Source organism: Podarcis muralis, chromosome 1, assembly GCF_964188315.1.
Source record: "Podarcis muralis chromosome 1, rPodMur119.hap1.1, whole genome shotgun sequence".
NCBI classification, from domain to species: Eukaryota; Metazoa; Chordata; class Lepidosauria; order Squamata; family Lacertidae; genus Podarcis; species Podarcis muralis.
The window spans coordinates 129,045,764-129,555,415 of record NC_135655.1 but is presented as its reverse complement, the minus strand read 5'-3'; the positions used below and the strand labels follow the sequence as shown (position 1 = coordinate 129,555,415).

Below are 509,652 nucleotides of genomic sequence, written 5' to 3'. Positions count from 1 at the left end.
ATGTCTTCTAAATGGAATTGCCTCGTGTGTTGCATGTTGTCGTGTGCTGTACAGCCGGGCTCACCTGCTTTGAGTTGCATTTAAGCTCTTGCTTTGTGTCTGTGAATATCCGCCCTCCCTTCCCCACAGGTGGGTGGGGATTGCGGCACCGAGGAAGGCTCACCTGGGCGGGTGCCACCCACCTGCTTGAGCTGGCCTTTGACCCGCCCTCGGCCAGGGAGGACAATGGCCGGCCGGCCAGGGGCGGGCCTAAGGCCAAGAGAAAAGAGACTGACTCCTGGGCTCAAGCCTCTTTTGTCGTTCTTCCTTCCAGGACCAATGACTTCATTGGGCAATGACTTCTGGCTCCACGACTTGCGACGAGCCCTTGGGGACTGGATAGATGGTGGGGTTTGATTGGTCCTCGGTTGTGGGACTTGGCAGCGAGGCCCCTTAGGGCCTCGAGTGGTGGTTTTAGGCCTTGGCAAGGTAGTGAAGGAAGGTGAGGACAGGTGACCTCACCTAGGCCCGAAGTCACCCCCCCCCAAGCAGGCTCAAAGCTTCTCAAAATCATTTTTCTCAGCACCTAAAAAACATTAGCTAAGCATCAGAAACATTCCGCTTGCTGTAACTAAAAAGATTGCAACAAGGTAGAGGACAGAGCCCATTGTCTTCTCAGGCCTTTCTCAGAACCACATTGCAACTTGCTTTCTCTCCGGGAACCATGCCAAGCACAAGAATGAAACAGCGGGAACACTCTGAAAACCCCCTCACCCCCTTTCCTGCCAAGAGTCCACAATAGTCCCAAGACAGCTTTCTGTTCATGCTCAGAGGAACCTCAACATGGGGCAGGACTCCTGAGGGAGGAGAAAGGGGGAGGGAACTAGAAGGGGTATATATGTTTGTGCACATGATTGTGAACTCGTGCATGCTTTTGTGGACTATCACACTTGCTCCTTCTACCAGTTCATGGATGGTAGAAATAAAAGCCTTTTCTCCGAAACTATTCCTTGAGTGTCTGTTGACTCCCACTTCCCTTTCCCAGGCGCAATATTTTTCCCACCCGAGGGCAAAGCCTCATAAGGCTACAGTAGCCTTTAGTCTAACATCAAGTTGGTGAGGATGCATTCATGCTTCCTCCCCATGCGGCGGTGCTTCCAGGGCCCGTTAAAGGGCAAAACCGGGAGTCCCTGCCCCTAGAGCGACAGCATGTAGGTCAAACTCCCCGGACAAGGTCAGTGGAAGGGCATGCTGTGTAAGTTTGCGCTTTGCAGTCCCCTCTCACTGAGCCTCAACTGCCTGCATATCCTTAGCCAGGTGGGCTGAGAGAGTTACCTGCCAAGGCCTGTGCCAAGTTTCCCACTTCTGAAGTTCAATAAAGTTGTGGCCAATTTGAACCCATACTCTGGTCTCTTGTCTTATCATTTGGGGAAAGGGGTAGGCACCACAGACAGGGTTTAGCGTGTGTGCCCACAAATAGATTTGTATTAGGTTGATCTGTGCGGACAGCCCGCTTTTGCTGTAAGATTTCAGTCCCCGTGTTCAGACACACCTGCCTGTGTTTGTCACGTTCAGTTTATCCTTCGCTCACAGCTCCTCGCTCATTTCTCCTTATGGGAGAAATAACACCAGCAAAATTTATGTACTGTGGAAAAGTACTTTAGTGAAATATACGTGATTTGTTTCTGCAAGTGTGTGTGGGCTGCAAATGGCAGCAGAACAGCTGGCACTCGTGACTGAGCAACTGGCTTTGCAGAAAACAAAATGCATGCCAAACTTACTGTGGAGTGTTTGCAAAACTGGAATCGGGCTGTTTTGGGAGCTGGCCTGGCCTCCATGAAGGTTCGCCTAATAGATCACAGAATATGTTGCTAGTAAATTCCTAGGCAAGGTTATGTAATACAGTGGTACCTCGCAAGACGAATGCCTCGCAAGACAAAAAACTCGCTAGACGAAAGGGTTTTTTGTTTTTTGAGCTGCTTCGCAAGACGATTTTCCCTATGGGCTTGCTTCGCAAGACGGAAACGTCTTGCAAGTTTGTTTCCTTTTTCTTAACACCGTTAATACAGTTGCGACTTGACTTCGAGGAGCAACTCATAGCATATGGTGCGGTAGCCTTTTTTGAGGTTTTTAAAGCTTTTTGAGGTTTTTGAAGCTTTTCCAAAACTTTCCCGACACCGTGCTTCGCAAGACGAAAAAAATCGCAAGGCGACAAACCTCGCGGAACAAATTAATTTCGTCTTGCGAGGCACCACTGTATCTGAAGATGGAGGCATGCCTTATCAAAGGCACGCCTCCAATGCACACAAACACCCTATTGCATGCTGGTTCTAGGGCACATTCTTTGAAAGCAGTGTGGGACCTCAGATGCCCTGGCCGCCTGCCACTTTGGATGATCTTATTCTTCTGTAGGGGTGGCTGACCTGTGCCCCCCCCCGATGTTGTTGGTCTCCCCCTCCCATTTGCCTCAGGCAGTACAGACCATGGTCAGGGATGATGGGACTTGAGAGCCAGAGATTCCTCCACCCCATGTCTATCGTTATTTGGTGTGCTGGTGTGAAGGTCTCAGTTGCAGATGCTGTGAACAAAGACTCTTGGATCATCCTTAAAGGTAAAGGGACCCCTGACTGTTAGGTCCAGTCGTGGCCGACTCTGGGGTTGCGACGCTCATCTCGCTTTATTGGTCGAGGGAGCCGGCGTACAGCTTCCGGGTCATGTGGCCAGCATGACTAAGCCGCTTCTGGCGAACCAGAGCAGCGCATGGAAACGCCATTTACCTTCCCGCCGGAGCGGTACCTATTTATCTACTTGCACTTTGACGTGCTTTCGAACTGCTAGGTTGGCAGGAGCAGGAACCGAGCAACGGGAGCTCACCCCGTTGCGGGGATTTGAACCACCGACCTTCTGATCAGCAAGTCCTAGGCTCCGTGGTTTAACCCACAGCGCCACCCGCATCCCCGGATCATCCTTAGACATGCTTTAATTTTTGGCTCAAGCTAATTTCAGTAACCCTTTTCAGCTTGGTTCATCATCTGCCATGCTTTTTAAAAAACATTTTGGTGTGAGCTACATGTCAAGGGATGGAAGGAAGAGATGGCCCAATACATGCCAAAGCTGAAAATTCCAAACGTCCCCAGCATGCATGTTTTTCATCTCCGCCGAGCTAAGCAGTTGGTTCCTTACCTCTTTCACCCTGCCCTTGCCACTGTGATCCATGCGACGGTCACCTCCAGGCTTGATTATTGTAACTCAGTCTACGTGGGGCTGCCCTTGAGACTGACCCAGAAACTCCAGCGGGTGCAGAATGCCGCGGCGAGACTCCTTACGGGGTCCTTGCCGCGGGATCACATTCTCCCAGTTCTATACCAGCTGCACTGGCTTCCGGAGGAGTACAGGGTCAGGTTTAAGGTGCTGGTTTTAACCTTTAAAGCCCTATACGGCCTAGGACCCTTGTACCTATGGACTGCCTCTCCTGGTGTGCCCTGTGGAGGACCTTACAGTCTGCTAACAACAACACCTTGAAGATCCCGGGCCCCAGGGAAATTAGACTGGCCTCGACTTGAGCCAGGCCCTTTTTGGCCATGGCCCTGACCTGATAGAACGCCCTCCCACAAGAGACCAGGGCCCTGTGGGATTTGACATCTTTCCGTGGGGCCTGCAAGACGGAGCTGTTCCGCCAGGAGTTTGGGCAGGATGCAGTTTGACTTACTTTTCTGCGTATAAAACAAGCCCGAAGGATGCCCCCAACCCGCTCACAGGTCCTTGTATGATCAGTGGAAAAAGTTAGTCCTGACAATTATTAAACACTCTCAGTTCCAACCTGATAACTGCCACCTGCCCAGATTTGAACTTGTCTGAATTAATTTTAAGATGTATTTTAATTAATTGATGTCTGTTTTTATGCATATTGTGTTGTTTTTATGATGTCAGCCGCTCCGAGCCCAGCCTCGGCCAGGGAGGGATGGATACAAATAAAAATTCACTATTATATTTAGTAACAGTAATACTTTGCCCCTTATAGAGGATCAAAAGCTACTAGTCATAACCATAGCTGTCAACCGTCCCTTATTTGGTGGGAAACTCCCTTATTCCAGCGCCGTGTCCCGCTGCTGTCCCTTATTGATGATGTCCCTTAAATTTCCTGGGTTTCAAAGGAAGCAGCTCCTCTCCCTCCCTCCCTGCCGGCCAGGGAGGAGGGAGGCTCCAACTGTGTTGCTTGGCTGCGTTGCTCACCCAATAAAGAGTCTAAGAACGACTGGGGGGTGGAGCTTGCATGCCTTGTGCCAATCAAATCAGCCGCATTGCCTGGGGACTCGCCTTTGCTCAGCGCTTCCCAGCGGAGAGGTGACGGTGGTTTACCTTGCTGCATCCCCTTTGCCGGGTTGCTGCGCTGTGGGAACCACCGCTTGAGGCTTCATTTGGCTGCTGGCTGGGCTTTCTGCCTTTGGCTCGGAGGGGCTCAGAAGTTGAACATACCTGTGCCGGGAAAATCCCTTATTTTGGCTGCTGATCCCTTATTTTGAACTACATCTCCCAAGAGTCAAGGCTGATGGGAGTTCACAGATCCTAGAATTAGAAGGGACTGGGAGGATCATCTAGTCCAACCCTGTGCAATGCTGGAATCTTTTGCCCAACGTGAAATACAACAGCTGGAGGACCACTGGCTCCCCCAATCCCTGTTATAGGCTGTGACGTGTAAAGGCCTGTAAAGGATACTCATTTTCACGTTTTGTTCATTTCTGTGAGGTTAAAAGAAGCCACTGATGTCAAAGGAAGATTTTGAAAGCATTTTTTCCCAGTGCAGTCCTATGCATTTGGACTGCAAAGTAAGAGCCATTGAGGTGAGCAGCACTTCCTTCAAACAAGTATTTGTTTCCTGCAAAGCCGCATTCATTAAAATGCTATTTGTTTTGTATGCTTTTCCGTTATACTGATCCACGAAGCTTATGCAACAGGGCAGTTGCTTAAGCAAATTGCTGGAATATGTCTTTTCCTTTCCCCCTAGTTGGTGTTTGAGAAACTGTTTACTGGTGCTTGAAAAAGAGAACTGCTGAGGCAGACACCTTGCACCTGCTCCTCACATGCCTCAACTCAGCACCTTTCTCAGGAGGACATTTTCACTACTTATCGGGACTTAAAAAGAAACACCGAATTTTGCAGCAATATGCAAGTAATTAAAACAAAAGCCAAAGGCAAGCTGTTCAAAAAATATGTTTTGACACATGGCAGTCACCTTGTTTAATGCATCGCCCCAGAACGTTCTAGCCTGCAAGGTCCATTAGAGATGGCTTGAATCAGTCAGAAAATGTTGGTGCAGAGGCAGAGCTCATCACAGAACAGTGGCAGATGGAAGGAGTGTTTGGCAGTTACTGGAACCATTTTCCATCGAGATCTAATCCATAACCTTTGGGAACTGATGCACTGTTTTGCTTGTGGCAAAGAGTTCCATAGCGTGGTTTCCCTCAGGTTAAGTGCAGACATTATAAGGTAAAGGGGCCCCTGACCATTAGGTCCAGTCGTGGCCGACTCTGGGGTTGTGGCGCTAATCTCGCTTTATTGGCCGAGGGAGCCGGCGTACAGCTTCTGGGTCATGTGGCCAGCATGACTAAGCCACTTCTGGTGAACCAGAGCAGCGCACGGAAACGCTGTTTACCTTCCCGCTGGAGCGGTACCTATTTATCTACTTGCACTTTGACGTGCTTTCGAATTGCTAGGTTGGCAGGAGCAGGGATTGAGCAACGGGAGCTCACCCCGTCGCGGGGATTCGAACCGCTGAACTTCTGACCGGCAAGTCCTAGGCTCTGAGGTTTAACCCACAGCGCCACCCGTGTCCTGCAGACATTATATTCAGGGCAATAAGCTACTTTCCACTGCCACTGTCAGAGGTACTAAGTCTCTGAATACCAGTTGGCATGAATCTCAGGTGGGCAGTTTTAGAATAGTGTTTTATCATCATATAGTTTCATACTTTTAGGTCAATTCACACTTCTCTCAGAGTTTGATACAATATTTTAAATGTACAATTGTTAGGACAGAGTTAAGGGGAGAAAACATGGACTACACCACACCAATCCAAACTATAAATGGGGTATTACATTTCAGCCGCTCCCCTGCATTTAAAACAGAATACAAAGAGAAAGCCAATACAACAGAGGGCTGGAATCTCCTTAGCTTCTCCCAATGTGCTAGTCTCTCTGTCATCTTCCTCTCATTGTTTACACAAAGGAAGCACGGAAAAGGATTACAAATCCCATCATCTCTGACCATCAGCCATGTTGGCTAGGACTCAGATCCAACGTTTGGAAGGCCAAAGGTCTCACACTCCTACTCTAAGGTCATCCAAGGAATGTAATGGCCCAGCTGGCAAAGCATTTGAACCTTTCCTTGATGGAAATCGTTGTGTTCACTCTCTCATGTAGTGGAGACAGGAAACACAACTGTGGCTAACTGGCGGCCACAAAAGCAAAAGATAAAGTGTGCAGTGGCTATAACCAGGCTAATGAGCCATGACCAAGCACTCACTGTTTCTCAACAGCTCGAGGCTAGGAAGCAAAAGGTTACGCACACAAAAGTTTTGCCAATTTGCATCGACTGCGAGCTGGCAAACTCATTCATCAATCAAAACGTGACATCATCTGCAAGATTACAGTGCCTTCTTGCTTTCAAACAAAACCATCCCAGAGTAGCACATGGAGATAGGAGATAGTTTTGCTAAAACAAGCCAGCCACTGTGAATGCAGTGTGTCCAGGATTCAACATTTAGCACCCCAATTCAAATGGACAAACCCTATTGTTCCCATCCTAGGGCTTCTAAGTTATCTTCACAGAACAGAAAGGCTACACATTTTGTCAAGCAAACCATTACTCCACGAAACCTGAATTACAGCATTATGGAGATTTACTGCCAATTGCTCAGTCCGCTTTCAAAACCGTCAAAATCCCAGTGAGAGAGCGCTGTCAGTGGGCTGGATTTAGAAGTTGACTGGGCCTTAGTTTGGCTACCCATGGTCTACACCAGCCTTTCTCAACCTGTGGGTCCCCAGAAGTTGAACTACAATTCCCATCACCCCTAGCTAGCAAGGCCAGAGCTCAGGGATGATGGGAGTCGTAGTCCAGCAACATCTGGTGACCCACAGGTTGAGAACTGCTGGTCTACACTGACAGCTCTCTGCGTTTCTTTCTCCGAACTACCTGGAGATGCCAGAGGACTGAACCCAGAATGCTTTGCACGCACAGCATGTGCCCTGCCACTGAGTTACAGACCCTTCCCAAGAGAAGCCCTTTCCTTGTGCCCCCTTCTGTTCCTGAAGCAAGTGTAATTGATTTTGTTAACCTATACCTTCCCTTGTGAAGACTGCCTTCAGAATGAAAAGGAGTCCACGCTATGAATGGTGACAACGCAACTAGAATGATGCGTTATTTTAAACGGCAGTTTGAGACATACAAAACACACACAAAAGCCTCGAGTGTTGCAAATGTTTTATTCCTGGTGCTATTGGGGCTTAGATTTTGTTGAAAGCGGCCACATCCATGGACTGAACATAATCCTCAAACGCAGTGATCCTCTCTTCCAGCATATCGGTTCCAACTTTATCGTCTTCAACTACACACTGAATCTGAAGTTTCTTGATTCCATAACCAACTGGAACCAGCTTGGCTAGAAAGCAATTGAAAGAGCTGTAAGCGACATTCTGCCTCTTTTCTATCTACGCAAACTCAGGATTATGGGCCGACAAGAATTTTGCCCCATCATAATCTTGGCTGGTGTTGGGGCTTCCGATGGGGAGAAAGCATAGCCAGTGGCCTAAACCTGACCTTTCTGAAACAGCTAATACACAAGCAAGCTGTGAACATTACATTCCCCCTCAGGGGAATGCAAAAGGGGAAAAAGTAGACTTTTTAAAAAACCGAAAAGGGGCATCTAACTTTTGGCTCAAGGATCCCGTTCACCCTTGGATCAACCCTGTGGAGGCCCCCCCCCCCCAGCAACAGATGTGGACCAGGAAGTGGGTGCTGCCACCCCACACTCTCATTCACCTGCTGGCCCCCCCAATAGCTTACCCATGCAGATCAGCTGAGGAGAATCACTGCCTCCTCTCTGCTCATCAAATGCTCAATCTGATGACCGGGGGGGGGGGGGGGGAGGCGGGGGGAGAGATTTGCATCCCCATCAGGGTGCTGGCATCTGCCTGCTCTAGTTGCTGCCAAAATTGGTAGGATCTTTTGTGGGGGCAGGATTAGGCCCTCAAAGTGGAAGCTACATACCCCTGACCATAAAGGGAACAGATTAAAGGAGGAGACCATTCTCCTAGACCGACAGTGGGGAAGCGAGACATATTCCCTCAAATATCATAATAATTATAATTTTATTTATACCATGCCCATCTGGCTGGGTTTTCCCAGCCACAGATTTAAAAACAAACAACCCCCCCCCCCAAAAAAAAACCCTTCCATTATCAAATCACTTCCTTTAACTGTTGAATACATCACAAAGAAAATGAGGATGGGGTGTTTGTGGGAGTTCAGAGTTCATCCAATTCACCAGGTTTTTCTAGACTTTTCTGCAAAGGGCAAAATCTTTGCTGTTTCAAAGGGCTGCGCATTAGCAGCATTGCTTTGCACACATGTACTTGGTGCTTGCTATATATTTGTCAAATGCACAAATGGAATGTGATTGTGGAGCTCATTACGTAAGCCATTCTGGACCCCACAATCTATTCAACAGCTCTGATGGAACGCCAAAATTTTCCTCTCTCAAGCTTAGAGAACTACTAGGAGGCTGTATGCAGCAGCCGTAGCAGTCTTAAGCCCCCCCACTTCTTACTTGCTAGGTTCCACTGCCCTGGAAATTGAAGTAAGTGGCACCATCAAGTTCTTCGGACTACAATTTAAGAGCTATCTGAATCGAGCGAGATGTTATGCATATAAACTATGTGCTCTGCCAGAGAGCTATGAGCCTCCAATTGTCGGCCAGTTACTTACAAGATCCCCAAACCAGGCCATCCGCCTGAATACTTCTGACACACTCTTCTAATTTGCCCATGTCCGTCTCATCATCCCAAGGTTTCACGTCCAACAAGAGGGACGACTTGGCAACGAGCGCTGGCTCTAGAGAAACCAAAGGATAGCTCAGGAAAAGCAGCAAAGCAGACTGTTCCAATTAAAACCAGGAATTCTCTACAAATGCACCTAGTTGCAAGTTTAACCTATACTGGTTAAGAAAAGCATTAAAAAAAAAGATCATTACACAGCAGCGTAATACATTACAGAAACGTTAAGTACCGCTAAACGGAACATTGATTTCTCTATCCAACTAGGCTATTACAAGAATATGAAGTGTGGAAGACACGGTCCTGTCTGTTACACTGAAATTCCCTTCCCTGGTGGAGAAAGGAGCATTGCATAGTGTAACTGCTAATCTCCCACAGTTGGAATACTGCAACTGCTACAGTACAGAGCAGTTTCAGGCCAGTAGCTGTGGGATCCTGCATTGGTTAGAATTAGAGGAGTCAGAATTTCCCCTTCAGCAACACAGCACAGGATTTGATTGTAAACAATTGTTTCCTATGGCTTCTATTCCGCAGCCTGGATAAAACATTGGTCAAAACTAGGAATTTTAACTCAAAACTTATTAGGACACTCTGGAAAGTTCTGCTGTCACTTATTTATGCTGATTTTAATTCACAATAACCTTAATCTAAAAAGCAATTCAAAGTGCATAAATTTAAAGGCGAAGAAGTTGGATAACGTACTTTTGGATTTCTTTGATTCATACTGAGCAAGCCGCTCCTCCCTTAATCTTTTTGCTTCTTCACTTTCCTATGAAAATAAAGAGATTGTGTTGGGAAAAAAGAAAGCAACTGTTCCCAAACAGTGATCAAGTATACCTGGACATGTCAGGTAAAACAAATCATCATGTTTTCAGCCGAAAGATGGTGATTTGGTTTTGTTCATCATGTTGCCAGGCTCTTTTTTTTTTAAATGCATGTGGGCTCATGAGACCTCTCTGCAACTGGAAATTGAAAGAAAAAATATTCTGGATACCTCCTCTTCATCAGAGCCAAAGAGATCAATGTCATCGTCATCTTTGCTGTCTCCGCCTGTGCCTGTTGAGTCCTCAACATCTGAAGGGCCGTATTTTCCCAACGCCTTCTTCACTCCAGGCAGACTAGGAAAAAAACCAGACAGAACTTATATGGTGCCCTTCTACTAACATATGACCCAGAATTAAATTGCAAAAGTGTGTCCCAGTGTTGTCAACTAATCACCGTATTTTTTGCCCTATAGGACGCACCGTCCCATAAGGCGCACCTAGTTTTTTGGGGGGTAAAGGGAAAATTTTTTATTTCCCACCCAGGCCTGAGCTCCCCCCGACCCCAGAACAGGCAACTCTCCACAAGTGGTGGGAGCCCAGCGCCGGGCTCCCGCGCCTTGTGGAGAGCTGCGCGAAGCCTGGGCGCGCTGAGCTCAGCGTGCCCAGGCTTCAACATGTGGAGAGCTGTGCGCACCGACCCCTCTCGCTCTCCAGGCTTCAGCGAAAGCCTGCATTCGCCCCATAGGATGCAACACATTTCCCCTTCATTTTTGGAGGGGAAAAAGTGCGTCCTATAGGGCGAAAAATACGGTAACAAACAAGCCACCACTTAACCATCGAGACATTGCAAAGGCAAGATACCAGATGCCAGCAGAAAAAGCACCTGCTACCCAACGGGCAGGGATGCGGGTGGCGCTGTGGGTTAAACCACAGCCGACTTGCCGATCAGAAGGCCAGCGGTTCGAATCCCCGCGACGGGGTGAGCTCCCGTTGCTCGGTCCCTGCTCCTGTCCACCTAGCAGTTCGAAAGCACGTCAAAGTGCAAGTAGATAAATAGGTACCGCTCCGGCGGGAAGGTAAACGGAGTTTCCGTGCACTGCTCTGACTTGCCAGAAGCGGCTTAGTCATGCTGGCCACATGACCCGGAAGCTGTCTGCGGACAAACGCCGGCTCCCTTGGCCAATAGAGAGAGATGAGTACCGCAACCCCAGAGTCGGTCACGACTGGATCTAATGGTCAGGGGTCCCTTTACCCAACAGGCGAGTCACTAAATCAAACATGCAAGCATGGGTGATTGGGTTTATGCCTGCCAGAGAATGAGGTTCGAAGCGCATGTGCTCTCTCATTTTGGAAAAGACTCACTGCAAATAAATCTTTCTTAGAGCAGAAAGATTCCAATTCAGCCCTGTCCCTGCTATGTTCCACATTGAATTCCAGGGAGTTCTTAGCAGAGGAATAACAAAGATGATACCGCCCCCCGGAGCCTAAAGTGGTACAGTCCATTCCTCCACATCAGTCTGCCGCGTGAAAAGGACCAGATCTAAGCCAAGTTGTCTAACCAGGATATAATATTTCCTTCCGCTATTTCGCCCCGCCCCAGTATTCTCCCCCAACCATCATAAATCTTTGGTCTGACCCCGGATTTGCAGCTGCTCTGGGAAACTGCTTGTACGCTTGCGGCCAAGGGATCACCACGCAAAAGCCGCAACTCTAAGCATGACTCTGCATAAATGGCCAACCTGAGGCGCCCTCCATCCCACCGATGCCTGTCAGTTCATGAAGCCCAGCCACTGAGTATGATTAAGTGTTTTGTCACAAGCCTGGAGTTAAAACAGCCATATTCTCATGCAGTGCTAGCCAGAAGTGATTTTAATTCGGGAGAAGGGAGGGGAAAAGGGAATAAAACCTTTTGAAAAGCATTGGAAGAGCTCCACCTGGTGCCTGAAAATTTTGAACAGGGTACACAACATTCAATTTCACAGGTTTATTCTATATGCACCAACTTATTTCTGAGGAGCTACAGCAATTTCATATCATCCTCGATTAGATCTTTACTGCACAAGGAATAGTCTGCACTGATACAAGTATATAATTAATGCCTTAAAAAAGTTGTCTTTTTTGCCTACTCGTTTAAGAAGGCTCTCTTGTCTCTCCTTGCTATTCTTTGGAAATCTGCGTTCAATTTCCTGTATCTTTCACGATCTCCCTCGCACTTTGCTTGCCTTCTCTCCCTCGCTATTTGTAAGGCCTCGCTGGACAGCCACATTGCTTTCTTGCATTTCCTTTTCATTGGGATGGTTTTCGTTGCTGCCTCCTGTATAATGTTGCGAGCCTCCATCCACTGTTCTTCAGGCACTCTGTCCACCAAATCTGAATCTTTAAATCCGTTTCTTGCTTCCACTGCGTATTCATAAGGGATCTGATTTAGATTGTATCTCACTGGCCCAGTGGTTTTCCCTGCTTTCAGTTTAAGCTTGAATTGTGCTATAAGAAGCTGATGATCTGAACCACAGTCAGCTCCAGGTCTTGTTTTTGCTGACTCTATAGAGCTTCTCCATCTTTGGCTGCAGAGAATATAATCAATCTGATCTCGATGCTGCCCATCTGCTGATTTCCATGTGTAGAGTCGTCTCCTGTGTTGTTCGAAAAGAGTGTTTGTGATGACCAGCTTGTTCTCTTGGCAGAACTCTATTAGCCTTTGCCCTGCTTCGTCTTGGACTCCAAGGCCAAACTTGCCAGTTGTTTCTTTTATCTCTTGATTCCCTACTTTAGCATTCCAATCCCCCATAATGAGAAGAACATCCTTCTTTGGTGTCAGTTTTAGAAGGCATTGTAAGTCTTCATAGAATTGGTCAATTTCGGTTTCTTCCGCATCGGTAGCTGGTGCATAAACTTGTATTATTGTGGTGTGGAAAGGTCTGCCTTGGAATCGTATCGAGATCATTCTATCATTTTTGAGATTGTATCCGAGTATCAATCTCGCCACTCTTTTGTTGACTATGAGGGCCACTCCATTTATTCTATGGGATTCTTGACCACAATAATAGATATGATGGTCATCCGAACTGAATTCGCCCACTCCGGTCCATTTTAGTTCACTGATGCCCAAGATGTCAATATTTATTCTTGCCATCTCCCGTTTGACCACATCCAGCTTACTATGGTCCAGGGATCTTACATTCCAGGTGCCTATGCAATATTTTCCTTTAAGGCGTTCGGCTTTCTTTCCATTTCCAGGCACACCCACAACTGAGTGTCCTTTTGGCTTTGTCCCACCCGCTTTATCAGCTCTGGATCTACTTGTCCTTGTCCTCCGCCCTTCCTTAGTAGCATGTTGGACGCCTTCCGACCTGAGGGACTCATCTTCTAACGTCATGACTTTTATATGCCTGATGTTATTCTCCATGGAATCTTCTTGGCAGAGATACTGGAGGGGGTTGCTGGTTACTTCTCCAACCAGAGATCTGTTCAAGAAAATTGAAAATATGAAAGGAATGTTTCACGCAAAGGTGGATATGATAAAGGACAAAAGTGGTAAAGGACCAACAGAAGCAGAAGACATCAAGAAGAGGTGGTAAGAATACACAGAGGGATTATACCAAAAAGATACGGATGTCCCAGACACCCCAGATTGTATGGCTGTTGACCTTGAGCCTGAAATCCTGCAGAGTGAAGTCAAATGTGCCTTAGAAAGCACTGCAAATAACAAGGCCAGTGGAAGTGATGACATTCCAGCTGAACTATTTAAAATCTTAAAAGATGATGCCGTTAAGGTGCTACATTCAATATGCCAGAAGGTTTGGAAAACTCAGCAGTGGCCAGAGGATTGGAGAAGATCAGTCTACATCCCAATCCCAAAGAAGGGCATTACCAAAGATTGCTCCAACTACCGCACAATTGCACTCATTTCACACGCTAGCAAGGTTATGCTTAAAATTCTACAAGGAAGGCTCAAGCAGTATGTGGACCGAGAACTCCCAGAAGTGCAAGCTGGATTTAGAAGGGGCAGAGGAACCAGAGACCAAATTGCAAACATGCGCTGGATTATAGAGAAAGCTAGAGAATTCCAGAAAGACATCTACTTCTGCTTCATTGACGCAAAAGCATTTGACTGTCGACCACAGCAATAGGAGTGCCTGACCACCTTATCTGTCTCCTGAGAAATCTCTATATGAGACATGAAGCAACAGTTAGAACTGGAAATGGATATGGAACAACTGAAAGTGAGAAGGAATTAAATAACCTCTTAAAGAGGGTGAAGCTCAACATCAAAAAAACTAAGATCATGGCCACTGGTCCCATCACCTCCTGGCAAACAGAAGGGGAAGAAATGAAGGCAGTGACAGATTTTACCTTCTTGGGCTCCATGATCACGGCAGATGGTGACAGCAGCCATGAAATTAAAAGACGCCTGCTTCTTGGGAGAAAACGATGACAAACCTAGACAGCATCTTAAAAAGCAGAGACATCACCTTGCCAACAAAGGTCCGTATAGTTAAAGCCATGGTTTTCCCAGTAGTGATGTATGGAAGTGAGAGCTGGACCATAAAGAAGGCTGATCGCCGAAGAATGGATGCTTTTGAATTATGGTGCTGGTGGAGACTCTTGAGAGTCCCATGGACTGCAAGAAGATCAAACCTCTCCATTCTGAAGGAAGTCAGCCCTGAGTGCTCACTGGAAGGACAGATCCTGAAGCTGAGGCTCCAATACTTTGGCCACCTCATGAGAAGAGAAGACTCCCTGGAAAAGACCCTGATGTTGGGAAAGATGGAGGGCACAAGAAGGGGGGGACGACAGAGGATGAGATGGTTGGATAGTGTTCTCGAAGCTACCAGCATGAGTTTGACCAAACTGTGAGAGGCAGCGGAAGACAGGAGTGCCGGGCATGCTCTGGTCCAGGGGGTCACGAAGAGTCGGCCACAACAGACTAAACAACAACAAAAGCTGTCTGGCAGCCCTGACTTTTCATTGTTAGAAAGCTGTTTTAAAAAGGGACTGAAGAACAAATGGCGGGAACAGAGAGAAGTCACTGTATGTGAAGACCTGTTTCCAGGAGCAGCATTGTTCGTGAACAATAACATTCTTTTAAAAAAATATGGGTAAAATGGCTTTCACATTTTCCCTTGCTAATGAGATTTGGAGTTGGGATTATTGTGGTTTACCTTTGGTATTTAATATTTTCGCAATCATTATCACAAATAAATTAGGGTGCTCTAAGATTCTGCTTCAGTTTGCATGCTACAGTAATGCATACATAGCCGCCCCTAGTGCAAGCAAGCAACCACTATCCCTAGCTTAGCATTATGTCCAAACCAGGGATTGTTGTTTCACTCAGGCAAATCTAGGTAAAGGTAAAGGTACCCCTGCCCGTACGGGCCAGTCTTGACAGACTCTAGGGTTGTGCGCCCATCTCACTCAAGAGGCCGAGGGCCAGCGCTGTCCGGAGACACTTCTGGGTCACGTGGCTAGCGTGACAAGCTGCATCTGGCGAGCCAGCGCAGCACACAGAAACGTCATTTACCTTCCCGCCAGTAAGCGGTCCCTATTTATCTACTTGCACTTTAGGGGTGCTTTCGAACTGCTAGGTTGGCAGGCGCTGGGACCGAGCGACGGGAGCGCACCCCGCCGCGGGGATTCGAACCGCCGACCTTTCAATCGGCAAGCCCTAGGCGCTGAGGCTTTTACCCACAGCGCCACCCGCGTCTGGAGCAAAACAAACTGTGGTTCCTGGTTCAAACATAATGCTCAGCCAGGGATCATGGGGTGAGTCATCTGCATGTTTTCACTAAGCCATTCCAGAAACATTTAAAATAAAGAAAATTCCTGATGCCCTGAAGTTTAGCAGATTTGAATCGTGCTGAATTAGTCTGGTTTTAATTTATACACTTCGCCCAGTGTATGTGTGCTGTATAAAAGTAAAGGTAAAGGACTCCTGGATCGTTAAGTCCAGTCAAAAGCGACTATGGGGGTGCGGCACTCATCTCGTTTTCAGGCTGAGGAAGTCGGCGTTTGTCCACAGACAGCTTTTCTGGGTCATACGGCCAGCATGACCAAACCGCTTCTGGTGCAACGGGACACCATGCCAAGTGCCAAGTGCACGGAAACACCATTTACCTTCCCGCCACAGCGGTACCTATTTATCTACTTGCACTGGTGTGCTTTAGAATTGCTAGGCTGGCAGAAGCTGGGACAGAGCAACGGGAGCTCACTCTTTCCCTTGGATTCGAACCACCAACCTTCAGATTGGCAAGACCAAGAGGCTCAATGGTTTAGACCAGGGGTTGTCAACCTGGTCCCTACTGCCCACTAGTGGGTGTTTCAGGATTCTAGGAGGGCGGTAGGGGTTCTATTGCACAAGCTAATCCTTCCATCAAGCACTGGTGGGCGGTAAGGATTTTTTACCATAAAGAAAGATGCAATAGTGGGGAGTAGGTATGCAACAGAAACTTAATCACGTAACTGGCCATTATGACACGCTTTGTACCTATTTTTGATGTTACTAATTGGTCCGTTACCTCTCTCGCCCCAACCTCGCCACTGTGATCCATGCGACGGTCACCTCCAGGCTTTATTACTATAACTCACTCTATGTGGGGCTGCCCTTGAAACTGACCCAGAAACTCCAGCGGGTGAAGAATACCGTGGCGAGAATCCTTATGGGGTCCTCGCCGTGGGATCACATTCACCCAGTGCTATACCAGCTGCACTGGCTTCTGGTGGAGTACAGGATCAGGTTTAAGGTGCTGTTTTAAGCTTGCCCCACAGAGGACCTTTCAGTCTGCAAATAACAACATCCTAAGGATTCTGGGCCCCAGAGAGATCAGACTGGCCTCAACCAGAGCCAGGGCCTTTTCGGCTGTGGCCCCGGCCTGGTGGAACGTGCTCTCACAAGAGACTATGACCTTGCGGGATTTGACATCTTTCCGCAGGGCCTGCAAGACGGAGCTGTTATGCCAGGCCTTTGGGTCAGGGTTCAGTCTGACTCATTTTCTCCTTGTATAAGAACAAGAATGAAGGAGGTTCCCAGCTCACTCACAGGTGCTTATAATGTCAGTGGAAACAGTTGGTAACTGCCCTCAATTTTAACCTGAAGATTGGAACTTGTCCAGTTTTAATTTTAATTTCTTTGAATTGTGGGATGTATCTTAATTTATTGATCGCTTGTTTTATGCATTGTCTTACTTGTATGTTAGCCGCTCTGAGCCCAGCTTTGGCTGGGGAGGGCGGGGTATAAATATAAAATTATTATTATTATGATGCAGCAAGGTGGGAAGCCCTTTGTACAATGAAACTCCCCCCCCCCTGAAATTGTGTGCGCGCGCACATGGCAAAGGGGAATAGATCTGTCTGAAAAGCTAGAATGATTGTGCAGATGTAACATTTATAATAGCACAATTCCACCTGATGTAGTTTCAGAAATAGAAAAATGTTGCATCCACATCACTGCTGATGTTGTATATGGCTGTCCAGGACAAAAGAGTTCTAAAGTTTTTGGGTGTCATTACATAGTCACACTAGCACAATGGGATTCCCCACCCCTCCTATGCCATCTCCAAATCTGCTTTGGAGAGTTGGGGGGAACCCCCAGAAAAAGGGGGGGCGATAAGGAGAGAGGAATCGCTCTGTTGCTTAATGCTACATTGAATACAAACCTGTAAATGACAGCAAATTGAGCCCTACCTTGCCTTTTGTTTGTCGAAAGACTTAATGTGGTTGTACCAGCGGAGGGCATGGAACAGCTCAGGAGGAGGGGGTGCACCAACTGCTTCAAAAACTGCAATATCTGCTTGGGATGGGACATACCTACAGAAAACATGCTCAGGTTAAAATTTGTTTCATTCAGCAAAACGAAAAGCACCACACATATAAAGTGAAATTCATCTCAGCAAGACACTCAGATGTCTCCCAAATAAGCAGTTTGCAGCCCCTTTGTGCAAACTACAAATAAACCAGGAAGGTTCTTATTAGCTATAATTTCCTGTTCGCCTGAACCAATAAATTATGGTTACCAGACCAGCTTCAGAACAAGCCAGCTTCCAGCAACATAAGAGACCAACTTCAAACTTTCATATCATGGATTGTTCCAGAACTGATACCCGCCACTTTCCCAGTTTGAACAAAATGGTGAACTATGGTTATTTAACCATATCCATTACTTCTGGGTTAGAGTCTTAATACTCTACCGCCCAGGAACCACAACCAAAGCTCATACAGAATCTGCAATAATCAAGGCCCAAGTCATTTCCCAGTAGGCCCAACACATCTAGCACTGATGTATGTTTTAAATGACGTAAAGTCTCACTTTTGGGCATTATGGCAGGTTGCAAATCCCACGATCCACACACAAAGATTGCCATGTGGTCTTGGAACAAGTTACTTTAAGCTCACATATTCTCACATGTACTCTTCCAACCCATCTTTGTCTTTTTCTCCCATTTACTTTTCTAACCCATCCTTGTATTTTTATCCCCCCCAAGTCAAAACCAGAATAGCTTTCTCACAAAAACACCCAGCTTCTATCCCCAACAATGGCCAAATGTGTTAGTAAAGGGCATGTGGTAACGGCTTGGAAAGAGCATTGCAAATCAGACGGTTGCTGCTTCAAATGCCCCATAAACCATCAATTCGTTAGGTAAGCCGCTCTCTCCCAGAGCCCAAAATCTGCAAAAGAATAATTTATGGGACTAGAGAGCAGAAGGGAAGTAGTAGGCAGGGGGGTCAAGAGATAGTGCAAGGCCTCGCTGCCTATCTTTGAGGAAGGGGAGAAAGACCAGCTTGCACCCTGCACCACCCAAAGGAACAGGAACCAGCAGCTATTCATATATAAATTCATTGTTAAAAGGCGGCTGCTTTGGGGCCTTTCCTTTGTGCCTGCAGGCCTACGAGAGAGCCCCTCTCTTCTCTTTTTAACAAATGTGGGCCTCTGCGGGAGACAAGCCTGACCTGAAAAGCAAATACCACTCCTAGGACTGGTATTCGTAACCACGATTTGCCTTATGATGACGCTTGCCCCTCAGAAAGTAGGCTAAGATTTATCGGCTACTTTAAAATGAGGCTGCATTTTAAACTGAATTTTAACCTGTATTGGTTCCCCCCCTTCTCTTTTCCCCTATTATGCTTTTATTGTGATTTTATTGGTGTTAGCCGCCCTGAGCCCGGCTCTGGCCGGGGAATAAATAAAAATTGCTATTATTATTATACTTTAAAATGTCTCAGAATAACGTGTCTCCAGTTGAAGCGAAGGCCAATGAATGGGAAAAGCGGGACCTACTAATGGCGTTTAAAAGGGATATATTTCGGGGTGCGCGGCTCACCCCTCGATGTAGCTCCTGCTGGCTAGGAAGGCGTTGAGAAGCTGGAGCCCCGAGGCAGATTTCAGGTCCCCAAAGCCCATGATGGCGCCGAAGTTTCAGGAGCGGGAGGCGGGGAAGAGGCCGGCTGCGCGCGCACAACAGCCACCACAACGGCCGTCGGGGAAAGAGGGCGGCGCTCGGCCTCTGCCGCTCTTATATATACGCACGCACGCAGATCCCTCCGCCGCGTGGGCTCATTTCCGCCGACGTGTCCTTCCGCCGCTCAAGGGCGGAGCAACGGACACGCCCCCGCCCCGCCGTTTTTGAAAGTTGCCGATTTATGATAGGAGGAGGCGGGATCAGCTCTCACGTCAATCAAGGAAGGGGCGGTGCTTCTCCCCGTTTGTTTCGGCCCCCTCCCCTTCGCAGGTTTTAATGGCCGGAAGCTACGCTGGGAAGAGGCGGATCATCGATCACGTCAATCAAGGAAGGGGAAGTACTTCTCCCCGTTTGTTTCTAACGGTCAGGCCCCGCCCCTCCGCAGGTTTTAAAAGCCGGAAGCTACGATAGAGGAGGCGGATCAGCTCTCACGTCAATCAAGGAGGGAAATCAAGGGTTGGTTCGCCTCGTTTGTTTTCAATCGACGGCGGAACTGTCGTGCGGGCCGCGGGACGTCGGCGGCGTCCTCTCCGAATGTTGCCGAGCGCGTCGCGGAAATGGCCGAGGGCCCGCCGCCATCTTGAGTGCTGAGGAGAGCGCTTGTGAGGAGGCAGCGGCGGAGGAGGCGTCCTGGGTCGTTAAGGCCGGACTGGGCCAAGGAGGAGGAGGTAACGGGAGCAAGGTCGGACAAAAGGGCCTCCGCGGTGCTTTCCGTCCCGTTTCCCGGACCGAAGGGAGGCGCGTAGGTAGGCCGCTGTCCGCTTCGCCTTCGCGGCGCCCTTGAGCCTGCGCCCCCTCGGCGCCCGCGGCCGAGACTCCCCTTGCCGGCTTCCTCCTCGTCGCGTCGCCCCGTGTGGTAATAAAAGAGGGCCCCTCTCTTCCCCACGCCGGGTTCCCTACTGCACTGGAGGCGAGCCGGGCCTCGGGAAGTAGCAGGCAGGTGTCCCGTCGCCCTCGGGGGCGCCCAAAGGTCACCTTTCGTGAGCTGGCAGAGGGTGCGGAGAGAGGGAGGTGGCCGTAAGCAGGAGCCGGGCATCGCGATGCAGCGGCAGAAATAAGTGAATGTCCAGGTGGCGCAGCGGGTGAGGGCGCCTGGCTGCTTCACCAGGCAGGTGGGTGGTTCGAGCCCACCCAGGGATGGCGCGGGGGGGGGGGCAGGGTGATTATTTTGCAGTGGGTTGGGCTAGATGACTCCTGGGGACCCCTTTCAACTCTGTTGTTGTTTAGTCGTTTAGTCATGTCTGACTCTTTGTGACTCCATGGACAGGCACTCCTGTCTTCCACTGCCTCCCGCAGTTTGTTCAAACTCATGTTCGTAGCTTCGAGAACACTGTCCAACCATCTCGTTCTCTGTCGTCCCCTTCTCCTTGTGCCCTCCATCTTTCCCAACATCAGGGTCTTTTCCAGGGAGTCTTCTCTTCTCATGAGGTGGCCAAAGTCTTGGAGCCTCAGCTTCAGGATCTGTCCTTCCAGTGAGCACTCAGGGCTGATTTCCTTAAGAATGGAGAGGGTTGATCTTCTTGCAGTCCATGGGACTCTCAAGAGTCTCCTCCAGCACCATAATTCAAAAGCATCAATTCTTCGGCGATCAGCCTTCTTTATGGTCCAGCTCTCACTTCCATACATCACTACTGGGAAAACCATAGCTTTAACTATACGAACCTTTGTTGGCAAGGTGATGTCTCTGATTTTTAAGATGCTGTCTAGGTTTGTCATTGCTTTTCCCCCAAGAAGCAGGCATCTTTTAATTTCGTGGCTGCTGTCACCAAATGCAGTGATCATGGAGCCCAAAAGTAAAATCTGTCACTGCCTCCCTTTCTTCCCCTTCTGTTTGCCAGGAGGTGATGGGACCAGTGGCCATGATCTTCGTTTTTTTGATGTTGAGCTTCAGACCATATTTTGCGCTCTCCTCTTTCACCCTCATTAAAAGGTTCTTTAATTCCTCCTCACTTTCTGCCATCAAGGTTGTGTCATCTGCATATCTGAGGTTGTTGATATTTCTTCCGGCAATCTTCCCATCCCACCCATTCAACTTTACAATTGATAGGTATGCATAACACGGAAAAAAGGACAAGAAAGGGAAAGGGCCGTGGCTAATATGGCACATAGGAGAGAATCGGGGTTCAATATGACATTTACAGATTGGAGAATTGGGCCCGAACTAAAAAAAGGTTCTGCACTTAAGAAGGAATAGCCAGATGCACCAGTATAAGAATTGGGGGGGGTGGGGCAGGCAGCTGACTTGCCGGTAGTACATTTGAAAAGTCTCTTGGGAGGGTCTTTGTGGACCGCAAGCTTAACTTGAGTCAACAGTGTGATGCAGCAGCAAAAATAAAGGGATGCTGTTCTAGTCTGCATCTGCATAAGCAGAGTGTTCTGATCTAGGTCATAGCATTGCTTGGTCAGACCACACCAGGAGTATTGTGTCCAGTTCTGGGCACCACAGTTTAAGAAGAATTTAGTCAAGCTGGAATGTGTGCAGAGGAGGGCTGCTCAAGGTTATGAAGGTCTGGAAACCAAGCCTTATGAGGGAACAATGGAAGGAGTTGGGTCTGTTTAACCTGGGAAAGAGGTGACAGAGGAGATACGATAGCCGTCTTATCTGAAGGACTGTCACATGAAGGAAGGAGTAAGCTTGTTTTCTGCTTCCGCAGAGGGTAGGACCCAAACCAATGGCTTCAAGCTTTAGCTGAGATTTCTGCATTGCAAGACTAGATGACCCTTGGGATCCCTTCCAACTCTAAATTTCTATGAAAAGAGGCCCACCAAGCCCACCTGTTTACAAGAGCAGCAGCAGGTGTGATGCTAGCCCTGCTTGCTTGCTTGCTTATGTTGCAATTTTATATGCTTTCCCAGCACGTTTCCCCTTATGGAGAAAGTATAAGAGCATTGCAGGGCATCACTTGACAGCAGTACTACATGTATAGACAGCACAGCTACAGGCTACCTCCCTTTTTATGTTACAGATTTAGTGGCAATGCTTATGGACCTATTTCAGACTCAAAATCTACCTCCTTAGGATTTTTGCCATTTACTCTGGTGTAATTGTCACCATATTCTGCCCCGGGGGGGGAGTGTCCACAGTAATTCTAGCATCTTACGATCCTTCTCTGTGTTAGTGTGCAGATTTAGGGACTGAGTGCAAAGGAGCTCCTGCACTTTTAAGAGTTGTGAAGAAGTCTCTTCAACAACCTACACACAATGTATACTGTGTGAAACGTTTATGTACTCTGCTTACCTTTCACATTTTGTACTTGAGGTTTTTTAAATTTTGTAAAAGCTGTAAGCCGGGGTGGGGAAACCTTAGGCCCAGAGGCTGAAGGTTGGGGAACCTTCATGTACAGAGCATGTTCCCTGCTTCAGACCTTCCTTACAATGCTTGGAGGGCAGTAGGAATGTGACAGTAATGTGGGAGTGAACACCTGAATGGAACTTGTGTAATTCTTGCATGTGTGACCATATCTGCAAGTGTTCATATGCTTGGGTGTCAGAAATGTTGGGTTATAAATTTAAACTGTTTTTCATTCATTTTAAATTTAAGAAGCTCTTGTTTGAACCTTGTTTTAAACTTTAATTTTAATGTCTTATCACCAGCACCTTATTTCCAGCACCATGTTGCGACTCCCTGCTGTCCACAAGGCCTTAGCTGGTGCCACTCAGATTACTAAAGGATGTGGTAAGTTGCCTTTATATCCAGTCCATTTATATAGTAACTCTTTCCAGTTTTTGTTGTAATTTTCATTATAGACTCGGTAATTCACAGATAATTCAGATGTCTGAAGTTTAATTATGGACTTAGAATGAAGACAAATTCCATTTTGGGGAAGGAGAATCCATTCTGTTTAATTTGTAAGGCTTTTTTGAAGTCTTAACGAAGTACATTCAAACTTGCTGGCGTTTTACTGAATTCTAAAAAAAATTGTCTGCACTGTACTGTATTGTTTTTTTAAAGATTTCTATCAAAGTCATTTAGAGGAGAAGTAAAGGCTATAATGAATTGTCATAAAAATAACACACCAACAGGAATCCTTTTTAAAAAAAATACCTGAAATTAAAAAAAAAGTATGTCATGTTTTTAAACACACCTCCTTTTAGAGAAAATACTTCATTTTAACGCTTGGAAGCAGCTTCTTGCTGTATATGAATGTAATGTATCCCCCACGTCCCCCTGGCAAGGAAGGAATCAAGTTTGTTTTGGATTGACTGCAATTTAGTATATCAGTCAGACCCTAAACTGTGACTAATCTTAACAATGGTTGGTTCAAATAAGCAGGCTTTAAAAAGTATGAATTGATGTTGGCATATTACAACTAACCATTAAGATTAATCCAATTTGTCCAGGTTGAGATTATATGGCAAGCTCCAGTTAATCCTAAAAGGAAATAAAAACTGAACTCTCATCACAATGGGGGAGCGCAGAAACCTAGGACCTGCTGCGGCTCATTCTTGTAATGGTAAATTATGGTCTGAACAATCCGTGGTATAAAACACACTCTGCAGATAATTCCATCCTAGGGAATTAAATGGTTTTTCTCTATTTTTGTAAGGTCAGTTTGATAGGTTAAAATTAGTAAAATATTATATTCCAGCACCTAAATGACTGACAACTTAAATTCATATTATGCTTTGGGGTTTTTGGCAGGACAGGCTCCCCTCAACTCTCACATGATCAGCATGTGTGCTGTAAAGGGGCGGGGCAGGAGGGGAGGGATGGGATTTGCGTGTGCAACAACAGAACTCCTTGTGTAAGCGGGAATTCCCCTGTATGAGCTTGTGTGTCCTGTTTATCCTTTCAGCAAGTTACTAGTGAATGAATCCAAAATACTTAATCTGACTTCTGAGCAATAAATGATCACTTTTCCCATATTTTTTTCTTTTGTCTTTCAGTGCGTGCAACAGCTACAGCAGCCAGCAACCTGATAGAGGTTTTCGTTGATGGGAATTCTGTATTGGTACCTCCAGGAACCACAGTACTACAGGTAGAATAAATTTGGATACACTGTCTCTTTCTGTTCACATTCAGATTTTTGTGGCGGTTTATTTGCATCCCCTCCAGTACCTGTTGTAATATCTCTTTAAAGCACATTGGACCTTGCTTCTCATGGCTCCATTCCTTTATAGCATTGCAAACCAACTGCAAAAGAAAGATAAGTACAGTGGTACCTCAGTTTTCGAACCGTTGATGAACATTTCGGTTTTCAAATGCCTCCGAAGTCGAACATGCCACTGTGAGATTTTGACCAGCTTCGGCCCATCTGAAGCTGATACAGGCTCGTCTCATCTTGAGCCCACGCAGAGCAGTCCACACAGCAGAAGGACAAGCAGTATGTGCCACATTCTTAACTTTATTAACACTTCTATGCTGAGAGAATACAAACATGCATCTTGCCTCTGTGAGAGCAGAGAAGCAACTGTCTCTCTAACAAAGAACACCGAGAGAACACTGAAAAAACAGGAAACCAGTGAACGTCGCATCCAGTCTCCCATTCCCGTGGGAATCCAACAGTAACTCGGGCTGTGGAATGCAAAACAATGTCTTGTGACTGCAGTTGCTGCTCAGTGAGGGAAATAGAAACCAACAGCCACATGGCTTCTGTATTGAGGCTTCTGTATTGAGTTTTCAGTTTTCGAACGTTTCAGAACTCGAACGGTCTTCCGGAATGGATTACGTTCAAAAACAGAGGTACCACTGTAAGGTAAAGGTAAAGGTACCCCTGCCCGTACGGGCCAGTCTTGACAGACTCTGGGGTTGTGCGCCCATCTCACTCAAGAGGCCGGGGGCCAGCGCTGTCCGGAGACACTTCCGGGTCACGTGGCCAGCGTGACAAAGCTGCATCTGGCGAGCCAGCGCAGCACACGGAAACGCCGTTTACCTTCCCGCTGGTAAGCGGTCCCTATTTATCTACTTGCACCCGGGGGTGCGTTCGAACTGCTAGGTTGGCAGGCGCTGGGACCAAGCAGCGGGAGCGCACCCCGCCGCGGGGATTCGAACCGCCGACCTTTCGATCGGCAAGCCCTAGGCACTGAGGCTTTTACCCACAGCGCCACCCGCGTCCCATTGAGGCTTCCGTATTGAGTTTTCAGTTTTCGAACGTTTCAGAACTCGAACGGTCTTCCGGAATGGATTACGTTCAAAAACAGAGGTACCACTGTACTTGGATAAAAATAATAGCTTTTCTTTATAAATGAGAGACTGACAGTGCTTTCCTAACATATCTACTTGGAAGTAAGATCTGTTGTGTTTTAATTGCAACCTGCCTTGGGACCTTAAGGTTAAGGGAAGGGTAATAATAATGATAATTAATGATGAGTTCAATGGGACTTTCTCTTAGGTAAATGCTTATAGACTTGCAGCCTGAGTCATATTTGTATGGAACATGCTAAAAAGTTCCTAACATGTACATTGACACTTTTTCTCTTTTGTTTTGTCTTTTCTGTAGGCCTGTGAGAAGGTTGGAATGCAGATCCCTCGATTTTGCTATCATGACAGATTGTCAGTGGCTGGAAATTGTAGGATGTGTCTGGTGGAGATAGAGAAAGCTCCCAAGGTTGCTAATACTTTTATCTTTCATAAATTGTTGTGTTCTAGAAGTGTAAAGAGCCAACAGGACACTTAACGACAAGTGTAAAGCGCTTAGCAGAACAGCTAATGACAACCTTGCTGGCATCTAAATTACAAGTTGCAATATGTCCACTGCTAGCAGTTGCTTTTTGACATCATTGTGAATGTTGTGTTCACCTACATAAAGCTGGTGGCATAGTGTGTTTGTGCATGTGCACCACACCCCATAGTCAAGTTTGACTGGACTTAACCATCCAGGGGTCCTTTACCATTTTACACACATTTATTTTCATATTTGTAGACATCCTATCAAACACATTGATGATAGCAGAGCATCAGCTTTTGGTTTCCATTGAGAAAACAGGGGAGTTAAGCTGTTGGCAGTTAGGGCATTCAGTAGCATCTAGTGCTGGCATGCGCACATGTGTTTTTACCCACTGCAGAGTGGCAACATGCTGCACCCAACCCACCAAACAATGTAATTCCTATACTGTGACTTATGCCATTTTTCCAGAGCTTGAGAACCCTATAGGCTTGCAGCTCTACCTACCTTGTGTCTCATGTCTGGTGCCTGAGAATTTAATCTCTCAGCACCCAGTGTTGAAAAAATACAGGCAAGCAGCTGGACTAGAACATTTAAGGTTAATATGTTCTTTACTTGACTGTCTCTTGAAAGCCTTTCCTTGTTCCGGCAGTCCATGTGATCAGCAAAAACATCTAAATATTTCTATGGTATATGTTCATAAATGCTTGCAGTGTTTGCATGTCCAGCCCTTGGAGGAAGGGATAGCTGTTTTCCTGCAAAAGCCAGTCAGATGTTTCTGGGGAAGACCAGAAGGAGAGCATGAAAGATAGCTCAGTCAGTAGAGCATCAGACTCTTAATGTCAATGTTGTGGGTTTGAGCCCCACGTTGGGCAAAAGATTCTTGCATTGCAGGGGACCGAACTAAGTGGCCCTCATGGTCCCTTCCAACTCTGAAATTCTATGATTCCATGATAAGGCAATTGTCATCTCATGCTGTTACCCTCCACCTTCCCCCATAACTGTTATTCAGTAGTAAATTGCATCTTAAAATGGAGGGTCCATGGAATCACAATGGCTGTTAGCTTCTGATAAATCCTACTGACCATGAACTGAGTCAGATTTTAAAGCCCTCTAAGCTGCTGGCCGTGACTACATTAATTTATGTATTACGTGAACGTTACTTCCTTATTTTTGCTTTGAACTTAAGACTTGGTGTTGATTTTTATCAATACGTTTATTATGAAACTAAGGCAAACAGTTGAGGCATTTTTTTTTAAAATTTTTTTTATTCAAAGTTATAACAATACATATTATCCAAAAACATATCCTTTTTCCTCCCCCCACCTCCGACTTCCCTCAGTTCCAGTCTTTGGTTTCTCCAATAATGCTGTTTCCTGCATTTTACAACAGTTGAGGCATTTAATTGATAATACCCTGCCACTATGTGAGCATCCATGTACACAAAATTGTTATTGATGTAGCTTTCTTATGCGTTTGTAGCCAGTAGCTGCTTGTGCCATGCCAGTAATGAAGGGTTGGAACATTCTGACAAATTCTGAGAAGTCTAGGAAAGCAAGGTAAGCTCCATCCGATTGTGTGCAAATTGCAATGTATGCTACTCAGAACTGAGATCAGTGTGACTTATTGCCAAGTAATTGTGCAGCAGGGTGCATCTATAGTCTTCAACATTACAACAGTAAGCTGGGCATGTTTTGTTTTTTTAAGACTCATTTTTAAGAGAAATGTTAATGCTTGAACACACTTTCAAAGGAGGACATAATTATTAATAGTGTGCTGTATTAAAATAAATGAATTCATGTATTACTAGTCTACAAAGTGTTTTTAAAGGTAAAGGTACCCCTGCCCGTACGGGCCAGTCTTGACAGACTCTAGGGTTGTGCGCCCATCTCACTCCAGGGGCCAGCGCTGTCCGGAGACACTTCCAGGTCACGTGGACAGCGTGACATCGCTGCTCTGGCGAGCCAGAGCCGCACACAGAAACGCCGTTTACCTTCCCGCTAGTAAGCGGTCCCTATTTATCTACTTGCACCCGGGGGTGCTTTCGAACTGCTAGGTTGGCAGGCGCTGGGACTGAACAATGGGAGCGCACCCCACCGCGGGGATTCGAACCGCCGACCTTTCGATCGGCAAGCCCTAGGCGCTGAGGCTTTTACCCACAGCGCCACCCGCGTAAAAGTGTTTTTAGCATACATGAAATGCTAAATAAATATGGTGGTTTCTCTTTTACTGACTTCCAACAGAGAAGGCGTAATGGAGTTCTTGTTGGCAAACCATCCACTGGACTGCCCCATCTGTGATCAGGGAGGCGAATGTGACCTTCAGGTATGGCGTCTTGGATTTTTAAAATGGCCTTTGGGGTAAAACTTTGCTTCTCAGTCACATATGTTCATTTATTTGGGTTTATTTGTCTTTAGGACCAGTCAATGATGTTTGGCAGTGATAGGAGCAGATTCCTAGAAGGCAAACGTGCAGTGGAAGACAAGAACCTTGGCCCACTAGTGAAAACTATCATGACCCGGTGCATACAATGTACTCGATGCATTAGGTAACTGCTACCCTGTTTTGTACACAAACAGCGTGTATGCATAGTTATTTATCAGGGATATTCATCAGCCCGTTGCTTGTGTTCAGTTGCTTATGAAAGATCATTCTTTAGTTCTATTCCATTGCTGAATTCTCTCTGGAAGCACCGAAGGAATCCACACATTTTTCACATGAGCAGCTGACTATTGCATAATGTAAAATCAGGTGGGCACAAACAAGGATCTGGAATAAAAATGTACAGTGGTAGCTCGCAAGACGAATGCCTCGCAAGACAATAAACTCGCAAGACGAAAGGGTTTTTGGTTTTTTGAGCTGCTTCGCAAGACGATTTTCCCTATGGGCTTGCTTCGCAAGACAGAAACGTCTTGCAAGTTTGTTTCCTTTTTCTTAACACCGTTAATACAGTTGCGACTTCACTTCGAGGAGCAACTCATAGAACGCGTTGTGGTAGCCTTTTTTGAGGTTTTTAAAGACTTTGGTGATTTTTGAAGCTTTTCCAAAACTTTCCCGACACCGTGTTTCGCAAGACGAAAAAAATTGCAAGACGACAAAACTCGCGGAACGAATTAATTTCGTCTTGCGAGGCACCACTGTACTTGTGTGAAAATCTGTCATTTTAGCTTTGTGTCGGGTCACTTGTTAGAAATAGGATACCTGGCTGCTGTAACAAAGTGCGCTATGGAGTGCTCCCTGCTTGGATTCCAGACACTTCATTCCCTCTTCTCTACCCCCCCCCCCCAGTGTTCTGTTTTATCTCCCAGTAGTCAGTTACCCACTTAGCATGCTCAGTCTTCATTGGGTTGTTGTAGAGGAACAGGAGTGCCTGAACTGTTTGTGGGAGCACCACAAGGCTAAGATAAATTAATGTAGAGAGATTTTAATGTGGTACAGTGACTTACACTGAACGGAAACTTAGTAGACTTCATAGTTCCTTTTAAGTTTTACTTTCCCTGAACCTGTGAGTTGAGGCAGGTCAGATAGCTAGGTGTGGGTTGCATTATAATAAACACTTTACAGGGGCTAGAGCTGCAGAAAATTACTTGTACATGTGAGGCTAGAAATGCTTTTCATTCATCTGAACAATTGCTAGTTCAGAAGTGCTCACTTATAAATCCTTCTTTTTGATTGTTTCTTTAAAAGATTTTTTTTCTTGGAAAGACAAACTGACATTTCATGTATTGCTGTGTTTTCTTTTTGCTTTCATTTGTCAGGTTTGCAAGTGAGATTGCAGGAGTTGATGATCTAGGAACCACAGGAAGAGGAAATGAGATGCAAGTTGGCACTTATATTGAGAAAATGTTCATGTCAGAGTTATCCGGCAATGTGATTGATATCTGCCCAGTAGGTGCCCTTACCTCCAAGCCGTATGCTTTTACATCTCGACCCTGGGAGACAAGGCATGTGTCTTTAATGGCACTTGAAGTGTCACTTTAAATATAATTCTTTTATTGTGCTATATGTTAAGTGTCAAATATTCAGATTAATTCAGACATGGGAATGTAGCTTTTCCCCATGGCTTTTGGACTGGATTTGTAACCTTGAACCTTTTGAAGGTCCTAAGAATCCTAATAATACAAAAGCTAATATAAATAAAATTTATCATGGTTCAGGAATGTGTCCATAGAGCACATTCATTGGTGGTGTGTTCTACAGCAACATCTGTTGACCTGGGATAACTTGCCCATAATAAGCATTTCCACCAATTTTGGAAAATCCTGGTCTCTTTCAGAACCATGTAGCTTCTGCTTCATGTCAGATGGTGGCACCAGCAACAGTGCTCCGTTACTCCAGTTCAGCCATTCTTGAAGCAAAATTGCTTGCCACAGGGAACCAGGCAGTGGGTCATGCCTGCCTTCCTTGTGGAACGTCCACCCATCAGATGTCAAAGAGATAAATAAATATACGACATTTTGTAGATGTCTGAAGGCAGCCCTGTATCACGACAATGCCTGATGTTCTGTTGTGTTGTTTCTGTATATGCTGTTGGAAGCCGCCCAGAGTGACTGGGACAACCCAGTCAGATGGGTGGGGTGCAAAAAATTGCTGCTGCTGCTGGCATGGGCTGTTCAGGATGCAGAACTGAGAAAGGAAGGGTGAGGAAAGAATGGTAGTAATGAGATAGTAGTAGTCCTTTACAGGCTGAATTTATATTAAGTGCTGGTAGTTGCTGACTTCTGATTTGCAATATATTATGGGAGGTTAGTCATGCTTGTCGTCCATGATTAGAGTTCTTAGAAACTTGTGAGCATTTGGGAATGTTTAGTGCGAGGTCTGTTTTCCAGATAACAGCATCCAGATAAGTTTTGCAATTGAAGGACTCTGTTCTTTTCGCTTAGGAAGACAGAATCCATTGATGTTCTTGATGCAGTAGGGAGTAACATTGTGGTAAGCACTCGAACTGGAGAAGTGATGAGGATTTTGCCAAGACTACATGAAGATATCAATGAGGAATGGATATCCGATAAAACAAGGTATGCTTTAACATGTATGTAAAACATGATATTCTCAGAAGAGAATTTTAGTACAAAAATATACAGTTACCACACTTTCTTCATTCCATTTTGAAGATTTAGGAACAGTTCAAGAATTACTTGCAAATGGATGTTGATCAGTTTCTGTTGCAGCACACACACAAAAAAATCACTGCTATCTCCTCTGGAAATTTTTGGGGCTTAGCTGTGCATATTCTTCAATAGGATTATGCCTAATATGTTTGTATTTTTCTAATTTTAAAATTGTAGATTTTTAAAACTTTCTTTGGCCATTTCCACTTAAGAAGGTCTGGTTATGAACAAAACACTTAAGTATATGTGCCATAGAAAATGACAAAGTAATTCAAACTTTCTGAAAAGGTGGTATGCTGATAGGTCTCTGTTAATGAAGTAGCTGCTGATAGCTGGGTTGTTCCTTCAGCACTTGCTTCATCATTATCTTGATCTTCACTCCAGATTTGCTTATGATGGTTTGAAACGTCAGCGTCTTATTGAGCCAATGATAAAGAATGAAGAAGGGCTGTTCACTTACGTGTCTTGGGAAGAGGCCTTGAGCCGTGTGGCAGGAGTGGTAAGAAAATATTGTTTCTTACAGTGTACTCTTGACCATAGCTAAGGTGCTTGACCGACTACTTTCACAGTAGTACTGAACCTAATGAAATCACTACTAATGACTACACTGCAATCATTAACTAAAGTTCTTACAATTTGGGGGAGTGAAATTTGAACTTAAGCCATGCTTTCTTCACTTTAGAATTCAGGGGTTAATTGCATTACACATCTTGTAATTTTAAGGTGTAGCTCAGGAACTTGTTTTGCATTGTGGTCTCTGAAGAGCCATATTATATCTTGAATGCCACCTTTACATATCAGGATAGTTTTGCGTCCTCCTCTGCAATCTTGTGAATATTTAAAAGAATAAGCAATGCATTTTCCCACCTGCATTTTATTTGGGGGGGGGGGTTAGAGGAAATTGGCTTACCGTTCTCTATTTTTCTAGTTGTCGAAGATGAAAGCTTTTCCACTATTGTTTTTTTTTTTTACAAGACATACCAAATTTGCTGCTAAAATTTTAATATATCATCTTCTGTTTCCTCATTTGCAGCTTCAGGGGAGCCAAGGTAATGATATAGCTGCAATTGCAGGAGGACTTGTGGATGCAGAAGCACTTGTATCTCTTAAAGACTTGCTGAATAGAGTAAACTCTGACAACTTGTGTACTGAAGAGGTCTTCCCTACTGCAGGAGCTGGGTAAGTTAATGCTAACAGCTGTACTACTACTGGACTAAAATCATCAGGGCCCAAGTCATTTTCTGCTTGAGACTAGGACAAGATAGAGCCCAATATCATGTTCAGAAGCTGATTGGACAGGCAGTTGAATCTTTATTTGACATTGATAAGGCTGTGTCTTTTTGAGGGCAGCAGGCTAGCTTAGAGGGTACTGGTTGGGCTGTCGTCCTTGCTGCCACTTCCCAGCCTTTGCCATCTAAGGTGAGTGCCTCATTCTGCTTAATGGTAGGGCTGGCCCTGAAAAGCATACCATCAGATTTAATTAATTAATTAATTAATTAATTAATTAATTAATATTCATACGCTACCCATCTGGCTGGGTTTCCCCAGCCACTCAGGGCGGCTCCCAACAGAATTAAAAGCACAATAAAACATCAAACATTAAAAACTTCCATAAACAGGGCTGCCTTCAGATGTCAGATCGGCCTGTGAGTTGTCAATTTTGACATATCAGAACTGTATATATTAAGAGGACCACATAAGTTTTAGTAGAGGCAGGTATAAAGTAAGCATAGAGCCATTTTCACAGAAGAAAGTGAAAATGCTCATATCACCCTATTAGTTTATTTTAAATGCACAGTGGAATCCAGGACCAGGATTTGGATTTATTATTTTGAGATCTAGTATTTTTATGAATCGCAGGGACGCGGGTGGCGCTGTGGGTTAAAGCCTCAGTGCCTAGGACTTGCCGATTGAAAGGTCGGCGGTTCGAATCCCCGCGGCAGGGTGCGCTCCCGTCGCTCGGTCCCAGCGCCTGCCAACCTAGCAGTTCGAAAGCACCCTTGGGTGCAAGTAGATAAATAGGGACCGCTTACTAGCGGGAAGGTAAACGGCGTTTCCGTGTGCGGCTCTGGCTCGCAGGGGTACCTTTACCTTTACCTTTTATTTTTATGAAATAAAAGAATTCTTATTTCAGAGTCCTTCCCGTTGGAATACCCCAGTCATATTTTCCCTTTTTGTGTGTATTCTGTTACAGAACAGACCTGCGATCCAATTACTTGCTTAATACCAAGATTGCAGGAGTGGAAGAGGCAGATGTCTTGCTCCTGGTTGGTACCAATCCACGCTTTGAGGCACCTCTCTTCAATGCCAGAATCCGAAAGAGGTTTGTAGCTTCATGAAAGTAGCAGGTGTTAAATTGCTTGCTCCGTGCAAATGAGAAACTGCATCTTGAAAGTGGAATATTGGGTCCTTCTACGTATTAAACTGGGAACTATTTAATTTGGACAATGTCTTGATGGTTGTAGTTATATCACTTGCTGTGCATTGTGCTAATGCAACATACACATTAAGGGACTGTGACTGTTGTGGTTATTGTACTAAGAAAAAGGAGTACTTTCAGAATAAAAAAATGCAAGGGCTCCAAAACTGCATTTCATAAGATCATAGATCTTCAATTCATGTTAAGCAGTTCATACAATCTCCTTGCTAGAGTTGTCTTCATGCTGCCTAGCAAGCAGTCCCTGAAAAGCTGGGAAATAGCACAACATTCTCTGATGCAATGCATCAGGAGAGGAGAAAGTCAATTGAATACATTTAAGGTCTTGCATCTGTTTTATGTCTTAAAAATTAGGGCTCCTACTCAGTGCTTTTTTCTAGATACATAGGTACCGGTACTCACCATGAAGTTGTTACAGCAAGGGCCACACTTTTTAACAACAATAAAAAAAGAGGTGCCAGTACTGCGTACCCTTGAGAACCCCCTGACAAAAAGCACTGCTGATACCTGTCTTGGATGCAGCCCATCTGTTAAGTTTCAGCAGCTTCTGTACAAGGAACTCTTTGCAAGAATATATTGTGCAAAAATAAAACGACCATGCACTGATTTCTCTGCACATTATAAAACCTTAATAGCATTTTTCGTGCTCCATTTTCAGCTGGCTACACAATGAACTTAAAGTGGCTCTTGTGGGCAGCCCAGTTGACTTGACTTACACATATGATCACCTGGGAGATTCCCCACAGATACTCCTGGACATTGCTTCAGAAAAACACCCATTCAGCAAGGTACCTTTAAAAAAATGCAGTGCTTTGGAGTGGTAGATTATAATCAAGGTATTAAAGGTAGCAAGGTATTAAATTTTGTAAAATGGTGGTGATATTTAGTACTCATGTATGGGTTCATATTTAGTATGCTTTTGAGAGCAGCCTGGTAGAAGGCACTCCACACCATAGAGGCCACTTATTCCTCCAATGGAAATAAAGGACCCAGGACCACCCCCAAGCTTGGATACCTCTGGGGGAGCATGACCCCCCCCAACTAAAACAGATTCCACCTCCCTCATCCAGATAGGGGAACTGCCTACTAACAGCGCATTTGCCAATGATGCCACATATTTGTTTTTAAAAGCTGTAGTTGGCCTTTTCATTCAGTTTGTTAGCTCTGAGGTTAACATCCTGCTCTCTTGCAACTTCCACACAGGTCCTGAACCAGGCTAAAAAGCCAATGGTCGTGGTTGGCAGTGCAGCACTTCAGCGTGGTGATGGGGCAGCCATTCACGCAGCCATTTCCACCATTGCACAAAATGCAAGTACAAAGAGTGGAGCTGATCCCAGCTGGAAAGTCATGAACATTCTTCATAGGTTTGCTCAACATGTCTTCGTCCCTTTTTTATTGTCTTGTATGGTGAGGTTTAAAGGCTTCCTAGGGCAAAGCTGTTGGCTTTATTCATCTGGCTCAAGTGTAAGATAGAGATCTACTGGGAAACGAAGTGTCGCAAAATGGTTGCTTGTTTGTAGAACCAAGCATTTTGTCAACTTAATCTATAAAGGGGGTATTGTCCAGTAATGGGATTAGCAGTAACATGCTCATACGCATTCAGAGCCAAATAGAAACTTATTTCAAAATTGAGCATGGAACACTAACTCTACGTAAAAGTTCATTTTTGTGTGTGTACATACATGTCCCAAATTAGCCTCCCCCCACATTTCTCAGTGATTGTGTTTTCATGCATTGTTACAGAGCTTAGAAAGTGCTTCGAATAATTGGGCTTTGTCCTGGTAACTTTCAGCATGTTTTATAGCTGGGGACCTGAATGAATAACCCTAACCCCTGGATATTTTATTTTATCTGATTTTGAGAGAGGAATTTTAGATAATCAGGTGAAATTGTAATCTCTTCCTCGACAGGGTTGCAAGCCAAGTAGCTGCCCTTGACCTAGGCTACAAGCCAGGAGTGGATGCGATCCGGAAGAACCCTCCTAAAGTGCTGTACCTTTTAGGGGCTGATGCAGGCTGTGTTACTCGGCAAGATTTGCCTCAGAATTGCTTTATAATTTATCAGGGTAAGTAGCACCATTTGATCACAAATCAAGGGAGGAATTTGGATCATTTCCTCACCACAAGCATTTCTGCTTTCCTGGTAAAAGTATCTCCCCTCTCTGCCCCCGCCGCTACTGTGAGGGTTCTCCTGACCTCTCAAGCCAATTTGGTGGTGGTGGGGGAGAGTCCTTTTTCACTAGCAGGACTCCTTGTGCTGGCTCCTGCTCATCCAACTGTTTAGTTGAATCCATACCTAAGAAATGAAGAATTGGAGTAAGCTACTTAAAGCAATCCCATCACCTCCTGGCAAATAGAAGGGGAAGAAATGGAGGCAGTGAGAGATTTTACTTTCTTGGGCTCCATGATCACTGCAGATGGTGACAGCAGCCACGAAATTAAAAGACCCCTGCTTCTTGGGAGAAGGGCAATGACAGGCCTAGACAGCATCTTAAAAAGCAGAGACATCACCTTGCCAAGAATAGCCCGTATAGTTAAAGCCATGGTTTTCCCAGTAGTGATGTGTGGAAGTGAGAGCTGGACCATAAAGAAGGCTGATCGCCGAAGAATGAATGCTTTTGAATTATGGTGCTGGAGGAGACTCTTGAGAGTCCCATGGACTGCAAGAAGATCAAACGCATCCATTCTTAAGGAAATCAGCCCTGAGTGCTCACTGGAAGGGCAGATCGTGAAGCTGAGGCTCCAGTACTTTGGCCACCTCATGAGAAGAGAAGACTCCCTGGAGAAGACACTGATGCTGGGAAAGATGGAGGGCACAAGGAGAAGGGGGCGACAGAGGACGAGATGGTTGGATAGTGTTTTTGAGGTTACCAGCATGAGTTTGACCAAACTGCGGGAGGTAGTGGAGGACAGAGGTGCCTGGCGTGCTCTGGTCCATGGGGTCACGAAGAGTCGGACACGACTAAACAACAACAACAACTTAAAGCAAGGAGCACATGTGTTTGAGTCTGAAGTATGTTTCAGGTGAATGAATTAACTCCCAGTTTTACCTGTGCTTATTACAGATGTTTCCACATGTTGTTTGAAATGTTTGCCTTTACACATACCTATTGCCTCAGGCTCACTATACCAGGCATCAAATAAGCGCTTACAAAATAAGCATCATTTCCGCAGCCCTCTGCCTTTCCCAAAAACTTGTTTGAGAGATTTTTGTTTTATGTTAAAGCTGTACATTTTCTGTTCTGTTTCCTAATTTGAAGGCCAGAAGTAGCTGTTAAGTAGAAGTATACTTTGGCACAGGAGAAATGGAAAGTGTTGAATGCTGATTTGTGTTTTAAGGGGACTTTATCCCTAATAAATTAAACCTAATGTCAGTGTTTGCGCTATGCCCTCTATGATGACTAGAGTGGGTGGCTTGTGTTTGGGAGTCAGATTATTCCTTAAATTGGGAGAACTAAATTATTTTAAGCAACATAGAAACTTGGTGTAACCAGGAAAGAATCCTTACATGAATCCTATCAGCTAGCACAGTTAATTTGTCTAAACTGGTAGAATTCTTTATAGTTGCTTAAAATATAAGTTACCTTTAACAAATTAGTGAAGAGCTATTTAACCTGGAAGAAATGGTCTGTGATAATCCCAGCAGGTAAAATGATAAGCCTTTGATAACGGGGGGAATTCTTGAGGGAATATGTATAGGCTTTTACAATGTCCTGGCTAAGACATAACAAACCATGAACCAAAGCTGAATCAAAAGTGTGCAGTTTGTAACCCAAAGATAGAAAGAGCTAAAAGAATACAAGATTAATAAGAGTACAAAATAAAAATAAAAAGAGTACTTAGCAGTGCATGGTGTAAAGTTAGGATACATGATGAGAAAATGAAAACTGAGAACTTCATTTTGAAAACAGGCACTAAAGTATGGCTTTAATATATAAATACATACAAAGTATTAAAAGGCATTCTGTCTCTGTAAGGTGATGTCAGCAAGCATATCGCTTGAAAATAGAAGCGGTTTGTATAACAATTTCTTCAAAGCTGTAGCTAGAGATAAAAACAGGATATCCAAACACAAAAAGCAAACTTCAGCCAGTCAAAAGTAGAACTGAAGGAGACTAATCAAGCCAAGACAGCAGAAAAGAGAAATTAGCAAAGTTCTTGGAGTGCAATTTTCACCTATCTAAACGTAATCTAGACTTTTATAGATACAGAAATTTAAACATACAGTACAGTCACACTGTGAAGTTTCCCATTGCTACTGACACTTTTACTGGATTCCGTTTCAGGGCACCATGGTGACGTAGGCGCTCCTATGGCCGATGTTATTCTTCCAGGAGCAGCTTATACAGAAAAGGCTGCAACATACGTGAACACTGAAGGTAGAGCTCAACAAACCAGAGTAGCCGTAACACCACCTGGCATGGCAAGAGAAGACTGGAGAATAATTAGAGCAATCTCTGAGGTACTGCAAGTGTAGCAGAAATGGACCTGTCCAGTAACAGTCTTTTTTATTACTATACTGCATTTATATACCGGCTTGATTCTCATGTCATGTCACTACACATTTTAAAACAAGCTGTGGTTGAATATGAAGAAGCAGTATGCTGGTATATGTTGCTAAGAGGTTCTCAATTGATTCCTCTCCTGCTCCTGCTGGGAAACAAGTTAGTCTACCTTGTTGTGATGCCAGAACCCATGCTTGTGTTTTCTCTCTCCCCAAGCAACCAGAGACCAATAACCAAGATTGCTCTTAGCTTAATGCTTCTGGCTGGTTTGAGGAACACAATCATGCCTTTGTTCAGATGTCATGACGAACCAAACTCTGGCGTGAGCAATCTGGCCTGGACATCCTATATTGATTTGCAAGCTCCACTGGACTTGCAATCTTCCGAAATGAATTGTTATGAAGTGCAAATATTAGAAATAGACCATTTATGTGAAATATCTTTTCTTGAATTAGGACTTTGGTTGAATCTGGCAAGTCCTGCTAAAAGTGTGTGTGGACTGACTTTATTTGCATGCTTGACTGTCTGGAGAAGGATGGTAACATATTGTTGATTTTGCTCAGTGGTTTGAATCAGTTAAGACTCGCCATTTGGAACTGCACAAATTCTAACAAACCTGGGTGGGATGCTAGGCATAAACAAACTTGCCAGCCATTTCGCTTTCTCTTGTACTTGAGCCAATCAGAAATTCTACTTTGCTAAATGGTTGCCTTATTTACCCTAATAATAATTGTGTCCAATCTTAGTCCTACACAAGGTAGATTCATTGAACTTAATGGATGTGACTAACTGAGGTCCATTGATTTCAAGGGGGTATTCTACTCTGAATAACTAAGTTGGATACAATCCTGTACCTTTCAAGATGTATCCTTTTAAGCATGTTCATTGCAAAGGTAGTGTGTTTTCCAACAAGGAACAAATCTGAACCCAGTCTTGAGGTTCTTCTTCCCACTTTTCTCTTTCAGATAGCTGGCATGACCCTCCCATATGACACACTTGATCAAGTGAGGAGCAGATTAGAAGAAGTATCTCCTAACTTGGTCAGATATGATGATGTGGAGGAAGCAAACTACTTTAGCCAAGCAAATGAGCTGTCAAAGGTATGGGGTTCCACATTTATGCAGCGACAGCAAAATAAGTGTGTCTTGTGTCCTGCTGGAAAAGGTACCACAGGGCAAGTGAGAACAATTATTTTCATAAAGATGACTGCTTATTCTTTTTCAATGCAGGCAATTAATCAGAAACTTCTTGGTGATCCTCTTGTTCCACCCCAGCTCACAGTTAAAGACTTCTATATGACAGGTAACAGCAGTACATGATCTCAATAGTGTGTCTTACTTAACGCATGGGTACATAATATTTCCCATTTCTTCAGTTGAGAGGCATACCAATTTTGTTTCTGTGTAAAATACTTTAATTGCAGATACCATGTTCAGTGAACAACACTTGTAAGTCTTTAAACTTCTAGAGGTAATAGACATGTTTTTCTTTGCAGATCCCATTAGTAGAGCATCACAGACAATGGCTAAATGTGTTAAAGCTGTTACCGAAGGGGCCAAGGCTATTGAAGAACCCTCCATCTGCTAAGGAAATCCTAGAGTTACCAGTGTCGGATCAGGCATTCTTATGACTTTTTTCCAAAAATAATAATTTTGTGGTGGTCTATTTAGGTTTCCACTTTCTTTATGAATGCGGGTGAAAGTTTATTTAAAGCCAGCTGTCCAGTGTTCATTTGCTAATTATGTTCAGCACAGCTTAAATGTATTTAGAAATACATATTATGTATACTGATTGTGTACAAACATGATGTAAAATTAAAGCAGTTTTACATATGTAATACTGTTTCTCTGCACTGTGTTTCTCCAGTAAGTTAAATATAAAATTCGCTCAAAGTACAGATGGCAAACTTTGGACAGAGGTGAAATTTTAACACTTGCAATGTGAAACAATGTAGCAAGCATCTTGTTACCTTTTTTTTTTTTTGCAGAAACATTTAGTTAATGTGACATTGGTGGGTTTGTACAACTAACTCACCAACAGGTTAAAGATTCCTTTAGAAGTACTCCCCCCTCCTTTCCAGTCCTATTTCATTTCAAAGGAAATTTAGACTTTACAGTTTGGGTGCGTCTTAAAACTTTGAAAATAAGGAAAAGTGATATAGGAGTTTTGTTTTACAATGGCCCAGAGCTGTATTATTTTAAAAGTACAGCAGAACAAGAGATGGCTTTTGACAGGGCAGCACAATCTTAATTCTATCCTAATATCCTTCAACTAACATGGTAGCCTTTACCTAGTAGTTCGGACTTGTTCCATCTAAGCAAAAATAAGACTTACACATTAAATAGCTTACTCCTAAGGCACAATGGGAGTGTGGCAAATCTAATATTATCTACTGTGGGTACTGCAGAAACTTATTTAAAATTCAAAAATGCAAAAAGCCACTTATTTTAAATGGTCAGTTTTAGCCAACTTCAGCTTGTACAGGCATCTGTAGACTGACTCATCTATGTAATGCTGCTCTCTGGTTTAGCATTACTAGACCTTAACCTGTCTGATTTTTGAATTACTGTTTTGAATAAGAGAGGTTGGGGTCTATAAATGACCTGCGTTATGTGCAGCCTGGGGGGTGGCACATCCCCAAGCATACCATTTTAACACGTTCTCGGGAACAATTTTTTTTTTTTGGGGGGGGGGGTTGTAAGGTGGGAAATAGTGATGCACAAATCAATGTCAAGAATCCCAGTTGTAGTTGTTACTAGAAGTTCTCACTACCAGCTGGTAGTGGTTCTTATTTGCACCAAAAGATACACTTAATTTTAGCACTATTTGTTGATCAACCGTCAAGCATAAGAACTGACATGCCAAAGAACTGTGGTTTAAAGTAGCTTTCTCATAAATGTTGCTGTACTGGTGAACTACTTTCTCAAAAATCCCTGGAAACAACTAGAGGAAGAAACAGCAAGCTCTTAGATAATTTGTTTGAATGCTAAATATTAACATCGTAATATTATGAAATTATGTACTACTCGTTGACAATAATCTGAATGCTATTTAGGATTAAAAGTGCCAGCCCACAGGTTTAATTATTTCTTAGACTGGCCCTAATATGACAGTTTAATTTTTGCAGTTACTAGTACAAGCCCAATAAACTGCAGAAATATATATGAGTATGGATAAATGCCAGCCCAAAATTTCCCTCCCTGCTGCCTTTGCCCCATTTTTTCCTCACCCAATGCCAGCACTGTTGCTTGTGGCCACACAGCAGAAGTACTGTATTGGAAGGACCCTCCCCCATTTTTTTTTTTTTTAAATCATGTGCTTACAGACCTATTAAAGCATGTCTTTTTGTTCCTTTTGTGGGGGGTGTATGTTGCTTTGTAGGCATGTAAACCGCTGCTGTCAAAAGACAGCCAGGAAGGGTTGGCTTAGTTCACCAGCTACTAAAAGGACTGGTTTACCTCTTATCTTGCCTCTTGACAAGTCAACATAAATTTAAGCTGTTTTTCAAAAAAACAGCTAGAACAAGTATGTTGAAGCAGCTACAGCCAGCCCAGGTTCTGATATCCCAATGTGCTTCCTATATCCTATCATGTGCTACAGGTACAACTTTTAAAAAATATGAAGGTGATCCTTAAGTATTGTAAGAGAAAGTTCCTTACCACCCCAGTTATACAATTTATTTCATCCATTTTTATTATAGAAAGTAGAATCCTCCGTATTCCCCACATTTGTAGTAGCAGTGTTACCCCTTCTAATCTCCATAAGGCTAACATGTTGTAACCCACCCTGGGACCTTAGGGCGGGGAACAAATGAATGAATAACAGCACCAGAGGGCTACTATGAACAAAATACTACGTAGACATTGCTCATGTATAGGAATTCCTTTTAATCTTATCTACAGAGTATTGCATGATTATGAAAATGGTTACCTGTGCCTATGCTAGGATGCAGAGTGGTACTTGCAGGCTCACAATGTAACCACTAAGTCTAGATAATAGGCATAAGTCGGAGTTTAAAGGAGGGAATATGAGGAAAAGGAAAAATCTCTGTTGCACCATAATTTAGGTGTCCAACATTTTAATTAGTTAGATTGCAAATATTACAAGTGGGCCAAAAAAATTTTCTGAAGCACTTTTGTTACTCTTACTACTGTGGGAAACTGACTTGACTGTTACTCTGAACAACTAGGAATATCTTATAAGCACAGGAAGACTTCGATTCTGTTTATCTAATAATCTAGTCAAGTAAATGCTTTGGAACTGTAAGTTGCACAATGAGTGGGATTCTTTCCACTTGTGCAGTGGGGTTTCCTGACAACAACACCTCCGCCCCATAAAACTGACAACCTCCCAAAGAACAAAAGGGGAATAATTCTGTCTAGCAAGCTGCAAGGCTTCTATAGACAGAACATATGTAAGCACAACATTGATTTCCACCCAGTTTTTACAGTGACATCCTATAAACATATCTCCTCAGAAATAAGGTTCATTGAGTTTCACAGAGCTGAATATTTAATAATAATTTTATTATTTGTACCCAGCCCATCTGACTGGGTTGCTGCTTCCAACAAATATAAAAGTATAATAAAACATCAAACAAAAAAATCTTCCCTATAAAGGGCTGCCTTCAGATGTCTTCTAAAAGTCGTATAGTTCTTTATCTCCTTGACATCTGATGGGAGGGCGTTCCACAGGGTGGGTGCCACCACCGAGAAGGTCCTATGCCTGGTTCCCTGTAACTTCATTTCTCACAGAGCTAGATCTCAGTGTCTGGGCTGAATGATAGGGGCGGAGATGCTCTTTCAAGTATACAGGGCTGAGGCCATTTAGGGCTTTAAAGGTCAGCACCAACACTTTGAATTGTGCTTGGAAATGTACTGGCAGCCAGTGTAGATCCTTTAGGACCTCTGTTGTATGGTCCCAGCTGCTACTCCCAGTCACCAATCTAGCTGCCACATTCTGGATTAGTTGTAGTTTCCAAGTCACCCTCAAAGGTCTCCCCATGTAGAGCACATTGCAGTAGTCCAAGCAGGAGATAACCAGCAGATGTACCACTCTGGCGAGGTAGTGCGTAGGCAAGTAGGGTCTCAGCCGGTGTACCAGCAGATGGTAAGCAGCTGCCCTGGATACAGAATTAATTTGCGCCTCCATGGGCAGCTGTGAGTCCAAAATGACCCCCCAGGCTGTGCACCTGGTCCTTCAGGGGCAGTTTCCCCGTTCTGGACCAGGGAACCCCCCCCCCCACATGCCCACCCTGTCCCCCCAAAACAGGACTTCTGTCTTGTCATGATACAACCTCAATCCATTAGCCACCATTCATCCTCTGACTGCCTTCAGACACTCACCGTCCTCACTGGTTCCAATTTAAATGAGAGGCGTTTGATGTTAACTGTCTTGGCTAGAAAGTTTAATATTATAACAATAAAAGGTAAAGGTACCCCTGCCCGTACGGGCCAGTCTTGACAGACTCTAGGGTTGTGCGCCCATCTCACTCAAGAGGCCAGGGGCCAGCGCTGTCCGGAGACACTTCCGGGTCACGTGGCCAGCGTGACATCGCTGCTCTGGCGAGCCAGAGCCGCACACGGAAACGCCGTTTACCTTCCCGCTAGTAAGCGGTCCCTATTTATCTACTTGCACCCGGGGGTGCTTTCGAACTGCTAGGTTGGCAGGCGCTGGGACCGAACAACGGGAGCGCACCCCGCTGACCTTTTGATCGGCAAGCCCTAGGCGCTGAGGCTTTTACCCACAGCGCCACAATAAAATTATTTTAAAAAATAAAAGGAATTGGTTACATCACTGTTTCAACTATCCTTATGTTTACATTGTTCACATTGAACAGAGGGTACTAACAAATAGTGGACCTGGAACATCTGAGAACTACTGAACATTATATTAGCAAGAGCCACATCCCAGACAGCATTTTGCAGATCACATACAATCAATGAAGATGACAGTGCACAGACTGTCTATATACAGCAGACAAAGAATATTGCAGATGGTAGATTTTGTTAAACCTAAATTAGGTCAGTAAGTGTTTGGCAAATTTCTAATTTAAAGAATAAAAAGATGATTTGAAAGATCCAGTTTGTATTTAATGGATCCGAATACAGAAAATACAAAAGCTTCCAAAAGTTAAGTCTCTCCCTAGATATTTGTTGCCTGGCCGCAAGTTCTGACATTATATGAAGTTATAATAACCCAGTGCTGCCTGAAAGTAGAGACACTATGATCCTACTAAGGAGTAAGAGAATTTCCCCTCAAATGGACAAAAACTATCAAGGAAAGGAATAGTATTCTTGCCAAACATGCAGAACTGAAGGGAAGTTTGTCAGTTCCTTTGACAAGAATATTCAGCAGTAACAGATAACACTGCCAAATTTGGAGGGAAAATATTTCTGCTCCAGGAGAAAAATCCAGGTTTGCAGAATAGTGGCTTCTTTCTCTGAATACTGAGACACAAAGAAAGCTTCATGAGAATTTATGTGAAGTAATTTCAAATATTTTAGGTGTCCTATTCAGTGCTTTAAAAAAGGCGTATTTTAAAAATCTAGCATCTATAATCATAGTTCATCTGAGAAATTCTGAAACATTAAGTCAATGCTGAGTTGGTGAAAAAAGAATACCTGATAGACGAGCTTGCAGCAAATGCCAGTTTAAAACCACTGCACTTGCAGTGGTTTTAAACCACCACGTGGTTTTCAGCTAAATCAGCAGCACTTTTTAAAAAAGTGACAAAATCAGCAACTGTGTACTAGAAATCTCTGGAAACAGTCTGAAGTGCTTTTGCAGCGCTTCGACCTATAAAGATTAAGTCGAAATGTACGATATAAGAGTATTTCGCAATGTTATATCTTGCGCACGCATTCTTACCACAGACAACCATCCTCAATTTGGTTTCTGAGAAAAAGCAGCCTCTGTTAAGTTCAGGAAGCTAACTATGAGAAAGACATCAGAACTAGTGGCTCAAACTTCAGGCACAACACAGTAAGTCAGATTAAATAAAATTTATATAAGGGCACAAGCACCTGCAAAACAACAACACACACACTGAAAATATAACAAAAGACCTTTTCTCTTTTTTCAAGTTATTGATCCCAGTGCAACCAGAGGGGGAAACAAAACTGCTATGAACAACAACAAAAAGCAGTTTATTTTTACTTTTGCTTGTTTTTTTAAGTTGCACTTGAGTACATATTTAATCTCCGACCTATCTTCCCCTCACCTGGAGCCCGATCCCCCCCTTTTTTTTTTGCCTCACCTCCATGGGGGAAAATATCCCTTTCTACGCCCCCTAAACCCCCCAAAAAACCCCACCGTGCGCCCCTTTTGGGGACTCACCTTTGCAGAACCTCCTGGGGCGTCCAAAACTTCCGAGATGCGATGGAGAAGGATGGAGGAGAAGATGGCGAGGCACCTGCCCCCCCTTTTTTTTTAATTTAAAACACACAAAACAACAAATTCATTCATAAAAATAATTGGGGGGGGGGGTGGAAAACAAAACCTTAAAACGCTGCCCACCCCCTTTTCCTTTTTTTCTTCGGAGGGAAACCCACCATCCTGGCGACATTTGGCCTCGCCTTTCCAAAACGTTGCATTGATCGAGCCTTTGCAAAATGTTGCATTTTCTGCACCCCCCAAGAAAGAAGGGGGGACCCCGAGCACCCCATCCTTCTCCCCCCTGGTCCTGACCTCCCCTCTTTCTCTCTCTGTCCTGCGACCCTCCCAAGATGGTAGGGAAGTTGTCGTTTTGGCCGGGCAGAGGAGCCTCTCTCTCTCTGGTGTTATGTCCTCTCAGTGCCTGTAGTGGTGCTGTAGGAGGGCTGCAAAGCTCTCCTTTTTTTCCTCCTTTCTCGAGAGCAGCCCCAGCAGCCCTGCCTTCTTTGCTGGAGAATATATTCAGGGAATTTCCAACCCCCCCACCCCGCCACCTCCACCCCCAACTTCATAATCACCCACCCTCCCCGAGCACTTTCGTAAGCGTTTGTTTGTTTGTTTTATTATTTTGCTTTTTTTAAAATAATAATAATAATAATTTTTTTTAATTTTATTTAAATCATCCTCATAATAAAAGAGCTCCCGTTCTAAGCCTAAAAAAAGAAAGAAAAAAAGAAAAGCAGGGATCTTTCTCCTCAGAGCCAGGGGGGCAGCAGCAAACCAAGCAGCGAAGCTTCCTCAGCGCTTCAAGCAAGCTCCGAGACCCATTTCCCCGCTCCCTCCGCCGGGGAGGAAACTCTTGCTCTGCCAGCCCAACTGAGGGGGAGAAAAAGGGGGGAGAGACGAGAGAGCCGAGAAGAGGAGGGAGGAGGGAAAAAAAAGAAGGGCCAGCTGGAAAGGTAAGCCAGGCCCGGCCTGCATCCCCGGGCTCGCCTAGGGCGGCAGGCGGCGCCGCGCGCGCGGGGACAGCCGCCGGGTGGGCTACGCGAGGCCGGGGATGCGCGTGGGAGAGCCGGGCCGCGCGGGTTTCGAAAGGGGGGTGGGTGGGTGGGAAGGAAGGGGGGGTTCCGGGACCCGCGGGTGGGGAACCGAGGGAAAGGGGCGCCGGGGGATGGAGGGCAGGGGAGCCCGGCCGAGGCGGGAGAGAGACGGGCCTTGTGGCCTAGCGGCTCCCCGCCCCCCGCGACGGGGCCCGGCCTAGCGCCGGACAGGCCCCGGGCGCCGGGCTTAGGCCTCCGAGAGGGGGTTTCGGAAGGTGGCGGGGAAGGCGCTTCGGCCGGGGAGCTCCGAAGCCCGGGCGGGGGTTAGGCGGCGGGAGGCCGGCGGACCGCGGAGCAGAGACTCCGGGGCGCGATGGTGGTGGAGGGGGGTGGCGGCGAGAGAGGGGGAAGCGGGTTATTTGCTATTATTTCCCACTACGGTTTCACTCCGGAGTTTGGGGCTCGCTTCGCCCCCTTTAGACCTGGGGGGGAGCGGGGGGTCCCGGGGAAGCGCGTCTGCCGGGATCTCCCCCCCCCCCGGACGCCACCGGCCTTTTAAAGTTTTGCTTTTTGGACATCGCCGAGCCCCCCTCCAGCACCACCTCGGACCCTTCCTTCAATTTGGGTTTTCAATTTGGGTTTTAATGCGACCTGAAATGAGTGCAAGAACATTTTGGCGCTCCCTCCTGAATTGCATTGGGAAAGGGGTGGCTGGGGGGGGGGAGAGAGAAGCGTTTCCCCCTTTTCCAAACGCTTCTTTGCAAGCCCTCCTCCTCCTGCCCCACAAGTACGAAGGTTAATCCTGATTTTAAATGGTTATGGGGCAGCGGGAACTTTTCCGTGGTGCTGGCGGGGTAGGCGAAGGGTTAAAGGACGGTAAGTCGAGGCGAGGAAGGGCATCATCATGCTGCAGAGGTGGTGTTGCAAGGTCCCACTAGAAAGAAAGGAAGGGAAAAGCCTAGAAACAACCTTGGCTAGTTTTGAGATTTGTTCCAGGGGAGGGGGAGGTCGGTGGGTGGAGGGTACTGTCGCCCAGCTTCTTACTTCTGCGGTCCGTTTGGCCAGGGCTACCAGATCTTGCCACTTCAGTACTTTCGTAGGTGCTGTCAGAGAGGGAGATTGAGTCCAGCCTTGCAAAGGCATGCTGGGTTTGTGTATGAAACCCTGGATTTTTGTGAATGGGTTGGAATTGTAAAGGCTAGCCTCGTCGTTTCTGGCCGTTCGTGGCCTGGAAACAATTTACTACCCAAGCCAGGGTCTTGGGGGTGTGTTAGGCCATAAACACATTATACAAGGACACAGATAGCGTTCTGTAAATGGTTGCTAAATTGTTTCTATGGTCAGTGTTTGAGCGTAAAACCTTCAGGAGAAAGTTGTTGCAGAAGAGATGAGTTTCAGGAATGTCAGTTCAGAAATGTGGCTAGAGTAGGATAATTGTGTGTAGGCATAACAAGTCCTTGGAGCTGGACTGTATCAATGCAGAGGTCTGCAATGGCCAGATTCCTAGGCCAATGTTGCAAAAAGTTTAACTTGGGCTTGAATGCTTACAGTACATTCACTTCCTCCATCTCCAGGTGAACTTTTGGCCAGGATTGCAAGAGCTGTGAGTCTAGTTCCGTGTATCCATGAAGGGAGCTTTGGATTTGTGTTTCTCATAGTGTGCCTCTTCAAGCCACATGTCAAAACAGTTTCTGAAACTTGAAAGGAGTTTAGAATGCAGTTTGGGGCTTGCCATTGGGACCTGCCATTCACAGAAATTGAAAGGCTTAAAAACAAAACAAAACAGTGCTCGAGCTTAAGGTCTTGGCTGCACGCAAAGTCTGTTTTTGGATCTCTGTCCTTGTTTTGTATGCAGAATAGAAGCTCCATTGCATGGGGGAATTGAAATCAGATGTGTCAGGTGAGCTTTTCTGAGATTCCAATGGAATACAGTACCTATATAGGCAATTTCCCATTATTCTTAGATGATTGGTGGGACATTTTCATTTTAGTTCTGGCAAAGAGTGTGGCTTCAAGTTTCTTTTCTGCAAAGCACTCATGCAAGCATTCTGTTATAAATGCATTACAGAACTGTACCTTGAATGGACTTCTCAACGCTCAAGAGTGCTATTATGCTGAGTGAGATAACAACAACTTGGTCACTCTGTAGATTGATGGACCAAAACTGCAACCTATGACACTATAACCCTATGCATTATTTGGAGGTGTTTTGTTAAAGCCGTTTTGTCTGTGCTAGCGTAAGTGCTTCAAGGCTGAGGCCTAGTCTACACATTCTCAAAAAAGTCACCATGTGTTTGGGTTCTGATTCATTATTTAAATATAACCATCAAGCTGCATAGTGCTTTCCAAAGTATAAGAGGACAGTTTCTTGTTCCAAGGAGCTTACAATTTTAACATCAGCACCAGCAACCGTTTCTTAAGTGTATTTCAGCAGTTGCACTTAGCTTTGGTAAAATTGAACATGGCCTTATCTTCATAGGAACTACCTTTTAAATCCCTCCCCTCACACTGGGCTCTTACTCCATTAAAATAAGTAAATTTTACTTTTAAATAAGTAGCTTAGGGTGGAAATGCAAAAAAAATTATACAAATATGAACATTACTATCTAAAACACAACTACCTAATGTTAAGACCCTTCCTTACCCCAAATACAGCATAGGGTGCTGACTAGGGGGCCCTAGTTAGCAGATGATGCTGTGGTCTAAACCACTGAGCCTCTTGGACTTGCAGATCAGAAGGTTGGCAGTTCGAATCCCCGCAACAGGGTAAGTTCCTGTTGCTCTGTCCCAGCTCCTGCCAACCTAGCAGTTTGAAAGCACACCGGTGCAAGTAGATAAATAGGTACTACTGCGACGGGAAGGTAAGCAGAGTTTCCGTGCGCTCTGGTTTCCATAACGGTGTCCCGTTGCAGCAGAAGTGGCTTAGTCATGCTGGCCACATGACCCGGAAAGCTGACCGCAGGCTCCCTCGGCCTGGAAGCAAGATGAGTGCCACAACCCCATGGTTGCCTTTGACTGGACTTAACTGTCCAGGAGTCCTTTACTCTTTACCTTTAACTAGTTAGCTTTTTGCAAGCCTCCAAATAATTGCTCTGCCTGTCTTACTGATTTCAACAGAATTAAAGCTAGCTTTTCATGAATGCCAGTACATCTTAAATAATTGCAAAATGTGGGTTGAATACAGTTGACTTTTATAAAGTAGTTAATTTCCATGATTGGCAAATAACTACCACATAGCCAGTTGCTTTTGCCACCTGTCCACATGGAGTGAAGAACCTTTGCTATCCACATTCAATCAGACATCCAGGCAATCGGGAGGTGTTAAAAATCTCACCACATGGGTGTATGTGCACTGAGAAATGTTATGACTTAGTAAGTGGTAGTTACTCTTCCAAAGCAGAGAGAACTACAATTTTAAAATGAGAGACAATCTAAAGTTGAAGGTTTCATTCTGCAAAGTGGTACATAAATACAATATTTCAGAGTAATGAGTATTATCATATTTCCTGGGCGGGCGGGGGGCTTGAGGGAAGGAACTCTAAAATAAGGGTTATCTGACAATTCTCTCAGTGAGGTAGCACATGCTCCCCTCCCCTCTTTAGTACTGAATATTTTGGTTCCACCAGCCTACCCTGTCTTCAGATTCTAAAACTGTATCAGTTTTAGAAAGACAGAATGGGAGCAGTTTTGTCACATCTAGCTTCTGGAGATTTTTTTAAAAGTGGCTCGAAGTGTTCAAATATAGAATTACTGATGATAATGAGAAAAATGCTGCTGGGACTAAATTAACATCTTTCTGATATGTGGGTGTTAATACTGAGAGCAAGACGATATGAGTCACTTTCACTCTGATCCTAAATGCAGGATGTGGAAGTAAGTTGCAACGAGTTTCAGGGGAACTTGTTTTCACATTAGGGGTACAGTCCTCTGCACCCACCTGGGAGCAAGCCCCCTTGAATGCACCGGGCTTACTTTGGAATAAACATTCCATAGGAAAGTGCTGTCAGTGTCCATAAGATTGGACTCAATTCACCATGATCCCAAGGTCCATGGAGGAGAGAAATGTGGTGGCTCAAAGGGCTTTGTGTTTCACCAGTATTGGCTGCTAGGTGATCCCTCCTGAAACATAGCAAAACAAGGAAAGGCTGACCATAAATTCACATGAGTTAGTGTCTGCCATGGAAAATTTCAGCAGAAACCCTGGGCAAAGGGATTGGGGATGCTGTGTATAGGCCATGGCTGATGGGATATAAAATGCTCAGCAGCAGGTCATTATTAATATCTGACACTAACATGTGATTTCAGTATAAATCTCTAGAAATCAGTGGGGAATGTCTGGGGCCGAATGCAGCCTTCTGGACATCTCTAGTAAAGGTAAAGGGACCCCTGACCATTAGATCCAGGCGTGACCGACTCCGGGGTTGCAGCGGTCATCTCGCTTTATTGGCCGAGGGAGCCGGCGTGCAGCTTCCGGGTCATGTGGCCAGCATGACTAAGCCGCTTCTGGCGAACCAGAGCAGCGCACGGAAGTGCCGTTTACCTTCCCGCCAGAGCGTTACCTATTTATCTACTTGCACTTTGATGTGCTTTCGAACTGCTAGGTTGGCAGGAGCAGGGACTGAGCAATGGGAGCTCATCCCGTCGTGGGGATTCGAACCACCGACCTTCTGATCGGCAAGTCCTAGGCTCTGCGGTTTAACCCACAGCACCACCCATGTCCCTCTGGACATCTCTATCTGGCCCTTAAATGCTTCCCAGGGCACACCCCTTACTGGCTCTACTTCCCACCCCAGATGTTTAGGTGTATGGCCCTTGGAAGTTTTCGGTGAAGGAACTGTGGCCCTTGGGTTGAGAAAGTTCCCTATGTCACCTCTAGAACATGATGTAGAAGGGGTTTCTGTCTTGGTCACTAGCACCTTGAAAACAAAGATTGCAGTTCTAAGCAAATAGTAGGGAAGCACCATTGAATTCAGTGGATCTTCTTAGTAAGCATGGGCTCCATCTGTGCTATGCATTTAAAGCAGTATCATACCACTTTATAAACAGGCATGGCTTCCCCCAAAGAACCCTGGGAAGTTTAGTTTGTTAAGGATGCTGATATGTTGTTGTTTAGTCGTGTCCGACTCTTTGTGACCCTTTGGACCAGAGCACGCCAGGCACTCCTGTCTTCCACTGCCTCCCGCAGTTTGGTCAAACTCATGCTGGTAGCTTCGATAACACTGTCCAACCATCTCGTCCTCTGTCGTCCCCTTCTCCTTGTGCCCTCCATCTTTCCCAACATCAGGGTCTTTTCCAGAGAGTCTTCTCTTCTCATGAGGTGGCCAAAGTATTGGAGCCTCAGCTTCAGGATCTGTCCTTCCAGTGAGCACTCAGGGCTGATTTCCTTCAGAATGGATAGGTTTGATCTTCTTGCAGTCCATGGGACTCTCAAGAGTCTCCTCCAGCACCATAATTCAAAAGCATCAATTCTTCGGCGATCAGCCTTCCTTATGGTCCAGCTCTCACTTCCATACATCACTACTGGGAGGATGCTGATATAGTGTTCAAGATTTCCCAGGCGCCAGGTACGTTTTGTGACTGACGCATGCCCAATTGCAACCAGGTGGAGATGCCTGGATGCAAGGTTGGCGACTGACATCTCCACCTGGTTTTCCCCTCCAGCTTTCTTAAGCAGGTAAGCAGAAGATCTTATTTATTGCGTCAGTTTTCCACCTTTTTCTCCAAGGAGTACATGGTTCACCTCCCTCTTTAGTTAATCCCTACAATGACCCTGCAAGGCAAATTAAGAGGTTGTGAATGGCCCAAGGTCATCCATTGAGCTTTGTGACTGAGTGGGGATTTGAACCCTGATCTCCCAGGTCCTAGTCCAACACTCTTAACCACTACACCACAATGACTTCCTAGAGCACAGTACTTCTGCGATGGGGCAGCTCTATAAATTAAGTAGGTAAATAAATATGGGGAAGGCAAACAGCCTCTTAGAGAAGGATCTGAAATAATTTCTTTGAAACTTGAATTTGTTTGTTTTATTCTGGATTGTTTTATTTGATGTTTTAATGTGCTGTACACTGGTTTGATATTTTTTTTTAAATATAAAGCAGTATAGAAATGAATTGAAAAGAATACATACATACATACATACATACATACATACATACCACTGCAAAAAAGGTACCTAGACTTTCTGTTGTAGTGCCATTTGGTGATAAACTTATATACCTGAGTTTCTAACACTGATTGGGAGACCCCCTATTTCCCATACAGAGCTATAATTCCCAGAGTTTTCTGGGGTGAGTGATTGATTGTTAAACCACTCTGAAGTTGTAGGTCTGTAAGGGAATAGAGGTTTCCTAAAGCTCTTTGCAGCCTTAACATGCTACAGTTCCCAGGATTCTTTGAGGGAAGGAATGACTGTTGAAAGTGATACGATACTGCTTTAATTGTATTGTGCAGATGGGTCCACAGTTAGGATCATGCTGTCAGAATGTAGCATAAGCTAGATCTCAATTGGTTAGATGTACTGAATTTCTCGTTCGCGCAATGAACTTTCACACATGACAGTTGTGGAGGCTTGGGAATGTATTCAGATCTTTCCTTTTTCAGAGCTGTGATAGTTTACTAACTCTCTTGATCTCTGGTGAGGATTACCACTGTATTCCTCCACCATTTACAGCAGGGATTACCACTAGAAATGCTCCTACCACGGAAGGATAAAAGATTCTTCCATGGACCTGCCTTGCTTCCTTCCATATACAGTGGTACCTCGGGTTACAGACACTTCAGGTTACAGATGCTTCAGGTTACAGACTCCGCTAACCCAGAAATAGTACCTTGGGTTAAGAACTTTGCTTCTGGAAGAGAACAGAAATTGCGCTGCGGCAGCGGGAGGCCCCATTAGCTAAAGTGGTACCTCAGGTTAAGAACAGTTTCAGGTTAAGAGCGGACCTCCAGAACGAATTAAGTTCTTAACCCGAGGTACCACTGTAGTAAGATTCTATATGAGCTCCGAATTTTGGGGGGTTGGGTGGGTGGAGATTGTAGTAGATGCCTGTGCACTCAATTCTTGGATATAGAGACACATATAGGTTAAAAAGTAAGTTGTAAGTTGAACTATATCGGAAAGAAGCAGTGTTTGGGAAGAGTACTAAAGGACAGGATTATTGCTGAGGAGTTACTCTGGGCTGTTATGACTGTCCCTCTGCAGCTTACCTTGGCTGGTCACCAGCATGGCCATTTAACGCTACTATGATGGCCAGAAGCTCTCAGATGCCCATTGCATTGTAGTTCAAGTCGCCGTTTCTTGGTAGTCAAGCAAGCTGTATGACAACAGCCTTAGGCAAGTGTATGCGTGTGTAGAGAGAAGAGAGTTGTTGGCCTCCATCTGTCTTGAAAGACAGTGGAGTGCTCCTCTGGGGGTGAAGTCAAACCACTGTGTTAGCAGCATCAAAGTGACCTCCCCAGGGTGCAAGTCTGGGCAGTTTGTATGGAGGTCCTGGACTGACCAGACAGCTAGACACCCCTCTTGGCCTCGTTTGTGTTGTCCAAAGGAACACAGAGCAATATGTTTGGAACCAGCTTGGCTCCAGGAGTTGCCGGAAGGTGGTGTGCAAGGTGCCGTCCAACCATCTTAGGGACTCCACTCTGCAGTTGTGTAGAGATTACTCCTTAACCTTTTATTCTAAAGATAACCTGCAAGACAGCGGAGGTTTGGATCCGTGTTCCTTCTACATGGGTTACCTTTCCAGGTTGATGAGCCCCATCTGCCCCTCACTTCCCTCTATATCACGTGCAGAAACTGCCTTCTTGACCATTGGACCCACTATTGGTCTTGCCCACTCAATCTGCTGGAGTCTGTCTTTGCATGCAGGGGAAGTCCCTAGCTCACTAAGGGTTTGAGACCCGTTGGCTCCCCTCACTTGGTTTAGCTGGTCGAAGCTGTTCCCAGGATGTGTCTGCTGTTGCGTGCTGACAGGAGCCACAAGTGAGAGCTGAGTGCAGGGTGGGGACCAGAGGTGGACAAACTACCCCAGAAGGTGCACAACATGCCCCCCCCCACCAGAGGTACTACCCCATACATAAACACACACACACAACATTTAAGAACTGTTAGTTTGCAGATGTTTCCAAAATATTGTTGCTGTGATACTTTAGGGCAAGACTGCACCATATGATGCAGGATTGTCCCTTGCTGCTAATCATCTGGTCAGACGTCAATTAATGCCTAAGCAAGTTTGCTTTGGAGAAACAAACCACAAGTGCTGGCTTGGATGTTAATGCTAAGCCAGGCACTCTGTGGTTTGCCTCCCAGCGCTAGGAAGGGAGGAGCAAAACAGGGACTGATAGAGCAGTGTGCACAGTGTGCATAACTATGGCTTATGGTCAGCATTGTGACTGAACATGGCAAGTGTGTGTCTGTAGAGCAACTTTGGTGGTGAAGCAATTGGTCCAGGACTCAAGCCTCCAGAGTTGAATTGTTAGCTACAAAACTTGCTCCCCTTGGCACTCAGGAGTGAGTGGCATGGATGTGAAGGGGGAATGAAGACCGGTTTACAGAAGTATAGGGCAATTACTTTGAGCTGAATAGTGGCTGAGGAGAGAAGCAGGGTTTTTTTATGTACTACGTGGGTGGCGCTGTGGGTTAAACCACAGAGCCTAGGACTTGCCGATCAGAAGGTCGGCGGATCGAATCCCCGCGACGGGGTGAGCTCCCGTTGTTCAGTCCCTGCTCCTGCCAACCTAGCAGTTCGAAAGCACATCAAAGTGCAAGTAGATAAATAGGTACAGCTCCGGCGGGAAGGTAAACGGCGTTTCCTTGCGCTGCTCTGATTCGCCAGAAGCGGCTTAGTTATGCTGGCCACATGACCCAGAAGCTGTCTGCGGACAAACACCGACTCCCTCGGCCTATAGAGCGAGATGAGCGTGCAACCCCAGAGTCCGCCATGACTGGACTTAATGGTCAGGGGTCCCTTTACCTTTATCCTTCTCTTTAAAAAGGTTTTATCTTGTTTAATTTGTTCCTTTCCATGCCTGAGAACATTCAGTCCTACTATACATACAGAGGATGAGCATGAGGGTGAGGAAAGAGATGGGATTCAGTTATATGCAGGAATAACCTAGTTTTTGTTCGCGCTTTCTGTACAATTAAAAACCTTAATAAATTGCTAATCACGAATTGAACCAAAAAGAATCGGCCATGGAACCATGACTCCCAGAACACACAAGCTAGTCTAATCTTGTTTGCCATAATTTGTAAAAATAAAAAAAAACCTATGAATTGAGGACTAAAAATATTCTTTCTGGCCTTTAAATCAAGGAACAATGCTCAACATCTGTTCATATGAAACCCAACTCATAACACCCCTGCGTGACCAAGCAACAGCACCCGGTCAGAATGTGTCTGTCAAATGGCTGCTGTGGTCACAGAGACAGGGAACAGGTTTTGACTCCTACCCCTTCAGGTGCATCGTATCACTTTTTCCTGCATGCCATTCGTTTATATTGGGGGAATGTAAATCATTGCACTTGCAGACAGTATTGAAGTGAGGGGAATCCTGCTTTCTACTCCTGGCATTACCTGTCCACAGCCACCACTGACAGGTAGACCACAAGGGAGAATAAGGTTCTGCCTTTCTCAGTTCTAAGAGTTGTGGAGGAGATGCAATTTGTTTCCAACACCTCCCCCAGCAAAAAAACCCACCCAGGAATATTGTTTGGGAAGGAGGCAAGTGTTTCCCCTCACCTTTTCAGGACCTGGAAACAAATTTGTTTTAATTTGTAGGGATACGGTTTTGAAAAGCAGGCCTGGTCTCCCCACTTTGGCAATTGCCCTTCTATCCATCCTCCCAGGCTCTCTTGACAAGGATTTTTGTTTGATTTGAATGTTTATTGTCCCTATAAAACATCAAATCCTTACAAGCATGTTAACAGCCCACTGTCATCTTCAAGTAAAACAGTGGCCTACAAAGTGCTATACAGTGGCACCTCAGGTTACATACGCTTCAGGTCACATACGCTTCAGGTTACAGACTCCGCTAACCCAGAAATAGTGCTTCAGGTTAAGAACTTTGCTTCAGGATGAGAACAGAAATCGTGCTCTGGCAGCGCGGCGGCAGCAGGAGGCCCCATTAACTAAAGTGGTGCTTCAGGTTAAGAACAGTTTCAGGTTAAGTACAGACCTCCGGAACTAATTAAGTACTTAACCCGAGGTACCACTGTATTTTAAGGAACCACACACACTGAAGTGAGATTTGGTTGCTACTTGGATTTGCTGTATCTATACTACTGAGTCTTTTAAAAGGTTTGTGGAATAAATGCTCTCATAATTTGGATTCTTGAATCATTGCTAATTGCAATATTATTTTGCAGCGTAAACTATATTCAACCCCTAAAATATAGGTGAGCGGGTGCCAAATTGTCAGGGTTAGCCATGGCACACAGTGAAACAATCATTAGAAAGAGCCATGGGCTACCAGATCAGAAAGGTAACCTTGTATGGTTGGAAAATAAGAGGGCATCCACTATGGAAATTAGACTGTGTTGCCATCAAGCTTCCTAAATCATATCAAAAACTATGCGTTGGTTCCTTGTATTCTTAAACATAACTTTGAGTATCAGTATACAAGTACCATCCTGTGAGAATGGCACCAGGAATTTGCAGCGCCCCTGCATCAGAGTAGAGGTGATCCCTGTGCTGGCATAGAGGATTACATTCTTCCGTGTTGTTCCGCTGTCTGCAGTTGAGTTGGCTTGTAGCAAAACCACCCCAAGGCTCTTGGGGCTTTGCTTTCCATCCTTTGGGAAGCTTGACAGCACACCTGCACCTCCTTCCTCCACTTCTTGCAGCTGCTGCCAACAAGCTTGCCTTCTTCCTCTCTTAGTTACCAGGCCCTGCTCACTTAAGGCCATTCCACACAACTCAGAAAGGTGTGCAGGATTTTTGGTCCAGGGCACTCACTGCTGACATCAAGACAGGGAGGTGTTTTTTAAAAAGCCACCCCTGAGCTTTCTTGCATCCTCTGAAGGAATCCTGACTGGCCTGGCTAATCGGTAGCCTTTAAATGCTGCCTCCCACCTGCTGTGCGACCAGGGAACATGTGTCATTTGGTTGGCAGCAGTGGACCAGAGTTCCCCTTCCAGCTTTTGCTCCAGACCACCCCTACGTGGCTTACTTGTCCAGTCTCCAGTTTGGACACCGGTAACGCTGCATAAGGGACACAGGTGGCGCTGTGGGTTAAACCACAGAGCCTAGGACTTGCCGATCAGAAGGTCGGCAGTTTGAATCCCCGCGACGGGGTGAGCTCCCGTTGCTCGGTCCCTGCTCCTGCCAACCTAGCAGTTCGAAAGCACGTCAAAGTGCAAGTAGATAAATAGGTACCGCTCTGGCAGGAAGGTAAATGGCGTTTCCGTGCGCTGCTCTGGTTTGCCAGAAGCGGCTTAGTCATGCTGGCCACATGACCTGGAAGCTGTACGCTGGCTCCCTCGGCCAATAAAGCGAGATGAGCGCCGCAATCCCAGAGTCATCTGCGATTGGCCCTAATGGTCAGGGGTACCTTTACCTTTACCTTAACGCTGCATAAGCCAGGAGTCGAGAGGGAGGCTTTGGTGTCCCCTGGTGACAAAGTGCGAGCAGTTTTCCGAACTATCCCAAACAATGCTCTGCTTGTTTACTATTCAAAAATAAGAGGATGTCTGACCCTTCTTCCCTTTTCCGACATGTGAGAGAGTAGCAGTGAAGGAAGGTAAAAGGGGGCGCATGAGATGGCAGCAGGTTGAGGGAAACATCAGTTGTATGGAGCATTCTTGCAACTCCATGTATGTGGATGGGTCAGATACCGAGAGCATCAGAATGCAGTGTTAGAAACTGGGATAAAAAAAGCTAGGAGCATAATAATAATAATAATAATAATAATAATAATAATAATAATATACCCTGCCCATCTGCCTGAATTTCCCCAGCCACTCTGGGCGGCCCCCAATTGAGTGTTAAAAACAATACAGCATTAAATATTAAAAACTTCCCTAAACAGGGCTGCCTTCAGATGTTTTTTAAAAATAGGATAGCTGCTTATTTCCTTGACATCTGATGGGAGGGCGTTCCACAGGGTAGGAGCCACTACCAAGAAGGCCCTCTGTCTGGTTCCCTGTAACCTCACTTCTTGCAATGAGGGAATCGCCAGAAGGCCCTCGGCGCTGGATCTCAGTGTCCGGGCTGAACGATGGGGGTGGAGATGCTCCTTCAGGTATACAGGACCGAGGCCGTTTAGGGCTATAAAGGTCAGCACCAACACTTTGAATTGTGCTCAGAAATGTGCTGGGAGCCAATGCAGATCTCTCAGGACTGGTGTTATATGGTCCCGGCTGGGATCCTGGGACCTGGGTTGTGGGCACCAAAACAGAATGTCTAGTTGCCATTTGGGGGTGGGGGTGGGTCGGCAACACTTTTTATTTATTATTTTGATAAGCATGAACTAATACGCAATTCACATAAGAGTCACATTGTTACTCTCACATTTTTAGCAGAAATTGTTAATACATAAGTGTAATTTGGTGTTTACAGTAAAAATATTGGCACCATACTTCAGTGTTCAAAACACCCTACTCTCTATTGTTAAACTTCTTAACATATTGTCTGTTATACAGTGGTTTCGCTCCTTCCTCCTGGGCCGTGTTCAGAAAGTGGTGGTGGGGGATGAGTGTTCAGACCCTTGGGCCCTCACTTGTGGGGTGCCTCAGGGTTCCGTCCTCTCCCCCATGCTTTTTAACATCTATATGAAGCCACTGGGAGAGATCATCAGGGGGTTTGGACTGGGTGTCCATCAACATGCAGATGATACCCAGCTCTACCTCTCTTTCAAATCAGAACCAGTGAAGGCGGTGAAGGTCCTGTGTGAGTGCCTGGAGGCGGTTGGAGGGTGGATGGCGGCTAATGGATTGAAGTTGAATCCTGACAAGACAGAAGTACTGTTTTTGGGGGACAGGGGGGCGGGCTGGTGTGGAGGACTCCCTGGTCCTGAATAGGGTAACTGTGCCCCTGAAGGACCAGGTGCGTAGCCTGGGAGTCATTTTGGACTCACAGCTGTCCATGGAGGCGCAGGTCAATTCTATATCCAGGGCAGCTGTCTACCAACTCCATCTGGTACGCAGGCTGAGACCCTACCTGCCCACGGACTGTCTCACCAGACTGGTGCATGCTCTAGTTATCTTCCGCTTGGACTACTGCAATGCGCTCTACGTGGGGCTACCTTTGAAGGTGACTCGGAAACTACAGCTAATCCAGAATGCGGCAGCTAGACTGGTGACTGGGGGCGGCCGCCGAGACCACATAACACCGGTCTTGAAAGACCTACATTGGCTCCCAGTACGTTTCCGAGCACAATTCAAAGTGCTGGTGCTGACCTTTAAAGCCCTAAACGGCCTCGGCCCAGTATACCTGAAGGAGCGTCTCCACCCCCATCGTTCTGCCCGGACGCTGAGGTCCAGCGCCGAGGGCCTTCTGGCGGTTCCCTCATTGCGAGAAGCAAAGCTACAGGGAACCAGGCAGAGGGCCTTCTCGGTAGTGGCGCCCGCCCTGTGGAACGCCCTCCCATCAGATGTCAAAACAATAAACAACTACCTGACATTCAGAAGACATCTTAAGGCAGCCCTGTTCAGGGAAGTTTTTAATGTATGATATTTTAGTGTTTTTTGGTTTCTATGGAAGCCACCCAGGGTGGCTGGGGAAACCCAGCCAGATGGGCGGGGTACAAATAATAAATTATTATTATTATTATTATTATTATTATTATTATTATTATTACTATTATTATTATTACTATTATTATTATTATTAACATGTACTTGGAGGCTTCAAAGTACATACATTTCAGTAATCCTTGAGTGTCAGCCAGGCACAAAAAATGGAACCCAGAGTTTTAGAGGTGCTCGCGAATGGAGAATCTTTAGGCGCAAAGTGCGCCTGGCACCCTGCTAATTTCAAACCCTGTCTGGGAGGCAGGAAGCCTGGTTGGGCAAGTGGGGTTGGTTGGCTGGCATCCGCCTGTCTCAAGAGATAATGGAAGAGTGCGTCTTTGGGGGTGAAGTCAAACCATCAGAATTACAGCGCCTGCTGTGGCTGTAGAGACCAATGTGGGAGAGACAAGTTTTGTTGCGGCTGGAGCAGATGAAGACGTCCAGTTGTGCTTCTGCAGATGCACCATGGCATTTCTTCCTTTTGCGCTCCTCCCAGCTGTCATTGCTCCTCCTCCTGTGGATACATGACCTGACAGATGGTCTCTAGGTGTTGCGGTCGTCTGCAAGGGATTCCCACGCGGCGGTGTTAATGTTGTCGGCTTTCATGTCATGTTTGCAGACATCTTTGTAACACAGTTGGCCTTCCAACGGGCCAGCTGATTGAAGCCAGCTCCCCAAGGAACTTAACCTTGGGGATCATGCCATCTTCCATTCTGTGGACATGGCCAAGCCACCATAGACATTGCTGAGTCAAAACATATTTGGAGCAAGGTGTTTGTCGATTTGTGACTATAATTTTAAACCTCTTATGAACCTCCGAGCTGCTGATTTGCAAAAGGAATGTCACCAGCTGCATGTTTTGTGTGGAAACCAGTTTATTATTTAAGTGTAAAATAGGAGCTTAACTGTTCCTCAGGATACACGTTTTGCTATCAGTCCAAATTTCATGCCAAGTTCTTTTGCTCACTTGTAATGATAGATAGTTGGGTTTTGCACCAATACCTTAAAAAGCAACAATTTGAATATAATGTCAAGCATAGACTCATGTTTTGATCTCTGAAGGTGGAAATTCAGCTGAAGGGGAGATTTAAAGCTGAGAAGCGATGGGTGGGGAAAGTATTTAGTGCCCCTCCCCTTACCTAGTGTCAGTCTGCTCCATATTGCTCTCTCTCAATGTTGCTTTTCCTTTTTGTTTTTCCAAAAAAATTTATTAGTTTTCACAACATTATAAACAAACAAACACATAAGACAAACAAACAAAAATCATAGCCTTATTAAAAATTACACTTATTAACATTGTTAAGTGACTTCCTTGCTTCCCCTTGGTTGAATTTCATTGTATGTCCTTTTAACGATTTTCCAAATCACAGTTCTTATAAAATTTAACTTAAACATTAACATCCTTAGATCTTCACATTATGAAATTAAACATATTAATTCATCAATTAACATAAATAAAATCCTAAGCCAATTAAGTATCTGCAAGCTGTTTTCAGTTAATTTAACTTAACATATTTAACTAAAAAATCATTAAATTTAATCCAGTCTTCCTGATACTCCTCCTCCTTCTGCTTGTGGACTCTTCCGGTTAGGTCGGCTAGCTCCGAAAAATCCATCATCTTCATCTGCCATTCTTCTATTGTTGGTAATTCTTGGGTTTTCCACTTTTTAGCTAATAAAATACGAGCAGCAGTTGTGGCATACAAAAATAATTTAACATCTTTCTTGGGCAATTCCAAACCTGTTATTCCAAGAAGAAAGGCCTCTGGTTTCTTTATAAATGTATATTTCAACATTTTTTTCAATTCATTATAAATCTTTTCCCAGAAGTCTTTCACCTTGGGACAGGTCCACCACATATGATAAAAGGTTCCTTCCTTTTCTTTACATTTCCAACATAGATTATCACAGTTATGGTATATCTTTGCTAATTTTACAACGTTGCTTTTCCAGAAGGTTTGGCAGAGGGTTTTGGGATTTGCTTACCCCCATTGTGCATATGACGCCAGCTTGCTGCCTTGATTTGGCGCTAAAGTGGCTGTAGTTAAAACAGTTCTAAAACTTGCAGTGTACCTAGAAGGGAGGACATCAGTGAACGCTTTCCCACACGTTGCTGGTAGAATTCACCATAGCAAATTCTTCTGAAAATGGAGATAATATCCTTAGAGATAATCCTGTGCAAAGAGTATTTCACATTCAAATTGTTGACTGACAGTTGGTGTTCCAGCTGATGATTTTTCTGGGGAGATCAAATTGATTCATTTGCGCTCTGTGAGCAGTTTCATACATTTTCATTAACACAATTTCTCTGTGTTATTCCTCTTAGACAATCTGCTTCATCTTGACTCGTCATCATTCCGGGATAGTGGTGTCTGCGGGGCTCTTTGCTGACATTGACATGGTAGAGAAGATTTAAAATTGGGTAACTGGTCCTCTTCAGATAGATTAGAACTAAAACTTTTATCTTCTTCGTTGAGTTTGAAACTCGTTTTTAACTTTTTGTTGTTTTGGCGGTGGTGGGTCTTGTTTCAGCTGATGTTCACAAGGAAAAGAGTCACGTGATGTATGAAGGCAAACACATACACTTTTCTGAGGTTGACAATAAGCCGTTGTGCTCGTACAGCCCCAAACTGTGCAAGCAGAGGCGACTTAACGGCTACGCCTTCTGTATCAGGCACGTTCTGGAGGATAAGACTGCTCCCTTCAAGCAATGTGAATATGTGGCCAAGTACAATAGCCAACGCTGCACCAACCCCATCCCCAAATCTGAGGACCGTAGGTAAGTAATGGGCGCACAGTTTTGAAAACAGCAGCCACAATCTCAGTGGTGGCCTGAAGCATGGTTTGGAGGCACATGATAGAAGCTCTCCAGGTCAACATCTGGTCAACAGTTTGAATGGGGGACCACTTGGATCCCCCCTCACTGCCTCATTTTATGACCTTGGGTGGCATACAGTTAAGTTGTTGTGTGTGCAGAATAAGGTCCACTCTCACAGTGAGACTTTCCCCCTCCCCCCCCAATCTTTGAAGCATTGAGAAAAACCCAGAATAGTTTTAAGGGATGCACTGGGGAATAAGGGGGAAAGGGAGTCCCATTGCATGTTCAGACCCTGTTCATATATCTTGAAACCCACCCCCTGTTTCTAAATTATCCTTCACCCTATGATCCCAGCCAATCAGGGATCACATGCGAATTTGATAATTTCGTGCTGTGCCATAATCAGATGTGTTTACATGGCAACATCACTGAGGGCAATTGACCATATTGTTCTTGCTAAGGAGGATGGAAAGGAATATGTCCCTTGTTGCTAAGACAACTAGATCAGGGCACTTCGGTGTTTGGTGTGCCGGATGTTGAAAGTGAGCAAGTACCACATCTCCACTAGTTGTGCAGAAGAGAGAATTAAGTGTTCTTTGAAGTGCTTGGATATTACCCGATGAAATCTTTGAAAACAGGGCCTCTCTGTAGAGCAGGCACCCCCAAACTTGGTCCTCCATATGTTTTGGGACTACAACTCCCATCATCCCTAGCTAACAGGACCAGTGGTCAGGGATGATGGGAGTTGTAGTCCCAAAACATCTGGAGGGCCGAGTTTGGGGATGCCTGATGTAGACTATCTGTGGGGTGAAACTATAGCGCAGCTCTTCATATCTCATTGCCCCTTATGAATAGGAGCAGAATAAATTATGCAGACTGAGGCAATATTTGCCCAGTTGTTCCATTTGCATAACTTGTGAGGCAGAGTACCACAAGTTTTCACAGTGAGCCAACATTAATAAAAGTGACTTCGGAAATCACTGGAGAAATGCTGTCTGCTGAGCACACAGTGGTTTCTGTAGACACCTGGCAGCAGTTCTTCTAAGATGACATTGCTGGCTGTCAAAATGAAGGAATTTTGCTCCCAAGTAGAATTCCAGCCTTGCCTTCCTAGGGCTGTATCCAGGTGTGGCCCTCTAGTGATGGAAGTGCTCTCTGGTTCCATGGATAAAATGGAAGGAAATGATTTTCACTGTTTCCTCTTTTATCCAGCAGCCCTCTGTGCCACCTCCTATGCTGTTTCAAAGCAGCCCCCCCCCCCCCGCTATATTTTTCTGTTCAGATTATTCTTTAGTTAGCAGCGAATACTTTGGGCTTTGAATTAGCATAATTTGCCAGTTTTTCTGGGGAGGCTGATGCGATAGGCAGTAGGAATGCTTTGTTGTGGCTCACAAGATGAAGTGTATAACTTTCTAACATGTGTGTTTTGGGAAGGCAAGGGAAGTTAACTAGGTGTGAAGCATCATGTCACAACATTGGAAAATGGAGGACAGCAAGAAGAAAGCAGCATAAGCGTATCAGTTTAACACATTAAAGAAGCAGACTGTGGACTTATTCATAACTGGAGGTGTATAAAAAGACGGTGTTTTTCCCTTCAGAGTTATTTTTCCTTAAGATTTGTGATTGAAGTGGGGGCTTCCTACTCAAAAGGATTCAAAGGATTTTGAAAAGGATTCAAAAGAAACACAGTATTAAAGAAATGAATTATATCTGTAAGCCAGAACCCTAAATTCTGAAATTGGGAAATCTGAATTCTGCAAGTCCCCAGTTAGCGTCAGTATTAAGCTGTTTTTAATATTGAACTTTAAATTGCACCTTCTGCTGAAAATTGGAATGAGGTGAAGACAATGACAAATCTGTTCATTTATTCAAAAAGATTTATATACCGCTTAATTGACCCCAATCTCCAAGTGGTGTACTTAAAACAATATAAAATGTATATTTAAACTACCAATAAAATAAAATGTTAAAAATAAATTGACGTAAAATGTATTGAGGCATATATAAAAATCAGTATTTTTCTCAAGGAGTATGCACAATAAAATTACATATTAAAAATATGTTTGGGGGCATGCTTGCCTAACCCAAAAAAGTTTTTAGTGGGTGCTGAAAGCAGCACAGCTAATATACTGGCCTAATATTAATGTGTTTCCCCATTAAGTGTTCCACTGTGATGATTATAACGACAACCCACCCTCCATCCAAGGCTGGCTGGAGTGTACAGGTTATCTACTTTTTATCTTCTCAACAGCTGTGTGTGGAAGCTTAGGCTGAAAGAGGGTAGCCCAAAGACACCCAGTGCGTTTCATAGCTGAGTGAGGATTTAAACCCTGGTCCTCCTGTTCCCAAGTCCAATATTTCCAGGTTTAAAATTGTTTGCCTCAAGCCAAAGAACATATTCCCTCTTTGCTCTTTGACTTCTCGAAGAAAAAAACCACCCACTCTTGTTCTTTGTTAAACCATTTTCTATCACTTGGGCTACTAATAAAATTTCTGCTTTGCATCCTTTTCGAGCATAAGATTGAAGTGTTAGGGATGCAAGCTTTTCACAGAAACGTGTAGAACCTAACACAGTTATTTTTATTAGGGTAAGAAAAGAGATCGCCTTGAAAGATATCTGCTGTGCTTTTATGTCACAGTTTTTCCATATATGGACTCCACTGAAATGCAGACTGTAATTCTGCAAATGTTCTGATGTGCAGTTCAATTGGAAGTACATTGTATCTATAGTTATAATATAGATAATGTAATATGCAGTTCAAATAATATCTTTATATTTGAAAGTTTATAATTGGCTATGAGATATTCATTTAAATGTTCTCCATTGAGGTTTCTCACAAAAAAAATATACTTATGCCATTTAAGCTACTTTCTCATGAATTCTAGTTTCTAGTTTCACCATGCTTAAGAGCTGGCGAGGAGGAAATAATTCTGATGGTCTTGCTTCTCAAAGGTACTGCAACAGTCACCTGCAGGTACTTGGCTTTTTACCGAAAAAGGAGAGGAAGAAAAAGAATGACCCCGTCGAGGAGGTAAAAGTTCGGCACCAGATGGATTCTGTGGCCTTCAGCCTGACAGTTCCTCCACTGGCCTTGAAGATGCCCAATGGACTGGACGGGATGTCCCTCTCTCCACCGGGTGCCAGGCTTCCTCTCCACTACTTGGAAGCAGAACTGGAAGACCCCTTTGCTTTCAACGAGGAAGACGAAGATCTCAAGAAAGGGGCAACGGTGAAGAAGAAGCTGCAGAGCAAATTAGCCCAGAACCGGCAGCGCCAGAGAGAAACAGAGATTCTGAAAGTTCGCCAAGAGCACTTTAGCCCTCTTCCTGCACCTTTGCAGCAGCAGCAGCAGCAGCAGCAGCAGCAGCAGCAGCAGCAGCAGCAGCAGCACTCCCATCTCTCGCCATTACCAACTTCTCTAAAGCCAGCAGGGCTACAGCAGGGCTTAGTCTGCAAGTCACCTCAACCTCAGAACACCAGCCTACCAGTGCAGGGAGTGGCTCCCACCACGTACACTATAGCACAAGCCAGGCAGCTGTCTAACAAAAGGCCGCTGCCTCCCCTGCACCCTACTAGGGCTCCTGGCCCAGACCCGCCCGGGGTGGACAGGATCCTTATGAAAGCCACAGCCTTCTCTCCGCACTCATCCTGTATGAGCCGGCTACAGAGACTGGTGAAACTGTGCACTCAGAAACAGCAGCTGGATGCTGATCTGTTTCCGCATTTAGGTAAGTGGAGAATTAATGGTACCCGAACGTTCTGATCATTCGGTCCAGTAAATTTGCCGTAGATTGGTAACAGTGCGCAAGTGAAGTACTTGAGTAAACTGTATCCTTGTGAGTGTGTGCTTTTTAATGCAGAAGGGCAAACTAGGCCATGGGCAGGTGTTTCTGCATCCTGCCTCATAGCTAAGTCCCGTAAAATTCAGCTCGTTACTACTACTAAAATCACATGGTTTGCCATTTTGTTTTCAAGGCAGTTCTAAGCACACACAAAAAGGGAGCATGGCTATAAGTCTAGAGGACCAGTTCTAGCTTTTGTCATGTACATAAACCAGGAATTTAGGATATTCAGATTGTTGCTATGGTACAAACATTGGTGGTTAGGCAATCCGAAGTAGCAGAAAGTGTAATGGGAATTATGGATATATAACAGAGCCTAGGACTTGCTGATCAGAAGGTCGGCAGTTCAAATCCCCGCAACGGGGTGAGCTCCCGTTGCTCGGTCCCTGCTCCTGCCAACCTAGCAGTTTGAAAGCACCTCAAAGTGCCAGTAGATAAATAGGTACTGCTCTGGCGGGAAGGTAAACGGCGTTTCTGTGTGCTGCTCTGGTTCGCCAGAAGTGGCTTAGTCATGCTGGCCACATGACCTGGAAGCTGTATGCCGGCTCCCTCGGCCAGTAAAGCGAGATGAGCGACGCAGCCCCAGAGTCGTCCGCGACTGGACCTAACGGTCAGGGGTCCCTTTACCTAACTGACAAAAAATGATGAAGCACCAATGTGTTGCCTTCTTCCTTATACGGACCCCTCCATCCAGATTATCTTCATATGCTTGACTGTTCACTGACCTATGGCCAGAAATTAGCCTAGAGCACATTACTCTTTTCCACCTCAGATGTGGACCTTTGATCCCCATGCCCCACAGTGGCTGAGTATGTCTGTGCTAGTAAGCCTGACCACAGAAGACCAGGACTTAGTGCCAGGGGAAGAAGGGGCATAGCTAGACTTGCAGGGCAGTGGTGATTAAGAATCATAGGGTTGGAAGGCTCATCTAGTCCAACCCCCTGCAATGCAGGAATCTCAGCTAAAGCATCCAAGACAGATGTCCATCCAACCTCTGTATAAAAACCTCCAAGCAAGGAGAGTCCACAACCTCCCGAGGGAGACCATTCCACTGTTGAACAGCTCTTACCGCCAGAAACTTCTTCCTGATGTTTAGTCGGAATCTCTTTTCTTGTAACTTGAATCCATGGGTTCAGGTCTTACCCTCCAGAGCAGGAGAAAGCAAGCTTGCTACATTTTCCATGTGACAGCCATTTAGGCACATGTGAGAAAAACAACCCTACATGTGGCCATATAGCCTTGATGGGGTGGGGTGAGATGGCAGCTGTTTGGGAAACTTCCATAGGCGTGGTACATCTCTTTTTGTTCTAATTCATACACTTATAATGAGGTTCCCGTTTATGATGAGGCCCTCTGTTGTGCTATCACAACAGTGATTTTCACTACTTTATTTGTTTGCTTCCTTCCATGCTTTTCCAGGGTTGGACTGGTCAGAAGACAGTGGAGAAGAATTGGAAGAACTGGAACAAACCTCGCCATACCAGGTTGCATGGTCTATTCGGGAAGCCCTCAGATATGACAGGAATGAGTAAGTGCATACAACTCAGAACAGAAGACTGAGTAATTAAGTGCAGAATATGAAATAATACAGAGATCAGGCTGTTTTTTAAACTGTTACCTGTAGGTGAGGGTAGGTACAGTGGAAGAGAGAGTATTCAAGAGACTTGGGTTTGTATCCCCAAAGCTTTCTGTCTGTAAGCAGGATGGAGGTCTACTTCTGTCACTTGACTTCACCGTCCTCCCCTGAACACCCTCCAAAATCTTCACTGGAGCATTGGGGGCCCTCTGGCGCAGGTTTTGGGGGTACACAGTGGGTTGCAGGTGAGATGAGAGGGTGGTGAAGCCCCGTGGCATAAGAGGAAGTTCATTCGTGCACTGAATTTTTACTCCAAACATTTTAGAAATGGCTGGTGGACTTTGTCCGTTGAAGCTGAAAAAAAGATATGTATAATGTAGAAACAGAGGCCTGAATCAGAATAACAAAACTTAATCAGTGATCTTGTCCTCGGTGGAGGTGTTTTATAGTCCATTCTTAGGAGCAGCTACCATGGCAAAGAAACAGAGGATTGGTCACAAGAACTGCTGTGTTGCATGGTACAGTGGTACAGTGGTACCTCGGGTTAAATACTTAATTCGTTCCGGAGGTCTGTTCTTAACCTGAAACTGTTCTTAACCTGAAGCACCACTATAGCTTGGGGCCTCCTGCTGCTGCCGTGCCACCAGAGCACGATTTCTGTTCTCATCCTGAAGCAAAGTTCTTAACCTAAAGCACTATTTCTGGGTTAGCGGAGTCTGTAACCTGAAGCATATGTAACCTGAGGTACCACTGTATTTCACTAGTATGGCCATTGCACCACAACAACAGTTTATTCATAGTGGGTGGGGGGTACTGTTTCATTTATTTTCTATATTTCCCATCAGTTCTGTAATTCTTAAGGTATATTTACAATAATTACAATTTTATAGTGACAATAAAAAAACGCAAGTGCTTAGATCCTATTCTCCCATCAGCAGAACTTTGTTTACAGGATGCTCCTGCTGGTGTGAGGAAGGGGGAGTCAGTTTTCTTCCCCTTGACTCCCTCCCCCTGAGAATTTGCTCCAGAGGGAGGGGAAACCCTTTGGAAAAGCATGAAAAGTGGTGCTCAAGCTCCATATATGGAGGGACAACTCCGGATCCAAGTCAAAATTAATGACAAATTCAGTAAAACACCCCAGTTAAATCGTGAAGGGCAGAAGCAGCAAAAAAATAAGACGGTAAAACTTTTCAAACAGTAGAAGCCTGAGAAAATAGAAGAACATTAGCGTGGACTCTAGTGTCGGCTAGATTGTCAGAGGGGATATTTTCATAAAAGGGGTGCCGCAGCCTTCTCCCTAGTTGCCAGCCAATGTATGTGTGGGGAAACCATCCAAAAAATGAATGCAGAGCTCAGGGAGGTTGACGTGGAAACAGACATTTCTTCAGGTACTCGGGACTTGCGCTGTACAGACAAGATAGCAGTAGTGCAAGTTTGCGGAATGATGACGTTGGGTTTTGAGTGCCAGCCACTTGATCACCTGCTTTTCCCTCCCCACGCAATCTCACAGGCCAGATGATGACGCTGACGCCAGCGGCAGGAGCTCCCGCATTTCCCAACTTTGCACTTACTTTCAGCAGAAATACAAGCACCTCTGCCGCCTGGAGCGGGCAGAATCTCGCCAGAGGAAATGCCAACATACATTCCGGAAAGCCTTGCTGCGGGCAGCCAGCCGAGAGCCGGAGTGCGCTGGGCAGCTGCTACGAGAGCTCCGAAGAGCTTCGTGTACTCGGAACAGGTGAGGGACCACACACACCTGGCAGTACGGCACGCACATTATATCCCAGCCTTCTCCGTTTTTTGGTGCTAATCTTCTTGGGTGTCCTTTTGTTTCAGCACAAGCCAAGTGAAGCAGAGGGACGTGTCACCGTGTAGAGGGACAACAAAGGACGAACCATGCACCAACAAGGCTCTTCCGTTCACTAAACATTGTTTTCAACGTATCTTTTTCACTGTGTTCCTGTTCCTGTTGTGGGCTAAAAACGTAATACAGTCGTACCTTGGTTGTTGAACGTAATCCGTTCTTGGAGTCCATTCGACTCCCGGAACGGTTCGAAAACCAAGGCACAGCTTCCGATTGGCTGCAGGAGCTTCCTGCACTCAAAGCGGAAGACGCGGAAGCCACGTCCAACGTCCGGCTTCCGAAAAATGTTCGCAAACCAGAACACTCACTTTTATGGCGTTTGGGAGCCAAAACGTCAGAGTACCAAGGTGTTTGACAACCAAGGTACGACTGTAATTAATTCTGGCCACCTCCCATTTCCAACGAGTATTTCTGGGGGCACTCCTGCTAGCTTCTTGGCCTGGTTCTTCATTTCAAGCTAGCAACTTATGGGAGAGACTTGGTAAATCCATTCTTAAGCCTGTGCAGTTGTGTCAGCTCTGAAGCAGCAGAGAGACCCTGAAACAAAGGTAGAATCCAGGGGCCTAGCCAGCCTTTGAATCTGTCCTCACTTCGAATCCCTGGCATCAGGTCAGAATTGTTTGGTTAGGGCTACGGTACACCTTCAGGGTGGAGGAACAAACAGCTTTCTAGAAATGTCCCTGCACTAGACACATGCACCTGGCATTGCCCTGTGTGAGGTTGGTTTGTCAGTTTCCGCAGAAAGTCTGAATTATCTTACAGCTTAAATTGCTATAAAGGTTTCAGCAGGGTGTGAAATCTGCACTGTGAGGTAGTACAATGACCTAGAATGAATAAGAGATGAAAGACCTATAATTCTGCGGTATCGACAGAAGAGGCAGAGATCAGGGGAAATGAAAGTCCTTACGTTAGAAGCCCTTACAATGAGCACGAGTACGTGAAATTGCAGGAGGAAAGAAAGGAAAGTTTCCAATTGCTGCAAGCTCGGAATTTTAATGAGTTTTCTCTTTCTCACTCCTCCCTCAACTTCAAAATTCACTTGCAGCTTTCCCCCCTGCCCCTTCCTAATTGCAACTTTAGCCTTAATTTTAAGGTTCCTCAGTCTAAGGCATTGAGGAAGAACTGAGAATTATAAAGGGATCAATGAAAGGACTTTTGTAGATACGACAAGCGCAGAGCGTTTGAAAGAAAAGTGCCATGCAGAATATTGACTATGCTTTCAAGTGCTGGTCTTGGTATGGCTGTTTGCAGACCAGAGTTGGCGAGTTCTGTGAGTTAGTCCACTGACATATCTTATCTTGCAGCCTCTGTGGGATTGGGCACCACAAAAGGCCACTGAGCTCACAGGCAGGAAGCTCCATTTGTAATGAGCCAGCACTGCCACAAGGAGGCAGCGTAGGCCCTTGCTTGAGCTGCCATAGAGATAATTCACCAGTGCGCCTCTCCTAAATCACTGCCCCCTGTTTATCCCCTAGGTATGATGCTCCCTGTATACCTGCAATAATGATCATTCCCTTGACCACATTGGCTCCATTCAGGCGTTGCTCTCATTAAGCCATGCCTTTAGTTCCACACCCAACATCGTATCTTCTTTCTCCCAGTTGTGCTTGGTTGTGTGAGAAGAAAAAACAATGCAGAAGTTTCTGTTCATGGCGAGTAGAGGTTTCTCCATGTTCAGGACACCTGATTGTGCTGCTGACCAGAACATGCAGAACCCCTACGTGGAAGCAGGGACTTGTGCATTGGCCTTCCTCATCGCAAAGTTGCAGGCAGCTGTTGAAAGAAAAATTTGCAGCATCAGAAGTAGGGCCGAAAGCTCAGCCTTGCTCTCCACTCTCCCCCCTCCTGCCCTGTGTGAGTGACTAGGGCTGTGGCTACTTCTTAAAGAGTTGAAGGAGAACCAGGAACTTTGCAGCTGCTACTGGGCTACAATGGCCACCATTCCTGAACACTGGCCATTCTAGAATTTCAACAATGTAAGGCTGTAGGTGCCCAACCAATGCCTTCAGTCAGCCTTTCTCAACGTAGGGTCTACAGATGTTATTGGACTAGCTAGGTATGATGGGAGTTGTAGTCCAACAACATCTGGGGACCCAAGGTTGAGAAAGGCTGCCTTAAGCAGAATTTTAAGCGTGTCCCTCAATGGTGGGAACGATGGTGGTAAATAAATACAGGGAGAAAGCAAGTGAAGTGGCTATCTCAGGAAATTGCATCATGTAAACTTGGATGATGAAGGAACGTGCCTACTGCTGATTTAGGGAGGGGAGGAATAGATGAGAGAGAGACTAAAAATGCATTGAGTTTATATATCTCTTCTGAACAAAATAATTTTGAATCAGGACTCACTGTATTGACTTCCCCTGTGCGTCATCTGTCAAGAAGGCAGGAAGAAATTTACAATTTTTATGTGCTCTCATATGTGGATGACAGAAATCCTCTTTTTAATATTTGTGTATGGATTCTCATTAGTTGGTTAGAAAGCAAATCTATTGATTGCATTGTCCCAAAAATCACAGTATTGATTAAGAATCTCCAGGAAACAAGACACACAAACTCATTAGCAAAATAGCTGCTTCCATAAACCCATCTTAATAAATTATAAAATCATTAGTAATTCTGCTTGATGGCAGTTTGTGTGTGTGTGTGTGTGTGTGTGTTGGCTTTTTTGCTTTTAACTGTTGACTTCGCATCTTTTGTAGCTGCAGCGTGAATGGCATTTAAGGAATTGCTCCAAAGTGAAATAGTGGTTGGGAATATTATTCAAGGTTCGGTATCTTTCTCTCTCTCTCTGTAAATCATGCAGTCTCCTGCCCCTCCTTTGTGTGTTATTCCTGACTACAGAGAAACCCAGATATCCTCTTGAACCGGTCCCAGCAGCTTTTCTCAAGCTGCACAGCCAAGTTTGCAGACGGACAGCAATGCTCTGTGCCAGTTTTTGACATTACGCACCAGACCCCCCTGTGTGAAGAACACGCCAAAAAAATGGTAAGTATATTTGCTAGTCAGAATACTTGAAGAACAGCGGCAGCAGTATTTCCAGCAAGCCGGGGAATGACATCAGCATGCAGCTTTCACTTCTGGCCCCTTCAGAAAGCTGTAAGGTGAGCTCTGATGATAACCAAAGAAAAATGCTATATCAGCAGCCTTTCTTTGACTGAACTCATCTAAAGGATTATGGGGAAATGTTTCAAAGATCCTCCTTCGCTCATCCTATGCAAGCTTATGCGGAACAGAGTCTCCCTGAATTTAACAGTCCCAGTTAAGGGTGCATAGGATCGCATTTAAGAATGATGTCTGTCCTCTTTTGTGACTCTGTCATGTCTGCCGTGAGAACACAGAGAGACTGTTGGCGGTATCCAACTAATTTGTTCCATCAGCACAAGGATTTCAGCTTGCGCTGTGGAACTTCTTCCCACCCCCTCCCTAAATCTTCATTCCTGATTTTGGGGAGCCCCCAGGCAGATTCAGGGAGTACACAGTGGGAGAAGACTGGGTAGGGGGAGTTCTGTTGCACAAGCAGAAATCCTGATGGATGATGTTAGTTGGGATACCTCTCATAGGCTTATAGGTTATTCTCCTGGAAGGCCTTGTCAAGGTGGAAACTTGAGCATTTCAGTTTGTTCACGCGGTTTATTTTTGCCAGTTGCGTCGGTCAGTGAAACGGAAGCTCTCCTCATTTTAACTTCCATCCCCAGACAATCTCCAAGCCGCCTCACAAAGGTTTGAACATTACCTTTCCCCTTTTGCTAGGCACAAGAGTCATACACCATAGCCCTCAAGCTAATAGCTGGCATCTGAATTTGGCTAATTCCCAGATGACTCACGTTTTGTCATCAGACAGTTTCTTACTGGCACAAAGCTCAGTTTTTTGGCTGCCCTAAACTATGCGCGGGGATCTAGCCTGTGGGCTAAATTCAACCCATGGAAGCTCCCCGTGATACCCACTGGGCTTCCTCCTTGCCTCTGTGCACCATCAATAGGAGATTTTCAAGCCTAAATGCAACATGGGGCATTTTCATGGAGGTCCAGTTGGCTCTAACGGGGGGCTTTTCATATCTAACTTTGGCAAGGGGGGGGGGAAGGTTAGAGTGTGTTTGTGTATTGTGGGCAAGTGTGGGTCCCTCCCCACCAACATGCTCTACCCACACTCACTTTCATTTTTGTCCTGCCCATGGAAGCTTGGCCACAGGGAATACAGCCCTTGGGAGACACCCCGATGTCATCCACTTTGAAGATCCACCCCTTTTAATTATAGCACCTTGTGAAACCTTGCAACATCAAGATGGCAAACGCCATCTACAGAAAATTACATTATCCGAAGGTTGTTAACTCATTTGGAAGTAATACCTTCTCTGTAGTTTGCATTCGTGTGTGTAATTCTGTGATTCCTGGTGACATGGCATTGTGATTCTCCAAGCCATTTTCAAAGAGAAGTAATTGACCATTGATTGGGGACGCGGGTGGCGCTGTGGGTAAAAGCCTCAGCGCCTAGGACTTGCCGATCGAAAGGTCGGCGGTTCGAATCCCCGCAGCGGGGTGCGCTCCCGTTACTCGGTCCCAGCGCCTGCCAACCTAGCAGTTCGAAAGCACCTCCGGGTGCAAGTAGATAAATAGGGACCGCTTACTGGCGGGAAGGTAACCGGCGTTTCCGTGTGCTGCGCTGGCTCACCAGATGCGGCTTTGTCACGCTGGCCACGTGACCCGGAAGTGTCTCCGGACATCGCTGGCCCCCGGCCTCTTAAGTAAGATGGGCGCACAACCCTAGAGTCTGTCAAGACTGGCCCGTACGGGCAGGGGTACCTTTACCTTTACCTAATTGACCATTGAACTCTGATGAACATTCTTTCTGATTCAGTGCCACCCTAAACTTCCTGAAGGCCGCATTTTAAACTCTTATGATTTGAATTTGGAAATAGTTCGGTCTGAGTGTGTTTTGGATTCTTTCCCGCCAGTGGTGCAAAAGGCAGTATGGTTTGCTTAGCATCGTGGTTCCCTTTTCAAGGTGTCAGGCGTTGTCTGTTCTGACTTGCATGCCATAGAGATGTTCACACTTTGGAATGGCAAGGAAAGAAAAGTGCTTCTCAGTTCAGTGTTGGTGTTTTCCATTCTCGTTCTAAAAAGGATAACTTCTTGAGAGGAGACAGCTCCCGCAAAGTCCAGCACCAGCAGCAGAGGAAACCCAGGAAAAAAACCAAGCCACCTGCTCTTACCAAAAAACACAAGAAAAAGAGAAGGCGGGGGCCACGACGTCCCCAAAAACCGATTCCTCCTGCTGTGCCCCAAGGAAACCTCAGTATGCCCACCAGCGTCTCACTGCCAATGGAGATCTCCCATATACGGTCAGAGCCCAGCTATGATTAATTTTCTAAGTTGACAGCGTAGTGTTGGAAAAGAATAGGCCAAGTAAATGAGTATTGGTCCAGATTCAGCTAAATAGTTGTGCTAGCAAGAGCCAGAACGAGTGACGCTCGCACAACAGGGCTTTCCTCCCCTTGCACACCCCACTAAATGGGCTCTGCGGGATTGGGACCCCCCCCCCCGGCAGAACAGCACATGGCGGTGAGGAGAGGGTACAGTGGTGCCTCGCAAGACGAAATTAATTCGTTCCGCGAGTTTTGTCGTCTTGCGATTTTTTTCGTCTTGCGAAGCACGGTGTCGGGAAAGTTTTGGAAAAGCTTCAAAAACCTCAAAAAGCTTTAAAAACCTCAAAAAAGGCTACCACACCGCGTTCTATGAGTTGCTCCTTGAAGTCAAGTCGCAACTGTATTAACGGTGTTAAGAAAAAGGAAACAAACTTGCAAGACGTTTCCATCTTGCGAAGCAAGCTCATAGGGAAAATCGTCTTGCGAAGCAGCTCAAAAAACAAAGAACCCTTTCGTCTAGCGAGTTTTTTGTCTTGCGAGGCATTCGTCTTGCGAGGTACCACTGTATATAATTCTGTCTGGCAAGCAAAAACACTTGCGCTGATAGAACAATTGCTTTAGTTTGAATTCCAGCCATAGTCTATGCTACCTCTATGAGGAATAGGAAAACCAACTCCAATGTTCTGTACATACTTGCTTGAAAACAAGCCCTCTTGAGGACAGTGGGTCTTACATAGCACATAATCCTATGAACATTTACTCTCACACAAGTGCTGGGTTATGGCTGGCGGCAGAGAGGGGGAAAGGTTGCGCGCACTCATTCTGCACACTTGCAGAGCAATCACTTGTTTGTTTTCCAATTTGCTCTGCCTTGCTGCCTGGCCAGGTCCCCAGGGGGCATTTATCATGCCAACTTGTAGACATTTTTGGCCAGTCTTTATGACCTGACGTAATATACTCTGCTACTGATGTAATGGCGCTTTTCAAGCATTAGAGCTCTCTTCTACCTTAATAAATTGACATACCAAGCAAGAAGACTTTTGCTCCAGAATGGCGCCTTTTTGCAGCCCTTAACTGTCTCAGATTACTGAAAAAGCCAAAATAGGTGACTGGTTCACATCTTTCCAGAAGAGTCTGGAGAACAAATTAGTGTGAAAGAACTCGGCTTAATGGCTCCTTTCTAGTACTTTAATAAGCCAGTCTAAATAGTAAATGAGCTGGAAGATGCAAGTCAGTGGATGTATTCGCACTTGTCCGCAAACTATGGTTTGAAGGAAGATTGTTTAAAAGTGGGCCTCTCAGACTTTTAATCCAGGGGAAAACTATATCCTGGGTTTCAAAATTGGAGATAACAATTACCGTATTTTTTGCTCTATAAGACTCACTTTTCCCCTCCTAAAAAGTAAGGGGAAATGTGTGTGCGTCTTATGGAGCGAATGCAGGCTGCGCAGCTATCCCAGAAGCCAGAACAGCAAGAGGGATTGCTGCTTTCACTGCGCAGCGATCCCTCTTGCTGTTCTGGCTTCTGAGATTCAGAATATTTTTTTTCTTGTTTTCCTCCTCCAAAAACTAGGTGCGTCTTGTGGTCTGGTGCGTCTTGTAGAGCGAAAAATACGGTACTTCTTACGATCAAGAGATGTGTGTATGCATTTTCTAGGTCAACTCCCAGAACCTTGGGTCAGGCATCCTCCTTGGAACCAATACTATCCCTAAGACCATTGGGGCCCTGGGATGGAGCTATGCTTTCAGAGCAATGCTGTCGTTTCAAGGATTCCTCTACAGCTGCCAGCGGAAGTGCGGGCTTAGTTGGGGAATCCCAGCAGATCATCACTTGCTGCTCATATATTAGCCAAAAGTGGATAAAGCAGGAGGGGGAGGAATCCCTGCTGCCTGGGTTCCCTGTCTTCCAAAGAACATTGAGGATTGGAAGCATGCAACTTGTTTTAAGTTTCAAGGCATGTTTAAGCCCCTCTTGGAAATCACATTTGTGCAGTGATTTCTTCTGTCATAGTATAGCCATTACCCAGCACCGCGTGAGAGTCAACATTCATAGGATTGTGTGCCATGCGTATTCTTGCACCAGCAAGAATATCCCATACCATCTTTTGTGCACCAGCAGAGGTAGAAAAGAGACATAAATCTTAGTTGTAGCCATACCAGATCCTGCAGTAGCTTTATCTATGGCATCTCCAACGGCTCCATACATTCAGAGTTGAGTTTGGTGAGGGAACAGTTTAAAAAACAAAAAAGGGGGGATGGGGTGGAGAAAGGACATAGGCATCCCAGAATAGATCAGAGCGCCAGACCAAAGGGCGGGGGTGACTGTCTTCCCTGTTTCTGTAGGAGCCCTTCCACACCGGAGCTGAGTACAGATGAGCTGCCAGATGACATCGCCAATGAAATCACAGACATTCCACACGACCTCGAATTGAATCAGGAGGACTTCTCTGACGTCCTGCCACGGCTGCCGGATGACTTGCAAGACTTTGATTTCTTTGAAGGTACCTTCTCTCTCGATTCAACACAAAACTCAGTGCTGTGGCAGGAAATGGCAACATTTTTGACATTCATTTTATTTTTATTTTTTTAAATGTACAACTAAGGAAAATGCCGAAACGTGCAAGGATGAAAAACGATGGTTCAGCTTTCTAGTCAAACTGTCAGCCAGGATTCTACGTGACCATTTTAGGTGTGTCCAAATGACACGTGATTGCCAACATGTAGGTCCTTTTGGATCCGGCAGAGGGAAGGGCATAGTTATGCACATTTGGGAACTGAGAACGGAACGCTTCAGGTTACATACGCTTCAGGTTACAGACTCCGCTAACCCAGAAATAGTGCTTCAGGTTAAGAACTTTGCTTCAGGATGAGAACAGAAATCTAGCTCCGGTGGCGCGGCGGCAGCAGGAGGCCCCATTAGCTAAAGTGGTGCTTCAGGTTAAGAACAGTTTCAGGTTTAAGTACGGACCTCCGGAACGAATTACGTACTTAACCCGAGGTACCACTGTACATTGTATTTCTGAATGTCAAGCAGATACTTTTCTCGTTTCAATTCCTTCAATCCTATTTTGCAGAGAACTCAAAGGTGTGCAATTATTGCACGATCATATACCCTTAACGCTTTTCTATTCCACAGGGCCATTTGTGGAAAGGATTTTTTTTTTTAATACATAAATGTAAATACTGTGTAGCTTTCAGTTTTGTGTTTGTCTAAGCACCAGAATTTGAACTTGGTGATTAATTTCTGTATTTGTGGGGGAATTTTGAATGTTGTGAGTTTGAAGAGACTTAAAAAAAAAATGTTTAAAGGGCAACCCCCCCCCCCCCAAAAAAACCTCCAGCCTCCTAAGCAGTTATGAGAAGGTTAACCACTGGTTGTATCCAACACTGCGTGGGCGGACTTCTGCTCATGCAATGGGAATTCCTGCTCCTCTCTGAACCCTAAGATCTGCTCTGGAGGGTCCCCCAACCCCGTGAAGCGGAATTTGAGGGCCTACAGGGAGAGCGGGGGAAGCTTTGTTCTGCAAGTGGAACGACAGTGTTGGATACAACCCAGTGTACTGAAAAGGATTGCAAGCTTGCTATTAGTAAGGGCAGCTTTTGAAAGAGAGAGCACAAGTATCTAATTACCGTATTTTTCGCTCCATAGGGCGCACAGGACCATAGGGCGCATCTAGTTTTTAGGGGGGGAAATAAAGAAAAAATTCCGAGCTTCTCCCGACCCCAGCCCCCAGAACAGGCTGCTATCCGCAAGCCTTCGGAGCCTGGCGGGAACTTCGGCCGCGCTCAGAAGGTTTGCGGATATCTGCCTGAAGCCCGGGGAGCACAGCGGGAGTTGGCCCTGTGCTCCCCGGGCTTCAAGCTGCAGGCTGCTATCCACAAGCCTTCGGAGCGCTCCGAAGGCTTGCGGATAGCCGCCTGAAGCCTGGAGAGCAAGAGGGGTCGGTGCACACCGACCCCTCTCGCTCTCCAGGCTTCAGCAAAAGCCTGCATTCGCTCCATAGGATGCACACACATTTCCCCTTCATTTTTGGAGGGGAAAAAGTGCGTCCTATAGAGCGAAAAATATGGTAAATTAACTTTTAAAAGACCAAGCTTCCCACATTATGAACTAACCTTCTGAACTAAGGTGGGGGTGACTAAGGACAGGGAGTTTTTAGCTGCAGTGCCCTGTCTTTGCAAATCTGCAGGAACCTCTTGTGTTTTCTTTTTCTCCCATTACTTCAATACCACCCCATTTTCACTTTACAATCCCGTTTTAACCATCAGTTAATACAATTTTAACATGCTCTTTTTTAATCCTTCTGTGTTTTTTGTTGAGGGTTTTCATTGCATGCTTTTATTTTTTCATTGCATGCTTTTATTTTTTCATTATCAGGTGCCCTGAAGGGCATTGTTGGAAGAGCAGGATATAAATATACTACATAAATAAATAAAAGCAGTTCAGAGACAAATACAGGCAGTGCACAATGCCAGAAACAGCTGAGCATCTTCTCCTCTCTCTGACCCATTTATGAATAATAGTAAAAACTCTTTCCAAATCTGGAAATATCTTATATGAGCAGTCCAGTATCATTTTTAATCTTTTGTTGGAAGCTGCCCAGAGTGGCTGGGGAAACCCAATCAGATGGGTGGTGTATGAATATTATTATTCATTATTATTATTATTATTATTATTATTATTATTATTATTATTATTATCAGATTGCAGCATAGGGATTTTTCCTCTTTCATTACACATCACATATCATTCCACTGTGGTCAGCGAAGTTAAATAGGACTGGGGCTAGAAGTTGAAGTGAGCCCAACACAAGTGGGTCCAAACCACAAAATCCATGTAAATTGAACTTCCGATGTATAGATTGTGAAATTATGGCTTGCTCACACTGGGGGGTTTGTGTGCCTGCATCCTTACAGAAGCATGTCAAACCAGCGTTGGTTGGCGTGCAGTGCCAATTGTTAAACTTCACACAAACATTTGCTTAGAGCTATTGCTGGCTTTTACTATGGCTCCTTTATTTTGGTCTTTGATCGTGATCTTAGCTGTGTCCATGTACGACCATCCTTTATCACGGCCTATACTATAGTATGTAGGTAAGGATCTGTATACCATGCCCCTAAGCATTTAAAAATCCAACAGTCTCAGGATACCAAATTCTCCAGTAGATAGCGTATTACATATTTTTTGCAATGATCCCATGGAAGAAACATAGCCCTGACAAATAATGTTCCAATGTACCGTATTTTTAGCTCTATAAGACGCACCAGACCACAAGACGCACCTAGTTTTTGGAGGAGGAAAACAAGAAAAAAAATATTCTGAATCTCAGAAGCCAGAACAGCAAGAGGGATCGCTGCGCAGTGAAAGCAGCAATCCCTCTTGCTGTTCTGGCTTCTGGGATAGCTGCGCAGCCTGCATTCGCTCCATAAGACGCACACACATTTCCCCTTACTTTTTAGGAGGGAAAAAGTGAGTCTTATAGAGCAAAAAATACGGTATGTTGCTTGTTTTTATCTGTTGCATTTTCAGTTGAAAGAATGTCGTCTCCTCTAAAACAAAATGATTCTCTGAAGATCTTAATGTCAATTGAGAGGGGAGAGCTTTCTTCTTTGTACTCACTTAAGCTTCCTTTCTGAACTGTGGTAGGCCTTGCCTGTCAGTAATAAAGTTTTCTGACCAAGGGCTTGCATGTGCACCGCTCAGTTTCATTTTGTTTTATGCATTTGATGACTTGCAGCACGCCGTGGCGGAAACAGAGCCTGCTGTTAAGGCAAAATGAAGTGGTATGAAAGTTCTGCCTTGGCAGCTCTTTCACACATGCAAGTTGCCACTTGGTGCTGCAGTCATCAAGTAATCAACCTGTCTGTGTGAACATGTCCTTGTTTGGTAGACATACACTCCAGCCACCCTATGACATGTTGTTGTTGTTGTTGTTGTTTAGTTGTTTAGTCGTGTCTGACTCTTCGTGACCCCATGGACCAGAGCACGCCAGGCACTTCTGTCTTCCACTGCCTCTCGCAGTTTGGTCAAACTCATGCTGGTAGCTTTGAGAACACTGTCCAACCATCTCGTCCTCTGTCGTCCCCTTCTCCCTGTGCCCTCCATCTTTCCCAACAACCAGGTCTTTTCCAGGGAGTCTTTCCAGAGAGTTTTGTGCTCTCCTCTTTCACCCTCATTAAAAGGTTCTTTAATTCCTCCTCACTTTCTGCCATCAAGGTTGTGTCATTTGCATATCTGAGGTTGATATTTATTCCGGCAATCTTAATTCTGGCTAGGGATTCATCCAGCCCAGCCTTTCGCATGATGAATTCTGCATATAAGTTAAATAAGCAGGGAGACAATATACAGCCTTGTCGTACTCCTTTCCCAATTTTGAACCAATCTGTTGTTCCATCTCCAGTTCTAACTGTAGCTTCTTGTCCCACATAGAGATTTCTCAGGAGACAGATGAGGTGATCAGGCACTCCCATTTCTTTAAGAACTTGCCATAGTTTGCTGTGGTCAACACAGTCAAAGGCTTTTGCATAGTCAATGAAGCAGAAGTAGATGTCTTTCTGGAACTCTCTAGCTTTCTCCATAATCCAGCGCATGTTTGCAATTTGGTCTCTGTTTCCTCTGCCTCTTCTAAATCCAGCTTGCACTTCTGGGAGTTCTCGGTCCACATACTGCTTGAGCCTGCCTTGTAGAATTTTAAGCATGCTAACAGGCTGGTAACACTTCCAGTGGGCTGGAAATAAATTCATGCACTCACATATAAAGGTAATTTAAAAAATGAACGGCTAAAGGTCAAACTGGATGTTATACTAGCCATTGCATGAATTGTTTTTGAAGTGGAAGAATGCACCTATGAGAGGTACGCCAACTGCTTAACATATTTTCAATTTAACGCAGGTAAAAATGGAGACCTCCTCCCTACGACCGAAGAGGCAGAGGAGCTGGAACGGGCCTTGCAGGCTGTGACTTCTCTTGAGTGCCTGAGTACTATAGGAGTGCTCACACAGACAGATGGCGTGCCGGTTCAAGAACTATCGGACAGAGGCATAGGGGTGTTCTCCACGGGTGCTGAAACTTCAGGAATTCAGTCCTTGAGCCGGGAAGTCAACGCGGATCTAGGTGAGCTGCTGAATGGGCGTATAGTGCATGACGAGAATTTCTCTAGCCTGGACCTGGATGATAGTTTGCTCCGCTCTGCTACCTTATCCAACCCACCTACGCCCCTGGCAGGGCAGATTCAGGGGCAATTCTCTGCCCCAGCCAACGTTGGCCTTACTTCTGCCACTCTGATCAGTCAGAGTGGGCTTGGGGAGAGAGCCTTCCCAGGACAATTTCAAGGACTTCACGATGGCAGCCATGCCTCCCAGAGGCCACACCCTGCCCAGCTGCTAAGCAAGGCAGACGACCTAATCACCTCACGACAGCAATACAGCAGTGACCATTCACACTCCTCACCCCATGGAAGCCATTACGACAGCGAGCATGTGCCGTCGCCCTACAGTGACCATATCACGTCCCCCCATGCCGCCTCCTACTCTGGCGATAACTTGGCAGCTACCTTCTCCGCAGAGATGCCCATCATAGCACAACATCTGCTCCCTTCGCAGCTGGAGGTACCGCTCGGTGGCGTGGTGAACCCCAGAACTCACTGGGGGAGCCTCCCCGTCAGCCTGGGCGACCCTTCTCCGTTCAGCAACCTGCTCGGTGCCGACGGACACCTGCTCTCCACCTCCCTGTCCACGCCACCCAGCACGTCGCACTCAGAGACCACGCAGCCTGCCTTCGCCACCGTCACCCCCAACAGCTCCAGCGTGCTCCCGGGGTTGCCGCAGACCAGTTTCAGCGGCATGGGCCCTGGGTCTTCTGAACTCATGGCCTCCACCTCCCCAAAGCAACAGCTCCCTCAGTTCAGCGCCGCCTTTGGCCACCAGCTGAGCTCCCACAGCGGCATCCCCAAGGACCTGCAGCCAAGCCACAGCTCCATAGCGCCTCCCACAGGCTTCACAGTAACAGGTGCCACAGCTACTAGTACCAATAACGCATCTGCTCCCTTCACCACCTCCAGCTGAGCTCGTCTGTCTGCAAAATTCAGGCAGTTGGGGGGACCTTACGTTCCCTCTCACCCCACCCTGGCCCACTTCTCTTTTCCTGATTTTTGTCATCTCCTTTTTAAAGACTTGGTTTAAATTTAAAACAAAAAGAGGGGGCAAAAAGTCCTGATTCAGTGCAGACCAGGGTTTCCCCGTTGCTCTGCTCTGCTCTCTCTTGATCTTATGTGCTGGTTTCTGTATTGGTGCTCATTTACCCCTTTCAGATTTTGTTATACTTAGCCAGTTAAATATCCCAGATAAAAGAATACAGCACAGGTTCCGGATGCTGTAACTGACCATAGATGAGAAATCTGTGACCCTCTAGGTGTTGCTGCGCTCGAGTTCCCATAGTCCTTGACCACTGGCCATCCTGCCTGCTGCTGGGGCAAATTGGGAGGAGTCCCAGCGACTCTGGAGGGCCGCAGACTCCCTAGTCCTGCCTTAGACTGATAAATGAGAAGTTAGATACAATGGACTCTAGACCCAAAAGTGAGATGATACCTCAAATATAACTAATGCAAGTTCCTAAGAATATCAAATCAGAGTATCCAGTCCCGTGAGCACCTGGGCATGAGGTGAGAAGATGATTTATTTCAAAGAATGCAAATGGCATGAAAGGGGGATCAACGTTTTGATTTGGTAACTGGGCACTGCAGACTTAAACCAACACCATAGTTCAATTGTTAATTCTGTCAGCTTAACACTGGGCTCTTAACCTCCTCTGTGAGCGCAGGGGTTTGTGTGTGTATTTGTGTGTGCGCGTGTATATGATGGGTAAATGACAGGTTGTTTCCCTCCCTTTCTTTCCTGTTCTGAAAGACCATCTTGAAACCAGTGACCGTTCATACTGCAAGCTAATTTGGTTTTTGAAGTTGGGTTGGATGGAAGAAAGGATGAATTTGTAGGACATGAGATTGTACTTGTTGGTTCAGAGTATCTATGACGGTGGGGAGTTTTAAATAAAATATATATATCATTGGTATGTAGAACAGAAAGCAGAACTGAGTACTGTAATTAATTGCAATGGTGTACCTGCTCAGATAAAACATATGCTAATTCCTAAAGCTGATCAATTATTACAGTAGTGTTGTTGGGTTGACATTTTCCAATGGAGCGTTACTTTTAACATAGCCAAGTCTCAGCCGAAAGTGGCAGAATTGTGTCATGGGCCCCTTTCCCCACTCAAACCAATGTGAGATCAGAACTGCTGAGTGATCTTACAAAGTTGTAGACGTCTCCAGATACTTGATGCTTCTGGGGATTCCTACAGAAGCCGTGAGCCCTTACGGTGCTCCGTAATACTTTGGGAATATTTAGATATTTTTAGAAATCTTTTGTGCAGAGTGAGGTCTGGGAAGAAAGAACAGGCATGCTAAACAACACATGCTACTGAAGTTAATAGAAAAGAAAAGAAAAGTGCTGGCGTTCTCCTATCTCTAATCAGTGGTCTTGCTAATAAATACATTTTCAAAGTCAGAGGTTCTACTGTTATCACTTCATGCCCCCTGTAGATCCACAGCAATCAAACTGTAAGGAGTTTGTCAGAATAAGGACTGCTTCCCCCACAAAAAGTTCTTTATCAAGCAAGCTACAAGGTCTCTGCTGCTCCCCCCTCCTTAAACAGGGCTTGTAGCTGTGCTGATTCTCAAAAGAAAAGTAGATTATGCCATTTATTTCTCAGTTCTGCTCAGTGGAGGCCAATCCTTGCAATCATTTCTTGTTTTCTGGAGTAGACATGGACGGAACAACCATCTACTCCTAAGAGCAGGGCTTTGTTATATTTTATGGTAAGAGGTTTGGACTGTACATAATTCCATCTACTTTTTATAATATATTTAAAAAGATACGGAGAGAGAAGAAGGCACACTCTAGTAGAGTATTTTAATTGGTCTTCTGTGGGGGATGAAGAGGGAGCTCAACTTTCTCTTTGTGACTGAAGCAGTTGTTTCCTGTCTAGCTTTTCCATTCCGCTTTCAAATGGTGCTCAAGTGAGAATCTGGTACAGGCGTCCTCCTCCTCCCAGACCTTTGGGCAGGGGAGGGTCCCAGGAATTGCCTGTCTGAATCCCATAAATTTGAACTATTGCCTTCTTTTAAAAAGCTGTGCTTATTATTTTGAGAGGATCAGGGAGTTTTCCCCTGGAAATAAAAGTACATGTTGCTGGAAAACATTTTTATGCTTTTTAACCTTGTGAAATCCCTCCCTGCATTTGAAATTGAACTGTATAATAAACATCTAAGTGTGTTCCAAATTATATTTGTAATGTATCTGTTTTAAGCCAGTTAACGAGATGAAGGAAAGCATTTTCTTTATTCTACTTTAGTGCACAGTGTATTGTGAAATGATTTGCCCCCTCCAAAAAAAACCCTGGCTTTTGTGCTAAATAGGAGAGGGGGGAGGGAAAGCCCCGTTCAGTTCCCTCTGTTTGTTTCCAATCAAATTGAACAAGTGATTAGCTCCAACAGGAAAGTAAATTGGTTTGGCAAACTACAAAACTCCTCTTTATAAATATCATTTGGTGCTATATTATTCCAGTACCTGAAAATATGGCAGAATGATTGGGATCTGAAGACTGATGTCTTCTGGGCGTGTGCAAGAGCTTTTCAGCCTCCCCATGCCTGTTGCAGCCTCTTAAAGTTTGGGGGACCTTCCGAGACCACATTCCATGCAGTTTGAGGGGTTGCTGCCAGAAGGCAAAATTCACAGGCTGGGAGTGCAAAACAGACCAGTTGCAAAATTTGCAGCAAACCTTTCTGCTACTTCTCAGTGATGTTCACAGCCTGTCTTTAAAAAGAAGCCAGCGTGGTTCTTGCTCACATTCAGGGCAAAGTCCTGCATGCATAACTTAACACAAAGACGCCAGCCTTCTGCATGTGACATAGTGGGAAAATGCAAGGCTACAGCAGCTACACATCTAGGCAGAAGACAGACTATAATCAAGTCAGCTTTGGAAGTGCAGGTCCCTGTTTTGATTTCACAGCAGGCTATTACGGTTTCCATATTTCCCTTAAGGAAACACCATTGTTCGTGTCAAAAGTGTCTTGCAGCAGATCCTGTTTCTCCATTGCATTTTCCTAATGCTGCTTACGTTTCTAATCCTTCCCTTTCAAAACATCGCCCTTTTGTTCTCACGTAGTTAAATTATGGGCCACAAATGTACCGCATGGATAATTTCTTTATAATCTGTATTGTTAAGAGGCTGGAATTTTCAGGGTTCCTAGCAAAATTCGGTTTATGACTCTTCGCTTTTAATTCACATCTCTTGTTCTTGTGAATTCGTTTTCTTTTAAGGAGTTTTGATCGCACCTAGTGTCATGACATGGTTTTCATTAATGGAGAACATGATGTTTCCATATGTGGTTAAGCAAGATGATGTGCGAGGATAAAATCCTCTAAAAGTAATTTCCCCATAAAGTAGGAATGTCCCTCGGGGACGTCATTTCAGAAAGTTTAATGAAATCGCTTGAAAAGAATGCCTGCTTAAGGTGTGGTGCTTGTATGAACCCCCCTCCCCAAATCTTTATTCCAGGATGCTTAACTGTTTGTTGGTTCTCAATAAACCCTGCCTTATGAACAAAGACAAATAGTAACGTTTAACACACTTACTGTTTGTGCAAGCTAGTATTTTATGCATTAAGAAAAAGAAAGAGGTAGAATCGGTGGTTCTCTCCTCTTGATATCCAGGTTTGAAAGTAAGAACTTATTAACTTGCTTTATTTTATGTTTGTTGTGAACAATCTACTGCGTGAACCCTGTTGTTTTAGTTGTGTACATCGTAGATTTCTAGTTTAGAACTAAGAACACGTGGTAATGCATAAGAAGGGAACCAGCTTTGCATTGCCACTGGAGGGCAGCATAAGGAAAGTCTATAACACACAGTCTATAATTATGAAATATCTTTCCTAGAATGTGAGGGAACTAGAGCGAGAAAACTCAGGGCTGAAAAAAAGAGAAAAATAACAATTCAGTGCAACTCCTCCTTTCTAACCCCTTATAACACACATGCATGTATGTGTTCATGCGCGCGCGCACACACAAATAAACACACACACTCTAAATTGTATGAGCTGGATTAATACATTGAACTTGGTCTGCTGGTGTGTCTTCACCGTCTTGTTGGTTGGTGGGTCCCCAATTTTTTTTAATCCCACAGTCATTGTCCCCAAATCTGTGTTGTCAAAAAGACAGTGCAGCTCACTCCTGGATTTTAGCGTCTTAAAAGAAAACAAACTAGGAAATGGACCCAGCCTGGAAAAGATGGTCAGTTATGTTATGCTAAGGAGTATCTCGTTTCTGTTGAGGGAAGAGGGTTGAACCAGTTTCTCTGAATGGTGATTATCACTGTCCAGTTTTGGGCATGTCTCAGGGATTCCTTGTGGAAATAAAGGCAGTTAAAATAAAAGTAGTTGCGAAGAAGAAATTTTTGCAGGAGAGCATCATCAAAGCATGAACACCAGAAAGTGAATTGGTTTCTGGGACTCATGGCCTGGTGGCTGTTCTCTCGTGGAAGCTGTGCTCAAGTCCACCGTACAAAATATTCCCCCACCCCATCCCATAATGCTTAGCTTTAAGCTTTTATTTAAGAACACCCCTTTCCCTTTCCTCCCTGCCTGCACCACGTGTGTTCAGAATACTTATTGTAGATTTTTAAGAGAAAAGGTATATTAATTTATGCTATTAACATCACCTCATAAATTATAAGTTTTATACTAAAAAGCTATTGAGTGTAATGAATTATGTTGCATATGTGTTTTAATAGCTATGAAATTATACACATTTTTTTAAAAAAAGAAGAACAATTTGCCCTTACCCTCAACGAAGCACCTTTTTACACTGGAACTTTGCCGTGTCAAGGTGTACAGCTATTCTTTGCTACCTTGCAGATATAAATATATAAATAAAATCTAAAACCTATAAGGGGGGGAAACGGTCTCTCGCATTGACAAAACATAAAACCCTTCTTGACCCATATATTCTTCCTCTGAGGACGTTTGTTATTCTGCAATAATTTATCTGTGGTTTGTACCTATGATGGTTAGGTGCTTTTAGTTACAGGGTAAGTAGATCAAATTTGAAATCCAATTACTGCAGCTGGGAATTGCGAACCAAGTTTGTAAGACTCCCTTCCCCTTGACCTTCAGATAGATTCATTTCCAGTTAGCTCTGCAAGTTGGAAGTTCAAAGGTTGAAATGTTAAAATCTAGGGATCCACAGTGTCTTATTCAGGAAATCCCCCCCCCTTCCGTTCCTCTCAAAGGAATTCCCACTGTGACTTATAAATAGAACTTAGGTATCTTTTGTGCACGTATGTTTACTGTATACACACAAAATATGCATTGGGGAAACTGTATGTGTGATACATGAATGTGTATATTGTATGTAGGTTACGGGGCTTTTTTTGTTTTTGTTTTGCTTTGTAAAGAGAAAAGTAGTTGAGGGGTGATAGAATATATCGTGGAAATGTGATCACTTAGTTGGAGCTCCTCTCGTGCTCACCGTTGTTCAAATAACCAAACTACATACAGTTTTCTGTTCCAAGGCTAACTCTGATATCACGTTGCTCGTTTGCTTGGTTTGTTTTCTAATCTCTGACTCCCAACTGCATTGAGCCCCGTTTAAATGACAGAAAATGCCATTTTTCCAAGACAGCCTTTTACAGATATAGATTAAGTAAAGCGTGTGCTGATGAAGGAGAATTTAAAATGGATATATATCTAGTGGGAATGTCAGCCATGGGAACCTGCTGTACTACTTCAGGGTAGTTCTAGAGTTTTCTTCCTCCCGTTTTTAAACACTGTCCTTGTTATCAGATTGTTTTGAACCCTCATGGTAGATGGGTTTTTGTCTCCATATTAGATGTTCACATCAAAGCTCTATATAGTGTATTTCAGAAGGAGATAAAGTGTCTGAAAAATGTTTGGTTGGGGCTTTTATACAGGACTGATGCTACTTTCAATCCCAAAGAAACCCACTCTAATAATCATTTTAGTTAAAGATATTTTGAGGGGACTGGAATTTTTACTTGGGCCAATGTGGGTGTAACTCTGGCTCCTTGCTAACCATGGTTTGCAGAAGACTGTGCACATTTCTTTCCCCCGACACATCCCACCGTGGAGAAGAGTTGCATGCCTCACCTCCTTTCATAGCATTTAAGCAGTTTGTCAGCACCAGTACTGATCACCGTTAAGGCACATCCAGGATTTGCCTTGAGCCAGGTTCTCAAACTCACTTGGCACCCTTTCTAGTTGAAAGGAAACTGCAGATAGCCTTAACCACAAAAAAACATGTGGTTTGCACGTATCACTAAACACAAACATGTGGTTTGCGTGTCACACTAAACTGTAATTTAACATTTTGTGCATGATCTAGCTCTCTTCTCCTCCAGCACAGGCACAAGAACAAGGCTGGAAGCACCTGATTCCATTTTCAGCTAACTGCAGTTTGTAAATCATCTGATTGGGATGATCATATCTTGACTTAATAAGCCAAGAAATGAACAGGCCTCTTGCCCATGTACACAGACCTTTCATTCCACAGAATAAGCAACCATACCAGGAAGGTTCTGATTAACCTCAGTTTCCTGTTTTGTCCAAACGGAGAAACTATTGTTAGCAGCTTCAGAACAAATGAGGAGCTTAAACTATGGTCTGGAGATGGTTTAGGATCCTGGCTTGTTCTGAAGCTAATAACCATAGTTTTCCAGTTTGAATGAAGCAGGAAACTATGTTTAATTAGAATCTTCTTGAAGAAAAAATTAATGAGGCTGTGGATGCAGTCAAAAACATTCATATCTTGGCTTATCGAGAGACAGACATCTGAACTGGGTTTATATCTGAAGATGGCTAAGTACCCAATTCTCTTCATTCCTTATAAGGCTTGGTTTCAAACCCTTGATCTTCTTGGTCACCCTCCTCTGCACACATTCCAGCTTGTCAACATCCTTCTTATATTGTGGTGCCCAGAATTGGACACAGTATTCCAAGTGTGGAGGCAGAAATGAGCAGAACTATTACTTCCCTTGATCTGGGATGCACCACCTAGAATAGTATTAGGGTTTTTTTGCTGCTGCTGCACCACACTGTTGACTCATGTTAAGCTTGTGGTCCACTAAGGTCCCCTAGATCCTTTTCCTAAATAAGCCAGGTGTCCCCCAGCTTATATGTGTGAACTGCTTCTTCCTGCTTAAGTGTAGAACCTTACATTTGTCCCTATTGAAATCCCGATTCTGCCTTCAGCACGTTGGCTACCCCTCCCAGTTAAATGCCATCTGCAAATTGGTTGTACATTCCCTCAATTCCTTCATCCAAGTTGTTTATAAAGATGTTGCAGAGCAGTGTGCCCAAGACAGAACTGTCCGGCACTGCATTTGTCAATTTTCCCCAGGATGACGAGAAACGATTATTGAGCATGCTTTGGGTTCAGTCAGTCAACCAGCTACAAATCCACCTGAGTTACTTTGTCCAGTCTACATTTTACCAATGGCTCCACAAGAATATGGTCAAAAGTCTTACTGCAGTCAAGATAAACTACATCCACCGCATTCCCCTGATCTACCAAACATGCAACTTTATATTAAAAAAATGACATTCGTCTGGCATGACTTGTTTTTGAGAAACCCATGCTGGGCCTTAGTAATCACAGAATACTTTTCTAAGTGCTCAAAGACTGTTCAATTATCTGTTCTGCAACCTTTCCTGGTATCGATTGCCAGCTCACTGGTTGGTAGTCTTCTCCCTGCCCGCCCCCCTTTTGAAGAACATTTGCCTGCTTCAATTTTGCAGGGACCTCACCTGTTCTTTTCCTATCTTGGGCTGCAGCTCCCTCCTTACATTATTTATTCTGTTGTCACCAGGTTGGGCATCACTTTCCTTTTGGGTCAAGACAGAGGCAAAGTAGATGTTGAGCAGTTCCGCCTTCTCTCTGTCACCCAATAGCATTTCTCCACCTTCTCCACGCAGAGGACCTCCCACTTGTTCTTCCTCTTACTTTCAACATCGCCAAATAAATGTTATTTTTGTTATTTTTAACCTCTCTTGCAAGCCTGAGCTCATTCTGAGCCTGCGTGACATTCATCCTGTAACTCTTGGCGACTCATGTATGCTCCTTATTTGTGATTTCCCCTTTCTTCCACTTCTTATATATGCCCTTCTTAAATCTCCTCTCATCTCTAAGCTCCTTATGCAGCCACACTGGTTTCTTTAGCTGCCTCCCACTCTTCCTTCTTGTTGGAATTGTCTGCCTTTGTGCCTTCAACATTTCACCTTTAAGAAACTCCCATCCATATTGGACTCCCTTCTCTTTGAGTATTTCTGGCCACAGGACTTCACCTCGTAGTTCCTTAAACTTTATGAAATCAGCCTTCTTAAAACTCCAGAGTGCATGTCTGACTACTTCAGACACGGTCTGAAACCGACTTGTTGCATTAACTATATGCTAACCGTGGTTTCTCCAGGTTCAGAAATGATGACAAATCACAGTTTGTTGAAAGTGGAATCAAATACCTCGGATCATTTACTCTCGGCTGTGCCAACAGGGGGAAAGGAAGCAGCCACGCCTGGGGATGGTGCATGCAAGAATGAATTATGGTCTAGTGTTTTGTGGAAACACAGCTTCTTTATGTGCTGACAGACAGCTTAAGTGCTGTAGAAGGATATAGGGGGGGTCACTCTAGGGAGTAGGGAGACTGGGGAGAAAAAGTGTGTCCCAAGGCCCATTTTTGACATTGCTAGTTTCACTTAGCAGGCAGCCAATACAGTGTTACCTCTAGTTACGGACTTGATCCATTCCGGGGTGCCGTTCGCACCCTGAAAAGTCCATAACTAGAGCGCCGCTTCTGCGCACGTGTGCGATAGAGCACTTCTGTGCACGTGCGAAGCATGCAGAACGCTTCTGTGCACACACGCACAGCGAAACCCGAAAGTATACACTTCCGGGTTTGCCGCGTTCGCAAGCCGAAAAGACGCAACATGAACCTACTGCAACACGAGGTATGACTGTACTGCATCTGCACGGTCCTTAGAAATTGTGCGTAAGAGACCCAAACCATTTTCGCTCAGTCCCTTTCTCATTTGGATACACAAAACTGTAACCACCCAAGCTGAAAACAGCTATGCCTTTTATGCTGCAAGTTTCTGGTGCTGTGAAAATCATGTCATTAAAACATCTCCATTCGCCCAAATGACTCTTCATACACACATGTATATTACAGGGTTTCTGAGGACAGATTTCATTGCAAAACAGGAGATATATATTTCTTAAGCCTGATCCCCCCCCTTCCAACACCCCACCCTCAATTATTTTTATGAACATCATATTCCTTGTACATATGCATGCAGCGAGAAGAGGACATGTGGGGTTGTTTATGGTCTTTGCTTCCTGTGAGTTGCGGAAGACGGGAAGTACCAGAGTAAATTTATTTATGGGGAAGTGTAGACTCCTTTTGTGTATACGTGTACAGAGAGTTGTATATCAGATGTGGCAGCACTTCGCCAAATGTGGAATTGCCCTTTCCATGTAGAGAAGATAATATGAATGTGAGACTTCTAGTTCTATAGATGTGTGCAGGTTTGTGTCCACATGCTAGATAGACATGCGGCACACATATACAAGATATGTTACAATGAGTTATGTGTCTGGGACAAAGCTCTACGTGTAGAAAGCCGAAATTGTAGTTCCGTTTGAGGGGTTTGGGATGACTTGAAACTACTGCTTGATGGCCACTCCTTTTGTTAGCATGGACTTCTCTTTTAGTATTTGCTTTTGTTTCTAATATGAAAGCCCTCGAAGCTATTTTCCAGATTCCCTCCTCCTTTTCCATAGCTCTGGCCCTTCCCTCAGTGCCCCCTCGTTCATCTGGCCCTGTCCCAGTCCTGACAAACCAAACTGGAGCTTCCTCTCAGTACGGTCCAAGCTACCGTATTTTTTGCTCCATAAGACGCACCAGACCATAAGACGCACCTAGTTTTTGGAAGAGGAAAACAAGAAAAAAAAAATCTGAATCCCAGAAGCCAGAACAGCAAGAGGGATCGCTGCGCAGCGAAAGCAGTGATCCCTCTTGCTGTTCTGGCTTCTGGGATAGCTGCGCAGCCTGCATTCGCTCCATAAGACGCACACACATTTCCCCTTACTTTTTAGGAGGGAAAAAGTGAGTCTTATAGAGCAAAAAATACAGTAAGTCCAGTCTTGCTACTCCTTTCTTAAAGCAGATAATTTTAAAGCCAGTCACTGTAACCAGTCAACTTTTTTATTTTCAAAGCATATGTCTTGTTGGTTTATTATGCCAAAGCATAAATAAACCTATAAATATATATATATATATTCAGATGTTTTTGTTTCTATATTCCCCTTTGTTTTCTTCAGGGCGTGCAAGAGGGCAGCCTGTTTCCTCTTAAAATTCCCAGTTCTTACAGTTACCTACTAAATACATTGCTTGGGATGTTGGAAGTTGACCTGAAACTCCACCTTGAATGGAGGCAGTATAAAGTCCGGGTCATTGATATTTAATATGGTTCAGTTTAGTGTGACACAGCTGCTTGTCTGCAAATATGTTCTTCATATTAGACCCTCTTGTGTTGGTTTTAAACTAAAGACCTGTTCGCATGGCCAAAAGGACAACGCAGGACAGGGATGGTTCAGAATACATCATTACAGCGGGTCTCATCCTTGTGGTCCATGGCTTATCCATCTTTATTTTTCAGCACATGACAAAGGATGCATGCAGAAAGGAGAGCTCAGTTGTGTTGGCTGTCCAATGGACCACTTTCCTATGCAGCCAGATGTAATTCACCTTAAGCTTTATACGTTGAGCCAAACGGTCTTGGAAAAATCACCTCTAAATTGGATTTCTGTAGTTCTCAATAGACAATCCAGCCCGTTCCATAGCACATAAATCTCACTAAAATTCATAACCATTTCCGAAGTACAATTACCCCTTTACATTTTCTGGGCTTCAATGCTCAGGGCTTCCCATATAATCTGTATCCCCCCCCAAGCACTAAAATTAACTTCTGGCCCCCGACATCCCCTTGTGTCCATGCGCAACAAAAGAGTCAATATTGTAGGGCTAAATGTTTCTGTATTTGTATATGTATATATAAAAAACACACTATTTCAGGGCATAAATATATATGTATGCAATTCCCCCCCCCCCATCTCATTCTAAATTCATGAATACATGAGATTATAGCTATGTTTTATGTGGATTTTGGTCCAATTCTGACATTTAGCAAAATGCTGTCCCTTCTGGAGTAGCCAAGCTGCAGTTGCAGTTATATGTCATAAATGAAAGAAGAAAATATTTATGATTATCAAAAGCCATTTGAAATTGTCTCTTAACAAGGAATTTGATTTGTTAAATGCTGCCTGGTGTCAAAAGGGAAGGTGCCTGTTTCTTAGTGTGGGATCCTGTTGATTGTAATAAATTGCCTTTCATTTGAACCCTATTTTTAAAATTGTAAAGATTTGCATTTTGCTGTGAAGAGTTTCCCTCCAAATTTTCCTACAACTGGCATGCTTCCATCAATGTATACCTTGCGCATTTATTAGCATTGGTTTCACTGAGGAGATGGTATATTTTGATGCCTCTACAGGAAAACAATATTGCCTCATTGTTCTACCGCAATTAACATCCCTTTCAAGGGTGCGACTTTTTTATTTTTTACAAAGAAATGTCTGGAAATGAGTCATACTTTTTATTCAAAGTTCTTCGGTGAGAACCGTTTCTAAGAATTTCTGGGCCCGTTTTCTACACCATCCTCTTATGTAGCTCTCTTTCCCTACGTCCAAACGGAACGAACGAGCGTGTTCAGGTACAGAATGGGAGGGGTGGGGATTTAAGAATATATGCTTAAAGCGCGGCCGGTTTGAGCCGTTCGAGCCAAAATACCTTTGCAATCCAGATGAAGCTGGAATGGAGGAAGTCATCAAATGCCGTATTTTTCGCTCTATAAGACGCACCAGACCACAAGACGCACCTAGCTTTTGGAGGAAGAAAACAAGAAAAAAAATATTCTGAATCTCAGAAGCCAGAACAGTGAGAGGGATCGCTGCGCAGTGAAAGCAGCAATCCCTCTTGCTTTTCTGGCTTCTGGGATAGCTGCGCAGCCTGAATTCGCTCCATAAGACGCACACACATTTCAACTTTTTAGGAGGGGAAAAGTGAGTCTTATAGAGCAAAAAATACGGTAATTGGGCTGGCCAGAAAACTAAGGGATGGCGTGCTCTCGTCTATTCTTAAGGTTGTCCTTGAAAAAGTGGGCATTTGTGTCATTTCAAAGCTAATGTCCTTAACAGCTTGATATCAGAAGAAGCCTCCTAACACAACCACTTTGTGGCAGCCACTTGTAATATGGAAGAAATTGCAGTGGGAAAAGCAAGGTGAGGTAGCAGTGCCTTGTGGGTGTTGCAGCTTGCTAACGCTAACATGTCCTCCAGAGTTACTCCTGCACGGTAGCAAGGATTAGCAGCCTACGCCCATCGGTTCCCATCCCAGCCACATGCCGATTTGTGTTTTTCTTAGCAACGAAAACCTTTAAGCAGCCGTTTAAAGGGAACCTACTCCGTTGACGTGGCACTCGTGTACACACACACACAAAAAACGCAGATACGATGCCTAATCTGAATACGAGTGGATGGGGACAACAATCGAGAACATCACCTGTATCCCTGAAAAATTCCAGCTTGGCTAGAAATCCTCATTTTAACACAATTTCCAAGGCAGCATTCCAGAGGTGGGTAACGAGGCTGCCCTTTGCGCTTTCCTTTTAAATTGGAAGAGCCAGATGTCCCCCTTACTTCTCAATGAATGTACTGTATTACCATTAAAAAGAGAAAAGAAAAAAATGAATCAATGAAATTATAAGATTGGTCTTTGGTTATCTGGTCCTTGTTTTAATTGGTTTAAGGGTTTTTGTATACAGAAGTTTACATTTTTATGTATATTCTTGTGTAAAAACGGATGTAATATGTGTATAAAACACTGGTATGTATTATCTGTATATAGTGTGAGAAAATGATCTTTCTTTCTTTTTTTTCTTTTGGATGTATTAATAAATCTTGCTGTGAAGTAGCCTTGGTTTATTTTATTAGAGTGAAAACCTCACCTAAAGGATTTATAAGCTGCTACTTTGAAGGCCAGTCGTATTGCTCTGGGTGGCAGTGCTCAGAATATGCATAATGTACAAGGCATGCATTGGTAAGTGATTATATCAAAGAATCCTATGTATGTGGCCTCGAACTCCCTTGCGGGAGTCCTCACAGAATCCTGAGGATTTGGGGTTTCATTATTTTCTTTTGTTTTTCTCCAAATTTCTAGCCCTCAGGAGAAGAACCTGGAAAATGTATGGGGAAATTTTATGTTCTTGCACAAAGGGCATGTAATACAATGCAGATTAGCTATAGTGGTTCAAAGCAAGAGGCATTTTTACTCCATGAGGGATTATAAAAGGCTGAAATGAACATTCTTTTTAAAACTCAGGTGAATAAAAGCGCTTGAAACATTTATACACATTATGCAGACTTGCAGAACTTCAGCAACCCCACATTTCTGGAATGATACCGAGCTGAAGTTTCAAAATGATCTTGAATTTACAGTGGTCGCCCAGTTGCCATCCTCACCGCAACATATTTCAAAACTTTGAGAGCAATTTTGCCAGCTCCCCACAGCCTTTGGGTAGAATAAATAATTCTACGTCCGCACATGCCATAGCAAGTATCTGGTACAGTAGTACCTTGGGTTACATACGCTTCAGGTTACATACGCTTCAGGTTACAGACTCCGCTAACCCAGAAATAGTACCTCAGGTTTTTTTTTTTTAAAAATAAATTTTTTATTGAAGTTTTAACAAATGAGTTTTAACAAACAGCATAAAAATAAAAAAGAAAAAAAGAGAGAAAAAAAAAAGTACAAAAGATAAAAACACGTATAACCTCAATTTTTACTTTCTTTAAGCTTACTTTCACGACTTCCTCATACCTTCCCTTTCTGTATTCTAATTTCAGATTCAATTTTCAGCAAATCCTTTCCCTACATTTACAATAATTTTAGTAACAAATATTTTCTTCCAATTATCCCTTACTGCTTTTAACCCCTTAATAACCAATCCAACATTTTTCTAACCTTCATTAATTTTACAATATTTTTTTAGATACTCTTTAAACTTCTTCCAATCTTCCTGCGCCGTATCGCTTCCCTGGTCACGGATTCTGCTCGTCATTTCTGCCAGTCCCATATAGTCTATCACCTTCAGTTGCCACTCTTCCACGGTGGGTAGTTCTTGCATCTTCCAGTACTTTGCGATGAGTATTCTTGCTGCTGTTGTAGCATACATAAAGAATGTTCTATCTTTCTTTAACACCGATTGGCCGACAATGCCCAGGAGAAAGGCCTCTGGTTTCTTAGGGAAAGTGTACCTGAGTACTTTTTTCAGTTCATTATAGATCATTTCCCAGAAGACCTTAATCTTTGGGCACGTCCACCAAAGGTGGAAGAATGTTCCTTCAATTTCTTTACATTTCCAACATTTATTATCGGGCAAGTGATAAATTTTTGCAAGCTTGACTGGGGTCATGTACCACCTGTATATCATTTTCATAATATTCTCTCTTAAAGCATTACACGCCGTAAATTTCATACCTGTGGTCCACAACCTTTCCCAGTCAGCAAACAAAATGTTATGACCAATGTCCTGTGCCCATTTAATCATTGCAGACTTAACCACTTCATCTTGTGTATTCCATTCCAACAACAAGCTATACATTCTTGACAGATTCTTAGTACTGGATTCTAACAGTTCAGTCTCTAATTTTGATTTTTCCACCTGGAAACCAATTTTTCTGTCTGTTTTAAACACTTCCATTATTTGATGATAATGAAGCCAATCTCTCACTTTCCCTTTTAGTTTATCAAAACTTTGGAGTTTCCATCTGTCCCCCTCTTGTTCCAGAATTTCTCCATATCTTGGCCATTTGGCCTCCATATTAAATTTTTTAATGGCCTTTGCCTCCATTGGTGAATAGTACCTCAGGTTAAGAACTTTGCTTCAGAATGAGAACAGAAATCGTGTGGTGGCAGCGGGACGCCCCATTAGCTAAAGTGGTGCTTCAGGTTAAGAACAATTTCAGGTTATGAACGGACCTCTGGAACAAATTAAGTACATAACCAGAGGTACCACTGTATAGCTGTAGCTGCTGCCTCTGTTTATTCTGAAAGGTAACTGGGTGTTGACCAATGATAGATTTATCTCTGTCATTCAGACATACAAGTCAATTGAGAGTTCAATGAGTTCTCCTAGAATGAAATTTCTAACTTTGCTGCAGTTCGTTCTGTAACATCATGGGCTTGTGCTGGTAGAAATCAAATTTTGAGGGGACTGGAAATCAAATTGCTGAATGGTGCAATCTTGAATGTTTCAATTTCTGCCTGGGACTAGAGTGCATTGTGCTCCAGTAGCAACAGTCATTCCAGATTGTCCCTTTTGTGCTTTTCAGTTTGGTGAGCTGAAAGTTCTCAGAAGACATGTTTCTGAGGAAACGTGTGGTTCTCTCCCCCCACAATCTGCTTAGAAAAAAGCCATTTTGCAGAATGTTCTCCTAATCACCTCCACCGTTTATTTCATTTGCTGGGGGAGGGGGGGATGGTGGCAGTGAGCTGCCATTTTCTTCCCAGAATGCTCTGGAGTGATGCTGGGTCCAGGCCAGTGTGGAGAATGCAAAATGGTGATGCTTGCAGCATCAAAAACACCCAAACCTTGGGTTGGAGGGAAGCTGTGCTTCCTGGCAAATTCTACCGCCAGGAAACTTGGACAGTTTTGCCTCCTCCCAGTGGTGTCGCAATGGGGGGTCGTGGGGGGCGGTGTGCTCCGGGTTCCATGTCTGCGCAGGTGACAATAAGTTACCCCGTGGGGTCTCTCAGCGGTGTGAGCAGCCACAGCCTCTCCCTGCATAAATTCAGCGAACCAGACTCTCCACCTTCTCAGCCCACAAATAAGGTGGAGAATTTCCAGAGGCCATTTGTGAGAAGATTCATTTTCGGATTCCTTGTCTAGGCCTCAGTCTGCACTCAAAGCTGCACTGCTCCATCTGGTACTTAATGAACATTTGAAGAGATTTCTTTTACCTGGTTCTGTTGTTTAGTTGTAGTCAGAAGTGAGGGAACAGTGGTATTAATCCACCAGGACCTTCAAATACTTTTTCATGCGGACATCAACAAACTTTTTGTCAAATGGGAAGTAAATACAGAGCTGCGTGATGTTCAGAAACCAAGCAGGTGACGGTGTTTCCTCTTTGAAGGAAAAACTTCACCTGCTAAATTTCTGTCTGCCAGCTGCTCTTAATGACACAAAAGCAGAATCCATCATAAAGTTGGTAATTAGATGATTTATTATGCCAGCCCCAAACCTGTGTTCTTAATGGCAGCCTGAGATGCAAATATAAACTGAGGTGGATCTACACACAGGCAAAAAAAGGTATAAATAAGTCAGAAATTATAACAAAGTAAAATTAAAAACCCTATGGGGAAAAAAGTATAAAATTTTCCTGCTCTCTGGCGCCATCCGCTGTTGCACGTTTATATCACAGTTAAATCGCTTCTTTACTAATGTATCTGAGTCCCAGCTTTTGCAAATGTTAATCTTTGTGCAAAAAGCTCTCCCTGCTTAAATTCTGTTTCACAGGCTACACCTGGAACCGAGACCAGCGCAAATGTTAGAAAACACCCCTCTTAAATATATTGCTGAATTGCACTTTGTGTTCTGCAAATAGGAGCAAACCACACCGTCGCTGAAGTCCGGCATGTAGGACTCCCAATTTAAGAGGTTCCAGTTTAAGAACGGGTTCGGTTTAAGAACAGACTTCCAGAACAGATTAAGTTCATAAACCGAGGTACCACTGTATTTATGGCAAGGAATTTCAACGGCTGCCAGTGTAGCTGACTGTAGCTGTGGACCGAATGCAGCCCCAAGTTAAAAGCACAAGTCTGTGCCTGCCTAAACTCCAAAACTGATTTTATAATGAATTGATTTTAGAATGCTGTATTATTTTACTGTTGTTAGCCGCTCTGAGCCCGGCTTTGGCTGGGGAGGGATCTAAATAAAATTTTATTATTATTATTAAAGTAAGACCCATTGAGTTCAGTGGGGCCGACTTCCACCGAAGTATAAATAGGATTGCAGCCTAAGAAACTATTTAACTGAGGGCTCAGATTAGAGGCAAGTCCTATTGTCAGGCCAGGGGTCAGCAGACTTTTTCAGCAGGGGGCCGGTCCACTGTCCCTCAGACCTTGGGGGGGCCGGATAATATTTTTTTTTGGGAAATGAACGAATTCCTGTGCCCCACAAATAACCCAGAGATGCATTTTAAACAAAAGCACACATTCTACTCATGTAAAAACACCAGGCAGGCCCCACAAACAACCCAGAGATGCATTTTAATAATAATAATAATAATAATAATAATAATAATAATAATAATAATAATAATAATAATAATATCTTTATTGTCATTGCCCCCTCTCGGGGACAACAAAATTACTTGGCTGCTCCATCCACCCAGGTAGGGCACTCCACACAAAATCAAAACAACTATAAAAACACTAATTAAAACAATACAGTATAATACAGCAAGGAAGATTAGATGACTTTCAAAGTCCAGGCTTCCCATTCAGGGCCGAGATCGCTCTGGAGAAGAAGCTGTTCTTAAGACGGCTCGTTCTTGTCTTCATCGTCCTGTATCTCCGTCCCGACGGCAGGAGCTCAAAGAGACAGTGACCAGGATGCGATGGATCTTTTACTATTTTAAATAAAAGGGCACATTCTACTCATGTAAAAAACACACTGATTCCCAGACCGTCCATGGGCCAGATTTAGAAGGCGACTGGGCCAGATCCGGCCCCTGGGCCTTAGTTTGCCTACCCATGGTCAGGCCAAACAAAGGGGAGAAAATGCTGAAGGAGGAGACATGCAAGCTTTCCCCCCCCACTTTGGCATCCGAAGCTCTTCGCATGCTGAATTTTGACTGGTACCTGTTAAACCTTTTCAGGTTTGAAGTGAAACCTGTGGTATGTGCCTTTGGGCTGCATTCATCTGTTTCGTAGCTGCTCCCAGCAAGGAGCCAAGCAGGTTTATGTGCTTTAGTGCTATCCCAGTGGCTCCCAGGAAAGTGCACAGACATAACACAAAACATAAAAATACAAGGTAGCACTATTGTATCTCCAAGGTGGTTATTTAGGTTGTGGAAAGACCAGTGGGGAGGGAGGGTTAACCCTGCTTCCCTCAGTGCTCAAAAAGACAGAATGGGAGAGACCATAAATCCAATTGTGAATTTCCCAGAAGTCATCAGTTTCTGCCCCACTTGCTTACTGTCCCTCAGCTGCACTGGGATTTAGGATAGTCCTTGCCAAACAGTCCTCACCACAGATAGGGCTGAATTTATCAGTTTTGGTTCCTCTCGGTTTCTCAGTTTTCCAGGCTTAAATTCAGTTACCCTCATTTTCTCATCAGTTTGCAATTGAAACAAACAAGCCAAGCCTTGTGAAAATTCACCAGCACCTTAAAAAGGTAAAGGTACCCCTGCCCGTACGGGCCAGTCTTGACAGACTTTAGGGTTGTGCGCCCATCTCGCTCTAGAGGCCGGGGGCCAGCGCTGTCCGCAGACACTTCCGGGTCACGTGGCCAGCATGACAAAGCTGCATCTGGTGAGCCAGCGCAGCACACGGAAACGCCGTTTACCTTCCCGCTAGTAAGCGGTCCCTATTTATCTACTTGCACCCGGGGGTGCTTTCGAACTGCTAGGTTGGCAGGCGCTGGGACCGAGCAACGGGAGCGCACCCCGCCGCGGGGATTCGAACCGCCGACCTTTCGAGCGGCAAGCCCTAGGCACTGAGGCTTTTACCCACAGCGCCACCCGCGTCCCAGCACCTTAGAGTGAATTTTATTCCAACATGCACAATTTTATTCACAATTTTGCTTTACATATATAGGTTTGTTGTTGTTGTTTAGTCGTCTAGTCGTGTCCGACTCTTCGTGACTCCATAGACCAGAGCACGCCAGGCATATATAGGTACATATATGCATTTCTGTCAAGCAAGCTTCCCTACTTTTCCCTTAAAGATCCCAAACGTACGTTATTTCCACTAATATATGCATTTTCGTGCACAGTTTCACTTGCTTTGCCTGGCTGGGAAACTGCATTGCAAAATCCGTAGAAATGCTAAGTTTGAATGATAGCTGAGTTTTGGTTTGCTTATTGTTTTGGAATGTTTGAATTAACGTAGGTTCGCCTTCAAACACAAACTGAATCGAACTTCCCCCCCCATCCCTACTCGTAGGAAAGCCACAACATTGCGCTTGACAAGAAACGGCATCCCTAGAAATGTGTATATTTGTGTGTGTGTGTGTGTGTGTGTGTGGGAGAGAGAGAGAGAGAGAGAGAGAGAGAGAGATTCGAAAGCAGTCCTGCAAAGAGGAATTTCAAATGAGTGGCAGCATGAGAAGGAAAATGGTACTTTCAACTGTCACTTCTTGAATGGGCGTGCTAATGCTGTTTCTGTTATTTAAGCTCTCTACCCTATAATCATCCCATTTCTTGCCAGACAGAAAGTGTCTCCTGTTTTATTAATATTATTGCTGAATTTGTGGTTGTGAAAAGATGCTGAACTGACATCCTTGGGCACTGACTGGCTTTTATTAAATAAACAGAACGGATTTATTATAGCCCATAGACAGAGCTGTTGATATTCCAGCCATGGACACGGGCCAGAAAGAAAGAAAGAAAATGCCCCAGATTCTGCGTGGAGGAAGCTCGAATTCTGTTCTCAAAATAAATGGTGGAAACATGTTTCCTGCATGCAAGCGTGTTACCACCTTGTTCTGAACCTGATCCAGAGCAACTTTTACAATGTGTGTAATCTTTTTGGCAAGGAATGGGGTGGTGACACTGGAAATGGACTGGCTCCAGCGAGTGGGGAGGCTGGGAATTTGCCAGATTAGCAGAGGAAGAACTGCCTTAACAGGGCTACCATGTTCACTTTGCATGAAGTGCCTACAAAGATCAGAAGCAGCTGAAGAGAAATCTCAGTTTGTATGCCTCCAAATCCTGGAGCCAACATGGCCAAAGCCCATGAGAGCAGAATCGACAGCTATGCGTAACAGAGGCCCTGGTGCTGTTTCTAAAATGATTTAACAAAACGTCCTTCTCCTCCCCATCTCCAGCTGGGTTACTGTCCTCGCTGGTCCACTGATGGGCACTGATAGAGCATGTTGCGCTGGGGGCCAGCCAAGACACCCCTCTGTTGCCAGGCAGTTTGGGATGGTATGGCTCTGGCAGAGATTGGTAGCCTGAGTTGCTGGGGTAATTTTGATGTTGCCAATTTGGGGGTGGGAACAGAGGTTTTTTAAACAGTGCTCGCAGCAATCTGCTTTCTCTTTCGCTGCGGGCACTGGATCACCCGCCCTCCCTCCCTTAATTTGGGTCTTGTGCATTGACCTTGCTATGCCTGTCATGGGGTCATCTGCCGTTGGGGCAGGGGCCTGGTAGGAATTTTGTCCATTTGGCTGATTGGCTGGTGCCATTTGGTTTTTGCCTACTGCGTAGCAAATTGTCACAACTTGTAAGGTTGCGGTTAGGCATTGGTTAAAATTGGTTGGAGGAGGGGTAAGGATTGGCTGGGCCTGCCCCTCCAATGCTGCTGCTGCAAGGGAATTCCGTTAAAGGAATTCAGGGGCTTGCCATCCTTTTATCCAAACCCCTGGAATCGGGTTCAGGCTGCGTAAGCCCCTGGGAGCATGCGGGGAGAAGCTGAGGGCCTGTGGCGCAGCTCCAGTTCTCCCCAACATTGTTTCCCCTCACTGACTTTCGCTGAAATCCGGAAGTCAGTTCTGTCTCCAGGCGGGGGGACAGATAGTCCTAACCAGTGCCTAAGCAACCACTCACATCCATGTATGTTAATAAAGTTGTGGCCAAAATTATGCCAAAAACCTTAAACAAAAATTCTGTGTGAAGTGTGTGTTATTGGGGTGGGGATGTCTTGGGGACCTCGACACGCAACAAGCCTTGCTTGCTAAGGAACAACTGGGAGTGCCCTTCTGATATCCGGTGATGGGCAGGTGGGCATGGCTTGAGGGAAACGGCCTCAGGGGTCAAATTGGGAGGCAGGCCAGGCATGATTGGCAGGCACGAGTGTGGCGATCACACAGGGTTCCCGGACGTTTCACCATCTATTGATCCCCGTGCCACCACTTTATTTCTCGCTGCCACCACCCAGGCCCTACCTGGGACAATACTGAGTCCAGTCAGGGTTAAATTGGAACATAAACTTCTGTTTATGTATTGCAGTTTAACAAGCGTGTGGTTTCATAAACAGTATCGGTCAATTACATTCATGGGGTGCCTATCCAGTCCTATAACTTCCGCTACCTGCTCTCCCTCACTAAACCACCTCTCAGATATTTACTTGTCTTCCTAGCCCCTAACTGTTCCTGACTCAGCTTATTTCACTACACTAACTCAACCTACCCACAAACTCTGTCCCAATTCACTCCCACTCCAACCAACCACCCGACTCCCAACGAACTCCTCAACGAACTCTTAACGAACACCCCCCTTTGCCCCTCCCAGAGCTGGTTTTATAGTCCCACTGACTCCACCCCCCTGGGTCCTGACTGAGCAACCTGTTTACTTATTTCACCTCCAACACTCTCTCATATGTTAACGTCACAACGAGGAAATCCAAAAATATTGTTTCCCACAAATCCAAAATCTGTATGGAATTACAGAAAAGGGACTGCCCATTGTGTGGTGAGGCAGGGATATCTACTTGGGACACTTCTTGACTGTTGCTATTTTGGGGGTGGGATTCAGTCACGTACAGGCAAATTCAGATTGCGCTAAAGAGTCGGGGGTCACAGCTGCCTGATCTGATGTCTTATATCACCTCTGTGCAAACAAGTAGGCCTGGACGCTCAGTGAAAAGGGATTGCTGTATAACCTCTCCACTAACTCTGTGCAAACGAAAAGCACATGCCTGCTTTTTCGGGGAGAGCTTGTCTAGGGAAGGGGGAAGAAAAGTAACTGGAGGTGGCACTCCTTCAAAAATCTGAATGTGCCCATGGGCCTGAAAAGATTGCTGTCCCCTGGCTTTCTGGGGCCAGATCAGCTCAATTGCCAAAAGACATCTTGTTGGGTTTAATTATAACACAAGTTGTTGTTGTGTTTGTTTAGATGCTAGTCTTTAAAACAGCATTAATTTTCCCAGTGCAAGGTTAGCCCACCTGTTGCCCTCCAGAAATGCTGTTGGATTCCAGTTCCTACCAGTCCTAGCCAGCATGGGACGCAGGGTAGGGTTACTAGACGTCCCCGGTTCCCGGGGACAGTCCCCGGATTTGCAAATCTGTCCCCGGACAAATTCTGTCCCCGGAATGTCCCCAGATTTGCAAATCTGGAAACGTGGCAGTGAAATGTGGCAGTGGCAGCCTCAGCAGCCCAGAGCCAGCCCGGTAGCGCAGTTGGCTCTGGCTGGCTCTGGGCTGCTGACTGCTGCTGCCGCCGCCACTGTCGAAGGGGAACCGGGGACGTCCGGTGGTACAGATCTCCTGCCCCCTTCCCCCTTTGTTTTGTCTGATTGGGGAAGCTCAGGAGTTGTGGGTGGGTGGCTGTTGCCCGGGGGCAGGGCGCAAGGTGCGTGGTTTCTCTGCCAGTGCAAAGCCCTTCTTTCGCACCCTGTGAAAAATAAATGTGCAGAGTTTTATAAAAACTGAGCAACGGCGCACCACCCGCCCATGACTCCTGAGCCTCCCCCAATCTCCTGCCCCCTTCCCCCTTTGTTTTGACAGATTGGTGGAGGCTCAGGAGCCGTGGGCGGGCAGCCATTGCCCAGTTTTTTTAAAAAACTCTGTGCATTTATGTTTCACAGGTTGCGAAAGAAGGGCTTTGCACCTTTATACAATACAGTGGTACCTCGGTTTACATACACTTCAGGTTACATATGCTTCAGGTTACATACACTTCAGGTTACACACTCCACTAAGCCAGAAATAGTGCTTCAGGTTAAGAACTTTGCTTCAGGATAAGAACAGAAATTGGGCTCCGGCGGTGGGGCAGCAGCAGGAGGCCCCATTAGCTAAAGTGGTGCTTCAGGTTAAGAACAGTTTCAGGTTAAGTATGGACCTCCGGAACAAATCAAGTACTTAACCTAGGTACCACTGTATGCATGTGTGCTTGGGCCCAGGGTCTTTTGCCTCACCATCCCCATTACTGACTCCCTGTTGCTACTCAGCTTCAAAAAAAAAGTGTCCCCGGATTCATTGGAAAAAATCTGGTAACCATAATGAAGGGTGCTGTAGTTCAGCAAATATGTGGAGGGCACCCAATTCCCCCCCTTGCTGTCCTATGGTGCAACTCTGGCTTCTCTGCCCCATGGACAGCATTTCCGTTTCAGCGGCTAAATATGGCTGTCAAGAAAGCTACACAGGAGTCTTAAGAGAAGATCATTTCTGAAGAGTTTGACACTGGTGATCGTTTTCGGAAGGAAGGAAGGAAGGAAGGAAGGAAGGAAGGAAGGAAGGAAGGAAGGAAGTGGTGATTGCCCTCCTAGGTGACATCATGCTGGGTCATAAGGAAAGGGTTAAATGAGTGTGAAGTGATTGGCCAATGGGAACCCAAGGGGAGGAGTTAGAGTTAGTGTTGTTAAGAAGTGAGCCAGGTGTTAGAGAAGAGAGAGGGAGGATAAGTCTGTGGGTTGGGATAGTTTGATGTGAGAGAGTGAGAGAATCTGTTAGGAGGAGTCAGATAGACGGTTGGGATAATCAGTTAGAAGTTATTAGGAAGGCATAGGCCGGTAAAGAAACTAAGATTAAGAAACTGACAAGAAAAATTATCTGAAACCATAAACTTGTTAATGCTTATAAAATAAACTTGTTTATTTGGTTTAATGTTAACAACTGTCTGGACTCTGTGTGTACCTGAGAGAAATGGGTTGGTGGCAGCAGGGAAGCGATCACAGTGGTGGCACAGGGATCAATAGACCGTCAAACGTCCGGGGACCCTGTGTGATCACCACAGCTGGTTTTGTGGATCAAGCCTTATTTGGCAAGCCCCTCTGCAGATCCCAGAGGATGCAAATGGGTGACCCACTTATGTGGGAAAGTCATATTGCAGATGCTCAAAGATCTGTTCTGGAAGTCTGACTTCTTTCCGTGCCAGTGTGGTGTAGTGGTGAAGAGCGGTAGACTCGTAATCTGGTGAACCGGGTTCGCTTCCCCGCTCCTCCACATGCAGCTGCTGGGTGACCTTGGGCCAGTCACACTTCTCTGAAGTCTCTCAGCCCCACTCACCTCACAGAGTGTTTGTTGTGGGGGAGGAAGGGAAAGGAGAATGTTAGCCGCTTTGAGACTCCTTCGGGTAGTGATAAAGCGGGATATCAAATCCAAACTCTTCTTCTTCTAATGCAACCCTGCATGCACATTTGCAGGAGATGTGTGGCGTGGTGGATTCAAGGGTTTGGGCACAGCGACAGCTCCTGTAGCAGCTGCGAGGGCTTGACCCCTCTCCCCGCTCTGCTCAAGCCCCAAGAAGAAGATCTAAGAGCCGAGGTGGCTTATCTGTCTCCCAGCACTTCACTGAGCACCGAACCCACACGGCTTGGTCTGCCGCCCAGTGCCCTTGCCTCAGGATCCCACTTCCGATTGCTGTGCGTTCAGGTTATTGACACGAGGCGGGCGCTGCCAATAGCTGGGAGCTTTGATTGGCGTCTTGGATGACTTTCAGCACATCCACATCTTCCAGAAATAAATATTCTCATGTTCCCACTAGCAGCCAACGCTTCCTTGCCTGCAGAAGGGACACCAAAGCTGCGACTCCTGCTTTGAAAAGATGAAATCCTGTGTTTACCATACCTTGAGGGTTATTTCTGGATTTCTTTCTTCTTCTTAAGAACTATTTTTACTCCAGTGTTTCCCTGCCATATTCTTTCTCAGTTGATTCCGAGCTTCTGTCTCACGTTTGCATATATCGCTTTAACAGTGCTCACAGATGCACGCAAAGTGTGTTTGGTAGTAGTTATTCACAGGCCTAGGAGACCAGGGTTCAAATCTCTGCATCACATGGGTTTTGGGGTGACCTTGGGCCGGTTACAGTCTTCCTGCCTAACAGTACAGTTTGCTGCCCACATACAGTATTTGGGACCTGACTCTTTCTTTTTTCTTTTTTAAAATTAATTTTATTAGTATTTTCCACACAACAACAACACGAAAGATATCAAAAAATAATAATACACAACACACAAAAATCAACATTCAAAAACTAAAAACAAAACAACAAAAACAAAACAACAAAAACAAATCCATATCTTACAAGTTAATATTATAAACACTAAAACAACAACAAGAAGACATTGACTTCCACCAATCCCACAGCACCTCCTTTATCTCTCATTGTGTCTTCCTGTTTTCCTGTTTTCTTTATCATCTCTATCCTAACATCTAGATATAAATCCCTCTTTCATATCCTTTCACTTCACAAGGTTATTCCAGACTCAGCCAGATTTCTGCCCTCAAACCTTGACTTTTGAGGTATCCATTTAGGCACTCCCATTCTTTTTTTACTTCACTTTTTGGTTTTTGTCTTATTACGTCTGTCAATTTGGCTAATTCTAAGTATTCTGAGAGCTTACATAGCCACTCTCCCCTAGTGGGTACCGTATTTTTCTCTCTATTACACGCAGATTTTTTCTCCTAAAAAGGAAGGGGAAATGTCTGTGCGTGTTATGGAGCGAATGTGGGGGGGGGGGGTCCCTGGAGCCGATTAGGGGAGCGCAGGAACAAAAATCAGCAAAAATCAACCGTGCGTTGTGTTGGAGAGGGAAACCTGAAAAGAGGAAGTGGTTGCTTTCCTGCATTCTGCCTCAGGGTCTTACTGCCCACCCCCCTCTGTTTCGTTGCTGTGTTTGCTCAAACGGAACAAAGAGCAGGCAAATCCCCTCCCCTCCAGGCAAGCAGAGGGGAAAGCAGAGGTCTTTCCTTCTAATTCCTCTCCGTGCTCCTCGCAGGCAGCCAGAAAACATGCAGGAGGAGAGAGAAAGCTGGCTTCGGTTTGTGGAAACTTTTGCCTTTCTTTCCTCCCTCCCGTAAAATCTCTCTCCTGCTTTCTTAGCCAGCTGCTTCTCTGCACACCGCTCTCTTGTCCCTTCTGTGTTTTTCCTTCACTCCCCACTTAAAATGTAGTTACAAAGCATGGATCCTCAGGATCTTTGCATTGGGCCACCCCAAATTCACCATCAGATCACATAGCAGCCTGCCCCCCAAAAATCACACACCCACTGTTGCCTGGGGCTGCAATGGTGCAAAAATGTGGTTAAAAAGCATGGATCCACATGGATCCTCAGGATCTTTGCATTGGGCCACCCCAAATTCACCATCAGATCACATAGCAGCCTGCCCCCCAAAAATCACACACCTACTGTTGCCTGGGGCTGCAATGGTGCAAAAACGTGGTTAAAAAGCATGGATCCACATGGATCCTCAGGATCTTTGCATTGGGCCACCCCAAATTCACCATCAGATCACATAGCAGCCTGCCCCCCAAAAATCACACACCCACTGTTGCCTGGGGCTGCAATGGTGCAAAAATGTCGTTAAAAAGCATGGATCCACATGGATCCTCAGGATCTTTGCATTGGGCCACCCCAAATTCACCATCAGATCACATAGCAGCCTGCCCCCCAAAAATCACACACCCACTGTTGCCTGGGGCTGCAATGGTGCAAAAATGTGGTTAAAAAGCATGGATCCACATGGATCCTCAGGATCTTTGCATTGAGCTACCCCAAATTCACCATCAGATCACATATCTGTGGCCACAGCATGAAGCACAAAAATGATACATCCACTGTTTCATTCAGAATTTTTTTCGTTGTTTTCCTCCTCTAAAAACGATGTGCGTGTTATGGTCAGGTGCGTGTTATAGAGCGAAAAATACGGTAACTGATTCCCTTTCCAGTACATAGCCACCAGGATTCTTGCTGCAGACCTTGCGTATAAGAAAAAATTAGTTTTGTCTTCTGGAATATTGCCATTTAAAATTCCTAAGACCTGTCTCTTTCACTTCATGTAATAAACCAAACTTCCTTTATTTCTCTGGTGTGCAAACTTCTTTAACGGCCACAAAGGGTTAAGGGCAAACATATATTCATAATGAATGCATGTATTGACTCCAGCAAAAGACCCTAAATTTAGTAGGATATCTGTAGATGGTTGACATGCTTGTAGGTTTGGATGTAACAAAGTCTAGACCTGCGATTTCCCAGCCAAGTCACAATTCTGTACCACTTTCTCATGTCGAAAATACAAGTGATCAAAGGGACTCCTCCCATTTTTTCATTCTCACGCTCCTTCAGATGCTTTTTCCTCAGTATTTATGTTTTTCCTGCCTAACAACAGCTCTCCAAGTTGGTTTACAATGCAATAAAATGAAAACACAATAAAGATTTTATTTTTTATTTTTTTTAAAAGAGCTGTTGTTCTTTAAATTTTCAAAATAGCCCCCCTCCCTTCCCAAAGTGTGTTGCCTAGCAACCAGAGTCACTGAACACCAGCTTTTTTTGTTCCTCACCTGAGAACGCCTCACCTGTGCAGGTGAATACTCTGCAAAAACTTCTCCTTTTTTAAGCCCTCCACTCCAATTTGTTTTCAGTTCTTTCTGTTTCATACAAGGCCGGGTTAAGGTGGTTGGGGGTCCTAATGCAGTTCCAAAAATAAACCCCCATTCCCGAAAATAACACGAGAGGTAAGGTACCACAAAGTAAAATATTTTAAAGGCTAGCATATTTATGTATTCATTATTAATTGATGGATTGCCATTTAAGTTTTAAAAGCAGTTTAAAAGAGCCCAAACCACTAAAGACAGATGTAAAAACAGTATAAAGGCAGAGACCATTTCCTTCATTTATCAGATTAATAGTATTCTCAAAGCTGCCCCAAGTGTAATAGGTAAAGGTACCCCTGACCGTTAGAAAGAAGAATCTACTATCTATAAGGGTGTAAACCTAGGTAAAGGTAAAGGGACCCCTGACCATTAGGTCCAGTCGTGGCCGACTCTGGAGTTGCAGCGCTCATCTTGCTTTATTGGCCAAGGGAGCCGGCGTACAGCTTCCGGGTCATGTGGCCAGCATGACTAAGCCGCTTCTCGCAAACCAGAGCAGCGCACGGAATAGCCGTTTACCTTCCCGCCAGAGTAGTAACTATTTATCTACTTGCACTGGCGTGCTTTCGAACTGCTAGGTTGGCAGGAGCTGGGACCGAGCAACGGGAGCTCACCCCGTCACGGGGATTCGAACCACGACCTTCTGATCGGCAAGCCCTAGGCTCAGTGGTTTAGACCACAGCGCCACCCGCGTCCCTAAGTGTAATAGGATAAATCAATTAATCTCTTTTGACGTGGGTTTCATAAAACAAAGCCAACTAAAAATAGGTTGAACCCCACCCCAAGTTAGGTTTAAATGCTTGCTATCGTGAAATAAGAATGCCCATTCTCCCCACTCCTAACAATAAAAATGTGATGTGTTTTTGCGTGTGGTCCAGCCTAGTTGGATGGCTCTGCATGGGGCTTTGTTTCTTCAGACTACCTCTATTTTAAATGGATTACCATAATAAAAGACAAAAGTGGAAAAGACCTAACAGAAGAAGAAGAAGAGAAGAAGAGTTTGGATTTGATATCCCGCCTTTCACTCCCCTTCAGGAGTCTCAAAGCGGCTAACATTCTCCTTTCCCTTCCTCCCCCACAACAAACACTCTGTGAGGTGAGTGGGGCTGAGAGACTTCAGAGAAGTGTGACTAGCCCAAGGTCACCCAGCAGCTGCATGTGGAGGAGCGGAGACGCGAACCCGGTTCCCCAGATTACGAGACTACCGCTCTTAACCACTACACCACACTGGCTCTCACACAGAAGACATCAAGAAGAGGTGGCAAGAATACACAGAGGAACTATACCAGAAAGAAATGGATGTCTCGTACATCCCAGGTAGTGTGGTTGCTGACCTTGAGCCAGACATCCTGGAGAGTGAAGTCAAATGGGCCTTAGAAAGCACTGCTAATAAGAAGGCCAGTGGAAGTGATGATATTCCAGCTGAACTATTTAAAATTTTAAAAGATGATGCTGTTAAGGTGCTACACTCAATATGCCAGCAAATTTGGAAAACTCAGCAGTGGCCAGAGGATTGGAGAAGATCAGTCTACATCCCAATCCCAAAGAAGGGCAGTGCCAAAGAATGCTCCAACTACCGCACAATTGCACTCATTTCACACGCTAGCAAGGTTATGCTTAAAATTCTACAAGGAAGGCTCAAGCAGTATGTGGATCGAGAACTCCCAGAAGTGCAAGCTGGATTTAGAAGAGGCAGAGGAACCAGAGACCAAATTGCAAACATGCACTGGATTATAGAGAAAGCTAGAGAGTTCCAGAAAGACATCTACTTCTGCTTCATTGACTATGCAAAAGCCTTTGACTGTGTCGACCACAGCAAACTATGGCAAGTTCTTAAAGAAATGGGAGTGCCTGATCACCTCACCTGTCTCCTGAGAAATCTCTATGTGGGACAAAAAGCTACAGTTAGAACTGGATATGGAACAACTGATTGGTTCAAAATTGGGAAAGGAGTACAGCAAGGCTGTATATTGTCTCCCTGCTTATTTAAGTTATATGCAGAATTCATCATGCGAAAGGCTGGGCTGGATGAATCCCAAGCTGAAATTAAGATTGCCGCAAGAAATATCAACAACCTCAGATATGCAGATGACACAACCTTGATGGCAGAAAGTGAGGAGGAATTAAAGAACCTTTTAATGAGGGTGAAAGAGGAGAGCGCAAAATGTGGTCTGAAGCTCAACATCAAAAAAACGAAGATCATGGCCACTGGTCCCATCACCTCCTGGCAAATAGAAGGGGAATAAATGGAGGCAGTGAGAGATTTTACTTTCTTGGGCTCCATGATCACTGCAGGTGGTGACAGCAGTCACGAAATTAAAAGATGCCTGCTCCTTGGGAGAAAGGCGATGGCAAACCTAGACAGCGTCTTAAAAAGCAGAGACATCACCTTGCCAACAAAGGTCCATATAGTTAAAGCTATGGTTTTCCCAGTAGTGATGTATGGAAGTGAGAGCTGGACCATAAAGAAGGCTGATCGCCGAAGAATTGATGCTTTTGAATTATGGTGCTGGAGAAGACTCTTGAGAGTCCCATGGACTGCAAGAAGATCAAACCGATCCATTCTGAAGGAAATCAGCCCTGAGTGCTCACTGGAAGGACAGATCCTGAAGCTGAGGCTCCAATACTTTGGCCACCTCATGAGAAGAGAAGACTCCCTGGAAAAGACCCTGATTTTGGGAAAGATGGAGGGCACAAGGAGAAGGGGATGACAGAGGACGATATGGTTGGACAGTGTTCTCAAAGCTACCAGCATGAGTTTGACCAAACTGCGGGAGGCAGTGGAAGACAGGAGTGCCTGGCGTGCTCTGGTCCATGGGGTCACGAAGAGTCAGACACGACTAAACAACTAAACAACAACAACAACAAATTTTAAATTGATGGAAAAGACTCCTTTCTGAATTCTTGGAGGCCTGCTGCCAGCCAGTGCATACTGAACTGCATGATATAGGCAGCTTCCTTTGTTCCTGCACATGACCCCCAAATGACCCGAGGACAGACGATAAGCAAAAGTTTCGCTATAGCCATGTCAAATGAGTCGCAATAACCTTGATATCCTTGGCCGTGTAAACAAAGCCTGCATGGAGTTTGTTCTGCTTTCAACCAGAGGAAAACAAAAATTGGTCCAAAATTCACATGCCTAACTATTTTCCTTGGCAGTCGTATCAAAGGCTGAGAAAGGTCTGGGAACTGCATTTTGCTGCTGGCTATGGGTCAAACTCTGCTCCTGAGTTTACACTGCTGTTGCTGCAGAAAGCTGGCAAGAGATAAGTTCAATCATTCCATAAAGCAATCTGCATTGGTTTTTATCAACAGAGAGTCATCATGTATATTAATGAAGGTCATTCTGGGGAAAAGATGCTGCCTGTTAAAATAATTTTCAATTTTCTTCCTAACCTGCAGAATTAAACCTAACTGGGTATGAATGCCTTGAAAATTTGCCTGATTTGGTCCAAATTTCCTATGATGGGAGGCATACTTTGGACATACTCCGGTGTGAAATATTTGAAAAGAGCTGTTCTGTTTTTATCATTGCTCTCGCCCAGGACATTTCAGAAACATTTAATGTACATCCTTGTTTCCTATAGCCTGTTTTGGGCGTTCTTCCCTGCTTCAGCTGACTGAATGTTGCCCTCCTATGAAAAATTAGCTCAGTTTAATGATTTGTATTGGTCTTCTTCCTTCTGTAACTGATCAGATTAGTCCACACTGCCCCTGTTGTCCCTTGACTCTCTTCCTATATTTTATTTTGATTATTATTGGATTGCTGAAAGAGAAATACTGACATATTTCACATTAGGGATCCCATCTTAAAGATATTTCTGTGAAGTGCGTTCTATTAACTTTGATGAAGCTAACTTTCAATTAAGTACAACTAGGCTTACACTGAAAGGGATGCGGGTAGCTGCGGGTTAAACCACAGAGCCTAGGACTTGCCGATCAGAAGGTCAGCAGTTCGAATCCCCTCGACGGGGTGAGCTCCCGTTGCTCGGTCCCTGCTCCTCCCAACCTAGCAGTTCGAAAGCATGCCAGTGCAAGTAGATAAATAGGTACCGCTCTGGCGGGAAGGTAAACGGCATTTCCGTGCGTGGCTCTGGTTTGCCAGAAGCGGCTTAGTCATGCTGGCCACATGACCCAGAAGCTGTACGCTGGCTCCCTCGGCCAATAAAGCAAGATGAGCGCTGCAACTCCAGAGTCGGCCACGACTGGACCTAATGGTCAGGGGTCCCTTTACCTTTACCTAGGTTTACACCCTTATAGATAGTAAATTCTTTTTGTAGAGGGATTCTTTTTGTAGTCTTCCCTCCAGCAGCACTTTTGCCCTCAGCCATTCTGAGAATTACACTGGACAAACGCCGGCTCCCTCGGCCTGAAAAGTGAGATGAGTGCCGCACCCCAGAGTCGCCTTTGACTGGACTTAACTGTTCAGGGTGATAGCAAGACATACCCGTCTCATACCCTTTAACATCATCCCTGATTTCAGAGCCTGATGTTGAAAAGAAAATGGCGCCTCCGACCGAACCCTGGTCAAGGTACATCGTGCGTTAGGCTGACCAGATTATTTTGGATGGAAACACCCCAAGCGCTTCTCTCTAGGGGTGAAATTACAACAGCACGAAACAAAACAAAACAAATATCTAGCAATCTGCTACCGTATCATGACACCCCAAACCAGCACCTTGCCTTTCCTAGACTGGCTCTCTCCAGATGTCTTGCACTCCTGCTTCCACTAGCCTCCTCCAGAGTATGGACCGCGGCCAGGGATGGTGGGGGTTGTAGTTCAAAACATCTGGAGGGTGATGGATTGAGCAAGGCTGCTCTGTTTACCGGCAGGAATCAGGGCTGGTCCTGCCTGACTTCTGCTGACTTTGAACAAATCCTTTCCTTTCTGTCGGCTCCTTTTCAACTCTTCGAGTTGTTACAGCCCGAAAAATTCACTTTGGATTCTTCACCACGCTCTCAATGTCCTATTCCCCCCACCCCAAGTCTCCTATTCTCTCGCAAACTTAGTGTGCGCCTTCTCTGCCCACCACGAAAGCTATTCCGCCCCCCAGTCTAGACTTTATTTTCTGAAAGGGCCTGATCATTTTCTTTCACATTCCATTTCCCCCTCTTTTTTATAGCTTTTCATTACGTATCTAGGCTCAGAAACTATTGTCTGATGAATAATTCTTAAATCGAGCAAAAGCTATACATAAAAAAGGGTTTCCTCCATCTTTTTCTCTCTTTTTTTTACATTATAAATCCTTCAGCGCCATAAAACACCCCCCCCCATATCATCCATAATTCAGTCCCATTCTGTCATCTTTCTTTCCCCATTAACTGCTCATGGTTTGATTTGCGGTGGAATGGTTTTATTTTGTTGATGTTTAGGGGTATACATACCAAAACAAGCAACATTGATCTCCTCTGCCTGGCAGTTTACATTTTATGTCCTTTCTAGGACTACAAAAGTAACACATCCAATATTATTTTCAGGGTTTTTTTGACATTTCTGTCCGATTGCTTTCTTTCTTCACTTGATCCATCTGAAAGAAAATGTTTCCTCTGGTTTCAGTCCTGATGGGAAATTCTCTCGATATTATTTTGCTTTGGTGCATGTCGGAATTACTGTTTTATAGCTTCAATTTCTTGTGTGAAGTTGTCAGAGTGAGAAAGTGAGATCCTTTATTTTCCAGCAATGAATAATACATTCCAGAAGCTTAAATCGAACATGTGTGGCCAAACGGGCCTGGACCCAGCTATTATACAGCTGCAAATAAAACGTTTTAAATGTGTTGTAAAGTGCAATGTACAAATGTGGCACTAGATGGCGACAGTGAGCTACGCCACGTTTGATGTATTCTTCAAAACTTTTTTTTTTTTTAAGCATCTTTATAGTGTTTTTTTATATGTGTGGAGATTCCACCCTGGATAGGCTCCTGCGAATCATAGACCACTGACACACTACCAACCTGACTGAATTTAGACTACAAAACTCAGTTAATCTATTGAGTAACTGACAGCACAATCCTACCCACCGATGTTGATATGGGGTGAGTAGGGGGAGTTGGCTCCCCCTGAAACAAGGTGTTTGGAGGCAGGGTACCAGAAGCCTAGAATCCCCTGGATCCTGAGCCCTGTGGATCCCTCAGGGGCCTTAGCTTTCCCTAGCCTAATTTCAGCACTCTGTCCACCACACCACACCACTCCTCAATCTAGCACCAGCTAGGAAGTTCTCTACTAGGCATAGGCAAACCTGGCCCTCCAGATGTTTTGGGACTACAATTCCCATCATCCCTGACCACTGGTCCTGTTAGCTAGGGTTGATGGGAGTTGTAGTCCCAAAACATTTGGAGGGCCAAGTTTGCCTATGCCTGTTCTCTATGGTTTTCCAGCACACTGAATTTGGTAATTGAAACGGGACCCTGTATTTGGTAATTTTATTTTCTCATCATCACAGCCTGGGAGTTCATGGCTTTATTTTGTTTTTTGTTTTTTAATGGACAAATTGTTTTTATTAAATGTATTTTTCTTTCCTATGAAGCTAGTTGCACACATCCTTTAAAAACAAACAAATAAATTCACTTGGAAGCCTTCCCTAAATACTGCTAAATCGTTTTTTCCTTTCCTTTTTTCACTGTTTGCAGTTGTAAATTGCAGGCATTGACTGTGATGCATCTAATTCAGCCTAGCAACTCCCTGTCCGTATTCATGGAGATGACCTTGCCAAAATTTGAGCAGAAACTATGAGCGTATCGTTTGTGCAGCCAGTGAAGTGCCGTGCCTCGTGAACCAGTAGCTTTGTGGTTTTCAATCTGTGTTTACATTTCCCTGGGCTGAACAGTTATCAGAAGTCTTTGCAATGGATTTTTTAAATAAAAAAAAAACCCACGAGATTTTGAACGGCAGTCCCGCGCCATCTAACAAACTGGGGAGCAAGCCTACCCTCCCCGCTTTCCCTGATCAGAGTGTCAGGGCCAGCTTCACAGCTCTGTGACACACAGTGGCCAGGATGGAAGTGGGAGGCAGGCAGATTGAGGCAGGAGCTGACTCAGCAATCAAGATTGGATCCTGAGATGGCTCAGCTACACCTTTCCTTGCCCCGGTAAACTCTGCTGCGTGTTTGGTGGGCGGGAGGAGGAGCTGTCACAGTGTGAGTGTGCTGGTCCCGAGGGTTAACCGTGCAGCGAGGTCTGAGTCCAGTCCGAGGTCGAGGGTGCGGTATGGAGGCCGTCCGTCAAAGCTGAAGCGGGGTCCAAGGCAGGGAGTTGGGGGAGGTCAGGAACTCTGGCAGAAGAGCAGGACAGGGTGCAGGCAGGAACAGGCTACCAACAATGTTGCTCCCGCAACCTGGGACTGGGGCTGGCTGGCTTTTACCTGCCCCGAGGCATAGGGTGGTCCACAGGTGACTCGCCTCTCCTGGCCTGGAGGCGAGCACTCTTCCTTCAGGAACTTAGTTCCCTCCGCCTCTCTGCCCTGAGCCTCTGCAGCTCAGGAGAGGCTGGAGGGTTACCGGACCCAGAGGCAACCTCCTCTTCCCCTGATGGGGCTGAGAGTGGAACACCTGAAGGCAATGGCTCTTCCATCACTTCAGGAGCCAGAGCAGACTCAGCTAGTGCCTGCACCTGAGGATCCAGCACCGGTGAGGACCCTTCAGGCTCAAGCCCCAGCCCCGGCTCAGCTGGTTCTGGAGGCGGGGACTCCTGTGCAGGCTGGGATTCCTCAGGTTCAGCCTCCGGGTCTGAATCCCAGGCCATCACAGTGAGCCGGCCAGCCAGCAAATCATGCAGTTGAAGTTGGAGCTAACTCTTCATTTGCAAAAACGGTTTGTTCCCTGTAGTGCATTTCATTCAATGAAATCGTTTTCTGAGACTAACGGTCCCTGCCTCCGCACAGCCACCTGTCTCCTCCTCTCCAGGGCTTCTTCTAAGCAAGCAGAGACGGCGCCTGTGTGCAGACTGCCTCTGCTCCACCTGTTTCATGCCTCTCCTAGTCCTGGGAGCCAGGTGAGAAGGAAAGCTTGTCACAGCAAGACGGGCAGATAACCATGACTCTTCACCAGCCTGAATCATCTCTGCCTCTTGGCCTCCTTCCTCCCACTCGCCCAGTGCTGTTTTTCGAGAAAAAGAGGTGCCGAAATTCACCATGAACACCTCCCTCGTTCTCTTATAATGGCAATGGTGCCGAAATTCACCATGAACGCCTCCCTCGTTCTCTTATAATGGCAATGGTGTCGAAATTCACCATGAACGCCTCCCTCGTTCTCTTATAATGGCAATGGTGCCCATCTGAGAGGTGCCAGAACTGAGTTCCGGTGAGTTCCGACTTTAAAAAACCCCGCGCTCTCCTGCTTCAGGTTCTGCCTCTGATTCTGCACTTTTCTCTGCCACAGACTCTCACTAAGCCTTGTTACATCTTCAGCTCTTGACATCTCTTCTTCCTTGTCTTCTCCCTCTGACCACTCGTTATTGCCTCACCACCACTCCCCAGGCTTCAAGCTGCCTAGGAGGGTGATGGAGCTCAGCAGGGCTGGGCAGAGGGAGCCCCCCCACCCAGTCCATCCCCAGCCACATGCAAATAGGTTTTGGATTGCTCTGCTTGTTTTATTAATCAATCACCAGGCAGCCCAATCAATCACAGTAGGCTGCGGGAACGAAATCAAATGTTTCCACTATAATAAAAATGAATTTATTAAATCAAAATTATGTTTTGTCTTTACGAACCTCAGGTGCCCCTTTGAGATGCTGAAGGAGGTAGAATATTTCTGACTGGTTAACAAACAAAATTGATCACTCATAGTCAGAAGGCAAGGCCAACTTTCATATTTTCTTCCCGCTTTCCTAGTTTAGTATAATATGCCAGAACTAAAACAGCCTCAAAAAATAAACACGTCTACCCTTAATTTGCACCCTCATCAGTTAAAATGGGCTGCCACTAATTAATCAACTCGAGCTTTTGTTGATCAATCTGTCCATTAAACCAATTAACACTCTCAGCCCAGGAAATAGTTACAGTGACGGAGTTGTGGCAAAGCTGAAAGGAGGAGATAAGGAAATAGAAAAAGCCAGCCGGTGAAATATCTTTATTACTTTCTCAAAGAGTTGCCTGTGTTCATTTTTCATATTTGGTAGCATTTCCTGTCTTTGGTTGTGCTTTTTTGTTAGCTCAGAATTCCATCCAAGTACAGACTTCCTTTGCCTCTCTGTGGCAGGATTTGTTTTCCCGGTGGAATATTGCTGACAGTGTAAACACCACCGTGGAGAAGTCACACCTATCTCGGTCCATCTGGACTCTTTTCATCCTTCCTCTTCTGATTCTGCTGCTTCTGATTCCACCACCAACATCAAAACGAGGTTGCTTTTCCTCCATGCCAGAGTGATGTATGTCACAATGTCTCACTAGAATCTCCCAATACGCAGTAGCTCACTTTCCCCCAGCTCTGGAAAGAGAATATACATTTCCCTCACTTTATCTCATTACTCTTTAGGAAATTGCTTCCCCCTCAATTATCTTGACAGCTTTTATTTTGATAGCTCTAACTTGCAGCGAAAGGTTCACTAGCAAGTAGGGAGTATCTCAAGTCTTTCACATCCATGTTTTCCCTTTTTGTTCATTTGCATATGCTAAATTGTATGTATAGTTGTCTCAGGGCGAACTTAAGAATCACAGAATCATGCATTCATAGAATTTTGAGTTGGAAGGGACCCCGAGAGTCTGGTCTTAACCCCTTGTGATGCAGGAATCTGAACCCATGACAGATGGCTATCCAACTTCTGCTTAAAAACCTCCAAGGAAGGAAGTCCACCAGCTTCTGAGGGAGTCCGTTCCACTGTCAAACAACTCTTATCACCAGAAATTTCTTCCTGATGTTCAGTCAGAATCTCCTTTCTTGTAACTTGAATCCACTGGTTCAGGTCCTACCCTCCCACACAGGAGAAAACAAGCTTCCTCCATCCTCCATGTGACAGCCCTTCAGATATTTGAAGATAGCTATCATATCTCCTCTTTTCCAGGCTAAACCTTCAGCCGTTCCTCCTTAAGGCTTGGTTTCCAGACCCTTGATCATCTTGGTTGCCTCCTCTGCCCACCTCCCAGCTTGTCAACATCCTTCTTAAACTGTGGCACCCAGAACTGGACACAGTATTCCAGATGTGCGTGTTCCTGTGGTCTGGCAATGTGAGAAAGTGCATAAATACTGGAGACAGCCTCTTTTTGAAAACAAAGACAGGCCGTCCCTTGTCCGTTCTTCCCTCTGACAGTTGACAGGATGGTGGTTAGAACCCTCCTTGAAGTGGATAGAAGATGAAGTCACCCTCGTCCCTCACTGATGTCAATGGTAGTTCTGGTTGCCTTTCATTCATTTGCCTGGGGCACTCGAAGGGGGGAGGATGAACAGTGTGCTACAGTATTCCTCCTGGGATGTACAGAAACTGTACAGAAACTGGGTTTGTACTGAGATTGTACTGACACGCTGCCCTGTGGTGTTCACAGAAAGGGGAGGATGTTAGTTTCTGTTTGCCACTGTGCAGTGTTCTGGAGTCACAAGACTCTGTTTACATTCCAGAGACATTCCAGGCTGTTGGAAGTCTCATGGAAGACAGGAGACGGATGTGACGTTACTGGTTTCCTGTTCCTTTGTTTTCCCAGTTGCTCTCTGCTCTCACAGAGAGAGGATGTATTTCTTTTCTGTCTGCGTAGCTAGAAAATAAAACATAGCGATGTAGCCATAAATCTTATCACTTCTGCTGCTTTGATTCTCTATGTAATGGGAACTTGCCTGCAGGCCTCATTAGAGGCTCAGGTCGTTAATTATCGTCGGAGGCGATTCCGGATGAGCTTTATCAGCTCGGTCGTTACGGAGATTCCAACACTCTTCTCCTTCAGATCAGATCTAGGGGCAGACGAAGAGTTACAGCATCTGGAACAGGTGGGCAAGGCATCTCCTGCCATATTGTTCTTCCCTCAGACATCTTGACTAGATGACAGGAGGAAGCACTTGATGGTTTTAACCATCCTCCCTCAGCAGTTCCCAAGTCTGTGTCCAACGCTCTGTCCTCTGGACATGGAAGTATCACTTCTTTTCTCGCCATCGTTTTGCCACAGCTGAGAAGTCAAGGCACTGCTCCGTTTAAAAAGCAACCATTCTCCTCTCCAGTGGGTTTATCTTCTGTGTGTGCTTGTCAGTTCTTTGTACCATCCTGGTCAAAAGGTCCATCTTTTCCTTCCTTTCTTTCTTCCCTCGGACAATTGATTACACTGTGCAATGCAGGAAACAAACACTTTCAGGGGAATTGTACACTTGATTCTGCAGAACCTGATTTTGCAGTTTGGGGAATCCGTGCAAAATGTCTTCTGAAATACTGTGGGCCTCTCATTTTAGTTGATGCATGTAATATATTCAATAAAGAATATTTGTTCGCCTTTCTTATTCTGTTTCTCATAAACTAAAATAAGGAAAATAATAAGTTTCAGCAGTTTCAAGCCATCATACTAGAAGTATGTAAGAATCCAAAAAGCTTTGCTTCTTTTATGGTCAAAGAGCATGTCTTTGTGTGATGTGCTCTAGCCTTGGACTCAGAGTCGTAAATAATAGCTGGAATGTATTTGATGATGAAATCTCTCCCGCCTCCCCCCGCCTCCAACAGGGCAGAGATGAGGTGGTTTCAAAATCCCTTTCATGTCTCTCCAGTTAGAGATCACATACTAGAAAATAACAGCAAACCTATAAATAATCTGACATTTTCCAAACTCTTTACCTTACTTAGAGATAGGACGAATGGATATTTTCATGGTTCACGTTTCTCTTTATCAAGATGTGGCTAGACACCCACAGATGGAATTGTAGATGTAAATGAATCTGTTTGCAACATCTTTGAAATTAAGCATGCAAGGAGTTCTCATTGTGGGACCAATTAGTACTTATGCTCCTAACTCTTCTCCCATGTACACCTCTTCCCTGAGCATATTAAGGGCCAGAATTCGGAGCACTTGTCCAGATGTGTCTGCAAGAACCAACTTTCAAAATCAAAAGTATAGTGGCTTAGAAGAGTTCAAAAACCCCACTTTGGAAACTGAAGACTATGCTCTCATTAGCAGAGCAAATCAAAACGTGTCAGCATCTGCTGTCTCCCCCCTCCCTATCTGTTTCGCATGATTTCTCAAACACTGTATTGTTGTGACATGAAGACGAAGGCTGGAGGAGCGTGCAGAAGAGTAAAGGCTCCAGGAGGAGGTCGCAGTGCCAAACTTTGCCAGTCATGGCTGTCCGAAGCTTCAAGCCTGCTCTCTGATGCATAAGCAGCTTCAACCGTGGGGAGCTTTTGATAGGGAAAGACTGGCTGGCGACAAATTCCCATGTGCATTTTGAGATGGCACAACTGAATGAGGAGGTCGTACCCCCCAAGCACTCCTGGGAATTGTGGTTCCTTAAGGATCTGGACCATAAAGAAGGCTGATCGCCGAAGAATTGATGCTTTTGAATTATGGTGCTGGATGAGACTCTTGAGAGTCCCATGGACTGCAAGAAGATCCAACCTATCCATTCTGAAGGAAATCAGCCCTGAGTGCTCACTGGAAGGACAGATCCTGAAGCTGAGGCTCCAAGACTTTGGCCACCTCATGAGAAGAGAAGACTCCCTGGAAAAGACCCTGATGTTGGGAAAGATGGAGGGCACAAGGAGAAGGGGATGATAGAGGACGAGATGGTTGGACAGTGTTCTCGAAGCTACCAGCATGAGTTTGGCCAAGCTGAGGGAGGCAGTGTAAGACAGAAGTGCCTGGCGTGCTCTGGTCCGTGGGGTCACAAAGAGTCGGACACGACTAAACGACTAAACAACAACAAAGGATCTGGGAACTATAGCTCTGAGAGAGATAAACTACAGTTCCCAGGATTCTTAGAGTGGGGAGGCATGTACTTTAAATGTGACTGTGGTGTGTCGTCGTCTTCTCTGGTGATCACTCGTAGCCGAGTAAGATTGTCTTACATAAACACAGTTTTAACAATGAGTCCATAAGTGACTGTGGAGGCCAGTTCTGGATCCACACTTCCTTCCACAGTGGAGACATTGGTTTCCGGGTGGGAGTTGATCACGGTGAGGGTTTGCCAAGCATGCCTTCCTCTTAGAATGTTTCTCCCTTGTGTCCTGAGTTCAAGTGTTCTCAAAGCTCATGGCACCTTTGGTAAAGGCTGTTCTCCAACTGGTGCGCTCGCAGGCAAGTGTTTCCCAATTGTTGGTGTTCATACTACATTTTTAAAGATTTGCCTTGTTCTTTAAACCTCTTTTATTGACCACCAGCATTACACTTTCCATTTTTAAGTTCTGAATAGAGTAGTTGCTTTGGAAGACGATCATCAGGCATCCGCACAACATGACCAGTCCAACCAAGTTGATGTTGAAGAATCATTGCTTCAACACTGGTGAATTTTGCTTCATCCAGTACACTGATATTAGTTCGCCTGTCTACCCAAGTGATGTGTACAATTTTTCATTGTGTACACAGTGTACACTGTGTGCAGTGTGTACACAGCCTTCAGCATGGGAAATTATTTCCCAACAATAATTCCTTATGTGGATTTTGAGGTGTCACAGTTTCTTGAGGGGTCCATGTCACTTGAGCACCTCCTTTGGGTGGATAAGACCCCAGGTTCATTCATCTCCACCTAAAAGGGTCTTATTGGGCAACAGGAAAGACCTTCCTTTGCCTGAGAGCTGTTGCCAGTTATTACAGGAAGTCCTGAAGGGTTGCTGGGCAGACTCGGTGCAAAGCAAGTTCACAGGCTCTCTTGAACTCCCGGATCAGCTCCTTTCTACAAAGTCCTGTTTGCCCTGCCTCCTCAGTACAGAGAGGAGCACAGGCTGCAACCCCTAAACCTCGCCGATAATTACACTAATTGCCTCCATGAGTGGGGACAGGAAGGCAGAACAGAGAGTTCCCCGACCAACCTCTCTATCTCTGGACTCTCCAATTAGTAATCAGAGTTGGGATTTCAGTGAAACCTGTAATCAAGTTATCCAGGCCCATCCAAGTGCTCACGTCGCCAAATGAGAAATTATTGAACTCTTCTGACATACTCAGTAGTTGTTAGCGACACTCGTGCAATTTGTTGAGCACTTTCGGGGGGGGCATTACGTTTTGTACTTGCCTCTTGCTGCTGCGAAGAGACAAGTCAGAATTAGTGTGCTCATGTCATGATCACAGCGCCCGGCCACAATCGCAACGGCAGTCAGAAGTCTCTGGCTAGGATCTGTCCAGGGTTCTGGAGATCAGGAGACCATAGGACAGGGGTCAGCAAACTTTTTCAGCAGGGGGCCAGTCCACTGTCCCTCAGACCTTGTGGGGGGGGGCGGACTATATTGGGGGACGGCGACGACAAACCAATTCCTATGCCCCACAAATAACCCAGAGAAGCATTTTAAATAAAAGCACACATCCTACTCATGTAAAAACATGCTGTCCGCGGGCCGGATTTAGAAGGCTATTGGGCCGGATCCGGCCCCTGGGCCTTAGTTTGCCTACCCATGCCATAGGAGGTCTGATCAGCTTCAGGTGAGAGGGTTGGTCCTTTAAGCTAAGTTCTCCACAAGGAGTCAGAGTCTATGAGGGGTGGTCTGGTGTCAGAGACTCTAAAAGGCTCTGTTTGCTTTTAACATTGGTTAGAGAAAGTTGCCCACTTTGGGTGGTATTGTGGCTCTAGACATGCCTTGCTGTGAGATCATCATCATCATCATCATCATCAACAACAACAACATTTCCTATGGGTAACTGATGATGATGATGATTATAATAATAATAATAATAGTTTTATTATTTGTACCCCACCCACCTGACTATGAGTAGGCTGCCCCAGCCATTCTGGATGGCTTCCAGTATATACAAAAACATAATAAAACATTAAACATAAAAAACTGCCTTCAGCTGTCTTCTAAAGGTTGCATAGTTACTTATCTCCTTGACATCTGATGGGAGGGCGTTCCACCACCGAGAAGGCCCTCTTCCTGGTTCCGTGGAACTTCGCTTCTCTCAGTGAGGGAACCGCCAGAAGGCCATCGGAGGTGGACCTCAGTATCTGGGCTGGACAATGGGGGTGGAGATGCTCCTTCAGGTATACTGGGCCGAGGCCGTTTAGGGCTTTAAAGTCAGCACCAACACTTTGAATTGTGCTCGGAGATCTTCTGGCAGATCTAGAAGATGCTAGACTATAAATGCTTTAAAATAATAATAATAATATATGCAGACTTACTAAATGATAAGTACCCCTTCAGCTAGATGTTTGAATAGGTCCCATCTTCAACAGAAGACGTGTGCTCAAATGTTACAGCCTACACAACGGGGTTACTGCATCAAATGATAATGATTGTGTGCTGGTCCTGAGGGTCAACTGTGTGGTGAGGTCTGAGTCCAGTCTGAGGTGGAGGGTATGGTATGGAGGCTGTCCATCAAAGGTGAGGCTGGGTCTAAGGCAGGGAGTCAGGCGAGGTCAGGAACTTTGGCAGAAGAGCAGGACAGGGTGCAGGCAGGAACAGGCTACCAACAATGTTGCTCCCGCAACCTAGGACTGGGTCTGACTGGCTTTTATCTGCCCCGAGGCATAGGGCGGCCCTGGTCCACAGGTGACTCGCCTCTCCTGGCCTGGAGGTGAGCACTCCTCCTGCGGGAACTTAGTTCCCTCTGCCTCTCTGCCCTGAGCCTCTGCAGCTCAGGAGAGGCTGGAGGGTTACCGGACCCAGAGGCAACCTCCTCTCCCCCTGATGGGGCTGGGAGTGGAGCACCTGCAGGCAATGGGTCCTCCATCACCTCAGGAGCCAGAGCAGACTCAGCTGGTGCCTGCACCTGAGGATCCAGCACAGGTGAGGACCCTTCAGGCTCATTCCCCAGCCCCGGCTCAGCTGGTTCTGGAGGCGGGGACTCCTGTGCAGGCTGGGATCCCTCAGGTTCAGCATCCGAGTCCGAATCCCAGGCCATCACAGATTGCATGTCTTTCTAAGCGGCTCCTTTGCACTGTCCTCCGTTAGATGCAAACCTAGTTTCCGTCAATGGTATTGGCTAGAACTAAGCAGAAATCAGCCAAGAGGGAACTGAGGCTTGTCTGCAACATTGTACATGGACAGAGGCAAGTAACCTATTATAAACGATGCAAAGACATAATGGGTACGTGATCCAGTGACAGGTGCAATTAAAGCCTCAATGAATCAATGGAATGAAAGCCAACCGTGAAGTGTTTGTGTCTCCTGGACTTCAGGGGAACTTAGGACTGGCTTACACTCTAAGTAGCAGCTATGTTTGTTGCCTGCAAACACAATAAAGGGCAGATTAGTGTGTCTAAGTGTACTTACCTGAGAAGCACAGCTTGCTGGTCAGTGTGTACCTCTCCTTTTTTAAGGGATGCAGGTGACGCTGTGGGTTAAACCACAGAGCCTAGGACTTGCTGATCAGAAGGTCGGCGGTTCGAATCCCTGCAACGGGGTGAGCTCCCTTTGCTCGGTCCCTGCTCCTGCCAACCTAGCAGTTCGAAAGCACGTCAAAGTGCAAGTAGATAAATAGGTAAGGTAAACGGTGTTTCCATGTGCTGCTCTGGTTCGCCAGAAGCGATTTAGTCATGCTGGCCACATGACCCGGAAGCTGTACGCTGGCTCCCTCAGCCAGTAAAGTGAGATGAGCGCCGCAACCCCAGAGTCGGTCACGACTGGACCTAATGGTCAGGGGTCCCTTTACCTTTACCTTTAATGGCACTGAAAAAAATAGCACAGAAGAAATACGAGCTCACGTTACTTACCTGTATCATTGATGAAAATGTAATTGCATGACGAATAGAATAAAGGGGTACAAAATAAATATTGTTTACGGAAAGATTAACTGCTGAGAATGTTTGTGTCTAGGTTGTAACTTTGTCATCTGCAGCAATTATTATTACGGATTCAATCCTGTATACGCGTCCCTGGGAGTAAGTCGGAACAAACCCGATGAGGCCTACTTCTGAGTAGGCATGTCTAGGATTGCACTCTTCAGGCTGCCACTTGATTAAGGACTTTTTGGTTGATTAACCACCTGTCCTTTAACTGATGAATTATTTCATTAAATTCAAATAAATTAGCATATAATCATAGCCTCAGCGAAGATGCCTTTTTGAGATGCTAATGGAGGCAGAGGTGGAGGAGGATTTGCAATTTGATAAACTACCCACTGCTGGAAGAAAAGTCCATCATTAATATGTGGTCTAAACCACTGAGCCTTGGGCTTGCCAATCAGAAGGTCGGCAGTTCAAATCCCCGTGACGGGGTGAGCTCCTGTTGCTCGGCCCCAGCTCCTGCCAACCTAGCAGTCTGAAAGCACATCAAAGTGCAAGTAGATAAATAGGTACCACTCCGGTGGGATGGTAAACGGTGTTTCCGTGCGCTGCTCTGGTTTCGCCAGAAGCGGCTTAGTCATGCTGGCCACATGACCCGGAAAAACTGTCTGCGGACAAACGCCAGCTCCCTCGGCCAGTAAAGCGAGATGAGCACCGCAACCCCAGAGTCGTTCGCGACTGGACCTAACGCTCAGGGGTACCTTTACCTTTTTACTCATTCCCTATTGCAGCAACAGACCAGAAGCAAAGAAGCTTGCAAAAGTGAACCATCCTTTGCTCCCATCGCTGCCAATTCCAATTCATCTTCAGGTAAAAGGTAAAGGTAAAGGTACCCCTGCCCGTACGGGCCAGTCTTGCCAGACTCTAGGGTTGTGCGCTCATCTCACTCTATAGGCCGGGAGCCAGCGCTGTCTGCAGACACTTCCGGGTCACGTGGCCAGCATGACAAGCTGCATCTGGCGAGCCAGCGCAGCACACGGAACGCCGTTTACCTTCCCGCTGGTAAGTGGTCCCTATTTATCTACTTGCACCCGGGGGTGCTTTCGAACGGAATTCATTAATCTGGGATCGACTTGCCTGGCAACTGAAAACAATGGGGCTTACTTCTCTGTAGACCTCCATAGGCCTTTCTGAGCTGGAGCTTGAATAAACTACCCAGAAGTTCGGTATTTCATGTGTGCTTCCTTTCAGATGAACTCTAGTTTTGCTTTTTCTTTTTTTTTAAAAAAACTACTTGTGGGACCATAAAAAGCAGTTTGTAACACAACGGACCATTTACAACAATTAGGTATGGAAGGATCTTTCTGTTCTGGTTCTCTCAGTTTCTCTTTCTTCCGATCTTAAATTCAGTTCTCCACATTTGTGATCTTTTTTTTTTTTTTTTGAAAATCCTCATTAAAACTCATCAGCATTCAGTGTGAATTTCTCATTTTTATGTGTTTTGACTCAGGGACACATTTCCCCCTAGTGTAATGCATTTCTGTACGTTGTTTTCAAGAAGTTCTTTATTTTTATGCACACTTTCCTCTAGTAAATGTGTTTTAGTAAGCACTGGGTCAGATTCAACTAACCTGTTCTGAAGTCAGCACAATAACTCCTGCTAGTGTAATGGGGTTTCCCTCCTCTCCCCCCCCCCGGTGTGCCCACAAATCTCCCACAAATCTGCTGGGGGGGGGGGAGGCAATTGGGGAAACTCCCAGAAGAGCATGCAGAGGGAGGAGAGGGAAGACCTGTGTGTCTGGCAAGCAGAAATTCCTCACAGAAGCTTCCCCTTAGCACTGTGTTCTAATCCACCCATGGTTTGGGTTGGAGGACTTCTTTGCAAAATTCAGGTAAGTGAAAATTGTGAAGGACGGCTCTGTTTCGGACTTGCATATTGCTTGGGAAAGTGCCGATTTGATAAATTAGGCTATCAATGCGCAGTTTATCGAATTTCTTCTTTGTCCCTAAGAGCAATGCTGAGCGGCTTGTGTCTATATCTGGATGAAAGGGGCATGTGTTTGTGCAATTAGATTCCGCTCGTTTTTAAAAGCAAACCCATCTAATTTGCACCTTCCGAAACAATATGCAAAATACAACCCAGATATTCGTTGAAAAATCTGCAGTTGTACCTCTTCCACAATGCTCTTTCCAGCCCGGTAATGTATACTTTAGTCAAACTAATATACAAAAATCTGTTACGGGAGGGGAAATTGCTTTGCAAAAGTGTGCGTCTCAGGGGAAACTGCGTGTATATATGTGCATATTGGGACAAAGGAGTACTGATACACTGATGAATTTTCATGTGGACTTTTAAAAACACACACACAACTGGATGTGGAGAAATGAAGAATGAAACAATGAGAAATTGAGAGATTTTGGACAGTTCTGCCCAGCTGCAAGGCAAATTCCCATTTACAGTAATGTTGAGAGGTGTGTGTGTGTGTGTGTGTGTGTGTGTGTGTGTGTGTCTATCTTAAACATAGCTTCATTGCCAAATGCTGCAATAAATGGTTCTACAATAAATTGTAGAAGAAGAGGAAAGCCCACCCACCCATTGCTCCCTGAAAGCCAGGCTTCCTGCGTCTGCCAGTGTCTTACCTCATTCCCCTCACGGCATTTACGCCCTCTGGTTGAGTGATTGCCCGAATCTCTTGCATCGATTTGCTTCTACGTGGCGCACTTGTCTCTTCTTTATCATTTCTGGGTCTTGCCTTAGTTCTGTGCCATGAAGCCTCTCTGGGACACTTGGTGTGAAAGATGGAGCGGAGGATAACATTTTGTGTCTTGCTTCCCCCTCTCCTTTCCCAATACCTCTCAGGAGTTGATTTACTCATTAATCCCATGGAAAAGAAAATTTCGTTCTTGCTAGTTCAAGTGAATCACACACTATTAGATGGGCTTTGTACTTGTCCCAAACTCTCTCTCTCTCTCCATCCCACCCCCGTTTTCTCTCACACACTGAGTTTGTATGCAGGTGTGTGTACATATGGATTTGAGTAGAATTTAATTGAGATTTGGCAGAGAGCAGCCTTCTATCCCCATCTTCCATGTGCCGTTTTTACACCGGTTGAAAACCAGTGACTGGAGAAGGAATGTGGGTGCTTTGAGGCGGGGGGTCTATTTGCAAATGGGCTGTTTAGTTATTTAGCAAGGTTTGTTTGCCAATATTATACCACCTTGTGAATACGGATATTGTTTATGTATTTTGTTACGTGAGTTGTGTGACATGGTTTCATTGCAATTATTGCATAGAAAGAAGATAAAGATATAGATTGTGAACCGCATTATTATTATTATTTATTAAATTTGTCTACCACCCTACATTCGTAGATCTCGGGCTGGTTCACAACATAAGATAGCAAGCAGTCTATAAATGGATAATGAACAAATGCATGCAGCCATAGATCAGCTGGTTGCTGATTCCTGGACCGTCCATAGGCCAGATTTAGAAGGCGATTGGGCCGCATCTGGCCCCTGGGCCTTAGGTTGTCTACCCCTGAGATAAACCATAATCTATGGCCCACTGTCCCTTTCTTTTATGTTTTTTCTTTTTAAATTTTATTAGCATATAAAACACATACATATACATTTACACAATACACGTACACAACACACTACCTTATTTTCATAACACAAAGCATACCTACATTACTCTATATAATACCGTATACTGTACATATCAACATACCTACACACCTACCCCACATGTACACCCACCAAGTGACTTGACTTCCAGCCGTTCTTGTTACGCTACTTTATTTTTCCAACTAGCTTAAAGGCATTTCATTATTTCTTTAATCTCTTCTTCTATCTTGACTTTACTCTCCTTTCACTGTCCCTTTCAAGAGATTGTGTCCATAATGTGACCTTATTCTATGTCAGCTTTCTGCTAAAGAATTCTAAAATTGCTGACTCAGATAATGGGGCACATCGACAATGCAGACAATATGTAATGCAAGCAAACTCAACGTCTGTTAAATGAGCTGCCATTTTAATGCTTGATCAGTGTCCTCAAATAGCCAACTAGTCTTGGGTCCAAATCCATTGGGTCAATGGATCCGTTGGGTCAATGGATCCAAACTACAAGAAAGAAGATTCCACCTAAACATTAGGAAGAACTTCCTGACAGTAAGAGCTGTTCGACAGTGGAATTTGCTGCCAAGGAGTGTGGTGGAGTCTCCTTCTTTGGAGGTCTTTAAGCAGAGACTTGACAACCATATGTCAGGAGTGCTCTGATGGTGTTTCCTGCTTGGCAGGGGATTTGACTCGATGGCCCTTGGGGTCTATTCCAACTCTATGATTCTATGATTCTATGTCATCCTTTCTGGGAGATCAACACAGCAGTGATTCCAGTTTGCCATTCAGGAAGGAAGGGAAAGAAAAGCAGATTTGAGTGTCATCTACTACACAACTGACGACAGAGATACAATTGGGATCAGAGAGGGCTACGTGTTGTCACCCTCTGACTGCTAGGTTAAGGCCATATAACTGAGTTCCCACCAAGTGCATTTTGTGAGTTATTATTTGATTTTGTTAATATAACGATGCACGTCACCTGTTCACAGTCTCTTAAGAGCCCACAATGAGATTGAGAAGTGGTTATCAGTTCACCAATTATCATCTATTAAGCTTGCCTCTTGTTCTATGTGATGGTGCATAATGGTACTTCAACCCTACATATGTGTTACACAGGAAAGCGAAATCTGTCGTACGCCATCTACTCAACAACAATCAGATGTAGTAGGACACACCCAAAACCACAGAACTGTTAATTTTGAGCAAGCAAAACCACCCTTCCCTTGTAGAAAATGATAGTTTTAAAAAGGAATTTTCATTCATTTCAGTACATAAGAATATTCACTAGACTACAGCAGCACTCTGATTATCAAAGAAAAACGATTGTGGGAATCATTGTGTTTTAGACATTTTCGCCAAAATTTGTACGGGGAGGTTTTCATTACCCTGGCCTCTGAACCTGCAACATCAAAGAATGGTTAATGAGTCCCAGCAGAAGCAACTTTTTAAAATGAATTTTCACCCAGATTGACATTGTGTTGGTTCCACACCACAGCCAGTGAGGGGACATGCAGGCTTAAGCCCTCCCTTCTCCGGGCGACTTCACCTAAAAACGTTCATCCGCACTGAGGCATTGGGCCTCAAGGACCCTGTTCTCCTCTACCCTTTCCCCTCAGCACACTTCCTGGGGATTAGGAGCTCTTATCCTCGCGCAACTCTTTATCTCACATAGCACAACTTACTCAAGTCATGCTCAAAGACGCTTCACCAGAGTCTTCTGGTTGAGCCTTATATGCAAATGCATATAACATAATGAAGTTCTGGCCGCGTTTGGCACTGCTGTGTGTGTGTGTGTGTGGATGAGAGGAGACCATTTTGTGGAGAAAAACAGCAGGTGGGGAAAGAGTCAAGCAGAGCCAGCCCAAGACATTTTGGCACCTGAGGCAAACCACAAAATGGCGCCTCCCTTCCCACTTGGAAAGAAAGAGTGAGTGAATACCCACTTCAGGAACAAGGGGTGGAATATAGATCTACATCAGGATCTGCTGCCGCTAAGGATTCTACCTCAGACGGTCGCTTCACCTTGTCTCATGGGTGGGCTGGCCCTGGAGTTACCGTATTTTCCCGTGTATAAGACACCCCTATGTATAAGACGACCCCTATTTTTTAAACCCAAAATTAAGAAATTAAGTTGTTTAGCTTTTTTGGGGGGTGGGGGAGGTCACTTCTGCCAATGGCTCACCCGCCCGCCCATCACTGCTGATCGCTTGCCACAGCCACTGCCAATCACATACCTCACCGCAGTTGCCAATTGTCTACCCTCTCGCCGCCACCACCTGCCCGCATGCTGCAGCCCCCAATCTGCTGCCCAATTGCCACAGCCAATTGCCAGCAGGCCTTGCCGCAGCCACCAATGACCCGCCCAATTGCCCCTGCCAATCTCCTGCTTGCTGCAGCCATTAATCTGCATTCATGATGATAATAATAATAATAATAATAATAATAATAATAATAATAATAATAATTTATTTATACCCCGCCCATCTGGCTGGGTTTCCCCAGCCACTCTGGGCGGCTTCCAACAAAACACTAAAATACAATAACCTATTAAACATTAAAAGCTTCCCTAAACAGGGCTGCCTTTAGATGTCTTCTAAAAGTTTGGTAGTTATTTTTCTCTTTGACATCTGATGGGAGGGCGTTCCACAGGGCAGGCACCACTACCTAGAAGGCCCTCTGCCTGGTTCCGTGTAACTTGGCTTCTCGCAGCGAGGGATCTGCCAGAAGGCCCTCAGCACTGGACCTCAGCATCCGGGCAGAACGATGGGGGTGGAGACGCTCCTTCAGGTATACTGGACTGAGGCCATTTAGGGCTTTAAAGGTCAGCACCAATACTTTGAATTGTGCTTGGAAACGTACTGGGAGCCAGTGTAGGTCTTTCAAGACCAGTGTTATATGGTCTCGGCGGCTGCTCCCAGTCACCAGCCTAGCTGCCGCATTCTGGATTAGTTGTAGTTTCCGGGTCACCTTCAAAAGTAGCCCCACATAGAGCGCATTGCAGTAGTCCAAGTGAGAGATAACTAGAGCATGCACCACTCTGGCGAGACAGTCTGCGGGCAGGTAGGGTCTCAGCCTGCGTACCAGATGGAGCTGATAAACAGCTGCCCTGGACACAGAATTGACCTGCGCCTCCGTGGACAGCTGTGAGTCCAGAATGACTCCCAGGCTGCGCACCTGGTCCTTCAGAGGCACAGTTGCCCCATTCAGGACCCCAGGGAGTCCTCCACACCTGCCCGCCTCCTGTCCACACAAAACAGTACTTCTGTCTTGTCAGGATTCAACCTCAATCTGTTAGCCGCCATCCATCCTCCAGCCGCCTCCAGACACTCTTATATTTTCTTATAGGCAGAAAAACACGGTAAGCATTTTATTGTTGCCACTTTTCTCCACCATTTTCGCCACCATTTTCTCCTCCAAGACCTGATTTTCTCCCATTCCCTTTAGCATTCGCTTCCTCCCTGTGGCACAGAGCCCTTATCGGAAGCCCCGTGATTTTAAAGCAGGCTATACATTTTGCTAAATAAATAATACTAATTGGTAGGGCCACCGTGAGAGGCTTCTCCTGCACGTCCCCCCCCCACTCTGTCAAGAGACTACGTAGCATCTTTAAGTACACAGAATATTGACATAATAATGAAACGTACTACATAGCTTAGTAAGTAGCATTTAATGATAACAAATTCATTAATAACCACGGATGCCAATATACTAGGCAGGCAAATCTACTATAATGGGATGCAAAAGGAATATCTTGCAATCCCAGCAAATTATGACTCATCATAGATCTATAAATATGATTTGCATTTATTAAAATTAAGAGCAGAAGTGATCAAACATTTGCATAATTCAAATAAGAAGCTCTTGAAATAATTAATGGATCATTTACTCACATAGGTAACCTACCTGAATTTATTCCTTTCTTGCTGAGTTGGATAGCTCAGTTGGTTCGAGTGTGCTGCTGCTGATGCCAAGTTCGCAGGTTCAATTCCCATATGGGATGGCTGCATATTCCTGCATTGCAATGGGTTGGATTACAGTGGTGCCTCGCAAGACGAAATTAATTCATTCCGCGAGTTTTTTCGTCTTGCGATTTTTTTCGTCTTGCAAAGCACGGTTTCGGGAAAGTTTTGGAAAAGCTTCAAAAATCACCAAAGTCTTCAAAAACCTCAAAAAAGGCTACCACACCGCGTGCTATGAGTTGCTCCTCGAAGTCAAGTCGCAACTGTATTAACGGTGTTAAGAAAAAGGAAACAAACTTGCAAGACGTTTCCGTCTTGCAAAGCAAGCCTATAGGGAAAATCGTCTTGCGAAGCAGCTCAAAAAACCAAAAACCCTTTCGTCTTGCGAGTTTTTTGTCTTGCGAGGCATTCGTCTTGCGAGGTACCACTGTAGATGATCCTCAGGCTTTCTTCCACACTACAGTTCTGTGATTCTATGATGTTGGTAAGCTTAATAATAATAATAATAATAATAACTTTTAAAAAGTTTTGCCCTGCAAGCTTACTTTCTTCTGAGAGAATAATAAGGTGGCTTTGCTTCTCTTGCCATGCGATGGGTCTAAGCCAGGCTTCCTCAAACTCGGCCCTCCAGATGTTTTGAGACTACAATTCCCATCATCCCTGACCACTGGTCCTGCTAGCTAGGGATCATGGGAGTTGTAGGCCAAAAACATCTGGAGGGCTGAGGTTGAGGAAGCCCGGTCTAAGTGATCCTTCACTCATGTCCTATTTACTAAAAGCACATGCTCACCTGATACACTTGAACATTTGAGGGGGAATGCATACCATATTTTTCCGTGTATAAGAGGCCCCCATGTATAAGACGCCCCCTATTTGGGGGAACTCCGATTTAAGAAAATGGGGAGAGATGGCCCAGAGTTGTTGAGCTTTTTTGGGGGGGAATGCCGAAAATCACTCACCAGACTGAGAAACCACCGCACACGTCACAAAAGCCACAAAGCATCTGCCCGCTCGCCACCAGAAGCCGGAAAGCGCACACACAATTGCCACAGCGAAAGCCAATCCACAGCAGCCCTTGCCGCAGCCACCAATCACCCACCCAATCACACCTGACAACCTCCTGCTTGCGGCTGCAACCAATCGCCCCTCTGCACTATCCGTATATAAGACGAGCCCCGATTGCAAACATTATTTTAGAGTAAAAAAACCCTTGTCTTATACATGGAAAAGTATGGTATTTTCAAGGGCTTGGATGTAAGTTTGTTTCAAGGCAATCAATATGAAATGGGGGGAAAAATGTTTAAAACAGCTCTTGTTAAAAAACCCCCAGAAGCTTTCTTTTTAGGAATTACAGGCACCGAGATTCCAAAGGATCTGAAAAGATTGTTTACGTACGTGACAACAGCCGCACGGATGGAAGGAAGATTCACCCTGACCAGAGAAGAGAGGCAAATCAAGATGACGGATGATGCAGAAATGGCAAAATTAACCGGGAAGCTCGGAAATCAAGAAGACAAGAACATTTTTTTTTTAAAAAAGGGAAATGTTTATAATGCATATACAAAATTATTGTCAACAGGTCAAAACATTAGCAGGATTCTAAACACACTTGTAATGTAACAGAATGTATAGATAACCTAGGAAGATGAAAAATTGGAGAAATATTGATATGCAGTTGAAAATAGGATCAATAGCAGAGACATCACCTTGCCAACAAAGGTTTGTATAGTTAAAGCTATGGTTTTCCCAGTAGTGGTGTATGGAAGTGAGAGCTGGACCATAAAGAAGGCTGATCGCCGAAGAATGGATGCTTTTGAATTATGGTGCTGGAGGAGACTCTTGAGAGTCCCATGGGCTGCAAGAAGATCAAACATATCCATTCTGAAGGAAATCAGCCCTGAGTGCTCACTGGAAGGACAGATCCTGAAGCTGAGGCTCCAATACTTTGGCCACCTCATGAGAAGAGAAGACTCCCTGGAAAAGACCCTGATGTTGGGAAAGATGGAGGGCACAAGGAGAAGGGGACAACAGAGGACGAGATGGTTGGACAGTGTTCTCGAAGTTACTATCATGAGTTTGACCAAACTGTGGGAGGCAGTGGAAGACAGGAGAGCCTGGCGTGCTCTGGTCCATGGGGTCACGAAGAGTCAGACACGACTAAATGACTAAACAACAAATTTATTAGTGCCCATGTGCGAATGAAACTGAAATGAAGCTTCCTACCTTTAGCGCAAGCAAGCACGTAGAGGGAGCTGCCGAAGCTGCCAGATACTTCTCTCAGCCGCTCTGTGCAAAATTGCGGCAACTCGAGTGCTCCTCTCCACTCTCCCTCAACCCTTGTGCCAGGCTTTTCTTTATGGCTGCTCCCCAAGTCTCATCCCTTCCAGTGTCTGCCCTTCTCCCCCTTCTTCGGGGCTCACTTGGTGGGAACGCTGCCTTCTCCCACTATTTGATGGGGTGGCCCAAGGGAGAGGGGCTGGCAGGACATTTCGCTGACTGAAGCGGAGCCCAAATGGTGACCCCCAACACCAAAATCCCTATTTTTCCTTAGCTAAAATCCATTAACTTGAACTTTGAGTCAATGTATAAACAAAATACCGGCTGTATAAACAAGTGCTCAGAGCCCTCTCCTTTATCAGTCCGTGATGGCAAGGATGACCTTGGCTGTTCCAGTGGAGTAGGGATGACACGTCTGGGTCTTATCTTACACACTCTGACGCACAGACCTAGTCCGGGAACAGCGCCAGAGTGTGTTCTTAGAGTTGGTGACCTCTTGCTCCAAGATAGAGTATAGGAACAGGAACAACCTTATATGGTCAGAATTACAGGAAGGAATACCCGTTTATGGTTAAGAATACCGGAGCAGGAACGTATGTGATGTCAACCTGCATGTATAGGCTGACGTGGTTGGACTCCTGGGGAAGAGGGGAGAGGGTGCTTGGAGGATATATATAGTGCATGAAATTTCTCATTTCTTTGGGCTTGCTGTGGACTCACCATGCAAGTGCCTTTCTGCTGCTCCGGAGAGCAGGAATAAAAACTCTTTCTCTCAACCAACCCTCGGTGTCATTTGACTTCCTTCCTCCCATCCGGGAGCAATGCAGAGCCCACCAATCGGTAAAGTCTAATAAGGCTACAAGGCAAGTCTCTTCACCTTGCTGTAGAGTAAGGCTGTCTCTGGAAGGCAGCTGGGCAGCCAAGTGCTGGTAGCAGGATTCTCCAAGGGCAAGGCTGGGGCTTCCAAACTGGGGCTGACAGTCTTTCTCCACCTCCCTCCCCTGCTCCCTCTCTGCCATCATTTGCTCGTTTTATTTTTAAAGTTTTATTAATGAGCTTCAATGAACAACAGCATAAATTATGTGCGGGAGAAAATACAACCACATATATAATAACCAGCCACTCATTTTTGTAGTTCTTGGGCTTGGTACAATAATGTATCACCTTTACGTTAATTAATCTTATTTTCAAATTAATAACTGAATCATTTCTATACCCTTTAAAAAACAACAACCCAAAGGCAAAACTCCTCATCCCCTGTGGGAAAAGGCACATAAAAATCAAAGCAGACAATTAATTAAATTAAAGGGATGGATCACAGAAAATGGCATTTTACAGAAATAATCTCTGTAGTTTTGGGGCTGTTAAGGAGGGTAGATATTCCCTGTCTTTCTCATTTGTGCATGAAATAAAGGCATGGAAATCTCTTGCCCTTCCTCAGCCTCTCATTAATCAGATCTCCTGTGTTATTTTTTTCTCCAGCCATTGCAGTTTTCCGAATGCCCCTTTACCACAGTGCTATGTTTAGCCATTGTGTTGAAAGTCAGGAGAAAATGGTCACATGGGAGTTCTTTAAAAAACACACAAAAACAGCTCACGTGTCACCGCAACTATGACATCCAATGGAAGCTGTGTGGCAGGATTCACTGGGCCAAAGATTTTGGGTAAAATATACAGCTGAGTGATTGGGTGAAATTATGGAAGGAAGGTTTAAAATTTACTGCATGCAATGTCCTAAAAGAAAATGTGATGAAAATGATGTATAGATGGTATATTACACCTGTCAAGTTAGCAATAAATGTTGGAAATGTAAAGAAAAAGAGGGAACATTTTATCACATGTGGTGGGAATGTAAAAAGATGAAATGCTTCTGGGAAATGATATATAATGAGTTGAAAAAAATGTTGAAATATACATTTATAAAGAAACCAGAACCATTTTTATTGGGCATTGTGGGGAGTGACATAAAAAGAAAGGAATGTAAGCTCTTTTTATATGCAATAACAGCAGCAAGAATATTATTGGCCCAAAAATGGAAGCAAGAAGAGTTACCAATATTGAAGAATGGAGGATGAATTTAATGGACTATGCAGAATTAGATAAACTAACAGGAAGGATTCGAAACCGGCGAGACCAGAAATTCATGGAAGACTGGAATAAATTTATGGACTATTTGAAAAGTAATTGTGAAGAATAGACGGCGTTTGTAGGGTTGCAAGAAGTTTTGTGAGGAGTATTATTAGAAGTATTGTAAAAATGGACAAGGGGGAGGATGATTTGTTAAGAGATGTAAAGGCAATATAAAGTTAAGAAATGCATAAAGGTACCCCTGCCCGTACGGGCCAGTCTTGCCAGACTCTAGGGTTGTGCGCCCATCTCACTCAAGAGGCCGGGGGCCAGCGCTGTCCGAAGACACTTCCGGGTCACGTGGCCAGCATGACATCGCTGCTCTGGCGAGCCAGAGCCGCACACGGAAACGCCGTTTACCTTCCCACTTGTAAGCGGTCCCTATTTATCTACTTGCACCCGGGGGTGCTTTCGAACTGCTAGGTTGGCAGGCGCTGGGACCGAACGGCGGGAGCGCACCCCGCCGCAGGGATTCGAACCGCCGACCTTTCGATCGGTAAGCCCTAGGCGCTGAGGCTTTTATCCACAGCGCCACCTGCGTCCCTAAGAAATGCATAAGAAGTGGTTAAAACGGTGGATCATCAGAGGTGCTGATGGAAGTCTAAAAAGACTGTATAAGCGATAAGTTTTGTGGTACATTTTATAATTTATATGTTAAAATTAATAAAAAATATTATAAAAAAGGAAGCTGTGTGGCAGGGTGAGGTCTGGATTTTGGCGTCGCACAGGACCAAGGTCCACCATTGCTGGCAGCTGCAGGGTCTCCCTCCCTTCTGAAATTAGGCTCAAAAGAAGTGTTATGCTGTAGCCAGTAGACTAGAATATATTGTGGTGTGTGCTTGGTTGAGGGGAAGGTGCGATGCCCATGACAGTTTCACCTTTTTGCAAATGTGCCCACCGCCCCTCTCCAAACATGTGGGCGAATCAATCGTCTGGATTCTCTGCCTTTACTGAGTAAACAAAATCAATTTCACAGAAAAGGGCTGGCGTAGCCAGGAGGAGAAAACAGCTGAGGTAAAATTTGAGGAATTTATTTGCTCTTGTTGCTGACACCGTTGGTACCCTGACGTTTGGTACCCAGAATTCTTGTGCCGCCACATCCCAGATGGCGCTCAGTGGTCACACGTAGGCGGGAACCCACATTTTGCGAGCTACAAAATATAGCTTGAGTGTTAGGGGAAAGTGTGCGATGGAAACACAACCTGAAAGGCAAGAGGAAATGGGTTCAGAGCATATAATTCTGCCAAGGAGCTCTCTGTCAAAATCCACTAAGGGACCTTTACATGCTATGCAACCATGAATCTGGATCTGCCACCACACATGAAATTGACAAGGAGCCCTCTGAAGGGCGCACTCTACTGAATCCTGTGACTACTCCATCGCAGCATTGATATGTCATGCTTTTCGATGTATACTTCAAAAATTGTGCATTTTAGGGTGAACAATTGCAGCCCGTGAAATGGCCCTGAGGCTGCATGTTGATGAGACGAATGATTTCCGGAAAGGCCATAAAACTCACAGATTCCACTAGCCATCCATTGGTGTTTTTCTATATAGAGTCCACTTGATGGAGCTCCAGGTTAACAGACTACAGATTCTCCAGTCCAGCTAATCAGCTCCACATCCTCCTGTTTTCTCCAGCTCTGGATAAAGCACAATGGCTGAATTATCGCCCATTCTTCCCGCTCAAGGCTTCATCACCATTTCTATTGATTATCACACACCACTGGAATGGAAGGCGCACATGCGTGTGCCCCTGTCAGTGAACCTGGTCCTCTAATTTTTGTTCTGATGACTAGCTAGCGTCATCAGTGGAATGGAGTGGAAGATTTCAACAGGTATCCTGTTTTCCTTTAGCATGAAGGCAGCTCTCTTGTTGGGACTGGCCACGTTCACATACCTCACCTGGCTTCTTGGAGCTGCAAGATTTAACGGTGATTCAGCTGCTACTTTGTAGGTCAGCCTGCCTGTTGCTTTTCAATATTTTACTTCCCACCACCTGCTCCTGACCTTCCCTTCCTGGATGTTAGGCACCAAGGAAACGGGACATTTATTTAAAATGCAGAAAACAATAAACTCATATGTTTTAGAGGTACAAATCAATGGATGGTCGGGACAGCTAATAAAACGTCTTTGACAATTTAAGCAGGTTATAGATTGAAAGGATAACTTAATGGAAAACATTTCTCGACAGCCAACTCCACCCCCAACCATCCTCCAGCCACATTCTGGCATGTCTGTTTGCCCCCAAATTGGGTGGCCGGTTTTGTGGACTGGCCCCAGGCCTCCCTAGTTAACCAGCCCATCACAGGCCAGATTGGCTTCTTGCCACCAAATGGGCCAACGGTGGCGGGGGTTAGGGGGCACTCCCCTGGGCATGGGACCAGCCCAACAATTGTGGCTGTTGGCGCCATGCCCAGGGGAAGTTTAAATGCCTGGCCTGTGGGGCCTTTCTGTCTCTCTTTTGCTGTGCCAGTTCTCCCGTCCACCCTCCCTCAGATTAGGGTTTTTCTCGGATGCTATGACCTTGCTATGGACAATTTCAGCTGCCTAATTTTCAGGGACCGGGCAGGAATTTTCCCTACTTGGCTAACTGGCACCACCATTTGGGTTTTCGCCTACCTCATAGCAATCGTCACAACTTGGGAAGGCAGATAGGCACTGGGTAAGCCTAGTCTTGGTTTGAGGTGAGGTTGTAGCCTCTGCCTGCCCCTCCACAGGTAAGGGGATCCTGTTAAAAGGATCTGGGAGGAGTGGCTCCTGTCGAATGTCCAGATGGGGGCCAGGGCCATACCACTCCTCCAATGGGGACTGCTTGGGGGATGCCCCGATTTGACGTAGGTCATAGGGTGTTTTCACTCCACCAGCTTCCCCCTTAGAAACACTCCCAGTGGACAGACGGGAGTGGCATGCGCCATTGCTTACCACAATGCCTATGGCCAAACCTCACATCTGTAACCAATGAAGTTGTGGCCTTATTTGATTCCCCAAACCAATATGCCGTGTGTTGTCTAGCTATTTGCACCTTGAGGAACAGGGTGGTCACGGGGCCTCGATATGCAAGTTTAGCTTCGAATGTTCTAATCACATTGCCATTGGTTTTCTTACATATTCCATTCTTACTCAATTCATAGCACCCTCGGTTTCCTTAATGGGCCTGATCTTCATGGCAGTATAAGCGCTGATGTCAGTCTTCCATTGGAATCTGGACGTTTTCCATAAGTTTCATCGCCCGATTTCACCATGAAGATTTGTGTAACTCGAAACACGAGCATGAAAACAGACAAACATGCCATGCATACTTACATTTTAAAAAGGCATGTTTGTATACAAGGAAGATGCATAGGACTTTCAGCTATGTCTTCTCCCACACTGGTTCTCATTACACACACACACACACACACTCACACACACACACACACACACACACACACACACGTACACACGTACCTTGTTAAGACACATTTCTAGAGGGATTTAAACTTCTCCTGGAATTTTGTTAAATTTGGTGTTAGTATTTCATCTATTTAATGGCTCCATGCTCCTTCCCTGCCAGGTCTAAGAGATCCAAGTTTCAGTTGGAGAGGTCACTACTTTCCAATATCGCTGGCAATTCTCTTTGCTCTTATGATCCCTTGCCCAACCAGTGTTTCCTCCTTCCTTTAATTCCTTAGTCAACATGAAGATCACTTAAATGAGCAAGAACTGATTTCAGCTTCATTAGTTCTGGAAAGGTGTCTTTGGTGGCCCTTAGCACCCCCAGGTACATGGCGTGATTTTGCAGGACTGTATGTGGGATGCATAGGGACGTGGGTGGTGGTGGGTTAAACCACAGAGCTTGCCGATCAGAAGGTTGGCGGTTCGAATCCCCATGACGGGGTGAGCTCCCATTGCTCGGTCCCTGCTCCTGCCAACCTAGCAGTTCGAAAGCACGTCAAAGTGCAAGTAGATAAATGGGTACCGCTCTGGCAGGAAGGTAAACGGCGTTTCTGTGCGCTGCTCTGGTTCGCCAGAAGCGGCTTAGTCATGCTGGCCACATGACCCGGAATCTGTACACCGGCTCCCTCGGCCAATAAAGCGAGATGAGGGCCGCAACCCCAGAGTCGGTCACGACTGGACCTAATGGTCAGGGGTCCCTTTACCTTTACTATGTGGGATGCATGGAGAACTCAGCTGACCAGCTCAGAGGGCAGGAAATGCATGGCTACTGACATTCTTTTGGGTCTCATGAGCAAATGGAAGCTTTCCTAAAACAGTTTCCAGGAATGCCAAGTTAGCTGTTATATCTGACCTCTTTGTAGTACTTGTGGGAGGGAAGAGTTAAATTTCCCACAAGAAGCTAGAGCCAGGAAGGAACAGGACCCACCACTGTTAGCAAACACAACAAAAGCCACTTTTACAAGGTAATCAACTGGTAGCTTTTGTAGATAAATCTCCGGAACATTATAGCATGCCCCTGTTCACTAAGACAGAAGTAGTTGTGGAAATAAATAGAAAAGCCTCACACATTCCTATCCCCTTACACAATTTAAACAAATGTCTGACATCCAAAAATCGGTTGGCACCCAGGATTTTACCTAGGGTGGGAGGGTCAAATTCAAACCTTACAGTATTTACAATTTTCAAAATAGTACCCAAAGCAAAATGCAGCTTCTCCAGATTACGTGATGCAAGTCTCCCAATGCCCCCAAATATGTACCAAAATGCACGTTTTAGGAGAAAGTATGGATTGAAATATAGTAATGAAAAGGACATACAAACCTGTGTTGTATTGGAGAAAAATGCTTGCAAAATTGCATATCGAAATGTGTGCATTAAGAGAAATGAGTGCTCAAATGCTGGCACATTTTTGCGAGCGATTAAAACACACACAAAACAAATAAATAAATGGCAAACTGACGTGGAAATACCGAACAGAAAGCTTGGGAAAAGGAGGCACTGAGAGAAAATGGAATTGACAAGAGGCGTCTGTTCCTAGTTCTGGCATACGGACCAATTTCAGAAGGCATGTAACTACAGACCCTTAATTATATATAAATGGCTGCAGGGATTTGCTGACACGAAGACTAATGACATGTTCACCAGTGTTTCTCAAACTTTACAAACCTAGAGCTCATTCCTGTAGTCCCTATATTTTGGATAGACAGAGGCTCAGCACCCGTAATCTGTTCCACAGGTGAATTAAGGGAGATTCTCAGATGCAGTTGGCCGTACCCTGTTGCCTACTGCATGTGAGGTTCTGCAGACAGGGGTGCAAATCCAACATTGTCATGAGAAGAAAATAGCCTGCCCATTAGGGATGCTTGAAGGAAAGCAGTATCTCCACCACCAACACATTTCAAAACCATCCTTATGTAGGGGCATGGCCTGAGTACTGATTAGTTATACAGTGGTACCTTGGGTTACATATACTTCAGGTTACATACGCTTCAGGTTACAGACTCCTCTAACCCAGAAATAGTACCTTGGATTAAGAGTTTTGCTTCAGGATGAGAACAGAAATCGTGCTCCGGTGGCGCGGCAGCAGCAGGAGGCCCCGTGAGCTAAAGTGGTGCTTCAGGTTAAGAACAGTTTCAGGTTAAGAACAGACCTCCGGAACGAATTAAGTACGTAACTAGAGGTACCACTGTAGTAGTGTGGTTTATGCACTTTGGGGAGAATAAGCCATACCCCAGAGGAAGACTTATTCTGTTACTTTCCTAGTTTTGTGGTTGCTTCTCTGCCCTACCATTAGACAGAGTGAGGCAGCTGCTCTCCAGCAGCTGATCTGGGTGTCACGAAATAGCAACAAATGGTTGAGTTACTTCCTTTGACCAGGCTGCCATGCACCTCGGCTTGGAGGTTGGGTGCCATTGACAGTGCTGCTCCAGGCAGCAAAATGTCTTGGGCTGCTTCTGATTGTGGAGCACCTTGTCAAGAATGCTCTCGGAGTTGAGATTTGGTACATGAATGGCACAGTTAACGTGCCATGATTTGGGTTTGGTTGCTCATTCGGTTCTTTGCGATGAGGGGCAGATCTCTCCAGAAAGAAGGAGGCTGTTTCTAAGAATAACAACAACAACAACAACAAAAAATTTTATTTATATCCTGCCCTCCCCAGCCGAAGCTGCACTCAGGGAGGCAATAAAATAAAATAGTACAACAATAAAATAGTACAACATTCTAAAATCATTCATTATAAAATTAATTCAAATCAAATTGATGGCAACCATTGGGCTAGAGTTCTGTGAAGATTGCCAAAGGAGGGAGTCAGGCTGTGCCCTGACCAAAGGCCTGGTGGAACAGCTCTGTCTTGCAGGCCCTGCGGAAAGATGTCAAGTCCCGCAGGGCCCTAGTCTCTTGTGACAGAGCGTTCACAAGGAGTCTTATGGCACCTTAAGGACTAACAAATGTAGTATATGGCATAAGTTTTCATGAACTACATGTTAAAGGTAAAGATGGGGTTGTGGCACTCATCTCGCTTTACTGGCCGAGGGAGGCGGCGTACAGCTTCCGGGTCATGTGGCCAGCATGACTAAGCCACTTCTGGCGAACCAGAGCAGCGCACAGAAATGCCGTTTACCTTCCCGCCAGAGCAGTACCTATTTATCTACTTGCACTTTAACGTGCTTTCGAACTGCTAGGTTGGCAGGAGCAGGGACCGAGCAAAGGGAGCTCACCCCGTTGCGGAGATTTGAACTGCCGACCTTCTGATCGGCAAGTCCTAGGCTCTGTGGTTTGTTTAACCCACAGCGCCACCCGCGTCCCAAACTACATGTTTATATATATATAATATATTTAAACATAATATGCCTTACACAAATTTGTTTAGTCGTTTAGTCGTGTCCGACTCTTCGTGACCCCATGTGAATATAAAACTTTTTACTTGTCAGGCTGGCACTAATTGAACAACAATCATTATTTACAGAATCACCAACCAACTCCAAACAGCCAGCTGTCAACTCCCAACTGCCAATTTCCAATTTCCAACTGCCACCTCCTTGCCCCAATACCATCTATTCTTTGTGAAATCTATTCCCAATGAGATTACATTACAAATACTAACACAACATTCCACTTGACTGAGTGCAAGTAGGAGTGGGGAAGGCATTTGGGCTGATAGTTACACTTCCTGAAACAATATGCCATGGGTAGGCAAACTAAGGCCCGGGGGCCGGATCCGGTCCATTCGCCTTCTCAATCCGGCCTGCGGACGGTCCGGGAATCTGCGTGTTTTTACATGAGTAGAATGTGTCCTTTTACTTAAAAAGCATCTCTGGGTTATTTGTGGGGCATAGGAATTCGTTCATTCCCCCCCCCCCCAAAATATAGTTCCCCATAAGGTCTGAGGGACAGAGGACTGGCCCCCTGCTGAAAAAGTTTGCTGACCCTTCAAACAAAAATGCAGCAATCCTTGGAAGCTAACACTTTTCTGAACGTGCGATGCAGTGCGTTAACCCAAAAAGTGTACACCAAAACACACATACTAGTAGGAAGTGTGCCAAAATGCATTTACATGATGGAAAATTGTATGCAAAAATACAAAAGACGTATGTATTAGGAGAAGTGCACTAAAATGCTGATATATTTTCATTAGGTTTTTTAAAAAAAATAATTCAAAATGATGTGGAAATCTGGATAACTGAATTTAGGACTAGAGAAATGAGAGGAACCAAAGCGGACTTGTTTGCTCCTCCCTAGATGGAAGTGTCCTATAATTCACAAAAGCGGACGCCATGCTAAATTTGTTCACCTTTGAGAGGCTACAAGGCTCTTTGGTTGGCTTCGTTGCAACAGACTTGACACAGACAGCTCTCCCTCTGGGAGTTGTCTCCAAGATATATGGACATAAGCTGCTCGGAGCTTTAGAGTTCATGACCCGGACAACCAGTCTTTTGGACTGAGCCTTCTAAGGCTGCAGGAAGCCAAGTGCAGACTCTGGGAGCCAGAACCCCATCGCAACAGGTCCATAGTGGTCTGCCTCCTCCTTGAGAGCTACACTGATTGTAGTCTTCAAGCAGCCTTCAGAGCCAACCGCCGACATCAAGCAAATTATAGTCTTCAAGTCTCTGCCATCAATTGGCTTGGATTAAGTCATTTTCAAAAGGTTCCCTTTTGGATGGCGACACTTTTCCAGAAGCTTTTTGTAGGACTAAATGTTAAGCCACATCTCTGACCGCCCCTACTTTTTCTAAAAGCAAAGCAATCTGACCCCAGGGGCCAGGAGACGCTTTCTGAAAAGCGTATCCTTATTTGTACATCGTGCTGTTCTTCAAGGTAGGAAGGAATCACTAATGGAGTTGCAGAAGGAGTTCCCCGGGTCGGCGTTCCACCGCTGTGCGGGAAAGCGTTCCCTAAAAGCCACCAGTCGAATGCCACCAGACGGTTATCCTAAATCAAGCCTGAGTTCCCTTTATAGACATCTTCCAGCTGTGTTGATACATTATCAAGCTAGCCTGTTAAGTAGATCTATAGTCCTGGTAAGTGTTTTTACTTGTGTGCTACTTCTTCTCTCTTTCTCTCTCTCCCCGCATTAATGCCTCCTAGGCTGCAACAGCCATCCATCACTCTTGCCTATCAAGGTTTGCAGTACTGGAACTAACACAGGTTTCTCCCACAGAGGAAGAAAAACAAGGAATAGAGAGAACACAGGAAAGGGCTTCTGTGCTTCCTCCTGTGCATCACGGACCAGATCCTATGCAGATACAAAGCAGTGTTAACAACTCTCCCGCCTTCGCTGCCCTGATTTCCCCACCATAGTCCCGCCAGAACCTCCATTTAGGTTTTCTAGAAGTTAGACTTCCTTTTCTAAAGGAGGCGTTTTCCTTTAAAATCAAAAAACCTTTTCTTTTCACTAGCATTTCTCTCCGGGGACTTGTCAGCAGAGAGAGAGAGAGACCCAAATCTCCCAGCGATAATAAGTTTCCGAGTTATTATGCCAGCAGAAAAGAAATGCAGAGCTTTGAGCTTGGCCATTTTATTTTATTTTTATGGCGTTCCAGACTCGTTTTTTTAAACCCGAGTTTATGCAAACCTCAGTCCACAATCAGATATTTGGAACTGCGTGCGATGCTTCAGCGGTGGCAGACAGCCTCAATTACAGGGTTTGAATAAAGCGCTAAAGCTGACAAAGGATACACTTATTATAGCTGGGATTGAGGGATGTTGTACACAAATGCACACTCTATCAATGCATTGGGACGGTGCCTGGTAGAGTGGAAGGGTTGATGGTTCACCCAAGAGCTGAATTCTGGCCACATCCCTGTTGCTTTGGCAAACGGCCTCACCTCTCGTTCCTTTCTTGCTTTCTGTTTTGCCTCTTTAGATTTTAGGCTCTTAAGGGGCCGAGCTGCTTTTTTTGGCCAGGGTCTCTATATGCTGTGGCCAGGAAAAGAGAGGCCAACCAGCAGGGGCCTTTAGGAGCTGCTCTCTGTTTTCAAAGTCATTCCTAGAAATGGCAAAGAACCTAAATCAGTTCTGCTTGGAGCTGTTAACTAGAGTGGTATGCTTTTCGGCGATTCAACGGAAATGCAGAAAAGCCACCCAATTTTGAGACACAAGATCTACCCACCAGGGAGGAATGGCAGATGAAGCTGATGGACTACATGGAACTGGCGGAAATGACTGGCAGAATCCGAGACCAGGGAGAAGAGTTGGTGGAAGAAGATTGGAAAAAATTCAAAGTACCGTATTTTCCCCTCTATAACACGCAGATTTTTTCTCCTAAAAAGGAAGGGGAAATGTCTGTGCGTGTTATGGAGCGAATGTGTGGTCCCTGGAGCCAAAAAATCAAGCAAAAGTCAAATCGCGAGTCACGGAGAAGGGAAACCTGAAAAGAGGAAGTGGCAGCTTTCCTGTATTCTGCCTCAGGGTCTTACTGCCCACCCTCCTCTGTTTCGTTGCTGTGATTGCTGAAACGGAACAAAGAGCAGGGAAAGCCCCTCCCCTCCAGGCAAGCAGAGGGGAAAGTGTCGTCTCTGTGCTCCGGTACTGCTGGGGGAGAGGGAGAGAGAGTGGGGGAGGGAGAGGGAGAGGGGGGGAGGGAGAGGGGGAGGGAGGGAGAGAGAGAGAGAGAGAGAGAGAGAGAGAGAGAGAGATATGGCTGGCTTGGGGGGGAACTTTTGCCTCCCACCCGTTAAATCCCTCTCCAGCATTCTTAGCCAGCTGCTTCTCTGCACACCCCTCACATGTCCCTTCTTTGTTTTTCCTTCGCTCCCCACTTAAAATGTGGTTACAAAGCATAGATCAACATGGATCCTCAGGATCTTTGCATTGGGTCACCCCAAATTCACCATCAGATCACATAGCATGTCCATGGCTACAGCCTGCACCAAAAAAATCACGCACCCACTGTTGCCTGGGGCTGCAATGGTGCAAAAACGTGGTTAAAAAGCATGGATCCACATGGATCCTCAGGATCTTTGCATTGGGTCACCCCAAATTCACCATCAGATCACATAGCATGTCCATGGCTACAGCCTGCACCAAAAAAATCACACACCCACTGTTGCCTGGGGCTGCAATGGTGCAAAAACGTGGTTAAAAAGCATGGATCCACATGGATCCTCAGGATCTTTGCATTGGGTCACCCCAAATTCACCATCAGATCACATAGCATGTCCATGGCTACAGCCTGCACCAAAAAAAGCATGCACCCACTGTTGCCTGGGGCTGCAATGGTGCAAAAACGTGGTTACAAAGCATGGATCCACAGGGATTCTCAGGATCTTTGCATTGGGTCACCCCAAATTCACCATCAGATCACATGTCTGTGGCCACAGCATGAAGCACAAAAATGATACATCCACTGTTTCATTCAGAATGTTTTTTCCCTTGTTTTCCTCCTCTAAAAACGATGTGCGTGTTATGGTCAGGTGCGTGTTATAGAGCGAAAAATACGGTATATTTACAAAAATATAGTAAAATTAATGAATGTTAGAAGGATGCTGGAATGAAGTTACATGGTTTTAGCAGAAATGTTATAAAGAATAAAGTAAAAATGGATTGTTAATGGGCCAAAGTGTAAAATTTAAGGTCAGATTGGGTTAAGGTAAATTATAGAACAAAAATTGAGAAAGATGGAAAGGATTTGCTGAAATAGCTAAATTGAATTAGAATACAAAAAAGGGAGGTGCGAGGAGGTCGATGAAACAAGTAAATGAAAGACAAGGATATGGAAATACTGGATGTGTTTTTTAAATGTTTTTGTTTTTAAATGTTCTTGTTCTTTTTTCTTTTTATTGTTGTGCTGTATTGTTTTTTTACTTTGCTTTTTATTTTTTGATGTATTGTAATTTTTCATTGTCTTATCTTTATTTTCTTTTTTTCTTTTTTTTGGTAATTGTTAAACTTTTAATAAATATCTCTTTAAAAAAAAGCCACCCAATTTTGAAACAAGCACCAATTTCAGAATCCCGCAATATATCCTAGCACCGGCGGGAGCACTTTCTCCGATTGCAGCCTGATAATTGGATAAGGGATTATGATTCATTGGGCCAAAGATTTTGGGTATAACATACAGTTGAGTGATTGGATAAAATTATGGAAGGAAGGCTTAAAATTTACTGCATGTAATGCCCTAAAAGAAAATGTGATGAAAATGATGTATAGATGGTATATTACACCAGTGAAGTTAGCAAAAATGTATAAAGTCAGTAATAAATGTTGGAAATGTAAAGAAAAAGAGGGAACATTTTATCACATGTGGTGGGAATGTAAAAAGGTGAAATGCTTCTGGGAGATGATATATAATGAGTTAAAAAAATGTTGAAATATACATTTATAAAGAAACCAGAAGCATTTCTCTTGGGTATTGTTGGAAACGATATAAATAGAAAGGAATGTAAGCTTTTTCTATATGCAGTAACAGCAGCAAGAATACTATTGGCCCAAAAATGGAAGCAAGAAGAGTTACCAACGATGGAAGAATGGAGGATGAAATTAATGGACTATGCGGAACTTGACAAACTAACGGGAAGGATCCGAAACCGATGGGACCAGAAGTTTACCGAGGACTGGAGTAAATTTACGGATTATTTGAAAAGTATTTGTGATGACCAGACGACGTTTGTAGGTTTGCAAGAAGTTCTGTGAGGAATAATATTAGAAATATTGCAAAAATGGAGGAGACGTGATATGTTAAGAATGTAAAGGCAATATTAAGTTAGGAAATGCGTAAGAAGTGATTAAGACAGAGGATTATCAGAGGTGCTGATGGAAGTCCAATAAGAATGTATTTGTGACAAATTGTGTGGTATGTTTTATAATTTTTTGTGTTAAAAACCAATAAAAATATTTTTTTTAAAAAAAGATAATTGGATAAGGGAGATGCAGGACTAATAAAAACAAAGCACTCTGCCAAGAAGTGTCCAAAATTCCTTGCATAAATGGCAAGTTCTGCAAGAGGTTGGGATTTCAACACCTGTGGAAGCTGGACTCAGCCTAAGGGAAAGGGAACATACTTACTCTCTGCTGATAGCCTGAATGATTTGCCCGTGCTGTGGCAATCTCAGCTAGGGAAATCCAAATTTACAACTAATTTTGAGAGGAAAGATTCACTGTGTTTCCAATTACGAGAAAAACAAGGTTCTTCAGTGGAGCTCTGTTCATTTGGCTTCTCTCGGCGCTGTGAAGTGCAATGGGCTGATTTTATTGAACACCTCATCAGCCCGAGTTGAGTGCTTAATCAGTGTTGCAAACCCTTCAGCAAGCTATAGAAGTGTATAGTATTGGAAAATAACTAGGCCTTTGTTTCAGCCTCTTAACTGTACTTAAGATGCTAAAGGAATTTTAACCCTTTGTAGGGCGCTCACTGCTGATCTGTGGAGAGGGATCGGGCCAGGTGGCTGTTTTGTATTCAAACACATCTTGTTGGTTGTGTGTGGTGGTGTGGGGGATTGAGAGGCTGTGAGGTTTTTCTCCATCAAACTCTCATTTGCAAGGGGGAGCAATACAGCAGCATTAATAAACCTGAGCTAAGGTTGCTCTGTCATGGCCACTGGGCCCATCACCTCCTGGCAAATAGAAGGGGAAGAAATGGAGGCAGTGAGAGATTTTACTTTCTTGGGCTCCATGATCACTGCAGATGGTGACAGCAGCCACGAAATTAAAAGACGCCTGCTTCTTGGGAGAAAAGCAATGACAAACCTAGACAGCATCTTAAAAAGCAGAGACATCACCTTGCCAACAAAGGTCCGTATAGTTAAAGCCATGGTTTTCCCAGTAGTGCTGTATGGAAGTGAGAGCTGGACCATCAAGAAGGCTGATCGCCGAAGAATGAATGGATGCTTTTGAATTATGGTGCTGGAGGAGACTCTTGAGAGTCCCATGGACTGCAAGAAGATCAAACCTATCCATTCTGAAGGAAATCAGCCCTGAGTGCTCACTGGAAGGACAGATCCTGAAGCTGAAGCTCCAATACTTTGGCCACCTCATGAGAAGAGAAGACTCCCTGGAAAAGACCCTGATGTTGGGAAAGATGGAGGGCACAAGGAGAAGGGGACGACAGAGGACGAGATGGTTGGACAGTGTTCTCGAAGCTACCAGCATGAGTCTGACCAAACTGTGGGAGGCAGTAGAAGACAGGAGTGCCTGGCGTGCTCTGGTCCATGGGGTCATGAAGAGTTGGACACGACTAAACGACTAAACAACAACAAGGTTGCTCTGCAGGAGAGACCCCCATAGACTCCTAAATTACTAAGTAATTTATTTTTGTTAACACACACATACACACGCCACTACAAAAATAGAAATGAAAAGCCAACTTCTGTTTATGCAGTGGGCATCTTCATGCTCTTCTGTTCTCAATGTGTGGCATTTTGCTTAGAGTCTGGAATATGATAAATGCAGAATGCCTATCCCTGGGAATAACAAGCATCATTTATGAAGCATCTCAGAGTGTTCCAAGCGTGTCACATACACTAACTCAGTAAATCTTCCACAACCCCGTAAGCGAACTCTGCATTATTATCTCTCGGCTTCAGATTGGGGAGAGGCGCTGAAGCCAAGAGAGACTTTCAAAGGTAACCTGGCGAGCTCATAGCAGAGGTGGCATTGCATCAGGGGAATTCATGGCTCATGGCTCACAGCATAGGCTACTAGATTGGAGGGGAACGGCTAAGACTCAGGGGTCCTGCTTTAGATGCAGGAGATCCCAGGAGGAGATCTGGGAAAATCAGGGGAAGGCACCTTCTGTGAGTGCAACTCTCTTAGGGGAACTTCCATGGAGAGGATTTTGAGCTCCAAGCCATTTTCTCTCTCGACTTTTTGCGTGGCAAGTCCCCTCCCCCTTGCGAAATGAAGACACAGGACACATTATTTAAGGTTAATGGGCATAAAAGGCCACAACTTTATTGATTACAGGAATTGGAAGGTATTGGCCTTAGGCATTGGCTCCTATCGACTACCCGGCATGGAGACCGGGATGGGTTGTCCACCAGCCGTGGGAGTCCTGTTGAAGTACGCCAACTAGGATCCCACAGGTGTCACCGCTCGGGGGCGTGCCGGAGACCCTCACCTCCCTAGGTTTCGGACAAGGTAACGCCCCCCAGAGTCCTTTACCACACTACCCTTTTTCATTGGGGGAAGGTGATGGCGCTTCCTTCCCACCTTCATTTGCATAACAATTACCCCTGCCAATGCCTAACCGCCAATACAGAGGAAGTTGTGACGTTTGCTACGAGGTAGGCGAAAAAACCAAAAGGCTGGAAGTGTGCCAAGTGGAAAAATTCCTACCAGGCCCCTTGCGGCGACCAACCGGAGTCCATAGCAAGGTCAAAGCTAGCTAAACCTAAAGGGTGGATGGGATGGGAAAACCGGGCAGCTGGAACGGGGCAAAGAGGGTGGTCCCCGGGCGCGCCGGCCTTAAATGGGCTAGGCCACGCCTCCCCAGCCCGCCGATTGGGGGAGGGGGTGGGCCCGCAACCCCACCTCCTCTCCAGCTCGGAAGTGGCTTTATCCATCAAGGTGCCAGAGGGCAACCCTGCTGCCCTGTCTTGAACTCAAGGTCAGGGTTGACATCTTCTAGGAGCCACAAGTGAGAGCTGAGTGCGGGTTGGGGGCCAAAGGTGGACCAGCTACCCCAGAAGGACCACAATGTGTCCTCCACCACCTCTCCCCCAATGCCCCATACACAACCAGTGTTTCAGGAGTGTTTATTGTACCCAGTGAAACAAAAGTGCTATAGGGAAGGGAGACTCAAGGTTAAGGACTAGCCTTTCAGCATCTTGTATTTAGAAAGTGTTTGTTTTTTAGTTATTTAAGTCTGGGGTTCACTGCTGCTGCTGCTGCTCTTGTTGTTGTTTTGCAGCAATTCTCCTGGTAGTCAGTGGATGTTTTATTACATTTTTCAGAGAAGGTGTCCAATAGATTTTGATTCGAATCAATATTACACTTTTAAAATAAATGCATGTGCAATTATGCACAATATGTGCATAAATCAAAGGCGCCTTTTCAGAGCTAATGAAGCAGAAATCTGTTTTTTGCTAATTTAAGTGATCTTCCTGTTGACTAAGGAATTAAGCAAGAAGAGAGAGAGAGAAAAGAAAAAAGGCGAGTTGTGGGAAGGGAGAAGGGAGAATTAAAAAGAACAAAAAGCATTGGTTGAAACAAACAAATGTATTAAGTTTTAGCCACTGCTTCTCAGCAGCGATTCTTACACCTCATCGACAATTTAGTTTAAAGGCAACTGAAGCTGTTGCTGAAATTTCGGTTTTGTTTGGAAGATAATCCACTTTTTCTTTAAAACACATTAGGGCTGCAAATCATTAATGTTGGATAAAACCAATGTGCCAGATCCGCCATCTGAAAATGTTTGCTCATGGTGGTAAATATTTTGTATCATGCTGATCTAATTTGCATGCCACGGGGAGTCACAGGCTGTGTTAAAACAGTTTAGCAAGTCAGTATGCATATAACATTAAATTAAACCCTAGATGCGCTGAGAAGTCTTCCCCTTTGGTCTTCAGAGGCTGCGGTTGGGCCTAACCATCTACATCACTGGCACTAGGCCAGGATACACTCATGGAAGGTCTAACCTTCACCAGGCACCGGAGCCAGTGGATTCTGCACAAAGTTCTGCAGGCTGGCTCACGGCACTTCAAATCTCTGGGAAAACAAGTTCATGGGTACATACAGTCATTTTGTCTGTTCCACCGTGGTCGCTGGACAAACAGATAATGTAGCATGCCCTCCAACATTTCTCCGATGAAAACAGGGATGCCTTACCATACCTCTGGTGAAAATAAGTCCATCCTAAGGAAAAGCGAGGGACGCGGGTAGCGCTGTGGGTTAAACCACAGAGCCTAGGACTTGCCGATCAGAAGGTCGGCAGTTCGAATCCCTGCGATGGGGTGAGCTCCCGTTGCTCGGTCCCTGCTCCTGCCAACCTAGCAGTTCAAAAGCACATCAAAGTGCAAGTAGATAAATAGGTACCGCTCCGGCGGGAAGGTAAACTGGACCATTAGGTCCAGTCATGGCCGACTCTGGGGTTGCGGTGCTCATCTCACTTTATTGGCCGAGGGAGCCGGCATACAGCTTCCGGGTCATGTGGCCAGCATGACTAAGCCGCTTCTGGCGAACCAGAGCAGTGCACGGAAATGCTGTTTACCTTCCCACCGGAGCAGTACCTATTTATCTACTTGCACTTTGACGTGCTTTTGAACTGGCTTTTGAACTGGCAGGAGCAGGGACCGAGCAACAGGAGCTCACCCCGTTGCGGGGATTCGAACCGCCGACCTTCTGATCGGCAAGTCCTAGGCTCTGTGGTTTAACCCACAGCGCCACCCGCGTCCCTTTGTTTTACCTCTCAAAATGAGAGGGAAGGCAGAGGATAGTTACTGTGAGAGTTCCAGAGTGAAATATTCCTTTGCTCACCAACGCAGCTTGGGCCCCTCATGCCTTTGTGGGCCTAGGAGAAGGCATCACTGCCTGTCCCCATCCCCTGTCTTGGCTATGTTTCATCCCTTTTCAGATAAAACAGAAAGACTCCTTGGTTGGCCAGAAGACAATTCTGCAGTGGGAAGAAAGGCTTTTGAATAAAATAAAATAAATGAAGGAGCCCTCAAAGAAACATGGTCTTGGATTATCACCAAGTCTGGAACTCTTTTTACCTACGTTTTTTCCTCCGCAGAATGTCAGCAGCCTGTGAAAAGAGACGAGGAATGGATGTCTCGGTAATAATAACTTCCACTGCTACAGCGTTTGCGAGGAGGGAAAGTGCGGCAAGACTCAGTTAACAACCTAGCAGCCTAGTTCATTGCTAACAGAACATAAAACAGATAGAGCTGTAGATGGGAAGCAGCCGGAGAAGCAATCTGTGAGCAAGCGGGCAGGAGAGATCGTTTGCACCTGGGCTGCATTTGGGGGTCAAACAAGGGGGATGCGCTTGTGTGTTGAGTGACAGGTAAAGGCCTTGGATATGGTATTGATGAAAATTACATTAAACTTGAACAGTTAATCGCCTAATTAATGAACCCATTCATTAATTTTTTTAAAGTAAGACCACCAGGAGGACTATACAGTGGTACCTCGGGTTACATACGCTTCAGGTTACAGACTCCGCTAACCCAGAAATAGTGCTTCAGGTTAAGAACTTTGCTTCAGGATGAGAACAGAAATCGTGCTCTGGCGGTGCGGCAGCAGCAGGAGGCCCCATTAGCTAAAGTGGTGCTTCAGGTTACGAACAGTTTCAGGTTAAGTACGGACCTCCGGAACGAATTACCGTAAGTACTTAACCCGAAGTACCACTGTATAAGGACTATATAAGAACTCCAGTGAAAACCAGAGGGGAAACCATTAATGTTCACTTATTTGCCCCGTGTCCAGAACGGAAATCAACCCAGCAAATGCAACCAGCGTTTGCCGTTGTTGTTGTTGCTTTCTGTCTGCAAAAAGATACCTAATTGATCACTCCTCCACCCCTCATTTGCATTGCATTTCCTTTGCATCGAAATGGATGGGGTGAAACAGCACGCTGACAATGCAATTTCTGTAGTTCATGTAATTAATTGCGTAAGTGAGGTAACTTCATCACGGCGGGCAGCGAGATGAATGGTGTGGTCTTTGGCAGAAGACAACCCGCAGCAGAATGGAAAGGGTTCTGCATGTGATACACAGGGAATAAAAAACAGGGTCCTATTGCATCCCCAGTTAGGACAGATCCAATTGCCCATCTATTCCAGCTAACTCGCCCTCTGTTAATTTGTCTCATTCCCCTTTAAAGCCATCTAAGATGGCGGCCTGGCCACATTATCCTGGTCTGTGACCGTAATAAAGTTCATTCATTCATTCAATAGCAAGGTTAAAGCTATAATGATTTACTGTATTTTGGAGATCACTCAATAGCTCCAGTCAGAGTCTGGACCAAACCTGAATTGGTCATTTCAAGAGCAAACAGTGCAATCCTAACCATGTCTCCTCAGAATTAAGACCCGTTGAAGTCAATTGGTCCTACTTCCTGATGAGTGGGTGAGGACATTCTGGCATCTTGGTGTGGCTGTCACAATCCTACTGTGGAATTAGTGGTAGTAGTAGCATAGAACTGTAGATCTGGAAGGGACCCTGAGGATCATCTAGTCCAGCCCCCTGCAATGCAGGAATATGTAGCTGTTCCTTCTGGGGATCAAACCTGGGCCTTATGAGTACCACACTCTGACTGACTGAGCTACGCAATCAAGGTTCTATTCACTTCACTCTTTTCTTCAATAACTCATCTTGAGGGACAAAAGTAAGTGTAGAAGAAGCAATTATGGGGCAGAAAGAAGTAGTAAAGGCCAGAATTTTGTTATATAGATGATAGAAGGTGCGTGTGTAGCTACTGTGGCAATAGATGGTCCTCAGTGTCCTTTGTGCCAGGGGAAGTAAGGTAAAGGTAAAGGGACCCCTGACCATTAGGTCCAGTCATGACTGACTCTGGGGTTGCGGCGCTCATCTCACTTTATTGGCCGAGGGAGCCGGCGTACAGCTTCCCGGTCATGTGGCCAGCATGACTAAGCCGCTTCTGGAGAACCAGAGCAGCGCATGGAAATGCCATTTACCTTCCTGCCAGAGTGGTACCTATTTATCTACTTGCACTTTGATGTGCTTTCGAACTGCTAGGTTGGCAGGAGCTGGGACCGAGCAACGGGAGCTCACCACGTCGTGGGGATTCGAAACGCCGACCTTCTGATCGGTAAGTCCTAGGCTCTGTGGTTTAACCCACAGCGCCACCAGCATCCCGTCAGAGGAAGTAGCCTTAAGCAAATTTCAGGTCCCACCTCACCCCCATAGATCTCTGGGGCGAAACTTTGCAGCAGAGCTCTTGTGTAGTTATGGGGTTTTTCATGGGCAGCTCACAAACTTCACAGTGCTGGGGGAATTTCATGGACATTTTTAGACCAGCACTGCTCATGACGGCTTTATGTCTGGGAGCATACTGCATTGGCTATGTCATTGCAGACATGCTAGTCTGTTCTGTTAAGATGGGCCAGAGGAGAGAGGAATTTAAGCTGCACCCCAAAGAGTACTTACTAGGTTGTTGTTGCCTCATGAGAGCTCTCAAATATTCCACAGTGCTTTACTCAAACGTCTTGTTGTTGTTTAGTCATTTAGTCGTGTCCGACTCTTCGTGACCCCATGGACCAGAGCACGCCAGGCACCTCTGTCCTCCACTACCTCCCGCAGTTTGGTCAAACCCATGCTGGTAACCTCGAAAACACTATCCAACCATCTCGTTCTCTGTCGCCCCCTTCTCCTTGTGCCCTCCATCTTTCCCAGCATCAGTGTCTTCTCCAGGGAGTCTTCTCTTCTCATGAGGCGGCCAAAGTACTGGAGCCTCAGCTTCACGATCTGTCCTTCCAGTGAGCACTCATGGCTTATTTCCTTAAGAATGGATGCGTTTGATCTTCTTGCAGTCCATGGGACTCTCAAGAGTCTTCTCCAGCACCATAATTCAAAAGCATCAATTCTTCGGTGATCAGCCTTCTTTATGGTCCAGCTCTCACTTCCATACATCACTACTGGGAAAACCATGGCTTTAACTATACGGACCTTTGTTGGCAAGGTGACATCTCTACTTCTCAAGATGCTGTCTAGGCCTGTCATTGCCCTTCTCCCAAGAAGCAGGCGTCTTTTAATTTCGTGTCTGCTGTCACCATCTGCAGTGATCATGGAGCCCAAGAAAGTAAAATCTCTCACTGCCTCCATTTCTTCCCCTTCTATTTGCCAGGAGGTGATGGGCCCAGTGACCATGATCGTTTTTTTGATGTTGCGCTTCAGACCACATTTTGCGCTCTCCTCTTTCACCCTCATTAAAAGGTTGTTTAGTTCCTCCTCACTTTCTGCCATCAAGGTTGTGTCATCTGCATATCTGAGGTTGTTGATATTTCTTCCGGCAATCTTAATTCCAGCTTGGGATTCATCCAGCCCAGCCTTTCGCATGATGTATTCTGCATCTAGGTACTTACTAATAATCCCATTGAACTAGGTAGTAGCTTCTCCCATGCAAACATGTTTAGGATTGAAACATCAAACAAGGCTCTGCTAGGTCAAGAAATGGCTTGAAGGCTTCACCTGGGGCTGCAAATTTGGGGCAGTGGGAGATGGTCAATAGCTGTTCACTCTCACCTCAGACATACAGTGGTACCTCGGGTTAAGTACTTAATTCATTCCGGAGGTCCGTTCTTAACCTGAAACTATACTTAACCTGAAGCACCACTTTAGCTAATGGGGCCTCCTGCTGCCTCTGCGCTGCCGGAGCACGATTTCTGTTCTCATCCTGAAGCAAAGTTCTTAACCTGAAGCACTATTTCTGGGTTAGCGGAGTCTGTAACCTGAAGCGTATGTAACCTGAGGTACCACTGTAATTGCAGAAACTCATATGAACAAAGAGAAGTCTACAGAGAAATCCTTTGAAGGGAAAATCTTGAAGGCTACGGACAGGATTTGGCCCCAAATTAAGCCCGCTGATTTCAGTGGGGCATTTAAGCACCCAACAGGGTTCAACAGTGCTTACATCTGGCTGGATTGTGTCCTCTGTTTCCCATTCCCAAAGAGTTTCTTGTGAAATTAATCCAAGAGCGAAGCAAAACATGGAACTGTCAGGCAGGATCCAGTTAATATGCTTATTTAAAGCCTTCCCCTTTCCGTCTCCTCCTTTTGACATCAGCAGAAAGAACTTCTGCCAGATCCTGACAGCTTGGGAAGCAGAAAGCTATTTCTCCTGAAAGAGCTGGCCCTGGTATGCTAAAGCACTAATGTCTGGCAAGGTTGGGGGAATTTGATGCCAATGTGTTTATTAAAATTCTGCTCCGTCTCTGATGCATGCAAAGGGGACCTGAAACCTAAACGAAGGTGTGTGGAGGCCTTTTACATCAGTTCAATGACCAGAATCCATGGCGCTTGATCGGTGCTGCCCCAGAAAGGATGGAGATGTCCTCCGACTAAGAATAACAGTGTGTGTGTGTGTGTGTGTGTGTGTGTGTGTGAGAGAGAGAGAGAGAGAGAGAGAGAGAGAGAGAGAGAGAGAGAGAGATTACAGACCAGGGAGAAGAGTCGGTGGAAGAAGATTGGAAAAAATTTAAAGTATATTTACAGAAATATTGTAAAATTAATGAATGTTAGAAGGATGCTGGAATGAATTTACATGGTTTTAGCAGAAAGGTTATAAAGAATTAAGTAAAATGGTTAGTTAATGGGTCAAAGTGTAAAATTTAAGGTCAAACTGCGTTAAGATAAATTATAGAACAAAATTTGAGAAAGAGGGAAAGGACTTGCTGAAACAGCTAATTGAATTAGAATACAAAAAAGGGAGGTGTGAGGAAGTCGAGGAAATAAGTAAATGAAAGATAAAGATATGAAAATATCAGATGTGTGTTTTTTAAAAATGTTTTTTTTTTAAATGTTTTTGTTTTCTCTCTCTTTATTGTTCTGCTGTACTGTTTTTTATGGTATTTTCTTTTATTTTTGAAGTATTATAAATTTTTTATTGTTTTCTTTTCTTTTCTTTTTTTAATTGTTAAACTTTAATAAATATCATTTTTTTAAAAAAAGAGAGATTACAGTGGTACCTCGGATTACATAAGCTTAAGGTTACATACGCTTCAGGTTACAGACTCCGCTAACCCAGAAATAGTGCTTCAGGCTAAGAACTTTGCTTCAGGATGAGAACAGAAATCGTGCTCTGGCAGCAGCAGGAGGCCCCATTAGTGGTGCTTCAGGTTAAGAACAGTTTCAGGTTAAGTACAGACCTCCGGAACGAATTAAGTACTTAACCCGAGGTACCACTGCATAGGGAAACCTCCTATTGCAGAAACCTCTGTCATGTTACCAATTTCCCCTCAGATTATACTTCTGTGAGTTTGTAGCCCTATACTTTATTCACTAGCATTTCTTTCAGGGGGTATAATCTAAGGATGGCGGAATCTGTCAGCTTCAGTTTCTCTTGGTTTCTCATTTTTTTTTTCACAGTTCTTGTGATATTTTTTTTAAAGACCTCATGAAAATTTGCCAGCGTTTTCTTTTAACAGAAATGTTTTGCTGTGCAATTTTGTCCGGCCATGTGTTTTGGTAGGCAAGTTACCCTAATATGTGATTGTCACGAATATATGCATAAATGCACGTGCACTTTCCTCTAATATATATATTTTCTACACATTATTTAATTGGAGGACTACACCGCAGAACTCAGAAAAGTGCAGATTAAGAAGGGTGTCCATGTTTGAATTTGCGTATTATTTCAGAAAGTGCAAATTAGGTTGGTTCGCGTTGAAATCCTTACCGAACTGGATTTCCCCCCCGTGACCAGTATTGTCAGATATTTGTTCTGCTGTAGATGTGCCGAAAGTCCTGTACTATGGCTGTGTATTGATGGATTGGCTTTAGCCAGGTGATAGCTTTCAAAATGTGTTCCTCGGGGGAAGCCTGGGATGGCCTCAGAATTTTATCAGGAGTTCTTCAGTGACAAAGCCAGTAATAGCGGTCTTGTTTCCCTGTCAAGACAGCTTGTCTGCCTCGACCAATCTTCTCCTGAACATGCAGCTACAGGGGAGACCTGGGTGTCTTACTGGACACACTCTTAATTCATGCCAGAAAGCCACTTCCGACATCAGGAGGAGGTGGGGTTGCGGGCTTCATGCCCCCAACACACGCGCGGAGGCTGTTTCCAGCCCCCATGCAATCAGGGGAATCCTCGGGCCGCGTCATCCCCTGAGCCAGCCAATCAGCTGGCTCGGGGTGTGTGGCTTGCCTCACTTAAGGCAAGCGCGGCTCCCTCTTTCACCTGCGCAGCTGCTGTTGTTTCCCACCCGCCCGCCCTTCAAGGTTCCTCTTTTGACCTTGCTATGGACCTCGGTTGGTTGCCGTTAAGGGGCCTGGTAGGAATTTTTCCCACTAGGCAAATTGGCACCGGCCATTTGGTTTTTTGCCTTTTGTTGTTTAGTCGTTTAGTCGTGTCCGACTCTTCGTGACCCCATGGCCCAGAGCACGCCAGGCACCTCTGTCCTCCACTACCTCCCGCAGTTTGGTCAAACTCATGCTGGTAACCTCGAAAACACTATCCAACCATCTCGTCCTCTGTCGCCCCCTTCTCCTTGTGCCCTCCATCTTTCCCAGCATCAGTGTCTTCTCCAGGGAGTCTTCTCTTCTCATGAGGTGGCCAAAGTACTGGAGCCTCAGCTTCAGGATCTGTCCTTCCAGTGAGCACTCAGGGCTGATATCCTTAAGAATGGATGCGTTTGATCTTCATGCAGTCCATGGGACTCTCAAGAGTCTTCTCCAGCACCATAATTTTTTTTTGCCTACCTTGTAGCAAATCATCACAATTCCTTTGGTTTTAGTGGTTAGGCATTGGTAGGGGTATTGTTATATAGATGGGTTGGGGGGAGAAGCGCCACCACCTCCCCCATATACTGAAGGGTAGTCTGGTAAAGGATTCCAGGGGGCGTTGCCTCATCCGAAGCCTATGGAGGTCAGGGCCCAAAGCGCCCCCCCGAGCAGTGACCCCGGGGGAGTACCTAGTTGTTGTGCATCAGCAGGGCTCCCCCTGCTGGTGTTAACCCTTCCTGGTCATTCATGCAAGCAGGCTGAAGCCGGATAGTCTGATAGGACCAATGCCTAAGCCAATACCGCTCTTATCTGTAACCAATAAAGTTGTGGCCAATTTTAGCCCATTAACCTAATACAATGTTGTCACATGTCTTTATTTCCATTGGGGGGAGGCAGGAACTCACCACGCAATATGGCGAGGCTGAACAGTGGTCGCTTCCCTGCATCAGTGGAGTTTGCTCTCTAGAATGTTTCCCCAGCCCAAAACCAGGGTTCCTCTGCAGAAAAGGCTGAGGTGGAACTGGTTCCTTGAAGGCAGGTTTCAAAACCAGAGAGACAGACGTCCTATATATCTATGGTCCCCTCAGAAGCAGCATGTAGTCTCTGTATACAGATGCAGTCACATACAAAGCTCCACGTGTTACTGTTGTGTAATAATTGCTATTGTCAGTTTAACGATCTGCCGCAGTTATTACCTGTTGTCAAAAAGCACGTCATCATTAATTATTGCCTCTTACCATCTATGACATTTACCCAACAGTGAGAAGTGGCACCTCTGACAGAGACCGGTGATCACTTATGTGGACATATGTGCAAGTAATGAGGTAACAGATGGGGATGTATGGCAAGCCGAAGGAACAAGCAGTGTGCTTGCCGCTTACGCGAAGGAATACAGCATTCTTGCCCTGCTATAATAACACTGGTTTGTGGAATGAAGTGAGCCTTACGTTGGATTTTCACAAAAGAAAACCCAGCTTAGGGGAGATAAATATCCAAATACTGTTTTAAAATATCTGCGGCGCTGGATTCTTCAACTCTCACATGTTATTTGTATAGGTGGTGTGTGTGTCCTCCTAGAGGAGTTAAACACAAGAATTTTCATTTAAAATGCAATTTGTGGGCACAAGCACTGGAAGAATTCATCTGAGGCAACAAAGATCAGGGCAGTTAATTGGTTACGCTTCCAGGATGAGCAAATCCAACTCATCTCCATTCATGGCTCTGCCATGGATCAAATGGCCATACATTTCCCCAGTTGCTTGTAAGAATATTCGTGGTGCTCTGAAACAGTGTGTCCAGTGCTCCTAAAGCCAATTCAGTCATGACCGCTCAAGTAATCCCTAGTAATCTCTTTGGGAGTCATGGCTTTAGGACAGGGGTCAGCAAACTTACCGTGCCTCGGGCCAGTGTCTCCAGCGCTGATCGTGCGGCGGGCTGGAGAGCACGTGCCCATATGCGTGCGCACACGCTATTTCCGGCGCACTTTCGGGTCAGAGGAGCACCAGAAATAGCTTGTGCGCATGTGCACGGGCCTCTTCCGACCCGGATGTGCACTGGAAATAACGCTTGCGCATGCGCACAAGCTATTTCCTCCAACCCAGAAGTGGGCAGCCGCGCAGCACAGCGCTGGTAAGAGTGGGTGGTGGCAGCAGGCGGCGGGGGTCACCGCAGGCCAGATAAACGAGTCCCTCAGGCTTTATCTGGCCTGCGGGCCTTAGTTTGGGGACCCCTGCTTTAGGAGTACAGAGACCTGAAAGGGTATCTGAGAGACATGTATATTGAAAAATTTATTCTGGGTCCCATGTTGCAAGTTGGGGTTAAATGTGGGCTCTGGGTCTGAACCGGTTGAAGACTTTTCGCACAGGGGGATCCTGGTTATTGCTTAGCTTGCCCTGACCTCACAATGGCAGCAATGCAGTGCAGACATCAGCAAGAGAGTGTGCTGTTTTACGAGTGCTCAAGGCTCACAGAGATGGAACAGCATTGTTCCATCCAGAGCTTGTGTCAATAGTCTGAGACGGAGTCAATAGTCTGAGTTAGCAATTCAAGGCAAGAATCTATGGCAGAGTACCTGCAGGACCTTGGATAGCTCCCAGGGTCCTGTTAAGACAACCATACATCTACAGGCGACGCTGGATCTGAACCCCTGTGTGCATATGCAAAATTGCGCAAAATGGAAAAGGAAAAAAACCAAAACCCACCCATCAACTGTGTGAGATCTGCGCTGTCCCTCTGGCTCATGCGTGCAAGAGGAGGGACAGCTTGGCTCTCACAGATCTGACAGGGGGGGCTGCTGCTGCTGCACTACCCCGCATGTCAGCTGTTAGGCAGGGAGGCCTCTTACTCACAAGGAGACCCTCCTTACAGAGGATGTCCTCTTTGGGCTCTGGGAAGGGTCTCCTTGAGAGCCAGGACTCCTCTCCAGAGTGCTCCCCATTTCTGGGATCCACTTCTGGGATCCTGGCACTTTAAGGTAAAGGTAAGGTAAAGGACCCCTGGATGGTTAAGTCCAGTCAAAGACGACTATGGGGTTGTGGCACTCATCTTGCTTTTCAGGCCGAGGGAGCCAGCGTTTGTCCACAGACAGCTTTCCGGGTCATGTGGCCAGCATGGCTAAACCGCTTCTGGCACAATGGACACCGTGATGAGTGCATGGAAACACTGTTTACCTTCCCATACCTCTGGATATGAACCACCCCCTTTGCGAATGCTTCAGGCTACACACACAGCAAACCCGGAAGTAAAGGAAAGGTTTCTGCCGCACGTGCCTGCACAGAAGTGATCTACCACCGCCCACGCCTGTGCAGAACAGCACACCTCTGGATGCGAATGTTTCGGGGTAAGAACGGACCCCTGGAATGAATTAAGTTCGTATCCAGAGGTACCACTGTATCTACTCACACTGGTATACTTTTGAAATGCTAGGTTGGCAGGAGCTGGGACAGAGCAACAGGAGTTCACCCTGTCGTGTGGATTCGAACTGCCGACCTTCCGATTAGCAAGTGCAATTGGCTCAGTGGTTTAGACCACAGTGCCAACCGCTCTCCCGGCACTGTACTGTATTATGTCTACAAACACCTAGACCCAACTGAAGCCCTATATGTGTTGACTGGGCCTGTAGGAGTTGTCTGGCTGTTAAAGAGTTCTCTCCTTGTTTTGCAATCTTTGATTCTCAAGGGACTAGGGAGGCAAGGGAGAGTCCTCTACATCTGAGGACAGCAGGTCCATGTCCTCCAACTGGGGAAGTCCTGAGGAAGGTCTTGCTAGTTCTTCCTCGATGAATGGAATTGCAGTCTTGTCCCCCCTTTTGCACAGGGCACAGATCATGGGTCATGACACTGGGTGTGAGGGGTCTTCTATGGGCTTGCAGGAGTCTAAAATACATTGGGATAGATCTCTGACCATTTTCATTCATTGAGGGTCGGTGTGCCCTCGATGAAGCCCTTGTGTTATGCTGTGTTAACAATACATATGGGACACGCTTTTCATGTATTGATCAGGTAGCTATGACTAAGATAGCTTTGCAGCAAAGTCCGGGTCTCCTTTCTTCTAAAACACACACACAAGACTATAGGACTCTAACAGTCACAAGTCTGCTGAAATTTTGTTATCTGGCTATGTAGCGGATGAAGCTCACTGCTCTAGTCTTCACATAATGAGGAATTTCAAAAGATTAAAAATGAAAGAGAGCAAAGCTTATAATATTCAGACAGTCTTGGAGCAGGAATAAAGGGTAAAACTGTGCAGCTTAATAAAGAGCTTGGGCTGGATGAACAGATGTAAGTGCTGAATGGATGTGACATTGCTGTTTTGGGTTCTACATAATCGAAATGCAGTCAAAGCTCATAAGGCCTCTATCCATCACGTAAGGAAATATGTCTACAGCAACATTGCTGGTGCTTTATTCCCTTTGTTGGCCAAGGGCTTGTCATTTCAGGGGGACAAGAGTCACTCAGGACCTGTCTAGATGTTACATTTGCCCTGAATTATCAGCACCCCCTATGGCAAATATTGCAGAAACGGGATGGAATGAACCTCTAAATCAGGCATCGGCAAACTCAGCCCTCCAGATGTTTTGGGACTACAACTCCCATCATCCCTAGCTAACAGGACCAGTGGGCAGGGATGATGGGAATTGTAGTCTCAAAACATCTGGAGGGCCGGAGTTTGCCTATGCCTGCTCTAAGTAAATACAGTGGTACCTTGGTACAACTTCCAAAATGTTTGGAAACCAAAATGTGGCTTCTGATTGGCTGCAGGAAGCTCTTGTGGCCAATCGGAAGCCACAGAAACCTCATTGGCCGTTTGGCTTCCAAAAATAGTTCGCAAACCGGAACATTCACTTCCGGGTTTGCGGCTTTTGGGAGTCAAAACGTCCGAGAACTAAGCTGTTTGAAAACTAAGGTACAATGTTGGAAATGTAAAGAAAAAGAAGGAACATTTTATCATATGTGGTGGGAATGTAAAAAAGTAAAGAATTTCTGGGAAATGATATATAATGAGTTAAAGAAAATGCTGAAATATACTTTTGTTAAAAAACCAGAAGCTCTCTTGTTGGGAATACTGGATAATGAAATTAGTAAAAAAGATGTGAAATTAGTTTTGTATGCAGTACAGAAATGGAAACAGGAAGAGATGCCCACGAAAGAAGAATGGAGGATGAAACTGATGGAATACGCAGAAATGGACAGATTGACGGGGAGAATTAGGAACCAACGTGACCAGAGATTCTCCGAGAACTGGAAGAAATTTACAGAGTATATCAAAAATTTCTGTGATGAGCAAATAACGTTCGTTGGCTTTCAAGAAGCTCTGTGAAATTACTGTTAGAAATATTGTTTAAAAAATATGATGTGATTAAGAGTATTTGAGTGCAATATAATATTGGAAAATGTGAGACGAGGATAAAAAAATAAATGGAAAATTATCAGACAAGCTGAGGGAAGTTCTGGAAAAAAGGGTTTAAGTTAAAAATGGATGTATAATTTTGTAAAAATGTTTTTTTTAAATGGAAAATCTAATAAAAAATATTTATTAAAAAAAAAGTTTAGCTTGCCCAACGTGAGATAATAATAATAATAATAATAATAATAATAATAATAATAATAATGGTTTGCAAATTGCTTTGCTAGGAAAACTGTGGGATCCATAGAAGATCATCAGGGAATCTTGGACAAGAAGATTAATAATGGTAGGCAACTTGTCCAAAATACTTTTTGTCTTTTATTACCACATTTCCCCTGCAACATATACAGGAATGAGTAGGGTGACAAGCTGCCTAAAATCCAGAAGTATTGTTTGAGATTTCAAGGGTGGGGGCAAAGAGGTTTCAGTTCGAGGGTAACATTAAACAGTGAAAAAGTAGTCTATTTACTGTGGTTTTCAAGCCAAGCCATCCTTAAAAAAATAAAAAATAAAAATTGAGTAAAGCAATTTGTGTAATTGGTGTACAAACCCAACACACATATCCATTTAATAGTTTATTAAATCACTCAAGGTGAAGATAGAGGTAACATTTTCAGTGTGATGGAAATGATTCCAATACACATCTGCTGCCCCAAAACTATGTTCTGGAAACACACTTTCAGGAATGTCTGTTCAAACCACTTACAACACATTTTAACTGTAACATCTGTTTTCGCCCTCAGCAAGTTGAACCAATGAGTTAGCTAGAAAGGCAAATTTATTTACTTTTGACACAAGGGGAGGGGAGACAGCACCCACCCTCAACCTCCTTAAACGTTACCCACAGGAACACAGTTTGTTTGCCGTTATCCAAACAGCGGTGCAGTTAAGTAAGATCAGGATCTGGATTTAATGGCCTTACTGGGTCCTCTCCCTTTAAGATTGAAATATGTATTCATTTGCTTCAAAATGTGGTGAATCAGCCCTGTTACCAAGCCTGGACATGTCTCTGTTCACATGTTTCTGACACTTGCAAGTTACACGCATAGCTATGGAGGCCTGATATTTGGGATCTTCAATACCGGGCTCATTATGTGCCACAATGCGCGGTGTACAGCCCATTGCGTGCTACAAATACCCTGAAAATTAACTATAGTTTCAGTAGCGGTCCACTCAATATGGCTTAAGAATAGAAAAGATATTCTTGGAGAACTCAAGGCTAGTGGCCTTCTTAAAGGTAAAGGTAAAGGTACCCCTGCCCGTACGGGCCAGTCTTGACAGGCTCTAGGGTTGTGCGCCCATCTCACTCAAGAGGCCGGGGGCCAGCGCTGTCCGGAGACACTTCCGGGTCACGTGGCCAGCGTGACATCGCTGCTCTGGCGAGCCAGAGCCACACACGGAAACGCCGTTTACCTTCCCGCTAGTAAGCGGTCCCTATTTATCTACTTGCACCCGGGGGTGCTTTCGAACTGCTAGGTTGGCAGGAGCTGGGACGGAACGACGGGAGCGCACCCCGCCGTGGGGATTCGAACCGCCGACCTTTCGATCGGCAAGCCCTAGGCGCTGAGGCCCAGTGGCCTTCTTAGACGTTCCTAACTAGCCAGAGGGAATCAACAAACATGAGAAATGGGTAAGGGAACTGGATAGGGGAAGCGGAGAAGGAATCTGGCTGAGCCTGAGGTGATCTGTTCTCATGAGGTCAATGAGACTAACAAATTCTTGGCATAGCCTACATGAGGAGAGCACCTACTATGGTTTATTGCTCAGAGACGGTTAAACACTCCATTTTCCAAGGGGAGAGGACACATGATAGAAAAGGTGAGGAGGCTGAGGCTGGAGAGAAGGGAGACTGCAAAACGATCGGTGGATTTGCAGTCCTAGGGGAGCAAAGCTGAAGGGTCGAGAGCCAAGTAGAATGAAGTGTGTCCCTCGCATTCTCTTAGATTGTTATTTACACAGCAGACCTCGCCAGTGGCGGGGCTTCATGCTCCAGCACCGGAGACGGAGAGCAGGCAGGGGCGGGGCTGGCGTGCGTCTTGGGGGCGGGGCACACCACCCAAAGGGGCGGGGTGCGCATTCTGGGGGCGGGATGCACCTGTCGGACCATGCCCTTCCAGCTGGATCATGCCCTTCCAGCCGTGACGATCCCCCGATCTCTGGTGCGACGTAAACCAGCGACTCAGACTTCAAAAGCCTGAGCACGCTATATTAGCAGAGCATACTACGCAAACAGAACAGGCGTGAGGCTTGTGGAAACATACTAACAGCTAAAGGTTTATTAAGCATAAATCAGGACAAAGAAAACATGTCGTCTCCCTTTCTTCTCCTCAGAGAGACAGCGTAAAGCAAAAGCTATACACACAATGGAAGTTCCCAGCAGACTGTGCTGGAATGTAAACAGACATGTGACACGTAACAATCCCATGTCTGCTCCTTAGGGTGGAATGGAATTTTCCAACAGCGCCGCCCACAGGGGTGGGGTGCGCGTTCTGGGGACGGGGCACACCACCTGCGGGGGCGGGGGGCAGTCGCGATGGAACCCCACCAGGATCACACTGCAGGGGGCGGTGTGTTCCCCCAGCCCCCTCTTCCTCCGCCAGTGGACCTCGCAAACTGATGCTGAGCAAAGCGTTGGACCTCTGGCCCATAACTCTGAGAAGTCGTCAAATGAGGTTTCTCCTGGCAGAGTGGGACAAAGATATCACTGCTTTAGTAGCTTCCTTTTTAGACACAATTTTACCAGAAAGGGTTCCCAACAAACCTTCCTTTTGGGAAACAAACAGGGCGAAGCAGAATATCTAAGTGCACAAGATCACAATGTGACCTTATGACCCTCGACAGCTTCACCCTTGTCCTTTCAATTATCCCAGTGACTTGAAATGTTTTATACTGTGATGCCAATAAAGGTATTTGATTTGAAGTGTGCCCCCTGTTGGACATGAAGGAGAAGGAGGTTTAACCTTAGGAGATGCAGATAGCTCAGGATTGAGTTAATGGATGAGGAAGCTTTTGTTATTCCCAGGGCTACTGGAGTCCAAACAGAGGTCCGTGCTTATGTTGGCAGTGAGCAAATGATCATGCACACATTAGGCATTAGATTTTGCACCTCTCGTTCCTACGAGGACAATCAATCTCTTTTCGGTGAGGGCAGACGGTTTATTCCAGAGGTCCTCAGCCTGCCGAATGAAGTTTAAAGGCCTCGGTCCAGTATGTCTGAAGGAGCGTCTCCACCTCTATCGTTCTGCCCAGACACTGAGGTCCAGCTCTGAGGGCCTTCTGGTGGTTCCCTCATTGCGAGAAGCCAAGATACAGAAAACCAGGCAGAGGGCCTTCTTGGTAGTGGCACCCACCCTGTGGAACGCCCTCCCACCAGATGTCAAAGAGAAAAATAACTACCAAACTTTAAGAAGACATCTGAAGGCAGCCCTGTTTAGGGAAGCTTTTAATGTTTAATAGGTTATTGTACTTTAGTGTTTTGTTGGAAGCCGCCCAGAGTGGCTGGAGAAGCCCAGCCAGATGGGCGGGGTATAAATAATAAATTATTATTATTATTATTTTGGGGCATGTGCAGAGTGTCTGATGACACGTGTACTTCTTGTTTTGGGGGGGCCTTCCTGCTTATTTTGCTAAGTCCCCTGCAATGCATTTTATAGGGAAGAGCTGGTGCATCTAGAACATACCCCAGTAATCTTTTGTGAGAGAGGAAAGGGAACACTACGGCAGAGGAATTGATGTGGGGAAAGGAGCCCTGAACATAAGATGCGTGAAGAGCCTTTATCCTAGCTTTACTCAAGTAGAGCTGCAGCAGCATCTTACACCATCCATTTTACTGTTTTGCAAGGGCATCACTTTGCATAATGATATTGTAAGCCACTGGATCCCGCCTGCTGATTTTCAGTAGCAGTTGAGTTGAGCCTTGCCACCGACATTCAAAAGCAAATAGAAACCAAAGAGAAGTGTTCTGCGCTCAGCTGGGTGGTGATCTAGGAAAACCAAGCGAAAAGCGTGGAGAAGTGCCTGTTACATTTTCTGACACATACTTCTCCATAATTCGCCTGCTTCCTACAATGCAGCCACTTCTGAACGGACAGTTCTTACACAGAGAGCTAAAAACTAGTCTTGACAATTTGCTTCCACTGACTTTAACTGGAAGAAGGAAAGAAATGTTTTGATAAGCAGCTCAGTAAGAGCTAGTCGCACATTAAAGACTAGGACAGTGGAACATCTCGTGCAAGAAGATATCCAGAGAAGTTCTAAGGGACATCAGAAAATAAGAGCATATTTTAAAAGGCAGGCGACATATTCATCTCACGTTTAGGACCCATCACTTTGAAATTCTCAAGTTTTGTGACTTGAAAAATGTATGGCCTGAGAAAGGTACACAAAAGCACACACACAATTCATTGCATTTGATGTTGTATCCAAAAAGCAAGTATTTGCAGAAGCAGAGCACCTGAGACAAGGTTGATCTTGGAACCATGAAACACAAGTCACAGCTGGAGTGCCCTGCTGTATTGTATTTCAAGACCGAGATGGAAATCAAAGAGACTTCAGAAGTGTGCAATACAGGGTGTCAGATGGAAAGGGGTAGAAAGGGGTAGGGAATTTGTGGGCTCTCTGGATGCAATGGGACTCCAACTCCCACCAGCCCCAGGCAGCACAGCCAATGGGCAGGGATCATAGAATCATAGAGTTGAACGGGACCCCGGGTCATGTAGTCCAACCCCCTGCAATGCTGGATTCTCCACTAAAGCATCCATGACAGATGGCCTTCCAGCCTCTGCTTAAAGGTAAAGGTAAAGGGACCCCTGACCATTAGGTCCAGTCGTGACCGACCCTGGGGTTGCGGTGCTCATCTCGCTTTATTGGCCGAGGGAGCCAGTGTACAGCTTCTGGTTCATGGGGCCAGCATGACTAAGCTGCTTCTGGTGAAACAGAGCAGCACACAGAAACACCGTTTACCTTCCCGCCCGAGTGGTACCTATTTATTTACTTGCACTTTGACGTGCTTTCAAACTGCTAGGTTGGCAGGAGCAGGGACTGAGCAACAGGAGCTCACCCCGTCGCGGGGATTCGAACCGCCGACCTTCTGATCGGCAAGTCCTAGGCTCTGTGGTTTAACCCACAGCGCCACCCGCATCTTAAAAACCTCCAATGTGGAAGAGTCCATCACCTTCTGAGCGAGATGTTAGCTGAGAATCCTGTATTTTATTAGACCGTTCCGCTGTAGAACAGCTCTTACTGTCAGAAAGTTTTCCCAGATGTTTAGTCAGAATCTCCATTATTGTAACCTTGAAGCCGTTGGTTTGTGTCCTACCCTCCAGTGCAGGAGAAAACAAGCTTGCTTCCTCTTCCACGCGACAGACCTTGAGAAATTTGAAGATGGCTCTCATGATGGGAGCTGCTGGAGGCCACAGGATTAGGTTTAAGTTTATTAAATTCCTCCAGCAAAGACTCAAGGCACTTTGCAGCAAGTAAAAGACACAAATCACTCTCTCTGGTTTACTGATTGTCATGCTTAGTCTTGGCTAATCAAGACTGGGGGCTGGGGAAAGACCGTAATGGGGCTATCACCTCATTATATGTGTAGAATCACACAATCTCACGTGTGACCAATCTGTCAGCTTGAGGTCTCTGGCCCTGTGAAACCATAGTTAAGAGTCCCTACAAACTTCCAAACTCTTAGAAGAGGGGGGGGGGGGGAATCTTTTCACAACTTTCTGCCAGATTGCTGGTCCCATGGTCAGGATAATCACTGCCCACATAATTTTTCTTTTCTTTTTAAAAAGGCTTCTTGATGGAACATGACCTGCCTAGGGTTTCTCTAAATAATTTCTTACTTAGCAGAACAACATATATTACAACTAAGACATGCACCAATAGTCTGTTCTAATGCACCATTTGTCTTGTTTATAATTGATTCCTATGCAGGCCAAATACCCTGTAGATATCCATAGGGGACTTAAACTCTCCCAAACAGAATGACATCATCTTGTTTAACATGGTTCTTCTGAAGCCCAGTTGCTGATATACGGCCATCAGGGACAAAAAATTCTTTAGTCTCAAAGCAATACTGGTTCCTCTCTCACTAGCTGTGGGATTACCGCAAACCAAAGGTGGCTGCCATGTTATCAAATCCACATTTCCTGCACATACTGTCATGCTCCAGCCATGCTATAACTCAGTATTAAGCTATATTTAATTAAATCCATATCAAGAACGGCTGCTTTGGCCAAAAGGAAAGTATGTAACAATGCATACATATTGACTTTTGTTGTTGGTCAATGCCAAGATTTATGGTCTCTACTGGTAAATATTGAGTGAGGCAAACCCTTGCTCTATTATGTCTGTCTCAGTCAATAAATCCAGATGTTGACTCCAGTCGGACTCACCATCCATCTGTTATATTGCAGCCCCTGCTAAATGATGCCATCTCATCAGTAATGGAGTCCTTGGTTAAACTGACACCATTTAGGCAGCATTGTTGACACTCTTTAGACAGTGTTAGAACAACCAGGTTTTCTCATTACCCGCAATTCCTGTACAAGCTGTCAATTCCTTGTGCCGTCCAGTGCAATTTTAAAGGTTTACACCAGGTGTTGCTAAACAACATTAGGGATGATCCAAGGTTCTTTCAGGGGCTGTTGGAACAAGCTTGCTGTCTTGAATTATCAACTCTTGTTTACAAAGGCAAGAACTCCAGTTATTTCCAGCCAGAAATCATCTTGTTCTCATTATTATCAGTCCACTCTGTGGGTCAGAACAGCATTGCAGAGAATCCTGAGCTCTGATTCCCTTGTTTCCAAATAATGACCCAGCCATTGTTCTCGCAGAGACAGATCCTGAAATGAAACAAGAGTGAGGAAAACAAGCAAGAAATCTCATTTTTTGGGAATCAGGGGTGGTCAGTGCCCACCAGGACTGCTATGGCAGGAGGCAAGGAGACCACTGGTGGGTGGTGCTGGGGCCAATGACAGGGCTCACTAATATAGTTTTGTCCTCATTTCTTTCCCTGCGGAGCATAAGAGGCAACACTGAGACAAAGGGGGATGAAGGAGGCTGGCAATTTCACTCCAGACTCTTGTAACAAGTGGGTGGGCGCCAGCTGAGGGCAGACTGGGTTTGATGGGCCCATCCCCCCCAATGGACCAGTCTCCACTGCTGGGAATCTCTTGTTTCCATTAGACTAAAACAAATAACAACAAGGTATATGTTACACTATTAAACAGTGCCTACTAAACAGAGCCAGGTTGTTGTTGTTGCTGTTGTTGTTGTTGTTGTTGTTGTTGTTGTTGTTGTTCTCCTTCTCCTTCTCCTCCTCCTTCTTCTTCTTCTTCTTCTTCTTCTTCTTCTTCTTCTTCTTCTTCTTCTTCTTCTTCTTCTTTTTCTTCTTCTTCTTCTTCTCATAGCCGAGTAAGATTGTCTTCCATAGACACGGTTATGGGTTTTTGGAAGATGCCTGTGCATAGCTGTCAACTTTCCCCTTTTCTTGCGAGGAATCCTATTCGGAATAAGGGAATTTCCCTTAAAACAAGGGGAAAGTTGACAGCTATGCGCCTGTGTGTGAATTTGTTTTATGTGTGTAGATCAGTGCACGCTGACCAATGCACATTCTTCACAGTAGGGCTCTGTTCTGATGGCATGAAGTAGTCACGACAAACCAGTAGATTCCTTTCTACTGCAGCCTTCATCCGCCTTCACAGCCGTTGTAACATACTGCTTGTTGTCATCCGCCTGCTCTGCCATTGAGGACTTCTTAGATCATTCTTTCTCTAGCTCCTTCCCTTTGAGCTTACCGCCTTGGTTGACCCTGCTGGGAGTATGAGATTCCCGATGGCTTCGCTCGCAAGGGTCATAGGAACATGCAAGCCCGCTCACCACGACAAAGTGATGATCCAGCGAGTGGGAGCCAGGTTCATAATACTCTGCAAGTAGAGAAGTGGAACAGGTAGGATCATAGAATCATAGGGTCATTGAGTCGAACCCCCTGCAATGCAGGAGTCTCAGCTAAAGCATCCATGAATGATGGCCATCTAACCTCTGCCTCAAAACCTCCAAGGAAGGAGAGTCCACCACCTCCCACTGATGAACAGCTCTTACCTTCGGAAAGTTCTTCGTGATGTTTAGTTGGAACCTCCTGCCTTGTAACTTGAAGCCATTGGTTAATGTCCTACCCTCCAGAGCAGGAGAAAACAAGCTTACCCCATCTTCCATGGGGCAGCCCTTCAGCTATTTGAAGATGGCTACCATATCTCCTCTCAGTCTCCTCTTTTCCAGGCTAATGTTGGACTGTGCTCAGTATGTCCACAACAAGGTATGCTCATTTAGTCACAGCTCCTCCAGATGGCTCCAGCAAAAAACCTGGAGTGTAGGTAACTGTACTTTAGAGACAGAGGAAGACTTGAGTGTAAACGTTCAGTTACGTACTGTCACTTGAACTCCCTCACCAAATGTTCCTTCAGTGCAGGAGAGAGTTTTGGGATTGCACTAGTTATTCCCCCACCCAAATCTTGAGTGGCACAGCATCCCCACATGTGTGGAGGCATGTGACACATACAGCCAGTGTGGTGTAGTGGTTAAGAGCGGTAGTCTCGTAATCTGGTGAACCGGGTTCGCGTCTCCGCTCCTCCACCTGCAGCTGCTGGGTGACCTTGGGCCAGTCACACTTCTTTGAAGTCTCTCAGCCCCACTTACCTCACAGAGTGTTTGTTGTGGGGGAGGAAGGGAAAGGAGATTGTTAGCCGCTTTGAGACTCCTTAAAGGGAGTGAAAGGCGGGATATCAAATCCAAACTCTTCTTCTTCTTCTTCTTCTTCTTCTTCTTCTTCTTCTTCTTCTTCTTCTTCTTCTTCACATCTGTGAGTGGCTACGATCTCTTCATATGGCTGCCAAGACATGCAGGTAGCCAAGTTTCCGCGAATGAAGAAGGCTCCCAAATGGATGGAAGCCATCTTCGTTCAAAATCTTCACAACCTTTCAGAATAAAAACCCCAAGATTAAGTTAATGTCAAAAGGAAGGGTTGAAAGAACACAGTCAAATACAGAACACAGCCAAGGCTCTTCTCAACTATCCGAAGAACCTGGATCATGCATGAGGGGTCAGGATAGGACACTCAAGGGTCTTAGAAAGTGGGAGTGCCAGAGTTCCTCAGGAGAAAGGCAGCTCAGATATGCTGCAGAGATATTTGGTTACTCTTTTATGGCATTTTATACACCACCTAATTAACCATGTCCTCTGGCTGATTGCCAAATTAAAATCAATAAGACACAAATACAATCAACAATCAACTGCATTTATAGCTCAGTTGGTTAGAGCGTGGTGCTGATAATGCCATGGTTGCAGGTTCGAATCCCGTAAAGGAAGATGTATATTCCCAGTACAATACAGTATTGAGAAAGTATCTTTTCGAGTTTGGGCATTTAATAGAAAAGAAGCCGGCTGAGAGGGACTGAAAGGGACTTGAGAGCCTTGGACGTAAGGTCACCAGGCTAAAAAGATAGACTTATGGCTTTTGGTCTGGGGTTGAAACCGGGGAGGGAAAAGGAGGGTTTGGGAGCCCGAAGGGGGCCTGATTTTCACTATGCAGTGTAAATTTTTTTTAACGTCATTTATTATTACTAAAATGGGGAATTCGTGGATGGGAACTAGGGACAACCTTAGGAAAAGTACTTTCTTTTCTGTTTTCTTTTGTCTTTCTATCCCTTTTATATATGGCTAAGGTATACAACTTAAATGTTATTGATTAAACCGAAGTAAATATAATAATGAAATAATGGTTAAACTGATTATAAAGAAAAGTATTAACAATATATGTTAAGACACCAAGGTTAAAAACTTGCTGAACAAAATATGGGAAGTGGAATACAAGAAGGGGAGGCGTGGGGAAGTCAAGAAAAGAAGCTACTGAAAACGTGATTTAAAAGGTGGAATTTTTTTTCGTTTTTTGTTTTCTTTGGTGTTGTGTGTTTTCTATGTTTTTCTGTTTTACTCTTTGTACCTTTTAGAAATGATAATAAATATTATTTTTATTTTTTTAAAAAAAGGAAGATGTATATTCCTGCATTGCCGGAGGTTGTACTAGATGACCCTCAGGGTCCCCTCCCCTCCCCTCCCCTCCCCTCATTTTTAATCAGAAGCTGCATCTAGTACACAGACACACACACAAAAATAAAACAATAAGAAACAGCATAAAACCAGTAAAAGAACACTAAAACCCAACACAAGGAAACACAATAGTTCTACAAATTAAAATGCATCAAATATTGACCATTACAAGGCCTGAGGGAACCAAAAGTTCTTCACCTGGCACCAAAAGGACCCCAACCCAGGCACAGGTGAGCGTCTCTGGAGAAAGCCAATTCCTTAATAGGGGCACAGCACTGAAACGGCCCCTCTACCTTGTCGCCATCTGCTTCACCTCATTAGGTCCTAGGTCCTGGAGTTGTTTCACACAACTAAAGCTGAGGGCCTCTTCTTACATCACTTTTGAATACGGTCAGCGCGAGAGAAACGAGAGGCCTGTTTTTCAGACTGGGTGTACTTTGTAGCCAACATAGGCTCGACATTTGAAACGCAAAAGCTTAAGCGCCACTTGGTTTACAACAAAACGAGGATTAGGTTCAGGGCCAACTGAAACAAATATTGCCGCTGTGGCATGGCAGCTGCCTTGGCACCATTCCTCGTGTCTCTCTGGTCATGTAGGTAAACAAGCAGGCCATGGTTGAGGTGAGGTGGCAAGTTCCTAGATCGCCATCCTTTTGCTTTCCGCCCCAGTCAGAATTCACCAGAACTCAGTTCCATCACCTCTCAGGCAGGTGCCATTGCCATTCTAAGAGAATGAGGGAGGCTTTTGTGCTATAGTTCCAGCACCTCTTTTTCTAGAAAAATAGCACTGGTCCCATCTACCCACACAGTGCTTGCTTACATGCATAATTGGGGGGCAGAACAGGAGAATACGATGCTGAAATAAATGGCTGCCACACCACAGGGCAGGGGGAGACAACATGGTGCCCTCAGATGTTTTTGGATTTCAACTCTTCTCCATGGTCAGCTCCCCCAGCTATAGAGGCTTTAAATCAGGCCGCACAACTGCTTCTGATGGGTCAGCGTCATACCACACCCAATCCTTTGATTATCTGGTCAGGGAAATGCAAGCCCATGAATAACTCTTAGGGAGTGAAGGATATTGCCCAAATATGCCACACAACTGTCATACAGTGGTACCTCAGGTTACATACGCTTCAGGTTACAGACTCCACTTCAGGATGAGAACAGAAATTGTGCTCCGGTGGCGTGGCGGCAGCAGGAGGCCCCATTAGCTAAAGTGGTGCTTCAGGTTAAGAACAGTTTCAGGTTAAATACGGACCTCCGGAATGAATTAAGTATTTAATCTGAGGTACCACTGTATTTTTCTCAAGCAACGCATTCCTTATTAAGACCGACTTAAACCACAGAGCCTAGGACTTACCGATCAGAAGGTCGTGGTTCGAATCCCCATGACGGGGTGAGCTCCCATTGCTCGGTCCCTGTTCCTGCCAACCTAGCAGTTCGAAAGCACTTCAGAGTGCAAGTAGATAAATAGGTACCGCTTCGGCGGGAAGGTAAACGGCGTTTCTGTGCAATGCTCTGGCTCGCCAGAAGCGGCTTGGTCATGCTGGCCACATGACCCGGAAGCTGTACACCGGCTCCCTTGGGCAATAAAGCGAGATGAGCGCCGCAACCCCAGAGTCGGCCACGACTGGACCTAATGGTCAGGGGTCCCTTTACCTTTACAAAACCATAAAACTCTTTATGGACCCTTGAGCCTGTTGCAGACCCTCCAAGTGTCCCTATTTTCCAGAGTCGCCCCTGATTTAGAGAATAATAATAATAATAAATAATAAAATTTTATTTATACCCCGCCCTCCCTGGCCAGAGCCGGGCTCAGGGCGGCTAACACCAAATATGAATTACAATAAAACGTAATAGAAAACAACAACAACAACAAACAGTTAATTAAAATATGGCTTAAAATACAGCTTAAAATGCAGCCTCATTTTAGTAAGGTAAAGGGACCCCTGACCATTAGGTCTAGTCATGGCCGACTCTGGGGTTGCGACGCTCATCTCGCTTTATTGGCCGAGGGAGCCAGCGTACAGCTTCCAGGTCATGTGGCCAGCATGACTAAGCCGCTTCTGGCGAACCAGAGCAGCATACGGAAACGTCGTTTACCTTCCCGCCTTTCGAACTGCTAGGTTGGTAGGAGTAGCCCATAAATCAAGACCATAAAGGGAGGAAACATCAGATATTCACCTGAGCCAGCTATTCATGCTGGTTCTACATGGGCCAGGAAAAAATATCCAAGGGAAAATTTATATACCAAATCCCATATAAGGGGTCTAAGCCAAAATTGGGAGTTGGGGTGAGACGGAAATTGCTAACAAGGTCCACTGTCTGAAGTGGCAGTGATGGTTAAAGCGTCGCCAGCTTCCACACCAGGGTCCTGATGCAGACTGGGGCCCTTGCACCTCCAATTTATGTTTCCAAGAGTCCTGCAGGCTAGGGCTGACCACATCAGGACTAGCTTAAAAAGGTAAAGGGACCCCTGACCATTAGGTCCAGTCGTAACCAACTCGGGTTGCGGCGCTCATCTCGCTTTACTGGCCGAGGGAGCCAACATACAGCTTCCGGGTCATGTAGCCAGCATGACTAAGCCGCTTCTGGCAAACCAGAGCAGTGCACGGAAACACTGATTACCTTCCCGCCGGAGTGGTACCTATTTATCTACTTGCACTTTGACGTGCTTTCAAACTGCTAGGTTGGCAAGAGCTGGGACCGAGCAACGGGAGCTCACCCCGTCATGGGGATTCGAACTGCTGACCTTCTGATCAGCAAGTCCTAGGCTCTGTGGTTTAACACACAGTGCCACCCGTGTCACCAGGACTAGCTTAGCTGTCACCTATTTATACTGTACATGATTTTATGAACACAACAAATTACCGCACAGCAGCTGCTGAGCCTTAACAGTTGTGCAAATGGGAGCACGCACGTTTTTATGCAAAAGTCGTACGGAATTTTTAAAACCCCAAAATGAAGGGGACATTTGGCAGCGCCGTTCCATCAGCCGCTGCTGTAATGATGTTGAGCGCTTCGATAGCATCTAAGTACTTTTATCGCGGTAATCCCTCTTGCAGTCTTGCAAGATAGGCTGGTGCTGTTAACATCCGCACATAATATGGATGTGGGGTTGAGAGGTAGTGTGGATTGATTTATGGCTCTGGAACATGACACCTATTACAGAACACGCAGCCTTGGTTTATTATCTCTGAGTGTCCGCATGTGCATATGGACTTCTCAGCCCATATGCTTAACCACCAACTCCAAAGGGAGAACCGAATTCTCTTTTGTCACGCTTAATCTGGCTACCTGAGGTTTTCGGGCAGACGTTGCGCAGGGAACAAGCCGGTGGAGGGCTTAACAGCGAGCACTAGGCTAACCCCCAGGTGGGGTGTGCTATTACGGACTCTCTGTGCCCCTTGCCAACGGTTGTTTCGCAGAAATGCCCTCTTTAGCCGCTCTCTGGGTAGGCGACTGTGGAATGGCCAGGGGAGGGCAGATTGCTTGAATATTGTATCTGCCGCACAGTGCCTAGCTGGAATGCTCTTGGGTTACTATGGTGACCAAGAGGACGGTGCTCCTTGGAGTTCGCCACATAATTCTTCAGAAGAAGGGATTTGCAGAACAAAACATGGCGGGAGGCACCCAAACCTAATAAGTCTCTGGGCTGAAAGGAAGCCAGGTTTCTGCGAGGACACCACTGCGCTCGCTCGTTTTCGGGGCCTGGGAAACGTGCCAGTTTTGGGCCAGGCCTCTTCATTATAGCTTGGTTCGTTCGTTCAAAGAGCTCCCCCCCCCCCAGCCAGCCAAATGACACCATTTTCTCACCTGGGTAGAAAACGCACCCGCTGCTATTTGAACAGGCAGATATAAGGGGAGGCTTCCCCCCCCCCCGCCTCCACCCCCGCCCTGTTTAAACAACTTCCTTTTGTATCTGGTTTTTAATAACGCTGATGGAAAACAGCGTGAATATTGAACAAGATGCCAGAAAGAATCTTAAACTATCCCACAGTGTTTTTATCGAGCTGTGTGAATAGCAGCTGAAGAGATGGGCTCGTTAATCAAAGCAACAAGTGGCCAGAGGGAGAAAAGGGAAAAAAAGATGTTGTTCAAGGTTTTTTCTTCCCTCCCCTTCAGATGCATGATGTTTAAAAATAATTGTCTCCCCACTACCCGGCCACCAGGCACTGTTGTTTAAACTACCCTTGGATATATGAAATCAAGCTTGGATTCTTCATGTCTCTATATCTGATTGCAAAAAAAAAAGGGAGGAGGGAAATTTTTTTTTGGTAGATCTTAGAACGGGGTGGGTGGGTGGGGGACTTTTTTTTTTTTTTTTTGAGAAAAAGCAATATTTCCTCCACAGCAACAAAACACAGCCTCTCTTTTAATGCACAGCACAGCAAAAATGAAACGTCTCATACAGAGATTGATTACACATGCTGCAATTGGCAGTTTGATCACATCTCGTGGCAAGGAGGTTAGGTTAGGGTGGAATAATTTATCTGCAGTCCAATTTGTTGCACGTCCTAAAGGCTACGATTGACATTGAGGCCCCACTTGGCTAGGTGGTAAATTTGAGGCTTGGGGCCACGCCACAGAGCACAAGACTCGACACCTAACACAAAATCTGTAAAAAGCTGAGCTCCCGTAGTTGCAGGGTTTTGTTCCTGTTTGGAAGGGCATGCTTCTAGCCCTTATTGTTGCAGAGTCAAATCTGGCACGAAGTGGGAAGCTTTGCGAATAGCAGAAAGCGGGGAGATGGAGTAGCAGAGGTCAGGGGAGATATTTCTACACGCGGCACAAATGTCTGCTTCGGTGCCCCTCTGCTTCACACAGAAATGGGCATGTCAGATACTGTACCACAATTTAAGAAGGATGTTGACAGGCTGGAACGTGTGCAGAGGAGGGCAGCCAAGATGATCAAAGGTCTGGAAACCAAGCCTTATGAGGAACGTCTGAGGGAGTTGGACACGTCTAGCCTGGAAAGGAGGAGATATGATAGTCATTTTCAAATATCTTAAGGGCTGCCATACGGAAGATGGGGCAAGCTTGTTTTCTCCTGCTCTGGAGGGCAGAACCAGAACCAATGGCTTCAAGCTACAAGAAAGGATATTCCGACTCAACATCAGGAAGAGCTTTCTGACAGTCAGAGCTGTTCAGTTGGGAGGTTGTGGTGCCTCCTTGGAGGTTTATATGAAAAGGTCGGATGGCCATCTGTCATGGATGATCTAGTTGAGATGCCTGTATCGTGGGGACTTGGGCTAAATGAACTCTGTGATCCCTTCCAATTCCACAATTCTATGATACTATGGCAAATGTGGGTTTTAGATCTTTTCCCATTTCAGTTTCTTTAATCATTTCCCATCTTTAATCAGCAGAAGAGTTGACTCTCTGAATCTTCAAATGTGCAACGGATACCTGGGTGTCATGACCTGGCGCAGAAAGTACAGTGGTACCTCGGGTTAATAACTTAATTTGTTCTGGAGGTCCGTTCCTAACCTGAAACTGTTCTTAACCTGAGGTACCACTTTAGCTCATGGGGCCTCCCGCTGCCGCCGCCCCACCGCCCCACGATTTATGTTCTCATCCTGAAGCAAAGTTCTTAACCTGAGGTACTATTTCTGGGTTAGCGGAGTCTGTAACCTGAAGCGTCTGTAACCTGAAGCGTCTGTAACCCGAGGTACCACTGTGCATCAGAACCCTATGCTCTCACCCTCTGTCACAGAACATGTTTTTGATACACAACTGCCCTCAGCCTGCTAAGTGTTGAGTCTGCATAAACACATTCTCACAGCCACAATGTTATCTGTGCCATTGTCCTGTATGAAAGCAGATACCCGGCTAAGCAGAGATTTTTAATGCAATTGTTTTACACACTTAATGTCACGCTGATTAAGTCTCAAAGCTAGAAGTGCCCAGTATCATTCTGATCATCTCTGTCAATCGAGTGAAGGAAGGATTGAGACCTCGCTGTGTTATTACACTGCAGAATCAGAATCACAGATTGGAGTTTTAAACTGTTTTTCTCTTCTCCATGCACACCCTCCCATGAATAGAAGAAGCACTTTTGTCTTTTTGCTAACAAGCAAAACTCCGGTCTTGAAAGACCTACATTGGCTCCCAGTACGTTTCCGAGCACAATTCAAAGTGTTGCTGCGGACCTTTAAAGCCCTAAACGGCTTGGTCCAGTATACCTGAAGGAGCGTCTCCACCCCCATCGTTCTACCCGGACACTGAGATCCAGCTCCGAGGGCCTTCTGGCGGTTCCCTCACTGCAAGAAGCCAAGTTACAGGGAACCAGGCAGAGGGCCTTCTCGGTAGTGGCACCCGCCCTGTGGAACGCCCTCCCACCAGATGTCAAAGAGAACAACTACCAGACTTTTAGAAGACATCTGAAGGCAGCCCTGTTTAGGGAAGCTTTTAATGTTTGATGTATTACAGTATTTTAATATTTTTTTGGAAGCCGCCCAGAGTGGCTGGGGAAGCCCAGCCAGATGGGCAGGGTATAAATAAATTATTATTATTATTATTATTATTATTATTATTATTATTATTATTATTACCAGCTTCGTATAGCAGAAAGATGAGGTGGCCTTGAAGAGACTAGAGGTTCCAAAGAACAATCACTCAGACTGACCATGTCATGTAACAGACAACCAAAACATTTTGCAGGAGACAGAAGAATGGATGGATTTATAACTTTGTTTTGAAACAATGTGCTGTTATGATAGTGTGTAGTTGGCAGAAGCATATTTTTGTTAGGGTTGCCATGCGTCCGGAATCTCCTGGACACATCCGGAATACTGTGATGATTGTCCTTAAAAACAGCACAAAAACTTCATTTTTTTGCCAAAAAAGCTCAACAACCTTGGCCAAAGGGTGTTCACAAGTTGTCCACGTGCTCTGATGACCAATTGGAGCCATGGAAAGGATTGTTCACATAAAGGAGAATGTTATAAAAGTGTCTTGAATTTTGTATTCAAGGTCCAGTATTTGGAGAAATACTCTGCATCATTTTATGCTTTCTGCAGACTGCAATAAATCTTATCTCTTTTCACAAATATGTACCGTATTTTTCGCTCTATAAGATGCACCAGACCACAAGACGCACCTAGTTTTTGAAGGAGGAAAACAAGAAGAAAAAAATCTGAATCTCAGAAGCCAGAACAGCAAGAGGGATCGCTGCGCAGTGAAAGCAACAATCCCTCTTGCTGTTCTGGCTTCTGGGATAGCTGCGCAGCCTGCATTCACTCCATAAGACGCACACACATTTCCCCTTACTTTTTAGGAGGGAAAAAGGGGGTCTTATAGAGCAAAAAATACGGTATGTTTTTATTTGGTTAAAAGAACCAGCATCTTTCCAGACCCCTTTTGTAGGATAAAGCCATGATGGGGAATCTGTGGCCCTCCAGATGTTTTTAGGCTACTGCTCCCATCATCCCTCACAATTTCCATGCTGGCTGGTGCTGATGGGAGTTGGAGTCCAATGGCCCAGGGTACCTGGAAAGGAATAAGACCTTCTTTTTAAAATTCTCCTAAGGCGGAAGTCTCATTTGATACGGGAGCAGCTGTGAAACAGTCAAAGCACTTTGCATCCACGAGGATGGCGAGGGACCACATTTGCATTCAATTTATGTTAGCGTGGAAGGCGATCTGTGTTCTCTATATAAGAGTTTTATAGTTTGCAACCTCGGGTCATTACAACAGCTCTTTGTGACACAGCGCACATCTTAAATTAGTAGATAAGGAGAGGCAGAGAACAAACAACACCATTTTAAAGCATGTCGCATAGATGTTGGCACTTCCACTGTGGTTTTTTTTCACAGGAACCAGCAATGACTTGTCGGTGAAGAGACCTCGAAGCAATCTGCCTTCTTGACTAATTAACAGGCTTAAGAATGTTCATTAGCCCTCCAGGAACTTGAAAAAAAAATCCACACACGCACACACACAAGTCTGCAATGTCTATTTGGTCCTGCTGAGAGAGGAAGTGATTTGGGGAAGAATCCATAACTTTTTGTTTGCTCTTTCCTTTCAGCTGTAACTGAGGAGGAAACCATGTGTGATTGGCTATGTGGGAAAGTCTAGCCGGCAACTGAGTTAGAACTGAGGGACCAGTATAAAAACAGAGTGCCATCGAGGGCATATTAACTGTAGCAGTTCTTTCTTCTGATTTTCTGTTTTTCATGCCTTATACTAGCAGTGGTGGAAGCCCTCAAGGCCCCTGTCAAATTTTAATCAAGGTGTGGTAAAAAGGTTGTCCATAGTTTCAGTCTTGTAAAAAAAGAATCTGCTGTCGACAGTTGTGAGAAACAGAGACCTCCTGCAGTTTAGATCTCTCTAGGTTTTGTTAAGCCATTCTCTGGTTGCTTGGAAAATTGATTGAGGAAGGTGACCACCTTTGAGGCGGCTGAGGTTGTGGTGCAAAACACACCTCAAGGCCCCAAACCACCATGTGAAGAACAGAGTATGTGGCTCCCCAGAATGCAGACGTTTCCCACAGGGCCGTCTTTAACATATTTGCCACCGGGGTGCAGAGATCCACCCAGTGCCCCCAAATTTAGTTTAGCCACCCCCAGATTTTTTTTGGGGGGGGGCGAACTCAAAGTTGTTGAGCTTTTTTGGGTAAAGACGACCCTGGTTTCCCATATAATATGGGGATAAAGTAAAGGTACCCCTGATTGTTAGGTCCAGTCGTGTCCGAATCTGGGGTTGCGGCGCTCATCTCGCTTTACTGGCCGAGGGAACCGGCGTACAGCTTCTGGGTCATGTGGCCAGCATGACTAAGCCGCTTCTGGTGAACCAGAGCAGCGCACAGAAACGCTGTTTACCTTCCCACTGGAGCGGTACCTATTTATCTACTTGCACTTTGAGGTGCTTTCGAACTGATAGGTTGGCAGGAGCAGGGACCGAGCAACGGGAGCTCACCCTGTCACGGGGATTTGAACCACCAACCTTCTGATCGGCAAGCCCTAGGCTCTGTGGTTTAGACCACAGCGCCACCCGGGATACCTGGGATACCAGGTATCATTGCCCTATATGATGCTTTTCCATAAAGCTACCATATTTACTCAGATCTAATGCTCACCTTTTTTGGCCAAATTATGTTGCGAAAATTACGGTGCTACATTCAATCGCACATTTACATTTAAAACAAAAAAATTCCTTCCAGTAGCACCTTAAAGACCAACTAAGTTAGTTCTTGGTATGAGCTTTCGTGTGCATGCACACTTCTTCAGATACACTCATACCAAGAACTAACTTAGTTGGTCTTTAAGGTGCTACTGGAAGGAATTTTTTTGTTTTGACTATGGCAGACCAACACGGCTACCTATCTGTAACATTTACATTTGCCAGCAAATAGTTTTTTTGGTTTCAACGTTCTGAGGTGCACATTAGATTTAATGGCCCATTAAGGTAAAGGTAAAGGTACCCCTGCCCGTACGGGCCAGTCTTGCCAGACTCTAGGGTTGTGCGCTCATCTCACTCTAGAGGCCGGGAGCCAGCGCTGTCCGCAGACACTTCCGGGTCACGTGGCCAGCGTGACAAGCTGCATCTGGCGAGCCAGTGCAGCACACGGAACGCCGTTTACCTTCCCGCTGGTAAGCGGTCCCTATTTATCTACTTGCACGCGAAGGTGCTTTCTAATGGCCCATTAGACTCGAGCAAATAGGGTATTTCAACTCAAATCAAACTGGGCGCCCTCAATGTCCTTTTTATTGTGCATTCACAATCATTCATGTTTGTGATGGTGTTGTGGGCATTTATACAGGATCCCATTTGCACCTACAGAAGTTCTGGGGCAGGCATATTCCTTTGTTTCCCGTTGATGCCAACCTGATCTGCTGAAATCCTCTAACTGTTTACTCCAGTTCATTTTCTGTCCCGCTTTGGTTACACTATAGCTCCAGAGCACCTCTCCAGAGAGCAATCGCCGAACAACTAACAAAGCAGAATTTTGTGTGGACGGTCCAGTATAAATCCACCATGGATGCACTACTATTGCATCAAGGATATGTTGCAGAACATGCCTGCAAAACAAAGAAGGAAGGAAGGAAGGAAGGAAGGAAGGAAGGAAGGAAGGAAGGAAGGAATCAAGCAAACAAACAAACAAACAAAACTCCCCAGTCTGGAAGGGCCCTGCCTTGGGCTATGCAAGAAAGGAGGGGCAGAGATGGAGAACTGTACACAATACTGACCTAGGTGGGTCACATGACCTGGCTCAGTAGAGAGCCAGTGTGGTGTAGTGGTTAAGAGCGGTGGTCTTGTAATCTGGGGAACCGGGTTCGCTTCCCCGCTCCTCCACATGCAGCTGCTGGGTGACCTTGGGCCAGTCACACTTCTCTGAAGTCTCTCAGCCCCACTCACCTCACAGAGTGTTTGTTGTGGGGGAGGAAGGGAAAGGAGAATGTTAGCTGCTTTGAGACTCCTTAAAGGGAGTGAAAGGCGGGATATCAAATCCAAACTCCTCCTCCTCCTCCTCCTCTTCCTCCTCCTCCTCCTCCTCCTCCTCCTCTTCTTCTTCTTCTTCTTCTTCTTCTTCTTCTTCTTCTTCTTCTTCAGTAGAAGACAGCTTCTTGTGAACATGTAGGTCTTAAACAAGCTTTTGTGCTTCCTCTGTGTCTTTTGTGCCACACACCAACGAATGCTGCGAAGGAGCTGCCTGGTAGAGCAGCCCGTGGAAGTCGCACGCCTGCGTTACAGAGCAATTGAAAGCCAAAGGGGGTAAAAATGCCCTTACGACGCAGCCACGAGCTACTTGACCTCGGTTCAGCTGCATGCACAATCGCTGGTTTTTAAAAAGCACTCTAAGCCATTCAAAGCTCTTTTTTTTAAATATAAAGTGCCATAAGCTGAGTGAGAGTGATTAAAGCACTTGAAACGGTCACTTCCAAAAGACCAGCCAATTCCTGTGTGCCTCTGGGGTCAGATAAAAGGAAATTGGTGCAGAGCAGTGAGAAACCTGCCGGGTGTCTCCATGGACACAAGGCTGGTTGGGCCCGCCTTAGTCATAGCCGCCTCACGCAAAGGCATACTCTCCATGCCTTTCAGAGCTGCACAACAGATAGAAATCCACAGGGCCTGTTAAATTAGCTAAGATTTATCATAACTGTGATAATTTATGCTGGAAATGTAAAGAAAAGGAAGGTACTTTTTATCATATGTGGTGGATCTGTCCCAAGGTAAAAGACTTATGGGAAAAGATTTATAATGAATTTAAAAAAATGATTAAATATACATTTATAAAGAAACCAGAGGCCTTTCTCCTTGGAATATTAGGTTCTGAATTGCCCAGAAAAGATGTAAAGGTATTTTTGTATGCCACAATTGCTGCATGAATCTTAATGGCCCCAAAATGGAAAACACAAGAATCACCAACTGTAGAAGAATGGCAGATGAAGATGATGGACTTTATGGAGCTGGCTGATCTCACTTGGAGAATCCGCGAGCAGAAAGAAGAGGAATATCAAGAAGACTGGAAGAAATTTAAAGATTATTTGAACAAATATTGTAACATTAAAGATCAGTAATTACTTGAAAGAATTAAATAGGCCTAGGATTAAATTAGGATTAAATAAATAAATGAGAAATAGAACGATAAAAAAAGTTAAGAAATGTGATCATAATCGGAATATTTTTTAAAAAAATAATGATATTGGAAAACTGCTACATTCAGTTACAAGGAAATTCAGATGGAAGAGATTAGAGGAAGTTAAGTAATATGTTTATGAAGTTGGAAGTTTAACTAATTAATTAAGTTTCATTGTATTTGTGTATATGGTTGTATTTTGGGTTATTATTTGTTAGGTTTGTATTATTTCACTTTCTTCTTTTACTATTATTTTTCTTCTTTTTGTTTTATTGAAGTAATGTGTTTGTATGAAATTCAATAAATATTATTGCGGGGAAAAAGGAAAAAGAAATCCACAGGGCCTTGCACTGCACCTCCATGCTAGAAAATCTTCACCTGTTGACTGCAATCCGACTATGCATCTTTTAAAGGCCTTGGCTTATTCAAATGCGGCAACCTCCTTTGCCACACGACCAGCCATAATAGCTCCCCGTCAATCAAGCCAGCCATCCTCGTTGCGCTGCCAGAGCTGAGGGTTGTCAGGGCTCAGGGCTTAACCTGAACGTGAGTCTTCATTTCCTTCTCTTGGTGCTCATGAGAAACACTTAAGTTTTATGGTTTCTGTTTGAAAGGGGAATTCTTGCTATCAGCTCTGTCTCTTTGTCCGTCGGACTTTGGGTGGCTCATTATGTGGACAGTCTTTTCCTTGCAGGGTTGTCCAGTCCAAGTTTAATTTAAAGACCAATATGAAGGGGATGCGGGTGGCGCTGTGGGTAAAACCTCAGCGCCTAGGACTTGCCGATCGTCAGGTCGGCGGTTCGAATCCCCGCGGCGGGGTGCGCTCCCGTCGTTCGGTCCCAGCGCCTGCCAACCTAGCAGTTCGAAAGCACCTCCGGGTGCAAGTAGATAAATAGGGACCGCTTACCAGCGGGAAGGTAAACGGCGTTCCGTGTGCTGCGCTGGCTCGCCAGATGCAGCTTGTCACGCTGGCCACGTGACCCGGAAGTGTCTGCGGACAGCGCTGGCTCCCGGCCTATAGAGTGAGATGAGCGCACAACCCTAGAGTCTGGCAAGACTGGCCCGTACGGGCAGGGGTACCTTTACCTTTACTATGAAGGGAGAGCAGGAGGGACCCTGGAGGTTGCCCATCGACAGTGAGAACTTGGGCAGAACAAGCTGAGCCAGAACATAGATCACTTAGATACCATCTCTGTGTTGTCTTCTACTGTTTGCGTAGAAACTCACTGTAAACTGAGCTAATAGTAGAACAAAACTTTGTTCTTGATGGAACCTAGGAGCCTGCAGAGAGCAGGAATAACTTCTCCAGCCGAGCTCTCTAGGCACACCACACTTCACAGCCAGCTCTCCAAATGTCAGATATTTAATGGATAACGCATCCTCTTAAAATATGCATCTCCAGATTTCTCAATATTTATCAATCTCCAAAAACTCATCTATACATATAAATCAGCATATGCTCATTTTATGCAAATCTGTGTTCTCCCCAATTTTTTTTGCTGTACGAACTTTATTGGAGAATTTAAAAACAATTGCCAAACACAAAGTGTTGTCTTCCAAGACAAATGCATGTACAGATGTTAAATCTTGTACGCAGTCACCCACATGGCATCAAAACAAACTTGGAAAATCTCTTGCATTACGGATTCTGCTCACACCCACAGGGTATATGCTTCAGTCTAAAGCATTAAGATAATTTCTCCACAGAGGCTGCTGCGACGGAGACAGAAGGGAGATTACTGTACTATTGTTAATAAATGATATAAATCAAAACCATATGGAGTCAAACCCATCTTTCTTTGCTTTCCCTCTTATCGCCCTCCGATGATGAGTTAAGCGCTCCATAAGTGCCATATTCCACACATCTTGGGTCCAAGTTTCCATGGTGGGAGGGGGTGTTTATTCCCAATTGGAAGCAACTATTTGTCTCGCTGCCGTCCAATTATTTATGCTTCACATCATTTCCCATTGACAAGAGGGCTAGCATGTGAGGGCAGAAAGTATTAGATGGAGGAAGATTCTCTGCACGGTTTGGTGAGGCTGGGAAAGCTGGTGACAGGCGTCCGCAATCTGCTTTCCTGGAGACTCTGCTTAATGCCAGTCCCTGCTGAAAATCCAGCAAGGCAGAACAGTTCTCCTTTTTAATCTCCATACAAAATAATAATAAACGCACTCCTGGCTATCCCAATCTTCCTGACCCCTTGAAGCCAGGACATGCCACCAGATGCTGCACTCTGAAAAGGAAAAGCCGAGCTCTTTGTTCAACCCTTTGGGAGAAGAAAAGCCATGCGGCGATATGGCTGGCTGGCTCAAAGGAGACACGGAGGAGCTCTTGCAAAAGCCACTTCTGATGGCCCAAATACGCTCTGATCCTGAAACAGGCTAGAGGATAAGAAGCAGGACAAAAGCGAAGGCTTCCAAACTGCATAATGCCTATTAGTTTGATGACTGCCCTGCTTTTTTTAGGATGGGGTGGGAGGGTGGGATGAAGATTTCTGTGCTGGAAATATCCCTCTAAAAAGTCTCTTTAGCTGCTGGAGAATCAGGGGGGCAGGAGAGAGGAACTCCACATTTTGAAGAGCAAAAAAGAGGACACGTTTGCCGACTTCTAACTTTTAAACTAGGGGCGCGGGTGGCGCTGTGGGTTAAACCACAGAGCCTAGGACTTGCTGATCAGAAGGTTGGTGGTTCGAATCCCCGCGATGGGGTGAGCTCCCGTTGCTCAGTCCCTGCTCCTGTCAACCTAACAGTTCGAAAGCACTTCAAAGTGCAAGTAGATCAATAGGTACCGCTCCAGTGGGAAGGTAAACGGCGTTTCCGTGCTTTGCTCTGGTTTGCCAGAAGCGGCTTAGTCATGCTGGCCACATGACCCAGAAGCTCTGCTCTGGTTTGCCAGAAGCGGCTTAGTCATGCTGGCCACATGACCCAGAAGCTGTACGCCGGCTCCCTCAGCCAGTAAAGCGAGATGAGCGCCGCAACCCCAGAGTCGGTCATGACTGGACCTAATGGTCAGGGGTCTCTTTACCTTTACCTTGAACTTTTAAACTATGGATCGCTATGACGACTGTACCCTTGAAAAAGAGGACATGTCTGGGGAAAAGAGGACATATGGCAACCCGACACAATATATAACCATGAGCTGGAATAGCTCAGTTGGTAGAGCACGAGGCTCTTAATCTCAAGGTTGTGGGTTCGAGCCCCTTGTTGGGCGAAATATTCCTGAATTGCAGGGGGTTGGACTAGATGACCCTTGTGGTCCCTTCTGATTCTACGATTCTGCGTCTTGGTCAAGTTGGTGAATCCATTAGTCTTCTTCAGCTAATCGACCAGGACACTTTTAAAACACAGGCATGCATTTATTTTACTTTGCATTTGTTGTGTTCATATTCCACCTTTTCCTCCAAGGAGCTCAAGGGGGCATATATGGCTCCCCCTTCTCCCCATTTTATCCTCACCGCAAGCCTGTGAGATAGCCACTTCCGAGCTTGGGAGGAGGTGGGGTTGCGGGCATCACGCCCATCCCACGTGCACGGGGGCTGTCCCTAACCCCCACAAGATCAGGGGCGATCCTCGGCTGCGTCATCCACCCAGCCAGCCAATCGGCTGGCTGGGGGCGTGGGGCGTGGCCTGCCCTATTTAGGGCTGGCGTGGCCGAGGTTCCCCCTCTTTTCGCCGCGCCAGCCAGCTGATTTAGTTTCCCACCCTCCCTCCCTTTAGGTAGGCTCCTAGACATTGCTGTGGACTTTGGTTGGTCGCCGCAAGGGGCCTGGCAGGAATTTTTTCCAATTGGTAAATTGGCTCCAGCCAATTGGTTTTTCGCCTACCTCGTAGCAACTCGTCACAACTCCTCGGCATTGGCGGTTAGGCATTGGTAAGGGGGGAGAGGAAGCGCCATTGTCACCCCCCCCCCCACAGCAAAGGGGTAGTCCAATAAAGGACTCTGGGGGGCGTTGCCCAGTCCGAAGCCTATGGAGGTGTGGGCCTAAGGCACGCCCCCGAGCGGTGACCCCAGGGGAGCTCCTAGTTGACGTGCCTCAGCAGGACTCCCTCTACTGGTGGTTAACCTTGCTGGTCTTCATGCAATCGGGCTGAAGCCGGCTAGTCGATAGGACCAATGCCTAAGCCAATACCGCTCATTCCTGTAATCACTAAAGTTGTGGCCTATTTCGCCCATTAACCTTAATTCTTGGTGTCTTGTGTCTTTATTTCTTTATTTGTGTGGGAACTCGCCACACAAAGGGTAGGCTAAGAGACGTTGAGTGGCCCTAGGTCACCCAGTGAGTTCACGGCTGAGAGGGAATTGAGGTCTCCTGATCCTAGTCCAACACTCTAAACCAGAGGTTTCCAACCTTTTTGAGTCCATGGCTCACTTGACCAACTGCATTCTTTCTGCAGCACCCCTGTGGGGCTCAGGAGCCCAGTTATATCAGCCCTTGCCTGCAGAGCCGGCAGTCCCTCACCCCTTTTCGAACACCCTCCTTGGTGGAGTGTTCCCTCAACCTCCTCTCTCCTCTCCTTGGGAGTCCTACAGGTTGCCACTGCAACCACCCCTGATCTCTGAGCTGCCCCTACCTGGGTGGTGGGATGCAAATTTTTTGATTGTATAAAATTTACGGCATGTAATGCCTTAAAGGAAAATATTATGAAAATGATCTATAGGTGGTACATGACCCCAGTCAAGCTAGCAAAAATATATCATTTGCCTGACAATAAGTGTTGGAAGTGTAAAGAAACTGAAGGTACTTTCTACCACCTTTGGTGGACGTGCCCAAAGATTAAGGCTTTCTGGGAAATGATATATAATGAAATAAAAAAGGTACTTAAATGTACCTTTCCTAAGAAACCAGAGGCCTTTCTTTTGGGCATTGTCGGCCAATTGGTGTCGAGGATAGACAGAACTTTTTTTATGTACGCTACTACAGCAGCAAGAATACTCATCGCAAAGTATTGGAAGACCCAAGATTTACCCACTCTGGAAGAATGGCAGATGAAAGTGATAGACTATATGACACTGGCTGAAATGACAGACAGAATCCGTGAACAGGGGAAAGAGACAGCGGAGGAGGATTGGAAGAAATTTAAAGCTTATCTCAAGAAATACTACAAATTGGATGAATGTTAAAATGTTGAGGTTTTTGTAAGAAAAGGAGATTACAGCGACATAAGATTAAGTAAAAGAAAAGAACAATTAGGGATAAATTTGTTAAAATTGTTAGGATTTGCTGAAACAAGTTTGGAAATTGGGATGGAGAAAGGGGAGGTTTGGGGAAGTCAGAGAAGTGAGGTTTATGAAAAAAAGGAGAGGAAATTATACATGTTTGTTTGTTTCTTTATTTGTTTGTATTGTCTATAAAAATGTTGTAAAACCAATAAAAAATATTTATTAAAAAAACAACAACAATTTTTTTGATTGTCTGGATGGGTACCAGTGGAAGGTCCTTGAGAGAATGCTTCCATGCTTTCTGTTCCTTGCTTTCAGTAAGAAGACTCCTGCCTTCCGCTGCCTTTTCTCATAGTGTGCACTTTTAAAAAAACATAGGAAGTGCACAAGAGTGCAAGGCCAAAGATTGCCTGCCCTTAATGAAATGGGCACAATGGAGGCCTGTGCTTTTTTGGGCTGGGGTGGAGAAGACAGCATCCATGTTATTTGTTCTTTGGTGTTTTGGGGACTTGCACGAAGCTGATGATTAGCTATACTGAAACTCCAATAAAGAGATCTTGCAGAAGACCTCTCTCTCTCTCTCTCTCTCTCTCTCTCTCTCTCTCTGTCTCTCTCTCTCTCAACATTTTTCAAAAGTCCTGATATATGCATTGCGATCAGGATCTCCAAGCTTCTCCAAACTGAGGTGCTGAAAATTCAGCAGGCCTTCAGCAATGCAGCAAACAGAAGATGGCATACAGGCCAGAAGCAAAATGTCTCAGTTGTGTTGTTGTTGTTGTTGTTGTTAATACCCCACCTATCTGGCTGGGTTTCCCCAGCCACTCTGGGTGGCTCCCAACAGAGTAATAATAATAATAATAATAATAATAAAGCAATAAAACATCAAACATTAAAAACTTCCCTAAACAGGGCTGCCTTCAGATGTCTTCTGAAAGTCAGATAGTTGTTTATTTACTTGACATCTGATGGGAGGGTGTTCCAAAGGGTGGGCGCCACTACCGAGAAGGTCCTCTGCCTGGTTCCCTGTAACTTCACTTCTCGCAGTGAGGGAACCACCAGAAGGCCCTTGGAGCTGGACCTCAAGATGGGGAGGGATGTGGGGACATAGATCACCCTCCAAAACATCAGACACGACAAAACTGCCCCCCCAAGTGCTAATGAGCTTCCACACCTAAGGTGACTTCACATGTAGAACAAGTTAATCTTACTGAATGTTAACGAGGAAAATCTAGATTAAAGGTAAGAAACCTCTACCCCATGGACTGGCATTTTGGCCACAACAGGGTCGTGAGAATGTCGGCCAAGTGGTGTCAAAGAAGGATAGAACATTCTTTATGTACGCTACAACAGCAGCAAGAATACTTATCGCAAAGTATTGGAAGACACAAGATCTACCCACCTTGGAAGAATGGCAGATGAAGGTGATAGACTATATGGGATTGGCAGAGATGACCGGCAGAATCCGAAACCAGGGAAGAGAAACAGCGGAAGAAGATTGGAAGAAATTTAAGGAATATTTAAAGAAATATTGTAAAATTAATGAATGTTAGAAAGATGTTGGGTCAGAAAACATGTGGTTAGCAGCGGTAATGGATAAGTAAAAAAGAAAAGAAAAGTCAAAAACTAAGTGAAAAACAAGGGAAGGATTTGCTGAATATTAAATTAGAAATTGGAATACAGAAAGGTGAGGTATGAGGAAGTCGGGGAAGTAACTTATAAGAAAATAAGGGTTGAAATTATACTTGTTTTTTATTCTTTTGTTTGTCTGTTTTATTGTATTGTTCTGTTTTGCTGTTATAAAAAACTTTTGAAACTTTAATAAAAATTTATATATATATAAAAAAACAGGGTCGTGAGAATGGCGAGGAGTCCTTGTGTGCACTAGAAGCACCAATTCTACAATAAATCTTCATCTGGTAGTACCCTCTGTCTCTTGCCCTCGAGAGCCCCATCCGCGCATGAAAAATGTGTTCTTTGACACAGCATGCAATCACAATTATCCTCAAAAGGGAAAAGTCAAATACTCTCTCTTTTCTTAACCCCGTGCACTTTTTTCTTGATTTGTCCTATCCTCTGTATGTGTGTGTGTGTGTCATATATTTTTTTTACTGCAAAACTTTTTTTTTTACACTGAAGTGAGCTAGGATTAATGAACTGCTGGAAGTGCCATGAAAAGAATTCTTAATGACAATGTTCACTTCATATGTGTGTGAGAGACAGTGGTTGATTTCAAGCTGCATTTACTATTATGTGTTAGAAAGAGGGATTCATTAGATGTTGCCTGTGTACTTCAAGCTGTCCTAAACATCTCTGATCTGGGCCGATTTAGTCATTAGAGCTAAATACCACCCACATTTACGATGGAGCACCCTGCCACTTGTTTCCAGAGTATCCCTACAGAAGTCTCACTTATCTGAAGACTTTGTTTTACAGTGCTCCCGTGTCAGAAATACACCTGGCATGCGTCGGATGCAAAAGGTATATTCACATGCTTCACATTTAATGTAGCAATTACATTTGCTGGGACTACACTGCTGTGACATCATTTCCCACCCCCTAACACTGAAGGCATATAATAGCAGACATGCAGCCCTAAGCAACTGGGAGAATGTACCAGGGACGGCTGTTAGGGGTGGACTTTGGTAACAGGGCACAGGACAAAATTTGGCGCCCCCTTAAATATTTCTTATTTTCATCATAATCCATTATTATTATTATTATTATTCCCCTCTGGTTGGTGCCCTGGGCGGGGAAAGAACCCACAGCCCCCCAAATCTGGTGCCGCCGCTGTGTTCAGTGCATATTTAGCGATGCACGCCTGCTGTTATCGCTGCAAGAAAGCCACTTCTGAGCTAAAGAGTTTCAGCCCCCGCGATACCAGGGAATCCTCAGACGCATCATACCCTGAGCCAGCCAATTGGCTGGCTCGGGGGGCGTGGCCTCGGCTCTTTGAGGCTGGCGCGGCCAAGGGTTTCCCTCTTTCCCACACCGCAGCCGACCTGGTTTTCCCTCCCCTCCCACCCGTTAGGCTAGGCTCTCTGACCTTGCTATGGACTTTGGTTGGTCGCCGTCAAGGGGCCTGGTAGGAATTTTCCCAATTGGCAGATTGGCACCAGCCATTTGGTTTTCGCCTACCTCGTAGCAAACCGTCACAACTCCTCGGTATTGGCGGTTAGGCATTGGTAGGGGTACTGTGTTATTGTTATGCAGATGAAGGAGGGGGGAAGGTAGCACCATCACCTTCCCCCAAATCAAAGGGTAGTCTGGTAAAGGATTCCGGAGGGCGTGGCCTTGTCCCAAGCCTATGGAGGTGTGGGCCCACGGCACACCCCGCGCGGTGACCCCGGGAGGAGGTCCTAGTTGACGTGCCTCAGCAGGACTCCCCCTACTGGTGGTTAACCCTCACCGGCCTTCAAGCAAGCAGGCTGAAACCGGTTAGTTGTTAGGACCAATGCCTAAGCCAATACCACTCAATTTCTGTAATCAATAAAGTGGTGGCCTAATTTGACCCATTAACTTGAATTCTTGTGTCTCATGTCTTTATTTCTGAAGGGGGAGGCGGGAACTCGCCACGCAAACACCGAGGTGGCCGAAGTAAACCCAACATGTCATGGGAAATACGACGTGGCTCTAAGAAGCGCTCAAGTCGTCTGTTTTCAGCAGTGCTTACAAATTGCACTTAAAAACAAAGGGAGACGCAAGTGCTTGGGATCATTGCAGGGGAGTGGGGGTCAGAACACGACTATATCAAGATGCTGCTTTTTTAAAAAACAAAACGCTAATAGGGAAACAAATTTAGCTCAAAACCTTTGTTCTACACGGACTTCCAAAAGAAAAATGGGGAACCCCGGTTTAAAGACAGGGAGGGTGAAACATGTACTTGTCATGCTGTGACCTAGGCTGTGCAGGCAGGACTCGATAGCCCTTCCTCACAGCAATGGTTGGGCTCAATGACCTGTTGTCTCCTTCCAAGTCTATGGGGCTTCAAGCATGTACCGGAGATATTTCTACTTACTACAATATATCCTTATTCAGTGGCAATAGCCCAATATCTCCATTCCCATATAATAGGGGCAGGAGGAGAATAGCATGTTGACATCATGCATATAAATAATAATAATAAAAAATGATGGTGTTGATGCTACTAGTTACCATATGATCCCAATGCCCTTCTTTACTGGGCACACTCAGTTTTCTGGTAAAAGGTAAAGGTAAAGGGACCCCTGTCCATTAGGTCCAGTCACGACCGACTCTGGGGTTGCGGCGCTCATCTCGCTTTATTGGCCAAGGGAGCCGGCGTACAGCTTCCGGGTCATGTGGCCAGCATGACTAAGCCGCTTGTGGCAAACCAGAGCAGCGCACGGAAACACCGTTTACCTTCCCGCCAGAGCGGTACCTATTTATCTACTTGCACCTCGTGCTTTCGAACCGCTAGGTTGGCAGGAGCAGGGACCGAACAACGGGAGCTCACCCCGTCACAGGGATTCGAACTGCCGACCTTCTGATCGACAAGTCCTAGGCTCTGTGCTTTAACCCACAGCGCCACCCGCATCCCCAGTTTTCTGGTAAAGTCCCTAATAAAGCACTGCCCCAATTTCCCTTTTCAGGGTCATCTTTTGGAGATGCCTTGTGAAAATGCTATTAGTGTGGCCTTTCATGCTTCAACCTTCATCCTCTGGTAGAAGGCGGTGGAGAGGTGCGTCTAGTTCGCATCTTGCACAGTGCCGAAAGTTGCATGGTCTCCAAGGCGGAAGTGGGATGGTTAAACCAGACTCAATTCTGGCCTCCTGAGAAAAAGGAGGCTGTCCCCCCATCCCACTTTGAGCATGACACATGCATGTCAAGGCACACACATGAGCACTAAGGGACGAGCTACATGGCGTGTTTACAGCTGTGAAATGTGGGGCGACATTCTGATCACTGACGGCTATTTGTGTTTGGAAAGAAAGCAGTGGCAACATCTCTTAAGTATGCAATTGTAAACACACTCTTCAGTGCTGTGCAGTGCACAGCTTGCTATTTCACAAGTTGCGGCTAGCGCTGCCCCCACCCCAACTATATTGCTGAGTTGAATAAAGTGTGTGTCGGGGTGCCAAGGTTGTGTCTTTGTGTGGCAGGATGGCGAGATCCATTCCGTTCCGGTACTCAGAATAAATCCCTGGGCTCAGAATTCTTCAGTTCTAGATCCTTTCTGCCAGTAGGATTTCAGGTGGTAAATCTGCTGCATTTCTAGCAAAAACAACAACAAAAAACCTTTTGAGAAAAACAATGGTAGCAGGATCGGCACCAGCAGCTTTCTTTCCCCTTCCCGGCCTGTCAAATCCTCATGCCACAACAGAAGCCAGATAAACATAAGCTATCGTTTTCCCTCCCTGCTTCGAGACTGAAATGTTTTGCATCTCACGAAACGCCTCTTGTTCTAGTCTCGCGCTTGACAGTCTGGATTAGCAATTAGCTCCTTCTCAGCGTTGCATCCTTGAAAGGTCCCTTCCATGTATATTTCCAGGATCACAGCAGCAAAAGACCAGATCCAACTTACCTGAGACCTGGGTGACCCAGGGCAAACGCCTGTCCTCACAACCTGTCCTCTGGCGCATGGCCGCCGCCACCGCAGCTGACCTAGGACTGCTCCGCGTTGGCCAGATGGCAATGGCAGCCCAACCCACTTAACCCTGCCAGTGCCTCTGGTACAGCTGGCATGTCCGAGAGCCTCTCCCACCCCCCGTGGCTTCCTGCTTATGGAAAACGTTGATGGACATGGCAAGGTAGACGCAGATGCCATCTGCAAGAGAGCAATTAACGTGGAATTGAAATCCTCCCTATTGGAAACATAACAAAATATGTCACGCTGGCACCAGCAGCCCCTCTGCTGCTTTCACGTAGGCACATATGCTGCTGTTAGCAAGTTAATTATTTGTACGGTGGCCAGAAAAACTCGTCACCCTGTGCCATCCCTTTCCCCCCAGGCTCCTTTATCCGGTTGCCTTAAATGGCGATTTATTCAGGGTGATAACAGGGCGAGGCAGCAGAGATGCTCTCCTCAGACAGCAAGGTCAGCCTGCCAGTCTTTTGGCTGGTGTGCGTGTTTCCCACAAAGAGTTGGCACTGAGGACTCGTTCCCCACTCCCAACCCTGGTGGGTTACGCTTTTGTCCGGGCAAGAGGGAGGAGCACAGAAAAGGGCCCATCAGGCAGAACCGAGAGGGCACACTGTGCCTTGGCAGAAACTCCCTTGAGCAGATGGTTCCTGGGGAACAGTCACCGGCTGGTGTTTGGCAGCTGCCCCCCAGGGGCCCTTAAACGGGGACCGTGGCCCAGCCGCACCATCCTGCAGCAGGGGGAAGCGGCAATGGGCTTTCCAACCACCCAAACTGCCAGCCCACCCACTTTCTCCCAGCTGCGCCTCGTATGTTTTGCAGCGTACGTCTCCTCCGGTTTCATTTTTATCAAACCTTGTCCCATATGGCAAGCCGAGGCAAGGCAAAAGGCAGTGGTCAGCAACCTTTTTCAGCCATGGGCCAGTCTACCGTCCTCAGACCATGTGGTGGGCCAGACTATATTTTGGAGGAAAAAAATGAATTCCTATGCCCCACAAATAATCCAGAGATGCGTTTTAAATAAAAGCACACATTCTACTCATGTAAAAACACGCTGATTGCCAGACCGTCCGCGGGCCGGATTGAGAAGACGATTGGGTCGCATCCAGCCCACGGGCCTTAGGTTGCCTACCCCTGGCAAAAGGTGTTACATGGTGAGGTGCTCTGCAACGAAACAGTAAATTAAGTCAAGACCTGATTTCATAGACTCATAGAATCATAGAGCTGCAAGGGACCCCCTGGAAGGGAACGCACGGTCCCCCATCTAATTTGAAACCATAGCAGACCCTGCTTAGCTTTGCAGATGTGCTAGCAGTTCACAATGCAGCGCAGAGGAGCAGAAAAGTCCACATTGCCCTGATAGGAGGCTACAGGCAAGTTCTAGAGACATGGCGGGCTCCTCTAGACCCTTCACCAGCACTGCTCAGCTGGGGCTTACCAAAAAGGACACCATGAGGGCCAGTGTCTTGGTCAGATTTGGTATGACAGGTGGAAAGTGTGTCTCTTTAAGCCTTTTTTTCTGGGTCACTAAGGGTCTTTTTCGTTATTGCCACACCCAAGAAGGAATTAAACAAGCAATTTCTCCCCCCCCATGCTTTTAATGGAAAGCTCCTGCCTGAGCAGCACTCTAGATGGGTAGCATGAGGCAAAAATTGTCTTTCTTGGGCTGCACCACTTCAGAATTTAAGGGGGAGTGCCTGGGTTCGCATGTTATTAAAAAGCAAGCCAGCAAGCACGAGATGTAGCTTGCTCCCTGATAAATGGAGCGTTTCCCCAGGTACACTAGTTTCCTTTATGTAGCAGTTCTTCTCCCCAGTCCTACCCGGTTGGAGAGGATTTCAGTTGACAAATGGCCCTCCTGCAGGCTGAAGTGGTACAATCCAGAAGTAGTTCTTGTCATGTGTTGTAGGGACCCAATTAGCCACAGCTACTAAATCAGGATCCTTGAACGCTCAATGGCCCCTTTTTATTCACCACATCTTGATATTCACACATTGTCTCCGCTGGTCAAAATTGGGACGCTCGTTGTTGTTTTTTCTGGTCTCACCCTCTTGTTCATCTTTCGGTCTGACTCACACCAGAGCAGGAGACCCCCCCCCCCCCAAATAAGCGCCTTTTCACCCAGCGCTTGCCTGCTGGTTCGTGCTAGAGCAGGAGACCAAAAAACCGAACGGTTTTTTGGTCCTGTGCTCTGGCGTGTGCCTGCTGACTTGCATGAGAGTGCTAGACGAAAAAAGGGACATTCTGGGATCCAATCAGAAGCTGGGGTGGCTTTTGTAATTCTGGGATGTCCCACTCAAACTGGGACTGTTGAGAGGTATGTTCCCAGCGACTGTTCCTTATTGGGCTCATCTTACTTTTGGAACCATCATTCTTGGGGCTTAGGCCTCCCATTTATGTTTGCGGACCATCTAACAGGCATCCAGAAGCGCTGAACTTCAAGAAAGGCTGGCATAATTCTCCTCCTCCTTTGTTGTTGTTGTTGTTTAGTCATTTAGTCGTGTCCGACTCTTTGTGACCCCATGGACCAGAGAAAGCCAGGCACTCCTGTCTTCCACTGCCTCCCGCAGTTTGGTCAAACTCATGCTAGTAGATTCGAGAACACTGTCCAACCATCTTGTCCTCTGTCATCCCCTTCTCCTTGTGCCCTCCACCTTTCCCAACATCAGGGTCTTTCCCAGGGAGTCTTCTCTTCTCATGAGGTGCCCAAAGTATTGGAGCCTCAGCTTCAGGATCTGTCCTTCCAGTGAGCACTCAGGGCTGATTTCCTTCAGAATGGATAGGTCTGATCTTCTTGCAGTCTCAAGAGTCCTCCTTTACCTAGATGTAAATACCTTCCTCCCCTCCTTTGCACCTTGGAGTCCCTGTTGCAGTTTGTACCAGAATTCCCTGGATATATTTTTTCTGAAATTATATTTGGATCAGTTCTACACCGACAGACATTACCAAAAAGCCAGAGTCCTTCCAACACATGCAAAAAGCTATACCTGTGATTTATTATGCAGTAGGCCCCTTTCAATCGGATTCTCCAGTATGCTGGCAAAGCCTTGGAACCAGAGCATCTGCTTCCTAATTAGTCATACTTGCACAGGATTCTAGCCATGGGGTTGCTAGCCAGGACTTAGCATTTTGTCTCAGATTCGCCATGTCGCCGATAACTGACCCAGTGCAGTGGGTTCCGTGGTTTGCTCAAGTTACGAGGTCTGTGCCCTTGTCGATTTGCTCTGCCCGTGGCTCGCAGTTGAGCAAATTGGGCCAACTTGTCGTCGTTTGGACTAATTCCCTGCGCAGGTGTATTCACACGGTTCCCTTCCCCTGCGCCCTCCAATTGGTGCTCACTGAGAGCTGGCAGCATCTTGGGCTTTGCATAATGTCACAGAATGTGGTGCTTGATGAGTCATGCCCGCCCCCATCGCTTTGCGCAGCAGCACCCTGGCACGAGCCAAGATTTTGTACAGCATCGCAGACTGTACATAACCATTTGACATATGGCATCTGGGAAGAAGCCAGGGTTTTAAAAAAATAAAGAATAGAAAATTCAGGTCACAGGATGCATTTTCGTGATTAATTATAAAGAACCTCGCAGGACTGAGAGAGAGTGCTGGCATGGCCCCAAATATTTCTTCACCTACAGTATGGGATTTGTGTGTATCAGTGGAGGGGGAGGGAAGACACACTGGCAGTTCCCCACTGCTGACGACTCTTCTTGTACAAATGTTTAACCTCACCAATGTCACCAGGAGATATTGATTATGCTAACAGTGGATCCATTCCCCGCCCCCACCTAAAGCTGGAATTCCCAAATATTTTCTCATCCATGAAGCCACATTGCACAGCAACATTAAAAGCAACAGTGGAAACAAATAATATGTTTTCAAATCCCACAGAAGCCTTTGATTGGCGGGTGATAATTGCTTCCCTCCTCATGGTAGCTGTAGCAGCAACGAAGGCATGGAATCCGAATTTGGGGTTGATTCGTACATGCACATAACCGCTTGATTCATTTGACCTTGATTTCTGCCCAATGACCTGGAGCTGAATGTGTGCACTGATTCTACATGAGAGTTCTGTCCACAGGAGCCAACTCCTAGGGGCTGAGGTCCTTTTGGCCCCTCTCCAATAAAATATTAGAGGGAGACAAGACCCCCCCCCAAAAAAAAGTTAATGGCCACTGCCATCCAAATGGTGTGTGATCGATTATGTGGGATGGGACTTACGTGGGCCACCACAATATTTTATTCAAGTTGGCACCCTTGGCTTTGTCTGAACTGTTAGATCTGTGACAGCTCATTCACACTTCACACATCATCACTAGATGGTGTTGTTGTTGTTGTTTAGTCGTTTAGTCGTGTCCGACTCTTCGTGACCCCATGGACCAGAGCACGCCAGGCACTCCTGTCTTCCACTGCCTCCCGCAGTTTGGTCAAGCTCATGCTGGTAGCTTCCAAAACACTGTCCAACCATCTCACCCTCTTCTTGTCCCCTTCTCCTTGTGCCCTCCATCTTTCCCAACATCAGGGTCTTTTCCAGGGAGTCTTCTCTTCTCATGAGGTGGCCAAAGTCTTGGAGCCTCAGCTTCAGGATCTGTCCTTCCAGTGAGCACTCAGGGCTGATTTCCTTCAGAATGGAGAGGTTTGATCTTCTTGCAGTCCATGGGACTCTCAAGAGTCTCCTCCAGCACCATAATTCAAAAGCATCAATTCTTCGGCAATCAGCCTTCTTCACTAGATGGTACAGCAACCCAATTATGACATGTGTTAGCCACCCGCTGGGTGTCATGAAAGGCAATTCTTTTGAACTTGCAATGCATCAGGGAGGACACAGAGATGCACAGAACTATGTCTTCTTTGAGCGTTCATCTTGCGCCTGCCAACATCATCTGAAACCAGGGACTCATCCTCCCAAGAAATATGGCTGCATTTTTAGAAATTCCACCTCAGACCCCATTGACCTTCATTCAGACATTGCTTTCTAAATCACTTTGATGCCTTTGAAATACTCCGGAGTGAAAGCTCAGTAAGTAATGACTCAGCATATATAATCCAGCGCTTCGTCTTTCCTGTATTCCACTAATCAATTTAGAGCCTAACGACGTGCAATGCTAATTGTGTCGCTTGCAATCAAGTCTTCGGGTTTTTCCCTCTTCTTTATTTAATTACAGGTGTGAGGGGCAATTTTTATTGGGACATGGGTAAGGATTTAACCCTTCTCTCCCCTGTGGTAATCTCAAAGAAAATCACAGTTATGGCTAGGAAAAGGCTTCCGTAGGTGCCAGTGAGAAGGCTATTTCTTTTTTAAAATGCCTAACTGCAGTGCAGTAAAGCCAATGAGGAGTAAACCATCCTTCTCTTTGCACTGCAGTCCCAATAAAAATTGCCCCTGTGCTTTTAAGGAAATAAAGAAAAAAAAATGACCATGCAATTGCAAATGACATCCTTCAGATGTCAAGGAAATAAACAACTATCTGAATTTTAGAAGACATTTTCAATATTCTGTTGGGAGCCACCCAGAGTGGCTGGGGAATAAATAACAAATTGTTGTTGCTGTTGTTGTTTAGGATCTGTTCTATTATCTTTTCATTGGTAGTCGTCTCTCCTCTTGTTCCAAAGGAAGCAAAAATTATTTTTCTATCATTAGCAGAATCTTAGAACTGAATGGTGCCCAACGGCTCCCAGTTTTAACACCCTGTCCAAAAGATGAGCAGTGACCCATTAGCTGCACCAATGTGATCTGGACCAAACAGAGCTTGCACATGTGTAGTGCCAAACGATAATATGAGCCAAGCTATGTGCTGCAGGGGAAGGCAACTGAACCGCCAAGGTTTCTAGCCATCTTGACTTGGGTGGATTATAACACATCTCACTTTTAATCTACCTTGGTTCTCAAACTTAATCTGTTCTGGAAGTCTGTTTCAAAAGCAAAGTGTTCCAAAACCAAGGTGCACTTTCCCATAAAAAGTAATGCAAAATGGATTAATCCGTTCCAGACTTTTAAAAACAATCCCTAAAACAGCAATTTCACATGAATTTTACTATCTAACGAGTCCATTGATCCATAAAATGAAAGCAATAATCAATGTACAGTGGTATACCTGGGGTTACATATGCTTCAGGTTACAGACTCCGCTAACCCAGAAATAGTACCTCGGGTTAAGAACTTTGCTTCAGGATGAGAACAGAAATCACACGGCGGCAACAGCGGGAGGCCCCATTAGCTAAAGTGGTACCTCAGGTTAAGAACAGTTTCAGGTTAAGAACGGACCTCCAGAACGAATTAAGTTCTTAACCCGAAGTACCACTGGACTGTACTATAAAATAAATAAGACAGTATTGTAGATGACAAAATTTTTTATTTATTTTTTCTTACCTGCACTGAGGATGTTTGGATTGGGGGGGGGGGGGCTTTTATCCATTTCCACAGTCACACAATCAATCAGTCAGTAGCTGAACTGGGTTCCACACAGTCACAAAAACAATTTAACCCAAAAAGCCTCTAAAACAAAATCACAAAATAAATAGCGAAAACAAAAGTGCCAAACTTAATCAGTTCCAGAAGTCCATTTGACTTCCAAAATGTTCAAAAACCAAGGCACAGCTTCTGATTGGAGCAGGCGCCCCAGAAACAATAGCCGACAGCCGCATCTGATGTTTGGCTTCTGAAAAACGTTCGAACACTTACTTCCGGGTTTTCGGAGTTTGAGAACCAAAGCGTTTGAGAACCAAGGTGTTTGAGAACCAAGGTACCACTGTACTTTTATTTCTCTTCCAAGATGGAGTTGGAAAGAGACAAACCCTTTGCATGCGATATACAGTTTCCCTTATTCTCATCTTCCCCATTCTTCACACCTCACATCTGCCGGATCGCTGACACACTCAACGTTCTTGTGCGGGAAACCAAATGACTTTCGCTTAATTTCATATACAATGATATAAAATGAATTGAAAAGGATGTTCAAAATAACTTTTATAAGAAAACCCCAGAAACCGTTTTTTGGGGAATTATAGGGGGGAAACTGCCTAAGTTGTATAGAAATTAATTTGTGTATGCTACTGCCCAGTAAGAATGTTACTTGCCCAAAAGTTGAAAGAAGCAGAAGTCCCAGTAAAAGAAGAATGGATACAAAAACTTATGGAATATGCAGAAATGGTAAAACTTACCGGAAGAATAAGAAATCAAGATAACAAACTTTTTATAAAAGATTGGAAATGGTTTATTGAATATTTACAGATAAATTGTAAACAGATAAAAACATTAGCAGGATTATTGTAATAACCTGAAGTTTCACAAGAATAGATATTTAAAGTAGATGAATAAATGAGCAAATTATGTATAGTAGATAATTAAATGAGTAGCGGGAATGAATTTGGATATGCAGAAGATGTTTTTTAAAAACCGCAGAAAGAGGGGGAAGGAAGTCAAATTTTGAAATGTTAAAACGGCTGTAAAACTAATGAAATGTATAAACTTGAAAAGTATAAATAAAAACTGTCTTAAAAAGAAAGAATGAATGGCCTTCGCTTCCAGCAAGTCTGCAGGTCTGTGGAGCACAAGTCCCATCATTCTGGGTGACTGACATGGGCATTTTTGAAAAGCCTGATATGTTTGGGTTAAAGCGGCAACAAGAACAGCCTAGAGATCCTCTTTTCTTTGTTATACGCCCACTCAAGCGCAGCTCGTTCCGCTAACTCCTTCTGAACGATGGACTCATCAGTAGTTTAGATAAAAAGTAGGAACTGGCTGATGTCAACGGCACAAGCTCCCTCTTCGAAAGCTAATGAAAAGTCCTTACACTTGCTGATGATCGTCTGGTTGAGCGTTTGGGGGGAATTCTATGTGATTGTGAACTTGCCCTCTCCACTGCAGCTTGGAGAGATAATGATACTTTTTCAAAATTATTTGAAAATTTTAGACTCGCCGCAACGTCAGCCAGCTTGATTGCCTGCCCTTTAAGGAGGTTGTGGCTCTGCCTGATGAATTATGTGAGTCTATAGTCCGCTCTCTTGTGTCAGAGCTGGTGTGGCGCAGAGCTGAGGTTGCTGGGCCAGGAATCAGGAGGTCCCTGGTTCTAGTCTTGCTTTACTGTGAACTCACTAGGTGGCTTTAGGAAGGTGACTACTCTCTTACCCTCTGCCAGTTGTCATTTAGGCTGCGATCCTAAGGGTAGGGTGTTTCAGCAGGAGGCAGTTGTGTGGCAAGTCCCCCTCCCCCCTTGTGAAATAAAGACACAGGACAAGTTATTTAAGGTTAATGGGCGTAAAGGCCACAACTTTACTGATTGCAGGAATTGAGCGGTATTGGCTTAGGCATTGGTCCTCTCAACTAACCGGCTTCAGCCCAATTGCATGAAGGTCGGTAAGGGTTAACCACCAGTGGGGGGAGTCCTGCTGATGTACGTCAACTAGGATCTCCCCCAGGGTCACCGCTCGGGGGCGTGCCTTAGGCCCACACCTCCATAGGCTTCAGACAGGGCAACGCCCCCCGGAATCCTTTACCAGACTACCCTTTGCTTTGGGGGAAGGTGATGGTGCTTCCTTCCCCCCTTCATTTGCATAACAATACCCCTGTGGCGCTGTGGGTTAAACCACGGAGCCTAGGACTTGCCGATCAGAAGGTCGGCGGTTCAAATCCCCGCGATGGGATGAGCTCCCGTTGCTCGGTCCCAGCTCCTGCCCACCTAGCAGTTCGAAAGCACGTCAAAGTGCAAGTAGATAAATAGGTACCGCTCCGGCAGGAAGGTAAATGGCGTTTCCGTGTCCTGCTCTGGTTCGCCAGAAGTGGCTTAGTCATGCTGGCCACATGACCCGGAAGCTGTACGCCGGCTCCCTCGGCCAATAATGCGAGATGAGCGCTGCAACCCCAGAGTCGGTCACGACTGGACCTAATGGTCAGGGATCCCTTTACCTTTACCTTTACCCCTACCAATGCCTAACCACCAATGCCAAGAAAGTTGTGACAGTTTGCTACGAGGTAGGCAAAAAACCAAATGTCTGGTGCCAATTTGCCAAGTGGAAAAAATTCCTACCAGGCCCCTTGACGGCGACCAACCGAAGTCCATAGCAAGGTCAGAGAGCTGAACCTAAGGGAGGGCGGGGTGGGAAACTGGAGCAGCTGGAACGGGAAGGAGAGGAAAATCCTCAGGCGTGCCAGCCCTAAATAGCCCAGGCCACGCCTCCCCGGCCAGCCGATTGGCTGGTCGGGGCGATGACGCGCCCGAGGATTCTCTCACTCTCGCGGGGGCTGTGAGCCAGCCCCCGCGTGTGTGGGGAGGGTGTGGGCCCGCAACCCCACCTCCTCTCCAGTTCGGAAGTGGCTTTGTCGTGCTTCCTTCACTTTTTGCGGCGCTTCCATCATCCAATCCTTTATTTTGCCTGCAGTTCCTCCATGTTTCCTCGGACTGCAGAGGATGCCTCTCAATGGAAGCTTTATATTGCAACAAATAGGGTGTCCAGATCTGGTTTATCTGTGTGCCCAGTTGTCATGTAAACGGCCACACATTCCATTCTTTTACCTCAGAGGTTATTTATAGCTATTCTTCTGCTTGCCACCCATACCAGTGGGAAGAGCTTGATGAAATACATCCATGTTCAGTGGTGATGGTGTCTTTTGTCCTTTCTCTCAATTGCTTTCCCCAAAATATCTGCTACTTTCCCCCCATTCTGGGCATACATGCTGGTATTTCTACTCCTGTGCGCACACATTTGTTAAAATATTTCTCCACCATCACCGTTGAAAGAGGTATGCAATATTATTTTATTTATTTTATTCTACAGTGGTGCCTCGCAAGACGAAATTAATTCGTTCTGCAAGTTTTTTCTTCTTGCGAGTTTTTCGTCTTGCGAAGCACGGTTTCCCATAGGAATGCATTGAAAATCAATCAATGCGTTCCTATGGAAACCGCCTTCAGACCAGGTCCGGGGACAGTCTGTCCCCCGACCTCTTCTGGAGGCTGGGGGGGGGACAAGGGCTTTTCTTCCCACCCCCAGCATTTTAAAAAACCCCGGGACAGCGGAGAAGTCCTCCGCTGTCCCGGGGCGATTTTAAAATGCTGGCGGGCGGCAGCGAAGGCTTTAAAAGCCCCCGGGAAGGCAGGAAGGTCGGAGCAAAGACTTTTGCCCCCCGCTGGCCTTCAGAAGAGGTCCTGGACCTCTTCTGAAGGCGGGCGGGGGGCGAAAGTCTTTGCTCCCCCCCGCCTGCCTTCAAAAGCTGTCCGGGATAGCGGAGAAACGAAGGCTGGCGGCGGGAGGAGGTCTCTCCGCCCCACCGCCAGCCTTCGGAGGAGGTCCGAGGACAGTGGGGAAGACGCGCTGCACTTCCCCGCTGTCCCGGAGATTTCCCTATGGGCTTTCGTCTTGCGAAGGAAGCCCATAGGGAAATTCGTTTTGCGAAGCGCCTCCAAAACGGAAAACCCTTTCGTCTAGCAGGTTTTCCGTCTTGCGAGGCGTTCATCTTGTGGGGCACCACTGTATCTATACACCACCCTATACCCGCAAGTCTCAGGGCGGTTCACAGAATAAAATCAGAACATATAACCACAAAATGCATAATCACAATAAAAACAACCAAAACCCAAGAGCAAACATCTTTAGTTATGTTTTGCAGCAGGAAAAATAAAGGCTTTCGTGTTTTGTGGACATGGGCAATATCCATTTCCTTAAAATAATAATAATAATAATAATAATAATAATAATAATAATAATAATAATACTGAGGTCTTGTGCAACGGTGATATTTAGCTATATTGATCTGCTCTTTGATTTGCTGTCTGGATCTGAGATGAGTGGCAATATGCAGAAGATTGCCCCCCAAACCATTAACAGCTTAATGATGCATTCTCCCCACCAATAGAACCGCCACACCAATGGAATACTAAAGTTATTTACAAAAAACCCCTCAGGATTATTATTATTTTTAAAAGTCTGATCTGTTTATTGTGATCACGGGCTCCAAGGTAATCATCCACGTTTACTCTGTAGAGATCTTGAGAAAATAACTCCTCTGAACTGGTTTGTTGGAATCTGGGCATACCTTTCGTAAAGGTAGAGGGACCCCTGACCATTAGGTCCAGTCATGCCCAACTTTGGGGTTGCGGCACTCATCTCGCTTTATTAGCCGAGGGAGCCGGTGTACAGCTTCTGGGTCATGTGGCCAGCATGACTAAGCCGCTTCTGGCAAACCAGAGCAGAGCACGGAAACGCCGTTTACCTTCCCGCTGGAGCGGTACCTATTTATCTACTTGCACTTTGATGTGCTTTTGAACTGCTAGGTTGGCAGGAGCAGGGACCGAGCAACGGGAGCTCACCCCGTCACAGGGATTCGAACTGCCGACCTTCTGATCGGCAAGTCCTAGGCTCTGTGGTTTAACCCACAGCGCCACCCGCGTCCCTCTGGGCATACCTTTAGTGTATGTCAATTGGTAAAAAACAGGTGTCTTCCATTTAGTATTATGGGCTCCCAGGGGAAAAAATGGCTCGGTTGAAACTGGAGGAGGAAGTGAGAGGTGGTGATAGCAACTGCTCACCCAAACATCACCACACAAGTGACCAACTGCCTATCCGCCCACAATGTATTAATGAGTTTCCATGCCAGAGGTAACTGCAGATTTATAGCAGGTTGTTGTGACTTATTAAATTGTTTGAGGTAAGGGGAAATCTGATTTAAAGATTTGGAAAGTACAGGCTGGCCTGTAGTTGCGTGGAAGCTGCAAAAACAAAACAAAGCCTTGCATGCACGAGCAGTGCTGATTCCAAACTGAACTCTCATCTGCAAACAACCCGGAATGTTTGGCTTTTTCCGGAAAAAAACCTCTGCGCAATCACGGCAGCTCAAGATGCCTTCAGAATTGTTCTGCTTCTCAACCAGTGGCCGGCAGCTCTTGAGGTTGTGGAGGCTGATTCAAAGCTGAGATGTCTGGAGCTCTGGGGCTCAAAGTGGTCCTCTTTCTGCTCCAGAAGAAGAGTTTGGATTTGATATCCTGCTTTATCACTACCTGAAGGAGTCTCAAAGCAGCTAACATTCTCCTTTCCCTTCCTGCCCCACAACAAACACTCTGTGAGGTGAGTATGCTGCAACAGCTGCAAGAATACTAATCACAAAGTATTGGAAGACACAAGATTTACCCACTCTGGAAGAATGGCAGATGAAGATGATTGACTGTATGGGATTAGCAGAAATGACTGGCAGGATCCGAGACCAGGGAGAAGAGTCGGCAGAAGAAGATTGGAAGAAATTTAAGGATTATTTACGGAAATACTGCAAAATTAATGAGTGTTGAATGATGTTGGATAGAAATTAAGGGGTTCATAGCTGTAATGTGATATGGGGGGGGGGGAAATAGGGTATGGAAACAGGTTAAATTTATGGATAAGGATTTGCTGAATTAACAATTTGAATTGGAATACAAGAAGGGGAGGTATGAGGAAGTCAGTGAAATATGTTATTGAAAAATAGGTATTGTGAACCTTATGTGTTTTTAAATTCTTTTGCGTTTTTCTTTTTGATTTTATTGTGTTAAATTTGAAAACCTCAATAAATATCTTTTAAAAACAAACAAACACTCTGTGAGGTGAGTGGGGCTGAGAGACTTCAGAGAAGTGTGACTAGCCCAAGGTCACCCAGCAGCTGCATGTGGAGGAGCGGAGACGCGAACCCAGTTCACCAGATTACGAGTCCACCACTCTTAACCACTACCCCACACTGGCTCTGCATGTGAACTGCATGTGATGAGGATGAAGGCCAAACGATACACAGACCGTAAAACATTCTAGAAAACTAGACATGCTGAATAAGTTACTGGTAACAGGAACTGTGCTCTAATTCCCTGGTGTAGCCTTTTGGCTGCCATGGACCCATACAGGAAAGGAAAAAAACAGCCCTGCCTTGTCAGGCGTTTTTAGGAAGAGAGGAGGTCTTCGCAATGAACTTTCCACGTTTTGCCTTGTGCAGCCCGTTTCAGTTTTGGCTGACCTCGGACTCTTCTGGTCCAGCTCCCACTCGCCGCCACCAGCATTCCAGACTTTCTAGAATGTTGGAGAACTTTCTTTTCCATTTGAAATGCTCTGCTTTCTAATGCTCCCCCCCCCCACTGCATGACATTGCTCACTACTGCACATTGACCATGCCATAGCTAAAAGTGTGCAAAGAATGCATCACAAGAAACACAGTACGCCACCAAGGCAGCCTCCAAATGCTGGACCAGAATTCCCCATCACCCCAGACTGCTTGTTGTATTTTATCTGCACTGTTTTAATTTGCATAATCCACCTTGAGTCCCAGTCTGGGGAAAAGGTGTGATATAAAGATAATAATAATAATGTTGTTGTTGTTGTTGTTGATGATGATGATGATGGTGATTTATTGGATTTATATATTGCCCCATACCTGGAGGTCTCAGGGCAGTTCACAGAATAGGATCAAAATATAAAACATCAAAATGTTGTTGTTGTTGTTTAGTCGTTTAGTCGTGTCCGACTCTTCATGACCCAATGGACCAGAGCAGGCCAGGCAAAAACATCAAAATACATAATCAAAATAAAAACAACAACTGAATAACGCCCCCCAACCACATTTTTAAAGGGTGTAGGGTCCTCACGAGGGACGCTGGTGGTGCTGTGGGTTAAACCACAGAGCCTAGGACTTGCTGATCAGAAGGTCGTGGTTCGAATCCCTGCGACGGGGTGAGCTCCATTGCTCAGTCCCTGCTCCTGCCAACCTAGCAGTTCGGAAGCACCTCAAAGTGCAAGTAGATAAATAGGTACCGCTCCGGCGGGAAGATAAACGGCGTTTCCGTGCGCTGCTCTGGTTCGCCAGAAGCGGCTTAGTCATGCTGGCCACATGACCCGGAAGCTGTACACCGGCTTCCTCGGCCAGTAAAGTGAGATGAGCGCCGCAACCCCAGAGTCGGCCACGACTGGACCTAATGGTCAGGGGTCCCTTTACCTTTTACCTTAGGGTCCTCATGACATTTAAAGGACAATTAAGAAACCTGATCAAGAGCCACTCGTTGGAAAGACCATGACCTCAGAAATGTTTGCAGCAATATTTATTGGCAACCGAATTGGCCAGATATCAATCATGATACCATATCAATGATGATGATGATGGAATGAGTAACAGTTGTGCTCCCAGGCATCTGGGGAACTGAGCAAACCCTTAGCCTTTAAAGTGCCACAAGAAACTTGATTGTTGCTTTCTCGCAGCAATAACCTAAGGTTAGGCTCATATTAGCGTCCTAAGATGCAGCAAGGTCATCGCTCCGCCCCCCTGCCCCCCCGCTGCATTTCAAGCCTCCTTTGCAAGGTGTTAGCACACTGGAGACTGAGAGATGTCTTCACCCATCATTGACCTTTTTGGTTTCCCTGCCCCTGCAACGCCACCCCTGAACTCCAAACCATCCATGAACTTGCACATGAGTAAGGTCTGTCTCTGAGGCACAAATTGCCACTTACTCCACATGACTAAATGACTGGTTTTCTAGATGGATTGAAATAGGGTGGGGTTTTTTGGGGGGCGGGGAAGGGTTAGACGTCAAACAGCAGTATATGCCAAGAAACGACAAGCTCAACTCAACAGCTGTGGTGTTATGTACTGAGTTGAATAGGATCCAAAAGGCAGCAGTCTGATTGGTCCTAGAACAATAGGATCCAGAATGCAGCAATCTGATTGGTCCTAGAACAATAGGATCCAGAATGCAGCAATCTGATTGGTCCTAGAACAATAGGATTCAGAATGCAGCAGTCTGATTGGTCTACAGGAGCCACCCAATCCAGCTCCAGGTGGAAGGGAATTCACAACCTGATTGGCCTACAGGAGAATCCCGGAATTAGCCAATCACGTGGGGCCCATTGTGTAAATAATGTATATAAGGCAGACATTCTGGGGGAGCTTCCATTCCTCCTCCCCACGGGAATGCACTAGGTGCAGAGTTAAGGGTTAATGAGAGCAAACTCTAAAACTACAATCCAAGTCAAACTTGCTTGGGAGAAAGCCCCCTGCAACTCAGCAAAAAACGCAATAGATTCATCTGCTTGGCTTGAATGTTGCGGACATTTCAATGGGGAAAGCTCCGTTGACCGTAGCAGGACTTACCCTAGAGAGGACATGCATAAGCTTGGCCTGCACCGTGGCTATCCTTTTGGAAAGAAACAATGCAAACCCACAAGTAAATGCCTTTGGAAAAGCATTGAGAACATTCCCTTTCGTTCATGAATACATGAAACCCTGGCCTCATCTCCCTCGACGCCTTCTGAGCCCTCATTGTGCTGCCAAACCTCAACACACACACACACACACACACACACACACACACACACACACACACGGGAAGTTGCCTTGCAATTTTAAACCTACTCCTTAAATGGCAATAAGCTGTCCACTTTTCAGAGCAAGAATGCTGCAAGGCAAACGAGCTCTTCAACAATTTAATTATTAGAGGGGCATTCCAACAGCTTGTTCAAAAACTCTATCAACAGACCCAGGGCTGTCCCTCGCTATTGCCTTGCAATATTTAGGACTTTTCACCCTCATCAACTTTACAAATCGACGATAGCAATGTAATCAGCATCCCTGATGCCAGTATAAGAGTGTTATCTGATTTCTGCAAGAGTCCAGATTTTGGAAAGGGCAAGGATGAAGGGTCCAGGAGGGCTGACCAAAGTAGGGGTGGGGGGAGACTGTGGCCCTCCAGATGTTGCTAGACTATATGCCATGTCATGTGCACATCTCAGGGGGACGCCTCCTTTGCCCCCTCAACATATGGGGGGGGCTCACCCCCTGCCAACAAATATTGAGGGGGCGGAGGGCAGCTTGGCCCTATAGAGTTGGGGGGCAGTGTCACCATTCTATGCATACTTACTCAGAAACAAGTCTTAGCACCCTTCTTTTGGCCTTCGAATACCCGCTCTTTAAAGCTGAATCAGAGCAAACAGCCATCCGTGGGGGGGGACGACGACAAATTGCCGTTTGTTGCTTCTCAGCTTTAAAGAGCGGGTTTTCGCAGGGAAAGGGTGCTCAGAGAGGGAGCTTGAAAGTGCAGACCATGCCTGGAAAGCACGGGGGAAAGCTCTGGGTCGAGGGGGGAGGCGGGGAATTGGACATGGAACTGCACTTGGAAAGAGCAGGGTGAAAAGTCAGCTTGGATAAGCCCTTGGCAAACTCACTGGGACTTACCTAAGCGTGTCTTGGTAGGACCAGGCCATTCGCTGCCTGCCTGCATCAGAATCATAGCTGTCAGATTTGAAAATAAGGGACCAGCAGCCTCGAAAATAAGGGATCAGCAGCCAAAATAAGGGATTTTCCAAGGGGCACAGGTATGTTCAACTTCTGAGCCCCTCCGAGCCAAAGGCAGAAAGCCCAGCCGGTAGCCAAACGAAGCCTCAAGCGGTGGTTCCCACAGCGCAGCAACCCGGCAAAGGGGATGCAGCAAGGAAAACCACCATCACCTCTCCGCTGGGAAGCGCTGAGCAAAGGCGAGTCCCCAGACAATGTGGCCGATTTGATCGGCACAAGGCATGCAAGCTCCACCCCCCAGTCATTCTTAGACTCCTTATTGGGTGAGCAACGCAGCCAAGCAACACAGTTGGACCCTTCCTCCTCCCTGGCCGGCAGTGAGGGAGGGAGAGGAGCTGCTTCCTTTGAAACCTGGGAAATTTAAGGGACATCATCAATAAGGGACAGCAGCGGGACACAGCGCTGGAATAAGGGAGTTTCCCTCCAAATAAGGGACGGTTGACAGCTATGATCAGAATAGTGATCAGAAGTCTGGCTTTTATATACACAGACATTTCCAGCTGTACGTTTTGACCCCTTAACAATGGGGAGGGCACATCATATAGCACCTGAGGTATTTTTCGGCAGCCTAGTAGCTCCTCAGAGACTATGTTGACAACATGTTCCGGTTTAAATGAAGCATCCATAATATGGGAGGCGATAGCTAATCCATCGTGGGCTTCTCTCCTTGCTGGTGGGCTGCCATTATGAGGTTGTTGCCTGAGGTGATAAAGAGTCAGGGCCCCCATAATGACTGGCCATTATTATGTGATTGGGATGGGAGCAGGACGCAGCTGGGAGAACGGGTTTCTTTCTTTCTTTCTTTCTTTCTTTCTTTCTTTCTTTCTTTCTTTCTTTCTTTCTTTCTTTTTAAAGTTTTTATTGTTAAAATAATTCAGCATTAATACACACATATTGCAAATATACAAGTACACAAACATACATTTTATACAGTCCTTAAAAGTATTCAAACATACCTACACTCAATCCCACAGATAATTCCTTTCCCCATCACCATCCACCACCCCTCACCCCACCTTTCTGTTAGACTTCCAATCTACTCAATTGCAATTTCTTTCCACTTCTATTACTTTCTTTCACACACCTTTAACCTAATTTCATGCTCCTTTTTCTGTTACACATTGTTATCCATCTTATTTAGTATTTCAGTATTTAAAACAGAACTTGTTTATTCTAATAGGAGTTCTGATTTTTCGATATGGTTTTGCAAGTATCCTTTAAACACCTTCCAGTCCCTGTCTATCTTCTCTTTTGAGATCCTTCCAATTTCTCCCATTGTTTTGGATATATTGTAGTACTCCAATAATTTGGCAAGCCACTCTGTTTTTGTCGGTATAATACCGCTTTTCCAATTTTTCGCAATCAATAGCCTTGCGGCTACTGTTGCGTATAAATATAATGTCTTGTCTTCTTCCTTTGGGAGAATGGGTTTCTTGACCCTGACCTTATAGAAAGAGCTGCTCTAGACTGGATCACCTCAGTATTGTCTATGCCGACTGACAGCAGCTTCTCTGGGCTTTCAGACGTCCTGCTTGGAGATTGAACCAGCAACAATCTGCAAAGCAGAAGCTGTGCCTCTGAGCCACAGCCCATCCCTCTGTCCTGCTTGTGGGATTTCCAGAGGAGTCTGTGAGGCAAAGGAGGCTGAGTTAGATTGGCCTCAGGTCTGATCCAGCAAGACTCTTCTGAAGTTCTTGGTGAAGATTGGCACCTGAGGCTCTGTGAGGTTGAATGAGTGGCTCTCCTTGACATGGCCTTTTCGGTGGTGACACCGAAATTGTAGAATTCCCTCCCCTTGAAGAACTGTTCAGCTTGTCTTTTAGTATTTAGATGTTAAATGTCTTGCCTCAGCAAGCCTTTAGTTCTTGAGTATCTCTAATTTTCCTGCTTGGCTTCTCAACTTGCTTTTTAAAATGATCATTTTTAATTTCCGATGTGGTTTTTCTCTGCTGCCACTCCAAACTGATATTTTTAAATAATGATTGCTGGTTATTTTTGCTTTCTTAGTTATAAGCTTGTAAGTTGTCTTGGATGCCCACAGTTACATCCAATTGTGCTAAAAATAATACATCAAATTAAACAGAATCAGGATTCTTCTTCTAGCTCTGACTTCAGAGTGGGGGCAGGCAACTCTGTCAGTTTCAGTTTCTCTTCTTTTCTCACCCCCCCCCCCACATTTAAGAAGTCTAATCCGCCACATTCCCACATCAGTTTCTGAATATATTTTTAAGTCCTCCTGAAAATTCACCAGAATTTTAGTGCAAATTTCTCATAATATGCATGTTTGTATGCATCTTTGCCTAAGATACATATTTTTGCAAAGCAAATTTCCCTAATATAATGCATTTTTTGCATGCTATTTTCAGTAATATTTGCATTTTTATGCACTGTACCCAAGGATATGCAACTTGGTACACACAACTTGTTTGAAGGACTGCATTGCAAAATTCAGAGAAGTGTAAATTTTGAAGGATGGCAGTGCTACGGTTTTGTGCTGGTTCCGGGGGGGGGGGTTTAAATTGCAGCGTGGTCCATGTCCGGTCTGAGGCTGAAGTGGGGTCCAAGGCAGGGAGTTGGGTGTGGTCAGGAACTCTGGCAGAAAGCAGGACAGGGTGCCGTCAGGAACAGGTAACCAATGATGTTGCTCCCGCAACCTGGGGCTGGCCTTTATCTCCTCTGAGGCATAGAGCGATCCCGGCCCACAGGTGACTCGCCTCTCCTGGCGTGGAGGCGAGCACTCCTCCTGCGAGAACTTAGTTCCCTCCGCCTCTCTGCCCTGAGCCTCTGAAGCTCAGGAGAGGATGGAGGATTACTGGACCCAGAGGCAACCTCACCTTCCCCTGACGGGGCTGAGAGAGGTGCACCTGCAGGCAATGGGTCCTCCATCACCTCCGGAGCCAGAGCGGATTCAGCTGGTGTCTTCTCCTGAGGATCCGGCACAGATGAGGACTCTTCAGGTTCAAGCCCCTGCCCTGGCTCAGCTGGTTCTGGAGGCGGGGAATCCTGTGCAGGCTGGGATTCCTCTGGTTCAGCCTCTGAATCCGATTCCCAGGCCATCACACCCTTCGAGCACTGATATTGGCTAAAACGCTAGGTATAAATATAAGAATAACTTGATGTATGAAGAAAATGTGTGCACATTTTCATCTCATCGAACACCTCCAGTCGCAGGTATCTGTGTTGGGGGGTAAAAAATGTTCGTATCTATCCCAAGTAATTGGAACCTTATGCATTAGTTGCCAGGAAACAAACTGTCAGCATGGGGGGATATGGTATTCCACCTAAACATTAGGAAGAACTTCCTGACAGTAAGAGCTGTTTGACAGTGGAATTTGCTGCCAAGGAGTGTGGTGGAGTCTCCTTCTTTGGAGGTCTTTAAGCAGAGGCTTGACAACCATATGTCAGGAGTGCTCTGATGGTGTTTCCTGCTTGGCAGGGGGTTGGACTCGATGGCCCTGGTGGTCTTTTCCAACTCTATGATTCTATGATTCTATGGTATATCTAAGTAAGATTTGGAATCCTTGCCCTCAAATACTCTTTGATTCACAAGACCCTGCTGAGGTTTACTGGGTGCCTAGTAGACAATGAATCACCTTGAAGGAATTCTTTTCTTACATTCCCAGATTGCTGACTAGCCTGTGATGAGCTTTGTGAGAGACAGAAAAATCAGAAGAGGGTAATATTGATACATACTCTGCATAAATCAATGTGGGTATTGATTCAGCATTTTCTCCCCTTAGAAATTTGCAACTATAACCTTGAAAGACAGCAGTCAATCTGGCAGTAGTGTGTAAATTTAGGGTGTGTTTCTTATGCGAGTAACATCGACGCTACAACTTCCACAAATAACCTAATGGCTAAGAATTGCCCTCTTGAATTAAGATCAGTGGCTCGTCCTCCTGGGGTTATTTTAAAGAATGCGATCCATATCTGTCTAGTTCCAGGGAATAAGGACTGATTTGGTTGCAGGATACCTTGTGGTGCAATTGTGAGAGGAGACAAGTGCTTTTGTTTTCCTCTCCCAGGTTCTGCCTCCCTGGAAAAAAGTGTGCTTTTTAAGGATCAATTCATAGTCTTTTCCTTTTGTGTTTCAGTCCACATGTCATTATTTTCCAGCAGGCACATTTTTCTCTGGCCAGTTGACCGGTTTCTTTGAGTTGCTGTTACAAATATTGGCACCATTTCAGATTTAGGGAGCAATGATTTGTACCAGCTCTTTGCTTTATTCAGAATTACAGCAAAATGTGTGGGGTTTTTTTTTTAAGCTCGTTGTGGTTTTCCTTCCTTTCTACCTCTCGTCTAATTACCATAGCATGTTATCTATCCTGCTCAATTAATTATCCCCTCCACTTCCACCTTTTTAAAGTATCCTACCCTCAAAGGTTCATTTACTCGTTCAAAACAGAATTTCCCCCAATATTTAGAGCCAGACACAGATAAAGGGGCTCCTGGAGGATGATAGTAGTAGTAGTAGTAGTAGTAGTAGTAATAATAATAATAATAATAATAATAATAATAATAATAATAATAATAATAATTGTCAGAGACTGCCTCCAGGTCCCAGCTCACAGAGGACCAACGCTAGCCAGCGGTAATATACAAAAGTCTTTATTTAAGTACATTATCCATTTTCAAACCCTAGCGTGCGTCTCTACGTCTAGACACTAGACCGGCGAAGCTCTGTCTGAATCTCCGCCCCCTGTACACCAGCTTAAGACTCTAGCCTTACTCCACCTCTTCCGTCTCTCCTTCCGCCTCTGGGTCCTACTACCCCCCGGGATCCCTTCCTTCCTGGACGCTTCGGACGCGGACCCCTCTGACTCTTCCCCCTCCCTTCGGCGGGCTTTAGGACCTGGCTCCCTATCCGGGCTGCTCACTGCCCCACTCTCTTGTAGGTTTGAACTTGGCGCGCGCGCCCTGTCTTTGACCTTCCTTTCGACCGTTTCTTCGCTCTCTGATGCAGGCGTGGCCAATCCTGACTCATGTCCTTCTGCTGACGGAGAGCTGCCTGATGCCGATACCTGGGACTCCTCCCCCCTACTGCTCTTTGGTGGGGAAGCTGGTCCCGATTTCCAACTGCTGCTCTCTGAGTCCCCTCTGGCCCCTCCTTCCTGGGGTGTTCCCCTTGGCAACCCCCTTGCTCTGACCACGGGAGCCCCTTTCTGTGAATCCTCCGATTCGCTGGAGAGACTCAGAGACCTCGGACGGCTGTCATCGCTGACATCTCCCTCGGATTCCTCCCCCTCGGTCTCTATCTCCTCCCTTTCCTGTGCCTCTGCTCCTGAGCCCCTGACAATAATAATAATAATTTATTATTTATACCCCACCCATCTGGCTGAGTTTCCCCAGCCACTCTGGGCGGCTTCCAATCGAGTGTTAAAAACAATACAACATGAACATACATGGAAAGCAACAACTACTCTTCCACTCTCCCTAAATGGAGTCCCTGTTTTCAAATGGGCCTGTGTGCTACATTGAAACATTGACAGCTATGTTAAGAGCATCATATTTGGCTTTCAGATGCTTCTCAATAATGAAGTCCAATGCATGTCTACCCATAAGTAATTGTCACTGGAATGAGTGGAACTTACTCTATGGGGCACTTTGGGTTCAATCCTACACATGTCTACTCTGAAGTAAATCCCACAAATTTCAAGAGGATTTACGCTCCCACATGCATATGTTTAGGATTAAGCCTTCATGTTAAAGAACTTGCATCTCAGTCCTAAAGTCTTTAGTTTCAATGGGCCTGACTGCCAAGAGAATATGTTTAGGGTTGCAACACTCAACAATCCAGCCCTGTATAAGTATATCATCCTGAAAGCATAGCATTTGCTACTGTTGGAGTTTACAGGAGTGGCAAGGCTATCACAGAAACAGAGTATGCGCAACCTAAGTCAGGAGGAGACACATTAATTTGACCTGACCAACTGGCTGATGTTTGTATAAATTTCATTTTCTGCTCTGGGGAAAAGCAGCATCAGCAGAAATTAAATCAAGTGTATATTGATGATGGCTTCTTCTTCTTCTTCTTTTCCATTTGCAGAGTATAGTATCGGTGACAGATGACTTTGCAGCTGACAGCTTTTCACCCAAACCTGGCATAAACAAGCTGTATTCGAGGATGGCAGTGGGCGCATCTTCAAACTCTGTGTGTCCATTCTGCCTGGAGGCAGAATATTGAAACGTATTCTGCTCAGACCATTGCTAGCATAGATTTAGGTTCCTGTGTGTGTGTGCAGGAGTGGTTCAAAACCAAAACAAAATGCCCTTTTTGTTTGGTCGTGCACAAAACACCTAATGAAATATATACAGTAAGACACTAAACATTTTGCTAAGTGTAACAGAAAAGGGACACGGGTGGCTCTGTGGGTTAAACCACAGAGCCTAGGGCTTGCTGATCAGAAGGTCGGCGGTTCGAATCCCCATGACGGGGTGAGCTCCCGTTGCTCAGTCCCTGCTCCTGCCCACCTAGCAGTTCGAAAGCACGTCAAAGTGCAAGTAGATAAATAGGTACCACTCCGGCGGGAAGGTAAACGGCGTTTCCGTGCACTGCTCTGGTTCGCCAGAAGCGGCTTAGTCATGCTGGCAATGAACCACAAGCTGTATGCTGGCTCCCTTGGCCAATAAAATGAGATGAGCGCCACAACCCCAGAGTCGGCCACGACTGGACCTAATGGTCAGGGGTCCCTTTACCTTTAAGTGTAACAGAGACGCAAAAAAATGTGCTAATCATAGCGGCAGGCAATTCCATGTCAGAACAACTTTAACAATGGAACGACAGACATCTGTTTATCCCCAGAGACGTTCCTCCTCTCAAGGCTTCCATCTCCTGTTACAACAATGTGGAATCAGGACACCATTTAGGCAAATCTTTCACAAGAGTTCCAATAAAGAGTGCCTTGAAATCTATTTTTAAATTCGGTGTATTAAATTTGTTGCCCTTGTTCAACACTTCAAGTTCTTCCAGTTTGTGAATTCTGACCTCTGCATGGAATGCTACCAAGGAAAACTACCGCAGAAGCAACAAGACTGGTTAACTTAAAAATAAATCTTTCTTGCAGAATCTTATAGATAAGCTAGCATAATAATTCCTCAGTAGTGGGAGGCTGAGAAATAGTGATTTCCTGGTACATGATAGGATTGGTTACTAAGGTATTACATCAAACAGGTTTCTTAAGGATAAATGAAGGCTCATAAATTCCATGGTCTTGTTCTCTTTTCCCTCGTGTTCGAACAATGGGCCAGTTCATACGGCTATGTACATCCCTTGAGAACTTCCAGGTGGACATTTGGGCTGACTGTGAAAGGAATACCATTGATATGACATTCTGGGAGCTGAACGCTCGATGTAGCGTTGTCTCTGTAATGTCTTATTCATGCCTGCAAGTCATTGCTTGATTTTGCAGTTGTCAAATGATGAACACACCTGCTACTTTTGTGTACAGATTTTCACTTTTTGAACTATGGCAACCCAACTAGAAACTCTGCATCTTGGGCATTTTATTTTCACACACACAAAAATTAGCGTCGTTAAATGGTAACCAATCGAAGAAAGGGACTAGGAATTTGGTCTCTGTTGTAGTTCAGAATTATTCCCATCTGACACTGAGGGTGCTTCCAGTTGGGAACTTAATATAGTCGTACCTTGGATCCCAAACGCCTTGGTACTCAGACGTTTTGGCTTCCGAACAGCGCAAACCCAGAAGTGAGTGTTCCAGTTTGCAAATGTTCTTTGGAATCCGAACGTCTGACCGAACGACTTCCATGGCTTCCAATTGGCTGCAGGAGGTTCCTGCAGCCAATCAGAAGCCGCACTTTGGTTTCCGAACGTTTTGGAAGTCGAAAGGACTTCCGGAACGGATTCTGTTTGACTTCCAAGGTACAACTGCAAATGGTTCATCCAGATATTACAAATAGGTCAATTTGCAATATTTTTTTTTTTTAAAAATATTGGGTTTTCTGTGGAAAAGGTAAATCACAGGCTGACATTTTCCTGCCGACAAAATGGGTGTCAAGAAAAACTTGCATGTACAAGGAGCTCCCTTTGCACGATAAACACCCGTCTGGAAGTACCCTAAGGTTTTAAATACAGTGGTACGTTGGTTTACAACCATAATCCGTTCTGGAGGTCTGTTTGTAAACCAAAACAGGTTGTAACCCAAGGTGCGCTTTTTGCCAATGCCCCCCCCCCATTTTTTGTAATCCCCCCCAAAGGGTTGTAATCTGAAAAAAAGTTGCAAACCAGGACATGCACTTCTGGGTTTGATGTGTTTGTAATCCAAACCGTATGCAAACCAAGACATATGCAAACCGAGGTACCACTGTATGATTGACCTCAAAGCTTAATGAAAATATTCCTGAGACTTGCAGTATAACAATGGGAGCAAACCTTTAAAATGTAACTCTTTGCAAATACCCGAGAAAGGCAGCTTATCAGGAACTCTGAAATCAATGTCTGTTTTGGAGCTGTGTCCCCCCCTTCTGGAGAACTCCATCTTATTTTATCGATTACTCATATAGCTCTTAATTGCAAATCGCTCTATGGCTGACTTGATTTAGGTGTGTCCTCCTGGCCACCTTATGAAATAGATTGTCCAGTAAAATGGCCCAATAAGATGGAGCTTGAGGAAGCAAACCTCTCATTTCTCTCAGTTTCTAATCCTTTGTGTATGCTGGGGGGCATTCTTGTTGTTTAGTCGTTTAGTCGTGTCCAACTCTTCGTGACCCCATGGACCAGAGCACGCCAGGCACTCCTGTCTTCCACTTCCTCCCACAATTTGGTCAAACTCATGCTGGTAGCTTCGAGAACACTATCCAACCATCTCGTCCTTTGTCATCCCCTTCTCCTTGTGCCCTCCATCTTTCCCAACATCAGGGTCTTTTCCAGGGAGTCTTTTCTTCTCATGAGGTGGCCAAATTATTGGAGCATCAGCTTCAGGATCTGTCCTTCCAGTGAGCACTCAGGGCTGATTTCCTTCAGAATGGAGAGGTTTGATCTTCTTGCAGTCCATGGGACTCTCAAGAGTCTCCTCCAGCACCATAATTCAAAAGCATCAATTCTTTGGCGATCAGCCTTCTTTATGGTCCAGTTCTCACTTCCATACATCACTACTGGGAAAACATTACTGGGGGGCATTACATGTTGCTAATGTCAAGGATGGGGGCAGTTGAGTCTGGAAACCTCAGAGTATTTCGTCTGGCCTTTTCTTTTGCCTTCCATATTATTTTTTCCTTCCAATTTAATACCCTAAATTGACATAATCTGGATTGCTGTTGGTCCTCCAGCCTAAGAACATCTGGGGACCAGATTCTCCATCCCTAGTTTAGAGCAAACAAAAACAACTGACACAAGACACAAGGAGATTGGGGCAGGCTGCACTTGGCATTACTGTGAAGGGGAAAGGAGAAATGACTGTCTATCGCCGCTGTTTTGGAGATTGGCAACATATTCCCCATAACTGGCATGTTTTGCAATAAACATGACTCCCCCCTCCAATAATATTTATTAAGTTTCATACAAACACAACACATACTAAAAAAACCAATAAAACAAAAATAAGAAAAATAATAAATAATAAAACAGATATAACAAATGATAACCAAAAATGCAACCACAAACACATATACAATAAAATTTAATTAATTAGTTAAACTTCCAACTTCATAAACATATTACTTGACTTCCTCTAATCTCTTCCATCTGAATTTCCTTGTAACTGAATGTAGCAGTTTTCCAATATCATTATTCAAAAAACAATATTCCAATTATAATCAAATTTCTTAACTTTTCTTAACATTCTATTTCTCATTTATTTATTTAATCCTAATTTAATCCTGGGACGCGGGTGGCGCTGTGGGTAAATCGTCAGCGCCTAGGACTTGCCAATCGCATGGTCGGTGGTTCGAATCCCCGCGGCGGGGTGAGCTCCCGTTGCTCGGTCCCAGCTCCTGCCCACCTAGCAGTTCAAAAGCACCCTTAAAGTGCAAGTAGATAAATAGGTACCACTTTATAGCGGGAAGGTAAACGGCGTTTCCGTGTGCGGCACTGGTGCTGGCTCACCAGTGCAGCTTCGTCACGCTGGCCATGTGACCTGGAAGTGTCTCCGGACAGCGCTGGCTCCCGGCCTCTTAAGTGAGATGAGCGCACAACCCTAGAGTCGAACACGACTGGCCTGTACAGGCAGGGGTACCTTTACCTTTACCTAATTTAATCCTAGGCCTATTTGGTACTTTCAAGTAATTACTAATCTTTAATGTTACAATATTTATTCAAATAATCTTTAAATTTCTTCCAGTCTTCTTGATATTCCTCTTCTTTCTGGTCACGGATTCTCCCAGTGAGATCAGCCAGCTCCATAAAGTCCATCATCTTCATCTGCCATTCTTCCACAGTTGGTAATTCTTGTGTTTTCCATGTTTTCCATTTTTTGGCTATTAAGATTCATGCAGCAGTTGTGGCATACAAAAATACCTTTACTTCTTTCTTGGGCAGTTCAGAACCTAATATTCCAAGGAGAAAGGCCTCTGGTTTCTTTATAAATGTATATTTCAACATTTTTTTCAATTCATTATAAATCTTTTCCCAGAAGTCTTTTACCTTGGGACAGGTCCACCACATATGATAAAAAGTACCTTCCTTTTCTTTACATTTACAGCATAGATTATCACAGTTATGGTAAATCTTAGCTAGCTTAACAGGGGTCAAGTACCACCTATACATCATTTTCATAATATTTTCCTTTATAAAATACTCTGGTTTCTCTTCAGATCGTATAAATCTTTTGCCTTTTAATAAACATGACTTTTGGCCTAGTTTGTTCAAGCCATCTACATGTCTGTCAGGTCTGAGACCTAGGGAGCAGTCTGAAATCAAGGGATAAGGCCAGGCCGGAGAGCAGCAAGAAGGAGCACGACAAGGGTCACAAAGGCTTCATCCAGCTCAGCTGGAACATCTCGTGTCTCGATCGCAAGGAAGACCTGTTTGCGAACATGAGCCCATGTGCAGCGGCGGACGAAGCCGTTGGTGAGTCCTGCCCGCCATTTTGTCACCTCCCTCAGTGGTGACACCCAGGGTGGACCGCACCCACCACACACCCCTTTCTCCACCCCTGCCCATGTGTTAGGCGTTCACAACTTGTGGTTCTTGAAAGAAGAAGTTGCTTCTCCAGAGTCAACACTCCTTAAGTTCTACGAGGGACTAATGTATGAATAAGGCTACAGTTGCAACATAAGCAACCACGGAATATTTGGGGGGTGGGGTGGATTTAACATTAAGCATTGATGATGCAAAAGGCCATCAGAGGTTGGATGGGCATCTGTCATGGATGCTTTAGCTGAGATTCCTGCATTGCAGGGGGTTGGACTAGATGACCCTCAGGGTCCCTTTCAACTCTACAATTCTACGATTCTATGACTTTCCAACCCCTTGCACGCCTATTCCACTCTATTAGGTTTTCTCTCCTGCACTTTCATTTAAGCTTCTGTGGTATTATGGGAGCATAGCTGTCAAGCGTCCCTTATTTGGCGGGACAGTCCCTTATCCCAGCGCTGTATCCCGCTGCTGTCCCGGATTGATAATGTCCCTTAAATTTCCCGGGTTTCAAAGGAAGCAGCTCCCTCCCTGCCGGCCAGGGAGGAGGGAGACTCCAACTGTGTTGGGGCATGCGCCCGTGAGCACTCCGGGAGCTTGGCGGCGGTGTGACGTGTAGGAGAGAGACCCTCTGCCGCCCCCTCTCTTTTGCAAGAGGTGAGTGCGGCTCCCCAACACGTGACCTCGCCTCTGCCCAGACAGGGTCTCTCTCTTCTCTGCTCCCATCCCCGTCCAGTTTCTGGGCTGCGGGCGGCTCGAGCCCCGCCAACTTGGCTGGGACCTCATGCCGGCTCTGCTGCTCTCCCCTCGGCTTCCTGTCTCACGCCGGTGGCTCCGGCAAGCTGGGAAGGTCAAGCGCAATATTGCATAGATTTGCAAAAAAGAGAGACAAGCTGCGCAAGCGGGGCCGTAGCGGGCAGCAGGGTGCAAAGGGTGGGAGGTAGCAACTTTGGCAACGAGGAGTAGCAGAACTGTTGCTATTAGCTGAGCTCTTTACTTTGGGACCTGTGATCCCTTATTTTGGCTGCTGACCCCTTATTTTCGAGGCTGCTGGTACCTTATTTTCAAATCTGTAAGTTGACAGCTATGTATGGGAGGGCTGTTGTGGGAAGATTCAGGATCAAGCATGTCCAATTCAGCACTTAATGTAAAACAAGGCGATTGTCTACACGGTTTGTTGATTAGTGTGTAATTTGCTTCAAGGGCTGAATTCGCTCCGTGTTGTGTGTGTGTGTGTGTGTGTGTGTGTGTGTGTGTGTAACAGGAGCCTTTCTGCAGTTGCCTGTGGTTCCTGCTCGCACCCCTTGCCGAGGCAGCCCTCAGGTATAGGGCAAACACTGCAGGCTCCTTATTTAAGCTTGTTAAAATGTTGTGTGTTTTTCCCAGGCTTACGGAGTCGGGGAGGCAGCTGCAGTGAGTCAGTGTCTCTCTCCACGCTGCGCATTTTATCAGCATCATCTCCGCTTCATCCCCAAGTATCTTGGGGAATCATCATAACTTATTCCAGAGTCAGGATACTGAATCTGTTCAATTTCGGCAACGTTGCTGCATTCATAACCTTGTCATTATCCAGGAGACGATAACCTAAGGCAGAGTTGTTCATTTTTTAAGTCATTGAGCAATGTCCTGCTTACCATACCCTTCGCTTCCAGAAATATCAGGCACAGAGAAATCGTTCCCTCTCCCAGAATCACCTTTGAAATTCTCTGCTGTGAAGGGGGAGGGCGTGCGGTGCTGAAATCTCACCTGCAACACCTCTGAATTGGATCACAATTAAAAGGGGAGGAAGGGAGGACACCCCCCAGACCTGTTACAAAATTATTAAGAGTCACAACACACCAGCATATTCAAAAGCAGGGTCTACGAGGCAGACGGAGGAAGCCACTTCAGACGGCAGAATCCAAGGGGCACTTTTCGGGCCTCCCCCGCCACCACCAAAGAAGAGATGGGAAGCTGCTGTGGTGGCTTCCAGGTTCTGGAGAGGTCTTGCAAGAGCCCTGCGAGGTTGTGCAGAGGCCCCACATGATCACCTCCCTTACCAGGATCTCAAGACAGAAGTACTGTTTTTTGGGGACAGGAGGCGGGCAGGTGTGGAGGATTCCCTAGTCCTGAATGGGGTAACTGTGCCCCTGAAGGACCAGGTGTGCAGCCTGGGAGTCATTTTGGACTCACAGCTGTCCATGGAGGCACAGGTCAAATCTGTGTCCAGGGCAGCTGTCTACCAGCTCCACCTGGTACGCAGGCTGAGACCCTACCTGCCCGTGGACTGTCTTGCCAGAGTGGTGCATGCTCTGGTTATCTCCCGCTTGGACTACTGCAATGCGCTCTATGTGGGGCAACCTTTGAAGGTGACCCGGAAACTACAACTAATCCAGAATGTGGCAGCTAGACTGGTGACTGGGAGTGGCCGCCGAGACCATATAACACCGGTCTTGAAAGACCTACATTGGCTCCCAGTACGTTTCTGAGCACAATTCAAAATGTTGGTGCTGACCTTTAAAGCCCTAAACGGCCTCGGTCCAGTATATCTGAAGGAGCGTCTCCACCCCCATCTTTCTACCTGAGGTCCAGCACCGAGGGCCTTCTAGCGGTTCCCTCACTGCGAGAAGCCAAGTTACAGGGAACCAGGCAGAGGGCCTTCTCGGTAATGGCGCCTTCCCTGTGGAACGCCCTCCCACAAGATGTCAAAGAGAACAACTACTACCAGACTTTTAGAATACATCTGAAGGCAGCCCTGTTTAGGGAAGCTTTTAATGTTTGATGTATTACAGTATTTTAATATTTTTTTGGAAGCGGCCTGAGTGGCTGGGGTATAAATAAATTATTATTATTATTATTATTATTATTATTATTATTATTAGGGTGGCCTCTGTGGGGCTCTTGTAAGACGTCACCAAAACCCAGAAGCCAAAGTCATGTGACCTCAGTAACTGAGGCTTTGGTGGGGGGGGTGGGCAAGAGGGGTGGATGGCAGACAAGCCGGGCAGGGCAGCCCCTTCCTGTTTAGTCTCAGATGACAAAATAGGACCCGGTGCCCCTGTTCGAAAGATGTCATCCTTCAGAGATTAGACGTAGAGCGTCTTAAGGTGTTTTTTAAAAAAACCATATGAACCGAAAGCTTAAAACCAGCCGGCCAATCTCCACGCTCCATTTACAACATTGCTGTGTTTTAATGAACTTTGTCGATTAGATCGGTGTTGTAGAGTTGGGCGTTTGAAAAGCGGTCAGCCAGGCTCATTAATATGTTCTGTGCACAGAGTGCACTGCAGAATCGGAGCGCCTTCTGGGCTGACTTTGATAGCAAGCTTGGACTTCAGTCAAGATCTAAAACTGTTAGCAATCTCTCTAATGCTGCTTCAAATTCCAAACCAGCCAAGGCCTTCCCCCCCCCCCCCCGCTTTAATAAAATAAGTAGGAAGAAATTCACGGCGACGCTTCCGCGTCTTCAACATTTCAAGTATTATTTGGATACCAAATCCCTTTGAAAGATATAGGTCTTCTTGGATTCATTTTTATTTATTTATTTTTATATGGACAAAGCAGTTTGAAATCGCCCACCAGCATGAATTATGACAGTGCAAGCTACATCTGCTTGGAAGTAAACCCCACTGTGGGGCTTACTCCCTAGCAAGTGAGTTTAGGACTGCAGCAGAGGCACCATCTTCTGAAGAACATTGAGGGAGCCTGACACAATGCTTGACATTGCGCTGGCGACATCACATGGCGTCCTGACATCACACGTGCAACATTGTACAATGTCCTGATGTCGCCTGTGCAAGGCTCTGCATTTGGCCTCAACAATGGGGGAGTGGTGGCCCCCTCAAAAAAAAGAGAGCTTTGGTCCCCTGCAGCCAGCACCTATGGACTGCAGCCTCCAACTTCCATTTTCCAGTACTACTGCTCCTCAGGGACTCCAACAACCTTGGATCTTCCCAAGTCCTTTAGCTCTTTGGGAGAGGGCTAAAGATTGCACAACTAATCTTCAGTTGCTTGAGCTCTGGTGCTTCTTGATCACCTGAGCATGGGAGCACATTGCACACAACGTGTTCAATTTCTACACCGTTTGAACCAAGAAAGACCCAGCTTTTTTTAAACGTGCCTTTGATTAATCGTGCGCTTTTTGCTGGCTCAGTTCTGTGTTATTTTTGTGCCACTCAAATATGTGAAATGGATGTTGTTATGAGTTTGAAATATATATCGTGGGGGGAGTAAAAAAGAAAGAGAAATAGAGTTGTGTTTGTTTTCCTCTGCTGTAATGACTGTTTGTTAGTCAGCTTTTGTCTCTTTGGGGAAATAGGTGGGATGCAAATACTTTCTGAAAAACAAAAACCACGTTATTTCATGCAGTGCCTGTTTCTTTTGTGCATTTTTCCTGTCTTTTCCACCGGCAGCACCCTATTTTATTTGTGTTCCCAGTTGATTTATATGTCCAGACTACACCTAGACCAAGGAGGACAAGCAGTCAGAAGTTTAATTATTGATTGACAAAAATCATGAACTTACAGTAGCTCCTGAGGTGCACTAAACACACACATTTGGTAGCTGGGCAGCTGACGCCCTCCACATAAGAACTCACCCAGCAGTGAAAATAACATAAAATTGCATTCTGTGGGGGGGATTGCTTGCAAAAATCCATCCACTAGGAAAATCGTGATTGCAAAATCACAAATATCTGCATGAAAATGTGTGCAGATGGCTTGGTTTTCTTTCATGCAGAAATGACACTAACTGAATGTAAGACTGAAAATGAGAAACTGAGACAAATGGAAATTGACAGATTTTTCCCTTCCCAATCTTCACTTGGAAACAGAGCGATTTCCTGCAGATTAGGGTGGTTTAAATCTTATTGAAACGAACATGGTTTACTGGACAAACACCGGCTCCATCGGCCAATAAAGCAAGATGAGCGCCGCAACCCCAGAGTCGTTCGTGACTGGACTTAACGGTCAGGGGTCCTTTACCGTTAGACATGAATAGTGTTAAGTTGTGGGTGAACATATCAGACGACACAGCGATTCTTCAAACACCTCTTGTTTATTCAAAGGCCAGAACAGAACTGAACTGAGGAGCTCAGTCAGCCTGCTTATATAGAGCTCCAGAACAACGTAACTGTTGCAACTTTCTAAAACTACCCAATCACTGAACGTCACTTTCGATCCTTCATTTGCATAACTATCTACAGTATCCCCCTGCTGGCCCAGGGTGAGAACTTCAGTACATAACAAATAGGATTTTGCTGGAAAGAAACTAGCACACAAAAACATGCTCACAATCTTCCTCCAAAGAGTTCAAAGAGGCATATGTGGGGTTGTTTGCTTAGCAGGCAGTTTGTTTCTTGTGGGGATGGGAAGCAGTCCACTACTCCTGCGCTCTGGTTGCAGAAGTCGCTGTGGCCAAGATCCATGGTTTCCTAGGTTACAGACATAACAGCAGCTTGCAAAGTTGAGAAGTATAGCTGGGGCCCTTTTGAGAAGAGAGACTACTGAATACACAGACAAATTAGGTCAGGCACCCACTTTGAACAGTGACTAGCTCTATAGCATAATTAACGTAAAGTTTAATCTAGCCCAGAAAATGACAGACCTGCTTTCTGTGATAGGAATTTTATGGTCTTAGATATATGGTAATGTTCATAAGTGTACCAACCAAGCACATACATAGATCAGCACAGGAAGGCCAACCTGGAACCATTTTGATTCCTAAACTGATCAAATCTTTTCTCTGCAAGGTCAAAATGGAAAAGCCTCCCCATTGTCTTTTCCTTCACAAATACTGTCTTAAGGGTATGTCTGTGTTTGAATAGGGTGTGAGCCTGTGACCTGGCCCAGGAACTAAGTATTTATCACTACAAAAGACTGGCCAGGCTACCCAGGCAATCCAATCAAGTAACCTGCCAGACAGGAGATAAACAACAACAGGAGAAAAACAATATTAAAACTTCTGTTTTAGACCGCCTTTTCTGTGATGTAGGTGTGATGTATCTGAGGGGTGGTCTTAGGTTACACCTCTTCTGTGATGTATGTATGTATGTTTCTGGGGGTGGTCTTGATCTACAGGGTGGCAATTTCAAAAGTCTTTATAAGGCCTTGCACACCATTTCTCTGGGTCCCTCCTCTCTCCTGCGGGTGAGGGGAGCACCCTGTTGCAACAGATCAATAAAGGCCAAGCCTACAGGCTGCTGTTTTGCTCCAAGTCATCCTGGTTGGTGTCTTTGTTTATTGTCCAAGGGAGCCCTCGGATTTTTCCGTTAACATTTCCCACTCTGGATATTAGCCCCATAACTGTAGGCGAGGGGCTTCCTTCAGTTAGGCAATTCCTCCCAAAAGGAGGCTTTACCCTGTGGACCTAAGAGCTGGAAAAAATGTAAATTATCCATTGTGTATTTCTGCCGCAGGTTTCACTTTGTTGCTGATTGTTGTTATTATTCTGGTTATCCTTGCAAGGCAGCAGAAATGCCTGTTGCTGGTGAACCGTGCTACGAATGCCTAACTACGTCCCTTTATCACTGCGGCATCTAAAAATTCCCAGTGAGTTGCACATTTAATCTTGCTGTATTCCTGCAAAGCGGGGAAATATCGCACAGGTCAGAAACACTGGTATTCCAAAATGTGTGTAACAGGCACACGGCCCGTGTGAAAATTCAGAATTTAACCCCAAGATGGTTGTCACCAATGGAAGCAAAGGCTCAAAAAAAAAACCTCAATATGGAGGCCAAATGGCCGAAGTATTGGGAAATTTTGGAACAAGAGGGAGACAGATTAAAACCGCAGAGTTTTGAAAAATTAAAAAACAGAGTGTGAGACTGGCTCCATTATTATCAAATGATGGAGGCATATAATTTGGACAAAAAACTTGGCTTCCAGGTGGAAAAATCAAAATTGGAAACAGAATTGCTAGATCCTAAAGTTAAGAATCTGTCAAGAATGTATAACTTGCTGTTGAAATGGAATACTCAGGATGAAACGGTGAAATCTGCTATGATTAAATGGGCACAAGATGTTGGATATAACATTATGATAGCTGACTGGGAACAGTTATGGACCACAGGTATGAAGTTTACGGCATGTAATGTCTTAAAAGAGAATCTAATGAAAATGATCTACAGGTGGTACATAACACCAGTCAAGCTTGCAAAAATCTACCATTTGCCCGATAATAAATGCTGGAAATGTAATGAGACTGAAGGTACATTCTTTCACCTTTGGTGGACATGCCCAAGGATTAAGAATTTCTGGGAGATGATCTATAATGAAATGAAAAAGGTATTTAAATATACCTTCCTGAAGAAACCAGAGGCCTTTCTCCTGGGCATGGTCGGCCAATTGGTGCCAAAGAAGGATAGAATTTTCTTTATGTATGCTACAACAGCAGCAAGAATACTTATCGCAAAGTATTGGAAGACACAAGATTTACCCACTCGGGAAGAATGGCAGATGAAGCTGATGGACTACATGGAATTGGCGGAAATGACTGGCAGAATCCGAGACCAGGGAGAAGAGTCGGTGGAAGAAGATTGGAAAAAATTTAAAGTATATTTACAGAAATATTGCAAAATTAATGAATGTTAGAAGGATGCTGGAATGAAGCTATATGGCTTTAGCAGAAATGTTATAAAGAATTAAGTAAAAATAGATTGTTAACGGGCCAAAGTGGAAAATTTAAGGTTAGATTGTGTTAAGATAAATTATAGAACAAAAATTGAGAAAGATGGAAAGGATTTGCTGAAATAGCTAATTGAACTAGAATACAAAAAGGGGAGGTGTGAGAAGGTTGATGAAATAGGTAAATGAAAGATAAAGATATGGAAATATTGGATGTGTTTTTAAATGGTTTTGTTTTTCTTGTTGTTTTGTTGTATTGTTTTTTGTTTGTTTGTTTTTGATGTATTGTAAGGTATTGCTTTGTTTTGTTTAATTTTTCATTGTTTCTTTTTTCTGTAATCTTCAAACTTCTAATAAATATTATTTTTTTAAAAAAGAAAAAAGAAATTTCAGAATTTATTTAGAATCTCATATTTAAAACAATTGCCACTCTCCAGTTCTGTTTTTCGTAATGGAATATATCTTATGTGGCTTTAAAAGAATGAACACGGCGGTCTGACTTATCCTGACCCAAACAAAGAATACTGAGCTTTTTAACTAGACGGTGAGAGGGAGCCTCAGGAATTGGGAGACTCAGAGACAATGGAAACACCAGTTCTGGTTCAGGTGGGCCACGGGTTAAAGGGGCAGATGATGTGGTTAAGGACAGGCTCAGTGCAAGAGTCCAGATCAAGCAAACATGAAACCCAAACCAGGAGATGTGGTCATCATGGCCATTCATGGTCAAGCAGACCAGGTCTGGTCTCCATGGTGCTATCAGGTGCTCAGACTAAGGCACCAAGTTTGCAGCAAGAGTTACATAGGGCTCTTCCAGATACAGTGGTACCTCAGGTTACATATGCTTCAGGTTACATACGCTTCAGGTTACAGACTCCGCTAACCCAGAAATATAACCTCGGGTTAAGAACTTTGCTTCAGGATGAGAGCAGAAATCGTGCTCTGGCGGCGCAGCGGCAGCAGGAGGCCCCATTAGCTAAAGTGGTGCTTCAGGTTAAGTACGGAGCTCCGGAACGAACTAAGTACCCAAGGTACCACTGTACAGAATTTGTAACATTGGAGTTTGCAGGGTTCCTCGTCCCCTGCCCGCTGGATTTTTCTGCATGCTTCCACATGATGTCATTATCATTCCACTGTGATTCTGGAATATTCTAGTCATCAAACTGCTTTTTCTTCCGTCGCAAAAAAACCACAACATTTGCAAAAGATCCAGAACAGTTGTGCCATATTTCCATTGCATGGGGACTGTTTTCCGTAATTTCCTGCATTTGTGTAGAGTACAGGGTGTTTGGTGTGAATGACTTCTGTTTCATTACTTTTCCCCCTGATTGGCACCTTTTAAAAAACAACAACAGCCAGGTTTGTTGTTTGTTTGTTTTTGTCCATAGCTCAGACCAAAACAGGGAAATCAATATGTTTCAAACATCTAATCTCCCTCATGAACAGAATGTCAGCTGTTAACTACAACAACAACCAGTGGCACAAAGCTGTTACCCAGAGTCCTGAAACAGGGCAAGAAAGGAATCTTCTAGGGCTGGTTGACATGGAAGGTGACCCAACCAAAAGAGCATCTTAAATCCACACATCCTCCATTGAAACAAACAGCATTGGGGTAGGAACAGTTCTGCAGTAGGAACCTTCCATAACAGGATTCCTGTTTGAGAGGTGTTATTGTCAGGGAACTGACATCAGAGACACGGGAGAAGGAGAGGGTCTCAGATTCTGCAGGTGAAGGTCCTAGCACAAGGGGGAGACTCAGCTTGGTGGAAGGGGAAGGAAATACGCGTGACACCAAGAGTCCAGGAGAGCAAGGGGAAGAGGAGGTGGAAGGGCTCCGGGATTCTTCCCTGGAAGTCAGTGAAGAGAGCCCAAGCACTCCACTACCCACGCCCACCCTGCACAGGAGACTCCAGCGCAATGAGAGGCGGAGACGATTAGGTGTCAAACAGCTTTTATGCTGGCAGAGGTTTAAGAAACGCCCACAGACAGATTCTGCCAGTGACTGAGGCAGTCAAGCGGAGATGGGCTGTGCAGTCCGAAGGGTTTAACCAGGCAACCAAGCACCCAAACGGGGTCGGCTTACGCACGAGTAACTCCAAACCACTACAGTTATGTACTGAAGTTCTCACCCTGGGCCAGCAGGGGGATACTGTAGATAGTTATGCAAATGAAGGATCGAAAGTGACGTTCAGTGATTGGATAGTTTTAGAAAATGGCAACAGTTACATTGTTCTGGAGCTCTATATAAGCAGGCTGACTGAGCTCCTCACCCAGTTCTGTTCCAGCTTACAAATAAAGAGCTGCTTTGGAAGAATCGCTGTGTCATCTGATATGTTCGCCCACAACTTAACAAGAGGGGCCAGGGCTGGTGGACACCTGCCTTGCTTCCCAAAGGTCTGAGGTTCAATTTCCGTTATCACCAGTTGGAAGGACCAGGGAGCAGGTTAGACTAGGGTTACCAGACGTCCCCGGTTCCCAGCGACAGCCCCCGGATTTGCAAATCTGTCCCTGGACAAATTCTGTCCCCGAAATGTCCCCAGATTTGCAAATCTGTCCCCGGGAAATGTGGCAGTGGCAGCCTCAGCAGCCCGGAGCCAGCCTGGTAGCGCAGTTGGCTCTGGCTGGCTTCAGGAGCTGCTTGCTGCTGTGGCACCCGCCATTTTTCCTCGCCGGAAGTCCCCATATGATGTGTTGCACGCAAGACACATTATATGGGGACTTCCGGTGAGGAAAAATGGGCGCCATGGCAGTGGGCAGCGAGCAGCTCCTGAAGCCAGCCAGAGCCAACTGCACTACCAAGCTGGCTCTGGGCTGCTGACTGATGCTGACGCCGCCACGGCCGAAGGCGAACCAGGGACGTCCAGTGGTATAGATCTCCTGCCCCCTTCCCCATTTGTTTTAACTGATTGGGGGAGGCTCAGGAGTTGCGGCCAGCCGGCCGTTGCCCAATTTTTAAAAGACTCTGCGCATTTATGTTTTACAGGGTGCGAAAGAAGGGCTTTGCACCTTGCCTGGCAGAGAAACTTGCACCCCTCCTGGGCAACGGCCGCCCACCCACAACTCCCGAGCCTCCCCTGATCTCCTGCCCCCTTCTGTCAAAACAAAAGGGGAAGGAGATCGAGGAAGGCTCGGGGGTCACAGATGGGAGATGCGCTGTTGCCCAGTTTTAAAAAACTCTGCGCATTTATGTTTCACAGGGTGCGAAAGAAGGGCTTTGCACCTTTATACGATATGCATGTGTGCTTGGGCCCAGGGTCTTTTGCCTCACCATCCCCACTACTGACTCCCTGTTGCTACTCAGCTTCAAAAAAAAAAGTGTCCCCAGATTCATTGAAAAAAAAATCTGGTAACCATAGGTTAGACAATACTGGGCTAGATAAACAAATGATGTAATACAGTAGAAGGCAGCTGTCCGTGGCTAATAATAATAATAATAATAATAATAATAATAATAATAATAATAAATTTTATTATTTATATTCCCCCCCCCCCAAAAAAAAAATCTGGCTGGGTTTCCCCAGCCACTCTCGGCAGCTTACGGCAAATATAAAAGCATAATAAAAAAATCAAACATTTTAAAAATCAGAATATCTTATACAGACTATAAATAAACCAATAAACCAATAGAAACTAACAACAACAATAAACAGTTTACAGTTATGCCCAGTGCTTTTTTTTCCTGGGGGGACACATTCCCCCAAATATTTTATGAATCTTTGTACTTTTGTCCATTTATTGTATTTCTTTTTCCCTATTTGAACTTTGTTGTTGTTGTTTAGTCGTTTAGTCGTGTCTGACTCTTTGTGACCCCATGGACCAGAGCACGCCAGGCATTTCTGTCTTCCACTGCCTCCCGCAGTTTAGTCAAACTCATGCTGGTAGCTTTGAGAACACTGTCCAACCATCTGGTCCTCTGTCGTCCCCTTCTCCTTGTGCCCTCCATCTTTCCCAACATCAGGGTCTTTTCCAGGGAGCCTTCTCTTCTCATGAGGTGGCCAAAGTATTGGAGCCTCAGCTTCACGATCTGTCCTTCCAGTGAGCACTCAGGGCTGATTTCCTTCAGAATGGATCGGTTTGATCTTCTTGCAGTCCATGGGACTCTCAAGAGTCTCCTCCAGCACCATAATTCAAAAGCATCAATTCTTTGGCGATCAGCCTTTTTTATGGTCCAGCTCTCACTTCCATACATCACTACTGGGAAAACCATAGCTTTAACCATACGGACCCTTGTTGACAAGGTGATGTCTCTGCTTTTTAAGATGCTGTCTAGGTTTGTCATTGCTTTTCTCCCAAGAAGCAGGCGTCTTCTATTTGAACTACAAAATGGTAAATTTCTTGAGTCAAAATGAGAGTACCTCTAAACATTTTTTATAGAAAAAAAGCACTGGTTATACCCAAATTAAAATAACCTCCAACCCCAGCTAAAGATTTAACCAATCCCAACCTGATGAAAACAAAACAAAGGAACCGAAATTAAAGGCTTTTAAAACATTTTAGCCAGTTGCCGCAGCCCAAGAGTTGTTCAAGCAAAGTCCCAGTGGCCTCCCAAGATCCTCTTTCAGCTGTTCTGGGTGAGTGTGGGCCCCACCCCATAGGGCAGGTAGAAATGGGCCTTGCAGCAGGGAGCAGGTCTTCTTTCCAGCACTCATGGCGGCAGCAGCAGCAGTGAGTCCCATTGAACTGAAGGGGGTTTACTCCTAGGTAAGGGTGCATGCTATGGTCTAAACCACAGAGCCTAGGGCTTGCTGATCGGAAGGTTGGCGGTTCGAATCCCAGCAACGGGGTGAGCTCCCGTTGCTCAGTCCCTGCTCCTGCCAACCTAGCAGTTCGAAAGCACGTCAAAGTGCATGTAGATAAATAGGTACCACTCCGTTGGGAAGGTAAATGGCGTTTCTGTGCGCTGCTCTGGTTCGCCAGAAGCGGCTTAGTCATGCTGGCCACATGACCCGGAAGCTGTACACCGGCTCCCTCGGCCAATAAAGCGAGATGAGCGCCGCAACCCCAGAGTTGATCATGACTGGACCTAATGGTCAGGGGTCCCTTTACCTTTACCTTTAGCCTGCAGCTACAATTCTGCAGCTGTGGGTAAGTCTGCGCAGACCTCTCTGCAAGCTGCCTGTGTGTATTTATAGAGCCAGGGCTGCCAGCTGTTGTATGCTAAGAGTACAAACCACTAGTATTTATTGATTCTCTCCTCTTTCAAAATTCCCAGCGCGTATTATCATACGGAATAATGGCATTTGCTTCTCCCTCTCGCTGGACTTTCAATCATTTCTTCTCCTTCTTTTTTAAAGTCTTCTGTTTGTTTATGCAGCTCTATGCAAAAATTGGACAAGCTATTGGGAAAGCAGAGGTGTTTGTGTATTTGAAGTTGTTGGGGTTTTTTGTTTGTTTGTTTTAAAGCAGCACTCAACTCCATATAGCATTTCCTTCTCCAGTAAGCATATTCTCTGAAGACTGTTTTCTTCACTTAAAACTTTTGTTCTGGTATTCTGAGCTTCTCAAATAGAGGATAAAGACCTCTTACCCCCTAGATGCAAGTAGAAAAGGGGGTCTAACCACAGCTATTTCAAAGAAACTCATCCTAGCAGTGACTTTCAGTGATACATTTTGAGGGGGAAGGAGAGCTGGTAGTGTTGTTGTTCCAGGTACAGTGGTACCTCGGGTTAAGTACTTCATTCGTTCCGGAGCTCCGTTCTTAACCTGAAACTGTTCTTACCCTGAAGCACCACTTTAGCTAATGGGGCCTCCTGCTGCTGCTGCGCCGCCGGAGCACGATTTCTGTTCTCATCCCGAAGCAAAGTTCTTAACCTGAAGCACTATTTCTGGGTTAGCGGAGTCTGTAACTGGAAGCGTATGTAACCAAAGGTGTATGTAACCCGAGGTACCACTGCATGTGTAAAGGTGTAGCACAGAACTGTGCCCTCCAACACCTGCATACCTACAGCCACAAAAGTTCTCAGAAAATATACATTTTGTATTTTTTTCACACACCCACTAAACTGTGTTGGAAGAGGGGAAGTTGACGGAGAAGGTTGGGCAGGTATTTTTGTCTTTGCTTACAGGAGAGCTGCCCACGAGGACATTCACAGCTGACTCTTGTCTTCAGATGTGGGTTGCCACCCAAGAGCTGTGAGATGTAGGTGTGGTGAAGAACTGGTGGTCCTCCAGATGTTGCTTGACTCCAGCTCCCATCCTCCTTGACCTTTGGCCATGCTAGCTGGGGCTGATGGGAAGTGGAGTCCAACAACATCTGGAGAAGCGCAGGTTCCCCGCGCCATCCTAAGAGGAGGGAGGCAAAAGCAGTAGGTGGACAAACGTTCAATCTCCCATGTGCCACATCTATATTTGAAACCGCCCACCTTCCCTGTGCAAGAATTCAGCAGCAAGCCATGTTTGAAGTCTAGGCAAAAAGGTAAAGGGTAAAGGGACCCCTGACCATTAGGTCCAGTCGTGGCCAACTCTGGGGTTGCGGCGCTCATCTCGCTCTATAGGCCGAGGGAGCCGGCGTACAGCTTCCGGGTCATGTGGCCAGCATGACAAAGCCGCTTCTGGCGAACCAGAGCAGCGCATGGAAACGCCGTTTACCTTCCCTCCGGAGTGGTACCTATTTATCTACTTGCACTTTGATGTGCTTTCGAACTGCTAGGTTGGCAGGAGCAGGGACCGAGCAACAGGAGCTCACCCCATTGCTGGGATTCGAACCGCCAACCTTCTGATCGGCAAGTCCTAGGCTCTGTGGTTTAACCCACAGCGCCATCCACGTCCCTATTTGAAGTCTAGGACCTGTCACCAAAATCACATACAGTGGTGCCTCGCAAGACGAAATTAATTCGTTCCGCGAGTTTTTTCGTCTTGCGGTTTTTTTCGTCTTGCGAAGCACGGTGTCGGAAAAGTTTTGGAAAAGCTTCAAAAATCACCAAAGTCTTCAAAAAAGGCTACCACACCGCGTGCTATGAGTTGCTCCTCGAAGTGAGGTTGCAACTGTATTAACGGTTTTAAGAAAAAGGAAACAAACTTGCAAGACGTTTCCATCTTGCAAAGCAAGCCCATAGGGAAAATCGTCTTGCGAAGCAACTCAAAAAACCAAAAACCCTTTCGTTTTGCGAGTTTTCCATCTTGCGAGACATTCGTCTTGCGAGGTACCACTGTACAATTCCACCCTGAGGAGGCTTGGTTCACTATGCTTATTCTCCTGCGTTTCCTGGGCCAGCTTTTGTGGACATTTTGACCAAATATGCACTCAAAACAAAATTCAGACATTTGACTCTGTATTGTGGCTTTCTTTGTGCGTAGCTCACTCTTTTATGGTAATCAAATGTCCTGCCAACATTTTCTGCAGCTATGTACACCAGCAAAGGGAACCAGATGCTTCTTGTTTTCCTTCGAAATATATATCAGTGTTGGTTTTGTTTAGTGTTTCAGAGGATTGGCGAAAAGACAGCCTTTAATAAGCCCGGGCTGCATTGCCCTGTGTTTCCCAATGTACTAATAGTTTTGGCTGCAGCTCCTCATCTTGATTTAAAATCTGTCCTCATCTCTCATACAAATGAGCCTCTCAAAAAATAAAAAACAGGCCGGTTTAATTCATCTCACGTGTTTAACTTAGTTTTCATTCAGAATAGATGGTTCCATTTTTAAACAGGAAGGGGATGTAGAAAGTAACTAAGTTTCAGCTTTCTTTCTTTCCTTTCTTTTTTGCACACATAAGCCAATCAGAGACGGAGAGATGGAAAATTATTTGGCCCTCCGTAGGTTTAATGTTTGCTCCAAACAGCAGAAGGCTTTGAAAGAAGCTGCAACAGTATCTAAGGATATGCCGTGTTCTTCTGTCCTAGTTTGTGGTCAGAGAGCTTCCTTGTCAATCAACTCTTGTGTGTAAATCCTATCTTGTTATCACTAGCTGAAAGATTTGGTGGGTTGTTTTAAAAATCCATTGGAAAGAGGGTGTGTGTGCAGTGATATTTCCTGAGATGATATACAACACTTCCCTAGAGGAAGCTCGACACCATATCCTGATCTTTATCCTAAAAGTAGTCTCCTGAATCTGAATCCCATTTCAGTTATTCCCATTTTACAGATGAAGAACTGAGGCTGAGAAGTGCAGCTTGCCCAAAAGCTATCTACTGAATCAACAGCTGAAAATGAGTTGGCGGATTCAGACTCAAATCAATACCATGGTTAGCTCTTCCACCACATTGGAACAAGCCATTAAAAACAGCAACAACAACAATTTATACATCCTTTTCACTAGTTAGAAATTACCGTAAGTTTGAGGGGAGTCTAAACACTTTGGGAACCTTGGGATGCCAATTCTATCTTTTTCTGGCTCTATTAAAGGTAAAGGGACCCCTGATCATTAGGTCCAGTAATGGCCGACTCTGGGGTTGCGTGCTCATCTCACTTTATTGGCCGAGGGAGCTGGTGTACAGCTTCCGGGTCATGTGGCCAGCATGACTAAGCCACTTCTGGTGAACCAGAGCAGCACACGGAAACGCCGTTTACCTTCCCACCAGAGTGGTACCTATTTATCTACTTGCACTTTGACGTGCTTTCGAACTGCTAGGTTGGCAGGAGCAGGGACCGAGCAACGGGAGCTCAACCCATTGCGGGGATTCGAACCGCTGACCTTCTGATCGGCAAGTCCTAGGCTCTGTGGTTTAACCCTGGCTCTATTACCATGCCTTTAAAAGCCACATGATACCTGGAAGCATAGCAGGTGAAGCTTTTCCCATCGTATCTTCATGTCTGTAGAAACCTCACCTGCTGAATGTCTGGTTATCTGGTTATCTGCTAATGGCACAGGAGCAGGTCTAGATTTTCAGCCTAGGATTTGTGCAAGCTGCTCCAACAGGGAACAACCTGAGACACACACACACACAGAGAGAGAGAGAGAGAGAGAGAGAGAGAGAGAGAGAGAGAGAGAGAGAGAGGAGCTTTCTATTTTCCTCCAAGAAAGCAGGCATACACAACTGCAACTGATCTGTTCCAGTTCAGGTACGAGTCAAAGAGCGGAAAGATTTTAACTTCAAACGGAGCCATTAGGGTCACCTCCTCCATCTGATCTCCAAACCGATCTTTTCAATTTCTTCTAAACGATTTCAGCATTCCATTCGGCCCACCCAAGACCCAGGAGAGCATAAACAGTGGCTGCTCCCCTGGAAGAAGAGGGCAGGGGAGAGGCAGCTTTGAAGGGCAAAGCAACCTCTTTGCAATCTCTTTCGTAAACATTCCAGGGCTCCCTCTTCCCCAACACCTTCATCTTTCCTTTTCTCAATAGTCAGCAGGGACATCTCCCACGTCCCGACTTCTACGGGTCATTGCTCAGCCTAACTCGAATGTCCTGCAACGTTATGAAGTGCTGGGGGAGCCTGTGGTTTGTGGTGTGGCCTTGCACGCTCCTGCCCCATTGCTGCAGCTTGTTGTGGGTGCCTTCTGCCTGCAAAGGACTGGCTGAATAATAATAATAATAATAATAATAATAATAATAATAATAATAATAATTTTTATTTATACCCTGCCCTCCCCAGCCAAGGCCAGGCTCAGGGCGGCTAACAAGCAATAATAAAGACAAGTTGAATGATTACAACTTAAAAACAAAATTAAAATACAACATTAAAATATTGAAATATTGAAACATTAAAATATTAAAATACAGTGGTGCCTCGCAAGACGAAATTAATTCGTTCCGCGAGTTTTGTTGTCTTGTGATTTTTTTCGTCTTGCGAAGCACGGTGTCGGGAAAGTTTTGGAAAAGCTTCAAAAATCACCAAAGTCTTTAAAAACCTCAAAAAAGGCTACCAAAAACGGCCTCGGCCCAGTATACCTGAAGGAGCATCTCCACCCCCATCGTTCTGCCCGGACGCTGAGGTCCAGCGCTGGGGGCCTTCTGGCGGTTCCCTCATTGCGAGAAGCAAAGCTACAGGGAACCAGGCAGAGGGCCTTTTCGGTAGTGGCACCCGCCCTGTGGAACGCCCTCCCATCAGATGTCAAAGAGATAAACAACTACCTGACATTCAGAAGACATCTTAAGGCAGCCCTGTTCAGGGAAGTTTTTAATGTATGATATTTTAGTGTTTTTTGGTTTCTATGGAAGCCGCCCAGAGTGGCTGGGGAAACCCAGCCAGATGGGCGGTGTACAAATAATAAATTATTATTATTATTATTATTATTATTATTATTATTATTAGTCAAGTCGCAACTGTATTAACGGTGTTAAGAAAAAGGAAACAAACTTGCAAGACATTTCCGTCTTGCGAAGCAAGCCCATAGGGAAAATCGTCTTGCAAAGCAGCTCAAAAAACAAAAAACCCTTTCGTCTAGCGAGTTTTTTGTCTTGCGAGGCATTCGTCTTGCGAGGTACCACTGTATTAAAATGCAGCCTCATCACAGGAGGAGAAAGGAAAAAGGAAAAAAGAAAGAGGGGGAGGGAATCAAATTGGCTCCAAGCCAAAGGCCAGGCGGAACAACTCTGTCTTACAAGCCCTGCCGAAAGAAATCAGATCCTGCAGGGCCCTGATCTCATGAGACAGTGCGTTCCACCAGGCCGGAGCCAGTGTTGAAAAGGCCCTGGCTCTGGTTGAAGCTAATCTAACTTCCTTAGGGCCTGGGACCACTAGGGTGTTGTTATTTATGGACCTTGAGGCTCTCCGTGGGGCGTACCGGGAGAGGCGGTCCCATAGGTACGAGGGTCCTAGGCTGTGAAGGGCTTTAAAGGTCAAAAGCAGCACCTTAAATCTGACCCTGTACTCCACCGGGAGCCAGTGCAGCTGGAAAAGCACTGGGTGAATATGCTCCCATGGCAGGGACCCCGTGAGGAGCCTGGCCATGGCATTCTGCACCCGCTGGAGTTTCTGGGACAGCTTCAAGGGCAGCCCCACGTCAAGCAAATTACAGTAGTCAAGCCTGGAGGTGACCGTCGCATGGATCACTGTGGCCAGGTCGGGGCGGGAAAGGTAAGGGACCAACCTCTTGATGCGGTGAAGGTGGATGAGGAAGAGTGGTGGGTGCTGCCTGCCCAAAAGCCTGAAAAAAAAAAAAGGTTATATATATAATAAATGTTCATAACTACATATATAAACCACATGTCTGAAACCCCACAGAAAAAGTGGGGGGTGGGTTCCTTTACCGTATTGGCCCGAATATAAGCCGCACCTGTAAATAAGCCACACCTTTAGAATTCACGGGGGGGGGGGGGAGATAAAAAGACAAGACCTGGTTATAAGCCGCCCCCTTAAAAATCCACAGGCACTCTCACCCATAAATGGCAAGTGTAGAAGAAAATCCTACAGCGATATCATAAAAGCCAATCTTTGTAAGGTCACAAATTTAAGCTGCTCTTTAACTTTTCATGGTCAGAATTTGGGGGAAGGGGGAGTGCAGCTTATATTTGGGCCAATATAGTAATTACTATTTCCCTCACATATTTCGCTTTTCATTTTAGATGATGAAATAGAACTGGTTGTGCTCTTTTTTAAAAAAAGAACAAAAATAATAGAGAAAATAAGTTATGAAAGTTTTCCCTGGGGGAACAGAATATTCATCACTAATCCCCCAACCAGTGATAATTGGGAAGCAATAAAGCAAGCAGGATGTTAATTTAACATTGAGTAGCCAACAACAACAGCAAATGGCAACTGGAAGTAAAGATTATAGCAGGATCTTGCCCACGAGGAGAGGCTCTGCTGGATATTATAGCTCCATATTAAGTGCTGTATGGAATCTCCGCTTTAATTTCCCTTTCTGCTTTAATTCTGCTTTATGAAAAAGCACAGGGGACACGGGTGGCGCTGTGGGTAAAAACCTCAGCGCCTAGGGCTTGCCGATCGAAAGGTCTGCGGTTCAAATCCCCGCGGCGGGGTGCGCTCCTGTTGCTCGGTCCCAGCGCCTGCCAACCTAGCAGTTCGAAAGCACCCCCGGGTGCAAGTAGATAAATAGGGACCGCTTACCAGCGGGAAGGTAAACGGCGTTTCCGTGTGCTGCGCTGGCTCGCCAGATGCAGCTTTGTCACGCTGGCCACGTGACCCGGAAGTGTCTCCGGACAGCGCTGGCCCTCAGCCTCTTGAGTGAGATGGGCGCACAACCCTAGAGCCTGTCAAGACTGGCCCGTACTGGCAGGGGTACCTTTACCTTTATGAAAAAGCAAGGCCTCAGCTTTCCCCAAGGGCTGCAGCGTGGAAGGAGCCTTAGAAATCCTGAGGCACCATCTTGACGATTCAGCAATTAAAACCGAGCCAAGGCAGCCCGAGACATTTTGACATGTGGGTTGGAAAATTCAAATGCTTTGGTGCTTAGGAATATACAACTATAAACTAAGCAGTTGCCCATTCGCTCCCCTTCCCTTGTTCTGCAGAATCCGCTGCTTTACTGTATCTAATTGGATACAGTAAACCTCTGAAACCTGGAGATCTTGAAGATAGCTTTTGCAAACAAGTGAGGGCCGAGGACAGATTTAGCACTTCAAAGAGCAAGTGCCATTAAAAAGGGAAATAATTCACAGATTTGTCACAGAAGCCTAAACATAATTGGCTTGATTTAAGGGTCCTCACTATGAGAACATTTCCAAAACTTTATTCTTAAATACCAAGACAACTGGGCCATTTTTCTTCCTTCCATCTGCACTTTATTTATAATGGTTTCCCACAAACCCTTCTTCTCCTCCCTCCATCTTTTTTTTCAACTAGCCCTTTTTTTCCCCTGGAGAGGGTTCGACTTTGCGCTTATTTTCTGTTTGAGATTTATAAACATTGTCAAGAATTCCAGCTGCTGATCTCTGTTTGTGACACTTTCCACAAACCAGAATTATTGCTGTTCTTAAGGATCCCTTAATATTTTAATGCTCAAAATGATAAATTTCCAGTTTCCATAAGCTTCGTCCCTCCTCAGACCTTTGAGGTGCTGTGATTTGTGGCTATTTTCATAAATTACTTTGCTGTGGATTTGTTTGGTGTATAGTTGGCCAAAAGAGGGAAAGGCGAGTTGTTTGTTTGTTTGTTTGTTTTTAAAAAATACTCTCTCATGATCCATGAAGAAATAAAGAAAATATTAAGAATATCATATAGTAAAAGGCCAGAGGCATTCCTTTTAGGAATTTTAAATGATATTCCAAAATAAAAAACTAAATTTTTCTTATACGCAAGGTCTGCAGCAAGAATCCTGGTGGCTAAGTACTGGAAAGGGAACCAGTTACCCACTAGGGGAGAGTGGCTATGTAAGCTTTCAGAATACTTAGAATTAGCCAAATTGACAGACATAATAAGACAAAAACCAAAAAGTGAAGTAAAAAAAGAATGGGGGTGCCTAAATGAATACCTCAAAAGTCAAGGTTCGAGGGCAGAAATCTGGCTGAGTCTGGAATAACCTTGTGAAGTGAAAGGATATGAAGGAGGGATTTATATCTAGATGTTAGGATAGAGAGGATAAAGAAAACAGGAAGACAGGAAGACACAATCAGAGATAAATGAGGTGCTGTGGGATTGGTGGAAGTCAATGTCTTCTTGTTGTTGTTTTAGTGTTTATAATATTAACTTGTAAGATGGATTTGTTTTGTTTTGTTTTGTTGCTTTTTTAGTTTTCGAATGTCGATTTTTGTGTGTTGGGTACTGTTATTTTTCAATATCTTTCGTGTTGTTGATATGTGGAAAATACTAATAATTTTTTTAAAAGTACTCTCTCACACACTCATACACCAACTACTACAAATTGATTTTGTTTCCTATATGCACAGACAATTCCTCATAACTTGACAAGGAATGACATTCCCCCCTCCTTCCAAGCTATGATTTGCTGAAGCCTTGTTGCGCTTAATATTTTTTTTTTATCACAAAGAGGGCTTGGAAAATCGGGCTTTACAGCTGCCTAACTTCATTTTTTAATAAATGCATTCCAAGCTTACGGTTTCCCCCTCTGATGTCAGCTAAGGGATATGTAAAGAAACACACACTCTCTGTCTGAAATGTATATGGCCTTTTACTAAAGTTGCCCTTGTTTCTATCTAGGGTAAGAGGTGCTTTGGCTTTTAGAAACTTTTTCCACGCTGTAAGTTAGCTTCTCCATCGAAGAGCCCTGGGAAGGAAATGATGGTCAGGATTTTGTGCTACAATGGTGGATTATTGCTGAGCTATAAAGAACTCTGCAGCCCAGTTACGCAACCTTTCGTGTCTTTCTAAAATATGGCTTTGAAGTTTGCTTGGCTGTCACTGCCCTTGAAGGAAACGAAAGGGTATCGTCACCTCAGCTTCCTTATTCAGCACTGCCTGGGCGCTTCATGTGAGATAAATATGCTTCGTAGGCCTATCTTTTGCAGAGCAACCCGGAACGTCCTGTGATATGACCTACGGTTTGTGCTGAGGCCAACATCTGCATGCAAAATGTTGCCAGGGTGGCACAGTCTTCGATTTGCAAGGTGTGTGTGGATTTCCTCTAGGGACTAGTCTAGATAGATGATAGCTCAGTTGGTAGAGCATGAGACTCCTAACCTCAGGATTGGGGGTTCGAGCCCCATGCTGGGCAAAAGATTCCTGCATTGCGGGAGGTGGTTGTTGTTATTATTGGAGGTTATAATAATAATAATAATATATGCATTGCAGGAGGTTGTCTTCATCATCATCATCATCATCATCATTATTGGAGGTTATAATAATAATACAGTGGTACCTCGGGTTACATACGCTTCAGGTTACATACGGTTCAGGTTACAGACTCCTGTAACCCAGAAATAGTGCTTCAGGTTAAGAACTTTGCTTCAGGATGAGAACAGAAATCGTGCTCCGGCGGCGCAGCAGCAGCAGGAGGCCCCATTAGCTAAAGTGGTGCTTCAGGTTAAGAACAGTTTCAGGTTAAGTGCGGACCTCCGGAACGAATTAAGTGCTTAACCCGAGGTACCACTGTATATGCATTGCAGGTCCTGCCCACCTAGCAGTTCGAAAGCACATCAAAGTGCAAGTAGATAAATAGGTGGGAAGGTAAACGGCGTTTCCGTGCGCTGCTCTGGTTCGCCAGAAGCGGCTTAGTCATGCTGGCCACACGACCCGGAAGCTGTACGCCGGCTCCCTCGGCCAGTAAAGCGAGATGAGCGCCACAACCCCAGAGTCGGCCACGACTGGACCTAATGGTCAGGGGTCCCTTTACCTTTTTATGCATTGCAGGAGGTTGTTTTTGTTGTTGTTGTTATTATTATTTGAATTTATAAGGTTGGACTAGATGACCCTTGTGGTCCTTTCTAACTCTACAATTCTAAGAACAAAACAATAATCCACTAAGGAGCAGTGATGGACTTGTAGAATTTCTCTAACCAAAGCGGCTGTGACTCCCCTATTTATTTCAACTGTTGTAACAGATCTGTGTGTCCACCCTATTGCTGCTCGGAGTTCTCTTCTTCTTGTTGAAATGAATGAGGTAAAAGCACAGAGTTGTAAAGGGCCTTGTAGTCCCAATTCTTTATCAGTGCGCAAACTCTAGAGTTACGGCGTCTCCAACTGACGGCCGCTCAGTTACTGCTTGGAGACCTCCAACAAACGACAGCGCATCACCCCTCTAGAAAATGGGTTCCGCCATCAAGATGTTTCTCCCATTGTTCACCCAAAATCTACCATCCTGTAACTTAAATCCACCCAGTCTGGGGCAGCAGAAAACCAGTATTTTCCCTCTTCTATGTGCCAGCTTTGCCACATGGGGTGTGAGGGCCAGCCCAAGGCATTTTGTTTTCTGTACCAGAATAGGAAATGACACCACCCATGTCAAGTCGAGGTGCATAGTCCCCAAAGCTTTCCAAACTATTTTGGCTGCTGAGACAGAAAATCCCACAAGAGCTTCTTCCCAGCGTGAACACGCCCAGTTCCCCCCGCCTTCTCTCATAAGGCACATTTATTTCAGATTTCAGACCATCTTTGTTGTTCTTTCCCAGACTCATTTCAATTTGCGTGTGTTCTTGCTCAAATGTGCCACCCGGAACTCGGAGCGTTACTCCGGATGAGATCTCACGAGCGCAGAATAAAATGGAATTATTATTCCTTGTGATTTGGAAGCGACGGTTCGACTCGTGGAGCATAAAATTGCATTAGCCTTGTTTGCAGGCACATCACACCGCTGGCTCATGTTCCACTCGCGGCTGACTTCAATTTGAGGTCCTTTCCCCGTGCGCTGCTGCTAAGCTAGGCACCCCACACCCGACGGCTGTGTGCTTTGTTATTTATTTTTAAAATGCTGCGTGGGAAGGGTTAAACGGTTTTCATTCTAAATAAAGAAGAAGGAGAAAATATAAAACATCCCCTCCCCTTACTTTTGCACGGTCTGCTTGTTGCTTTCCTCATTTATCCTTGCAGTTGAGGCATAGAAACTTGAAAACAAGCGAAGGTGGCTGGGGGCAGAGCACGCACACACACACACACGACAATAAAGAAGTCATTGCAGATCAAGGAAAACAAACAGAAGCTTGGCAGATCAAGAGAGGTCTGCACCAAAGCAGCCAACCTCCCCCCACCCTCCTCAAAAAGCCAAAACAGTAGTTGGAGTGGAGGATATCAGTTACCAAGACAAGGGATTGCAGGGAGAGGAGGCCACTGGGGAGAGGAGAGGCAAGGGTGTTGCCTTGTTCTTGCTTTGTCCTTCCGCGGATGTTCTTACAAGGGTTATTTTGCTCCATGGCCTGTTAAGCAAACAGCAAGATGAGAGAGCCAAGCCTGGCAGCAGTCGCAGGTCCCCATCCTTCATCCCTGCTCAAGAATGATTGGACCAGGTACCATATTTTTCGCTCCATGAGATGCACCCCACCATAAGACGCACCTAGTTTTTAGAGGAGGAAAACACACACAAAAAATATTCTGGATCAAATGTTGTACTAAACTAATGCAGCAAAGTGGGCAGCTCCTGTTCAGTGGCGTAGCGTGGGGGGTGCAGGGGGGCCCGGCTGCACCGGCCGCAACATCTGGGGGGGCGCGCTCGCACTCGCAGCTCTCTGCCCCTACCCCTACCCCGAGTGCTAAAATCCACGGGTTAGGGGGTGCAAATTACTTGCCTTGCCCCGGGTGCTAACAACCCACGCTACGCCACTGCTCCTGTCCGCTTTGCTGCTTTAAAGCAAGCCACGGTGGAGGGACGAACAGGAGCCATGGCTCCCCTTCCTTCCCTCTGTGGCTCGCTTTAAAGCAGCAAAGCGGACAGGAGCCGCTTACACGTCCCTCCTCCGTGCAGCATTCGCTTCATAAGACGCACAGGCATTTCCCCTTACTTTTTAGGAGGAAAAAAGTGCATCTTATGGAGCGAAAAATACGGTACAGTGGTACCTCGGGTTACATGAGAGCCAGTGTGGTGTAGTGGTTAAGAGCGGTAGACTCGTAATCTGGGGAACCGGGTTCGCGTCTCCGCTCCTCCACATGCAGCTGCTGGGTGACCTTGGGCCAGTCACACTTCTCTGAAGTCTCTCAGCCCCACTCACCTCTCAGAGTGTTTGTTGTGGGGGAGGAAGGTAAAGGAGAATGTCAGCCGCTTTGAGACTCCTTCGGGTAGTGATAAAGCGGGATATCAAATCCAAACTCCTCTTCTTCTTCTTCTTCTTCTTCTTCTTCTTCTTCTTCTTCTTCTTCTTCTTCTTCTTCTTCTTCTTCTGCATACACTTCAGGTTACAGACTCCGCTAACCCAGAAATATGAAGTGGTGCTTCAGGTTGAGAACAGACCTCCAGAACAAATTAAGTTCTTAACCCGAGGTACCACTGTACTTTAAAAAGGAGGCAGGATGCACATGAAAGGTCCACTGAACCAGGAAGCTGGCAGCTGACACACCAGTCAGATGAAACACCGCTGTCCAGCTATACTGAGCTCCTCCAGTGCTATAGGATTTGGGGTGACCCCAGCCTAGTCACGGGGCCCGTGAGTGCCCAGCCTCAGATCCCATGCTGACGGCACTTGCTTGCTAGCCAATGAGATTGTTCGCACTACCGTACCTGTTCTTTAGAGCGATGTGGTTCTTTGCAAATCATCATCTGGACTAGAGACCCCAGGGGTCGGTCGAAGCTCAACTCTGTCCGCCTTCCCCTTTCTGTCTGTCCTGTTCAATTGCTACCATTTATTTATCTTCTCTGCTGCTGCTTTGGTGCTATTGTTCCCTAGCTAATGCATCCTTCCCTCCCCTGGAGTGAACTGGGACAATCAGGAATCAAATGGGTAGCATGATGATGTCAAACTGCTAGTACCACTGAGGGCAAGCAAAAGCAGTTTAGTGCACGAGTGTGGTTTTTTTTAAAGTAAATAGAAGCTGCTGGGGCCTGGGATGATGATGATGATGATAATAATAATAATAATAATAATAATAATAATAATAATAATAATAATTTATTTATACCCCGCCCATCTGGCTGAGTTTCCCCAGCCACTCTGGGCGGCTCCCAATCAAATGTTAAAAACAGTACAGCATTAAATATTAAAAACATCCCTGAACAGGGCTGCCTTTAGATGTCTTTTAAAGATAGGATAACTGCTTATTTCCTTCCCTTCTGAAGGGAGGGTGTTCCACAGGGTGGGCGCCACTACTGAGAAGGCCCTCTGCCTGGTTCCCTGTAACCTCACTTCTCGCAATGAGGGAACCGCCAGATGAGACTTGCAAGGGCAAAGGGATAAAAAAATCCCATCGCTGTCCCCATGGTTTCAATGGCATTTATACAAGAACAACACATTGCATGAAAAACATCTCATCTAGACTGTACACAGGCTTATTATCTTTCAACCAGTCAGTTAGAGGTTATTGAACCCTGACTCCTGCGCATGCAAGAGAAGTCCTTTGCTGCTGCTGATCTGTGGTCAGCCTTCTGCTCTGCAGGTTACTTTGCAAATAATTATGCCAGATAGATCTGGCTTCCCACCATCGCAGCACCCCATGGGTGCCACCCAGTGAAAAATCCCACAATAGCTAATGTTGTTGTTGTTTAGTTGCTTAGTCGTGTCCGACTCTTCGTGACCCCATGGACCAGAGCACACCAGGCACTCCTGTCTTCCACTGCCTCCCGCAGTTTGGTCAAACTCATGTTCGTAGCTTTGAGGACACTGTCCAACCGTCTCGTCCTCTGTCGTCCCCTTCTCCTTGTGCCCTCCATCTTTCCCAACATCAGGGTCTTTTCCAGGGAGTCTTCTCTTCTCATGAGGTGGCCAAAGTCTTGGAGCCTCAGCTTCAGGATCTGTCCTTCCAGTGAGCACTCAGGGCTGATTTCCTTCAGAATGGATAGGTTTGATCTTCTTGCAGTCCATGGGACTCTCAAGAGTCTCTTCCAGCACCATAACTCAAAAGCATCAATTCTTCGGCGATCAGCCTTCTTTATGGTCCAGCTCTCACTTCCATACATCACTACTGGGAAAACCATGGCTTTAACTATACGGACCTTTGTTGGCAAGGTGATGTCTCTACTTAAAAAACAACAGCTAATAGTTTTGGACTATTTGCCCCAGCCAGCAGCCGGCACAGCCAAGCGTCAGGGTGAGGAGAACTCTAGTCTGGGTTGGGTGACATCTAGGAGTAAGAGCCAAGTGCTGGCAATGTTTGTTTGATTCACCGGAATATTTGATAAGATTCCTTGCCTAGGTGTCAAGAAATTAATTAAAATGGGAACGCGACAAGATCTTAGGAGAGAATGAGTAGCGCCGAGTCATAGGCTGGTCTACCTGCTTGCACCTGCCGGCAATTAATTATGGCTTCATTCATTATGCTAGTCTTTGGGTTTTCATCCGTCCAGAATATTTTTCAAAGTTGTTTTTGTAAGAGGAAGTTGCGGGGGGGGGGGGAGAGAAATACTCTCCCGTAAGATAAGATTATAAACAGTTTTTTTAAAAAAAGGAAGGAAGGAAGAATGGGTTTGTCAGACTGTAATCAACTCTTGAGGGTGCTTTGGAAGAAACGGATCCCGGTCTCAGAGCAATCTGAACACAGAGAAATCACTTTCATTAAAACGTTAAGCCTTTGATTACCGTTGTATTGCATCAAATTGACTCCTATCATTTGGCAGCTGGTATTGGGAAGCTCTTGATAGCACAGCTATTTGCCCCCCCCCCAATGTAAAAGTACTGGCTGTGTGTGTGTTTGTGTATGTGTGTGTGTGTGTTTTGGGGCGGAGGGGAGAGATGCTGCGTTGGATCATTTCAAAATTTGCTTATTTATTTTGCCCCTTCCTCTCGCAACCCCCTCCCCAAGAAAATAAAAAAAGCGACGCCAAGGAAAGGCCCGTTCCGCCTTCTCAAGCTAAATGAAAAAGCTTTTAGGCTCCGTGAAGTGCGGGCCGCTCTGCTCGGCGCATCACCTGAGCCGTATCCCCATCTATTAGGCTTTAAACAGAGCCAGCCAACACAGCTGCTTCGCCTCTTGTTTTTCCATTACCTGCTTTTTAGCTCTCCCCTATAGCGGAGGGGAATCTGGAGCCAAAGTGATTTACAGGCTGTTGCAGGAGGACAGGCCTGACATTGATTGAGTCACTTATCTCTCTTTTCTGTGGCCGGCCTGATGACAGCCTTCCCCGCAGGTATCAATCAGCGCATCAGTTCCCTGGGCCTAGGTGAGGGGGAGAGCTGCCAGGGTCGCATTTTGACTGTCATATTCATCTAAACTGCCAGCTGGCCCTCCTTGCTTAAGGAACCTCTCTCTTTGCCACACACATCGCCAGAGGAGGAGGATGGGCTGGGTGCAGAAACAGCGCTGCCCCACTTTCCGCGGCGACTCTTCTTCCTCTCCGGCTCTCGCTTTCCCAGATGTCCCCAAGTTAACGTGAATCTTCCTCTCTGCCACATCCGCCTGTCACGGCAATCTTAAGAAACCCACGTTGTAATTTGCACAAAATAGATGTGATTAAAGCTGGAGCTGGAGCCGAGGGGTGGCGGAGCACAGCGAGCGAGAGGCAGGAGGGAGGGAGAGGATGGGGAGGCGGAAATCTCTTGTTTACGTGCGTCTTGTCATAAGCCAAGCAAGTAAGATGATTAAAATAACCGCAAGTAACTGGTTCAGGATTTCTTCCCTGCTGATGAAGAAAGGCGGCGGGGGGGGGGGGGAGCAGGCAGGCATGGAGGGAAGGACAGGGCGATAGTGCAAACGAGGCTGTGGATCCGAGCCACTGAACCCAGCCCAGACTTCATGGCGCTTTCTTCTCACGTCTCTGAGAAATGATAAAAATTGGGAAGCAAGCAACATGGTGGCCGAGATGGATGGCTTTTATGACACGCTGCATATTTTAGGAGACTCCGAGAAAGCACTACAGATTGCTTTATTCCTAAAGAGATAGGATCTCACAAGAGGCAGGAGAAGGCAACATGATCGGGAGGGTGTATATTTAAGGCTTCACTGGGCTGTTGTTTTTCTTTTTGAAGGTTTTTTTTTAAGCAGCATCGTACAAAGCAGAATAATAATAATAATAATAATAATAATAATAATAATAATAATATTTATACCCTGCCACTCTGGGCGGCTTCCAACAAAACACTAAAATACAATAACCTATTAAACATTAAAAGCTTCCCTAAACAGGGCGGCCTTTAGATGTCTTCTAAAAGTCTGGTAGTTGTTGTTCTCTTTGACATCTGGTGGGAGGGCGTTCCACAGGGCGGGTGCCACTACCGAGAAGGCCCTCAGCCTGGTTCCCTGTAACTTGGCTTCTCGCAGTGAGGGATCTGCCAGAAGGTCCTCGGCGCTGGACCTCAGTGTCCGGGCAGAACAATGCAGCCAGTGTTTACAATCTTGTGTATCGTCAAGCTGCAATCCTAAATTGAACCATCAATGGGACTTATTTTGGGGTGTACGTGCATAGGACTGTGCTATAAGTATGTGTTTCATGTGTGTGTGTGTACGCACATATGCACAAAACCATGCACATATATTATCAAGTTATGTGGAGGTGTGGTGCACTGAATTTGGAAAAGCGAGAAACCAGCCTGGCCAGATTTGTCCATCCCCACTACAATCTGCACAGCACTGTTTTCCTAAAACGGGCACTTAATTCCTTGGGAAACGAAGAGATTTGGTCTTGTGTGAATGCAAGCACACACTGTAGGGTGGGAGGCAGGGCGGGGGGGGGAGTGTCTATGTTCCAGTTGCAATGCAAGACCAGATTATATTGGGGCAAAAAGGCAGGTTCCTTTGCGGCACAGATAATATTATAGCTAGAACAGGCGTGTCTATTTATATCTTTTTTAAAAACCAGGTTTCCACTACCTGCAGGGCAGAGGCAGGAATTTGACGGAGAGAGCAAAAAGTACCAGGAACCGTGAGGCTGGCACCAGCTGGTTGTGCAGAATCTGACAGAACAAAGGTTGGCTGCCTTCGATGCAGGACATGTGTTTGATTTTGACACCAGAGCAGGCTGATCAGCCTCTGTACACACAAGTGATATTTGAAGAAGCAGGGAAGGGAAGGGAGCCCTTTTAAGGGATAACTCTTGATCTCTCCATCTGCCTGTAGTTGGCCGGCTCTACCTGAACTTGTCCCCCGGGGCAATCGATCCTTTGAGCAATAATCTAGGGAAATGCTAATGCGAGGGGAAAACTAATATTTGCCATCCGCGAAATGAAGCGCTTGACATTAGCAGCTTGGCTGAAATCGCAAACTCTGTTCCAGGCCTACCCAGGCTCAGCAGCCATGTTGAGGACAGGAAGGAAGATTTGATATGGACAGGGCTGGGATAGACCGTGCTTTATCATCATTGTGGGCATGCGGGGGGCGGGGGTGTCTATTCTAAAAAGCACAACTTGGGTTGTCTCTTAATTCCTGGTTTGCACCCTGCGGTCCCCCCCCAAATGATTGGGGTACTCTCATTTTGACTCAAGAAAACCACCATCTTATAGTTCAAATTGAGGAAAATACCACACATCCACATTCCTTCACACATTAAATGCTCGCTTCAGTCTAAGACTCAGGAAACAGTGGGAAAGGAAAGGAAGTCACCATTGGAGGTGGTAACAGCGAAACGGACCAATCACTGTGCCAGATTCCAACTCTTACTTCACACATTAAACGCTCGCTTCTGTCTGAGACTCAGGAAACACTGTGACAGAAAATGAGGTCGCCTTTGGGGGTAGCAACGATTCACCGTGATAGAGAAGAAACTAAAATTTTTAAATTTTTTAGTTTCTTCTCCCGTTAGATCCACAAAATGTTTAGGGGTATGCGTCCCCCCAGAAAAAAAGCACTTTTTGCACCTATACAATAAACGGGTGCAACAGGAAGCAATATAGAGTTGGGAACAGAGATCATTCCCCTACGTTTGCAGAGCCATGGGATGCAACATACGGAAACAGATCGTGTCGAAAGATAATGGAAACAACCCTAGCTTAAAATGAGATTCGAGAACAAGGAGGGGAGATCACGCTTGAAGCTGGTTCACACCTGACAAGCACAATGTTCTGTGATGATTTGCACATGAGGATGCTTTGCACACTAGATAGATTTAACATTTTCATAGACGTGTCGAGTTGGAAGGGACCAAGGGGGTCACCTGACCCAACCCTCTGCAATGCAGGAACATAGCTGTCAACTTACAGATTTGAAAATAAGGGACCAGCAGCCTCAAAAATAAGGGATCAGCAGCCAAAATAGGGGATTTTAGTCAACCAGCAGCCAAACGAAGCCTCAAGTGGTGGTTCCCATAGCGCAGCAACCCGGCAAAGGGGATGCAGCAAGGAAAACCACCGTCACCTCTCCACTGGGAAGCGCTGAGCAAAGGCGAGTCCCCAGGTAACGCGGCCGATTTGATTGGCACAAGGCATGCAAGCTCCACCCCCCAGTCGTTTTTAGACTCCTTATTGGGTGAGCAACGCAGCCAAGCAACACAGTTGGAGCCTCCCTCCTCCCTGGCCGGCAGGGAGGGAGGGAGAGGAGCTGCTTCCTTTTAAACCCGGGAAATTTAAGGGACATCATCAATAAGGGACAGCAGCGAGACATGGCGCTGGGATAAGGGACTGTCCCACCAAATAAGGGACGCTTGACAGCTATGTGCAGGAACCTCCCAAAGTGGGGCAAGAAACCACGCCCCTGAGATTAAGAGTCTTAGGCTCTACTGACTGAGTTATCCCTTTAGTGTTTCCAGTGTTCAGAACGGATGTGGGTGGGTAGACCTCCTGCCTCTGAAAATACATCAGTATGCACAGGGTTCTCTTCAGATGTTCAAATGAGCACATCAGTAGGAGGTGAAGCCTCCAGCTGTGATGCTGCCCCCCCACTATCTCCAGTTCTGAATGCCTGCCAGATTTTCATATCCAGTGCTTTCCACACATTTTGCTGCCAGCCGATTGCAGAGAGCTGAAGCGATGTACCTATATGTGTGAACTATGCCTTTGTTCCAAGTGATAGGTTTTGGTAAGAGGGCCGGCCATACGCGGGTGGCGCTGTGGTCTAAACCACTGAGCCTCTTGGGCTTGCCGATCAGAAGGTCGGCGGTTCGAATCCCCATGACAGAGTGAGCTCCCGTTGCTCTGTCCCAGCTCCTGCCAACCTAACAATTCAAAAGCATGCCGGTGCAAGTAGATAAATAGGTACCGCTCCGGCGGGAAGGTAAAAAGCGTTTCCGTGTGCTCTGGTTTCCGTCACGGTTTCCCATTGTGCCAGAAGCAGTTTAGTTCTGCTGGCCACATGACCTGGAAAGCTGTCTGTGGACAAATGCCAGTTCCCTTGGCCTGAAAGCGAGATGAGCGCCGCAACCCCGCAGTCGCCTTTGACTGGACTTAACCATCCAGGGGTCCTTTGTCTTTACCATTAGGCAGTGCGAGATGGCCACCTCAGGCAGCAGATTTGGGGTGTCATGAAATGGTGGCACTTGCTAGTTGTTTAATTTAATTTATTTTAGCTCCTCGGGAGAAGAGCTGTGATCTTAAGGCACTTTGACTGGGCTGAGTGAGGCCACTGCCCTTTGCTTTTCCACCTTAAGTAGCAAAATGTCTAAATTTCCTGGGCCAGCCCTGTTTCACCAGGATTGCTAGAGCTGCACTGGGATGCAGGAGACCAGAGTTCAGTTCCCACTTAGGGGTGTTTGTGTGCATACGCATGTGTGAAGTAGCAGTTGAATTCCTGCATTCTGCATGGTACTTTTAATACCATATGGGAATAAAACACATGCCATTTTTGTTTGTATGCTTTGTCAGACAGTCAGAGCAGGAGGAATCTCTTAGTTTTGTTCTCATCAGTGGTGCCTTGTCTCATAAGGCTCCGATTCCCGTTCTTTTTGTATGCAGCTAGTTAACAAGGTGTTGGGGTTTTGTTTTGCCTGAGACTTGCTCCCTGGTGGTACAAGTCAATTCTCTACCCATTAAGTCCAATCAGTTTGACTTTGCATCTGGGCGAAAGCAACGGGAGCTAAAACAGTATTTTGATGCTGAAAGGGGACATGCTTTTCTTCACTGAATTTTAAGGCTGTGTTCACTGCTGATCTAATCAAATCACTGCATCTGGTGGGCTCAAACCAAGTCACCAGCAAGACCTCTATGCAGTGGGTGCTTAATTAGCAGTGAGCAAACGATGAGCCAAAGCAAAACCGGGAAATATTTGACCCTGAACTTGAGGAGAGCATTCCAAAAGGTTGCTTTCAAGCTGGGTCAAGATGACCCCACGCAGCATCACAACCTCAGAGATTGCACATTCAAGGCTCCTGCATCTGGGCTGCAGTCCAGCAGTTAGCCACCCTTACAGTTTGAGCTTATCTTCTCCATGGTTGTTCAGAAGCAAGTTATACGGAATTCGATCAGGATTTCCCCCCAGTTAAATAGAGATAAGGATTGCAGTCTGAAGGCCATCGAGACCAGCGGGCTTAAGTGAACCTAACCCTGTGTGAGCACTTACCGTACTTTTCCATGTATAAGATGAGGGATTTGTTATTGGAAAATTATGTTACAAATTGTGGGTCATCTTGTACACGGATAGTGCATAGTGGGAACTTGGGATTGGTTGCTGCCGCGAGCCAGAGATTGTCAGCGGCTATTGGGCATGCTATTGGCGGCTGAGGCAAGGACTGGTGTTGATTGGCTGTCGCTGCGGCAATTGGGCAGGCAATTTGCGGATTCTGCCAGCAAGGGGATAGACGATAGGTGGCTTTTGCGACGCATGCAAGTGGCAGCATCAGTCGGGTGAGCGATTTTCGGCAATCCCCCCCCAAAGAAAGCTCAGCAACTCTGGGCCACCCCCCAAAAAAGCTCCACAACTATGGGCAATTCTCCCCATTTTCTTAATTTGGAGTCCCCCAACTCCAAATTGTTATACACGGAAAAGTACGGTAACTTCTAAAAAGATAATTGCTGGGTGTAGAATCTGCCTGGAAAGCATTTGTGCTCCAACTGGGAAGTCTTTTCTCAATGTGGGCGAGATGACTGTGGTGACTTTGTGGTGTCATTCTGTAGTCTTATATGCTAAAATGCAAAATAAGGTAAAGGTAAAGGGACCCCTGACCATTAGGTCCAGTCGTGACCGACTCTGGGGTTGCGGCGCTCATCTTGCTTTATTGGCCGAGGGAGCCGGCGTACAGCTTCTTGGTCATGTGGCCAGCATGACTAAGCCGCTTCTGGCGAACCAGAGCAGCGCACAGAAATGCCGTTTACCTTCCTGCTGGAGCGGTACCTATTTATCTACTTGCACTTTGACGTGCTTTTGAACTGCTAGGTTGGCAGGAGCAGGGACCGAGCAACTGGAGCTCACCCCGTCACGGGGATTTGAACCGCCGACCTTCTGATCAGCAAGTCCTAGGCTCTGTGGTTTAACCCACAGAGCCTTGTAAATAAGACAAGCGACATCACTCTGCCACAAACATGGTTGCTAGTCACCTTCTCAGTCAACACACTGTATGTGGTCTCCCAGTACCATGTCTTATAGAAGTTTTTCTGCCCCCACAAAATACCAAGCAAGTGGCCTGCAGAAGAGAACATTCGACTCCCTGTATCTCAGTGCTAAACCATGGTATCAGGAACGGGAACAGAGCCCGAGTCTTTGCTCAGATTAAAGAGTGGATGGTTCAGGACTAAGATTTGGCAACAGAAACAGGCTGCATAGCTCGGGTCAACCCTCCAGCACCCAGATTACAGGCTTCGGGGGGGGGGGGAATGAGAACTCAGTCCCACACGAAGGTATACCGAATTCAAACGCCCGGTCAAACACACATTCCTGCAGAGATCAGCTGAACCGTCTTCCGCAGAGATACAAACATTCTGCAAGGTTTGATCCGGTTCCAGCAAGTGATATGCCTGAACGGGAGAAACAAGGACGGAAAGCCAAGTGTCACATCTAAATACAACAGGAGCTAGAATGGCCCCAGGATCCAGATGGCTCATCTTTCTTCGCAGCCACTGCTGCCTGTACCTCTTCCAGTTTGAAACCTCTGCCATGCCTAAATCTGGCACCATTTCCCACCGGCCTGTGTAAACATTTGTAGAGAAAAGAAAGATAAGAGGGAAATATTCTCTGTAAATAGCAGATTGCTGGGTGCCAGCAGGCATTATTAATACATTAGAAATGTCAAATATTTTGCTGCAAGGACATCGTGGTGCGGGGAGTAAATGTGAGGATTACAAGTTTGCTTCTGAGCCTTATTTCAATGCTTGCAACTCACCCCCATACGCAGTATTGTAAAATTCCGTTTTTTTAAAATGCAGTGAGATTAAAGGGAAGAGCCCAGTCTTGACTTCCTTACTGCAAATAATGTGGAAGAGTGCGGCATTCTAGTAAACACCATCGGGGAATATTAACCTGGAAAGCCTGGGCTGTCGTGCCCAAGAATGGGTTTGAAGGCAGGAATCATATTGGTGTTGGGTCCAGTGTGACCATTTTGTGTGTGTGGTTTAATTAAAGGCGGGGGTGTGAATTACCGTATTTTTTTGTTCTATAAGACTCACTTTTTCCCTCCTAAAAAGTAAGGGGAAATGTGTGTGCGTCTTATGGAGCGAATGCAGGCTGCGCAGCTATCCCAGAGGCCAGAACAGCAAGAGGGATTGCTGCTTTCGCTGCGCAGCGATCCCTCTTGCTGTTCTGGCTTCTGAGATTCAGAATATTTTTTTTCTTGTTTTCCTCCTCCAAAAACTAGGTGCGTCTTGTGGTCTGGTGCATCTTATAGAGCGAAAAATACGGTATGTGTGGAGTTTTCACTCTCTGTGTATCTGCGTGAACCTCTGAAAGGCATTCTTGGGCAGAACGCCTAATCCGGAGGGTGCTGTGGGGTCCTCTAAGAAAATGGGTGGGTGGTTGCATGGAAGAGCCTTCCTGTGATTTTTCTGAGCAGCCAAACAAAAGACACACCTGGCTGTTGAACAGCTGTGTGCTCAACTGGTCCATCCACATCAATGGCAGACATGGAAGTCAACTCTAGCAAGCAGATCTCCCTTGCTGGATGGACCCAGGCGCAGTGGCGTAGCGTGGGTTGTCAGCACCCGGGGCAAGGCAAGTAATTTGCGCCCCCTAACCCATGGATTTGCGCCCCCTAACCCGTGGATTTGCGCCCCCTAACCTGTGGATTGATGCTGGGAAAGATGGAGGGCACAAGGAGAAGGGGGCGACAGAGGACGAGATGGTTGGATAGTGTTTTCGAGGTTACCAGCATGAGTTTGACCAAACTGCGGGAGGTAGTGGAGGACAGAGGTGCCTGGCGTGCTCTGGTCCATGGGGTCACGAAGAGTCGGACACGACTAAACGACTAAACAACAACAACAACAACAAAACCTGTGGATTTGCCCTAACCCCAGATGTTGCGCCCGGTGCGGCCGGCCCCCCCTGCACCCCCCACGTTACGCCACTGCCCAGGCGACAAGCACGGAGGGTGACAGGCCTCCCCAGCAGCAAAAGAAATGAACCGAACACACACACACACACACACACACACACACACACACACGAGAGAGAGATCTCTACTGTAATGTTTATTAAATAGTACTTTTAAAAGGCTTTTATACAAATAATAGAAACACAGTTTGAGTTTGTCTTTCCTTAAACACTGAAGAATCACAGTAAAAGCTTTAAAGTCCACATGACCTGGCTCAGCCAGTAAATGGTCGAACTACCTTGAGCTGGTAAAATGTGAGAAATTCTGTTTTCCCTGCATACCACTTTTTTTCCCAAGGGGGTTGGTTTTCTTCTTTCGTTTTTTCACCCCCATGCTCCCTTGTCAACACCTCCCTGCAAAAGGAAGGATCGGCTAGGCTAAAGCCTTCCCTCCCGTCAGCTACAACAAAGAGGCCTTCGAGGGGGTGGGGAGTAACACCTATTTCAAGAAAGGCTTTGGTAACACAGGATTGGACTACTTCTTTTTTCTCTCCTCTGTGCACTTTGGAAAGGGGGGGAATTGCCAAAGAACGTGGATCAGCAAATATAACACTTTTCCTTTTTCTTTTTTTTTTTGCAGGTGAAGATGTATTTGACATGAATCTATGCACCGTTTTTCCTTCCTTGCCCTGTTAAAAATACAATCAGTCAGGTTTTCTGCATTAAAACAGTAAAGCACCCAGCAGAGAGGTAAGTGAGGTATCAGCTATGCAGCATTTTGGCCTGATTCTGCTCACTGAGTGCACACAGCCAAGCCCCTATAGCAACCAACATGGAATACCAAAGTACGGGACTCTCCAAAAGGGAGCTGATTTCGTTTCTACGCAGTTTGCGCCAAAAACTCCCCGCTGCATTGATGCCAAGGTCAGTAACATCCTCTGGCCGCCGATTTAAAGGTACAAGTAGTCCCACGTAACCACGCACATACATAACGCATACAGAGAACTCACAAGCACGCGCAAACACATATGCGTTGAAATATATGTATACACGAACTCTCACTCTCTGCATGTCTACTATAGACAGCGACTCTACCTTTTAATATATCTATTAACTCCTGTCAGGTGACCTTCACAGATACAGCCTGTCCTCCTTCATACAAATATAAGAGAAATAAAAATTGAGGGGCGCAATCCTGCCAGAGTTTAGCACGTGCTTATCTCTCCCATTGAAATCAATGGAACCGAAATAAAGCTGCTACCTTTGGCCGGCTCAGGCCCCTTTCTTTAATGACAGTAGCAGCAATCTGGTCTGCAAAATGACCCTGTACATTACTCTCTGCGTTTCTCTTGAAATTAGGGGGGAAGCGGAGAGACGTCTGTATGTGGAATATGCCGGAAAGACACAGGAATCCTCTATGAAAATGGACTTTTTTATGGTGCTGCATCCAGACTACTGGAAAGGCAGTATTTTTCAAACTTTCTACCACCAGGGAAACTTCCACATCAGTTTCTGCCGAGATAGATACTCCGTGAGCATCAGCCACAGAACTCCTGCACTGAATCTCGAGCCCTGTTTTTTAAAGCACGCACACAGTTCGCAAGAGATGCTGGCTTTGGGTTGGTTACCTTGCTTGAACTGTGTGCATGTGCTCTAGGACAAAACCCAAGGCTTCCCAGTGTTGCGGTGCAGTATAGGAAAGATTTGCAGCAGTAGACCCAGTTGTTTTTCGGGGATGTGTGTCTACCGGTGTTACTGATGTATAAAAATAACTCCTGCAAAGTTTCCAGGGAATCCCAATGGTTCCCTAGGGCACAGTATGAAAAAACACAGTTTTAAGGCCCAGGGTCTGCCACAGAATTAAATGCACTGGAAACATTTGAGTTCAAGGAAACCCAACTCTGTTCTGGATTGTGGCGTTGGCACATCCCAGAAAATACCGTATTTTTTGCTCTATAAGACTCACTTTTTCCCTCCTAAAAAGTAAGGGGAAATGTGTGTGCGTCTTATGGAGCGAATGCAGGCTGCGCAGCTATCCCAGAAGCCAGAACAGCAAGAGGGATTGCTGCTTTCACTGCGCAACGATCCCTCTTGCTGTTCTGGCTTCTGGGATTCAGAATATTTTTTTTCTTGTTTTCCTCCTCCAAAAACTAGGTGCGTCTTGTGGTCTGGTGCATCTTATAGAGCGAAAAATACGGTAAGTGCTTTGCTTGTCCACTTGTATACCGAAGTAAAGAAGCATCGCACGTGCCAAAAGCTCTGTTCATTCTGCAAGATAAGCGTACATGCCAAAGCTGCTCTGAGAACCATTTCACATGTTAAGCGGCAAGCAAATCCTGTTATCTGGCGTGCACATGACAGGGTGCACACCTAAGATGCGAAACATGTGAACTGGGCCCCAATGCTCGCTGACATTATGTGCCTGGGAGACTGCATCTCAACAGCTGCACCGGCACAACGTCACAAAACATGCTATTGCGCCAGCATCCCAGCAACGCTATCCTGGCACGCGTGTTTACTGTTGGGTGTCAACCCACGGCAGATTTCTGAAATTTCTGCTGCAGGTCCCCACCCGCTGAGTCTGGAGATCCTTCCTAAATAGCAGCCACTTGGATTTCTCCTAAAAAAAGTCACTTGAAGATGGCTGAGACAAGAGCTGAAACAAAAGGCATTGGAGATCAAAACTTAGCATTTGTAAACTTCTCTTTTACTGGTCTGCGACACACCTCAGGCGTGACAGCATTAGAAATATATTGGACCAATTGAAAGGACAAAACTCTACCCAGTAGAGATCCAAGGACCACGATGATGATGAAGATGATGATCGCGAGGATGAAAAGGAAGAGGAACAGGGGAAAGGGGGAACGCCTCCCTTGTATTTTGATACAGCACACACCTCTAAGTAAAGGGAAAAATATTTTTCTAAGGCACTTGATTAAAAAAAGATACACACACGTACGAACACAAAACCCTTCGGAAACAAACAATTTGCCTTGCAAATCACTAGGGAGCAAGTTGCACTGCTCTGAAGGGATAGGAAGGTGGCAGCAGATTGGTCCAGACCTTTTTTTTTTCTGTTTCCCCGACAACTACACTGGAATATCAGACGAGACTCGATGCCCTGCAAAGGATCGCAATGGTTGCTTCCCACCCAAAGGCCTAACTCTGCAAAGAAGCGATGCTTCGGCTGGGCAGAAAGCACCAGGGCCGTGCCAGCTGTGCATGTCCTCAAAGGCAGCGCCAATCAGAGGTGGGGGGATCTGTCGCTGTGGGGATGTTGTTGGACTAGAACTCCCTTTATCGCTGACAAGTGGCCAGACGTCTTTGCAGAATGAAGCCCTTAGTACAAATGAAGAAACTTAAATGATGCCTGTTAAAAGGAAGGAGGTATCCGCAACCACTCTCCATCGGGGCTGGATCGCTGTGTTCCTCCCCCCCTCCCTTTAACGCCATTCCTCCCCCTCCCCCACGAGAGTGGTCACAGCATTAACAAAAATATATATAGCAGCCTGTCCTCCTCTCAAAGCATATAAAAAGCCGTCTCCTGAGTTCCCGGGCATCTTATAATTGTGGCTTTTGTTTGCTGCGATTTTCTTATAATAAAAGGAATGGGATTATAAAGGGAAGTGCAGGTGGAGGGGGGGGGGGACGTCAGAAAGAAAAGTAAAAGACAGCCCTTATGATGAAGGCCTCCGCTGTTTCAATCCATGATCTGGATTTAATAAATGGCTCTTATTCGCAAATCACTTTTAAGGCTCTTCAGCCTCTCTTGAGGAGGCGCCTCTTGTCGAATTTCGCACCTCAGGCCGCCTTTCTCTTTTGCTTTGTAATCTGGGAAGAAAGCACGGCTGCTCCCATTGACCCGCAAGCCTAATTCCTGATCAGAAAAAGGTAAAGGCAACAACATACTTTCTTTTTTTGGGGGGGGGGGAGCGGGGTGGTGTGTCTATAAACTGCAGCTTGCTGGGCTCGTCTTACCGACAGAACAAATCCCTTAAAACCAAGGAGCCTTTCTGAATGGCGATAAGCTGAATTGGGGTGTGTGTGTGTGTGGGGGGGGGGAGATAGGCTCGCATGTGTGGTTGTGTGTAATTTTTAAAGATTAGCTTGGCCACCGAAAGAGGAACCGGGGGTGGGGTGTGGGGAGAGCGGGGAGAAACTCTCTGGAGTTTTCTCAACTAGGGAAAAGAAGTGGAAAAATAACGTTCAACATTCTGTTTCTCACTTCCTAAATGCTAACCAAACGTTTGGACTCTTCTGGATTTGATTCACTTGAATAAGACATAACAACAATAAGCGTGGCAGCTCTTTCGCCTGCCCTGACCCGGTTCTAATCATGAGAACAATACGCCGTAGAGTTCTCTCCGACGGTCATCCTTCCCCCTGGAAAAAAGAAAGTTTACACTGTCCTCCTCGTTTCCTCCTCCTTTTTGAAACGGCAGGGCTGTCCGTGACTCCTCCCCACTTGCGTATTCCAGCTCCGGCTTCGTGTAAGATTATGGCATTCAGCTCCCATATAAAAAGTAATCTTCACCAGCCACTTTTGCTGGAATGAAATGTCAAATGCGATTCTGGTGCAATCAGTCATGCCTCAGAGCAGCACTTTTGGTGGTTCATTTTGACCTTGTGCTTGATGCCGTCATAAAGCTCAAAGTTGTAGTTCTCCAATGTGGTGGAGCTCCGAGAGGACAGGCCGGCGTAGGAACACGTGCAGTACAGGAGTAGACCCGCACAAATTGCCCCCAGGAGCACACCGAGGGAACTCATGGCTATGATGGTGACCAGAATGGGGTCCAGTGTGTATAGCCAGCTCTTCTCTTTGCCCATCTTTGGGGTGAGCGGAGAGTTTGTTGAAAACAGCGTGTTGTTGTTCTTCTCCAGGCCTAAGTAGTCTGAAACATAATTGAAGCAGGCGATTAGAAAAGGAGTTATCTTCATTTATTCTTTGATAACTCCAACCAGTGCAGTTAGGGAAAATGTACAAAACTAGTTCAAATATATGTTGGAAGTGTAAGGAAAAGGAAGGGACATTTTATCATATGTGGTGGGATTGTAATGTAAATTTAAAAAATTGGGAAATGATATGCAACGAATTGAAGAAAATGTTCCATTTAACATTTGTTAAAAAACCTGAAGCATTTTTGTTAGGGATTGTAGGGAAAGATCTGCCAAAAAAGCTGAAAAACATCTTCATGTATGCAGCAACGGCCGCGAGAGTTCTAATAGCACAAGGATGACTGAAGAAACCCCAACTAAAGAATCATGGCAAGAAAAATTGATGGACTATGCAGAACTGGCAAAACTGACATACAAGCTACGGGACAAGGATAACTGTGACTTTAAAGATGAATGGGAACCCTTTACAAAGTATTTGAAGATGCAACAAAGCGAACTGGACTTCTTGGCTGGTTTTGAATAAACATTCACAAACTTTTTATTGATAATAATCAGCTAAATAGTTTGAGGATCTATACAACTGTGTAACATGCAGAAAACAGCATTTTTAGAGAAATCAAAGACTGGAACTGAGGGAAGTCGGGGTGGGGGTTCTGTGGGGGGAGGTAGGAAAAATGGGGGGAATAGGGATGATATGTTTCTGGATAATATGTTTTGTTTTAATTTTGAATAAAAAAGTTATTTAAAAAAGAAAAAGAAAAGGAGTTGTCTTTGTGCCCCATATGCTAGGTCACAGGCAAGGTGGTCCTCACGAGGGCTGGGCGATATCTCGTCCCAAACCGGTTCGAAGTCCATGATGGACTTTGCAGAACTGGCCAGATTGACCTGCAGTGTTCGAGATCAGGGCGATCAAAAATTTCAAGACCCTAGCAGGATTGAAATAAATCCTACAATGCGGACAATGGAAGTTAAAGAGCTAAATTGCGAGACAGGACTTGAAAGTGGAAAACCTGCTGAAGGGATGTCATATGCTTGGCAGAGCAGAACGTTTGTTTGTTTGTTATTGTATTGTCGAAAATATTGTTTAAGGAGGAAAATATATATATTTTTTAAAAAATTAAAAAATGAAGCCCATCTCGTGATATCGGTTTCATAATTTTTGACCTGGCAATATATTGTGAATCATGATATGTGGGTGTGTGTGCTGTGCGGAAAACCACAATGTGAGGAAAACCGTGAAGCCAACCGGTGCCTCTACCTAGTTCCATCCTTATTTCAGACATCATGATATATCAGCTGGTGATATATATCACGATGTTGAAAACCAGATATCGCCCAGCTGTAGTCCTCACGTGATCACTTTAGGCGATGGGCTCATGTGGTGCGAACCACCATCTCTGTGTGGAAAATATATATATATCTCCCTGCCCCAACTATTGCTTCCAATTTGTACTGTCTGTGGATGTATGGCTCTGGTAGGGGCAGCGTCACCCACACCTCCAAATTATCTCTCTTTACGATTTCCCCAACCCATGTTTTCCTCTCTGCTTTTCTCAAAGAAATCCTGCGCAGTTCTGGCTCAGTGCGATGAAAAGAGTGCAAGATAGCATTCCCCCCACAACGAATCAAAACTGTAGCTGTTGGTTGCCAAATTTCTATGCCTAATTTGTCCCCACTTTATGCTCCAGCTGATTTCTGTTCCTCTTGATGTATCACATCTGAAGGATGTTAATTCTGACGTGCTCACAAAAATAACAACGGGAGGGGGAGAATTCAGAAGAGCTTGTGAGTTCAAGTAACGGTTTTTGAAGTAACTTTTTCTCACACAGTGGCAGCCAGTTTGTTTACTGCACTCCAATGTATTAAGGCCCTGAGGAGAATGCACCCTCAATATTAACTATCTATAAAGGTAAAAGGTAAAGGTAAAGGACCCCTGGATGGTTAAGTCCTATCAAAGGCGACTATGGGGTTGTGGCGCTCATCTCGCTTCCAGGCTGAGGGAGCCGGCGTTTGTCCACAGACAGCTTTCCGGGCCATGTAGCCAGCAGGACTAAACTGCTTCTGACGCAACAGGACACCGTGATGGAAGCCAGAGCGCACGGAAACACTGTTTACTTTCCTACCGCAGTGGTACCTATTTATCTACTTGCACTGGCGTGCTTTCGAACTGCTAGGTTGGCAGGAGCTGGAACAGAGCAACAGGAGCTCACTCCGTCGTGGGGATTTGAACCGCTGACCTTCTGAACGGCAAGCCCAAGAGGCTCAGGGGTTTAGACCACAGCATCACCCGCGTCCCTTGTAACTATCTCTACTCCATGTTGTCCTAGAATCTAGATAACTGCACCTGCCATTATCCAACAGGATGGAGGAAGTTTCTCCACCTGTGAAAAAAACCTTCCTTTCTGAAGTTTCTCTTCTTCTTCACCAGGCATAGGCAAACTCTGGCCCTCCAGATGTTTGGCACTACAATTCCCATCATCCCTGACCACTGGTCCTGTTAGCTAGGGGTGATGAGAATTGTAGTCCCAAACATCTGGAGGGCCGGAGTTTGCCTATGCCTGTTCTTGACTGTTGGGATTCTCTGAGGGCTAGGTTGTCATACGCAACTTACTTCAGTATATAGTCCCCGCCATTAAAAAGATAAGTACCCCAGTATTTGCAGCACAGTCTATTTCTCAGGAAAGAGGTGTAGATCTGTGTCTCTGCAGGGCTGGAAAAGTCTTTTGCCTGGGGTCCTGAATAACTGCCAGTGTCAACAACAGTGAGCTAGATGGACCAATGCGATGACTTGGTATGCAACAGCTTGCTATGTTCCTGTGATGTACAGATTTACGAAGTCAAAACATGCTTCGGCCAACCGGGGCAGTAGTTATCAAAATTTGGTATGTTCCAGTGGTCCTTAGAGCAGTGATATGGGTGGTCAGACCAAATCAGATTGTTTTGTGATTCGAGGACCCGTCCCCCGCTTGGGAATAATAAAAATCATGTGGACACGGCATATAAGGTTCATGGGCTAGAAAAAGGCCACAGCTTGAGAAGGTATTGGCTTAGGCATTGGACAAGAGCAATTTGACTCTACCCACTCAGGATGAGGGGTGAGTCTAACGAGGGGTTAACCACCAGTAGGGGGAGCCTGTTGATGCAAATGCAACTATAAGCTCCACGACTGCCGGATTCCTTTAACGGAATACCCACCTTGCCCTTCTGCACACCAACAACACATTCCAGTGCGTAACCACCAGATACCAAGAAAGTTGTGACGATTGCTACGAGGTAGGCGGAAAAAACCAAGAGGCCGGTGCCAATTTGCCAATTGAAAAAAACTCCTACCGGGCCCCCTGGGCAACCAACCATGGGTCCATAGCAAGTTCAAGCGAGAAACTACGCACTAAAGGGAGTGGTGGGTGGGTGACTCGCAGAAATCGGCAGGGCAATGGAGGGGGAGAGCTGGCGCGGCCGCATTTGAATGGCTAGACCACCCCCCCGTGCGGTGTCTCTTGATTGGGTGACCGGCTGGGAGGTGTGCCGCGCCAGTGATGATGGCTGGGCAGGGGGCAGAACGCCCCCTGTGTGACGCGGGAGCCGGCTCCCGCTCACAACAGCTCCCCTCCGGAAGGAGGAGAGGCTTTTCCCAGGCAACTAGTTTAGGTCCCTATCTAAAGGTCAGACCTCACCTGGAGTACTGTGTCCAGTTCTGGGCACCACAGTTCAAGAAGGACACTGACAAACTGGAACGTGTCCAGAGGAGGGCAACCAAAATGGTCAAAGGCCTGGAAACGATGCCTTATGAGGAACGGCTAAGGGAGCTGGGCATGTTTAGCCTGGAGAAGAGGAGGTTAAGGGGTGATATGATAGCCATGTTCAAATATATAAAAGGATGTCATATAGAGGAGGGAGAAAGGTTGTTTTCTGTTGCTCCAGAGAAGCGGACACGGAGCAATGGATCCAAACTACAAGAAAGAAGATTCCACCTAAACATTAGGAAGAACTTCCTGACAGTAAGAGCTGTTCGACAGTGGAATTTGCTGCCAAGGAGTGTGGTGGAGTCTCCTTCTTTGGAGGTCTTTAAGCAGAGGCTTGACAACCATATGTCAGGAGTGCTCTGATGGTGTTTCCTGCTTGGCAGGGGGTTGGACTCGATGGCCCTTGTGGTCTCTTCCAACTCTATGATTCTATGATTCTAAAGCTGCACAGACCATGATTGACTATCCAGTGGGAAATTCCGATAGCCATCTATCACTAGTTGGCTCTGCTGGAAGGTATTTCGAGAGAAGCAGGCGAAGACAACACCAGGCTCCTCCTCCTCCTCCGCCGGTTTTCCTTTGCTTTGTGTTTCAAGTGTATGTTTGTAATGTATCAATTGCATTTTATAAATGCTGTGATCTGCTCTGGGAACTTCCATCAGAAAGCAGGGTATTAATCTGCTAAGTAAATAAATACGTCGAGTGTGACCTGACTCTCCATTTAAACAACTGGCCACTCCACAGAATGAAAAATGGTGAACTGGGTACAGAAAGCAAAAAAGAAAAAAGAAAAGAAAAGAAAAAAGAAAAGAAAGGCTCAAATATTTCTAAGCGTGAAATGAAGCCTCGTAACATTTGAAGATTTTCACTACAGCTCAATCCTCTTTAATGGTGTGACCTTTAATTTAAATGACCTTTGCTCAAGCCCACGAGTCTCACCCTCCCAGCCATCCCGGGAATTACTTCCAGACTGAAATGCCTTCTGACATTATTTTCATATACTCCACATGTACTGTTCATACTTTTAAAGCAGCGGCAGGGGATCTCTGGCCTGTGGGCCAATCTGAGAATAATAATAATAATAATAATAATAATAATAATAATAATAATAATATATTATTTCTGTCCCACCCATCTGGGCAGCTCCCAACAGAATATTAAAAACACGACAAAACATCAAACATTAAAAACTTCCCTAAACAGGGCTGCCTTCAGAAGTCTTCTAAAAGTCCGATACAGTGGTGCCTTGGTTTACGAACTTAATCTGTTCCGGAAGTACGTTCTTAAACCAAAGCGTTCTTAAACCAAGGCATGCTTTCCCATAGCAGTGGAGGACTCAATTTACAAATGGAACACACTCAACAGGAAGCAGAACATGTTCTGCTTCCAAGGCAAAGTTCACAAAATACACCTGCTTCCAGGTTTGCAGTGTTCTTACTCCAAGTTGTTCATAAACTAAGCTGTTCTTAAATCAAGGTACCACTGTAGTTGTTTATTTCCTTGACATCTGATGGGAGGGCTTTCCACAGGGTGGGTGCCACCACCGAGAAGGCCCTCTGTCTGGTTCCCTGTAAGCTCACATCTTGCAGTGAGGGAACTGCCAGAAGGCCCTCAGAGCTGGACCTCAGAGTCTGGGCTGAACGATGAGGGTGGAGACGCTCCTTCAGGTATTCTGGCCCGAGGCACCAACACTTTTAATTGTGCTCAGAAATGTACTGGGATGCTGGGAGGGGTGGTCCAATTTGGTCTGCAAGGCTATTTCCCCTAAATCAGGCCCAGCTGCCCATTCCCTGATGGCACCCATGGTATCAGCTGATGGGCATTAGGGTGGGGTTGAATCCTGTTGATTATTCAGCTTAAAGAGTGGGGGGGGGGTTTTGCCAATGAATTCATTCCAAAGCCTACCTATTCATTCCACCGGGCAACCAGATATTTAACCCAGAACTTGAGATTCCACTGCATCTCTGAGATACAGTGGTACCTTGGTTCTCAAACGCCTTGGTTCCGAACTGCCGAAACCCAGAAGTATGTTTTTTGGTTTTCTAAGGTTTTCCGGGGCACCTGCTCCAATCAGAAGCTGCGCCTTGGTTTTTGAACAGTTCAGAAGTCAAATGGATTTCTGGAATGCATTAAGTTTGGTGCTTTTGTTTTTGCTATTTATTTTGTGTTTTGGTTTTTGAGGCTTTTTTTGTTAATTTGTTTTTGTGACTGTGTGGAACCCAGTTCGGCACAGTACCGATTGACTGATTGTGTGACTGTGGAAATGGATCATCAGTGCAGGTAAGATTTTTTTTTTTTAATCATCTACAATACTGTCTTATTTATTTAAATAGCACAGTACATTGATTATTGCTTTCATTTTATGGATCAATGGTCTCGTGAAATAGTAAAATTCACGTTAAATTGCAGTTTTAGGGGTTGTTTTTAGAAGTCTGGAACAGAGTAATCCGTTTTGCATTACTTTCAATGGGAAAGCGCGCCTTGGTTTTGGGACGCTTTGGTTTTGGAACAGACTTCTGGAACGGATTAAGTTTGAGAACCAAGGTACCACTGTACTTTTCCTGGAGCTGCATAAGGCACATTGCTTTTAAAATACAGTGGTACCTCTGGTTAAGAACCTAATTCATTCTGGAGGTCCGTTCTTAACCTGAAACTGTTCTTAACCTGAAGCACCACTTTAGCTAATGGGGCCTCCTGCTGACGCCGCACGATTTCTGTTCTCACCCTGAAGCCAAGTTCTTAACCCGAGGTACTATTTCTGGATTAGCGGAGTCTGTAACCTGAAGCATCTGTAACCTGAAGCATTATGCAACCCACAATATCTCATACTCACCATCTTCAGAGTCTTCTCCGAAGTCTTCCCCGTTGATTGAAATGTCATCCTCTAAAGCTGGGAAATCGACTGGAATGAGAAATATTTTGTTGTTACTCTGAAAGTCTGCATCACTAACCAGCGACGACACACTTTTCATAAGATACGCAAGCTGAAGAAAGCATTGTTTTGTGTGTGTGGCTATTCATAGCCAGGGCCAACTTCCGCTAATATTCATGAGCACACAATGGAAGATATGTATATCATAGGAGCTCTTCTTTCATCTCTACCAAATAATCTGCTTTTAGGGAAAATGAAAGGGAGGGGGGGGGGAGGAGTGGAACTAGATAATTCTGATTGCTGTTGAAACATTGTCAGTAGTGTCTTCATAATGGCTATAATTCATTAGCAACCACGGACACAGGTATTATCTTTGTAACTTTCAACAATGCCCATCATTAGGCACCATTAACACAACATCCATTTGGCACACTCTGCATGCCATCATCTGGCGTCCTTCTCGGCAGATGCGACGACCCAAATGACCCACTTTCAACCTGGGCTTCAAATGAATTCAAAGTGATTTATGGAATGATGTGTGTCATCATCATCACCTAGGTATTAATATAAAAGCCGGACTACACTAAGGAGATGCAGAACCCCACAAATGGGTATCAGGTATTTATGAAAATTATTTCTGTGACCCGAGCCTTTTAGTGTGGGAGATTTTTCTTTAGGTTCTTTGAAACATGTTAAAATATAGGTCCAAAGAGTATTGCGAACGGTGCTAGGTCTCTATCACAATCTGCATTTCATTGTACATCTCCTTGGGAAGTTGTTTTCAAAAGGCGTTTTTAAAAAAGGGGGGAGAACGTGTACAGTGGTACCTCAGGTTACATACGCTTCAGGTTACAGACTCCGTTAACCCAGAAATAGTGCTTCAGGATGAGAACAGAAATCGTGCTCCGGTGGTGGTGGTACTTCAGGTTAAGAACAGTTTTAGGTTAAGAACGGACCTCTGGAACGAATTAAGTACTTAACCCGAGGTACCACTGTATACATATGCAGAATATATAGTTTCAGCACGTTTTCTTTTCTTTCTTTTATAATAATCTTTATCGGTTTAAAATACAGACATAAAAAATCATTTCCAACAGAAACACAGAAGAAAAAGAAAAGAAAAAAAGTCAAGGTAAAAAGAAAAAAATGTATACAAAAGGAAACGGCATCTTCTCGGATAACAATCAAATAAATGTTTTGGATATAAAGCATCAGCACGTTTCAGTTTCAGCACATTTTCAATGTATGGTTCTTTTGCGGTTAACATGTTCCATAATATGTTTCCTTCCACTGTGTGCATTGTCCCACATTTTCAAAAAGTCTAATTTCACACACGTATGTATGTACAGTAGTACCTTGGTTCTCAAACATCTTGGTTCCCAAACGCCGAAAACCTGGAAATTGAACGTCTGATGCAGCTGTCAGCTATTGTTTCTGGGCTGCCTGTTCTAATTAGAAGCTGTGCCTTGGATTTTGAACATTTCAGAAGTCAAACGGACTTCTGGAACGGATTAAGTTTGGCGCTTTTGTTTTTGCTATTTATTTTGTGTTTTTGAGGCTTTTGGGGTTAAATTGTTTTTGTGACTGTGTGGAACCCAGTTCAGCTACTGATTGATTGATTGATTGATTGTGACTGTGGAAATGGATAAAAGCCCCCCATCCAAACAATGACTATCATCAGTGAAGGTAAGAGGGGGGAAAATAATTTAATTTTTATCATCTACAATACAGTGGTACCTCGGGTTAAGAACTTAATTTGTTCTGGAGGTCCGTTCTTAGCCTAAAACTGTTCTTAACCTGAGGTACCACTTTAGCTAATGGGGCCTCCCGCTGCCGCAGCGCAATTTCTGTTCTCATCCTGAAGCAAAGTTCTTAACCCGAGGTACTATTTCTGGGTTAGCGGAGTCTGTAACCTGATGCGTCTGTAACCTGAAGTGTCTGTAACCCGAGGTACCACTGTACAGTGGAAGCTCGGGTTGTGAACGTGATCCATGCGGGATGCTCGTTCGCAACCTGCAGTGACGCGTCTGCGCATGTTGCGATTTGGCGCTTCTGCGCATGGCGACCACCGAAACCCAGAAGTAACCTGTTCTGGTACTTTCGGGTTTTGGCAGTCTGCAACCCGAAATAATGCAACCTGAAGCATCTGTAACCCGAGGTATGACTGAACTATCTTATTTATTTTATAATACAGTACATTGATTATTGCTTTCATTTTATGGATCAATGGTCTCGTTAGATAGTAAAATTCATGTGAAATTGCTGTTTTAGGGTTTTTTTCAAAAGTCTGGAACGGATTAATCCATTTTGCACTGCTTCCTATGGGAAAGCGTGCCTTGGTTTTGGAACGCTTTGGTTTTGGAATGGACTTTTGGAACGGATTAAGTTTGAGAATCAAGGTACCACTGTATACCACTTGATCTCTTGGCACTTGATGGCTTACAGCTAAGGGCAGTAGTTCTAGCTGTTTCGACGCAGAATGGCCTGACTCACGTAGAAAGAGAAAGGTAAGGCAGTTTCATTTTTAACAGTGCAAGGGATTCGGGATGAGAGATGACTAATGTTTGACTTCCTGCAGCTGCTTAAGTGTTGGATTGGAAGGGAAAGTGCTCAAGAGGAAGTAGCCTTGGGGCACATTTGCCACAAGCCAGGGGAAATCTCTGCATTCCTTCCCAGATCTCCTTTCACTGTTTTCAAAGCATTCCCCTCTCTTGCAACACGACTGGCGTAGATCCATTTGAAAGCATAAGCAACTGAGACCACCATATCTAGCTTGGTCCTAAATGTGAGGACTGTCTGCAGAGAAGAATCTATCTGTGATGTCTAATTTGTGACGGCTTTCGCACACGCAGGAACCTGGTACGCAGGCTAAGACCCTACCTGCCCGCGGACTGTCTCGCAAGAGTGGTGCATGCTCTAGTTATATCCCGCTTAGACTACTGCAACACGCTCTACGTGGGGCTACCTTTGAAGGTGACCCGGAAACTGCAATTAATCCAGAACGCGGCAGCTAGACTGGTGACTGGGAGCGGCCGCCGGGACCACATAACACCGGTTCTGAGAGATCTGCATTGGCTCCCAGTACGTTTCCGAGCACAATTCAGAGTGTTGGTGCTGACCTTTAAAGCCCTAAACGGCCTCGGTCCTGTATACCTGAAGGAGCGTCTCCACCCCCATCGTTCAGCCCGGACACTGAAGTCCAGCACCGAGGGCCTTCTGGCAGTTCCCTCATTGTGAGAAGTAAGGTTACAGGGAATCAGACAGAGAGCCTTCTCGGTAGTGGCGCCCACCCTGTGGAACACCCTGCCTTCAGATGTGAAGGAAATAAGTAGCTATCCTATCTTTAAAAGACATCTGAAGGCAGCCCTGTTCAGGAATGTTTTTAATATTTAACGCTGTATTGTTTTTAACACTTGATTGGGAGCCACCCAGAGTGGCTGGGGAAACTCAGCCAGATGGGCGGGGTATAAATAAATTATTATTATTATTATTATTATTATTATTATTATTATTATTATTATTATTAACTGAAGCCATCAGTTGATGAATTTGGATGTGTCAACAGAGCCAAAGATGGCTCCATCTCAAGTTGCTGAACCTCAAACGTCTCCAAGATTGAAGACAAAGAGCAGAACCGCTGAATTTTTTGCCCTATGCTCTCTTAGGCTAAGCAACACGAATGGAGCCACTCCTACCATTCTAGGAAAAAAATGTATTCTGCTGTTCGGTGTCTCTCACACAAGTCTCTCACACAAACAAAAAACAAACAATCAGCCGACAATTTGTAAGACCAATGAAGTGAAACCATGAATATGTGCCTGACAAGCATTGCACAAACAATTTGCCTCGCAAGCAATGTAGTGATATAACATTCAGGAATTACAAGCAATTATTAAAACTACAGATGTACTTGCCACAAGGAAAACTAGACATGAATTGCTGTGCAGAAATACGTAAGAGGCTCTGCCGCTGGAAGAGGCACCAGCTAAGTATGTCTCTGGAAAAGGAACGGTTCCAGCAGCTGGAGCAAAAAGAACGGATACAGCAGCTCTGTAGCAGCCGGGCTTTCAGGGATGCAGCCAGTGCCAGCCAAAAGCATCATGCTACCTGAAGCACAGCCCAAACGCTAGGGCCAACACTTTCCTAGGTCTTGCTGCTGGATTTAGTCACCAATTCCTCCCCCCTGCCCCTCGGGGTGTACCCCAAAACAGATTATTTCACCCTGCTGCAAGGCCAGCACCAGTAACATCACAACTCGTCTCCAGGCAATGGGCCTCCATGCTAGGGCAGATGCTAATTTTGTACTGCTCTGCTTGAAAGACCTACATACCGGTCTTGAAAGACCTACATTGGCTCCCAATACGTTTCTGAGCACAATTCAAAGTGTTGGTGCTGACCTTTAAAGCCCTAAACGGCCTCAATCCAGTATATCTGAAGGAGCGTCTCCACCTCCATCGTTCTACCCGGACACTGAGGTCCAGCACCGAGGGCCTTCTGGCGGTTCCCTCACTGCGAGAAGCCAAGTTACAGGGAAGCAGGCAGAGGGCCTTCTCGGTAGTGGCACCCGCCCTGTGGAACGCCCTCCCACCAGATGTCAAAGAGAACAACAACTACCAGATTTTTAGAAGACATCTGAAGGCAGGGAAGCTTTTAATGTTTGATGTATTACAGTATTTTAATATTTTTTTTTGGAAGCCGCCCAGAGTGGCTGGGGAAGCCCAGCCAGATGGGCGGGGTATAAATAATAAATTATTATTATTATTATTATTATTATTATTATTATTAGTGCAAATTTATTGGCATCTACACTCATCTCCTGCAGGAGGAAGTCGGGAAGAGAGTGTCACTTGTAAAAAACGGTCAGTGTCATTTCAGAAGCGGGTGTGTGGATCTGTCTATCTCCAGTCCGTGTCCATTTAGCATGAAGTCTACCCGTCCTGTTATCACATTAATCATAATTTTTAAAACACCCACAAGAAAATTAGTCTCTAAAATGCATCTTTCGTCACAAACCGCATCTTACACGAGCATTTCATCATTATGTGTGCATTTCTTAATGCACCTTATTCTATAATATGCATTTCAAATGCCCTTTTTGTATTTTGAGCTGAGAAGCGAAGTGCAAAATTCAGATGGGTGCAAAATCCAAAGGATAATTACATTGATCTGGGAACTGCGGACAAGACTGGTTTGCTTTGGAATTTGGAGAGATCAAATTTTAGCCATTAAAGTTTGTTGCACCGCGTGCTGCTGTTTCCTCGAAAGTGCTTGATGGCACCAACGCTCAAGTTCTGTTCAAGGAATAAGATTTTAGAAAGTAGCACCCAAAACAACAGGTTGGAGCAATTGCAATCATATTACTTCAAAGCATATCAGGTCTTAGACCAACCTGTGATTCTCTTGCTGAACTCCAAATCCCATCCACCCCAGCAAGAATGGCCAGTGATCAGGGATGAGGGAAACTGTAGTCCAACAACATCTGGAGGCCAACAGTTTCCATACCGCCAGTGCTATTTTTCTAGAAAAAGAACTCACCATAAACACCTCCCTCCTTCCATTAGAATGACAATGGTGCCCACCTGAGAGGTGCCGGAATTGAGTTCTGGTGAGTTGCTTTTGAAATAAAGCCCTGCATACCAGTGCCTTAGGGATGCGGGTGGCGCTGTGGGTTAAACCACAGAGCCTAGGACTTGCCGATCAGAAGGTCGGCGGTTCGAATCCCCGCGACGGGGTGAGCTCCAGTTGCTTGGTCCCTGCTCCTGCCAACCTAGCAGTTCGAAAGCACGTCAAAGTGCAAGTAGATAAATAGGTACCGCTCCAGCGGGAAGGTAAACGGCGTTTCCGTGCGCTGTTCTGCTTCACCAGAAGCGGCTTAGCCATGTTGGCCACATGACCCGGAAGCTGTACGCCGGCTCCCTCGGCCTGTAAAGCGAGATGAGCGCTGCAACCCCAGAGTCGGCCACGACTGGACCTAATGGTCAGGGGTCCCTTTACCTTTTACCAGTGCCTTACAAAGTTCTCTCCCGGAGATGTTGCAGAATGCAAAAAGTCCCTTACGATAAGTAATTCCAGCTTAGTCACAACTGGAATCAGAACACAGCGTGTATGGTGTCGTTGTTTTTTAAAACCCAACAAAAAAGTTGAAGCTCTATAACATTTGCAGGAAGTCATTATTTTAAAAGTGAGTTCAGATTTCTCATCCCACTTCAGAACCAAGAAACCCAGATGGAAACATCTGCATCGAGAGCTGAAAAGTGCCTCTTCGAAGCAGAATCAAACGCGGACAGCATTACTGAGTAAGGGAAAGATGGGGGAGCTTAAAAGGGTGCCTGATGTGCCAGTTATACATTAAAAACAAGTAGTGATTTTCAGCCTTGTGACCTCATTGGATCCAAGAGGATAGGATCAGCAGAAGGAACACGATGTATCCAAAGTCAGCAATTTTCTGTTTTAATGGAAGAGGAGAATAGTGTTCATGCCTAATGTTCCTATTATAGTAAACAGTGCTTAACTTGGGCTGGATTTCCCCCTCTTTTTTAGTGTTATCAGTGATTTTTATTCATTCATACTTTTCAAGTTTATACATTTCACTAATTTTACAATCATTTTGACATTTCAAAACTTGACTTCCTTCTCCCTCTTTCTGCGGTTCCTTAAATTTGTTTTGCATATCTTCTGCATATCCAAATTAACTTAATTTACTCATTTATTCATACTCTATAATTCCTGCCCCCAATTATATAATTTGTAATTTTTTAACAAACTTTCACTTTTTCATACCATAAATAAGTGTGCCAACCAAAAATATTATCCTGACCTTCTAGATCTGGAATATGTGGATTCTCTAATGTCATCCATTCCTTCAGCCAACAAAGACAAGATGCCTCATAATATATCCACCAGGGAAAAGCCTCCTCTTGGCTGGATTTCACCCCCTCTCCCTGGAACATAGTGGCCTTGCCTTCAGTGTAATATACTGAGCACGAGTTTTGGTGTGTTGTGCCCCAGCTGCTTACTGCAGTGCCAGAAATATCTCGATCGGATCTGTCCTGTGGCAGACAAGACCTTTAGTGGACATTCTAGCTGACAGGAGCCTGCTGTCTTCATGGAAGGTCATGACTGCAGCCATGTGGTTTGAGAAGCTGGGTGGGCAATTTTCGTCTTCCCACATCACAGGAAAGCCTGCATTTCAGGGGGACTTGCCGGTGCATGGCACACGAAGGAATAATTTAGCAGATATGAAATGCATCCCGCCGCACTGGAATTTGCGAAATGCCAAAGGCTTGCACTCCAGGAATTAATTCTTAAAGCACATATTCAGAGGAAGATATAAACAAAGAGAAAATTACAGAGTAGCCCTGTGGATTGAGGGCTGAGCCTGAGATCCGAGTTCCCTGATGAGCTATAGAAATGCCGGTTGACAGAGCAAGTCACTTGCTGCATCATTTCCCCAACTTAAAAACAGGAATTACAGCATCCTACATCACAGAGTTGCTTTGAGGACAAATCTGGTTTTGTATTAAAAGCGAAACAAAAACAGAACTCTGAAGTAGAGAAGAAAATAAAAGCAGTGGTGGGAACATGAACGAACGCATACATGCACCCCCCCCCCCAAGATGGACCAAAATCTGGCAGAGGAATGCTGGAGGATACTCAAATCACACGCAAGGACAGATTGTGAGCAAATGACTCCTTCTGAAAGAATGCTAAGTTAACATGCAAAACTTGGGAGACTTCACATGCAAAATTAGATTCTATCCATCCATCCAGAATCTTGAAATATTTGGTATAGATTGACAAAGTAGTGTCTCGTTTAAAAAACTTAGATTGCTCTGTGCTCTTCACCAGAGCTTTTTAAAAGGAAATATTAGAACTGCCTAATTGGGATATTGGGGCTCGGGTGGTGCTGTGCGTTAAACCACAGAGCCTAGGGCTTACCGATCAGAAGGTCGGCGGTTCGAATCCCCGCGACGGGGTGAGCTCCTGTTGCTCGGCCCCTGCTCCTGCCAACCTAGCAGTTCTAAAGTATGTCAAAGTGCAAGTAGATAAATAGGTACTGCTCTGGCGGGAAGGTAAACGGCGTTTCTGTGTGCTGCTCATGACCCGGAAACTGTCTGCAGACAAACGCCGGCTCCCTCAGCCAGTAAAGCGAGATGAGTGCCGCAACCCCAGAGTCGTCCACGACTGGACTTAATGGTCAGGGGTCCCTTTACCTTTAATGGGGATATTATGATTTGCATGCAAAGGAACTGCCACTACAACATACCCATGCATTCCCTCCATGTTGCACTGGATATTCTTGCCACCCTTATCTGAACAGTGGTAGTAGCTTCACATGACTTGCCAGGAAAGGGTTAAAGGTAAAGGTAAAAGGACCCCTGAGCATTAGGTCCAGTCGTGGCCGACTCTGGGTTTGCGGCGCTCATCTCGCTTTATTGGCCGAGGGAGCCAGCGTACAGCTTCCGGGTCATGTGACCAGCATGACTAAGCTGCTTCTGGCGAACCAGAGCAGCGCACGGAAACGCCGTTTACCTTCCCGCCGGAGCGGTACCTATTTATCTACTTGCACTTGGACGTGCTTTCGAACTGCTAGGTTGGCAGGAGTAAGGACCGAGCAATGGGAGCTCACCCCGTCATGGGGATTCGAACCGCCGACCTTCTGATCGGCAAACCCTAGGCTCAGTGGTTTAACCCACAGCGCCACCCGCGTCCCAAGGAAAGGGTTATCCATGTTTTAAAATAACTTCATATTATTATGAGCAGCAGCAGAGAATGGTGGGATAGGGAGGGCAGAGAAATGGGAGTGCTTGATCAGGGCCTGAGGTTCTAGGCATATTTTCCACATCGTTTTTACATCACCAAACAGCACTGAACTTTTGCATGGCTCGAATTTTTGAAAACGCACAAACGTCCTTTTTTGAACGGTCCATTCCCCTGGCAACTGTCCATTTTGGGTCTGGCTGCCTGTTAACAAAAGCCCAGGCCTCCACCGTCAATGAAACTCACCACCAGCAAAATCTTTTGGGGTGCTTATCCCTTTCCCAACAAAACAGAAGTTGGGCAGTGAAGAAACACGCTAGCTAATTACCACATTTTTCGCTCTATAGGACGCACTTTTCCCCCTCCAAAAATTAAGGGGAAATGTGTGTGCGTCCTGTGGAGTGAATGCAGGCTCCTTGGCTTCAGCGATAGCAACACGAAGCCTCCGAAGCACAGAGGGAGCGCTCCCTCCACGCTCCGGAGGCTTCGCATTGCTTTCGCTGAAGCCTGGAGAGCGAGAGGGGTTGGTGCGCTCCGAAGGCTTCGGGTTCCTTTTGCTAAAGCCGGGAGAGCAAGACTCTCCTGGCTTCAGCAGAGAGGGAGAGCTGCGCAGCGCCCCTTCAGCCAAGCGGGAGGAGAAATGGAAGGGGCTCCGTTTCTCCTGCCGCTTCGCTGAAGGGGCGCTGAGCAGAGAGGAGGAGTTTTTTTTTTTCTTGTTCCCCCCTCTAAAACAAGGTGCGTACTATGGTCGGGTGCGTCCTATAGAGCGAAAAATACGGTAATTGAGGTGGATGAGTTCTCTCCCGTCTTGCACTCCATACCTTCCTTTCTGCCTCTTTGTTTCAGGCCAGAAATGTGGCTCTCTCAAGTTTCTCGGTTATTCTCACATGTTTAACTGGGGAGAAAAAATTTACTGCCCCAACTGAGCGAGGGATAATCTGTGCATGGAAAGCAATTTCTGAACGCAGACCTCCCACGATGAATGTGCAAGAGGCTGCTACGAGGGAACAGAAAATCCCCTCAAATTGAGCGTGTGGGGCTTACTTGCTGTGCGAAGAACGCAAGACCACGTGCCTACTGTTGTACTGCGGTGCCCCCTCCCCAGTTCCCCACTTCCCACCAGTCTAGACCCTTCTCCTCCTCTTCCTTCAAGAGCTGACACTGAGAACCATCTGTTGGGTGCAAGGAAAGAAACCGCTAAGAACTGCAAATGTGTGGTTGGTGCAAATGTGACACAGTGACTTTGCTCTTCTCTCTTCTCTGCAGTTTTGTGTGTGTGTAAAGTCACGGGGAACTGTGTGAGGGTATCAGTTAATCAATGTTTTCTAAAGAAAATTCACTCTCCGGGCCTTAAAAGGAAGAAAAAAAAAATACACTGGGGGAAATTTGAATAAGGAGAACATTTATACAAAAAGCTATTTACTCTGCTAGCAATTTTCTCTATTCCCTTTGCCAATATTGCCGGCACTTGTGCGTTTGATCAAAAGCTTTATCCTTCACAATCCCATTTCCTTTCCCCGTCCAGTCCTGTACTGAAGCCATAAACTTACTTAGTGGGGAATTGTTTGGGGATTCAGGAACCAGTCCTTGCGGGGCACGATTAGCAGGCCAGGTTGTTCCCCTCCCAAATGAGCAAATCTTGTGATTTTGAATTGCCACTGACTGTTGATACACGAGGGGTCCTGTCACCATGGTGGCAACAGCTTCCAGCGGCTTCGTAGCCTGCCTGCTGTTCTTCCTACGTGGGGCTGCCCTTGAGACTGACCCAGAAACTCCAGCGGGTGCAGAATGCCGCGGCGAGACTCCTTATGGGGTCTTCGCTGCGAGATCATATTCATCCGGTACTATACCAGCTGCACTGGCTCCCGGTGGAGAACAGGGTCAGGTTTAAGGTGCTGGTTTTAACCTTTAAAGCCCTATACGGCCTAGGACCCTCGTACCTACGGGACCGCCTCTCCTGGTATGTCCCACAGAAGAATTTACGATCTTCAAACAAAAACATCTTGAAGGTCCCAGGCCACAGAGAGGTTAGGCTGGCTTCAACTAGAGCCAGGGCTTTCTCGGCCGCGGCTCCAATCTGGTGGAACGCTCTGTCACAAGAGACTAGGGCCCTGCAGGACCTGATATCCTTCCGCAGGGCCTGCAAGACAGAGCTGTTCCACCAGGCCTTTGGTTAGGGCACAGCCTGACCCCCTCCTCTGGCAATCTGCACAGAATTTTGCTTAATGGTTGCCATCAATTTGATTTTAATTTGATTTTAATTAATTTTATAATGAATGTTTTTAGAATGTTGGATTATTTTGATTGTTGTTAGCCGCCCTGAGCCCAGCTTCGGCTGGGGAGGGTGGGATATATTAAAATTTATTATTATTATTATTATTCCTCTAAATCTGTGAGCAATAGATGGGTAACCATTGATGCAGTTTCTAGCCGATTCATATCAGAGTGCTTGGGAATGGGATTATGCAGCACATTTGTTGGCAAACCTGAGCCGGGACGAACACAATATAAAATCTGATCACCAGAGAATGGAGAGAGCGAAGGGTCAGCCTACAATTACACTGTGATGCACATCTTTCCAGTGTTATCTTTTGGTGTGATTTCTTTTTAAAAAACAAAACAAAGGAGTGTTTCATTCTCTCAGCATGATCCAGCTTGCCAGTGTAGCCATGGTACTTGCATACGAAGGCAGTTTAATCCCACTGGCTTCGGGATAACTGGCAGACCAATTTGTAATATTGCTGGAAGAAGCTATGCTGTTACCCCAGGGCTCAACATGGCTAGCCACATAAGCACACATTGATTCACAGGCTGATGTAGGTGTCACATCCTCTAACAATGCAATGTGTTGCAAAGAAGCATTTCACACACAGAAACATCTTGCCTATTGTTTTTCCTCCGTTTATTCCATAAGGTGGAGACTGCTGGGAGTTTGCACATATCCGAGCTGTTGCAAATCCCTTGGAGGACTTTGTTGCTTTTGCATCGGCGGGTCAGGATTTTTATAGGTTTCTACCCCCAAACATCCCATCTTAATGGGTTTGAGGATGTAGCTGGGAAAAGATCTTTCAGTCAGGCAGCCTCCATTCATAGATATAACATTCAAACTGTTAAGTTGTGGGTGAACATATCAGAATTGATGCTTTTGAATTATGGTGCTGGAGGAGACTCTTGAGAGTCCCATGGACTGCAAGAAGATCAAACCTCTCCATTCTTAAGGAAATCAGCCCTGAGAGCTCACTGGAAGGACAGATCCTGAAGCTGAGGCTCCAATACTTTGGCCACCTCATGAGAAGAGAAGACTCCCTGGAAAAGACACTGATGTTGGGAAAGATGGAGGGCACAAGGAGAAGGGGACAGCAGAGGACGAGATGGTTGGATAGTGTTCTCGAAGCTACCAGCATGAGTTTGACCAAACTGCGGGAGGCAGTGGAAGACAGGAGTGCCTGGCATGCTCTGGTCCATGGGGTTACGAAGAGTCGGACACGACTAAACGACTAAACAACAACAACATATCAGACAACACAGCTCTTGTTTATTCACAGGCCAGAACAGAACTGAACTGAAGGGTTCAGCCAGCCTGCTTATATAGAGCTCCACTAGAACGTAACAGTAACCATTTTCTGTAACTATCCAATCACTGAACGTCCCTTTCAATCCCTTATTTGCATATGTGGACCTGAGTGAAAACTATCTACAGTATCCCCCTGCTGGCCCAGGGTGAGAACTTCAGCACAAACTTTCAATCCCTTATTTGCATATGTGGACCTGAGTGAAAACTATCCACAGTATCCCCCTGATGGCCCAGGGTGAGAACTTCAGCACAAATGGAGCAGGACTCTGACTGACCAACAGGCTGTAATAATAATGCATTGTCCCTTCAAGATTTTGATATCTGCATTAAACTCACCCGACACAATTTGCCTCTGACGTAAGCAACTAAGCACGTGCATTGTGTCAAGAGCTAATTTGGGGAGTGGATATGTCAATCCTTTGTTGTTGTTTTAATAGCCCCTGCAAACATTTAAACATAAGACGTTAAATGCAACACTGTTGCTGCTGCATGCATGCTGCTGGCACAGAAGATTTTCCCTTCCTCTCTTCCCTACAGCAACCCTCTGTGCACCCTTCAAAATCTGCAGCCACAAAACACCCACACAAACACACACACACACACAATCACTCCAGGGGCTACAGGGGGTAGGAAGGGAAAATCTATGCACAGCACAGCATTAGATATAACCTATAAGCTGAAATACCACACACGTATTTTGATCAAATTCGGTTAATATTTCAAAACTTATGACAAGGTTAGGAAACAAAATTGAGGAAAAAATGTCATCAATATTATGTTTTGGGTGGGGGGAGGTAGGGGGCTTCCTAAACATATCGTGAATTACAGCTGTTGAACGTTGACTATCTAAGCAATAACAAAAAAGCCATTATTAAGTGATGTCTTATGAAATGGCTGTTTTCCTGCTTCTCCCAGCCTTTCTCGAATCACTGGAAGGATCATTTCTAAATCTTGAAAGGGGAAGGCTGCATTTTAATCGATGCACAGGACACCTCCACAGTCCATTTCGCGTAGCAGCTGAAAACGGCTGGGAAAATCAGAAAAGAGAGATAATGGCATTTGCATTAAGAGTGCCAAAGGTAGAAGGCTTTAAAATATCCATCTGAGAGCCAGGGAAAGGACGTGCGCAGCCACTGTGCTGACCTCTCTAGATGATTTTCCTGAGATTAGGCTGAAATCATACACGAAACCAGCATGGTTTATAGCAAGACAGGTTGATCGCCTCTGACCTCTGGCACAGGATTATTTGACTCAGGCAGGCACCAGTGTATTCAAAACCAACAAGGTCAGGGGAAATGAAAAGAATGAGGTCTGTTGGCTCTCCCAATATTTCCCCCTCTTAAATAAAGGTGCTCTTCTTTTGAACTGTGTGGCGCTGTGGGTTAAACCACAGAGCCTAGGACTTGCCGATCGGAAGGTCGGCGGTTCGAATCCCCGTGACAGGGTGAGCTCCCGTTGCTCGGTCCCTGCTCCTGCCAACCTAGCAGTTCGAAAGCACGTCAAAGTGCAAGTAGATAAATAGGTATCACTCCGGCGGGAAGGTAAACGGCGTTTCCGTGTACTGCTCTGGTTCGCCAGAAGCAGCTTAGTCATGCTGGCCACATGACCCGGAAGCTGTACGCCGGCTCCCTCGGCCTATAGAGCCAGATGAGCGCGCAACCCCAGAGTCGGTCACAACTGGACCTAATGGCCAGGGGTCCCTTTACCTTTTACCTATCACGCAGACAGCACTCATGTGATGCCTTGCAACACGCCCTGCCCACCGGAGAAAAACCTTATATATATGTGGCCATAATGTGCCGCAGAATGCAGAAGCAGCCGTAAAGGAGGCTGGCTGCAGTGCCCTTGAGCAGATATCAGTGACTCCAGGGGCTGACAGAAACATGCACAGCACTGCATCTTCTTCTAGCATTTGGACACAAAAATGCAGAGAAGCTTTGAAGCTGCTGCAGAGTTCTGGGAAGCCTGCTACGAGAGCCTTTTAAAGCCGTACAATTACTTTAATAAAATATAGCAGGGTGTTCTCGAGATTAATGGCTGAAAGAACGGTGATTTACAGCGGAGCCTTAAGCCAAGACTATTTTGCATTAGCAGGGAAATGGGCGAAGGGAGAGTTTGGCACCAACCTTGCACCAGCAACGCAAGGGACTCTTGTCATCTCCCAAGAGAAGCTTCAGGAAGAAAAAAAAGATTGCAGAAAATTATTCTGCATTTAAGGGCAGAGGAGGAAGGGGAAAGCTGAGACACCACAATTATCTTTCCAAACATGCTTGTTACAGATGATGTCTGTATTTTGTAGGTGCGCATCAGAGTTTAGAGGGAGGTGCATACAGGACTTACCCTGAGATAATTATTTTTACATTGGGGAGTGGGGAGACAAAGAGAAATCACTTTTGCCCATGCCATCTTTGGATTGCTGTGAGATGATCCTCACTTTGGATGGAAGGAAATTACAGTTACAGACTCTTCAGGTTACAGACGCTTCAAGGTATAGACTCCGCTAACCCAGAAATAGTACCTCGGGTTAAGAACTTTGCTTCAGGATGAGAACAGAAATCGCGCTGCGGCAGCGGGAGGCCTCATTAGCTAAAGTGGTACCTCAGGTTAAGAACAGTTTCAGGTTAAGAACGGACCTCCGGAATGAATTAAGTTCTTAACCCGAGGTACCACTGTAGTTTACAAAACCCCCCACGTAAGCACAGAGGCTACCATTTACTCAAGAGCAGCCCTATGGCTAGGGGAGACAACTGAAAATCTGCTTCTCTAATTTGCACCTCCCTCCTTTCATTCCAAGAAGCTCATGCGTCCATTTGGGGTTACCTTCACGACAAACTTGTGCGTAGACGCAGCTCAACACATTTGATGTCTGAGGCAGAACATGCAAAAGGCCCTCTTTTCCTCACTCCAATTCCAGGAAAATCTAAATATAAAATTAAATAACCGGTACACATGCTGCTATTTATAGCAAGCTTCTTGCAGAAAGCCGCCTCGCTTTTGTCAAATGGTAGAGCTCACCCTGCCTATTACGCTGGGGAGAGGGCAGTTATCTGTCAGGTGCTGCTGGGATATATGGTCAGTGCCCCGTGTGGTGGGCCATTGAACTGCAGGTTGCAGTCATCAGGCCCTGGACTGACTCCACCTGCAGAGGCTCGCCCCCTTGGGTCCTATAAGAGGGCTTTCTGCTCCAGTGAGCCTTTCCTCAAGCAACACGGTCTTCCTGGTCTCTGGCATCTTCCTGCATCCTTGGTTTTGCCTCCGTCCTGCCTCTTGCTCCAGTCCAGATTAGAAGAGAAGAGAAGAGTTTGGACTTGATGTCCCGCCTTTCACTCCCCTTAAGGAGTCTCAAAGTGGCTAACAATCTCTTTTCCCTTCCTCCCCCACAACAAACACCCTGTGAGGTGAGTGGGGCTGAGAGACTTCAGAGAAGTGTGACTAGCCCAAGGTCACCCAGCAGTTGCATGTGGAGGAGCGGGGAAGCGAACCCGGTTCACCAGATTACAAGTCCACCGCTCTTAACCACTACACCATACTAGCTCTCAGATTAGTCGCTTGCCCAATAGCTCATGGCTCTCTGTAGACGGCTGCCCATGCCCAGCCCTGTCTCGATCTCAGCACCATTCCATGGACTCAATGGCAGGGTTGAAATTTAAGCCTAGGTCCATGTTCTTCAAGGCCCATGTCTGACATTCTATCCATTATTCCTCAGTTTTCTCTGAGAGCGATGGGTCAATTTCGGTTTCTCGTTTTCCCACTCTTAAGTTCAGTATTTGACATTTCCACAGCAGGTCGTAATTCCCACCCCCTACCCCCTCAAAGGTCTTCATGAAACTTCATCAGCTTTATAGTGCGAATTTCTCCGAATAAGCTCACTTGTGCAAGCAATTTTGCCTAATGCATGTATATATTTTTTTGTCAAGCCGTTTCCCCTAATGTGATGCGTTTTAATGTTATTTTCACCAACAGATGCGTTCTCATGCACGCTTTCCCCTAGCACTCGCATCTTTGCGCACAATACTTGGCCGAAGATCTGCACTGCAAAATTCAGGCATCATATGGAAGGATGACTATGTTTCTGTTTGCATATTGTTTCATACAGTAAGGTAGGTTCACCTTTCTCTGTGAACTAGGCCAAACATTTCTCCCTTTTCTCTGAATGCCTGGAATGAATTGCAACCACACACAGAGATATTGTGTAATTCTCCTGTTGCGCAGGCTTAGCATTCAGTACAGCCAGATCAATGACAACCAGCTTTCTTTTTGCAAACTCTTTTGAGTTTATATAAGGGCTAAAAAAAGAAAAAGAAAACCTCTTGCCAAATTTAAATGTTTAAAGGAACCCAGCCAAGCTGAAATGTTTTGGACAGAGCTTCATACAAAAACAAAATATTTTCGTGTCAGCCTGACAACCTCTGGGTTGTGCTACATACTGAGAACTTCCACATGAGATTGTCGGTCTCTCGGTCTCTATACAGTCATACCTTGGTTCTCAAACGTCCCGGAACTTGTACGTTTCGGCTTCCGAACGATCAAAACCCAGAAGTAAGTGAGCGTTCTTTTGGAAGCCAAACGTCCAACAGGGCTTCCACGGCTTCTGATTGGCTGCAGGAACTCCCTGCAGCCAATCAGAAGCAGCGCTTTGGTAGTCAAACATTTCCGAAGTCAAACAGACTTCCGGAATTGATTCTGTTCGACTTCCGAGGTACGACTGTACATATAATCCACCTCAGCTTTGGACACAGGATGCCACCAACTCACAAAGAAGTTAGAATGTGGACAAAGCTGCTTTCTGGGATGCAGGGAAGGGGAACCTCAGGCCCACAGGCAAAATGTTGACCCCTGGTCTCTCTCTCTCTCTGGCCCCTGAAAATCTCTTCAAGCCACACCGGGAAGATATTATTTGGCAGGGAACTGCTGATTGGCCGATACTCCCTGTGTATCGCACCCCCAGCGATGTACATTGCCTTTTCGATTACCTTTCCTGCCCCACTTCCCCCTGGGTCCTTTTGCCCCTGCCCTCCTCTCTCATCTGCTGGAGCAAGAACTCCCATTTGGCCTCACGTCAGGAGAAGGGAAAGTTGGGTGGAAGACTTGGGAAGGAGCAGGGCCCAAACGCCAGGCCTCAATCTGGCACATTTGGCCTCTGTACTTTAGGAAAGCATGTCCCTTCCAGTCTGAAAATGGCCAGAGGAGGCCAACTCACAGGTTGGGAGCTCTGCTTTCAGCATCTAAGCTTGCTTGAGGTGCTCCAAGCTAGATGCCTCCACAAGTTCTGTCAGCTCACTGTATTAAATAGAGTACTCCATCCTCTTCCCTTCCTTTGTAGACTGTAAATGTTAAAAGGATTACGGATACCTGAAGCGTTAATGAGGCTAACCCCATGCATCGTGAAAAACATACAGCCTTGTTTTATTTTAAATCTGCCATGTGTTAAAATCTGATTTTGATTCCAGCCCATTCTTATTTTTAAAAAAGGCTGCAGACACCACTTGCTCTTTGCAAACCGCTCGTTATAAGTTAAATGCTGATAATTCAGTCCCACCACCTCTCGTCCAAGCGGAAGCTCTCCGTCTTTTTATCCTCTCCTACGTGGAAAGCATTTTGCAGCCAAGAATGTTGCCGTTGAAAAAATTATAGCTGCTTGAAGTCTGACCCTAACAACCCACTTGCCATTCTGACTTCTAACACTTGCCCGTCAGAATTCCTCTAACTGCTCATATTTGTTCCTCAGGGCTGCCTCCGTCTCCAGAGTAATCAATCAAGTTCTTTTGGTGAATCCATCTAACACGCCTGAAGGCAGCTGGATTATGAAAATTGATACCAACTGAGAACATGACCATTTTTGTTCCCCATTAGCGCTTTATCCAGATTAAGACAATATGAAAGATGAAAAGCTAATTGCTCTAATGAACTGATTCATTTCATTGAACACGGAGTGGGTGGGTAGGAGGGGATGTGGATGTTTAAGGCTTGCAAAAGGCTTTTAAATGCCGAAGGGTTGATAGGAATGATCTAGGTGCTTCCAGTTCATTCAGGCAATTTATTTAATATGACTTTTTCAACAATTATCCATTGGCCAGGGGTAAGATGCAACTCAACAGCAGTTTCCTTGCTAAACTAGGAAGTATGGCATACGGTGTCTGTAAAAAACGAAGTGCAGATTTGTTAATCACTTGTGCAGATTATGCTGATTCCCACAGCTGTGTTAACCCGTGTTTCTTGGTGGCTTATTAGTATAGAGGGTGCTGAGTCAACATATCAGATACCCCCACACCCCTTTTATTTAGAATCATCCCTCTTAATCTGAGAAATTTGTTGCCTTTGTAAAAACAGTCATCTGCTTTGAAATAGGTAAATTTATGTGGAATCATTTCTTATACCAGCTGCGCTGGCTCCCGGTGGAGTACATGATCAGGTTTAAGGTGCTGGTTTTAACCTTTAAAGCCCTATACGGCCTAGGACCCTCGTACCTACGGGACCGCCTCTCCTGGTATGTCCCACAGAGAAACTTACGGTCTTCAAACAAAAACATCTTGAAGGTCCCAGGCCACAGAGAGGTTAGGCTGGCCTCAACCAGAGCCAGGGCTTTTTCGGCCGTGGCCCCAATCTGGTGGAACGCTCTGTGACAAGAGACTAGGGCCCTGCGGGACTTGACATCTTTCCGCAGGGCCTGCAAGACAGAGCTGTTCCACCAGGCCTTTGGCTGAGGCACAGTCTGACCCCCTCCTTCTGTAATCCTCATAGAACTCTAGCCCAATGGTTGCCATTAATTTGACTCTGAAATGATTTTAGAATGAATGGTTTTAGAATGTTGTATTATTTTACTGTTGGTAGCCACTCTGAGCCCAGCTTCAGCAGGGGAGGGTGGGATATAAATAAATTATTATTATTATTATTATTATTATTATTATTATTATTATTATTCTCTTCTAAATAAAAAGTGACCCTAATAATCAACCCACAGCCCTAGCGCAGATTTTCATAAAGGTAGACAACACGAGGAGAACAGAATCAAATGGCTACACTAGGAGTGAGGAACCTTTGACCATCCAGAGATGGTACTAGACTACAACTCCCACCATCCTTGACCACTGGCTCTGCTGGCTGGGGATCATGGGAGTTGTAGTCCAGCAACATCTTGAGGACCATTTTTCCCCCACCCCAGGGCTAGACAGCATCCCATGGATGTGATCTATTCCATTCCTTTACCCTAAGAAAAGGATCCTTCACAAATTCAATATGTATTTGTGCCAATTCATCTGACAATTTTCATTACTCGTTGATATTTTTGGTTTCCCTTGAAATTCCTCAGCTGTTTTGCCTGAGGACACATAAAAACCCTGACTTACCGGATGTAAGGTAAAGGGTAAAGGGACCCCTGACCTTTAGGTCCAGTCGTGACCGACTCTAGGGTTGTGGCGCTCATCTCACTTTATTGGCTGAGGGAGCCGGCGTACAGCTTCCAGGTCATGTGGCCAGCATGACTAAGCCGCTTCTGGCGAACCAGAGCAGCACACAGAAACGCCGTTTACCTTCCCGCTGGAGCGGTACCTATTTATCTACTTTCACTTTGACGTGCTTTCGAACTGCTAGGTTGGCAGGAGCAAGGACCGAGCAACGGGAGCTAACCCTGTCACGGGGATTCGAACCACCGACCTTCTGATCGGCAAGTCCTAGGCTCTGTGGTTTAACCCACAGCGCCATGTACTTCACATAAAATCTCAGTGCCAACAGTACTACGAAGCCATCATTTGAGCTCTATCCCATTAATGCACATGGAGGTGCGCTGCAGGTAAGAATGAGGAGTCATTCGTGTCCCCATTGCTGTCAGGGTCAGCACAGTGCAAGGAATAGTTTCTCAAAATTGGGGTGCTGCTCCAGTTTTTCCGCATAATTCATTTAGGGTTATGCAGATCTGAAACGGCCGAGGCTAAGCTATTCCACCCCCTCCACCCCCATAGAGGCATTTGACGGTGGGCAAGCTGGCCAGATACACATCCTAATTAGCAAAGGGTTTTTTTTGCAAATGTGCTTTTTGAATGGCAGCTTCTTGCCTTGTTTTGCTGTAGCTGAGCTATCTTGAACCCTCTGGGACGTTTTGAAATGATGTGTCTTGTCTCCTGGGTACGCTCTCCTGAGAAATCTGGCATAATCACAATCAGTAACTGAACACTTTAGCAGAATCCCAAATGAATCATATGAGTTGGCTCAGCTGATCAAGATGATTATGTTCCTAACAAGCACTGACAGAAAGGAAAAAAACTGGGAGTGGTAAGCTATCACTGAGGCTTGAATCTTATGCATAAATGGGGTTTGATCCTTGTCTGAGATTAGTCAGCAGAGCAACACAGAGAAGAATTATGATCAGGGTTTAGTCTTCAACTTGGAACCCAACCCCATCCCAGATGTATGGATGCTAGATATAGTTACTCACTAGTGAGGAGGAAAAGGGACATGGGTGGCGCTGTGGGTTAAACCACAGAGCCTAGGACTTGCCGATCAGAAGGTCGGCGGTTCAAATCCCCGTGACGGGGTGAGCTCCCATTGCTCAGTCCCTGCTCCTGCCAACCTAGCAGTTCGAAAGCACGTCAAAGTGAAAGTAGATAAATAGGTATCGGCGAGAAGGTAAACGGCGTTTCCGTGCGCTGCTCTGGTTCTCCAGAAGTGGCTTAGTCATGCTGGCCACATGACCTGGAAGCTGTACGCCAGCTCCCTCGGCCAATAAAGTGAGATGAGCGCCGCAACCCCAGAGTCGGTCACAACTGGACCTAATGGTCAGGGGTCCCTTTACCTTTACCTAGTGAGGAGAAAACATTCTGCATATGGTTAGAACAGTTCTCTTTCACCATTTGTGTCATTTCAGTGACACAACACTGGAAATAAGGATCTGGGTAATAAGATTTAGCAATCTCGTGGCTTAAATTAAGCTGTGTTTTTAGTTGTTGTTGTTTAAAAAACCCCAAGGATCTAGCCATTTGCCAATGCAAGTTTCTTCAAATTAAGGGTCCTACAAAATATCAGCACCAATTCCCCTTCCCAAAATTTGTCGTGGGGCTTGTGTGTGGCTTTCTTACAGCTGTTTCCAGCTTTTGCCAAGCTCTGCCGGGAGCTGATATTGGAGTAAACGTTGACCCTCTCTACATCTAAAAGTCAGACCTATTTTCTGCCATCATTTGGCTCACCAGATCTCAGAGCACATAAAAAAGGAACATTGTCAGATCTTCAAGTTTGGGCTGACCTGTAACTATGGACCATGGGCAGGGATAGGCTACCTAAGGCCCATGGGCTGGATGTGGCCCAATCACCTTCTCAATCCGGCCCATGGACGGTCCAGGAATCAGCTTATTTTTACATGAGTAGAATGTGTCCTTTTATTTAAAACGCATCTCTGGGTTATTTGTGGGGCATAGGAATTCATTCATCTTTTTTTTTCAAAATATTGTCCGGCCAACCACATGGTCTGAGGGACGGTGGACCGGCCCACAGCTGAAAAAGGTTGCTGACCCCTGGACTATGGACATGAGTAGTATAATTTACCTGGGGATGAGTGTCATACCCCAGATCACCTTCTGTGAGCAGGATGTGTGCTGTAACAAAAAACGCCTTACCCACACAAGTTGATTTTCAGTATTATGCGTGCTCCTTCCTTCTCGGATAGATTGCTCACATTGAGTAGACTATTTTTGTGAATTGATAAGAGCCATAAGTGACATACAAACCAGCCCAAGAGACGGGTTCTGTAAGGCACCAGGAGTCTCAAACTGGGATTAGTGGTGACCAGATTTCAGTGCTACTGAGGGAGCCCATCTGATGAAGGAATTGCAGCCTAGACAGCATTGGAAAGCTCATCAGCTAATTCAGCAAATTCAGGTCATCCAGTGGACCAACACAGCTCTAAAATAGGTGGTTGACCTTTATGGGGCCTGGGGGCAGCTTTCCAAAAGCCACATGCTGGTGATGGATGTGGCGAACACACACCTCCTTGGGTGCCCACACACACATTCAGACACATGATTTAACTAGGCAGGCACATGCAAACTCAGATAGTCTCTGCCAAGGGGTGGGGACTTCTGCCACACCAGGCTTTGCTATGCATGGAAAAGCCTTCCACTTACCTTGCAAAGGAACCTCTTCTCCCTCTGACGCAGGGCCAATGGAGGGCACAAGCGCTTAGGAAACAGGAAGGAGTGTCCCTTCCGCACACTTCCGCTTCCTTCTTCATAACTTCTTGTTGTGGACTGCTGGACTGGACTGCAAGTGATGTGCAGCCAACAGCAAGCCAAGGCAAAACATGAAGCCATTTCTGGCACGGTGTTCAGTTAGGGCAGGTGTGGGCAACCTTTGCCCCTGCCAGCCGATGGTGCTGAACTACAACTCCCATCAGTCCCAACAAGCTTGGGCAATGGGCAGGGATGATGGGAGTTGCAGTTTGGCAACATCTGGAGGGCCAAAGGTTTCCCTCAACTGAATGAAACAGGGGAGAGAAGCGAGAAGCAACAGCAGCACTTTTCTGTTGTACCATCTAATTATACTCTAAGATTCCTGAGGAAAACTAAGGGAAGTGGGCAGGCACAGACAACGCCAGGGGGCTGTTTCCTCCCCAAACACACACCAGCAACTTTAGATCTTCCTATACAGTAACGCGGGTGGCGCTGTGGGTTAAACCACAGAGCCTAGGGCTTGCTGATCAGAAGGTCGGCGGTTCGAATCCCCGCAACAGGGTGAGCTCCCGTTGCTCGGTCCTTGCTCCTGCCAACCTAGCAGTTCAAAAGCACCTCAAAGTGCAAGTAGATAAATAGGTACCGCTCTGGTGGGAAGGTAAACGGCCTTTCCATGCGCTGCTCTGGCTCGCCAGAAGCGGCTTAGTCATGCTGGCCACATGTCCCGGAAGCTGTAAGCCGGCTCCCTCGGCCAATAAAGCGAGATGAGCGCCGCAACCCCAGAGTCGGTCACGACTGGACCTAAAGGTCAGGGGTCCCTTTACCTTTACCCTATACAGTAAGCCCACAACTTACGTGGGGGTTACGTTCCAGGGATCACACCTAAAGCCAACATTACGTATAGTCCGTTGGGTTCAATGGTGGGCGGGCTTGCCAATGTCAATTTTCCCCAGAGAGCTGGCCCCCTTTAAAGTAATTTTTTTTTGGCCATGCGCATAATTTGTGGGTTTACGGCATCCATAAAAATGTAAAGCCGCAGAACTAGATGGACCAAAGTTTTGACTCAATATACGGCAGTGCCCTGTGATCCCCATGTGCTTCTACAGAGCCTCTGAAATTCTGCAGATCAGCTGAAGACAGGCAAGGGAAACACAACTCTAGACTGCCCTTAGCTCTGTCAACGAGCTACTCTTATGTGTAGTTATGTGGGAAGCAGCTTCCTTGTCCTTGATGTTCAGGCTGCGTACTAGACACACCATGCATTTAAAGCATATTTAAAGATAGGTTAGGTCCAGTTGCGGACGACTCTGGGGTTGTGGTGCTCATCTTGCTTTAATGGCCGAGGGAGCCAGTGTACAGCTTCCAGGTCATGTGGCCAGCATGACAAAGCCGCTTCTGGCAAACCAGAGCAGCGCATGAAAATGCCATTTACCTTCCCGCCGGAGCGGTACCTATTTATCTACTTGCACTTTGACGTGCTTTCAAACTGCTAGGTTGGCAGGGACCGAGCAACAGGAGCTCACCCCGTCGCAGGGATTCGAACCACCGACCTTCTGATCGGCAAGCCCAAGAGGCTCAGTGGTTTAGACCACAGCGCCACCCGTGTCCCTCCTAAAGCATATTTACATCCCCCTAAAAGAATCCCGGTAATTGCAATTACCCCTGGTTTCCAGTATTATCTGATGGCGTGTAAGCAGCTGCACACTCAAGATCAATTTGTGTGAAACAGCTATCCCACCGTCGACTTGAGTCATTCTCTGCATTCATAAACAAGAGCAGGTTTCAAATTTTTCAACGTCTGCTCGGCATTCGCCAGGATCACCAAAGTGTCCGGTTTTTCAGAGCATGACTAGGGGTTATGTGGTGGCTGTGGTCTACTCTAGTGAGATGAAATCGGGGGCTATTTGCTTTATTCCTGGGATAACAGCAGCATAATCTTCGGGGGGGGGGGGAGTGCTGTGGTGATATACCGTATTTTTTGCTCCATAACAACTCACTTTTTTCCTCCTAGAAAGTAAGGGGAAATGTCTGTTTGTGTTATGGAGCGAATGCCTACGGGTGGCGGGGGGATCTGCTGCAGTCGTGAGCAGATCCATGGTTCCCCTTCCTTCCCTCCGTGGCTCGCTTTGAAACAGCAAAGCGGGAGAAGAGCCGCTGAGTGGGGAGGAGAGAGGGACAGAGAGCCTGCTTGCTTTAAAGGAGCAAAGCGGGAAAGGAGAGGAGCCTTCTCCTCTTATACCCCTCTTCTTCATTATTAGCAGCATCCTTCTCCACACACTCCACACATGCTCCTTGTCCCTTGAGTGCTTTTCCTTCCCTCCCCACTTAAAACGTGGTTACAAAGCATGGATCCACATGGATCCTCAGGATTTTTGCACTGGGTCACCCCAAATTCACCATCAGATCACATAGCATGTCCATGGCTACAGCTTGCACCAAAAAAATCACGCACCCACTGTTGCCTGGGGCTGCAGTGGTGCAAAAACGTGGTTACAAAGCATGGATCCACATGGATCCTCAGGATTTTTGCATTGGGCTACCCCAAACTCACCGTCAGATCACATGTCTGTGGCCACAGCATGAACCACAAAAATCATACATCCACTGTTTCGTTTAGAATATTTCCCCCCTTTGCTTTCCTCCTCTAAAAACTATGTGCGTGTTATGGTCGGGTGCGTGTTATAGAGCGAAAAATACGGTAATCCAACTCCTCCAACCCTTTCCTTCACTTCAAATCAGTGGCTTTAACGTATTAAGATTTAAGCCTCCAATTTCAAAGTGGAGGTGATCAAAGGGTTTTAATGTCAAGTTCTCCTGGAGAGGCGAGGGCTTCATAAGCTTCCATATTTCCCCACCTGGGTGTTGGAAATCCATAGCCTCACATTCCAGTGGTCTTTAGTCATCTTGTCTGGCCTCTTGGCCTTGCATTTCTTGTTCAGTCCACAATAACAGCCATGTTTGTGGTGCTGCAGATTCAGTTTCCCCCCAGTCTCCAATCTCACACCTACCATTTGTCCAGCTGGTCCCCCCCTTTGGTTACCCCCTCTCTCCTGTGTGAAACACACCGATAAGGCTCTATCCTGAAAGAATAGATCTAAAGAGCCCCTAGACAATACACACGCACACACATATTTGGAAATACATTTTCGTTCAGACACACTGTTCTTACAATCCGATCGGGAGGAGAAGGGGGACAAAAACCAGATATATCTATAAAAAATATCATCATTTTATTACATTCCACACAGTACATTGTCAAGAATTTCAAAATTCCACAAGATATTTTCACACACAGGCAACTGGGTGATGTTGACAATGTCACAGCTGTTAAGGGGCGGGAGTGAAAAGTGGCAGTAAAAATCACGGGAGGGCGGCAGGGCAGTCTTTGGCGAATATCTAAAAATGGGATCTCTCAATTGGGTTAAAACACACCCAGGCTGAGCATATTTGAACTATTGTGAAGTCTGGAATACAACTGGAGGTATTTACACTTGACTGCTGTTGGGGGTGGGGAGATCAGGAAAATCAGTGGGAGGGAAAAGTTTACAATTTTTCTCGTTTTATTTTATTTATTTATTATGTTTTTATCCCACCTTTCCTTCCAAAGGAGCCCAGGGTGCCAAATTCACTTTGGATATTTCCTATCACACGTACCAGAGATACAGAAATTAAGGTACTTACTAACATTATTTACTTCCACACAGGAAGATGTTCTCTTGGGACCCACAAGAACGAACAAATCACATCTCAAAAGGTGGCTTCTGCTTATCTCCTGGCATAAGATGAAGTTGTCACCTTGCTCAGAGGCAAGGTGTCTCTCCCCTCCCCCCCAAAAAAATATTCTGTGATCTGGGACAGGTGATCGCTTTGCTCTCACAAATCCCTTCTTTCTAGATGCAGTTTATAAGCACACACGCTCCTTTCCCCAATCCCACCCCCATATACACTCTGCACTTTAAAGAACAATTTCCCTAATAAACAGCACTGTGTGGCATTTTAAACCAGCTAAGCAAGCATCTGGACAGAGTAAATTTGCTACATGCACTTAGAGCATGCTACCTGAATAACACAGGGTGGCAGGATGTGACATAGACACCCCTAGATAAAAGTGTTCATTTTGGGGAACTGGCAAAGAATATCCACTCTCTTTCATGACCCATGCCAACCCTGTTCGACCCACTGGGAGTTTGTCCCGCATGGTTATATCAGGGACAGGTCTTGGGGTCGGTCCACACTTCCACTGTCCCGTGCCTAGAAAGAATGGGGCAAGAAGAGGTGTGCACCGCCCCCAAGACACAGGGTCGAGTGGTTTCCCCCTTGCCCGGCTCCTTTCCCAGGGAAAACCACTCTCTAAATCGGAAGAAATATGTGGAAAACCTGATTGCTGTTTGCTCTGAATGAGCACTAAAGAGCAGTTTTCCCTAGCAGGGAGCAGCAGGACAAGAGGAAACCTGGATATGCCCCCAGTGATTTTAGTAGGGCTTCCATTAATGGAAAGCACTCATGGCTTTCACCCCCAGTATTACAACGCTGCTACTCTCTCCTGAATTCTCAGTTTTCACATGAGGGAGATATGGCAGACAAGAACTTTAAGAAGGATATAGCAAGTAGTCATGGCTGGATATTTTTTTTAAGCAAACAAAGTGTTCAGTGGAGATGTCTTTTGCCAGAAAATATGTCCGATTTAACCGTTCCAACCACCTTTGTGTGTTATCACTTGATAAATCTATATAAGGCATTTCCATTGCATTACTTCAGAGCAAAATCAATAGATAGAGGCTCCATTATACCATCTTCGTTAAAGATGCAGAGATAGTTGGGTTTTAGCAGGCCCTATTCTCGGGGCTTTGGTTGACAGATGTCATTACCAACATCTTAAGAAGCAACATGGCCACGAAAGTAAATTGTGTCAGGCAGCCATTTATGTCGACATGGAGAGAGAAAACAAGAGGGCAAAAGCATTCTTTGTGTCTTTTTTTTCAAAATTACCAGTAAAAACACAATGGCGGCATTTCTTTGTTCTCACAAAAAAGAAAAGAAAAGAAAGCATCACCAAGAGTGAGGTTTACCTATAAAATAAAATAAACCTCAGATTCATGGAGCTATAGCGTTTTTCAAAACCTTACATCTATTGGCATCTATGCATCTCTCTAAGGCTGGGTTTAACAGATAAACTGAACATTCATTACAAGCTTCTCTCTTTTTTTTAATAAGGCAACTTGAAAAATATTTGTTTTGTTGAGGGATTAATTCCACTACCAAAACGATGGCTATGTTTTTGTGATTTCTGGGGGGGTGAAGGAACCCTAGAAGACCTTGAAGTTGACCGTCTCCAAGCCTTTCTCAGTTCTCCCCCATCATATACTGTGGCGTTCTGTTTTTGCCCTATCTTTAGGCTTGCCATTTGAAATTTTCCAGGGGCACAGCCAGCCTCCCCCCCCCCCCCCAATCAGTATGAACCTGCTGACGTTTTCATTAAGGATATCAAATGTAAACCCAGCCAGAGCTAGATAAGGCAACAAAAAGCATCGTTCACTTCTCCTAGTAAACAAATCAGTGTATCTGTCCTCAAAAAAAAGGTGTTCTGGGCCTTCCACGAGGCAGGTCAGGGGGGGAAAAGCACTCCCTTGTGAAGGTCGCAGCGGCACAAGCAAGTCCCAAAAGACCTTTTCGAAATAGCCATCCAGCCAATTCCCCCCACACATGCACACTTACATACATAGATAGGTAAGAGATAATACAAGCACACACAACTTTACTCTGGCATACTCCTCCTGACGCGCTACTGAGTTTTCTTGCAAGTTGTCTACCGGGGACAAAAAAACACACCCCACAAGTCCTTGAGAAACGAAATCAAAGGAGCATTCACTTTCAAAGAGACTGGGGTTGGGGGGGGGGGGAGGCAAGTCTCCTCTCGCGATCCACGATGCAGCATTACTGTTTTTTAAGAGTTTTTTTTTTGTCAAGAGAACCGAGGGGAGATGTCTATAGAGTTCACAGATATGCTGGGTGAGGAGGAAAAGTGCAAAATTGAGGCAACGTCTCTGAAAGTCTCTTTTTAAAAAGTTTTTGTTTTTGTGTGTTTCCTGGCTCGGCTCTCAGCAATGCGAACTGCGGTCTTGCTCAAGTTTTATGGTTAAGGTGGGCTCCACCGCCAGAGGGGCCCCGCTGGCATAGTGGGAGCTTTTGTAGGTGATGGAGTGATCGCTCTTCTTGGCCGCATAGCGGAAGCGGTGGTAGTGGAGCACAAGGGCCAGCACGACGGAGACCACAACCAGAACAGCACCTCCGGCGGCCATAACGTAATACCAGTAGGCTGGGATGGGCTGCACTGACACCGTGTCCACTGTGGGCTCGTTCCCTGGCAGAAGGGTGCCCCCTGGGGGAGAGACAGAAGAACGTTGCTAGGTGGCATGCATGCAGGCTCATGAAAGCACACACACACACACACACACACACACACACATATACATGCGTTTCAGAGTTCTCAGCAACTTAAAAAAAGGTCTGCATGACCGAGCTTTCCCCTGGGTGGGAACGTAATTTGGGTTTTTGACAAGCAGGCAATTTAAGGCATTTCATTAATTAGGCTTGGGAGGAGGAGGAGGAGGGAGGGGGGAAGAGGATGTAAATGTTGTTCGTAGCCATTATATTTGGAAGGAACAGCTTCCGCGCCGCCCCCTGCCCCCCCCCCCGCCACAGCCTTGCGCTCCCTGCCACAACCATCCACAATCAGCTCCGTCTTGTTTCAGCGTGGCACTTGTTTGTCAAGCAATGACAAAACACGTCACTTTTTTTAAAACAAGTGACAAGAGTTTAATTGCCAAGTACGAAGGAGGTTGTGACAGGAGCACAGAAGAGATTCTAGAGATGAAAAACACGCTTCGTTCCTGGGGGGGGGGGGGAGAGAAAAGCAGAAAAGGAATCTGCAGGCAAGACCTTCCGGAGGTCATCATGCTTCAGAGACCCAGAATTTTTAAGGCCATCCCCACCGCAATCCTATCTTCTATAATTCGGGCATGGATTTCCAAATCACAGCTAAACTGAGACCTTCGGGCAGAAGTAAGACGCCCTGTGTTCGGTGAAGTTTACTCCCCAGTAAGTAATGCTTATGGCAACAGTCTCACACTGCAATTCTTTCCCTTCCTACCTGTTGAATTCAATAAGATTCACTCCCAGGCGACTGTAAATAGGTTTGCAGTCTCTCTGTGTGTGTTAGTAACGACAACTTCATATTTAACAACTACAGCAAGCTACAAATTCAGGCTTTACAACTCTCCTGGAATCTCTGTACAGTGGTACCTCGGGTTACATACGCTTCAGGTTACATATGCTTCGGGTTACAGACTCCACTAACCCAGAAATATTACTTCAGGTTAAGAACTTTGCTTCAGGATGAGAACAGAAATTGTGCTCCGGCGGCGCGGCAGCAGCAGCAGGAGGCCCCATTAGCTAAAGTGGTGCTTCAGGTTAAGAACAGTTTCAGGTTAAGAACAGACCTCCGGAACGAATTATGTACTTAACCCGAGGTACCACTGTATTTCCAATGTTTACGGTTTTTTGACCCCATTGAAGTTGTGTCTTGAGGACCAGAAGAGATGCGAAGAGGCCAACCACATTTACTTGTTCCCATGTCTTCCCTGTTCAGGCTCACTTGGTCCAACATCCTGTCCTCTTGAGTGGCCAACCAGATGTCTATGAGAAGCAGGTAAGCGGGACCTAACAGCACCCTCTCCCCTTGTGACAGTGGAGGCAGAACACAGACATCATGGCTAGCAGCTGCTGATAGTCTTACTCTTCATGAATTTGTCTAATCCTCTTTCAAAGCCATCCAGTTTGGTAGCCATCTCTATGCAATTAATCCAGAATGCGGCAGCTAGACTGCTGACTGGGGGCGGCCGCCAAGACCACATAACACCGGTCTTGAAAGACCTACATTGGCTCCCAGTACGTTTCCGAGCACAATTCAAAGTGCTGGTGTTGACCTTTAAAGCCCTAAACAGCCTCGGCCCAGTATACCTGAAGGAGCGTCTCCACGCCCATCGTTCAGCCCGGACACTGAGGTCCAGCGCCGAGGGCCTTCCGGCAGTTCCCTCCTTGCGAGAAGCGAGGTTACAGGGAACCAGACAGAGGGCCTTCTCGGTAGTGGCGCCCACCCTGTGGAACACCCTCCCATCAGATGTGAAGGAAATAAGCAGCTATCCTATCTTTAAAAGACCTCTGAAGGCAGCCCTGTTCAGGGAAGTTTTTAATAGTTAACGCTGTACGGTTTTTAACACTTGATTGGGAGCTGCCCAGAGTGGCTGGGGAAACTCAGCCAGATGGGCGGGGTATAAATAAATTATTATTATTATTATTATTATTATTATTATTATTATTATTATTATGCACTATGCGAAGGAGGACTTTCTTTTGCCTGTACCGAATCTTCCAAGTTCCAGCAGTATGAGAGAGAAAATCTTCTCTATCCACTCTGCTCACAACCATCACATCTCCTTTACTCTAGACTAAAAAAACCCCCAAATGTTGTAGCCTCTCTCCTCACAGGGCAGTTGCTCCATTCCCTTGGCCATATTGAGTTATTCAGAAAGCTGCATGCATCAGATGCTATATTTTGCATGGAATGCAAAGATGCAAGGAAAACATGCCTAGCATTGTTGCTGGGGAGCCCCACAAGTCCCCGCCCAGACCCCCTTGCCCGTGGGAGCAGCAGCAGGGTGCCTCTATCATGGCGGGAAAACAGTTTCTCTACCTTTGAGCGTATTCATTTAAGGGTGAAGGTTAAGAGTACATTTCCTAGCACAATTCAAAGTGTTGGTGCTGACCTTTAAAGCCCTAAACGGCCTCGGCCCAGTATATCTGAAGGAGCATCTCCACCCCCATCGTTCTGCCCGGACCGAGGGCCTTCTTGCGGTTCCTTCACTGTGAGAAGCAAAGCTACAGGGAACCAGGCAGAGGGTCTTCTTGGTAGCGGCGCCCGCCCTGTGGAACGCCCTCCCACCAGATGTCAAAGAGAAAAATAACTACCAAACTTTTAGAAGACATCTGAAGGCAGCCCTGTTTAGGGAAGCTTTTAATGTTTAATAGGTTATTGTATTTTAGTGTTTTATTGGAAGCCGCCCAGAGTGGCTGGGGAAACCCATCCAGATGAGCGGGGTATGAATAAATTATTATTATTATTATTATTATTATTATTATTATTATTATTATTATTATTATTATTGATATGAAGTCAAGATTATATTGCCTTGGGTCCAAAGGACCTGCCCAATCTATGAGGACTCCACAACTGGGTCACTCTCATTGAGCGGGTGGGTCACTGGGCATCCCACACTCACTCTCTCTAATCCTGGACGGGATAGGCAAAATTGAGTATTCCCTTCCATGGCTAGTTGCTGGGCTTCTGCAAGCAGGCCTCTTGTTTCCTACTCAATCCAGCAACGGCAATGACTGCTGCTTGGAAACCAATTGTGTGTGCATTCTATACATGCTCTAAATTTTATGGGTGGGGGGATAAAACGGGGAGGCTGTGCATGGCTATAAACCCAGAAAAGAGAAGTTTCCCGCAAGCAACCCTACTGAAACAAATTCTTCAAAAAAAAAGCTGCACTCCTATACACCGTTACCCAGGAGTAAGCACCACTGAAAATAGGGGAACTTGCTTCTGAGTAAGCATGCTTTGGATTATGTTGTACAACACCAGCAAGCTGCCTTCTGTGCAGTAAGTACCATATTTTTCGCTCTATAGGACACACTTTTTCCCCTTCAAAAATGAAGGGGAAATATATGTGCGTCCTATGGGGCGAATGCAGGCTTTTGCTGAAGCCTGGAGAGCGAGAGGGGTCAGTTTTTTACCTTTAATTCCCCCCCTAAAAACTAGGTGCGCCCTATGGTCCGGTGCGCCCCATGGAGCGAAAAATACGGTATTTCTTTTCAATGTGGTCTATCTGCGCAGTGGGTTGGTTTCTGGTTCAATTGTCTCAAATGCTGGGCCCCCAAATTAAGTTTAAAACTAAAGCCCAGAGCACATGCTCCTCCAGAAACAGGAAAAAAAATAAGCAGCCACTGAGGGATTTGTAATGGAGAAGCAAGAAAGATTCGATTTGTAGCACATACGTGAAATCCCCTTCTGGCGCACGCAAGCTAGAAGCCACCATCTAAGCCATCAGCAATGACCTCCCATCTCCACAGAGAGGCCGTTTATTGGAGAGGGTAATGGAAAGGTGACCTTTCCTTTCGCCCTCCAACAGAGACGACCCCCTCAGCGGCCGACTGGAGTGACCCAGAATGAGAACGTGCGGCAAACCTTGCTCAGAGCCTGTTCCAGACATAACTAGAGAGCCTTAAATATTAAGACCCTCTCTGGCAGGTATCAGCTTGCAGGGTCCTCCCCTCAAAATAAAATAAAGTTTTGGAGAGGGAGAGGAGGTTCTGTTCCTGCCTGTCTTCGTTCTTCATCAACTTATAGGATTAAGAAGCAGAATGCTTGGTGCCATTCCAGCTATTTCAGTGAAGAGGTTCGACAATCTGCCGCTCGCACTCATACTCACTCACCAAAGTGTACTAACGAGAAGCTTGCTTTGCTTTTAAAATTGATATTGTGAGGGGTGCGGGCTTAGAATATGGAGATGCAAACATCAAAAGCTGTCTGACTCCCAGTTCCCAAGGCAGATCACTGCATCTTGAGAAATCAATCGACTAAATTCAGGTCACAGTCAGTGACAAGCAGAAGGAGAGTAGACTCTGCTGAGCAAACTGCTCCAGATGACTCCATGCCAGATGGGGAGTGTAGACTGCGAGGGCCTCGGGGGTAAAGGGAGTGACTCCTGAGAGTCCGCGTGATCCAGATTGTGCTGCCTTCAGTGGTTCTGGCTCCATCTCAGGGCCATGTGCCCTGTTGCCTCTGGAGTCATGTCACTGGAGTCTGTAGCCCCTCCTGAACCCGTGCTCTGGCAACTGCCTAAAGTCAGGGTCATGACACAACTGAGCCAAGCCACAGGGAAGGCAACGAGGAAATCTCTTGACCCTAAATATGTGAGGTGGTCCGGCCACAATGGAGTGCTAAGTTTTACTGGTTGCAACTCCCAGCCCATCAATGGGGGTTAAGATGGCGGAGGGAGCCAAATTCATAGCCAGTCTATGCACTGGGGGTTGTAGGAGAGGGGAGAGGTAAAGGTAAGGGGACCCCTGACCATTAGGTCCAGTCGTGACCGACTCTGGGGTTGCGTCGCTCATCTCGCTTTATTGGCCAAGGGAGCCGGCGTACAGCTCCGGGTCATGTGGCCAGCATGACTAAGCCGCTTCTGGCGAACCAGAGCAGCGCACGGAAACGCCATTTACCTTCCCGCCTGAGCGGTACCTATTTATCTACTTGCACTTTGAGGTGCTTTTGAACTGCTAGGTTGGCAGGAGCAGGGACCGAGCAATGGGAGCTCACCCAATCATGGGGATTCGAACCGCCGACCTTCTGATTGGCAAGTCCTAGGCTCTGTGGTTTAACCCACAGCGCCACCCACATTAATTCAGAGGACTTCTGATTAGCCTGATTCACACCCATCTTCTCTACATTCCTTGCTTTCTCCCCCAAATGAACATTTGGTTCATTTTCTAGTGGAAACTTCCGTCTTGTTTCAAGTAAAGAAACATTAACAAAGGTGGCCATAAAACAACACTGGCGTAATAACGCTGCCTATCTCCTTAGGGAGGATGAACAAGTACAAACTGTCCGGCAAAGTGACAAATGATGTAAATATCTCCAGTTGATCTCCCTGCTGTGCCACCCAGGCAGCCCAGGAATGAAAAACACAAATGGCAGTTTAATCATCAACCTCTTGTAGCCAAGTCACTGGCACTTCAAGGTCTGAATTCTCAGAGAGAGCAATGCAACCCTATGCCGAGGGGGAGGTGGAATCGACTCTGTGGGTCCTTCCTGGCTCAAGGATGACCTTTCTTCCTTCTATTCTACTGTTAAATGATTAAACCTTGCTGGAAAAGTATGCTCTTTCCCTTTCTCTTGCCTTCAGTGTGGGCAGAAGTCAGGGGAAGAGAAACATGACTGAATTATATTCAGGTCCGGGGAAAACATGTGCATAAGGTAAAGGTAAAGGGACCCCTGACCATTAGGTCCAGTCGTGACTGACTCTGGGGTAGCGGCGCTCATCTCGCTTTACTGGCCGAGGAAGCCAGAGTACAGCTTCCGGGTCATGTGGCCAGCATGACCAAGCCGCTTCTGGAGAACCAGAGCAGCGCACAGAAATGGCGTTTACCTTCCTGCCAGAGTGGTACCTATTTATCTACTTGCACTTTGACGTGCTTTTGAACTGCTAGGTTGGCAGGAGCAGGGACCGAGCAACGGGAGCTCACCCCGTCGCGGGGATTCGAACCACCAACCTTCTGATCGGCAAGTCCTAGGCTCTGTGGTTTAACCCACAGCGAATCATGACTGAACCATATTCAGGTCCACAGAAAACATGTGCATATGTAGACTCAATTAGCTGAAATAATCAAGTTCAAGTGGGTCTTGGGTTTGGGGAAACCTCCACTGGGGGGCAGGGCAAGGTATTCTAGACCTGTACAAAGAATGGGATATTTTCATGTTTTGCGGGATCTCCGGACAGAATGGAAGCAAGGAGACTTAAGTTCCTTATGGGGTGGGGCTACCCCTGGAAAAGAATCCACACCTTTTCTCGCATAGTGGATCAGTATTTGTGCAACATTGCTTTCTGGGGAATGAAGTCTACAAATAAAAATGCATTTCCAGGGCATCACCTGGGTCACAGGCTAACGTTTTTATTTCATAAATGCACCCGTTTCCTTGATGTCGTTTCACCTTAACAGACTTTCCAAGCTTCTTTCAGTTTCCTTGGGCCCTGGTACTGTGATCCTACCCTCCAAGACAACCATTTCAAAAGGGATGTGTCATCCTAGAATTTTGGTGGTACTGATCACACTACAACCCCGCCTCCCCCATCATTAAATCATGCTTCTGATGAATCAGCTGCAGCCAATGATGGACCCTAATATTCTGTGCCTGGCTGCTAAAGTTGCTTAGGGTGGCTTCAGGTGTGCCTGTGACTTCCTTTCTCTCCCTCCCTCTTCCTTTTCAGCATGCAGTCGGGTGCAAGAACATATACATAGTCATCTCTTGTAACATATAAATGGATGCCACAGGGTATATACACGTAGATATGGTACACGAGGCCCCGAAGTGCCCTAGTTCTTTTTCCTCTCATCATCTTCTATAGCGTGATAAAGCCAGTTTGGAGCCAACAGACTTTGTCACACTATCCTGTTGCTAAAAATAGTTGCCCATTTCCTTCCGACTTAACATTGCAGATTCCATCACCTTTAGGATACACGTACCAGGACCTGCCTTAAACCAACAATCCATCCTGCTTCGTGCTACGAACTCTGGGTGGCAGCAGCTTGCAAGGAGCTTCGGCTGCTCTGCCACCCGGAGTCCCTTTGGGGGAAGCCGCATGTCATGGCCAACCTATGTCACGTTCTCTCTCGTCCGCGACCCTCCCCGCTCCCCCATATCCTGATGATCAATATGTTAAGCATTTCCCTCCCCTGATCAGAAATAGCCAACTATGTGAGCAGGGAAATGCTCAGCAGAAGGGTCTCAAGTAGCAGGGCGAGGAAACATAACAGGTGAAGTGCTTTAACAAGCGGCCAGGGGAGATGGATTGCTGGCCTGGGCTCAGCTACAGCTCCTTGTGTACGTTTCCTAAAGGTAACGGGCCCTTCTCTTACAGGCTGAAACCAAAGTAACAGTACAACAACAACAACGGGTTGATCTTTTAACATCCCTAGTGTTGAGTGGGAAAAATACTGGCAACTGTTTTAAGTACAGTGGTACCTTGGTTTAAGAACAGCTTACTTTATGAACAACTTGGATTAAGAATGCTGCAAACCCGGAAGGAGGTGTTTTGGTTTGTGAGCTTTGCCTTGGAAGCAGAACACATTCCCGCTTCTATGGGAAAGCACGCCTTGGTTTAAGAACGCTTTGGTTTAAGAACGGACTTCTGGAACGGATTAAGTTTGTAAACCAAGGTACCACTGTAGTTGGATAGGGGTGGGTTGTTGTTTTTTGTCTTGGTAATATATAGTTCTGCCCTTGGGGCCACTTTATAACTTACGCTTTTTAAGGGTACGCCTATTTAGGCGAACATGAAAACATGCAAAGACCAAAAAATGATAAACAGGTACAGTTGTACCTTGGATTCCAAACACCTTGGAACTTGGGACGTTTTGGCTCCCAAACGCCGCAAACCTGGAAGTGATTGTTCCGGTTCGCGAACTTTCTTTTAGAACCCGAACGTCCGATGGGGCTTCTGCAAGCTTTGGTTTCCGAACGTTTTGGAAGTCGAACGGACTTCCGGAACGAATTCCGTTCGACTTCCGAGGTACGGCTGTATTTGAAAACAACTGTAGATTTCTGTTGGGGGAATGCTTGGTGGAAAACCCAGTTTCGCTGTCAAAACTAAGCCACATTGTTCTGTGGTTTCCCCAACCCTTTGAAGTACATTTGGGGACAACACAGGGGGAGGGGGGAATCCCCTACTCCTAGTGCCTATCCAAAAAGTTTATTGAGCTGAAAATCCCTGGCTGCTGCTGCCTTGAGGATTCCCCCAACCAGCCTCAAATATCCCAGTGGATTCCTGGCAACTAGAGCGCCTTCCATTTGTTTCTGCTGAGCAGTGCAGGTGGGATCCTGCTTCAACTAGGCTGGAAAGGACACGCAGTGAAGGTCTGGGAGGAGAGAACTCTTGAGGTGTGGGGAGGGACCACAGCTACCTCGTCTCCCGATTCCCTGGCAAACTTTCAAAGCGCAAGAGGAAATCTCTGGGCTGCAACCTGGCAGTCCTGCTTAGTCCCATCAAAAGGTTTACACGATCTTTCCTGACACAAAAATGGCCTGTGGAAGTCATCCCACGTCCTTCAGTTGCAACTTGCTGATGTAGAATACAGCTGTGCCTGGGCTTCTGTCAGGTTAGGGTGCCTCATATATGAAAACACAGCCGAGTGAAAGCGCATCCAAGCCGTCTCATAAAATCCACCCCTCAGGCCATACAATCTCATATGTTCAACAAAATTACTTTTAGGCTGGTGTTTCTAAACTCGGCTTCCAGTAAACACAGGGCTTTGCTTTTGTTTTCATTTTCAAGGGTAACTAGCAATTTGCATTTCCCTTACTTTTTGTGAAGAAGGTAAGGAGCGTTCAAGGAAGCATTTAATTTATACAAGGCAGAGGGCTGGCTGGCATTCAGAGTTCTCACTGTGGGGATAAATCTGTGTCTAAAGGTAAAGGTAAAGGGGACCCCCTGACCATTAGGTCCAGTCGTGGCCGACTCTGGGGTTGCGGCGCTCATCTCGGTTTATTGGCTGAGGGAGCCGGTGTACAGCTTCTGGGTCATGTGGCCAGCATGACTAAGCTGCTTCTGGCGAACCAGAGCAGCGCATGGAAACGGCGCTTACCTTCCCGCCGGAGCGGTACCTATTTATCTACTTGCACTTTGAGGTGCTTTTGAACTGCTAGGTTGGCAGGAGCAGGGACCGAGCAACGGGAGCTCACCCCGTCATCTGTGTCTAGGGTGTACCAATTTAGGGTTCATCCACACTTCCGCTTGACCCATGCTCTCTAGGTCTGCGCAATTTTCTGTTTGCCCAGGCACTATCCCCAGGGAACCCCACTCTTTAAGCACCAAATCAGAGCAAATATCAATCCACCAAAAACCCAATTGATGTTTGCTCCAAATCAGCAGTAAAGATGGGGTTTTCTCAGGGGAAAGCCGCAGGACAAGCCGAAGTCCAGATGAGCCCTCAGGCTGCATGACTGACCATATGAAAAGAATCTCTGCACATAGGAAACTAGCACATCAAGGAGAAGGCTGGATTAGAACACTTCAACTAGGCATCTAAAGTAAAGGTAAAGGGACCCCTGACTATTAGGTCCAGTTGTGAGCGACTCTGGGGTTGTGGCGCTCATCTCGCTTTATTGGCTGAGGGAGCTGGCGTACAGCTTCCGGGTCATGTGGCCAGCAGGACTAATCTGCTTCTGGCAAACCAGAGCAGCGCACGGAAACGCCGTTTACCTTCCCGCCAGAGTGGTACCTATTTATCTACTTGCACTTTGACGTGCTTTTGAACTGCTAGGTTGGCAGGAGCAGGGACCGAGCAACGGGAGCTCACCCCGTTACAGGGATTTGAACCGCCGACCTTCTGATCGGCAAGTCCTAGGCTCTGTGGTTTAACCCACAGCGCCACCCGCATCTAGATGTCTGGTTTTGTTTGTCATGTAGAAGGATTCCCATCCCACCACAGAAGAACATTTCCGCTGAGAGCCAGCTGTACCCTTTCAGGGTCTATCAGTAACAGCTAGGCTAGAATAATAGCTGGGTGTTTCTGCAATCACATATCCAAATGCGGATCCCAAATTCTCCATCAGAACACGCCGTGAGGATGTGCAGCCCGGCTGCCCTCCTGTCTTTTGAAAATGTGACAGAATTGGACCTCAGACCGCCATTTCTGTCTCCTCCAACTGGAGTGAGAAGGTAACATGCATGAAGTAATATCCTATGATTTATTAATAGCTCTGGACAAATATGCCCAGGACCTGAGCAAGCAGTGCCCTCAAAGAGCTGCTCTGCTGAGAGCCCAGCATGCTTTGCTTCATCCTGAGCATACTTTGAATGAAGTTGGAATCACTGGTGTGCTCACGGCCTGACTTCTGTACCAGGGAACCTCCGCTCTGACTTCTCGCATTAAAACCAAACAAAATGCCAGAACCCTTACAAATAAAATATTTGGCTTTTAAAAGCAGATCTGCCATTCGTATGTAGCAGGGCTGCAATTCACTCTCTGGTCCATCTCTGCCTCCTCCCACTCCCACTGATAAAGGGCAGTATATAAATTGAAATAATAATAGTAATATGCTAACGCAAAGGCAGTGGAAGGACAGAAAGAGATTCCTAGCCTAGCACAAGTACGGCAAGCATAGAAAGACCTGAGATCATAGATGGCGGACAAATACAGCGGGATTTGGCCAATTGTATTATGCAGATGATCACCTTGCCAACAAAGGTCCATATAGTTAAAGCCATGGTTTTCCCAGTAGTGATGTATGGAAGTGAGAGCTGGACCATAAAGAAGGCTGATTGCCGAAGAATTGATGCTTTTGAATTATGGTGCTGGAGGAGACTCTTGAGAGTCCCATGGACTGCAAGAAGATCAAACTGATCCATTCTGAAGGAAATCAGCCCTGAGTGTTCACTGGAAGGACAGATCGTGAAGCTGAGGCTCCAAGACTTTGGCCACCTCATGAGAAGAGAAGACTCCCTGGAAAAGACCCTGATGTTGGGAAAGATGGAGGGCACAAGGAGAAGGGGGCGACAGAGGACAAGATGGTTGGACAGTGTTCTTGAAGCTAGGAACATGAGTTTGACCAAACTGCGGGAGGCAGTGGAGGACAGAAGTGCCTGGCGTGCTCTGGTCCAGGTGGTCACAAAGAGTCGGACACGACTAAACGACTAAACAACAACAACAAATGATGCAGATGACGACTCCAGTTACTATATGGAAGCCAAGTTTAACTATCTGCCATTCATGAATGAAGGCTTAAGGGAATTCTTGTTAGTGCTACAGATTTGCTTGCAACGCCCATGTAACTTCTTTGCAATGTAAGAACAGAAGAAGAGCCTGCTGGATCAGGCCAATGGCCAATTAGTTCAGCATCCTGATCTCACTGTGACCAACCAGAAGCCCATGGGAATCCCAAAAGCAGGGCAGGAGCCCAAGAGTGTCAGCATCACGTCAACAGTGGCAAAAACTTGGGGTTGAATTATTGGGTCTGCTTCCTATTAGGGAAATAATAAACGAGCCAGCAAAATCTACGTACAAAAATAATCACGACTAGGTTGCTAAGGAGCTTTAAGCATTAACTTTCAGATCAAAGTAGAGGTTTATGGATGTCTGTGCCCCTTTCACCCTTGGCCATAGCAGATGCACTGCCTCTCAGTGTTCAATGCCAGACGACTTTACAAACTACTTTTCAAAGAGAAAACACCTTCTCCCACCCACTGAGAAGGCATCTCTTCTGGAAGTCAAAGCCAGCCGCTTTGGCGATGCGTCAGCAACGGCCTGAGAGATTGCTCCAGGAAGAGCAGTCTATCCAATGATAAATAAAAAGGAGATGATTTAATAGAAGCAGAAAGCTCTTGGAGGCGGACGCTCCCTGCCTTTTTGCCGCGCCGGGGTTTCCACCATCCCACAGGTGAAAAGAGCATTACACAATGAAACGAAATGAAAAATCTCTCGGGGTAGAAAGGAGCCGCCATGCTCCTTTCCCCACACCACAGCATTCTCCACTGACTCAGAAACAAGTTTAATGAAGAGGACGGTCTCTCCAAATCCCTCTCTCCTTCTGTTTCCCTCTGAAGGTTTTATCAACTCCAGGCATCCCATTTTCTTTTCTCCAGGCCAGAATTAAGCTATTAAATGCACAATTTCACCCTGCTTCTCTCTTACTAAATGTCAGCCTTCAAACTCAGGCTGACAGTTGCGCCTGTGCTCCAGTTCCCTCCCCATCCCGCCCTCCCTGCTGCTGTCCCTAAAAGCCCCACCACAGCCCCTGCCTTGCCACTTTTTGGCTGGGATGCAAAACCTCTCTGTGCTAAATATTAATCATTGCCACCTCATTGCACTTCTAATTCGCTGCTGATTTGGGGGTTAAGCCTCCCCTGCGGTTGCTGTGATTCCCCCAGCCCCACATCTTAAAGCTTCACTGCTCTTCCCTAGGCGCTGCAGACACACAGGGGTTTATCTGTAGCCACATTTATCCCTGTTACCACTTGGCCTCAATTTTATAACATCTGGGCGAAGCTGCTGCGTCAAGACCACGATCTAAAGCTTTCAGGTGTCCTTTTAAAGTTGGTTTGTGAAAGGCTTTTGACCAGACTGCAGGGGGCACACCTGGAAGATCCAGGGATCTGTTGTAACACCTCTGATCTAGGCAGACAAGAAGTGGGGGGCTGCCCTTGAGACTGACCCAGAAACTCCAGCAGGTGCAGAATGCTGCAGCGAGACTCCTTACGGGGTCCTCGCTGCGAGATCACATTCACCCGGTGCTATACCAGCTGCACTGGCTCCCAGTGGAGTACAGGATCAGGTTTAAGGTGCTAGTTTTAACCTTTAAAGCCCTATATGGCCTAGGACCCTCGTACCTATGGGACTGCCTCTCCTGGTATGTCCCACAGAGGAACTTACGATCTTCAAACAAAAACATCTTGGAGGTCCCAGGCCACAGAGAGGTTAGGCTGGCCTCGACCAGAGCCAGGGCTTTTTCGGCTGCGGCTCTGATCTGGTGGAACGCTCTGTCACAAGAGACTAGGGCCATGCGGGACTTGACATCTTTCCGCAGGGCCTGCAAGACAGAGCTGTTCCACCAGGCCTTTGGCCAGGGCACAGCCTGACTCCCTCCTTTGGCAATCTTCACAGAACTCTAGCCCAATGGTTGCCATCAATTTGATTTGAATAAATTTTATAATGAAATGATTTTAGAATGTTGTATTATTTTATTGTTGTTAGTCGCCCTGAGCCTGGCTTCGGCTGGGGAGGACGGGATATAAATAAAATTTTTACTATTATTATTATTTCACCTCTCTAGTCTGTGTCAGATGGAGATAAAGGCAATTCCAGTGCAGGACAGCCCTCAGGCGGTGCAGTCTGCAAACACTGACACCTCTCACAGGGTGCCTTTGCCATTAACATCCGGGTGACAAGCAGAAATACTGTATCTGTAAGTAGATACAGTGGAGAAGAAATCCACCAGTTGAACTTCGGCCTGCCACACTGCAGTTAAAGGCTTAAGAGCCACACTTAAAAAAAACAAAACTAAAAAATGTACTGAGCAGCAAAGGATATTGACCCAGGTGAAAGAAAGGGCACCTGAATGTCTTCCAGTTCCCCCTGGGAACCAAAATGCAGAGTTTGCACTGAAGAGGAGCACAACTTATGCGTCAGTTAAGTACACCTCTTTGCATTTCATTTGGGGGCTAAGCACCTACAACTGACGTGAAAACTTGGAACAGGTTTCCGCTTGGGGAAATCTTCCGCCAGCTTTCGGACAACTTAGACGGATTCAATAAACGCGGGAGAAAATCTATTCTGTGTTTTATGGGGCAAATAACGGCCAAGCTACTTTTAGCCCCCTTGTCTGCAGACCGTATCTAGTCTAGTGCCACCTGCTGGTGTTAGGGGTAATGCAGGTCTTGTGTTAGTTTTTCTGTTTCTTTTGCACACACGCACACATTAATTTTTTAAAACAAAAATTAAAAAAAATCATGCAGCAAGAAAGAAACTGCTAAGAGAAATGCAGTTTTACCTGAAATTTCAAATGTGTGTTCTCCGGGGAATGCTGCGATGGGTTCTGTAAAGAAACAGGAGAGTTGAACTTTAGTCTGATATCCAAGACAACAGATGAGAGATTCCCCAAGACGGCCTTAGCGACATGTGATCCTTGCAACAAGGCAGAAAGCTCAGACCTACAAGAGCCTCTTTGTGTAGCTTCCCCCAAATTGCCGTTTTAACTGATTATCCCCCCCCCCTGAACTTAAGAACTCTGCTGGAAGTCATATCTCTAACAAAGCAATCCTATGTGTGTTGACTTGGAAGTAAGTCACACTGGGTGCAATGGGCCTTACCCCCTAATAATAAGTGTCTTTAGGATTATAGCCTGACTTAACATTTTCCTTCTAGAGCAGGGGTAGCCAACCTAAGGCCCGGGGGCCGGATGCGGCCCAATCGCCTTCTAAATCCGGCCTGCAGATGGTCCGGGAATCAGCGTGTTTTTACATGAGGAGAATGTGTCCTTTTATTTAAAATGCATCTCTGGGTTACAGTGGTGCCTCGCAAGATGAAATTAATCCGTTCCGCGAGTCTCTTCGTCTTGCGGTTTTTTCCTCTTGTGAATCACGGCTATTAACGGCTTAGTGGCTTAGTGGCTATTAGCGGCTATTAACGGCTTGGCGGCTTAGCGGCTATTAACGGCTTAGCGGCTTTAAGAAAAAGGAAACAAACTCACAAGAACTCGCAAGACGTTTCGTCTTGCGAAGCAAGCCCATAGGGAAATTCGTCTTGCGAAGCACCTCAAAAAACGGAAAACTCTTTCGTCTAGCGAGTTTTTCGTCTTGCGAGGCATTCGTCTTGCGGGGCACCACTGTATTTGTGGGGCATAGGAATTCGTTCATTTCCCCCCCCCCCCTCAAAATATAGTCTGGTCCCCCACAAGGTCTGAGGGACGGTGGACCGGCCCATGGCTGAAAAAGGTTGCTGACCCCTGTTCTAGAGACATCACGAGATCAAAGTGTCCAAGCATTCATTCCCCCTTCTGGAGTCAAGCTGAGACATGTTTGGAAAGAGATTTTTATGTATAACATTAGCGGCTTCCGCAGATGCATGAGCCTGTAGGTGGCATGAATTCTCCCCTCCTCTTGCCCTGAATTTCACATGGTCTGTGGTGCCTGATGCTACATGTTCCATAGTGTTCATCCCAGCGTCCGACTAAGCGCCAAGCAACATTGCTATGTTACTCATGCTTTTAAGAAAGTATGCTTGCTGGCCAATTTCATTTTAAAGAAAAAAATCAGGTACACAGCTCTGGTCTGCAATGTACGTCCGCTGCCGAAAACCCTCTCCTACCTCCACACTGCTTTGATCCTGCAGATGCTGTTGGCTGCAAATAACAGGCCTCGGGACAAAAAGGAGCAGCGTTTTTCAGCAGGAAATTGGCTCAGGAGCCCAATCCAGATCAGGAGTGTGTTCCAGAACATGATTCCGCAGCTGCTTTTCCCCCCTCCCAAGATTAAGCTGGCCAGTTTAAACGTGCTTTTTTCAAAAGTGTGAATAGCATACCATGCTATCCGACCACAAGATCGGCTGGTTTGGGGTGCATTAGACCAGTGGAAGGGGAACTGAGCTCAAAGGCACACAGTCTTCCAAATGGGAGGATATCAAGCTCCAGTATACCTGAGGGAGCGTCTCCACCCCCATTGTTTTGCCCGGACACTGAGGTCCTTCTCTGAGGGCCTTCTGGCGGTTCCCTCACTGCGAGAAGTGAGGTTACAGGGAACCAGGCAGAGGGCCTTCCCGGTGGTGGCACCCACCCTGTGGAACGGCCTCCCATCTGATGTCAAGGAAATAAACAACCATCTGACTTTTAGAAAACATCTGAAGGCAGCCCTGTTTAGGGAAGTTTTTAATGTTTGAAGTTTTATTCTGTTTTTAATGTTCTGTGGAAGGCCGCACAGAGTGGCTGGGGAAACCCAGCCAGATGGGCGGGGTACAAATAATAAATAATAAATAATAATAATAAATAATAATAATAAATAATAATAATAATAATAATAATAATAATTATTATTATTATTATTAAGCAGTAACAAGCTGCTAGAAAGAAACGGGCCAGAGAAACGGAGTAGAAATGATAAATAATAATAATAATCATCATCATCCTTAAAATGGGTTTATATTTTTTCGTAGACATTCTGACTCACTCTTAAACTGCCTCAAGCATTTACCTCTGATATTATATTACAAGGATTATGGTGGGTGATTCCTCCCCTCCCCAGTCGGGTCTTCTTTGCTTTTAAAAGCTTTGTTGCAAGCAGAAATTAATGTGATAAAGCTGTTCCTTAGCCCAGGGCAGCAATGGCAGCAAAAGCTTTCCCTGCTGAATTTTGCAGGCAGCCTACAACTCTTAAAGGCCAGAAAGATGTTGGCAACCATTTGCTGCCGTACCACTTTACATGGCTGTTCAAAAGGAACCACGTGATCTGAACATCTCTGGCATCCCAGAAAGAGGAAACCTACTCAGGACCTCTTCAGGTCTCCTGGCAAGAGTCAACACTTTACTGCCTTTGCCTTACCGAAATAAAAAGCTTTGCAGTTTTGGAAATGGGTAAAGGGACTTAAGTTTCCTCCACCTAAACTAGGGATGGGGAAGCTGTGGCCATCCAGGTGTTGATGAACTACAACTTCCACCATCTCTGACCACTGGCCATGTGGCTGGGACTGATGGGAGCTGGGAGGCTCCCCAATCCACACCTCTCCTTGGGCTACCTTTTCTGCCTTCCCTCTAGGCTCCCAAAGCCCTGGCACAAATCAGGTGCCCACTGAAACAGAGGCAGATAATTTTTTGTGTTTCTTATTTTATCTCCCGCTTGGACTACCGCAATGCGCTCTACTTGGGGCTACTTTTGAAGGTGACCCGGAAACTACAACTAATCCAGAATTAGACTGGTGACTGGGAGTGACCGCCGAGACCACATAACACCGGTCTTGAAAGACCTACATTGGCTCCCAGTACGTTTCTGAGCACAATTCAAAGTGTTGGTGCTGCTCTTTAAAGCCCTAAACGGCCTCGGCCCAGTATACCTGAAGGAGCATCTCCACCTCCATCGTTCTGCCTGGACACTCAGGTCCAGCGCCGAGGGCCTTCTGGCGGTTCCCTCATTGCGAGAAGCAAAGCTACAGGGAACCAGGCAGAGGGCCTTCTTGGTAGTGGCGCCCGCCCTGTGGAACGCCCTCCTACCAGATGTCAAAGAGATAAATAACTACCTGACATTTAGAAGACATCTGAAGGCAGCCCTGTTCAGGGAAGTTTTTAATGTGTGACATTTTAATGCATTTTTAATCTTTGTTGGAAGCTGCCCAGAGTGGCTGGGGAAGCCCAGCCAGATGAGCGGGGTACAAATAATAAATTATGATGATGACGACGATGCAGTAACAAGCCGCTAGAAAGAAATGGGCAAGAGAAGCAACACTCAGAAAAGCAGCGCTCTGCGATTCCATGATTATTTTCCTTCTGCATTCTGCCTGGGAACGCAGTCTCTTGGCTCCAGTGCAGTTTCAACGGAGTGCTCTGAAACAGTCACCCTTCCGCAGAATGCAAGTGACAGGTTTGTCAAAAGAACAAAATAATAATAATAATGTGAGTTATTAGATCCTTTTCTCAAGTTGAAAAGGAATTTGATTACTTCTCTGGGTGACAATTTTGAAGCAGTCGCGTGCGCCACTCCAGTTGCTTCCCTTTTTGTAGTCCTGAGAGTGGGGGGAGATGCGCAGAATGGCTCTGCCTCTGGTATTATTTCATATCCTGAATGATTCATCAGAAGAACCAGCTTCGCAGTCAAACACTTGAGCTCAGTTCCCACCCCCCCAAACCCAAGAAACTGCTCTCAAAATCCTACTTTGGAGACAAGCATCCCTGTGGGGCAAACAGGAGCCACAGGGAGGTGGGTGCAGTTTAAATCAGGAAGACAACGTGAGGGAGAGGATTAAATTATAGCTCCTCAGCTGCTGCAACCCCAATCTGAAACCGCTCTGGCTGCTTTTTTTAAAAAAGCTGCACTTGACAGATTTCCCGCCGCATCTCGTTTGATCCTCAGACAGCTTCGCATTTTACACAGCAGACAAAATTTGCAACTCGTATACCAGTGCAACCTGTTTTTTTCTATGGGATGGGTGGCCTGCCTATATCATGAAATAGCCATTGTACGTTCAGTGGAATCCTAGCACAGTTAATTTTCCAGGCAAGTGTACAGAGATTTTTAAGAGCACATGTCTGTATTTGGTCTATAAAGTGTGGAACTGCACTAAAGAATTTTGTTTCTTGTTTAATTTCCAACAGTGAGCACGTATATGGGCCAAGCTTGCCTGGAAACCGAATGCTCTTTCCTTTTTTAAAAAAAACCAACCCAAGTACCGTATTTTTCGCTCTATAAGACGCACCAGACCACAGGACACACCTAGTTTTTGGAGGAGGAAAACAAGGGGAAAAAAATTCTGAATCTCAGAAGCCAGAACAGCAAGAGGGATCGCTGCGCAGCGAAAGCAGCGATCCCTCTTGCTGTTCTGGCTTCTGGGATAGCTGCGCAGCCTGCATTCGCTCCATAAGACACACACACATTCCCCCTTACTTTTTAGGAGGGAAAAAGTGAGTCTTTTAGAGCAAAAAATACGGTATGCTTGCTTTCCCTTCCACAAATGGCTTACAAATGTAGAAGCAAGCAAAAAGATCAGCAATGGTCCAATGATTAAATGCAAGCCCAGAGATTAAAGAATAGCCTCAGAAGTATGTTGCTTCTGTCTTTGTGAAATAAGACAAGCTGGGAGGTGCTCATTGTGTTATTTACTCATGGGTAGAGCTGAAATCACCCATGTTACATGCCCTTACTCTGAACGCGGCGGGATTCAGACTTATGGGAAAGAGACAGAACAGAGTCAACTCTTCTAATAAGCAAGTAGCATTAGACAGAGCAGCCAGACGCAGGCAAGACTGTGAATACGTAAAGCTCTTTAATCAACTCCAGAATTCTAATTCAAGGTATTTTATTAAATGATCCAAGATAAAGGTGTAAGAGATACCAGAAACTGCACAAAAGAAAATAAGCAGTAATTTCCCAACTAATTTTTCCTCTAATACAGCCCCTATATTAGTGCACTGATGTTATGTGCAGTCAGGTGGAGCTGAACTGAGCGAGCTGAGTTCTCTCGGGCAGCAGAGACACCCTCAAACCAACCCGGTTTTCATGTTGTGTGCCAGAAAAGGGATGATGGCTGGATCAACCACCTAGTCCAAAGCGGGCATGGAGGTATGGAATGCCACCATGTAGACTGGAACCCATGGAGATGGGTGCTTAGCACCAGCCCTTCACAGAAATCAGAGAATGAGGGATGTAAATTGGGGAAGAACTCCTTTTGGGTTCTTGCTAGATGGGTTTAACTAAACGGGAAAACTAAATGCAGGGCCTATACAGGCATAGGCAAACTCGGCCTCCCAGATGTTTCTGGCCTACAACTCCCATGATCCCTAGCTAACAGGACCAGTGGTCAGGGATGATGGGAATTGTAGTCTCAAAAACATCTGGAGGGCCGAGTTTGCCTATGCCGGGCCTATAAGCACCTAAATTATTGTTATTGAGAACCAGGCAAAGGGCCTTCTCGGTAGTGGTGTAATGCTCTCCCATCAGATGTTAAGGAGATGAGTAATTATATAACACTTAGGAAACATCTGAAGGCAGCCCTGTATAGGGAAGCTTTTTAAGGTTTAACGTTTTACTATGTTTTTATATATGCTGGAAGCTGCCCAGAATGTCTGGGGCAAACCAATCAGCTGGGAGGGGTACAAATAAATCATCATCATCATCATCATCATCACCCTATGTTTTGCTTGGTAGAAGATGAGTTTTCTTAAAGAAACAGAGTTTTGGACCTTTTGCATTCATCACATATGGCAACTAGTTGCAATTGTTTGGTGAAGAAAAGGTATTGTTCATGTGCTCCACAACATTCAGTTAATTCTTGGAAAATTATGGAAGCAGATACCAAGGTGAAGCCTTGAAGAGCTGTGGTTCATAGCAACACTGGGAGCTGTCCTCTAGCAGATCAGACTATTTGTCCATCTAGCCTAGTACTGTCTACTCAGACTGGCAACATCAGCAAGGGTCCTGCCCAGCACTCCCTATGTGATCCTTCTAACGGGAGACGTCAGGAACTGAACCTGAGACCTTGTGAAACACACGCTCTCCTACCAAGTTATTTCAGGAATAATAATAGCACCTCTGTCCATTAGAAATGTATGTGTGTGTTTGTGTAACTGCTTTTCTACCAAATATGACACCCCTAATAATATATGCAGGGATGCGGGTGGCGCTGTGGGTTAAACCACAGAGCCTAGGACTTGCAGATCAGAAGGTTGGCGGTTTGAATCCCCACGACGGGGTGAGCTCCCTTGCTCAGACCCTGCTCCTGCCAACCTAGCAGTTCGAAAGCACGTCAAAGTGCAAGTAGATAAATAGGTACCACTCCGGCGGGAAGGTAAACCGCGTTTCCGTGCGCTGCTCTGGTTTGCCAGAAGGGCTTAGTCATGCTGGCCACATGACCCGGAAGCTGTACGCCGGCTCCCTCGGCCAATAAAGCGAGATGAGCGCCGCAACCTCAGAGTCGGTCTTGACTGGACCTAATGGTCAGGGGTCCCTTTACCTTTAATAATATATGCACTGGTTATTTGTTTTGTACATTTCAGATTTTCTCCTTCGAAAATACTGTAAAATTGTGGGGTGATCTTATTCACCGTGTTGTGGTGGGGCAGTGGAGAGATTAAAACTATTTGTCAAATGCAGACACATAATATTTTAACATATGGAGCATTTAACAAATTAAAGATCCACAGTAGCCAGCGGAGTTCAAAGAGCCAAAATCTAAAACCTAGCCTGGCAGCCGCTTTTCCTAGACGAGCAAAGGCTGAGTGATGGAATTATCTTGCTTCGCTTTGGAAATGCGCTGGAGGGAAGGGCCCATTTGCACAGTTTATAACTTCCACTGGAGAGGAACTGCGCTGCCTTTCAGTCTGGCTCATTGACTTGCTAACACTCTGCAGGTCTTGGGTGTGAAGCAATTCCTCTGAGGTCAGTGGGAAGAATGCCACCGCTTATGGTAATTAGACAGGTACAAAGTATAGCAATGGCAATTCTCCTAGACTTAAAAGAGGAGCCAACCTCCTTCCATGGACTCCTGGAAGCAGCAGAGAAAGGACTGCTGCTGCAATGTTAAAATCCATAGTAATGGGTATCGTGGTGGTTGAATTGGTTAACTGAGGCCGGTGTGTTGCAGTGAACAGAGCACCAGACTGCTCAGAGATACCCAGGTCAAAATCCTCCCTCGTTGCTGGCCTTCCCTGGTGGACCTGGAGCTGGTCCCCTTTGCTCAGTCTAGCCTTCACCACAGAAGAAGAAGAGTTTGGATTTGATATCCCGCTTTATCACTACCCAAAGGAGTCTCAAAGCGGCTAACATTCTCCTTTCCCTTCCTCCCCCACAACAAACACTCTGTGAGGCGAGTGGGGCTGAGAGACTTCAGAGAAGTGTGACTGGCCCAAGGTCACCCAGCAGCTGCATGTGGAGGAGCGGGGAAGCGAACCCGGTTCACCAGATTACAAGACTACCGCTCTTAACCACTACACCACACTGGCTCTGGAGGGCTGTTGCGAGAATATAATTGGCACAATCACAAGCATATCACCCTATGCTGCTTGGGGAAAGTGAGGGAACACAAAAGTAATATTTAAATAAAAAGCTACAGCCACTGATCATCTCCATATACACAAGGAACTGGAGAAGAACAAGGCAGGCTGACGGCAAAGGAGAAGGAACGTTCTTGCGACAACATTTTAATTCATTTGTGAGGTATTCAATTTCAAATAAAATCACTGCTTGATGCTTGCAATAAAAGTTTCCAGTCTGGCTGCTGTCCCAGCTCGGAGACTGATAAATTCCAGTCCAGTGCAGGAAACTGTTTTGTTATTATTAATAATGCTCGAAGACGTCCCCACTGATTATTCCTATTAATAAAAGGCTCGCGGTGATTTGATCAGCCTTTCTGAGCATGTAATGCTAACTGACAGCTGTTTTCCTGTCTCAAGAGCTTTTCTTTCGTATGTTTTTCCTTGGTGTCCCCCTACCTATTCCTGCCATCGCCTGCCGTCACAGAGACTCACGATGTTCTCTCAATGAGTTGATAGCAAAACCATCAATATCTGCTCCCTGGGCACTCCTTCTCCCTGACTTCCTTCGGGAAGGAATGAATAAGCTAAGCAAATTCCTGAAACTTACCACAATGCAGGCCAGGGGTTCTGTCTGCTTAGCAACTTCAAAAAGCGACTGCCAACAAGGAAGGCTGCTTTGTGGTCTATTTGCCGCTGCCGCCCTAAAATGCTTCCCACATATTTGCTATTTGCTACGGGAAAAACTATTCCCATTTACGGTACTCTATCCCACAGCTGCCTTCTACTTACTGATGCAATGAAAGCCAGTGATATGTATCTTGCACGCAAAGTGGGCTTCTGCGTTTGAACCCAGGACCAAAGAGATATTGGGGGGGGGGGGATAGAGAAGGTGTGCCACTGCTACCTCTGCCTACCCTGGTTTGCCTTCAGGTTTTCTGTTTATGGGCTGCATCAGACCACCAGGGGGGTGGGGACTGCATGAGACTGAACACCATATGTAAATAAGAAGAGAAGTCAAAAGCCCCCCTACATATAAAGTAAAGGGACCCCTGACCATTAGGTCCAGTCGTGACCGACTCTGGGGTTGCGGCGCTCATCTCACTTTACTGGCTGAGGGAGCCGGTGTACAGCTTCTGGGTCATGTGGCCAGTATGACTAAGCCGCTTCTGGCGAACCAGAGCAGCGCACAGAAACGCCGTTTACCTTCCCACCGGAGCGGTACCTATTTATCTACTTGCACTTTGAGGTGCTTTCGAACTGCTAGGTTGGCAGGAGCAGGACCGAGCAACGGGAGCTCACCCTGTCGCGGGGATTCAAACCGCCGACCTTCCGATCGGCAAGTCCTAGGCTCTGCGGTTTAACCCACAGCGCCACCCACGTCCCTTTCCCTACATAGACAAGGCTTATATGTGCAGCTTTCACCGCCACTAGCCTCATGTGGAATGTTCAGCCATGAAATCTCCTCACCAACAGTGGTTCCTACACCCAATATGTCATTTGTGTGAATGAACAGTTTTTGCACAGGTAGTGGCAATGTTGGTCGGAATCCAGACTCCTGTTTTTTGCACTCCGGAAGTCGGGATTGCCAGTTTTGGTTGAGAGAGTGAATTGTGGATTATCGCTATCGTGGCCTGCAATGGTATTTACTGGGGGAGAGGAACAGGAATAGCTAACTGCTACTTTGCGTGAACCAGCTGCCCACAGGAACACCTCTTAGAATTTCTTTGTTAAAAGAAATTTTGCAACTCAGTAAAAAAATTGTTTTTGAAAATTGGCACCCAAAAAAAAGCAAGCATTTGCATCAGCATTGTGGCTGTTATTTGAAGAGAGAAGCTTGCCGTGCAGATCTCTCCATACTTCCACCAAACACTCCAGCTGGCATTTGCCATAACAGAGAACAGCGCACATCCATGGTCAATCTGTACATATACATATGGTCTGGCATGTGCAGCAGTCACCAAAATAGCCTCCACACAACAGCTCTTTTGTTTTGTATGAAGTGGACCTATGACACAGAGCACCCACAAGAATATAACCCAATAACAGATGCGCCATGACCTGTAGGCTTGATGGCTGCATGCACCATCGCCCATCACTTGGCGCCATCCATGCTGGTTATGTGCAACAAGAAATGCCATTGCAAGAGCCTCAGTACAGATGGTTGCCTTTTAAACTTGCCTAGCCTCCTGCACACAAATGAGTTTTTTTGCTTCCTCCTATCAAACCGCTATAGATGTGATGCATGTTGACTTACCCATACAGTTCTCCAAGGAAGTATCAGTGCCTATCCGGACATCATCGATGGCAATCTCACCCGAATGTCCTTTGCTTATAATTCCCTCGAACACAATCTAGGAGCGAATACAAACAGAACAGTGACTGTTATGCTTCCAGTAAAAACAGCTGTTGAATCTTTTTTTTTTTAAGGATATACGGTAAAATATACTGAATCTCCCCTTTGTTAAGTTTTTGCCTTTATTCAGCCAGCTTCCAAGTGACAATGGAAGTTGCACCACTTTATACAATAGTTTCTGCAAAAACCCCACAACTTATTCTGCCTTCACTCCCAAAACAGCCGCAGTTGAAAAGGGGAAAGCAGTTTAGTTGCCCAGCTGCCTTAAGATGCACTCCCAGTTTCTTCTGGATTTGACCTGCAAGTGTCTGAGAAGCCCCTTCAACAGTTACTAGGTGTCTACAACATGCTTAGTCATCATCTCTTTCCCTTTCTTACCCTCGCAACACTTATAGAGGGCACAATGTATAATGACTGAAAATTCCACGTTGCATCTTTCCTCCGATACACAAGCAGCCCCACCTGTTGATTTTGCACCAAAGAGCTGGCCAAATGCACGTGAACCTTGAATATAAGCTTGGTAAGATGACGCAGTCACGAAATTAAAAGACGCCTGCTTCTTGGGAGAAAAGCAATGACAAACCTAGACAGCATCTTAAAAAGTAGAGACATCACCTTGCCAACAAAGCTCCATATAGTAAAAGCTATGGTTTTCCCAGTGGTGATGTATGGAAGTGAGAGCTGGACCATAAAGAAGGCTGATCGCCGAAGAATTGATGCTTTTGAATTATGGTGCTGGAGGAGACTCTTGAGAGTCCCATGGACTGCAAAAAGATCAAACCTATCCATTATAAACAAAATCAGCCCTGAGTGCTCACTGGAAGGACAGATCCTGAAGCTGAGGCTCCAATACTTTGGCCACCTCATGAGAAGAGAAGACTCCCTGGAAAAGACCCTGATGTTGGGAAAGATGGAGGGCACAAGGAGAAGGGGATGACGGAGGACGAGATGGTGGGATAGTGTTCTTGAAGCTACCAGCATGAGTTTGACCAAACTGTGGGAGGCAGTGGAAGACAGGAGTGCCTGGCGTGCTCTGGTCCATGGGGTCATGAAGAGTCGGACACAACTAAACGACTAAACAACAAGAAGATGACGCCACATTATTCTGATTTATTTTTGCCTTTGGGTTCCATCTTGCCTTGCTTTTCCCCTTCTGTTTCGGTACCTCTCCCAACCAAGTCACTTGGGAGTGCAACAACAGCTGTCCTAGGGTTGAATTCTGTTTTGTTTTGGGCAGCGGCAGGACGCATTGGCTACATAAGCAATAAGGGCAGCTTGCTCCCACTGGGGTGCCTGGCATGGCCGGCCTTGTTACTCAGCTGTAGCTTTCATTTCCCCGAGATCCAGAATAATACGCTGAGGACCACCTGGTCCTGTACATTCCCCACTTACGGACTTCATGGAGGGACCTTTGGCAAACAAGCATGAGCTTCAAGGGCAGACAGTTGCCAAATCAGACCCAGAATGTCTTGCCTGGGACCAGGGCCATCTCTTAGCAATTCTCATTGGCTACTAAGAAGCAGAGCTGTTTGAACTCCATGCTAGGTAAAGGTAAAGAGACCCCTGACCATTAGATCCAGTTGTGACCGACTCTGGGGTTGCGGCGCTTGTCTCGCTTTATTGGCCGAAGGAGCTTCCGGGTCATGTGGCCAGCATGACTAAGCAGCTTCTGGCAAACCAGAGCAGCGCACGGAAATGCCATTTACCTTCCCGCCGGAGTGGTACCTATTTATCTACTTGCACTTTGACATGCTTTCGAACTGCTAGGTTGGCAGGAGCAGGGACCGAAAAATGGGAGCTCACCCTGTCTTGGGGATTCGAACCGTCGACCTTCTGATCGGCAAGTCCTAGGCTCTGTGGTTTAACCACAGCGCCACCCGCGTCCCACAGTGCCACCCACGTCTCCATGCTACAAAAATCCAAATTCTGGTACTGTATGTGGAAATGCAACTCGGCATGAAGGGGGGGGGGGAGTGAAACAAAATTAATTCCATGCCCCGGCTAAATTATGCAACTCACTGCAATGTATGCAAATGCGCTTGTCAGGTTTAATTTCCATGCTTTATTCTCAAGCTGATAATTGGCGTTTTTACGGGGTTTTCTGGCAAGTAGCAGTGCGAGGAGCAGAAAGACGATCTGGGTAAAACGAGAGGCGGCAGGGGGAAGTGGCGAGGATAACATGTGTGAAGCAGTGTGGTACAGGCAGACAACCATGCAGGACACAGTAGGTCTGACCCATGCATGATCCAGATACGTCTGATGTTTCCTCAGCTCAGATCCACTGTTCAGACTTAAACTGTTTATAACTATTCTGTTCCCAGGAAACCCTGGAAAATGTAGTTCTCTGAAGGTGGTGCTAGAGATCTCTAGCAGATGATTCAAAGCACCCTCATAAACCATAAATTCTAGGAATCTCTGGGAGGGAGAACCATGATTTTTTTGCTCTATAAGACTCACTTTTTCCCTCTCAAAAAGTAAGGGGAATGTGTGTGCGTCTTATGGAACGAATGCAGGCTGCGCAGCTATCCCAGAAGCCAGAACAGCAAGAGGGATTGCTGCTTTCACTGCGCAGCGATCCCTCTTGCTGTTCTGGCTTCTGAGATTCAGCATATTATTTTTTTCTTGTTTTCCTCCTCCAAAAACTGGGTGCGTCTTATGGTCCAGTGCGTCTTATAGAGCGAAAAATACGGTGCATAAAACAGATTTAAATTTGCCACATAGAAAGGGCCACAAATATTTCAATCACCCTAAGCAGATTTTCTTAAGAAATGTTCAAATCAGCTCTGGAAGTCAATTTCCATGTTGGATTTTGAATATAAGAAGCAGAGACAGTGTTTTAGTTTTCTTTCCTAAATTATCTATTTGTACTCGGCTTCTGCTGTCATATAAGGCGTCTGAGCAGTAGAAGCTCATTTCGCACAACCCTTCGCCCCAAATCGAGGAAGTGCTAATTGCTTCCATCCTTCCTCCAAAACAGCTCTCTCCCTCTTTAAAAAACAACCATCCTCAAAACAGCGTAGACAAGCTCTTACACAGCCCTTTTTCCTAACTGCAAGATGCATTTGTGCTTATCCCTCATGAGTTTTCCAGTTCCCTGACAGGACTACCTGATAATCATCTAAGAGAAAATGGGTGGGGGAAAAATATTTGCAGAGGAGAGATTTTAGGAACATAAAAGGCAACCGTATGAACAAAGACCTAAATCTATGTATAAAACAGGCAAATTCTGAATAACAAATACAGTGTCATTTAGTTACTATAGCAACATGGAAAAACACAATGAAGAAGAAAAGGCCTTGCTCAACAATGTTCTCTAATGATGAATGAAATGGGTTCTGTTGAAGTGCATGAAATGAGAGCACAGCAGAAATATCCACTTGAATCTTGAACCAAAAGCTCACCTGATATGCCATATCGTAGCTGGGCAGAAGGATCCGACCTTCTCTCCACTCGTCCCCTTGGTCTTCCCGGATGATCCAAAGTGGCTTGATCTCATGCATGGCTTCCCGACGGACCTGAAGCATCGCTCCGAGGCCGGATACCTGGTATCGGAACATCATGCACACGGCACTCCTGGGCAAGAAGACCCTGGGGCTGATGAGACGGGCGTGTTGCTTTTCTCTCCTCGCACTGCTCTGCAGTCGCAAATAGTTCTTGCCATCTGTTGAAGGAGGAGGTTGATCAGAAACTAGCTAAACCAAAGAGGTGACAAGCTTACCGTGTTGCCCTGTAATAACAGGAGCAATCACAACTCCTCCCATTCTGGACCTCTTTTCTTTCATTTTTTTTTTGGGGGGGGGGTTAAAAAATCAATTTTCAAAGCAAACAAACTATTGATTGATTGTCACCTCACCTTCTGATCCATACACCAATACAGTGGTACCTTGGTTTGAATACGTCTTGGTTTGCATACATTTTGGATTACAAACATGTCAAACCCGGAAGTGTGTGTCCCGTTTTGCAACCTATTTTTTGGATTACAACCTTTTATTATTATTATTAAGAACAAAATTTTTTGGGAGGCCCCATTGGCGAAAGCGCGCCTTGGGTTACAACCTGTTTTGGTTTACAAACGGACCTCCGGAACGGATTATGGTTGTAAACCACTGTATTCACTTATTCAAGACCTGTTCGTAACTTTCCACGTAGCCCCTTACAAAGATGTCTTTAAAAGCCCCGCATCTATCCTTGTCCAGATATTGCAAGCCACAGCAAAGTCAGTAGCGCATCGAGGAGAGCATATGAACCGCAGCTTACAAAAATAACGCCACTAAGAGCAGCCCACTTATCACTGGGGAAGGAAGAAGGAGCGGGCAGCAAACGAGGTACAACGCAGAAAGCCCACAAAGCAGGAAGGAAAGAAGCCATCGCTCATTATGAGACAAAATATGGAGGTTTTCACGGTTGACATGAACCAGAAGAGACATAGGAGCATAAAAAGTGAGGTAGTCTCAGCATACTTGGACCAAATAGCTAGCACACTGCAAAAACAAGGTCAGAGCAAAACATGCTACTTCAGCACATTCTCATTTGCCTCCTTGAAGTCAGGGACTGGCCTCCTACTTTGTTGTCCTGCTCTTGGTTCCTATCAAGATGCGTCACCTACAGTTACAATGCAGACTCCTACTGTACCTAAGATCCTATCTATGGGGTGATCTAAAGGAGGAAAGAGTTCCTGCAGCAGCTGTGCAAAAGAGGAGATTTTAACAGGATATATTTGTCATGCAAAAGGGACGCGGGTGGCGCTGTGGGTTAAACCACAGAGCCTAGGACTTGCCAATCAGAAGGTCGGAGGTTCAAATCCCCACGATGGGGTGAGCTCCCGTTGCTCGGTCCCTGCTCCTGCCAACCTAGCAGTTCGGAAGCACGTCAAAGTGCAAGTAGATAAATAGGTACCGCTCCGGCGGGAAGGTGAACGGCATTTCCATGCGCTGCTCTGGTTCGCCAGAAGCGGCTTAGTCATGCTGGCCACATGACCCGGAAGCTGTACGCCGGCTCCCTTGGCCAATAAAGCGAGATGAGCGCCGCAACCCCAGAGTCGGTCACGCCTGGACCTAATGGTCAGGGGTCCCTTTACCTTTTTATTTGTCATGCAGGGATTCAAAAAGCTATACCTTTTAATATTCCCTCTTCTAAACAACCATTAAAAGCCCACAAACCCCATTCTCCTTTGAAACAGCAGTGTGGCATTGTAACACACTGCCTCCAGCTCCTGTACTCAACATGTTTGGGGGAAGATGCAAAATATTAATGCAAAATAGTTTGATTGGTTTCTGACCTTCTTGCCCAGCAACAGAACTGCTTTGGGCTTTCCTGCATCTTCCAGCACCAAAGGAGTTGGCAACATCTGGTAGCTGGAAGCCAAATCCTACAAGCCTACCTACACCTCTGCTAAAGCAAAGGATTACTTACATTGTAATAGGTCCGGCCAAGGCTCCTATATCTTTAACAGCTGTGCAACAAGCAGAAATTCGGTTTCCGAAGCTTTCCCCATCACTCCATTTGCACGTGGGGAAAAGCTCACCTGCTCAGTTTTTGCTTGTTGCATAGATATTAAAGACATGGAAACCTTGGGAGGGAAACAGATTCTGCATGCAATTCTAGAAGAAGAAGAAGAAGAAGAAGAAGAAGAAGAAGAAGAAGAAGAAGAAGAAGAAGAGGAGGAGGAGGAGGAGGAGGAGGAGGAGGAGGAATTTGGATTTGATATCCTGCTTTATCACTACCCGAAGGAGTCTCCTTTCCCTTCCTCCCCCACAACAAACACTCTTGTGAGGTGACTGGGGCTGAGAGACTTCAGAGAAGTGTGACTGGCCCAAGGTCACCCAGCAGCTGCATGTGGAGGAGCGGGGAATCGAACCCAGTTCACCAGATTACGAGTCTACTGCTCTTAACCACTACACCACACTGGCTCTCATGCTGGAGCTGACTGAAAGAAAAATCCTTAGACAGAGCAAGTAGATATACATAGGATCAGGCTGTAAAAAACCACAAGTCTTCAATTTTTGAAAACATCAGTGTTTTGAGAAAATATGGCACAGAATATGTCATTATAATTAATGGAAGAAACTGAGATATGTGTACCACGCAAATTACGATGCATATGTTGGGCTTAATTTATTCAACTTTGTTAATTACGTATTTACTATTTATGACTCTCTAACCTGGTACATTAAATTATTATCAGATACATGGTAAAAAGAACCCTTCAAAATGGTCGCTAATACTTTGCGTGGAGAACTTTGTGCAAGAGTCCCATATCTTGCAATAAAATCCCATCTCTTAGCCTGCCAAGTTCAAATGTTTCTCGTCTGTCCCTCTCTCTTAATATCTGAAAGAAAATGGGCCACCAAATCCTGCTTCTATTCCCCCAAGATTGGCATCTTGCATCTCAAGGGCTTAGATTATTTTCTGTATTTCCCCTCCCTCCTCCTGTTGCTTATACAGTGGTACCTCGGGTTACAGACGCTTCAAGTTACATACGCTTCTGGTTACAGACTCCGCTAACCCAGAAATAGTGCTTCAGGTTAAGAACTTTGCTTCAGGATGAGAACAGAAATTGTGCTCTGGCAGCGTGGCGGCAGCAGGAGGCCCCATTAGCTAAAGTGCTGCTTCAGGTTAAGAACAGTTTCAGGTTAAGAACAGTCCTCCGGAACGAATTAAGTTCTTAACCAGAGGTACCACTGTACTTCACACCATTCTGAATGACCTCAACTTGTTTTTGTAATAATTTAATTAAAAAATTTGAGAATCAAACATACTAAAAGATAGTTGGTAACTTGCATATGACTTTCGGTTTGAACCCAACCTGTTGGTTAATTAATAATAATAATAATAATAATAATAATAATAATAATTTGACCCCCCTGCCCATCTGATTGGGTTGCTCCATCCACTCTGGGTGGCTTCCAGCATATATAAACACAGCAAAACATTAAACCTTAAAAAGCTTCCCTATACAGGGCTGCCTCCAGATGTCTCCTAAATGTTATCTCCTTGACATCTGATGGGAGGGCATTTCACAGGGTGGGCACCACTACTAAGGCGCCCGTCATAAATGTCTTGCCTGTGGGTTATGAATCCTTTTTGTTTGTTTTATATCTTGCACAAGCCAGTATAGGGAGAGACTAGTCTCAAGAATATCCACTGGGTGTATGGAAAGGCGGCAGATTACATTGACTGAGACAGATCAGTAAGGAGAACGTCTATTTCACCAGCAGCCATAAGCATGGAAGTCGGCTGATTAAGACACCGAAAAGCTTAAGGCAAAAGATTGACATAATTAGGACAAGTGAAAGTGCTGTAATCGGCAGGGGAAAATTGACTCTGTAATCATGACATTGGTGGTGGTGGCGGCTCATATTTATTCTGCCTCAAATTTGCTCCGCTTACGAGTCAGAAGCTGATCACGACCCCTTGCCAACATTGCAAGAACGAGGAAGGCAAGCTGGGAGGAGGGAACCTCTCCCTGACACTTGTGGTGTCCCCCCCCCCCCAACCCACTCCTATCACCAGCAGCAAATACTTTGCAATCAGAGCCTGGCTGACAATTTCACTGATGATACACGAGGGAGAATAAAGCTCATCATCTTTCACTTTCTCTATCTCCCCACTTCTTCATATTGCAGACGACTGGCCACCCCGAAGCATAAACAGTGCGGCGAAGTGGTTGCCATCTTTGATCTAAGTAAAGGTGATTCAATCAGGTGAAGCAGGGGTTCAGGGAGAAACGGGGCTGTTTTTAGGCAAAACAACTCTGCCCCCTCTATTAGCCATGGCCAGTTGGCCATCATTTCTCCACAGTGTCCCTTAAAAAAATAAGTAGGCAGAGGCCTGTTAACATGGGAGGTGTGTATTGCTGAACTTCTGCCCAAAAGTCCTGCCAGAAAACAAGATAGCAACCCAAGGTGAGGAGATTTGAATAAGCATGTCTAGGTGGTGGACAGACTGAAAGTAATCTGAATTTGACTTGTCGATGTTTGAAATAGGAATAGCAGCCGATTGTGCAGTTGAGCCTGGGGCAGCAGAGACTCTTTGCATTACTGAAACTGCTATTACAATTAAAAGGTGTCTCCACCCCACAATTATTGACCTTGTACACACACACTGGAAACAATCTAGTACAAAATTAGGTGTGCTTAAGCAAGTTTGAAAAGCAATGACAAACCTAGACAGCATCTTAAAAAGTAGAGACATCACCTTGCCAACAAAGCTATGTAAAAGCTATGGTTTTCCCAGTAGTGATGTGGAAGTGAGAGCTGGACCATAAAGAAGACTGATCGGCGAAGAATTGATGCTTTTGAATTATGGTGCTGGAGGAGACTCTTGAGAGTCCCATGGACTGCAAGAAGATCAAACTTATCCATTTTGAAGGAAATCAGCCCTGAGTGCTCACTGGGAGGACAGATCCTGAAGTTGAGGCTCCAATACTTTGGCCACATCATGAGAAGAGAAGACTCCCTGGAAAAGACCCTGACGTTGGGAAAGAGGAGAAGGGGACGACAGAGGATGAGATGGTTGGACAGTGTTCTCAAAGCTACCAGCATGAGTTTGACCAAACTGCAGGAGGCAGTGGAAGACAGGAGTGCCTAGCGTGCTCTGGTCCATGGGGTCACGAAGAGTCGGACGCGACTAAATGACTAAACAACAACAACAAGCAAGTTTGAATCAATTGGATCAAGGACAACTAACTAACTTGGTGTTGGGATGGAGTTGTCGCATCTTGAACTATCTTTGGTCATAAAGAAGAAGAATTGTGCTTCTTTACAGTGTTGCCAAGTGGCTAGTGTTGAACCTCGGAACGTTTGGTCTTAAATGCGATGCCTCTGATAAGCAGGCAAATAAACACTGTCCTTTTATTTTTTATTATTATTATTATTATTATTATTATTATTATTATTTATATGCCACTTTTCATCAGAAGATCACAGGGTGGCTTACAGCATAAAAACAAAAAATTTAAATGAATTGGCTAATTGCTACAGAACCATGACCAGATTCAGAGACATTTTAGTTTTAATGTCCCACTATGCTGAGTTACAGATAGGTAGCCGTGTTGGTCTGCCATAGTCAAAACAAAAAAAAATTCCTTCCAGTAGCACCTTAAAGACCAACTAAGTTAGTTCTTGGTATGAGCTTTCGTGTGCATGCACACTTCTTCAGATACTTCTTCAGGTATCTGAAGAAGTGTGCATGCACACGAAAGCTCATACCAAGAACTAACTTAGTTGGTCTTTAAGGTGCTACTGGAAAGAATTTTTTTTTTTGTTTCCACTATGCTGAGTGAGACTTCCTTGACTCCTCCAAGCCATCCTTCATATGCTTGCCATCCATTCTAAAGGCTATGGTGTCTTTTGATAACTTTGTTTTCTTACTATATTATTTTCACTCCAACTCATCTGCAGGTGAATTTCAGACAACAAATTTTCTTAACGAGATGGACTTTATTTCCTTTTGCAGTTGATGCTCAGTAAGATGGAACTAAGAGGAACCGCGTTAACGCGTTCAATGCCTGGTACTCATGTTGTCAACAGTCTAGATCTTCAGCAAGGCAAACCTGAACCCACCAAGTGGGAACTAAAAATAGTAATTGTTAAGTTGTTAAGACATCTGAATCCAAATAATCACCACATGATGAGATGTTAAGTCACCCAAACACGGTTAAGTCATCCAAATACGCAACGTACTTCAGCTGGGGTTGAATTCATCTCCAGAAGAAGCTGATTCTATGTACCCTTACCTAGTTCAATAAGCTGGATAGCTCATGGTAGATTTTGACTTGACTCAAGCTATTTTTCATAATTCCCTGCCTTCAAAAGTGAGTGACGTCTAGGCTGATGAGAGCGCAGATACCAAGAAGTACATTTTTCAAAGGCTCTTAGGCACTTATCTTCCAATGAAATTAATAGGTGTCAGACACTCGAGTGTCACTCTGGCATCAAAAAATTCTACATCCACGCAACTAGTATCATAATGTAGCCCTCTTCATTAAAAACATGTAATCAAAGTGTCACTGGATTTAGAGGAGCCGTATCAAGGGAATCAAATGAAATTTGTCAAGACTCTCCACCACTTCTGAATTTCCTGCCAATATGACCAATAGGAGGGAAACACTTCCAGGAGATTAGAGCAGCTGTGCAATAGTGGAACAGGAGACCAGTCCTCAAAGCCTTTCTCTGTAGAAGCTATGTGCTACAGAGAAATTGCGTTATGCTTGTCTACTATGCCCACAGATCATGAAGCTGAGGCTCCAATACTTTGGCCACCTCGTGAGAAGACTCCCTGGAAAAGACCCTGATGTTGGGAAAGATGGAGGGCACAAGGAGAAGGGGATGACAGAGGACGAGATGGTTGGATAGTGTTCTTGAAGCTACCAGCATGACTTTGACCAAACTGCGGGATGCAGGAGTGCCTGGCGTGCTCTGGTCCATGAGGTCACAAAGAGTCGGACACGACTAAATGACTAAACAACAACAACATTATGTCCACTGACCGTATCTACAGTCATACCTCATGTTTCATCCGCTTCATGTTGCGTCTTTTCACGTTACGTCCTGTGGCAACCCGGAAGTACCGGAATGGGTTCCTTCCAGGTTTCACCGCTTACACATGCGCAGAAGCACTAAATCACGCCACACGCCTGTACAGAAGCAGCGCTTCAAGTTGTAGGCATTTCACATTACGGACGGGCCTCTGGAATGGATCCCATCCGTAACATGAGGTACTACTGTATCTTGCCTCTGGCCTTGGTAAACACTCAAACATTGGTTGTTAACATTTGCACAGTGCCTAAAAAGTCCATGGGTGGTATCCAACATTTCCCCCAACTCTCTTCTGCAGCCCACTGCACATCCCCATAACCCCCTTCAGAGGGTTGGGGGGTCCTTTGGAGAAGATTGGGGGGGAGCACAGGGTAGGAGAGGAAACAAAGTGCTGTTGCATCAGTGAAATACCACTAGTGCTCCTTTGGCTACAACCCCATAAGTCAAACTGCACAGTCATTTCCCAGATTGTGTGGGTTAACATCTATTTAGGGCCTATGCAGGACCTGTGAGAAGGCAAGGTGGATATCTTCAAACCTAGAAGCAGTGAAACACACTAAACGAATGCACAGAATTCTGCTACTTGGTCACATGTAGCCTATGGGACACATTTGCCCAATTTAAAAAGGCTTTCTCAAGTAGAAATAAACATGGACAACACAGAGGTGGTTTTTCCTTTTGTCATATGTAGCATCCCAAGAGTAAAGATGCCTGCTTAATCCCCATTGATCTTCCCGTTATATTACCTAACACAACTGAGCAGCCAAACAGATCACAGCATGGATAAAAGGAAAATGGGAAAAGGTGAGGACACAGCAAATTGGCCATCTCCTGATGGAATCGAGGCATGAGGAGTCAGGGAAGAGACCCTTGATAAATGATTATGAGGGTAAAGCTCCAACAAAGGCCCTTGCCAACAAAGGTCCGTATAGTAAAAGCTATGGTTTTCCCAGTAGTGATGTATGGAAGTGAGAGCTGGACCATAAAGAAGGCTGGTCGCCGAAGAATTGATGCTTTTGAATTATGGTGCTGGAGGAGACTCTTGAGAGTCCCATGGACTGCAAGAAGATCAAAACTCTCCATTCTTAAGGAAATCAGCCCTGAGTGCTCACTGGAAGGACCGATCCTGAAGCTGAGGCTGCAATACTTTGGCCACCTCATGAGAAGAGAAGACTCCCTGGAAAAGACTCTGATGTTGGGAAAGATGAAGGGCACAAGGAGAAGGGGACGACAGAGGACAAGATGGTTGGATAGTGTTCTTGAAGCTACCAGCATGAGTCTGACCAAACTGCGGGAGGCAGTGGAAGACAGGAGTGCCTGGCGTGCTCTGGTCCATGGGGTCACGAAGAGTCGGACACGACTAAACGACTAAACAACAACAACAAAGCTCCAACGATGCTTGCGTTGTACACTGAAAACCATTGGTCAATAGTGTCTTAGGCCATCACCCGCTTCAGGTTAAAGTTCAGCAGATCAAATAACTTTTGACCACTTTGCCCAAGATGCTTTGACCACTTTGCCCAATGCTTTGGTCCAGCAGAGCCCAGGCCAACTCTTGCATGGAGACATCAGGATTGCATATTAGGCTCTCCTGTACTTATTTTTTAGCAGGCTCTGCTGAAGGCTCAGACACCTTTCGATTTGGGTGTTGCTTTCTATGTGTACCAGAGGAGTAGGACATGCCATCTGAATACACTCTTGACTCATTTGGATTGCAAAATGTTGCAGTGAGACAAAGATGCCTGGGCAGAGCATCAGCTGAGGAAACAAGAACAAGTTGTAGCTTGTTTTTTATTGTACTTTTTTTGCAACGAAAGGAAAGAAAAAATAAAACCAAACCATTGACCGCTGACATTAGCCAGAACGTTCTATCAATCCTAATTCAAACATAGTGATATAGGCAGCCCATATGTCCAAATAGGCATCTAAAGAAGATTAATGATTATAAACCGTATGTTGAAACCTAGAAATGGCACAGTAGTGGAGGGTGGGTGATTGTCCCTTCCAGCTTTGCAGTGCAAGTCTCTTTTATTTTAAGACAGAATATCAGCCTTCATAAGGAATGATTAAAACAAAAATAATAAAAAACCAAGCAGCAATCTTACAGTTACCTTGAGTACAAAACTGCTTTGCCAAGCAAGACACAAATTTTGAAATGCTACGCTATGCTATGTTTTTTCTTAAATCCACTATCTAGTTATATCTTCGTTTCCTTGCTCCGAAGCTTTAAAATCTATCTGCAATTCAATGAAGATTAGTCAAGCCAGACTGTTAGCTTCCTGCAGCAGAGTCCAACATTTTGTAGAGTGCTTAGCAAAACTTATTTAATTCTCATGTTGTCACTACAAACGGCATCACCTATGCACATACATATAAACACAGATACAGATGTTTTAGAATTAAAATGGTATCTGATGAACCCTTGGTCGAAAATTAACCACTTAACCTTTTGGAGGAAAATTAACTCATCGCGAATTGCTGCGAAAAACAGTCCAGCATCATTTCACAATTTCTGAAATCCACACGTTCGTTACTTGATGGCTGCACCATTAAGCAACTTATGTGAATGCAGACAGAATACCGCAGAAAGAACTTTGCTATCACTAGACACAACATTGCTCAGTAGAGCATTTCGTACATCCAGCTGCCAGCCATCATATGTAGAGCAATTCAGCATGGAGGAAGTAGATAAAAGGTAAAAGGACCCCTGACCATTAGGTCCAGTTGTGACCGACTCTGGGGTTGCGGCGCTTATCTCGCTTTATTGGCCAAGGGAGCCGGCGTAAAGCTTCTGGGTCATGTGGCCAGCATGACTAAGCCACTTCTGGCGAACCAGAGCAGCGCACAGAAACACTGTTTACCTTCCCGTCGGAGTGGTACCTATTTATCTACTTGCACTTTGACGTGCTTTCAAACTGCTAGGTTGGCAGGAGCAGGGACCGAGCAACGGGAGCTCACCCCATCACGGGGATTCGAACCGCCGACCTTCTGATCAGCAGGTCCTAGGCTCTGTGGTTTAACCCACAGCGCCACCCGCGTCCCTGATCAGGAGAAAGTAGAAGGGAGGAGGAAATTTGCCCCAATAGAACTTTTCCTTTTCCTTTTATGTCCTGCAATTACTGTGTCGCTGGCAGGAAGACTTGGTGGTTGTGTTAACCCCTTCCAACAATTCACTAGATGATGAGTTCTCTGGACAGCTGCTAGGAAAACCACTGTTTCCTTCAACAAAGCCGCTGGGGCACTAAGTAGAGCTCAAGCGTGGTAAGATAGTGAGTCTGACTTGTATCCTAAGTGTTGAACAACATGAAGAGGAAATGTTGGTGCCCCTTTAAAAGTTGCACAAAGGGGAGAATTTTAGTGGGCGTGTTTTTCTTCCAGGATAGTTCTGCAGCATCGGACTGAAGTTCTTTTTACTATACACTCAGACTGTACCTGAATTTCAAAGCTCCATTTCTAGAACAGTCAGATGAGACGAGGCCCAGCATGTGGGATATAGAGCATTTGGAACTGGGAAGGCATCTGTGGCACTAAGCAAGTAGAAAAGGGGGTGAAAGAATATCTAAGGGCAGCCACAGTGATTGCAACTAACCTTAAATACAGATGTACACCTATCACAAAAAGATATCATATGGTCACTAAACAAGAGGGAGGATGTGTTTATTTCCCCCCTAAAGTGATTGATTTTGGCTTTGGGGGCATCCCAAATGCTTTGATGTCCAGATGTTTATTCTTTGGGGAAGAAAAGGGGAATCTGTACATAGCTGCAGATCTGGTTCACTGTGCTTCTGAGCTTCAGAATATACTTTGGAGAGACGAGTACAGGCAGCAGGTATTACCTGCTCTCGTGTAATTTTAAGTATGAAATTGGTGGGTCTCTCGAATGACTGAAGGAATCTAATGAAAGCCTTGTGGCCAAATAAACAAGACCAGCCGCAGAGCTAATTGCCAAAACAGCTTGCCTCAGCCAAGCCATTCCAGTAATTCATATTTTTTTTGACACAGCAAACAGAAAGATAGTGATCGGCAGGTACCTGAATTGAGGGGATGTGGGAGATTATTACTTTTTTTAAAAAACCTACCTGACACTGAACCATTTGAAGAAAGCATTTTTGCAGCAAGTTTCTGATCAATACCTCTGGGATCAGTAGCACATCACTCTTTGGTTTTAAAAAGTGTCCGTTCTTAGTAAAGAGATAGCAAAAGCTTCCACTGAACTGGCAACCAGTGTTCAAAAGGGTGATCCTAGGAACTGAGGGCAAACCAGTCTCAGAATTTCTGCCTGCTTCTGCAAGCTACAGCTTAATCTGGAGATTGATGGGAGCATCAGGACCAGGGGTCAGCAAACTTTTTCATCGGGGGCCGGTCCTCTGTCCCTCACACCTTGTGGGGGGCCGGACTATATTTTGAAAAATATAAATACAGTGGTACCTCAGGTTACAGACGCTTCAGGTTACATATGCTCCAGGTTACACACTCTGCTAACCCAGAAATAGTGCTTCAGGTTAAGAACTTTGCTTCAGGATGAGAACAGAAATCGTGGTCTGGCGGCGCGGCGGCAGCAGGAGGCCCCATTAGCTAAAGTTAAGGTTAAGAACAGACCTCCAGAAGGAATTAAGTACTTAACCCAAGGTACCACTGTACCCTGCAAGCTGGTCCCGCAGCTGCCTCCGGAGCTGGGGGAGGAACACACTCTGCACGCACTCAGGAGCATGTATTGGCGCTGCCCGCTGACCAGCGTTGTTGATGAGCAGCAGCTGGTCTATTGGCCCGTCCCTGCGGAGCTCCCAGGTGGCGTGCACCATGTGCTGTGGCCCGTCGTCCAAGGCCAGGTCAGTAGGCAGGCTGTGCACACGGAGCACCGGGCAGGCGGCGCGCAGATCGCCCTCCAGCTGCTCCAGCGTGGCTGCCAAGCGCGCCACCAGCTGAAGCCCCACAACGCGCCCATCACGATGCCCATGGCGCAGCCCAGACCTGCTGGCCACCCACCGGACTCTCCGTCCATAGCCACACTGGCTTTACCTCAGTGCGCGGGTGGTGAGTCTTCAGATTGTCTGCAGGAGCTTCCTGAAGCCAATCTGATGCTGCGTCAGCGTCGCCACCCGCACAGAGGCGTCTGTGGCTTCAGATTGGCTGCAGGAGCTTTCTGCAGCCAATCCGAAGCCGTGCAGCGTCGCGGAAGTGTGTCCCCGCGCAGCAAGGCATCCGCTGCTTCTTTTCAAGGAAACGCTGTGCCACGCCGGTTTAGATCAGCGAGGACTGACCAAGTCGGTGGCAGGGTCAGTGGGCCGGATTTATGAGACTGCTGGGCCGCATCTGGCCCCTGGACCGTAGTTTGCCGACCCCTGATCTGGACAAAGCACTTTCTTAAAGATATAGAAGATCGACTGGCTGACCCTTATGAAATATGAGTGGCTGGACTTTAGCTCGTGCAACATAACAGAAGTGTTTGATCGGTGGGCCCAGTGCCAGGTAAAGTCTTTGGGGGGGGGGTGCATTTTTACACAGGACTCTAAAGCTATTTTTGAACCGCTGCTCCACAATTTACACACATTTTTTAATTGTTCGGATAGAAGGAGGAAGAAGTGTACCCTCCAGCCGATGCTAATATTACAGAGAGAAGGTCCAAGGATCCACCGTTCCTCAACTCCTTCCTCTGATCTTCAAAATGAAGACAACAGATCCATAACTCATGGATTCTGGCTGAAATCCCTGAATGGTTTTAATGATCTTACAAAACAATAAATGCACAACAAGGCCAACTTAAGCTGGTGCTTTAAAAGTTATACCTTTTCTGCCTGTGTGACATCCTTCTTAACCTGCAGTAGCCTTCCTTGGATAAAGATGGATCAGTCATCAATAAATGTGATATTTATACCAGGTGGACATCTTGCCTCACAGGGAAAACCTTCTCAATTCAGTTACCTGTTAATTTACTTGCCAAGTCATCACCATTTTATTTTCTAAATAAAAATCCATCTATCAGGCAAATCAATGAAGACTTACAGCACTGCAAGTCGGCACAAAATCAAGCCCTTAATCTAATTTAGGGGAGCCGGTAAAATGATCAGGGCCCATCGCTTCAATCACTTTTAATTAAGCTTGCTTTCTCTGAATGGCAACTGCAGCTCCCACTAAGTTTAGCTGTACAGTGGTACCTCGGGTTACATACGCTTCAGCTTACATACGTTTCAGGTTACAGACTCCACTAACCCAGAAATAGTGCTTCAGGTTAAGAACTTTGCTTCAGGATAAGAACAGAAATCGTGCTCCAGCGGCGCAGCAGCAGCAGGAGGCCCCATTAGCTAAAGTGGTGCTTCAGGTTAAGAACAGTTTCAGGTTAAGAACGGACCTCCAGAACGAATTAAGTACTTAACCTAAGGTACCACTGTAGTCCTTCTGTTACCATAACTTATTTCAATACCTGAAAGACCAGGCTAACATCCCTTGTTGTGTGATGTTCATCCCTTGTTGTGTGATGAGGGTAAGTGGGAAGGACTGGGGTGAGATGCAAAACCAGCTGGGATAAGACAGTTATTAATAGCATGTGTGCTGATCACCTGGAAGAGGATATGTTCCCAAAACCAGAAGGCATGGAAGAGCATGGGCAGGACACACTAAAGCAGTGTTTCCCAACCGGTGTTCCGCGGCACACCAGTGTGCCGCGATACCTTGCCTGGTGTGCCGCGGGGAAAATTCAAAAGATTATTATTTTTTTGTAAAAGTCAAATTAGGTCCTAATCCAGGTGTCGGCAACCCGCGGCTCCGGAGCCGCATGCGGCTCTTTTACACCTTTGCCGCGGCTCCGGAGATCCTCGGGGACCCTGAGCAGAAAAGCAGAAGCGCCAGAAAGAGGAGGGGGATGGAGCTGGGCAAAGCAAGGCGGCGGCGGCAGCGGAGCTCGAGAGGCGGCGGCTGCTGGGATGGAGGAGGAGGCAGCGGCGGCCGGAGAAGGGCTGCTGCTGCTGCTGCCTCCGGAGGGAAGTTCTGCCAGGCGGCTTCATGGCTCATCCCAGGGTGGGATGGGCGGCGGCGGCGACGAGGGGGATGCCTCGTCTGGAGGACAGTGAGGAAGCGCCGAGCAGCTCACGGCGGCGCCTCTTCCCTCACGGTGCAGGGAGCGAGGAGGAAGAGGAGGAGGGCGGTGGCAGGAAGGTGCGCTAGGGCGCAGCGACGGTTCTCCCCCCAGGTGGACGCGGCTGCCACTCCCACCGCTGGCGGCTGCCACACATAGGCGCGTCCACACGCAGGCGCGCTCCCTCTCGTCGTCGCGGCAGCCCACCCGCCCTCAGGCCCCGCGCGCCGCGCGACTTCGAGAGCTGCCCACCCAGGCCACGCTCTCCTCAGCTCCGCGTGCGAGGCACCTGAGGCGAGGGAGAGAGAGCGCGCGAGCTCGAGGGGAATGGCAGGGCGGGGTTTTTGTGTGTGTTTGTGGGGGGGGGGTGGCGGTGGTGCTTCGGGATCCTTTTCCGTGCCTTGCTTCTGAGTGGCCGCCCAGTTGAGGGGAGAGCACCTGAGGAGAACCACAAAATGGGCCCGCCCTCCCTGTCAGGGAGGAAGGGGTGAATTACGTTAGGGACGAGGAGGGGGTCCAGAGGTAGCCAGCAGGAGAGGCGGGGGAGCACGAGAGCAATTGCAGAGGGAGGGGGGCTGTTAGGCACCAAAATCCTGCATGCGGGATTTCCCCCGTTCTCTCGTGCCTATGCAATTCCTGCCCTTCTCCCTTCCCCCTCGAGATTTGCTGCAGAGACAAGCAAATGAAGAAGAAAGGGAAGAGTATTAGCTGACATGTCCCCGGATCCCATGGAAAGCGCCACAGATTCCTTTGCTTACCAGCTCTTTTTATTTTAAGTTGGCTTCAAACCTGTAATTGTGTAGGTGTATGTATGTATACATATACGTACACACATAAATATTCATATCTCTTCCCTCTCACCTTCCTTTCACCCAGTTTCTCTGGCACTGGTTTATAAATGCTGCTATGTAGAAATGGTGAGAAAGTTGCACCAGCAGAAGGAATGGATATGTGCTGTTAGTAAAAAGAGAGGGAGTTGAACTGCAGGGAGGGACAGACACTTTTCTATGTATTAATTTGTATAATGCCCTCTATGCACATGGTGCTTTGCAAAAAATGGATATGAGAGGTACCATACCCCTCTTTGCTATCTGAAATAGACTCAGGGAAAAGAGAGAGAGTGGGGGAAGGGGAAGAATGTGTGGTTATTTACATTTGGCTTGTTTTGCGGCTCCCAGTTTTGCTGCCTCCTCCCCCCCACCCCCAAAGCTTGGAGGTTCCCCGGCGCCGACCCGCAGGTTTGACCCCCTTCTCACACCTGTTCGTGCTCCTTGCACGGAATGGGGCGGATGGGGAGGAACGGGGCTCGCCGCTGCCTCCGCTCGCCCTCCCCCCCTCCGCCGGCGGTCCCGCGATTCTTGGCTTTTTGGCGGTTGGCACAGAAGGAAGGCAAGGGGGAGGGGAAAAAATTGAATCTTACACTTTCGTGCGTCCCTCCCGGCGTGACGCTGCGCGCTGACGTCACGGGGCTGTAATGGTGGTGTGCCTCAAGATTTTTTTCATGAAACAAGTGTGCCTTTGCCCAAAAAAGGTTGGGAAACACTGCACTAAAGAATGCCATGGGTCCCATATAGCTACAGAGAGCTCTGTGCCTGGTTGTTGTTTTTTTACTGTCGTCCCCGGTTGTAAAACATCTAATTACCTAATGCAGAGGAAGAACTTCAGCTCTGCAATGTACTTTACAGTAATGGCTAGGAATGGGAGCCAGAAAGTCCTTGGCTCAAATATTGATTCAGCCATGAACTAGATGGCATTAGGCAGGCCACTCTCTCCCTACGCCCTTACCAAACTCCTTGCACCCCATGCTGCGCGATGCAACATGAAGATAAGACCTACCTTATAAAATTATTATAAATATTATTGCAATGGTGCATATGAACCCCTCTGAAGCCCTCTAAGTGTGATATAAAGCGTGCTCTCACTAAAGGAGAGCACGTGTTGCGGATGGGGCCAGGCAAAGCACCCCGTAGTTGCCAGGCAGAATAGATTGAAGGGGCCTGGCTTGGATTGGTGGTTGGTGTTGCTGGGGTAAATTTGATGTTGCCAATTTGGGGGTGGGAACAGAGGTTATTTAAACAAGGTTCACAGCAAGCTGCTTTCTCTTTCGCTGTGGGGACCGCATCACCCGCCCGCCCTCCCTTGTTTGGGCTTGTGCTTTGACCTTGCTATGCCTGTCATGGGGTCGTCCGCCTTGGTGCAGGGGCCTGGTAGGAATTTTGTCCATTTGGCTGATTGGCTGGTGCCATTTGGTTTTTGCCTACTGCGTAGCAAATCGTCACAACTTGTAAGGTTGGTGGTTAGGCATTGGTTTAAATTGGTTGGTGGAGGGGTATGGATTGGCTGTGCCTGCCCCTCCAATGCTGCTGCTGCACGGGAATTCCGTTAAAGGAATTCAGGGGCTTACCATCCTTTCGTCCAAACCCCTGGAATTGGGTTTGGGCCGCGTAAGCCCCTGGGAGCATGCGGGGAGAAGCTGAGGGTCTATGCCGCAGCTCCAGTTATCCCTGATCTTGTTCCTCCACAGTGGCTTTCGCTGGAATCTGGGAGTCAGTGCTGTCCCCCAAGGCGGGGGGACGGGGACAGATAGTCATAACCAATGCCTAAGCAACCACTCACAATTTGTATGATTAATAAAGTTGTGGCCAAAATTATGCCAAAAACCTTAAACAAAAAATTATGAGTGATGTGTGAGTTATTGGGGTAGGGGTTTTTTGGGGGACCTCAGTACACAAATGCCAATTCTTATAATACCGATAGTTCTTGCTGTTGCTGCTGCTACTACTACTACTACTACTACTACTACTACTACTACTACTACATAGCTTGGGGAGAAGAAAAGGCTAAGGAGTAAACACTCCACAAATCCGGAGTGGAGTCCCCAAGAGGGTTGGATGGCACCTTGTACGCCTCCTTCCGGCAACTCCTGCAGCCAAGCTGGTGCCAAATGTATTGCTCTGTTTTCCTTTGGAGATGGGCCACGTCAGTGAGGCTGAGAAGGTGGTCTTGTCGTCTGGGAAGCCCAGGACCTCCATACACACCGCCCAGGCTTGTGCCCCAGGGAGGTCGCTTGGTTGCTGCTAACGCAGCGGTTTGACTTCACCCCTGAAGGCGCACTCCGCTGCCTCTCAAGGCAGACAGATGCCAACACCAACATAGCAAGCTGGCACATCCATCTAACTCAGTACTGTTTCCACAGATTGGCAGCAGCAACCCAGGGTCTCAGACAGGATTCCTGTCCTGCCCTACTTGAAAATTCCAAGGATTGAACCCAAGGCCATGCAAAGCGTGTTCTACCACTGAAACTAATCCCCCAAATCTTGATATAATAATACCACTACTGTACCACTTTTTGAGGTCACACTCCATTTCCCACAAAATTCTGCCTAACTACTAAATGGTTATACAGTGGTGCCTCGCAAGATGAAAAGAATCCGTTCCACGATTCTCTTCGTCTAGCGGTTTTTTCGTCTTGCGAAGCAACCCCATTAGCGGCTAAGCGGATTAGCGCTATTAGCGGTTTAGCGGCTATTAAAGGCTTAGCGGCTGAGCTGCTAAAAGGCTATTAGCGGCTTAGCGGCTTAGAAAAAGGGGGGGGGGGAAGCAAAAAAAAAAAAAAGGCAAGACTCGCAAGACATTTTCGTCTTGCGAAGCAAGCCCATAGGGAAATTCGTCTCGCGAAGCACCTCCAAAACGGAAAACCCTTTCGTCTAGCGGGTTTTCCGTCTTGCGAGGCATTCGTCTTGCGGGGCACCACTGTACAATCTAACTCCCAATACCCTCCTTGATTAGCGGCTTCTTCTTCTTCTTCTTCTTCTTCTTCTTCTTCTTCTTCTTCTTCTTCTTCTTCTTCTTCTTCTTCTTCTTCTATATATTGAATTTATATACCACATAGAGCTCTTCTACTTCACAAGGAGAATTGTGGACTTTGAGAGACCAACTTCGATTTCACTAGGCACTCTTCCATTACAACTAAGAGTGGAATCTGTTTGCCCACGGAAAGCATGTGAAAATCCATAGGGAGAAAATGTTTGCAATCCCTCCTGGTGGCGTGAGGACTGAAGGTTGCATATTCTATTGCCTTGGATAACAACTGGAGCTCTGATAGGGTGTTGGGGGTGGGAGGGAGGGAGACGGGGGTGGGTTGGGGGCGGATATGAATATATGAATGACCTGCCTGGCTCCCTTTTCACCAACAGGGGTCCCAGAATTTGTAACAGGAGCTTTTAGGAGGATGGCATGGAGATAATCTGTGAAGCTGAAGGTACAAGGAACGGGGGGCTAAAAAAGGAAACATGAAGCTGCCTGAAAGACTATCTTGGAAAAAATGGAATGGAAGCAGCGTGTGTCTCGAGGAGTCATCCCCAATGTCAAAGGAGAACTGGAGATGGACACGTACACCATGAAATGGAAACCAAAGGACATAGGTAGGATGAAAGCTCCCTTCTTCACCAGTCAAATGACAATTGCGGCACAAATTTCCCCTTCTCCACCTCTCCACACCTCATCTTCATTTGGTATGAGCTGCCTACTCTCCCTTTTATTTCTTTCAAATCAGATACTTGTTTTGTATCGCTGGCTGTGAAGAATCCAGAGCGCTGTCTGAGTGCCTCTTAGAAGCAGACCATGTGCCTACAGAGTTTAGAAGAGCTCTAACCTGCAACTGCAGGACCTTTGACACTTAACAGAAGGAGGACCTTTAACACCTCAGAACCACAGCATCTGGCCTGGGCATGGACTGAAAACAGCTGCTGTCCTTTGCCCAGTGGCTTAGCAGGGAAGGAGGGAGAGAGGGGGAAGTGGGGGTTACAGGATTTCAAGAACTCTCCAACCAGAAAGAACTTTTTCATCCTTTCTTGCCTGGGGCCTGATGCTGGTTTTATAGGCATGGAAGGGGGATGACCAGAAAAGCCTCTGAAATATGTGAGAGTGTGAACTAGACAATATCAGTATTCTTCTTCCAGCTAGCATAGTACAAGAGGTTCTTTTTATAACTAGAAACCTGAGGGGACAGAAAGGCACATTGCCTTTCTAAAAAAAATCTGATAAAATGATCTAATAGTTGCAATGTAAATAGGAAAGCCTTCTGCCTACCGTTTCTTAAAATGAACAGCCTTGCATCTTGGCACCTTACAACCTCCAAGCAAAATATGATGTGTGCAGTCCACAGCATCATGTTATTACGACATGAAGGGACGCGGGTGGCGCTGTGGTCTAAACCACTGAGCCTCTTGGGCTTGCCAATTAGAAGGTCGGCGGCTCCAATCCCCACAACGGAGTGAACTCCTGTTGTTCTGTCCCAGCTCCTGACAACCTAGCAGTTCGAAAGCACACCAGTGCAAGTAGATAAATAGGTACTGCTGCGTCAGGAAGGTAAACGGTGTTTCTGTGTGCTCTGGCTTCCATCATGGTGTTCCATTGCGCCTGAAGCGGTTTAGTCATGCTGGCTACATGACTCAGAAAGGTGTCTGCAGACAAATGCTGGCTCCCTCAGCCTGGAAGCGAGATGAGCGCCACAACCCCATAGTCGCCTTTGGCTGGACTTAACCGTCCAGGGGTCCTTTACCTTTACTATTACAACATACTAAGGCAAGAAAGGCCCCTACCAAAGTGTGATGGAGAGCACAGCACCCTCAAAGTTTAAAAGCATGGGTAGGCAAACTAAGGACCGGGGGCCGGGGACGGCCCAATCACCTTCTAAATCCGGCCAGCGGGCAGTCCAGGAATCAGTGTGTTTTTACATGAATAGAATGTGTGCTTTTATTTAAAATGCATCTCTGGGTTATTTGTGGGGCATAGGAATTCATTCACTCCCCCCCCCCAATATAGTCTGCCCCCCCCAAGGTCTGAGGGACAGTGAACTGGCCCCCTGATGAAAAAGTTTGCTGACCCCTGTTTAAGAGTCTCAGAGCAGTATCACAAGAATGGGAACGTTTTAGGTTTGCATCAGAAAGCCACTTCCGGCCTGCCCAGGAGGTGGGGTTGCGGGCTTCACGCCCACCCCCCACGTGAGCGGGGGCTGGTTTCAGCCCCCACGAGAGCAGGGGAATCCCGGCCGTGTCTGCCCTATTTAGGGGCGGTGCAGAGGGGGCTCGCCCTCTTTTCGCCGGCTAGCCCCCACGTTTTCCCACCCTCCCTCCCTTTAGGTAGGCTTTAGGTAGGTCTCTGACTTTGCTATGGACTTCGGTCTGTCGCCGCATGGGGCATGGTAGGAATTTTTCCCAATTGGCAATTTACAGCCATTTGGTTTTTCACCTACCTCGTAGCAACTCATCACAACTCTTCGGCATTGGCAAGAAGGGGTTAAGAGGATGGGGGGGGGAGGAACGCCATCACCTCCCCCCAGTTAGCGAAGGGTGGTCCGTTAAAGGACTCCGGGGGGTGTGGCCCTGTCCGAAGCCTATGGAGGTGTGGGCCAAAGGCACGCCCCCGAGCGGTGACCCGGGGGAGCTCCTAGTCGACGTGCCTCGGCAGGAGACTCTCCCGATATGGTGTTAACCCTTCCCCGTGTCTCCAGCAAATGGGCTGGAGCCGGATAGTCGTTAGGACCAGTGCCTAAGCCAATGCCTCTCATTCCTGAATTCAATAAAGTTGTGGCCTAATTCGCCCATTTAACCTTAAACTATGGTGTCTCGTGTCTTTATTTATCCTGGTGGGGGGCGGGAACTCACCACGCAACAGCTCCCTCTGGCAAGGGACACGTCATAATGGGTCACGCCAGCACCATCAAATTATGAGTCTTCACACCCCTGATGCATGTTCCTTTTGGTGGACAACCTGCAGACCCAAAGGCTGTGGCCCTCAGCCTAATTTCATGTGGGTGGCAAAGAGGGGGAAAGGAGAGGGAGAAATGGGCAGCAGAAAAGGGAAGAGATGGGTTCTCCTGCCCACGTCGGGCTCCACTCACCAGATGCCCTACAATCTTTTTCAGCTGTGGGCCGGTCCACCGTTCCTCAGACCATGTGGTGGGCCGGACTACAGTGGTACCTCGCAAGACGGAATGCCTCGCAAGACAAAAAACTCGCTAGACGAAAGGGTTTTTTGTTTTTTGAGCTGCTTCGCAAGACTATTTTCCCTATGGGCTTGCTTCGCAAGACGGAAACGTCTTGCAAGTTTGTTTCCTTTTTCTTAACACCGTTAATACAGTTGCAACTTGACTTCGAGGAGCAACTCATAGAATGAGGTGTGGTAGCCTTTCTTGAGGTTTTTGAAGACTTGGGTGATTTTTGAAGCTTTTCCAAAACTTTTCCGAAACGGTGCTTCGCAAGACGAAAAAAATCGCAAAACGAAAAGAATTGCGGAACGAATTAATTTCGTCTTGCGAGGCACCACTGTATATATATATTTTTTGGGGGGGCGGGGAATGAACAAATTCCTATGCCCCAGAAATAACCTAGAGATGCATTTTAAATAAAAGGACACATTCTATTCATGTAAAAACACGCTGATTCCTGGACCGTCTGCGGGCTGGATTGAGAAAGTGATTGGGCCGCATCCAGCCCACAGGCCTTAGGTTGCCTAACCGTGCCCTACAACCACCAAAGTGGCCCAATAAATTGCTCCAGAAGAAATGCCACAAAAAATGGTAGACCATATTGTGAGAAAATTCCACGAAGATTTGGCCTGGTAGTGGGAAGTGATGAGAAAAAGAAGTCGTTTCAGAAAACTATCTTCTGGGAAATTTTACACTGGATATAGCAGACGTTTTAAAAAATAAAAATGGAATAGAATTGAATGGATGAGCAGCGGTGTGGTTAGTGTCTCCCCCAACATAGATCCCATGCACTGCAATGTGCTGGAAAGGGTTTTGGTGTATCGCTCAAAGGCTGAGATGCATAAGGAGAACCTTCTAACTAAGCATACAGAATAATAATAATCTGTACCAGAGTAATCTAAAGCAAATTGCTTCTTCACCCAACATATGCAGACATAAATGCTTAAAGGGGAGAGGGAAAATAATTAATTATAAAAAGTGTCCGGGGAGAGGAAATGGATTGAAAAATTGACTCGGAGTTATAAAAATAAGTAATTTTGGCGACCTTGCAGGAGGCTTATTATATTAAATAAACATTATTACAGCGAATGAGTTGGGGAGGGTTATGAAGTCTTGGGGTTGGCAGTAAGCGTTCTCTCCTGTTGCCTGAGGCCCCAGTCATCCTCAGATATTAATCTTCTAAAGTACTCTAAATGCTGAAGAGATAAACACTTGAAATATGAAAATGGTTCTCCGACCCCCCACCCCCACAGCCATAGACACAGTGACCCTGTGTCAACCCGAGATATTTGCTAGATGCCCAGACATCCTGTGCTTCTCTCTAAACCAGGTTATTCTGTAAGTGATACGGTTGCTTCAAGGCTTAGCAGCAGCAACAACGAGAAAAACGTGTGCAAGAGTCAAGGCCAAGCCAGTAATGTGTGTGTTTTGTTACACACATACTCATCGGTTTTGCTATCAAGAGGGTGTGGGGGGACGGGGGACTACGAAGCAGGGGTGGAATAATACTTTTACCACCAAATAAACTGTGCAAAGGACACACACCGACCTCCCCGCATTCTGGTACTTAACACCCCTCTCCAAGCCGAGCTCTGAAACTACTGGGTTGGGGTTCTTTAAGAAGCAGGGCATGGAGGATTGGGGGGGGGGGAGCAAATTTCACTTCTTTCCACTGAACACACTTCATTTAGTGTTAAAAGCAGTACACGCCCCCCCCCAAGCATATATGGTTTCACCCTTCATGAAGTTTGTAAGGGACCCATCTCCATGTGACATTTTGAAGCATACAGAGCAGTAAGCATTTTTGTTGTTGTTGTTTAGTCATTTAGTCGTGTCCGACTCTTCGTGACCCCATGGACCAGAGCACGCCAGGCACGCCTGTCTTCCACTGCCTCCCGCAGTTTGGTCAAACTCATGGTAGTAGCTTCGAGAACACCGTCCAACCATCTCGTCCTCTGTCGTCCCCTTCTCCTTGTGCCCTCCATCTTTCCCAACATCAGGGTCTTTTCCAGGGAGTCTTCTCTTCTCATGAGGTGGCCACAGTATTGGAGCCTCAGCTTCAGGATCTGTCCTTCCAGTGAGCACTCAGGGCTGATTTCCTTAAGAATGGATAGGTTTGATCTTCTTGCAGTCCATGGGACTCTCCAGTACCATCATTCGAAAGCATCAATTCTTTGGTGATCAGCCTTCTTGATGGTCCAGCTCTCACTTCCATACATCACTACTGTGAAAACCATAGCTTTATAGCGGCATATATAAAAACACACATGGACATAAATCCATGTTGCGCAAATTGGTTCTTTGTATAAATCTTTTCATAGAAAAGACATAGGTGGCAACTGTCCGCAAATCCCAATTATTCAGTTTTCTCTACCAATGTATTAGATGGGTGATAATTTTGTATGACATATTTTGACATGAATGAGCCTTAGAAACCTCTCCGGGAAAAGGTTAAGTTGGAAAGGACTGGAACAGAAGTCTGTATAGAGTTCTCTCCCCTTCCCCCCTTGCCCCAGGCTCTGATATTTCAATTCAACACATTCAATTCTGCCCTCCCCCCAAGATCTCCAGAACCAGATCCCAGATTCACCTGGAAAGTCGATCACCCAGAAGCAGTGGGGATTTAGTTAGAAAACAAATCTTTCCTTTAACCACCGTGAAAGGGAATTCTGTGCTCAGTGGCATGTCAAGCTGTGTTCCGGTTAGGAGTTACTCAATGAGAAGGTCAGACAAGCTTTCCTGAGAGATATCTTCCCACCGCTGCAGGAGAACATAATAGGGGGTTTGGGGCACCTTCACGAGGGGAGAAGATGAGAGGCCCAACAGTCCAAGGCCAGTCCGCCAGAACCTTCAAAATCTTCTTCGAATGCACTGGGGTTCTTTGGCAGATACTGTATTTTTTGCTCCAGAAGATGCACTTTTCCCCTCCTAAAAAGTAAGGGGAGATGTGTGTGCGTCTTATGGAGCGAATTCAGGGGGGAGGCAGGCAGGAAAAGCCCCCAAGAGCCGCACACAAGCTCCGCGCGGCTCTTGCGGGCTTTTCCCCAGGAGGGAGAAGGGACGAAGCCAGTCAGTCCCTTCTCCCTCCTCGTAGAAAAGCCCGCAGGAGCTGTGCGCTCCTTAAAGACTCCTGTGGGCTTTTGCCGGAGGTGGGGGAATTGCCATAGCCGCCGCAGCCTCTCCCGGCAAGAGAGGCTGCGCTCGGCTAAAGAGGAGGCCAAGACAGCCAGCGGGATCCATCCTGCTCGCTGTCTTGGCTTCTTTGCTCTTTGGGGCTGGGGCTGGGGGGGTTCTTTATTTCCCCCTCTAAAAACTAGGTGCGCCTTATGGTCCAGTGCGCCTTATGGGGCGAAAAATACGGTACTTAAGAGCTCGTGCACAGGAAATGTCGCATGAAAAGTGTTCCTTGAAAACAGAAAGTTTGAAACGCACTGCTGCAAACAAAACAGCCTAACCAGCCAGAAGTCAAATTAATCAGAAGCGCTCTCCTTTATATACAAAACACACGTTCCCTTATTTCTGATCCGCCAAGCAGGAGGCGTTTGCTATCCTCCATTTCAAAAACCAGTCTTGTTATCTCACACCAACAAACAGCAATCAAGAAGAAACACCAGTCTGGTTTTCAAAAATGCTGCCTTTTTAGTCAAGAAAGATCCACTGGAAAACTGAGGGGAATGAATTGGGTTCATCAAATTCCCGCGCTCATTACATACAGATGTTGCAATGATCAGTACTAGAGTGTGCAGGCAGCTGGCGGGTGTGTGTGTGTGAAATTAAGCAGTGTAAAGGATTTCCCTAAACAGCAGGCCTACTCCTAGTATCCTTGGATCCGTGGTGTAAAATCTTAATGCATGTTTATGGAAACTAAGCAAGTCCAGGCAAGCATTTATTTGAAGCTAGCAAACCTCTCCTGTCCCTTCCCATTCCCATTTTGGAAGTCTGGGGAAGAGGGGAGCATCCGTCTAGTCTAGTGCAAGAAATAGCACCTCTTGGCAAACCTAGGTTTTCCTCATTGCACCAGAACTCATATTGCTATGGCCTTACTAAAAAACAACCCAATACTTCAGTTCTTTTGCCCATGAGCCCGTGCCTCTGTCTTAGAAAAAGCATAACATCTAATGCTAATTTCAGGAGTTTAGTTCCCACCCCCCTTACAGGCCCATGTTGAATTCCAGGCTTAGGGATAAATGCACAATCACATAGCGGAAAAGCTGCCCGGTTCCAATTTAGCAACTACAGCTGGGGAGAAGATACCAAAGGAAGAAGAAGAAGAAGAAGAAGAAGAAGAAGAAGAAGAAGAAGAGAAGGAGTTTGGATTTGATATCCCGCTTTATCACTCCCCGAAGGAGTCTCAAAGCGGCTAACATTCTCCTTTCCCTTCCTCCCCCACAACAAACAGTCTGTGAGGTGAGTGGGGCTGAGAGACTTCAGAGAAGTGTGACTAGCAGCTGCATGGGGAGGAGCGGGGACGCGAACCCGGTTCCCCAGATTACGAGACTACCGCTCTTAACCACTATACCACACTGGCTGTGCCAAGTCCTGTGGCCTGAGTTAGAAAGTACGGGCCAGAGTTGCAAACTCTTCTAAATATTGGGAAATTCAGAGTGAGATATTCCAGCTCAAAGCTTTTCCAGAGCCATTTCAGCTTCTTTAGTTAGGAGAATACCACCATTCAACATGCCAGGTCGAGAAAGATTGCATATTATATTAAATTTAATACTGCTCGATGACAAAAGCACCATGTATGTGGACAGCTCACATATATCACCGTCATCTCTTTGACATGCAACGACTTAACTTGCAGCAAATTTGCCCATGTGTCCGTATTCACAAATGTGATTTCCTGGGAGGGCTGTACTATGTATTCCCCCCCCCCCATATAAAACTGAATGACAATCTCTGTCTGAAAGCAGTGTGGCATCTCTTCAACCGCATAATAACTCAGAATCCCTATTCATAGAATTTTAAAGGTATGTCATATTTCAGGAACTTATTACTTTGTTCCATCGTTTGTGCGTCATACATTTCTTCCTTTTGGGATTACGTGAATTGGCTTACCCGGATAGGCCCCAATGCCTGGTCCTGAATGGCCAGTCCAGGTGTTTCTCGAATGAGAAATCCATGTAAATCCTGTAGATGTATCGTGAGTCCAACCACAAATATCTCCAGGAAGATCAAAGTTGCAGTTGAATCCCACAGGGATCTGGAAATCTGGTAACAAGAACAGAACAACATAAAAACAGGATTAAAGGAAGGCCAGCCACAGAGAAATGCTATTTAATAACTAACATAGTTGGCAAACCATAAATAGCTGAGGAAGTATGAAGTCTCTGCCATGTGTGCTTGCATGCTCTCTCTCTCTCTCTCTCTCTCTCTCTCTCTCTCTCTCTCTCTCATGATACTTTTAACATGTCTCATGTTTCGACAGCTTTGGGAATCAGTCTTCTGTTCCAAATCATCAAAATGTACATGCCCGCATCCCTCAGCTAAGTAAATATAAGCAAAAGCACCAAATGTTTCCATTCTCCCCTTATCCTCCAGAAAACCATACCCTTCCAAATGTCCAGCTGCCCTCCACCACTCTATTGTGGAGTAAAAAAGAGAGAGAGAGAGAGAGAAAAGAAAGGAACAGCAAGAAGCCTCAGTATTTCTGGTTACTAAATAATGATCAAAACACTAAGATTCCAGCCCAAGATGGTGGCCTGAACAGTAACAATTTTTGGAGCTCTAGAATCCTTCTTGCATCCTCGGTACCGGATCCTTTCTTGGGGGCGAATGTTCAGTCATTTCTGCTCATTATTTGTTTGTTTGATTTCAGAACTGTCCTTGCTGTTTCTGTTTCTGCGTTCTGGTCTTCTTAGTCCACAAATCAAGTACGCAAGACTAAGAGACAGCTAGTCAGATTGTGAAGAAGGCTTTGCATTCAGAGACCTTGCAAGATGATGCAGTGGCACTTTTGCAAACGATTGCTGATTAAGGTGTCTGTGTCAAATCTGCAGGACTTGGTGAACAGGTTAAACAACTGATATGGTAGAGAGGACATGGGGGCCAGTAAAACGGAGGCCACCAAAAAACCTACAGGCACATAACACTGCTCTCAAGCCAAGTATTAGGAACAATTTCAGAACTTGGGGGTTCAGGAGCAAGGAGAAGAAGGGAACTCCAGCAATCTTCTCTGTGAGCTCCCGACATCGCTGAATGATTATTCATTCGACTGAGGGCCTTCATAGTGAAGATTATCAGATTCCGCACTAAAGAAGATCGCTTAAAGTGTGCAATGGGTAAGGATAAACCGAGCACTGGCAGAATCCTGACCTCTCCAGAATACATGAAAGAGTTAGCTGAAGCCCAACATATGAAGGATAAAGCTGGTTCCTATCCATACTTATGCAGGTATGTCTTACATGAGTGAGAAATGCAAATGACTTGATCCTCCACAGATTTCAGGCTGGTTCAGTGCTCCAGTACCTTGGTTAAGCAGAACATCTGTTTTATCTGCGTCAGCACTTCTGCAAGGTGTTTGCCTGTGTACATGGCAGGATGACTTGCAGAAGTGATCCGATACGGGATAGAAAGCCATCCTTCAGAACTGGCCCTCCCATGAAGGATAGAACTGAAGGCCAAACCAGATGTGTACTTGTTATGTAGCAGACAGCAGATGCTGAATTTTTCCTTAATAAATAACAGGAGTAGAGGACTCCAATTCTCACTGTGTAGACAGTGCAACTGAAGGAGATCCTCCCTGCCATGGGGCTTGGAGCCTTAGAGGGGAAAGTCCTCATTTATACCAACGGGGACTTCTTTTCCATTCCAATCTCAGTGGGGGAGTGAAGAGAAACGCCTCCCCTTACAACGGCTGCCTTCTCAATGAGAATCTGAGTGAGAAAGACAAGTTGTAGCTGCAGGCTACTTGGGAAGGAGAAAAAAGAGAGCTCTACTAGGCCATGCTTGCAGCAAAGCAAATAGCCCTCCAACACTGGAAATCACGGACCACACCAAACACAGAAAATGAGGTGCAATGCCTACCTAGTGCAAGAAATGAAACCCTTCCAACTCAAGAGTTTGGTTTGCTGGACACCATACACAACCCTAATTCTATTTTGAATGTATAAAATGGCTGCATAGCGGAAAGGTAACTACTATTGCTATAATAAAATAAAATAAAATAAAATAAAATAAAATAAAATAAAATAAAATAAAATAAAATAAAATAAAGGAATGAGTGGAATGAAGGGAGAGAAGGCACAGGATGGAGAGAAGGCGCTGAGTCTTTATTGTAAAAGACTATCTATCTATCGGGACGCGGGTGGCGCTGTGGGTTAAACCACAGAGCCTAGGACTTGCTGATCAGAAGGTTGGCGGTTCGAATCCCCGCGACGGGGTGAGCTCCCGTTGCTCGGTCCCTGCTCCTGCCAACCTAGCAGTTCGAAATCACATCAAAGTGCAAGTAGATAAATAGGTACCGCTCCAGCGGGAAGGCAAACGGCGTTTCCGTGCGCTGCTCTGGTTCGCCAGAAGCGGCTTAGTCATGCTGGCCACATGACCCGGAAGCTGTACGCTGGCTCCCTCGGCCAATAAAGCGAGATGAGCACTGCAACCCCAGAGTCGGCCACGACTGGACCTAATGGTCAGGGGTCCCTTTACCTTTTTATCTATCATCTATCTATCTATCTATCTATCTATCTATCTATCTATCTATCATCTATCTATCTATAGCTATCTATCTATCATCTATCTATCTATCTATCTATCTATCTATCTATCTATCTATCTATCTACTATCTATCTATCATCTATCTATCATCTATCTATCTATCATCTATCTATCATCTATCTGCTGCCTCTCTGCTCTAAATAAATAGATAGATAAACAGACAAACAAATAAACAAATCCCTGCATGTAGAACACTAGCACGCCAAGGAGAAGGTTAGGCTGAAACATGTCAATGTAAATTACCCAAATAATGTGGATGCTCTCAGACCATTTGATAAATGAGATTGGAAGGGAGCATTCTCTCAGAAGCTACTCAAGGCAATCTCTGGATAAGCTCTGGTCGATATAGGTTGAACATAAATACATCAGTCATCTTTTTTTTATTTTTTTTAAGCAACCCTTAACAATACAGTAAATCAATGCAGCATTTTGTGAAGTCACTCACTCCTTGCCATTAAATAAGATCAGACTTCTGACCAAGCCTCTCTAGAGCTTCAGCTGTCACTAGTAATATCGTCCCGCAATCTTCAGCTTTCCTGGCTAAGAAGCTCGAGGAAAAACAACAAGGATCACTTAGCAGCAAACTCATTATTGACAACAATATAACTGGAATGGCCAGACTGAAGCTCAGGGCTTAGCTGTGCTCTCAAGAGCTTCGAACCTGACTCCTACCCAACTTGAGGAAGAAATAGTTCACGAAACAATTTGCTCTCTCCCAGCCAAGGAGAGGGTAGGGCAGGAGCCAGGGAACATGGTAAATTTTATAACCACCAGGGCATGGGTGAGGGCAGGTGCGTGGTATACTGCCGGGACCACATAACACCAGTTCTGAGAGATCTGCATTGGCTCCCAGTACATTTCCGAGCACGATTCAAAGTGTTGGTGCTGATCTTTAAAGCCCTAAACGGCCTTGGTCCTGTATACCTGAAGGAGCGTCTCCACCCCCATCGTTCTGCCCGGACACTGAGGTCCAGCTCCGAGGGCCTTCTGGCGGTTCCCTCATTGCGAGAAGTGAGGCTACAGGGAACCAGACAGAGGGCCTTCTCGGTAGTGGCGCCCGCTCTGTGGAACACCCTCCCATCAGATGTCAAAGAGATAAACAACTACCTGACATTCAGAAGACATCTGAAGGCAGCCCTGTTCAGGGAAGTTTTTAATATTTAACGCTGTACTGTTTTTAACACTTGATTGGGAGCCGCCCAGAGTGGCTGGGGAAACTCAGCCAGATGGGCGGGGTATAAATAAATTATTATTATTATTATTATTATTATTATTATTATTATTATTATTAGGGTGCCATTCCTCATGGCCCTGGCATGACAAAAGTAGCATGTGTCCTGGCCCTAGGACTGGGCAAGCTCAGAAGAGGGGACGTGGCAAGACATATTGGTGATAGCTCTTGTCAGGAAGACTGTATCTTCCTTGGAAATGTGACCTGGGTCAGTGGAGGATGGGGAGCAAGAGACTCCCAAACTGAGCTGTGTAGGAATTATGGGATGGGTGAGAGAGGGGTGTGAGGCAGCAGGCCAAGAATCTATGCTCACCACACAGGAAATGGAAGGGAGAGGTGGGGTGGTGTGGGGTGAGGAGGGAGGAAGAAGGGGCCCAAGAAACCCAAAGTTGTCTTCTGACTTTATGGTGCGAAAGGTGAAATTCCAGCATTAATTATAAAGACCATTTCTTCATCTAGGTTGCTGCAGGCTGAATCAGAGAGCTCCCAAGAGGAATGGCGAAGTAACCGCTTCTGCTGAGGTCATTCTTTCTGCTTCTCTTGGAGTATGAACGCTCAGGCTGAGAACAATGTTTGAAACCTTTGCAAGGGGCAAGCTGTGGCTCTTGGCCAAACAGACATACTTTTTTTGTCTGCTGATTTCTCGCTTCGGGCCCCTGCGCATCCTTTTCAATGTAGGATAATAATATTGGCCCAGAAAATACCTGCGTTCTCCAAACAGCCATCACCACAATCGGTTGCTTCTTCGTCTGTGGGAAACTGAGTGGTGGTCTCCTCGCTCCTCAAGGTGGGCTTCAGAGTCTCCGCAGTGGACTTGACATCTGCATTTAAAAGAAGGCGGGGGAGGAGAGAGGGGGGGGACAAAGAGTGATCATTTCACTGGATTCGGAAAGAAGAAAGCAGACAGGCTAGCAACACAGCACGCGGTTTCACTCACTTGAGAGAATGCAGCAGGGAATGTGTCCAAACCCCAGTCATGAGGCCTTTTGTTTACAGAACAAAAAACCCTCTGTATTTGTAAAGTTCTTAATTACACAGTCATACACCAGATCGTTATGCTAAACCGTTCCTCAGAAAACCTTTGTTGTATGGAGCGCAAAGTTCATCTTCACTTTCTGCCTGTGGGTGGACGATGCAATCAGAGGGTTCTACAGTGAAAGGGTCGATGTGGTTTACCTTTGAGGAAAAGTCTTGCCTTACACAGGGAGTTGGGAAAAGATCAGTTTTGCTTAATTGAATTGCCAGTCAGCGAGCCTCAGGACCCTAATTTGCTGTCCTGGAGGTAAAGCCCAAGGCTAGTCAGTTGCTATGGGCCTAAGCACCAGCTGCTCTCTGCTTCTGTCAACACCCCAATCCTTGAAACCGTATTTCCTTATGGCACTCTGCATCTCAAGCATCCTGAGACAGTATATTGGCAAGAACTGTTGCACTCATGCGAGGTATGAAGCAATGGGAGGAGAAAGAGGTACCGTATTTTTTGCTCTATAAGACCCACTTTTTCCCTCCTAAAAAGTAAGGGGAAATGTGTGTGCATCTTATGGAGTGAATGCAGGCTGCACAGCTATCCCAGAAGCCAGAACAGCAAGAGGGATTGCTGCTTTCACTGCACAGCGATCCCTCTTGCTGTTCTGGCTTCTGAGATTCAGAATATTTTTTTCTTGTTTTCCTCCTCCAAAAACTAGGTGCGTCTTGTGGTCTGGTGCGTCTTATAGAGCGAAAAATACGGTAGATATTTAGAGGACCAGTTGCCAAGAACTGAGGTGGCCATGATTCTATGCAGACAGAACAAAGCAGTCAACGCCAGGATTCTGCAAGGATATCAACAAAAGGAGTGATGTTGATCCCAAGCACAGGAAGCACACCGTGGAAATAGACCAGAACTAAATTTTAACCGTCAGAATAATGGATTCAGACTCACAGCACTCGAGTCACGAAACTTAACAGAAAAGCTTCCTTATGTACAGGCTAATAAGGTGAGGGAAGAAAAGTTTCTCACATGCCACAGATGTCAACATGGCTCAAGTCCCTTGTAAAGCTTGATTTATGGATGTAGAGGAAATAAAGAATTCTTTCATGTTTGGACTCCAGTGGACAACAATCTTCTTTGTACTTAGGTTCCTACTGATTTTGGTTTGGGTTTTATAAAGCAAGGAGGTTTGCTACAGCTTCGTGAAAATTGAGATCACAAGGCAACACATTCTTTTCCCTTCTTTACAGAAACGAGACATGGAAAAAACCGGCACCCACATAAACACCCTGAAAATGGCAATGTAAAGGAAGAAGTCACTCAACACCATGGATGATGCAGCTACAGAAGGGAGCAAAAGAATTCCTAGTGTGCTGTGACTCTTTGCCGAAACGCATCTGGCTTCACACTTCAATTGTGAACTTTATCCCACTGCAACTTTAAAAAAAGACCCCATTAAACTACCTAATGGCAGGTGTCATGGGCAATTTAAGCCACAAATGAATGAAGTGAAGATCAACAGTAACTTATATTACAGGCACTTACTGCTTCACTTAAGGAGAGAATTAGGCTGGAAGAGCATTTTGAAGAATCTCATTATGCTCCCAAGCTTAGAGGAAGTTGGTGTGATACAAGACTGTTCAAATGAAATGCCAAAACAAACATCAAAGATGTTGTGATATGGAAACAGGAATTCTGAACTAAGGAAACACAAATTCTGTGAAAGAAGTAGACTATGAAAATCAATGTGCCTGGTAAGAGTTTCATTGCTTTGCATAAATGCGTTCAAGGCTTTTATCGTGTGCTCAATTAACTGAGCTTTTGCATTGGTTTTGGGACTGATGAAAGGGAGAGAGACGTATGGGTAAGTCAGAGGCAGGTGGACTTTAAGGAGAGGAGAATACACATGAGCCTTTGCACATGCTGTCATGTGGGTCAAGTGAGAGAGTGCATTGCAGACAGGTGTTAGTAAAGCACCCATCTCATTGCTTCATGGCATGTCCAACAGCTCAGCACATGAGATGAGTGTCAGGTCTACTTTGCCCAAGCATATGCAAAAGGTTGTGTGAATACGTCCTATGACTGGAAACCATGGGGAGATAAACAATACACTGACAGTTTGTTCCTTGAACATTGAAGCCATTATCAGATATTGCCTACATATTTTCACATCTATACCCACAACCATGAAATATAAGAAATCTGGGATTGCTTGTTTTTTAAAAAATGGAAGCATCAAAATCCGGCAGCAGATAAAACACTTTTCATGGGAGTCAGCATGAAAGAAGCTGGCAAACATTTCACTACTAATTTCAGGTTATCATTAAATAAAATTGAAAGCTGAAGAAAATTGCTTTAAACACCTTTCCTTTTGCTTGGACATTCTAGACCTTCTGCAGCTAAATAACCTTCCAAATAACCTTCAACCATCTCCTCTGGCTTTGGGCAGAATACTGTGCAACTACAAACTTGCCAAAATTACAAGGTCAAATCTCTTACAGTGCCATCAAACTCCACAGGCATCTGAGAACAGGTTACATGCAAGGAATTGAAGCATTTGAGTACTGAAAACTCCCAGGGAAAGCAAAAAGTCCAAAGCTGAGTCAGATACAGTAAACCGTTTCCTCTTGTGCACTGATTTACAGTAGGAACACAACTGTGTGAGAGATCTTTGAACAGGAAAAGCCACACACTGTGCTGGCATCCTCTGCAGCTGTAATTTTAGAGTCGCTCCAGCGTATTGCATGGTCAATAGAGCTGTACAGGTTTCATGGCAGAATAAAGCAAAATTGCTCCAGCAGCCGGACAGGCAACATGCTCTAGGAATGAAAAGTGAGGGAAAGGTGGCCTCTCTCCTGCCGTGCGGTGTGTGTGCTTGCAAAAGGCATCTGTGGATCCTGTTACAAAGTTCTGCAGCAATGGGAACCAGATGTTTGGAAGTTCAAAGGAGGGAAGACCAGTCACGAGCTCATGTTCGTCAATCTTCAGACGGGGAAAAATGTTGGCAGGTCCATGAAACAAGCCAGCTGTTGACCTACTGCTTCAATTCCACCCCCCAGTACCAGCCAGTGAATTAGGTCCTGGACTGGGGCTTCTCTACTGGAGCTACTTCAGCTATTACTTCTTGTCCTCAGGAACAAACGCCTGTGCAAGTTCACATCTTTGAAGTGGTCATTTATTGCGTAACTGAATCAATTAGTACTACTTGTCTTTGGCGGCAAAAACGAGGCCCGAGTATTGCCATGTTCCTCAACACCAGGCACCCCCAAACTTGGCCCTCCAGCTGTTTTGGGACTACAACGCCCATCATCCATGACCTCTGGTCCTGTTAGCTAGGGATGATGGGCATTGTAGTCCCAAAACAGCTGGAGGGCCAAGTTTGGGGCTGCCTGCTCAACACCTAGCACTGCGCTGCACATATACTGTAGTAGTAGATATTAAAGTGCTGATATTTGGAATTCACAATAGATTTTTGCAGGGGTTGGTTAAGTCGGTTAACAGGCCTCATAATGTGAGGGGTAGGTATGGGTGACCGAAAGGCAAAGCACGAGGTCTCCACTTGGTGACTCCACTTGGGGTGCAGCTTCATTAAACCAGAAGGCAGATGACCACTTCTCTGTACAAGGGCGTAGTACTAACGGTGTTGGTAAACCTGTGGCTTGGCTGTACCGCTTCAGGTTCTTGCTCACTTGACTGAATTGCTCCACATAAAACCCGTATCGCTAGTACATCTAGTTTTCCATGTTTGGGGGTGAGACAGAGGTTAAACAGAGGACCACTTGGTCCCAAATCTGATGCCCAAAGTGGTACAGTCCAGACACTGGGGTACCACTCCAGTGAGAACAAAGCTGAAATAGGAGGCTGTATCATTTGCCAACAAGGTCTGTATAGTAAAAGCTATGGTTTTCCCAGTAGTAATGTATGGAAGTGAGAGCTGGACCATAAAGAAGGCTGATCGCCAAAGAATTGGTGCTTTTGAATTATGGTGCTGGAGGAGACTCTTGAGAGTCCCATGGACTGCAAGAAGATCCAACCTATCTCTTCTGAAGGAAATCAGCCCTGAGTGCTCACTGGAAGGACAGATCGTGAAGCTGAGCCTCCAATACTTGGGCCACCTCATGAGAAGAGAAGACTTCCTGGAAAAGACCCTGATGTTGGGAAAGATGGAGGGCACAAGGAGAAGGGGACGACAGAGGACGAGGTGGTTGGACAGTGTTGTCGAAGCTACCAACATGAGTTTGACCAAACTGTGGGAGGCAGTGGAAGACAGGAGTGCCTGGCGTGCTCTGGTCCATGGGGTCACAAAGAGTTGGACACGACTAAATGACTAAACAACAACAACAATCATATGCCAGCATCGTTTGCCAGTGCAGGGGGGAGCTGAACAGCAGCATTTTCCCCCACCCTCACCCCAAGTCTTTGCTCCACCAGAGTCCTCCATCCAATAATCTTAAAACAAGCAACCTTTATTCCTCTTCTTTTTTTTTATTCTGCCTAACCTTCATGGTCTCATGACAAGCCCTGCCAGGACCTCTGCCTGTCCTCGTTATATCTTAAGGCTTTATTTACATATTTTGAAGCTTGTGAGGCAACTTCCCCAAACCATCCTCCCCCATTCATAAAGTGTTGGCAATGTGTTTGTAGGTTTCTAGGTAGGACCACACTTCTCTCTATCAGGGCAGCGTGGGAGATGCCCACAAAAATTCCTGAGCAAGAAGGGGCATGCTGTGATGTTAAGCCATTTTAGGGTTGTGGTGCAGACATTTCCTGCAGAATAGATAAAAACGGTCAAGGAGACTGGTCCCAGTAACGTGATTGTGAGATGTACAAAGAGGGAGGTTAACCTTCTGAAATCCCTCTCCAGGCAGCTTATCAATTTGTGTTTAAAGCTTTTAAGTCTCCCGTTATTTTTTTGTGTGTGCGTGTTATAATTTGATGATGAATGCTTGCAGTATGTTATCTTGTACAGCTTAATTATTGAAAGGGTAATAGCAACCGAAAGAAAGGCTAGGCATGGACTCTTCCCTTTGAGCTTCTTGCGGCAGAAGCCCATGCAAAAACGCTTTTTACAGATGTGGTTTCTAAATGGAAATCAAGCCTCTTTTACCAGTGACATCTGGAAAGCAGATTGAACGTTACGACGCATCTTAACAAAATAAAGGAGAAATAACAACTTGCCAGTCCTAACCTTCAGCAACAAAAAAAGAGATTTTCTTGTTGTTGATATATTGTGCTTATTTTCGGTCATTTCAGATAAGCGGTAGAAGCTAGAGAGCTAAATTCAGCTGACAGCTCTCATAGGTTATAACTGCACATATCAAAAGGTAAAGATGAGCAGTTCTTTTATTTTTAAAGAATCTAATGGATGGAAGACTCCCCGGAAAAGACCCTGTTGTTGGGAAAGATGGAGGGCACAAGGAATAGGGGACGCCAGAGGACGAGATGGTTGGATAGTGTTCTCGAAGCTACCAGCATGAGTTTGACCAAACTGCAGGAGGCAGTGGAAGACAGAAGTGCCTGGCGTGCTCTGGTCCAGGGGGTCACGAAGAGTCGGACACGACTAAATGACTAAACAACAACAACAACAATGGATGGAAAAATAACTGGACCACAAGAACTTTCAGGTGCGAAGGCGCTGCACTGTAGCTCACAGGCTATCTGCCCCTAACAGTGAACTCAGGTGGTGACTGCCAACAGAAATGGAGTCCATGTTGGGCCACAGGGAAACAGGAAGGAGGAATCGGCACTTTCAAGGAAATGCAAAAGCATTCAAAGTCTAAAGTGGCGAAACCAAAACCATCCAGCTTGCCAACATGGTCTGGACCACATGGCCAGCAGCCATGGAAAGTTGAGTATCAGCTCAAAAATAAAAACGGAAATGGAAGAAGGAATGGGTTATCCTGCAAGGCAGGGCTAGCTGGCTGGCAACTCTTGTCAGGGGAAAGGACACACTGTAGAACCTGACCGATCTTCCTGCCTCCCCCCTCCCAAAAAAATTAACCCACAAAAATCATGATGGTGAGGAGCATAGAGTAGCAGTGGAGGTTAACAATACCCACTCTGCTTGGGTATTATTCTTCCACATATTCAAAGAAGGCATGGAGAGCAGCACCCCAACACCAACATCCTATCACTGCCAGCGCCATCTCTTCCTGTATTGACCAGGAAGGTCTGATGGGGGGTGAATTTGTGCATTTGGCTAAATTCTCCTCGTAATCAGAAACGCCTCCGCAATCGCAGCTCCCAGCAGCAGGATGGATCTTCCAGTCAAACGTCCAAAGAATTCCCATTCAGACCTCCAGCACAGAACGCGCCAGGCCTGAGGCTACAGCTGACAGGGACATTGGGAGCGGGACTGGTGTGTGTGTGAAGCTCTGCTCATCCCTCCATACAGACACCAAGGGCCAGCGTGTCTTCAGAAAACAGTGTGGCAAGCAGTTCTACTAATTATGAATTGAGCAGAGATCATTCACAAAGGAGTGCTCGTTTGGGTGAGCATCCTTGACATGACCCCCACAGCCCTTACAGCAGGCATCCCCAAACTCGGCCCTCCAGATGTTTTGGGACTACAGTTCCCATCATCCACTGTTCCTGTTATCTAGGGATGATGGGAGTTGTAGTCCCAAAACATCTGGAGGGCCGAGTTTGGGGGTGCCTGCCTTACAGCATGGGAATGGTTTCCCCTATGCTTCCTTCCCTAAGGAATCCTTTTCTTCTGCATGGATTTGTCTCTCATCATCAATAAAGCTTGTGCTGGTGGTGGATTCTGGGAGGAGGTGGACCACAGAGTCATACGTTCTTCTGATCAAAACAGCTGCAGCAGTCAGTTAATTATATAGGTATATTCAAAGGATCCTTACCGGTCCAATCACACCCCAGCACCTCCAATCGCATCCCGATCCCTGCGGGAGACCACCTTTCTGGGTGAACCCTGATGTACTGTGCAGGAACAGGATCAAACCTTCGAACCTCTGGAGTATCATAGTGCATGTTTCCTTCAAAGATCTTGGAGAGAGAAACAAAAGGTTAAGCAAGACCCTCCTTGGCCGCTAGCCACACAAAACAAATCGCCGGTGCACTGAAAGGAGCCGCTGCATTCTGGGACAGCGGCCGCTCATTTGAACTTTTATGTTTTATTGAGCAATAGCGATGTCTGCTGTAATAAATAAGGAGAACCTGCAGAACGCATGCGGTTACAAAACAATCTCTGGGAAGAGAAAATGTGAGAATGCTTTAAAAACAACCAGTTAACAGTTCCAACTCTATTTGCTTTATTTTTTTAAAAAACACACACAAAACCCCTTCTCTGTTAGCTTTAACATTGTACAAAAGCTCTCCATCAAACATAGGCATTTTTAGACCAAAAACAAACAGCCCTGGAGTCTACGTTATTTACATATCCAGGCTTGGAGCACTGTCAGGTTGATCTGAGGACAGGAGATGACATGAGAGCAGATTTTTCTTTTTTAAGCATCTAAATCATGACCACAAAGAAGAAACAGTACAGTTATTTAGTATTGCCTCTGAGGTCAAAAAGCAGAGGTTGCAAGCTCTACCAAGGTTGGCCACAATGGTCAAGAACATTTCCTAATCGTGTAGGTAAAGGGATGAACAATGGAGCCAAGCTGTCTAGGGAAGCTGTACCATCTCCTTGCCGGGGATTTTTAAAGCTGAACCCGGCTGCTGCAGGGGACAAGGTGAACGACAAACATTTCCTTGAACTGTATCAACCTGTGAAGCTGCTATGCAGGCTATGTTAATCTGATTACAGTTCAGTAAGGCATGGCCAGTGGAGAGACGGCCTACAGCTTGGGTTTTCAGATCAACACTGAAAAGGGAGCACAAACTGAGTTGGGCACACTTTTTGACTCTTGATTCTGTTCAAGGTGCGCAAGGAGCCATGTAAGAAACGAAACAGACCCCAGTGACTTAGCTGTGAGAAGAGAGTCACGTGTAAAACACAACAGACACAGCACCATTTTATAATAATAATAATAATAATTTATTATTTATACCCTGCCAATCTGGCTGGGCTTCCCCAGCCACTCTGGGCGGCTTCCAAAATATATATATATAAAAATACTGTAATACATCAAACATTAAAAGCTTCCCTAAACAGGACTGCCTTCAGATGTCTTCTAAAAGTCTGGTTGTTGTTGTTCTCTTTGACATCTGGTGGGAGGGTGTTCCACAGGGAGGGCGCCACTACCGAGAAGGCCCTCTGCCTGGTTCCCTGTAACCTCAATTCTCGGAGTGAGGGAACTGCCAGAAGGCCCTCGGTGCTGGACCTCAGTGTCTGGGTAGAACGATGGGGGTGGAGACGCTCCTTCAGATATACTGGACCGAGGCCGTTTAAGGCTTTAAAGGTCAGCACCAACACTTTGAATTTTATGATATTTGTAGTTAATGGCTGTACAAAAGAAAAAAGGAGAGAACCCCCCAGTGTTGTGCCCAAAGTGAAAGACCCCAAAAGGTTATATTAAAACAACTTTGATCTGGAAGGCATGCATTGGAGAGACAGCCTAGACTGTCAAACTACATCGGTGTAACTTTGAATAAGGATTAAGCAGTGTCTCTCCTCCTCCTCCTTCCTCCCTCTCACCCCAACCCTACCAGAGGTTGTGGCCAACTTAGTTTTATACAAGAGAAACATACGCCGTTGCCAACTATGCAGTCCATCTGACAAAACCACACAGCATGCTTTGGCACGAAACATGCGTCCTCCTAGCCAGATCCTGATCCCAGATACACTGACTCAAATCTGGTATAGCTCTACTGACATCTTGTGTAAATACGATTGGCTTTTGACTCTCTGTTTTTAATGGGCCTTTCCCACCACACTTCCAGAGCACTCCGCCTCCCTTTGAAGCCATATGTACTAAGTCAAGAAGGAAGCCATCAGCAACACGGCTTTCTGTTTCTGTAGGAATCAGATCCCCGGGTCCTCCGGATTAAGGTTATTACAACGGTGCAAAAGTTCAGATATTTCAAATCCTCTACAGATAAGAACATTGCTCCAGGGGACTGGGGAGTAAGGGGTGGAAATTAACCAGAACCTCTTCAATATCCTCAAGCATTCCCCCACTTTCGGTACCTAAAACATTTCCCCATTGGACAAGGTGCTACCTAAGAAAGAGCACAGCATGATAACACGGTCAAGTGTCTTAATTTGTGTGAAGACATTGCTGCTCACCAAGAAATATTTGTCCTTCTGCGCTCACCTAACAGTCCTGTTTCTTTGCAGGCTCCTCATCTGCTACAGAAATCCTGTTTTAAGGAAGTAACTTTTCTCCCTTTACCTCAACATCATCACGGAAAACGGATGAAGCCAAGGGATGCAAGAATACTTCAGATTTCGAAGGTTCCCCATAATAAAGAGAAAACAGTAAATCTGGATGATTTACAAGTATGGGTAAAATTACTGGACTGTCCTAGCTTACTGAACATACATCTTCAATCAGTATGTGCCATTTTGACACATTTTACACTTTAATCTTTCCATTTCCCTGTAAGGAAAAAGAAAATATTATATCCCTTGCTTGCAGCCTAAGGTCTCATTGCCTCCTCATCCGCACCTGCACCATGAACCTGCATTTGGGCTGTACAAAGAACTAGATTCAACCAAAAATCCTTTCCAAGATGTGTGGAAATTTCTTTCCATTGCGTGGTGGCACCATGAAGCACTCACAGCGAAGACAAGGGATCCTGCCTTCCCTCCTAAAGCATGGACTGTCTCGCCAGTGGTGCATGCTCTGGTTATCTCCCGCTTGGACCACTGCAATGCGCTCTACGTGGGGCTACCTTTGAAGGTGACCCGGAAACTACAACTAATCCAGAATGCGGCAGCTAGACTGGTGGCCGGGAGTGGCCGCCAAGACCATATACCACCGGTCCTGAAAGACCTACATTGGCTCCCAGTATGTTTCCAAGCACAATTCAAAGTGTTGGTGCTGATCTTTAAAGTCCTAAACAGCCTCGGTCCAGTATACCTGAAGGAGCGTCTCCATCCCCATCGTTCACTGAGGTCCAGATCCGAGGGCCTTCTGGCAGTTCCCTCACTGTGAGAAGTGAAGCTACAGGGAACCAGGCAGAGGGCCTTATTGGAAGTGGCGCCCGCCCTGTGGAACTCCCTCCCATCAGATGTCAAGGAAATAAACAACTACCTGGCTTTTAGAAGACATCTGAAGGCAGCCCTGTTTAGGGAAGTTTTTAAATGTTTGATGTTTTATCGCTCTATTATTATTATTATTATTATTATTATTATTATTATTATTATCAGTAGTAGTAGTAGTAGTAGTAGTATTCTGTTGGGAGCTGCCCAGGGTGGCTGGAGAGGGCCAGTCAGTGGGCCGGGTATAAATAATAATAATAATAATAATAATAATAATAATAATAATAATAGTAATAATAATAATAATAATCCTCTCACTAGGATGTGTCCAACAAACGGTAAACTTCACGAAGAAGAAGAAGAAGAAGAAGAAGAAGAAGAAGAAGAAGAAGAAGAAGAAGAAGAAGAAGAAGAAGTTTGGATTTGATATCCCTCTTTATCACTACCCGAAGGAGTCTCAAAGCGGCTAACATACTCCTTTCCCTTCCTCCCCCACAACAAACACTCTTGTGAGGTGAGTGGGGCTGAGAGACTTCAGAGAAGTGTGACTAGCCCAAGGTCACCCAGCAGCTGCATGTGGAGGAGCGGGGAAGCGAACCCGGTTCCCCAGATTACAAGACTACCGCTCTTAACCAATACACCACAAGAAACAAAAACAAGGAGGGCACGAAACAGCTAAGAAACGGGCATGCAACCGTAATGTACCCCTCGCGGAATTTCCACTGAGAGTTCCTACCTTAGGCTGCATTGTTTTGGAGTCCTGTATAAACTCCCAGTCCTTCCCGTTCATGCTGTAGCTCACTTTGAACTTCTTCACGAAGGCTCGAGCCTCTGCCACGTTGATGCTGTCCCCACCTCGGGCCCCTTGGATAATCACACCTTTCACATTCTTGGGGACTCCCAGGTCGACCTGCAGCCACTCCTCCCCAGGCTGCGCTTGAGGGATGCGAGGGAACCACCCTGAGCGGCTGCTGACCAGGCGTGCTGCACTGGGGACCCAGTGATATTCTCTGGTAGAGGAGGCTGAGATCTGGGAATCCGGGATGAGCCCAGAGAGCATCCCCAGCATGTTGGAACAGGGAGAATCTGTGTCCAAAGAAACAGGGAAGGGGCAGAATGAAGCAACACACGCAAAAAAGCAAGTTTGTGATATAAGCACAGGAGGAGAAACATCCCACCGCGACTAACTACTAGGTACCGAAATATCAAAACACTTAAGCCTGCTACGCTTTGCTTTATAACAGCCATCACAGCCCGCAGGAGCCCTTCAACAGATCCTCAGGACACCCCTGCTATTACAATCTTCATCCAAATTGCTCTCGCTTGCTAGCTGGCCTTGCCTTCCCAGCCCCCAACCTCCCAAAGTCAGGGGGGGGGGGGAGAAATTGCATCCACTAACAGCATCCTGGCTGCTGCTCCAGTCCTCTTAAAAAAATAAATATCAGTTAAGGCCATTCGAACAAGAGATAAACTGCAACTGGAGACAGTAATATTAAACAGTTTGGCTGACGGCCTGGCTCATAATCCTTTTTTTTTTTTTTTTACATGGCAATAAAATATCACTGGAACCACAACTCCTAATGGGGGGAAGAAGTAGTCCAGAAAACACTCCACCGCGTCTACAATCTGAGTTATGGTTCATGGCCCAGAAGTTTCCATACATGAAGGTAATGTGTGCATCGAGCTAAGGAGAGATGCTTGGGCAAGCTTCGCATGTCAGAACGTTTAGGAGTCCCATCACCATCAAATAATGAATTAAATTTTAAGCTGGACAAGGCATCATCACAGATCACCAACAGACAGAATGGGAAGCTGGGTCCTTTCCCTGTGACTTGTCCCTCTTTCGTTACAAGTCTCCCTCCCTCAGAGGTGCTGCCTGGACAACCAACCACATGACTCGATGGAACAAAAAGTTATCTAAATAACTTCCATAATTCCCTCTTCTTAATGGCCTCAGTTTAAACGTTCCAGTTTAAACTAAGAGGCGTCAAGCACTGAGAAACTGAACATCCACAAATGCATTTAGAATATTCTCTTTCACTCCTTTCAGGAGATCTTGTGGCAGACATGTTTCTCTTCCATTTCATCGTCCAGCACTGCCCTGTTTTAGAAGATGCGGACTTTTGTATTTTGCACTGTTTTAATGGTATCTCATTTTTTGGTTGTCGTTGCATATTTTGCTGTCCACCGCCTCGATGTTTTTATATATGGGAGAGATCTATATATTTTAGATTTGCAGGGTCCATTAGCAGAGCCATCCCAGCTGATGACTGAAGAAGGTGGACTTCCGTAAGTGACATCGCATAATCTGGGTAGCAGGGGAGAATAAGTCTGGGCTGTTCAGATGTGGAGAATCCTGCTTTAGCGAAGGACTGGCAACACCATGAACTGCAGTTGTGGTGATCAGGAATGTGGTGGAGGCCAAGTGCTTTAAGCCTCCCATTTCCCTGGCATGATACCAAACCAAGCCTCTCTTGCCACCCCATGGCCCTCACTGCTGCCTATTCAAGAAAGAACAGAACAACTATGCAAGGGCAAACAAAGCAACAAGCGTCACTTCTGTTTTGAGGCATGTTCTGAACCAGGCACTTTCCGGCTCATACCCAACGAAATTATCCTATTAGCACAAGAGCGGCTCCTTGTGTCTCCCTCTCCCCACCTGCTCCAGAGGGTTGACAGAGTCCCCAGAACAGATTTCAAGGTGCACAGGGAGAGCGAGGGCAAATTCCATTAAGCAAACACCCCATAGTCAGGATCGTCCACCATCTTCCCTTCTGGGAGTGGGGGGAGCTTCCCTCCAGAAGAAAGATCTTTGTGGACTACATATAGTTTGTGAACTATGGCCTCAGGCTAGTTGTTGCTTGGTTAGCTCCCAAGTCTTTAATTCTACAGAATAAGATAGCTGAGGCACGTCCAACAGGTAGATCACTGGATGTCAGTTGTAGATCACTGGCTACCCCCACAGAAGGTGAACAACTTTTGCTCCTCTAAAAAAAGCTCAATATTCTTGTCCTGCACCCCCCCCCCCAAAAAAACGGACCTTCCTCCTTCCTAAAGAAAGCTGTACAACCTTGACCTGACCCCCCCTCAAAACAGGGCAAAAAAGCTCAACAACTCAGACCTGACCCCCTCCAAAGGGGGTAGATCACTGCCAGTTTTTAACTCTGTGAGTAGATCACAGTATCTTGGCAGTTGGCCACCCCTGAGCTAGTTGAATTACTCCCACAGCATTCCAGGTGTCTCTGCACAGGAGGCTGTTGTGGCAGTGGTTGCAGGTGGTCAAATTCTACATTTAGGTAATCCACAGCTGGTGATCTCTCTTCTGTCACACGCAGCAGTCTTGTTCCCCAGATCAGTCTATTTCTGGTCTGTGTCAATTGTGCACATGCTTATTAACAATTTCATTCCATCCCAGTTCTGTTGTTGTTGTTCTAATCCATGCAAACAACTGTGTTTAAAATGCAATTTTTGGGTAATTTTTTTTTATTGCATTACAATCTGCAAACCAGACTAATTTTATCTCAGGGTATGCATATTTAAAGGAATTTTATCCCAAAGCATGCATTTGTTTATGGATTTTGGTACATGTTTTGAGCCAAAACTATATCACAGAATTTGAAGAAGTGCAAAATCTAAAGAATAATTATGTTTTGATCCACACATTATAGTCTTGGGAGGTGTGACTTAAGTCAGAACAACTAAAAATGTGGGCCAAGTGAGATTTTCCTCCATCCCTGTAATCAGGAAAGGACAACTAAAAAACGCAAACCTGTGATCCGACAGCCGTACAGTTCCAAACGAAGTGCAATTCCGCTGTGCCAAACCTGGGGCCGGATCCTGACAAACCGAGTCAGCACTGGAGCATGGATCTTGTTCAGAACCACTTCCGAGGCATCGGTGTTAGCCTGGAATACCTGGAAAGGAGAGAGCGCAAATATAGCGTTATCCTTTCCTATTCATCAGAACAAGAAAGCCTGGAATGCGAATGGAGAAAAATGAGAAATAAAGATAACTGGCTGAATGGTTGCACAAAATGTCAGCGAGGATAACTGGCTAGGGCGAAGGTTGTCAAAGTTTCAATTAGCCTCTATTTCTTTGCCTCTAGCAACAACCTAACATGCACATTCGGTGTTTGCCAATGGTTATGTTTAACTCCTGCCTTGTCTTGAATTAAAGAACCTTTTAATGAGGGTGAAAAAGGAGAGTGCAAAATATGGTTTGAAGCTCAACATCAAAAAAACGAAGATCATGGCCACTGGGCCCATCACCTCCTGGCAAACAGAAGGGGAAGAAATGGAGATTTTACTTTCTTGGGCTCCATGATCACTGCAGATGGTGACAGCAGCCACGAAATTAAAAGACGCCTGCTTCTTGGGAGAAAAGCAATGACAAACCTAGACAGCATCTTAAAAAGCAGAGACATCACCTTGCCAACAAAGGTCCGTATAGTTAAAGCCATGGTTTTCCCAGTAGTGATGTATGGAAGTGAGAGCTGGACCATAAAGAAGGCTGATCGCCAAAGAATCAATGCTTTTGAATTATGGTGCTGGAGGAGACTCTTGAGAGTCCCATGGACTGCAAGAAGATCAAACCTATCCATTCTTAAGGAAATCAGCCCTGAGTGCCCACTGAAAGGAAAGATCCTGAAGCTGAGGCTCCAATACTTGGGCCACCTCATGAGAAGAGAAGACTCCTGGAAAAGACCCTGATGTTGGGAAAGATGGAGGGCACAAGGAGAAGGGGACGACAGAGGACGAGATGGTTGGACAGTGTTCTCAAAGCTACAAACATGAGTCTCACCAAACTGCGGGAGGCAGTGGAAGACAGGAGTGCCTGGTGTGCTCTGGTCCATGGGGTCACGAAGAGTCGGACACGACTAAACAACAACAACAAATGTTTAACTCCATGGCATGAACATCTTCGCCTAATCCTATCTTCTAACTTTTAAAGGAAAAAAGAATAGCCCAAGATTATTATTTTCATGTCAGTTGGTACCTCCGTTCTATCCTATTCTGTTATGACAACAGCTTAAATGCAAACCCAGACAAACCAATTAAATAAAAAAGAGCTTCTGATTTCAGATGGACAAGCCTGAAACACTTTGGCGCAATTCCCAGGAGTGCAAGATGTTCAAAACACTCCTCAAATCTACAGCCCACTTGCCTGAAATAGAGCATACAAGCAACAATTAGCGTTATCAGTTGAACTACTGACTTTACCCACTCGTTCTTCAGCTTCAATATTTACAAAGTGGGCGTAATAATCATAATAATTCTCTTTTGTAAGCATTGCCGATTCAAAACCAGCCCATTGGAACGCATTCGTTTCCTCCATGGAAGTAGCAACCGCTCCAAATAAAAGCATGTCAGTCACTTCCCATCAATGCACACGTACAAACACCAGAAATAAGATAAAAACTTTTTTTAAAAAAATAAGACCTTTATTTGGTACAAGGCATGTTGCAGTATTATTCAAACAAACGGCTGTCTTACCAGATGGTCTTAATCGATAATTACCATATGGACCATTCCACCACCACCACCACCCCTTCTGCTATTTTAATAGCCTGTGTAAGTGTCAGCAAATTTTCTTTGGGGGCTTCATCTTCTAGGTGGGAAGGAAAAAGACAAAAGAGATGTTCTAAAAAGAAAACTGCTACGACCATCCTGGGACACACACTCCTTGCATGCCAGAATTTGAGGGGTCCTCATGGCTGAACTCTCATCTGTTTCGGACCAGAGAATCCAAGTTTTTTCCTTTTGTGAGTTTTCGGTAGGTGTGCAAATCTCCACTGACCTTGCTTGTGGCTTCGATGCTGAATTAAGCAGAATTGAATGGGACTAGCACTGAAGAGCTAAATCACTTAATCTTTAGAGTCCAGGGATTCAAGAAAAGGCTCTTTTTTTGAAGATCCAACGGCATTTTCCTAATATTCCAGGGGAACCAGCATTAAAGGGATAATGCAGATGTTTCCTGGGTTTGTAACAATCAACTTTAATCATCTTGGGGCAGAAATAGTTTGCCAGAGTCCATGTATCACAACTGCAGTGTCCTCTATGTGAACTTGCTCTCTGCAGGAACGCATGGGGCAGTCGTTCCCACAGCATCAAGCGTGGGAAGAGAAGCCCGGATGCAAACCACGAAAGATCGCAACATGGAGATGGAGTCCTGGTGGGTCTTTCAGCAAAAGGCAATCAGTGGGCACTCCTAGTCCCAAGACGATCCTTTATCCTTTTAAAAAAAAAAATTAATGTCTTTTTTTTTTTATTACATTTTTGACATTTCAAAACTTGGCTTCCTTCCCCCTCTTTCTGCAGTTCCTTAAATTCATTTTTAATATCTTCTGCATATCCAAATTAACTTAATTTGCTCATTTATTCATCTTCTTTACAACTGCAGGTTATTACAATAATCCTGCTACTGTTTTAATCTGTTTCTAATTTATCTGTAAATATTCAATAAACCATTTCCATTCTTTTATATATATATAAAAATCTTATCTTAAATTCTTATTCTTTTGGTAAGTTTCACCATGTCTACATATTCTGTAAGTTTTTGTATCCATTTTTCCTTTGCTGGGACTTCTGCTTCTTTGCATTTTGGGGCAAGTAACATTCTAGCTGCTACAGTAGCATTCATGAATAAGTTTCTATACATTTTAGGTAGTTCTGTCCCTATAATTCCCAAAAGAAAAGTTTCTGGGTTGTTGTTTTTTACAAACGTTATTTTAAACATCCTTTTCATTTCATTATATGTCATTTCCCAGTCCCAAACTGCTCCTGGGTATTACTTTATCTCTGCACAACCATGAGGAGCCTCAAAAGAAGCCTTACATTAAGGGGAGTTTACAAAGCACCCTTCTCTGTAAGGGTTCCTGGGACTTATTTATGAGACCCACCTCTATAGATCTCACCAAGTAAATGGCTGTTAATGTGCAAGGAAGACAGTGGGGAGGACTGACGATGTGCCTCTTATTCAATTGTTTCTCAATTTGATCCTTTCACACGGTTTTGCATGTTTTGTGGTATTTTATGCATTGTGACTTGCCATTAAAGGTAAAGGGTAAAGGGACCCCTGACCATTAGGTCCAGTCGTGGCCGACTCTGGGGTTGCGGCACCCATCTCGCTTTATTGGCCAAGGGAGCCGGCGTACAGCTTTCGGGTCATGTGGCCAGCATGACTAAGCCGCTTCTGGCAAACCAGAGCAGCGCACGGAAACACCATTTACCTTCCCGCCGGAGCGGTACCTATTTATCTACTTGCACTTTGACGTGCTTTCGAACTGCTAGGTTGGCAGGAGCAGGGACCGAGCAATGGGAGCTCACCCCGTCGCAGGGATTCGAACCGCCGACCTTCTGATTGGCAGGCCCTAGGCTCTGTGGTTTAACCCACAGCGCCACCCGCATCCCTTGTAAACTTGCCATTACAGTTTAGTAATTCTTCATTGCAATTGTTAAGTGTAAGCTGTTTAAATATTATTGTGAGATATTTAATTTTTCTGTTCACTATTATATTGTAACAGATTTTTGAATACGTCTTTATTTGATACGTTTATTTTAAAGTGAGGTTTTTATTATGACTTTTTTGTATTGGATCAGATTGTTAATAGGTGTGTGATCATTGCTGTCTATTTTGTTCTATTTTTTTCAGCTTGTAAAAAGACTTGTGTATAGTAATGTATGTTATGTACTGAAGTTCTCACCCTGGACCAGCAGGGGGATACTGTAGATAGTTATGCAAATAAGGGATCGAAAGTGACGTTCAGTGATTGGATAGTTTTAGAAAATTGTTACAGTTACGTTGTACTGGAGCTCTATATAAGCAGGCTGACTGAGCCCTTCAGTTCAGTTCTGTCCTGGCCTGTGAATAAACAAGAGCTGTTTGAAGAACTGCTGTGTCGTCTGATATGTTCACCCACAACTTAACAATATAGAAAGGCGGTACACAAATGAAAAGTGAAATGAAATATAAATGCTCGACTCTGACCACTGCCGAGAATGGCCATCCACAGAAACTATTATAATGGGAGACACCATTGGTGGAGCATGTTCGAATGAGTTGCTTATTGCTCCTATTACATCTTATTATTGTTATTACTACTACCGCATCTGAAACTTTAAAATACTTAAAAGCCTATAGAGACAACTCAGCAGTGCATCTCTCTCGGGATTATGGCACGCCAGCAAATGGCGATTGTGCTAGGAGGAGCTGAATAAACTCCTTGCTAAATCCACGAGGCCCCTTTTCGTCAGCAACAACTGTGCCACAGTCGAAAGAAGTGTGTGCGGTGGTGGATTCCCGTCTTCACGACAGCAAAGTCAAGCGAGATGTATAGCAAGGAAGTCTTCGCCTGCAAAAATCTGTGCTGGTAATTGGGATCTGGAGTAGGTTGAGAGTTGAACAGAAATGCTAATCCAGAGAATACGGATCACGCTGGTACCGTTTAGAAACACAGCGTGGTTGATGTGTTTTTAATATCCTACTTTTATCCCAGCAGACCCCTCCTTCCTCCTATCCCTTCGCTTGCTCAGCAGTCGCCAAATACCCTTCCTTCAGCAGGAGGCCTGGAAACATCAGCGTCTGCTGTGAGTGGCCTTCATGTGTGCCAATATCCAATATCCTGTGTGCCAGGATATATTTCGCCACTGAAGCTGAAGCCTGTAGCTTTGTGTCAACCCACAAAGCTGATCTGAAGCATGTCATCTAAGAACCTAAGACAAGAGGGTTGTCTGGCCCCACGCCTGCCCTTATTTCAATTTCCCTCCTAATCCTACTTCTGCTGCTTTCACAACTTCTGCTGCAAAACCTTCTCCGAACACATATCTAGGTGTCTCTGAAATTTATTTATCTTTTCCCCCTTTCAGCCACCTCCTCCCCTGATTTGTTCCATATGGTGATTACTTCTAATTCTGTCTTGTTTCTTCAGTCTGCACACCAATTTTATTTTATTTTTCAAGCCTCCTTTGCAGTGTGAAAGTTATAGGGGGCAATGCTTTGTCTGAAGCAGTGGGTTGCTGCCAATAACTTTAGCAACTCTCACTTCCTCGTTTACACCCTTCTGTTTTTATGGCTCCACCATCTTTATCAATCCTTTCTGGAACGCTGATAAACAGCCTTTAGGTACAGCCTCTTATTTCAAAGAGGGAAGGGGGGGGGAAATAGTGTTAACAACCTTAGCTGCTGCATCACAACTTCAGGCTACATTCATTCATTAGATTCAGCCAGGTGTCTAATTCCAAACAGATGGGCAGGCCTAAAGATTTCGGAATTCCTCTTAGCCTGGCCTTACCTCCAGAAATTGCAGGATTTAGGTATGCGTAACTTGCAATGAAAATCAAACGGAGCGCTCCGAAACAGGCTGTGCCATTTCAAAGGCCAGGGAGCAACCGCTGTTATCCAGGGCTTCACTCTTTCCTGTACAATAACAGTCCCTGCTACCTGCACACAGAGTCCAAAGTGAATTACTCGTGGTATTTCTTCTGAGGGCTTTAAACGGTAACAAAATTATCTCTTAAATTCTATAAAGCTCCAGTATCTTTGTTGTTCCGCTTAACAGTGCCTTTCTCATGAACTATTGCCACTGAAAGCCCCCCAGACATTATCTTGATCACATCCCCTAGTGCCCTAAGTCTACTTCCTGAATTCAAGATACAGATTGCTTCAAATATCACTCTCCTTGATGTTTAGCCTCCTCAACAAAGGACACTTCCAGTCTGATGGCCTTCTTCCAACTGTTGGATATTATGGGTTTGGAGTGCCTCAAATTCCTACCTGCCCTGTGTTGCACAAAAGGACAAGACCGTGTCCTTTGTCAAATTATTCTCATTCAAGTAGCCCATAAGAAACTACCTATGAGGGCAGCCAATGTAGATGCCCAGATTGCAAAATGGCAGCCCCACTATCTCCATATTGACCTTGGTACAAAAATACACACGTGAATAACATCTGCCCCTCTGACTGGTTTGAGTATGCCTTCCTGAAGGGAGAGAAATTAATTAAACAACGATGAAGCAAGCTGCTTGTAATTTGGAGTGTTTGGTATTCAGATTTGATCTTACTGCTCAGTGCACTCAGAACATCACAACTGTTTCAAGTCTCTTCAGGCTTTTCCTCAAAAGCAAAGAACGTCTGAAAAACTCAACTTCTGGTTTTTCCCTGTGAAATCTTTGCACTTAAATCTACTGCTGAGAGCACACTGTGAGGCATGCCTCCTTGTTTTCATTGGAACTAAATGCAAACAGGCAGCTTCCCAAGGCATAAAATAGCACCACAATGTATTATTAATGGAAAACATGCAACACTCAGGGCTTCTAGAAAATAACATTTTCGTTGTCATCTCACAAACATAAAAAGTTTGAAACTGCAATTAATCCAGAATGTGGCAGCTAGACTGGTGACTGGGAGTGGCCGCCGGGACCACATAACACCGGTCCTGAGAGATCTGCATTGGCTCCCAGTACATTTCCAAGCACAATTCAAAGTGTTGTTGCTGACCTTTAAAGCCCTAAACGGCCTCGGCCCAGTATACCTGAAGGAGAGTCTCCACCCCCATCATTCTGCCCAGACACTGAGGTCCAGCGCCGAGGGCCTTCTGGCATTTCCCTCACTCTGAGAATTGAGGTTACAGGGAACCAGGCAGAGGGCCTTCTCAGTATTGGCACCCGCCCTGTGGAACGCACTCCCATCAGATGTCAAGGAAATAAGCAGCTATCTTATCTTTAAAAGACATCTGAAGGCAGCCCTGCTTAGGGAAGTTTTTAATATTTAATGCTGTATTGTTTTTAATACTTGATTGGGAGCCACCCAGAGTGGCTGGGGAAACTCAGCCAGATGGGCGGGGTATAAATTTATTATTATTATTATTATTAGAAGTTCACACACTCATCCATGTTTCACATTTTTCATCCCAGCTATACTCTGCCATTTCAGATCCTTAGCTAACTCAAAACTATTTTCCACACCCAGTATACATCAATGTAAGGGGGTAGGGGGCACAATAAGACTTTAGCAACGAGCCACTGTCAAGAAGCGAGTGGACAGTGGGTCATACCTGAGTAAGAGCCATCATGAGCCGAATGCAACTCTCAAGCAATTTAAGTACTGCTTTAGTTCAAGGCAGCAGATGGAATTGAAAGAAGCCCATATTGTGGTGCAGGATCTACGGATCTTGTGCTCCATCAAGCCAAACCCAGTCTTCCCAACCACTTCCTGTGGCCTGGACTACCATGTTTCCTGCTGTCCCAGGAAGCCTGCAAAAACAGGAATCCTGGGAGGGCTGCTGTCCGCTTGGCAGATCCTGATCGCAGCTTATGCATGCGAGGAAACCGGAGGTATAGAGAATTGCCCTTCCAAACCTCTTCTCTTTGGGCATATGGTGACCAAGGAAGGGGGGGTTGAAGCCACACAATAACAAAAACCCCAGGATGGGGGAGGAGGACCAAAAGGAATATTTTCTGGATGCCGTCTATGGGGTCTGGGTTGTGAAGGTGTGTTGGTGGAGGAGCAGAGTCGTAAACGGTACATAATAAACAACTACAGCGGTACCTCGGGTTAAGTACTTAATTCGTTCCGGAGGTCCGTACTTAACCTGAAACTGTTCTTAACCTGAAGCACCACTTTAGCTAATGGGGCCTCCCGCTGTTGCTGCGCCACCGGAGCACGATTTCTGTTCTCATCCTGAAGCAAAGTTCATAACCTGAAGCACTATTTCTGGGTTAGCGGAGTCTGTAACCTGAAGTGTATGTAACCTGAAGCGTATGTAACCCGAGGTACCACTGTATTTCGATTTGTAGTTTTCCCAATTTGTAGCTTTTAACCCAAATGAACGGCTTTACCCACCCACCCTTTCCTTTTTTGACTGCTACTGCCCCCCCAAGACATACATACACCTGCCCTTCATTCATGCATATACTTAACATTTACTGCTGGTTCTCGCTATCCGGCGGGTCGACCTCCATCAATAGTCAATAAAGATCTGACCTGCATAATTAATTTGCTTTAAGACACCAAGGGAGTGTACAGAATGACATGGCCGGATGAAAGGCCTTTATCCCACCCCCCGTTCCCTTCTCTCTCCCCCCCCCATTCCCCTCTACTGGATTTCATGGTCAGGCTGCTCTTCCAATGTTAAAATGTCCCACTGTCAGTTTGGAGTGTGTGTTTTTTCAGTTCCAGTGGGTGTGGGGGGAACCCTGCCAGTGACAGCGTCAGCAGGGAAAGCAAAGCAAACCCCCCCCCAAAAAAACCAGGTGGGTTGAGTACACATTACATCTCAGAAGCAGTTTATGATCCCAAAGACCCTTCGCCTTATTTATTTTTCGTTCTGGTTTTCTCGTCAAGAGTTTCTGAGGCCATTAAAAGGGAGAGGGGTTTGTGTTTTCTGGGAGGGGACCAGAGTTGGGGAGAAAATTCCCCTGCATAATTCGTGCGTGCCTGGGCCTGTCTCCCTGGACCGCTTGGATTACGTTACCCACCCCCTGTGGAGGCAAAAATCACTAACAGGATTAGGGGGTTCAGGACTTCAGAGGGAGAAGAATGAAGGAGGGATGTCTGTGGAGATTATCTTTCTGCTACAGAGAGACAGGGCTTTGGGTGGAGAGCAGGGAAACTTCAGGCACACGACGACTCAGAAGGAAAGAGGAGCAAGGAACTGGCCTGGTTTTCATTATATATGGGTGTAGATCCGACCACTTAACACTTCAACGTGAGTGATGCACTTACATGAGAAATGACCGTACAAGATAGACCATACAAACTTTGCAGTCTCTCTGTGTGTGTTACTAATGACAACTTCATATTTAACAACTACAGCAAGCTACAAATTCAGGCTTTACAACTCTCCTGGAATCTCTGTACAGTGGTACCTCGGATTACATACACTTCAGGTTACATATGCTTCAGGTTACAGACTCCACTAACCCAGAAATAGTGCCTTGGGTTAAGAACGTTGCTTCAGGATGAGAACAGAAATCATGCTCCGGTGGTGCGGCAGCAGCAGGAGGCCCAATTAGCTAAAGTGGTGCTTCAGGTTAAGAACAGTTTCAGGTTAAGAACGGACCTCCGGAACGAATTAAGTACTTAACCCGAGGTACCACTTGTACAGGCTTCCTGCAACTGGTCTCCGATTTTACAGGGATTCCCCTTCCACTGGTCTTTAGAACAGACCAGGCACAGTTCGACGAGTGTCTGAATCAGCCCTTATCCACTAACAGTGTTTCCCAAACTTGGGTCTCCAGCTGTTTTTGCACTACAGCTCCCATCATCCCTAGTTGGCCGGATCAGTGGTCAGGGATTATGGGAACTGTAGTCCAAAAGCAGTTGGAGACTCAGGTTTGGGGGATCCTGCACTGAAAGCACAATCCTGCACTTGTAAGCAGTTTAAGATCACGCTCACATGACCAGTCCCCTCTGGATAGCTGCAGTTCCCTTTTTTAAAAGGGAAATTCCCTTATTCCGAATAGGATTCCTCACGAGAAAAGTTGACAGCTGTGCCCCTCTGGGCACTGACAATGGTAACACCAAATATCTACCCCATTCGCATCTAAAGCAAGGGGTGAGGGAGGCTCCCTGCATTCAGCCGTCTCCAAATTATTTACTCCTGTCCTGGCTGGAAGAAAAGAGATTGAAGTGACAGAGGAAATCAAGGAAGGTAAAGCTCTGTGTGTTTGTGTATGTTTTTTCTTTTATTTAATATTTATACCTCAATTCTCTTTTCCAAACAACACTGAAAGTGGCTTACGGCATGGACTAAAACAATAAATGCAGCCATATCAAGACGACATGCAAAAAAATGCATTTATCTAATACAGTGGTACCTCGGGTTAAGTACTTAATTCGTTCCAGAGGTCTGTTCTTAACCTGAAGCACCACTTTAGCTAACGGGGCCTCCTGCTGCTGCCGCGCCGCCGGAGCACGATTTCTGTTCTCATCCTGAAGCAAAGTTCTTAACCTCAAGCACTATTTCTATTTACTCTATATTCTATTTACTACTATATTCTATTTACTACTACTACTGTGGTACCTTGGGTTAAGTACTTAATTCGTTCCAGATGTCCGTACTTAACCTGAAACTGTTCTTAACCTGAAGCACCACTTTAGCTAACGGGGCCTCCTTCTGCTGCCGCACCGCCGGAGCACGATTTCTGTTCTCATCCTGAAGCAAAGTTCTTAACCTGAAGCACTATTTCTGGGTTAGCGGATTCTGTAACCTGAAGCGTATGTAACCCGAGGTACCACTGTAATAGTAATATCCCCAATTCGTATGAACTTTTCACACCGAACCAATTAAATAATATAACAGCATTAAACAACAATTAACTAATTAATCCAGTCCGCTGTAACCTTGCTCCCACCCACACTTTTGTGTAAATAATTAGGACCTCCCCACCCCTCTACATGTGAAGAGGGAAGACACATGAACAACCAACATGGCTGACCTCTTCAGCTCTCATTTGGCCCTCTGTAGAGGTTCAACAGATTTACAGTGGTACCTCGGGTTACAGACGCTTCAGGTTACATATGCTTCAGGTTACAGACTCCGCTAACCCAGAAATAGTACCTCGGGTTAAGAACTTTGCTTCAGGATGAGAACAGAAATCGTGCTCCAGCGGCGCAGCAGCAGCAGGAAGCCCCATTAGCTAAAGTGGTGCTTCAGGTTAAGAACAGTTTCAGGTTAAGAACGGACCTCCGGAACGAATTAAGTACCGTATTTTTCGCTCTATAACACACACACGACCATAAAACGCACGTAGTTTTTAGAGGAGGAAAATCCGTAGGCATGCCACCCGTAGGCATTCCCTCCATAACACGCACAGACATTTCCCCTTACTTTTTAGGAGGAAAAAAGTGAGTGTTATGGTGCAAAAAATACGGTACTTAACCCGAGGTACCACTGTAACTGGAAATCACATGCTCTCTTCCTTAGCTTCCTGCCTATCGTCCTGTACATTAAGTAATCACAGGGAAACGTTAACTTCCAGATGTCCACTATAGCAGTATTTATATCACTGATCCAATGTGGAGTAGCAACCAGAACAGGCCTGCACTACCAAGCCAGGCACAATCTGCCAGCTGTATATTCGCAGCCTCGCGGAGTGTTAAGAAAGGCACACAGTTCAGGAGCCTGTCCATACCACTTCGCTGCTGTTCTCCAATATATTCAAGGCTCATGGGAAGGGTATCTTTGCCTCATCTCTTAGAGCAAGGAACTGAGGCACAGATCGAACAAACTAATTCAGCCTAAGCCACAGCAAGCACCAAGGTACCTTCTGGCCTTGGAAATGTCACTCTAGTTCCCTGTGCGCTACACAGCCCTGGATGGTTGCTAAATGCCAAAATGTTAATTTGCACAGAGACTGTGAAACCCATGGAAGGAAAAACAGTATATATATTGAGGGGGGGGGTCTTTTCAGCAGCTGCACCTAGTATACTTGGCTCCCTTATTCCTGGCTTTTCGTTTTTTTACTGAGCATTTTATTTCATCCTGGTGAATTTCTACAGATAACATTTTTTTTTATGTTTGGTTTTTACTGCTTCTCCTGTCTCCTTCCTTTTGGGTGGTTGTTCTGCGATATTGTGATTTTAATCCAAGCCACCCTGGATTTTGCACCAGAAGTGTGGAATGTAAATATTTTAAGAACTCAAACAAATTAAATAGACCCCTCTCAAATGAAAAAACAAAATTAAAGCCCTGACTTTTAGGCTGTTTACGTAATTTGGTTTGTTGCATATAAAACAGTGCAGTGTAAGCAAGGCATTGCAAATGGACTGTACGTAAAGGCTGTGTCACTCTCCGCCTGGCAGTGAAAGTCCAGGTACCGGACATTGCTGAGATGCGCCCCTGAACTTTTACGCAATGTCTCTCCGAAAGATGAACAAGGCCAAGTCCAATTATTTCTGCTGGTCCTCTATAAAGCACTTTGGCATATTTCAGTTCTCGACCTACAGGAGAAGGTTTCTTCAGCCAGGGACATTGGGGTCCCTCAACACATTCATAAAAACATTTTTAAAGACACACACACCCCACTTCCCAAACATACAAGGTCACAGGGACCAAGCATGGTGGGCACTTCCTGGCTTGAGTAGAGGGGCTACCATAGTAGTGGCTGTCCTCAAAGCCAGTTCTGGGGGTGGGGAGATTAAGAGGGAAAGGGAAAAGAGAGAAGGTTTCCTTCTCTTTGTCCCCCATTGGATCCCACTTGCTGCAATGTATTTGTATATGCTTCATGCAGCTCTCAAGGCATGGCACTAATAATTTAAGTAAGGTTTGTCTATTCCACAAACCTAGATAGCATCTTAAAAAGTAGAGACATCACCTTGCCAACAAAGGTCCGTTATAGTAAAAGCTATGGTTTCCCCAGTAGTGATGTATGGAAGTGAGAGCTGGACCATAAAGAAGGCTGATCGCTGAAGAATTGATGCTTTTGAATTCTGGTGCTGGAGGAGACTCTTGAGAGTCCCATGGACTGCAAGAAGATCAAACCTCTCCATTCTGAAGGAAATCAGCCCTGAGTGCTCACTGGAAGGACAGATCCTGAAGCTGAGACTCCAATACTTTGGCCACCTCATGAGAAGAGAAGACTCCCTGGAAAAGACCCTGATGTTGGGAAAGATGGAGGACACAAGGAGAAGGGGACGACAGAGGATGAGATGGTTGGACAGTGTTCTTGAAGCTACCAGTATGAGTTTGACCAAACTGCGGAAGGCAGTGGAAGACAGGAGTGCCTGGCGTGCTCTGGTCCATGGGGTCACGAAGAGTCGGACACGACTAAACGACTAAACAACAACAATTCCACACAGATTTTAAAAGGGGGAGGGGGACTTTGCCAAGATGGGCAGACCAGTATTTTTTGTGGGTGAAAACACTCTCCTCTTCCTGAAGGACCTGAAGATCGTTCAGTGATGCTGATGGCAGAGGTGAGGTTTGGAGAATTCACTCAGTTCAGCTCAGGTGTCAGGTGTGCAAATCCCTTTCCACCCCACTCCGTCCCTCCTTCTCCCCGAAAGCAGCGCTGCTCTTTATGAAAAACAACACGACCATCCCCTTCTGCTGAAACCTCTTGTTAATCTTGTTTTCCCTCCTCTTTATTCAACTTATCCCTAGTCCCTTGCCTTTGGCGCACTGCATCAAGACTGCCAACAGCTAGGGAATTGGGAGTGTACTGGTCTTCACAGCTTATAGAAATCCCCAACAACACCAGTTCTTTTCACCTCCCTTGGTACCAGCGATGACTGAAGGCGGGGGCTGCTCTCTTACTTTCTGGGGGAAATATAATCTTTCTTTTCCAGCTTTGCTTCATGTGGCTCTCCCTGCCTCTTTGGCTCTCTCTGTCTCAATTTCTTTTATGAAGATGTTAGTTGACCTGTCAGTAGCACCAGTTAAATTTGGCTCTGAGCCCATCTTACAGAATCAGCAGAGAAGGGACTCACTGCTAGCTACAGAGACACACACGTATGTATGTATGTATGTATGTATGTATGTATGTATGTATGTCTCTGTGTGTGCCCCTATATACATGCATAAGCAAAATTTGACAGAGTCCTCCTCTCTTCTCTTTCCCTGCACTCCATGGCACCAAATCACACTGCGGCAGAACTGACAAATCTATTTGGCATGGCGTAGCTATTTCAATTTGAACCATGCAGAGTGCGGCACTGTGGCACCACAAAAGAAACCCAGCATGGAATCTGTGCATTCAGTTCAGAACTTTGGGGGCTTCCTGACAGGAGAGGAAGGCACCCTGGAAGAGAGAGGAAGAGAGAGAGAGAGAGAGAGAGAGAGAGAGAGAGAGAGAGAGAGGTTGTGCAATCAGCTTCCCCCAGCGAACAACACATTCAGGCCATTTTCACTTAAACCAGCTTCTTCCTTCCCTGTACCTGAACATCAAATATGAAACCCGTAGTGGCACAAAATGAGCATTTTGCTCTACCTCTGCTCTCTATCCCACGTTTCGTACAAGATTCAACTCCCTCTGGATTTATTTATTTGAAAGATTTCCATCTCACCCTTCCACTGTGTTCCCAGAACAAATTTTAAAATAATAAAATGGGGGCGAGAGAAAGGATTAACCAGTAACAAAAATAATAAAAACAGAGGTAGGTGCAACAAATCAAAGCTATCCAAAGTCAATGGGTTTAGTCACCAGAAGACCATCGACCTGGCAGGTCACACGCTTGCCAGAACGATAATGTCTTGGGCAGAAGACAAGGGTGCAGAAGACAGAACTAAAGAGGGAGGGAGTCTCAAAAACTAGGCATAGTCACAGAGGAGGCCCACTCCCATGGTCCGTCCAGTTGCGCCTTGACCACCCAAAGGACACCAAGTAAAACCACTCGAGTAGATCTTCATGAAAGGGGCAGGTGCTGACAGAACGAGACAGTCCCTCAGATATCCTAGGAACCAGCCATGTATGGCTTTAAAGGTAATGACCAAGACTTTCTTAAGAATTGGAAGGAACCCCAGCACAAACAAGACCCTGCAATGCAGGAATCTCAGCTGAAACATCCATCATAACAGATGGCCATCCAACCTCTGCTTAGAAACCTCCAAGGAAGGTGACTCCACCACCTCTCATTGGAGTCGGTTGCACTGCCGAACAGCTCTTACTGTCTGAAAGTTTCCCCCGAGTGTTTAGTCAGAATCTCCTTTCTTGCAACTTGAAGCCATGGCCTCGGGTCCTGCCCTCCAGAGCAGGAGAAAACAAGCTTGCTCCCTCTTTCATGTGAGCAGCCCTTAAAAGTATTTGAAGATGGCGATCGAAAGGTCGGCGGTTCGAATCCCCGCGGCGGGGTGCGCTCCCGCTGCTCGGTCCCAGCGCCTGCCGACCTAGCAGTTCGAAAGCACCCCCAGGTGCAAGTAGATAAATAGGGACCGCATACTAGCGGGAAGGTAAACGGCGTTTCCGTGTGCTGCGCTGGCTCGCCAGATTCAGCTTTGTCACGCTGGCCACGTGACCCGGAAGTGTCTCCGGACAGCGCTGGCCCCCGGTCTCTTGAGTGAGATGGGCGCACAACCCCAGAGTCTGTCAAGACTGGCCCATACAGGCAGGGGTACCTTTACCTTTACCTTTATCATTTCTCCATTCAGTCTCCTCTTTTCCAGGCTAAATATGCCCAGCTCCTTCAAGCGCTCCTTGTAAGGCTTAGATTCCAGACCCTTGAGCATCTTGGTTGCCCTCCTCTGCACACGTTCCAGCTTGTCAACATCCTTCTTAAATTGTGGTGTCCCGAATTGGACACAGTATTCCAGGTGTGGTCTGACCAAGGCTTTGAATTGTGCCTGGTAATGGGGTTGTTGTAAAATTGAGCTCCCTTGCTGCCACATAATAGGGCTTGAAAATACTACTTCCAGACCAGCTTCTGCCACATTCAGCCTGCAACTGCTGAACTAATCTGAGGCTAGCTGCTAAACAGGGATGGGGAACAACGTACAGTGGTACCTCGGGTTAAGTATTAATTCGTTCCGGAGGTCCGTTCTTAACCTGAAACAGTTCTTAACCTGAAGCACCACTTTAGCTAATGGGGCCTCCTGCTGGTGCCACACGATTTCTGTTCTCATCCTGAAGCAAAGTTCTTAACCCAAGGTACTATTTCTGGGTTAGCGGAGTCTGTAACCTGAAGCGTATGTAACCCGAGGTACCACTGTAATCAGCACAACTTGGGACGGGGGCCTTAATCCTTTCCCTGAAGGCTGCTTTTCCTTTGCAACCCCTTCAGCCAGTGTGGCGTAGTGGTTAAGAGCGGTGGACTCATAATCTGGTGAACCGGGTTTGATTCCCTGCTCCTCCACATGCAGCTGGTGGGTGACCTTGGGCTAGTCACACTTCTCTGAAGTCTCTCAGCCCCACTCACCTCACATAGTGTTTGTTGTGGGGGAGGAAGGGAAAGGAGATTGTGAGCCACTTTGAGACTCCTTTGGGTAGTGATAAAGCGGGATATCAAATCCAAACTCTTCTTCTTCACAATCCACCCAAGTCTCTGTCCCCACCCAGCTGGACCAGGTTCTTCAATTTAGGAGGGAAGAGGGACTGGAAGAAGGAACTAAAGAGGACGATCGACAGAAGGTGGGGAGCAGACTTAGGTGTTGTCCCTCCTGCCTGACTTTTCTCTCCTGCAGATCCCATGTCAACTTTTCTTTCCCCCTTCCCCCAAACACCACACTGCCCTGCCCAGGATTCCACATTTGCTGTCGAAGGCCAGCCTGAGGCCAGTTTAAAATAGGGGCATATTTTGTTTAAAATGGGCGTGGGGGGAATCTTGAGTTTGGTGGGTTGGGAGGGAATAGCTTTGAAGGAAATTAGATTTCTGGATTAATATCAAACGATGGGGTTTCTCAGCTGGGACAAATCAGCTTTCGAAGTCACTGGCTTGCCTGTTGCTCCACCCTATTTGCTTCAGATGAGAGCAACCAGGGCTTACCATACTAAATGGGCTAAGAAGAAGCAGAGAACCAGATGTGACAAGAAAGACTTATCAAAACCCACCTCACATCTCTGTTTGCTGTGAACGGCAAATTTCCTACAAGTGACAATCTCGAGTAATTTATGGCCTTTTCTTCCCGAGCATGATTTTTAACTAGTTCTCCAGATCTGTGAATGCTGCAGATATAATCTCACATGAATCATCTCCCTCCAAATCCTGCCAGAAGGTTAACCTTCATCCAAAGAGCTGATGATGACAACTCTAAGGATTATTTCCCTTCTTTTAACGAGACCTGCATGGGAGCATATATATATTTGGGTATCCTAAATGTAACTAGGGACACAGGTGGCGCTGTGGGTTAAACCACAGAGCCTAGGGCTTGCCGATCAGAAGGCTGGCGGTTCAAATCCCCGCGACGGGGTGAGCTCCCGTTGCTCGGTCCCTGCTCCTGCCAACCTAGCAGTTCAAAAGCACGTCAAAGTGCAAGTAGATAAATAGGTACCACTCTGGCGGGAAGGTAAACGGCGTTTCCGTGCCCTGCTCTTGTTCGCCAGAAGCGGCTTAGTCATGCTGGCCACATGACCCGGAAGCTGTACGCCGGCTCCCTCGGCCAATAAAGCGATGAGCGCCGCAACCCCAGAGTCAGTCACGACTGGACCTAATGGTCAGGGGTCCCTTTACCTTAAATGTAACTGAGATAAAACAAAGGCAGATAGGTTCGGTGGGTGGGCATTAAAGGAAGGAGGGAAAGACCACATCCAACTGAAAGCCACCTGAGCATCGTAGGTGCTTTAAATCGTGGAGCCCAGAAGAAACAAAGCATGCACTGAAGCAGGGGGAAATCTGCAGCCACTGAAAGACAGAGGCAGACCTCTGAAAGTAGAGGTCTCACATCCTCAAGCCACACCTGGGCCTTTTTATGGAGGCCAAAACATCAGCTCTGATAACTGCCGTGCGTTGCTTCTTCCCTGCCTGAGCTGCCATTTCATTGCAATAAACTCTGATCAGGAACACCACATTTTGGGGAACCTAACCTGTTACTCCAAGGAAGGGAAACAATTAGGGCTGGGCAGAATATCGACAGAGCGTCCAAAACCGGTTTGGAAATCCATTTCGTGATATGATTTCATAATTTTTGATCATTATGCGTGCATCCGTGTGCTATGCAAAAATCACAATGTGGGGGAAACCATGAAGCCAGCCAATGCCTCTACTTAGTTCCATCCTTATTTCAAACATTGTGGTATATCGGTATACAGTGGTACCTCGGGTTAAGTACTTACCGTATTTTTCGCTGTATAACACACACCCGACCATAACACGCACATAGTTTTTAGAGGAGGAAAATCCGTAGGCATGCCACCCGTAGGCATTCCCTCCATAACACGCACAGACATTTCCCCTTACTTTCTAGGAGGAAAAAAGTGAGTGTTGTGGTGCAAAAAATACGGTAATTCATTCTGGAGGTCCGTACTTAACCTGAAACTGTTCTTAACCTGAAGCACCACTTTAGCTAATGGGGCCTCCTGCTGCTGCCGCCGCGCCACCGGAGCACCATTTCTGTTCTCATCCTGAAGCAAAGCTCTTAACCTGAAGCACTATTTCTGGGTTAGCGGAGTCCGTAACCTGAAGCGTATGTAACCTGAAGCGTATGTAACCCGAGGTACCACTGTATTACAATGTCTAGTGGTGATATATCACCAAGTTGAAAACCTGCTCCATCCTTATTTTAGACATTGTGGTATATTGATACATCGCAATGTTTAGCTGGTGTTATATCGCGATGTTGAAAACCAGGTATCACCCAGCCTGAGAAAACAATACAGTAATCTTCCCTATAGCGATCCACAAAAACAGTCCCACTTGAACCCCCAGCTCTGGATTACAAAACTAGACGGGAGGGAGTTTGAAGGTGCTGGGTTCTAGGTGGAATTACTTGCTGCTTGGTTTGGGCGGAATTGCTTGTCTCGGGATCACAGACAAATGAAGAGGGAATAAAAGAGGTGCCCCCAACCTTCCCCTTGGCAGCAGCCAAGCCAAAGCTTCTATCGCTCCTAGCTAGCAGTTGCTGCTTCTTCGAGAAGCTTCCCTCCCTCTTAGCTTAAGGTGGGTTTGCTCTGGCAAAGTTTGAATTCGTGTTCTACAGTATTCTGCAGCGGAGAGCACCGAGGGTCAGTTCAGAAGCGCCTCCACAACAAAGGCAAAGATGAATGACAGCTCCATGCCATCCCAGGAGCAGAGACAGCTTTATTATAAACAGCTGCACTCCATGCGGCCTGCTCTCTCGCACACCTGCCCAAAGCACAAAGTAAGTGCCTTCCCTCCCCCCCCCACTGAGCAAACACTAAGCATTCGGAGGTTGTGGGATCAGCAAGGGTCAACACAGCCATATTTATAGACAGAGGAGGCACAAGCAGAGAGAGGTCAATGCATCACTGCCAACCAACGGCTGCCGCCGCCGCTGCAGATCCCCTATCCCTGACAAACCGAATTGCTCCTCGTTATTTATCGTCGGGCTTTATTCTCTAGGACACGGTGATCCCCTCTCAGGATTTGCGCCCTTTCATTTTCTAAGCCTCAATAACTCCTGAACTGCAGTTTCATGCGGTTTTGTGATTGTTAACCCAGCATGTGGACGGGGCTCGGGCCATAAATGCTCAATGAATCTTCTATGGCAAAACACGGGCTGCTGAAGCATTTTCCCCTTCATTTGCAGTCCACAGACGTACCGCAGGCTCTCTCCACTGAGCAAGGCACAACAGAAGCCAGATTCCTCCCCCCCCCCCGTCAAGGAGGGTCACTGTTTCCTCACCCCTCAAGAGATAATAAAGATTACTTGGGGAGGGGTGACAGCTCCATGTTTTGCATCTTGGCAGTAAGCAAACGAACAAAAAAAGGCAGCAAAAAAAGCAACAACTCAAGTTAATTTAGACCTTCCATTCGACCATCAACAGAATCCTTTGCAGTCTGGAATCATTACCGTATTTTTCGCTCCATAAGACGCACCAGACCACAAGACGCACCTAGTTTTTGGAGGAGGAAAACAAGAAAAAAAATATTCTGAATCTCAGAAGCCAGAACAGCAAGAGGGATCTCTGCACAGCGAAAGCAGCAATCCCTCTTGCTGTTCTGGCTTCTGGGATAGCTGCGCAGCCTGCATTCGCTCCATAATATGCACACACATTTCCCCTTACTTTTAAGGAGGGGGAAAGTGCGTCTTATAGAGCAAAAAATACAGTATTTTGGGGGGAGTGGGTTGTGGGGAAGAGGAAGCGCTTACCTTGTGGTTTTTCCCGTGACGGTACATCATCCAGTCCTCCCCATTTGTGCTGACCTCCAGTTTGTACGACCGGACATAGTAGCCATTCTGGGTTTCCCTGGAGATGGCACCCTGAGTAGCAATGGCTGTCAGCACCGTCAGAAAGCGGAGGTCCACCTGTGGGGGGGAAGGAGGGCGAAGGAAGAATGACAGGAGCTTCGTAAGTTCAGCAGTAATAAGGTAGACCTGCTCTTTGCTTGAAACATTGGCAGATGCAACCTTCCTGAAGCAGCGTCTGCAGACGCCAAATGAGACAAAACCGCAGATCAAGAGGGTGAGAACGAGGAAGCCAACGACACAGAACTTGCAGTGAGCACATCCTTCGACAGCAGTTGTGAAGACATATGGGTTTGGTCTGAAGGCACATGAGGCCACCACTGTTCTGAAGCAGGTCAATGCCTGGATCGATGGACATGATCCCATGTACACGGCCTTGGGTGCCAATAAAGGCAGGCTATACAAATGGGACACGGGTGGCGCTGTGGGTTAAACCACAGAGCCTAGGACTTGCCGATCAGAAGGTCGCGGTTCGAATCCCTGTGACGGGGTGAGCTCCCATTCTTTGGTCCCTGCTCCTGCCAACCTAGCAGTTCGAAAGCACGTCAAAGTGCAAGTAGATAAATAGGTACCGCTCTGGCGGGAAGGTAAATGGCGTTTCTGTGCGCTGCTCTGGTTCGCCAGAAGCGGCTTAGTCATGCTGGCCACATGACCTGGAAGCTGTACGCCGGCTCCCTTGGCCAATAAAGCGAGATGAGCACCACAACCCCGGGGTTGGTCACGACTGGACCTAATGGTCAGGGGTCCCTTTACCTTTACCTTTATACAAATGGAATCGTGAGCCACAATGGATCTCAGAGCCACCAACAGCTTACAACAGTAGTATGTTTTGCTAAAGGCATTCTCCAGGACTCGCCATGTTGGGCTGCAGCTGCTTCAAGAAGGCTATGTTTGAAAGTAGACCTGAGGATCGGGTGCTCAGCTGGTATAAATTAGCATGGCGGTATTTCATTTCTAGTAGATCACTGTGACGCAGCTGTAGCTTTTGCCACTGGCCATGTTTAGAGTTGCCTATTCTGTCTAAGCTCTGTTCCAGTATAAGAACTTAATAGGATCAATTTTCAGACCAGCTGAGTTAACATCCCTAGATGTGGCAGCCCATGAGCCATAGAAGGAAATGTTTTCAGCCTGCCTGGTTTTGTTGCAAGGTTCATAATTGAGGGAGGGAAGCACATTTTGAAAGTGCCCCCCCCCCCCGCCCACTTCCCGTTGCTTCGTCAGATTGAACGGTAAACATCTCTGGGATGAAATCCTTACTATGTCTCTTAAAAAATGCCCAGCACAACTGTGTACCAGCCTCAGTTGCAAGCCATGATAAAAATTATGCATTGGAGTGGAAGTAATCTGAGCAAAAACAGGCTGTGTGCCCTTTTACCATGATGTCATTAATCATACAGTGGGACCGCACCCCCCCCCCGATGCCTTGCTAAGTCTGTTGCAAGCAAATGCCGACAGATTTCAGGAGTGAAAAAGCATTTTTCTGGTTCAGGCAAGGCATGTGCTAGTATTGTGTTGGGGAGGAGACCCTGACCATAAGCTGAATAAAGAACTTTGGCTTTGATGTTCTTAAAACCCAAATAAAATCAAAGCTCAAACTAGGGAATCTTCACCCAAATTAAGCTCTTGCCTCATTTGCAGTGGAAAAGAGGTCAGCATGCATTGTTTGGGGGGGGGGATGTCTTTTCACATGTAAGATTAAGTCGTGGTGTCCGATTCGTGCTTTTTGGAGATTTTTAGTGATACAGCAGCTTATCAAGACATGCTGGCTTAGGAACTGCGCCATGAAGATTCAGTTGCTCCATTTGTTCCAGTACTTCCCGTGTTGAATGCCCTTTAGCACATCCCACCACACGGTTCTCCATCCAATCCATGACTTTTTTTGCTGCCATGAACTGGTCCTGTACAGCCCCTGCTAAAGCCTTCCTTTTGTACGTTCCTGCTGGTTTTCCCAGCTGCTGGTATGCACTGAGACTCCCCGGCAGAATAAATATTGTTCTAGCTGTACTCGCCTAGCACACGTGGGAAAGCCCCGCTCCTTTCGATCTCTCGCGGAGTCGACGGGGCATGTAAGCGGCAGCGTGTTCTCTCCTCTTAGCCCTCTGGAAAGCCCATCAAGGCTCAGGGGCCACCAGGTCAAGCCGAGACTTCTGTAGGAATGTTAATGGCCTAACAGTGCTGCCTTCAGTTCATGAAGGCAAGAGTCACGCCGCCTTTGCCAAACAGCAGCTCAATGCCCTCCTGCTGGTTCCCAGCATGCAACAAGGAGATTCTACAAGCTTCATGTACCGGGGTCAATTGGACAGCATGGCAATCAGTTTGGTTTAAGGAGAAAGTGTGTGTGTGTGTGTGTGTTTGTTTGTTTGTGTGCGACCTGAAAGTCCAGAGGGCAGTGGCAGCTCCCTGCCAAGACAAACCATGTGTCTAAACAAAGGCACTTGTTTCCCTCACATCGCCCTGCCAAGCCTGCTTCCATGGACACACAGCATGCCAGCCCATGCCAAGCCAAGCTTTTCATAGAGGAGAATGCTAGCTGGGGACTCTCGCTAGCCATGTGTTTGATGACAAAGGCTTGAACATCAGATCTCACCAGTTGCCTGGCAATTCAACTGTTGCTAAGCCGGATATTATGGTTTCGGTACCAGCCTTTCTGAATCGTGCTGCTCTCCCTCCTTAGTTACCGAGTACCGCTTATCCTCTGCCAATTGCTCTCTTGGAGCTGGGCATACGTACCTGCAGGAATTCCTTGTTGTTATCTACATTAGGAGTCCACCCGTTGTCATCACTATTGAGCCGGCTCTGCTGCGGGGTCCACCTGCCATCCGAGTAAGTAGAGGAGGCCGTGATCTGCTCGTTGGAGATTCGGCCGGTTTCCATCCCCAACGGGCTGTTGCACTGAAAGTCTACAGCAGGTGGAGAGTGGATTAGAAGAGAAACGCGTGCCCCCCCCCCCCCCCGAATCTGTGGAGCTCCGCTAAGGGAAACGCCGCTAATGGCCTCGTAACATCCTATCAAATAAAATAAGAATTAAAAAAACATGTGTCTGCAAAAATGAGCACAAAATAGAATTGTCTCTATGCACCTATGAAAAGGTGATGAAATATTAATGTTCAGAAACAGCCAGGGAAGAGCTCACATCTGGAGCTCTATCAAATCCCTTCTCATCTGCATCAAAGTGCTGCAACTATGGCAGGTCGGGAATGTTCTTGCCTGGCAATCTCCTACAAAGTGCAAGGAAAACTGGAATTCTTCACTAAAAGCCTGAAGAAAGCCCTCAATTTTCCAAGTGTGATTAAATATATTGCAGCTGTGCATAGCTAATTTCCAAATCATCTCTATATTTAGGTGGTCTCCCCCCCCCCCGCAGCATTTACAGTTTTTTGTGTGCTGTTGTTGTCCTACAACAGGGGTGGGCACCCTGTGGCCCTCCAGATGTGGTTAACTCCAAAAGCTCATCAGTCCCAGCCAGCATGCTCAATGGTCAGGGATTGCGATGGGATTTGTAGTCCAACAACTTCTGAAGTAGCACAGGCTCTGAACCCATGACATAAAAAGAAGATTTTTTTAAAAACCCAAGATATGATGTCACACACTAGAGCAGGGATTGGCAACGTGCGGCCCATGGGCCAGCTGTGGCCCACAAAGACCGTTTTACCGGCCCATGAGCCACCCCTGAACCGAGCCGCCCGCTCGGCGAGTCCTCCGCGCGCTGTGCTAAACCAGTGCAGCGCGGCGAGTCACCAAGCGGTGCCGGAAATCACGTCTGCATACACGCAGATACCGGAAATCTCTTCTGCGCATGCCCAGACGCTGAAAATAGCTTCTGCGCAGGTGCAATTTCCGGCATCTGGGCATGTGCAGATGCGATTTCCGGAGTCATGCTGTGCTGGCCCAGCCCATGGACGATCTCCGCGGGAGTGATCTGGCTCATGGCTGGTAAGCCTTGCTGAGCTCTGCACTACAGGAAGAGACAACTGTTAACATTCTAATGGTTCAAATTCATGCTTTTTCAATATGGCTTCAAGTGTCTTTCTTTCTTTCTTTCTTTCTTTCTTTCTTTCTTTCTTTCTTTCTTTCTTTCTTTCTTTCTTTCTTTCCTTCCTTCCTTCCTTCCTTCCTTCCTTCCTTCCTTCCTTCCTTCTCCTATGTAGAGCATACCCAAAACTCCAATCTGAAACATTTCTGAACAAATTTATTTCGCAAAATTTTGACATTTTAATCTTGGGTTTAGGGTTTCCATAGCAATTTCTAAATCTGCCGCGGAAGCTTGGGTGCTAGCAGTGAGCAAAGATAACAAAACAAATAAGAGAGGCTCCAGATGACCACGTTTTGAGTTCTGCCATGAAATTAAAATGGCAAAACTAAAAATAATTCCGAGATGGGGAATTCAGAAAAGTTACCCACACGTGTCTACATTTTTGTTTTATTCAGGGTCCCCAGTGCAGAATCTGGAACTAGAGGAATACTGGCGAACACTCGAACAGAACAAGATGCCAACTTACTCTCTGGCACCTCCTGCGGAACTAAGTAATAGCGAGCAGAAAAACCATCCTTGGCCACTGCCAAATCTGTGTGGAACGTGAGTGACAAGATGCCAGTAGTCGAGTGGATATCCGAAGGAGTTTTAGTCCCACAGTACCTGCCAATCAAGGGGCCAACTGCAACAGAAACAGAAGAAAAGCACAACTCTTAGTTAGATAAACTTATCGTCATCTTGCCTACGTCACTTGGGAAGGTTTGAAGGGGCAGGAATAAGCCATCCGTATTATCAGAGGCTACAAGATGAAAATGAAAACATGCAGGGATGAAAACCTCTTGCATGTACACCCTTGTGCAAATTAATTGAAACAAACAATGAATTTAGTACAGTAGTTTATTGTACAAAACTCCCATATACGTACATTAGTAACGGATATGACCGCCGCTATTTTTAAGCAGCATTTGAACACGGTTTGGCAAGGAGTCTACTCGTTTCAAACAGTCACTGTTGATTTTCAGATCCCTGTACCACACTTGAATCAGCGCCTAAATGAGCTTCTCCATAGTCGTACAATCTACAGCACGGAGGCGACTTTTGCATATAGCCCACAAATTCTCAATGGGATTTAAGTTCAGGGAATTCCCTGGCCAATCAAGTATCTGTATTTGCTGCTCTGTCATGAATATCTTCACCACTTTCGATGTGTGACAGGGGGCTAGGTCCTGCTGCAATATCCCAGTACCGTCAGGATGACTCTTTTCCAGGTCTGGAATAACTGTCTTTAGTAAGGTAAAGGTACCCCTGCCCGAACGGGCCAGTCTTGCCAGACTCTAGGGTTGTGCGCTCATCTCACTCTAGAGGCCGGGAGCCAGCGCTGTCCGCAGACACTTCCGGGTCACGTGGCCAGCGTGACAAGCTGCATCTGGCAAGTCAGCGCAGCATACGGAACGCCGTTTACCTTCCCGCCAGTAAGCGGTCCCTATTTATCTACTTGCACCCGGAGGTGCTTTCGAACTGCTAGGTTGGCAGGCGCTGGGACCGAGCGACGGGAGCGCACCCCGCCGCGGGGATTTGAACCGCCGACCTTTCGATTGGCAAGTCCTAGGCGCTGAGGCTTTTACCCACAGTGCCACCTCAATATATTGCGGCGAGCACATCATTCCTTCTATTGGCTGCCGGCTTCTGACACCATAATAACAAGCATCCCCAAAACATCATCTTTTGTGGTTGCTTGACAGACTGATCAATGTGGCATAGAAAACATGCTTTGTTTCAATTAATTTGCACAAGGGTGTCTCTGGACCCCAGATTTGCCAAGACCTCTTCTCTGAAAGCACTGCAGCCTAAACAGATGATTAAGCTTAGTGGCTGTTGCGTAAAATGCTGCCTGCAGCAAATTTTGTGCATAGGTCAGTAAAGGTAAAGGGACCCCTGACCGTTAGGTCCAGCCGTGGACGACTTTGGGGTTGTGGCGCTCATCTCGCTTTATTGACTGAGGGAGCTGGCGTACAACTTCCGGGTCATGTGGCCAGCATGACTAAGCCACTTCTGGGAAACCAGAGCAGCGCATGGAAACGCCGTTTACCTTCCCGCCGGAGCGGTACCTATTTATCTACTTGAACTTTGACGTGCTTTCAAACTGCTAGGTTGGCAGGAGCAGGGACCGAGCAACAGGAGCTCACCCCGTCATGGGGATTCAAACCACCAACCTTCTGATTGGAAAGCCCTAGGCAAGCCCTAGGCTCAGTGGTTTAGTCCACCATAAATTTTACCAGCCCATCTACTTACAATCTGGTTTTGGGGCCATGAATCCATGTGCTTCGCTCACTGACCTGGGAGTACGTCCAATTGAACTCAATGCTGCTTATTTCTGAGCGACATGTTTGGGATTATGCAATAAAGAAATTACATATAGAGGGCTCTCCTGCCTGGTCCCCTGGTGGAGGTTCTTATTCAACGCAAGTAATCATATATGTCCATGCCACTGAAAAGCCTAACCTTCAGCTATTTTCACTTTTAGTGCATACGTTGTTTCGCTAGCAGGAAAAATGGTGATCGATCGATTGATGGATAACATTTCTCGACAACTTTTTCATAAAAATCATGAAAACATTTGCATACAAAACATTTCTGTATGCAATCAGTGTAGAAAATGGTCTATTCTATACTTTCTGGCTAAGGGAGCCTCTGAGAACAGAGTATTTCAGAGAACTCTCAAATATGCCAACTTCTGAACTTGATGGTCTGATTATATGAATCAGGTTGTTTTAAGGCCTCAATCTATTTTCAACATCACCTGAAGTTACAATGAACCAGTAAGGGTGCAATGCCGGCACAGGAAATAGAAAGGAACTCCATCACTGTTCAATTTAAGCTCTGGTCCCTGCTAAGGACAAGGCAACAACATGTGAGATTGGATGGAGCCGTAAAGTGTTAGCAATTTATGACCTTTATGGAATTCTGCGGACTCAAAATTGATGCTGTTAGTGTGACAGTAGCCAGACACGGAAGAGAGCGTTGGCGATACATCACTTTAATCCTTACCTTGAGGAATACCGTCCCAGATGTCCAGCCAATCATACTTGCAATCTCCCTCCCCGACTTGCAAGGGGTCGTGCTCCAGGTCAAAGGTTAGAAACTGAAGGATGATCTCCATCTTTGGCTTGGCCATGATGGTGAAAGCACAGTCCAAATTGTGAGGATACTTATCGGGGAAACCCGGGGATTCAATAGTACCGTTCGAAGTGGTGAAGTTTCTGGAACAATCTTCAGAGCCTATAGCGAGAAACAAGGGGACATTAACATACCGCATCGACATTCACAGTAGCCAAGCTGAGAGACGTAATTCATAATTGTGTGTGTGGTGTTTTTTTTTAAAAAAGCACTTAAATCCCTCATGCAGAAAATTGCTACAGCCTTGCAAAAGTATTAATTATTAATATTACTGTCCCCGTTTTATTTTCCATCAGAGTGGCAATTAGCAAAGCAGCCTTGCTGAGGTGACACCTGAAATCCTGCGTCTTAAGCACTATAAAAATGGGAAATAAATAGTCGCAGCTTGCACAGTGGCTTAGCTTTAAACGTTTTGGGGGGTAGGAATGAGGGATTTGGTCAAGAGGACAAACAGAACCGCCTTTCTCACTTGTCCACGCTAACCGCCAGAAATGCAAGTTATTTGCATCCTTATGGAACGCTTTCAGACTGCCAGCAGCACAGACAATATTACCACTTATTTAGCGGTGAACCCAACACTGCCCTCCATTGTGCCCCAGCCGGCTAAGTGCCTTCTATTTCTTGCTGACCCAAGGTGCCTTGGGGGAGAAAGGGGTTGCATTCTGTTCAGGCTATGACTGCATAGAAACTATCGCTCTGTAGGGACCAGACAATTAACAATTGAATTCTCCAGCCCACGGGTCACTGGGAGGGGAGGGGAGGGGTTGGAACAAGGAATTTTACAAGACCCCGAGGTTCCACTGCTTTAACAGAGGATTAACTTTCACAACTGTTCCGTCTTTGGTTTATTACACAGACGTTGCTCAGAAAAACACACAATTCCAACTGTGAGCAATTCCTAACACACTGCTAACAACCACCACAACAGAGCTGCATGGGTGTGCTATATTTTAGAAGAGAGAGAGAGAGAGAAAAGATTTGGCCCCTTTAAGAGAGATGAAAGATGGACAATGGCAATGTTAAACTAATGGCTATGTAAATTAATTTAATCAGATGGCTTCCAAAATGAGTGGGTCTTAATTGGATTGCATGGCAATGTAGACTCTAGTTGACCAGCTTAGATATAGGCATCTGAAAACAAATCACCAAATTTGCTAACACAACAGACCACACGTAATAGGCTCCTTCTCATTCTCCTTTCATTTCAAAACCATTACTAAAGGGCACAGAACAGAAGACCCTGCGTGACCTGTATATACTTTGAATATGTAATTCAGAGATAAAGTGCTTTGATATTTAAATAACATTTTGTATTCCTAAGAGGAGGAGTTGTTGTTTTGATTTCTTTATGTGTTCCATTTAACATTTGTTAAAAAACCTGAAGCATTTTTATTAGGGATTGTAGGGAAAGTTCTGCCAAAAAAAGCTGAAAAACATCTTCATGTGTGCGACAACGGCCGCAAGAGTTCTGGTAGCACAAGGATGGAAGACTGAAGAAACCCCAACTAAAGAATCATGGCAAGCAAAATTGATGGACTATGCAGAACTGGCAAAACTGACATACAAGCTATGGGACAAGGATAACTGTGGCTTTAAAGATGAATGGGAACCCTTTACAACGTATTTGAAGACGCAACAAAGCGAACTGAACTCCTTGGCTGGTTTTGAATAAACATTCACAAACTTTTTATTGATAATAATCAGCTAAATAGTTTGAGGATCTATACAACTTTGTAACATGCAGAAAACAGCATTTTTAGAGAAATCAAAGACTGGAACTGAGGGAAGTTGGGGGGTGGGGGTGGGTGGGTTCTGTGGGGGGGGGAGAGGAAAAATGGGGGGAATAAGGATGATATGTTTCTGAATAATATGTTTTCTTTTAATTTTGAATAAAAAGTTATTTTTTTAAAAAAGATTTCTTTGTGTGTGTGTGTGTGTGTGTGTGTGTGTGGCGATAGATATTGGATTCCACAGTGTAAAGCAACCTTTCTCAAAGCAGGGTCCCCAGATGTTGTTGGACTACAACAACCATCATCCCTGACCACAGTCTTGCTAACTAGGGTGGTTGGAAGTTGTAGTCCAATAATCTGGAAATCCAAGATTGAGAAAAGCTGGTAGTGAGGGAGGAGGGAGAGAGAGAGGGTGGGAGAGAGAGACTGTCTGGGATGATGAAGAATAAATCTTGGGATATTATCCCAATCACTGAATGACTCTCTAGTAAACTACCGGGTGACAGAGTGCATTTGAATTTCTCAGTTGTGTCCCAGGAAGTCAATGCCCTTTTCAAAATGAGTTGTTTTCCCTATGAAGGAAGTCATGATCGCTAAGAACACAACACCGCTAGGGCTGGGCAATATATTGATATATCACCCATAACTAGTTTAAAGTCCATATATCGTAAATCATGACGTGTGTTAGAACTGGGCGGTATATCATCCAAATCCAGATTCAAGTCGATATCATGATATTGGTTTCATGCTGGAGATGTGGAAGTAAAAATGCGAACTTACACATGATGATTAACTGCCCGATGATAACATCATTTTGGTGCGAGGTGAGGATATATATATAGCAAGAGTAATAAAAAGAAATTGTTATTTAGGGGATTTGAATTTAACTTCTAAATTATATACCGGAAACGTGGGAGATTACAAGGAGTCAAAAAAAAATGGATGTATCGCGCCATACTAGAAGCAAAAAAACTTGTCTTGATGAATTGGAAGAGCCGCAAAAAGATCCCATTGAGCACATGGATTGACAATATGGACAGGCTAGTTACCTACGAATTGCATATTGACGCAAATTAAGAATGGATAAATATGAAGAAATCTGGAAGGAATACTTAAGTGATAAGGCGGACAGTGGACTTCCTGGTCATTGACCGTATTAAAGATATTTGAATTTTTGGCGGACAGTGGTGGGAAGTAGGGGGAGGAGAGGTGGGGAAATATTGTTTAAAAGGTGTAGTTATAGGTATATCGGTACTCAAATCTGAATTGTTAAATTGTGTTATTAGTGTTATTGTGGTTTTTGGTGTATATGGTTTTTTGGTTGTTGTTTGTATTGAAAAAATGATTAAATAATTTAAAAAAAAATGATATTGGTTTCATAATTTTGATCTGGCAGTATTATATTGTGAATCAAAATTGCGGGGGACACTATAAAGCCAGCCAATGCCTCTATATCAGGGGTCAGCAAGGTTTATCTTGCCTGGGCCGGATTGGTCCTGCGGAGATCCCTCCGTGGGCCGGATCGCGCACGCCTGCGATTTTCGGTGTCTGAGCAGACGCGCTTTTCGGCGCCGTGTAAGAGAGGCGCCGCACTGCGCCGGTTTAGCACAGCGGGCAACTTGTGGGCAGCTTGTGGGCCGGTCAAACAACCTCCTGGGGCCCCTTCCGGCCCATGGGCCTTAGGTTACTGCCCCCAGCTCTACATTTGTTGTTTAGTTGTTTAGTCGTGTCCGACTCTTCGTGACCCCATGGACGAGAGCACGTTAGGCACTCCTGTCTTCCACTGCCTCCCGCAGTTTGGTCAGACTCATGTTTGTAGCTTCGAGAACACTGTCCCACCATCTCGTCCTCTGTTGTCCCCTTCTCCTTGTGCCCTCCATCTTTCCCAACATCAGGGTCTTTTCCAGGGAGTCTTCTCTTCTCATGAGGTGGCCAAAGTATTGGAGCCTCAGCTTCAGGATCTGTCCTTCCAGTGAGCACTCAGGGCTGATTTCCTTCAGAATGGATAGGTTTGATCTTCTTGTAGTCCATGGGACTCTCTAGAGTCTCCTCCAGCACCATAATTCAAAAGCATCAATTCTTCAGCAATCAGCCTTCTCTATGGTCCAGCTCTCACTTCCATACATCACTACTGGGAAAACCATAGCTTTAACCATACGGACCCTTGTTGACAAGGTGATGTCTCTGCTTTTTAAGATGCTGTCTAGGTTTGTCATTGCTTTTCTCCCAAGAAGCAGGCGTCTTTTAATTTCATGGCTGCTGTCACCATCTGCAGTGATCATGGAGCCCAAGAGAGTAAAATCTCTCACCGCCTCCATTTCTTCCCCTTCTATTTGCCAGGAGGTGATGGGACCAGTGGCCATGATCTTCGGTTTTTTGATGTTGAGCTTCAAACCATATACATAGCTCCATCCATATTTCAGACACTGTGATATGTCAGTATATCGTGATGTTTAGCTGGTGATATATCACAAAGTTGAAAACCAGCTCCATCATTATTTCAGATATAAAAGCACTTTGGACATAATCTTAGGTGAGAGGAAGGTAGCAGAACAATTATTGGAAAATGAGACTCGGAAAAGACTTCCTTCCTTCCTTCCTTCCTTCCTTCCTTCCTTCCTTCCTGATCAATTGCAGAACACCCTTGGCAAATGTAACAAAGGAGTCCAAAAGTAATTGGAGGAGACCAAAGGACATTATGAAGCCACATGACTCAGTTCTATTGCTAAAGCTAACTAGGGCTGGACCTGTATAACATGAAACAATGAGGATATAAGCCACTAACAGTAAGGTTAAAGTGTAATAAATAAGTAGCTGGAAAGGTTGTTCTGGGGGTTTCCCGCACCTACAGAACTGAAATGGATTTTTTTATTATTTTAATTTATTATCCGACCTTTCACCCTGAGGTCCCAGGGCAGGTTAGAACAATTTGAAATACAACATTAAAAACGCTAGCCTGCCAGCTTCTCTTTGTAGTTGGTTCACATTTGTTTTCCTCAATATACAATTAGCTGCACATGTATCTGCAAACGCTAGGAAGCAATATTTGTGTTAGGGCTGGAACCCAGTTGAATAAATCTTGCTTGATTAGTCATAGGGGTTTTTAATTAAGTATTGATTAAAACTGCATAAATTTGCATACAAATAAAACAAACAGTTTGAAACAAACACTCTATTTTTAGACGATGGCGGGCATACATGACAAAGGCGCCATCTTTGATGAGGCACCCCCTTGCACATGACAGAAAGTAGAATACTTGCTACAAGAAGGGGCATGTTTCACCTTACAGTTTTTACAAATACCGTATATACTTGTGTACAAGCCCACTTTTTCAGCACATTTTTAATGCTGAAAAATCCCCCCTCGGCTTATACTCGAGTGAGGGTCCTTTCGGACTGCTTGTTCTTCCTCTGTCGCCGCCGCCACCACCAGCCTCTGCCTCTCGGCAGCACCCTATGTAGGCAGGGGGACAGGGGGGGCTAGGGGGAGACAGAAGCCCCCTCTGCCGTGTGCGCATGTGCGCACACACGCACTCCGGCCCACCAGGAGGTTGGTGGTGTGGTGAACCGGCTTATACCCGAGTCAATAAGTTTTCCCAGTTTTTTGTGGTAAAATTTTAGGTGCCTCGGCTTATATTCGGGTCGGCTTATACTCGAGTATATAGGTACTTTAAAAGTAATGTCATTTTAAACGAAACTCTGGTGCCTGAAAATTCGAGAGCACTGTTGTTTAACTGACCAAAAGCAGTTTTGAGCAGTTAAACTACGTAATCTGTTAGTTAGCCAAAGAGTGCAATCCCGATTAGTGTAAAATGAAGACAGCTTTCAACAGTTCCACAATCACAATAGCACTTCTTCCTAGCCACACAACCATTTCCCGCAATTCCTGCAAATGGGAATTGCGGTGGAGGAATCTGCTAAGAGCTCAGCCCATGCTAAAATTTCCCCCAGCAAGCTGCGTTCCAGAGGAGGAGGCACAGCTGATACGGGAGAAACCAAGTATAAACCGGTCCTGCAGAACAAAAATTCTCAAAACTCTGGCACAGCGAGTTTCTCCATGTCACGAAAGATATTGTTCAAGCCTCCCCAAATCGAACCAGAAGTCCAGACATGCTGGTTTTATTAAACTCATGCACTAGCACTCAAGTCGGTGCACAGGGACATGAAACAAACAACATGAACAGCAGTCCACAAACAGGAAAACAAATACAAATGAAACTTGCCAGCTGAACTGGAGATGGAACAAAAAATATGCGTTTTGTGCCCGCCCCCCAATAAGGCTAATAAAGAAGAAGGAACTGCATATCTGGGGAGGTGAGTTCATTTCGCAGCCTTGGGACAAGTGGTATAAAGACCTTTCCACAATCATCTTCCCTTTGCATACAGCGGGGTCCAATGACTTCTTCGCTAAGTGCCAACTACTCAAATTGAACCCAGACGCATCCTGAAGGCCAGTGCAGCTGTAACAATACTAGTTGAATATGCATGTGCTGACTCACATCTTCAAGGAAATGCCCAGCAGCAATTTACAGTAGTTGAACCTTCTGAATTGCCTTTATGGGAAAATCTATTTACAGCACTTAAAACACTGCTGAAGCCTGAACTTCATGGATTACAGTTGGAAGGGAAACTCAAGTTCAAACAAGACCAGGAAGGCCCAAGTTCAAATCTTCACTCATCTGTCAAGTTCAACGGGTGGCAATGGGATGGTCACTCTATCTCATTGCTGTCATGAGAATGAATGGGGGAAACCATCACTTATGCTACTCTGAGCTTGTTGGGTGAAGTTGTTGTTGTTTTGTCGTTTAGTCGTGTCCGACTCTTCATGACCCCATGAACCAGAGCACCCAGGCACTTCTGTCTTCCACTGCCTCCTGCAGTTTGGTCAGACTCATGTTGGTAGCTTCAAGAACACTATCCAACCATCTTGTTCTCTGTCGTCCCCTTCTCCTTGTGACCTCCATCTTTCCCAACATCAGGGTCTTTTCCAGGGAGTCTTCTCTTCTCATGAGGTGGCCAAAGTATTGGAGCCTCAGCTTCACGATCTGTCCTTCCAGTGAGCTCTCAGGGCTGATTTCCTTATGAATGGATAGGTTTGATCTTCTTGCAGTCCATGGGACTCTCAAGAGTCTCCTCCAGCACCAGAATTCAAAAGCATCAATTCTTCGGCGATCATCCTTCTTTATGGTCCATGTTGGATGAAGAGCAGGTTACAAATGCAATTAAGAAATGTATTTAAATATATAACCCATGGGTTTTGCAAAGGTATCAGGTACACCTACAGAACTGATCCCAGAACTATAACATCTCACATGGGCAGACTCACCTAACAATAAACTATGGATTATCAATACATGAATGAGCCTTGATTGCACTCGCCTTCCTTCCTCTGGCACAGCCAAAAGGAGGAGCTCAGAAGCTTTAAATTTCATTCTGAACTAGCTGCAGTTTAGTGGCACTGTGAGTTAAACCACAGAGCCTAGGACGTGCCGATCAGAAGGTTGGCGGTTCGAATCCCCGCAACAGGGTGAGCTCCCGTTGCTCGGTCCCTGCTCCTGCCAACCTAGCAGTTCAACAGCACGTCAAAGTGCGAGTAGATAAATAGGTACCGCTCTGGCAGAAAGGTAAACGGCGTTTGCGTGCGCTGCTCTGGTTCGCCAGAAGCGGCTTAGTCATGCTGGCCACATGACCCGGAAGCTGTACGCTGGCTCCCTCGGCTGATAAAGCGAGATGAGCGCTGCAACCCCAGAGTCAGTCATGACTGGACCTAATGATGAGGGGTCCCTTTACCTTAATGCATGGACCACACAGCGGAATCTCTTGTGTGCCTCTGAATTTATGCTTCCACCATTTATTAAGGTTTCTGAGTAAGATTAGGAAGCTTGTTTGCCCCCCTTCTCTCTCTCTCTCTCTCTCTCTCTCTCTCTCTCACACACACACACACACACAGAGAGAGAGAGAGAGAGAGAGAGAGAGAGAGAGAGAGAGAGAGTTTCTTCATGTTCTACTTGTGACATAAACCTCCCATGCAAGATGCTAGGAATGGAATGTCTGGCAACCCAGAGCCCTCGCTATCCTTCTTCAAGACACAGCCAGGCCTTCTCCTTGAGCACTTAAAAACATCGTCTCACCCACGCTCGCAGGCACAACACAAGACTATTTTTAATTCTCCAAAACTCTCATCCCCACACCCACCCATCTGACAAATATTTAGACAGAGCCAATTTAAAAAGGCCTCTGATTAGCTTTTCACTTTCTCCAAGAATAGTTTTGTATTAGAAAGGCATGATGAATAGTTCCTCTTATACGGAGCTCAAGAGGCGCCCGTCTTGCTCCCTTGATGGCACTGCCAACAGCAGCCCGTTTCAGCCAACATTACAACCAGTTGCAAAACCCTTGGCTTCTTGAAAAGAGAAAACACAAGGCTATTGATCTGGGCTTGAATCACATATTCACAGGAGAGCGGGGTGGGGGAGAGACCTCACTGCAGACCTAAGAGAGGACCACTTTCGCTTAGCCTTGACTTTAACGAGCTTTTTAATATATGCCACAGAGAAAAGATATACTGTTTGTAGTTCTAGACCATACGGGATAATTTAATGAAGAAGCTTGCTTTCCATGCCATGGTAAAAAATAAAAACACATCGTTAATACCACACATTGCTAAAATATTTTACATCCTTGGAAATGTTGTGGAAACAGATAAGGGAAGGGATGTAGCACAGAGGAGGGAAACTTAAAACAGACTGTACTGATATGGCCTATATGGCTAGTTAAAGGACTCTCAGACTTTGTCTCTGTCAATCTACGAAGGATCAAAGTACCCCATTCTGTACATGTTTGTTCAACGCTTGGATATTTCATGACTGAGCAGTTTATAAATTTTCGTTTATTTTATTTTATTAATTATTCGTTTCATTTATTTTATTTTATTTATTATAAATTCATTATAAAATAAATAATAAAAGTCATACTCCCTTTCTGTGTTTACATTAGCAGCTCACTGGGCTGAATGAGATGCAAAGAATGACTCATGCTTTCCAGGATACTATAAAAGGTAAAGTAAAGGTACCCCTGCCCGTACGGACCAGTCGTGACCGACTCTGGGGTTGCGTGCTCATCTTGCTCGAGAGGCCGGGAGCCGGCGCTGTCCGAAGACACTTCCAGGTCACATGGCCAGTGTGACGAAGCTGCTCTGGCGAGCCAGCACCAGCGCAGCACACGAAACGCCGTTTACCTTCCCGCTATAAAGCGGTACCTATTTATCTACTTGCACTTTAGGGGTGCTTTTGAACTGCTAGGTGGGCAGGAGCTGGGACCGAACGACGGGAGCGCACCCTGCCGCGGGGATTCGAACCACTGACCATACGATCGGCAAGTCCTAGGCACTGAGGTTTTACCCACAGCGCCACCCGCGTGCCCCAGGATACTATAAAGTAGATTATATATTTAAATAAAGCTACCTTATTCTGTTACATGTTTTAGGGCTTTTCCAGGGAAGCAAATCATTCTGGACAAAAACGTGGAGGGGGGGGAATATTTTGGTTTATTCCCCACATTAAAACCACAGCTTGCTCCATCAGGATATTCAAGTAAGTGTAGAAAAGTTAAAAGACCCCTGGATGGTTAAGTCCAGTCAAAGGCGACCAGGGGGTTGCGGCGCTCATCTCGCTTTCAGGCCGAGGGAGCCGGCGTTTGTCCACAGACAGCTTTTCCGGGTCATGTGGCCAGCAGGACTAAACTGCTTCTGGTGCAACTGGATACCATGACGGAAACCAGAGCACATGGACACGCTGTTTAACTTCCCGCTGCAGCGATACCTATTTATCTACTTGCACTGGTGTGCTTTTGAACTGCTAGGTTGGCAGAAGCTGGGACTGAGCAACGGGAGCTCACCCCATCATGGGGATTCGAACTGCCAACCTTCTGATCAGCAAGCCCAAGAGCCTCAGTGGTTTGGACAGCAATGTACATAGAGTTCCACTACAGCCACCTACCCAGGTGCCGACCAGAACTGGATCTGCTAAGCTTCAGCAAGGCTGCTTTATCATATGCCCTCAGACCATGCCCTAGAAGCTGTTCCACTGGGCACCAATTCTGTCAATCAACAGACAACGAGGAGAAGACAACTTGGCTCAATCAAGACACACGTAACAACTTGGTTGAGGGGCATCAAGAAGTTTGGTGTCTTCCTGAACAGTTAGGTACTGACCTGTCTTGTAGATCTCATAGCGTAGAGAGAAACCGGCACCTTGGCGTGCATAGTCTGAGGTGAATTTAATATAGAGAGAAGGGCCTGATGATGTGATGGTAGGTGGAGCAATGTTCCCACAGTGCTTGCCCAGAAGGTCGGCAGATTCGCTGTCTCCATCCCGTATCTCAATAAAATCGTATCTGTCAGTGGGGGGAGAAAATAGAGCAAGAAACAATTAAGAGAAAAATCTACCATGAAAATATAATGGCTTATACTCTGAACATGTTGGTTTATCTCATCTGTCATGCCAGTCACAGCTCTATAAAATGTTTCTTTAGACGTATTTCTTTACACATTAAGCAAAAAGCATTGTATTCTAATTAATAAGTTAGCACGCTATTTCACATCTGACCTCCTGCAATCAGTATATGCTGATCAGAATTCACTTCGTTTCTTCCAAATAACTTGAAAGCAACTAAACTTTGAGCGATCTGCACTTCTGCGCATTGTATTCAAAACATTTCATTATCTGAATGTTTTAGATGCCCAATGAGCTATTGTGATGAATAAAGTTTTATAGCCATCATAATCTGTAAAACATACAGAGCCAAGGAGATCTCTCGCTCTTCCTACAGTTCATAAATCTTTGGGCCTTGCTATTTACTTATCTATAAAAATCGCTCCCCACCCCTTCTTTATGATCCAAGCTGTTTGTCTTTGCCAAAACTTTGCATGCAACATTCATAATCCGCCATAGAAGCTTGTCGTTCATTAAAAATAAAATTTAAAAATCACTTTTTCAAGCGCTGCGGCTGTAAAGGCATGTTCAGAACTTGCTGCAGGAAACTATTGAGCTCATTTTTGAGGCTCGATTTGAGCAGAGCAGTTTATAGTTTAGAGAGCAACCCACAACTCCTAATCTGCCAATGCTCTGGAAAGAGTTTTGATCGGGAGGTGGCACCCTCTGCCCTACCCTGCCAGCCCCACTGGTGAGGATCACCAAGCTACCACTGGCGACATCCCGGCTGGTATAATTATTCAATAAAATGCTGATCCTTCACCTGCAAGTGCCAAGGCAGGTTGTAACAATTAATCCCAATCTAATGGTGGCCAGTGAAAACTCCCCAACTGAGTGTGGGGTTTGGGGGTTGGCGCTGTGGTCTAAACCACTGAGCCTAGGGCTTGCCAATCGGAAGGTCGGTGGTTTGAATCCCCACTACCAGGTGAGCTCCCGTTGCTCGGTCCCAGCTCCGTCCAACCTAGCAGTTCGAAAGCACATCAAAGTGCAAGTAGATAAATAGGTACCGCTCCGACGGGAAGGTAAACGGCGTTTCCGTGCGCTGCTCTGGTTTCGCCAGAAGCGGCTTAGTCATGCTGGCCACATGACCCGGAAAAACTGTCTGTGGACAAACGTCGGCTCCCTTGGCCAGTAAAGCGAGATGAGCACCACAACCCCAGAGTCGTTCGCGACTGGACTTAACTGTCAAGGGTCCTTTACCTTTTTAAGAGAAGACAGTATCTGCTGAATCCTGAGCCAGGGCTGCTGCCATCATGTGACAACAGCAAGCCTAATATGAGCCTCTTCAATGCCTGGGACCTGGCACAGAGGAGGGGAAATTTTTTCTCTGCCCTCCCCTAAGCTTCCATCCTGGCCGGGATGAGCAGAGATCTCCTTCCTCCACATCATGAAGATCTCGCTTTCCTTTCCTTGCCTTTGTTCTCTGCCTCCAAGCACACAACTGATCTTTCCTGGGCCACGTTCAAATGCTCATCATGTTGCCACTCAGTGTGGTCTCGCACAAATTTCTCAAGGAAGCCCATGGTGGGGTTCTGGATTTGAAGAGTGTTGCCATATGCTTCTTACAGATAAGTTATCATATCCCAGCAGCTAAGCAAACCCCAAATTCCTTGTGTTAACCAGAATGTGCAAGATTACTCATATACACTTGCATTTTGTGTGTGTCCTCCTTAACAGGTATTGTACAGACACTAACGTATCAATATAATTATTTGAGAGAAAGGTCTATGTAAAAACTTATGGTGCAATCCAATCCCGGGGTGGGGGGGGTGGGGGGTGTCACTAAGCTGCATTAAGAAGCTAATACAGTGGTACCTCGGGTTAAGTACTTAATTCGTTCCGGAGGTCCGTTCTTAACCTGAAACTTTTCTTAACCTGAAGCATCACTTTAGCTAATGGGGCCTCCTGCTGCTGCTGCGCCGCCTGAAGCAAAGTTCTTAACCCGAGGTAATATTTCTGGGTTAGCGGAGTCTGTAACCTGAAGCGTATGTAACCCGAGGTACCACTGTAATAGCAATATAAGCTTAACCAGGTCTTTTAAAGTCTTTCTTTACACTTCCAGAGACAGCAATACAACAAGTGAAATGCAGGTGAACAAATTATCTAACCAACCATTTTGGCAGGTGTTGATTAGAAAATACCGAGATAACGGAAAGCAACTAGCAGATAAAGCACAGGGTGAAAAAGCCTATAGGACTGGTTAGCTATATCAAGGTTGATATGAGAGTGGGTGCAACTCATATTTTCAACCTCTCGCTTAATATTTCTGCAAAACTGCAGGCAACAATTCAATCATGGAGCAAAGGTTATGAGGCAAGCTGTGTAGGCAACAATAATTACAAAGTTCATTTTAAACTAAGCAAAGCGCTAGTGAGAAGGCTTCTGGGATCACAATCAATCAATTTCCCTCTACTATCCATGACAAGAGGATAAAAGAGGATATTCTCCTCAGAATAAAGGAGTAGACTGTGGATTTTCATGTGTGAAGAGAAGACCAGTTTGCTGGCATATTTTTTCCAGTTCATCTGAATATCATGCAGTCTAGTGGACTCTCTGACATAAACTTCTCCAATTTGTACTAACATGTAATACATATTGTAAGCACTTTTGCACTCACAATAATATCATTTGCAGGAGAAGGCCAGTCCCCCTTCCTGTATTTATTTGCATTGTGTTGACCTGTTTAAAACAGCATGTTACCAATCTGCTCCTCAAAGGGGCAGAGGAGGAAAGAAAAGTGATACGCTGAAAGGATTCTGGCTTTGTCACAAGATCCTCTATCTGCAAATCAAGAGTTGAAAGGGAAAATAGCTTGCTGGACAAGAAACAAATCTCATGTGACTCATTCCTTTTCCTGCAAGACACACAACGCCAAACAACCACTCTAAACAAACTTGCAGGGACTCAGTGTGCTACCAGAAAGGCTGGCCGACGGAGTAGTCCTCGTTTCAGTCCTTTCTGGGAGTTAATCAGGCTTCACTCCAGAAATAAATGCCTGAGGCAAATGTACTCTCTGTCTATAGGTTAAATCCACACACTCCGCTAAGAGATTTATCTCCTGAAATTGCTGGCTTGGTCAATAGCAGGAAGTATCCTCACCCAGGACTTGAGCTCTGAGCCTGTAGAGACAGAAGAGGTCACCCTTCGGAGTGGCAAGCATCTCCCAGCATTAGATACAGCTCTCTTCCTCCCTCCCAACACACCAGCCAGGATAGGGGCCTAAAAGGTATGTCCCTGAAGGGTGAAGAAGGGCAGTCTGCTCTACGTTACAAGGGATGGCCCTCAGTTGAGTGGCACACTCAAGATGGGAAGCTACCAGAAAGAAGAAGAAGAGTTTGGATTTGATATCCCGCTTTATCACTACCTGAAGGAGTCTCAAAGCGGCTAACAATCTCCTTTTCCCCTTCCTCCCCCCCCAACAAACGCTCTGTGAGGTGAGGCTGAGAGACTTCAGAGAAGTGTGACTGGCCCAAGGTCACCCAGCAGCTGCATGTGGAGGAGTGGAGACACGAACCCGGTTCCCCAGATTACGAGTCTACCACTTTTAACCACTACACCACACTGGCTCTCTAGAAAGGATGGGAGACAGCAGGACAACACTTTGGGGCAGACGTCCAGGTACCCCAACAGTAAAAGGAGCACCAAATGCAGCAGAGCTGGCTTGCAACATTTGGAAGTTGCCAGAGTAATGCACATAACCATGGGGGAAAGTCCCACCCTGACCTCACTAAGACCCTTAAGTCCAGAATCTAAAATGACCTAACTGCCCCAATTCTGCAACACTAGTAGTTAAGTTCAGGAAGTGTGCATTATCTGCCATCAAGAGTCAACATGAAGCTGCTCTTGAACATGGAGTTTCTCTAATCTGGAAGGATGCCCTGCTGCTAAATCACAGAAGAAGAAGAAGAAGAAGAAGAAGAAGAAGAAGAAGAAGAAGAAGAAGAAGAAGAAGAAGAAGAGTAGTAGTAGTAGTAGTAGTAGTATGGATTTGATATCCCGCTTTATCACTACCGGAAGGAGTCTCAAGGCGGCTAACATTCTCCTTTCCCTTCCTCCCCCACAACAAACACTCTGTGAGGTGAGTGGGGCTGAGAGACTTCAGAGAAGTGTGACTAGCCCAAGGTCACCCAGCAGCTGCATGTGGAGGAGTGGAGACACGAATCCGGTTCACCAGATTACGAGTGTATCGCTCTTAACCACTACACTACACAGGCCTCATTCAGGCAGGCAACCTTGCTTTAGTTTGGGGGCTGGGCAATTGATGGCCTCGGGGCACTCTCTGGAATCCTAAGGATCCTTCTTGAAAATGAGTAATAGCGATAAGCGAGCAAATTCATTTTGCAAACAGGTTTGGTGTGGTGGTGCAGGCAAGAGGGAAGACAACGTACAGCCTTGGCTGTCCAGAAATCATAGAGGAGAGTGTGCTGAGACTTAAGTACCCTTTTAAGGAAGTACTAAATTTCCTGCCACACAATCTGGAAAGTGCTCATTAGGGACAATCAGACACTGGTCTCAGAGTAAAGGAACAAAATGCACTAGCTACTTACCATTAGATCTTAAAGTACAGCATGTGGAAGGACCCCCCCCCCAAAGCTAATGCAGACTTGAAACTGCTGCCAATCTATACTCAAGAATCCTCTCCAAAAAAAGGAGGAGAGTCATCCCTTATCTGGTTTCTCTATGGAATGGTGATAGCTGCTGCTCTGCAAGCGCTGAGTGGGGGGGGGGGGATGTCCTCATGATGACATGAGGTGATGATATATCAGCACTAGGATACATCAGCACTAGGAACCTAAAACCAAACCTCATAACTGCAGTATCCGTGCAGCAGCTCCCACAATAGGACCAGTGCTTCTTTCCCTTTAAAAATGTTTAGGGGTACTCTCGTTTTCCTACTCCTATCGAAGTGTTGTTGTTGTTGTTTAGTCGTTTAGTCGTATCCGACTCTTCGTGACCCCTTGGACCAGAGCACGCCAGGCACGCCTGTCTTCCACTGCCTCCCGCTGTTTGGTCAGACTCATGCTGGTAGCTTCGAGAACACTGTCCAACCATCTCGTCCTCTGTCCTCCCCTTCTCCTTGTGCCCTCCATCTTTCCCAACATCAGGGTCTTTTCCAGGGAGTCTTCTCTTCTCATGAGGTGGCCAAAGTATTGGAGCCTCAGCTTCAGGATCTGTCCTTCCAGTGAGCATTCAGGGCTGATTTCCTTAAGAAGGGATAGGTTTGATCTTCTTGCAGTCCATGGGACTCTCAAGAGTCTCCTCCAGCACCATAATTCAAAAGCATCAATTCTTTGGCGATCAGCCTTCTTTATGGTCCAGCTCTCACTTCCATACATCACTACCGGGAAAACCATAGCTTTTACTATACGGACCTTTGTTGTCAAGGTGGTGTCTCTACTTTTTAAGATGCTGCCTACTGAAATATTGCCCCTCAATGAGGCCAAACTTAAGATTCACAAAATGTTTAGGGGTATGCGTACCCCTGCGTACCCCCCAGAAAAAAGAGCACTGAATAGGACTAATAGCCTGCAACCCTATGCCCACTTACCAGGACGTAACCCCAGTGAACTCCACGGTAGACACATGGTTTGTCATTTATTGTGTGTTTGTTTTTGTTAGGTACTATGTTAAAAAATAAAAAAGGCCCTCAGACACTGGGTGCATTTTGGGAATGTGAAGTTGTTGTTTTTGGTGGTGATGCTATTAGCACTGGTAAGACAAAGCCATCTGCTTGATCTTCCGACTATTTTGATTATTTGTATGTGCTTTCCATATTTTTCAACAAACCTCAAAACCAGCAGAAGGCATGATTTAGACTCCCCAACCCCAATTCTAATTGAAACATTAACATTTTTAAAATCTGCTGATTGACAGTTTACACGCAGAAGGAAAGCCAGATTTTATCATTGATTTGCTACATAGTTAGATTACACACTGGCTATATCCTCGCATCTCTCCTACTGCAGAGCAGCCGATTCTCAACAACAGGCATATGGAAATTAATATGCAGAAGGGTCCCAAAAACTAGTATTCATACCACAGCTCAGCCCAGCAACACACAAAGTACAGTGGTACCTCGGGTTACATATGCTTCAGGTTACATACGCTTCAGGTTAAAGACTCCGCTAACCCAGAAATATTACCTTGGGTTAAGAACTTTGCTTCAGGATGAGAACAGAAATCGTGCTCCGGCGGCAATGGGAGGCCCCATTAGCTAAAGTGGTGCTTCAGGTTAAGAACAGACCTCCAGAACGAATTAAGTACTTAACCCGAGGTACCACTGTATTCAACAACAACTACAACAGGGGAGATTTGGGGAGCAATCAATAAAACACAGGACCTCCAAACCAACTACAGTCATAGGTAAAGGTAAAGGGACCTCTGACCATTAGGTCCACTCATGGCCGACTCTGGGGTTGCGGCGCTCATCTCGCTTTATTGGCCGAGGGAGCCGGCGTACAGCTTCTGGGTCATGTGGCCAGCAGGACTAAGCCGCTTCTGGCAAACCAGAGCAGCACACGGAAACGCTGTTTACCTTCCCGCTGGAGCGGTACCTGTTTATCTACTTGCACTTTGATATGCTTTCAAACTGCTAGGTTGGCAGGAGCAGGGACTGAGCAACAGGAGCTCACCCCGTCGCGGGGATTCGAACCACCAACCTTCTGATCGGCAAGTCCTAGGCTCTGTGGTTTAACCCACAGCGCCACTGGGATAAATACGCTTCAGGTTGAGCGCTTTCGGGTTGCGCTCCGCGGCGACCCGGAAGTAACGGAGCACATTACTTCCGGGTTGCGCCGCTCGTGCATGCGCATTCAGGATGCGAACGGGGCTCCAGAACGGATCCCGTTCGCATCCTGAGGTACCACTGTAAAGTTAAGTCCCAATGGTTTCAGTGGGGTTTAAATTAATCACCACTAATTTGTACCATCCTTTAAAAAATGGAATTGAAGCATACAGGATATTGTGACTCACTTCCATTGCATAGGCAGGAGGCAAATCTCCTACAAATGTGGGGGTAAAGGTCTCTCAGGACAGGAAGTGTGGGGCCTGGAGAAGCAGGCTTCCTCCTACCTTCCTTAAAAAAAAAATAAGTATGTGAAAAGCTAAATATATCAGAGAGATGAGATGGGGGGTGGGGGGTGGATAATGATCTCAATGTCCAATATATACCAAATGTGGCATTTATGTGAACACAGCTCCATTTTCTCTCCCTTGTTTTTTTGTCCAGCTCCTCCAGTCTTCATTCGCTCAAAATTCTTCAATATATATTTTTAACACACTCCTAAAGAGATCTGCATGGTGAGAGACAGCCTCTGTCATGAAATTACTGCTGACAGAGGATGCTGTCTGGCACCTGGGTAGAGATTATGTGCATTTCCTCCAAGAGGGGGGAAAAAATGGGGAGAAGAAGGAAAGAACCCTTTCGTTCCCAAAGCCTGGGCAAATATCCCAGTTTGTTTTCAACATGCAATGATTGCTGCTTCGTGTTTTAGCTTTTACAAACACACACACACACTGATGTCACTCTGCAAAACCACATCAAAATAGGGTTTTTCCTAGTGCTCATATGGTTTTGTTTTCATTTCTCAGTCTGCAAAGGAGAGGGAACTACTTTTATTTTATTTTCCGTTTTCAGAAAACTATGATTCAGTTCACCCATTGCTGGGTGGAGTAACTTTGTTCTATGATGGGACCCAAAGCTAACTCAGCCAATCACGAGACAGCTCAATTCAAGTAAAAACTGCAGAGCCATTGGTTAAAACCGGTGCTTACTTTTCAAAGTAAAGAGTGCAAGAGGTTCAAGCTTGCCTTGAGCTATTCTTCTCTACCTACTGCTCTTCCTCCAGCTGGAAGGTGAATAGCTGTGATTTCTCAGCAATTAGGAGGGTGTTGAAATATACTCGGAGTCGAGAGTGGATTTCATGCTCTTTATTCAACTCATAGTGGTGAGGAGGAATGGAAGTTCTCCCAGAATGTCTGCTTTATATACACTATTTACACAATGGGCCCCATCTGATTGGCTAATTCTGGGATTCTCCTGCAGGCCAATCAGGTTGCGGATTCACTTCCACCTGGAGCTGGATTGGGTGGCTCCTGTGGACCAATCAGACTGCTGCATTCTGGATCCTATTGTTCTAGGACCAAACAGACTGCTGCATTTTGGATCCTATTCAACTCAGTACCTAACAGGTGTGCTCAGAAGAACTCTGAAACTGGTCAAAATATGAAGCAAAAAAACAAATCACAGCTAATCCACAGCAGGAAAGACTCTGGTTGGGCAGCAATTATGGAATATGTTCCACTCTGTGACTGATAGGACCAAGATACAAAGCACTGAAATGGGTTGAGATCAAATCCTGACTGCAATGAGCATTTGTTTGCAGATTGGTGTGTTGAAAATGGACGGAGACATTTTTTTACCCTCTCTCACAACCCTATAACCTGAGTCTGCTCAATGAAACTGATTGACAGCAGGTTTGGGACAGAAAGGTGACGAGGGAATGCTTATTCACACAACACACAATTAATTACGGAATTTTTATTTCCATAAGATGTAGTGGTTGTCATAAGCCTATGTGGCTTTTCAAACAATTAGACAACTGGCAGTGGGGTGCAGACCTATCAACAGCTAAATGGAACGGCAATGTTGGAGGACAATATATTTCTGTTGAAGGTTGGCTGACAACAAACAATGCAGGTGGACTTCATACTTGGCTTGTGGGCTTCCCACTGGACACTGTTGGACATAGATTACTGATTAGGTCAAACTCTGGTCTGATCCATCAGGACTCTCATAACCAAATGTATGTGTCATGCGCCAGACCACGTATTGCTTTCGAAAACCACTGAGGTCCATGAACGGTCAAATTATGCAGCCAATTGTTCAAACTGAAATAAAGTAAGGCTGTGAATGATTCATTGATCAAATAAAGTGTAATTGGCCAAATGCTGTCAATATGGAACACAGGATGAAATCTCTTTACAAAGAGCTGTATAGTGGAAGGGATCTTAGGATTCATGTTGCAATGATTCAGTCTTGTAGTTTAGCACTGCCCCAGTAGCAACAGAAAACCAGGAATTCCATGCAGGTGAGGTGGGGGCTGATGGAAGATGGATGGATTGCTTCATCCCCCTTCCGTTAGCCTGCATGGTTACTGTCTAACCACGTCTTTTCTCCCCTGACCATCAGGGAAATGCAGGAAACTGGTGGATGAAGGCCCGACTGCTCCGGCCCACCTCCACCAGTCCAATTAGTAGAAAGAATGATGTTTTTGTTTTTACAGCTAATATCCTGAAAGATATTAATATCCTGAAAGGGACGCAGGTGGTGCTGTGGGTTAAACCACAGAGCCTAGGACCTGCCAATAAGAAGGTCGGCAGTTCGAATCCCCGCGACGGGGTGAGCTCCCGTTGCCCGGTCCCTGCTCCTGCCAACCTAGCAGTTCGAAAGCACGTCAAAGTGCAAGTAGATAAATAGGTACTGCTCCGGCGGAAAGGTAAACGGCGTTTCCGTGCGCTGCTCTGGTTCACCAGAAGCGGCTTAGACATGCTGGCCACATGACCCAGAAGCTGTACACCGGCTCCCTTGGCCAATAAAGCGAGATGAGCGCCGCAACCCCAGAGTCGGTCATGACTGGACCTAACGGTCAGGGGTCCCTTTACCTTTATCCTGAAAGAAGTGTCTCCTCTTTTGCAGCCATCAAGGAAATGCAGACTGATTAAAAAACATAAAGGCTGCAGGCTAGTAACTTCTTTAGGCTTATTTACAAGGCTGCCTTTATCAACTACTTTTTTCTTTGAAGGGAAAAACACCTCCCCAAAAAAATATTCTGGAGAAGAGGTCACACAGTGAAGGACAATGCAACATTCCTTCATGGACACACCTCACAGTGGGCTCTTGAAGAACAGAACCCAACGTGTGTCATGCTTTTAACTAGGAAAGCATATCCATATCCCAATTTTATTACACAGACATTCTCTTCAGAGAAAATAATTCTGATACTCTGTTTTCTTCTTATTCAGAGCAAGCCACTTCTAATGTCTCTTCCATCTCTTGTGGCTAACACTTATCCATTTCCCAGAAATTCATTCCTCTGTTTTCTCCATTAGCCCTGAAAACATTCTAGGCAAAAATAAAGGAAACAAACAAACAAACAAAGCCATTTATTTGTTGCTCCAGTTTATAGCACTCAGGAGAAAACCCGTCACTTCATTTCGGCTTGGTTCTAGCGCATCACCCAAGCAAAATAAAAAGAAACACACTATTCTCTTGCAAATGAACTGAAATCTTTCCCACACATTCAGGGCTTATTGGCAAGAATTATGTAGCCAAGCACAATGGCTAAACTGTTGTCTTCAGATCTTTGATATGGTGCCACGTAGTCCAAATGGAAATCAGAACTTGGAAGTTGAGAGAGCAACCCATGGGCCTCTTTTCTCACCTTCATTCCACTTCAGGATAACTGACCACATGAAAAGAAACCACAAAAACGCATATAGAATTTAATATTCTATGTTGGAAAGCAGGTCTTTGAACCCCAACTGTAATCTGAAATACGGCTCCCTTGGTTCTTTTCTTGTTACAACCAAACATAAGATAAAGATAAATCTGATGTAACAACCCTAAAAACAATTTTGGAAACTCAGTTCATGTAAAGAATGTGCAATGAATGCAACAACCTGTCTTGAACCAAACTGCCAGCTTGCATAATTAAATGTCATTCAACAGAGAGAACAACTGGGGGGTCCTTTATCTGCTTATTTTACCATACTTGTAAAGCAGTTTTCAACCGTAACGATTCTCAAAGTGGTTCACAATAAAGAAATCATATTTATAGGCAGATCATATTGCCTGCGCAATGATAAATCTGGAATACCAGGTGTTATTGACGACATCAAAAATGGCATCATGTGGATCCCTTTTCTGCTCTCCGCAAAAGGTGCTTGGTTGGAGGCAAAGGCAAGTCAGATTCCTCTCCTAATCTACCAGCTGCTCCAGCTGCAAACGCTGCTCAACGGAAAATTAAAACTGAACCACCAGCCATTTTATTTTATTTTTAAAGAAGAAGCCCCTACACGGGAGTGGGTTGTCACACTGAACTCACACTGCTTAGACAAAAATGAGAAGTTTAACAATCCTCTTTGCACCTTCTCTACCTCCAGATCCTCACCCTTGGCCTTCACTTTTGAAAACACAGCCGTAGGAAAATCAGGACTTGCTTGCATCAGCTTTCCGAAAGTCTGCCTTAACCCATTCTTCCTTAACGCTTCCCATCCGTCTTCGCTGGTAAAAGTATAAAAAAGCCGACCTGTTGCTAAAGATCTCCTATGAAATATAGCCTTTCCTAGTGCTTCACAGTTTACTGCTCACATGCAGTAGGAGAAATGAGATAAGATGTGCCCTATTATTTCAGTTACCCTGTCTCCAGAAATTACATAGCCTTGTTATCTCGTGGAAGGGAGCAAGCCACACAAATGTGTATCCTAACTTTCCCAGCCATTTATTGTTATTACTTTTATCAGCAAACATTTATTTCTGTGGCACTTGTCGCTGCCTTAACTGAGCCCACGGCAAACATGAGCGAGTTTATCCTCGCAAGACCCCTGTCGAGGGAGGAAAGGAGACGGGGTCAGTATTTTGCCCAAGGTCACGCAGGAAGTTTGCAAGAGAGACTGAAATAGAGCAGAGATTTGTTCTGACATATATTGCAGGAGACTAAGCCCGCGTCAGATAAGCAACAGAAAACAGAAAGATTAAGGTACTAGGTACCAGTTAAACCTTAATCTTGCAAGTTTCTGATAACTGTTTGCACTTCTCAATTCTGCAGTCGGAGCTGGATCAAAGGGCATCAAAACATGTGATACTGCCAAACTCTGTATGCCACACTCCAAGAGTGTGGTGTGTGTTCTGTGCTTTTGTACAGTACTGTGCCAGCACAGAAGTAGGCAGTAGCCAGGATCGTGAAATATCTCAGGGCTTCCTTTTTTTAAAGTAAACTTCTAGCTCAGGGGTCTGCAACCTTTAAGACAAAAAGAGCCACTTGGACCCGTTTCCGAAGGAAAAAAAACTGGGAGCCGCAAAACTCGTCATTATAAAAATAACTTTTTTGTCACTTTTTTATTATTTCTTTGTTTGACCCCTCAGAATTACTCCTCCTCATAGAAATAAACGTTAAATTAACAAGTTACCCTTTTTTTGTGTGTGTGTTCTTCACTCCCCTTCAAAACAGTGACCAGCGTACATGCCCCTTACAATGTAGCGGGCAGGCGGGCGGGAAGGTGACGTCGGGACGGTGCGTGACTAACGCATGCACCGTCCCCATGCGATGTCACAGCCAGTACAGCGCCTGCCACAGTGGGGGAGTGTCGGGGCGCACAATGCGCCTCCTCCCCTCGCTAGTATCCGCCCCAGAGCCACGACAAAGGTGTAAAAGAGCCACATGCGGCTCCGGAGCCGCGGGTTGCAGACCCCTGTTCTAGCCAGTACAGGCCAGTACATGGGGCAATACCCTCGCGCTGCTGGGGGCGGTGCGCTGCCCCCTTACCCCTCTTCCTCCGCCAGTGGCCAGAGGAACATCCCGTGGTCAGGGTTGGGTTCTGGTTGGCTTTGCAGTTTGTGCCCATAGCAAAATGAATTACGGAGAATTAAGTAAATATGCATGCAATTCAGTCTTCAGAATGCGACTTGCTTTGGCGAAAGATCTGAGGCACAGTCTTCTTTGCACATGTAGGTGAGGCATCTGTGCGTGAAGAGACCTCACAGGGCAAAATATCCAGCACTGTTCTCCCACACCACCTCTTAGAATACATGTTCAAGGACATGTGCACCATATTCTTTATGGTGCAAGTGAGACTTTGCGCTCCTCCCATCTCCCCATCCAGTCACCCTCTATCCTCCGTCAAGGAGCGCAAGATACGGGAGATGCCATCCAGTATCCTCACTCAGATACACCTGTGGGTTAAACCACAGAGCCTAGGACTTGCCGATCAGAAGGTCGGCGGTTCGAATCCCCGCGACGGGGTGAGCTCCCATTGCTCGGTCCCTGCTCCTACCAACCTAGCAGTTCGAAAGCACGTCAAAGTGCAAGTAGATAAATAGGTACCGCTCCGGCGGGAAGGTAAACGGTGTTTCCATGCGCTGCTCTGGTTCGGCAGAAGCAGCTTAGTCATGCTGGCCACATGACCCAGAAAAACTGTCTGCGGACAAACGCCAGCTCCCTTGGCCAGTAAAGGGAGATGAGAGCTGCAACCCCAGAGTCGGCCACGACTGGACCTAATGGTCAGGGGTCCCTTTACCTTTACGCAGGCTCTGAGTGGAAAATGAATGCACCCATGGCTTTTTTAGTGCACGGAGGAGACCTGGCAATATCCTCCTCTTAATCCTGTTAATACTGTATCAGAGTAAAACAGGATGCCTGGTTCTGCCCCCTAAGCTATATAGGTAATTACATTTCTGTACTATCCAGCATTTCCCCAACCCCACATCACATGAGAGATCCACATTCCGACCTCTGGAACACAGGGTGGAGAAGAGGCAGTCTCTATACACATGTGACCTCCGACGATTACACAGGTATGTGCAGAGCCCTTCTTTTTCATAATCTAGGGCAATACAAGAGAGTAAGGGTATCCCAACAGACCCTCCAAGTGTCCCAATTTTCCAGGGACAGTCCCAGATTTACAGAAGCCGTCCCAGTTTCTGATTTGACCTCGGAATGTCCCGCTTTTCCTTAGGACGTCCCCGTTTCCATCAGAGAAATGTTGGAGGGTGTGGAGTTATCCGACCCCCGAGCCATCTGAAGGCAGCTCTGTGAAGGAAAGTTTTTCTAATGTTTAAGGTTCTGTTGTGTTTTTATATGTGTTGGAAGCCACCCAGAGTGGCTGGGGCAACCCAGTCAGATAGGGGATATCATCATCATCGTTATCGTTATCATTATTATTATTGAATAGGATGTCCCTATTTTCATCAGAGAAATGTTGGCGAGTATGCTCCCAAGTCTTCCCCCCAGCCACACCCTGTTAATGACAAGCAGCATAAATAAAAAAACTCCACAAAGTAAACTCACCATAAACATGAAGAATTCAACCTTACCATCATTCTTTCAGTTTACTGTGGAGTTATCAGAAGTTTTGAGTTGTTGAAGCAATGGCAAATAGCTGTTTACCAAGGAACAACTGACCATGATGCGTCTCTGTGGCCACTTGGTATGCCACTCCCTCTGTTTATCGTCCTGCAAAATGGTGAGTTTTGCCACATTTTTTTGCACCTGGCCAGAAATCTGGAGAAGCAGTAAAATCCCCCTCTTGACTCAGGACAGCAATTGTGGCAAATTGCAGTACAGGGGTACCTCGGGTTAAGAACTTAATTCGTTCTGGAGGTCCATTCTTAACCAGAAACTGTTCTTAACCTGAGGTACCACTTTAGCTCATGGGGCCTCCCGCTGCCGCCGTGCCGCAATTTCTGTTCTCATCCTGAAGCAAAGTTCTTAACCCGAGGTATTATTTCTGGGTTAGTGGAGTCTGTAACCTGAAGCATCTGTAACCCGATGTACCACTGTAAACAGAATCCACCCACAAGGCATGTGGAATCAGACCTATTCATGTGCAGATTTAAAGGGGGCTACACATGGGCATGATTGAAATCAGAACGAGGGCTTCATTAAACATTGCTTTAATTTTGTCTCATGAAATTTCATTTTCAATTCAGTTTAGAGAGAGAGGGGGAGGGAAGGAATAGCTCCTCTTTCATTTTTCCTTTGCGGCTGATTACTTTCCTTCCAATTCCCCTCCATCCCTCTGTTAGGCTGTGCTCCAGGGGCACTGCTGCCAAAATCCTGCAGAGTTGGGCAAAAGAGGAAAAGACTGCTCTTCTCTCTCACATGGGACACATTTGGGAAACAGTTCAGCAATGCGGTATACGGAGACATGGTACAATACCACACGTCTTCGAGGTTTTCTGCAACTTGTCATTCCTGAGTAATACGTGGCTGGTTAATGCTATTTGCATCTACAGAACCCACGAAAGTGCTCTTTCGTTACAAGAACTCTTCAGGAACCGAACAGGACCAAAACTAAGAGCTTGTAATAAAACCAATCAAATATACTTCACAGAACGCACTATTTCCACATTATTCTGCATTCTGTAACCTAAAAAAGAACAGGCCCCATCCTCTAGTCACATTTGAAAACGCAACTCTCAGAGTGATATGGCGCCTCAAGAAACCATATTTGCACCTTCCTAGTGCTACTGCAATCCATTTGTGGAGAAAATTGGACTTTGCTTTCTATTTCATTGCACTGTCACTGCTCAGTAGCACTTGGTCACTGAAACGATGGGGAGGGGGGAAAACGCACAATAAAATATTATATGAATGTTCACCTCTGAACAGTACCAAGGTAACGGATCGATGACAGGCCAGTTCAAAATAACGTCCTCATCATATACAGGCCCAGTTCCCTGTCACAGAACACTTCAGAGGAACAGGGAGATTTTAATTCAGAAGAGAACTTTACAGCGCCAGAGGACTTTTAGCAGTCGGCACCCTTTCACAGAGGGCGGGTGGCGCTGTGGTCTAAACCACTGAGCCTCTTGGGCTTGCCGATCGGAAGGTCGGTGGTTCGAATCCTTGTGACGGGGTGAGCTCCCGTTGCTTGGTCCCAGCTCCTGCCAACCTAGCAGTTCAAAAGCACGTCAAAGTGCAAGTAGATAAATAGGTACTGCTCCAGCGGGATGGTAAACGGCGTTTCCGTGCGCTGCTCTGGTTTCGCCAGAAGCGGCTTAGTCATGCTGGCCACATGACCCGGAAAAACTGTCTGCAGACAAACGTCGTCTCCCTCGGCCCCAGAGTCGTTCGTGACTGGACTTAACTGTGAGGGGTCCTTTGCCTTTTACCCTTTCACAGAATATTCTCCACTTCCACAGCCCAAACTGCACAACACGGTTTGCTGTGCTGCCTTGACACTCATTAGCATATGTGAACAGGGTGGTCACAGATACAACTGGCAAGGATTCCTGTGATAGTACCTACATTAGGGTTGCCATATGTTCAGGGAAACCCAGACATGTCCTCTTCTGGGGGGCCAACATGCCCATCCGGGTGGATTTTTTACATTTTAAAGGAAATGTCCAGGTTTTTTGGGCTTGGGCTCAGGCTGCTCCACACGCCGTGGCCACTGTCAGCCCGAGCCAGCGAAAGCAGCCGCCGCATGAGCACAGTGGCAGCCCCACATACCCACACACCTCCTTCCCCGGCTTGGGCTGTCCTCTTTTTTTGCACTTCAAGATATGGCAGCCCTAATCTATATGCTTGTTGACACACTCAGAGAATTCTAACAGACTGGAAACGTCCAGGTTCTAAATCCCACTCACCGTCGAAGCTCCGCTTGTGCCAGCCACTATCTTTCAGCCTAATATGCCTCACGGAGTTTCTACAAGACTACAATGGAGATAACAGAACCACGAAGGCTCCCTTGAGCTCCCTTGGAAGAAAGGAGGGCTATTAATATAATCAAATCTCGTCAAAACACACCCAGAAAATACAGTGGTACCTCGGGTTAAGTACTTAATTCGTTCCAGAGGTCCGTTCTTAACCTGAACTTGTTCTTAACCTGAAGCACCACTTTAGCTAATGGGGCCTCCTGCTGCCGCCGCGCCGTCGGAGCATGATTTCTCTTCTCATCCTGAAGCAAAGTTCTTAACCCGAGGTAATATTTCTGGGTTAGCAGAGTCTGTAACCTGAAGTGTATGTAACCTGAAGCGTATGTAACCCGAGGTACCACTGTAATGGCTGTTATAAGAATAGCAAATAGCAAGTACATTTTGACTATTGATGGAGATGTAATTATGTACCCTCTTGACTCAGTGACAAATGTGTCACCTTCCCTCTCAAAATGTTCTTGGCTTTGCTATGCAATAGATTAAAACAATCAATAAGATATTTGTAACCCTCCCAACTGCTGGAACTGGCACAGCCCCAAATCCTAGCCTTCAATAGGCCGGCCATCTTATTCTATGCAATGTCTTGAACAGGTTTTATACATTAAGGGAGGTAGCCGTGTTGGTCTGGCGCAGTCAAAATATATAAAAAAAATTGTCCGGCAGCACCTTAGAGACCAACTAAGTTTGTTCTGGGTATAGGCTTTCGTGTGCATGCACACTTCTTCAGATACACTGAAACAGAAGTCACCAGACCCTTATATATATAGGGTAGTAGGAGATGGGTGATTGACTCAATGGGTATGGTAAACCTGTTGACGACTATTAATGACCGCAATTAGTCCTACAGGGAAAAGCAAGGGATAATATGCAGATGATAAGCATATGTAATGAGACAGGAATCCAATATCTCTATTAAGACCAGGTCTCTCCATAGCTTTCAGTTTACTGATAAGTTGTAATTCAACAACTTCTCCTTATACAGCTTAAAGGTAAAGGTAAAGGTACCCCTGCCCGTACGGGCCAGTCTTGACAGACTCTGGGGTTGTGCGCCCATCTCACTCAAGAGGCCGGGGGCCAGCGCTGTCCGGAGACACTTCCGGGTCACGTGGCCAGCGTGACATCGCTGCTTAACTTATACAGCTTAACTTACACTAAAAGTATCACTGAGTACCAATATAAACTTTGAGTCCCGGTCAGGCACAGGTGTTGTGGGTAAGTGGTTCCTGCGTCCAGAAGATGGGAAGGTGGTCTGTTTTGGTTGGGGGGGGGGTCATACGCCCTCCGATGGAGCAGGTTCACAGCCTTGGGGTTCTTCTGGGTTAATCACCAGTGGCTGTGAGTGCCTTCTGCAAACTTAGTAAGGCAATTTCCCAAGGTTTACTTTAAGCTGGAGAGACACTGCTGAGGCACCTTTTTTCTACAAGATGGAAGGCTTTTAGTGCAGAACTAAATGTTGTGGAACTCCTTTCCCTACTACTATTAAGCAAGCACCATCAGTATTGTATTTCAGATGCCCGCTTAAGGCTCTTCTGTTTCCACAGGCCTTTTCTGATGTAAAGCTCAACCATCGATTGTTGTGTACCACCGTCCAGAAGTTGACTAAGTATTTTTAATGCTCTTTTATGGGCGCATTATGCCCACTGCCTACATGGTCCGTTTACTGTGCAGTAAGTAAGCCTATAAATAAACAAATAAAATATCCTCTAAAAGGGAACCATGAAATTCCCCACGATGCCTTCATTGTCGGAACAGTTTGTTTTCTCTTTTTCCTTTTTAGTGGAAGGGCAGGGAAGAGGGTGCGAGGCATCTCCCAGTGGCTGGTTTGAAGAGATAGCTTCTTTCGCGTTCAGTAATTTCTTTGCTCTCTTACTGTTTGCACTCTTGGCACCTCCTTTGCCGGATGAATTATGAAGACATTGTTCAGGCTGGGTATAAAAGGCAGCCCTGACACAATAAGACTGGGCTGGAGATTTAATTTTTTCCCCTCCCAGGCCCTAGGGAGGGTTGGAGACTGGTTGGACTTCAAGCAGTAGAACACAGTAAATAGTTTATTCTATTGTTCAGATCGCTTATTGTATTCTGCTCCCTTCTCCCAAATAAATAAATAAAATAGAATGGCATCTTTATAACATTTAAACACGTATTTTTAAAAAACAGGAAAATATGCTGACCATCTCAGTCAATCAAAAGATTGCTGGGCTGCAGAGATACAAACACAAAATGACTAACGTATCTGCAGAATGCATTCTGGCTATACATTGTCTGCATTTCTGCCTGATTTGGGCAGAGGGTCTAAATGTCAAACGCAGCCCAAGCACAGGCTAGAAGTCAGGGAGAGGAAGAGGACAATGTTGATCTCTTTTGCTGAATAAAACAGTGGCACCTCCTATTAGTGGTACAGTTTCCAGATTATTGACCATACATAGCTGTCAACTTAGATTTGAAAATAAGGGACCAGCAGTCTCGAAAATAAGGGATCAGCAGCCAAAATAAGGGATTTTCCAAGGGGCACAGGTATGTTCAACCTCTGAGCCCCTCCGAGCCAAAGGCAGAAAGCCCAGCCAGCAGCCAAACGAAGCCTCAAGCGGTGGTTCCCACAGCGCAGCAACCCAGCAAAGGGGATGCAGCGAGGAAAACCACCGTCACCTCTCCACTGGGAAGCGCTGAGCAAAGGCGAGTCCCCAGGCAACGCGGCCGATTTGATCGGCACAAGGCATGAAAGCTCCACCCCCCAGTTGTTCTTAGACTCCTTATTTGGTGAGCAACGCAGCCAAGCAACCCAATTGGAGCCTCCCTCCTCCCTGGCCGGCCGGCAGGGAGGGAGGGAGAGGAGCTGCTTCCTTTGAAACCCGGGAAATTTAAGGGACATCTTCAATAAGAGACAGCAGCGGGACACAGCGCTGGGATAAGGCACTTTCCCGCCAAATAAGGGACGGTTGACAGCTATGTGACCATACTTCCTCAAGAGGCACTGGATGGGTAGCCTCCCAATTCTCCCAGTGGTATCCACAGGTTCTTGAAACTGGGAGGGAGCAGAATAGACTTGTCAGTTATGCATGACAACCCAATGCCCCTGGCAAGGCAGGGAACGGTTACTGGGTGGTTTCCCCTGTCTATGCAGAAATTTTATCAGCCACCAGAAACCTTTTTAAAATGCAGAGTATTATATAATAATACCACTGGGTATTATTTTCAACTTTTGGAAAGTTCAAACCTTCCCTCATTATCTCAGCATTCCTTACAACAGTTTAGCAAAGCATCATCATTATCTTCCCCCATATTGCAGATGGACTTAAGAACATCCTGTAAGTTTACGGCAGAAGGTGAACAATTGTTTTAGTATTAAAAATCATGCTCTGTTAACCTACCGCTAGTGGATTACAGCATAAATCAAGTAGTAACGTATGAACTGAAATAAATTCTCATGAAACTATTTGGCAAGACAAACAGCTAGCATCAGCGAAGGGAACAGTGAAAACACAACTGCGACACTATCAAAATGGACCTGCAGCGCCAGCATTTCCACCTTACCTGGCCTCATCCTGTCCATCACCAGCTACAGCTGAAAGAGGCAGTTGAGGGCAACCAGAATACCTCACCCCAACCTGCCAAATGGCCTATCCTAGTCTTATGCCGATGATCACAGGTGTGGAATGGACAAAGCGTAGCACAGCAACAGAGCTTTGCATATAGAAGGTTTTATCCCAGCCGCCCCCATTTATATCCCTCTCTGTGGAAAGACAAGGTGGGCAAAACTGGGCTAGATGGACCGAGACCCTACCTCACTATAAGGCAGCTTTATGTGTTAAAAGTATGAGGAATACGATGGAAACACATGGCACCCTGCAGGACAATTCTTGTTACAAACCAATAATCTCCCTAAAGTTTTATTGGGAAGTTTGGGAGGCAGCGGAGCCTGGGCTTGGTTATTAGGCCACTCTACAAAAGTGGGTTTAACCAGTTAAGCAAGGCAATAATCTACAGCCCGGGTGATAGGTCACGAAGTTGCAAGGACCTTGCCCACCCCTTCAGCTGGAGCAAATGATGCACTTATCCAAATGTAAAGGTAAAGTTAAAGGACCCTGAACTGTTAGGTCCTGTTGCAGACGACTCTGGGGTTGCGGCGCTCATCTCGCTTTACTGGCCGAGGGAGCCGGCGTACAGATCCTGGATCATGTGGCCAGCATGACTAAGCCGCTTCTGGCAAACCAGAGCAACGCACGGAAACGCCATTTACCTTCCCGCCGGAGCGGTACCTATTTATCTACTTGCACTGGTGTGCTTTCGAACAGCTCTCCCTCTTGCTGTTCCGGTTTCTGGGATAGGTGCACAGCCTGCATTCACTCCATAAGACGCACACACATTTCCCCTTACTTTTTAGGAGGGAAAAGGTGTGTCTTATAGAGCGAAAAATACGGTATGTGCTCTGTAACTAAGGGAGGTTTGGAGCCTTCTGCTGCACAAGCCAAGCATCTCTATTACATGTGCTCCTCGTTCTCTAGCTCACAATAAAGGGATCCTGACAGTGCCTTGTTTAGTGGTAGTTTCCCATTTTTGTGTAAAAGGCAATGCTTTATTTCACTTCCCGGGTGTCCCACCCCCCCACTCCTAAGTCTGGTTCAGATCCACTGCCACCAAAGGCAAAATAATTCTAATGCAAACTTTTCCTTTCTGCGTGTATGTGTCTGTCAGTCTGACCTGCCTGCCTCTCTGCCTTTGTCTCTATCTCTCTGTGTGTGACAGAAATCAATTACTTCCCCCCTCTGTCCCCGAAACCCTCTTACAACTCTGCCACTTCTCGAGATTACAGATAAAAAGGGGGAGGTGAGGAAGACGATCCCCAGTTCAGAAGAAATACCTCCTCCTGAATGGTTAGCCATCACAAGAAATACCACATTTAAAACACGCAAAGAACCCATACTTTCCTGGGTCATCTGCTATTTAAAACACTCAGCTCTGAACTCAAGATAGGAGCCTCCTCACGAAAACATCCACAAAAATGGAGAATATTTAAAGAATATTTGAAGAACCGTGGTATAAATGGTAATCTCCTGGCAGACTTAGACTGAGCCTTGTAGTATATAAAGGTAATTGACAATTTACATAGAAATACGGTAAAAAATAGAAGAAATAAGTAACTGTGCGGTGAAAGCGTATTTAACAGATAACGTACAATGAGAATGTTTGGAAGTCTCTTTAAAACCTTAACTACTTTTTCGTCTTTATTTTATTTTTATTTATTTTACTTTTTTCACTTTTTCATAAATTGTAGTGTCATGTGTACTGTGAGGTATACAAAGTATCTTTGCTTCAGTTGCTATCATTTTCTTTTTTGTTACAAACGAAAACAGCGAGCGTTGTATAAATGTTGTATAAATGTACATTTTGGGGGTGGAGGATTAAAAATGAAAAAATAAAAGACAACATCTATAAAAATTGCTAAGGGAATCATACTCAACACACTGAGCCCCCAGTGTCACCATCTCTCCTTACTGCTTCCTGCTATTTTTCAGGAGGCAATAAGAAGGGCTCCCATTCACAAATTATGAATTAGGGTCTTGGGCTGCAGCAGCAGTGCCTTCAGTAACTAACATGAAAGAGGGAGTAAGGTAAGGTAAAGGGACCCCTGGCCATTAGGTCCAGTCGTGGCCGACTCTGGGGTTGTGGCGCTCATCTCGCTTTATTGGCCGTGGGAGCCGGCATACAGCTTCCGGGTCATGTGGCCAGCATGACTAAGCCGCTTCTGGCGAACCAGAGCAGCACATGGAAATGCCGTTTACCTTCCCGCCGGAGCGGTACCTATTTATCTACTTGCACTTTGACGTGCTTTCGAACTGCTAGGTTGGCAGGAGCAGGGACCGGGCAACGGGAGCTCACCCCGTCGCGGGGATTGGAACCACCGACCTTCTGATTGGCAAGTCCTAGGCTCTGTGGTTTAACCCACAGTGCCACCCGCGTCCCAGGGAGTAAGGTAGGAGCCCCAATTCACATCCTGAAAGTTCTAAGCCTCAATCTCTCTCAGGCCCTAGACCAAGGCAATGTTAGAGGCTAGGAACCCAATCCAGACTCGGGATGGATTCGTTTTCTGGATGGTTGGGAGACAGCTGGGAATTTACTCCTCCTGTTTCACTTAATACTGGAGTGTGTGGGAGAGGGAAACACGTCCTGCCCAGATGCTCAGGTACAATGGGACCTCGGAAGTCGAACGGAATCCGTTCCAGAAGTCCGTACGACTTCCAAAACTAAGGCGCGGGCTCCAGCTGGCTGCAAGAAGCTCCTGCAGCCAATCAGAAGCCGTGCTGGACGTTCGGGTTCCAAAGAACGTCCACAAACTAGAACACTCACTTCCGGGTTTGCGGTGTTCGGGAGCCAAAACGTTACTTGCAAGGTGTTCACGATCCAAGGTACGACTGTACTGATTTCTTTCAAGAATCACAGAATCTGCCTCTTCCTTACAGTAGTACCTTGGGTTGCATACGCTTCAGGTTACATACGCTTCAGGTTACAGACTCCGCTAACCCAGAAACAGTACCTCGGGTTAAGAACTTTGCTTCAGGATGAGAACAGAAATCGTGCTCCAGTGGTGTGGCAGCAGCAGGAGGCCCCATTAGCTAAAGTGGTGCTTCAGGTTAAGAACAGCTTCAGGTTAAGAACGGACCTCCGGAACGAATTAAGTACTTAACCCGAGGTACCATTATATTTTTTTCCTCTCTGCTCTCTATTCCTCCTCCATATGCTGCTGATGTTTTGGTGGCACCAGGCAACACGATGGGACAGAGGCAGCTTACCTGACCTCCCAGCAGGGGAGTCGCTGCTGCTTACAGGAAGAAATGAGGCAGCACTGAGCAAACACGGCAGCAGGAACACCAAATGGGCTCCATTTGTGTGTTTGCACCACACAGAGGTAGGTTACTGGTGCATTGCTCCTACACTTCCCAGTAAGCAGTGACTTATCTGCCACACAACTGTGCTTTGGTATCTCTTTAGTCTTACATGAACATTCCCTTGCTGCCAACGGTGCAAAGTGAACTCAGCGACTATTCATACTTCTTTTTTGAAACACAGGGCCAACGTTGCTCCTTTTAGCACAGAGCCAACTCCTAATTCCCCCCAAAAAACTACTGTGAAACTATCGCAAGAAAAGCATACGTGCTACTATCCGCTGATTTTTCACATGCACCCACAAATCCCACATAGAAAATCCCACCAAAAGAGGGGAACCACAGAATTTTATAGGTTCCATCAACTTGTCCTGGGGTTGCAAACTGCAGAAGGGAGCAGGCATCTGAAAGATAATAATCTCCATGCCAATATTTAGAAAGCTTCTTGAGTTAACGCCACTTAATCCTCAAGTAGCTAGAAAAGAGCAGTGTGCTAGGATTAGCTGAGAAATAATTCTATTATTACCAGAATGTTCCCTCTTACAAGAAGTAGAGAATAGACACCAACAACTGCCATAAACACTGGCAAATTTCTCTAGTGGTATTAAATAATCTCAGTAATTGGTCACAGATTGTTACAGGGTTGCCACATCTAAGACTGCACATTTTAGATATTTCTTACAGTAAAATATTTGGATTTCTGCAGCTGCCAGTTTAATCTGGGGTTTGATTGTGTAATCAAAACTAGACACCCCCCCCCCCGCATGTTTGATATCTGATGAATTACAAAGATTTGCATTGCCTGATCATTTCTACACATCTTAGTCCAGAGCGAGATGCTAAAACGGTAACTGTCAGGCTACTGGCAAAAACAGCAGCTTCACATCTTATTTTGCCCACCTCCCGGCAGTATTTAGAAATGCAAAATGTGTGATGACACTACTGTGTTCCAAGTTTCACCATATCTGCTTTACTTCACTGGTTAATGGTAATAGGGAAGAGAAACCTGCCACACAATGGTGCCTAACTAAGCATTACTGGGAGTAAGAAAAGAGACAACACATCACTGCTATCAGTGGCAGTTGTGACTCTACTATGCATAAGCCTGGCTTTAAAAATTTGAATAAGAAAAAGAAACACAAGGCACAACCGTCAAGAGTCATGTCATGTCACACACAGAGAAATCTTGCAGGTATTTTACATGTAACCTACTTCATGTTGTTTCTCAAATGCAGCAGGTACACACAGAGAACTCAATCCAGATATAGTTGCTTTCAGTACAGCATGCACATCCCATGACAGTACAGTGGTACCTCGGGTTAAGTACTTAATTCGTTCCGGAGGTCCGTACTTAACCTGAAACTGTTCTTAACCTGAAGCACCACTTTATCTAATGGGGCCTCCTGCTGCCGCCGCGCCGCCGGAGCATGATTTCTGTTCTCATCCTGAAGCAAAGTTCTTAAACTGAAGCACTATTTCTGGGTTAGTGGAGTCTGTAACCTGAAGCGTATGTAACCTGAAGCGTATGTAACCTGAGGTACCACTGTATCAGGAAATATGGATTCCCAACCATGTTGCCATGAGGATAGAAATGCAGGTTTTAAAACAATAACAACACAGAAGGGCGTTTTACTGCAGTCCTATGCATAGGGACGCAGGTGGCGCTGTGGGTTAAACCACAGAGCCTAGGACTTGCCGATCAGGTCGGCGGTTCGAATCCCTGCGACGGGGTGAGCTCCCGTTGCTCGGTCCCTGCTCCTGCCAACCTAGCAGTTCGAAAGCACGTCAAAGTGCAAGTAGATAAATAGGTACCACTCTGGCGGGAAGGTAAACGGCGTTTCCGTGCACTGCTCTGGTTCGCCAGAAGCGGCTTAGTCATGCTGGCCACATGACCCGGAAGATGTCTGCGGACAAACGCCGGCTCCCTCAGCCTATAGAGCGAGATGAGCGCGCAACCCCAGAGTCAGTCACGACTGGACCTAATGGTCAGGGGTCCCTTTACCTTTACCTATTTTATGCTATAATGTGGAACTTGCAAATTTAAAGACTATATATACATGTTAATTTAGTAGCATAATGATACGCAAGCCGGTTTAAGCAGGTTCACAACCTCTTTATGTTTAGGATTTAGCAAGTTAGCCCCAGGTATGCTTGTTTAGTTTTATTTTCCAATAAAATTAGGGGGGGGGGGGGGAAATATTCTGCTAAGATTTCAGCGGCTGGTTGCTACTTAAATGGTACATTTTCAATAAACAAATCAAAGATTTTGGAAGATGTTCATTTTAATAGTGGCAACGCGGCCAAACCATAATATTTTCAGTTTCATTCGCTTGTCCAAATGAGTCATGAACAATATGGTTGAAGGGTATCCTTGATAGGTGCTGCCTTGTGGACAAGTGTTTGGAATGTTATCCATTAATTAACAATTTTGCCCAAGATTTATATTCCAGGAATTATTTCTCTATTCCAAAACTCTGCAGTGAGTGTGGCAAAAGGAGCTTGCCACTCCACCCTGTTGAAAGCTTTTTCTGCATCAATGAACCTCAACGCGGCAACTTCCTTTGTCTCCTTGCATTGGTTAATTATTGATCGGCCTCTTCTAGTGCCGGCTGATAATTGTAGTCCTCAAAGCCAGATTGCTCCTAATGCACATTATTACCAGTTACGTATATTGTTTAACATATTAGCCTACAGCAAGAGATATTATAATCCGGACGTAAAAGTGAAATTTATATATGTGTTAGGGTCTTTCTCTGGTCTGTGTAAAAACATAGTTCTTCTTAACATCATTTCAGAGTGCTGAATCTCTCCAAACATTTGTATGGAGTTTTGTTGGTGGTTGATTCAAAGTACAGTGGTACCTCAGGTTACAGACGCTTCGGGTTACAAACACTTCAGGTTACAGACTCCACTAACCCAGAAATAGTACCTTGGGTTAAGAACGTTGCTTCAGGATGAGAACAGAAATTGTGCAGCAGCGGTGCAGCGGCAGTGAGAGGCCCCATTAGCTAAAGTGGTATCTCAGGTTAAGAACAGTTTCAGGTTAAGAACGGACCTCCAGAACGAATTAAGTTCTTAACCCGAGGTACCACTGTATCAGAAAAGGTTTTAGAATATTCACAAAGCAAGCCAACCAATTCACAAGTTACAGTATATTGCTTTGAGCTTTAGAATGGTCGGAGACCTCTGCCTCAACTATAATTAAATGTAAGAAGCATTTATTAATATTATTTAAACTTGGATGAGTGAAAGCTTCTAATATTTCTTATATCAGTAGTATTAGATAGATACAGATCTCTATTTTTTTTAAAAAACCAAAACCAAAAAAGAACCAATTATCATTTTTTTCATTATTCTGCATTGGCCTCTGCGTCTTACGATTTCTCGTAGCGTGAAACAGTCTTTTTTCAGTCTTTGGTAATAAATATATTGAGCTAGATATTTTCTGCTTTGCTTCCATTTTCAAATATTTTTTGTTTGACGAAGCTCAATGCTTTTGCTGTTCTGTATGTGTTGACTCCACATAAAAAATGGCTCCAGTTCATTGGAGATTTTAGAATCAACTTTCTAATTATATATAAATTCTATGGCTGATATCCAATATTATTCATACTCAGACTAAGAATTCGGTTGGTCCTCTCTAAATATGACTTAGTTGGATACCATCCTAAGTCATTTTATATGTTAAGTTTTGTTCATTCTATTTATGTTACTTATTGAAGTAAGCAAATATATGAATATAAGGCCTCCACCAAAATAGGCTTTGTTTGCATCACAAATTACCTTCCCGCCAAACTCGGTTGAATAATTTAACAAAAAGTATTCATGCACTTTGCTAACTGATTTCAGAACAAACTTCTGTTCTTCCAGCAACAATAACAAAGCAAAAACCACTTTTCAGTTTCTATCAACAGCAGCTATTTTACAAATTATACACTTAATATTTACATGAACAAGATCTGGCGGGGTGGGGAGAAATGCAAACCAGTTTCCACCAAATTTATAAGAACAAAAAGTTCTAAACAATTTGTTTAAGTTTGGAAAACACACACACACAGAGAGAAAGTATATATAACAAGCCAGATGTTTTCTTTAAAGCAGGGAGAAAACTCATCTCATCTTCAGTTGTATGTTTTATATTTCTAGCAGCAGTTCCAATTCCAGAGATGAATTTGTATTGTTTCCCAAATGTTTACACATCAGCTAATTATTCATCAATTTCCAAAACAGGGACTAATTATCCACCAGTAATTACTGCCTCAACTGCTCTTTGACCTGAGCTGCTGGAAAGAAAACCGTTTGCAACACTGCATTCTTGTGCAGAAAGGATCCAGCAAAAGCTGGATGGCCTGAAATTATAATCATCAGCTGATGTCTGGGTATGTGTGCATAGTCAACTCATAACCATACTTCTCTGACTCACAATTTTATCTTCTGCTTCCTTCCATTTAAGCAACCTAAAAAGGGTTACAAAAAACAAAATCCAGATTTACATAAGATGCACCCACAGCCATGTTACAAAATTGGTATACCAGGACTTCCTCTCTTCATGTGTCCTCCTCGGAGCCCCTCCATCAGCTCCAGGTGGTTGGGGGGGGGAGGGGACCCCCAGAACAGATTTTGGGTGTGTGCAAAGGGAGGAGAGAGAAGATATGTTGTAGAAGTGGAAGTCCCAGTGCAAACAGGACAACTTCGCTGCGTACAACCGATAGTATCTTAGCAATTCTTACAACAATCCTGTTGTTGTTATTTAGTCGTTTAGTCGTGTCCGACTCTTTGTGACCCCATGGACCTGAGCACGCCAGGCACTTCTGTCTTCCACTGCCTCCCGCAGTTTGGTCAAACTCATGCTGGTAGCTTCGAGAACACTATCCCACCATCTCGCCCTCTGTCGTCCCCTTCTCCTTGTGCCCTCCATCTTTCCCAACATCAGTGTCCTTTCCAGGGAGTCTTCTCTTCTCGTGAGGTGGCCAAAGTATTGGAGCCTCAGCTTCAGGATCTGCCCTTCCAGTGAGCACTCAGGGCTGATTTCCTTAAAAATGGATGGGTTTGATCTTCTTGCAGTCCATGGGACTCTCAAGAGTCTCCTCCAGCACCAGAATTCAAAAGCATCAATTCTTCAGCGATCAGCCTTCTTTATGGTCCAGCTCTCACTTCCATACATCACTACTGGGAAATCCTGTAAGGTAGGCCAACTCCATATTCCAGAAAAGTGAGGCTGGGAGATAATTACTTGAGTTCACTTCGTGAGTTCATTACACCCCTCTTGTTACAGTTTTCTCAATTTAGACATGAAATATAGGCCTCTCATTGCAATGATGAAGGGGGAGGGAGCCCGCTGCTAGCACTTTGTGTGTGTCAAGGTAAAGATAAAGGTAAAGGGACCCCTGACCATTAGGTCCAGTCGTGACCAACTCTGGGGTTGCGGCGCTCATCTCGCTTTATTGGCCAAGGAAGCCGGCGTACAGCTTCCGGGTCATGTGGCCAGCATGACAAAGCCGCTTCTGGCGAACCAGAGCAGCACACGGAAACACCGTTTACCTTCCCGCCAGAGCGGTACCTATTTATCTACTTGCACTTTGACGTGCTTTCGAACTGCTAGGTTGGCAGGAGCAGGGACCGAGCAACAGGAGCTCACCCTGTCGTGGGGATTCGAACCGCCAACCTCCTGATCAGCAAGTCCTAGGCTCTGTGGTTTAACCCACAGCGCCACCCACGTCCTTGTGTCAAACTACCCCTCAAACTACCCCTTGTGTGTGTCAAACTACCCCTCAAACAGAAGAAAATGGCATAAATAGGCTCCAAAGCAACTTCAACATTTGTCAGCAACTGGAAGAGGTTATAACATCTGGAAATCAGTTATGTCATTCTTTCGGAGAGAACATTTTGCAGACGTGGGCAGTCAGAAAATCGTCACCTCATTACTTTTAAGTAATGCCAGTGCAAATTGCTAAGGCATTCACCAGTTTCTGTTAGTTTTCTGCGAAAGGTATGGATTCTCTAGAGCCTTCTCTATTGACTTCTCAGAGCTTGCAAATGACAGTCCTCTTTCAGCAAGGCTTCTAAAAAATTTATACCATCTGGTATCTGCCTTAGATTTGAATCGATTTTATGTATGTGCTATTGGGTGTTTTGAACTGTTTCTATATTTTTATATATTTATAACTGTTTTTATATCTGCAATTGTTTTAGCTGTTTTTATACAGTGGTACCTCGGGTTAAGAACTTAATTCATTCTGGAGGTCCGTTCTTAACCTGAAACTGTTCTTAACCTGAGGTACCACTTTAGCTAATGGGGCCTCCCGCTGCCGCTGCACCGCTGCCGCACAATTTCTGTTCTCATCCTGAAGCAAAGTTCTTAACCCGAGGTACAGTGGTACCTCGGGTTACATACGCTTCAGGTTACAGACTCCACTAACCCAGAAATAGTGCTTCAGGTTAAGAACTTTGCTTCAGGATGAGAACAGAAATCATGCTCCAGCGGCGGCAGCAGCAGCAGGAGGCCCCATTAGCTAAAGTGGTGCTTCAGGTTAAGAACAGTTTCAGGTTAAGTACGTACCTCCGGAACGAATTAAGTACTTAACCTGAGGTACCACTGTACTATTTCTGGGTTAGTGGAGTCTGTAACCTGAAGCTTTTGTAACCTGGAGCATCTGTAACCCGAGGTACCACTGTATATGCAACTATTTGATGTATGCTATTGTAGTGTAATTCACTTTGGGGTACCTCGTAGAAGCGATTCATCTGCAGCCTCCCCTTTCCCTTCACTGGGATGTCACACTACCTTAAAGGCTGGCAGAGACTTATAATCCTAGACCTGAAAAAAACTACTGTTGCAAGACTGGATCCTGTACTGGTGAAAAATCACCTGGGGAGAGGAACTGCAGAGAAACAGTGGGAGACAAAAATGGATGGGAATTATTTTATCTGTGTTTTGCCAGCATTTGACGACTTCTCTGTTTAAACAAGCCTTTGATTTGGTTGCTGCTTAATTTTATTAACAGCTCGCCTTGGTCTATAAGGCCCCATATTAAATGCTCTTTTTGTTCTTAATTATGGGAAGGAAAGCTTGGGCGATGGATCGTTCCCTCCCCCCTCTGCAGTCCCCTGAACTCCCCCACCGTCCAAAAATTAAACTCCAGAGGATCAGGGTGAACTATCCAATGTTGTGAGCTGTGTCGTACAGGGCTTCAGCAGAGGGGAGAGGGAATTGGCCCAAAATCAAGGACAAGAATCTGTCACTCTGCAGCAGCAAGATACCTCCAACCTCTGTGGGACGCGGGTGGTGCTGTAGGTTAAACCACAGAGCCTAGGACTTGCCGATCAGAAGGTTGGCGGTTTGAATCCCCGCAATGGGGTGAGCTCCTGTTGCTCGGTCCCAGCTCCTGCCAACCTAGCAGTTTGAAAGCACGTCAAAGTGCAAGTAGATAAATAGGTACCGCTCTGGCAGGAAGGTAAACGGCGTTTCCGTGCGCTGCTCTGGTTCGCCAGAAGCAGCTTAGTCATGCTGGCCACATGACCCGGAAGCTGTACGCCAGCTCCCTCGGCCAATAAAGCGAGATGAGCGCCGCAACCCCAGAGTCGACCATGACTGGACCTGTTGGTCAGGGCTCCCTTTACCTTTTACTGTGGGGCAAAGTTAAAGATCTGCTATGGGAGCTACCTGCTACTTGCCAAACACTGGGTACGGCCCTTTTTAAAATTATTTTTTATACTTTGTTAGCAACTTTGGGTGCATCCTTTCAGAGGGGAAATGTAAGATATGAATGTTTGCTTGTATGTATAGATGAATGAACAGTGCTCTCCCAGCTGCTGATTTGCCTTGGAGAAGCAGTAACGTGCATTTGAAGATATGTGGGTTGAGACAGAACATGTAGCTCAGTGACTATATGGTAACAGTACTCCCAACGATTTCCTGCCCTATGCCGATAACATCTGCTAGTGAAATCAAAGCGAGCAGTATGACTTTATCATATCAAGGAGGGTATTTGAAGAAATGGCTTCCAGAAAGCTGTTATAGCTCAGTTGGTTCAGTCAGAGGCTTCAACAGGAATCTTGAAGAAGTCATTCATATATCTAAGAGCTGGACATGTTTCTTGGAGTAGACCTCACCGACTTCAGTCTGGCTCACTTCCAAATTAAAATGCTGAGAATCGCACCCTCTCTATCTCTCTCTCTTTGTAAACAACAGCCTGCCTCATTGGATTCAATTTTCCCATGTATGAACCTTGGGCGGCAACACTGTGTAACTCAGTTGTGATGTGTTGGCAAACTGTGAAGACTGGATATTGTGAGAGAATCGGATACAGAGCCATAATAAGATGCAATCTGGTGCAGCAATGGGACATGGGTGGCGCTGTGGGTTAAACCACAGAGCCTAGGACTTGCCAATCAGAAGGTTGGCGGTTTGAATCCCCGCCACAGGGTGAGCTCCCGTTGCTCGGTCCCTGCTCCTGCCAACCTAGCAGTTCGACAGCACGTCAAAGTGCAAGTAGATAAATAGGTACCGCTCCGGCGGGAAGGTAAACGGCGTTTCCATGCGCTGCTCTGGTTCACCAGAAGAGGCTTTGTCCTGCTGGCCACATGACCTGGAAGCTGTATGCCGGCTCCCTCGGCCAGTAAAGCGAGATGAGCGCCGCAACCCCAGAGTCGTCACGACTGGACCTAGTGGTCAGGGGGCCCTTTACCTTTACCTTTAGTGTAGCAATGGGGAAACTGTGGTCCTCTAGCTATTTCTGGACTACAACTCCTATCATCCCTGACCACTGGGACGTGATGGGACTTAGAGGGCAACGGCATATAGAGAGCCACAGATTTGCAATCCCTGGTCTAGTGGATGGGGTCCAAAAGAATGGCCAAAAATGACAGCCACAGAATGCCTCTTCCTGTATAGCTTTCCACACTATCTACAATATACGGGCCCTTAAAACAAGCTGGGATGGAATAATTAAGCAGCAACATTAACACACTGAAAGAAGAAAGAGATTGGGTTTTAAATCAATGCTGTTAATATACTCTGGGGGCAGCTGATCTATTTTCCAGGATCAAGACAGCTGTTTTAAAGAACAATGCATAATATGCGTAATGGGAGGCTACATTCAAAGTCTGCTTTCTCAAGCCTCAACACTACTAGACTTCCAAAGATTTGGTCACTAAACAGCAGGATGACGTGCAACATAATTTTCCTCCTGGTCCTTTGGTTTTTGTTTCGTTTTTTAACAAAAGCACAGTTCACTTTGGGGTGAACACTCCTGTCTGGAATTCCCGACAGAAGTCATCAACTTTTCATCTCATAATATCCCTTTGGCTACAGCCACCCATTCTCAACAGCCCTTTGGGGAGCCTACGGTCCCGAGAGATCATGTGTCCTCTTTTGGCATGTTACCACCAGAGGGGGCTGCAAGCTACACATGCGAGTAGGAGAATTCCAGAGGCAGGATGGACGCTGGATTGCTCATAACTCAATTGAATGTCATGTTCGGTAAATGATGACGGGGGAAAACACGCTGGGCTGTGAGTTTTTTGTATTTTTTAATGGATCCGTTCTTCAAAATGTCTTTGTTTGCAGAGAGAGAGAGATTGAGAGAGAGACTGTTCCGCTGTGATGTGGCATGAACATGTTTATGCAAGACAGACTTCGGATGCAAAGCCTGCTGAACACCCAATACAATCCTTCAGCAGGATGATTAGTCTAGTGTGGAACAGTGGGTGGCACGTTTCGGCAACATTAATTCAGAAATTGGACGGGCGGTGAGGTGGGCTGAGAGGAGCGATGATGCACACATATGAATTCCAAAGCGAAAGTTTGAATTTGAAAGATGCTGTGGGAGGGAGCGAGGGAATGGAAAAGGTGGGCCCTTTCTGTGCAGTGATTCACATACGGATGAGGTTTCAGAGTCAGATTTTCCAACGCTGGCAGCAGGCAATGTACCAAGAAGCAGCGATCATAGAAGACTGGGCAGGACAGCTACGTGACCAAGCGGGTCTTTCTTTTGCGAAAGGGGGGCAAATAAGTCGCCGCCGTCCCCCTCACCCTTCTCCAGGGAGGCTTGCCCGAATCTCTCCCGAGATCAAAAATAAACCTTGGCATGGGGCTTTTTTGCCCGATGTAACGTGACAGAATGGCAACCTTTTAAAGCAGCAGAATGCACTTTTCAAACTAGGTGCCGCCTCCCGGTTCAAATAGCAGATACCCAATCCCCACGGCACGGAGGGGGCTGAAGAGCAGCCGTAGGAAAACGGCAGCTGCACTCGCAGGGAGAAATGGCAAGCAGACGGGGGCTATTACAGTTATTTCCGAATAGTTTGGCACGCCTCTAATCAGAGCTTCTGTTCCCCCCCTCTTTCCCCTTTTGCTCTGGGTTTACTGCTGTGTCATTGCTTCTGAAGGGCAGCAGAGCAGACAATGGCTCAGCTTCCAACCTTCATTTGAGAAAAGTGCCCATCCTGCAAAGTATTAAGGGTCCCGGCTGCGCCGATCGCAAACACACACAGGGCACAAGAACAGGAGGAAGCCAATTTTCTTGGTTTTTGAAGTGCTTTCCAAAACTAAGGAGCTTTTCCTGGAGCAGAAATGGAAGCCGTAGGGGTGAAAGTTGCTTTGATTGTGCCAAGTTGATTCCATTCATGGTGGGGAAGGGGAAGGCAAGAGTCTTTTCCTAATAGAGAACCCTCCCCTCCGAGATTAACCGTTTGAATGAATGAATGAATGAATGAAATGTGCCCCCATAAAAAAGTGGACCCAAAGGGGAACATGAATAGCACACTCTATTTAACCTGCGATGGCAGTCGCGCAAATCACACCTTTGTCTGCAGAGAATGCAAAACTAGACCTGTGCCAAATATTTCTCAATCTGTTTTTTTTTTTTTTTTTTTTAGATGGAAACCATTAAGCCATTTTGACGGGGTAGAGGTTTTCCATTTTGTTCAGTACAATTTGACCTCAGCTACTTCACCGGCATTTACTTCCGATGGCTGCTACTAATTTCTTCTTTCTGAATTAGTCACACAGCTTATGCCACCAAATCAGGGATCATACAGAGAACTGGGCTAACATCACAATACGCTACCAAGCCAATCAGTTTTGATGTCACCTGGGGCATGAGGTTGCTTGAGATTAAGGGCAAATAAACTAAACACTTTGCTGAAAATATGAAGCCATTTCTATTTAGCCATAATGAAAACTACATTACATTTACTTACTTACTTACTTACTTACTTACTTATCTATTTATTTCCCACCCACCCATCTGGCTGGGTTTCCCCAGCCACTTTGGGCGACTTCCAACAAAAGATTAAAAATACATTAAAACATCAGTCATTTAAAACTTCCCTAAACAGGGCTGCCTTCAGATGTCTTCTAAAAGTCAGATAGTTGTTTATTTCCTTGAAGGGAGGGCGTTCCACAGGGCGGGCGCCACCACCGAGAAGGCCCTCTGCTTGGTTCCCTGTAACTTCACTTCTCGCAGTGAGGGAGCTGGACCTTAGTGTCCGGGCTGAACGATGGGGGTGGAGACGTTCCTTCAGGTATACAGGGCCGAGGCCATTTAGGGCTATAAAGGTCAGCACCAACACTTTGAATATCTTGTAGTATCTGATTACAAGTATCTGTCTTTGAAGGATTAATATATTTATACCATGAAACTATACTAATTACACGCAATCACATTACAGCCCCAATGCAGCAAGGCCAATTAACATTTCCACAAGCGAATGAGTCCCTCATCATAGCACCGCAAACAGTATCAGATAAAGTTTAACAGCAACTTACAGTGCAGTTGTTAGGCACAGGTGTGCTTTTTAACCACTTTGCATAGGTGTTTTGAAAAGGTAAACAAGGGCACTACCGAAGCAACATGAAATCTTGCAGTGCCCACACGACATCTGCCTTATCAAAATGTCGTCCCGTGTTCCATCACCACCACACGCTTTGGATTTACTGTTTCCATTGGTTTGTTGCTGTTGTTTTGTTCTTTAACTCTCAATTTTTCAAAGGAAATAGTAAAGCTAGATTATATGAGAAAATTACACTGTCTGGCATTTTGATTAAGGCAACATTGTGGAAACACGGTGCCAAATCTAAATCCACGAGCAGCACCAAATTCTCAAGAAATAGCCATGTGAAAGAGCCGCAAAGTGAATTTAGCAAAGTTGGAAGGCCACAAGTTTATGCTGACCACATTAAACCCAGATACATTAGACAGACCTGCTGTAATAAGCTTCTCTTCCCACTAGGATCACACCGTCCTCTCCCAACAGACATTCTCCCATCATTTCATGAGCTTCCTTCTTGCGTTACGTTTTAAATTTAGTTGTCTTTTAAGCCATGTCATTGCTTTCTTTAGTGCCAGAGTGTAGATCTCCCATTATTCTTTGCTCGGAAATGGGGAACAGCACCCTAGCAGCAAAGCTATACTTGGAATTGTAAGAGGGATAGGATGTTGCCAGAGGTTTATCAGTTCAAACCTTAACTGCAGTTTGTCTGAACTGACAAACCATGGTTTGTGATCAACCAGTAAATGAGAAACCATGGTTTGAAATAGGCTTGCACACCACAGTTTGGAGCAACTATAACTTGACATGTGTGAACTACATCATAGTTATGGCTGCTGCGCTGCCTCAAAAAGCTTTTGATTCGTTGAAAGGAGAGTGTTGAACAGCTTTAAATCATGCTTTGTGTTGGTTTATGGCAGGGGTAGGCAACCTAAGGCCCAGGGGCTGGATGCAGCCCAATCGCCTTCTAAATCTGGCCCACGGACAGCCCAGGAATCAGCGTGTTTTTACATTAGAACGTGTCCTTTTATTTAAAATGCATCTCTGGGTTATTTGTGAGGCATAGGAATTCGCGGTAATGATACATTGGGCCAGAGACCTTGGTTATAATATACAATATGATGAGTGGTCAAAATTATGGAATGAAAGACTAAAATTTACGGCATGTACTGCGTTAAAGGAAAATGTAATGAAAATGGTATACAGATGGTATATAACGCCAGTAAAACTAGCTAAAATGTATAAAACATGTAATAAGTGTTGGAAATGTAAAGAAAAAGAAGGGACATTCTATCATATGTGGTGGGAGTGTAAAAAGGTGAAAGGCTTCTGGGAAATGATATATAATGAATTGAAAAAGATGTTGAAATATACGTTTATTAAGAAACCAGAGGCCTTCTTATTGGGATTGGTAGGAAATGAGATAAGTAAGAAAGATTGTAAACTTTTTAAATACGCAGTTACAGCAGCGAGAATACTTCTGGCCCAAAAATGGAAACAGGAAGAAATACCGACGGTGGAAGAATGGAGATTAAAATTGACTGATTATGCAGAATTGGACAAACTAATGGGGAAGATTTGGTATCAACGAGACCACAAGTTCATCGAGGACTGGGGAAGATTTACAGATTATCTGAAAGGCATATGTGATGAACAGATAACGTTTGTTGGTTTTCAAGAGACTCTGTGAAAAATAGAGAAATATTGTAAAAAAGAGAATAACAGGAGGGAAGGAGATATCTAAAGGCAATACTAAGTTAAGAAATGCGTTAATAATATAGATGTAAACGAAAGATTGGCAGAGGAGCTGAGGGAAGTCAAAAAAGAGATGAATGTGTGATAAAATGTGAATTGATTGTATAAAAATTGTTGGAAAATGAATAAAAAATATTATGATAAAAGGAATTCATTCATTTTTTATTTTTTACTTTCAAAATATAGTCTGGCCCCCTGCAAGGTCTGAGGGACAGTGGACTGGCCCACGGCTGACAAAGGTTGCTGACCCCTGCTTTATGGTTAGCAGAAACCATGACTTGGTGTCTGAAATAAGCCCATGTTCTTGCCAAGTAGAAGAACCCCCCTGCTGTTTTTACTGGAATTGCCTTTGGTGGTTCCTACTAGTTTTAGAGAAAGGGACGCGGGTGGCACTGTGGGATAAACCACAGAGCCTAGGACTTGCCAATCAGAAGGCCGGCGGTTTGAATCCCCGCAACTGGGTGAGCTCCCGTTGCTCGGTCCCAGCTCCTGCCAACCTGGCAGTTCGAAAGCACGTCAAAGTGCAAGTAGATAAATAAGTACCGCTCCGGCTGGAAGGTAAACGGCGTTTCCATGCGCTGCTCTGGTTCGCCAGAAGCAGCTTAGTCATGCTGGTCACATGACCCGGAAGCTGTACGCCGGCTCCCTCTGCCATCAAGCGAGATGAGCGCCGCAACCCCAGAGTCGGCCATGACTGGACCTAATGGTCAGGGTTACCCTTTACCTTACTAGTTTTAGAACAGAGATCATGACACTATGTACCAGAGCCAGGTTTTTTGCAACCATTACACTGCTTCGTATTTGGACTGGAAGATGAGAGAGAGTGAGTATTGGTGCAGCCTGCCCATCAAGTACTATTTCCCACTCCTTCAAGATAAACAGGATGCAAAACCACATAGAAAAGACTGCAAGGTAACACCCAGTTGTCGATGCACAAGAAAAGCTGAACATTTTAGACAGCCTCTCGACCACAGACGTTCTAACAGACCCAAGGGACTACCTCATTAATTCATGCTTTTAATGGTGCTCACTGAAGCTGTTAATTATTTCTTACTAGCTGCTAATTGTTTTTCTTGGACATCCAGCTCCCCAGTCTTACATTTCACCAAATGCAGCAGAATCTGTCGTATTTGCGATAGAAAAGAGGAAACACCTTGTCTTCTTATGGGAATGCACATTATAGCAGCAGAATCTACAAGCAGCGGGGGACGGGGGACGGGACGAGCATTGCTCCTGAATTTTTGGGTTAGAAGAAGAAAGCTTGGCAACTGCAGCTTTTCTCACTCTGGAATGACAAGCAGCACTTTCTTTAAAAAATAACAATAACGCTCCACCCTTCTGTGCATTTGGTAAACCCTGCCAGAATCTGATTGTTGCAGCGAAGAGTTGCAGCAGGGGTAGCCAATGGCCTCCAGCCCCCAACACCTCCAGCCAACATGGGCAGTAGTTATGGGTCATGAAAGCAGTAGCCCAGTAACATCTGAAGGGAGCAGCATTGGCTACCTCAAAGTTTCAAGGCCATACAATACAGTGGTACCTTGGTTCTCAAACGCCTTGCTACTTGAACAACTTGGAACCCAAACACTGCGAATCTGGAAGTAAGTGTTCTGGTTTGTGAACTTTTTTCGGAAGACTAATGTGCTCCGTTTTGAGTCTTAACATAGAGGTCTGTCTGGCTTTACTATTTATTTTGCGTTTTTATGTTTGCAGGTGTGTGTGTGTGTGTGTGTGTGTGAGAGAGAGAGAGAGAGAGAGAGAGAGAGAGAGAGAGAGAGAGAGAGAGAGAAACCCAGTTCAGCTACTGATTGATTGATTGATTGATTGGATTGATTGATTGATTGATTGATTGATTGACTGCAGTACATTATGTGAACGGAATTATTCAAAGCATGGTATTCAGCTTTGCTGAACTCCACAGGATTTACTCCTGAATTGCTGCTTAGGATCAGAGCATGGGTAGGCAAACTATGGCCCGGGGGCCGGATGCAGCCCAATCGCCTTCTAAATCCGGCCCGCAGACGGTGTGTTTTTACATGAGTAGAATGTGTGCTTTTATTTAAAATGCATCTCTGGGTTATTTGTGGGGCATAGGAATTCATACTCCCCCCCCAAAAAAAATATAGTCTGGCCCCCCACAAGGTCTGAGGGACAGTGGACCGGCCCCCTGCTGAAAAAGTTTGCTGATCCCTGGATCAGAGTACCTATATATTTTTAAACAAACAAACAAACAAACACCATGCTTCAGCAATAGGGCTTCCAACCAAATTGGGGCCCTTGCTATGATGAGATTCTATACCAGCTGTGGGGAGCACCAGATACTGCTGAACTCCCATCATCTCTAGCCCACGGCCATGATTGCTAGGGCAGATGGGAGTGGCTGTTCAGCAACATCTGGAGAGGCAAATGCTTCCCCACTCCTGCTCTATCCTGAGCTGCTTATATTTCCCTGCAGCTCAGAAGAAAGTGGCTTCTCCCTTCTGACATCTGTTGAACAGCCGGTTCCCAGCCATGAGAAAACTGGAAGTACCGATAATGTTCGCCGAACGTGGGCAGTTTGAGGCCTTCTAGACACAAGCGCTTAGTTGGACCAAAGCAAAAACGAGCGTTTAAGGGGCGCCGGCATTTCTGAGCGCAGAATGCGACCCCACACATCTTCCCTTTAATCTCCATGCTACTGCAGAGCAGAAATGCAATCCTGGGTTGCAAATGCAGCGCTGGAGTTTACAGCTTGAGCGTGTGTTGCGGAAGAGGCTGATGAGATATAATAATGGCTGATCAGACACCCTTGTGCGTATTTTTAACAGTGCACCATATGTGATATATTACAGGCAACTCCCATTTCAGTTCCAACCTCACACACATGTTTACTCCAGTTTTTATGGGTAGCACAGTAAATATATATATATATACACACACACACACACACACACACACACACACACACGTACACACGTACACACCGTATTTTTTGCTCTATAAGACTCAGGGGAAATGTGTGTGCGTCTTATGGAGCGAATGCAGGCTGCACAGCTATCCCAGAAGCCAGAACAGCTTTCATTGCGCAGTGATCCCTCTTGCTGTTCTGGCTTCTGAGATTCAGAATTTTTTCCCCTCTTGTTTTCCTCCTCCAAAAACTTGTGGTCTGGTGCGTCTTATAGAGCGAAAAATACGGTGTGTGTGTGTGTGTGTGTATATATATATATGAGTGGTGGTGAGAGGTGGGGGTGGGGAATAAAAAGAGAAGAGAAAGAGGATGTGGGGTAATCTCTTACTTGCAGTCATGTTTCTCAATTTCAAAGTGAGGGTTGAAGTTCAGGAAAATCTTCTGGTTGGGTTCCGGAGCATAAATGATCCACTCGCAGTTCTGGTGGGAGGGGTAGTCTTGCGGATACCCAGGTGAAGTCACGTAGCCAGCATCTTTGGAATTCAGGCGGCCCCCACACGGTTGCGCTACAAACAAATGGAAAACAAAACCTAACATCAGAACAGGCACTGAATTTCAAACACATTTATGGCTCATTCCTCTGGGTTTGTACCAGCAGATGCCTAGGTTCTGGGCTGCATTAAATAAAAAAAAGTGTGTTGTTGTTTTTTAACAGACATGTATATTACAACCATGTAAATCTCCCAAGCACAAAACAAATCTATGGAAGGTGATTACAACACGCCACAGTCTTCCCCACACACAAGCACATACCGCTGCTCAGACAGACCAGAAAAGGGGTGTGGGGAGAGGAGAACAGCTATAAATGGGCCCAAGCTACTGTTTTGTTTTAAAAAGAGAGAGAGAGAAAACACAGACATCAGATTATTTGGAAACAGAGTGAACTGCCTTTACATCCTCCCTTCCGCTAACTCTTTTACAAGCATTCCTGTGGCATTCTTCCACTGTTACCCTAACAGCACCTCACAAACATTGCTAGACCCAAGCTCAGCGCTGCCCTAGCAAAATACGAAAGAGAATCCCATCCTTTGCAAAACAAGGACGGTCACGTGAAGAAGCTAGGCTAACCGATGTAAGTTTGATGCCTGTCCCTGTCTTCCGAACTCCAGCGCCTGCCTGCTCCCTTCCCCGAGTTAGGTGGCAGCACGTAATTGGGTATCCCTCACATAGCAGTCACTTCCATGCTTCAGTGCTGCCATTTGCTTAAGAAAGGGGTCCCTCCCATGGTTTCCTAGCACTGAAGAGTCTGATAACCTTCATCATCAACCAACCTTCTGCGGACCACCTACCACCTGGGTGCAGCCACTCTGTACTCTCACAAGCACCCATGGCTAGGACACCCAAGAAACCCAGTCTCCCTTCTTTAGTTTATCTGTGAAAATCCAGCCTCCCCCAAATGATAGATCTAATGTCTGAGAAGGCAATCCCCCATCTCCATCAGGGTACTGATCCCACCAGGAGGAGCAGGCTTGCTCTCAGTATTTTTCCTTTCCTTTTTGCCATTGCCCAAATTGGTAGGGGGGGGGATGTTTGAGGAGCTGGATCAGGCCCCTAGGCCAGGGTTTAGCCACCCCGATCTAAACGCTTGAAGATGCAAGATGGGAGGACAAAGAAATTTCTATAGAAGGATTGCAAAATGGCATGTGATATATTTTTTTTAACGATTACAGCAATGTGATCAGCACAGATTGAACAGTCTTCCTTTTAAAATACACACACACACACACACACACACACACACACACACACACACACAGTGAGAGAAAGAGAGAGGCCCAAAGGGATTTCATTTTTATCCCTCCATTTCTTCCAAGAAAGGGACGCGGGTGGCGCTGTGGGTAAAACCTCAGTGCCTAGGACTTGCTGATCGTAAGGTCGGCGGTTCGAATCCCCGCGACGGGGTGAGCTCCCATCGTTCGGTCCCAGCTCCTGCCCACCTAGCAGTTCGAAAGCACCCCTAAGTGCAAGTAGATAAATAGGGACCGCTTTATAGCGGGAAGGTAAAAGGCATTTCCGTGTGCGGCGCTGGTGTTGGCTCACCAGAGCAGCTTCGTCACGCTGGCCACGTGACCCGGAAGTGTTTTGGACAGCGCCGGCTCCCGGCCTCTTGAGCAAGATGAGCGCGCAACCCTAGAGTCGGCCACGACTGGCCCTGACGGGCAGGGGTACCTATACCTTTACCTTCTTCCAAGAATGCATCACGGTTTAGAGGGCTCCCCATTTTACCCTCAAGAAAACACCACTAGGTTTGTTGGGTCAACGTTGACACCATTAACATCCTGGTCAAATTCAGGTCCTCCCTACTCCTAGTCCAACACTCCAACAACCATTATAGACCAACGGCTCTTGGCCATTCTACCAAATAATATTGGCAAGACCAGACATAGGCCTAAATGGAACAAGAAATAAAAGTTCTCCACCCATTGAATAATCATGTGTGGTTTGAGACAAACGCTGCCCCTGCAAACTTTGAACTGACTGAGAAGCAACCCAAGCAATTACTAAACCACACGGTGGCCCTTTGCAAAGCAGCCTCCACCCCGTCCAACATTAGGGCTTTGTCTGTGAGATGGTGTCCATGTCTCACGTAGGTGGGCCCACACAGGAAGCTTCTGGCACAACTAAAAAAATGGCTTCCAGATCGCATTACGGCATCCCTCGTTTCTGTTCCAACCACAAGGCTGAGTTTGCACACCCGTATCTGCCTCCTTTCCAAATCTCCCTCTCCCTCTTGGCTTTGCCTCCATCTCCTCCCTGCCTCCTCCAACGTTTCAAGCCAAGCTAAGCAGTTGGAATTAAAAGACTGCAATAATCAACAGTGGTGGTTTTTGTGGTGCAGGCCCACAAAACAGCCTGGTAACAATTACATCTCGAGCGAGCGAAGCACTTTCAGCCCTTGGTTATAACAAGAGACCCAGGAGGGCGATTTCATCTTCAAGTAAACATTTCATCTTACGAATGCCACAAATCTGATTTACTATTTCATTACTGGCTAAGGGACGGGGGAGGGAATCTGCATCATACACACAATTGATAACATACTAAAGAATCCCAACAATGCCCCTTCTCTTCTCTCCTTTTTCCCACAGAACGTCCATCTGTATGGCAGGTTGCTTTTGTTTTCACTGGGTCTTGACTGCACCACAACCGCCAACAGGCCCTTGTAAGCAACCTGCTGAGGTCCTTAGAAGGTCCTTGGTCTTCCTACTTCCATGATAGGCCTCATGGCTGGGGATAATGGAAAGTCTGCCTAGGTGGTCCTTGAGAAATACAGTCACCTAAGAGTGGAGAGTGATCTACGTTTCCAAGCACAATTCGAAGTTTTGGTGCTGACCTTTAAAGCCCAAAATGGCCTCAGCGTCTCCACCCCATCATTCAGCCCGGACACTGAGGTCCAGCAGTTCCCTCACTGCGAGAAGTGAGGTTACAGAGAACCAGGCAGAGGGCCTTCTCGGTGGTGGCACCTGCCCTGTGGAACGCCCTCCCATCAGATGTCAAGGAAATAAACAACTTACAGTGGTACCTCGGGTTAAGAGCTTAATTCGTTCCGGAGGTCCGTTCTTAACCTGAAACTGTTCTTAACCTGAAGCACCACTTTAGCTAATGGGTCCTCGTGCTTTTCTGCTCCCTTTGAGACCACATCCCTAGTCTGAAAAGCAATGAAAGGTTTCGAAAGAGCTCGTCCCTTCTCCTTGTACACCTCAGCTTGCCTCATAGGCACAGCTGGGATTTTTGTTTGGGGGTGTGCAGGCCTTTTGTTGGTGGGAAGAGAGAGCGAACCTCAGTTAGTTATGTATTTTTATTGATGGGGGGGTAGCTGCTCCTCCCTGCCCCCCTTTGGCTACACCCATTGTTATGTACTGAAGTTCTCACCCTGACCCAGCAGAGGGATACTGTAGATGGTTTTCACTCAGGTCCACTTATGCAAATAAGGAATTGAAACTGAAGTTCAGTGATTGGATAGTTACAGAAAGTGGTTACTGTTGCGTTGTAGTGGAGCTCTATATAAGCAGGCTGGCTGAACCCTTCAGTTCAGTTCTGTTCTGGGTCTGTGAATAAACTAGAGCTGTCTGAAGAATCGCTGTGTCGTCTGATATGTTCACCCACAACTTAACACCCATGGTTTGCCTGTGTGAGCCAAGCCATGGGTACATAGGTAGAACTTTGCCCTATCCTAGGTTTCTGCCCATACTAAGAGAGGAACCCTAGAGAGAAGGGTTTCAACAAGAACATAAGAACAGCCCTACTGGAATGAGGCTGAAAGCCTATTTGCAAAGCAGCAACAGCAGCCCAGAAGCTCTTCGGGGACCCACCTGACCCACAAATGCCTCACTCTGGCGGGACCCTAAGTCATGACGTAGGGCTGTTCCTCAAAGGCCCACACTGAGGGCTGGAGAGGCACCATGTCTCTCATACCAGCTCTGAGGCTACCTGTTCCGTTTGTCCGCCGTAGGCTTGGGAGCCGTGTTCGAAATTCCCATTGTTCCTAGGTGCATTTTGCGAAAGAGGATTTCATTAGTGCGAGCGGTTTCTGAGCTCTGGGCGCAGTACTGCGCCTAAGATTTCAGATTAAAACTGTTAGGTTGTGGGTGAACATATCAGACGACACAGCGATTCTTCAAACAGCTCTTGTTTACTCACAGGCCAGAACAGAACTGAACTGAAGGGTTCAGTCAGCCTGCTTATATAGAGCTCCAGTACAATGTAACTGTAACAATTTTCTAAAACTATCCAATCACTGAACGTCACTTTCGATCCCTTATTTGCATAACTATCTACAGTATCCCCCTGCTGGCCCAGGGTGAGAACTTCAGTACATAACAAAAACTGCAGTCTCTAGTCTCTGGAGAAGAGACCCACTTAAGAATGTTAGGGGGGTATGCATGGGAAGGACAAGACCATGTGAAAAATGAACATAATAGTTTCATTCATTTTCAGCTTTGTATTCTTGTTATTAAAAAAGGGTTCCTAGACATTCTGCTGTTGTGCCCATAAACCAGGTTCAAGGCACCATTTAGCTCCAGCTAAACTATCTCAGTTTCTAACACTGCTTATAAGCTCTGCCTTTCCCACCCAATCCTTCTCTCCCTGGCAAAGCGTGTTCTCCTTCACGGAGAGCACGTGTTGCAGTGGGGGCCGCCAGGACACTCCAAAGTTGGGGCGTGCTAATTGATCGTTGGCCACTGATGTGATTGGGGCTTCCCTTGTTGTTGGGAAGAAGTTAATGTTGCCATTTGTTGATTGACAGCCAGAAATGCTAAAACTCCTTGCACGAGGCTAGGGCTTCCTCTTTTCGCCCGTGCATCGGATTGCCCGTCCCCCCATCCCTAGAATTAGTGTTGTTCGCTTGACCTTGCTATGCCTGTCATGGGGTCGTCTGCTCTTGGGGCAGGGGCCCAGTAGGAATTTTGTCTATCTGGCTGATTGGCTGGGGCCATTTGGTTTTTGCCTACTGCGTAGCAAATCGTCGCAACTTGTAAGGTTGCGGATAGGCATTGGTTTATGGTTTGGTTGGTTGAGGGGCATGGATTGGCTGTGCCTGCCCCTCTAATGCTGCTGCTGCAAGGGATTCCGTTAAAGGAATCGGGGGCTAACTATTGCTTGTCCACCCTTTCAAGGGGGCTCGGGCCATTGCAAGAGCTCCTGGTTGCATTTGGGGAGGGCTGAGGGCAGCTTCCCTGCTCCGTCGCTACCCCCAAGTGTATTCCCCTTTTCTGACTTTCGCATGCGTGCGGAATGTCAGTCTGTCCCCCATGGTGGGGGCAGATAGTCGCAACCAATGCCTAAGCAACCACTCACATTTTTGTATTTTAATAAAGCTGTGGCCAAAATTATGCCAAAAATCTTAAACAAAAATTCTGTGTGATGTGTGAGTTATTGGGGTGGCCCTGGGGACCTCGACACGCAACTGCTCTAGTTCCACAAAGACACAGCATTCTAGAATAAGGAATATATTTTAAAACAAGGAGCACCAAGAAAAGCTTAATTGCACGTTCCCTGCATTCTGTTTTCCCAGCACAGCCCTGCAAAAATAACACTCCCACTTTCCCAAACCTCTGATTACCCAAATGCATCGGGTGACCTCATGGCCCTCCAGACACAAAATGAGGATGAAATATATATATATTTTTCGGGGTGGGAAACGTCGCTTCGGCTGGATAGACGTCTGAAATTGGAGCCTAGCCGAAGCTACCATACAATTATGCAGTGCCTGAAGTGCCCAGGTTTGGGCAATTTTTAACGTCGAGAGCTTCAGCGGACCGCAGCGAGGAGAGGAAGGAGAAAGGGTGAAGAAAAGAAAGGCTTCAGAGATTTTGCTCCTCTTAACGTCAGTCATGCTTGAATATCACCATCTGCGTGAAACAGCATGGCCTTGTGAATTATATATTACTTCTCAGCAGCCACCTCTCAATAGGAGGACCGGAGGGGGGGGGTTCTTCCCTATAGGTGCCATTTCACTCCCCCCCCAAAAAAAAAAACCCTGAGAGAGTGATTGCCTCCAGCGTTTCCAGGGTCTGGCGCTGAGGGGGTCGAGATGCAAGAGGGGGAAAGGAAAAGATGGGCTCTGGGTACCACAAACCTCTCCACTTTCTTGTGGCCCAGCCTCACTATAAAGCTGTGAAGGTGGTAAACGAAGCTGCCTACTAAATCACACAACAAAATCAGGCCATCGCCTTTAATGGGTGAACACAATCCCCTACGCACAGAAGGGAGTCTGCTCTCTGGCACAAATTTACAATTACACCGCTTCTAACACAATGGCAGAGATATCAAGAGATAATTAGCTCCTTGCAAATCACCCCGCTTCTGATGAACCAAGCTCCCTTTCTCTTCATGCTGCCTCTGACCGCCCCCCCCCCCTTCAAATCCACCGCAGGTTGCAAGCAAAACCAAATTATTATTCTTTTTTGCCTGGGCACTCTCCCCTGAATACCAGAAAGGGTGTGTTTCTGAAACCACAGAGAATGGCAAGGCCAAAACACCTCCGCTGGCTTCTGAGCCACACGCTGACTTCACTCAATCGGGATCTGCTGGCCCTTCCAGGTGTAACCCAACAGGGAGGTGCCAGCTGGCTCTCAAGCTGCAGAGGGTGTAATTTTCCAATTTGTATGCTCCTCTGCAAAAAAGCTGGCAGGGAACCCGCGACCCTGGAGTCAACATCCCGCATGCCATGGCGAGACCAAGGAGAACAGCAAAGCCAGACGCCAACACCCTCAGGAAAGGGAGCCAGCAGGGCCTGAAAAGCTCTTTAAACTTTACAAACTGCTTCCCATTCCCCCCATCCCCATCCCTGCAAGGCAGATCTCTAGGAGAAAAATCACCCTCCTTCCTAAGAGAAAGGCACCCCGCTTTGCACAGAAGCTGCGAAAGGGAACAATGGCAACAGGAAACAGCATCGCAGGAGGGTCCCTCCCTCTGTCCGCCTCGCCAGGGAGTCATCACTTCCTATCCCAGAAATGACTATTTTTATCTTTCACAAATAAAGCCGGTCTTCCTTTGCATGTGTGTGTGTGTGTGTGTGTGTTGCTTTGTTCTAAAACACTCGGTTGTTTAAATACTTTCTCCTCTTCACATGCCATTGCAATAACAATAATAAAAAAATTGAGACGACTTTCCCCTTTCAGGAAAGAGGTGGAGATTAATTCTACAGAAATCACGAGAAAGTATTTAAGTACTAAAGAACTTATAAAAACATCTGGTTTTGTTCCACAGAGAGAACTTTCTCAACGCGGAAACATTTTTTATACAAACCCACAGTTCTGACTAAAATCTCTTCCCTTCGCTTGGAAAGCAAAGCACACAAACGTGTCTGCGTGTCAGTTTAGATTTCACGCAGGAAAGCTACACGCCCATCTTTCAGCTAACTCGAAGGGTGCAGATGTATATGCAATTTACACCTCCGTCCTGTACACACGTTCGCACCCTCCTCGTAAAAACAATCACTTTCTATTTGCACAAGAAAGAAAGCCTTCCAAGAAAAACATTCACACAACGTTTTATGTTTTGCTTGGAACAGGGCAAAGGCTTCAGGCAAAGAAAACATGTTTGCACTTTCAACACTCCATCATCCCTCACAAGGTCATAACAGGATTCCCACGAACTCTTAAAATATGAAAAAGTAAGTCTGAAAAGTACCTTCCCTGTCACAGGTCAGCCTGAAACTCCAAACCTCTTATTCTTAAGCAGTTCTGACTACTTCCTTTGGTACTGGGCTATAAGAATTCAAGATCCATCAGGTTTTCTCCCTAAAGCATTTAGGGTGATTTAGACATTCCACAAAAGGTTATTCAAGATTATACCCTCAACAAGCATAGGCAATAAATCTTGACTCCTTAAGAAGCTTATCTGTATAACAGTATGAGCTAGAAATGGGAGAGGAATTCAATTCAGGTCTCATGAAAAACTGAATCTACGAAATCCACATTTTCTGAAACCATGTGTAAACTGAAACACAGCTTTCCTGTGAAATCCGCAGTTATGGGAATTTTGTTAGGTAGTTCTCAAACCAACGTTACAAAAATGCACATATTAAGGAAAGTGTGGCTTAAAAATGGATATACTGGTGAAAACATAAAGCAGTATAGAAATGAAATAAATAAAAAATAGCACACACAAATGCATTCGATTAAAGGAATTTGCCTGCAAAAATGTGCACATTAGTCAAAACTGCATATAAAATGTATTATTGGAAGAAATTCATAAAACATGAGTTTTTTAAAAAACCCAAAAACTTACAAATTGGAAATTGAATTTATGATTGGAAAAACGAGAAATGGGGGGAGCCAAAAATGACAGACCCTTTGACCTCTAGTCATGACCACAAACAACACGATTGCTGCATCCAAAGTTTACATTTTTAGTTGTTATACAGGCATTCAAAAAATGTGTGACCATGCATGTGTGCATCGATGCAACCCAGAAGTGGTTAGAAAAGGGGGCACAACGGGCTTATATGCGCTACACCGACACACACAGGGTCAGGGAACAAAACCCTCGAGGGAAACAGTTGTGGCCTGTACTTAAAACCGTATTTGATATACTGTGGATGCTCGGGTTGCTAACGTGATCTGTGCGGGATGCACAGCAGCGGCACGTCTGCGCACACACGGGTTGCGATTCAGCGCTTCTGTGCATGCGCGACCGCCGAAACCCAGAAGTAACCTGTTCCGGTATCTCCGGGTTTCGGCGCGTCCGTAACCTGAAAAAACGCAACCTGAAGCGTCTGTAACCCGAGGCATGACTGTACCTCTAAAGATGTACTGTTTGAAGAGGCCTTGATCGGCGCCTCAACACCTATAGTTGCACATGTGGCCAGTTGATGTGCGTTGGGAAAGTTTGGGGTTGTGTGTCAAATTCCAGGTTCTGCTCAAGGCAAATGAACCTGATGACCCAGGTGCCAGGAGAAAGGACTCAGCATAGCCCAAAGGCTATGGTCACCATAAACAGAATACACAGGATTCTTCATTGTTTATTTTATTACCATCTCCATAATTGAGAGTGTGTTCCAGCACTCAGGAGACAAACTACGGCTTTCAGAAGACGTGGGGTGGCTACATGCTGGGAGGGGGGGGGAAACATTCTCCCCTCTCCTTGTGACACAGAGTGTCACTTACTCATAACATGATGTCGCAAAATCGGGCATTCCCCAAAAACAATAGTCAGTCGTGTAGCGGAGGGAACGCATGATTTTATGACACAGCTACACGGGGAAGTGAAACCACACTTTTATAAGGGGAGCACATAGGGCTGGCCCAAGACGTTTTCTTGCCTGCATGCAAGGGGGTTGCCCCAGCCTCTCTGGGTGGCTTCCAACATATATAAAAACATTAAACATTAAAAAAAAAAACTTCCCCATACAGGGCTGCCTTCAGGGGTCTTCTAAAGGTTGCATAATTATCTCCTTCGCTCAGGGGTCGCCATGCCCTCCAACCTTTTTCTGATGAAATCAGGGACGTCTAAGGAAAAGCAAAACATTCTGGGTTCAGATTAGAAACCAGGACGGCTTCTGTAAATCCAGGACTGTCCCTGGAAAACTCTCCTGGCCCCTACCTGGGATAGGTAAAGGTAAAAAGGTGAAGGACTCCTGGATGGTTAAGTCTAGCCAAAGGCGACTATGGGGTTGCTCATCTCGCTTTCAGGCCAAGGGAGCCGGCGTTTGTCCACAGACAGCTTTCCAGGTCATGTGGCCAGCATGACTAAACTGCTTCTGGCGAAACAGGATACTGCGACGGAAGCCAGAGCGCACGGAAACACCATTTACCTTCCCACCGCAGCGGTACCTATTTATCTACTTACACTGGTGTGCTTTCGAACTGCTAGGTTGGCAGGAGCTGGGAACGGGAGCTCACCCCGTCATGCGGATTCAAACCATCAACCTTCCGATCGGCAAGCCCATGAGCCTCCAGCTGTTTTTGGACTACAGTTCCCATCATCCCTGACCACTGGTCTTGCTAGCTAGGGATTATGGGAGTTGTAGTCCAAAAACAGCTGGAGGCCCAAGGTTGGGGAACACTGGTTTAGACCACAGCGCCACCGCGTCCCATCTACCTGGGATACCAGGGACCAAACATGTCCATAGCTTACCCTACCACTAAGCTATGGCCTTTCTTCACTCTACCCAACAATAGGATGGTCTTGGACCATGAAAACGTTTGCACTTTGACCACAGTCACTTTTACACTTCGGCCCCTGAAATGCTGACCACAGGTCAACGTGGCCCTTGGCCCAAAATTATAGCCACCCATGCTCTAACCACCTCACATTAACTATCTTGCCCTTCCCACAGCAAAGTTAAAGTATGGAAAATGGGAGACGGGGCATTTTAATTCTGGACTTTTACAGTGGTACCTCAGGTTAAGAACTTAATTCGTCCTAGAGGTCCGTTCTTAACCTGAAATTGTTCTTAACCTGAGGTACCACTTTAGCTAATGGGGCCTCCCGCTGCCGCTGCACCACGGCCACGCAATTTCTGTTCTCATCCCGAAGCAAAGTTCTTAACCTGAAGCACTATTTCTGGGTTAGGGGAGTTTGTAACCTGAAGCGTATGTAACCTGAAGCATCTATCACCCAAGGTACCACTGTATTTCAAATGTATTGACAAAAGTGTTTCGGCTACCTAAAGCATTTTTGAAAGAACTTTCACCACCACCCCTTTCATGGAGTGAAGAAAAGATTTCAGTATGTTAGTGAATAACAAATCTGTGTTAAATGATCTAATGAGTAAAATATGCAAACTGCTTCAGAGGGTATAATCCTTCCCCTACGTGACCTTAGCAGTATTCCCTTCAGCACTTCACAAGCCTCCTGCAACCTAAAAAGCTTACATTTTAACTATCACAAATCTGTACATATTTTCTGGGTGTCGCACATTTCATTAAAACATATATATTTGAACCCATACGTGCCATCAAACTTGCGAAACTCTCTCTTGTAAATGCCCAGATGGCTAGGGTTATTTGAGGACAGTTTAAGAGACCAAAAAAAAGAAGAAAAAGAAGAGTCAAAGGCTCACGCTACCTAACAATTCAGGCAAGGTTTCTGGAGGAGCTAAATTGCTTGAAATTTATCCCGTACCAGCTTATTATAGGGTGGAGTGGGCATGGGGAGGGGGAAAAAAGCACTGCCTACTGCTAAGCAACTAAGTCAATAGCAGCCAATATGGCGCTTTCCACAGGCTGTTAAGACTGACTCCCATTGGCCCCAGTGAGTATTACCAACAGTGAGGAATGATGGGAGCTGGAATTCCAGTTATCGTCTGGATGGGAACACATTGGCTAACTCTGTACTAGGGTCAAGAGTGGCTCAGATGCACATTCCGTTGTGGGGAGAGCACAATGTGCATATAGTTTTATGCTTTGTTGCGTTTCACACTTGTATCCTGAGAACTTCGCACTTTTCCGTGTACAACACGCCCCCATGTGTAGCACGTCCCCTATTTTGGGGGACTCAAAACTAAGAAAATGGGGGGGGGGGGAATTGCCCACAGTTGTTGAGCTTTTTCGGGGGTAGGGGGAAAGAGTTGTTGAGCTTTTTTTAGACCGACAATGATGCCACTCGCGCATGTCACCATAGCAAACTATCCTCTGTCCCATCAGCCATTGCAGCTACCAATAACAATCTCCAGCTTGAGGCACCAACCTATCCCACGGCCCCACAATGCACTACCCATATATAGGTAAAAGGTAAAGGGACCCCTGGCCATTAGGTCCAGTCATGACCGACTCTGGGGTTGCGGCGCTCATCTCGCTTTATTGGCCGAGAGAGCTGGCATACAGCTTCCGGGTCACGTGGCCAGCATGACTAAGCTGCTTCTGGCGAATCAGAGCAGTGCACGGAAACACCGTTTACCTTCCCGCCAGAGCGGTACCTATTTATCTACTTGCACTTTGACGTGCTTTCGAACTGCTAGGTTGGCAGGAGCAGGGACCGAGCAATGGGAGCTCACCCCATCGCAGGGATTCAAACCGCCGACCTTCTGATTAGCAAGTCCTAGGCTCTGTGGTTTAACCCACAGCGCCACCCGCGTCCCACCCATGTATAAGACGACCCCTAATTTTGAACACAATTTCGGAATAAAAAAACACAGTCTTATACACGGTATTAAAGCATTCTGTCCACCCACCCCAGATTCCATGCTGATGTTGGACCAAAGAATGGCCCTCTCTACAATGTATCAGCGCAGGACTGGATTAACCATTATATTAAGGGCCACTGACTACATAGAGCCTGTACTGGAACATGAATCTCGCAATGAAGTGTGATCCCATTATTTAACAGGGTGCAAAACAAGAGGCAGAGACCGTATGAAATTGTTCTTTACCAAGTCAGACCTCGGATACTTCTATCCCAGCTTGGTCTCCTCTGAGAAGCAACAGAAGCCCTTCCTCCCAGCATTGCTACACAAGATCCATTAACTGATGGACATTGATCCTGACAAGTGATGTGCTCTTATCCCTGACGGATTGGACCTCCATGTTCTACCCATTTTTAAAATGTGGGCAGCCTGGGAAGCACAGGCGGACGCCAGGGCCCCCAGTGACTTGGCCGGGCTCAGCAGCACTGATCCCTGCCCTGGTTCTCCAGCAATGGTTGGCTATGAGCTGACATTTAAAACTTCCTTCAATGCCCCCCAAAACCACGGCATTCTGGATCCCTACCACTTCCACTGCCACCAGATAAACCCATCATCAACACATCCACACAGGAAGGGTGCACAAATGGCGCTTTGCCAAAGGAACCCCCTGTTGGAGATTCATTCCCTGTGTCTGCAGTCATGAGATTGTTGTCTATCACATGACGGTGTATGTTTTCAATCCACAGTGTGGGAAGTGACAGAGACAGGGTGTTTATGTTACTATGTTCCATGAAATGGGATTATTGTCCTTTGTTCTCTATCTTTGCTGTTTGATGAAAAAGAGGAAGGAGCCAAGTCAGAATGCTCCGAGTGTATTATATGTAAATAAACGTAGATTAGCCAAAATGCTGAGTTGCTGAGGTCCGTTACACGAACTGCGAAAACTCTGCGGATCCCCGAGTGTGCTGATGTCCGTAGGCATCAGTCGCTGTGATGTTCGGGCAGAAAAAGGCTTCTGAAGTTCCTGAACGATTGACCGGGAGGGAGAGAACATGCCAGTCAGTCAGGCATGTGTCTCTGCCAGGGTCCTACACGAGAGTAGGATGATCACAACACCCCCAAACCTGGAGCTGGAGCTTCTGAAACAAGCATTTCACTTTGGTCCCAGGTGGACACAGAAGTGCTGCAAGTTTCCGGATACCTGGAAAATATATCTGGCAGATCAAGCCTTGTGGGACACATACATGGGAAATGAAGGCATTAGCTAGCCAAAGCTCATCAGCCACAGACAGACTCTCACAGATGGGAATCACATTGAAAGCAGATCTTATATCAGGGCACCTAGGAATGCAAGGCCAGGGCAAGACTCTGCACTGTCATGACCACAGGGTTTTGGGAGCAGATACCACAGGCATGCAAGGCTCCTTGTGGATGTAGCCAACGTCCAATGAGATTCTCTGTAACCCCCTGTGTGCCTGAGTCACCCTGTGCTATCTGGTCTGAGCAACAAGAAAGCTAAGAATGCTTCTAAGCGCAAAACAAAATGGTCTGGCTCATCTGCTCCACAAGTCATCAATGTGTTTCTTATACTGAGAGCAAACATATTCTAAGTGCTTTTAAGAGAAGTTGTTTTCTTTTCCTCCAGATATAAAGGTAAAGGGACCCCTGACCATTAGGTCCAGTCGTGACTGACTCTGGGGTTGCGGCGCTCATCTCGCTTTACTGGCCGAGGGAGCCGGCGTACAGCTTCTGGTTCATAAGGCCAGCATGACTAAGCCACTTCTGGCAAACCAGAGCAGTGCACGGAAACGCCGTTTACCTTTCCGCCGGAGCAGTACCTATTTATCTACTTGCACTTTGACGTGCTTTCGAACTGCTAAGTTGGCAGGAGCAGGGACCGAGCAACGGGAGCTCACCCCGTGGCGGGGATTCAAACCGCCGACCTTCTGATCAGCAAGTCCTAGGCTCTGTGGTTTAACCCACAGCGCCACCCGCGTCCATTTCCTCCAGACGTACCAACTCCCAAAGTTACAGAACTTGTTAAAACAAGAGACGTTTATAACCACGTCAACGAACAACCAATACAGAATCCTATGCACAAAGAGAGAAGGAAAAAAGAAGAGATTGCATTGGATAAGCAGCACTTCTAAGATGAGTGGATTTTCTTTTCCTACTAGATTGGAAAACTAGCACATTCTTGGTGCATTTCTACATTAAAATCCCCAGCAAAAATCACACACATTAAAAAAATACTATTAACATGCACAAGACAAATACCTATTGAATAGACGGTCTTTTCCCTTTGAGTCTCCCAGCCTTATTTGAAAGGGCTCCCAGTAATTGGAGACATAAAACTACTAGATGATTTTTGTGTTATTGTTTCGGAGGAGGGTGAATTGGATAATGGATTTAAAGCTCCTTGCAACTAACTAGAGAGCATCTGTTAAACAGCAAAGAGTTGCCCAGGTGTGGTGCTGGAGATGCAGATCCCAGGTGCTGCTCCACCCATTCCCATAAAATGCACATACCAGCCGACCTAAAAGAAAAGAAACAATAGCCAAATGTGCAATTAAGATTTATTGGTTTAAAGCTTGGTATAAGACCCCCCCCCCAAAAAAAACCTCTCCTAGAAATTATGGCAAGAAATTCAGGCTACTGAGGATGCTCTGTCCAAATGCTCAGAGTGTAATTGCAAAGGAAGAAAAAGTACAGAAAGCAGAATTTCTGAGCAGCCAGAGCTCCAACCCCTTAAGCTGAATTCCTTATTTACTCTTTTCTAAATGCCATGCACATTCGGGTTCACACTCAGCTCCTGCTTGCCTCCCAAGCAAAAAGGAGATTTTCTGCTCATCGCAATTCAGCGCAGAGCGGGAAGATTTCCCGAAGGCAGCTTTCTACACCAGCACGGGTGTCCATTTATAGCTCACTATAGACTTCATCCAGTTAAGGCTGAGTGCCTCTTGCAAAAAACAACTCTCTAGGCTGGCAGTGAGGCTGGAAAGTGACCAGCACCCCAACCTGATCAGGCCTTCCAGCGCCCTTCCCTTTTGCAAACCATAAACTTCTCTACCACAGCTCAGAAATCACAGATGCATAGAAGTGTGCTTAAAGCTCTGTGAATCAGTAGCTTAAAATCTCAATCCCTCAGCACTGTTCTGCACGGCACTTAAGCACCTATTTGCTCGTGGGCAATCCGTATGTCACAGCGAAGATGCGGCTTGACCGCAGATTTTTCCATGTCTGGAGGGTATTTGGAGGTACGAAACCACACAGGGAGCATATGCCCACTTGAACTTTCAGAGTTGCAAATACCATTCAAGCGTTACTGAAGAGATGTGCTAAACCCGTAACGTGGGAAGGGGTCTTTTTTTTAAAGATAACCAGCGCCTTAAAGGTTTAGCAAGTTTGTTGTGGAATAAAGACTCCTTCCTCGGACACATTCAGAGTCATCTTCCTCTAGTACAGTCATACCTCAGAAGTTGAACGGAATCCGTTCCGGAAGTCAGTTCAACTTCCAAAACGTTCAGAAACCAAAGCGCTGCTTCTGATTGGCTGAAGGAAGTTCCTGCAGCCAATCAGAAGCTGTGGAAGCCGCATCGGAGGTTCGGCTTCCAAAAAAAGTTTGCAAACCGGAACACTCACTTCCGGGTTTCGATCGTTCGGGAGCCAAAACGTTCGACTCCCAAGGCGTTCGACAGCCAAGCTATGACTGTACTAGTTTTCTCTCTGTCTGTACGTGACAGAGCGTTATGTAGATGGATCTGTCAAGTGAAGGTAAACACTGCAGGCATCCCAGAAAGTGTGCTCTGGTCCACGTAAACCAATGCCACCATGAACTTGCTGGCCTTTAAGGTGCCACAAAACCCTTCTGCTGTTTTTGCTGTAGCAGACAGGGTCATAGCTGTCAACCGCCCCTTATCTGGTGGGAAAGTCCCTTATCCCAGCACTGTGTCCCGCTGCTGTCCCTTATTGATGATGTCCCTTAAATTTCCCGGGTTTCAAAGGAAGCAGCTCCTTTTCCTCCCTCCCTGCTGGCCAGGGAGGAGGGAGGCTCCAATTGTGTTACTTGGCTGTGTTGCTCACCCAATAAGGAGTCTAAGAACGACTGGGGGGTGGAGCTTGCATGCCTTGTGCCAATCAAATCAGCCGTGTTGCCAGGGGACTTGCCTTTGCTCAGCACTTCCCAGCGGAGAGGCGACGGTGGTTTTTCTCGCTGCATCCCCTTTGATGGGTTGCTGCGCTGTGGGAACCACCGCTTGAGGCTTCGTTTGGCTGCTGGCTGGTTTTCTGCCTTTGGCTCGGAGGGGCTCAGAACTTGAACATACCTGTGTTCGGAAAATCCCTTATTTTGGCTGCTGATCCCTTATTTTCAAGGCTGCTGGTCCCTTATTTTCAAATCTGTAAGTTGACAGCTATGGACAGGGTACAATGAAATCTGAAGAGACGGGTAGCAGCCACTCTGCAAATGTAAAGCGTGCCTGTTCCGTTTGGCTGGGATCTGTCCCACAGATACACACTTGCCTTGAATTCCTTGATGGAAGAATGGCGAGGTATAAAAGGTACTAAGCTACAGGGAATCAGGCAGAGGGCCTTCTCGGCAGTGGCACCCTCCTGTCAGATGTCAAGGAGATAAAGAACTGCGCAACTTTTAGGAGACATCTGAAGGCAGCCCTGTATCAGGAAGTTTTTGATGTACGATATATTAGGTTTTTGGAAGCTGCCCTGAGTGACTGGGGCAACCCAGCCTGATGGGCGGGGCATAAATAATAAAATTATTGTTCTTGTTGTTCTTGTTGCTAAATTAATTCAATAGAAAGTAAACAGAGCTACCCCTCTGGAAGTGATTTTCTGAAGACTTTTGATTTCAACAAGGCCACCTTGGGGTTGCTCACCAAGGTAAGGAATCTTGGGGTGAATCAGGCACATTCCCTTTATTAAACTAAATACTAAATAAATCATTTGCCTTGTTCTAAGGAGGCTCCCGCGATGCCTGTGACAAGATGTAGGAACTGGTGATCTAGGTTTCCGTATATTCACTTAGAAGTATCAGAGGCAAAAATATTCTAAAGATCACAGAGACAAAATCCCAACAGAGAGTTGCAGCCTAGAGGCATGAACAGGGATCGAATAATGTAAATTTGACATCCTCTGATTTAAACAACAGCGCTTATGAAAGTAATTTATCAAAGAATGACACCCAAGACAGGAGTCACTAATAAGGTAGAGAAAAGACAGTTTCAGGCTTGATGGCAAAGGTCATTTTTAAGAGACGTGTTGCGCTGGTTTAATTTGAGCTGTGGGGTAGTTTTTAAGAGACTCCTGAAACAAATTAATAACATGGGGGGGGGGGGAATAAAGAGAAAGGAATACTCCCAAACGTGTTACACTTTACCAATGTCACAAAGTCACAGGCCTTTTGTAACCAAATCAGAATGCAAGGCAGCATATATAGAAACACAACTTTCCATTAGCAGCTTGCAAACTAGAAATCCAAACCGTAGTGCTAATAAATCCTTCAGACAGATTTTTTAACTTAATTTCATGCTAGGGACACAGTTAAGCTGATTTTAAAGGGTATTCCTTTCCTTCCAGTCTGAAGTGGGATTCTGTTTTATTCAAAATGACTTCAGTCTGTCACAAGACAACCTCATAAATGCCATGTCTGGACTTAAGGAGAGGAGAGGAGCCAATCTATCAGAACAAAAATGTGGCCGTTTGACCACTTCCTAAGGCAATCTAGGAAGGGGTATAATATATTCATTTTATAGCACAAGATAGCAGGGGGTGTAAATGAACTCCCTGAAACCTCAGCATATGGCTTTATTTTTCCTGGAAGCTTTCAAGAACAGGAATCAACTTAAATCTTCTTTTCCAAAACAAAGATAAAAAGAACTCTTTTTTTAAAAAAGCACAAGCCACATTTTCTTACGCATTTAATATCCCATTCTTACAAAGACGTAGGCATGCTTACTTCAACCAGTTTTCAAAGTATGTATGAATCTATTCGTTTTCATCCCAAACTTCACAATGTTTACATAAACGTTCGAGGGGAGATCGGCCCCAAATCACCCAGCGTACGTCATACCAATGGATGGAGTACAAATATGATTAAGAATAATATCAACAAGGGAAATTCATCTTCCTCCCAGATCTGAGAAAGAATTGCAATCCTGGGAGGGATATTTCCCAATGATGGAGCAAGCTTATTTGCTCCTGTTCTGGAGAGAAAGGACCTGAACCAATGGCTTCAATCTACGTCAAGGGAGATCCGAACTCAACATCAGGAAGAACTTTTTGACGGAAAGAGCTGTTCGGTGGTGGAGCAGACTCCCTCGGAAAGTGGTAGACCATAGCTGTCAACTTACAGATTTGAAAATAAGGGGCCAGCAGCCTTGAAAATAAGGGACCTGCAGCCAAAATAAGGGACCTGCAGCCTCACCTGTTCCAGGCACTCCAGTCTTCCTGTCCTCCTGCAGTCTGGTCAAACTCATGCTGGTAGCTTCGAGAACCCTGTCCAACCAACTTTGTAACCAGAGGCTCAACTGAATAGAATCTGAATCACATGCACCACAAGGCCTATGCAGCCTCAACTTAAGATGGCTCCCTGGCCTGGCTTTGCACTGCAAAGTTTGCAGCAGCACGTGCAACAAAATGGCGTCCAGCATTCAAAAACCCCCTCAGCTTGCATTAACTAGCCACACACAAGGCATGCAAGCTCCACCCCCCCCCCCAGTCGTTCTTAGACTTCTTATTGGGTGAGCAACACAACCAAGCAACACAGTTGGAGCCTCCCTCCTCCCTGGCCGGCAGGGAGGGAGGGAGAGGAGCTGCTTCCTTTGAAATTTAAGGGACATCATTTAAGGGACATCCATCAATAAGGGACAGCAGCGGGACATGGCGCTGGAATAAAGGACACTTGACAGCTATGTGGTAGACTCCTTGAAGGTTTTTAAGCAGAGATCGGATGGTCATCTGTCATGGATACTTGAGATTCTTACATTGCATGGGGTTGGACTAGATGACCCTCGGATACCCTTCCAGCTCTGTGAAGGGAGTTCATTTTATCTTTAGCCCTACATCTGTAAGGCTATGTATAGTAGCCAGTGCCGGATTTACGTATAAGCTAAACAAGCTATAGCCCCACTCTCTTGGGGGCCCCAAAAAAATGCAAAGGAAAAAAATTGGATGTACATTTCCAAAATATAAGATAAAAAATAAAATAAAATAAAACCTATGTACAACAACAGTGTTTTGTGTTGTGTAGGCTCCTATGATGTAAGCAATGGGCCCCGCCTGCTAGCCTGCTCCCTAAAATATCACTGGTTTGCTCCTTTCTATATATAGGGTGCCTGCATTCTGCATGTGCAAATGGCTTTAGGTACCTAGTAGGTCCATAATTACCATATAGCACATATTCAACACAAAAAAACAGTGACAATTTGTTGTTGACAAAGGACAGCTGGAGATATAGAGGGCCCCATTACCTTCAGTAGCTTAGGAAGAAGAAGAAGAAGAAGAAGAAGAAGAAGAAGAAGAAGAAGAAGAGGAGGAGGAGGAGGAGGAGGAGGAGGAGTAGTTTGGACTTGATATCCCGCCTTTCACTTCCCTTCAGGAGTCTCAAAGCGGCTAACATTCTCCTTTCCCTTCCTCCCCCACAACAAACACTCTGTGAGGTGAGTGGGGCTGAGAGACTTCAAAGAAGTGTGACTAGCCCAAGGTCACCCAGCAGCTGCATGTGGAGGAGCGGGGAATCGAACCCAGTTCACCAGATTACGAGTCCACCGCTCTTAACCACTACACCATGCTGGCTCACATCAAACCTAAATCCGGCCCCAATAGTAGCTAGCATTCTACGCTGATGCATCAGCATACTGTATTTGGAATTTCTTGTTCAGACAAGTGTGAGTGCCTACACACACTCAGGACCTGCAACTTTCGGCCAACGGACACCTAAGCAAGAATCTTTTTTCACAGCTTCAAACTTCTCACAAGGCAGAGAAAGAGTTAAGTATTATCCTGCTTCCACACTTTTAAATTTTCCTTCTTCCGAATCTTCTATTCACCGAATTTTTAGAAAGCTGCTTGGAGTTGTGCGGCTCGATATACTTGCATATAATGTGTAGCTTGCCCATTACGGAAGTCAATGGCGTAAAGCCATTTGCAGGAAGCTAGAGAGATAACCCATAATTTATCTTTTAATATTCACATTTTGCTTTTTAACAAATGTAACCGATGCGGTTTCACATCCTGAGTTACCCACAATGCCACCTACGCTAACATCATTACCTGTCATCTTATATCATAAACAAATGTAATTCCAATAGGACATGTGATTTCGTAAGTGTTAATTTGTATTTGTGTCCACTATTGCCCAAGCATTACTGCAAATGCAATTCTGGGGCCATTGCTGATAGTTCTGGAATTACAATTTGTATCAACACCATCAATCATTGGTTCTGCCTTAACACAGAGCAGCTCTGATGCCTTGCACAATTTCAGCTCTCAGAGCTCACGTACATATAGCTTCACCAACATGGGTGCTGCTGCATCCAGAATTGCTCTCCTAAATTTTGCTCCAGTGGGTTGGGGAAAACCCGTAGAACAGATTGGGCGGGGGGGGGGGGGAGAGGAGGGAAGTCCTCTTACCCTTATGGGACGCATTACTCAGCACAACTTTGGATACAACCTCAGGTGTGCAATAGAAATGGACGGTTCAGAAACAGCAAATGAAATCTCCTGCATTTTGTGTTCACCTGCGATTCACTTGCGAAAAGATACAATCGAAGCCACATACAAATTTATTCTTTGCTGCAATAATAATAATAATAATAATAATAATAATAATAATAATAATTTATTATTTATACTCCGCCCATCTGGCTGGGTTTCCCCAGGCACTCTGGGCGGCTTCCAACACAATATTAAAATACAATAACCTATTAAACATTAAAAGCTTCCCTAAACAGGGCTGCCTTCAAATGTCTTCTAAAAGTCTGGTAGTTGCTTTTCTCTTTGACATCTGGTGGGAGGGCATTCCACAGGGCGGGCGCCACTACCAAGAAGGCCCTCTGCCTGGTTCCCTGTAACTTGGCTTCTCGCAGCGAGGGAACTGCCAGAAGGCCCTCGGCGCTGGACCTCAGTGTCCGGGCAGAATGATGTGGGTGGAGACACTCCTTCAGGTATATTGGACCCAGGCCGTTTATGATGCTGTGCTAATTATAATCTCTTCTCCCCATACTGAGATATGCTTCTCAGTGCCATTTGTGGCCTGCATTTGGGTTATAGGTTATCTGGTAGCCAGCATCTTGACAGTGCAATCTGAAACACTAGTAGCTGAACAAAATGGGACTGACTTCGCAGTAAACACGCTCAGGATCACGTTGTGCAATTCAGTTTGCATTTAGTGTTACACCTTTGTGCTGGGGTGCTCAGCAAAACTTCCGAGGCAGTTGAGGCGACACACATCGCTTCTCTAAAAAGAGCAGGGATATCACCATTTCCACATGATCTGTCCTGGCTTACTAAGACACAGGTGTGGACATCAGCATCAGCTGGAGACTCTGAATGGTGTCAGGCAGGGATGGGGAAAATGGAGCCCTCCATATGTTACTGGACTCCAACTCCCATCAGCTCCAGCCACCAGTCAGTGGTCAGGGATGCTGAGGACTTGGAAAAGTTCAGTAACATCTGGAAGGTCACAGATTCTCCTCCCCTGGAATAAAAGCACTTTCTAAAGGTAAAGGTAAAGGTACCCCTGCCCGTACGGGCCAGTCTTGACAGACTCTGGGGTTGTGCGCCCATCTCACTCAAGAGGCCGGGGGCCAGCGCTGTCCGAAGACACTTCCGGGTCACGTGGCCAGCGTGACAAAGCTGCATCTGGCGAGCCAGCGCAGCACACGGAAACGCCGTTTACCTTCCCGCTGGTAAGCGGTCCCTATTTATCTACTTGCACCCGGGAGTGCTTTCGAACTGCTAGGTTGGCAGGCGCTGGGACCGAGCAGCGGGAGCGCACCCCGCCGCGGGGATTCGAACCGCCGGCCTTTCGATCGGCAAGCCCTAGGCGCTGAGGCTTTTACCCACAGCGCCACCCGCGTCCCAAAAAGCACTTTCTACCTTTCACCAAATATGGTCTGAAGCTCAACATCAAAAAAAGGAAGATCATGGCCACTGGTCCCATCACCTCCTGGCAAATAGAAGGGGAAGAAATGGAGGCAGTGAGAGATTTTACTTTCTTGGGCTCCATGATCACTGCAGATGGTGACAGCAGTCACAAAATTAAAAGACGCCTGCTTCCTGGGAGAAAAGCAATGACAAACCTAGACAGCATCTTAAAATGTAGAGACATCACCTTGCCAACAAAGGTCCGTATAGTTAAAGCTATTGTTTTCCCAGTAGTGATGTATGGAAGTGAGAGCTGGACCATAAAGAAGGCGGATCGCCGAAGAATTGATGCTTTTGAATTATGGTGCTGGAGGAGACTCTTGAGAGTCCCATGGACTGCAAGAAGATCAAACAGATCCATTCTGAAGGAAATCAGCCTTGAGTGCTCACTGGAAGGACAGATCCTGAAGCTGAGGCTCCAATACTTTCACCACCTCATGAGAAGAGAAGACTCTCTGGAAAAGACCCTGATGTTGGGAAAGATGGAGGGCACAAGGAAAAGGGGACGACAGAGGACGAGGTGGTTGGACAGTGTTCTCGAAGCTACCAGCATGAGTTTGACTAAACTGCGGGAGGCAGTGGAAGACAGAAATGCCTGGCGTGCTCTGGTCCAGGGGGTCACAAAGAGTCGGACACAACTAAACGACTAAACAACAACCTTTCACATATTATACGCAGCACTTTCTATAGATCCTGTACTGACTCATAACAAGGACCTGATTTTTCCCAATATTCTGTGTTCAAAACTTCTGCACATTCTTGCATTTGCAAGGGGTTGAACTAGATGATCCTGAAGGTCCCTTCCAACTCCACAATCCTGATTCTCATAAAGAAATACTGTCCCACCAAAGTTTGCTCATTGCTCCAGTCCAGAACCACAACATCTGGGCAGGTAACGCCAACAATCTAATCAGCAACGTTGATCCCGATACGAGAGAAACGCAAATTCTACTAAGAAACCCCTCCTGTCTTTGTTCAGCTTTTAACATATGATTCTGCCATATGCTTTAGGGTTGCACATCGTCAAGGTTTGCAAGCACAGGATAAAGCTCCTGGATCCTGGATCGACTCCAGTTCAGTATACACAACAATGTACTGAGGCTGTGCCAATATAAGTGCACTTTCCAATGGAAACACAGATTCTCTGCCAAGGAAGCCGATATACCATGCTTGAAACAAACTATAAAAATCAATCGAATGTATGCAAATCTACCTGCCTTGCATTATATACATGAACTTGCTTTGTAACGACTTCTAGATCCGAGGATTTAAACTCCATAGCAGATGGCCCACTTCACTGATATGGGCCAATACACACTGCACGTTTGGTACTTTGATACGGATGCGCGAGTACAAATTACATGTGCTGGCAAAGCATCAGCTGTGGCTGGTGCAGGTGCACTGTGCAACTGTTCGAATTATCCCACGACATCTGTGGAAACGGGGCTTTGGCCTGCTGTTTTGGGATTTATTGCAGGGAAACCCAGTCACTTAAGCTTGAAGCACATTTTGCAGCAGACTTTTGACTGGTGCCTAAAGTGGTGGCCACACTAATTCCTCTTTCTTCTCTTGTGGGGGTGGAGAAACTCACCAGACCATGTTGCCATGAGAAAGAGAGAGAGAATGTGGAGTGTCTGTTTTTCCGCTATGCACATACATCAGCCATAACTTTTAATTCCACACACGCTCACGCCATTCAAAAAGTGCACGCTGAAAGTGTCCATGCCTAAGTAATATAACATATAGTGGTACTTCTAGTTGCGAACGGGATCCATTTCGGATGCCCTTTCACAACATGAAAAGAGCACAACCTGAAGTGCCATATCTGTGCAGGTGCGCAGCGCAATTTGGTGCTTGTGCACAGCACAAATTAGCGCTTCTGCTCATGCGCGAGTGGCAAAACCCGGAAGTAACCCTTTCCGGTACTTCTGGGTCACCGTGGGATGTAACCTGAAAGAATGTAACATGAGGTATGTAAAGGTAAAGGTAAAGGTACCCTTGCCCATACGTGCCAGTCTTGCCAGACTCCAGGGTTGCGTGCTCATCACACTCTATAGGCCGGGAGCCAGCGCTGTCCGCAGACACTTCCGGGTCACGTGGCCAGCGTGACAAGCTGCATCTGGCGAGCCAGCGCAGCACACGGAACGCCGTTTACCTTCCCGCTGGTAAGCGGTCCCTATTTATCTACTTGCACCCGGGGGTGCTTTCAAACTGCTAGGTTGGCAGGCGCTGGGACCGAATGACGGGAGCGCACCCCGCCGCGGGGATTCGAACCGCCGACCTGACGATCGGCAAGTCCTAGGTGCTGAGGTTTTTAGCCACAGTGCCACCCGCGTCCCCTCCAACATGAGGTATGACTGTACCCCAAAATATAATAATGTCCGAATCAGCCAACTGGAGAAGCAGTAGCACATATAACTAGAAGCAATTTTGCGGAACACTCTGCCCAATGAACCCCATGAGAGCTAGAAGCATACAGGGAAGAAAGCAAGATTTTTCTGAACCTGGTTTCTTTGGCATTGGCCCAATCCTCCCCACTAGTAAACAGTTGTTGTGTGCCAACAGTATTCTAGGTGCGCATGCCATCCCAGGTCTGCACAATTCCTGCATTGCAGGGGGTTGGACTAGATGACCCTTGAGGTCCCTTCCAACTCTACGATAATCCTTGAAGGTGTATGCATTGTTGGGTTCTTGAAAACCTCGCCTATTATAGCGTGACTCTGTTCTTATTCGTCACAGGCGTATCCCACCCTCTCTCAAGGAAGTCCAGGTGGGCAGTCCGAGTTGATATTTGGAATAGCCCAACAAACTTCATGTCTTGAGCATTGATTTGAACCCAGATCTCTTTGCTCCAAGCCCAGAATTATCTGCTGCTGTGCTACTCCTTACGGAGTCCTTGCTGCTAGATCACATTCACCCGGTGCTATACCAGCTGCACTGGCTCCCGGTGGAGTACAGGATCAGGTTTAAGGTGATGGTTTTAACCTTCAAAGCCCTATACTGCCTAGGACCCTCGTACCTATGGGACCGCCTCTCCTGGTATGTCCCATAGAGGAACTTACAGTCTTCAAACAAAAACATCTTGAAGGTCCCAGGCCACAGAGAAGTTAGGCTGGCCTCAACCAGAGCCAGGGCTTTTTTGGCAGTGGCTCCGATCTGGTGGAACGCTCTGTCACAAAAGACCAGGGCTCTGTGGGACTTGACATCTTTCTGCAGGGCCTGCAAGACAGAGCTGTTCCACCAGGCCTTTGGCCAGGGCACAGCCTGACTCCCTCCTTTGGGAATCCTCACAGAACTCTAGCCCAATGGTTGCCATCAATCTGATTGGAATTAATTTTATAATGAAATGATTTTACAGTGGTGCCCTGCAAGACGAATACCTCACAAGACGAAAAACCCGCTAGACGAAAGGGTTTTCCGTTTTTCGATGCACTTCGCAAGACGATTTTCCCTATGGGCTTGCTTCGCAAGACGAAAACGTCTTGCGAGTCTTGCAATTTTTTCCCACTCCCCCCCCTTTTCTAAGCCGCTAAGCCTTTAATAGCCGCTAAACCGCTAATAGGGTTGCTTCGCAAGATGAAAAAACTGCTAGACGAAGAGACTCGCGGAACGGATTCTTTTCGTCTTGCGAGGCACCACTGTAAATAAAATTTATTATTATTATTATTACTCAGAAACACTGGCATGTCAAAAGAAAAAACCCAAGACTCTGAGAATTTGAGAATTGCTATAATGGGAAGATCAGCAACTCGCACACTTCTCGTTGAGCATTTGGCAGGAGGCTGTCCGGCAGACATATCAGCAATGTGCTAATGTGCCACTATGGAGATGTTCCCTGCAGCCATCTTTGCTTTCCCCATCCCCCACCCCCAACTCTGCTGGAAGAGATTGGGGCTTTTCTGTGGAGACGCAGGAGGAGAACGGATTATTAAGAGCCTTGCTGGGCAGAGAGCTATTTTGTCTTTTATGATGACTTTCTCCAATTCAGCTATTGCTCGGAGCCTCAATGCCACAGCAGAGTTTATTACACATTCTGCCTTAAACACACCGCTCCCCACTGAGCAAAATCGCAGCAACGGGAAGGAAATAGGAAAATCAGGACGAAAAGGGAACCAGGAAGAGGAAGGGTATTTTTGCTCATCCATGGATGCACGTTCACAAACCTCTCTCCATGGTTCCTCGGGGGTTGTTTGCGGGGTGAACTCCTGCCTGCAGGATTTATCTTACCGGGCGATCTTATAACATGTTTACTCAGAAGTAAGTCCCACTGAACTCAATGGGACTTACTCCTAAGTCAGCGGGTACATATTGGCTCAAACATGTGTGGCAACCAACCACAGGTCTTTAAGATCTGGGTAATGCCATTATTGGGACGCAAGTGGCGCTGTGGGTTAAACCTCAGAGCCTAGGTCTTGCCAGTCAGAAGGTCGGCGGTTCGAATCCCCACGACGGGGTGAGCTCCCATTGCTCGGCCCCTGCTGCTGCCAACCTAGCAGTTCAAAAGCACGTCAAAGTGCAAGTAGATAAATAGGTACTGCTCCAGTGGGAAGGTAAACGGCGTTTCCGTGCGCTGCTCTGGTTCGCCAGAAGCGGCTTAGTCATGCTGGCCACATGACCCAGAAGCTGTACGCGGGCTCCCTCAGCCAATAAAGCGAGATGAGCACCGCAACTCCAGAGTCGTCCACGACTGGACCTAATGGTCAGGGGTCCCTTTAAAGGTAAAGGTACCCCTGCCCGTACGGGCCAGTCTTGACAGACTCTAGGGTTGTGCGCCCATCTCACTCAAGAGGCCGGGGGCCAGCGCTGTCCGGAGACACTTCCGGGTCACGTGGCCAGCATGACATTGCTGCTCTGGCGAGCCAGAGCCGCACACGGAACGCCGTTTACCTTCCCGCTAGTAAGCGGTCCCTATTTATCTACTTGCACCCGGGGGTGCTTTCGAACTGCTAGGTTGGCAGGCGCTGGGACCGAGCAACGGGAGCGCACCCCGCCGTGGGGATTCGAACCGCCAAGCTTTCGATCGGCAAGCCCTAGGCGCTGAGGCTTTTACCCACAGCGCCACCCGCGTCCCTTAGGGGTCCCTTTACCTTTACCTTAATGTCATTATCACGGCAAACTACTTCTGAAAACGATCACAAACTGCTGCACAACCAAGCTGGGCCATCTAGTCCCTTGGACAGGTGTTTGAAATTTGCCAGGCGCATTTTGCACCTAGCTATCGGCCACTTGCGACAGAGTGAAGATGCACAGGTACCAGGATGGCGCCTGACGTCTCACCCTCTGGAAGTTCATCCCTGGGGATCCTCGGATCTTGACTGTTCTCGAATGCCAGCATTGCTTCCTCTAGAATTCTATCCATCATATTTCATCTGCACAATCGGAATGAATTTCAGAAACCCAAAAGTCGTACTGAAAAATACGACTTTTATTTAGCCCCCAAATGGCAACTAGGAGTTCTATTTTGGTGACTGCAACCCTGGTCTAAGGAGCCATTTGGCACCTAGCTTATATATCTGAGTTTCTAACACTGCCTTGCCCAGACATCCCTGATCAGTACAGTGGTACCTTGGTTCTCAAACTTAATCCGTTCCGGAAGTCCGTTCCAAAACCAAAGCGTTCCAAAACCAAGGCGCTGTTTCCCATAGAAAGTAATGCAAAATGGATTAATCCATTCCAGACTTTTAAAAGCAACCCCTAAAACAGCAATTTAACATGAATTTTACTCTCTAACAAGACCATTGATCCATAAAACGAAAGCAATAAACAATGTACTGCAATCTCACAATCTATCAATCAATCAAACAATCAGTAGCTGAACTGGGTTCCAGTGTCACAAAAAAGAGCTGGAAAAACAAAAAACGCAAAGTCCAGTAGTACCTCTGGTTACGTACCATCCTCCTTGCAAACGCTTCAGGCAACAAGCTTCGCTAACCCGGAAGTAGTTGCTCCTAGAAGCAAACTCTGCCCCAGGATGCGAGTGGAAATTGTGCGCCAGAGATGTGCGCATGCGCGTGCAGCGGAAAGCCCCATTAGTGAAAGCACGCCTCAGGATAAGAACAGTTTCAGCTTAAGAACAGACCTCCGGAACAAATTAAGTTCCTAACCGGAGGCACCACTGTAGCAAAAACAGACAGACCTCAGCGTAACACTCAAAACGGAAGTGTGGCCCTCAAAATGGAGCAGATTCGGCTTCCAAAAAAGCTTGCAAACTGGTTTGCAGTGTTTGGATTCCAAGTTGTTTGACTACCAAGGCGTTTGCGGACCAAGGTACCACTGTAGTAGCCAGCTAGGCCTAGGCAGGTGAGGATGTGTTGCTCTCCTGGCCTTCTCAAAGATGCCCATGGCTGCCATGCCAACAAGGGGAAAGGCAAGGCAGGGGGGAGTTCAGCATGGTGTGGTCACAGCATTGGGAGCATAGGGTCGGCTGGCGCTGATGAGTGTTGGACTCCATCAATGTCTGGAAGCCACCACTTTGGCTGCCGCCATCCTAGGCCTTTTCCTCAAGAGCCAGAAACGTTCCAAAATATTACAAAAGTGGCTTTGGGCCCAGAACCTCGACACCACCAAAAGCCTGAGCTCTGGCCAGAGCACCATCGCTCCTCCCAATCGCTTAGCTCACAGCCTGCCTAAATGTTCAGGTCCCGATCCAAACCCTTTGGCAATCTTTGGCAGGAGATCGTGTCCGCAGACAACGGCAAGCGTGCCAAGAAATCGGGGCCGGCCCTCCCATTAGGCGGAGCGAGGAAGCAACTTGATTTTGGACGTTGTGAAAGAACTGCAAATTTTAGAAATAACAGTTGTTCTTATTGGGTTTTTACCACCAGGGAAGGGGAGATGGTTTTTTTAGAATTTTGTGCCTTGGGTGCCAAAATAACTTGACCTGCCATGGGTACTTTGCACCTTGGATTAGGGTTGGGGGCCCACCATTTTCTGCTCCACCTCAGGCAGCAAAATGTCCTGGCCTGGCTCTGCAAGGAAATGGAAGATAGAAGAGGGCAGCGGTTTCACCTAAAAACCAGGAGTTTGGTGATCAAAACTGGAGAATTGGCTTGTCTATCGTAGTTTCCTTTTTTTTTTAAATAATATTTATTACTTTTCCAACAATTTAAACACTACAAAAAAAAGAACAATGCCATACAATACAGAAACACTACATAACACTAACACATTAAACTAACAAAACAAAACAAAAACAGTTTAAAACACATCAAACAATTTCAGTATCTTTCATTCACTTGTTTCCACGACCTCCTCACACCTCCCTTTTTGTATTCCACTTCTGTTAATTGTTTCAGCAATTCCTTTCCATCTTCCTCTGTTTTCTATCCTATAATTATCTTAACACATTCTAACCTTATTTTTTTCCTTTAATATTCTATTAATCTATTTATACTTAATTCCTTATAACATTTCTACTAAAGCCATATAACTTCATCCCAACATTCTTCTAACATTCATTAATTTTACAGTATTTCTGTAAATAATCTTTAAACTTTTTCCAGTCTTCTTCCACCGACTCTTCTCCCTGGTCTTGGATTCTGCCAGTCATTTCCGCCAGTTCCATATAGTCCATCAACTTCATCTGCCATTCTTCCCGGGTGGGTAAGTCTTGTGTCTTCCAATACTTCGCGATGAGTATTCTTGCTGCTGTTGTTGCATACATTGTCTATCATAGTTTCCTAGCAACCACAGAGAACCTTTCTTTCCCTTGAATCCCCCCCCCCCGCAATACTGGCAAAGGATCCTGGGAATGTAACGGATGGCAAGGGCAGCAGTGCCACCCGGCTGACGACGAGTCTGGGACAAGGGACAAGATTCCCACTTACCGGTGCCACCTCCAGGGGGTCCTGGGGGTCCAGGCACCCCCATTTTTTGCTGTGGGCTCAACTAGATTGGGGCCTGCACCTCCACCATGGGGGCCCAACAGTGGAGGTGCAGGCCCCAGTTTAGTTGTGGCATCAGAGCATGTGCGCTGTTCCCCCGCGATGTCATTACAGTGCGGCGCAGTGCTTGCAGACATTGGGCACCCACAGTGTGTTGGGCCCAAGATGGCGCCCCTTATCCCACTTACCCAATATGTGGGCCAGTCTCTTATCTGAGCTGGGAGATAAGCAGTTTTGAAGGATGATAAAGTGTTAATTGCACGATGCCGAGAGTTGACGATTCAGAGGAAAACGCCCTCCCACACTGGGAGAGACTTTGATAGAGGAGAAACAAAAACAGGATAAGAACCTCGAATTTGAAAGTATACACTGATGGATGCCAGCCCATTCCAGAAGACTTGATTAAGGCAAACTCCTACCTCACTTGTGTGTGTGTGTGTGTGTGTGTGTGTGTGTGGTTTTTCTGTCTGCAATTACACATCAAGAAGAAGCACAAGGACATTGGAGCCGGTCCTTTGAGCATTCGATTTGACTTTGACTTCAAAGGGTCTCAGCCCTTTATTTTACAACATGGTGACTAGAAGAATTCGTGCTTCTGCTAAGCGCCAGTATTAAAACCATGACAGGAGCTGCAGTGATTTACAATAGCCGATCATGGCTAGCAGGAATCCAGGATGTGGGGAAAGGGGAGTTGTTGGGGGTTTTTTTTAAAAAAAGTTGTTTTTGAGGGTTGATGCTGCTTTTGCAAAGAACCCAATTCTCCTTTGGCTTGCAAGTACATTAATTAGAAGTGTCAAAGGGCTGCGGCGAGGGGGAGGGGGAAACTGAAATTGGTTATTGCCCCCTCTCTCCCTTGGGTGTGCCTTGGCTGTCATCGAGCCACACTTTCTGGATTAGACTACTGTAATCTGGGACCTCAAGGGGGATGCAATGCTTGTATCGGAAACTGCACATCACTGAGCGGAGAGAGAGAGAGAGAGAGGCTTTAGCAGATTTCCAGTTTGTTGGTGGTGTTTTTCCTCTCTCTCTCTCCTTTAGGACAAAACTGCACCCATCCTCCATCATAAGGGATAAATTGTCTGCTTTGAGATGGGATCCTTCTCTGTCCCACCCCCCCCCAAAAAAACCCCTGCAATCCCACCCCCAGGTTCTTAGATATCTGCAATTTGTTTTCATACCGCAGCTGGTCTGCCTAAAGGTCACATGATTTGGCAGCCATCCCAGTTGTTAAAAATTAATTTTTCCTTATTAATACTACTGGGGGTCCCACAGGATAGGATCCCAGGCTTATCTGAACCTGACAGCTTCCTAAACCCTATGAAGGATGCTTTCTCCTCTAAGGCTATCGGCGGAACAAGGCCGCTGTGTCCTGAAACTCAACTGCTCTGGAATCCTGTTAGGAAACCAAAGCAAATTCCTCCTTATTCTTATTCATTTCTTTAATTTATGTACACGCACACAATGGCTGTCTTCTAGAGAGGGAAGTGGCTTCTGGGTGAAGCCTTGAGGTTGATCTATACATATCCCTATAGCCTTACACACACACCCAAAGCACACGGTGCTAGAATTATGTGGAATTCATCTATACAGTGGTACCTCAGGTTACATACGCTTCAGGTTACAGACTCTGCTAACCCAGAAACAGTGCTTTGCTTCAGGATGCGAATAAAAATCGCGCGGCAGCAGCGGGAGACCCCATTCGCTAAAGTGGTGCTTCAGGTTAAGAACAGTTTCAGGTTATGAACGGACCTCCAGAACGAATTAAGTACTTAACCTGAGGTACCACTGTAATAGCAAGGTTTTCTTTAAAATAAAATAAAGTTTTGAGAGAGAAAGTGCAAGTGTCTAGACCTGCAAAAGTTGAAAGTGCACAGGCAATGCCTGACAAAATATGGGAGCAAAATCTACACAGCTCTTTTGTGTACCGACACGAGAAAAAGCCGAATTGCAGCACAATGCTAGCCATGTCTACTCAGAAGTAGTTTACTGTCGTGCAGGAGACTTCCATGAGCTCCTTTACTCTTCTTTGCCTACTGCTGACCAGATGGGGCTGCCACCCAGAGCTGTTCCAATGCCACGTGGGTGTGTGGGTGTGAGAAAACTCACTCCCGTATCTTAAACATGTTGTAAATATAATACAGAAAAGGGTTTAACATGCATAATCCACTCAGGGGTTATAAGGCAGCTGCCTACGTCCATCTCTCCTAAAAGGCACTCCTTTGGCAAAACTCTAGCAGCGGTTTCCAGTATTAAGGCGCCTTCCCTGAGAAACGCATTGAGTGATGCTGTTTTTCCTACACAACTTTTATTATGCACACCTTATGAAATCTGGGCGCATGACAGTCACAGTCAAAGCACTTCTTTAAAAATTCACTTATTTCCAAGGAGAGCGATTTATGCAGGCACAACCAACTCTCTCAGGTCCTACAAGTGTTTCGGGGGAAAGTACTCACCATGAAGTTATTACAGTAAGTGCCACACTTTTAACATTATTTTGGGGGGAGGGTGTGCCGGCACTGCCTACCCATGGGGACTCCCAGAAAAAAAGCACTGGTTATGCTCTCCTGTGGAAGCCTGGACACCTTTAAAAAAGCATATTTGCCAGCTATTCAAAGGGCTGTTCAAGCGTGGACAGAGTTTCTGGGGTACAAGGAAGGCGACAAGTCTAAACATCAGGAGTTTCCGAATCAGGGCCAAGCTCATTTTAAACCATATGGGGAATTCTGTCTCCTTGCTTTTGCAGCTATCCCTACTCCAGGCTAGAGAAGTTAACAAAGCAAATATCGCTGACTTCATAAAGTTGATTAACATTCTTAATTAAAGGCAGGCTAGGTTGTTTCAATGGTGCTTCCGACAGCTGTCCATTTCCTGTTGCAATTCCTCATTTCCAATTTTTTTTAAAAAAGCAAATCCGCTCCGCACCAGGATTTCGGAAGCCACAGAGCCAAACTTACCAGTTAGTGTGTACAAAATATTTGCTGCAGGCCTGACTCTCTCTCTGCAGCAATATGTTCTGCTAGATTTAGTGGAGCCATTTCTAAAAATACTAGCTTTTAGCAAAACATTTCGAAGTCTTTATGAGTGCACATTGCTCAGAGCTGCATAAACAATATCTCTGCCGTGGTCACCCAGATTTCCACCCTCCCCTTCCTTTTTCTAACTAGCCCAGGGAGATGACAAAAACACCCAGTTGTGTACAAGCACCTGATTTTTATCCTTCATCTCCAATGGGCTGCCTTAAACTGATGTCCTAACTGTTTGCTTGACTACATACAAATTGGCAGCTGCACTGTTTACCTCTTTTTTTTAAAAGGTGTTGTTTTTTTTACGTATATAAAATTGCAGAAGGCATTTTCCTCTTGATGTACATTACCATATTATTGTCTATTTAAAACTCTTTCCTCTTCTCATCTTACATCCCTTTGGGGAGCTGAGACAGGCTTTCATAATGGAGGAAAGCTTTCAAACACACCAGATTTTGACATAAATTTATCTACCTCCAGCATGTTTTCTTACTCTGCTTTGCTAATTACCAAAGCCATCTGTGGTGAAGTCAGGGCTTCCTCCTTGTCACAATTTATCTTTATCTCCTGCTAGATTATGTAGCGAAGTCACATTACAGTATCTCGGATATCGCACTCATTTCTTTGATGATGGAGCCCGACCGATATAAACAGGATTAGGATTTAATTACCAGATCCAGCACTAGGTCAATACCTGCCCCCCCCTTTATTTCAAATAACAGGAGACTGGCAGGGGCCCAAGAAAAAAAATGGCATGGCAGTGGGTGAGAAAGAGGGCCACAGTTCAGGAGGAAGACAAAACAGGAAGACCCACATTTACCAGCCCACAGATGACTGAAAACCAGATGAATCACAGCTGAACATGGGAAGTGATTTCATTTATAAGGTACCACGTGATAAGACAGCAGTTAGCAAACTGAAGCAATTCCACTTCCTGTTCCTATCTAGTCAAGAATTCCACCCAGGACTCCTCTTCTCTCTCTCCAGACATCAATAACCCTCTCCTCTGCTTGTCTAGGTTTGCAACCTTCATAAACTTTGCCTCTTCCTAATGGAACATGCTCCTGCCATCCTAGCAGTTCGAAAGCACATCAGTGCAAGTAGATAAATAGGTACAGCTCTGGCAGGAAGGTAAACAGTGTTTCCGTGCACTGCTCTGGTTCTCCAGAAGCGGCTTAGTCATGCTGGCTAGAAGACCCGGAAGCTGCCTGCGAACAAACACTGGCTCCCTCGGCCAGTAAAGCGAGATGAGCACCGCGACCCCAGAGTCGTCCATGACTGGACCTAACAGTCAGGGGTCCCTTTACCTTTAATGGAACATGACCAGCTGCAAAACAATAACGTAAGCCTGCAATTCTATGAGTTCTAGACACAATTCTGCTTTCACTGGGCTAAGATCTTTGTCGTATTTTGCAAAGAGATTGTCTCCGTTCTGTTCTACAGTCAAACCTCAGTTTTCGATCGTCTCCGTTGCCGAATGTTTCGGCTCTCAAACGTAGAAAACCCGTAAGTAAGTGTTCCCGTTTTCAAACGTTTTTCGGAAGCTGAACGTCCAGCGCGGTAAACAAGAGGCTTCCGATTGGCTCTTCCGATTGCAAGAGCCAATCAGAAGCCGTGCCTTGGAAATGGAATGTTTCGGAAGTCAAACATCCTTCCGGAACGGATTACGTTCGACTTCCGAGGTACCACTGTAGTTCCTTTAACAGAACTGAGTTGGAATGGACTGCAGAAATCTCAACTAGATCGTCCATGACCGTCGACCATCCAACCTCTGCTTACAGACTTAAATACAGCAAATCTCGTTGCATTTGCCAATGCTTCAAACATCCTTAGGTGCGCACTGCGATTCTGCCATGACCGACAGGACTACCCTAAAAACTTAAGTCACACTGATTTCAATGGAACTTTATTCCAAGCCGATTGGTTTTGAATCACATCCTCATCACACCACCAAACAGGCTCCCACCATTTCCTGCCTTACACACCGTGTGCTGGCTAGCAAAGGAAGCGAGGACTGCTTCCTTTTGGTTTCCTATTTATTTAAATGTAACCATTCACTCATTCCCACAGTGAGGCAGCGGCACTTGGCAAAGAAAGCTACTTGAAGTAGATTTGCTGGGAATGTTTACATTTGTTCTTGTAAAATATACTGAGCCTTTCATGCAGTAATGTGTTGTGCTTATAAATGTTGCTTAACTGCAGGGTTGGAATGGGAGAGAGGAGGACTCAAGGGAAACAGCACGAGGGAGCTGTGCGTTTTCTAATATATACATTCCAATTCCTTGGAATTATATAGTAATACGTTTGGGCCTTCTGGGATTGCATTATTAACAGCTTCTCAACTTTTGCCCCCCCCCCTTTTTTAAAAGAGTCAACAGTTTCTGAATTTCTCCCATCCTTCTTCAGAAAGACATTGGGCATTTCTGAGACCAGAGAATCCTCAATATTTGGAAAACTTACAGGTGCATATCCAACAATATCAAGGACTCCATCCTTGAAACATCACTAAAAAGTTAATATCCCCCCCCCCCCAAAAAATAATCTAATAGGCATGTCTGAATTTGGAAAAATCCAACTTCCCACATTACAATTTATTGCTGGTTAAATAGTTTGGTGGCGCTGTGGGAAGGGACGTGGGTGGCACTGTGGGTTAAACCACAGAGCCTAGGACTGGCTGATCAGAAGGTCGGCAGTTCGAATCCCCACAACGGGGTGAGCTCCCACTGCTCGGTCCCTGCTCCTGCCAACCTAGCAGTTCGAAAGCACCTCAAAGTGCAAGTAGATAAATAGGTACCGCTCCGGCGGGAAGGTAAATGGCGTTTCCGTGCGCTGCTCTGGTTCGCCAGAAGTGGCTCAGTCATGCTGGCCACATGACCCAGAAGCTGTACGCCGGCTCCCTCGACCAATAAAGCGAGATGAGCGCCGCAACCCCAGAGTCGGTCATGACTGGACCTAATGGTCAGGGGTCCCTTTACCTTTAAATAGTTTGGTGAAAATTTGCAGAGCAACAATAATATATTAATTGGGGATTGCCCTCTCAGGAATTCAGGGATGTACATTGAGTGCAGAACCACAGGCTTACAGAACTAGAAGGGTCATCTAGTCCAACCCCTGCAATGCAGAAATTTTTCGTCCGATGTGGGGCCCATGACCCTGAGATTAAGAGTCTCATCTATGGATTAATTAAAGATTTGATAGAACTGAAGTAACAGATGAGATGCAGGAGGAAAGGTTTAGATGAGGACCCACAAAAGTGGAGGAGGGCATATAAACTCTAAAAAAGAGATTAAGAGTCTCATACTCCAGATTTTGCCTTTGGGGGTTTGGTGGGAGGTGGGTTAGAATGCAGATGTCTCATTCTTCTCCACCTGACACACAAAGAAGCAGCTATTTATACACAGCAACAAGACTGCTGAACAGAGCGCTGGTTAAAGACGGGATGCGGAGGAGATAAAGGAGTGCAGAATTTCATGTATTGATTCCAGCCAGCCATTGGTTTCTAGTTATTAATAATCATCATCCGATGTAACGTTTTTACTGTGCAAAATGCATCATCGTTATCACTCCCTTCCATACGCCATGCATTCCAGCAAGACTATAGCCATTATTATTCCCATATGATAGATGGGGAACTGAGGCTGAAAGAGAAGGATTATCACTGAAGCCACCTACCAAGGCCATGGGATTCAAAGCCGAGGCCAGACCTGCCTGGTCCCAAGTACAAACATACCCTCCTCCCTTGCCTCCTATTTGAATGAAACAAAATGGGGAACGGGGCACAGGGACCACCAGACCTACAGCCAGATGGGATACAGGTATTAACACATTTACGTCGCCAATGGAGGACATTGTCCTGAACAACTTCCCATTTGAAAACTGGAAATTCAATAAAGCTGGTTGTTTCTGAGGCGCTCCAGATTTCACATAAGGCAGCGAGGAGTTTGTGCGTGATGTCCCATCCACGCTTTATCATCGATTTAAGCTATGTTGAAGGACCTTCTCCCATAACTAACCTGCCTGAGTGTTAAGATCAGTCGGGGTAGGGGGGCTTTTTCCTGGTGACACCACCCAAATGTGGCTTGTGGGGCACTGGCATGTGTGAGGGCCTTTTCAGTGGTAGCCCCTTGGAAGTGGGATGTTCTCTCTTCCAAGATGCATCAGGGCAAGATGCACTGGCACTGTACAGCTTCCCTGCTTGTGGAGAGATCATGCAATGTTTTTAGTCATTTCCCCTTCCCTCCTCTGTCTTGTCACTCACCTTCGGTCAGATATTGATGCTACAATTAGTCCAGGTCCTAGCGAAATGTCAAGGGCACTGCCTGGTCATGCGGTATGGGGTCACTTTCTGCTGTTGCATTCCCAGGATGTTGAGAAGATGCTTGGAGAGTTCCACCCTACGACATGCTCCCCTGAACCTTGCATGCCAGTGTGGTGTAGTGGTTAAGAGCGGTAGCTTCGTAATCTGGTGAACCGGGTTCAATTCCCCGCTCCTCCACATGCAGCTGCTGGGTGACCTTGGTCTAGTCACACTTCTCTGAAGTCTCTCAGCCCCACTCACCTCACAGAATGTTTCTTGTGGGGGAGGAAGGGAAAGGAGAATGTTAGACGCTTTGAGACTCCTTCGGGTAGTGATAAAGCGGGATATCAAATCCAAACTACTACTACTACTACTACTACTCTTCTTCTTCTTCTTCTTCTTCTTCTTCTGCTTCTTCTTCTTCTTCTTCTTCTTCTTCTGCTTCTTCTTCTTCTTCTTCTCCTCCTCAAAACTAGCTGTTGGGGAATGATGAGTGTGCCCAGGGGGTGATAAATGCCTCATTGTGGCAGAGGGTGTTTCTTCCTACCTTCAAAGAGGTGGTGGTGGTCCTTTTCCTTAAGAGGAACCTCCATGGACTCTTAACACCAGCTCACCACCTGCCAACACCCTCTTTTGTTATTCAAGGTGTGTTTTGGATTAAGTTGATTATCTTGATCCATTTCAATCTGCCTTCAGATCTGGTTTGGGGACCAGAACAGCTTTGGTCACTCTGGCCGATGACCTATCTTGGGACAGAGAGGAGCGGGATACAATCCTGCTTATTCTTCTCAGCAGCTTTTCATACCACTGACCACAGGATCCTCCTGTGATAGTCCCACTGCTCCCTGGAGGGCTGGTTCCAACAGGTAGCATCATGTGACCCCTGTCCGGTGTCCTAGCAATCTTGCTTGGGGTCTCACAGGGTTCTCTTCTGTCCAGTGCTGTGGCCATCCATGAATTTGGAGCTTAGTGCCATCCCTATGACACCCAGCTCTACAAGCCAATAAACTGACGCTTGATCGTGACAAGAGGGAGGCACTCTGGGAATTTGCTTGTGGTCTGTTCAGTCCCTTTACCTTTACGGCTGCAGAACAGGGCCTTGTTTTCGCACTCCCATTGCCGCACATGGCTATGTCATGCAGACATTTTTCTGCCCTTTAGTCACTTTTCTCCAGCAAACTTTCTCCTCTCTTGACCGGAGCACGCTGCAGGGTTGAGATTCAGAGCCGCAGGTGACCACACGGGCTTGCCTTGTAACAAGGGGGTTGGCCAAATGGTAGCTTTTCATCTGTTCAAATTGTAGTAATCGGAGACGCAACAGGGACAGGACCAGGCCGTCGCACCCCCTGCTCCTTGCTTCCCCTGTGGATTTAATGTAGGTCATATGCTTTTCTAAAGGCAGGGAGCTACAGAGTTACAAGACGTTTCTTTATCTTCAGTAAATTGAGTAGTCCGGGCTCAAGCTCTGGAGCTTGAAGACCAGCACTGCACAGGCAATCTCCCCGAACTGAAAACTCCTCCGAGTCTGCACCCGATGCCTAAACCAGCAGATGGCCTCTTTGCTACGAGAGCTACATTGGAAGTGCGAGCCAGAAGGGCAAGGGATAAACAGCCCTGGAGACAAAACTCCCACCATCACCGCCTTCAGATGTGGTCTGCCTGGGTCAGGACCAGGGTAATAAAAGAAAGCCACCGACTTCCTTCTGAAGAGAGCGGAAAGAAGCAGGGAAGGGAAGGAGCAGCAGGCAGGGAGGCTGGGCTTCACCTTCCAGGGCTATCAATCAGTCGCCTTTTAATAAACACTAAACGCAAATTGCTGCAAAGACAAATCTCCACCAGCAACAAAGGACCTCCAATGCCTAGCTTGTAGGGTGAAAGGTGCTCATATACATATACAGTGGTGCCCCGCAAGACGAATGCCTCGCAAGATGAAAAACTCGCTAGATGAAAGGGTTTTCCGTTTTTCGAGCTGCTTCGCAAGACGAAAAAAATTCTGGGTTTGAATTTCTGTGTGGTGGGTGGCTGGGGGAACAGCTGGGGAGGGGTTTGCAAGAATCTGGAAGCTTGTGTGGTTTTTTTCTGCATTTTTATGATTTTCTGTGACCATTGGGCCACTCTGCTGGTTTTTTAAAAAAATTCTGGGTTTGAATTTTGAAATGCTCTTTATAGTATGTGTGACTTTAAAGAGCACTTAATAAACTCTTGTTGTACCAAATTTGGCTTTGTTTGGACTTTTTTTGACCATAGGAACGCATTAATTGATTTTCAATGCATTCCTATGGGAAACCGTGCTTCGCAAGACGAAAAATTCGCTAGACGGAAAAACTCGCGGAACGAATTAATTTCGTCTTGCGAGGCACCACTGTACATATACATATACATATACATAATGTGTGTGTGCAACGCTTTATAAGTGTGTGGTTTTATAAATATTTAAATTAAATTAATCAAATAAATAAGCGTGCTATTCTCCTGGGTTATGAGTTTTCACATTTGCTTAAGCAGGGAGGTCGACTTTGAAGCGTTTCCCCCCCCCCCTTGGCAAATCAACTCTTTACCGACTCCCCTTTTACTTACACTTATAGCTAAGCCACACAGGAGTTGCCATCGCTACCCTGCCAGTTCTGTACTCACAAATAAAGAACCGTCTTAGATTTACGGGCATTAGCTGGGAATCCCACCTAAAACTAGCCCCATGCAAGTCCGAAAGAGTGAATGCACTGCCTTAAAGGATATAATCCTCAACCACATTCAATTATCTTGAATGAGCACCCTTGGGGGTGCGCCTTGCCGAGTAACTTTTACACAGGAGTAGTTCCACTGATGTCTACCGTATTACACCAGGTTGGCCTACAAGCTGCTCCCTTCTTCCTCCTCCTCTTTATCATTAACAGCTTTGCTCATCCAAAGCAAGTTTCAGGCCTCTTTGATTATATTTGTAAAGAACAGAGATTCAATCAAACTAAGTCAAGCGGCTGGGGCGATATAGCTTAATCACAGCTCTGCTCCCCTCTATTAACTTTATGCCGGTATTAAGGAGAAATCAATCAGCTGAAATGAAGCATTAGCCACAATTTCCTCCTCACGTGGGAAAAGCAACAACAGGCAGAGGCTCATTTGCAACTGAAATTGTTCCTGAGGGTGGCGAGAGATCGAGAACGGTTCAGCTCCAAGAATGAGGGAGTTTCCTTTGCGATACATCGGCCCCCCTTCCTTGGGTTCCTAAGCACCCCTTACATTTACACTGAAAGCCAGGGCTGGGAATTTGCTGAGCAGAACCGAAGGCCGTGGTGAAAACATATCGTAAGCCGGAGAGCCGCGCACCACCGTTACATCTAATTAATGCAATCTGCATATCATTTTCACAAACACGGCAGATGCTAAACTACAGTTGGTGGACATGTTGCACAGATTCTTGATCTGAAGCGCCACTGGGGGGCGGGGGAGAAATCTTGCAGCAGTCCTTGAAAATCTTAATATGCCTTCTAATTTACGAAGCTGAAAGTTCGTAAAGGTGGCAGGCTTCTTTTCTTTTTACTTGCATACTGGAATCTGAAAGCTTTCACATCTGTTTGCCAGCAGCGTCTAATTTATCTCTGAAACCTTGAGGACTAGGCAGTTCATTCAAAACTGGTGCAAGGAAAGTTTCTCTAAAAGCAGCAGCAGCATTTCGTAGGCTGCAAAGAAGCCAGCAATAACTTCGGACAGCAAACACAGATACTGCCCAGGCACATTCGCACAGGACACCCCCATCTTATTAAAATTGATAAATCCTTCTTATATGATGTTAGAACGCTCAGCTCAGCTACTGCGGCTGAACAATTGCCAGTCTTCTTTTTTGCATTCCAACTGGTCCACCTTTGCTGTTCCAACCCTTTACAACTCCCATAGCCATAATAAGCCTCGATCCTGTATGGGAAGCCCATTAAAAAGTACCACTTAGGGACTCTGAGCTGATTTGTCTTACCCGTGTTCTTGTATTTTGTTTGGGTGGGTAATCTTTGTCTTAATAGAATTTTTATGGATTGCCTGGGTTTTGTTTCCGCTTCAGCGGCCTAAGCAAATCAATGCCAAGTGGTAAAAAGAGATTGTTCTTCGCTACAAACAGGGACAGCCACAGCCCTCCCTGCCTGAAAGGAAAAGAGAGTCGGTCACAAGGACTGGACTAAGCACAAGAAAACCCCTGGAACCACACGCCAGTCTTTACGCGCAGATACATTTCGGCCCACGAACAACGTGGGAAGCAAAGTTAGCTGCTGCCTTCTCCAGCAGCCGCCGCGAAGAACCCAAGCCACCTGTTCTTACACCTCTCCCTAACTCTTGTTTGCAATGCCATTTGGTTTGCAACAAGCATTAGCTGGAACTTAAGCATACAGAAAATCCCCCCACAGCGGCCGGGAGAAAAAGTTACATCATTGCACTGCGGCGGGGGACGGAATCCTGACACCTGCAGTTCTGCCAGCAAATCTCTCCACGTGCGCCAGAGAGGGCTCTCTGAACACCACAGCTGCAGAGCCCAAACGGAGATGCTTCTTATTCACAGAATCATAAGCGCTGGGAGGGACTCCAAAGGCTGCTTCGGCCAATCCTGAGCCAGGAAGGCAGCCCTCTGGTCCATTCAGCAACCTCACCTTCTCCCCCCACCCCACATCTCTGCAACCCGCAGTGAGCTACAAGCAGGTACATCTGCTGCAAGCAGCCCTAGCAAGCCATCCACATGCTCAAAACCCAGAAAAATCACATTTTGGGGTACGCAATTACCTTTTTATTTGCAAAGCTAAGAAGGTCCAGTAAGGTTTCGAATCGGGTGGGGGGATGGCGTGTCGAGATTCCGGCATTGCAGGGGGTTGGACTAGATGACCCTCGGGGTCTCTGACAATTCTACGATTCTGTGAATCCAACAAAATATACACTACAATCTTCTGCTGAGGTTCACAGGGCACAACACGGAACCGACATGCAACACCTGCCTTGCCGAAAGCAAGTTTGTGCCTTGGCAGATTAACCCGCCAAAATACCCCTTGCCACGCTTTCCAGTTCTCGCCAGCCCTGCTTGCCCGGCACATGCTTACAGATCCTGCCCACGAAGAGCTCTGGGGCCTGCCCCAGAGAGCCAAGCAGGAAGGGGGCAGGCAGCTCCGATGAGGCTCCTCCATGCTCGGCAGCTGTTGCGTTCTGCCTAAATGGGTACTCTCCAGGGCTCAACAGCTGGGCAGGGAGGCTAGGGTACTACTACTGCCTGCAAATCTTCACCTGACACCCCCAGCCCTCCCCAACCCCTTACTTCAGCCTGCCTGTGTGTGCTGGGCCTCAGGGAAAGCGGCTTGCTAGGTTCCTCAAGCCCTCCAACCCAGCCTTGGTGGCTGCCAAACAGAGGTTCCACTGCAGTCTCCAAGACAGCAGCCGTCTCTGCAGCACAGCACGAGTGCCAGGAATCCAGGGACAAGCTTGTATTTTACTACCGCTTCCCCTTTTCTTCGCCCCCCCCCCCCGCCTCCATTACTTCAATCACATGTTTCTGCTTCCCCTGCCGTTTTCACTTAAATCATCTGGCGGGGTGGGGGTGGGGGAGAGGAGCGGATCCCCTGGAGGGATTCCACACCACAGTGGCGATGAGATGGCTCATAATCTACTTAGAGGAGAGGGGTTTTTGCAAGGGAAAATACAGCTCCCGGCAACCACCTTGCTTATCCCCAGGAGTCAAAAACCCACTCTGGAGCAGCTCTTGGGAATGTGTGCACATCAGCTTTTCAGAGGTGACTTCAGGCAGGCATGCTAAACCGAGGTGATTGCTAGGGCTAACAGCTCCAGAGAGCAAGGAAGCCTGTTTCATTATCCCGCATCACTTTTACCCCATATCCCCAGTCCAAATGGGAGAGCAGAGCCCCTTTCTGCTCACGGCCTATTTTTCTCCCTTCCATTCCTTTGGTGCCCTGGTTTACTCTCTGAGCAAATGAGCCACCGAAGCAAGTTAAGAGCACCCTTAAGGGATAACCGAAGGCAGAAACAAGAATCAGACGGAGTCTCCCTCCCCTGAACTAACCTTCTGCCAACACTTATGCTTCACACTCTACCCTCTAGATGTTGTTTTGGCTGGGTGTGGAGGCCTGGGCATGTTTCAAGCAGTTTTATGCTTTCCTTTTTTGGGAACCAAAGTGATGCGGCCATCCCTCACCCTGGACCACAACTGGGTCTCTTTGGCCAGTCCATTCTCATCTGGCTTGTTTCATAGATAGATCATTTAATTCATCTGTATGAAGGCAAGGCTCCCTTCTCTATATACTGTAGTAGCTGGTCTTTACAGCGAGGAGAGCGGAGTTTGCAGTTAGCCACACACAAGGGAGAAAAAACATGGCAGGCCAGGCGGGCATTGCCATCCATCCATTCTCTCTAGCCCTAGAAGGGGTAAAGATCAAGCCGGCAAACCTCTCGCCCTGCGAGGGGAGGCGGAGGTGCCCACCCCTGCCTTCAGCAAGTGAGCTGGTAACTTCTCCTAAAGGCGTTGTTTTTGCAAAGGAAAGCTGCGGGGTTGTTTTTAAGCGAGGGGCGGAGTGATGGTAGAGCGGCTGGCGTGGAGAGGGCGGAGGAGGGGGGGGGGGGAGAGGCTGGAAGGAAGCAAGAGTAGCCTGGCAAAGCCAGCTTCTCCTGACGGGACTTGATGCATTTGTTTACACGCCGCCCAGCCGAGGAGAGGCGGGCACTGCCGCAAGGTTCAAGCCTTGCCAAAAGGGAGAATCTGCTGCTGCTGGCGGCGTGCAGCACGCTCTGCGCCCGCCGCACCAAGCGCCACTGCCGCCGCCGCCGGGAGAGACCCGGGAAGAGCGCGCTCGCTCGGCGCCGGGCGTTTTACGCACGCGGCCCTGGCCAAGGGACCGGCCGGAGGCTTTGCAGCTAGGCGTGAAACGAATGAGGAGGGGTGGGGGGAGAACGTCCAGAAATACAAAGAGAAAAATAAGTGTGTGTGGGGGGGGTATAATATACAGCCTGCATTTAGAACAGGGCGTCCGCCCACCCACCAATAAAACGCTTCGCTTGCCTTGCTGCAATCGGCTGCCGCCGCCGCCCTTGAATGCTGGCAGGGGTTTCTGTGGCCAGACAAACACCCACGGGGTGCCAAAGCTGTCCAGTTTAACACTTTGGAACCGCCGCCGCCGCCTGCGATTTGCGGCGTGAGTTCAGATCTCGCCTAGGGGGGTTTTCTCTCTGGTTTTCCGCCATGCCTTCCTCGTCTCAGAGAGCGGCCGGGACTCAAACCGACTTAAGGAGCCCAGCCTCTTGACGCGGAGGCCGCGCGCTCTCCGCCTCCAGTTGCGTTGGCCGAGGTGCTCTGCGAGAAAAGCACTCTGCTTATGCTCAGGGCCGCTCCCTCCGACTTGATTTCCGGGGCCTGGAGATCCCCAGCTCAAACTACACCCTAGTTTCCTCACCAGCAAAATGGTTTCCTCGTCTGTTTTTTAAAGCAAAATTAAACACGCGTACCCCTCGCCAGGATTCGCGCGAGGATGACCGGCTGAGGTTACGCTTGGCACCGTGGTGGGCGCAGTTTACCTGGGGGTCAGCCAGCCCCACAGAGCTCGGAGAGGCTTGCTTGCGCGTAACCGTGCGCAGGCAAGCGCCGCTGAGATCCTTAGCACGCTTACTCGCAAGGAAGCCCCAGTGAACAGAGCGGGGCTGGCTTCTAAGACGACAAGCCTGGAAGAACCGCGCGGCGGGGATGCCGACCACTCGCCCCAAGCTGCAGGGATAGCGCGGGCTACGAGCATCATTCCCTTGCCTTCTGAGCGCCTCTCCAAAGCTGGTACTGCCTCGCTCGTCTTCCCTTCCTCTCCCAAATCCTGTTGTTTTGCTTCTAATCTGCCTTATCTGCGTTTTCACTGCCTGCTCGGTGGCTAATTCGGAGGAAATGAGTGTCAGCTCTCCGATGGAGTAATTAAAGCGGACGGGTTTAGTGCGCCCTCTTCGCCAGTAAGCGGGGATTAGCTCCAGACTCCTTTTTCAGTAACAAGACTGGAGGAGGAGGTTTTTTGTTTTCGTTTTTAAAGAAACAAGACCATTTCACTTTTGGTAATAATAATTCATTGCGGTTTGTGTTGGGGGAAGCAGTCTCTCCTTATCTCTGCATGGCCTTGTCTTACTTATTTCTCCTTCCACCCCCGCCTGTTGGGTTTTTTTTTTTTGGGGGGGGGGGGGGGGTTGGTCAGCTCCACCAAGAAAAGTTTACATCCTACTTTGCAAGGTTGTCCTACTGCCTGTTTGTTTGCCTGTGCTTTGCTGATAATGATTTCTCTTTAGCGGGCTCTTTTCTGCCTCTCTCTCCCCCTGTAAGCAAAAGCCACACGACGGGGTGTTGTAGGGGCTGGGAGACACCAGCACTTTCCCCAGTTACTGCAGCTGTCAGATACCAGGCGAAAAAGGTGTGATGTTCTTACTCTCCCCTTCTCAACTGTATTCAGAAAACGCCACCAGCTTTTCGACTTCTGGAAGCCCGCTGGTTCCCCCTTTTCATTTGCAAGAGATGAAAACGTGGGGAATCTGCGAGATGCATCCCAAACGTATAAATGATTTATTATGTCTTTCTGCTCAAAGATAGAGAGCTCTTCTGGGCAGCTCCCCGGGGAATTACGCTCCGCATAAGCGGAGTGACGGGGGTGGGGGAGTGGGAGAAAAAGAGTCTTGCCTCCGCCCCCGGAAAAATTGCAAGTCGAGGAGACTTTGTAGTATTTTCAGACCTTTGATTTATTCCATATGTGACAACAGCATTATAAAAGGGAAATCCTAAACAGCCTGCCTCCTGCCTATTGCAAGGCGTACCATCCACGCTACAGCCAACTCTACTGGAGATGAAAGTTGGATTTGGGGGAAGGAGAAGAGTTCTGGGTTCGTGGATGTCAGCAGATCCACTGGAGAAATTTGGCGGCGCAAAGGGGGCTCGCTCGCTCCCCCTCACCCCCAACCCACACCCCTCAAATATGAAATCGTTGGGAATACTCTGGTTTGCCTTACCTGCTTGCCCCGTGACTCCGGATCCGACCAGGTGCAGAACCAGAAGTGCCCAGAGGAGAGGAAACGTATCCATTTTGGGGAGGAAATGTTCGGCGGCAGAAGGGCGATTCCTCCCAAGCGGCGTGGGCTCGGCGACGCGGGTGGATGCGAGGGGGAGCGAGGTGTTTCCTTCGCAACTCCCTTCTCGTCCTCTTCCTCTCCGAAGGGACACCGAGCCGGAGACTCCCCTTCGCCAAGACTTCGAGTCCCCTTCGGTGCTCCCTGCGCGCCGCTCGCCGATTTAAACACACGCGCACACGCGCGCGCAAAACCCACTTCCAAAAAGGATCAGGACGCCGGAGGGAAACTCCTCACATTCGCCAGAGGAAGGAGGCGCAGGCAGCTGCTCGGGAAGCCGCGCGCACCCGCCCGAATGGCACACGGCGCTGGGGATCAAGGCGGAGACGCACGCGCGCACGCCTTTACGCAGGAGAGGGAGAGCGCGCCAGTTCTTCAAAGTGGCGTTCCCCTTAGCGCCGCGGCGGTGCCAACGCTCCGAGCCGAGCCGCCGACAGAAAGGTGCCGCCTGGGCATCGCCAGCAGCCGGGCTCAGCCTCAGATGGACGTCCACACGCACACAATCCGGAGCGAGATGGCAACGGGTCTGGCGAATGCTGCTGCTGCTGTTGCTGCTCCTCCTTCCCAAGCCCCTTGTCCCTCCTCGCCCGCCTGCTGCCCCTTTGCGCTCAAGGGCTGCTGCTGGTGGTGGTCAGTTTCACGCTAGAGGCGTTTTCCGGATGCAGCGCCGGGAAGGAAGGAGAATGTGCTGCTTGCTGCTGCTGCTGCAGCCGCCGCCGCCTTCCAGATGCAGAAATCCCCGGGCTGGAGCTCGAGTTTTGCTCCAAGCCGCCGCCGCTGCCGCCGCCTTGCTGCTCCTTCCTCCTCCTGGGCTTTGCGCGGCTTTCCCCCTCCGGAGCTGAGCGTTGCCGGCGCCCTGTCGCCTCGCTTTGCCTGCCTCTCGGCTCGCTCGCCGCCTTTTCAGGCAGAGCGGCATGTGCATGTCAGACAGAAAGGCAGAGCTCTCCGATTACACGCTCTCGCAGGGCCCGCCCCTTCGATGTTTCTCATTTAAGCCCGACGCGCCGAGAGGGGAAGGGGGAGAAGGAGGCAGAGCCCCGGGAACGCCGAGCAGGCCACGCTCGCAACTCGGCCGCGATCCAGCGAAAAGGGAGAAGGAGAGGAAGAGGGAGGGTGGAGAGAGGAAGAGCCGAGGCAGCAGAGCTCTTCTGGATTCCCTTGCAAGATCAAAGCGGCGGCGGCAGAAACTGGAGTGCCCCCCCCCCAACTCCTGCGCTCCCGGCTGCAATCCGCGCCTCGCCCTTGGCAGAAGCAACAAGTCCAGGGCAAATGCGCCTCTCGCTTCGCACACAAACACACACACACACAGCATCCTAAGCTGCGTAGGTAGCTTTATATTGGCGGCGGCTGTTGGGCGATTCTTGCAGGGCTACCCTGGTTATCGTGGCTTGGATCTGTATATGACACGTTATTGTGTAGATGGGATTATTTTTAAGAGCACATTATTTTTACGCCCGGGAAACGGGGCTGCAGGAGGGAGAGAAGGGGCGAGGTGATCGCGCTGGAATGCAAAAATGCGAAGCCTTGAGCTCCAAACACCCGCCCACACGGAGTGAGACACACAAATAACACTTAAGAGGCTGGCAGGAGACACGTTATTTGCTATAACACCGTGGAAGGGTTTTTACTTAAAACTTGCCAGCAGCAGCTCAATAAATAAATTTACCTCTGGGATCAGGCCAAGTATGTAAAGACTCAGCCTTATAAAGAGATTGAGACAGAGTCTGCATGGTAAAGGAAGAAAACTGCAACACACCAAGAGGCTGTTGGTCCATGAAAGGGTAACACTGCGCAGGCTTTCCTGTTGCACAGAGCTCTTCATCAGGCAGAACGGAACCATAGAATTGGAAGCGGCCACGAGGATCTAGTGAGTCCACCCTCCTTTGCAACACCCCGTGTGAGGCTCAAACCGGCAAACCTGAGATTAGGAGTCTCCTCTCCCAACTGAACTAGGATGAAAACCTCAGTGTAATATGGAAATGTGTGCATTCTTATGCCTAGGTCTCAGTGAAGTGGCTTTACCTATCTCCCATTCCTTCCACAATCCTCAGAGCGTTGACCTGCAATTAACACCCAGTCAAAACTGGTAGAACTTAAAGGAGGACTAAGGAACCCATGAAAGGGACACAGGTGGCGCTGTGGGTTAAACCACAGAGCCTAGGGCTTGCCGATCAGAAGGTCGGCGGTTCGAATCCCCGCAGCGGGGTGAGCTCCCATTGCTCGGTCCCTGCTCCTGCCAACTTAGCAGTTCAAAAGCACAAAGTTCAAGTAGATAAATAGGTACCGCTCTGGTGGGAAGGTAAATGGCGTTTCCATGCGCTGCTCTGGTTCGCCAGAAGTGGCTCAGTCATGCTGGCCACATGACCCAGAAGCTGTACGTCAGTTCCCTCAGCCAATAAAGCGAGATGAGCGCCACAACCCCAGAGTCGTCTGCAACTGGACCTAATGGTCAGGGGTCCCTTTACCTTTACGGAACCCGTGACCCCTCAGATGTTGTTGGGCTATAACTCCCATCATCCTGGGCCATTGGCTATACTGTCTGGAGCTGTTGAGAGTCGGGAGTCCCTTGCAGGACCACAGATTCCCCCTGCCCCCATCCTTGACTTGGGAGGCCGTAACCACATCTGACACTGAAGGCACCTATGTCAGTGAAGTGCTGGTGTTGAAGGGATCACGTGAGGCAGGCTGACTTTTAGCAGGTCCCTCTGTGTTTTAGGAGCACCTGGCTCCGTCCCCAAAAGCAGTGTGCGCCATCAGCCAGGCACATAAGCTCTTCCACATATGGTGCTGGCGGCTGGAATTTAGCATGGACTGTAGCCAGCTCCAGCCCAAGACATTCTGTTTTTGTTTTTTATGTTTTCAAAATTATACATTTCGTTAGTTTTTACAATCCATTTAACATTTCAAAATTTGACTTCCTTCATTTTTTCTATTTTCTGCATATCCAAATCCATTTAACTTACTCATTTCTTTATCTACTGTAGATATATACTCATATAAAACTGCAGGTTATTATATTAATCCTGCTAATGTTTTTATCTGTGTACAACTTATCTGTAAATATTCAATAAACCATTTCCATTCCTTCATTAAAAGTTTGTTAGCTTGATTTCTTATTCTTCCGGTAAGTTTTGCCATTTCTGCACATTCCATGAGTTTTTGTATCCATTCTTCCTTTACTAGGACTTCTGCTTCTTTCATCTTTTGGGCAAGTAACATTCTTGCTGCTGTAGTAGCATACATAAATAAATTTCTATACAATTTAGGTAGCTCTGTGCCTATTATTCCCAAAAGAAATGCTTCTGGGTTTTTTTTTACAAACATTATTTTAAACACCTTTTTCAATTCATTATATATCATTTCCCAATAAGCTTTAACCTTACTACAAGACCACCACATATGATAAAAAGAACCTCCTTTCTCTTTACATTTCCAACCCTTGATTTAAATTTACACATTTTTGCCAATTTACTTGGTGTTCAATACTATCGATACATCATTTTTACGTAATTTCCTCTTAAGCCGTAACATGATGTAAATTTTATATCCGTACTCCACAATCTTTCCCATGCTTCCATATCAGCCAAAGACATTCTGGCACCTGAGGCAAACCACAAGACATTGGTTCCGGGCAGGAGTTGATCACGGTGTGGATTTGCCAAGTGTGCCTTCCTCTTAGCACATTTCTCCCTTGCGTCCTGAGTTTGAGTGTCTTCAAAGCCTTTGGTAAAGGCTGTTCTCCAATTGGAGCACTCGCAGGCCAGTGTTTCCCAATTGTTGGTGTTTATACTACATTTTTTTAGATTTGCCTTGAGACAGTCTTTAAACCTTGTTTGTTTACCACCAGCATTACGCTTTCCATTTTTTAAGTTCAGAATAGAGTAGTTGCTTTGGAAGGCGATAATCAGGCATCCGCACAACATGACCAGTCAAACGAAATTTATGTTGAAGAATTATTGCTTCGACACTGGTGATCTTTTCTTCTTCCAGTACACCTGTACTGTACTGTACCGTACCTGTACAGGTATTAGTTCGCCTGTCTTCCCAAGTGATGTGTAAAAATTTTTGGAGACAGCGTTGATGGGTCATGTGGCCAGCATGACTAAGCTGCTTCTGGCGAACCAGAGCAGCGCACGGAAACGCCATTTACCTCCCCACCGGAGTGGTACCTATTTATCTACTTGCACTTTGACGTGCTTTCGAACTGCTAGGTTGGCAGGAGCAGGGACCGAGAAATGGGAGCTCACCCTGTCGCGGGGACCTTCTGATCAGCAAGACCTAGGCTCTGTGGTTTAACCCACACTGCCACCAGCGTCCCATCCTGAGAGCTGTTAGGAGACTCTTAATCCCCACCCCCCAAAGATGCAAAGCTCAGAGTTGCTTAACAGTCCATCTCTTTCCAAGGAACCTCCCTGACTTGGGCTCACTTGCAGCGACTCAGATCAGTTCCTTTGCCCTTTGAAGCGAAAGGTAACACAGCAGCATTTAATACTAATGAGCCACCTAATTAAAACCTTGTTTGTTATTGTGATAAGGAGATGCATTGATTCACCTGGGGTCCTTTGGGAGGATTGCTAGGATATAAATTTAATAAATAACTTACTGTTGCATGCTGTGCTCTCTCTCTCTCGCTCTGTGTGTGTGCTTAAACATATGCTTGGGAAGAAAAGGATACCTTTGCCAAGCCAAGGTTTGGGTTGGCTCTCAGTGGAACAATATAAAACGATACCATTAATCTGAAGGAAAAAGGAATGCAGCTAACTCAGACAGAAAGAAATACGGGTAGAGGAGGGTGAAACAGAAATGTGAGAGAAAGTCTCCTTTAAAAATTTTTTATGGTGATATGGTATTCCAAAGATAGACAGCTTGTACCTACCAAGTATTTTTAAACTGTGTGGGTGCATGTGTACATTTCACAAGTTCACACGGAGACCCAGGGCTAACAGATTGGAAAACACTTCAGCTTCCCCTCTGAATACCGAAGCGAGACTGGTGGGTTCCAAGCACCCTTGCTGCAACAGACAGACATAAATACTGAGAGTGTGTACACGCTATGCCTTAACAGCACATTCGAAGCACGTCTCTTCCTAATTCTGGGCCCTGCAGTTTACCTCTCGCAGAGTTACCATTGTGAGTCGAGGACTCTCCACCCGCATAGGATTATAATAAGACACACAGACACATTGTTGTTGTTGTTTAGTCGTGTCCGACTCTTCGTGACCCCATGGACCAGAGCACGGCAGGCACTCTTGTCTTCCACTGCCTCCCGCAGTTTGGTCAAACTCATGCTGGTAGCTTCGAAGACACTATCCAACCATCTCGTCCTCTGTCATCCCCTTCTCCTTGTGCCCTCCATCTTTCCCAACATCAGGGTCTTTTCCAGGGAGTCTTCTCTTCTCATGAGGTGGCCAAAGTGGAGGGAGCCTCAGCTTCACGATCTGTCCTTCCAGTGAGCACTCAGGGTTGATTTCCTTCAGAATGGATAGGTTTGATCTTCTTGCAGTCCATGGGACTCTCAAGAGTCTCCTCCAGCACCATAATTCAAAAGCATCATTTTTTCGGCGATCAGCCTTCCTTATGGTCCAGCTCTCACTTCCATACATCACTACTGGGAAAACCATAGCTTCTACTATACGGACACATTATTTTAGGTTAATATAATGCATAGGTTAAAATAATGTATACAGACACATTATTTTAGGTTAATAGGCAAAAATAAGCCATAACTTTTATTGGTTACAGCATGTGAGTAGTATTGGCTTAGGCACTGGATGAAACAGCAATACCAGACTCCACCCCGCACAGAGGGGAGTCATATCAGGGTTAGCAACCAATGGGAGGAGCTTGTTGATGCAAATACAACTGGAAGCTCCCCCATGACGTCACCGGGGGTTCTGCCATGGCCCTAGCCACTAGCTGGGCATCAGACAGGATCCAAGACCGCCGGATTCCTTTAACGGAATACCCAAAAGAGGAGGGGTAGATGATGGTGCGTAACCAATCCTCCAACACAGCACACATATTCCAATGCCTAACCGCCAATACCAGAAAGTTGTGAGGAATTGCTACGAGGTAGGCGAAAAAACCAAGAGGCTGGTGCCAATTTGCCAAATGGATAAAAAAGTCCTATCAGGCAACCTTGGGCAACCAAGGCAACCAACCGAAGCAACCGTGTTCTGTGTTGTGTATTACTTTGATAAAATACATCTTTTGTTATGTGCAAATGGTCCATAAACTACCATATAGCATATATTTAACACAAAAAAGCGACAATTTGTTGTTGACAAAGGACAGCTGGACACATAAAGGGCCCCATTACCTTCAGTAGCTTAGGGCCTCATCAGACCTAAATCCAGCCCTGAGTGGACCCATCTCCCCTCCCCTCCTGCCAGTTTCATCTCCTTTCCTGCCTCTCTCCTCAAATCCCACGCAGCCATTTTCTTCTCACTCAAAACTTGTTAGGTTGTTTTTCTAGGCGTACCATCTGGGGTGCAATGGGTCTGCAGCCTGTGGCAGGAGATATACTTAGGCCGCCTGTTTGAATTAGTATGCCGGTGGAGAACCATGGCTGATTGGCGGAGCATCTCCACTGTACACAGGGTCCCAGGGTCAGATCCTGGCAACTCCAGGTAGGAGCTTGGAAAGGCTCCTGCCTGAAACCCTGCAAACCTCTGCTGCCTGCCAGTGCAGAGAGTGCTGGCTTCAATGCACCAAGGCTGTAAGGTAGCTTTCCTACTCTGGCCAATGTACTACCAATACGGGCTGGTGCACAATAGCAGCTAAAACTATGAATTAAGAGGTCTTCAGTTTCACAGCCAAAGAATCAGTAGCATGGGCAGCCCGCTCTTCTTGAAGCCACTGCCCTCCCTGAATGCAAGAAAGGAAATCAACAAGAGAGGCCGACTACGTACTGGGATACTGGGACGTGGGTGGCACTGTGGGTTAAACCACAGAGCCTAGGACTTGCCGATCAGAAGATCAGCGGTTCGAATCCCTGCGACAGGGTGAGCTCCCGTTGCCCGGTCCCTGCTCCTGCCAACCTAGCAGTTCGAAAGCACATCAAAGTGCAAGTAGATAAATAGGTACCGCTCCGACGGGAAGGTAAACGGCGTTTCCGTGCGCAGCTCTGGTTCGCCAGAAGTGGCTTAGTCATGCTGGCCACATGACCCGGAAGCTGTACGCCGGCTCCCTCGGCCAATAAAGCGAGATGAGCGCCGCAACCCCAGAGTCGGCCACGACTGGACCTAATGGTCAGGAGTCCCTTTACCTTTACATTACTTACTGGGATAATATAACATTTGAAATCGGTAGGAATATATCAGGAAGAGTGTTGCGGTAACAACACTTAGCATTTATACAGCACTGTAGAGTATTTAAAGTGCTCGCTCACATTGAAACCAGCTCCAGGCACAATATAATGAACGAGATGTTATAGGCATGGGATCTGTTACCTAACCATCTCATGAAGAATCCTATGGCAACTTAAAAGCACCAGATTGATGGTGTCACAATAAAGCTTGTTGTTGTTTAGTCGTTTAGTCGTGTCCGACTCTTTGTGACCCCATGGACCAGAGCATGCCAGGCACTCCTGTCTTCCACTGCCTCCCGCAGTTTGGTCAGACTCATGTTTGTAGCTTCGAGAATGCTGTCCAACCATCTCGTCCTCTGTCGTCCCCTTCTCCTTGTGCCCTCCATCTTTCCCAACATCAGGGTCTTTTCCAGGGAGTCTTCTCTTCTCATGAGGTGACCAAAGTATTGGAGCCTCAGCTTCAGG

The 509,652-nt window shown here is 46.0% G+C and overlaps 4 protein-coding genes and 2 non-coding genes across 15 annotated transcripts; 2 read left to right on the top strand and 4 right to left on the bottom strand.

The window, feature by feature from the left end:
• Nucleotides 1–7,441: 7,441 nt before the first annotated feature.
• On the bottom strand, nt 7,442–19,294 carry EEF1B2 (eukaryotic translation elongation factor 1 beta 2). 3 transcript variants are annotated; one of them, XM_077918326.1, is made up of 7 exons: nt 19,108–19,294; nt 17,474–17,596; nt 11,920–13,257; nt 10,024–10,147; nt 9,732–9,798; nt 8,962–9,087; nt 7,442–7,636 (listed from the first exon to the last, which is right to left on the bottom strand). In XM_077918326.1, exons 1-7 carry the CDS (start codon nt 19,185–19,187, stop codon nt 7,482–7,484), a joined length of 2,013 nt encoding a protein of 670 aa, XP_077774452.1. In that variant the 5' UTR covers nt 19,188–19,294; the 3' UTR covers nt 7,442–7,481. The 3 variants fall into 3 exon arrangements, with proteins under 3 accessions (XP_077774452.1, XP_028557984.2, XP_028557993.1); XM_028702151.2 differs by having other exon boundaries at nt 17,446–17,596; nt 19,108–19,266; XM_028702160.2 differs by lacking the exon at nt 11,920–13,257 and having other exon boundaries at nt 19,108–19,288.
• LOC114585871 (small nucleolar RNA SNORA41) lies at nt 9,331–9,462 on the bottom strand. The gene has a single exon (XR_003704006.1). It is a non-coding gene; the product is annotated as a small nucleolar RNA SNORA41 (small nucleolar RNA).
• Nucleotides 9,867–9,944, bottom strand: LOC114585829 (small nucleolar RNA SNORD51). The gene has a single exon (XR_003704000.1). It is a non-coding gene; the product is annotated as a small nucleolar RNA SNORD51 (small nucleolar RNA).
• Nucleotides 19,295–19,732: 438 nt separating the features above from the next.
• Nucleotides 19,733–39,739, top strand: NDUFS1 (NADH:ubiquinone oxidoreductase core subunit S1). 4 transcript variants are annotated; one of them, XM_077918308.1, is made up of 19 exons: nt 19,733–19,991; nt 22,840–22,921; nt 24,133–24,224; nt 25,686–25,793; nt 27,333–27,409; nt 28,094–28,175; nt 28,268–28,398; nt 29,609–29,798; nt 30,738–30,868; nt 31,346–31,460; nt 31,995–32,140; nt 33,156–33,284; nt 34,057–34,186; nt 34,602–34,762; nt 35,309–35,463; nt 37,684–37,859; nt 38,868–39,002; nt 39,132–39,204; nt 39,398–39,739. In XM_077918308.1, the coding sequence occupies exons 2-19, from the start codon at nt 22,858–22,860 to the stop codon at nt 39,487–39,489; spliced, it is 2,187 nt and encodes a 728-aa protein (XP_077774434.1). In that variant the 5' UTR covers nt 19,733–19,991; nt 22,840–22,857; the 3' UTR covers nt 39,490–39,739. The 4 variants fall into 4 exon arrangements, with proteins under 4 accessions (XP_077774434.1, XP_077774423.1, XP_077774420.1 ...); XM_077918297.1 differs by having other exon boundaries at nt 19,737–19,913; nt 29,609–29,794; nt 30,734–30,868; XM_077918294.1 differs by having other exon boundaries at nt 19,737–19,991; nt 29,609–29,794; nt 30,734–30,868.
• Nucleotides 39,740–45,807: 6,068 nt separating this feature from the next.
• INO80D (INO80 complex subunit D) lies at nt 45,808–85,844 on the top strand. 2 transcript variants are annotated; one of them, XM_028702141.2, is made up of 11 exons: nt 45,808–46,235; nt 62,371–62,445; nt 62,577–62,823; nt 65,816–66,591; nt 68,125–68,233; nt 69,792–70,019; nt 70,118–70,221; nt 72,997–73,130; nt 75,267–75,484; nt 77,852–78,009; nt 82,401–85,844. In XM_028702141.2, the coding sequence occupies exons 3-11, from the start codon at nt 62,606–62,608 to the stop codon at nt 83,570–83,572; spliced, it is 3,117 nt and encodes a 1,038-aa protein (XP_028557974.2). In that variant the 5' UTR covers nt 45,808–46,235; nt 62,371–62,445; nt 62,577–62,605; the 3' UTR covers nt 83,573–85,844. The 2 variants fall into 2 exon arrangements, with proteins under 2 accessions (XP_028557974.2, XP_028557966.2); XM_028702133.2 differs by having other exon boundaries at nt 62,371–62,466.
• Nucleotides 85,845–264,965: 179,121 nt separating this feature from the next.
• Nucleotides 264,966–502,735, bottom strand: NRP2 (neuropilin 2). 4 transcript variants are annotated; one of them, XM_028702094.2, is made up of 17 exons: nt 501,762–502,735; nt 455,149–455,326; nt 414,751–414,932; nt 404,680–404,910; nt 402,158–402,313; nt 400,389–400,558; nt 397,563–397,718; nt 377,634–377,778; nt 374,601–374,950; nt 370,614–370,758; nt 363,491–363,607; nt 358,900–359,052; nt 332,642–332,901; nt 329,142–329,238; nt 319,208–319,252; nt 276,295–276,363; nt 264,966–269,714 (listed from the first exon to the last, which is right to left on the bottom strand). In XM_028702094.2, the coding sequence occupies exons 1-17, from the start codon at nt 501,832–501,834 to the stop codon at nt 269,407–269,409; spliced, it is 2,835 nt and encodes a 944-aa protein (XP_028557927.2). In that variant the 5' UTR covers nt 501,835–502,735; the 3' UTR covers nt 264,966–269,406. The 4 variants fall into 4 exon arrangements, with proteins under 4 accessions (XP_028557927.2, XP_028557945.2, XP_028557936.2 ...); XM_028702112.2 differs by lacking the exon at nt 276,295–276,363; XM_028702103.2 differs by lacking the exon at nt 319,208–319,252.
• Nucleotides 502,736–509,652: the final 6,917 nt, after the last annotated feature.

Coding starts and splice junctions, on each gene's coding strand:
- EEF1B2 (XM_077918326.1), bottom strand. CDS start 19,187: ATGGGCTTTGGGGACCTGAAATCTGCCTCGGGGCTCCAGCTTCTCAAC. Junction 17,597..19,107: donor AGCAGGAGCTACATCGAGGG/GTGAGCCGCGCA, acceptor TGTTTTCTGTAG/GTATGTCCCATCCCAAGCAG. Junction 10,148..11,919: donor AAGAGAGCCTTCTTAAACGA/GTAGGCAAAAAA, acceptor TTTTTTTCCTAG/TCTGCCTGGAGTGAAGAAGG.
- NDUFS1 (XM_077918308.1), top strand. CDS start 22,858: ATGTTGCGACTCCCTGCTGTCCACAAGGCCTTAGCTGGTGCCACTCAG. Junction 22,922..24,132: donor TCAGATTACTAAAGGATGTG/GTAAGTTGCCTT, acceptor TTTGTCTTTCAG/TGCGTGCAACAGCTACAGCA. Junction 33,285..34,056: donor AATGCCAGAATCCGAAAGAG/GTTTGTAGCTTC, acceptor CTCCATTTTCAG/CTGGCTACACAATGAACTTA.
- INO80D (XM_028702141.2), top strand. CDS start 62,606: ATGTATGAAGGCAAACACATACACTTTTCTGAGGTTGACAATAAGCCG. Junction 62,824..65,815: donor CCCAAATCTGAGGACCGTAG/GTAAGTAATGGG, acceptor TGCTTCTCAAAG/GTACTGCAACAGTCACCTGC. Junction 68,234..69,791: donor CTCAGATATGACAGGAATGA/GTAAGTGCATAC, acceptor GCAATCTCACAG/GCCAGATGATGACGCTGACG.
- NRP2 (XM_028702094.2), bottom strand. CDS start 501,834: ATGGATACGTTTCCTCTCCTCTGGGCACTTCTGGTTCTGCACCTGGTC. Junction 404,911..414,750: donor CTATGAGATCTACAAGACAG/GTCAGTACCTAA, acceptor TTCTCGCTATAG/GCTCTGAAGATTGTTCCAGA. Junction 370,759..374,600: donor CCAAAACAATGCAGCCTAAG/GTAGGAACTCTC, acceptor TCTCTCTCCAAG/ATCTTTGAAGGAAACATGCA.